This window comes from Pempheris klunzingeri, chromosome 5 (assembly GCF_042242105.1).
Source record: "Pempheris klunzingeri isolate RE-2024b chromosome 5, fPemKlu1.hap1, whole genome shotgun sequence".
In the NCBI taxonomy this organism is placed as follows: domain Eukaryota; kingdom Metazoa; phylum Chordata; class Actinopteri; order Acropomatiformes; family Pempheridae; genus Pempheris; species Pempheris klunzingeri.
Window position 1 is genome coordinate 12,834,524 of NC_092016.1, and position 528,085 is coordinate 13,362,608.

General features: G+C 41.0%; 28 protein-coding genes and 1 non-coding gene across 37 annotated transcripts; 15 read left to right on the plus strand and 14 right to left on the minus strand.

Moving 5' to 3' along the window:
* Positions 1 to 16,688: 16,688 nt before the first annotated feature.
* Positions 16,689 to 18,270, minus strand: c2cd4a (C2 calcium dependent domain containing 4A). The gene is made up of 2 exons (XM_070831264.1): positions 18,234 to 18,270; positions 16,689 to 18,120 (listed from the first exon to the last, which is right to left on the minus strand). The coding sequence occupies exon 2, from the start codon at positions 18,091 to 18,093 to the stop codon at positions 16,747 to 16,749; it is 1,347 nt and encodes a 448-aa protein (XP_070687365.1). The 5' UTR covers positions 18,094 to 18,120; positions 18,234 to 18,270; the 3' UTR covers positions 16,689 to 16,746.
* Positions 18,271 to 20,997: 2,727 nt separating this feature from the next.
* On the plus strand, positions 20,998 to 98,928 carry tln2b (talin 2b). The gene is made up of 57 exons (XM_070830432.1): positions 20,998 to 21,034; positions 52,118 to 52,291; positions 52,380 to 52,477; positions 52,676 to 52,805; positions 53,474 to 53,629; positions 54,101 to 54,243; positions 59,465 to 59,592; positions 59,905 to 59,968; positions 60,190 to 60,294; positions 62,248 to 62,403; positions 63,104 to 63,205; positions 63,315 to 63,391; positions 64,657 to 64,840; positions 65,359 to 65,472; positions 65,869 to 65,977; positions 66,625 to 66,833; positions 67,057 to 67,155; positions 67,775 to 67,942; positions 68,290 to 68,584; positions 70,142 to 70,308; positions 71,034 to 71,162; positions 72,376 to 72,489; positions 72,697 to 72,810; positions 72,923 to 73,057; positions 73,296 to 73,424; positions 73,548 to 73,650; positions 74,628 to 74,836; positions 75,268 to 75,387; positions 75,548 to 75,745; positions 76,294 to 76,433; positions 76,983 to 77,076; positions 77,534 to 77,623; positions 77,741 to 77,863; positions 78,507 to 78,650; positions 78,827 to 79,012; positions 79,139 to 79,279; positions 79,972 to 80,153; positions 80,993 to 81,125; positions 81,239 to 81,340; positions 81,449 to 81,619; positions 82,076 to 82,222; positions 83,440 to 83,541; positions 83,684 to 83,803; positions 84,473 to 84,619; positions 85,622 to 85,788; positions 86,166 to 86,349; positions 86,797 to 86,922; positions 88,461 to 88,577; positions 89,122 to 89,307; positions 89,797 to 89,904; positions 91,293 to 91,398; positions 92,720 to 92,844; positions 95,108 to 95,233; positions 95,338 to 95,400; positions 95,542 to 95,724; positions 95,802 to 95,927; positions 96,697 to 98,928. Exons 2-57 carry the CDS (start codon positions 52,156 to 52,158, stop codon positions 96,823 to 96,825), a joined length of 7,659 nt encoding a protein of 2,552 aa, XP_070686533.1. The 5' UTR covers positions 20,998 to 21,034; positions 52,118 to 52,155; the 3' UTR covers positions 96,826 to 98,928.
* Positions 98,929 to 110,253: 11,325 nt separating this feature from the next.
* tpm1 (tropomyosin 1 (alpha)) lies at positions 110,254 to 122,471 on the plus strand. 5 transcript variants are annotated; one of them, XM_070830444.1, is made up of 10 exons: positions 110,257 to 110,484; positions 110,860 to 110,985; positions 114,684 to 114,817; positions 115,204 to 115,321; positions 116,306 to 116,376; positions 117,202 to 117,277; positions 117,496 to 117,558; positions 117,656 to 117,725; positions 118,329 to 118,407; positions 119,529 to 120,349. In XM_070830444.1, exons 1-10 carry the CDS (start codon positions 110,371 to 110,373, stop codon positions 119,530 to 119,532), a joined length of 855 nt encoding a protein of 284 aa, XP_070686545.1. In that variant the 5' UTR covers positions 110,257 to 110,370; the 3' UTR covers positions 119,533 to 120,349. The 5 variants fall into 5 exon arrangements, with proteins under 5 accessions (XP_070686548.1, XP_070686545.1, XP_070686546.1 ...); XM_070830442.1 differs by lacking the exon at positions 110,860 to 110,985 and adding an exon at positions 111,184 to 111,309 and having other exon boundaries at positions 110,261 to 110,484; XM_070830447.1 differs by lacking the exons at positions 118,329 to 118,407; positions 119,529 to 120,349 and adding an exon at positions 121,607 to 122,471 and having other exon boundaries at positions 110,254 to 110,484.
* Positions 122,472 to 125,004: 2,533 nt separating this feature from the next.
* lactb (lactamase, beta) lies at positions 125,005 to 128,452 on the plus strand. The gene is made up of 6 exons (XM_070830963.1): positions 125,005 to 125,371; positions 125,505 to 125,571; positions 126,595 to 126,785; positions 126,888 to 127,206; positions 127,326 to 127,491; positions 127,690 to 128,452. The coding sequence occupies exons 1-6, from the start codon at positions 125,030 to 125,032 to the stop codon at positions 128,213 to 128,215; spliced, it is 1,611 nt and encodes a 536-aa protein (XP_070687064.1). The 5' UTR covers positions 125,005 to 125,029; the 3' UTR covers positions 128,216 to 128,452.
* Positions 128,453 to 134,861: 6,409 nt separating this feature from the next.
* tmem266 (transmembrane protein 266) lies at positions 134,862 to 158,215 on the plus strand. Its single transcript, XM_070830509.1, has 10 exons — positions 134,862 to 134,959; positions 140,819 to 141,007; positions 150,404 to 150,558; positions 152,770 to 152,843; positions 153,846 to 153,902; positions 154,059 to 154,197; positions 154,924 to 155,039; positions 155,540 to 155,732; positions 157,408 to 157,470; positions 157,578 to 158,215. The coding sequence occupies exons 1-10, from the start codon at positions 134,862 to 134,864 to the stop codon at positions 158,213 to 158,215; spliced, it is 1,722 nt and encodes a 573-aa protein (XP_070686610.1).
* A 1,175-nt stretch (positions 158,216 to 159,390) lies between these two features.
* On the minus strand, positions 159,391 to 166,255 carry etfa (electron transfer flavoprotein subunit alpha). Its single transcript, XM_070830377.1, has 12 exons — positions 166,151 to 166,255; positions 164,775 to 164,924; positions 164,525 to 164,606; positions 164,135 to 164,217; positions 163,793 to 163,892; positions 163,436 to 163,546; positions 163,142 to 163,243; positions 162,899 to 162,967; positions 162,727 to 162,809; positions 161,526 to 161,591; positions 161,233 to 161,313; positions 159,391 to 159,889 (listed from the first exon to the last, which is right to left on the minus strand). Exons 1-12 carry the CDS (start codon positions 166,187 to 166,189, stop codon positions 159,854 to 159,856), a joined length of 1,002 nt encoding a protein of 333 aa, XP_070686478.1. The 5' UTR covers positions 166,190 to 166,255; the 3' UTR covers positions 159,391 to 159,853.
* Positions 166,256 to 168,137: 1,882 nt separating this feature from the next.
* On the plus strand, positions 168,138 to 172,075 carry isl2a (ISL LIM homeobox 2a). The gene is made up of 6 exons (XM_070831103.1): positions 168,138 to 168,276; positions 168,753 to 168,942; positions 169,300 to 169,559; positions 170,090 to 170,376; positions 171,176 to 171,343; positions 171,855 to 172,075. Exons 1-6 carry the CDS (start codon positions 168,219 to 168,221, stop codon positions 171,969 to 171,971), a joined length of 1,080 nt encoding a protein of 359 aa, XP_070687204.1. The 5' UTR covers positions 168,138 to 168,218; the 3' UTR covers positions 171,972 to 172,075.
* Positions 172,076 to 174,258: 2,183 nt separating this feature from the next.
* scaper (S-phase cyclin A-associated protein in the ER) lies at positions 174,259 to 233,093 on the minus strand. The gene is made up of 31 exons (XM_070831121.1): positions 232,820 to 233,093; positions 228,381 to 228,498; positions 226,749 to 226,825; positions 226,131 to 226,328; positions 223,690 to 223,790; positions 223,124 to 223,240; positions 222,343 to 222,470; positions 221,961 to 222,241; positions 221,109 to 221,447; positions 219,450 to 219,617; positions 219,271 to 219,337; positions 219,059 to 219,176; positions 218,537 to 218,648; positions 217,955 to 218,095; positions 217,435 to 217,590; positions 217,201 to 217,343; positions 216,967 to 217,048; positions 216,720 to 216,872; positions 215,477 to 215,584; positions 210,877 to 211,013; positions 206,810 to 206,875; positions 205,934 to 206,060; positions 198,093 to 198,208; positions 190,019 to 190,142; positions 188,152 to 188,381; positions 186,370 to 186,525; positions 183,928 to 184,162; positions 182,257 to 182,406; positions 176,175 to 176,366; positions 175,288 to 175,336; positions 174,259 to 175,008 (listed from the first exon to the last, which is right to left on the minus strand). The coding sequence occupies exons 1-31, from the start codon at positions 232,982 to 232,984 to the stop codon at positions 174,911 to 174,913; spliced, it is 4,452 nt and encodes a 1,483-aa protein (XP_070687222.1). The 5' UTR covers positions 232,985 to 233,093; the 3' UTR covers positions 174,259 to 174,910.
* An 834-nt stretch (positions 233,094 to 233,927) lies between these two features.
* Positions 233,928 to 237,220, plus strand: rcn2 (reticulocalbin 2). The gene is made up of 9 exons (XM_070830103.1): positions 233,928 to 233,958; positions 234,289 to 234,322; positions 235,178 to 235,318; positions 235,405 to 235,507; positions 235,594 to 235,790; positions 235,883 to 235,996; positions 236,103 to 236,196; positions 236,307 to 236,446; positions 236,854 to 237,220. Exons 3-9 carry the CDS (start codon positions 235,178 to 235,180, stop codon positions 236,995 to 236,997), a joined length of 933 nt encoding a protein of 310 aa, XP_070686204.1. The 5' UTR covers positions 233,928 to 233,958; positions 234,289 to 234,322; the 3' UTR covers positions 236,998 to 237,220.
* Positions 237,221 to 237,356: 136 nt separating this feature from the next.
* pstpip1a (proline-serine-threonine phosphatase interacting protein 1a) lies at positions 237,357 to 244,516 on the plus strand. Of its 2 annotated transcripts, none has more exons than XM_070830102.1 (15): positions 237,357 to 237,663; positions 238,791 to 238,891; positions 238,985 to 239,059; positions 239,229 to 239,263; positions 239,363 to 239,469; positions 239,607 to 239,669; positions 240,254 to 240,358; positions 241,373 to 241,418; positions 241,687 to 241,766; positions 242,161 to 242,259; positions 242,374 to 242,470; positions 242,660 to 242,744; positions 242,871 to 242,947; positions 243,193 to 243,287; positions 243,402 to 244,516. In XM_070830102.1, the coding sequence occupies exons 1-15, from the start codon at positions 237,634 to 237,636 to the stop codon at positions 243,531 to 243,533; spliced, it is 1,227 nt and encodes a 408-aa protein (XP_070686203.1). In that variant the 5' UTR covers positions 237,357 to 237,633; the 3' UTR covers positions 243,534 to 244,516. The 2 variants fall into 2 exon arrangements, with proteins under 2 accessions (XP_070686203.1, XP_070686202.1); XM_070830101.1 differs by having other exon boundaries at positions 237,360 to 237,663; positions 243,190 to 243,287; positions 243,402 to 244,515.
* A 179-nt stretch (positions 244,517 to 244,695) lies between these two features.
* tspan3a (tetraspanin 3a) lies at positions 244,696 to 249,221 on the minus strand. The gene is made up of 7 exons (XM_070830104.1): positions 248,856 to 249,221; positions 247,735 to 247,926; positions 247,241 to 247,315; positions 246,914 to 247,015; positions 246,626 to 246,778; positions 246,434 to 246,517; positions 244,696 to 245,588 (listed from the first exon to the last, which is right to left on the minus strand). Exons 1-7 carry the CDS (start codon positions 248,916 to 248,918, stop codon positions 245,496 to 245,498), a joined length of 762 nt encoding a protein of 253 aa, XP_070686205.1. The 5' UTR covers positions 248,919 to 249,221; the 3' UTR covers positions 244,696 to 245,495.
* A 1,253-nt stretch (positions 249,222 to 250,474) lies between these two features.
* On the minus strand, positions 250,475 to 251,308 carry ch25hl1.2 (cholesterol 25-hydroxylase like 1, tandem duplicate 2). The gene has a single exon (XM_070830510.1). It carries the CDS (start codon positions 251,306 to 251,308, stop codon positions 250,475 to 250,477), a length of 834 nt encoding a protein of 277 aa, XP_070686611.1.
* Positions 251,309 to 253,578: 2,270 nt separating this feature from the next.
* On the plus strand, positions 253,579 to 258,008 carry LOC139201516 (uncharacterized). Its single transcript, XM_070830852.1, has 12 exons — positions 253,579 to 253,673; positions 253,996 to 254,589; positions 255,267 to 255,326; positions 255,433 to 255,485; positions 255,568 to 255,712; positions 255,863 to 256,230; positions 256,329 to 256,557; positions 256,699 to 256,813; positions 257,025 to 257,142; positions 257,238 to 257,349; positions 257,576 to 257,688; positions 257,842 to 258,008. The coding sequence occupies exons 2-12, from the start codon at positions 254,005 to 254,007 to the stop codon at positions 257,906 to 257,908; spliced, it is 1,965 nt and encodes a 654-aa protein (XP_070686953.1). The 5' UTR covers positions 253,579 to 253,673; positions 253,996 to 254,004; the 3' UTR covers positions 257,909 to 258,008.
* A 491-nt stretch (positions 258,009 to 258,499) lies between these two features.
* On the plus strand, positions 258,500 to 259,359 carry ch25hl1.1 (cholesterol 25-hydroxylase like 1, tandem duplicate 1). Its single transcript, XM_070831271.1, has one exon. The coding sequence runs from the start codon at positions 258,529 to 258,531 to the stop codon at positions 259,357 to 259,359; it is 831 nt and encodes a 276-aa protein (XP_070687372.1). The 5' UTR covers positions 258,500 to 258,528.
* Positions 259,360 to 260,371: 1,012 nt separating this feature from the next.
* kti12 (KTI12 chromatin associated homolog) lies at positions 260,372 to 264,861 on the minus strand. The gene is made up of 9 exons (XM_070831101.1): positions 264,677 to 264,861; positions 263,699 to 263,750; positions 263,570 to 263,622; positions 263,432 to 263,487; positions 263,253 to 263,332; positions 262,927 to 263,086; positions 262,745 to 262,807; positions 261,309 to 261,379; positions 260,372 to 260,575 (listed from the first exon to the last, which is right to left on the minus strand). Exons 1-9 carry the CDS (start codon positions 264,825 to 264,827, stop codon positions 260,434 to 260,436), a joined length of 828 nt encoding a protein of 275 aa, XP_070687202.1. The 5' UTR covers positions 264,828 to 264,861; the 3' UTR covers positions 260,372 to 260,433.
* Positions 264,862 to 266,248: 1,387 nt separating this feature from the next.
* On the minus strand, positions 266,249 to 274,170 carry znf592 (zinc finger protein 592). Its single transcript, XM_070831008.1, has 9 exons — positions 274,035 to 274,170; positions 271,350 to 273,571; positions 270,550 to 270,728; positions 270,287 to 270,460; positions 270,041 to 270,200; positions 269,443 to 269,703; positions 268,831 to 268,943; positions 268,581 to 268,722; positions 266,249 to 268,484 (listed from the first exon to the last, which is right to left on the minus strand). Exons 2-9 carry the CDS (start codon positions 273,549 to 273,551, stop codon positions 267,990 to 267,992), a joined length of 3,726 nt encoding a protein of 1,241 aa, XP_070687109.1. The 5' UTR covers positions 273,552 to 273,571; positions 274,035 to 274,170; the 3' UTR covers positions 266,249 to 267,989.
* A 1,984-nt stretch (positions 274,171 to 276,154) lies between these two features.
* Positions 276,155 to 283,338, plus strand: slc28a1 (solute carrier family 28 member 1). The gene is made up of 17 exons (XM_070830511.1): positions 276,155 to 276,173; positions 277,280 to 277,359; positions 277,440 to 277,519; positions 277,874 to 277,965; positions 278,131 to 278,320; positions 278,425 to 278,566; positions 278,803 to 278,916; positions 279,426 to 279,500; positions 279,605 to 279,685; positions 279,788 to 279,868; positions 280,068 to 280,193; positions 280,953 to 281,083; positions 281,174 to 281,342; positions 282,357 to 282,554; positions 282,707 to 282,788; positions 282,884 to 282,982; positions 283,075 to 283,338. Exons 1-17 carry the CDS (start codon positions 276,155 to 276,157, stop codon positions 283,182 to 283,184), a joined length of 1,869 nt encoding a protein of 622 aa, XP_070686612.1. The 3' UTR covers positions 283,185 to 283,338.
* A 464-nt stretch (positions 283,339 to 283,802) lies between these two features.
* On the minus strand, positions 283,803 to 297,177 carry alpk3a (alpha-kinase 3a). 2 transcript variants are annotated; one of them, XM_070830399.1, is made up of 14 exons: positions 296,847 to 297,177; positions 296,273 to 296,532; positions 295,286 to 295,407; positions 294,701 to 294,818; positions 293,533 to 294,559; positions 288,213 to 290,655; positions 287,691 to 287,838; positions 286,992 to 287,119; positions 286,856 to 286,891; positions 286,488 to 286,762; positions 286,296 to 286,384; positions 285,987 to 286,204; positions 285,846 to 285,894; positions 283,803 to 285,759 (listed from the first exon to the last, which is right to left on the minus strand). In XM_070830399.1, exons 2-14 carry the CDS (start codon positions 296,410 to 296,412, stop codon positions 285,420 to 285,422), a joined length of 5,133 nt encoding a protein of 1,710 aa, XP_070686500.1. In that variant the 5' UTR covers positions 296,413 to 296,532; positions 296,847 to 297,177; the 3' UTR covers positions 283,803 to 285,419. The 2 variants fall into 2 exon arrangements, with proteins under 2 accessions (XP_070686500.1, XP_070686499.1); XM_070830398.1 differs by having other exon boundaries at positions 293,236 to 294,559.
* Positions 297,178 to 298,973: 1,796 nt separating this feature from the next.
* On the plus strand, positions 298,974 to 306,832 carry malt3 (MALT paracaspase 3). The gene is made up of 15 exons (XM_070830624.1): positions 298,974 to 299,024; positions 299,265 to 299,342; positions 299,446 to 299,570; positions 299,898 to 300,036; positions 300,181 to 300,356; positions 300,605 to 300,701; positions 301,153 to 301,188; positions 301,321 to 301,524; positions 302,317 to 302,494; positions 302,686 to 302,760; positions 302,961 to 303,088; positions 304,401 to 304,550; positions 305,169 to 305,323; positions 305,912 to 306,028; positions 306,125 to 306,832. The coding sequence occupies exons 2-15, from the start codon at positions 299,300 to 299,302 to the stop codon at positions 306,458 to 306,460; spliced, it is 1,959 nt and encodes a 652-aa protein (XP_070686725.1). The 5' UTR covers positions 298,974 to 299,024; positions 299,265 to 299,299; the 3' UTR covers positions 306,461 to 306,832.
* A 783-nt stretch (positions 306,833 to 307,615) lies between these two features.
* On the plus strand, positions 307,616 to 307,687 carry trnah-gug (transfer RNA histidin (anticodon GUG)). The gene has a single exon. It is a non-coding gene; the product is annotated as a tRNA-His (tRNA).
* A 1,236-nt stretch (positions 307,688 to 308,923) lies between these two features.
* Positions 308,924 to 363,100, plus strand: LOC139201510 (FERM domain-containing protein 5). Its single transcript, XM_070830841.1, has 14 exons — positions 308,924 to 309,025; positions 349,818 to 349,922; positions 350,905 to 350,947; positions 351,390 to 351,468; positions 353,720 to 353,817; positions 354,585 to 354,708; positions 355,739 to 355,826; positions 355,973 to 356,061; positions 356,737 to 356,800; positions 356,914 to 357,005; positions 357,969 to 358,043; positions 358,927 to 358,995; positions 359,200 to 359,306; positions 362,307 to 363,100. Exons 1-14 carry the CDS (start codon positions 308,924 to 308,926, stop codon positions 362,891 to 362,893), a joined length of 1,722 nt encoding a protein of 573 aa, XP_070686942.1. The 3' UTR covers positions 362,894 to 363,100.
* Positions 363,101 to 367,733: 4,633 nt separating this feature from the next.
* Positions 367,734 to 375,923, minus strand: blm (BLM RecQ like helicase). Of its 2 annotated transcripts, XM_070830487.1 has the most exons (22): positions 375,669 to 375,923; positions 374,901 to 374,961; positions 374,219 to 374,810; positions 373,989 to 374,124; positions 373,672 to 373,775; positions 373,463 to 373,577; positions 372,699 to 373,375; positions 371,957 to 372,133; positions 371,731 to 371,849; positions 371,517 to 371,630; positions 371,303 to 371,401; positions 371,064 to 371,212; positions 370,851 to 370,957; positions 370,330 to 370,490; positions 370,003 to 370,198; positions 369,677 to 369,867; positions 369,443 to 369,587; positions 369,154 to 369,353; positions 368,862 to 369,057; positions 368,635 to 368,757; positions 368,324 to 368,528; positions 367,734 to 368,184 (listed from the first exon to the last, which is right to left on the minus strand). In XM_070830487.1, the coding sequence occupies exons 1-22, from the start codon at positions 375,761 to 375,763 to the stop codon at positions 367,995 to 367,997; spliced, it is 4,152 nt and encodes a 1,383-aa protein (XP_070686588.1). In that variant the 5' UTR covers positions 375,764 to 375,923; the 3' UTR covers positions 367,734 to 367,994. The 2 variants fall into 2 exon arrangements, with proteins under 2 accessions (XP_070686588.1, XP_070686587.1); XM_070830486.1 differs by having other exon boundaries at positions 374,219 to 374,961.
* A 681-nt stretch (positions 375,924 to 376,604) lies between these two features.
* On the minus strand, positions 376,605 to 379,548 carry LOC139201965 (pro-cathepsin H-like). 2 transcript variants are annotated; one of them, XM_070831415.1, is made up of 5 exons: positions 379,402 to 379,548; positions 378,464 to 378,511; positions 378,350 to 378,381; positions 377,800 to 377,905; positions 376,605 to 377,713 (listed from the first exon to the last, which is right to left on the minus strand). In XM_070831415.1, the coding sequence occupies exons 1-5, from the start codon at positions 379,463 to 379,465 to the stop codon at positions 377,631 to 377,633; spliced, it is 333 nt and encodes a 110-aa protein (XP_070687516.1). In that variant the 5' UTR covers positions 379,466 to 379,548; the 3' UTR covers positions 376,605 to 377,630. The 2 variants fall into 2 exon arrangements, with proteins under 2 accessions (XP_070687516.1, XP_070687517.1); XM_070831416.1 differs by lacking the exon at positions 378,464 to 378,511.
* Positions 379,549 to 380,548: 1,000 nt separating this feature from the next.
* On the minus strand, positions 380,549 to 383,966 carry LOC139201741 (pro-cathepsin H-like). Its single transcript, XM_070831145.1, has 12 exons — positions 383,782 to 383,966; positions 383,609 to 383,640; positions 383,382 to 383,487; positions 383,221 to 383,291; positions 383,037 to 383,141; positions 382,318 to 382,404; positions 382,150 to 382,205; positions 381,968 to 382,049; positions 381,787 to 381,855; positions 381,606 to 381,712; positions 381,103 to 381,228; positions 380,549 to 381,025 (listed from the first exon to the last, which is right to left on the minus strand). The coding sequence occupies exons 1-12, from the start codon at positions 383,843 to 383,845 to the stop codon at positions 380,956 to 380,958; spliced, it is 975 nt and encodes a 324-aa protein (XP_070687246.1). The 5' UTR covers positions 383,846 to 383,966; the 3' UTR covers positions 380,549 to 380,955.
* Positions 383,967 to 388,020: 4,054 nt separating this feature from the next.
* LOC139201383 (ras-specific guanine nucleotide-releasing factor 1) lies at positions 388,021 to 408,019 on the minus strand. The gene is made up of 27 exons (XM_070830679.1): positions 407,744 to 408,019; positions 404,018 to 404,124; positions 403,546 to 403,693; positions 401,907 to 401,999; positions 401,568 to 401,821; positions 400,422 to 400,501; positions 400,136 to 400,329; positions 398,668 to 398,777; positions 398,097 to 398,215; positions 397,354 to 397,514; positions 395,669 to 395,732; positions 395,184 to 395,326; positions 394,992 to 395,074; positions 394,613 to 394,861; positions 392,895 to 393,265; positions 392,691 to 392,810; positions 391,575 to 391,745; positions 391,266 to 391,372; positions 390,728 to 390,840; positions 390,572 to 390,632; positions 389,884 to 389,987; positions 389,698 to 389,782; positions 389,390 to 389,587; positions 389,213 to 389,292; positions 389,003 to 389,120; positions 388,842 to 388,910; positions 388,021 to 388,271 (listed from the first exon to the last, which is right to left on the minus strand). Exons 1-27 carry the CDS (start codon positions 408,017 to 408,019, stop codon positions 388,179 to 388,181), a joined length of 3,771 nt encoding a protein of 1,256 aa, XP_070686780.1. The 3' UTR covers positions 388,021 to 388,178.
* Positions 408,020 to 447,284: 39,265 nt separating this feature from the next.
* On the plus strand, positions 447,285 to 448,877 carry ankrd34c (ankyrin repeat domain 34C). Its single transcript, XM_070831405.1, has one exon. It carries the CDS (start codon positions 447,285 to 447,287, stop codon positions 448,875 to 448,877), a length of 1,593 nt encoding a protein of 530 aa, XP_070687506.1.
* A 589-nt stretch (positions 448,878 to 449,466) lies between these two features.
* On the minus strand, positions 449,467 to 453,714 carry LOC139200914 (retinol dehydrogenase 13-like). Its single transcript, XM_070830093.1, has 7 exons — positions 453,401 to 453,714; positions 452,581 to 452,721; positions 452,302 to 452,493; positions 452,008 to 452,169; positions 451,730 to 451,846; positions 451,367 to 451,571; positions 449,467 to 450,178 (listed from the first exon to the last, which is right to left on the minus strand). Exons 1-7 carry the CDS (start codon positions 453,471 to 453,473, stop codon positions 450,082 to 450,084), a joined length of 987 nt encoding a protein of 328 aa, XP_070686194.1. The 5' UTR covers positions 453,474 to 453,714; the 3' UTR covers positions 449,467 to 450,081.
* A 3,206-nt stretch (positions 453,715 to 456,920) lies between these two features.
* idh2 (isocitrate dehydrogenase (NADP(+)) 2) lies at positions 456,921 to 469,036 on the plus strand. The gene is made up of 11 exons (XM_070830566.1): positions 456,921 to 457,106; positions 462,904 to 462,995; positions 463,624 to 463,789; positions 464,046 to 464,206; positions 464,303 to 464,446; positions 465,554 to 465,690; positions 465,972 to 466,123; positions 466,284 to 466,396; positions 466,645 to 466,742; positions 466,823 to 466,915; positions 468,635 to 469,036. Exons 1-11 carry the CDS (start codon positions 456,992 to 456,994, stop codon positions 468,717 to 468,719), a joined length of 1,356 nt encoding a protein of 451 aa, XP_070686667.1. The 5' UTR covers positions 456,921 to 456,991; the 3' UTR covers positions 468,720 to 469,036.
* A 109-nt stretch (positions 469,037 to 469,145) lies between these two features.
* znf710a (zinc finger protein 710a) lies at positions 469,146 to 476,103 on the minus strand. Its single transcript, XM_070830751.1, has 5 exons — positions 476,059 to 476,103; positions 472,533 to 474,026; positions 471,573 to 471,764; positions 471,317 to 471,491; positions 469,146 to 470,887 (listed from the first exon to the last, which is right to left on the minus strand). Exons 1-5 carry the CDS (start codon positions 476,101 to 476,103, stop codon positions 470,718 to 470,720), a joined length of 2,076 nt encoding a protein of 691 aa, XP_070686852.1. The 3' UTR covers positions 469,146 to 470,717.
* Positions 476,104 to 528,085: the final 51,982 nt, after the last annotated feature.

Here is a 528,085-nt window from a genome sequence, read left to right on the forward strand (position 1 = left end):
TGCTGAAGTTTGGTGGTGACTGTGGATTCGCTGAGCTCTCCACAGGCTCTAACGGTGAGGGTAAAGGTGGGATGAACAGGATAAAGGCCTCCCTAGGTCCGGGTCAGGCCTCCTGCAGCAGCAGCTTGCCTCCTGGATAAGAGCAGCAGACCCCAGTCTCTTTACTTACAGCCCGCTGAAGCAAGAGGTCGACACACACCTGAACCCTCCCCAGCACACAGTGGGCTGCAGGGCCGGGCAACACACAGGACAACCGACCTGCTTTGACCTCTCCTCTGCTCTGGGCCCTTGGGACCCCCGCCAATAAGCTCAGGGACCACTCACAACCTCTCTGTTAGCACACCCTGCCCCCTCAGCACCTTAGCCAGAGAGCACTGCACTATTCAAAGACACACACCCACTCAGGCACGCACACTGTACACATAAACAAAGAGACGCACTCAAACATTATACAGGCATCACATACTGCCTCATGCAAACACAATCTGTCACACACAGCCATGTAAGTGCATCTCTCCCTCTGTGTCTCTCTCACTCAGTCAGGCTCTCTCTCCCCTCTGTCTGTCTGTTTCATGTGGCGCCAGGTGGGAGCTCAGCATTAAACTGGTGAATATCTCCATCTTGTGGACAATATTTGTTTCATTGTGAGAGACGTGGTGGGGCAAATGTTCATTGTCTATTTAAGCTGTGGTCAGGCAGGGTCACAGCACTGATTTCTCTTTATGTTGTTGATTAATTAATCACTACTCTGCAGCAGCACATGGGGCTGAGGTATATTACTGAATCTATATGGCAAAACAATTATTTTCTTGAAATTAGCATGTGAGCCAATTGTCTCTGTTGTAAACAAGGTATGTTCATGTGTGAAATAATTTGTCCACAGCCTCCTAGGGTCAAAGAGGCGGCAGGGTGACTTTATCTTGAATGTCACTTTGTTTTTGGTTGGTTAGACAGTACCCTCTCTTGGATTGGCTTCTCGGATGAAGGCACAGGTGAGGCCCACAGAGGAGCAGCCCACTCTCTCCACAGCATTTCCACTGCTAAAACAGCCCTACATTTTAATATGCAACATCTGTGCCGGGAGAGCCTTCCAAAATGGCTGCTCCTTAGAGGATGACGGTAGAGTCTGCTCAAACTTGGGGTTGGGGCATTTGGTACTGCAAGGTTCTGCACAGATGTTAGCATTCACAATGTCACTCTGTCCTTTGCTTCAGTACCCAGGGAGGTCTATTTTAAGGGAGGGTGGTGTGTTTTCTTCCTTAGTTCCCTGAGATCACTTTATCTGTAACTGTCATTGTAACAATTCTGCATAGACTTGTTCAACTGAACTGGGACTGCTGTCTCTGATCAGTAAGGTATGAAGGAGCTTTCTGCCTGTTAATTTATCATTTGGTCTGGTCCTACATTATGGTAGCAGTGCTACGAAGACAGACTTGTTCTACGTGGTCACAAAACGCAACAAAGTTACAGTACAATACGATACACCAGGCAATCACATTAAAAGCCTCAGAAGAGATACTGTAAAGAGAATGGTAAAGGATGCCAAGACAAAGCCGCTGTTGTCTCCCTAGTCATTTCAGTTGCATTCATAGAGGAACATTAGCTCAGTCACACAGAGCTGTGTTTGTGCTGTGCTTTCACAAAGAATTGAGAATATTTTCTGAACAGAGATGCAATGACCTAAAGGCTGCTTGTCAGTCGGATTATTCAACTGATTCTCAAACAAGACTCTAGACAAGGCAGCAAAGAATCAAGGAGGGAAAGAAGGGGCCAGAAGAGAGAAAAAGCAAAAGCAAAGAGAGGGACATGTAGGGCGCCTAATGCATCGCTTACACAAAGAAGATGTTCATATTTAATGCTCATCATTAAGGCAGGGTTTGAGCATGGAAGACGCTTCTGCTATTTTCCCACACCCCTTGAGCCAAGTCCTTGTGACAGCCCTCCACTGCATCCCGGCAAATTATCCGCATGAGCTGCGGCGAACAAAAACAGCCCAGTGCGGGGGAAGTGAGGCCCAGCCTCAGCTTCACTCCTGTGATGGGGAGACACGTCACTTTGCATCAGCTCCAGCCCTCAAAACCACATCATCTGCAAGTGAGGAGAACAAGACCACTCCATGGGGAGAGGACAGTTGAAGAGAACAAGGCAGATAAGAATAAAGGAGATAAGAAGTTGGAATACTAGAGAGGAGGGTACAGGGGTAAGAAGAGAAGAGAAGAGAAGAGAAGAGAAGAGAAGGAGTGTTGATGCTTCAGGAGGCCTAGATGTTCCCTAGATGAACTCAATGCTAATCAGAGGAATTGAAACATTATAAACTAGCAGAGCCATGATACTGATTTCTGTAAAATGTTTTGGCCAAATGATTTTCCATAGCCTTGGGCATTAAACTGCATGACAAATGAATCATTTAGATTTGCTAAGTGAATACAGTATTCCCCTGAGCACACATGTCATCTAGGTGTGAAAAAAATAATTAGACACAAGACAAGTACTTGCAGTGCATCAATAAGCAAACTGCCCTTCATATTTAATTTCCCTGTTTTCATTGCATATATGCTCACAACACAAATAACACTAAGAACCTTAGTATATGTATTTGATTCATTAGCTTGTGAAATGTAGGATGCCCCTTGCTAGTTATAACCAGTGGTTGGTGTTAAGCAATCCAGTGTTAAACAGAGTCAGGGCACTCTCTGCTGGACATTGCTAAACTTGCAGGACCTGTGATCTCTTAAAAGTACACACTGGGTTTTTAGCCACACCAAGTACTACTTGATTTTAGATGTTTAAAAAAGTACAGATGCCTGTGGCCTCTTTCTCAAGGATATATCCCGACGGCCAAGGAGACTTGAGAAAAATTGAGTAACACCAAAATAAACCTGTCTTCCAAGATGCATGTGCTCCATGCCTAAATTGGCCTATTTAAAGGCATAACCATAGACAGCCTTTGAATAATATTGACTTGCAAACTATGCTCAGGTCAAGGACAGGAAGCTAGACCATGTTAGTTGGCACAAGAGTGATGGAAAGTAAACCAGATACATTAAGGGCTAGTGCAAAGTAAAAAGTCAAGTACTCTGCTATTTTTACAAATAATGAATGACTAGATTTGTGGTGTGAAAAAAATGAGCTTAAAGGAAAAACAAAAAAAAACATTAATCATGAATATGTGGTAGTGTTTCGTAGTAAAAGTCAATCAATATTTTAATGTTTACTTTCCATGAATTGATTAAATTTCATACCTAAAGCAAATTAATGTGACTTTTTTTTTTTCCTTTTTGCAGTACATTTCTGCATCATCAATTACTTTCAGTGTGTGGTGGTGCTATTTTTGCAAGCTCTAATGATCACAAGAATTATGTCCTTTAGAGGAGGATAAAAATATTGCAGCAAGCTGCAAAACCCTAATATGGTACCAACTGAGGAATCTGATGTTTTAGGTGATTGTGGTTCTCATTTGTGAATTAAGTGCATTCATAATATTTGGATGTTGACACAAAAAAAGGTAAAGGTTAAAACACCAGTAAACAAGTGTGATTTTTAAGCCAATGATCAATGTTTTTGAATCAGTAATACATGAAATAAAGCAGTATCGTGACATTATTTCAATAACATGCTATGAAAATGTAAAAATACTGATTCGTACATCGCATTTTAGGTGATTCATGGACACAAAATGATCCAATGAATTGAAGAATCTCTATCCTTTTTGGTTCTTTGAAAACCTAATGATAATCCAACACTGGTCCACTATTTATTGAACACAAACAGAGTACATGCAGGCTGTCTGTCTGAATCATTGCTCTCTTGCTGCAAACCACTCTGTACAGCAGAGCACACTATCCATATTCATGTGATTTTTGCCGGAAGGCATTGGTGTCTACTAAAAATAGCATGGTAAGAGAAAGGGTCTCACACTGTGTATCCTAACATTCATGAGCCCAGTCCCTGTGATTGGGTGTAAACAAGTGTCTCTTTGCTGAGACCATACTTCATGTTGTTGAGTAAACACTTGTAAATAATTGCCGTGGGCCAGAATAAAGAGATATTCGAGGTGCATAGCGTAAATCAACAGAGTCAATTTTGTTTTATTTATTTGCACACCTCAATAAAGAGATCTCTAGGTAGTTGGTGCATTGAGTGCAGGGGATATGTTGGTACATATCCATTACTGCTTGTGTGTACAACTGAGTGTGTATTTGTCTTTGTATGTTGTATTTTTGTGAGTCCAAGAGCAGATGTGCCTGTGCATATGGTTGGTTTCGTGTAAAAGTGAAATTAGCTAATTTTGCTGAGGGAAATGACATTGATAATTGATGCCATTCAAGCATTTTGAAATATGTTTAGTAAGCAGAGAGAGAGCACATTTAAAACCCCATCACATGTGGTTTGTGCATCACGTTTACACAAAGACAAATTGGTTTTGGTTCAGACTGAGCTGAGGTAGCATTACCAGCAGATGGCGGCACACATTAAGCTGCTGTTCAAGCGCAACTCACAGCACTGACTGGTGCTCACAGCAGGTTTTGTTAAAATGTGACTATACTGACAACTGAAGCACTAGTTAAACACCATTATTGAGATGATTAGGTTTCACATATTTTGAGTAATTTAATTCCTCACTTTAAGTGCCAAATACTAGGTAAATCAATATATTTCAAATACATTTAAATTCAATATATCACTATGTCTATAGAGCAGTTGTGGAGTAATAATGTTTCTCATCAGTCAGGATCTTATTCTACTTTTAGATTAGTCCTTGATCACTCAAGTGTACTCAAATGTAACTAACAACATAGGCAATTACAACATTCTGATCCAAATTTGCTATTTTGAGCCAAATACTTTACATACAAATTTTCTTGGACCAAAAGGGAGTGTGTTTAAAGTGTATGCAGGCCCCTACTAATGTGGCAAAAATGCAGGTCATTTCCTTTTTGAAGAAATAATAGGCTGTGGCACCCTGAGGCAGTACTCTGACTTCACTAAAACCGGACATGGAAACTGTGACTGTGTGTCTGTGAGCCTGGGAGAATAAGGAGGCGGCTGTGTGGGTGTGCATTAGCTGATAAGGACCAATCAGACAGAAGAACGACCAGATACATTCAGTATTGAACTGTTTACTGAATGCTGTTAATGTGAGTCTGTTAGTGTGACCCGAGTTAAGCACAGAAGACTAATTGTGGTAAAATTAAAATTATATCCCCATCACAAAAGGCCAGCTCTACTGGCCTGTACTAGAATGACTCGTATCCAAAGACATCTGATCTTTTTTTCAGCCAGACAGCTGGAGATTTATGATCATAATGTTGTTTCATAATAAACAGTGAGATTTACACAAGACAGCGTGTCCTTATTTGGCCTCTTACAAATCCTAGATAATGGACATTATATAACATTTTCTCCAATGCTCCGGTTGAATTCGTCCCCCAATTGTTTGTCCTTTCCTCCATTTGAACCAAGCAATTAATTATATGGCCAACTTTATGAGCAAGTAAATTAATAGTAAACTGCTTAAAACCCTTTAAACCTGCATGTTCTTTGATTCTGCACAAAGGAGCAGACCGCTGTGTTTCACGCACATGTAGTTGGTGGACATGGATTCTTCTCACTAAAAATGTAATATTTAGTACATGAAGAACACAACATGTGTGACAGTTCAACCAGACCGCATACCAGATAGTTTTAGCCGCAGGCTTGTTGGCAGGCCTGCTAGCATTAGCACTAGCACTAGTGTAGCTGTCTCCTCAGCATCTGCTGTGGAGTGGGAAGGCTCGGGAGGGTGCAAGCCACTGGTTGCGTGGCCTGATCATCGGTCACTCCTCCCGACATTGAACCGGTTTTCAGCCCTTTTCAGCCCCCTATTGGTCCCGCTGGCCCGCCCACTTTCCAAAACCCTGCAAATGGCTTAAACAACACATGCTAGTGATAAGGGGCTCCATTACCTGTAATGACAGGTTAGCGTCACCAGCCACCATTTACTGCCTTACTGAGGCCAAAGCATCCAACAGAGAAATCCTTTAGTATTTATATATGTGACAGGAGGGGGTCAAGCTAAGTATGGCTCCAGTGTGTCATGATCTCTGGCCCACCCAAAAAATTTTGAAAATGGTGAAAAACACATTTAAGTTCTAAATAGTGTATTTTTTCACATTCTCAGCAATTATTTTCTAATGTATAATTTGTTTAGAAATAAACATCTGATTTTTTGAATTTCTTTACGTTCAAGATTTGCAACTATGATAAGTCTATGACTAGGCTGACAACTTTACTTTGTTAACCTCAGTTGCAGGGAGAGACTCAGCTGTACTTAGGCTCATCTGTGCTGCAAGCTGATTAAGCCTTTTTCAGAGCTGACATTTGACTTAACACAGGTGTCAGTGACATGAAAGATGAGCCAACATGCACAATACTAAGACCCTGAAATCAAAGCAGATGAATGAAGTTCAGCCACCATTCATTTTATCATTTACATCAGTGCTTTTCCTATTGTGACATGTCAAAATGTCTTTAGAGAAAATAACACATACCAACAGCATCCTTAAGCATTACAAACATCAGTATGTCAGCAACTGATCATTGTTATAAAATGTCCTGACTCAAATCTTTTAGGTTGATCAGCTTATACATTAATGATGCGACTCCTGAATTTGACATGACACAATCACATTGTTTCTGCAGAAAATACCTTCCTTTACTCTAAAATATAAAAAAAATTATCTTTACTGGCACTATTACTGTTGGAGTTGTGAGATCTACACAAACACTTGTAATCTACAGTGGTGTTACAGAGAAAAGGTTCTTCCCACCCAAATGATCTTTACCTTCATATTAACTCTGCCTTAACACTTAAACGACAGACAACTTTCTTTTTTGTTCTGTCATTAAGTTACTTACAGTTACTTAATGTTAGCGACAGTGGATATGACCCGACACCAGCGTCGTTTGCCATTTTAACAAGTGGAGGTGATAGCCAGCTGCTCTAGCTAAATGTTTTGTTCACTGTTCTTTGCTTATAATAGAGAGGCGAGATAACAGATTCATTAGCATCCATGTATGTAAGACTCACATTCTTACTCATTCTCATTACCAACTGCCTTGTTTCACCTCCTTTGACTCTAAAATGTGTATTCACAAGTGACCTTAGTCCTTTCACCACACCTTCAGGCCCATGCCATGCACTGCACTGTAGCACCGACATGTGTACCAACACATGCAGCCTCACATGGTGAGAAACATGTGCCCTGCTGAGATCTGAGCTTTGTGGCCTTTAAAACTCTCGCTTTCAACTCGCTGCATGAGGCAAAGGATGCCCAGCTGTGGAGAACATGCAGTATTGTAGCCCTCAGAGAGAAACTAGGGGCAGTAATTCAGCAATTGAATCAATTAAGGTTTAGATCAGAGGGGCAAAGCCGTGATTCACTAAGCTTCCAGCAGATTAGAACGGCTGCATTGCTAATCAAAACACTATTTACTAAAGTGAATGATGATGAAGCGAATAATTATCCAATATTTCACACATACAGTCATGTACAATCACAGCTGCTTCAGTCTTTTGGTTTAAATACTTCCACTGCCAACTCACTGTTAGTGGACATAAATACATATTACGAAATGTTGCTAAGTTACCATCGATGAGAACATCAGTGATTGACCAAATGTCTCAAACAGCTGTACCATAATAACCTTTTACTGTCACCCTACTAAAAATGCTGGTATAGTGTCAGGTGGGCCAGGTTTTTCAACTGAAAAAAAAGACCCTATTCCTTACCCTAACCAAAGGGAAAATGTAGGCCTTTTGATACTGAGAACTTTTATTAGGCTACAAAAACACCTCAGCCACGAGGGAAAAATCATATGGAACAGATTTCTATTAGAGACTGTGTACAGACAGAGTTTATGTGCAACTGCACTAGTCTTTCGTCTCATCATTACTGAAAAGCATGTACTGGGTTGATGTCAGCTGCTATTATGTGGATTTTATGCATGGGCCAAGAGGGGAATAATGAACACTCTCTCTCTGTGAACTGGGCATTAGCAACCATATAGCAATTCCCCAACACCCCAGCAAGGCCCCCATCATCGCAGGGTGATCTGAAATGGATAAAATCGAACCCAGCAATCCACCTAAGATGCAGCAGCCGGACAGGACAAATGAAATGATTAGTTTTCATAACTAATAAATCATTCAAATCATTTAGGAGAAACATTTCCACCATTTGGTGGTGGTAACATCTCAGAAGTGAGCATTTGATGATTTTCACTCACTATATATTAAGAATATTATGGTTTTTGACCAATTGTTTAAAAAAAAAAACTGTAAGATGTCCCTTTGGACAATGGAAAATTGTGATGGATTGTTTCCCGAAATTTTAATTAATTAACCAATTAATTGAAAAAATATTGCCAAATTATTTATGAAATGAATCATTCGTTGCAGCTCTAATTTCAACAATGAGGCAAATGATTACTCATACCAAAGCAATCACAGATATTCCTTCTCTTTTTACAGCATGTTATGACAGCGATAAAGAGCAGAACTATCAGTATTTGGATGTAGCTGGCAGTGAGTGCAGCAGCATAAACAGCATCACAGGACTTATGTACAGTTCATGTTACTGTGAAGTGAAGAACAGTACAGCAAGGTGACCCAAAAATAAGTTTGTAATGAAAAATATATGTCATATTTACGTCACTTACTCCAACACCAAGCATTGCCTTTCCTATACAGCAACAAAACACTTGCAAAAGAGCCAATAAAAACACAAAATACCCAAAAGTAAAGCAACAACTTGCAGCAATTCATCCCAAAATAACAGATGAGTATATTTCACCACTAAGTAACTCAACAAGGTGAAAACTTCATAATGCATTAACCACACAGCAACCATAACAACCAGAGCCCAACTGCAAAACAAATATTTCACTCTAACTACCACAAATTGTTTGAATGGATGGTTGCAAACACCATGGTGTTTCCCGCTGGTGGATCAATAAAGTAACGTTTGCCTGCAGCATTACAAACCTCTTTTAACACTAACATACAGCACCAAGCACTAAAACAAGCCAGAAAGCAGCTAAGATGACTTGATTTGACTCAAGATATGCAAGTAAACATAAAAAGCAAATGCTTACCTTTTCATTGTTCACTGTGAACAGCTGACATGGTCCAAAGCTACCAAAAGGTAACTTACTCCCAGGTTTTGTAGTGCATGAAAATACAAATATTTATCCAGGCGTTGCAATAAGAAATGCAACGCCTGCCCATCCCACTTTTACGCACGGATAAATGTTTTTGTGCTATCAAATTAAAACTATAATATCTCCGGTTTTACATGGTCTATCAACGTCAAACAAAAACTGGGAGAGAGTTTCAAATCTGCACTTTCGAGTGAAGTTGACAGCAGCGCTCCAGGTGACCTAGGTTTTACGTTACAACGCGTCACGTGATCTGATTTAGTTATTCAAAAACTGTTTTATTTATTTTGTCTTATTTCTAAATACAGCAATTCTTTTACTTAATAAGACAAGAGCGTTATACCCATCTACAGTATCGTGTATCTGTTCACTTAAATATTAAGTGACAATAAATATTGTCTAAATGTTTTTGAATCATACTGAATTTATTTGATTTGACAGTCAGTTATTGATTTCATGCAGATGTTGATACAACTACTGGGCTACATCAACATAAATCACACTAACTCATGTTAGACATTACGATGTTCCGGACCTTTGCTTTAATACATTTTCTCTGACTGGACCTTTTTGAATTTTAGTTGAATAACCCTGCTGTAGGCTTTGCATATATGTATTGTTTTCTTTATAAATACATGAAATTTGCAGTTTTGATGATAGATTCAGTGTTTTGTAATTAAATAAAGCTGATAATATGGCATCACCTCTCACTTTCATTAGTTTGGACTCCTTTCACATCCAACCCTCTCCCATCTTTCACAAAGCATACATAAAAGGGGCCTCATTTATCAGAGAAGCTGCACAGTCTGTGCATCCCAGACTTTGAAGATTAGATCACAGAGTAATGGGGGTTCTGTGATTTTGACAGCATTTGTCGATCCAAGATTAACTTTGATATAGCAATTCTTCCCCTCCAGACACGAAAAGCTTAACTCTATTCACAGTCTGTTCACAAAGTTATAATATCACCTGTTTGACAAAGACATCTGCGATGGTTTTATCTATAGCGAAAATGTATGGGAAATAACATTTTGAAGCACAGCACTATTCACATTGACACTGTGTGGAGGCAGAAGAAAAATGTTCTAGTCCAAAATGGCATACCTATTTTGGAAAAGTATGGAGGATTTAGTGTTAAAAGGTGTCATCATTTCATTAATCCCTCGGGGTAAAACGTAATTCTGACACTTTGTGATAAGAATACATGTCTAAAGATACCTAATTGAAACAGAGGTTGGATTGTGGTGAAAAAGCTGCACCCACAAGCTTTGAGCTTTCATTTTTATAACACGCCCCAAGACACCTCAGTATGTGCAATCTTAATATCAACAACTGAAGCAACACCTTGCTTACAACCAAAACTGAGACAATTATTAAGGCAGCACCACTGCTTCAAAAGCAGACAGTTCTTCCCGCATCAGATTTATTACAACTGTGGTCTCTGGCTTTGACTACCATGGAAAATGAGGCTTATGCTAACATGAAAGTGCAGTCTCAAAGCTTGATGTGTGAATGCTTCGGGGTTAAACTCACTCTTTCCTATAAAGGCAAACTCTTTCCTCAGTGCCACGGGTTGTGAAACATTTGGACAAAATGACCCTGCAGTTCACCCTGGTCTGTATCAGTTGGTTGCCGAGTAAATCAAATTGGCAAACAAAGACCCATCACCTCACTTCCATGTTTACCCTTAGTTAAATAAGGTGACTAGAGGCTGTGGACCATTTGTTATAATGCCTGATGCATTGTATGAATTATATGACGTGATAGTATGCCCCTGTACCAGTGGGAATTGATTTTGAAAGTCTTGAGCTTTGAATTGTACAATACTAAAGATGTGAAAATGTGCTATAGCCTAGTTAAGACATCATTAAACGTAATCTAAAGTAAGAGGCATGTTTCTCTCTCCTTTTCCTATTACACGGAAGTCCAGTTAACTGATCTCGCTTAAATATTCATAAATCACCATACCAGTGGCCAAGGTTTGAGTTACATAATAGTGCTGGAGGAAGATGAGCTGAAGAAATCCTTATTGCACTCAAAGTCTGTGAATGAGGAGGACGGTTACTATTTTTATGGAGTAACTCTGAAGACACTACACTGTTTTTACATTTTAAACAAGCTTTACTGGAATTTTTGGTTCTGAAAATGCAAACAGAAAAGTCTTTGCGTCATCTAAATTAAACTGTTATTTGTCTCCCTGGGTCACTGTAATGAATACAGTAATTCAATGAATTTTGGTGTTTGTGAAACTACCATGACATTGGATTTCTCCCCTAAAATATGATAATTAAGTTGACAAATGATATAGGACAAGAGACCATAAATTGAGTCTCTCCAAATAAACAATTGTCTCCAGTCCCCAAGTTCTCTAATATCTCTAAGTCAAGGACAAACAAAGTCGAGGGAATCGGGACTGTGAAGCCCCTCTGTGGTTTGGATGTTGGTCGTGTAAGTGGATCATAGTAAGTAGGACAGCTAAGATGACACAGACAGACCTAGATGTGTCTCATTTCCTCTCGTGCTCAGGGAACCTGGTCAAGCACCAGACTGTATGGGCAGACAAAACATGCTGTCTAATGACCATAACCATAGGTTCACTGCTTTGAAGTGAGCTTCATCTATTTGAAATGGCATGAATAAAATCAGAATTTTACTAAAAAGAACAAAAGATACATTTCATCCCTTGTAAATTAGATAATAACACATCTCGACACTGTGATTGGTGGACTTTTCTTCTAACAGACGTTTTAGTTTAGAGCTCCTTGCATGTATAAAATCATTAACTTAATTTTACATGTGTTCTATCTACCTGAACAGAGTGGCTATAATTATATGTATATCCAGGTTTGTCTCAGAGCAGCATGGAGTATACACATGCTTTGCCCCCCCCACTTCATTTTAGATGCACGGGAAGGATCTATTGACAGCTGGCATTGGATGCAAGCAGCAGCATGACTGAAGCTGGGATACATCTGAATTAAACAGACAGGGACAGCCTCTATCAACTTATGTGTCGAAATAAAAGCATCTCACACATGAAAGGCAGGATCTCCATGGTTTCCCCTGGAGCTGGGCCCCGTTGCCATGGGAGTGGAAGGGGCTTTTATAAGAGGAAACACACGGAGAGACAAGCACGAAGATGGTGTCATCTTTCCATGTACAGTGCCTAATCATGCACAGTTTATTTTTGCCTTGAGTCTAAATATGCTCGTCACGGTGTCACAAATTTTCTTTAGAAGTCATTGTAAACTCTAGTTATTATTTTCTTATCTATATGTGATATGTATTCAATCACTGCAATTGTGTTCATTTGTTAAGATGGTCTAAAGTCAGTATTAATCAAACAAGTCCAGCGATTCCTGAGGCCACCCCACCTGTCACACGATGTGTTTGCTGAGCTGTTTAATGGCTATTCAGACAATATTGTGCAAGCCCTGTCCTGCTTGTCCTAATGCATTTAACCCTCCCGTCAGCATGTGTCTGTTCACAAGTGTGATCAACCCTGGGGGCAACTGAGAAATGAACACACACAAGTGATGTGTTACACAAGGCCTCATGGTGAGTTATTATTAGCCTCCACTTTCTACTGACGCACTGTCAAGATACCCAATAAACAGAAAGCCATGCTTGTGAATAATTGCTTACTGCAGTCACACCAAATGCCTTGGTTCACCCACCTCGGTTCTGTTTATAGAAGTTGATCAGATGTGAGGAAGTCCAACCTACAGTATGTTTGGTTGTTATGTACCGAACAGGTCACGCTTGGAGTCAGCTCCATACAGCGCCAGAGGTGATTGAGTGAGCAGGTGCACAGGCTAAGTGATGAGTCCGCTACGTGCAGGTACAGCATGATTTGTTCTTGGTCTTATCGTGAGTTGGGAATGTCTATACAGATAACAATATATTAGGCGGTTGCATCACGTTTATTTTGTGCTATTGTTAAATAGATGTTGTAACTGACCAGACGGAGGCAGAATAAATGACCTGAATGGTCAGTGTAACACTGGAAATGTCAATAAAGTGGGATATTTTTAGTCAACCATAAAATGGCTTTTTTCAGATCTGCAAATCATCCCAACACACAACAACTGTGTCATTCGATAATTAGGCAAAGCAAACAGTGCTTATAAAAATTATATTGTATTAACAAATTAAGTTCAGACTCACATGAATTTTTACAATGTCCTACCTCAATAAAATACTGCAGACTCCAGTAGAGTCAGGCGCTGCCAGCACATGAATGAGTGTGTTTGTGTGTGTGTCTGTTTCAGTCAGATCTGGTTTCATCCCACATGATGTGTCTTCATACAAACTAATGACGCAGCTAAAATATATCATGTAGTCTGCTCATTACTTCCACCAATCTGATGCAAAGCAGAACGCTGAAGGCAGTGTTTACCGATTTGATGAGCGGGGCTGTAAACGGTGATGTCATGGCCATGAAACAACGATCACACACAGAATCACCACTGACATCATGGAAAATGTTGACCTTTTAATCAGGTCATTTGATTCAAGTTTTTTAATATTGTATCCAAAGATTAAATTTGGGTTTTGAAAGGATTTATCTCTCTTGTTTCAAGTATATATGTTGTGTATGTGCACAGTATGCTCAACTATTAGGAGACAAAGACAGTGTGCTTTAATGTCATCAGCATACTTGCAGCCAATAACCTCAACCGCTTCCCTTATCAACTTACATAAGAAGTTCCTCATTCTTCTGTCATTGGTAGACGCCAGAATGGTTTGTCCTGACAACATCGTGTTTGTGACATCAGAAGGCCATTTTTACTGGACATTCAATGGATTGCCTTGGGAGGTGGATAACACATATACACACACAAGATACTAAGAGGTCCACTAGCCTTCGTCACTCCAATTCCAAACATTGGCTACATTGGCCAAACATGTTTACAGTGACACGCTAACGCATATGTTATATGTTTTGGCACAATATAAGAGCCTGGTAAAACAAGAACTGAGATAAGGGAACTGCTTTGAACAGATTTATTTAGGCAGGAAGCTGTAAAACAGACAAGTGAGATATGTTACAGGAGGTGGATGGTTTGCAGTTCTTGCTATCAAAACATTCTCTTTCCATTTCAAGAAACTAGATAACACTGAATAGGATTTGCGGTTGTACAAGAGGGAGCTTAATGGAAATAGGGCGTTCAAACTAGCTAATTATACCTGATCACTTCTAAATGTAGTCGTTGTCAATTCCAGCTCATTACTCTGAAATAGTAAATGTGCATTAGCCGGGCAAAGGCATCCTGGTGAATGAAGGTAACCAGGCAACTGTTTTCAGACACTTGAGATTAAGCCAGTGTACTTCCCCTGCTATGACTTTAGATTCATGATGCACAGCTCTTAGAGTGACAGATGTTTCCTCCAGATACTATAAAATCACTTCTAGTAATCAGTAGTAAGTACAAAACACTGCAAATTGCTATAAGCCCACTTAACTTGTATTTCCAAAAGTCTGTCTAACAGTATGTTTATTTTTGCAATGCTATGTTATGTAACGCAAGCATATTCTAATAACACTGAATACGTTTCTTATTGTTATGTGTTTCCCGTAAAAGTAAGTCAATGAGGAATCAATCTTACATTTAGACAATGAGCTAATAGACAATAGACATAGGACAATGGAGGTCACCATTGAAGAAACACTGCTTTCCAGGAAGTATCAGTTACAAGGAAATGCCCATTTTATGTGATCTGAAAATTAACAATTGCTATTAAGCCGTTTTTTTAATGCTTTCATTTGGTGCCCATTGATACACAGCATGTTTGTATGGGCGGCACAAACTTAGATCAAGGCCCTAATGCTGCTGTAAATGAGTAGAAACCCCTCTGAATCCTATCAGCAGTTGACCAGCAAGGGGAATCACAGGTAATTCTCATTTATTACAGGGTATTTCACAGCTGAGTCAACACTCAATACAAAAGTGTCCAGCAGTATCAGTCTCTTCACAGGATCTGGAAACACATCCTGTACAGAGAGGTATTGTTGAAAAATGTAGGTTGTCTGTGTGAGATTTTTTATAGGTGTCAGAAATGAAACGCTTCTTCTTATGTATTACAGTGGCACATAAGCCTGTGTATGAGGCCACATTTTGACGGTTTTGAAACACAAAACCATCAGAACAGTTGAGAAGGGATTGTAGGTCTTTGTGGCTATGCTGAATGTGTTCTTCAAACTGAAAGTGGATCATGAATCATATTTGTCCGAAGGCTTTTCTCAGTGGTACAATCCAAACTGTAAAATCTAGTAAAATATCTACATTATAAAGCATTGAGCTTTAAAACCAATCTCCCAGATGATTGTTATTATAGCTTTGGCTGTAATAGTTATTTATATGTATTAATGAATTTGTCCCACCTCTTTACATTACTGTATCATGTTTTGTCATATACTGTATAAACCAGCAGTTGTCAGGCCCCTATCAGAGCTTTTCTGAGCCCTGAGAAACCTATTAATCTTTAACTAGGAACTATAGTGGCAGCTGGCGCTTTTAAGCCTGGTCTTTATTGCTGAAAGCAGCAGGATATACTTGCCTGGAGTCGACATTAAGAGCTGCGGCTCTGTTCAGTTCAGTAAACATGTATGTATATTGCATATCGAGATGCTGTTTTTTGTCGTCAACATAAATAGATGTTTTTGCTCTGTGGTTGTGCGAAAAGAGACCTGTTTGAGGTCTTGTGTAGTTTATTCTGCGATTACAGTCAAATTCTTCATTTTCTGTTTAGCCTTTTAGCTACCAGAATTATTTTGATTAATTTCTATTTAGAGCTGAGAGTAATACATTGTCATGCATTGTTTATCTGATTAGTAAAAATAGTAAAAGTACCATTTTGAAAGTCTAAGTGCATGACTATCAAAAAAGAAATGATCTTTATTATGAAAAATAAAACATGCTTGGATAATGTGGGTTTCCTCAGCAGCTTTAGTTGTTATACAGTCCTCATGAACTGTAATAGTAAGTATTCTGTATCAAAGTGGGGAAAAAAGCAGATAGAGCCGCTTTTGTGCGCTGATTAAAATTATGCATACTCAACGGTGAAAACTCCCCTCTAAGGTTTCTGGTTTCTGGTGATATTTTTAATCACTGGAAAGGTCAGGAAGAAAACAACAGGCTTAGGAGAAATACGAGACGACGGTTGTCTCACACCAGCTGATGCTGCAGCCACATTAACACACCAAGGAATGAAAAGCCCATAAATCATTTTATCAACATTTTTGTGTTTGTTTTTAAGCAATTATAAAGTGACACTTAACTTTTTGTTGGTGGTGCATTCGTTGTTATGAAATGAACTTTTTTCCATTGAATTCTGAAAATGCATGTTGAGAGATTTGGGTGAACTGTTCAGTCTGCACATGTACAATTTATGAATGAAAGTTGAAAGCAGAGTCTTATTTTGAAATATATTAAAGACAAACAACCTCAGTGTTTTCCATAATTTAATCATTTATAAAATGCCCTTTTACAATACAAAAATGAAAATAAATAATTCAATTGATAAATAAACAGTTAAGGAAGTACTTTATGATATCACAATGCTAGAAAGGGGCAAATCGCAGTCACCCAGGAGATAGTCTCTTTTCAAGGTGGACATTTTGTTCACCACTTTAAAGCGAAGGGACCGCTGGCTGAGGTCGTCCTCTGAGATACTATCAAAGAAAAAATCCTCATTGAAGATTGGGTTACGGCTCTTTCTGATGACTGTGCTGCGTTGCTTTTGGACTTTTCCAGGAATCAGAGAGAGACTAATGCTGCAGTTGATAATCTTGGGGTCTACAGAGAGAGGATAGAGGCCTTCAGCGCTGATCAGTCGCACCCGTAGTCTTTGGTTATCCGGGCAGTACTCCGCTGAGAGCCTCAGGCTGCCATCTTTCCCTATGGGTACCATTCTTTCCTTCATTACCCTCTCTCTGTGCAGAGTTAAGTCCATAGGGAAGATGGTGGGCGGCGCCAGGCTGTAGGTGCTGGGCAGGCCTTCAACTAAGCCCTCTGAAGCCCTCCTCATGACATTTGGGCTATTGTCTGTGGAGCTGCCTTCATCTGTGGACAGGGAATTGTTCCTGGACACCATTGCCTTCCTCATGTTTCTTGACAACAGCAGTTCATGGCTCAGTGCTTTGAAGAGGGAAGACTTGGCAGGGCACCTGGTCAGCAGCGGCGAGCTGAAAGGAGAGGATTCAGTAGAGGAAGTCGTATCGCTGTCCAGAGCGGCCTGCCAGTTCAGAGTGTATCCTCTTGGGGAAAGCCTGGAGGTGAGAGTGTTAAGGCTGAATGAGGAAGGAGAGGAGGAGGGGGAGGGGGAGGGGGAGACTTTGGAGCACAAGCTCGATCGACTCCTGGGAAGCAGCAGGGGAGATGAGCCAGGATCAGAGTGGAAGAGCGACTCCTTCCTCCTGGTGTGGGGACTCTCCAGTAAGGTGCAAAAGCCATAGCAGGTCTGAGCTTTGGCCAGGTGTGGAAGAGACAAGGCAGCCTGGCTCTGAGGGTCTGCATTGGTGGTCTCCTCATCACTGCAGCCATCATAAGGACCCTCATCCACACTCTCCACCTGGATAATATGTGTGTTGATGGGCTCGTGGTATGTCACCTCTATTTCAGGGCTAGCCCTTTCACAGGGAGACGCCTTGGCAGTACGAGCAGCCCGGCTCTGCTCCGTATTCTTCATCTCCTGCAGCGATGGGATTGTTGGGGGGATGAAAAACTCTGGGATGTTGTCTGGCGTGATAACATTAGGACAAAGGGAAATCCTTTTGGGTTTGTCACCTTTTTCTCCAAACATGATGTCTCCAATTTTAAAGCTGAGTTCTGCTGATGGGATGGGCAGGTTAGATCTTTCCACTGACACACGGATCTTCTCCACCACCCACATGGGTCCACTGGAAGAAATTAGGAAACTCTGTAAAATCAAATGGACATGATTATAAGTTGCTGTGCTGTTTTCTGAAATCAAACACACACACAAAAGTTGTAATATCTAAAATAATGAACTTTGCAGGTAGGTTTTCTTACCTTATATTCTGAAAATATGGATAATCCACAAGTTAGTCCTGAATAGGATAGACTGATAGCTCCAGCTAAAAGTTCAGGCTGTAGTTGTGAGGAAAATGTCAGAGGCTCTCTTGACAGCAGATGGAGGCTCTCTCTTGTCAAGACCCGCACATCTGTGGCTGTTTGAGAGACGCAGACAGTTTAAATGAAGCAGGAAACCAATGAATCTAATGCACGCCCCCTGTGCTGCTCGAACAGGATCCTCCCTCTCTCTTTGGCCATTGGTTCCCATGGAAATATCCAAGCCACAACAGGGCTCACTGTCCCTGTAGTCGCCTCTGAACTGTTCAGCAAGATAAGCTTACTACTTTGAGTGAACAATGCTTTTTGAACAAATGGCAGGCTTTCATTCACATATTTGCTTTTCCATTTATTTAAATTAGATGGCGTGTATAACCTTGTTCTGTGAACATAAACAAGGTGATCTGATAAGATAACTCTGAACAATTTTTAGTGTACCTTTAAGGGGCAGATGTTGAGGTATAAAGGTGGCCTTGCTATATGACTGAGTATAAGAGAGCTGCAGGTCAGACAGGTCGCTGCCCCAAAAAAATGTGCCATAACAGTTTTTAACAATTGTGAATAAGTTGCTATTGAATTCCTTGTGGGTATTTCAATAAATATGGCAAATTCTATTGGTTGAACCATCTGGTATAAGTATATTCTTATATCTGCTTATTCCAGTATTTCATTGATGCTATATCACACTCTTTTTAAAAAAGAAATATTAAAATCCTGGACACATTTCATAGCTGCATCATCGGTTCACTTGGAGACTTCTAGACAGACTTTGGATCACAACTGTACGTAGACATGTCGCAATTAAGTCTGAGAAATAAAACTGATGGTAGGGAAGATCATAATGTCTCTTAAGCAGAGATGAGGTCAACATCGGTTTTAGAAAGGACGATGAGAACATTGATTGATTTATATACAATCACACTGAACGTTGCCCCTTAGATCTTCAACCTTTATTGAAACATTGTCATGTCAGTGCTACCCTCTTGTGGTGAGACATGAAGCAGTTATGTTACATATGATCACCAAAATGCATGACAAAGAACTGCATTTTTGGTGGTTCTGCAGCTACAAGTTATTGCACATCACTGTATATCATCCCCCAAATAATTTGCACATGCCTTAAACTGTGCTGCTGGAAAAAAAAAAGCCATACAAACATGTCAGTTCTTCTTGTTCTTGTGTGGGGACTGTCCCTTTAGTGGTGGGATCCTGTCAAAAAGCTCTAGTCTGCCCTGGCCAAGGTTCAAGTGGAGTAACTTGGTTACCAAGTGTTACCAGGCACTAAAGGACACAATGACATGGACACACAATGATGTCAGTGCCAACATTATACCAGGTAAGTGTCCTAAACAGGGCAACTTCCCAGAAATGTTTTTCCAAAATGTTCAGCCTCATCAGTAATTCAAGTGTATCTCTCAGACATTTTGTACCTCTTAAACCAAGTGGAATGATTTAATGAATTTGAGTTCAATCAAGAAAATGCTTATAAGAATGAAACAATATTATTGAAATTATTCCCCAGACTGAAGTTGATCAGCACACGCGCACAGTGTGTGTACCTGCAAGTTTCAAAATAAATATAAATACAGTTTTTAACCATCTAATTAAACATCTGTGCTAATGGCACAGTTTGTTTTCTGGTTGTCATCAACAATAGAGTTAAGGAAAGAGCTCTCTTTTTTTTTTAAGATTCAGAAGGAAGGATATTACAAACACAATACCCGTGCAGGTCAGGGAGACAGATGATAGATCATCTTATGATATTTGAATATATGTAATATTAATAATGTATTTCTACATGTTGTCAGTACAAGCCGCTGCCTTCTCATTATTGTCTGAGCGTTATCTTTGCACGAATGGCTGAGCACTTCCATTAGGTGGCAGTATATGCTCAGATTAGACTGAAACGATAAACTGGGAGGAAAATGCTAGTCAGGTTTATACATTAAATATTTCCCACAACAAAAAGAAACTGTATATCTAAACAAACTGAATTATAGAGCATTATGATATCATCATTCGGCATCATTCGGCTAAAGGACCCCCGTTCATAACAGCGATGAAACAACTGTAACAGGCTACATATTCTAGATCCCATGAGTTTGACATGAGCTGCATGGTTTGTGTGTTCGCTGCTGACTCGATCCCGTGCGATATTATAACATCATCCGCTGCGTGCCATCGATTTTTCTGTCACAGCGGGATGAAGCTGTGGGATCAGACTGTCCTCTGATGGCTGGTGTGCTGACAGGCTTTTGGCAGGTGCACTTCACTGCACAAATTCAAAGCATTTTCAAAATAAGAGAGGACTCAGTCATTCAATTCTCCCGTGCGTTCCTCTTCACACGCTGCTCGATTGTCAGATGTGTGTTTTGTTTTTGTTTTTTTTTAGCACACAGAGTCGCTCATTTGGATCAATATCCTGCTTTTGAGCCTAGAAATCGCTCTTGATGTGGCTACATCCACGATTATCAGAAACCATGGGTGAGTGTGACGCCGCTTCCTTTTTTCGGCGCATAGATATGCGGTCGTTTTTCTTTTTTTTTTTTTTTTTTTTTCCTCCTCTCTCCACTGTACGATAAACGAGGAGGGGCTTGATGCCGTGGAGGAGGCAGGCAGGCAGGCAGGCTGAGCTGACCCGCTTGCGGTGTGTGTGTGTGTGTGAGAGAGTGTGTGTGTGTGTGTGTCGCCTAGCCTACATCCAAGCCAGGTCGCATGCATTAACGAGTGACAGACATCAGGTAGGATTTCGCTTTCATTTTTTTTTTTTTTTTTTAAATAAGCTGAGTGTTTCAAACGCCGGCGCTGTTCCTCCCAAATCGGGCTCACTACGGGCAGGCGGACCGCTCGATGTTGGCTCAGCAGAAGCGCTGAAAACATTTCATATTAACAGCGTGCAGACGACCTTTTCACATGATTAGTGGGATGTGCTCCACTTCACCGTCTCCTTGCTCCTCTTTGGATTTAACATCTGTCGATTCGCTTCATCCGGTGCGTTATTGTAAGCCTTTCAAATCGATTCCTTCGACTAAAATGTGACTCACTGCTTTTGACATTGACAGATAAGAGGTAATAAGATGAATATTTCATTGACCTACTTGTTTGGCGTTGTTGCTGCATGTTAAATGTTGGGGGATTTGCCTGATTTCTCGCACAGAAGTGGGCAAAATAGGCAACTAATGCTGCCCAGCTCCAGCATCCTTGCCGCTCTGCGAAGAAATGTGCTGTACAGTAACTTGGACTTGACCTGAATGTTATCTGGATCGGCTCAACATCAAAGCTACGCTGACGACGTGAGACTGTAGGGCTCATGCAGGGATGAAACCACTGCTGGTTTACAGTAGGCTGATGGAAATGTATACAGGATAGGCAGGGCAGAGTCTGTAATGGTCAGTTTGGTCAAGTTTGGTGAGAGTGCTGAAGCTTGCAGCGCAGTCATTTCTTGCAATATTAAAAATCTGCTATTTCACAGATCCCTGTAGGGAAAAAAAAAAAAAAAAAAATCCCTCTTTTTACCTGACACCTGCCTGCTTGCTTGCATGCTCACCTGGCTGTATAGGTCCATTACTTCCTCCCCAGCAGGGAGGATGTGCTTTCCCCCGATTGAAGGACATATGTCCTTCACTGCTACGCCACCCAGCCCTCTCATACGTATGTGTGTATGTGCTGCACTTGTGAAGAGCTATTTTATGAGCTGTGATATGGTTGTTTCACACAGGTACAAGACATTAAATGTTATTCCAACACAGGGACTGTGAAGTGAACAGGCCACACTGTAAACCCTTTTACATCTTTCCATGGTTGGTTTTACATTCAAGTTTGTGGAACATATGTATGAGATGAGTGTTGGGCTGACTGGCTATGCCAAGACACGTCAGCGTCTTTCTCATTCACAGAGGAAGCTTTTGGTTATGACCAACGATTTGAAAAAAAAAAATGCATCCCACCCTTCTTCAGTCTACAGCAGCTGAGCGTTTTTCTTTGTGAGACATCTTGGATGTTAAGGGTCAGTTCAAGGATACTCGTTGCTGTGAGAGGTGGGGGGTGGGGTTCAAACCGATATTGCAGAATGACATGTTTTACCTGAGTGGAAAAGTCAAGCTGTATCAGCATGCTGCAGGCTACTGTGATTCTGGTTGACTTTTTACAGTGAGGCACCACTGACAGCGCTAGAGGTTTGATTCCACCTGGGAGCACCCGTACTGAAAACGTACCCAGGTTGTACTGTAAGGCACCAGTTAGTGTAGGATAAAAGCATCCGCCAACCACGTTGCATGTTGCTTGATGAATTTGCATAATTTCTACATAGGTTTTCCTGGTCTTACCTTGATGTGTACAAGGTACCAATTAAATGCTAGATGGCTGCATTCTGGTTTGGCATGTTCTGTCTCTCTGACAAGTTGACATACAGTGTCTCAAAACGAAGAGGTTTTTGACAGTCAAGCATCACCAATTTTGCTTTGGCGCTGAAGCCTGCTTTATGTGCGATGGCGAAGTGTCAGCAAATTGCTTTAGCTTAAGAGAAATACTAAAGCCATGAAACGTTTCTATCGCCAGAAATATAATGACAATTGACCTTAATGTTCTAATTTATGTCTTCATTACCCTAGCAATTATCTATATAATGGTGAATGACTATACCTGTGATGTATGTCAATATATCTTCAAAGAAGGTAAATCATGGGATTACATGTGCATCCCTTCTAGGGTTTGGAGAGAAGATTTGTTGAATGGCCGATTGGAAAATGTGCCAATAGAGAATAATCTCCAGATTACATAGTAGTGGAAAGGCTTTATGAATCCTAAATACCCTTTCCTTATAATAGAATTGAGCAGGATTGTCTGTGGGATTAATGCATTTATGTTTAGACTAGCCATAACAGATTTGTTGCATTGTGTGTGCACATACTGTATGTGTTTGTTTTTGTGTCTACGGTTGGACACAATGTTTGCAGTAGTGAGAGCAAACAACATTATGCATTCAGATATCTTATTTTGTGGAAAATATTGAAGCTATGTAAATTTCAGCAGTGGTGCACTGCACCTGTTGGTTCACAATATGAGCCCTTTGCTCATATATGCTCACTTAATACAGAAGTGGAGACATTCCCAGTCTCAGCATCTAGGATGAGTACCGTGCACTTTCACACAACACAGCACCCGTATATAATTAGATCACAGCAACACCAATGTCACAAGCTCATATGCAGCACGTATCAGCCAGAGGCAACTGATAAAGGCTCACTGTTCCATCAAACAAAACACTAGATGCTATTCACAAGACCCAAGGTTATAGAGAGCAATGTTTGGCAGTCTGCAAGCCTGTGCCAACAAAAAAGTTGCACAAATTCATACATATCGTCAACATTCAGCTTTTCCTCCTGTCTAAGCCTCTGAAATATTAAATACTGCCATTTGGATTCGCTGTGATAATTAAAACCAAGCACTATTTGTATGGTGCCTTTTCCCCCACTCATTGCCAGTTATACAAGAGGCCATTACCACAACGATTCTGTACTATGGGAACCTATTAAGGATATCTCTGCTAAAAGAACCTCAGTTCACTCTTTCAACTCTGCGCCTAATTTACCAAGAATCACAAGTCTCAAGCATGGCTTTGAAATGTACTGTGTGCTTTCATGAAGTGCTTTTATTCAGTGTTCACTGTGCAACCCAGAGAGAAATATACAATCCTCAAACTGTTCCATAAATAACAATGAGAAGTTCATACATCCCCAAGTAAGTAAGTGACCCAAAAAGTGTAGAGAACAAGAAATTCTTAAAGGCCTCAACTGGATTTCCGTGCTGTTCATTAGAAAGTGATTTTCCTCTCAGCTGTTGCAGTTGCTCCGTCATCAAGAATACATTCCTGGTCGGAATTCCCCAGGAAATGTTCAGTTGGAGGCCGGGAAGTAAGGGTTTTGAGAGTCATTGGAGAGTGTGATTGTTGAACCATATTTAATGCATGAGTGTGTAGGAGGTGGAAACTAAAACACACCCCATGCTGTCGCTGTGACCCAGCCTTTGTGTTTGGTGTTTACCAGTGAAACGGATCTCTCCTATGTATTTTCTCGCTGCTGTCTCTGTGATCACAGCCTTTTTAGGGCTTGGCTCACCTCCAGATCTGTTTCTATGGAACAAGGGATAGATGTATAAGCTGGCTGCCATTCTCACTCCACTCCACTAGCACATCAATCCGAATTCATAATATCCTGTATTTTTCCCAACAGATGAATGTGGCAGGCAGTCAATATGTGAGAGCTATAATGCAGATGGGCCATTTTTTTCATTAGCAAACACTTGACCACATTCCCAGTGTGCTTTCAGATTTGAAGTAAGGTTGATCTCACTTGTAATTAAAGATTGTTGTGGCATCAGATGGAAATTTATTGCACGCTTGCTTGATAATTGTTGGCCATTACATCAGTGCTTTTAGTTCCAGTACATCCACAGGTCACTCAGTTGTTGATCCAGTAGTGTTCCAGTTTTGCAGTTTAATGTTGCTGACTTGAAGAATTTATTAAGTTATTTTTGCCTATTTGTGATCAGATCAACTAAGCAGGCATAATGTATACAGGACGTCATATCATTTATTATAATTAAACATAAAACTATAAGTAAAGCTGTACTATAATGAACACGGTCCTCTCAAAGCTGCCCGTGGTGGCTGATAGTATTTTATCAGGTATTTACTGTACATGTGGTCTGAACGGACGCTGCTGTGCTAGTGATGCGTAAGCAGACCGAAGAAGTAGGTCAGTGGATGCCGGCATGGTGTGCTTCAGGACAGAGGCATGGGCACAGCCTGTGGCGCTTCTCATCAGCAGGTCAAATGAGATGCCAGTCTGAAGTAGCAGATGACAGGTCTGCCTTCACTGCCGAGCACACCCTACATGGTCCCAGCGAGGACGCTGCTTTTATAAACGAATGTAGGCGCATTTTATCAATTGTGGTTAATTCAATTACTAGTCTTCCACCTGTTCTTTTTTTTTTGTCTGTGCTTTTTGGTAGGGCTATTTTGTTGGAGATTCATTTGAGCTTAAACAAACAGTAAAAAAGGTCAATATTTGCTCTTGTGCAAATAATGTTAATTACTTATTTAGCATTTATGTGTACAGGTGATGTGTCAGTGAATAGGTGTACAATAAGTGCTTCTTAATTTTAGTCTGTGCACGTAAAGGTGAAATGTCTTTCTAGAGACCGATTGTCATCTTTCCAATATGTTTTTTGGTACCCTCTATAGGCTTGAGGTGTGCTGATGGGGGATGAAGGCCAGTTGTTGCTGATTGGAGGCTGACAGCTGTTACTGTCTGGTCTTTGTTGCTGCTGCCCTCTTTATTATTTTCTCTATACGAGCTATTACTTTAAGATACAGTATTTTTTATTTGTTTTTGTAAACCTGGAATCTGGAATAAAGCCATTTTGAGTTCATTTTTTGCTGCTCAAAGCCCGTCAGTATTAATCTACAGATGTACTCTCAATCAACCACTTCAAAAAAGGGACTAAAGGTCGCTACGGTCTCTATTTTGGTGTTAGAGAGGAACACGGGAGTGATTCAGAACGTGACCCACTCTGCCTGAGGCAAACTGATTATCAGTGGTAAAGATCATGTGATAACTGTGCTGAAGATCATGTGATGCATAGCCCCCTCTGAGAAAGGGAGAAGAGTGGCTGAGTTAATGCTTTTTTTTTGTCTCTAATATGTCTGTTTCTCTGTAAAGCGAGTTTGTGTGAATACAATTAAGAATTAATTTGGCACTGCATTACATTTGAGTGCATGAGCAGCTGATGCACATTATTTTGTTAAAGTCAATATTTTCCCTTTGGTTCTTGCCGTGCAAAATGCCGCTTTGTGTTTTAATGATCACAGAATCCATAAAACACACTTTATCACCTGGTAGTCATTCATCCTTTTTATAAGGGCTGCTTGTGCCCATTGAAAAGTCACTTTGTTGGGACATGTCCAGCTTCTTTTTATTCTGGTGCTCAGAGCATCTAACTGTCTTTGTGAGAAGCCTATTTGAAGTTAAACTCAAGAGACGATTGAGAACTAAGTGTTCTTGTGCATTCACAGTGTCCTCTGAATAGCTGCATTATGAACTATTCCTCAACCTACTGTACACATATATGTTGAGAGCTTAAGTTTAAGGCCTTAAGCTTTAGTTGCGCTCTGCTCTCAGGAGTGTTTTTTTTTTTTTTTTTCTTGGCCAGTATCACATAGAAAGCACATTAGAGGTGCTCTCTCAAAGACGCTGATGCTTTTGCTCTCTTCATCAACATGCTGGGAGTGTTTTCCACTGGCAAGGGGGGTCTCCCAGGAACGCCATAGGAGCCAGAGGTCAATGACAGTAGGGCAGAGATTGTAGTGATCGAGCCACTTGCCATCGATCTGGAGCAATGATACATCACAGACAAATGCACCTGAGTGATACGGGGGCCAGCACCACAGCATAGTTAATACATTAATCACTTGATGAAACAATGAACTGTTTTTTTTTACACCTAGGACACAATTGCTTAACTTACTGACATAAATCAAAGAAAAGAGTTGGAAGTAATCCCAATCTGTAAATTGTCCATGATGGGAGATATCCAGAGGTTGAGAGGTTTACACAACTTTCAGACAGAGGGAGCAAAGGCTCGCTGCACTGGGACAGAGGTGGGATGGAATAACAGGCAGGTAAAGTCAACAAAATGATATTGCTGTTGAATGGCATCCTTGATCTTGTTTAGGGAAGAATTGACAAGGCAGTAGTTTCACATCAAGGTTAATTGGGGGCCTTCAGGTCCTTTGTGTGTACAGCAGCTGTCAGGCTGTTTTTGTGACTGCCCAGGGGGAAGAACTCTCCTGTCTAAAGAGCAGCACTGAAATTACTGCTATCCTCTGCTCGGATCCTCTCTGCAGGCTGCGAGAGCTGCTGACCGAGCGAGAAGAAGAGCAAGAGGGGATCTATCTTTCTCTCTCTCTTTCTCTCTCTCTCTCTCTCTCTGTGCCTGTCTGTCCCTTTGTTCAGGGCTATGTAGTGTCAGCACCTTGAGTCTCAAAGAACTGTGGACTGCTCTGACACAGTCTTGTGGAAATGATTTCATATTGGCCTGATGAAAGTGCATTTAGCAGCTGGAAGCTGTTCTATATAAGTGATTGTGTTACTTTAGCCTTGTAAATTCAGCTCATCAGCAGTGCAGTGACCTTGTGTTAAGGGCAGAGGGACTCTCTGGTTACCCTCAGTGGAAGGCAATATCTAGGGTTACATTTGTTGGAATGATACAGTTGAGTTAGAAGCCCATGGCATGATTGGTATTGGTACCCTTCACTTTTTTCTTAAGGCGACCATTTTGAATTTAGACCATATTTTGAAAGGGATACCTGCACCTGTAAGGGCCAGTACAACCGAGATATGTCTTACAGTGTTGCACAAAGGTGCAGGCCTCTCTGCAACTAAAGAAATCTCCAGTTAACCAGTAGTCATGGCCATTCTTTGCCAAAATAATCAGTCTCCAGCACTATTGTTCTTTCACAGGTTCATGATTATTAGTTCATTCTCCCCCAATATTTTTAACAATGAAGTATGTGGATGTCAAAAGATTGTTTTCAATGACAAAGCATTAAAAACAGACTGTGCCCTACCTTGTTTTGGTATCATTACCAAGCTCAGATATGCCATCAGCAATAGTATAAAAATCAAACAATACTCAGCCCTTGTGACCAATTACTTGACTTATTTTGGGGTGTAGCTCCACAAAGATGCATTATAGATGTCAGGGAACACTTGGGATCAGACAAGCATTTTGCAGAGCTTCCATAGTTGTACTATAAAGTACAGTATCTGAGATCTGTTAATTTTATAACTGTTCCAGTCATCTGCCCTTGTAAATGTGTTGACTCAACCTTAGTTGTTATGCTGATCGTCTGGGTCGAGTGCGACATAAATTCTAAATGGTTGCTGTGGGAATAAGGTCACCTGGCCTGATGGCACAAAATCATTAGCAAAGGAGGAAATTTTAATTCAAGTCAGGCATTAATTATACAACATCCTGTGGTTTCATACTGTAACCTTGTTTGTTGGTACGCCGTTGTTCTTAGAATTGAATGAGAGCTGAATATAAATGTTGATTTTCGTCAGAACATGCATTGTCTGGAAAATCAGAACGGGTCAGTTATCACTTTGTGTTCAATTTCCTGTCACTGTGTCAGCAACCACTGAAGTGAGGGGGGAATCAACATCCTCCTAAAGCAGATTCTAATATAATCTCTATTCTCTCAGTATCATTATATCCATACAACATGGCCTGTTAGTGACATTGCATGGCATCAAATGCTGGAACACTTCCTGGATCTTGTTTGTGTGTGTATAATTGCACTAAAAGGTACCAGTATAGCAAATATAGAACAAAAATAAGGAAAAGCAAGCATTCATTAATCTCCTGTAAAGTATAATATCGGGGTCGTCCTATTATCTGACCTCTAGAGAGGAGGAAACAAAGAGACCCCAGGCTATGGTGGTACATGTGTACATTACCTATTTGATTATTTCCTGTCCATTATGCTCTCTGATTTCTTCCCTGTGGCTACTCTGCCACGACACAGCCTGCTTGTGAACATGTGCAGCATAGTAAAGTAGACATCCAGTAGACTAATGATGTTATTTATAGAAGCAGCGGCGAATTTAATCCACAGCTCTGAATCATATTGTCAATCAGTGAGCCATCAAAACAAGTGGTCATTGTTTCGTTGATGACCTGCCTGTTCAACACAGCACAACATGAATGGGCAGTGCTTTATGTAAGATGAGACATTATCTTGAAAATGCCCTAAATAGGGCAGCCATTATATGCCCACTCTATCCATGTGGTTGTGTGCATGCACTTGTCACAGCTTCCCCAGCACTCAAGCTGTAAGAAGTGCTCCTTTTTCATTTTATGAAAGCATAATATCTGGAGTGCTAATAACTGCATGCAATATTAATTGGATGAAGCAGTGGCTCCTTGGACAAAGTAATGGCTAAGTAGCTTTGATTCCAAACCCTTAATGAGCTTTGCTGTATAGACAACGGGAGTTCCATTGGAAAAAAAAGCAGCCCTGTGTGCTACCAATATAGTTGATGTTAAATATTCTGGTCCAAGTGGAAAAGGGATACTTTGTGCATATTAAAGGTTAATTAAGAAGTTTAGGCTGTTTAAAATTGGCACCAAGTGTAATGTGGGTATCTCAAGGTACCACTTTTTTTATCATAAAATTGAACAAGTTGAACGTTTCCAGTTTAACTGCAGTGGCTGAAGTGCTGACAGCACCTCAGTCGATTTGTTAACGTCCCTATGAAATACTGAGGTCTGTGTCATATTTCTGTCAATGCAGCTGGCATAGGTGAAGAGGAAGCCATTCATTTGGATTACGGAGGACACCATGCAGTCACACTGAACCTAATTCCATGGCATTTGAGGATGACTTGCAGGCCTGACACACATGCATCAGAGCATTTTATCTTTCCTTCTGTCATATGTGCAAACAGTATTCATAGAAACTCTCAGTCCGCATTCTGCTCATTCTGTGAATACAGTATAATATATATTATATTAAAACATGACAAATGGTTTTTATGTTTTAGCAGCTAAGTCCTTCATGTTGTCTGCCTTTTTATGACAAAACTGCATCGCTGAACTAGAATGACCATGTCTACTTATTGCACACTCATCATTGTCATTACTAGAAGACTGTTGAACAATACGCAGTATTCACTGTCATCAAGAAAATATCAAAACATTTTGTCATACTGACTGATGTGAACAAATTGCTAGGAATGCATGCAGTGTGCTGTTCCAGATATTTCTGAAAGAATATATAATGCAAAAAAAAGAAAAGGAAAAAAAAAAGCAGGCAAACAGCAATCACCAATATTCGGCACAGCGTCACTTTTTGAGATTTACTATGAGAGGAGTGTTGAAGTTGCAGACTTTTCTCCCCCCAAATGATGTGTATAAGTTTAAAATTATATGGTGTTAATTTCTTGCCACCATTACCATCTGCTCAGTCCTCTATATAGCAGCTGTTCGCTTCTCTCCGTCGAGTCTTCAGTTTCCTCAGACAGGAGATTGATGGACCTGCAGCCAATGGAGGGTAGCTGCCCACCCACAGTGGCCATGCTGCCTCTGCGAGGCTATACCCATGAGATGACACCCTCTATCTCCAGTCTGGCTCGGATGGAGTCGTATAACATAGCCAGGTGTGTGTGCCAGCTTGAGGTCAAGGGTCATTCTGGTACTAATGACTACGACTGGCGGACCTCCCTTTAAAGACGGTATGCAGCGGCTGATGTGCAGCTTAGCTCGTCTCGTAACTCTTCATTTCCTCTGATTTGTTTCTGCTGTGTCTCATTCATTATCCATGCTTTCTGCCCTTTTCATAATCCAAAATCAAATGTAGTGCTGCCACATGTGGGATTATTGATGCTGTTATTTAATGACTGTCAGGATCTCTGGCATTTATTTGTGATCTACAGTCTACGTATGTGAAGAGCTCATACTGGGGAACATGCACTATATTTACAGTTTGATTTGATTTCTCTGTGCCTGGGAAAAGGCTGTCATAAATTACAGCAATCTCATGGAGCGAGGTACTGTGAAGCTTTATAAATTCCCCACTGGGAGGAGGGACAAAGAGACGGCGGAGGAGGCTGTGCTCTGAAAGGGCGATCTGTATGCAACTTCAGTGGGAGACAGCATCCTCGACACATGGCACAAGCTCAGAGGCATTGCTTAGAACGTGGCTGGCTTGTCATGTAAGGCGACTCACTCTGCCCTCTGTTAGCTTCAGCCTGCAAGCCCTCCTCTTTCAGCTACTCTTTGTGTCGATAAGGATTGCTAAGGGTATTTTAGGAGGAACTGCTTGGTTTTGCTAGTACAGATTCCTGGGTTTATTTATTCCCAGTATCCCTTTAGTGAGTGAAACTATCTTTAATTCAAACCAACAGCGCTAATGATGTGCTGCCAATATCTTCTGTGCATACACCAGGCCTGCACATCCTGGATGTCTCAATGAGATGGATCTGTCTGCCTCCCTTTGGTGTAGAACCGTGGGACTAATTGAATTACACATCCCCCTCCTTAGCTTTTCAGTCCCATGGGAGTGCACAACTAATCATTTGGAATCTCTGTTTTTCAGAAATGGGCAAGGGGCGGTTATATCAGTGCTTCTCCTATGAGCAGCTAACTGTATAGCCTCTGTTGTTTACTTTTCCACAACAACTCCATAGCTACCAGAGGAGTAGATGTCGTCAGTCTAGATGGCTCCTAACCTATTGACCTCTAAAGGCCATGGTGCTGCCACAGCTGGTGTCCAGATGTACCCCTCAAGAATGCATTGCTCGCGAACGAAAGTTCAATATAGGAAGTTGGCTAATGACTTCTATTCAAATTTGATGAAGTATATGTGACCTCATTGGACACATTCACTAGACTTGATGATGTTGGTGCAGTTGGGTAAAACTGTTTTGTTTGGATTCTGTCTTATGGGTTAGTCTGTATGTGTATGTATGTATGTATATGTATATGTGTGTGTGTGTATATATATATATATATATATATATATATATTTTATTTAACATTTTGATGATAATATGAACTGAATTATCGTTAGCAAGTTATTAGGATAATGGACTGTACCTGCCCAGCAGTGTTAAGGAGAGAGGTGTTCGCTAAAGCACAACAATGCTGAATGTCAAACCTGCCAGAAATCCTAAGCTCACAGCTTAACATTGTGAAGAGGGATGTAGTGAAGATTAACACTGAACCCAATTAAACCCAGTTTACTTAACTGCGCTGCCTGATGTAAAGCATCATTACCAACATCCACAGTGCAATTTATAGGCCGCATTATGAAATTGATGTATCGTGCTTAGAGAGGAAAAATAACACAAAATAAATGAAGACACTGAGTGCGGAGAAAACTAATTCGCTGATATTATAATTGATTTTTTTGTAATGTATGTCTGGTGATTATCACTGGAGGTCATACTTTACCAACCTTATCTATTTTACAGTAAATTGATTTTCTAATTGCTTCACTTTTGGTCAAGCTACTTGCAGGTAATGAAAGTCACTAATAAGCTAAGAAAATCAGACCCTTATAGTCTCTCATACAATGTAACTCTGGATCTAAATGCTAAATTGCTACAAGCAAAGAAAGTATGCTGTAACTTGTCCCCCTTTCTTTGCCCCCTGTCCAACATTGGTAAACCTGTAGTGAAACACAGGACATTGGGTGTCTCTGTTATTATGAATTCCTCCGTCTGTCTGTGGTACTTTCGTTGTCACCCTTTCATAAATCAGTTTTACTGTTACATCTGTAGTGCCCTTTTTTTTTTCTCTTTTTTTTTTTACTCATGCTCACCCAGTGCCCGCAGTCCATCTGCCTGTCTTTCCCATCAGTGGTAAAATGCCAAGACATGGCTAGACAGAATGTTAATGAATAATTTGTGCCTTATTCGTAACTGTCAAAAGAGCATTTTATGATGGCTGAAATATCATCATGTTTACTGCATTACATACCTTTCTTTGGATGCATCATTACAAGCTGTGGTTAACAGTCTGACAACTGTCACTAAAGGGTCAGTTACATGACACAGGGACCGGACAGTCTGTTTGCAATCCAGGGCTGAAACAATTTTTCGGTTTGTTGGCTGACAGGAAATTCTTTGGAGATAATTTTGATGATATATTGAAGATAGAATACCAAACATCATCTGGCTCCAGTTTTCCAAATGTGAGAATTTGCAGCGTGTTTCTGGTTTATAATCTTGTAAATTAAATATCTTTAGATTTTGGTCGTTGGTTGGACAAAGCAAGGCAAGCAAAATGAGAAATTGTGAGCATTGTGGGAATTATTCATTTCTTTCTGGCATTTTATAGACTAAACCATTTATTTATTAATCAAAAAATTGCAGACAAATTGATCCAAAAAAAAAAGGAAGCATTGGTTGCAGCCATGTCGCAACCAGACAGAAAAAAAATGTTAAAAGACCCTGTTTAATCTCTCTACAGCCCTTTAAGATGCCTCATACAGGCATCTGCTCCATAGGGTTGTACTAATTTTAGATTGTACTGTAAGTTTTTGTCTGCAGGAAATATTGCCACACACAATCTCACAAATGTGTTATCTGTTTCGCAGCTGTATAAGTTGAAATAACTTCTTCCCCTTATGGTGTTGTAATCTTAACATGTTGAGGACCAATTGCGCAGGATCTAATTTTTGAAGCACATCATTTGATCCGTCTCATTCCACATTTCTGTGGCCCACTTTAGACGGAATATTTGAAGCATCAACACCACAGTTCTCAGTCATTCACCCAGTCAAGTTCAGAGAAGATGCATCAAAATGCCTTAAGTGTATTTCTATGTGAAGGCGCTGAAAACAATTGGGGCATTTGAAAACTCTATACTCTCATGCTTCTAGCACATTACTTGGTTTAAGTATTGCAAATGCTTTTAGGATTTTGGAAACAGCCATCTTCTGTGAGTAATCACAGTGAGAGAGGTCATTATGTCTGTCTAGCAAACATGTGCAGCTCAGTTTGGGTATTGTTCTGTGTTTACTTGCGTAGTTTCAACCTTTAGCCCACTAAACTCTGCATATGTGTTTACTTTTAAAAGGACTCACAAACGGTCTAAGTCGTCCTTCTTACCCTATCCCCTGTATACCCTATATACCCTGAAATATCCTAATGATATTTATGGGGAAAAAAATGAAAACGAACACATTTAACATTGTTTGTTCAAATTCATTTTCATCATAATCCTAAACTACGCTGTGGAATTGATGTCGTTCCAGTCATTCGCTGTGCCTCCTCTACCTCACTGGGGTGACAAACTAGCAGCTGACTCTACAGATTTGTTGTCTTAATGTTACTGGAAGGCAATTGCATTTTACGAAGTCAGTTAACTGCCTAACATTTATTGTGATTTACAGCGGTGGAGAATCCGAAATGCTTACTTCTCATCCGCTCTGCTCCTCACCACATGCTAATGTCCTCCATTTTGTGTCGGCGGAGGAGAACAGCAATAGCCTAATTAACTGCATGCAATAGATCCAAGTGACAGTGCGCTTTACGAACTTCCCCCAGCAGGAATACCAGGCATGGCCTGTTGGACTTATGAATTTTGAATCTAAATATAAAATTTTTTACAATGTTTAACCAAGATTGTCAGCCCTATTAACTTATTTTACTCTTTTTGCCAGTTCTTAGTACATTTTCTGCAATTAATTGAATATAAGACTATATAAAAAATATGTTGGACAAAGGAGCCAATTAAATCCATGCAGTTCATGCTATTAATTGCTAACTTTATTGCTCCCCAGGGGATAAAAATAACTTAGGTTCATGAAATGATTGGTTGATAATGGCCAGATGTTCCTCAGAATAGATCAAGAGACAAGCAGTTGTTAGGCTTTTTAGTGAGGACATTAGCTGATATGAAGATAGATAGGATAAGAAGCGTAGGTAAATAATCACCTCTTTGATGTCTTTGATACGTATGGTTTTTTTGGGGGGAAGGGGTTGCATTTGATGTTTTGGATTCTTTGTTTTCACCTTATGTTCTTACTTGGAATTGAAACCCACACACTCCCTGTAGCAGATGATTGCCATGTTCTGATCAGTGCTATCACCATATTCCTCTATAATGATGCCAAAAGTTTTAAAGTCACTCGAAACAGCATATTTTCTGTATAGGCTGTTGATCACATACAATTTGTCTAGGTGTTGTATTTGGCATAGATAATGAAATGTTATCATTGTTACTTAAAAAGCAGAAATAATAAGAAGTTATCAGCTGGCTGAATGCCCTCACTTAACTAATTAGAAGCTTGTGTCTGCATTAATGAGTTGTGTACTATGGCGGCGGAATTCATTGAGGCAATTAGTGAATCTCGGAAAGCACGACACTCCACGCAAATTGCTGAGCTATACATTAGCTGGGTGACTTATAAGTGACAGCGGTCAGTAATGCACAGCTCTGAGAATGACCTCTATTGTACAGACTGTGTCAATCAGTTCCAATAAATTAAGCTGATACATTGTGTTGTATTGTATGAAAACTTAGCATGAAGTGTAAAGTCTGTTTTGCTGCACGTGTGATGAGAAAATCTATTCAGCTGAGAGAGCAATTAGCTTGCCATAGCCAGAAATCAGGAGCAGATGATGAGAATAAGCTATGAAAGAGACTTTTGTAGTCTCCAACATCAAAGTCACATTCAGTTATCTGAGGTATTTGGACCTTTTTGAATGTGCTGCTCAAAACATAGTGAACTAAAAGTTGAACATCTGAGACAAATGTTTTCTGTGGAGCAATATTCAAAATTTAAATAGTATATTTTGTCAAATACTAGATTTTATGATTAATTGTTCTAGAATATGTAACAGGGCAGTCTACAGTCGTGTCAGCAGCTCTGTGAGGATAAAGGCTAATGCTCACAATAACGGCGCTAACATGCTGATGTTTAGTGTGGTCACCATCCTAGTTTAGTGTTAGCATGCAAACTTAGCACTAAGCACAAAGTACAGCTGATGCTGATGTAAAGTATTAGGTATTTAAATTTTAACCCATCGATGGCGCCAGATGAAAAGTCAGTGGATCACCACAGTTATTAGGATTCATCATCTGGGGAGCATTAAGGCTTGTACAAAGTTTCATTATCCATCCGATAGACTAAAAACAGACCAGTACATATTCCTTGACAGTATAGACTACCCTCCGTATTTTGCACGTCATCTGCCAAATTTTATAAAACTGTATTTTCTTTGTACATCACATTTTCTCTATAGCATGCACAGAGACTGATAGTTAAATTGGTTGAAAATTGGCTCTCAGACAAAAGTGATAAGACTGTCTCTCCGACAATTCAATTTCTTTGGCTGAATAGCATTAGTCAGAGAAAGCTAACTGACGTGTACAGAGCAACATGAGGCCTGAAGTAATTTTACAAAGCTGCAGTGTCTTACAAAATGAGCTTGTGCTCCTGTGGACAGGACATGATAAAAGAAGAGACAGAGATTAGCAATTGACAGTTGTGGCAGGCAGATGTTTTGTTTTTGTGCTCTCTATCTGTATTTCTAACAAAGAGGATTATAAATACATATCTTACACTGAATACTGAATAGACTCAATATAGATGCAGGTTGATAGTTAAGGAAACACTGTTGTATGAGTAAATAGTGTGATGCATAGTGTAATTTCAATTTAAAAAAAAACTAATGGTCCTTTGTTGCCCACTGTAGTCGAGATCTCAGAGGTGGATTGTGTTTTTCTGTGAAAAACGCTGCTTTGTGGAGTCCACACCATGCACCAGGTATCCTATTCGTTCCCTCAGGATATTTGTCCTTTACTGATCCCTGAATGGACTTTACGTAAGTCAAAAGCGTTCTTCTTTTCTGATGGGCTTGTGTTTCACTAAGCTCAAGATGTCACATGCTGGATCCGGACTCAGTTTTGTGTGACAGTATATACATTACGTATGCCAACACACAAACTCCAAATGACTACTGTTTCTGGGCCACTTTGGGAAATCCTTTTCGTCTTTTGGAGAAAGAATGAACCTGCAGAACTGTGAGTGTGGTGTAATTCAAGAGATGCAGCGTACCAAGAGATTTGTGGATTCGTCCTCCTCTGATGGGTCCTTCAGGAAGAACCATGTGTACCTTATCTCTGTCTCTATAGTCCATATCGAGACTGACTGGGCTCGTGTCTGAATTATTGCAGTTTCCTGGATTTTTAATCGGCACAGTATAGAGCCATAAAAATGTATTTTCTCCAAGGACAGGATACTGTCAGAGCTTCTGTCCATTTGAGAACACAACTGCTCTCACATTCACCTTGTCCCCCAACAAATGTTCTGTATTTGACACACTGGATAACAGACTTAATTAGACTCAGATTGCATGGAGGAAAATAACCGCTCCTCTTAAGTATAGTTTAGTCATTAAACCATCTGAATACCTTGCCCAGGTTCCCATCGGGTTGTTGATTCTTTTTATTTGCTGATCTTTTAAACATATTGAGTAAAATCCTTGATACTGCGGTTACTTCATTCTTACTGTGAAAAATCTTTACACCATGAAATGTGAGCACCAATGTTTTGAACGTTATGTATGAATACAGTGATTGCAGAGAACCTCTCACACTCCTTTTTAAATATACCATCACTTTTGCGAAGTAGTAAATTACTGCTGCCTTAAGCTTGCACTCATTGTCCTTTCTTGGTACAGTGTGTGCATGTGTTTTTGCTGAAGCACTGCAATTAAATATGTACACTTTTAATTCAGTTTTCTCAGAACAACTGTATGAATATTAAATTGGCTACAGGCTCCTTGGACATTAATTATACAAGTGCAATAATAAACTCAAAATTTGAAACAATTTAGCCTTCAAGAAATACCCAATTTTTTTTTTTTTTTTTTAATATGATATCTAGTGTGAGAGCAAAAGACGAATTCCTCAGTATCAGCATTTTTCAGCAAACTCATGAACAAGCCGTTTGTCCAGTTGCAGTTGCTTAATAAATCTTAACTTTGCATACTTTGCACACCATAGAGTAAATGGAATGTTTTATTCTCCTGTTCTTTTAAAGCTGTTGTGTGCACATATGGTAATCCTGCAGCTAGACAGAGTCTGTTACTGTGTATTTATACACTGGCTGTTAGGTCAATATACACAAATGAGAATATACTGTTTTGATTTTATTAATCATAATTGAGAGCTGCACAGGACAGCAAGAGGAAGATGTATTAGAACTTAACACTTGTGTCTGGTAGAATTACTCCTTTTGTTCCTCCAGCTAACATGCACTTTTGACACTTACAACAGGTGCAACAGTCTGGCTTGATGTCCATGAATTTGTTTTTGAGAATTATGACCCCATGATTGGCACTGGTGTTAACAGTAAGATAATGTATATCATACAGACAGTGATGTACATAGTCCCATCTATGTGGAAATACAGGATGCACATGATTTACCTTAAAAGTAGTGGCCACTATTCATGCAGATATAATTATTTAAGTTATTATACGACTCATTTGGTAGAATATTATATCTTTAATATTCATTTGTGTGCCGACAGAGTCAGAATCTGTTTTTGACAGCAACTAGAGGTGGACACACCTTGATTTTAGCATTTTTAGCATTTCTCACCTGTTTGCATGAAGCGCAGTATGAATTGAATTGATTGTGGGGTTTGCTGTACTTAGGTTGAGCTCTGAACGTTAAAAGTATTCATTTCAAGAGAAGTGGTATGGAGCTGTGGGCTTTATACACAAATTTCATTCAGGTAAAAATGTTATATGTACCTTTCTGTTTGGCTGCCGTCATCTTCTTGGCTTTTTCACAACTTTACTCTGAGCTATCCTTTAAACCTGCCTCACCTTCAACCAAATTGCATTTTCCTGTTTTTCATCCATTACCCAAACGATTTCTGTGGTCAATGAGCCATCTAGCTGTGCTGGGTTTGAGCCCGATGATGCGCTTTGCATTCAGCTGCCAGTGAGAGTGCAAAGAGTGGGTGAGTGCAGTGTGTTTGTCTGCATCCACATTAGATGTTGTGCATCCAACAGTCCCTAAGCTCATTACAGTAATCAGGTTAAAAAGAGGGGAACTGGGGAGCGCTTGGCCTGCAGCATGTTTCCTCTGGACTTCCCCGGTGAGACGGAGAACCTCTCACACAGGCTCCGGCTGAGCTACTGGGACCCGGCCCTGCAGACGCCTGCTCCTAATGATCGGCTCCTGCTGCTTCTGTTTGTATGAAACCCACACTGGGGTATTCAACTGCACCCATGCTGTCATAATGACCAGCTTGTAATTGTAAAGCCCTTCTGATATTCAGCCATTCTTTTCTAAGTTTCTGATTCATTTCCATCCATGGTTCACACTCACACATTTAAATAAAAGCTAATCCTTCTTTCTGCAATTTACTATGTTTCTGAACAGATGAAGCATAAACAATGAATCACAGATGAAAAGCAGATGAGTCTTTCCTTTAAAACTACAGAAATAGTGCAGTGAAACTGCCTAGAATATGTACAAATGTAGCATGACTGTGTATGGGAGAGGTATTTGTTTGCCTTTGTAGCTTTTCAGTTTTGTTGCTTACATTTTGCTGAGTCACAAAAGATGTGATTCAGCAGTAACAATAATGCCAGCCTCGCATAATGCGCCCCCATTTGTGCCTTTTTGTGTGTGTCTTTTTATCCAGCCTCACGCAAAAACTGCAGAGCAAGTTCAGTAAAAAGTGATTCAGTCACACTTCAGTTGATCTGTAGTGTAGTGACAGCTTGTCTCTTAATGCACCGATTGTGTGCAAACATTGAAGAAACTTCAGTGACCATCTTTAGAAGCACTAATGAAAGTCAGAGCCAAAAGTTTCTTTTGCAAACTGCGCTGCTCAGAAAAGGCCCCCCCCCTTTTTTTTTTTTGGAGCTGACAGAAGCCACCTGACCTGGGAATTGGCCAAACTAGGGTTGCTATGGTAACCAGCAGATGTGGAGCATGAAATAGTGAGCTTGTGAGTCCTTAACTAAGCATGGCAGCATCCCTTACACGCTCCACTCTGTATCATGTGGCTCCTCTGTCACAGTATAGGTCCAGCTGCAAGATGTGTCCATAGATGTTCGCTGTGTTTTCCCTCCATCCCCTCGGCTCTGAGCTGGAAGCATGCGCAAAAAGACTTTAAAGTAGTCAGCATGGTTCTCGTCAGTTGACCCTGTTACACAATATGCAAAGGATATGCACGCTGTGTGTGGGTGGGTGGTTAGATGACCAGATGTTTATGAGGCGGATTTAAGCCAGAGATGTTTGTTTCTAGTAATCAGAAACATTTGGACATAGTTTAGGGGTGGAGATCCAGTAATAGGGTGGGAAGATAGTATAAGAAATAGTTTGATGGCAGAGGACTTCTGCAATAAATAATTCATGTATTCCTGTATTGACGATATAGTTTATTATACTTAGTGCTGTATTGTATGTTTAACGTGTCCTAACCAGATTCCAGGGTAAGAAAGTAACAAGAACTGTTGTTACTGTAATTTTGTAATTATGTCACTTTTTCAGGATATTCAGAAACCAGGAATTTCACTTTGAATGAAATAAACACTCAGCAAGGCATTACCCTCAACTGCTCTTGGAAAGACGAAAATGACAGAGTCGTCTATGCGCCCACTCCTATAGTAAAATCAGGATACATTTGTGTTTGGTTTGAACTTCTTCTCCTCCTGTCTCCTCTTTGGAGAGCATCACAACCAAGGCTTTGCTGTTTCTATGAATGTTTTTATTGCATTTAAAATTTTTTTTTTTGCTCTTTTCTCAGAGGGATGTGCATCTAAATGGTCTTGTACAAATGAGAAATGCATTTATTGTGTATAGCACCTCTCCCCACCTGGGGATTGTAGCAGTAGAACACAGTTTACCAGAAAAACTATCTTGTTAAAAATCTGTACGTCTTTGAAACTTCAGAAAAGACCTCCAATTTGTCTGCAGGCGTCCTGCACGCAGCCTCCGCTTGAGGAACTTGAACTGAAGTGTACAGTATTTGTCTGAGGGAAAGTTGTTGTATACGCCTTCTCCAGCCAATTTAAACATTTGATTCTCCAGTGCTTTTAGTCCTCGCTGAGAGAAAAACAAAGCTGTGCACAAGACGCACAATGATACTGTGCTTGGAATGTACTCCCAAGTTAACTGAATAATGGAATTTTTCGTTTGCCTTGGCCTGGTACACGTTTGCTTTCAACTTGTATTGTTCGCTGTAGATGTTGACCAATCATTCATCATTTTGGGAGGGAACACATTCTCGAAAGCAGTTTGGTAAATTGAGTGGAAGGAAAATGTTCTTGCTCAAGTGCTCTGTACAATCTGGATCTGCTTGTCTTTGTGCACGTATGTCTTCTTCACTACACTGTAGGCATCAATGCACCACTAGACGATATCACAGACAGTTTCTCACTCTCACAGTACAGTTCTCCTCACAAATGTTACATTATATTCCTCAGAACCCTCAACAAAGCAGTGAAACAGAAGTGACACTTTCACAGAGAGGTATTTTCATCTTTCAGCCACGCTCCATCAAAGTGAATCAAAGTCAGACCCGTTAATCTCTCTTTCTGCTCAACAGTTCCGTGTACTTGTGACAGGATAGCTGAGAGGCCTTCTGAATGAAGCTGGGGTTGTATAGTCATGTACACAGATAAAGCAGCCCTTAACGTTGTCAAAACTCTTTCTCTCCAACCTTGTCTGCTTGACATTTAAAAGCTGACTTTAGCTGAAATCATTAAATCACTGCAGAGAGTACCCTACATCCAGATGACCCTGGAAACAGTTGCAGTCATGGACCTGAGGGCAAAGTGGATGTGGCTGCTGCTGCTGTCTGGCCTTATATGTCCAGGAAAAGGTGGGCACAGCAGCAGCCATGACAACTGTGGGCAGAGTTGCTGATCTGGAAACAATGGGCCAACAACATGGCCTCTCCCTGAACCTTTTCTCATACAACAACATGGTTTCACTCACCATCAACAGGGGACTTTATTGCTACAAAGACCACTTTGATACGGTTATAGGTGTTGTTTTTTCTAATGCTCCACTAAGCTCAGTAACAGTACAGATAATAACACAAGACATTGTGCAGGAGAAACTAATAGGAACTGTACTTCGCGATTAAACTGATACAGTGGGGCAAAAAAGTATTTAGTCAGCCACCAATTGTGCAAGTTCTCCCACTTAAAAAGAAGAGAGAGGCCTGTAATTTTCATCATAGGTACCCTTCAACTATGAGAGACAGAATGGGGGCAAAGAATCCAGGAAATCACATTGTAGGATTTTTAATGAATTAATTGGTAAATTCCTCGGTAAAATAAGTATTTGGTCACCTACAAACAAGCAAGATTTCTGGCTCTCACAGACCTGTAACTTCTTCTTTAAGAGGCTCCTCTGTCCTCCACTCGTTACCTGTATTAATGGCACTTGTTTGAACTCGTTATCAGTATAAAAGACACCTGTCCACAACCTCAAACAGTCACACTCCAAACTCCACTATGGCCAAGACCAAAGAGCTGTCAAAGGACACCAGAAACAAAATTGTAGACCTGCACCAGGCTGGGAAGACTGAATCTGCAATAGGTAAGCAGCTTGGTGTGAAGAAATCAACTGTGGGAGCAATTATTAGAAAATGGAAGACATACAAGACCACTGATAATCTCCCTCGATCTGGGGCTCCACGCAAGATCTCACCCCGTGGGGTCAAAATGATCACAAGAACGGTGAGCAAAAATCCCAGAACCACATGGGGGGACCTAGTGAATGACCTGCAGAGAGCTGGGACCAAAGTAACAAAGGCTACCATCAGTAACACACTACGCCGCCAGGGACTCAAATCCTGCAGTGCCAGACGTGTCCCCCTGCTTAAGCCAGTACATGTCCAGGCCCGTCTGAAGTTTGCTAGAGAGCATTTGGATGATCCAGAAGAGGATTGGGAGAATGTCATATGGTCAGATGAAACCAAAATAGAACTTTTTGGTCGTGTTTGGAGGAGAAAGAATGCTGAGTTGCATCCAAAGAACACCATACCTACTGTGAAGCATGGGGGTGGAAACATCATGCTTTGGGGCTGTTTTTCTGCAAAGGGACCAGGACGATCCGTGTAAAGGAAAGAATGAATGGGGCAATGTATCGTGAGATTTTGAGTGAAAACCTCCTTCCATCAGCAAGGGCATTGAAGATGAAACGTGGCTGGGTCTTTCAGCATGACAATGATCCCAAACACACCGCCCGGGCAATGAAGGAGTGGCTTCGCAAGAAGCATTTCAAGGTCCTGGAGTGGCCTAGCCAGTCTCCAGATCTCAACCCCATAGAAAATCTTTGGAGGGAGTTGAAAGTCCGTGTTGCCCAGCGACAGCCCCAAAACATCACTGCTCTAGAGGAGATCTGCATGGAGGAATGGGCCAAAATACCAGCAACAGTGTGTGAAAACCTTGTGAAGACTTACAGAAAACGTTTGACCTCTGTCATTGCCAACAAAGGGTATATAACAAAGTATTGAGATGAACTTTTGTTATTGACCAAATACTTATTTTCCACCATAATTTGCAAATAAATTCTTTAAAAATCAGACAATGTGATTTTCTGGATTTTTTTCTCTCATAGTTGAGGTATACCTATGATGAAAATTACAGGCCTCTCATCTTTTTAAGTGGGAGAACTTGCATAATTGGTGGCTGACTAAATACTTTTTTGCCCCACTGTACATCTGCTTCTGATGCTGCTTCTTAGCGAAATGTTTGGTTCTGCTTTAAGAGCCAGAACAGTAAATCTCCAACTTTGTGTGTCAGGTTTGCTCCTTTACAGCATGCCAGTGGATGTAAAATGCTGATAGAGTCCTCCGTGTATCACACTTTGGAGAGAAGCCAGTGTATGTTCCGTTCCACTGCTCTTGATACTGTAATCAGCATGCAAGTGGTAGTAGGCTGTCGGCTACTGAAGTATGAGAGAGGCTCAGTGTTGGGGAGGCAGCGCTGACCAGAGATTGGAGCCGCCTGATTTACAGGACATGACACTCCAGGCAGAATATACTGATCGTGGGAGCCAGAGGTGTGAGAGTGTTGTCTAATACTCCTGCTCACATCCCCCTGTAGGACATATTTTGAATATTTAAGTTAATTAAGCCCGGTTGGTTTGTGAATGTGTGCCGTCATGTTCACACACCCCCACATTAAACTCACCCTAAACTTACCTATTGTACTGTATCTCAGGTATTACCTCCCACAAGATTCGCTATGCAGTTAATAAAAGCTTGTGGTGTTCATTTTTCACTTGTTTTGTCAGACTCTTGTGTAATAAAGTAATGTTTGGCAGACAGCACTTACAAGCTGCTGCTTTTTTTACGAGGAAAGCCTTCATTGGCGTGATTTGGTTGGCATCTTAACTGTGACCTTTGTAATTGTGATGCAATGATTTCATGAGCACTTGCACTTACATATTCTTGCTCTAATTACTGTCACATCTAGGGAGTCTTTTCTTGATACTCCTTAATCTTGCTGTGCCCGTCTCTTTACATTTGTTGGAATAGCATTTCAATTATGCCACACTGTATTGCTGGCACGTAGTCCTTCTATCACGTTGTGTAGTGCAGTTGAGAGGAGAAAGTCTCCCGATTGGTCTGAGTGACATGGCTGAAAGAGTCCATAGAGAACACTGTCTTTGATTTGGCTTGATTTTGCAATCTACTAACATATTTTCTGTCTTGGGTAAATTGCTGCTTTGTAATGTATATTAGCTCTGACCTTTTTATTCTCTGTGCACCCACAATTTGCATACATAGAGTGTTTATTGAGATTTACAAAGGCTAGGTTCAGCTTTCAGCTTCTGCCTGCTATGCATATTCTGTGAGCAAAGGAGAGGTCAAAAGTCACACTTGAGAAATAGATTTGTGTTGTTTGAGATCACTTAGCCTAACACCTATCGGAAATTTGGATCAAGGATTTAATCAAAGGCTGAATTAGAAATAGTCATTAAATGAAATGATAAAATTAAGAAACATTCACTACAGCTGCTAAATGGTAATAGATTTTGTGATTATCTAGGTATTACTGATAAAATATTAACATTTATTCATAGAATGGTTCTCTTGAGATTGTCATACGGACGTGTTAAGAAATTATCATTTGACAAGATTTGATTTATTTCGTTTATGAGAACATATAACTCCTCCCACTTTGCTTCATTTTATTAACAGGTAGGATACTGTACTCATTTATCTTTATAGTGCAAATATTATGGACATTTGTTACTGTTACTGTTCATTTTCTGTCTAAAGAGATATTAGATTGATTTATTGAAGTAATTCAATGCAGATCTCCAATACACCTCTTTGATTTCTGTAGAGCATACAGAAGGTCAGTTTGTGTAAATCCTCTTTACACAACCTTAACATTTATTCACCATTCATGCACAAATCTGCTTGTGCTGTTGAGAGGTGGGTTCATTTTCATGCTCTGACCCTCGCAAATCGAGTGAACCTCAGTAAATACAGCAGAAAGTGCAGTCCCACACTTCATTATCACCTCCAGTGATTTGTGTGTTCCAGCCATATGAAGGAGCTGAGAACATTTCACTGATTGCACTCCGGTTGCATCTCAGAAGACAGACATACTGTGCTTCCAGGTTGGTTTGTCATTTGATAAACAACACACATATCTATTGGTACAAAATGCATCTGAGAGGAGAAGGAGAAAGCTGAATAAATCATGTCCACTGTGCTAAAGTGTCAAAACTCTTGATTACCTCACATTGTTCAGGGTTCCTATGAAAAAAGGTTAGAATGAAGTTGTCCTTTTGTTTGACAAACACATTGTGAACGCCAGTCCATCTTGCCTGCTGTCATTCACATGCCCATACTGGGGATTCTGGTCCAACAATCCATAATGCTCCAATGCACTGCATGCAGCTAATGGCACAGAGCTTATTCCTTACAGTTGGGGTGAGAACTCAGAGGCAAATGAATTTTGGTTGAGCTGGAAATCTTGTACATGCAGTGAGACTAATAGATACTAATACCAAGTTGGTTGTTATCGACAGTCTTTGGTTCACAGTACAGTGTGGATGCTGATATGCTTCATTTGACAAAGGTGAAGTTGCCTTTTTGACTATTGTATTGGGCTCCGTAAATGCATACTGTGCAGAGGTTATACATTTATAATTAGAGAAATTATTTAAGCTTAAAATTAGAAATCTGTTTCATTTTTGCTTGTATGAAATCATATTTTGGGTGTAATTATGGTTAGGAAATCCTTTGTTGTTTGAACATACTACATGTGGTAGTATTTTGAGATCAAACCAAACATCCATATGGTGTGCAGTGAACAGCACATAATAGGCAAACCTGTGTGGATTGAGTGGTTGAAGCCACTTGACAAGCACCTGTTACGTAGCACATGAGATAAATATCTTAAGAAATTGACATTATAGAAAAAGATAAATGAAACCATAGTGAGTTTAATTTGATTGATCCACCCTTAGAGAGTACTTGATGGTAGGTTTTGCGTTCGAATGTTTGAACTCAAATTAATTTTAAAGTCCAGAACACTGAACTATTGACTCCAAACATGTTCCCTGTTTCATATCATTACATCACTTATTCTGGCGCAGTTGTCGGTCGAAAACCAGATGTAGGCTAGTGGACCAGAGGCCTCATACTGTAAATGCTCTAAAAGAGATTTATGGTAAAAATGTGGCTGATAACGATAATGAAATCATCGCAGGCTGAGTGCTTTGTTGTTTTGTGCTGATCTGCATCCATCAGTGTATGTAATGAAATAAAAATGTTTGGGCAACATATGTCTGGTCCACCATTTAAACACTCCCACTGAGTGACTGTCTCAGACGCCAGGTCAACCCCACAGTCAGTGTACTGACTGCCTGTATGAGACTATTTCATTGGTTGACTGACTGCAGCTGCTGGGTGGAGCTCTCCTCCCCTAGAAGCTGTGTCTGTCTCCATCTATTAGGTAGCTCATTTTTCACATCTCTAAATGAGGGATGAGGGATGGTTTCATATTGAATAACTCTGTGTGTTGTAAAACTCCTGGGCTGTTGGACAATCTAAACCAATAATATCTCAATGGTAATGTAGCTCAGTCCTGCTGGATTTCTAATTTTCAAGACTTACAATTTAAGAATTAATAGAATTCGACTGTCATATACTGTAGGTGTAGGTATTAGTGAATGCTATTGTCTTTTACGATTCAGTTATATTTATTGCACTGGTTCTACTGTGGATCCTTTTGAAAACGGTGTTGCTGGAGGATGCTCTACTTCGCTGGATATTTTTAGTGTAAGAGGAGCTGCTCTCTCCCTCCCTGCGACAAGGGCAAGATTCATAATTTCTGTCAGTATCCATAGCTTCAAATTGCATTATGGCGGAGTGTGTGTGGAGCAAAGAATATAGTCCAAAGGGTGGGTCAGAAAGGTTCATTTTTAAATATTGTGGAAAAAATAAGGCAGTGTAACTGTGAGAGTCTTAGAATTCAGAACGTGGGTTTAATCCTTTTTTCTTTTTTTTTTCCATTTTTTTTTTTCATCTGGACCGGCAACCACTGCTTGACTAACACTTTATTGATTGAAATAATGCCATGCAAGTCACTCATAATGTGCCAGTGTGTTCATAGTAAGCCTAGTGGACTTTAAATAGCAAAGGTCAGCTCTGCCTCCTAATAATGTCCGGTGATTGCTATGTTTTGCTGGAGCAAGGAAAAAATTAATTTATGAAACGTATGGAGGAAGTGATAATGGTGGAGGCGAAAGCCTTTGACTTGTTAATTATTTGAATTGCATTCAGGTAGACTCCAGATTCAGTGGGTGTTCTTTGTAAGGAATTGAGCTAAAGGACATCTTATTTTAAAAAAAGAGAGAATATTGTCTGCTAGAAATAGGAATTTGGAAATGGTATCCCTAACAGAATCGATAGTAAGCATATACTATAATGTTTTTTTTACTCTCTGCTCACCCTCTCAAAAAATAAACCTGCTCCATCCATCATTCTTTTGGCAGCTTACAAATATTTGACTTTTTGCACTAGTGTACTATAATCATATTCTCCTCTTGTTATTAATGTGGTAAAGGCAAGCTGACAGATTGATGTCTCTGTGGCCCCATGTGCTACTTGGATTACAGCCCTGGGCCATTAAATAGAGGTATCATAATGTGCTATATGTTAGTTGTAAATCAAGTATGCCTCACACTCATAATAAAGATGTATTTATGGTGGTTGATTAATGCATACCTCTTGTGTACCGTTAGGGCTCTCATTTACCAAATTCAAATTCGATCGCCTAGCAGTCATTACATTTAGAGACAGCTTTCACATCTGGTGGGAATAACACATCTGACCTTGACACATCTCTACATTGAGGAGCATAAAATTAGTTCCTGGGTTGTGGGAATATTGGATTTAAATACACCAATGATCAAAACAACAACCCTTGTTTGCTGTTATGTGAACCGCTATTGGACAGTCTGTGTTCCAGGAAAACATAATGGCCTCCAGAGACATGCTGTGGTCCTGCAGGAAACTGACCTTGCTTTCATTCAGACGGGGATAAAAGGCTGATGTTGTGCTCAAAGTGTCGGTGCAGGATGTAAAGAGGAGAGAAAAGGAGGTGTGGTGTGGAGCAGTTTAGACAATTAGCATTTCCTCAATGCACACATGCTGTAATCCTGCTGTTCTCAACAGTCCTGAGAACTGCTGAGGTCGGAATTACTATCGGCCTCCATTCGATGCCATTGACATACTACATGCTTCAATTTAACAATAATAAAAGGCCACCAGGCTGGAAATAATATGGTATAGTAAATGCCAATTCTGAGTATTTGTGAGGGTAGTGAAGGCTGCAACCACAGTATTTTCCCGCTGCTTCACTGGCCATTTCACTTGAGCTTCGGGGTTGTTTTCAATTGCATCACAGGTTGTTAAAATCTAATTGTCATCCTTTACAATAATAGTGCTTGCTTTAGAGTAGCCATCCTCATCTACCTTTTTATCCCGGAGTGGCTGTTTTCATACTCACAATAACCGCTGCTGATTGTGTAAGTAAGACAAGAGATGTTTGTATCTGCACCTCTATTTGTGTTTCTACTCACAAATGCTGCTGAAGCAGAAAGAGTCTAAAATGCCTTGTTTACCAGGGAATCAGTAAGGTTTCTCCCGTGATCTCGGTTTAATGGGCTGACCTTGAAAATCCTCTGGCAGCGTGGGGGGGATGGTTTTAGATTTCATGCTTTAAGAATAAGGAATTCTACATATATTATAAATGTGTAATTTAACTCAAGTCGCTTTCTGTTTACAATGCTCTTTCTCACTGTGTCCTTCAGGTCAGCAAGGTTTTGTCTTTCATACAGCGATAAATGAGTAATTACTTCAGAATACAATGTCAAATGTCAGCGCTGTGTAGAAAATACAAAGCATGAATCAATTGAATATAGAGCAGTACCCTGCCATCTTATTCTATTTTAATTGCAGGGGACAATCTTGTGCATTATGGGTGACACATACAGTACAGTAACTGCTGTTTGATTTTTTTGCTTTGAACATGTTCAAAGCCGCTGTGAAGAGCTTGTGCACTCTTCACAGTTGGAAATAATGGCCGTGGCTCCAGGTAGCCCAGGCATACTTTCATTCTGAAGAACAATCGATCCAGGCTTTCTTTGGACTCTGCATGTCCTATCTTCATTTCCATACTACATGAGAAACTCAAAGACGTTTACTCTGGTATCGAGCAAATAAAAAAAAAAAAAAAAAAAAACCCACTAAACTGAAGCATCCCTATACATCATTGCTGCACGGTGTCCTTGAAGGAATGTTATAAATCCACATCATGTTTCGCTCTCTACTGCCACTCTGCCTCAAATTTGTCATTTTATACCAAGTATTTTGGAAGACTGGTCCAAACAGACTGCTCATGCCTGGAACAACACTCTTTAAGTTTCCTGTCGAGCCACCTCCTTGGTTGTTGTGTGACAGACTGGTGCAGTAATCGCAGCAGTTGTTGCTCTCAAGCTCTGTGCTGCTGCTGGTATTACAGTCAATCATTAGAGCTGTATCCTCTCCAGATGGCTCCTGCCCTCCCTGGTCTCTATTGAATTGTCCATGTTTAGACTCCCCAGCAAGCTGCTCTTTGGCCATTTTTCTGTCTTAATATAGAGAGTGCTTATCAAATCTAATTCACTGCTTGATTCTTTTCTGATGGATTAATGATTGTCACGGAGGTAGTGTTTTGAAATTACATTTTTAGGTCTACCCTGTGATCCAGAAAGGGTAATAGAATAAATAAGGTTGGACAGAGAGTCGCATAAGTGAATTGTTTGTCAGCGCTCCTCTCTCAAGCATGGATCCATCCGTGCTTGAAAGCAGAGCTAATGAGGAGCTGGCTGCATTGGAGTGTTTGCACGAGGATCCTAGTGAAAAATGTGCTCTCACACTACTGTAGGCTCAGGGATTATCATTATCCTCCTGGGTTTCATCATGTGGTTTCTGCAGTACTGACTCGCTGAAGTGACTGATGCTACTCACAACAGATACTAAAGTGACTGTTGCTTCAGCTGTAGACCAACAGTAATCTTTAGCAAATACCGTTTGGCAGAGGTAACTCGGGCTTTTTGGCAGAGATGAAGCTATGTAAAATCCTTGAGAAACCTCCATAAATGACTAACATTTTATCTGCACAATCTATATATGTGCTGCATGTGTGTGTGTGTGTGTGTGTGTGTGTGTGTGTGTGTGTGTGTGCATGTGTGGGTGGGTGTTTTCCTATTGGGAGTCTACATTGTGAGCCTGCATATGTGCCCATGTTGCCTGCCGTGTTGTCAGTCTGGGGTCTCAAGCTGTTTGCGTAGAAGAGAGTATCTCTGGTAGAGCTGGATGACAAAAACTCGATGGGGCTTCTCTACCAACCTGTATAGAGGAGAGCTCATGCGGCGCCATTACCCCCTTCTTCTTTGTGCTTGTCTTTCCCACTTTGGATGAAGAAAAACTGAGGAAAGGAGAGGAGCTATTGGAGAGGAACCCATGGCCATGACAGAAGCACAGTCACAGGCGGGCTCATTCACAACTCCATCATTACAGAAAATGTACTTCTCAGACTTTCTCTGCTCTGGCACAAAAAGGGGCCTGTGGATGAGCTGTGAATCCTGTGCACAAAAAATCCTTTGTTTCCAAGTGTGGCTGAGATTTGAATTGTGCCAGTGTGAGGATTTGAACTTTTGCCTTTATATCCAGCCAAGGGAAGAAATACAACATTTTTTAGTGTTGAGGTTGGTAATTTGGAAAATAGTAGAGCTGAAACAATTAGTCGATTACTTGATTAGTTTACTTAAAAATGTACTTAAAAATTGAATCAATTGTTTCAGTCATTTCAAATGTTCTTTTTTATAGTTTTCTAAATATCTTTGTGTTGCTTGTACAAAACAAGTAATTTCAGCATGCCAACTTTGGTTTTGAAAAATTCCTCTCCAGAGATATTAGTTGGCTTTGAATGTGTGACAATTTTTGTTCACGAAAAACTAATATCCAGATTTTAGGCTTGTAATTTGGTTAAGTAAGAGGCAGAGAGCCTCCTGGGTATAGATGGCCCTATTTATCATGTTCATCCCGCTCCCTGTCGAAGCCAAGGTCAGGGAAGAGGAGAAACGCTCTGCAGTATCAGTCTCTTTCCTTTTATACCCATATGAGTCTCAGCATACCTGAATTGATTCACCCTAATTGCAGTATGTGACAGAACACCCACTGATTTGTCTCACAGTGAAGTCTGCTTCTGCGGTAGAGTGCAAGCCAGGAGAAAGCAAATAATGATGCGGCAGTGGAATGTCATTTTCTGTGTTTTGACTCGGGTCCTGTTATTAGTGAGATTTGCGCTCATTCCCCTTTTTGTGCTGGAATGTTATGTCGCTTACCTTAGTTCAATTATTTCGACACTCTGCAATCAGACAGAAGCTCTCAATACAGTTAACCCTTTGATATCAGAACAGCAAAAAAGAAACGAGAATCTGCTGAGGCAGAGAAACATCATAACACACATTCAATGTTACAAGAGGAAATGTCCCTAAGGAGATGTGAGGATGTTTTGTGCCTTGTGGTATTCTGCCTCTGGATGTTCCTCTTCACACTTTCAAGCATTGCTTAATGAAGGTCACTTAAACAATGGCCTGTTGATACCATTACAGAGGCTATCTATTTAGGATATTAGCCAAGGGTATGACTTTACTCTCTGACCCATATGTAATGTTTCTACTTCTGCATTTTTCAGGTGTGTAGGTCACCGAGGCCATTGTACTACTCACCAAGATGGTGGCTTTGTCACTAAAGATCTGTGTACGCCAGTGCAATGTGGTGAAGACGATGCAGTTCGAACCATCCACGCCTGTGTATGATGCCTGCAGAATCATCCGAGAGAGAGTCCCAGAAGCCCAGACAGGACAAGGTTGGTGGATGGCTCAGAAAATGTAATTTACATAATGGAAATCCATAGGAATCCACATTTGCTTATTGTGTTTCACTTTGTGTTACAGCTTCAGATTATGGCCTCTTCCTGTCCGACGATGATCCCAGGAAAGGAATCTGGCTCGAGTCTGGAAGAACCCTGGATTACTACATGCTGCGAAATGGAGTAAGGTTAAGTCATATAGTCTGGGGTGGAGAACTGTCAGTGTCACATATCATCATATCATATAATCATGAGGAACATTTTCCAGTGGGACCTGAGATATTCATGCCTCCTTACGTGTTGAAAGCGACTGCAGTTTATTGTCCAGCACAATCAGCGGGGTTGTGGATGTCATTGTCCCTCCTCTCCCGTTTTTCTCAGGATGTCTTGGAGTATAAGAAGAAACAACGGCCGCAAAAGATCAAAATGCTGGATGGTGCAATTAAAACCATCATGGTGGATGACTCAAAAACAGTCGGGGAGCTGCTTGTCACCATATGCAGCAGAATAGGTAAGCGATAGTCTCCAAGTACTACGTATATGAACCATGTCAAGTCATCATCATAGGCATGAATTATTCATCCTTTATTTTATTTTTAGTCCAAGGCATACCACTTGACTTCATACTGAGTTAGATTATGTTTCTTTTTTATTATGTGCATTTAAATTCATATTTAAACAGCAGCATTTGGTAAGCACTTTGGAGCATTCATGTACGCTTGATAAAGTCCTAATCACTTTTTGTTTAGAGCACAGTGGGCATGATTTGTCAAGTTCAGTTTCTAATTCTAAATGCTGAAGTGCTCCTTCCTAATGCCCGGACCCTGCCATCCTTGCCTATCGCAGAGGTGTTCCCTAAGCAGTATATTTCAGTTATAATGGGCTGCTATCAAGCTCAATTGGGTGAGGAGGAGAGGGATGTGTGCCTGGCAGATAGCTTTATTGGAAAATGTTTGTTTAGAGTAGGTCTTTCTGCTTGGCTTCTTCTGCTCAGCTCCCATTTTAGTTTGCTGGCTCTGTACCAGCTTTCCTTCACTTCTGTTACAAAGCAGAGAGAAATAGATAAAGTGAGTGCAAGCGAATTGCAGAGACACTTTCTCTATCATTGCACTAGTTATCATGCCAGTTTGAGGCATCTCCTCTTCTGAGAATCCCCCAGCTAACTTGCACTCGTTTCAGGAATCACCAACTATGAAGAATACTCCCTCATTCAAGAAGTGACGGAGGACAAGAAGGAGGATGGAACGGGGACTCTGAAGAAAGACAGAACGCTGCTGCTGCGGGATGAGAGGAAGATGGAAAAGCTCAAAGCCAAACTCCACACAGATGATGACTGTGAGTGTGAGCTTGCCAAAGCCTCCAGAAGCGTTTGTTGGTATTTTCACATAAATGAATTTGGCTCGGTGCCATCGTCTGGACATGTGCTTTATCACTCTAGTCTAATTTATTTCATGAAAATATCAACATTTAATGAAATTACCACTCTTATCTTTTCCCCAGAGGACACCAATTAAATTTTGAAACATGCAAATATATAAATCACCCTCAAACTTTGGTTAAAAAAACTAGTTTCTGTGTCAGCAGAAAATATTGCAGATGACTGTTTATGCCTTGTCAACATCTTCACTTTCCTGCGATTCATTTGCCAGATTGTTCATTGAAGCTGATCCATCTGCCCACCTGACATTTTTGAAATGTCTGGTTAATTCCATCATCAGTATCCTCCTCTAATAACATCATTCTAAAGTGAATGTCTATTCATTTCAGTGCACGTGATAACAGAGTGTGTGTGTATTGATTGGGCAGTGAACTGGCTGGACCACAGCAGGACGTTCAGGGAGCAGGGAGTGGAGGAAAGTGAGACTCTGCTGCTCAGGCGCAAGTTCTTCTATTCGGACCAGAACGTGGACTCGCGGGACCCCGTCCAGCTGAACCTGCTCTATGTTCAGGTAAACCAATTACGCACACCTTTATGCTGGTGTAGCAAAAAACAGAGGAAAGAATGGGTGACCTATTTGCTGTTACAGCCCATACTGCAAAATGGGGCCCAGGCGGGCTAGCATATGAACTACACTGCAATTTTTGGAGGTGTTATTTAAAAGAAATCTTCCTTTTTTTTTTAGCTTGATGACGCAGTGTAACTAGACACAATGACTATGTTGTTGCATCTAACTTTTGGCCAGGCGGAAATGTGGGTAACTCAGGTGTGGTCCAGACTTGTTTGACTAGTTTTTAGATACAGTGTGTACAGTTGCACAGCAACATTTATCTTCGTACAAGACATTCTATGGTGTTATAAAGTAGTTTACACACCCAGCAATTATAGAATTTCCAATTCTTTTTCCAAGTCCAATATTCACTCTCCTTTGAGGTGTGTTTTTGTCTCCAACAACAACAACTATGTGACTCAGCTGTTTACCTTACCATCTTCTCCATATATACATGTAGTAATCAACGTCACTGCTGTTTGTCTTGGGTATCATTTAGCTCTAACCTTGAGATTTCCAGATGTTTTATTATGTTTATTTGGACAGCTCAGAGAATAGTCTGTGGATGGACACAACTGGATTAGTTTTGCAACACCATGAATCATCAGTACCATTCTTTGTGTTTTGGCAAACTCCGTAAGATCAACTGGGCTGTACAATGCTTGATTGACAGCATCGCTTTCCACACCTGATTGAATCAATGCACTAATCAATAGGATGGCATTGGTTTTTTTTTTCAACTTTGATAAGCATGGCTACCATTTTGGAAATGTAATCCACTAAACTATCCACCTTCTTAAAATCTTTGAGGTGAGAAGTAAGCTATTCAGTTGCGGAAACACATTTAATCCACACTATTATATCAATTTATTCCAGCACTTCACTCTACAACACTTAGACCGTTTTTAATGGCTTTTTAGACCATTTATTAATGGCTGCAAAATTTCATATATTTAGTGTCCTTGGAAACTTCAGGATCCCCAACTGCATCACTGCACAGCATGAGTTTACATGACAGAGTGAACAACCAACCAACCAACCAGTGATTCTGTGTTGTTGAGGAGGTTGTATCTATTATTATTGTAGTTGTTCATGAGGTTTAGGTGCTTTCAGAAGCAGTATCTAAACATTGTGTTGTTAAAATACTGGTGTGGAGATAAAGTTTGGCTTCATATGTGTGGATGAGGCTGTGCATGTATATTAAATTAGTTTCTTTCGATCTCTGTCTTTCTGTAAGTGTGTGTGTGTACTCAGCAGTGCTAATTCTACCAGTTTTGTAAACCGAGGGAGCTCTGCTGGCACCGGGGGGTTCCCTGAGGGGGGTCAGCTGAGTCTGGTACTGCACTAGTCAGGGTTTACTCACTGCACACATCGCTGCATTCACATTAGCCCCTCCAGCCAGGGGAGAAGAGCTCCCCGCTGACACCTGGACTCAAACAGCAGGGTGTGAACACACACAAAAAGAGAGGGCATTGGAGGGCTTTATCATCCTCACAGAAATGGATGCAACGTATTATTTAAAGGACATGCATAAACAAAAAGATTGCTGCGTGCTCTGCAAAAACGGCCTCACCTACAGATATACACACCATGTCTGAAATATGGATATGTCATTCGTATCTGACTCTCTTCATCTTTTCCATCCCCGTTGCGTTGGGAGTTCTTGAATATGTTCATAAAAGACACCCAGCTACCCACCCTCACTGTCTGCCACTGCTGCTCTCCTCCCATCTATCTGTCTGTTCCTGTTTTTGTCTCTATTTTTCTTACCCTCCGTTTCCTTCCCTTCCAGTTCGGCTGTCTCCACTCCCTCTCCATCTCCTACACATTCTGGCATAATCGCACACATCCCCACCCTGTTACCCTGGCACACATTACAGCGCAGTGCATATCATGCTCTCCTCTCAACACAGACTCAAATTTCCTTTCACAATAACAACCCCGCCCCCTGCCCCCGCCTCCCTTTGCCTCTTTGTTGCCCTTCCTCATCTATCTTTCCCTCATTCACTCTCTGACACGCACTCAGATTGTTACACAGGCAGATCAGAGACACTCTTCACATGGCGGTGGCTCTAATTTGTCACTGTGTTAAAAAGGCCAAACTGAGCCAGAAGAGAGATCTTTAACAGAGTGGAACAAACCCCAGGCTTCTCTCCCACTTTTTCTTCTTTTTTCACACAGCTTTAAAATCTTTCATCATTAACAATTTCTGTAATTCTCAGAAACTCAGGAGTACTGAGTAATTGAATGCAGACTGTGCAGATGATGACATTATTGTTGGTATTTCTTTGACGGCACATCCCTGTGAACCAGGGATGATCTCAAATGTTATTAATGATCTGAATATTCCATGTTTTCAGACCCCCCCCCTACACACACACACACACACTCATGCACACATAATGGAAGCTCTGCCAGTAACAGACTAATCTGTTTTACTACCCAGCCACTCCCTCTCTGTCATGTATTTGTGCTAAGGCCAGGATAAACCTCCATAGCAATAGCATCACCCTGTGTGTCCTGCTCATCTGCTTTTAGTTTTGCTCACTGTAGTTGACTCCATAGTCCAAGAATAGTCCAAGAATTTGCTTTCAAAATATGAAGTGCCTATGTAACTAGGGACCTGCTGTCATGTAACATCATTTTATCATGTTGTTTTGTGTGATAGTCGGTGATAGCTTTTTAAGATTCTATGAATCATGTTTGCTTTATTTGAAAAATGAACAACACAGAACAATAGAAGAGAGAGAAGGGCTGGACTGGAATCAAGGTCAGTTCAGGTATGGTTCTGTGGCCAAGTTGGCCACCAGGATGCCCCCAATTCATCTTTTCAAACTGGAATATTTAGGGCTTGTCTTCAGAATTAAATGGTATTGTCTCAGTCATGAAGCTGCTAAACATTCTTTTACCAAATAGATATTGCCATTTAGTTGCTGTAGCGTATCCCTATGTCAGCATTTATTTTTACGACCATGGTGGACTAGTTGACCTCAGTGTTGTAGCCTCAGGCTGTATGTGTCACAGCTTCTGATGTCTTGTGCTTCACTTCCACTCATGCAGCTCTACTAAAATGTCCTAGAACCAGCCCCGGTCTCACTTGCCATATCGACTGTGAGAAATTCAGGGTCTGTCCTCACTGTTGTGTCTGTTGAAAGTCATGGTAGAATTATTTTGCCAGTCACTTTTGACCAATTAGAGATCCTACATGTAAGTAACCTGCTTAATCTTAGATTTGCTGGTGGTGTGAAATTACCCTGCCAATAATGTATTGTATTGTAAGCAAAGCAATGAGTGTTTTAGCCACATATCCCATTTTTTATTCCTATTCTGGTTTTGATCATTTGATCATATGAATCTTATTTGGATTAACTGAATAGCATCAGCTATTTCATTAATGTCTCACAATCACCGGCTTATTCACAGTTTATGTGGCTATCAGCTGACTAATCTGACACTTCTCACTTTAGTCTGCTGATTCGCTCCCCTCACAACTCCAACCTCATCAAAGAGCAGATCCTTTTCTGCTTATGTAACCACATGCTAAAAACAGTCAATCCTTTGACATCAATGGGATATATTATTGGCATGGAACAAAGACGGAGCCGTTTTTTTACCTCCAGTATCCAGGTTTCTGATTATCTTATTTCCAGATTGACTGAGCAGTTGAGGCTGAACCCACTTTGGTTTCTGGCCACTGTTGCATTTACCACTCTGCTGGATATTGGCTACCTCAATGTATCGCCAGTAATGAAATATGAGAGCAACAACCAATAAAATGTATCTTTTGCATTACCTGTGTTAAACTTTCACTTTCACTTTCATGTTATCTTTTCAGGTTGTCAAGGTAATTTTAGTTTAGTTTCTCAAAAAGGCTTGTTCAGGTCTCTGAACCCATATTTATGTATGCAAACACATAACCAGGATACTCCAAAGACATGACCACATGTGCTTGTAACACACTAACTGTGAAAAGATGTTAAAGCATTGGTATCTACTGTAGCTGTGCTATCCTCTACAATATGTGTCTGTGGGACAGATTGTAAAATTATTGCAAAGCTACACAAAGGCTCTTGCAACCTAGATTATTTTTTCCAAATGCCCTCTGGTAAATTCATTATACTATTTAACCAATCTGCATCCAGCAAGCAATTCTTACTTTTATATCCTTTTCTCCCATTATTCCCAGCATCCTACTTCACAATAATACCATCATGTGAACAGTGTGTACTAGAGTGAATGGCATGTGTGAGGGCTAATTTTAGTGTGTCTTCTTGCATTCAGTAAGAGCTTATGTACTCCACTGTTGGTTGCAATGGGGAACGGACTTGATTGTGAGCGGAGGAGATTGTTGTCCTCATTACAGCAGTAAGCTGCTGCTTAGTTTTTCATTGATGTTATGGGACGTAAGAATGAGTCGAGTCCAAGCTGTGCACTGATTTGCTAATGCTAAAAGCACTGATGGAGCCTTTCTCACTGTCAGCAAGGCCTCTCAGCTTCAGGAGCCATTAAATTTGCAGCAGTGATCTAGAAAGAGGGAGAAGACAGAGACAAAGAGGCAGAGCTGACTGCCCCCTGGAGAAAATGGCACACATTGACAACCATTTGAAAGATGTCAACAAAGGCTTCTCCCTTTCCATCTACCTAAACGGTGAAGATAATGTGGACAGCCTGGCTGAAAATGCGTTGGAATATAAGTGATGTCTCAGCAGCACCAAATGGGAATAAGTCTTTTTTTGCTCAGCATAAAAAAGATTCATTAGATTTCTTAACAACATATTTAGAGGCATTCTGTAATGCAGATGGGATACTGTGAAAGACTGATACATTTCTGCAATGTGTTTTCCTTTTTAATAATACGTAATGGGCTGTGATGACAAATTGTTGGAACTGCTACATTTGAGAACCAGCAGAATGGCTCTTACTGTCACAAACAAATCTTATTTAGCGCCCCTGTGTGGAGTCTCAGTTATGATGTCCCTGTTCTAGAAATACACTGAGTTATTCACTTAGAGGACATCTTCTCTGAAGCCACACTGCATTCAAAGCACACAATGAAGTGCTCGTTACGGAGCTCTGTTGGGTGAATTTTGGATAATTCTCATGGCTTTGTAGTTCTATCCTTTTCCTGGATGTGTGTTTCTGCCTCTCACCTCCCTCCCACCTCTCATCATGTCTCCTCCAGGCAAGGGATGATATATTGAATGGATCCCACCCAGTCTCCTTTGATAAAGCCTGCGAGTTTGCAGGGATCCAGGCTCAAATCCAGTTTGGACCCCACGTGGAGCACAAACACAAGCCCGGATTTCTGGAGTAAGCTTTTCTTACTGTATCCAAAAAATGCATTAACACCAGCACACAATAACTTAGTACGGAATGTTGTGCTTTCATATGTGTAGTTCACAGCTGGGCATGTGCTGTGGTTATCTCCTGCTGAAGCACAAGCTGTTGCTTCAGGGATTTCCTCCAGTGGAAAGCTCAGGGGTGATGTCAGCTGTTACAACTGTTTTCTGATATGTAGGCAGTAGGGCAAGAATGACCTCATATGTAGAGGTATGTTAATAGAAAAGGAAATGCCTGTAGCTCAAAAGGGTAACCATGTAAAAATGTCATTTATCTCCATAGCCTGAAGGAGTTCCTACCTAAAGAGTACATCAAGCAGAGAGGGTCCGAGAAGAAAATATTTCAAGTATGTGCATTACTTTGCTTGAGTGTTGCATTTAAAAAAAAAAAAAAAAAGTCATGTGTTTGAAATGGGGTGCAGCCCATGGGAATTATAGTAATTTGTTCTCTGTCGAGGCATAAAATGACAAAATATAAAGCATGTAGATAAAATGAAGTAATGTAACATGCAACATATGTGACGATCAGTCTAAGGAGGCGGAGATGTAACTGCTGTCTTTTGTCCAGGACCATAAAAACTGTGGAGAGATGACGGAGATTGAGGCAAAAGTGAAGTACGTGAAGCTTGCCAGGTCCCTGCAGACATATGGAGTGTCCTTCTTCCTGGTCAAGGTAGGAGCTGCAACCATGTTAGTTTAAGGTAGATTAGTGATTTAAAAATGTTCACAAATGTATTGCACATATTGGAATCATAAGCACAGCAGACAATATGCTCACATTTCCACAGAAAAAAATCTCATTCATCTCACTCTCTTATCATTATTTCTCTTAGTGGTGGTAAAATTGGACTCTCCAAGTTTATTGCATTAGAGGGAGAAGCGATTGTTTCTTGACACGTTTGCAACTCAAAGTACAATTAAACTACAATGTAACCAGAACTGATAGAAATGAGAGCCAAAGATGTGAAAATAAGATCTGAATTTTCCTTTAATTACTTAGCAGTATCAATTTGATGATACATTTGGTTATAGATAAAGGGCACCAAACGCTTCTGTACTAATGAGTGGCAGCTGTGATTTAGAAACCTGCTCCGATATGCCCTGCGCTGTTGAACAGGGATGAAAGCCTGTTGAAAACACCAAAAACCCCATTATCACAACAAATCAGAAGCTTCAGAGTGGAAGCTTGTGCATTTGCAGTTCAGCAGCACGCTCAGTGCTGTGAAATATTTGTGACAATAGCAATTCTGTTCTGTTCTGGTTTGGCGAACACAAAAGTGGAATGGAAGTGCGGCCCGAGAATGGGAATGAAGTCGCACCAGCAGGTATTGTAAAAGCTCTCTGACAGCAGCCCATTTGGTTACAAACATACAGGATAGAGGAGAAAAAGAAGATGAGTGCAGTTGTCTGCTGGGCTCTTAATGGACGGTAAATGGAATGTTTGGCCCTGTACTTAAAGCAGACTGCAGGGTTCAGATTAGCTTTGTGTACGAGTGTGTGCGCAAAAGAGTGCGCGTGCATCCACACATACGAGCAATGTCTGTGTTCGATGAGTAGATGTAGTGATGGAGATTTCAAGACTCTGTTAAATAATTCACTCCAGCTGCACTCTCCTCTTGATGCTAGCGGAGGCAAAAGCACAGACCTGGCTTTGTTGAAGCACATCTGAGAGTTTATTGTAACCTTCCATTTCTCATCTGTCAGTCTTTAATCACTGCAGGTTCTAGTTTGGCAAGCCCCCTATTGCTTTAGACCTCTCAGATATGGAAATACTCTATATGAGAAGTAAATAAGCTACAATGCAGGTATGTACAATATAAAGCCTTCCATTCCAGCCTTTCCATTGTGATTTCTTTCACACAGGTTTTCTCCAACAATATTCAAGGTTGAACAATTTAAAATAATATAGTACTTCAGCTGGCCACTTCAGATTAGAATATCTACTTCCTGCTTCAATACAGCCTTGATAATTTCGGCGTTCAAGTAACGTAACCTCAAACAATGGAAGTTTTTAATAAACCTTTGTGTGAAGATATCATAAACAATGAGATAATGTTATCTGTCCTTCAGTTTAAGGGCCCTGAACCTAGAAGCTCTTCTAGTTGTTGGTCTTTGTGCGATTCTCAGAGATCTCCATTTTGACTCAGTGATTAAAAAAAACAAAAAACAATAGCCCGGAGGCATGAAATGTAGGTGTTGTGAACTCCCCCGTCTCTACAAACCGATAATTTTTGTGTCGTCCTCTGCACCCCTGGAGCGGCGCCAAGTGTAGGCTCAGTTTCTGAAGGGAGCTGTAATAGATTGTCAGCAGGCAGAGAGCGGAGGGCAGTGGAGCTGGTCAGGCAGGGAGCTGGTGGAAGCACCATGCTGGTGTGTTGACGGTGACTGAGGCCTGTGGAGACCCTGTTCAATAAAGCAGCAGTTAAACAAGGCTAAACTCTGCTGGGTCAGTTCACAGCTGCCCTTCTCCTCCTCCATTTGAGGCTTTAAGCCATGGACACAGCATGTGTATTATGACAGCACCAGCGGAATGGCACAACGATTTTGCATCCGCACCTTCAATGAATCATCTGTGTAGGTGTTCAGCACTGACATAAATGTTGTCTGATGTTTTCCTATCTGACAGGAAAAGATGAAGGGTAAAAATAAACTGGTTCCAAGGCTGCTGGGGATAACCAAAGAGTCAGTGATGCGAGTGGATGAGAAGACGAAGGATGTGGTGCAGGAGTGGCCTCTGACAACAGTCAAGAGATGGGCTGCCTCCCCCAAGAGCTTCACCCTGGTACTGTGTGACACTCTGCATCGAGTCAGATGTTGTACACTTCTAATCCTGTGCTCGGTTGTTCTGTGCACAGTGTGATTTCCACAGCTCTGCATTACACATTTAATCTTACGCCCAGTTTTCATTTTCCAACACAAACAGCATCAGAAAAATTCTTGAGACCTCACACTCCTATATTGAATGTTTTCAGCACACTAGTCAGCTATTTCGTCTGAGTTAACAATAGATGTCCGGGGAAGTTTGTGCAGAATTTGGATGTATTATTTATCTCAAAGCTTTTTCCATTTTTTTTACCAGCTGTTGGCAGCAGTACTGTCTGTTTTCCTCCCATGTTGAAAAGAAGCATTCCATTTAAAGATTAGTAGATTATGCAAATTAATGAAATAAAGTAATAAAAATATTTCCCAACAATGATTTAAACTGAAAATGTTTACCCATTTCTGTAGAATGCTTTGAAGTAAGTTTTGAGACTCGCTACATCTAATTTTTAATCAACTCTGTGGAGGAATAGAATGCGCCGTGCAAGCCAGTCATTTTTTCTTTTCATTAAGAGTAGAAATAATTAAGGTGTTGCCAAGCTCGGCCCAGTATGTGTGAGCAGACTGAAAGGCTGTTATTATGTATAGAATGTTTCAGCAATGCTGGATAGATGTTCAGGTTGTTTGCCCTGAATCTCTGCTGTCTTCAATTCATTACAAAGGATTTCGGGGAGTATCAGGAGAGTTATTACTCCGTCCAGACTACAGAGGGAGAGCAGATTTCTCAACTTATTGCCGGATATATTGACATCATTCTTAAGAAGGCAAGTAATTAAAAATTTAATGTAAATCTTGAATCATTGCAACATCCAATTCACCAAACATTTAGCCCACATTGATCACTGCAATGTCTGTTGCTCTTTCTTTCCACAGAAGCAAAGTAAGGATCGTTTTGGCCTTGAGGGAGATGAGGAATCCACCATGTTGGAGGAATCAGTTTCCCCTAAGAAGTGAGTAGTTATGTGTTCTCTACCGTTTTGTCTGTGCATTGTTAAAAATGCTGACCATCGTCATTCGGCGAACACAGTCTAGTAACTCTTCATGAATTCAGACCTCACTGGTAAATTGTGCATGTAATTACATTTCTGCCTGCCCAGCATACTGTAGTAACCCCAAGAGAGATAATGTTAGAATTAAATACAAAAACAGCACTTTGAAATTTCAAATGACACAGTTCTCGATATTTCAGAATACAATTTGTTGAATTGCTTCCTTGTACGATTTTTGTTTTTGCAAACCTAAACACAAAAGCTTGCCTTAGGGTAAACTCACTAAATTATCATCTTATTTCCCAAAAGAAATCTGCATCAGTTAAGATGTCAAACAGCTTAATATATCACCTCATTGGAAGGTGTTTTAATCCGTAATTTGTATGTCAGTTGGTTGCTGTCTCTCCTGATTTTTCCCAACGTAGTGTACTATCTGATAATAATTAAGGTAACGCTGATGGATCAGGGCTTTATCACACAGAGCTTGGAAATTTGCTGTCACTGGAAATCCACATGGTTCTTAGTGGAACCACTCTCTGGCAGAATGGGGCAGCATATTCCTGCTGCTCATGGGCCAGTTGACTCATGTTGTGGTTCTCAACACAAAAACATAATTGCTGCCTCTCAAAACAAGCCATAATTAACCAATGGAGTCAGAAGCATCTGTTGAGCTGGGCAGGAAAACAGACATTTTTCAGCACAATATTTTTTCTGACAATGCCTTGTTAGCATGATAAATGTTTTAATTATAATTTTGTAACAGTTGTGTTATCATCTGGTACAACAATTAGACTTAAAAAGAAAAAACGCCTACAAGTAACAAGGGAAATAGTCAATTCCTTAACACTTCCATAAGTCAGCTTGCAAAGCACATTGCTGCTTTATAGACATACAGACGATTCTTTTAAAATAGGACTATTTATAATTAATCTGATAATTTTCATAAGTAGAAGATTAGATGAAAAGCACATCAATCCGGAATAAAGTTATTAATGTAGTAGTTTGCCATTACTGTACAGTATATTACTAGTCTTTCCACTGCGAGCAGGCTTTGATTTAGATGCATAATTTTCCATGTAACTAGAAGGTCACAGGTTTGATTGCTTGTATCCTGTGCATCTATGTTAAATAAATATACAAAATGAAGCAACTTTGTGGTTTTAGTGTGTTTGATTATGAAATTCAAGATCCCAGACTACCCAGCTCTTTTTCTTCTCCTGCAAAAGGTCCACAATTTTGCAGCAGCAGTTCAATCGGGTGGGTCGTGTGGAGCACGGCTCAGTAGCACTGCCGGGTATAATTCGGTCTGGTTCCATTGGCGGCCCTGACACCTTCAATGTGGGTACGATGCCCTCTGCCCTGCAGCAAATCACCACAGGGCAGATGCACAGAGGACACATGCCCCCACTGGTGAGTAAGAGAGTTTTCACTTGCAAGCAAACATGATATCCAGGACAAAAGTCATATTTCCCTGTGTCACCATGTTTTTGACACAAAATCATAGCGACCAACCTTCAATTTGTGCAATTAAAATACTGTGTGTGAACCAAAAGAAATGAGCCAAAAAAAGGAGAGAATGATGTAGCACTGCTGCTGAGCTCAATTCTCTGGATAATTTTTAAATATCAGAACACAGTGTTGAGGTACATGATTCTCACATTTTTATGTAAATCTGATCTGCAATGTTTGAAATATTGCTTGTGGTCCCTGCTGTCAACAAAGAACCACAATGAACAATATGAAGAGGGCTGTGAGTGAGATGGGGAATGAAAAGTTCCTCAAACTCACACTAAAAGCACATCTGTCTCCTGTGGTTTATAGACTTTAGATTGCAACACCGTTCAATTCATATAATACATATTGTGTATTTAGAATGCTTTTATTTTGCCATTTGCACACCATGCATCGCAGTTGTTTGTCATTGTCAGAGTCTGGCCCAGCAGGCCCTGATGGGGACCATCAACAGCAGTATGCAGGCTGTGCAGCAGGCTCAGACTGACCTGGGACATGTGGATAATCTGCCTCCACTGGGCCATGACTTGGTGAGTGTCCTTTCCACTTACTACACAATTTGAAAAGATATTTTAGGATAGATGCAAATAGACACTATGCTCCTCCACATCTCCTCATTTACAGCAACTTCTTGAGTTCCACCTTTCCAACACCCATGACTGTGTGCTTTCTGTGGTTAAGACAGTTGTGATGTATTTAAGCATTCACATCACATGAAAGTCCATCACATTTATAACAAATATAATTTGGATAGCCTGACTGTAAATATGGAGGCTGTATTTAATGTTTGAGTGTTTCCAAAGCTGTAGGGGTAGGGCTATATAACAGCCCTAGTCCTTTAATCCTGCATGAGAAAGTTTATATGAGCTGAAAATCACCCACTGTGATGAAAGCCAATAGCTCTACTTTTCCTCTTCTACCAAAAGGCATCCAGGGTTTGGGTTCAGAACAAAGTGGATGAATCCAAACATGAAATCCACTCTCAGGTTGATGCCATTACTGCTGGAACAGCATCTGTGGTCAATCTTACTGCAGGTAAGTGTCCAAGAGAATACTAAACAATCAAGGGATAAAACACTCAAATCTCAAATCAGTTTTTATTTATTTCTAGACCAGAATTTTAGTTTATGAAGTCTGCAATGCACACCGCTCTAAGGGAAAAATATTGTTTATCTTTGGATTATTGTAGCCCCAAGGTGAGAAACATGTTTTCAACGTCAATGCTAAGCACTCACTGATGATGATCTGTTAGGTAAAAGTGTATTTCCTATTTCCCCAATAAACATATCCAGTGATAGATACATTTTGAACTTTTTGTCTCAAAGTTCTACATACTGGCAGTGTATCTCTCTGCTCCCCATGTTGCTTGGCACAACGCCAGTCCTGCCAGCCTTTTGCGGGGTTTTAATCTTACCTCACCATCTGTTTGGTTGCACTTATACTCCCTCCTTTATCTAATACAAAGTTTTTCTTCTTCACTGCCACTTGCTCCATCAACATGCTCATGACCGTGGAGCCATTTCAAATAGGCTCCAATTATGACACTGACACTGATGTGTGTGTTACAGCATGTGACATGCAAGCTGCCCTGTGGATTAGCTAAATCAATGTGGCAGCAGCATAGCAAATTAAGATGCACAGCAGAGGTGTAGTTTCTAATGATGGCAATCCATTCTCTGTAGGTGAGCCCACAGAAACCGACTACACAGCAGTGGGCTGCGCCATCACCACCATCTCCTCCAACCTAACGGAAATGTCTAAGGGTGTAAAGCTGCTTGCAGCATTAATGGACGATGAGGTGGGCAGTGGACACAAGCTCATGGGCGCTGCCAGGATGCTGGCAGGAGCTGTGTCTGATCTGCTCAGATCTGTTGAGCCTGCGGCCGCTGAGGTGAGAAGCCCACCGATTATTGTACTGACTTGGACTTCATCCTCCACTGTAATCCCGGTAGCCACAAAGCCACATACAGTGATGAACTGCATGCTTTTCCTTTTATCAGTGTCCCAGTGAAGATGATTTTTGATCCAGAAGTCTGTTTTAGATAATTCACGCAGGCCAGTATGAGAACAGGCCAGCCCAGTGTAATGAATGTGGTGATGTCATCCTCGTACAGCCCAGACAGACGGTGCTGACTGCGGCAGGAAGCATCGGACAGGCCAGTGGGGACCTGCTCCGTCACATGGGGGAGGGCGAGACCGATGAGAAGTTCCAGGTTGGACGCCGCCCACTCACTGTTCCTATGACACTGCCGGCCAAACAGGAAGACACACTCAGATTCTCAGGGCCCCTTTTAAAAATGTCAATACACACTTACATAATCACCTCTGGCTTTATTATTAGACTGTTACTTTATGTGGGTTTTACAACAGCATGTCACAATACACAATACACTGTCTTCAACATTCATTAACACAAGCTTCTCTGTAGCTTCAACTATCTGCCTCATTTACCTTCCACATACACTTTTAGTTCCCAGAGGTCTTCTCACAGCCTTGTTACTGCTCTCTTTAGTGGTAATCCCTGGAGAAGAGGGCTCATATGTCATCCATATTCATTTCACGGACTTTGAGCCAATACTGTTCTACCACACGGCGATCAATGTACTTTTGTAATCCAATTACTTTGCTTAATAGCACAGGTATTATTCATTATTCACCTCCTAAAATGTATTTGGACTATCGTCCTCTTGCTTGATATATCACTGTTATTCTTTGAGTATTAACTGCTCAGTGTACAAAATGAGTTAAAAACATTTACTTTCCTGGTCTCTTCAGTCACATGTGCGCAGCTGTGCCGCGTTTCAGTGAAGGACATTGATTAATATGTTGCAGGACACCCTGATGAATCTGGCCAAAGCAGTGGCCAATGCAGCTGCTATGTTAGTCCTGAAGGCCAAGAACGTGGCCCAGGTGGCCGAGGACACCATATTGCAGAACCGGGTGATCGCAGCTGCCACTCAATGTGCCCTGTCCACCTCACAGCTGGTAGCCTGCACCAAGGTACTGATCTAAATCTTGTTCATCTCAGTAGCCAAGTAGGTAGAGGACATACCAACAGGCAGGAAATCATCTCAGCAGAATTGCATGGTCATTGTTATAGTTTACTCTGGAAATATGCATGTTGAATTTGTTTTTAGTTCATGAACAGGTCTTTGTGCCATATCTTTAATGAAAAAGATGGATTAGAAATTAATTATTAATTAATGAATAACAGTTTAATTTTAAAGGCCCAAATTCTTTGGTTCAATGACACAAGAATTGTAATAGATGTAGTTTGCCTAATATCAAAATCGTCTTCAACTCTCGTAATTCGTCTGAGTTTCTGCCAATGACTGTGTGTGATGCAGGTGGTAAGCCCAACCATCAGCTCCCCAGTGTGTCAGGAGCAGCTTGTCGAGGCCGGAAAGTTGGTGGACCGCTCTGTGGAAACCTGTGTCAAGTCTTGCCGCTCGGCCAGCGACGATGGCGAGCTGCTGAAGCAAGTCGGGGCAGCAGCTGGTGTGGTGAGCCAGGCCCTCAGTGACCTCCTGCAGCATGTGCGCCACTACGCCAGCTGCGGAGAGCCCATCGGACGTTACGACCAGGCCACAGACACAATCATGAACGTGACAGAAAACATTTTCACTTCCATGGGTGATGCTGGTGAGTACAAAAAGAAGTATCCAAGGCTAGAGAATGTTGTGGATGAAGCCTAATTAAAAATGCTTGGTGTCTCTTCAGTTTATCCAAATCTGTATTCTCACAGCAAGAACTAAATAGTAAAAAAAAATCAGATGATCCTTAATGTATACCTGCTTTCACTTGTCTTGGACTGTATAAAAGGGCCTTGAGATATTGTCCATATTTTGGCCATGTTAAGTGATCTTAAAAGTCCTGTTGAAACATTTTCAAAGCTCAAGCCATTTGTTATGGTTCAAGCCATGAGACTGAAGAATTTCCAAACCCAGCCAATTCTCAAGGGGTTGTCGGAAACATGTCATCCAAAACCACTACAGAGCCCTCAGTCTGGTCTCAATCAGCATCAGGGAGGCTTTGAAACTTAAAAGGAAACACATGACCTGGGCATTTTTGGACAGACACATTTTTTTACCTTCTATAAATCAACAAGAAAAAAAGGAACCTCTGTAGCAACAGACCAGCATTCAGTGATTCAGTTTCATTCGACAGATAGTGTATAGGCTGATCCCCAAGACCATTGTACGTAGGTTGTAAAGCACCTAGATGCCTTGTCTTTCATAGACTTCTCTGGTTGAGTTATTTCAAGCTGGTGGTGGGTGTTTGGGAAACACAGCTTTTTATAGCAGGTGTGTGGGGAGATGTTACATACATTCCAAAGACTTTCATTTGTGTGAGAGAGGATGACTCACTGGAAACCTTCAGCTATAAAAGTTCATGAAGGTGAAAACAATGATGTGTCTCCACAAGTGTAGGACCCTAACAGAAATGTCTTTGTCATGCACTGGATCACAAAGACAAAGATAATGATGATATAAGCATAAGATGATATTAATTTGTCAACTGTCATGGATTCTGTCGTACCGTTTTCACTAAAATAATTACTCCTTTAATATCACTGGTTGTAATCAGGCCTTAGGGGGTACTGTTATAAATCAGAGATCAGTGCTGCTTCAACTCAATATTGAATATACAGGATTTTTGCCTCAATAAGATGACATGTCTGTATTTTTCTAGATATTTAAATTATCACATTAAGTTAAAAATAGACATTTCTATAGATTGTTTTATCTTTACGATCCCAACTGAATATCTAGAAAATATAATATTTCACAATATACATATATTGTCTTATAAATGGTGTCAGTACTAATTTGGGTCTATCGGTGGATAAGGTAGAAGCATATGTTATTGAGCAACCACACTAATACATTGCTGACCCTTGTTTGGGAATTCCTTTGTCATAAGAAGAGCGTCCTCCATTCTGACAGCTATACGGATGGTGACAACTCTGAAATGTAATCATCACTTCCAAAAAGTTCTGGCTGTTGAAATGAATACAGCTCTACAACAATCTACACAACAAACAGACAGTTTGTAAATGGACTGAATCAGCTTTGCAGCACAATTTCAGCTGTAGCGTGGGCTTCTTTTTATGCTGTTACTCTAGTAAACAATCATAATGTCCGCGTGGTGCCTCCTCCTGTATGGTCTTACTTACTGTAAGTCTGTATGTGTGAACAGGTGAGATGGTGCGTCAGGCCAGGGTGTTAGCTCAGGCCACCTCTGACCTGGTCAATGCAATGAGATCTGATGCAGAGGCAGAAGTTGATGTTGACAACTCCAAGAAACTGCTGGCTGCAGCCAAACTCCTGGCTGATGCCACAGCTCGGATGGTGGAGGCTGCTAAGGTAAGAGTGTAACTGTGTCAGATATGATTGATTATCGAAATTACCAACATACTAAAGCGTGTAACCTAATCTAACTGCTTTCTGACGTTATTGCATTCCTTTTCCTGTACTTTAAATAGCGCTTTATAACAAATTATACAGAAGACATATTTCTTGTTAGTTTAACACCATTATAAATAATCAGTTTCATCCACAACTGTTGATATTGTGCATTTTTTTCAACTTTTTCTATTAGCACTGCAATGATGTTCTTGCATGTGCGATGACAAGTTGAACACAATGTTAAAAGATATTCTGAACATAATTGCTTTCATTTGAGAGAATACACATTTTGGCATTACACTAGCAACCAGCATCATGTCACATCCAAAATAAAAGGATGCAGCATCAGTGGCTCTTAATAAGCCCCTGGCACTGTGGAGCAGGATATTATCAGTGTAAAATACCCAGGCAAGTGAAACGCTGCTTATGGCACACTGAATGTTTTTATGATCTGTGACACATTAATCACCACATCACTGCCATTATCAAAGAGGAAGTGGGAATCTGGCACTGATGGTCTCCTTGGAAACTGTCATAGGGCAGACAGAGCTAAATGCCTCTTTGCATCTTTTGCACAACGTGTATAATGAGAGTTCTTATACTTTAATTGCAGAGCTATTCTTGTGTACTGTGTCATGGACATATGAGTCTGGGTGTTGATTTGTGTGTTTATGTGCTGTCAGGGGGCGGCTGCCTACCCAGAGAATGAGGACCAGCAGCAGAGACTGAGGGAAGCAGCTGAGGGGCTACGTGTAGCTACAAACGCAGCAGCTCAGAATGCAATAAAGAAAAAGCTAGTCAACAGGCTGGAGGTGAGTCATACGAGCCAACGTGTTCTCATCTATGTGTTGTTTGACCACAATCAAAACATAGTTCTCCTCCTCACAAACATGTCATTCCCACATTTTGTCATCGCTGTAGTATAAACACAGCAGAAATAAATGGAGAGTTTAGACATATAGCCAAAGGAAACACATGCCAGAATGCGAATGATAAAATGCTACAGCAGTCATTTTTACAAGTAGAGCCCATTTAGCTTGTCGGCATTATTCCTCTCTTCCCGTAGCACTGAGCTAAAAATCCCATTAGTGCTGTGAGTGAACTATCTGGGTGTAAAGATCTGTGTTTAGCCCATGGTATCAGTTTACCCCTAATGACTAACCCCTCTCTGCGCCAGAACATCCAATGTTCAATTTCCCATGCCCATAAACTATGCATTACCCATGGCTGGGATCAGCTTGCTATCAGACATATATCTCAGTCCATCTCCTTGCATCAGATGGTCACAGTAATGGTGTTAATAGTCGCCTCCATCAAGGAAATGTGTGAGCCAATGAAGGCCAAAGTATCGTGACACTTGCAAGTGATCATGTCCCAGTTATCTCAGAAACATTTAGGCCCTTTAAAACGTTCTTAATCTCACCTGCTGTCCTCTGACATTCTGTCATTTAGTTGCTGTGCAGATGTGCGCAGGCTTTTATTCGGATGTAAATACAATATTCTGCATAGAATATTCAAAATATAGAGAGTGCACTATACCATAGTTAGAAAACGAATGCTATTCCAGCTTATCATGTCAATTCTAAATGCAGCTCAGTCTCGTGTTTTTCTCTCAGTATAATGATATCATGAATTCCAACTTTCTTTTTTCATCTCCTCATCCACCCAACAAGGGATGTCTTCTTCTGTTCTCTGTCTTGTCACCACTTCAAAGCTAGTCCTGTGTCTGTGAATTAATGTGAGCTAAGCAGTATATTTTTAGTGCTATAGTTTTGGAGATACAGCACTGGGCTAGCAATGCTGATCATCTCATTAAATAAAAGATTGTGCAGTTCAATCCAACCCATTTCTGTCGTCTTACAGAACGTTTGGTTTGTGACCCCTCTTTGTTTGATTAGAACAACTCTGTCTGAGCACAGAACATGACAGCATAATACCGCACAGAGCAAAAGTGAATGTTACTGTTAGCCACACGCCGCTCTCTCACTTCAGCTTAAATGATTTCCATTCGCATCTCCTGAACAGATAGCTGCTAAGCAGGCAGCGGCTGCTGCTACTCAGACCATCGCAGCTGCCCAAAATGCTGCTGCTTCCAACAAAAATACCGCCTCACACCAACAGCTAGTGCACAGCTGCAAGGTATAATCATGTACTCTTTCTCATGTGCTATTTTCTTCACAGATGTGTTAAAAAGATAATGTCAGAGAATGCACTGGAAAACTCAGTCCTTCTGGTATATATTATCATAGAATATGTATCCGTTGGCAGTCTTGGGAGCATTTTTCTCTTTTAATCATGACGATGTGGGTATGAAGCATCATACATTATAGGTGTGTCTATGTGCAGGCTGTGGCAGATAGCATTCCCCAGTTGGTGCAGGGCATGAGGAGCAGCCAGGCTCAGCCCGAGGAGCTCGGTGCCCAGCTTGCCCTCATCATGGCCAGTCAAAGCTTCTTACAGGTCTGACATTTCACCATGACACAGTCAGCAACTATCAAATTGTTTGTCATCGGATACGCACACAAAAACTGCTCCTTTATGAATGTGTTGTTCTCCTGTCGCCATCTCTCAGCCTGGAAGCAAGATGGTGACATCTGCAAAGTCAGCAGTTCCAACGGTGGCTGACCAGGCTGCTGCTATGCAACTGGGGCAGTGTGCCAAAAACTTAGCTACCTGCCTGGCTGAGCTCAGGACTGCCACCCAGAAGGTATGTTTACACAACATCGTTAGAGATAACAGGAGTCATCTCACTGATACAGATGATGGAGATTTGTTGCTATCTGTTGTGAAATGTTGTTTGCTGTAAAGCTGCACAGGTCAGCCTTCTTTGTAGATCTCATTTAGAGATACCAAGCAGTGCACATAGTATGGTGTCCTGTCTGCCCTGCATAATGGATGGTTGCATGTGAGTAGCATTTATGTGTGTGTGTGTGTGTTGCTTGAAGGCCCATGAAGCCTGTGGACCTCTGGAAATCGATTCAGCCCTCAAAACTGTACAGACACTCAAGAGCGAGCTTCAGGATGCCAGGATGTCTGTTATTGATGGTCAACTCAAACCTCTTCCTGGGGAAACGGTCAGTGCATAGCAATATCTATTATGAAATTCAGTTGAGAATTTTTATTGTAGATAACCTAATATGATGAGGAGATCATAACAATGAATACGTTGTTTGTTTGTGTGTCTGTTGTCCACAAAGCTGGAGAAATGTGCTCAGGATTTAGGAAGTACATCTAAAGCTGTGGGCTCCTCCATGGCCCAGCTGCTGACTTGCGCTGCACAGGGAAATGAACATTATACAGGTAAGAAAAGTGAATTGTACACTGACGGCAGGCCTCAGACGCTTAAGTACCTGTTTTGTTAATAATTTACCTCTGTCAAGAGTAGTTACGTTGAGTGGATAATATAATGCATATACAGTAAATGGACTGCTGACTGTATTTTTAATTGAAAAAAAAAAATGTAACTGTAACTGTGCCAAGTGGGAGTGATGAGAGGATAAAGCAGGCAGGGAAAATGATCACTCCTTTATTTGTGTTATTAGTGTTGCCTGAAACTGAACCCTTTGAATCCAGCATAGCTTGGGTGTTTTTGCCGTCAATTCTGGCTCAATTGAGGATCTCAGGGGAGGAGAGATGAAGACAGATAGAGAATAGCGTTTCTAACAATGAGGGCTCCCAGGCAGCACTTCATGCTGTGGCCCAGGGTGCCGCTCGCTACTCATTAATCTTGTTTTCAGTAGATTTAACATTCCATCAGCAAATGGCTCCACTTGGCTGGTTAATGCAATTTGATGCAATTTGCTGCTTTTCTTCTCAGCTCTGCATATAATAAGTTAAGGGCACCTCCCATGCGGGGCCATATTTAATATATTAACTCATTTATTTAGACAATGAGAGCATTTCAGTATCACAGTTTGTTCTCAGTGTGGTACGGCTATCCCCTGCCAGCTGATTTGCACAATGTTATTCCAATTATAGTAAAGACAGGAAATACACCTTTCAGTTTGTATTGCTTTAACAGCACTACTGCAGAAAGTAATGAAATTGAAATTAAGGTGTTTAGTAAAACATCACTTTCAATTTCTACAAAAACATGGTAATTTACTCTCACTACATTACAATGTTCAACACAAGACAGTGAATCTGTAGAATATATTCCCTAGTGTGGCTGCTGTTTCTGTATATTATTTATGTACTCATCATGATATTCTCTCAATCTTTGGAACTATGATTGGCATTATTTATTGTTCTTTTAATGCATGGCTGGTTGTTTACAGGTGTGGCTGCCAGAGAAACAGCACAGGCTTTAAGGACATTGGCTCAAGCAGCCAGAGGAGTCGCAGCCAGCACCAGGGAGCCTCAGGCTGCAGCTGCAATGCTGGACTCAGCCCAGTATGTCATGGAAGGCTCGGCCATGTTGATCCATGAAGCCCATCAGGCCCTGGTTCATCCAGGAGATGCTGAGAGTCAGCAGAGACTGGCACAGGTAGCATAGCTCCCAGTAATATAATATATACCCCAGAGGCAGTGATATTAATGTAGCGATCATATTGTTCCTCTCAGGCCCATCTCTCTCCTCTACTGATTTGTAAACATTTCTTCTTTCCATAACAATCATCTCCTCTAAGCATTGCTATTTTCTCTCTGCTCTGTGTCTCGCCTGATATTCCTCTCTCAGGAGCGGCAGAGTTAAAGTGCTCATTCTCCTGCAGCCCTTCAGAGGATAAACATATTGTTTGGCATATATCTGTGACAGCAGCATAAATTAGTGACACGGATTACTGTGCACTGCTGTGAGCCCAATTTGCATTTGAGATGTTTTCCCCTTATAGCTTTGCTCTGGGATTTTGTATTGTGTAGCCTATTGTTAGAATGACTAATGGCAGTCCATTGACAGAGCAATGTGCTGTGTTTCAGGTGGCCAAAGCAGTGTCGCACTCCTTGAATAATTGCGTGAATTGCCTGCCAGGCCAGAAGGATGTTGACATGGCCCTCAGGAGCATCGGAGAGGCCAGCAAGAAGCTGCTGGTGGATGTTGTGAGTCCTGCTCACACTTTTACCCGCAGATTTCTTGATTTGTATCTATACAAAAACATCTGTAATGAACTCATATGTTAATATGTCCCCACATAAATAAACAGGTTATTTCCATTTGATATGTGTACTACAGTATGCCCTAATTGATGTGTCTTTGAAGCTCCCTCCCTGCAGTAAGACATTCCAGGAGGCCCAGACCGATCTGAACCACACAGCAGCTGAGCTCAACCACTCTGCAGGCGAGGTCGTCCACTCCTCCCGTGGAACGAGCAGCCAGCTGGCCGCGGCCTCGGGAAAGTTCAGCCAAGACTTTGATGAGTTCCTGGATGCTGGCATTGAGATGGCAGGACACACCCAAGTAGGTTTCATGATCATACAACCCCTCCACAGTCAAGTGAAACAATTCAGTTGTAATCCACTGCCATCAATATTTTTACACATGGAGACGAGCATTCAAACCATTTATGGACAAAATGTAAAAGTATTAAATGCTGAGTGACTGCGCTCACAATTTTGTGTCACTTTATTACCTAAGCTATTTAAGTCATTTGTTAATTAGACCTTTTCATCTAATTCACTTAGGCACATGATTGTCCCCAACAGCACTAACACAGTCAGATGTAATGAGATCTTGTGATGTTCTTGTTCTGGTTATTTTGCTCATTAATTTGGAAAGATCTTCTGGGATTGAAGTTGATGTAGCATGACACCCGTGCTTTAATCAGGCTCAAAGAGCCCTGCTGAGTGAGCAAAGAGGATATAGGTGGTAGGGACATATTAAATACCTTATCTTACAAGGTCCCTTGACAGGTGTTGGCAATAAATACTGTGTATATTTTTGACTAGATTTAATACAGGTCTAAATCCATCTTAAAAACCACCTATATTTTTTTACTGCCTGTGCAGAGCCAGGAAGACCAGATCCAAGTCATTGGTAATCTGAAGAACATCTCGATGGCGTCCAGTAAGCTGCTGCTGGCTGCCAAGTCTCTGTCTGTGGATCCAGGAGCAGCCAATGCTAAGAATCTTCTAGCTGTGGCAGCAAGGTGCGATAAGATGCAGATTGTACTTGATATGTATCAGATATTCTCCTCTAATGACTATAATACAGTATTTATTTTGCTAGTAAGCTGAGACATTTTGTACTGATTATGAACCCTGGTCCAGATGCGAGCTTGTAGAATTCTGTTTCTTTTTTTTTACATAAATGTCATAAAATATCTCCCTGCTGCATCTGTATGCTACTCCTAAGATGTGTCTGTTTCAGCATTGCTGGAGGGAGTACGTATCCTCTCCCCCTAGTGAGAAGCCAAGCAGCTGGTCCCGCAGGGCTTTGGGCCTGACTGACTTCTCTCTGTCTAATTAGGAAGATGGAAGCCTTGGCTAGGTCCTGTCTGTGCTCAGCAAGGCTGAACACAAACTCAAGACAATCAAGGCACTCCTGTGAGCTGTGTTAGCCTATCGCTTTGAGAGGCCAGCAGTGCCATGCTTGAATAGGAGGGCTAAAAGCATGTGTGAGTGAAGCCAGGCTGTGCATGCATGCAGAGGACACATGTGAGAGCTAAAAGGCCTGTGTGGCTGCCTGTGTGTTTCAGGGCAGTGACAGAGAGCATTAACCAGCTGATCACGCTCTGTACCCAGCAAGCAGCAGGACAAAAGGAGTGTGACAACGCCTTGAGGGAGTTGGAGGTAGCCGTCCCCACATACTCTGTAACACACACAGACATCCTTCTCTTCAGGCCTGTTTTCTGTTGCCTGTACATGTCTGTATGCTTTTAATTTGAGAAACACTGTGTATTGCCTTTTCCCACCCTTAGCTTCCATCTATATTGCTTTACATTACCCCCATAGAGAAATTCATTGTAGATGGACATTAAATTCAGAACTACAGTAACTGCTGTAGTGACAGTCGTTGAACAATAGCATTTTGCATGCTGAAGCCTAAATTCACCTGCTCAATTAGATGATGATGAACTGAACTGATGTGATTTATCAAAGCAATATATTCTATTCAGCTTCATTTACATTCTTAGTGTTTCCTTATAAATCTAAATTAAGCGGCTTATAAATGTGTAAAATCATAGCGTGAATGTTCAGTGGTGTGTCCATTGCAGTCTATGTTATTATCACTTCTGACTGTTTACAGGCTGTCAGAGGGCTTCTAGATAATCCCAACGAGCCTGTCAACGAACTCTCCTACTTTGACTGCATCGAGAGCGTCATGGAGAATTCCAAGGTACAGGCTTTCAAAATAATTGTGTGAGCCATATACTTTAACTGTCAGACATTTTTTACGTAGAAGGGAGCTGAAGGTTTCATTTGTACACTTTTTCACAATTTTCTTACACCTCAGGTCCTAGGGGAGTCGATGGCTGGCATTTCTCAGCACTGTAAGACGGGTGATGTGGTAGCCTTCGGGGAAAGCGTGGGTGTGGCATCCAAAGCTCTGTGTGGGCTGACAGAGGCTGCAGGACAGGTGAGATCAGTGCGTGGTACTCACTCACTACGAGTTACAGTGCTTCTGCTCTAGGCTCGGCTTTCTGATATTCTACACTTTTTTTCTGTTTATTTGACACTGTTTTTTTTTTTTTTATACATGCCTAGATTAATCACATCACATTTAAGGTTTATACAGCTCTCTAAATAATCCATGAAAAGAAAGTCTAGCATCTTGACCAGGTGGGATACACTGATAAATGGCATTTAAACCATAACCGGACACTTCCTACCATGGACCATGACAACCATGACAGTGAAACAGAGCAAGCCGGGTTTCATTGGAGGTTTTACAGACTGCCATCCCTAAAGCTGTAAAATAACGTCCTCACCTCCATGCAACATTCGGCTGCCTTGTCGGGAAAAGGGCACATGCTGACATATCTTTTGTTCTCTCTGCTTATCTCCTCTCAGACAGCTTCACTGTAATACACAATATGAATCTATATACGCATCTATTCATGTATTCGTGTACTTGTGTATTTATGTCCTAGAACTTGGGGGGGAGGGGTGGGGGGTAGACTTGTCTGTGACTACAAATGAGATCTCAGAGGACAATAAAGGACCTGTCTAGTGGCAAACCGATACATTAATATAACCCTGTTTTTCTTTCCTGCTTGTAGGCCTCTTATCTTGTAGGTGTGTCCGATCCCAATAGTCAGTCAGGCCACGAGGGGCTGGTGGATCCCATCCAGTTTGCAAGGGCCCACCAGGCTATACAAATGGCTTGTCAGAACTTAGTGGACCCAGCCAGTAGTCCCTCACAGGTAAGAGGATACATGCAATGCTTGAAAACATGAAATATTGGGCCTGCACGTATTTTTATATATATATATATCTTGTGTCTTGAATTAAATGGCCCATTAAGATTGAAAACCGTAAAATCGCCATGAAGGTCCTCAACGGAACTCTTCGTGTTTGTTGACGCTTCTTTGTTTGTCAGGTCTTGTCGGCAGCAACAATTGTAGCGAAGCACACCTCAGCTCTCTGTAACGCCTGCCGCCTGGCTTCTTCTAAAACCTCCAACCCTGTGGCTAGGAGACAGTTTGTCCAGTCAGCCAAAGAGGTGGCCAACACCACAGCCAACCTTGTCAAAACCATCAAGGTCAACTCCCCAACTGATCAAAACGTTGAGTGTAAATTTGTTACAGAATTTTTTTCGTCATGCGAGAAGCTGCAAACGTGTGTATGATTCAGTTTCTTACAAAAATACAACCAAAATGGAAAATATTCATATGGCGTTGTCTTTTTTCAGGCCTTAGATGGGGATTTTTCAGAAGAGAACAGAAACAGGTGCCGTGTTGCTACGACTCCACTCCTTGAGGCTGTAGAAAACCTGTCAACCTTTGCCAACAACCCCGAGTTTGCGAGCATTCCAGCTCAGATCAGCAATGAGGTATTCATCCATTTTGATGCATGTTTGCAATGCCCCGTTTAAAATATTCTTTTTCATTTTTGCCATAGTGCCTTATGACTTAGCTTTATCTTTCATCAGGTCTCTGTTCTCAAAAGCATTAGTTTTTTTTTTCGCTCATCCCACAGAGGATCTTGAAGCAACTCTTCAGAGAGATTTAATGAATACGTTTTTGACTTCTGCAGTTGAAACAGGCAGTTTTATATGAGCCAACACAGAAAGGTTTGTACAGCAAACATGGGTGGAATTGGATTGAGGTCCAATTTTCATTTTCCTTTTAATGTCAAGAAAAGACCCAAGGAGAAAGATGGATTTTTATTTTTCAATCTGAGCGGAACAGTTCTTGCACAGTCCTCTAAAAGCTTTATGGCTGTAATCTTTTGGGGGGCAGTGTTTAACGGCACTCTCTCTCAGCACAGCTGCTCTAATCTTCAGCTTGTTAATCTAATTGTCGAGGGAGGCTTTGGCTCGGATCATAAAGACTGAAGGTGTTTTTTTCCTGCATGTGTGTAAAGCTACCTTTCTAATCTTATCCCTCCCTTTGACTGCACCTTTGATCTCTCCAAGGTAGTCAAGGAATATTAACATCTCTGTCATTCCAGTGTGGCTAACTCTGCTGTTGATCTGTTACCTGGGCTGTTGTTTCACCTGCAGCAACATTTTTATTTCCACAGGGCTCAGCGGCCCAGGAGCCTATCGTGCGTTCAGCCCGCTCCATGCTCGATAGCTCCACTTACCTTTTAGAAACGGCCCGCTCGCTGGTCCTCAACCCCAAAGATCCTCCCACCTGGTCCATACTAGCCGGCCACTCCAGAACAGTGTCTGACTCCATCAAGAGTCTCATCACCTCCATCAGGTTGGTATTAAGCCGACCTACTGCCTCATCTGTCTCTGAAGGATTATCATGAATCGAATTTTATAATAGTTTGCTCACAGTTGGTGGAGGGAAATTGTTTCTGAAACCAGAGGGCTTATTCTGTGATGTCTGTTCAGCTAAGCAATAAATTGCCACATTAGTTTATATGTGCTGAGATTCCCGCTGCCTTGTAATAGATTAGTGAACGTTATAGCAGTGATGAGATGGTGAGCCACGGTGAATCTGCGACACATTTTATTAAATGCAGTGCCACACCCACTTCTATCTTCACCGTCATCCCCCAGTCCCATGCATATGCTTTTCTCACAGCAGGGACCACATTTGATTACAAACTGGCTTACTGCTTGCTTTAAAAGGAATAATTCGTCATTTTTGGAAATAGATAAACTAAATAAGCAAGATATAATGTGTTAATTAATGAGTTTTAAATGTGTTGGAAGGTGAATATTTTTTCACCTTTTGATAGAGCCAGGCTGGCTGTTTCCAGTCTTTGTGCTAAGCTAATTGGCTGCTGGCTGTAGCTTCATATTTATCGTACAGACATGAAAGGTGTGTCAATTTTCCCATCAAACTCTCATTAGGAAAGTGAAAAAAAAATTATATTTTTTTAATGTCAAACTTTTAGACTCTAAGTGTGGATTTTATAGCATGCATTTTCCATTATTTATACTTAAAAATGCATTTTTCATTTATTGGCACAATAATATAAATGTATTTATTTATATATTTTTACTTTTGCATACATTTTTATTTTTATTGTATTTTGTTTATTTTATTTGTATTGTATTTTCATTGTATTTTAACAATTCTGATGTTAGGGACAAGGCACCAGGACAGAGAGAGTGTGATTACTCCATTGATAACATCAATAAATGTATCCGGGACATTGAGCAAGCTTCCCTAGCTGCAGTTGGGCAGACCTTGCCCTGCAGAGATGATATCTCCATGGAAGTGAGTTCAAGTACCCCATCAGCCCTATCTTGTCTGAGAGAAAAAACTTAATGGGATCTGTAGTCTTTCTGTTGTGACTTATAACGCAATACTCTGCCATTGTAACTCACCAGGCACTCCAGGAGCAGCTGACATCTTCTGTGCAAGAGATTGGGCATCTGATTGATCCTGTCTCCACAGCGGCCCGAGGCGAAGCTGCTCAACTAGGACACAAGGTGTTGGTCTGATCCACTCTGGCTTTAGAAAGAAAAACCCATTCTATCTGTTTTCTTTCTAGTGATCCAATCCTTCCTCAGACAGCTCTCTTACACTCATACTCTCAGGTGACCCAGCTGGCCAGTTACTTTGATCCCCTCATTGTGGCATCGGTGGGCCTGGCCTCTAAGCTGCATGACCACCAGCAGCAGATGACCATCCTAGACCAAACCAAGACCCTGTCTGAGTCTGCCCTACAGATGCTCTATGCTGCCAAGGAAGGCGGGGGAAACCCAAAGGTACTAAACGGTTCATATAGCTACAGTGTGTTTAGCCCAGCAAGTGATAGTAAGCTACATTTCAGCTAGAACACTAATGTAGTCGTGTTTTTTCAAGGGCTTTTTTCAGTAGAATAAAGACATTCTTCCTCAGAATTTCCTTCATTGTGCCATCAAGAGGTGCCCGATAGAGGCCATGACCACCCTGATACAGTCGGGTTGTTTCTAGTAAATGCTTTGCTGAGCCACAAAATAATAAAAATTACCTCATGAGAAACTTTAAGTCTCATGAGGAGTCTGAAACATTAGAAAATAGATGGTACATTCAGCAAGAACCCAGCTTGGTGACGTGTCCTCCAGACACCGATTACTTACCAGCGTTTGGGACACTCCGGAGCTGCTGTCAGCTGATAAGTTTCCTTCTGGCTAAACCAGGACAGAGTCATAGAAATGTTAATCAGCTAACTGTGTCCCCAGGCGTCCCATACCCACGATGCCATCTCTGAAGCAGCCCAGCTGATGAAGGAGGCTGTGGACGACATTATGGTGACTTTGAATGAGGCGGCCAGTGAAGGAGGCATGGTCGGGGGCATGGTGGAGTCGATTGCTGAGGCCATGGGCCAGGTGAGTATGGGTGTGCTTTGTGTGTGTTTTTGATCGATGATGCATATTCGTTTAATACAAGCTCATGAGAAGTCTGCTCAGGTGGTTTGAATGGATTTTAGGTTGACACTTATTCCCTGTCTTATTTGTCTGAAGGCAGGGAATTCCACAGTGGGTGTGCTATTAATGTGTCCTTGTCAGTGACTCTCATTAGTCCAGTAGATGACAAGTTTTAAATCCACAGCCCGCTGGTGATGTTAACTGTCACTCATCCTGCTGGGGGACATGTCACTGGGTTGACAGCGCGGTTAATAATTGACGATGATCTGCACATACTCAGACATATATGCTAGGCTAGAATCTCATCCATCACTTTTATTTTTCCTCCCTTCCTTTTTTTTTTATCTATTTTACCCTCAACTTAAACATATAATAGAAATCGTCATTAAAACTCCATTAAGTGGAACACTTAACAAGGAACGCAAAAAGAAGCATGATTATTATTTGCCTGTTCTTACTAATTGCTTTTAATTGTTAGGAAACAATAAATCAATTGACACACTGTATTATAAAAAGAAATGGGGTTGCCAAATGGTGTGAATACAATGTTGGTATGGCTAGTGTTGCTCTATCTGAACTATCTGATCTGCTAGAATAATGCACTAGTGTCAATGCCAACCATTTATTTATGACTTAGTAACTCTTACAGCTGCACATTTGGTAGTTTATTATGATGTAAGAAAGTCCACAGTCATTTTAAGCAAGCTACACTGGCAGGTGATCAGCCAAAGTAATCCTTCACTTGTGCTCTGACAACCTGGCAAACCAAAAGCTCTTTATATTTATCATTTGAACATCTTAATACTGCTCTATACAGTGTTCATGATAAAGTAAAGAAGATGAATAATACTGTACAGAAATTCACAGCTTATTACCAACGGTTTAACTTGCTATTAGACCAGGCCTTTCAAAATGGTGGCACAATAATTAACAATTTATAGCATGATTCATTAGGTTAAGGTTAATTTATTGTCTCCCCACTTTGTCTTTGGATTAAGGGAACTGCTGCATCAAAAACAAGCATTAAATATGAACATTTGTGCAAACATTAGTCAAAGATAAAACAAAATGATCAAATTAGTCACAAAGCCATTCACAGTGCTTGAGAAAGGTAACAAATAGAATATTTAAACATTTAAACAGTAAAATAAATAATAAATGATACTTGCTCTTTACAGCTGGATGAAGGAACACCGCCTGAACCTGAAGGCTCCTTTGTGGACTACCAGACCACCATGGTGAAGTTCTCCAAGGCCATCGCTATCACTGCTCAGGAGATGGTGAGTGCACTAATGCACTAGAGTCAATTCCTGGCTGTGTATTTTCCATTACGTTTCCAATCTTCAATGATGATATTTGTCAGTAGGGCTACAGAAACATCAATCTGACTCTGCTGATGATGTATGCTCTCTCTGTTGCCAGATGACTAAGTCGGTAACCTGCCCTGAGGAGCTTGGTGGCCTTGCCTCTCAGGTGACAGTCGACTATGGACAGCTAGCACACCAAGGACAGCTTGCTGCCGCCACTGCAGAGCCAGAGGAGGTGAGAAGGCATGCTCTGTCCTTTAGAGTATATATGGGGGAAATTACACACACTTATAAAAGATTTAACACATCACACCGTTTATATCTCTTTGCAATTGTGCCCCTGAAATGTCAGACTCGAACATCGGCTTAGGTCTCCATTTTACACTAAAAATGCATTTGGATGTATTCACTCGCACACTGATGAGAGCAGATGTTTGCTGCTCTTTGATATGACATCCCTTCCCTAAGGCTCCTCCGGACAGAGTGAGATCAAACAGAAATATACCCCTCCAGCGTCCATCACTCTGAAGATTCTTAAAGCTTTTCTCTGCAGTCCAGCAATGTGTGGAAACATTGCACTAATAAGCACACAGCTCTTATCAATATCTTGTATATAACAGGCTGCTGGAAACCCTGCCGGTTACCATAGCGACATTGTGCCTCTACAAGTCTAAAAGCCTATAGTGATGCTTATAATGAAGTACCACCCACCCGTGAATCTCACAGTCTGGAAATTAAAGGAGTAGTGCAAGCATTACCTCTCTGAGGGTGCTTGAAATCATTTTTCATCCACTTGCTGGATAAGCGAGACATGCCAGTTTAGGACATGATTGTAACTGTGTAGTGCAGTGGTACAAATGAGAAGATGGATGCAGTTTAAGTCTATGCTTGGTTATGTTTTCAGGTTGGTTTCCAGATAAGAACACGGGTGCAAGAGCTCGGCCATGGCTGTATCTACCTGGTCCAGAAGGCTGGAGCCCTGCAGCTCAGCCCTACTGACAGCTTCTCCAAAAGGGAGCTCATCGAGTGTGCTCGTGCAGTCACAGAGAAGGTAAGCTATGTAGACTGAAACTGGTACGGGTCTATTTTTGCTGGTAATTTGCCATCTCTACGGATTGAAATTTGGAGCAGCATCAACTGAAAATATATTTCATGCATCAATCAGTACAGTTGTGTGTGTATATATATACCTTTTTCAATAAGGTGATGGAGAACATACAAGTGTGTTCAATGTCAAGATTTAAAAAGCAGTTAGTTCAGGTGTGAATAATTGTAAACTATATTGTGGCTGACAGGCGTAATTATTATTCACTACAAATCTTTTTTAAGGTTAATTTTAGCCTTAATGTTATATTGTATAGACTCAGAATGATATAGGTTTAACAAGTGTTGTTTTGGATGATATTAACCGGTGTTTAACTGTATTATTGTACCAGTAATGCAGGTCATGAGAACTTCTCGCCACTGACCACCCTCACACTGTGCAGTTAATAATAATACTAATGTCTCCCTGCTGTGACCCTGGCAGCGGATAGCCATTCTGCTCGCACATTAGAATTTCTCTCCACTCTGAGGCCATGATTTGATTCAGGTCTCATATCAAACTTGAATAATTTAGTGTCTCACGCTTGCTGATAAGTGAAGCTTGTGCGTCTCTGAAATGTACCTCTCAGGGCTTTCCAGTTGTTTATGAGGGATGGGCTGTCTTTAAGGGAGATGTGTGATTTGCAGAGTCAGGCTCATTGACTTAATGTGATTGTGCAGCAGACTCTGATTTGATGCATGTTTTACTCTGCTCTCTTTTCTTACTCTCCCATCCTTCTTTAATCCAGCTTGTCTGCATCTCTCATGCTGAGCATTTGCAACCCCACTCACCTAATTTATAAAGGTTTCGCCAACATCCTATAAAAAAAGGAAAAACCTGCTGTTTAATCACTAAAATGTGCAATCCATACAGAAACTGTGGTTATTTTTAGACATTCTTACACCTCTGAAAACAGCATGTTTAAAAAAATCTCACTGCATATCTAATGTTATGCTTCACATGTTCCAGGTGTCCTTGGTACTGTCAGCACTGCAGGCGGGGAACAAAGGCACCCAGGCCTGTATCACAGCAGCCAGTGCTGTTTCTGGCATCATTGCTGACCTGGACACCACCATCATGTTCGCCTCAGCTGGAACACTGAACCCTGAGAATGAAGAGTCTTTTGCTGACCACAGGTGCAATAACCTTGCCACAGCCAAAACAGACAGACCAAGACAAGATCGCTTCTAAAAACTACAAAAAGAGAGACATTTGATCAAATTAAACATGAACAATGGATAGACTGGTTTTATGAGGGTGATATAAAATTTCAGTTGCTAGGTTTTTACACTGCAACACCAGAGCTCCTTTTTTTTCTGATGATGACTCACTCATAGAAGTGCACTTTGCCAAAAAAGTTGAATACACAGATGCATTTCACATAATGAATGTAACAGAAAATTGTCCTTAATAAGTACAAATTCTGTTAGAAAAGCAACAGCTTCCTTTCATATTGCTGGTGCTTGAGTGTGACTATGGAGCAGATTGTTACACAATGTGTCCCGTCTCTCAGGGAGAGCATCTTGAAGACAGCCAAGGCGCTGGTGGAGGACACCAAGCTGCTGGTTGCTGGAGCCGCGTCCAGCCAGGAGAAACTGGCCCAGGCGGCCCAGTCCTCAGCTAAGACCATCACCCAGCTCACTGAGGTCGTCAAGCTGGGAGCCACCAGCATGGGCTCTGAGGACCCTGAGACACAGGTGATGAAAATCAAAAACATATTTATGTGGAACAGTGTCTACTACAGTCACAGATGTTTCAGTCAGATGTTGTCACAGTTGTATGCCTCTATTATCTAACAAAGCTCAGTTATTATTTTTTAAGTCAGCTGCAAAGAGCTTTAATCGGCTATTATAGCCCATTATCATTATACTATTCTGTAATATTAGTCATCTACAATGAATGTCTTCTATCTTTCTGTAAACCCACCGTTAAAGTCTCTTTGTAATTGCAGGCTCATCTGATACACATTGTGTCTCCTCTTTCCCCTCTGTGTATGCCTCTATCTCTGCCCTCCACTAAGTCTGAAGTATCATGACTAGGTGGGAATGATAAGGGCTGCAGTCTTAAATCCTCTCCCCAGGGTGCCACTGATAAACCTTTACTCTGGCTTTTGTACCGTATTGATACCAGCTCTATCTCCTCAGGTGGTTCTGATAAATGCGGTGCGGGATGTGGCCAAGGCTCTGGCTGAACTCATCAGTGCCACCAAATGTGCCGCCGGTAAACAAGCTGACGACCCGTCTATGTATCAGCTGAAGAGTGCTGCCAAGGTAAAGGAATAGACCGCTCAAACCAATCTGTCATATCTGGTTTAGCTGTGTATTGATTTCAACAATGCAAGTCTGCACTTTTTATTATTCACCTTCTGCTTTGGATGGGATGCTGCCTGTAGATAATGTATATATTCTACAAATGCTGTGTTTGTATTACTGCTGTGTTTAGTTTGATACATCTGATAGCACAAAATAAGGCTCTTTCAAAAGAATGGTATGACAGTCCTTATCAGGGTTTGTAAGGTATTCTCTTTTTCTGTCATGTTTGTATGTGTGAGTAGATCCATCGCTTTGTGCATTGTATGCATGCATTCGTATGTGTGGTAGTATGCTTAACTGAGAGCTATCTAGTACCATAGGACTTTATTTATTGTGGCCATTGAGACAATAGTAGTTTGAGCTTGTACAAGAAAACCTCTATTGGTAGAGGAAAAGCTCCATAAAATACTTTAAAGGTGAGACAGATAAGCACAAAAAAAAAAAAGAAAAGCAACGCACGAGGGATTCCTTTTCAAAAACATGTGCAAGTGCAATAGGTGTGTAAACAGAAATAGCAATAGTAGAATTACTACAGTAACAACAATATGAAATGAATTATCAAGTGAAGTTATAACACAAAGTGCACAAAAAGTGTTATCTAAAATAAATGCAGTAAAATAATAAAGTAAATATTGTGCAATAAGATGAGGAGTTTCAGTTCTTTCTTATGAAGACTGAATCAGAGAAAAGATATTTGATGTCACTTCCAGGTGTCGCCAAGGGCTGCACTATACATACAGAGAGAGAGACGAGAGAGACAAGAGCTGTCATTTTATTCCTGATCATCATGACCACTGTCACTCCTGACAACTGCTGAAGAATAAAAACAGAGATCAGACCTTTTGCATATAACCTTGGCACAGCTGCTGTCACTGCAATAGAAAAACAAAGATAAAAGTATTGTATCAGTGACAAAGTCTCAGACACCTCTGAACCAATGAATTTACTTGCGTTCTGCAAGCTTTCTTTTCTTTTTTTTTTTTCTTTCTCACAACTGTCATCCCAAGCACAGCGTGTAATTCTAACTGTTGCATGGGGTCTCTTTATGTTTTCTCATCTAAATGGAATTAGGGCCACCCATGGACCTGACTATGTTGACAGATTGTTTCTGTTCCTCCAACATATGGTGACCTCCAGATGGGACCATCTCAAACTCCCGGCGATAATGTTGCTCAAATTCCTAAGTTGATAATATAGATTTTGTTGATTGCAGCACAGGCAGAACAGAATGCGAATAAAAGGTGTTTCAAGGTGTTGTCAATCCTCCTCTTTTTTAAATTTGATATACATCCCTCAGTCTTCTCTTTCTTTAGCTGCCGACATTTTTAATTTTCAGTAGATAAGCACCTTCAACACATGTAACTATTATTCACTGTAATGGAATCAGTGAATGAGGAGGCAAAAATAATTTAGTATTGTAATGTTTTGCAAAAGGCGAAAGAGCTCCACCTCCTGGTTTGGCTGAGAGCCTCATCATTACTCCCTTTATTTGACAGGTCATGGTGACCAACGTGACGTCTCTTCTAAAAACAGTAAAGGCGGTGGAGGATGAAGCAACTCGTGGGACGAGGGCACTGGAGGCCACCATTGAGTGCATCAAGCAGGAGCTGACGGTAAGGCAGAGCCTCCTCCTTATGGAGTCAACCAGGAGTCTGCAAAGCTCACTCAAAGAGGGTCAGGGATATCTATGTCTATTATTCTGAACAAAACAGGGGAGCTTTTTGTTCTTTTTCTTTCATTATCTGCCCAGTTCCTTTCCTCCTCCTTGTCTCTCAGCCCCTGCAGGTTTCTCACAGCTCTTATCAGGGTCTGGGTAGCAGGCGCAGGCAGAGTGAGAAAGGAAGAAGACGGAAGCTTGTTTTTTGTAATTTACTGCTAATCCTTATCAGAGGACCCCCAGCCAGAGAGGAGGCTTTACCAAGAGCTGCAGCCAAAGCCAAATTCAACACTGTCTACCCAACTCCTAATTATACTGCTACCCATATAAAGGCGTCACATACTCCTCACTTGTTTATACTTTCTGCTGCTGTACAGAGTCCATGTGCACCACTTCGTCACTTCCCTGAGAAAGTTCTATATATATATATATATATATCAATATTTCTGAGCCCGTCATGCCTGCATCCAACTACCTCTGTGTGCTGGTTATTGTATCAGGTGTTCCAGTCCAAAGATGGCCCAGACAAGTCCACCACACCTGAGGAGTTCATCCGAATGACAAAGGGCATCACCATAGCAACGGCGAAGGCAGTGGCCGCAGGCAACTCTGCTCAGCAGGAGGATGTGATTGCCACTGCCAACCTGAGCCGCAAAGCCATCTCCGATATGCTGACTACCTGCAAGGTGCTAATCCACACCGCCCTGCCAGAACAGACCGCACACAGACATCACCAGACTGCCAGGGAACATGTGAGCCCAGCCTGCTGAGAGCAGATAGGACATCAGAGTCTAGTCTACATTATGGATGCTCCTGCTGGTAGTGACTCAGTCACTTTTCAAAGTCGTGCAGCAGAGCAGCAGCCAGGATGTCCTTCAGTGACTGTAGAGCAGTTGAAACCAGACAAGCACAGAGAGAATGCAGAGCGTTGCGGGCTAGGCTTTTGAAAATCAAGGCATTAGAAACAAATTGGGGGAGAATTTTAGTTTTTATTAGGTATGAATTTGATTTGTGAACAGTACTAGACGTTTACATTTCCACACTTAGAATTATTTAAAGGCTATTCCTATACCTCAGAGTACACATTTTTACTTTTATATAAAAATATGTAACATTCCAGACATCTTTTTTCCTTTTTTAAATGTCCTATACAACATTGTTTTCCCCCATTCCAGCAAGCAGCTTGCCACCCAGAAGTAGCTGAGGAATTGAGGAGCAGGGCCCTGCAGTACGGCTATGAGTGCACCACCGGATACATCAACCTCCTGGAGCAAGTGCTGCAGGTTAGAATGAGAGTGGAAGGAGGTGTCTTGAGTGTGTGTGTGTGTGTGTGTGTGTGTGTAGAAACAGGGTTGAAGAGCAGAACCTGATATTTACTTTTACCAAGTGAGGTTTTACATTTTTTATCTGCTGGATTAAATTCTCTGATGCTTGAAAGAACTTTCCTGGCTTCCTGTCACTCATGCTTGCATTTAGAGAGAAGAATAAGGCCTGTGGCATTCATACTGATGTGTTTTGTTATTGCGAAGAAATCCCATAAAAATACCAAAACCAATGATGGACTGATCTTACTAAGAAGTATTATCTGTGTATATTATTAGATATTATTATTCGGAAACTATTAAAAACACATAAATTAGCTACACAGTTACTCTGGGTGACTTGTTCTTCATTATGAAGAACTGAACACTGTAGTATATTTTGGATAAATCCCACATACTGTACACAGTCCTGGTGTCGTCAATGCCTGTTAGTGCATCAAATGTGTATTATTCTACAGCTGAAAACAGTTCTTAACAAATGCACTATTTACTCCTGTTTGAGTAATAAGGAGGCACTTGCATCTCAGATGGTAGAGCAGGTCGTTAGAGACTTATTGTCTTAAGAAAACTAAAGAATACTGTCATCCTTATTCTTGAAAGAAGGTCTCATGAATATTTAGCAGCTTTCACCATTGAGTGACAAACCGAAGACTTGAAATATGCTTCATACCTACAATCTGCTGTATCTGTCTGTAACCACATTCATCTAAAAAATTATCTTTTTATACTTACTCCACTGTGTGTCCCTACCGAACATCGAATTTCATTTCTGAGCACCTTGTTGCATAAATCTGCATATTAATCAGCATTTTCATTAAATTCCTCAGTTCACAACACTCCCTGTGTGTTATGTGAAGACAAGTGTGTTGATATCTAACTCTTGCTAATTAATGTATTTAGTAGCTTAATTAATTATCTCACTTGCATGATTAGTTAGAGGTGCATCATGTTGACATTAGGCCAGTAAAAGCACCTTGTGTTATAATTTGTGGTCTAGTATAAGGAATGGGCTGTGGCTACTGTGCCAGAGATGTAGTTGCTCAAGCAACAAAAGAATAGACAAGCAACATTATCTGACTGCCTGGAAGAAAGTGCAGACTCTTCCATCTAGTCAGCAATTATTAGTTTCCCTAAGTCAATTATTAATTATTTCTCGCCCAGGTTGTCGTCTAGGTAGGCCCAAAAAGCTGCAAAACAGATTTAAATGTTTGGGGGAAGGTGCTTCCTTTTGTCATGGCTGTGAAAACTGCTCCGTTATCGTTTGCAGTCTCATTAATCTTTTACAGTACATTTACTTGTATCTCTTGGTTGTGTGTACATATGCACACGTTATTGTCTTATATTTTCAGGTGTTGCAGAGGCCCGTGCCTGAGCAGAAGCAGCAGCTGGCCGCACACTCAAAGCATGTGGCTGCATGTGTGACCGAGCTCGTCCAGACAGCTGAGGCCATGAAAGGTGAGGCCACACACACTCTGATGCACGCTCTTACACAACACACAAAAAAAAAGTTAAGCACGACAACCTCTAGTTACCGTTGACCCCATTCTGGCTGATGTCAGGACTATATGGACCATTTAACAGACATGAAAGTTGTGTATGTTTAGTATTCCGTCAGCGTTTGTGGTACTTTATGAGAAAGGATAATGTTGTTTTATAAGGAGATGTCACTTTTACAGAAGCTGCTGTCCAAAAATTGTTGGCAGCAGATTTTAATTTCAAAATGACTGTGAGATGTTGTAGCTGCTGCGAAGTAAAACAGGGAAAGCTGAAATTGCAGAGTACATTCAGTTGGACCCAAGAGGATTCTCATTCGCATGATTCCCATCAGACAACTCAATTTGATAAAATGTAAAAAAAAACCACAACAGGATTGTGGTGATGTTAGAGATTAGTCAAAGGAGTCTTAATCCTCTTGAATGAATAATATTATAGCGTTATTGAGTCAAGCCATCAAACCTGTCTGCGTCCATAATAAAGGTCATGAAAATCACTTTAGGATATTGAAATCGTACCACGGAGTGATTGCTGTGCAAATTGTTCCAAATTAAGCTCTGTTGGATGTTTATGACACAAACGTAGTAGAGTGTTTCCTCTAGAAGCTGCACTGCTGCATCTGACAGGAGTAATAGATTGTGTTTGGGGGAGAATTAGATTTCAGCGTATAGCCTGAGACCCAGTGGGGCTATCCACTTCACCCCTCTAATGTCCCATGTGCTCTCTCTCCCTCTCTCTTTCATTGCCGCCTCAGATGGAGGTAAGTGGGATATGGTGTGTTTTGTTCTTCCAGATCACCTTTCATAGAGTCAGAAGGGGGTAGAGGAATAGACGGCATGGGGGTGGGGGTGCAGAACAGATTTCCCCAGAGCTCAACATAATCTATGAAAACATCGTTCCATCTGCTTTACCAAGCTGTTCCCAAACAGCTCTGTTTTATGGGCACTTAAAAACCTATAAAAAGACAATGATCCATCAAATGTGCGTTTCTTCTAACTTCTAGTTTATCTTATTCAACTTTGCGGCATTACTGTCAAGCTGGAAACAATTCTTTGGAGTGTATAGAGTTAATAAGCTTTGCTGCAGTTGAAGTAGGTTGAGGTTTACCATGTCTGTAATGCCCGGATTGTGTGAATGAATGCATGAAATATGCTAATTTTGACCTCTCGTTACATAAAGCCAAACGTTATCGCCAAAATTATTATGCTGGTGTTTCTTTTGTGAGTCCGTTCTAGAAACGCATGTGATAACCAACGTCTCGACATGTGATGTTCACTTTTAGGATCAGAGTGTGTGGACCCCGAGGACCCCACTGTCATCGCTGAGACTGAGCTCCTCGGAGCAGCAGCGTCCATTGAAGCTGCAGCCAAGAAACTGGAGCAGCTGAAACCCAGAGCTAAGCCCAAGGTATAAGTGGCCCTCTCAACCCTTTCCACCCACACAAACCCACGCTCAATCTTTTGCCATTAATCAGCAGGGAGACGATGTGGGCCAAAGGTTGGAAATGGTGACACTGACTTTGAAGTGGAGTCATCTTTTTCAGTGACTGAGCAGCTATCTCCGTATTATTTAAGGAGGAAAATGTTTCTTCATTACACATACCGTGTTGGCTCAGGCAGCTGGTCCAATGAGCTAAAATATGATGCTTGGAAAACTTTCTTCAAAGGCACTTCTGGACATTATTTTGAGTTCTGTTGCCAGGAGACGCAATTACACTGCTGGGTCCTTAAGCTTATTTTGGAATGAGTTCAAATGTGTGATGAACTGTTGTGACCCTTTCTGAAAGTGAGGGCCTCCGTCTTATTGAGCTGATTTCCCTTGGTTTTTTTTATTGCACTGTTCCTCGTCTCTAAACTAAACTAAGGGAGGCTTTTTCAGCCTGTTGCTCATCATCATACGCAGAGAAAACAAGCAAAAGATGGGAGGTGGTAGTGATAAAGCTTTTGGAAAGTGAAATGACTTTTATGCTGCAATACAAGGTTGTGTTTGTGGTGTGCTGCTTGACTGTGTTGTTTGTTATCTGTCTCTGGAGACTGGATAGTTGGATCCTAGTGCTCTTCCTTCTGTGCCTGTAGTGCTTTCCCCCTTTTCTATACCTCTTCCTGTACACAAAGTGATCGTCAGTTCAACCCTCTGCCTGTGTGATGTAAAGGAAACCCTATTTAGATTACCCCAGTTTTAATAAAGACCATAATGCTCTGTCTCATACTTTAATTCCACAGCTACAGACTACATTTATGAGAACCTTTACATTTATGAAAGGGGATTAGTGAGTAAAGGGCTTTTCCTCTTTTAGATGTTAGTGTCTCCCTCTAGTGCTCTAAGAGGAAGTAAGCCTCACCAGATAGTATTAAAAAGCGAAGCTTACTTAAGTTTTCTTCCTCACGGGAGGACGGTTTAATTTATATTTATGACCATTTACTATTCCCTATATTCAGACACTAGCTAGTATATTTATCCAGCCATAATCTGTGTTCATATATTGAAAAAATAAAATAAAGCATAAACAAGAGATCTGACTGTAAAGGAAAAATTTCAGTTCACAGCGTAGTCTGAAACAATGGCAGAGCACCATACACCATGAAGATGATTTTTTTTAATTATAATAATGTTCTACCCTGAGTTATTTTCATTGCTAAGACAGAGAAAATAAAATACCACCCATAATTGTAAGAGGCATTAAACCATCCATCGAGTCTGTAGTCTCAGATTCAACCAGGTGTTACACTTTTATTTGTCTAAAACAGGTTGGATTCTCCTTCCTCCTCCTCTTTGCTCCCTCTCCTCTGTGCTCCTTTGTCTCTCCCACCCTATAAGGAGGGAGGGCTCTCCTGCTCCCAGCATGCTTCGTTGCCCTGCCCCAACCCCTCCCTCTCTGAGCCGTTGTAGAGACCTGGAAGCCTTCTCTGCAGGGCTCTGTCTGATATGTTTGATATATTAGGTTGTTATTCAGTCCAACTATATATCAAACATATTCCTACAGTGTCCCGCCCTGTCTCCAGCCACGTGTGCCTTATGTGTTTATGGAGGTCTGTGGTCAGTCACATGCTGCTGACTGCTGAGGCAGAGATGGCCATTTGATAAGTGTCTCTGAACTGATGCACTGTGGTCTTCATAATGGTATTTAGTTCAGGTTTAGGAAATGAGACAAGCCATCTGTCAAGCTGTTGTGACTGAAAAATAACCATTTTCTGTCATGCGTTTCGTGAAAGATAAAACTGAACATTATTGGTTATGCTCGAGGCCGTAGCTACCACTGAGGACACTGAGGTCACGAACTCAGTAAATGTCTGGGAATTTATGAGTTTTAGGAAGTTGGACAGGGTACAAACCTCAATCAAAGATTAAATTGTATGAGCTGATTCCATTTTTCATTCTTTATATGTTCATTCTATTTCTTTTAGGCCTACTACATTAATAAATGATAAATAAAGTATTAAATCTCTCCCCTCCATACATTTATTCCTGACAGGGTAATAAAAGGCTTTGAAACAGCATTTAAACCACCATGTTGGGATATAAAATTTCCAGACAAATTTACAGCTGTATTTATAAAGTCCTTGTATACAGCCCTGGTTGACCTTGTGACACAGCAATGATTGCATTTTCTTATTGTAGGATGGTATATTTGTCTAAATTAGTTGAAATTAATATGTGGTTTTACTTTCAGCAGGCAGATGAGACACTGGATTTTGAGGAGCAGATCTTAGAGGCAGCAAAGTCCATTGCTGCAGCAACAAGCGCTCTTGTTAAATCTGCATCAGCAGCTCAAAGAGAACTGGTGGCACAAGGCAAGGTGAGTCAACACACCTGCTCAGACACTCTGCAACACACTATGCATCACTAATAAAGTAAAACAACGTATATTTTATGTTTTTTTTAATCCAATGCCTGCTTCAGGTGGGATCCAATCTAGCCAATGCAGTGGATGATGGCCAGTGGTCTCAGGGTCTCATATCGGCAGTAAGTTGCTCATCGAATTTCCATCTAACGCACCTAACTTCAACACAAATGTGTGCTGTATAAACGTTTTTAATGTTACCCATATTGAAACAAAATGTAAACCTAACCCAAGACCATGTGTGGATTGGTTGCTTGCTGTAGGCACGTATGGTAGCGGCAGCCACCAGTAATCTGTGTGAGGCCGCTAACGCCTCAGTGCAGGGCCACGCCAGCGAGGAGAAGCTCATCTGTTCAGCCAAACAGGTTGCGGCCTCCACGGCTCAGCTGCTGGTGGCCTGTAAGGTGAAGGCTGACCAGGATTCTGAAGCCATGAGGCGATTACAGGTAACAATGAAACTTTTTTGATTTATCTGGGTACACATGGAATTGTGTGCATGCTAACTTTGCCTGTCTCTTTGAAGGCTGCTGGCAATGCAGTGAAGAGAGCTTCAGACAACCTGGTGAAGGCGGCTCAGAAAGCAGCATTTGACAAGACAGAAGATGATAGTGTGGTGGTAAAGACCAAATTCGTTGGAGGCATAGCTCAGGTGAGACAAAATCCTGAAAAATGTGTTTTTTTTGCGAATCCTGGAACAGAAATCATTCTCATTGTGTGGTTTGCCCTTTTCACTGAATGTTGCACCTCTCTCTGATATGCCAAAATGCCACAGTCATCTTTCTGATATTGTGATGAGCTGCTGTGGATAAACAGCCCATCAGCTTCATTTCAAAGCTGTTTACCAGATTTCCAAGACACCCACGGCTGCAAAACATCACATCTCTTGAAGATTTGAGAACTTGCTTCCTTTTCATCTTTGCAAAAAATTTGACAGTAATTGAAGATTGAGTGTCTCCTTTTCAAAACTCCAGGGTGCTACAGGAAGCTTTACTTTTCATCTTGATTGACTGAGTTCCTGTGTCAGTCAGTGGTGCACCCCAGCTGGGCATCAGCTTGTCGATTTGTCTATCTGACCAGTGGGACTTGTTGTCTGATCATTGTCACACTGAGGGGTCTTGAAATCTGATTGATGAACCAGTGGTGATTGACAGCTAATGCAACAATAATGCTTCACTACCAAAGTTCTCCTCTTATGTATATGTATAGACATTTTTAGGACACTTGCTTCATTTTTCTACACCGTAAGCCATACAGTACTTTGTCACTTAAAGATACTGTTTCCTGTATTCAATGAGCTGTGCTTGGCGTTAACAGACTGTACAGTGCAGCTATTGGTTTTTCATATCAAGCTATCCACAGGAGTGGGATAATGATGAGGAGAAGGCACATTTTCTGTCAGCTGTTCCCATTCTCCTCAGATCATTGCGGCTCAGGAGGAGATGCTAAGGAAGGAGCGAGAGCTGGAGGAAGCACGAAAAAAGCTGGCTCAGATCCGACAGCAGCAGTACAAGTTCCTGCCCAGCGAGCTGAGGGAGGATGAGGGCTGATTGGCCGAGCAGACGGGATGTGCATCGCGCTGATGAGCGCCCTCTTGTCATGGGGAGACGTTGCCGACATACGATTGGCTCCTTTACTCTCATATATCCGAGGAATATACAGCACTTGAAACAGGCCTGTTTGGTGAGAAAAACAAGTGCCTGTTCTCTGTAGTGTAGTTGTGCGTGTGTGTATGTGTGCGTGTGATGTGTGTATGTATTTGTCAGTGAATGGCATTGACATTCAAAGTTCAGTATGAGGAAGGTTGTAACGGTTGTCACTACAAGCAAGTTGAGAGAGTATGTTAAAGTTATATGATAAAGGTATCATTGCTTTGTGAAACATCATGAGCATAACTGACTGTTACCATCATGAATCAAAGATGTTACAAATGCAGAAATCCTCTATAATCATTGAATGTTACATTATTGTGAAGGTTTAAAGCAAATAGAAAAGAATTGATATTATCTGCAATTGGCAGAACAAAACTAAGGATCCATAGCTTGTATTTTAAATGTAAAAACCTGAAAGGGTTAATGATAAGGCAGGAGACGGGGGTGCCTCATTTCACCACTGGCTTGCATGCACCATAATGTCTATACATATCAATGAAGCTACTAACCAATAGAGTAGTATAGAGTGGAAAGGCACTTGTATTTTACTAATAAAAATGTGAACTTGGGGTTTGCTGTTAAACTAGCAAATCTTTAGAAAAGTCAAGGACTCTGATTAAACTGTGTTGTTCCGCTTGATGCCAAACAATGAGGGGTTCTGATTGGAGTAAATGTCAAAATCAAAAAAAATAAACTGGCCAGCACTAGCTCTAAAGATATTTATTCCAGGCTGATCTTTTAAGAAACTCGTTATTCTTAAAGATCGGGCAGGTGTAATCTGTTATTCAGAGAATCTGGACTATATGTGACCAAATATGTCATGCTGCTTGTACATCATGTCACTTCATGTAACCCCACCGGTTCTCCCTTCGCATACACAGCGCTGTGTAAGGAATATTTGTTTACATTATCTGTCATGTTTGTTCTCTCTTGCCTTCATGTTTTAATTCCTTTCCCATTAACACTGACCAGATTTGGTTCGGGTACCCACTGTACTGTACACTCACATACAGTTACTCTCCACCAGTCACTGCTCTGTCATGGTTACGGCATTTTCACTTTAGACTGACTGTCTACAGCAATACATTACACTGAATATCCTAGCAAGATAATAACGAGACTCTGCACTGTTATTGGTTAAAAGATTTGTTGTGTGCAATGATATTTGGCTATGGGCTCTTTATTGAAATGAGCATTCATTATGCACTGAAGTTGCTCATAAACATACGCACTGAAGAAGGCAATTTAAAGCTTCCATTATATTAAATGTAGGACATTCTCCTAACAGTAAATACACTCAAGCTTTGATTGAGGAAACTAATTCAATGATTTTTTTCTTTAGTATATTAATGTGTAATATATGGGAAGCATATTTGAAGCAGTTCATCTCCTCAGTCTGTCCATGCCAGTGTCTGGACTGCATTGTGTACTAGTGCCTTACTTGAGTCTGCCCTGCGAGCAGCTGAAGATCAGGCTGGGTGGGAGCCTGAGCCTTGTCCTCTCTGGATCAGAACATTATGCCAGTCTTATCCCCATTGGGGTTTTAACAAACTGTCACCCAGTCCTTTGCCATACAACACAATGCCTTGGCTGGTGGCCTACTTGCCTACAATGTTATAATGCTGATTTAAAAAAAAAAAAAAAAAGGGCATCTGTGGATACCTTAGGATTTAGAGACCATGTTGGAAGACTAACACTAGACTGCATTCCATGAGCATGTGGCAATTTGTGTTTGAAGTTGAGAAATTGTTGAAATCATTACGCCGGGTCCCTCTTAATAGTTGGACTAATTAACTTCTTTGTTTCATTGTCTAACCACTATAAGAAATTAAGTTTGTATCAGTAAATGTAAGGATTACCCTGAAATATACTGTCTAACTGATTTGTGCGAGTTGTAACGGAAATAGAAAAAGTTACTAGCTCTGTTATGAATAGGTGTTGTGCTTTCTTTAACAGGCTGCATTAGTTTTATGATTTGATGCTGTATGTATTATATTTATCTGGTCACAAAAGTATTTTTTGTATTCACCAAAAATAAAGAGTTTCAAACAACTAGTACCACTATGATTATTCTCTTGTTTTTCATATCAGTGCATGTGGTTGACACAAGGGAAAGTCATCCTGCATTCTTTCCAGCAGAGGTCAGTATTAACCTTTACAGTTCAGACAGAGGGGTCAGTGGATGTTTGGAGAAATATGTTCTAGTGGAGGGATTGACAAAGTTTGCCAGACCAAATATGGACATTGTAGATGTGCTTTTTTTTTTCTTTTTTCTCCTGGCTCACAGACCAGACGTTGAGATATGTAGTGATTCCTATTTAGATGGTTCACATCAATTTTGCACCATCGATTACACAGTTACACAGCTAAGAACGCTGTAGACTCATTTTCTTTGTCTGCTACTGTAGATGAAGTAGACTTGATCTTGAGCTTGGCCTTTCTGCCTCGTGTTTTTTCTCAGGTGCTTGCTATTAAACCTATTTCATTCTGAAGCTGGTCCTCTTTCTGTGTCAGGAGCATATGGGGACAGAGTGTGTAAAGGATGGTTAGAGGTGGCCAGCACAACACGCTGAGTTGTCCTAATGAATACCATATTTGGTTGTTTGAATGTTTTGGTCTCATGCAAGGCCAGGCCACACAGTGGAGAGGGGAAACTGAAGCCATGTGTTTAACTGGGAGTGCCCATCTACTACTCACCCTCTCTCCCCCTTCAGTCCTACAGACCAGGGGGATGTCTGTCTGGATAACTTTGGCATTTGCACAATGATACAAAAACCTCAGTAGATTAATGAAGTAAAGCAGAGATGGGGTTTGGTCGAGTTCCTCCTCTTGTTCTGAACTTCATGATTTCAGACTAATTAGTAAACCACTTACTTATTATTATAAGTATACTTACAAAGGTTCTGCATTTATAGCCCTTTTTTTCAGCCAACTTTCCATTTGGCAGAAGAAGCACCATGGCCAGAATGATTGTTGAAATGAAAAATGAAAAATGTTTTAGGGTTAGGGTTTCTTATACACTGAACTACCACTCTGCTCGCATCTATTCCTCATGCTTTCTCTTTGTTTTTCTATTGGTTAGCATTAAAGAGATTTCCTGTCATATGTCATTTTCCTGACCATGGCCTCCAGATGCACCTTGTCGGCACTATGTTTGACACCTGATTTGTTACAGCATGGAGTCTGTCATGAACCTCAAACCTACAGACTTTTCATGACATACAATCCTTAGCATGAACAGTGTGCATCCCTGACATCCTAACTGTCTTATATTTGCTGTGTTGGAAGGGTTATTTTGCAGTCATTGTGACTTGTGCCATGCCTAATCTCCGCAGCCTGGCAGCCATTAACTTCAGGCTTTGTTCCACGTTCAAGTTCTCAAAAATGAAGCCATGTTAAACCGTAGCTAAACCAAATGACACTGGGTCAACCCACCGCTTTGATCATCTCAACACGTATTTACAGTATGTTAAAAAAAAAGCCGTAGCACAGCAACAAAACAAATGCACTTGGTTGATCTGTGTTTCTTAAATTCATATTCTTCTATACTTTCCAACAGGCAAGTTACTGTATGTTCATAAGTGATACTGTGCAGGAATGGAGTCGTGGCTTGTGCTAATAACAGCCTAAGTGAAATTGAGAGCAGTAAGCTATGCAGCTAGTTAAAGCATGTTAATAATACTCCTTGAAATTTCACTGTTAAGGTGGCTTATGAAGAATTGCTCTTTACAAATATAGTGCTAGACTAAAGGATGTTGAATTCTTTATATATTAATTCAATGTAATTTTGATCTAAGCCCAGCTCTAGTTAGGCTAAAGTTATAAAACAGGCTTAAAGGGTATGATAGTCATGGTTATAGCATGAAGAGAAGGAAACTAAGCTAGTTTTCTTCACTTCTCAAATAAGTGATGGAAGAGGAAGTGAGGTTTGGAAAAAATGCACACCAGGAAAGGCTTTGGGGTTTGGGCCGGGTTATTTGTACAATGCATGCTACTGAAACTTTCATTTTTTTCATAGGCATCTCGATCGGACTGTGCCTTTCTTTCACTGGGTTCTGTCAGATCAAAATATCTGTGTACAAAAAAGATGTAGTTGTTAAGTTCGGGTAAAGTGAGGGATGTTCCCATCTCTTGTCCCTTGGTTGCTTTCCAGGAACAGCTGCTCTTCAGGGTGTTCAGACTAAATATTTTGTGTTTATAAGCCTATTGAGATTGATTGATATAATGAAGGCAAAGGTTTAGCCAAAACATTTCCAGCTTACCCAAGCTGATAAAACAGTGGAAACAAGCATTGTTGATGGGTTGAATGGCTGTAGTTAATATTTGGCTTCAGTCCATTTTGTCAGAAGTTTCCCATAGCCCAGAAAGCACTTAAAACACTGCAGTGGAAAAATTACCAAAACCTCCCAGTAGTTCCATCCACTATTCTTTTTTTTTTTTATCACTTAATGTTACCTGTTCAGTTTATGAAGATGATTGCTTTTATGACTGAACCAGCTACTGCGTCCATCTTTATCCACATTTCCTTTAACAAGACTCTGAGGCACTGCCAGTTTAAAGTGGATATGTAGCATATGGACTTTGTGGAAACACACTTGCCCTGTGTGGGCAATTAAATGCTCTGAAGAGGCTCAAGAAACAAAACACACTGGAAGTGTATAGCAGTGACTTGGTCCTACCTCTGTGATGAAAGGGTACTAGTTGTTTACTCATACTCACATACCACCACTCTGCCGGCTCTGAGAAGCAATGTTCCCTAACATAAACCTGGGAGACAGCAGCTGATGGATCTAAGAGACGCTCTTAGTCAGGTCTGGAACACATGACTATTTTAGGTCATCAGCTGGGGATATCCCAACATGTTGGCTCCATAACTATTTCACTGTACAGTCTGGGATTTAATGAGAATAGTAAACAGAGTCTGTAGAGATGAATTCTGTGCTTTAATAATTCCAAACTGGTTATTGTGTGTGTGCTGTAATTTCACATCCCAAGAAGCTGCACTAATATTGCTCTAAGTTGTGAAGTGGTTGATTTCAGTATTTGATATTTCATATCTGGCAGATATTCATTAGATGGAAGTCATCTAAGACCGACTGGTCTGTATTTAATGACTCAAAACCATCATTCTGTGTTAAATGGCAAAGTTGGTTGACATACTCTTAAGCTTTGACTGCCCAGCAATACATCAGGCTTATATAGCACTTTTCATTGTTCTCAAAGATGCTTTACATACATTAGGATAAAAATAAAACTCTTAAAGTTTTTAATAGAGACTGAAGACTAGGGGGGGGGGAAACATGGGGAAGGGTTAACTGCTTAACAGTCACTGACTTGACGGTGGATTTTGAGGGGCCTTATGTCACATCTTGAGTGTCAAATTGCAGGAAGTGTCTCGCATTCTGGCCTTTATTTTCATAAGATTACAGGTGGGTGGTGCTTTTACTGTATGTGAAGGACGTGAGCTAGTAGAGAGTCCATCCTCTGCTGAGTGACAGTGTTTGCTGTCCATTTCTCCCATGACGGCACAGCAGCTCCTTTAGCCATCATGTAAGGAAGGGCTGTATTTCTCAGTCAGCAGTGACAGCCGGGCTATATTGGGTCTCAGCTGAGACGTATCCCTTGGGTGCTAATTTTGGTCAACTCCACAAGTAACATCGGGAATATCCATTAAATGATATCGTCTGACTTCAACACACACTCTCAGACTCTTCTGCTAGTTATTTAGTGCAATTTTTCTCGTTTTTGTTCGTTCCCGAAACAGTGTCGAGAGTGTGGTGTGGAACGGGGGAACCGTCTGTCTCAGACTGTGCTGCCGACTGGAACTGATCTTCAGTGTCTCCTGGGATTTAAGCTGTCCAGAGTGAAATGTAACACTCATCCATCCAAACCCTCTGTCTTAATAAGGAAACTTTGTTCAACACTCGTTAGATGACAGGCCACATTTCTGCAGAGAAAAAAGTCCTTGGCTCCTTTTCTTCTCTCAATCCTGTGGCCTCCCCACCCTGTATTAAAGCTGAATAAACACTCAACTCAGTGCTCAGCAGATTTTTCTCAACACTCATGCCAATTTTCAATTTTCATGAGAGGATTTGATGTGGGGACAGCCAGAATGATTAATTAGTGTGAATTTATCCATACTATTGGGTCTTACATGGATAGTTTGCCTGTCTGCCCTTCTTCTGATGTATTTACTCAGCCAGAACCTGAGCTGATTACCTTTGATGGGTTCAGAGAGACCAAAAAACTTTCTTCACAGTCTTTTACAGTGGTGGAACTATGTGCATTTACTCAACTCCTGTACTTACAGACAGTTTTGAGGTACTTTACTTGAGTTTTTCAATGTTTTGTTACTTTATACTCTGCCAGCTACATGTATTTTTCACATGTAGATACTAGTTTTATTTTTTATTTTAAGATTTTAGATTAAAAAAACAAAGCAACGAACAAATGATAACGCTTACACTTATCAAATACAATTCATTGTTAAACTTTTTCAGCTTGTGACCCTTTACAAAAAAACAGTGTCAAACTCAAAGCTGAGTCCCACTAAAGAGTCATTTCCCCTTAAACCTCTCAGATGAATACATTTTATTTTAACTGAAATACAAATTTGTGTATCAGAACGTTGTATTTGTTTTTTTATCTTTTTTTTTTTTTACTTTTGCATTAATCATACTCGACTGTATCTGTTCTGTATCTGTTGTTAAAACTACCTCAATCCGCTCCACCTCAATCAACTATAAAATAATATATCAGTTACAGCGTCCATTTTAGTACTTTTGATTTAACTTTGAGTAAACTTTGATGATCATACTTACGAAGGATATTAAATGCAGGACTTTTTAATGTAATCATATCGGTATGTTTGCTATCTTAAGGATCTGAGCACTTGGTCCACATCAGTCTTTCCCATTCTGTTGATGAGGGTGATGCCTTCTTTAGGCAGTGCCAGGGCATAATTACCGTCTTGTTGTACTGTATGTTGTTATCTCAGACATTCAAGGGCCGTGGGCTGGAATTAACCAGACCACACCAGGTGGATGTCTCTTGTCTGTGCACTCAGACAGTTGTTTTATGACTGACTTTGCACAGCTGCTTTATCTAGCTCCCTAGCTGTGGGGTGAATCTGAGCCTGACTGGAAAAGAGTCACGGCATCTGATCAGACGTGGGTGTGCAGACAGCCTTTGGTATAAGAATGCAGGTGCCGCAGAGCTGCGGGTTCCTGTGGCATTCCTCACAGTAGGATGACCACTGTGACCCAGTCACAGTGAACATAGCCTGCAAGCATTCAAACAGCCTCTCAAAACCACACTGGAATGTCTCATCACCATAGATTTTCACACACACTCCACATTATGGCTTTTCTTAAACTAAGCTTTAGTCATTTTGTGGTTTGAAGTTCACATACTTATGAACTTGACATAAACCTTCTAACTCTCTCTTTCAAATTAAGAAAACTGAGCCTTTTGTTTACCAAAGGTGGAAACTGTAAAGGTTTTGATGATGATTATTCTTCCTCCGGTAGATGGATTATGTTGTTAAAAGAGGATGTATTAAGAGATGTTTGCTTTAGCCACAAAAATAAAGAAAAGGAAACCAACATGCTACCGTAGAAGTCCAGCATCCTCCTCCTCTTGGCATTGTTTTATTCCTCTGTACCGGAGGGCTCTGACAGGCAGCACTGTAACAGGGAGAACAGTGGCTAAGCTGGAAGTGCATACCAAGAAGTTTTACAGCCCTGTGGAATGGAAAGAAATATCGAGTACATCTTTGGACCTCACAAAAAGCCCCCACAACTTAGCCCTCTCCTCTGTCTCCTCTACCTCGCCTACACCAGAGAGCCCATATATGGACACATATATGAAAGATTCTCCCTCTGTGTGCAAACACGGAAACTTCTAGCCTTGTGACATAAGGGGCACAAGATTGAAAGCAAATATTTAAAGAGGGCTATCAACCAGATGCTGAACAGCTGTGCGCTGAGATACAAAACCAGAAAGAGCAAGAAACAATTATTATTAGAATTACAATTAGAGGGTGAAGATATCAACAAGCACAAAGCAAAGGACAGAGACCATTTATGTCAACGAGTTAGAAAGATCTGTCGACAGCCTCTAATCCCCGAAGGAAGAATTTCTGAGCAGGACGCATCTCTGATGCTGTGGAAGGAATCTGTGATCGGGAACAGAGAGAAGTTCAAGCTGCCTGTAAACAATCATTTACTCTCCACTTCCCTCTTGACTTGCCCTTTACTGTGTACAAATAAACACAACGAAAGTGCAAAAATTGTTGTTTTCCTAAATTGAAGACAGATTCGTATTGCAGACTGTCAGACATTGACTTTTTTTGTTCCAATATTTGTGCTATGGCATGTCTGGGCTTTTTGAGAATTTAATTTTACACTGGGTTTCTAGCATGACATCCTGCATGAGTTTGAAATGAATCGTGACAGTTCCCCCCGAATGCTTTTCTCTCCTCCCCTCTTTTAGTCTGAGCTGACTGAGCAGCATCAGATATGGCTGACATTCTTGCCTCTCTGTGTGTCCCCATCTGTAGAAGGGGAACACAAACAAACAGCCTGGGAGGAGCCCTGCCGAGGCCACAAATATTCTTCCATTATCCCACATTTGTGTTTGTAGTGCTGGAAGCCTTCACTTTTGGTATTTTTACTCCAGAGATCAGCTTGGTTTCTGTCAGTAAGTCCAAAGTTCTGTGCATAGTGTCACTAAGGCTGGAAAATGGCATCTAAATCTCAGCTTTGACCGAATGTGGCTGCACAACAACAAAAAAATGAGCTGTAAAAATTCATTTTAGGACATTCACTTTAGGAATGTCACAACATATCAAAGAGTATATTTCTTACAGTTTTCCCTCAGGTCAGCACCAACAGAACCTTTCAGCACCCGAATCAATGGGATTTTCTGTAAAACCATATAAGACTAAAAGATTTGTGCCCCATTCCTGGCGTGCAAGAGCTTTATTACAGGTCTTTCCAGTCTGAGAGATGACAGATCCTTTCATTTAACAGCAGCTACTTGTACTGTAACAAAAACTTGGCACAGAGAGAATGCTACCCATCCTCAATGGAGCACCTGCAGCTGAAATATTTGACCTTCATATCCCTGGAATTTGACTGCTCAAATTAGTAAGTGTGATGAAAATTATGAATTCTTAGCAGCTCATACCGCACTCTCAGCTAGCGTTGATTAAACAGAAAGTTTAAATGGAATCAAAACTGACCAAGGAACATTGTTGTGTGATTTACGCCCTTAATGACAGATTTATGACCACGCAGAATGGTGTGAGTCAAAATGTCACAGCCTTATTGCAACTATCCATCAAGTAAAATGCTGTGTCTGTCTGTGTGCAGTAGTTGTTAGATGTACACCTGTGCTCTCTAATATACCAGTCGAGGTCTTACGACTCACAGTATATGTCAGTGGAACATTACAGTGAATAAACCCAGCGGCAGTAGGCCATCGACATGGCTTGGGTTACAGCTTGGGTTGCACCCTCCCTATACGCCCTCTCCCTTTTTGCTACGCTAAATGATTATGCCCCTGAATGGAGCTATCTAATCCCAGGGGTACCATCTGAAAGGAGCCAAGGAGTTCTCTCTATATATATCTGGATGATGTCTGCAGAAATCTTCAAATGGTATTTGACAAGGAGCATACCAACACTGTGCTTCTCAGAGTTTCACTCAGTGGCTGTGCACTCTACAAGGAAGGAGAGCCCCCCTCAGTATCCTTTTGCTGTTCTGTGTTAGTTGCAATCACTAGAAAAGAACCACGCACATGTTAGAATACTATAGCTTCACACCAAATTACATAATCTTGGTAAAGAGCAGCAGTTCATTTTCTTTTTTTTTTCAGAAAAACTTGACATTTTTGTGACAGGCAGGCTTTGTGACTGAGCCACAACAGATGCGGAGAAGACATACTTTCTCTAATGCAGTAACATTTAGTCATGAGAGAACGTTAAACGTCTCTCCCGAGGGTATGCTTATGCAAACATGAATTCAGGCACAACAGCCAAGCAAAAGCTCGGCTCCTCCCTGAGCAGCGACTGACGAGAACCGGACATTCCTCCTACGTGGTGGGTTGTCACTGCAGGCCTAACAGATTAACTAATACAGTGTTACAGTATTAGTATAAGGATTAACACAATTGGAAAGGCTTCTGAGTCATTTTAAATTGGCAAGATGACAAACTTCCACTATGACCTCAAGACTACTACAAGTTCAAAGTCTGAAAGATCAGGGGCTCTCCTGTCTCGGTTGTCAATTTGGTTATTAGACACTTTATCTGCCCACCTTTGGTCACCTTTATACATGATATTTATCTATTTATCACTATATTCTATAATAATAATAATAATGTTTGTGGCTTCAGTGTTGTCTCATGTTTTAATTTACAGCTTCGTTTATAACCTTAGCTGCTATAAAAAATCTCACAGGGTAGGAAAGTAAAGATAGCGATAGTATAATGAATATAGATATGAATTGTTCTCTTTGCTGAACCTGCCTCAGTCAGCTGTTGTCTCATGTAGATAACAGAACCAAGACAAAGGGGCCATCGGGATTCCAACATGTCAGAGTATCTCAGATCTGTCCAGAAAATAGGCAACAGTTGTTTGTTGGCAAATGGGTTTTTTCACCGGCAGATGTTGTGGGGAATATGAAGTCTTCGTTCAGGACTACATCCCCTCAGCTGTTTGCCACCGATGAGGATGAATGTTGAGAAGACTGATGGCTTTTAGGATGAGCTCATGCAGACAGAGTAAAATCATGCATTTCTCAATTCAGAATGTTTCATATTTAAAGTATAGTCACTTTTCATGTTTCAGTGCCATTTCAAATGCTGTAAACCGTAGGACATGGGCTTAAATGTTTTTCAGATGCTTTCATCAGCTGTTCTGGTTGGAGACATTAGAGGCCTTCAGAAACAGAATTTTTTCCAAAGCGCCCAAAATTATATGTCTGGAGATGTTTTTTCAGCTGCCATGAAAAAGAAACTCTTTCTGGAGCTGTGTTGTCTTTAGGACACCACCACAGCCTAAAATCTGCCTTAAATATTGAATTGTTATTGCTTTCTCATAACACGTAGAATGTGGAGTGAAGTAAAGCTTAACTATGCTTTGTGTCCTTTAGCTCTGCCTTTAATTTTCCGATGGGATATAAGATAAAATGCGGTTGCTTTCAATAACGGCTGGGGACATTTCTGTCTACTTTAATCAAAGTGAGAGTATTGGGCCCATGAGCTATTTTTACTGTGCCAATATGTTAAAGGGAAATGTCATTATGGAGCTTATTTTCATTCCAAGAGTGCCACAGCAAATCCGGTGTGCCATCACAAAATCTCCCCCGAGTCTATTAAATGAAAATGCTGTTGAAGATAATTAAGATCAAATTGCAAATCAGATTAAACCCAGTGCTTTACTGACAATGGTACACTATGGAGACAAGTCACTAATATGATTGAAAATATTAACAGCGTAAAATACTGTATGCAAAAAGTAGCACCTTTTGAAGTATTTACAACTGTATGTCTAATGCAGCATACTTTATGTAAAATGTGTATATTTGAAGCACACACTGAATACTCATATGCACACTATAACTACCAAATAAAGCAAATTACTGAATTCAGTGAAACAATACAGTATCTTAGAGGACTCTGAGACATTTGTATGCAGCAGTAAGCTCCAGGCTTTATATATCTATTGAGGTTAAATCATTTTTCACTCATATGCATACTCAGAAAAAGAAAAAAAAAACTTTTCCAGAGATCCTAAAACCACATGTATTTCCTAAGGCAGAAATGAGGGTGTATCTGTGCCCAGTGTTTTTAAGTGCCAATCACAATTATACAAATTCCAGTCTAATAGAGCATGTGCTGGCCCAAGTTTATCAAAATACCTTTCTATTAATGTACCTGTCAATCAAAGTCTAAGAAAAGGCTGACGCCTGAATTACAAGGACAATACCTTAAATTAAAGTTTAGCACTACGTTGAGAAAACTGTCAACTCTATTTCTGATGTTATGATTCTGTATTGGTTATATTTTATCAGTGTGTGAAGTGTGAAGACTGAGCAGCATTTCTGTCTGTACAACCACTATCAAAACTGCCAGGCATAGCAACAAAAATCTATAAAACAGACCAAACCCTGAGCAAGACAAAGATTATTTTAGGGGACCTATCTAATAGCATTAGACCTTGAACTCTTGGCACAGAGTTTTGGATCCATATTACAGACTAAGGCAGGTGCATGAAATAGAAGGCGTGCCTAAAAATATCCTTGAGAATCTTTGTGAATATTAGAAGACACTTGATGGGTCCTCAGTTGCCACAGTTGTGTGCTTGGGCTTCTCATTAACTTGGTGTATTTATATGATATATATTTATATATACTAACTCAGAGAAGGGCTTATTAGATTGGGTTAAATATTTATAAATAAATGAAATTCACATTTAAAGCTACGGACATATTTACAGCGTATAAATTGACATATTCTACTTTATTAGTTTGTAAAGCACTTGATATGTCTCAAATGCCAAGTTAATCAGCGGCTTAGCTGCTGTATATTGAGGTATAAAACCCATCCTGCCTCACTGGTGCTGCATGCTGTGCTGCCACAGCCAAATGACACATCAACAGTTTACAGGGAGGATATCCGATGCATTATCAGGTAAACACTTCCCTGTCTTGAGCTCCCCAGATTGTGGACAATGCCTCTGGGGCTTGCTTGGCTTTAATGAAAGCATCTCCTCTCATGCAGCCCACGTGCCTTGAGCCACTTCAGCTTCTCCAAGTCTGTCACAGGGCAAAATGACACACAGATGAATAGAGAAACAGTCACTGTGACACCAGAAAAGTCAATTTACATGAAAAGCAAACATGCCCCAGAATCCAGTATTACTGAAAATTTAATAAACCTGAAAGAAACTCGATTAAGAGACATATAGACCACATGCTGCTTTTAAATGGGTTTCCACAGTGGTAAAACAAACTGTACTCAAGTGTCACGCAGAGATTTAATGTCGTGCTCATCCAGTACGAAATGGTCATCTGCATCGTCTCTGTGCATTAAATGGCTTCTGTTACATTACCATTAGGGAGCCTTTGCTTGGGAGCAGCCAGCTTGTCCATCACACCCCATATAAAGGCGTATCAGAAGTCAAATGTTTGGGAGCAACGAATCGCTGAGCCGATCCTTAAAAAAACGCCCGGGCACCCACACACGCCTCCTCCAAAAAAGTATTGGATGTCCAAAGGAATCCAGTCACCCCCCCTTGAAAGTACATATTTGACAGGGCACAGAAAGGCAGAGCCTGCACTCCAGCTTAGCGTTCAGTTAGGCACAGACGCCCTAGCCCCTCTCCTCTCCTTGGTTTTCATTTGGACGTTTTGTTGGTGCTAACAGCAATAAGCAGCCATGGATGCCATCAAGAAGAAGATGCAGATGCTCAAGCTCGACAAGGAGAATGCCTTGGACAGAGCTGAGCAGGCTGAGTCAGACAAGAAAGCAGCAGAGGACAGAAGCAAACAGGTCGGCTGATTTTTTTTTTTTTTTTCCTTCTTTGTGGAAAATCCCAAAGAATCATAGAAAAAGCAGGAGTACCAGTAGCAGAATAAAGCTGCTACCCTTAAAATGGATCGCCTCCTAAATGCGGATTAATTGCTTTCATGGAGAATCCCAAACAAGGATTAAATTAAGAATAACCCATTCTTCATGATTTTTTTTTTTTTTTTTTTGGGATGTTATGAATCCTCCTATCAGCTATATTGGTGACGTAAATAAGTCCTAGAAAATATGTGTAAAAGAAGTAGAAGTTTAGGAATATTTCTAGATGATAAATTGAATAATTGCATGATCATCTGCTATTCTGTTTAACGTTATAATGTCTTTCATATGCATGTGTAGTTAGAGGACGATATAAGAGAGTTGGAAAAGAAATTGCGTGTTACTGAAGACGAAAGAGATAAAGTGTTTGAGGAGTTCCAAACTGCTGAGGAAAAGCTGCTGACCGCTGAGGAGTCCGCCACCAAGGTATCTGAACCTGACATGCATGAGCCTCCCTAACTTTTCTCCTCTCTCTCTCTTTCCCCTGTCCTGTCCTGTCCTGTCCTGTCCACTGCTGTCCCGTGTGTCTCTCTGTACGCGCTCTTGCGCCTGTGCGCGATCACGCAACTCCGTCTCCCCGCTGATCACCTCTGACACTGTCCGCGCACTGAAAACTCGCCTCAGCTTGAGGACGATTTGGTAGCTCTGCAGAAGAAACTGAAGGGAACTGAGGATGAGTTGGACAAGTACTCCGAGGCTCTTAAAGATGCCCAGGAGAAACTTGAGCTGGCTGAGAAGAAAGCCACCGATGTAAGTAAGGGAGGGATTCACAATGGCACCACTCCTGCACCACGCTTCCTCACACTTTCATTCTCATCGCTGTGAATGTGGGAAACGACAGTTCAACATCACAGAAAAAGAGAGTTTCTCTGTGGGAATTCACACTGCTCGTCTATTCTATAGCTCACATGAGTTTCTTTTTGCATGGATAGGTTTTACGCATCTGTCCATCCCGGAAAATTGGCCATCAAAGTCCAAAATGACTTTTTAATCATACACCCAAATCATTGTTGAACTGTCGCTTTATGCTCTGTCGACAATCACAAGCACAAACACTTGCAAGTCTGCCCAAAGAAAGTCAGATTTCTTTTAAATAACTCATAACATGAATCCCCTGTACTGTTTAATAATAATAATAATGTGTTTTCAGACCTAGCTGTGTTCAGTCTTACAGGTCGTGCTGGAGACGTCTTTGTCGGAGTGAAAGTGAAGTAGCCTAATGTGCAGCCTTCCTAGGAGCTCAGAGAGCGAGCGCCTGGATAAATATAGCCCACTGCTTTATATGGTCAAGATAGAGCTCACATCTGCGGGCTGCGCTCTTTGCTTACCACAGGGGAAAACTCTGCTTCCCATCTGAATGTCCCAAGCAGCGTACTAATTAAAACAGATAAATACATTTAGCTGATCTATGGAGAAATTGCATAAATGATCCTTTTAGAATATCAGTGCCTTTTTCCTCTTTGGATAAATGCACTACATAACGGGAAAACTATGTAAAGAATTTAGATTTAGGCTCGTAAAGGGCGCGACCTGGTTGGGAGGGAGAAAAAAAAAAAAACAGCTCAGGTCCTCATAAACCTTTTTTTTTTTTTTTTTTAAAGACAAACAATCCCGTAAATGAGGGTGACGATCAGGTTTAAGCTTTGTCCACAAGAGTCAATCCAGAGGAATCAATTTGTAGTGTGGCTTATACATTTCCCCCAGGAAAACCTGTTGTAATAATCCTTTAATTGGATTCCTCTGGGGAGTTAGTCCACAGTGCCACTACTTTATAGTCTGGTGAGGTTTAGCCAATCACACACTTGCTGCTGCATTTATTCCCTTTTTGGGGCCTTTCTTAATATTCCTGCAGAAGCGTTAAAGTTTGGCTGTGTTGCTCCAATGAATTCAACTTCTATTTAGAGTGCTGTGGCTTTGTTTTTCTCCCCTTTTTCCATTTTTGGAAGGATTTTTATGTGATATTCGCAAAGCCCAAAGCACAGCCTGTAATTACAGGACTCAGCAGAGTGGTATTGAAGTCTCCAAGTGTTTCACTGCCATGTGTACTGCTCACAGCTGACCGGCAGGTGGCGCTGTGGCTTTGTTAGTTCACCACAAGTGCGATTCTTCCAGTGAACTGCCTGGATGTGTTTTAGTCACTAAAAATGCATTGTAACTTTGCGTCAATTAAATTTAACATTTTTTATTATTTTAAGGCATCGGCGTTTAGCAATTAGCAAAGTGTCACGTTGCACAATCATAGAAAATACTTAATTTTTCGGCCTATTTTGAAATCAGCGGCACTTCCTGAACAGATGACAGACATTGCAGACTAGAGTGCGTCTCCAGAAAGCTCGCGCAGCCCGTCTTCACGCAGCTCTCGGCACAATCAAGGACGTCACCTCGCTGCTTGACAATTTCTCGGAAATAGTGCTGCAGCTCACAGTGTAGTCCTGTTTTATTTTGGGGGGGGGAAGATAGCTGTGCGCTAAACAATGGCCGGAGCTGCATCGCTGGAGGCAGTCAAACGAAAGATCAGATCGTTGCAGGAGCAGGCGGACGGTGCTGAAGAGAGAGCCGAGAGATTACAGAAGGACTTGCTTGTGTTCAGGAAAGCCAGGGAACAAGTAAGCATGTTTACCTTGCGCACAGCCAGACAGGAGCTGCTTATCAAGCGCCAAATGTCACATCCTCCGTTTGGACCCCCCATTTATGTGTGTGTGTTGATGGATTGATAAACAGTGAGATGGCGGGATTTCTCTTGATACACCGCAGGGCTGCAGGCTGAGCTCGAACACGGGCACCACGCAGTGCCACAGTGAAGTAGCTCCTCCACTGAAGGTCTGGTGGCCCGCTGCTCCCGCTAAGCGCTTCTAATTGGTAACGTTAGGCCGCTGATGCCAAAGTCAAAGCAGTTTGAACAACCGCGTCACTTTGTATGAGCGCGGTGCCTCATCTGGCTACTTTGTTCAACTTGCGTCTCCTTTGATGCACTTATGCTGCAACGGTTCCAATCAACCTGCTTTACAGGAAGTTCCGTTTTTTGTCCCCCCCCACACCCTCCTCCCAAAACGATCCTGCAGGCACACCAGCCGCAGGTTAATACAATTATTTTTCAGCAATCAGGAAGTTGCACCTAAACTGTGGCAACATTCAAGGTGCCAGTCCGCATTTGCTCTTTGACTTGTCCATATAAGGACAATTTCACAGCTTCAAAGAGCGATTTCCGTCCGTGTGAGCACAGCGGCAGTTATCTTAGAGGGGAAATAAATCTTTCTGCTGGGGTTTACAGCGGTCCGAGTCTGTCTGTGGCTCAGTCCGACGGGGTCCTAGTTTATGTTGATCAACCGTGAGGTGTTTTTTTAAATGGAGGTGGAAACGATGCTTCAGTTTATAGATTAATAGCGACTTCCTTGTCACGCTTCACTACTTCAGATGCACTTTGCACATTTCAGCATGACCTCCAGGGGAAAACGGAGGTAGTCGCTCTCCTGGTGGTTGCAGCCTGTTTTCACTGTGCAATTTCTGAGAACAGGAATCAGGAAGCAAAAGTAGCAACAGGTTTCAGTAATCAAAGGAAAGATCTATCACACACACAAGTGTTTTTTTTTTTTTTTTTTTTAAACTTACTTTACTTTTCTTACTAATTTAACACAGACTAATATGTTGCAGATATGACCAGTAACACTTCAACATCTTCTAGTTGTGAAATCTCAAAGGAGTCTCCTCCATGATTTCTTGTGCACCCTGTGAGCAGTCATTTACAGGAGAGCTGTCTCAGGGCCTTTGACTCCAGCCTTGTTAATGTTCTCCCAGGAGCCCAATAATGAGGCAGGGCATTCAACCTTCTGCCAGCTTGGGACATTGTTATCATTATACATAGTCAATGAGGAGCGCAGACAAGCCTTGTGGGAGGGCTTTTCCCAACAGGTGGCCCACAGAAACATTTTTTAACAGATTACACTCCCCAATCACACATGATTGCACCACTAAGACCAAATCCCCCCTCAAAACTCTCAAATTCACCACCAACTCTACATTCTTTGGGCTGACGTTGTACGTGTGTGTGTGTGTGTGTGTCCAGGCTGTACGTTAAAGATGGCGGATCTCCACCGTCTCCTGACGTGTTCCTCTTCTCTCCCTAGGCTGAGGGAGATGTCGCTTCCCTTAACAGACGTATCCAGCTGGTTGAGGAGGAGTTGGATCGTGCTCAGGAGCGTCTGGCAACTGCCCTGACCAAGCTGGAGGAGGCTGAGAAGGCTGCTGATGAGAGCGAGAGGTGGGTTTTAATGAGCGGCACATACTCAGACCTCTGATCTGTGCCATTTTGCTCTCTCTCTTGCTTCAGAGAGCAGGTGGCAGGGCTGTATTGCCACCCCTTTGTATAGGGTATAAGCAGAGCCTCTGTACTGCTGGTGGATGTCAGACACTTCACTGTCACACCAACTGTGTCAGATAGTGCGGTCGTTTCCTTACATCCTGGCTTAAGCATTTTCTTTAATGTCAGAAAACAAATAGCCATTCACCTTCGAGGAATACATTAAAGATTTACCAGCCAACACTACTGTGCCCCGGACGTGTGTGTCCTCAGGCAGGCTGTCGGCCTTGTGCCAGGTCTCAGCTCCTGATTCCTAACAACCTCTGACTGTTTGTCCCGTCACACAGAGGCATGAAGGTCATTGAGAACAGGGCCATGAAGGACGAGGAGAAGATGGAGCTGCAGGAGATCCAGCTCAAAGAGGCCAAGCACATCGCTGAGGAGGCTGACCGCAAATATGAGGAGGCAAGTCTTTCGGCCACTGGCAGCCACCCCAGAAACATATCTGCAATACCAAACATGCAAATGAACTTTTTTTTTTATCTTTAAAGGGCGGACTATGAATACTATCATATACGCCTAATTATAGCAACACCTTTTGCATTAATGTTCACATTGTTCCTTTATTATACTTTAGGATTAATAGGAAGTATGTAAACATTTAACGGTGTACAACACACTGTAGTTGTGTGCAATGTAGTTGTAAGCAGACATGAGCATTTATTAATGTATTCATCCCTACTATAACTCCAATGCTCACCCGTAAGGGGATGCTAATTTATGAGCAGATAATGAATGACAATACAGTAAAACATGATCAGTGGTGGACTGTAACTAAGTACATTTACTCAAGAACTGAGTATTACCTAAGAAAGTACTTTACTTGAGTATATCCATTTTATGTTAATGATTTACTTACACTACAATTTCTTACTTTACAAATTAAGATTTTACCTACAAATACATGGAGATCTCATGAAATATGATTAAACTGTCTGACAGTGATTACAATTTAGAGCTGAAGCTTGAAGGTTTTACTTACAATTTCCTGATTATACTGGCACACTTCTACTTAAGTAACATTTTCAATTCAGGATTTTTACTTGTAATGAATTTTATTTTATTTATTTTTTTTTACAAAAATGCATTAGTACTTTTACTTAAGTAAAGGATCTGAAAACTTCCTCCACAACTGGTTGTAATAATACAAACTACGTCTTCATGAGAGAAGAAGAAACACTAAAAATGTCCTTATGTTTGTGTACAGCTGCATAGTGTGTTATAAACCAGTGTTTATGTCATGCTTATAAGTGCTAGGGGAGGTTAGAGTAAAGTGTTAACACGTGTAGTTTAATTATATTGGAGTGGTATATAAAAACCGTGTGCTTATCACGTCACAGTCATTAAGTATTTATTGCGTTGTAACACTTTGTTGTACTGCGCCTAAAGGTGGCCCGTAAGCTGGTCATCATTGAGGGTGACCTGGAGCGTACAGAGGAGCGCGCTGAGCTTTCAGAAGGGTAAGTTGTCTCACCTTAACATGCACTAAATCTGCACTTATGCGTGCACGTAAAACTGGCACTGCGATAGTTTGAGCTTTGAGCGCTAATACACAAAGTACTGGACATGTTTCCATTTGAACAGCATGTACTGTGTTCTTACTTGTATGTGCTGGTTATTTGCATGCTGTCCATGCTTTGAATGGTTTTGGCTTGCACACGTACGCCACACCCACTAACAGACGATCTCGGAGAGCGGAGGACGAGCTAATGGTTTTGGAGCAAAGCATGAAATCACTAAACTCCTCAGTCGCTCAGGTACTACAAGCAAAAACTAACACCAACACAAACATCTCTGATGAGTGGCTCTTCCCACTTTCATTCATGCTGCTGAGTTGAGCCTCTGCTTTGCTCGCTATGCTTGTTCTTTTCCTCTTTTCTGCTCTTGTTTATTTGGGGTTATATTAGACTCTTTCACGCCTCTAACATGGCAGAAACTGTGCAAGAATAACACCTCGCTTGTATGAGAAGCATGGCATTTATATGCAGAAATACCATTCACCAAATTATTGATTTCATTGTAACCTACTACTCTGTGTGATCACAAAACTCACATGGCTATTCTCACGTTCCTGCTCTGTTAAGGCACCTTTAAGGTACTTTGGGTTCCCTGATCGTTTAATCCCTGTAGTTCTTATTTATTTTGTTTCCTCTCCCCCTCTTTTCTTCGACCTGTTTTGTGTCCACCCCTGGTTCTGTCCATCCTTGCTTCCTTCCTTCCCCAACCCCCCCCACCCCACCTCCTTCTTCTCCTTCGCAACTTCATCCCCTTGTCTAAAACACCAGCAAATGCTCTGAACTTGAGGAAGAGTTGAAAACTGTGACCAACAACCTGAAGTCACTGGAGGCCCAGGCTGAGAAGGTAAGTGAGACCTTCTGGCCACATGCGTGCTGCTGAACCTCTCGGCTCTCGGAGCAGAAGAGCTTGGGGACCCGAATCTCTTCGCTTCAGTTTTATTTCATTCTACTTATCTGTATAAACTTATTGAAATGTTTGGTATCACTTTAAATCCAGTAGGACATTCAGAGATGGACTCCATGCCCGTATGTTTGACGCCTGTCATTGTTTTTGTCCCACAGTACTCACAGAAGGAGGACAAGTATGAGGAGGAGATCAAGGTTCTCACCGACAAGCTGAAGGAGGTAAGTTTCACCAGTCCAGGATCATTTCCACAAGTCACAGGTGCTGTATCACAGTCCGAGTGTTGGAAGAACTCATGAATCTGTCTCTGTAACACAGGCTGAGACCCGTGCTGAGTTCGCTGAGAGATCAGTAGCCAAGCTTGAGAAGACCATTGATGACTTGGAAGGTATGTTTTTTTTTGCCCCCACCCCAAAATGCTATTCTGATTCTTTTGAAATAGCTATTGTGTCAGTGATGGTGTTTGGGTAAGTGCTCAGTGCTTTTAAAAAACAAATCCATTCTTTGCTTTGCTTTTTGAACTCTGTTTCTGCCTTCCTCTTGATTACTTCATAGTTCTTTTTCATGCTGTTTTTGTCGTGAGCCTTATCCTTCCTCTATTAAGCCTAGTTGATTTGTTTTTGGGGGTTTCAAGATAGGAAAGAACAGCTTTGATGTTTATCAGAGATATCAGAATTGAATGTTGACTTAATGTTCAATGAGCCGTAGTGAAGGCTAAGGGCTGAGAGCCACGTGGCAGTGAAATCTATGGCTCGTTTCTTCATGGCGCTGATGAATTGTCCCTGATTTTGTTGCACTTCCATTTTCTGGTGTAACTTGGTTTTCCTCTTTTTCTTCTGTTTTCACCTTTTTCTGTCACCTCCTCCCGTCCTCCCTATCTGTCTTGTTAATGATCTGGATGCTTCACCCTTCACCTCCTTGTCATGCGCTCCTCCACCTTTGCTCCCTTTCACCGTGCCCCCACCCCCTGCACCCCTGACCCCACCAATAGATGAGTTGTATGCCCAGAAACTGAAGTACAAGGCCATCAGCGAGGAGCTGGACCACGCCCTCAACGACATGACTTCCATGTAATTCTGAACTCCCTTCACCTGCTTGTTCCGCCGCCACCCACTCTCACCCCTGCACCTCTCCACTCTCTGTACACCAGCTGCCTCCACTTCATCGTCACCATTATGTTTCCTTGTACCCACCATAACTAGTACAACCAACTACTGTATCTGTTCCTGCATTTAGAATGATCATGCAGCTATGTTTTTATGTAGTCTTAGAGTTTGAAGTCTTAAAACAGACATTGTTGTATTCTATGTCTGTGTACGTGAGGCCCACTTGCAACGATCTCTCAAGTGGTTTCCTCCTCACACTTCTTCATTATTGTGGTTATAATGATACTGTATGCCCTTTGCGTCTGTATCATTGAGAATGCTGTGAACAGGACTGAAGTAATGTTATTTGTGAACAAAACGGCACAAGTCTCTGTTTACATTTCTTGGCCGATTCAGTTAGAAACTGTATTACTTACTTGTGAAAAGCAATCAGTGCCAAAAGCACTGAAAGTATTTTTGAAGTAGGTGCTTATACAGAAAGTAGTCATGATTCATTTCACCTGATATTCTGGCATCCCAAGCAACGCATGCAAGTTGTCTATTAAGATGTTGCCGACTGTATGACGAAAGCTTGTCAATGAATCTGATTCACTCATTCATAACTCAAGGTTATGGGTGTTTCCTCTTTCCTTTTCTACTAACATGGTCTACTTCTGTACAGAAGAAAGCCCCCCTGTGTGTTGTGAGATTCCCTCTTTTGTTCTGTCTTTAAACCAGTTGAAGGTTAACTGTCACATTTTAGCATCACTGTGGGTGAGTCCCCAGTTTTGCTAAATTAAATGTGTCCCTCAACATTTGGCCATTCTCTGGGAGATTGACATGGTGCACCGTATCTGCCCGGTCCAGTGCTGTTCCTCGTCTTTTAGCAGAAAGGTCACGATGTAATCAGAGGGAGGAGTCGGACCGCCCTGCAGTTTGTGTATGTCAGCGTGTTCGACCTCACAGTGCATTTCCATTGTGTATTGTGTGTTCGTACTGTTGTGGTGTGGTTCGTGTGGTTCTGGTGTATTTGTGTTGCACATCTAAAATTTCCGTTAGGTCCCACCGACCCCCCTGGTTCACTTTACTTCTTCTCTCTTACACAGATAATTTTTTTACACCTCATCAAAGACGTCTCCTGCCGGCTGAGCGGCATCTGTCTGCTCTCTCCAGCCTTCTCTCCATTTTCCCTTCCCTCTTTTCTTTGCTTTCCTTTCCTCTTCATGTTTTCATCCTCATGTCAAAGTTAATTGCATCCCATCTCTTGTACAGAATCCTAGACTCTTTCTGCATTGTGTAAAAAATAAACACCCTTCCTTCTATGTAAGCTGTATGTCTTTACTCTGTCCCTTTTTTTTCCTTTTTAATTTCTATTTATTTTCAAGTGGCTCTGATAAAACCAGGAAGCCTTGATTTTAAGTTATGTTTTTGATTCTGTTTCATCTCCACAACCTTTAGTTGCGCTTTACCCTGCTTTCCTTGGAATCGTTTTATAGATTTCAGTGGATGTTTACTTTATTTTCTTCAAATATTGTCCTGTGAAGCTGAGATATTGGGAATATCACAGTTGTGCTTTAAGCACAGAAACCTAGAGCAATTACAAGTACTTGACCGAAAGCTGAGCCACATTATCTTCTCCCTTAGCCTTTGAGACTGATGCATGCATGCCGTTTTAGCACTGTGACAGGAAGAGCTGACTGGAAAGATTGGAGGTTTGGAGGGAATTAGCATTGGATTGTTATCAGGGAGACTGTGGTAAAGTAGAGTAATGGGTGTAACGGTGGAATATAGAACAGTATGTCAGATTTGTGGAGCCTCATCTGGTTGCTGGAAAAAATTCGATGAAACTGCCATCAGTGATTATGACACATTGGCTTTGTATGATACACAGTATCCTGTCATATACTTGAATAAATATACAATCACACATTCTGAGTGTTTTTATTAAAGTCCTTCCCATTTATTCAGATACAGAAAGATAAGCAGAAGTGAGCAATGGTCTGGTTTTGTGTGTTTTCAGACTTTCAGGTGGAACTGCAGAACAGTAGTTGAGCCACATCCTTAAACAATAAACATGTCGGACCAAACTGAGGCTAAAAAATGTTTGATTCTCCTATCAGTTAATCCAGTTCTGGTGTTGATCAGTTATGTTCGATCAGATGCGCTTGATAGAAAATATTATAACCAAAGCAGCAGATTTAGTATTCATTATGTTTTTGTTTTTTTTTATTCCAATTTTAAAGATTTTATTTTAAGGTTAAGGTTCACTGCCATGGTTCCTTTTTCATTTTTCTCATCCTCTGTCTTCACTCTTCACACTGGCCTTGCTTTACCTGTTGAAGGAAAAAAAAAATCCAAAGCGTGAATTGGCAAAAAAAGAAAATGAAAACACTGTTTGGTCATGGTATTGAAAGGCTATTCAGATACTTTGAGTGTCTTTTATAAAGATTAAAGAAAGACTCTGATGATCTATGCTAGAAGAAGAAGGTAGGTATCAACAGGCACTGCACTTCCTTTTTTCCCCTATTTTCCTCTTATGTCCTGTCCTCTCTCTGTTTTTCAACTTGCTTTCTGACTGCAAAGATCGCCTCTACCAGCACCTTGAGAAAAATCGCCTTCTCACTAATGAACTACGTGTGGCCTTGAATGAGGACTAAATTGTGTGAATGTTTTATCTGTTTGTTATGGATACATTTTGTGTGTGTGTGTGTGTGTGTGTGTGTGTGTGTATGACAATCTGATCCAGTGTAGGATCCAAAGCTCCTCCGTCTGCATTGTGCACATACGATGCCTGCACTGCTTGAAATTTGTGTCGCTGTTTGTGGAAATGTGTTTTTCAACTACAGTGAAAATCAGGGATTATCTCAAAGATATCATTTTTAGTCTTACAACCTAGCATTAAAACATTAACATTTTTATGGATTGTTGATGTGTTTTTATGTGTTAATATGAACTTTCTTGTGGACTGAAACCTGTTTGCATGGCTGCTTGCAGATCATGAGTTTATTTGCTTCATGTGTTTCTTGTTTTCTGTCAGTGACATGTAGGTCGGGTTTTAACGCACTCAAATTTAATGACTGGCCTGAATGATGTAGCCAGCTTGAATATTAATGCAAGCTAACCAACTGACTCACTTGTTCTTGCTTGTGTGAGATTAAAACTTCTTCATTTGATGTTCTAACAGAGAAACTGTCACATGCTAAAGAAGAGAACCTCGATATGCACCAGATGCTGGACCAGACTCTAATGGAACTGAATAATTTGTGAAAGCAGCACAGTCTGACCCCACACACACTGTGGTTTTCGCTTTTTGTACTTGCACCTTGCTTACCATAAACCCCTCTTGTCGTACCTTGCCCATGGTGGGGATCAAACAGCCAGATGCTTTTCCTATTGCACCGTCCTGCCTTCTGCGGAACTCGACCAAGGAGCAAAGCTAAGGGGAAGTAAAGCTTAACCATTCCCTTTGAAGCCTAAACTGGGAAACAAGATTGTTTTCGCAAGCCACTTTTTATCTCTTACTGTTGTCTGCCTTTTGCAATCCTTGAGATAGGTTCTTTTTTTTTGACAAGTCATCTGGCGAAATGACGTGCCATTGGTTACAAAAAATGTTTTCTACATTTGCATTGAAGCTGATCTGGTGCGTTCCATTCCTCCTTGATTATTCACATACCAAAGGACAAAGTGGAGAAATTTTGCACTTGGTTAAACCTCAACATTATGCACATTTTGCATTCTGTAAGACAAACTATGTTTAAAAAGATAGAAAATGTCCTCACAAGTGTATGTATACATCGGCTCTGCCTGTCAGTATGTATACTGGTGCTACTGTTTTGTTAGACAATGACCGAAAATGCAAATGCATCACAGTATATTCTTAGTTTTCTTAAAAACCACAGTTCAAAATTTGTTCATCTTGTCTATGAAGTATGATTTCAGTCATCTGGTTGTGCATTGTTTTTAGCATTGTATTAATGTAGATGTTTCAAGTGTTTATCATATCTGAAATGTAAAATTATGAATATGAATAAAAGCACGTTTTAAAAGTTTTCTAACTTTGTTTGTGGTGCATGCAAAGCCTTCTTGTCTGTCATAGAAGTGACCTAAGTTAAAGGTCTTAATAGATTTTGGGGTGATTGAATAAAACATGATGCAATGCAAAGAAAAATAAAACTTATTTAACAGAATTTATCTTCCCCCGCAGAGATGCAGAACGTGTTAAATTCCCAGAACAAGTGGAGATCTGTTCATTTTGCAGCTTTATTGCATTACTCCTGGCTTGAGTTTTGCTTGACCCTCAGTTTGACTACCAGCTAGGGATAAACATTGTCATGTGTTTCTGTGGTTCACTGGAGCTCACTGAGCACTACTGGACCATATCAGTATTCAGTCTCAGAGTAATCAGACCATGTAGCAATGATGTTAAGAAAATGGAGCAGCACCGCAATTCAGAAAAATACTGAAAGATAGAGGTCTTGCATCCAGTTTAAGGTACTTTATTTGTGTGGAAATATTGTTGTATTAATCTCTAAGAAGTGTTGGGGTGCCTTGACCTAACTTCTCAGCGTGCTGTTGGTAGGTTATTTGAACTCCAACAATGCACTATTCTTTATGACCTTATCATGAACTACAACCCTCTCATGGCCTCTATAATTTGCATGCCATCTTATTTTACTCAGTTGCCACCATAGACAATATTATTCAGTAGCTTATGTAGGCGTGGAGTCAGACAAAAAAAAATGTTCTTTGTGAGTGTTGACAGCAGGTTAAGTAGTTAGCATGACCTCTGTGAAAGTCCTGTTGCACCAGTTAGGAGATAAAAGGGTGTGTTTGCATGTGTGCGATAAGGTCTTTGTGGCAAAGCCTTCATATGTATTATGGCTGAGGGTTAAGTTGGCATCCTTAAAATTGGTCAGTAAGATGAATTCGAATATGATAGAAACATGTTAAAGTAAATCAAATTGCCTCAATTTGATTTACTTTCTGACAACCTGGTGCCTGTTAATGTTATATCAGCATAGGAGTGATGGTTGGTTTCTGAGAAAAGTTTTCATGTATAGTATGTGCTCTGTGCTTTATGGGACTTTGGGAATTATTTGGTACATGTGAAGATGAGAAGATACAAAAGTAGCCAAGCAAAACATTTTTATCCCCAGAGACTAACTAGAGATTATTATTCTGTTCTTGTTTCTCCCTCCTCTCTCCTCTCAGTTGAGCTTGACTGGAGGTTAACTCACATATTAAGAAAATACACTAAATTGATTCCATGTAGCACGCTTAGTTTGGCTGCTAATATGTAATTTATTTTACATAAATATTTTGGTAAGAAAAATAATAGCAGTTTTTTGTCAATAGCTTCCATGTAATATGACTCAGAGTACAAATTAGCACCAGAAATGATTTACTCTACTGGACAAATAGGATTTATTAGTATTTATTTAACAATGTGCGGCAGGACTTTACAATGATTCAGGTCATTCCTGAGCAGCAGTGGGTGGCGATAATGCACTTGAAGTTGAAAGCAGGAGAGGGAGGTAGAGGACACATTAGAAGAATAGAGCACATGGAAAATAAGTTTGTAGTTTCATCTTAAAATAGGGAAGTTCTGCGTCGACTGCGTCAGGAAATAGACAAAAGTTACATGTTTTAAAGTCAAATTACACACCATGAAGACAATTTACTCGTGCAAAATAAGGAAAGATTGGACCTGTAAAGTAGAACTGTAGCTGTAGCAGAAGTGTGTTCTATTCGTTCAGTTTTACAATACATTTTGGTATTGATTTGGAGTCACAATTACATGGAAGCTTTTGAAAAAAATTGTATTTTTGCCTTAGGAGTTGAGCAAAAGTCAAGTGGACTTGTTGAAAGTACTTGAAGACATTTCGCCTCCCATCCAAGAGGCTTCTTCAGCTCACTGAAGACTGAGAATCTTCACAGACATATTTTTTTCACTTAAATATTTATTTTTAAAGAAAGCAGAAGTACTAACATCCGATATAAAGTAGTGTGTCCTATTTGTCCAGTGCAGTAATAATTTCTGGTATTGCTTTAGAGTCACTGGGTCACATTACATAAACACTACTGAGGGGAAAAATTTAATTATCTAATATTAAAATGTTTTTGCAAAATAAATCAGCCATCCATTAGCAATCACAATGAGTGTGCCACATGAAATCAATTTACTATATATTTTATTTAATTTAATCAGTCAGCATGAAATAACATTGTTTTGTGCCACTGAAACAGCAATTTAGGGTAACAAAGTTATAACTAACTTAACTGCGTTTACTATGTTATACTATACTATACTATACTATACTATACCATACCATACTATAGGCTACTATACACAGAAAGCCGCGAACAGCTGGATCAAGTGAACAAGATCATGTTTCTCATATTTCACCCAGGGTCTGTCCTGTATCATCAACAAATGATGACCCGCTGTATCACGTATGGTTCATCCCTCGATCGATTTTGTGTGATTTGATTTGTTTGGTCTGGCTCGACAGTGCAACCAGGAAGTAAGTTGTTGTTGTTAACTGGATCTCATCAAACAGGAGCAGCTACCGCCAACAACAAGTCAGGAGAAGCAACACGTCAAACAATGTCACGACTGTTTCTGCCAAATCGTTTCTGTGCCAAATGTACTCTGCTAGCAGCGCGCGAGGCTCCCGTGTTGCCACCGCGAGGCGGAAACAAGCGTGTTTTTATTCAGCAACAGAGGCGATATCACGCCGAGGGGTCAAACACAGCTTTGTTTAAACACTTATCAAAGTCCAGGATTTGGATATGTGGGGTTGGAGTGGGGATTGCTTTAGCTGTCGGACTGAAATATCGCAGTGACACAGCGGGCACTTCCTGTGAGGACAAAGTTGTAGAGACACAGAGGGCTGATGGATACAGCGCTGCCATACGAGTCAGCAGGGATCTCGTGGAGCGGATAAAGGTAGGCGCAGAGGTAGGCCTGTGGTCTGATTAGTTTTGGATTGGCCCCTTTCCCCATGCTCTCTCCTTATATTCACTTGCCTCAGTTCAGTGCCACCTGTATTAATTCAGTGTTTGTGTCCGTTTTCACTCAGGATGAGGTCGGGGCTCCAGGGCTGGTGGTTGGGGTCTCTGTGGATGGTGATGAAGTCTGGTGTGAAGGTTGGTGCTCTTCAATTGTAACAAAAAAAAACACTGTAGCTGGTTTGGGTTTTCCAGCATAATTCTGTAGTTTGGCTGGTGCATCATTGGGCCACAACCCAAATTAATGCTGGTCCAGTGAAAAACTGCTTTTCTATCAAACAAACATGGTTTTGTGTGGGTGTCATAATCCCTGGTGATGATGTCGCTGTTCTGTCCAAGCCAATAAAATCCGAGTGATGATGAAAAACAAAATAAAAACTTAATTAACAAAATGTACTTTTGTCAAATTATCAAGTAATTCATTATCATTAAGTAACTGGCCAGATACTTTAATTGATCTGTTTCATTTTGCCTGTAAACTGTGAGAAATGGTAACAAAGTTCCAAATTTCCTAAAGCCCAAGAATGGCTTCAATGGTTTTGTCCTGAAGCCAAAGATATCAAATTTAAACAAAACCTGAGCAGTGGAAAGCAGCAGATCGCTATGCCAACATTGGCATAATGTCATGTTTTGTGGAGCTGGTCAGGCCAATGCATCACCTATTTGGATGGTCGAACATTGGCCCACAAGACAAATTTATGCTATGTTATCATTTTCAAAGTTGGCAAGGTTGCCAATTGGCCAACAACTTTGGCCAATACCCCAGAAATCTGCCATTCTTCCTTCTGTTATGTCACTTTTGGCAAAAAGTTTATTGGAGATTGCCAACCAAATTAGAGGTGGCTCAGCATTGGCTTACTACCGAGGACAAACCCAGAAACAGTAGGAAACAAATGCAACAATCATGAAACAAATAACTTTTAAGCTTAAACTCTAGTTGCCATGGAACACAAGTGGCCCACTGCAGGGTCGCCTTTTGTTTGTGCCATGAATCAAGCAGTGAATTAGGCATTCGTCCTCTGCCATGGTCTGAGAAATGTCTCAGAAATGATCTAATAGTTGGTTTTTATAGTAACTAACTTTAAAATGCAACGCATGAAATCTTTAACATTTTTCATTTACATTCTTACATGATGCATTTAAATTCTTCATGTAACTCAGGGATCGGTTATGCTGATTTGGAGAATCGTTTGCCCTGCAGCCCACAAACGGTGCTGCGAATCGCAAGCATCAGTAAGCCACTCACATCTGCGGCTGCTGCACGACTGCGCGAGGAGGGCAAACTAGATCTTGATGTTCCCGTCCAGACGTATGTCCCAGAATTTCCCCGGAAACAATTTGATGGACAAGATGTAAGTAACTTTAACAAAATGTCAGAGTGTTTTATTATCAGCAATGATATCATGCAGTTCCCTTTTTGTGTCACATGCACATCATTACTTCCGTTCTTTCAGGTCACAATAACGCCTCGCATGATTCTGTCCCACCTAAGTGGTATACGTCATTATGAGAAGGATGCAAAGAAAGTGAAGGAGGACAAGGAGAAAGCCAAGCGACTTTTAAAGCCACCAGCAAAAGAGAAAGAGGATGAAAAGAGCTCATCTGAAAAAAAAGATAAACCCGCAACAGGACAGAACACCAAAGGCAAAGAAGCCACTCAGGCTCAGAGGAAAAAGGAGTTTGAGCACGAGGAATACTACTTGAAGGACAACTTTGAAAGTGTCACTCAGGCGCTGGACCTCTTCAAAGACGATCCACTCATTTTCAAACCTGGTAAAGCACAGATTCAGAGACTAAGCCATTCAAATACGATACATTTACAGTGTTATTGTCCTGATAAGTTAGACTTAGTTTTTTATTTATTTATTTGATTCTTTTTTTACTTTATGCAGGCACCACCTTTCTATACTCTACTCACGCCTTTACCCTGCTTAGTGCTGTTATGGAGCGCGCTGCAGGACAACATTTCCTGGATCTCATGAAAAACATGTTCCGTGAGCTGGGAATGCTCAATACTGTGCCTGATGAGAATGACCCTATTATTTACCACCGCTCCAGGTAATCTATAATCAACACTGTTGAGTTATGTTCAAATTTCTGTAACAAGTCACAAGTGAGTAGAGCAAGAGAGTTATCACTAACATCAAAGTAGAACAACTTTATGGAGTTCTTTAGTTTTTTGTGGTTTGTTTTTGAGTGTATAACGTGATAAAATCCAGTGGTGAGTCCATATTAATCGTTGACACACTTCCACAGATTTTATCATCTCAACAAGAAAGGACGTGTTGTGAACTGCCCATACGTAGACAACTCCTACAAGTGGGCAGGAGGTGGCTTCCTCTCTACTGCGGGGGACCTGCTGCGGTTCGGTAACGCTCTGCTCTACAGCTACCAGGTGGCTCACCTGAAGGACACTGAGGGCTTGCTGCCTGGCTTTCTTAAACCCAAAACTGTTATAGATCTGTGGACACCAGCTGACGGGACAGAGGCCAGCTGGGATGCGGATGGACTGTATGCCCAAGGCTGGCTGGTAGTGGAGAAACTACAGAAATATGGCCAGTGCAGGAAGCGTAGGCACTACGTGTCGCACACAGGAGGCGCTGTGGGGGCTAGCAGCGTCCTCCTGGTGTTACCCAGTGAGGAGACAGATAAGTGCCAAGGACAGACCACCCTCCTCCCACGGGGTGTGGTGGTCGCCATCATCACTAACATGCAGTCTGTGGGACTCAACAGCACAGCACTGAAAATCGCACACGAGTTTGACAAAGCCAGAAGGCTGTAAGAGCGAGTTGTTTACAGAAATGTGTGAATTTGAATTTTACTGAAAAGCATTTCATATAAACCCTGTGATCTTAAGGGATTTTGATACAGCTTTTGAATAAGTCCAGGGAATGTTTTAGAAAACGAAATAAACTTTTAACATGTATTCTTTATATGCTTGATGAATTTTGCAAAGTAAGCCATTTCAACACGTGGCAGGGAAGCCAAACTACCACTAGGTGGAAGCAATTAACTGTATTTCTATCATGAAAGGGCGAACTCTGATTTATGATATCAGTTTGTTGGCTTAATACAGAGGTTCACACATTTCTACCTTTAAAAAGCTAACACAACATTAAAAACAAGCAGCATGGTACACCTCCAAAGTTTCTGTGTCACATGTGGTGACTTTTAGGGCCCACGGTGTGCAGATAGATAGCTGATAGTTGAAAAAACATGTTGTGTGTTGACCCCTCAATAGGGCGGCATTTTCACAACATAGTCACTGCTGACTTTGGAGATCACATTTATATAACGCCACTGGTAAAATGTACGTCAGCCAGTGAGGACAACCCTGACTCTGGTTTAGGCAAAACAAGAACAATTACAGATTTTTTTTATTGGCCGAATGAGCGCACAGCAATTTTAATAGTGATAACAATTCTAGGGAGTAAAACTAAGCTCTCAACAATCCAAATTTAGGATTTTCTTCCACTGGTGGTTCTTAGCGAGTGTTCACAACACTAGAAGTCCATCAAAATGGAAAGACTGACCGACTGCCGGCATTGCAGTCCAATGAGTTTTGATTCTTTCCTAAGCTTGCTGAATTGAAGCATATTTGATGCCACCATTCTCATTATGAAACTCCTGGGATCTCCTGTGCCCCTGTTTTTAGATTTAAGGCGACTGATGAATGGCTTGGGATACGCTAATTATACAGTCTCCCACACACACAGTGTGTCACTGAGTTTGCTGTGGGTGTGTGTGTTCCTGCATGTCCAACTTTGCGAGAGCCAGTTTTAGTTTTAAAACTGCGGAGTGAGGACATTTTTTAGAAGTGAGGTCATCCTGACCAGCCCTGACTACTTCAAGAGGCAATTATGGTTTGGGGTTAAGATTAGATTTAGGATTAGGCTAAAAATAGGCTAAAGGTTGAGGTTATGACTAGTCCAGCGGGATCCTCACAAGTATACCAATGCAAGTGTGTGTGTGTGTTTGCTGGTTCCCATCAGAAATCACACAGTCGAATCATTGAGTAGCGATCATTGCATATATTTACACAATCACAAAATATTTACCAATAGCATATTAAGCACATTCATTAGTTGATTTAAGGAGTACTTTCATAATTCCACATTACAAGATTAATATGTAGAATGATATTTCACAATTTATTCTTTGTAAATACATTTAAGGCAAAGCACAAAGATTGAAATGTGATTTAACATGAGTAACACCAGTTCCAACTTCATAGCTGTGTTAAAAAGACTACTGTGCAAGGTGTGATTCAATTCCCACCCACTCACACTTGTTTCACACCCTGTTTGTGTGTGTGTATGTGTGTGTTAATGAATTTTAAACCTTCTGTAGCAAACTGTGGAATCCAGAAACCTCATGAGACGATTAATCAGCTATCACCGTTTGACCTGCCTCGACTTCAGTTAAGTTCAGGGCAGCAGTTGCCCTCTTTCTATTTGTCTGTCATATTTATTTAGAAACCAGCGACACTCATCTCTCATCTCATCTCATCCCATCCAACACACAGCAGAAAGAGAAACAAATGCACATCCAAAGAAGGATCATACTCTTGGTTTGACTCTCCAATACTGTTGCTGGTTGTTCTGTTGGCTCTGTTGCTTGGCTTTTAGCATCCTGTGTGTGGACACAAGTGATAGTCATTAGCTTTAAAAGAATAGATTTCGGCTGAAGTACAACAATACCAAGACTGTATGATGCATTAAAACCTTCCACATTCCACAAGAATGTATGTAAGCCTAAATCCATAGTGTACTTACTTGCGTGCACAGTAGATAACAACTGCTAGCACCACTAAGATGAGGAGGGCAAGGATGACCATGGCTGCAATTAACCCTGCCTCCCCTGCAACGGTGGAACTGCTGAAGAGCTGCAACTGCTCACATCTGCTGCCTTTGTAATTTGCATTGCACCTGAAGCATGATATGACGTACAAAACTGTTGGCAGCCCGTCAAAAACGGGAGAATTTGACAGCAGTGTTGCAATGTTGTGAAATCAACAGACTTAAACAGATTCCCAAAGGTTCAATTTTATATACAGTTGGAAATTAAGTAACTTAACTTAACTTACACACAGGAGAGTGTATTCATGGCAGGTATTTTAAAGCACGTCCCTCCATTCATGCAATAGGTGGCTTCCTGCCCTTCACAAAGGTCTCCATGATCTACACAGACATAATGATATTTCAGGGAAAATAGCTCCAATAGGACTGAACAGCTGCTGCTTAAAATTGTAAAATGTAAAATCATGTTTCTTCAGGTCAGTTTTTAGGAATTACCTGCCATCATTCTCGTGCTGTTTCCTGAGAGCACAAGAAATGTTGTCACGCTATAGAAAGAAGTCACTCGACAACAAGGAAAGTGTGTCGTAACCAGCAGTGTCGCATGCCAATAATGAAAACAAAGCAATGTGCACAAACAGTTTCACCATGAACTAATATAGTAAATGAAGGGGAATATATCATCACCCCGACTGAAATAAATCAAAAATCTGACCTTACCAGCTTGTGAAATACCAGGTTTTTGTAGTTAGTACAGGTTCCCAAGGTGAGTCATTGTGACCCTTCAGAAGAACTCGGAACTGCTTTTTGTTGGAGAGGATGCCGCCATGTGGGCGTGTTCCTCCATTGAGCTAAAAAAATGTTGTGATTGCAGTTTGTCCACATTGTAAATGGCAAGCTTACTGTCGGATTCTCAGTAATTTGCTGGTGTGTCACAAATGGTGTCGTTTAATGGATTGTGAGCTGTGTATACAGAGCGGTCAGAAGTCTAGAAAGTCTCCTGGAGGTCATTTTTGTCACTGTTGACCTCTAACACTGAGATTACGTTTTGTTTTTAGAGGTTTAGCTGCGTCATGAGATCAGGCAGAGGATGGTTGCACCTGTTGTGCATGTGGGCTCAGCGTGTCTGGGTTTGGGAAGTAACAGCTGAATGATTGGTATGCAAAGAAGGCATGAATGGAATCGTGGGAACTTTTTTGCAGTCTAAGAACACATCACACCACTTCCTTCATACCAATAATTACAGCTGTAAGCTCAGATCCGTTAGTTGACTCATCAACTGGAAATCTATTTATTGTTTCTTATTTTAAAACTGTTGTTTTGAGTTGCTAAATTGATTTTGAGTGATTTCTGTTCAGTATCTGATCATCTGATGGTGTTATTGTGTTGGCCACCAGGGCCTCACACCATAGGCCCACCACAGTTAGCTGAAATTGCTGGTACCACTTTCTAACTGGGCACCCTTCATGAATGTTTTTGTACCTAATGACTAAATTAATTGTACTCAATGATTCACAAATGCTTCATGGATCCGTTATAAGCACACAATAGGATCACAGTATGGGTTGCCAGGTTGTGAAAAATCCCATGGTTGGTATCATAAAACACATTCCCTCTTTCAGATAGCACCGTAGGTCATCATGAGGACCGCCTCAATGGACAACTGGAAAAAAGCTTGGGGAAATGTGGACCAGAGTCATTTTTATTTCAGAAAAGATGGCTTATTAGATGATGAGAACTTCATGAGTATTTCTTGATGGATTAATACCTTTTCTAATTGCATTGTCACCAAACTGAAGGGATAAGTACCAGCCAAAGGGATTCTTTTTTTTTATTATTATTATCTTGGCAACCCAAAAAGGTCCTTCCTTTTAATGGATGTAACTGTAAATCATTTATTAAAGACATAATAGATTTTAAAAAAATTAATAAAGCCATTAGTTACAACTTATAAACCCTTTATGGAGGGTTTCTTGTTAGAAAGTTATAGACCACGTTTTGCCATCAATGACGACGCTCTTGCCAATCTTTTCTTAAGGCCTAATTCTTGCGCAACATTGTTAGAATCCAACTGAAACATCTCAGCAGGTCTACCTGAGAATATGACAGTGACGCTGCGGACACAGGCATCATAAATCCACCTCTGAGCGCCATAAAAACACTTGAGGTCACTGTAACAGTATTAGAGATTTTTTTTTTTTTTTTTTTTCTTTTTTTTTCGTGCGGATGGGTTGTTATCGCGAGGAACTCTGAAGCTCAAGAGGTGAAGTGAAGCGAGAGTGTTTTTCTACGTCGACGCTTCCAGGGTGGCACAGAAAGAGGGACGTCTGCGGGCTCTCGTGGCTTCGTGGGGGAAAATAGACTACACTGTGCTTTAATCGAAAATGATGTGAGCTGTGTGTTTGTGTAGATCGTTTCCTCCGCGTTGGCGGCGCTGCTCGTCTTCACATCTGTAGCCGCTGGAATCCCGTTTTCAGCACCTGGACAGCTCCCGGTCGTGAACCTCCTCTTCTGATGATCGGGCACATGGAGTCCCTGGTGTGATTGTGGGGGAAGCCCTGCAAGCACATTATGCCTCCCTCCAAAGATGTCGTTATCCTCCTGATTCAGTGACAGCCTCGTCGTCTCCGCTGAAGGATGCTGCTTTCGGTCCGGAGGAGGTGTTTTCGTCGTGCGCTGTCTTCTGAGAGGCGATACGGGTGCTCGGCCAACGCAAATTTGAGGGGAATCGCAGCCTACACACAACAAGATCCGAGCTTCCCTCACACTGATCATCATCATCATCCTCATCCTCATCATCGGCGAGGAGGGAGATATTGCCATCATCACTGCGAGGGCAAAGAAGTCACGACCACACTTTGCACAATGTAGAGCATGAAAACACAAAAGAGGTTAGTGTGTCTTTGTGTTTCTTTTTCCAGCCAGTGTTGATGTATTGGTGTTGGTTTGAACAAGAATGAGACACTGTGGCCTCTAAGCACAGTGGGGAAAATGTTAACAGCACCATAACTGTTTATGTAGCTGCGACTTGGTGGGAAATGATTGCAAATGCATCTTGATTAGGTTACAGGCAGAAAGCCTGGACAGAAATAGTCCACGGAGCTTGTTTGGAGAAATTGGAATGGTCAAAAAAATTGCTGCCTTGTGGATACCACCTCTGCTGATGAAGCACTCACTGTGTGGACTCTACTTAAAATAATAAGTGGCAACTCAAGATGCCAATTTAAAAATTCGATTTCTCTCAAGTCCAGAAATACTTTGCTCCGCCAGAAACAAACACACACTCACACACACACACACACCTCTGATCCCACTTGCCTTTCCGGTCACCTCTACAGCGATTCCTTACCGACTCTGAAGCTCCTTGTTCAGTAAATCTGGCTGTGTTAACCTCTATGACTTTGTGCTCATCTTATGGACCGATCAATATCTGTTCTCCTGAGTATTCTGCTAAAGACCACATTTTTGGGTGCTGCAGTGAAACAGTGTCACTCTCAGCCCTTGAATGACCTGGGCTGATTTATCCTGAGTAGCATTTAATCTGCTGTGCTTCACCACATTACTCTGCTGTGGTCTCCTGCGGCTGTGAATGCTGACTCCTCACCTCTGCATATCCGAGGGTTCTCTGTGTGTGTGTGTGTGTGTGTGTGTGTCACACGCCACCCTGAATCCATGACATGTTGTGTACATCATGAGGGTGTAGCGTGTGATCATTGCAGATATAATTCATCGCTTGTTTTTGACGGCCGATTTCAGTGGTGCATTTAGTTTGCAACGCTGACAGTTGGGCTGTTTTGTAATAGTGGACGTTAAAGCCGTGGCTTTGTGTTTGTGCCTTTCCTGTCTGCTCATGTCATGTCTGTTCCCTGCAAAGCAGCTGGAGCGGGCTTTCACTGAACGGACTTGGACATCAATGGCTCTCTATCCTGTGGCACAAAGAGCTAGCATCCTGCTATACTTGCTATGCAAGAGGTGTGATGTTCCTCAGCCCCTGATTCACAGAGCGGAGCGTATATTGGAGGAGATTTAAAATCCATTACAGTTTAGTGCTCCCCAGGAAAATAGTTGAACAGAGCATAGCTAAAGCTGAAGTTAGGACAGGGCGCCCTCAGGAAAAGCATAACCACTGATGCCTCATTGATCATTTTGCCTGCATTTGTGTTGTATTACTCAACTGTATATAGATGTTTAATGATTTTTAGATTAAATGTTCATTTTTGACCCTGGAAAGCAGTTGGCAAAACAGTTTCCCCTCAAGCTTATTAATTGCTTTTTGGAGCTCCCAATCATATCTCATGATCTTCCTCAACAGATGGAGCTGCCCCCTGATTTAGTTCATGGTTTCCTTTTTTTTCTCCTGCAGTAATTACACTGTTCTTTTGTATTTTCCATAGGTGTGGTAGGAGCCAGATCCCTGCAGTGGTGAAATCACATTTCGCACTTGGGGTAATTTAGTGTGGACGTCCATTTGCAGCAACAAGACCTCGACATGAGCAACCCCCAGTAAGTATTACACCCGCCAGACTCTTGTTTGAAACCGTGTCCGAGAGAGTGTGAAATCTTAAATCTCTATTTACGAGCACACAGTCGTATGCAAAGGGCATCTCAGCGTGGTAGGATATGATTAGCCGAATGGGACCTGCATATTCTCGTCGTGCCCCTCCTGTGAATGACTTTGAACAGAGATCAGCGGGAAAGCGGAGCACGGCCTTGTCCGGCGTCTTCCGAGAGTGAGAGAGCGGCCGGCCATCTCCAGTCTCCGCTGGCATCTCTTAGCATTCAGGAGGGATGTTCACTTGTCATCTCCTCTTATTAATAATTACTCTGTGTGTGGTCCCCCAGACGGGCTGTGCATTCTGATGACAGCCAGGGTTGGGGCTAAGAGAAGGGAAAAGAGAGGGAGCAGGGGAATGGAGTGGAGTGGGAGGACGTGGAGTGGAGCAGAGTGGAGTGGAATGAAGGGTGAATGCAAAATGGGTTCAGTCAGCTGCATCTTCTGATTAAAGGCACAGGATGCTGCTTCCAACCAACACAGATCTCTGTCTGGGCCTCAGACCAGCAGATTAGTACGGAGGATGGTTGATCACAAGTTAGTTTGAAGGAGAACACTGGTACAAAAGATATGCAAGCAGATAATATAGAGAATATGTTGACTAGTTAGTAGAACAAAGGCATGATTTAATGCTGCTGAATGCCGGTGACTCTCTGTGAAGTGACAGATGGGAATCTCTCATGCAGAGAAAGGTCTTTGGAGTTATTTTCACCCCTGCTCTCTCAGACTTGATGCTGCTGTAAATCCTCTCTCTCGCTCTCTGCCTCCATCTCTTTTGCCCTCTCTCTCTCTCTCTCTCTCTCTCTCTGTAGGCCTGTAGCGTCTCTGCTGTGGAAACAGTGGGAGGCGGGATGGGAAAATGTATTAGATGCTCAAATACAACAAATTCAAAGGGATTTATCGCACATATTTCACACAAAAATGTAATGAAATTTTTCTTTTTTAAAATGCCCATCTGGAGTTTACATTCAAAGAGTATATTTTAAAAAAAAAAAAAAGAAAGAAAAAGAAAAATTAAACCACCTTACAAGCATCATTTTTAACACAAAGGATACAGAAACACTGATGAAGCAGTGCCCTTCCTGTTCGCCTAGTATGGAGCTGTTTGCACTTTTTTTTTCTTGTTCAGCACACAAAGAGGGAACACCAAACACCCCGAGGAGGCCAGTGGCTTTGAAACAGGTCAGCTAACATTTACTGTAACTAACCTCAGAGTCACGTGATCCTGTGCCACGCTGCTCTTAATTTGTCAGCACGATGAAACCATCTCTGCAATCACTAGAATAAAGTCTGCTGATTGGCAGGTCACTGCTCAGCAACTATCGTCTACAGGACGTTCACCTCATCATTGTGTGTTCACAATTGCAGTCTGCAGTTATTGTACACGAACTGCATGTTTATGGGCAGTATATTTTCAATATTCCCGTTTGGGTTTTTAGTCACTGGAGAGATTGATGCCCTTATGAGACTAGACTAGAATCTAATGTGCTACATTAACAGTAAACAGTTTACAGTGAACTATTTAGGCTACAATGAGTCATAAGTGTTTATAGTGTCATTCAGCGGAAATTTCTAAAAATATCAAGTCTTCCATTTCCTTAAGTGTAATACGGTGATTTTCACTTCTAAAATGTTTAAGTCTTTTTCCAAGCATAGATTCCTTTTCAAGATAATACACTACATGACATAGTTTAAAGTATAAGTCTGATGACTAAGACCAAACTAAGTGAGATTAACGATCCTATTAACAAGTATTGTCTCTGTAATCCAAACCTGATGTATTGCCGTTCATTCTCAATCCTCCGTGCCATACACCAAAAATGATTAAAAGCACAACATTGAGCCACACTGTTCGACTGGATGACATGTTCCTCCATAGTGATGAACCTGGGCACTGCAGTTTGTTTCGAGTCCATCCCATATCCCGTCGCGGTGCAGTAAATACTCACTAACACATCGGATGTGCATTAATATCTGGCTGAAAATAGTCTGCACCAAATGCACTTTTGCTGCTGTTTGATTCACTGAAACTAAAAACAACAGTGCCCTGCTGTCTTAGAAAATTACTTTGTCTTTTTAAACGTATGTATTTCCAAGAGACTATGTACTTGTGACCCATATTGAAGGTTTATGTCATCAGTGGTAATGAGTGGACTTGAGGCTAAGTGTAGGAAAGGACTGAGAACCAGACTGACATGTTGTTGGTGTTGGTCTTTTCACATAATTTTTTGACGGTAAGAAAAATATACAAGAATGACTGTTTTACCCTTAAAAGTATTACTGTGTATCCATATCCAACATAGTTTTTGTTGGTCACTGCAAATGCTTATGCCTCACATTTGCTGTTTTGTTGCAAAGTCTGCAGAGTAGGCATCATTTTCTCTGCGTGGTAATTGAGGAGATATGGTCATAAAACAACAGATTCAAAGCTGAGGCATTTTCTCCACTAAACTAAAAAGAAGACTCCAGAGACTAACAAAACACTTTCACTCTATATTAATGTAGTGGAATAGTCGACTGCTGTCATTTCCTCCTTAAAACAGCTGGTGTTACCGAAAAGATCTGATCTTACAAATGGAGGCTTGTGTCCTGACAGGAGCTCGTGTCAGGGCTGCTGCCGCTGCTGGGAAATCTGGCTGGTGCCCATATAAGTGATTTGGCACATTGGTCCCGCTTTCCTGATGATATCAGGACAGTGAATTGCTCTGCACCGAGGAGAAGCCAAGTGTCCGTATACAATCTTATTGGGTAAGACAGAGCGTTTGGGTAATAGACAGTTGGCCAGAAATACAGTTGCAGCGAGCACTCAGAATGACAATGATACCGATGCCCTCTGCAAACCACCAGTTCATGCTGAGGCAGCACTTTAAAATCCACTGAAGTGACAAAAGCGGAGAATTTATTGCTTAGAATGGGTGATTTAAAATATAATGTGACAGGTATCAATCTCTGCCCTTGTTACCTTGATAGAATGGTTATATTATACCCTGTTTGATCGCTGCTGTCGCCCTGTGCTGAAGTCACATTGTACTGTAATGATCATAAGCTGTTGTCAATGTTAATCTTGACCTTTTGTTAACAGTTATTTGTCCATGGAAAGTTGGCTCTTGCCCACACACCTTTTTTATTTTTTGAAGCACTGCCTTGCTGTGTAGTCACACCTGAGTGAAGGCTTAGTGCTGTGCTATAGGAGATGTCAGCTACAGTTTCATGGCCATTGTGGGAATTTGAAGTAAAGACAACTCAGCCGCAACTGCCTCTTACACCAAAAGTATCTGACAATACAACACAGAGAAAAGTTGGGTGCAGATGTCCATCATCTCAAACTTGTCTGAGGCCCAAGTTCGTTGAACCAAAATGTATTAATATTAATAAAGATAAAAGATAATGTAATTTGAGCACATTCAAAAAAAATAATCTAAATAAAAGATGAAATGGAATCTCATTTTAGTCTTAGTCTCACACTGGTTTTAGTCTAAACTTTATATGTTCCTATATGAACAGACTCACTCCAGGCTGACAGCTAACACGGCCCCATCTACAGCCCTGGAAGTTAACATACTCCCTCCTGATGTATCTTATGTCAGCATTTGAACCTCCTTTCTGTGCACTGGCGTGAGTATTCAGAGTAAAAACACATAAATTAGTTTTACTTTCTGTTGAGTTCAGCAGTATTGGACTTCAGTGGTATTTGAGTACCTCCCTCACAGACGGATGCAGAAAACTGAGGCGGGAATAGATTACAAGTGAGAATCATTTAAACTCCACATCTATTGAATCACTGAGTATTGCCAAGAAGATGCTCCTATTGAAAATGTCCAAATGAAAGACTGAAAAGGGTGGAGACGTCATTGTGACTACAAAACATGTAAACTTGATCACATGCTTTCTTAGTTTTTTATTCAAGGTAAATAATTATTACGTCTGCCATGTCGTGACTAACGGCAGTCAAAGAGTTAGAGCTGGGGAGTCCTCAGCAGGCTATTATATCTTATATATCTATTGATCACTGCATGGTGATTTATAGTGATGTGATGGAAAAATTCCAGGGGAATAAATATGGATCGCCTGGAGAAACCAAGCCCTGGCAGTAATTATGCACAAGGAGGAAATAGACGTCCTTTAAAACATGAACTGGGTTTTAAAACTACTATGTTCTCTAAAACACCAATATATTGGCATATACAACACATTCCCAAGAAAATATTACATCTTTGAACAAAGCACTAAAGTTGCAATGGAAAGTTGTTTTTGTGTAGTAATAGTGTAATTACTGTAATAGCTGTACTGAATAGATGACAATTCAGGAAAAGTTGAGCTATAAGAAGTTTAATATATTATTAGATATATATTATAACATAGCAAGTTATTGTAACAACATCTTTAAGACATGGCTGTAACAGCAATACAATTTAAAACAATACCAGACCAGCATTTAGAAACATTAGCTAGTTTATAAGCATGCTTTTTCCTCCTTCTGGGCTTCATGGTAAACTTCAGCTCTTACTCTGTATGGGTGTGAGGTTTTCCCCTTAGCCATGCAAGCTCTATGTTAACCTTTTTGCTTCCTCATGGCATTTGCTAATATCACATGCCTCTGAAAAGATCCCAGCCTTTAGCATGCTACTGGCTGTCCTTGCCTGTATTGTTGAAGGGAGCAAAGTGTTCAGATGTGAAGCCTCCACTCCCTCCCCAGGATGGCAACCAGCCACTCCACTGGGCTCTGCACATAATGGCTCCTGGCCTGCTCTGTGATTGTCTGGAAATGTGATTTTGATGCACTAAACAGTTTGTGTCTGTCATGACTGATTAGCGTCCTTGTTGCGGTTGGTCAGGGGTGCCAAGTCCGCATATAACAGCATGTTATTATATATGGGCATTTGACCCTCAAGCTGAATAACACATCTAGCAGGACTTGCATAACGAAAGCATCAGATATTTAAAGGAGGAAGGGCGGCACATTTTCTGTGGAAGAATACGACAATAAGAGTTTGTGTTCCATAGCCGTAGTGTGCCTGTTAAGACAACATAGTTCAAGAAATTCTTGGTTTCCTGTGAGAACAACAAAATAACCTTTCAAGGGAGTCCATTAAACCACTATTAGTCAAGAAGTAAGTCAGGAAAAAGAAAGACCTATTTTCCTTTCCAGGCCTGCCTACATTAACATTTAAGAGGAAGGTGGGTCTGCTCAGTGATCTTCTACTAACTGTTTCCTCCCACTGTTTCACCTCCAGCACAGAGGTTGTAGAATTCACCAACCCAATGGCCTTTGTTCTCTCTGTCTTGTAATCAATGCTTTCCTCCACTGTTAAGCACTGGAGTTATTGATGTCTCCACACTGGCTGCACTGGGACGGCTGCCAAGCCGTGTGAGACTCCTGTTCCAGGGCGACTTCTCCTTGTCCGCTATTGGCTAAGCTGGTGGGATCACAGCCCTCCCTGCACGTTTAAGTTTTAAGACCTCTATGGCAGATAAAATGATACTTTGTCTGGTTCTGCCAAATATAGCTAACCTCACAGAGAAAATACATAAATCAAAATGGAAAAAACAAAGATCTGAGGAGTATCCTTGAGTGCATCAGCTGGGAAATAGCATGAAAAAAAAGGTGCTTTGGAAAGCAGTCTAAGAGAATGTAAAGTACACATGATCTGCAGCTGATATCTGTAATCTTTTAAATCAAGACACTGTTAATATTACCATATGTGTGGAATGCAAATTGCCATATTTACTGTAGTTCGAGACTTACTTCACTGCATACTCTGCTAATGAGAAATGTAAATCATCTTGTCATCACTTGCCAGGTAAATGTGTCCTTGTTAAGAGTGCCAGCAAACACTGCTAACAAGGAATTTCACACCATGCTCGTGTTTTCATTCATCAAAATTAAGCGAAGTCCTAGTTGTTACTATCACATTTTGCTACTTGGAGTATTTTCCAAGTACGTGCACTGGCTAATTCAAACAAACGGCTCACTTCCATACAACCTCTGCTATCTTTTAGCTACAGCGTAATGCTCTGGTCTGTTTGTGTTCCAAAGGGGTCCTCCCCAGGCCGGAGCCTCAGAGCTGGAGGTGATCTCCCAGCAGGTGGAGGAGGACAGCCAGTGCGTGGCCCCTGTCCAGCTGGTCAGCTTCGCCTACAGAGACTTGCCTTTGGCCGCCTTGGACATATCCCTCGCTGGATCCCAGCTCATCTCGAATCCAGATGAAGAGGACAACAGAGAGGGGTACATCCCAAAAATTCACTCTGACACCACATTTAATGACGTGCTGTTGCTTGATAGTTGGACCACAGTTAGTAAAACGATCTCCAGAGTTGATTCTGTCATTAGTTGTGACTGGTTTGGCTGGCCTGAAACAGCAACTTGAGTGTGGTCATGTGACTGTATTCAAGGAACGTGAGGCTCATGATCTGAAACTACATGAACCTGAACATTTTCTTTTCCACAGTTTAAAGCATATCAAACATCATACATTTCAAGGAAGCCGGAGACAAATTAGTAGCTTGATTATCAATGAAATCTTTCTATAATTAATTTGTATAATAAAAAGACCAAAATGTAATTACATATTGATTGATGTTCCTGATGTTTTCCACCACAGTTAAAAAGATATTGGAAATATGGCGGCTGAGACATTGTCTCTGCTTGTTGCTTGAAGTGCTACATCCATAATTAAGGCAGAATTGCAATTACTACAATCTATAATCTAGCCTGGCAGAGAAAAGCTCTGCCGTCACTCTCTCCATTGCTCGTTATTGCACATGGTAATTACACCTGGCGTATTGAATCACCCCTCATTTTATATTAGAGTCCGGGAGTCGAGGATATTTGGCGATGAATTTATTAGTGTCACCATGTTAAATGGACAATGTGTCCACTGATGTGTTCATTTCAGCTCAATGACACAGCAATTTCTCGCTACCAGACAGGCTCCTGTTTATAATGTCGATTTTTTGGCAGAAAACACAGTGTTGTTAGCACCATAGCTTCCATGAAATGTCAGAGTCCTGTGGCGGTGCTTTTTCTGCCCGTGAGGCCTGCTTGTTCAGGGTCCGTGCTGTTTTCTTATCACCATATCACCATGCTGCCGGCCCAGTACTCTCAGGACAGGACACGCCCCTCTTAGAGCACCCCTGTAGCAAGTGTCCATGGCTCTCCACTCAGGAAGCGTGACTCACAACCCTTTGGCATGCTGCGATGCTGGCATTCATGCAGAGAAAGTCGACAAACAGCAGAAGCTTAATTAGAATATCCAGCATTTCGGCATCCAAACCCCGGTGTGTCAGCTAACCATGTCCGGTTGGACTTTGCCTGGTCTGGCCCGGTCCAGTGCGATGTCTCTGTGGGACAGAGGGCAGGGACAGATGGGTCCTGTCCCAAACACCCACTCTCTCACCGTACCTCATATCTTTCTCACTCTGTCCTGCTCACGCACAAAAAAAAAAAGAGATAAACACACACATAGCAATGCCACAACAGAGGGCAGGATCTGGCAGCCCAGCAAAATTATCATCACAGAGGGCAGTCTCATATGGCACCATATGATACACTGGTCCCATGGGATTTGGCTTTGTGCAGTGGAAAAGTCATGCAGCGTCAAGACATCTCTCTGAGGGATCTTTCATGTCAACTCTGTGAATATTCCTCGTATGAGAGCATGTAAGAAGGCCCTCGTTTTGATCAGAGAAACACCCTCTGTACTGTCCAGGAAGCTAGACTAGAGAAAACAGTGCTACCAATGTGAGCGTTACAGCACGTTCAGTGATCTTTTTAGATTGGAATTCCTGATTTCCAGGTCACAGGCATTCCAAGACGAACCTGTCATCACAGTTTCAGACATACATTTGTTGTTTGGAAGTGCCGCTGGAAAAAGCTGCCTTCGTGACTCATGTGCATAACATCAGAGGAATGACACAAAGGTGGGATGTGTTGCACGCTGCAAGTTTTTAAATTAATCAAGAATATCAAAGGACTCTAATGGCAACACAATGATGTCAGCTCTATTTTTCTCTTGTTTATTGGAATGCATAGTCCACGAGACTCCTCTGCATGCTGTAGGCTAATTTTAACACTTAGTAAATTATTGTGTACAAGAATGTAACCCACTCATCGCCTCGCTGCTGGTGTTGCAATGGCTTTGTGCTTTGATTTTGGTGATTAGCTGGACAGTTTGTTTCCTCTAGCTACTACATTCCTGAGTTGTTTTTATATTCTAGTAACTGTTGTTTGGTTTGTGAAGTTTATATTAATCTATAGGAGTCCTTTGGATCGGATTTGGGCATGGTGAAAGGAAAAGCATTAAGGTCAAACAAATAGCTTCATACCAGTGGTCAGAGGTGGGAAAAGAAAGGGCCAATTACTTGTAAATTGAGCCCAAATCTTTGATGATGAGACCTTGGTTTTGTTTTGTTCCCTATGGCTGTGAAAAAAGAGCAGAAGAATACACACCAGAGATGCACATTTAGCCTTGCATGGCAGCTTCTCATGGCTCTTTATCAGGAGGCGTGGGCGATTATGTAGGAGGTGGATGTTCTTGCGGACTACAAGGGGCACACGCAGTACTTGCAGATTCTGTGCAGTGGTGAGCTGGATGGAAATATTATTAGATTTTGGCAGCACCATCTTCTCCAGAACTTGCTGGAAAGTCCAAGATGAGGATGGTGCGATTTCACATTCACCTTTGGTCACTTTATTATTGTCTCTCATTTGTATTATTGTGTTATTTTAATTCAGCCTTTTTGATATGGGATGCTGTTTTTGGTAACTACAGATTATCGGATTTGTTTAAAAAAATGTAGTTGCATGCTTTGTCATGTTTCTATATTTTGATTGAGCTGTAGCAGCTTAACCAACCTTGCAGCAATCCATGCCTAATAGGGCTTTAATAGACGTGTGTAATTAGTGACAGCAGCTGTTAGTGTGTGTGCAAAGCGTCCACAAATTGACTTTAAAATAATTTGGTACTTTAATTATTTTTCAAATTTGGTTAAAATTTGGAAGCTGTAATAAATAATGTATGATGCATCTGTTTTGTCCCTGATTTTAATCAAACCCTTATTTTCATTTTTTTTTTTTTTTTGATGTCACCAATAATGTTACCAGTACTGTCCCTCTACAGTCATTTCAGAACATGCCATAGATCACAGCATACTCAGAGGACTCTGAGATAATGCGATTGGAAAAAAAAAAATTATATTTTTTATTAGACATGTAAAACATGTAGAAGGAATTACATTTCATGGGTCTGAACAAAGGTGCAATGTGGTATGGTGAGATTTTTTTCTCTGCCTTAATCCTGATCCTTATCATGACCTCCAGACTGGGAGGCTCCTGGAGAGGTTCTCCCTGCCTGGTCCTGGACCCCCCAGCTACACATCCTGTGCTTAACCTGTCCCAAGTTATCCCCAGATCAGGCAGCTGCCCACAGCAGCAGAAGCATATGCTGTTGATCTCCAGGGTAGAGACTGAGAAGTGTGAGGCACTACAGCAATGACAGATGGTTCATATGGGTCAACCTGCCACTTTGACTGGAGGAGAGAGGAGGCGGAGGGGATAAAGGGAAGGATGGAGGGTGGAATGGTGCTGGCGACCCTCCTCCACACTTTCATTCACATAGCTGCCGGCTGCAGATCACAAGGAAATGGCTCCATTTGATGAATGTCATATCTGTCCATGTTGGACAGCAGTGTGGGATTAACCCTGTGCCGCGTTGCATGGTGACAGCCACAGTTTCTAGGAGATACAATGTCGGTTGAAAGGTCGGATATTAGATAAGCTTAAGTGCGCCCAGGCCAGCCTATATTGATTACATTACTCAACGTAGAGCTCAGACTTCCCCAATAAAATAAGTTCTCTAGCCACTTTTCACTCACTAAAATGAATTAATATAGCAGTATGTCAACATGCACATAATCAAACCTAGGTTGACAATACTCAAGGTTGAAGTAAAATGGAATTAATAGAAAAATGTAGACTGTAGAATATAGCACTGAAGGACCTTGCCAGAGTCTAGTATGAATCTTGGCAGCAGCAATATTTCATGGGGCTTTGGAACCAGAGCCATACTATACCTGTTCTGTGTTGATGGATGTCTGAAAAGAGAGCGGGATTTCTCTTTTCCCCCCCTTTGACTCTATTTCAAACACACAGAGGAACAGCCCTCTCCATCAAATTGGCTCTCTTGCCCGGCACCATGTGCGACACAATAGATGACATTTGAGTGCAGGGTTTGAGGGTTTGTTAATATTCACAGACATGCAAAGTGTGAGATTGCTTTTTAGGCTGAGAGCGAGAAAGATCAAGTGTCCTGGTGAAAACCCATTTATCAGGGACAGCTTGTCTGCTGCTGTGCACATGGAGCCCCATCCATCTCCATTTGCTTAGTATCTGTGGCCCATTTCTCTGGCAAAGACCAGCTCCGAGTCCCCTGTGCTAGGTTTCACCATGGTGAAGGATAAAAGGAGAAGGGAGATGGTGGCTGAAAAGTCAGGTTATACGGGAAAGCTGTATGCATTTTTATATGATACAAAATTTTGTTTACTTATTATTCAGATGGAATGCAAAGCCTAAGCTTTATTTATTGGTATCTGTAATCGATTTGCCCTTTTCATTTGATTTGTTAATTTACCACAAAAGTGTTTGCTAATTCCCCAGGCATGTGACTGTAACAGATTAATAGCGATGAGGCATGGAAGTCCTGAAATGAACAATTGATTACCTATGATAACTTCACTTTATTCAGCACATTTATTGCTTTGCTGGTTTTCCTCTCTCAGGGCTTCTTGCTTCTTTTGGCTGTGATAACACAGATGACTCAGCAGTGGTTACACAGGAAAGGATTTAGCCAGTTTCTATGTTGGCATTTGTTTTGTTTTTCAAGCAATCTAGGCGGATGCCCCACCTGTATTTTCTCAGGAAACAAAAGCCCTCGGGTAAAAAAGAAAAAAAGAAAAAAAAAGCATGCATAAATTAAATGCCTCTTCAAGTGTATAAAGGAAGTTCAGGAACAAGTGTAACGTAGAGAGTTTGGACAGCCTGAATGGGACCAACCTCTGCTCTTTAGTAGCCTGCAGGTGCACAGTTGTGATCCATTTTCCCCTGCCCGAGCCTGCTGAGTTTAGCAGATTGGTGTGAATTGGTTGAAGTTTATAGTGGAGGAACCACAGGGCTATATAGTTATCAGCACAGAGAGGGAGAAATTGAGAGGAGACAGAAAACCTGAGTCAAGTAGTATCATTTTAAAATGCTGCCGGAGTGGTATGTGACATTGACCCTTACACATTCAACTCAAAAGCTTTTCCCCAGTGTTCACATATTTCTCGCTGTTAGTCAGTCAACAGATTTAGTTATTCTCCTAACAATTATGTTGTTATTGAGTTATTTAACAAAAGTCTAATTTTCAGGTGTGCTTGATTAATCATTGGCCATCAGGCACAGCGATCTGAGTCTTGGCCATATAGAGAATTTTTTTTATTTGTTTTTTTTTTTAGACTTATAGCATGATTAATCATTTTGAAAGCAAATGTAATTGTGCTGCAGCTGCCACAGGTCTGTACCCTAATGTGCTGGAGTTTTCACCAAGCAAAGTTGCTCTGTTGTAAATGTGCAATCAAGACATCAATCAAGAGTTCCAATCAATTATTTAGAGGCCTTCCACAGCAGTGCAAGTCATTCAGAGTGACACCATTTTCGGCCTTCCTTTGCAAACATTTTGAGGGAGAGGTTGGTGTTTGCAGTTCACTGGTTGTTTGTGTGTGTGTATGTGTGTTACAATCAATACTTCAGACGAGTTGATAGAGTCTTTCAGACTCATTACTTCTGAATGAATTTTTCCTGTTGCAGTCTTTCCCCTCTCTCTCGCTCTGTCTCTTAATTCACAAACAGAGCACCACCTCTCTCATTTAATTTCCATTTAACTTGTACCTAATGAGTTTACATTGTATTTTATCCTCTCTCAACGGGAGACGGTATAATGAAAGAGATGCTCCTTGTGATAGGCTCCTTACCTCAGTGAGAGTTACTTAGCTGGGGCAGGAGCCAAAGCTCTGTCCTGTCTGTGTGAATGGGCCCCAGCAGAGTGACCAGACACCTTCCTCTGTGCCAGTCACTCTGCCTGATGTCTTTGTCTGCTCTGTCCCGTCTGGCCATTTTGCTGCAGCCGGCGTCATGTACAGCATGCCATCACTTCCATCTCAGGCCACTATTGATCTGTTTCATGATCTAATCCCCCTCGCTCTGCGCTGCTGTCAGGCGCACTTCGATCGTCCCTCAGTGTGTTACCACTGCAGCCGCCAGCCTGTTGATGTCTTTATGAACCTGTCCACAGCACATGCCACACTGCATCTCTCATTTCCCCCGACACAACGTTCTTAGCAGTATGTGTGTGTGTGTGTGTGTGTGAGATGCTTGCCCGTGCATGAATAACCTTTAAGGTATTGCCCATTCGATCTGCACCTGCCACAACCCTAGAAGAGAGTGAGGTGATTTTCTTCCTGGGCTTGCTCCACCACTGAAGCAGCTTCACTTCCTCATAAATACTTCAGGTCCTCGGCGTTCAAGGTTTAAAGTGATTTCCCTAAAATTAAGTTTCTGAGCTTGGAGTAATCCATCACTGCCATTTACTCTGCTTCCAGACAGGGTTTTTCTTTACAGGTTTATTAAATTAATACCTTTTCTTCCTCGCTTGTGGGAGAGGTCTGAATGAATTATGATTCCACACAGTATGAGTTAAATCATGCTTTTCAGTCCTGAAGGTAACTGAGGTTTCTCTTGGAGTGTGTTCAGCTCATTCCATTTTTTAACTAATGGTCCACAAATGTCCGGTGAGTGTGTGTTAGGCGTATCATTAGGTAAATGTTTCTTTTTCTTGGCTCTCCTCCACTGGCAGATGGGGTTTGACATTGTTCCTTGGGAACAAATTGGTGCCGGGGAAAGTCTCCATGGTATCTGCTAATGATACCATTACCCTCCACCACCTCTTTGTCACCCCAGGTGTTGAGCTCCTAATCTGTTGGCACTAGCTGGTACTGAGGGTTGCTGCAGAGGGCTGAGTGCACCAGTTAGCCTCTGGGAGAGCATTGACACAGCGTGGCTGAACTCCATCCTCTATCCTGACCTTGGTAAAGGATGGAGAGGATGAGTATCTGTGCTACACCGGAGGTTCAGCTGCAACTGCGAAATGTCGCCGCTGATTAGATTCCTCTCTCTCTCTTTTTCACCTCAAACAATAATAATAATAACTTTAGCTTACAATGCAGAAAAATGGGCAAAGAAACAAGAGACCAGTAGACAAGTTATTAATAAAAAAGTTTTGGATGTAAAACCAGAAGTAAGCATGTCGAAAATATCAATAACAACTCATTGCACAAGTGAGGTGATAACTAAATCTAAACCTTTAGGATTTGTTTCTTTTCATTGTCTTGTGTGACAGTTAAGTGAACGTCTTTGGACTGCAAGACAAAAAAAAAACGACACATCTGAGGTCATGTTGTGATGTTCAGGAAATTGTAACAAGCATCTTCACTATTTTATGACAAATTAAAGACTAAACGATTGATCAAATCAATTAATTATTAAATAATCGTTGGCTGCAGCCTTTCTTCCAAGTAGATTTAGCTAACTTGGTGGTTTGTTTAAACATATGTGACCTTCTGACCACTCATATTTCATGCCCCTCATAAATAATTAGGACAAAATTAGGACAAATAAGTCCCAAGTTATAATAAGCTGGAATTGTCCTTTAACTCAGTCTGCATCTTTCTCTGTTCTCTCTTTCTCATTCTTCCTTCTCCAGCTCCCCCTCCTCTCTCTCTGGCTCTCTCTCCAGTCCACTTTTGGATGAGTCCCAATGCCTTTGAACCAGCTGCACCCCACTTCCTCTCTCAGTGTTTGCCTCCTTCATTCTGAACTGAACGAAGAGGAGAGTAGAATAAATTGCATCCTCTCTTGTCCTCTGACAGAAATTGCCCATAGCTTTCCTCCTATGGGGGACAGGTGACAATGGATAGCTGCTATTTTCAAAGAAACATACTGCCTTCCTCAGTGTTGCCTCAGAGAAAGGAAACACACACACACACACACACACACCGTTCTCTTTACATCTGGCTTTCTAAGAGTACACCTAAGTAGTGTGTGTGTGGAATACAGAGCTGTGACAGGAAGGGAAAGCCCTGTGCGCCTCTTGGAGATTTGTCATTATTTATTGACCATAAATCCTCAAGAGTCTCAGTCAGTCACAGTCTGTGATTGGAGGAAGTTGAAGGAGAGAGTAGGGATGGATTTAAAGGCAGGCCTGACACTCACATCTCCTGCACAATTTACCTGGACAAGGAACAAACACACGAGGGACATGGCATACTCCACACTAATGGAAAATATATAGCAATGTGGAGGAAGATGTATAAAGCAGTAGCTACTAAACCAGCAGGCCTAACAGTGTGTATAACTGAGATCAGGCTGTGTGTGTGTCAATTCTGCCCCAAAATTCTCCCTCATCCCTTCACTCTGACGCTCTTTCAACAACCAGTCAGGCACGCAGGTATGAGAGTACAAACATTATCACAGAAAAATCAGATGAAGACATTGACATTCAGCTGAGCAATCATCTTTTTGGCTGTGTGAGACTGCGGCCTCCAGATGGTGTACATGCAGCCCCACTGTCATGCCGGGAGAGCTACATCATGCGGTCAGCCAGCTAGCTAGTCAGTCCTCCAGAGCTCAACCAACAGTAGAGCCAGTGAGCCAACTACCGGCACCGAAACAGTCGCCCAGATGGGCATTTAGCCCGCCAGTCAGCTAGCCAGTTTTCATGCAGGGACCTGCCCTGTCACCCAGTGAAGCAGCAGGGAGGAGAATTAAACACAGGAGACTCTAATCTCTCCAGAACCATACTTTGCTGACTGTAAGGTTATAAATGTGTGATGCATCTAAACAAACACAGAGAATATAAAACACCTACTGAGTCAGCTGTCAGCTCCTCTATGGATGTTCTGATGTTTCAGGCATTAAATCTATAAGTGCTATATATACACGCATGACACAAAAGACAAATTATTTTATGCCTGAATGTGGATTACAGCAGATGTCATGTAATCTTTTTCCAAAAATAGACACAAACAAACTATAGATGGTGATGCACAAAAGGAGAGCTTTAATGGGAAGTGGAAGGTTGTAGAGAATGAATGGTTTTCAGAGGAGATGAGGAAAGGGGCAAAGCAGCAATGACACCATGAATTCATGAGCGGAATTACTTCATACTAATACATCACCTCAGTGCCAGCAGAACATGTATTTATGCTTCACATTAAATCCAAGAGCGTATATTAATTTCAGCATGCATGTTCTGAATTTGCATGCAGAATAGTGCCCTCTGCTGAGAAATATTTAGAAGAGCTGAAAATGGAGCAAAGTCAAGGTTGAATACGCCTCACAATTTGTGTATCTTGACGTTTCTTGTGTTTTATTGATTTGACCTTGGATGCTGCCTGTCAGATCTGTACTTCTGTACCAGTATTACATTTTAAAATAACACCACAACAAGACCATTTATCTTTGTACCCACAGCTTTCTCTGACCGCCTTTTCTCCCCCTCCCTGTCTCTCACCCTCCTCTGCCTCCGGTCAGGTCGAACTGGCTGAAGCCATGCTGTGGGCGAAGGGCAGCGCTGTGGCAGGTCTGTCTGCTGTCAGCGGGCTTCAACTGTTTCCTGGTGGCCTGTGTCATTCTGGTGGTCGTGCTGCTGACGCTGGAGCTGCTCATAGACACCAAGCTGTTGCAGTGTGAGTAGTAGAAACCGAGACAGTGTGGCGTCGCCATTGTTATTATCATTCTAATAAGATTTGGTTGTGAGGACATGATACTGGGGAGGCGGTTTGTCACACACATTGTTTATTGTCCTGACTTGCAATATGCATTCTTGGAGAGGGAGAGAAATGGACTGCTCAGCACAAACGTTTATTAAGTGTTACACAAAGGCATTGGGTTAATAGAGGTACAAACTGGAGACAAATTAGTATGTTCACAAGAACTTAATTAGAGAAAAAACTAAGCAGCAGATAGATCATGTAGTTCATCCTCTTGTTGACTTGACTGAATTGCAGTTTGGATGGAAGAGTATCTGGCAAAAGGGTTAGAGGTGGTCAAGCTATAAAGTGAAATAGAATAGAGCTAAAAAAAACAACCTGACAAAATGTTACCAAAAATTGGTGTTTCTTTAATTAAGGATGTTTACATACCCCAGGCAATATAATGCAGGTAACAGCTGTGACTAATATACTGTAAACAACTACAGTCACTGTCCTCTTGTGGCATGATAACATTAACAATGTTAGTGTGAATATGTACAAATGAAAGTGACGTAGTCACTAAAGCACACCCTTGGTATACTGTGTTATACTGTACTACACTATTGTTAACAACACTTTACATATTAGAGGCCAATATACCAGCCAATATTGGCTTTTTGCAAGATTTAATAAAAACAAGAAAAAATTGTGTCCAATACATAGTTTGTTCACCAAATAGAGCAAAGAAATTAATTTATCAACATCAAAATGTCACCTGTGGTCACAATTGTTTTCAAAATCAAAAATCTTTGTTACGCAATAATTTGAAAAAACTAATTATAGATTTTTTGGATTCCTTTTATTATGATACTGTACCTGTGACTATTCCGGGGGGTACTGTGCCTAAATGAAAGCAAATTGACTATAATTGATTATTAGACTTGTTTTGGCTTGGATTGGTGACATTATTGGACTGCAAGATTTGAATTGTAGCTATGCTCTGCCATGTTTTTACATAGATTAATTTTTTTATCACTCATGTGTCAGCACAGTGTATTACATCTTTATATTCGTATAACTTATCATGATATTAGCAGTCTGTGAATGTTCTGTGGTTGGTAAAAGGTTACACTGTACTGGACTATATTTTACAATACTGTATGCTTCTAACTATACTAATACTATACTATACTATACTATACTATACTATACTATACTATACTAATACTATACTATACTATACTATAATGTCAGGTGTTTGATTGTAATGTAGTTCAGTTTTTGGATCTAACTGATGTGCTACATGTGCAGAGGGCCTGTAAATACTAACTGCTAACCTGCTCTGAGAGATTTACTGTATAATGAGTCTGTCCCTGGTGATCTAATCCTGGGACCTGAGGCTCTGATCAATCATGATCTGGGGAATACAATCCTCCCATTAGTTTTGCACAGTTAACACAAAATGTCAGGTGGTTGAACCAATGTCACCCCAGTATCACCCTCATCTACATCATCTGGCATGGTGGAGACAACCTCATTTATCATAAGTGGAAGGTCAGGAGTCATGATCTGCTGGATGTCACAGTGCTCAATGAAGAACACACAGTGGAAATGTCGCTCCAGCAGTGTCCAAATGCATTTAGTTCTTTACTGTTCCCTCAGGACTGACTGACTGACTGACTGACTGACAAGATGGGGCAGACAAAGGAAAAGTAAGACGAATGCATGAAGGGAAATTAGCAGACAAAGAAATAAAGCAGTAGAGAGTTGGCTGGTGGATGAGTGTGGGGACGACTGGAGGAAGATGAATGGACTGATAGACAGATCACTGAGCACAGCAAACAAAGACAGATGGGGGGTGGTGCATGAAGGAAAATGCTTCAGATGACAGCCAAGTGCTGTTTGAGGCTGTCCACAATTAGCCTGATGAATAGACAGGAAGGTACAGACACATGCATGTACAGTATGTGGTGAATTCATATTTCTGATGCTGCGTCATGCCTCTTTCTCTTATATGTGCATGAGTTATGTGTGCATGAGTGTGCTCATTTTTTACCACTATACTGCACCTTGTCAATGTTACGCAGCAGTTCGGAACCATAACAATCAAACAAAAAAAACATACCACAGCATCCATCTTTCACCACTTCATGTCACAGAAACTGTTTAAGAGAAAAACTCAGTCACTCTGTTTTATTCTTACAGTTAATAATGCATTCCAGTTTGCCAGCATCATCCACTGGATCAGCCTGGCCATTCTCTCCGTGTTCTTCACTGAGGTGAGGCTCTATCTTCCCCTCGCTCCACACAAAAACAGTCTCACTTACAGCTGATGCAGTGGCCTGTCGATTAATGCTCTGTTGTGCAGTATGTGTGGCCGATGAAGTACACGAACAATTGGTCTCATTAGAATACTAACAGCACCATGTAACGCCACATGCCCTCTGTCGCAGCTTCATTAGATTCTGATTAGTAGAGGTGAACTTGTGTGTTGCTCCATTAATCGCGTACTTAACAGAAGTGACGATGAAATCCCACAACAAAGATCTACAGCAGTATTCTGACGGAAATTGTATAACTGCTGCTGTTAAAGCTGGCACAGTTGGTCCCTCTCGGGTTATTCGATTGATCCGCAGCACAAACACTTTAAAATGCAGATGGAGCTTTTCTGTGCTGCTAGTTTTAAATAATTTCAAGGCCGCAGGTGTGCTGTATTGATTACCATTTTCTTTACAGCCAGCCACATTTGTCTTAGTTTCCTACACTCGACCACCCCACTGCTAACTTTTGTGTATCTGGAGTTTTGCTTATCAATAAGAGCAACCCCTCAGTGATACATCATCGGTGCAGAGACAGCAGGAAGGCTGGTTCCTGCTCCCATGCAGCCTTGAATATCTGAAATGAGGATGGGGGCAAGGGGATGTCAGAAAAAGAAGAGAGACAAAGGGAGAGTTCTATGCCCTCCGCGGCCCCTGCTGCGTCAGCAGAAAGAGCTAATTGCGGTGTCTCGTATTGTCTGGATGAAATCCTATCGCCCCCACCTGTGATGTGTACGAATATGATGTCATTGATGAATTACCAGTAGGGGGACGAAAGAAATCTGAATCACAGCAGCAAATGCCATTTACTGGGACTGTCGGGTTTATTATTGGGAATTACTTCCTGGTGTGCTTTGTTTCCATCATCCAGTCTCTCAATGTTTAGCTGTCACTGTTTTCCTCCATCTTCCCAAGTGTGTGACCTGCTCTGTGTTTCTATCTCCGTCTCTCTGTCTGCCTCAGACGGTGTTCAGGATCGTGGTGTTGGGGATATGGGATTACATCGAGAACAAAGTAGAGGTAAGCTCCCCTGGGTCCTATTAGTCCTGTTACTCAGGGCCCCCTTTTCACTGCAGTGTCATTCCCTCAATGTCAAACCACTGTGGAAGCTACAGACATAACAGTAACCCAAGTGTGTGTGTGTGTGTGTGTGTGTATGTATGTGTATTTTCTCAGGTGTTTGATGGAGCTGTCATCGTCCTCTCTCTGGCCCCCATGGTGGCCTCCACAGTGGCCAACGGCCCCAGCAGCCCCTGGGACGCTATTGGCCTCATCATCACACTGCGCATCTGGAGGGTCAAGAGGATCATTGATGGTGAGGCTGGGAGGGGCTGGGGGCTGATGTCCTCTGCCTCCTGTCCTTTACTGTCAGGTCACAGAGATAGATACTGCAGTGTGCTCCCTGCGGTATCGGCTACATTCAATCTTTGAGGGTGTTTACTCAATTATTCCCCCCCCCCCTTTTTTTTTTTTTTATCAATTTCTACCAGGACCAGTGGTTGGAAGTCATCTGTCATAATAAGCCTATACGTAGTTTGAAGCTCTCAGATCAGCCCCTACATGCAAAGATCATATACTATAGGTGCATACAGTGCATTTTATTTATTGGGAAGGTTTTTTTCTAACAACGTTGCTCCCTCTTGTGGTTTTTTAATATAGTACAGTACAGGTTCAAAGGAATGGTGGGTGAGTGTGAGCGCTGTTTTAACATAATCCAATACACCACCACAAACTAATGTGTAAAGGTTTACCATAACATGAGAATATTTTCTGACTCAACCTCAACAAAAATGTAAGCCTCTCCTTATCAGTACCGGTGAGTGTGGAGAACATCAGACTTTTATTTCAACAAAACAGTGGTTGCCTTTGATATTTAGAGACACTCTGTAAAATGATACACGATCTACAAGATGCGCTTTAAGAAGGCGAATTAATTAATGAAGTCAATGCAGTGGTTAGTTGAAATTAAAATCTACAGGCAAGATTAAAGGTTTAGTTTTCTGGACTACAAACTGACAATAATATGCCCCATTTTTTTTAGCCTATGTGCTGCAAGTGAAGGTGGAGATGGAGCTGGAGATCCAGCAGTATGAGAAGGCCAAGGCGGTGAGGGAGGAACAGCTGGACCGTCTCACCCAGATTTGCCAGGAACAGGCGGTAAATCCTCTAATCTGTCGTCATTTCTCCTACCTTTTTACGATCTACAATTCATCTCTTTTGTAACCAGCAGAGGGCAGCAAAGCGCCATGCAAGAAAAATCTATGAAATCTGTGCTCCAAACTGACCGTATTATCACCAGATAATACTTTTACAGAGGTTTTGTGGATATCAGATTGCCAGCACTGTGCATTATCTCAAAGCAATCTACTGACCACTTAACAATTTAATAATGATAGTTCTATTAGTGTTTCTAAGTCGTATTACACAGCTGAAACCACAGAGTGCTTCATGTTTCTCAGATGTGGAGAGTCTACTGTAGGCCTTACAGTTATACTGTATATGGACACTACACTGTGTATGTAAAAGTCAACTGCCATGCAAGCAATGCAGCAATATAATTAAACAGGGACATTACACATAAATAAAATGCTTGAACATAAGGAGACGGAATATTAGCAAGTAGAATATAGTGTTAAACTATCGCTCTTTCCTTTCAGTTTGAAATCAGGCAGCTGAGGGCCCACCTGGCCCAGCAGGACCTGGATCTGGTAGCAGAACGTGAAGCAGCCATGCAGATCCACCACATGTGGGGTAAACAGAGCAGCACTTTCCAGGAGGTGGACGGACTGGCCCCTGGGGCCTCTGAGCGTCACGGGCCAGCTAAAGCTAGAGAGCCCGGGGGGCCTGCAGGTAACTGTGTGGAACACCATTGTATTATAAGTTATCAAAGACCTCTGTGCACGAGGGGCAATGCAGACTGTTCTACGGTACTTCACCTCCACACAAAGTCGATGGTTGGATGCAGAGATTTTTCTCAGACTTGAGCCTTTGGAGGCAAGGGGTAGCTGAAATGTTATAGATGCTGACTCATACTGGAAGGGTGCAAGTTTACATTTTTAGGCGTTGTTGAGTAGAAGTCCTTCCTTATCCTAGCCAGCAACACTAATCTGTAAGACATATTAATGTTTCAAAGGAATGTAATGTGTGTAGGCTGCTATAGTTTCAGAGGCAAAACATATCAAAGCAAGCTGGACACCTCTGCAAAAGGTAGACAGCCCCTCACTTTGAAGGTCCATGTTGGAGAGTACCAACAGTAGCCATGACATAACAGTGCAGTGTTGGTGTCGTCTTCTAAAAAGCATTGCCTCACAGCCCACATCAAAATTCTGCTGCCACGCCTAGATGGACTATAAACCTTTCACACAGTGACAGGTCATAACTTACAGGGCTTAAAGCAACAAAGCGCTGTCAGTGCAGGTGATGCCAGGGCTCAAAACACTGAGGCTTTTCCTTTATCAAAGCTATAAATCATAGCGCGACCTGCCATACATCTGAGCTACGATGCTTCTCGTCAGACATCCTTTTAACTGGGGCTGCGCCTCTTAAACTCATGTGGTATTGATCATCTGGAAATGGCCCCTGTCACTGTTAAGGCTAAACAATGAGCGTCTCCTCTTGGGACATTCATAAATGAGTATGTGAGACCCAAACATAAATGAATATAAGCCATCTAACAGTCCTGTGGGACCTTGATCGCACTTACAAGAAACACTTGGACTGATTTAGGATGCGTGCATCCACATCCACACCAAGTGGTGCGCATTCAGGTAGTCAATTTCAATTTGTTGATTATTTTGTTTGAAGATCAGCAAAACAATAACTATTTTAATGATTTATAAGTTGTAAAAAGCTTTAAATAACTGTATTTTAAGCTTTTTTACATGTAAAACTCATTTCACCTTCTGTAATATGATGATTTTCTTATATGAATGTAAAATAAATAGCTTTGGGCCTTGAAAACATGATTCATTTTGGGCATAGATTAAATGATTAACTAAAAATTCAAATAAGTTGCATCCCTATATTCAGGTACCATAAGCTGTCACAGTAACACTATTCTTTAAATCCTCCTTATTAAGCATTTACAAGCAGTAAATGTAAAAAGCAGTGTACAAAAATGTGATAAATGGTTCATGAGGTCATTTTTTAAGTGTGGTATTTGTCAGCAATTATAATAATTCTAATAATTTTATGTTACAAGCATGTTTTATCACTATATTATCATTTATTATCTATTTATAAATCAGAATCCACTAATGGATGCCCATAGGAGTTATAGTTGTGAATGAACATATATCAGCTTACAACTACATTAAAGGACATTAAGGACTTAAAGTGTATTAAAAGTTTTACCACCTTCTATCTAACTAACCATGTTGTACTGATTCTAAATAATTAAAAACAAAATGCTGTTCACGCACTGTAATGTAAAACTAGTGTGGTCTCAAGTTTTTGTACACTAGCTTTTATTGTGTCTAAGACAAAGAAGATTAATTGTCCTTTTTTTTTTTTTTATCCTCCTCAGATCATCACGGTCAAGATGACATGAACAACTACATCAGCCAGTACTACAGTGAGCCAAGCAGTGGTGAGCATCGACAAGATCCTGCTTCACTGTTGTTGTTTTTTTGTTTTTTTACATACTGTAGCACCACCATATTTAAAGGCCCTGTACATTACGTGTTGTTCTTGTAGACATGGGGATCCCAGACCCTGCACGTGTCATCACCACAGCAGCCATAGACGTGCATCTGCCCAACAACCCCAGCCAGCTTCCCTCCTCTTTGGTGAGTGCCGACGCAGTGCCGTCCAGCAGGTTGCACCGCACCGGCAGCTCGGTGAGCGAAGCCTCCACCACCACAGTGTCCCGCACCAGCTTCAGCGCCCGCCAGCACAGCATCAGCAGCCACACTCTGGGCTCCACCACGGACTGCAGCTCCACGGTGCGCGAGGCCTCCACCTCCACAGATTACAGCGACCAACGCTGCTACCCTCCACCCTACAGCAGCCCTCTAGCTCTGGGCACTCAGCCACGAGGGAGTCCCAGCGCTGTGGTGCAGGAGCTGCTCTCCTCCCTGTCTGAGGACTCCTGCCTCACCCAGAAGGGCCTGGACCCTGTCAACCTTAAACCGCCCAGCCCGGCAGGTTCCACCAAAACCAGCCCAGAGCTGGAGCACAGGGTCAACATCTACAACAAGAGGAACCAGGAGAGCAGAGTCGGGCTGCACTCCAAACCCCTCATCCATCTGCAGGGCAACGAGCCTCTTCTAGAGGAGAAGTACAGGATGATGGAGCCAGTAGATGCCCCAGTCAACCGTCTGTCAGAGACATAAGACTCTGCCTGACATGTGGAACTTCACGACTCGCCCTTCAGATCAACCGCAAAAAGTAACGCTCTGCTAAACTCCAATGTTGTTGGGAGTCACTGGCACACAAGCTGTATGTCTGTCACCCTCTTTTGTACTGTTGTGACTGAGAGGACAAACTTACCAGAGCAGCACAAAAACAAAAGACCTTTGAAGACTGGTGGAGGCAGACTTGTTATCAGGCACCACTTATCAGGAATTGACATTCACAAAAACTTTCAGTTTTTTTGAAAAATTTTACCAAAAGAAACCAGCAACGGGGCTCGAGCCCACTAACACCAACGCCAACTGGTCTGTGCAAAGAAAAAAAAAAAAATCTGGCTTTTGATATGTTAAGTTGTGGTTTGATTTCTAGGAAGTGAAACCAGTGAGGGGATGGTGCTGAGGGCTTCGTTCCTCTGATACTTTGTAGGAACCGGGGATGCTGGACTGATCACATCATGTATTGGAGGGCTATAAACTGTGAATCACTTCCCGCAAGCTACAAGGCATGGATTTATCACATGTGCAGGTGTATCAGTTGTTTTGATAGTCTAGTGTCTCCAAACTCACAAAGAACAGTCCTCTTTGATGGGACTGCTGCAGGGTACATTGGTTCAATCTCAACTTCTTTCTAATCTTTGTCTTTCTATATTAGCTATGTTAACATTTTTATCGAAATTCTGAGTGGAAAGAGTGCTTCAAACTTTCAACTGGTGAGTGATTAAAGTAATTCAGAGTGTTTTTATCCGGGTGCCATGACTGGAATCTGACCAAACTTGGCTGAGTCAGCGCTCAATGAGATTTTGCAAACTACAGCATGTCCCTCACGCATCGAATTGATTGAAAATCTACCAACACATGATGGATTTGATACCATTGAGGTCTAAAATATTACTTTTATGATTTTGGAAGCTGTGTAAATATGTCATGATGGGTTTGAACATCATATCACAGCCAAAAATAATGTGGGACTTGAAGCATTGATTGGAGCAACAATCAATTGTGGCAAAGAAAATTATAGCATGAACCTTCAAGATTTGTCTCTTAAATATCAAAACTAACCCGTTTATTGTACTGTCAACAGGCTTTTTCTATCTTGGTCATGGAAAGAGGGCATTGCAAAATGAATCCAATAAAGAGAAAACGTGGCAAAATGGAAGAACCATTAGTTGTCATTTTAATACATTATTTTCCAAGAGCATCTCCAGAACTGGACATTTTCTAGTTTAGCGCGTGAGCTAAATCTGAACAGTCAACTACATCAGAGAGTCAGAGGACAAGAGACAAGTCAGACATTCCCAAAGAAGTCCTTTACTGTGCTACAAAATTAAATACAAATTACAGCCAGTACTACTAGAGTCATAAAACACACCCCCACCCCCAAGAAGTACAACCAAATTACTTGTATAGTATTTATAAAATACTGGCGTACATTTCTGGATTGAATAATGTTCTGTTTCCGGTCAGAAAGAAGATATTGCTGATGGTGAGTATTTCTGTGCACACTTACACCTTCAGAAACGTATTAAGGCATTGGCTATGGGTTCCTGTAGTTGCTCTCTGAATTCTTCTTTCTGTGGGTTCAGGCTGTGCAACGGAAGTTCTGTGGGACTTTTTGTCTCCTCACTTGCTCAGTGCTTCAGTCATCTCAGGGACAGCCTGGGGAGAAAACAGTGCGTGGACAAATATTTCACACTGGCTTTATGGCATGACTGAATGCAGTGAAATGTTTTACTGTTACGTCTATGTAGTTGAGGTACATTTAAATTCATTTCTTGTTGATTTGAATACACTCTGGAAATCTTTAAGGTATTTAAATTGAGTTCAAGCCATTTCTATTCTGCATTAATAATAGACCACTTGAAATATTTCCAGGTTTTACCAGGGGGGGGATAAATGTTGCTGTAGCTGCTGTCATTTTCATCCCCACTATATTCCATATAATATGATCTATGAGTTTATTACACAAACATGCATCATGCATGCTGGTGCTTACAGTATAAATGAGCACACTGACTTTCACCTGAGATTTATCAAGACCGCAAAAGGCTGCGAGCACACAATCATTTATCACAGTGTTTGCCAGGTTGACAAATGCAGAGCAAGATTCTACATGGGAGGCATGCGGCCCATAAATACAAACATTGATAATGCCTGTCGTGTAGTTTTGAAGAAGACAAATTCAAAAGCCTTTTGCCTTAAATATGAGTATAAAATTATTCTAAAAGCTCTCCCAGCGAGTCCAGCAACTTCAGCAGTGAATCATCAGATGCTGCCTGAGTTGGTCCAAGGTATCAATTGTCCATTTGGGGGAAAAAGTAGAGAGCCCATCCATTTTAATCAGCTATCTGAGGAGTGATCACATGTAAGGTGATCTCACCCAGCAGGTCACAACTCTACTGCCACTAGCTATTATTACCAATCACTTCTACAGAGTTTATCAGGACACCTGGGCTGCTTGTGCACTACTGAGGGGCTAAATAAAACATGACCAACAGGACACACATGAAAATATAACCTACTAGTCTTTCAAAAGCAACACTGGACTCCAGCATTAGTTGTGCCAACACTCCTGGCTCACTATCCCCAAGCACCAGCTAGATACCAGCGAGCAACTAACCGTGTAAAAGGCCTGGCAAGTAGAGGGTGAATACAAAACTGAATCCACCTTTAAGTAACTACTGATCCCCTTTCATATCTTCTGAGATGCTAATGTGTTCTTCTCTTAACAGCAAGCTCGGCCACAACTCTCCACTGATTAATTCAAAAACTTAATAATTCAACAGTTGCACATTTCCATTAGGTGGAATAAGGCATCGTGCAAAATTTATCAGTGAGAAAGCAAATGTTATATTCTGACTGTCACTCTAGACCTTTAGCTATTGAACATGAAGAGTAAGAGCAGGCAGAAGGTGCATGAGCGGTGTTTCTGCCTGAATGCTTGCTTCCTAATGTTAGATCAGAGGAACAACAGTGCAGCAATAACAATCCCGGATGCTTACCTTGAAAAGATCAGCAACCAAGCCATAGTCAGCCACCTGGAAAATGGGAGCCTCTGGGTCCTTGTTGATAGCAACAATAGTCTGAATAAAAAAAATAATTATATATGTTTAGCTCTAATACACAACAAAATAATGAACAAACGGAACAAATGGTGACTGTCTGCGTAAACAATGATCACACAAATAAATTATATATAAATGATATCACCAGTTTACATAAAATATACAACAAAAGTGTTGTTTTGTTTAATATATGGAAAAATCTGCCTTTCATGTGGCCGCAGTGACTGTACCTTGCTATCTTTCATTCCAGCCAGGTGTTGAATAGCTCCGGAGATACCAACAGCAATGTACAACTCCTGTGGACATGAACAGAGGACAACCAGACAAATGTTACTTGCTTGTAAACAAGAAGTTTAATCTCAGGGCTTTGAAAAGAATATACCTCAAAACTGCGGTACATTAGAGCCGACTAATGGCGTAATGACTATGAGTATGTTATCTATCAGAGGGTGCTGGGGTGAACGTGCAGAGGGCCAAACCCATCCCCAAACCCACTGGGAGAAACCAGCTCTGTTTCTCAGCTTAATGCACAGCCATATGAATATTTCAGTACTTATTCATTGTTGCAGCTGAAGTCTCAGAGTGTCTCATACCTGCAGAATATCCATAAAGTAATCCTTTCTAATAACCAGACAATAACAGAATCTGCAGGTTTTCATTCTTACATATCAGTTTATTCTCATGTGACTATGAAAACCTATTAGTATGGTCCAAATACCCTAGGACAAAAATTACTAAATACACGTGATTCATCCAGTGTCTTACAATTACACACCGACACAGCCAAGATGTTTTTTTAAAACACTCTAATCTGAAAAGACACTTGATTTTGATGTTTACAGTTCGTTTTGTGATGGTAAATTGTACTTTAAATCACCAGAAAAGAGATTCTTACATCCATATATGTAAATAAATCTCAATCCTTTATTTTGCTAAATTAACATTTTAGAGGGGTAGGTAAAAAAAAAAAAACAGATTCGGATTTAAACGATACTTAATTAACTTAGCCAAATTTAATAGGTTTGTCATAACATTTGGATAATCCAATATGGACAGTCTGGCCTGGCGTGAGGCTCTGACCACACATCCACTGCACTCTGCCTTAATGGATCAGCTAAATCATTTTGGGCCCTAAATGTGCCATCCAGTACATTTTGCAGGGCCTAATGTGTGAATAATCACAGCTGGGGTATCACAGCTGAATCACATAATGGGAAGTTAACCTTTTTAAAAGGGCAGCACGGCCATCCTGATCATACTGAGTTGCAGGCATGCTGTGTAAAGGCACACAGACATTGGTCGAAAGCAACACATTTGTCTACTCTGATACTGCAACTGACTAAGTGTAACTGCCATTCTGCCATATTATCTTGATTTGCGGTACAAGATTATTCAAATCCAAATAACCTCTTCAGAAGAGAAATAACTTACTGGTGCTACAATCTTGCCAGTCTGTCCAACCTGCATGTCGTTTGGGACATACCCAGCATCCACTGCAGCTCTGGATGCACCAACTGGAAAAACAATATTATGCAATTTAAACTCTACCTTAGCATCCAAGATTCAAGGATATGAATAACACAAAACGATAATCCCACTGTACCTGCAGCATTCAGCTTGTCAGCAAGGTCATAAAGCAGCTTGAAGTTTTCCCCACTCTTCAAGCCCCTTCCTAGGAAGAGAAAACACCATTTGAAAATGCATAAATAGTTCCAACTCAACAAAATAGGATGATGTTACAGATTTAGATTGTCCGAATATTTCCTTCAATACAATAACACAGAAAGTGCCTTTTCAAAAAACAAGAAAAAGGGGTTGTAATTTGTAATTCAGAACGATTTCACACCTCCTGACACCACAACCTTAGCGCTGGTGAGCTCTGGGCGGTCGCTCTTTGTCAGACTCTGTTCAAGCCACTCGGAAATCCCAACGGAAGAAGCAGCAGCAACTGAAGTCAACAGATCAGAGGATCACAAGGAGGAACACTGCATTCAAATATTCAATGTTTGTATTGATAAACAAAGGAGGAAGAAGCATACAGTGTCATAAAAGCAACATCAAAGGTGGTTAATCAATGAGCTTACAAAGAAACCTACAGTAATGCTTTAACTTCTGTAATATCCTGTCAGAGCTACTGTACCATCTTCTGATGCAGCACTTCCTCCCTCTGTTGGAGCTGCCTCAAAGGATGTCCCTCTGACTGTGAAGATCTTGACCGACTCATTGCATTTCACAGTGCTGAGAGCATTTCCTGTAGAATGAAAATTGTATTAACATGCAATATGTAAAAAGCACCTAGAAATCATGGATGAAAGCTTGTCAGAGCCAAATCCTGACTAGTGTTTATGTTACATGTGTATCATATCAGGGCTGTATTAAATCCTGTTAACATGATTTAACAGATTAACAGGCTTCTTCTGAAGTGTGTCAACACTACGTAAGAATTTAGAGGATAATAAAACATTCGTTATGACTTTACCATAATAACAGGGCTTACCAGCATAGATAGTTCTGACAAAAGTGTCTGGGGACTTGATCTCAATAATATCTGAGACTGGAGCAACGTCCAACTTGGCAGCCACTCTGGGAAGCAGGTTCTGCGGAACAAAATCGTGAATAAGCAGGGAAATATGCACTGATCAAACCTGATGAAGAATCAAGAGGAAGAGGTACCATAGTTCATCGTCATTATCAACATTTGAAGAAAGAGCTCTTCAGAACTAATGTGGACAGTATGTGTCAGAAGAGAAACTCATCTTCACGGGGTGATTGGACAACAAATGCATTTCAAAATATATAAACTTAAATTATACAAGTATTCTTCCTGTCCATGACTTACTTTTCCAAAGGCAGATGCACCTGCACAGATGTGAGTGAAACTGAACTGCTTTTGTGTTGCCAGGATAAGTGGAGTCAATTCCTCTGAGGGTAAAAAAAAAAGAGAAAATCAGAAAGCTGAAACAAAATCAAGCAGGTATAAGGATATGTCTATGACTGCAGCTGTGACAATTAAAAATGTAAAAACAAATGAAAAATAATCTCCATTCCTTCAGTTACCAGATGCCTGTGAGCAAGTCAAGCACTATAGTATCCATCTGTGAATGTGTGGGACTGTGCATGTATACAGCAGGTTATGGCTAAATAAAGGAAACTGAGAATAAATAAATATATATGCTCTTACAGTGAACGTTAAATAAGCAATAGGTATTAAGTGCCCTTCATGTCTTACCTGGCAGGGAACCTTTGTAAGAGTCATGTTGGGCAACCAGTACCTTCTTCACACCTTGTACTTTGCTGATTTGTTCCACAACCTGAGAAGACAGAAAAATATCTGATTCGCTATGATGCATCCTCAACTATTCTCGGTTTTTGTTTTCTGTATATCAATGCAATCATGCCAAAATAACATCTAAATTATTTCACAAATACATCACATTTTGTGATCCCTGGAGCAGATCAATATAAAAAGCTTTGCCTACCTTTGCACAGTCTGTTCCAGCAACCAGACAAGACACCTCTCCACCAAGCTTACTGGCGGCAGTGATGGCGTTGAGCGTAATCGGGGTCAGTTTGTCATTGTTGTGCTCTGCAACCACCAAGGTGCTTTGAAACCTTTGGAGGAGACCAGTCTGTGGGAGAAACATAAACACCTCGGTATACAGGGCACTCTGTTATACCTGAGATAGTTTATTTAGATCTCCAGCTGTCGTTTGTGCCGGCATGCTTGATCCCTGAGAGTCACATTTCATCAAAGATGTATAGAATGCTCATATTTTGCTATCGTAATATCACTCAGCTCTATAAATTAATTTGTTTTGTGTGATTAAACAGTGTTTGTCTAGGCTTTGGGGCTAGCGATTGTTCACATTTTTTGTATATTATAAAAAAATATTGAATAATTTATTTATGTGCACTTCATCCTGTTATCTGTCTACACAACACATATGGATTACTACATTTGCATCTGTCCAAAGACTGTGACCAAAGAATTATATTTCATTTTACATACATTTCATTCCTATATTTTACATTTTGCACAGTTTCATATCTTTCTGCACTATTTCATGCTTTAGGGTTACATAGATTCTCTTTTTTATCTGTTACTTGGGAGCTTTTCTTTTTTTCTTGGATTTTTTTCCAATTACTTCCTCACTGAAAAATAAAGAACTTAAGCTTTTTTTAAATTTTAATCTTTAAATATTACTTCCGTGGCATTCTGCACATACACTGTCAAAGTATAGAGGGCAAACCATGTACAGTGTAACCTCTGAAACAGCTGCATCAGGGTCACAGTAAAACAGGATAATACCTGCCTCATCTGGACATGACCGAACACTGTCAGTGTATAAAAGGTCATTCACTTTAAGTCAAACAAGCGGACAACATAAAATACCACATGGCACTCATTAATCTATTCCATACAACCACTAGTCTCTGTTGAGATAATGTGCTTTTGATAACACTTTAACTATCATTACACGTTTACAGTTTCGTAACTGTTGTTGTAACGTCCCGAGGTTTCATAACCGCTAGACTAGCTATGCTAACACCAGCTAGCACTAGCTCAAAAACAAAAACTGTTCACTTGCATTCTCGCGATATCGTAGTGTATAGATGAAGTTAGTGTCAGATTAAGTCATTCAACGCTGTCACATGTAAATTCAAAGTAGTATCACGGCTTGACAGTCGATCACAACTTGCATTAGCTAACGTTAGGTGTAAAGTAGCTAGCCAGCTAGCAGCTGCTGCAAAAACACAAGTAAGCTAGCTGACTTCAGTCATGTCCTCAGTCTGCCATGACAGAACGATACAATGCCTGTAAATGTTTTTTAAGTTAGAAGCGATACCTTCTTACCAAATGCTTCAGGCTCGTTTTGTTCAAAGCTCTGTTCATCTTGGACCCTTGTGGCTGAAGAGCTCCTCACCTCAAACGCTGCAGGGAGACTAAACTGTGCCAAAGGTCAACTCAACCGAGTTCTCGCGAGATATGACGACAAAGAACGAGAACTTTCAGTCATATCTCTTTTTCTCTCAATTATCTGCAAAAAGTCAAATAAACAGTAGCTTGATGTTTTATAACAAGTACAACATAATTAAGAAGGACTACAGTTTAAACTGCGCTTTAGACTTATATATTACTACAATATTATCAAATCTGATAAATATTCTGACATATTACCACACATGTAGTAGTGCATACAAATCAAGCAAGATAAAGAGAGAGGAGAGAAAACTGACAAATGGTAATCTACAAAAATCTGGCCCATAGATTGTGTTTCTTGTCATAACTTTGAACGCTGCTGAGAGCACTAATGTCCACTGAGTGACTGATTCACAGGTTCATTAGGTTTAGCTGAAGTTAATTTTGAGCTGAAATTATAAAACTTGTTTAATGTTGAATATTATAGACCTACTCCGCCACAACAGCAAAACCTAAGCAGCAATGAAATAAGTTCTTGGTACTGTATTATAGTATTACACTAGAGTATAGTATATAGTATTATAGTATCTGTTTTGATTTTGTTCACTCGCTGTCTTTCTGATTTTTTGTCTTTGTCTTTCGCAATACTGTCTTCTTCACATTGTTTGTTATAGTTTTTACATAATATATAACCTTTAATATAGATATATAATATATATGATATATATTTGCATTTTTGTCTTTTAATGCATCTTCTCTCAAGCTTTAACTATTTCTACTAACTATTTGTGTTTCTATTATCTTTTACACGCAATTTAATGTCTCTGTGTCTTGTTTTTATTGTGTTTTATGCCCCTGTAAAGCACTTTGCCTTGTGTCTGAAAGGTGCTATATAAATATATGTGCCTTGCCTAATGGTGGATTATGGTGTATGTGATAGTAATCCATCAGGTCCTTCACGGTATGTCATCATTTTCATCATAGCTATCAGCTATTAATCACAAAATATATGAAGCTCTGGTGTGTGAATTAATGGACAATCAATATGCAAAAGAAAAGGAAAAGGGAAAGGATTTTTAAGTCATGCAGCTTATTGATTGCTCTGTGGATCCACATCTCCATATGATATTTCATCCAGTAGAGGGCTCTCTACAGTAGGGTGATAGTATTGGCTAGTTAATATCACAGTCACTTAAATGAAGCCAAAAACCTTTAAATAGTTTTGTTTCTATAACAAATCAGACTACTACACAACAATGAAAAAAAAAAAAGAAGAAATAAAATAGAAAAATAAATTGATAAGAATAATAATGATAATAATAATAACCTCTTCATCATGTATATAAGTTACAAAATGATGATTAAATATATTAAACATTTTTCTTTATAAATTTCGACACTGCACTTTGGCTGAAGTTCAAACACAACATGATGGAATCACTGAGAAGAAAATCTCCCAACAAAACTATAAAATACTACATGACAGTAATATAGGACAAGAATGAGTTTACCATAAACAACATGTGGTATGAGCCCATAGATTTTTTTTTTTTTAAAAAAGCCTTCCTAGGGAATGTGACACCGAAGGAAATAACAACAATAGCATCTAAACTCACACTTGATATCACACAGTAACTCACTATAATTGTACTGTGAGTTTAAAGGAAAATGTGCTTTCCCTTTAGGACACAGAGCTGGGCAGGCGGCGCATTGGGACAAAAGATGGAAAAAAAAAAAAAAAAAAACTCTCACAGCCAGTCCGAGGAGCAAAAAGGAAAAAAAAATAAGAGCAGGGGTCCGGGAGGAGATTTGCATGGCACCCTCTCCCCGGACCCACAGAGGTCCAGGTTTGCAGACGTCACTGGTCGAGGATCTTTGTTTTCTCTCCACCTCTCCTCCTCTGGTGGAGGAATACAAGTTTATCATCCAGCCTGAGACGGGACGGTCTCCTCTGCCGCTCCTCTCCTCCTTCTATCGGCTTCCACTGGGCTATTTTTCCTGTATGGTGGATATCCTGCTCAATACTTCTTTCTTGGATGATATGGGGGATCATTCAAAAAGTAAGTAATTCCTCTTTTTAGTCCTATATTTCTATTCCTGGGGTTTCCTGTTAGTTCTTTTTATTTCTATGTATGCCCTCACATGCGCATATAGTCTCCTGAATTTGATGATTAATCGCTTGATTTATCTCTCAGTTTCCACGTTAATATAAAACTGCAGCCAAGCAACAGTGATGTTCTAACGAAAAATCAAAATCTTATTCAAATATTATCCTTTTAGAAACTTATATTGCAGCTTTGGTGATCGTGCGTTTAAAGTGACCTACGCCGGGTTGCTTGGTGATATCAACAGCGCCTGTGGCCTCATAATAACTCAGTAATATTCTCGGAAAGAGCCGCATGTTTGTTGTGATACGCGCGCAACATTTTCCCTCCTTAAGGTGAAGGAGTGAAGGGGCTTTAACAGGGATGTCAAGGGGATTAAAAGAGCTCACACAGCGTTGCATTAATGCATCCACCCCCCCCACCTCACGCAGAGAAGTCGGGAATCGCAATGTGTGTGGGCTGTGGAAGTCAGATACACGACCAGTACATCCTGAGAGTCTCCCCGGACCTGGAGTGGCATGCAGCCTGCCTCAAGTGTGCAGAGTGCAGCCAGTACCTGGACGAGACCTGCACTTGCTTCGTCCGAGACGGGAAGACTTACTGTAAAAGAGATTATGCAAGGTAGGAGTTCACCTGGCAGCGGGCAAGTTTTCAGCTTTGTTTTATCTTTCCAACATTTTTAGAGGCCATGCGCTGGGCTGCTGGAAAGAAAGTGATGTTTGTGCGTAAAAGGGGGCAACTGGGGTGAGAATAAATATTCCCATAATGATGCTGTCCAGTTCAGTAGCAAAGGTGCAGGGTGTGCAAATTAAAGTGTGCACCCTGAACTGCAGATCTGAATCAGATTTGTGTTGCAGTCGTTTTTTTTTTTTTTTTTATTCTCTTCCGTTGTTTGGGAATTACGCATCAGATTCGTTGTGTTTAACACCTTTTAGGGCCGCTGCATGTGACCAACACGCCTCCGTCCTCCTTTTCCAGGTTATTTGGCATCAAATGTGCCAAGTGTAACATGGGCTTCTGCAGCAGCGACCTGGTCATGAGAGCTCGGGACAACGTGTATCACATGGAGTGTTTTCGGTGCTCGGTTTGCAGCCGACACCTCCTGCCGGGGGACGAGTTCTCTCTGCGGGACGACGAGCTGCTGTGTCGGGCGGATCACGGCTTGTTGGTGGAGCGGGCCTCTGCAGGCAGCCCGCTCAGCCCGGGGAACATCCACAGCAGAGCGCTGCACATCTCAGGTACCGCTGCTTTATTATGGACACATAAAATCTTTACTCTCTCACTGGGAAATTAGCTGGATAGGCCTAAAACCCTATTATTGTTATTATTATCATTATCATTAGTATGATTGTGATTATTATTATTGCCTGATTATTTTTTCTCGCAAGTGTTGCTGTTTCTTTAGGCTAATTTGGAGCAAAGTCGACTGAACAATAATTATATTTTGTGCGCACATGGGCTCACTCTGAAAATGCTTTTCTACGGAAGAGTGTCAATATAGTTTTATTCTGTAACACGTCTGCATATAAAGTAAAAGTAAACTATTTTTTACTATAGTAAAAGTTAAACCTCACGTGTGTGCCGTGACCTTACAGTAGTGTAATAATATTTGGTATTTTCATACCATAGTATTTTAATAAACTGCAGCCGATTATCATTGGACATCTAAAGGCTATTCGTTGCTTTAATTATAATAATAATAATAATAATAATAATAATTTCTCATAGACGTAAAACAGTTGCTAATTTAACTTTCCCTCTTCCTCAGAACCAGTCTCGGTCCGGCATCCTCCTCACCACCGGAACCACGTCCACAAGCAGTCGGAGAAGACGACCAGGGTCCGGACGGTGCTGAACGAGAAGCAGCTCCACACCCTGCGGACCTGCTACAACGCCAACCCGCGCCCGGACGCTCTGATGAAGGAGCAGCTGGTGGAGATGACCGGCCTGAGCCCCAGGGTGATCCGCGTCTGGTTTCAGAACAAGCGCTGCAAAGACAAGAAGAGGTCCATCCTGATGAAGCAGATTCAGCAGCAGCAACACAACGACAAAACCGTGAGTTCAACGCGTTTTTGTGGTATAACTAAGTCCAGTGTACATCCTGGGAAACACCTGCTTATTGGACATGTTTTTATTTATTTATTTATTTCTGCAGCAGCTTACTGTCACTCATGTCCTGAAAAACGTGCGATTAATTCCTTATGTGGTTTAGAAGTATATGGAAATCAGGGAACCAAACAATGATCATGTGTGGTAGTTATTGCCTCACATCTGATGGATAAGATTAAGAAAGAAATAGTCAGGGTAATTCACAACAGTGCCGGGGAATATAAACACAAAGATTAATATTTAAATGGTCTGATAACACAGCACAAAGACCGTTTAGACTGATAAATGTGAATAAAAAGATAAAATGATTTGTCACACAACGAATACAGTAAACGGTAATAACAAACATCTTTCTGATACCACTGACAGCTGCTCCTTAGTCTCCTCTTTTGAATTTTATTTCAAATACACACATGGTGTGTTTTCATAAATACTTTCATAAATTTGATTATTAAACTCAATTCTTTTTAATGGATGATTAAAAGCAGACCAAATGAAACACACTTCATGCAACTATTGCAGCCTTTTATAGGCTTATATAAGATTATTGTGATTTTTTTTTTTTTTACGGATTAGTGGTTAGTTGATGATAATAAAGTTTAATATTTTTTGCATGTTTTGTTTGTTGGACGTTGGTTATGTCACATTGACAAAGATTTCTGGCTTGATCAGCAGGATCTTGACCTTCCCCTGACCCAGACTACATCACTGACCAATATCTAAATGCTTTTCATTGCTCGTGCAGAATCTGCAGGGCCTGACGGGCACAGCTCTGGTGGCAGGAAGCCCCATCCGGCACGACAACACCGTGCAAGGGAATCCTGTGGAGGTGCAAACCTACCAGCCACCGTGGAAAACCCTCAGCGACTTCGCCCTGCAGAGCGACCTGGACCAACCCGCCTTCCAGCAACTGGTGGGATTACAATCAGTTAAACACATATATTAACATATATCATGGGCTATTGATAATTATGAAGTTAATACAAAGAGGCTGCTACTCTTATTTTCTCAGAGAGAACAGAGAATAAGTCAGATACACTGATGGTCTAATCAAGACGTTAGTTTTGCAACAATTGCACCATCTAATGATCACAAAGTTATCTATCTAACCCTGATTCCAATCATTTTGATTCAAGTCCAAACAGGCTGATTCTTGTGCCAAAGCTTAGTGCATGCCCCCACGTGCAGTCAGTTGACGTGCTGGTGCAGTCTCGTGAGAGTTACGACACAACATGACATGTTTTGTTTTTTAAGGCCTAACACTTTGTAGGGGAGGAGATGATATAGAAATATTTCCCCATCCATCTGGAGCTCCCATACCCTTGAAATGACAGCGTTTGTTATGAGCACCAGAATAGCTGTTAAAAACATAAATCACCTGTTTTAAACTTCTTTTTTTTTTTTTTTTTTTTTTCTCCCTGTAGGTGTCTTTCTCTGAATCCGGCTCTCTGGGCAACTCCTCGGGCAGCGATGTGACCTCTCTGTCGTCGCAGTTACCGGACACACCGAACAGTATGGTGCCGAGTCCCGTGGACACGTGAAAAGGCCTCCAGGTCACCCGGAGCCCCCTCAGCGCGCACCCGCGTCCTCTGCAGGGACGCGCAGACACCTCAGTGACATTCAATCAAAGAAAAAAAACAACAACGAATAAAGGACCAGGATGGATTATGCTCGAGGATACATTCAGGTCCGGACTGGAGGATTGGCGATCTGAGTGTTCCCTGAAAAGGTTTAGGCATTTTAGCCCAGTGTCTTGCTCAAGGACACCTCGGCAGGACGCGACATTTCTTCAGGCCTTCTACCATGATGCCAATGCCTGAACAGGCCAAAACGTGGTGACTGTGCTATGGGATTCAAACACGTGAGCCTGTATCGGACCTCTGATCTTTAACACTTACAGTATGTTTATCAGGAGAATACAAACTGTGTAGATGTGCATGATTTGTAAGTTTCAGTATCGACTCTTGTAAATGAATGAAACAGGTGAGATGCGCACTGTTCGCGCTTTCTCTTCAGAAAATAAGTTATTATTATTATTATTTATTATGAGGACTGACATAGCCGATCTTATCAATAAAACCATAGTTCTAACTGATTATTGCATGCAAAATCAATTTATTCCGCAAACCTTCTGAGGGCTTTTAAATACAGTCGGCACAAATAAATCAGTTTTAAAGGTAAATGGAAAGCGCATCTGCTGCTTGTAATGCTTGTACACTGGAGGTTTAGAGCTGGAGGGGATCCCCTGGTTAGACAATTGAGCCTTTTAGGAGACAAAAAAAAACCTCATATAAATTAATACATAAATACAGCCTACACATTTGAATCAGAAATGGAATATTTAAGTGTTAGAAATGTCATGTTACCCAAATTTGTGGACGCTCTTCTCTGTCATAAAGATGCAAGCTTCAGTTGACAAAACCCCTGGGTAGTAGCCTTGAAAGCCTGCTTATATTTAGGCCTGCTCAGTTTCTGAGCCAAGTGGATCAGTGACTGATGGCTGACAAGATATTATTAACCATTTGGCCCGTGTGTCACAGGTCACTGAATCAGATACAATAGGCTGGAGGCCTGTTTAATTCGCCTCCTCGTGTGATCTACGTATATATATATATATATATTTTTTAAATGCTGGTCCCCAAATAGCCTGAGCCCAAATTCACAGCAAATTTTGCATAATGTTGTGCCCCAGTCAGCGATACAACGATAATATTGGGCCTTATTTAGACAGATGTCACAGTGCCATACCAACCTGAGGCCCATGGTTACAAGTCTAGACAGAGGACAGGCAGCGGCGGCCGCTTATCTGCATCTGGCATCACCTGCAAAGGATACACTGAATGGACCCAAAACAAAGCGCGCAGCCGCGCAGGGCTGAGGGGACTCCCAGCCTGCGGACGCATACTGGCTTGTCTTGAGTTTATTTTCTTTCCAGTAGGAATCCTGGACGGCAAATAGCCGCTGGACAAAAGAGCACACGGGTCAAGCCGCCACTGACACACTACACCTCAACAATTTGTTGGGGAGGATCGGCTGTTATCAGTGAGGGAAATTGAGTCTCATTGAAATTCAAAATCCCGTTAAGTCTTTAAGACATGCTGACTTAGCCAATCGTCACACTGCGTGCAAGAGTACAGCAGTAGCAACTAAATATTTAAGATGATAATGTTAATTAGAAAAATACCAGACGGGACTACCTGCTTACTATTAATTTTAAAATAACCAAACACGGCACAGGGACTTTAAACATTACTATCAACACTGCACGTTGACTCAAATTGGACAAATGGTCCAACAGTTTCACATTATGGAAATTGCAAGGAGCATTTTTTTTTCTTCACAAATTTCTTTAACCCGTTTCTAATAATGCAAGCTGACTGTCATATGTGCAGAAATAGGGGCAGCATTGAAGCTGTAGGGATGGATCTATTTACAATAACAAACTTTAGTATTATATTTACAATATAGACTTTGGATACACACCAATCAATAAACTCCCAATAATCAGTACAGGGCACAGGAAGACAGCTTCACATTGGTGGCGCCTAAAAAATATTTTATTTTTAACCTAAAAACCCTGGTTTCCTTGTGGGTTTCACTTCGTGAGGACCAGTCCCTAATTACTCATATTTCACGATTCAGTAATGGAGTTTGTTTTCTACAGACCACAAATCAGGACATCTTCATTCTCCAAGTTCATGAGCATCTGAAAATGAAGAAATAGGAGACACAGCACAAAGCCAGAAGTGTTGATGTTTGTCAAGTCATTACTTTAACTTTGTACAGTTTACACAGAATAAATCCAAAGAATAACAGTACATAACCATAAGTACTTTATTTCATGTGATAAAGTTAAATAACCCAATAAATTATATTAATTTGAAAGTGTTACGTAACAGAGAGAACAAGAAAAGAAAAAGATGTAACTTGAAAAATATAACTCTTAACATATTTGCAATCAAGGCAGGTCATGTAACATGAAACTGGCTTTATGTAGACTAGAGAAAACATTCTGGCCATTCACATTCAAAAATTATACAAATACAATAAATTAACACAAACAGTATTGATGAAAATGTTTGGCAATTATAAATTACAGTATAAGTAAAAGTTTTAGGTTTAGAACGTCGCTGCTTTGAAAACAGATGCATTTCTATCTACAACAGAGACAAAAAGAGAAACAAATGAACGTTTCAAAAATTAAATGGAATAGTTGTGCGTGTGTTCTTACTGTAATGGACAAACAAGACATTTTGTGCAAATTCCTCTTTAACGTCAAAGTGATTTCGAAGTAATCAAAACAGATGCACTGACATAGGATAAGGCGTCACGATCTGAACAACGTATTTACTTGTGTGCAGACTTTAAGTCAGAAAAAAAAAAAAGGATATGAAAAAAATCCAAAAACAACTCCACATCTCAGTCTTTTGTGACGTGTTTATACTGTGCTTAACCATTCTGAGGAGAGTGTACAACTCCATCACTCTTCCTGCTTCTTGAGGAAAAACTGCAGCGCTGAGTCCCACTGGTCTCTTGGAAAGCGGTTAGACAACTCATAGAAATCCAGCGGCTGGGAAACTTTGCACAGACAGAGAAGAATAACTGTATTATACTCAATGTCCAACAGGAATCCTTAATCCTTGTAAAACTGGCTAAAATCTGAATTTCACCTAAACAAGCCCACCGTATGCTTAGAGATATTCTTACGTCTCAATACGGAAATAAAATCTAAAATGTATTGGAAGTGATAGGAGAATCTACATGTGAAAAATAGCCGTTTTAACCGTTAAAAATATGAAATCGATACAATCCATTAATTTTTTGTGATGCATTTTATGCATTTATCAGATAACTTACCTGATTGCTTTATTTTGTTGTCTGAATCCTTCTCATTTGCAGCACAGTCCTAGGGAAAGTAATAAGAAGCGTTACTGGCTACTGTAAGAGTGTACTGCAGGAGCTGGTAGTGTTGTGTTTACAATTTCCTTTGTCTAATCTGAGATCAATTAAACCCTCCAGCGAAAAACATAAAACATTAAGCAAAATTCGAAGCTGCTTCTACTAAATTTCATTCTAATTTACTCATCAAACTCACTGTTGTTAGTTACAACAGCTGGTGAACAACCATCCTGGATTGAACTGTTTCACTCAGAGGAATGTCCTTGAGGTTAACTCAACACTGAGGGCGGCAGGGCGAGACGCCATGCATTATTGCTTTGTTTGAAAGAAATGACAATAGCTTGTCTCCCTGTGAATGGAAGTTAATCGGTGTCTAAACAGTGGTGGTTGCAGAGTGGTGAGGGGCGGGTTGTCGGAGCAAAGATGAAGGAAACAAGCTGTTTACTGGGAGTCGAACCAGTGGCAGGTAAATCCACTGTGAAGGAAGCCATTTGTCTTTGTAAAACCCTGCCTGTTACAGATTCACTGGGGCCCACACGAGCAACTGTTAATCAGCCCATGCAAAAAAGGTTTTTCATATAGATATAGATATTTCATTCAGAGGCATGAAATGCTCAAAGCCAAAGAGGATTATGAGTACGTTTTTTTTAATATGTATTTTTTTCAATATATTTTAGACATTTTCCACACTTGAGAGTCGCACCCCATTTTATGATGTGATTTTTTTTTTGTGGCTTAGATATTTTGACACTGAATTGTTCATTTATGGTCCATCTGAGTGCAAGATAATGGTCTGTTTATGTGCACATAACTTACTTTATGTGTGACCGTGCTCGCACATTTACCTGAATGAAGGTAGCCAGCAGCACGCAGCTCATCTCCTGCTGCAGGATGACCTTGTTTTGTAAGTTGTTGTAGCAGGCCGAGATGAGGGAGGGGAAGAGCACTCTGATGAGGCGCGGGTGGCTGAAGTACTGGAAGGGCAGCTGACACAGTTTCTGCAGCACGCTGGGCTGGCGGCCAGACTGCACTATCACCTGGAACACACAGGGAGCAGAGCCAGTCAGTCACTGAGCCAGTCAGGCGGCCAGTCAGTGGTTGTGCTGGTTGTAAATCACCACCCTGTGCCCCTCCCACATGTAAATCTGCCACTAAAACAACACACAAACAGCCATTAGGAGGAGACCTGTGGGGCACAGCCTCCCACCATGCAATTATGGGCTGTAAAACACTATGATGGGATGTTTTGTTCTTCCTTTGTACCAACGGCAATAGCAGAGGTGCTGTAACATAAGAGGGAAATGAGAAATGTGACCTGATGTCATTATCAGTGGTTAAAACTTCACTTTCAAGTTTTGTGTTAAGCTCTTTTAAGCAACACTAAAGCACAGAATCACTGCAGAAGTTTGTTACCGCCCTGTAGGAGTGAGGCACAGGTTAACAGGGCATTCATAGTGCAAGGGGGGAATAAAAGGGTGGGGTGGCGGGTGAAAGGCAGGGTGAGCAAACCTCCAACGACAGTGTGGCCACCCCCACTTTAAGAAATGAGCAATAACATTAATGGTATTTTCACCCTGCCGACATCCTGCTCTCCATCACAGCACGTCAATCACACGCCATCACATCCGGGCCACCAGTATTACAACCAAATCACCCCCAGCCTCATTTGATTAGAAAGGGGACTGCTGCAAAGGCAGGGGTCCCAGCCTAATGCTCTGGTCATCTCCCCTGAGCCCAAGAAGACCATCAGTACCCCTCTGAGAGCCACAGGGTCAGCATGCTAAATCCTGGCTAAAAAAACTGCACTGCTTTATGGGTACAGAGTAAGGGACAGGGGGCTCAGTGCCAATAGAAACCAGAAGGGCAAGACGAGGTCCCCAAGTCATGGTGACATAAATTCCCAAGATTTACAAGATTTTAAAAATACACTCACTAATACTCTTCCACCGGCTTCTCCTTTGATAATGCACTCCAACTTTGAGCAGCAGGATAAACAAAGCGATAATTCATCGCTTTTATCAGTTCAAGGTGAAGCTTCTCAGAGCTGCCCTCTACAGCAGCGTTCAAAGGGACACAAAACAGTGCCATTTCCTATCATTTGTTTAAAGCAGCCATATGGACAGATCAAACAACCTGAACTTTAATACATCACAAATACTTAAAAACGTGAAGAGCACTGAATTTGTCAACCTGAAATGTAAGTGTTAATTTTTGAAGCTCAGCTTTCTTCTCTTGTGAGTGCTGTATTGAATTTAAGTGTAGTCTTGAATACATTACAAAGATGAAGACCGTGCTGTGAATATGTGTGCTTAACAGTGGAAGAGCAAAATCCCCACAGCTTCACTGACTCAATAAATGTTTTTCACAAAGGAATGTGGGACTCCTAGGACAAATTCATCCACTGAAGGAGGGGGAAAAAACACAGGCAAGCTCTGGTTGTTTTCAAAAAGTAGAGCTGCTTATTTTCACTACATGTAGTTTTAACATTTTCATGCTACTTTCCACTAAACCCCACATCATCATATTCATCTTCTGTTGCAACACTGCCCGAAGTCAAACTGGCAATGAGGGGGTACGGGTGTAAAAAGAAATGTATGCAGTTGAATTCATTAGAAAATGAAAACCATGATTCTGCAAAACCTGACGACTCTATTCGGTCTTGAGTTTTAATCCAGCACATTTATGGTTTAGGTATCATAATTTAACGCCATAGCAAGTGTTGGATGTTTGAGCTGGAGCTTTGAGAAGATCCAAGCCACAAATCACCCAGCGATCTCATAATCCTCCACTATGCACAGTTCCATCTTCAGCTGCCTAAACAAATTGTCCACCCTCAAGTGCCTGACGCAGAAAGACATAAAGCAAAGCCTGGTGGCAGCCAGAGTCTGGAGGTAACAAAGAAACCGAGTCCCCTGCCAACTTTCCACGCCTCTACCAGGTGAAGAGCAACACCAGAGCCCGAAATGGTTTCCAACTAGAGATTATGCCGTAGCGTTACTTCTCCCAGCTCAGCTGAAGTATCTGCAGCTCAAAGCCTGACATCATAAAACTAACAACAAGCATCTGAACCCATGCATCTGGCCCACATATAACACAGCCCCTGTAAAAACTCAAGTGTCTTGGCTGCTCTGTTTTTCTTAAGTTCGGAGACCTGGTATTTTCAAACAGTGCCGAGTTTTATGATGCTTCCATTACATAACTTCCTCACTGTCCACAATGACAACAAAGAGTGTGTAAAGTTAATGTTCTGAAACGCAAACAAATTCCTGGGAAAACCCAGTGTTGAAGCGGAAACCAAAGTTAAAGCAGATTTAAGAACAGAGAGAAAAAAGAAGAGACTGTTACCATCCAGCCATGCACTAAAGCATAAATCTCAAATAGCACAATTAGCCTCTGTGCACGACGCTGCCGTAGCACCACTGGATGTGGCAAAGAAATGTGATGAATTTCTTACTGCAAAAATCAAATTATAAATTTAAGGATGAAAGCGACAATCTTGAATGCGTAGAGGAATCTCCATTCATCGTAGCGTCTAGACAGCCCGGACACCTCAGGAGGAACCAGTGTCAGACCAGGGCCATATATCTGACACTTGAATCCACAATATAAACCAGATCCATCAGAGAGGAACTGTCTTACTGATAAGACGAGCAGCACAGCAGACACCGCAAAGCAAAGTTAGTAAAATACCTGTTTAGTGCTTCTTTACAACATTTACAATGGCTTATTGAGACATGTTCTGGACACTACGTTAACTGCCTTGGGACAATTGGATGCTAGTGATACAAGACATTGACATAGAGACTCCAACTTGACTTTTAAGGCTATTGCCAGTTGTTTTTAAAATCCAATAAAAACCTGCTGTTTACACAATAGAGCTTAATAACTCTATTTATCTGTATGAGCTAACGCTGTCATTCCTTCCCCGATCCTACTGCTGATAATTCTGCTGTGAAACTAACCTGACAACAGCGTCACAGACAAATGGAAACTCCTCACTGAAAGGTTGCAGGGATAAAAATGTCCTCAGCCTCACTTAAAGTCAGTTGGACCTGCGTTCACCCTTGAAGCAGAGTGTAAATCATCTACCGAGCTAACAATAAGGCCTGCCAGTCAGTGGAGTGTGTGTCTGTCTGCGTTTCTCTGCCTCTGTTTACTCTGCTGGGTGATACTGAGTGTGCATTCCCCGGTGCTGGCTCCCTATGGTCTGCATGAGCTGCACTTACCCTGCAGGCAGTGAGGGCCTGGTTGTCTTGGCAGTAATGGACTGCTGAAGGGAGCGTTTCAACATCAGGTTAACAGGAATTACAGGACTAAAACTTGGCTTGGGCCTGCAGGGCAGAGGAAACGCCCTCGGAGAGAATGGGAAGAAGAGGAATGACCCCACAGATAAGGCTGAGCGCTGGAGATGTGTGTGGGATGTTAAGTCTAGAGATGATCCATTGCTCATGTGATGCATACTGATATAAAGAGTTCACAAAATAGAGGCAGAGAGTTCTCAGGTGCCCGTTTAGGGAAAACGATCCCATTACATTTATAAAAGGTTCATATGCTCCCAGAAATTAGACCTGCTCCTGTAAGTGTGTGTTATGGGTGCGACAGCATTTGCGTGTGTGGCTCACTCTGCTTTGCGTGTGTGTGGCCATTTTCCATTTGCTAGAAAAAATCCAAAGTTTTCTTAAGATTTCCACACTCTCAAATTGCTTGTGTCTCTCTAAATAGCAAGCAGGAATCGGGTGGGTTAACATGTCAACAGTTTACAATTACAGTCTCGTCAGCTCAAAGATTCAACAGATCATCGCTGTGAATGATTCACAAATGAATCATTGTATTTAAAAGACAAGGAGATTATCAGCACATGTCTCTTCAGATAAAAAGGAAGTACAGTTGCATGTCAGTTGCAAAATAGGTGTCGCTTGTTCTTCTGCTTTTTTTGTTTTTTGTCAAAAGGTCTCTACGGACGCACACAACAGACAATGAAACATATGGCTACATGGCTCGGTGGCCCCGATGAGGAGAGACACACTTGAAAAACACACAAGCCTACATATGTCACTCTCCCAATGGCTTTTTGTGTGACAAGGTGAATTATTCATGCCCCCAGAGCAGAGGGAATATGCTACGTATAGTGCTGCTTCAAAGTTCTGCTTTTTATGAGCAGCCTTATTTCTAGAGCATATATATATGTACATATTTATATATATACATATATATATTATATATATATAAACAAAAGCTGGTTTGCCGACAGTGAATCAGCAGTCTCTGCGACCGCACAAGCCTCGGGTCGGGCTGCTTTTGTGTTCTGCCAATGCTTACATTAGCTTGAGAAAAGCTCAAGCTGCTCTAAATATTCTCCTTAACGCCATCCATCTTGGTGCGGAACTGAATGGACGCATTCCAGGAACTGGACCACTGGCAAAGATCAACTCTGTGTGGAGGTTGTGTGGGATCCTGTTTCCCGACATATTTGAATATGATTTTATTTTAAACAAAATTCTTTACCCAAAAGCAAGGTAAGGGGTTTGTTGCTTTTTCACAAAACTCTCATTATTGGCAGTGCACAACAACAGGAGGAAGGACAGATTTTGTAACAAATTAGCAACATGCAAATGTTTTTAGTCAAGCACGGCTGGTCCGTTATCGTCGCTGTGGGTGAACAAAGACAAATCATCTGTCACCCACTTAATTTAATCATCAGTCCTCTTTCAATTATTCAATTTAATATGCAAATTGGATCTACAATGACCAACAAATGCTAATTCTGTACATCAGAATAATTAAATTGGATAGGAGCTGAGAGGAAAGCAGAGTGCTATGGACTGGAGGACGATCCTTTAATTAGAGGTAAAAAAGATCTGGTAAATTAGAAACACTAATAAGCCTATAAATTGTTCTGATGGGGGCTGACTGTGGCTGCGCGGACATAAATAACATATCAGAGGTTTGAGACTGAAGCACCGGCTGTGGCCTGTGTGGGTCAGGCTTAACATAATCAAAGCCCAGCCAACTGTAGCGTGGCTAATCAGGGGCCCGGTAGACGGGCCACGCATGACAGCCAATTACACAGCAGCCAGGTCTGCTCCATCACTTCCTGCTCACTTCCATAAAGCCCCCTAAGTAGTTGTAACACCGAGGCCAGCACGCTGCTATGCTTTACCAGGAGGGAACAATGGGTCACTCTGTGGGACAATAGACGACACACAGACCAAAGGCAGGAAGGTGCCAAGGCTTCAATCTTTAAACAGGTGCTTTTTTGTTTCAGTTAGAAAACTACACCCTTTTTCTGACAAATAATACATGAACAGAACAATAGTAAGATGATATTACCAGGCTCAGACAGCAGACAGCTTTTCACAGGTGACAGCATTAAATGCAACTTATCGAATGATGAGCTGATTGACAGAAAATGTATTACAAAATGATCATTTGTGTCAGGTAGCACTGAAACAAATGGTAGATTAATTGATTACTTGGTAGACAGAAAGTTAACTTAACAACCTTTTTTTTTTTAAATCAAAAATTTAAAAGTAAAAATCCAAAATCTCCAAAGTCTTTTCCAAAAAAATTCCAGCTTTTTCCTTCGCTTACATAATTTCTGAGTATGTTTTTTAATTGTTGGCCTGACAAATGCAGACAAATAAATAACACCTCTTTTGGTAATTATGATGAGAGTTGGTTGTGATATTTTATATACTGATGTATTAAACAACTAACTGACAAAATTGGTAGATTGATAAATAACAAAAACAATTGTAAGTAACGGCTTTAACTACAACAAAAATGTCAGTGTTTATGGTATTTTGGTTTTGTTCAACTCCAAAAAAATAATAAATAAATTAATTAATTAATTAATAATTATAATAATAATAAAAATAATAATAATGAGAATTTCTGTGCAGTTAGTGCAGATTCAAGATGGTTAACCTGGTTGTCAGGGTGGTTGACGGTGAAGTATCCCACACAGATGATGACTTCGTGCAGCAGCTCTTCAGAGGAATGCTGGGTACAGTACCAGAGCAGGGAGCTGACAATGTGTCGGAAAGCTAGAGACAGGCCTTCAGCTCCTAGAACAGACTGACAGGTCACAGACATGTTAGTGTGTTTCATGGTAAATTAAGCATAAATTGTCTATGATTGTGATTACAAAGAGCTCAATACAATAACAATACAAAGTGATAAAAGATTACATGTTTTGCTGGTGGGAGCGTACACGGTGTAAGAATATAAGCAACTCAAGCGGCGTCCAACCATAAAACACCCCAATCCCGCTCAGAAATGAGATGCTACAAGACAGTATTTATTAAACATGTCAGTGTGACTGAGCACCATAAGATCATCACTTTTCCACTGGAAGTTTGGGTGTGTTAGCATTGTAACATCCACACACGCAACACCTGAGAGAAAAGCCGTTTTCAGGCCTCATCACTTATGCAAGCAGGCAACACAATATACTCATTGAACCATGTAAGCAGCCGTCAAAAAGAGCAAAGTTATTTAAATACAAGTAAATTTAGATCATTATTATCATCGTTATTATTATTTTTTAGTTGAACAATAAACAAATTTAGATAAGAAAAAAAATGAGACTCCTACTTTGAAAAGTCAAACAGGAAAACCACTATGCCAGGATGGAAAAGGGCATTTCTGGTTTGAATGTGAAGTTGTGCTCCTTTTTTCAAGATCACAGATTTGATGCAGCATATTCTGCCAAAATGCAACCACTGCAAAACCCAGTTATTTATAGTGCACTGAACCCTTTTGAAATCCTTCTCTAAACATATTATTGAGAGCTGATGCTGTAGCAGAGTGAGTTAAAGGCCTGAATTCTGATCATCCATCCACTGCGACAAATATTAGCCTGTGCCATGAGGTAATGTGAAACACAAGGTGATTACAACTCATGGCCAAAAAAGAAACATTATTTAAAATGTTCATAAAACTCCAGCCGTTAAATGCTTTCATTTACAGCTGTTTTGAGTTGCCTGAATGTGACGGGTCAGTGAGAGGAAGCCGCTTCAAAGTAATTACCACAAGACATTAAAATAATTAACAACATTCTCGCTCGCTCTTGTGCCTTTCTGTCTATGTGATGCCTTAGCTGTCGCCCTCTCCTTCTCAGGGTGGGTAATGTACGGCTCTGCATACAGTGCTAATCACTCGCACTCCATCCCAACTACTGACCGAACGGGCTCTAGTCAACCCCAACAACTGACCTGGGGTCAAAGGGCACCAGTGTTTATGTCCACGGGTCAGCTTTGTCCTGAGGAGAGTAACTCCTCTTCTAATGGACTTTTAACAAAGGAACTCGCATCAATCTGACCATGTACACAGATTTATTAAATCCAGGAAGGATCATTTAAATATTTCTAGGATTTTTTTTTAACAGCCTTCAATCTGTAACAATGGACAAGCATTCCTGTGTGAATATCATTTCTATAAAACATCTTGTATAATAATGTATCTATAACACAGACAACATGCTAAAACAAACATCAGCTGGAAAACCCAAGTCTAACCTGCCAGCAATATCTGCTAGAGGATATTTTTACTTGTTAAAAGTGAAAACAAAATATATTTTGGATTTTTTATGAATACCTGGAAGGCAGATAGGTCAAGCAGGGCAAAACTATTGAGGAAGCGGATGCCTTGTAAAGCCACCTGGATGACCCCATGGCTGTAGGGTTCCTGACTCTGGGAAGAAGACTCCGGCACAAAACTGTGCAGCAGGATACAATACAGGGTGTGCACCACTCCCACCAGGTCTGTGGACTGCAGCAGAGCCGTCAATCCAGTCGGGTCCTGGCGTTTATTGTCGAATATACTGGGAGCACTGCATAGGAAGAGAGGTTAAGTGTGTGGTCAGTATAGCCAAAGATAACTGTAACCATTCATTAACAAATACAAGACTAGGATTCACTGTGTAGCATTAGGATCTTTTTTTGTGCCTTTCTACAAAAACAGATTGTTCTCTCACTTCATCATCCCAAGATTGAGGAGGCAAATAGCATTTACTCACCAGACAAGGGTTCTCCTTTTAGATAAAAGATACTACTCTGTTTGTGCTGCTGTACTAGCTGACTTAACTGAAGTGGAACAACACCAAGTCTAAAATGTGTTGCATATTGACATGTTGGATCACAGCTGCTCTTAAGTTCATCCTCTGCTCTTCATGTACTTCTGTTTATTCATGGAATAACCGTTTTTCATTCTTTGCTTGCAAAGAGCTTCCACTCTGTTTCAGTTTTTGACTTAACTAGTATAACTCACTGCCAGCCAGCTCAAGATTCAAGATCGGCTCTTCCGCTCCCACTCCAGCTACAGTAAACATAGCAATGCCATGACGCGAAGCTCATGGCAGTGACTTCAAACTCGCGGATTTTACTGAGCTGGCTGACAAGGTGCTGAGTGCTCAGTGGCACATTTAAACAAGGCCCGTCTGAGAAGATTCAATATGTTTGTTTGGCTCCAACAAGATACCACCCTGTTGGTTAAAGGTATTGGAAACATCAATCCCTTTATTGAACATGACATTTAACAACAAAGCCAGGGATAGGTTTCTTTGAATACAAACCTGACAGTATGGAGAAGAGGCTCCATTTAGTGAGTCGAACATCTAACCACCCTGTTTCACATTAGTGCATGTGTTTTGAACATTTTCCTGTCTTCGGTTTTATTTAAAGCCAATTTAGCATGCTAATAGCTTCCAAAGACCGAAATGTAGGTGGAGAATGCAATCATAGAAAATTAACAATTACAACATTTCAATTAAACATGCCATAAGTTAAAAAGTTTTACATATTTTAAGTAAATTGGACCACACAACGCATTATTTGACATAAAAACCTGAAATGCTAGAGAAGATAAAATGAATACAATAATGTTATCAATTCTTTTCAGTCGCAATGCAGAGGACCCTGGTGAAAACCCTCAGCTCATACTGCAAGACAATTTAAGAGTACCGCAGCAGCACCAGCTATGATTTGCAGCCATGTAGAATGGAGGGCGTGTGACCTCTGGATGGAACTTACAGTGCATGCTGATACTTGATGTTAGCCAACAGGCTCTGCGTGAAATATGCTGCTAGGCAAGAACACAGCCTCCTAATGCCATTATAATCCCCTGACACAGCAACTGGCATGGTCAAAATATTCTACAAGCCCACTGAGCATTCTTGTAGATGACACGCAGAGAATCTTGGCAGAACGGAGCTCGCTGGCTGCTGTATTGATCATAACACTGGTCTCATTAAATGCACAAAGTATGACACTATGTTTTCACACGGAGTTTCAGTGACAAACATAGTATTTCTGTAGCAACCCTCTGCTGTGCTGGTGTGGTGCAGATGATCGTTGCTACTGCAGCACCTTGCAGTTGGCAAGGTAGAGCAGCACACTGGGGGACGTTTAAAAACGCAATGACAAGGTCTTGGAGTAATACACTGCCAAGAGGTGGGGCTGTGGAACAAAACTTCACTGGCTCCACTGATACCTAGATTAAGTTTATTCCAGTTCAAATTTTATTGTAATGCACAACATCAAAACACAGCCGGTCCTGCTACCACGGTCAGTGTGGTTATTTTCCTTTTAAGTGACGAATTGTGGTGCTGATGTCCCTTGGTGTGACTGTGTGCTTAGCCTCTGTCAGCGGCGCCACTGAACCTCCCTGAGTGGAGGTCACTGTAGCACACGTGGGTGGGCTCCCCCCACGCTGTAGGCTAAGGTTTATGGTGAGTGACAGACCGCTGGGTCAAGTAGATGCCTATCTCTATCTTAAGTAACGACAGGTTAGCCAGCTAGCTGGCTGGAGGAAACGACCTGCTGGCTGATTGCAGAGGAACCTCAGTCTTTGTTTGAGTAACCATGAGCCCCGTCTTTATGGATACTTGTGACATTAAAGAACTGACAGTGACTCAGTCTCTGTCATTGGATGCAAAGAGAAAGATGTGTCTGTGTGTGTCTGTGTGTGTGTGTGTCAGAGAAATGTTTAAGAGATCATAGTGATATTTAAGGTGTGTAATAGATTAAGAGACATGCTCACCGTCCAGTTACGACAAAACACAGCTTGCACATGCTGTGCTGCAGAGCTGAGGCTTGCTGAAGGAAAGCAGAAATCTTGGGGTGCTCGTCCACTGGACTTTGGACCGACAAGAAGCAGCCGTACAGCTTGTCAATCAAACCCATGTTTACTATGTAGCTGGAAGAAACACACAAGAACAGAAAAACAGTGCTTAATGGCATTGTTCCTAAATGCTAAAACAAATGTACTATGGGAGACTTCCTTTGTAAAAAGCTCATCTGATACAGGCAAACAAAGGCCTTTACTGTGCATACTTCCACAGCACTGCAGCTGAAAGCAGATACCTCACCTAAGCCCCCCACCACCTGCTATTACTGTGATATCTCCAATTTGTCTTTGCCAATGACAGGTCTCATGATCATGTTCCCTGTACTCTTTCAGCCACAAATCACTACTAATAGTGTCATTAGAGGGCCTTTGTGCCAGCCCAGCTCTGGGCCCTTTACAGTCTGCTGACCTGGGGCTGTCTTCTCACAGCTCCGGTATGCCTGGACCTTCGGGCTCAGCTCAGGCACCATGAGCTTACAAAAATCTATAAAGCACTACAGCTGCCAATCACGGCTGTCTAGTAGTTGATGTGGTCACTGTGGAGCCACGGTTCCTCATCTTATCACCGTCTTGACTCTTCACTTCTTTCACATACCTTTTTTTGTTAGAACTGTCACTCACTGAGGTCCTCTCAAAACACGTGATTACGACCGTTTTCAACCTCCACTGCAGGTCATCTGACACTTGAACTAGGTCCTATTGTTTTGACTTGATCCTCTTCGACAGCTTTACTTGAGTTGAAAGGATCTTTCCTCACACTGACTGCTTTGTTCAATGGCCGCTCTCTGTTTGACAGTCTGCTTGGTGGTCGAACTTGCCACTTGATGCGTCTTATCATATGAAGATGACTGGGAAACATTTATGATAATGGTAGGGGACTAAAAGCACTGAAAGCCAAACTGAGAAACTGGTAATGAGAGGAAAGGAAATGGTGATCTCCTCTCGATGTGATATATAGGTTTGCATAATGGGGGAGTGTTGCAAAAGCTAAAAATGTTTTGATCTTTTGTCCTTCCTCACCAGCATATACATTATACGAGGCAGTTGAGGTAAATCTTGTGCTCGTACTTGGGATTACCAGTCTGACGACACCATTTTTCTCAGGCCCTCCCCTGTCTCCAGGGTTACGACTGGGTCAGTGGATGAGAGTGGTGGGCCTGTGCAGCTGCTCCGTGCAGATGAATCATGGCTTGTGGGAGGGATGGTGGAAACACGGCACTCTTCCACAAGGCTTCATCAGGCCGGGCCTGCCTTTCCTCACATCCCACATTTCTCGAGCACAGCCCAGACTCCTACAGCCTAGACCCACATGGCTAGCTCCAACGCCAGGTTCAAGGAGACCTTTCAAAGCTTTGGAAGTGCTCTTTGTTTATGCTACTTGGTGGCCTCCCTAGAAACTGATTTTACTTGAAACGTGGCACTGAATGTGTGGAAAAAGTACAAGCTGGAAGGATGCCAGAATACACCCTCATTCTCACACTACTCCTATTCTAACAAGACACCAGTTGGACCACATCCAAGAGATCTGACATTTTGTCAGCCTATTCTTTACATATGGCATGCTGTTGAGGAAATCAGAGGTTGACCAACTCTCAACCCAAGAGGAGTGGAGGAGGGATGTACTAAAGAAGTTAAAAAGTTCGTGAGATGAGAAAAAGAGATGCCACGCAGGAGGATGAGAAGCAGAGAAAATACCTGATTAGGTCTTGTGTGCGAGTGTTGAAGGACTCTGTGGCAGAGCTCTTGACCTTGGCATCTGGGGAGGAAATCCATGTCTTTTCGCCTTGTCCAGACTCAGAGGTTTGAGGCCACAGGGAGCCCAGGATGGTAGCAATGGTTTGCAGCAGGCCTGTTGTCAACCCCTCAAAGACTTGTTTGTTTACAGTGCGCCCAAAAATGGATTTATCCTCATCTGGGACATATAGCTGCAAGAATGGATGAAAAAAGAAGTGTAAGCGAAGTGTAGCCTATTTATATACAGAGCAATTAATAAACCTATATTCCTCGACAAACCCAGGTGATGCTGACGTTAGAAATCAGACCGCAAAAGGCACAAAATGCTATTCAACAGAGTGTCGACAGATAAACAGGCAGGCCCTGTTTTTATTTAGCGAAAGGCTTTTCCCCACTTTGTTGGTACATTACACAGTTTAGTGAGTTTATTATTCACCAGCTTTAGGCCACAAATTAGTATGTTACACTGCTGTGATTTGTAATAGCCACAATAAAAGCTACACATAGTAGCTGTGTCAGGCATTTTCTCAGCCACACAAATGAGAAAAAAAGCTGGTGTAAAAAAAGAAAAGATCCTATGAATGAAGTCAGATGAGCACTTTTCTCATTTGCATTTCCAGACAAACTTCAGGAAACAAATGAGCGGAGTTCCATGTTTAAAAAATAGTGTTATGGTTTAGTGGAGAACATTGCAATGGTAAAGCCTTCTCATTTCGTCAAATGGTTGGGGTGAATGCTGACAGCATAGGTAAATCCACCGACATTCTCCACAAATCTAATTAAAAGGGTACATGCTCATATGGCAGTCCAACCCCCACTGCTTTACTCTATTGCTCACACACACGCATACCAGGACAAAGTTATGCACATGAATATGCACTCAGTCAAAAAATAAAACACAACAACAAATACAAAGCTGTGCAGAATTTTACAACCTTTGTGTGTGAGTTGTAATTTAAGTTTATTCAAGCAGGATGTGAAGGAAAATGAATAATTTGAGCCAAATTTTTAATCTGCATTGAACACACAGAGAACGGTTAGTTTGTCTCCATGCAGTTCTGCTGGATATGTCAGTCAGCAGAGCAGCTGCTGGGATAAGTTTTATATAAACTGAAGCATACAAGCTAAACTGTCCCTGTGTGCCTTAAGGAAATATGACTGCTTTGGATTGGAACTCGGCACTGGAGAAGGAAGCCCCAGTAGAGTTCATGCATGTACCACAACCCTGTGCCTGTGCCTTGGCCTGTCTGTGTTGTGAGTGTAGGCGGCCCCAGCAAGCCGCCACCGTTAGATGTTTGGAGTGGGCTGATGTTTACAGTCCTTCTTACAGAGTGCTGAAGGATATGGGCTGACATGTCGCCGCAATGCAGCCTGCCTGCCTGCCTGACTGACTGCGCTCTCACATTCCCTCAGTCAGGAGGCAACTGTGGAGAGGTTGGGCAACGGTTTGTTACTCTCTAGCTTGTGTCTTGCTCTGTCTTTCATTAACACTGTGGCAGGAACTGACACCAGCAAAAAGGCAGGGTTTTCTTAGTGGTCAAAGCAGTGTATATCAACAGATGAATGTAAAGCAAACAAAGACGGTTTAATAAAAGGGCTAAATTTGTGTGTGGCTACGTTAGAAAATACTCTATAAGTGTGATCGCGCCTTTGATACCCTGTATCCAAACATCTCCTTTGCATTTACTGCACTTGTGTGTAAAACAAAATAATGCTGTTGGCACAAACTAATTATACACATATTGGATCTATTTGCATCATTTATAAAACATCTTGTTTGTGATGTCAAATTAGGTCAGCGGTCATGTGCTGGGATGCATAAACTTACTGTTAACTGATGCAGCAGCAGGTCCATGAGGAGAGCAATCTTGTTGCTAAACAGCACGTAGGAGCAGTTGATTGGGCAGCAGGAACATGCCAGGTAGTAGGTATTTACAGCAGCACAGAGGGATCTAACACAGGAAGATGACAAACTACTTTTAATCACAACGTTAAAAAAACAAAACAAAAACAGATAAATTAATAAAAAACACCCCTCAAGGCAGGGTGCTACTCCCCTTGCTATTCGTTAAAGAAACACTTTTACCGGGATGTAAATGTCTAGCCCTGGGCACTGACAAGATTATCTGCAGTCATCAGGAAACCAAACACACTCTTCTGTATTTGTGGTTCTTTAAGGGTGCAGTTTGTCTTCACAAGTCAAAAGCATATCTCACTGACAGCGCGAGCAAGGAAGCCGATTTGAGGAATAAAACACTCATATCAGCTACTTATGTGGAGACTCCCCTCGCTACAGCCACCTTCAGAGGAGCTGAGCGCAATCTCAGTCCCATCTTGGCTGAGATGGTGCAGCATTTCCGCTGTAGAGATAAAACTATTCCTCTCAGCAGCTCCTCACAGCCGCCAGGCAGCGGCCAGTGCTGGGCCAGTCAGCATGCCTCTGTATTATGTCTGGTCTAAAACAAGCTCCAGAGAAGATTAATGCTTCAGATAGCTGACCAATCGTTCTGCTGTGACTGCTACTCCCCCTCGCCCCTGTTTCATCAGTTAATATTTTCTGACAACTGTATATTTTAGCCATTGGCGGAATGGCGTGTCCTATCTGCTCACTGGAAGAATGGAATCTGACTCTCCAGTGCCTAAAGTAGGCCATGTTTATTTCAACTGGTAAACATTTTGATATCTACCGAAACGTTCACATCTGCTGTGCGTTTTCGGTCAAACCACGCTGGCACAGTAAAGGAAAATAGATTAGGCTGAGGCAGACCCAAGTCTGTCAATAACTTCCTGTATTCTTTGCTCTGCATTTGCTAGTGGGCAGATCAGTCGTTTCGCCGTGTCATTATTGACATTGCAGAGCAACGCTGTCAGACATGGAATGTGGTGTTAATGTGAGAAGTACTATATTTTGAGCGATCGGATTGTGTCCAAACCCCACGTCAAACCTTACTTCCGTCCATGTGAAAACAATAACAGAGGAGAGTCATCTTGCAAATTGTTAATGTCCTATATGGCAGCTATATTGACAGTAATTTTATTAAAGCATAGGGACGGTGGAAAGGTTAAGCCGTAATGGTTAAGTGCACTGACAGAGCAGTGTGTGTGGAGCAAGAGGTGAGGTAACATGAGATCCCCACCAAACTATGCTGTGTGCCATCATGCCTGCACCAGGACTCTGTTTCCCTAGTGAACATGGGACAAAGATGAGCTTGAATACAAATACCAAAACAACAACTCTACTACTTTTTTTCCCCTGATACTGTTGTATAATTATATGCTTCACATAGCTTATGAAATTTAAGATGTAGTGGCTGCCATGCACATTCCTCAGAAAGTCATCAATCACTACCCTGGTATTTAAGATCATGTCTCTGTTGAGTAAAGTAATGCACAATAGGTGGGATATCATATGACCTATCAAAGATAAAATGGCGAGGCATACGTGACTTGATTACTGTCAAAGAGCAGTTTCAGAACAGCCAAATAAAGTCCATTGTGGTCAATGGTAGCATTCAGGTTATACCTGTGACAACCGAGATTTGGCGCTCTTTTCCTGTCAAATGTTTGTTGTGTGAATTTTACAAACTATACTTAGGAAGCAGTAGTGTCACCATTTCTTTTAAAGTAGCTTCAGTCCTCCTTGGAATGCTGCCATGTAAGTCCTGATATTTAATCGTTTCTTCAAGGAGGAATGAAGAAGGCAGTAACCCACTTTGAACTCTGAGCTTCTCGTAAAGGTTTTAGAGACGTTTTAGATCAGCAGACTGGAAAGGCAACATTTCTGACTCATCCTGTTGTTCCTGAGACCACGCATGGGATTGTTTAACAGAACAGGTACACTACCAACAGTTGCGTTTCATCAGGGTGCCCTGGTAGTCTGATGGTCAAGATTCAAACTATGTGGTCACAACAATGTAGATTTTATTCCAGTTGGGGACCTACGCTACATGTTGTTCCCCTCCCTCTTGTGAATTAAAGCTAAAACTCCCCCAAATGTAAATAAATTGGTTCAATAAGTAATAAAAAAAAAGTCTCCAAAAACATGTGCAGAAATGACAAAAAGAGTCAAGAATAACTCATCAGAATGTCTTTGTTTGTTTTCCTTGGACACAAGCAGTTTCCACATGACCGCTTTGCCATGAAAATCAACTCAGATTAATTTAGAATTTACTTGCGTTTCTTCAATTCTGTTATCAATTTTGTTTTGGCAGTTTTGCAAAGTTAAGCAACTTGTTGGTATATATCAGAGACCTTTTGACCCTTTCAAAAGAAATGTGTCCATGTTTAACATATGGTGTAATAAGTTTTGACAATATAAAGTGCAATATAAAGGTTTTAAAGAAAAAAGTTAGATTGTACTACAAAAAAGGACAGATACTCTGAAAGTAGTATTACACACCAGTGAAATAATGTTAATGCAAGTTTTAAAAAATTAAATTCAAGGCATGGCTGTATTTTCTCTCCCCAGCCATATTCTAATTAAATCACTTCACTTCTGTCAAGACAGATTGGGCCCTCTGGCTCCGCAATTGACTCACTCAACTGCTCATGTAATGAGTATGCAATTGCTATGTAACACAGCTAATCATGCTTGTCTTTGGTCATCTCTGAACAAATGAGGAGGCTGTCAAAGGCATGTTTGAGTTATGCCCTTACACCAGCTTGTACAATGAACCATCACAGTGATCTGTCTTTGGTTTCCTCCCACCTAATTGAGCTTGATGAGCATGACACCTGATAGTCCGCCTTCGCTGGGAATCTCACTATCTCAATACCCCTCAATGACAGCTCCAGTGAAAGATTTTAAGGAACAATTTGGTAAAGTGCCACACCAGCCTGTCTCATGTTGCACAAAAACTTTGTGGGGACTGATGTGTGCCAGTCTATCTAAGCAGGCACATTCTTCCACCTACACCATTATGAGGTTCTCATTACACTGAGAGATTGTGCTTCACATGTTGCCAAAATGACAATACCTGCTATCTATCGCCACCCATCCAGTGCATTATGACTCTTACAACTATTCTGCTTTGAAAACAGACAATTAACTATTGTGACAAATTTCAACTGGAGGACCAACACGATAGATCTGATGCTGATTAAAAACGGGATTGAGAGAGAAAGAGAGATGCAAATAATGAGCGATCTAATCTGCACACCTACACTAAACAGCTTAACCTCACACAGCCAGGGAATACCATTTTACCTGTAAAGCTATTCAGATCCATCGAGAAATGAGGCCAAGAGGTAGAGGGACAGAGCACACCTGATCCTGTCTCACCCCCCTGCAGCCCTCTTGGGCTCTGCCTGGGTGGCCAACAGGCCTACGCATAATAAAATGGAGGCTTGGAGGAGGGATTAGGAGTCGTGCTGACCTCTGAATTAACACTCTTAATCTTCAAATATCACAAAATTTTAGATGAAGGCTGACAAATATGGCTAGAAATAAAGACTAAGAAGGAAAAACTATTCCGAAAGGACAGGGTTTGTTCACAATATGACTTGAATAACATCCAGACGTCACTGCCTGGTGATCTCTCCAGCATAAATCAGAAGTAACTCGCATAAACACAGATTGTGTGTGTTTTTCAACCAAGTCTATTTATTATAGTGAATAGCCAACTCTCAGTTCAGTTGACAACAGGACAACAAGCATGTAAAAGGCTCTTTATGCTTTTTGTCACTGCCTTGAGTTATCAAACCTGTGATCTGTGCTCCTCAACCTGAGTCTCACATTTCTCGCCCTCTCAGTGTGTTTCCTATGTGCGCAGTCAAGCCTGACTTGAGCAACGCTGCAGAAATCTGACCAACTTCCAGATCAGGTTGAGTCCCTTCCTCTTAAACAGGGTAAATTTGTGTTCAGGGGAAGAAAAAGAATCCTAAGCCAAAATAAAAGGTGAGGAGCAAATCCATTTCCTTGTGCTGTCAAACAATCCCTTCATTCACTGCTATCTAAATGACATTTAATTTGATTCTGCTGTTGATCTCTCCGATACCCTGAGTGCTTCCAAGACATCTACTCTGGCTGCCGTGCCACACTGGCCAGGTATGAAGGGGGGAGAAATCTGATGAGCCGTCACACACCATCATGCACAGAAGCATGAGTGCGCATGCACACACGCACACACACACACACACACACACTCTCTCACAAATAGTGGAAAACATCCTGAAATAAAACCACAGGTAGCAGGTCTGATTTCACAGGATACACCAGGTCATGTGAGACAGAGGTGGAAATACAAATTGGGTTAACACGCAATGCCCAAGGACTCCTAAACACTTCTCTGAAGATCAACTGTTTATATTACAATCATAGCTCAGCTTTTATTTTATTTTTTCTATTTAAATCAATGACATTTGCCATCATACAGTATCACCAAAATATTGAAATATAAACTTTAGAATTGAATTTTTGCTCTGCTTTTTGTTATTTTGTTTTTAAAAGCACAAGTTGCATACAGGTATATAAAGCCTTTTGTCGAGACTACTGACCTCCATTGGAACACAGACGGACAACCAAAGAAAACATATAATCATCACTGACTTTGAAAATAACGGATGATATGCAGTTGTCATAACAGAAACACAAAAATGACAGAAAAAAAAAAAGAGTTGCTTCTTACTTATTAAACAGTTTGGGAGAGAACAGCTTCCATGCTTACAACTACATAATAGTGATTATATATGCTATTGGTAATGCTGGTATATACGCTGGGTAGGATAATGAGTACAATAAAATATGAATTAATTAATAATCTGAGACTAATCTAGAAACTGATTTGTTATTGAATACATTTAAGCAAAAATGCCAAAAACTCAGTTGTAGCAGTGTGTCAAATGCGAATATGAACTGATTTTCTTAGATTAAGTAATAGTAAATTTAAAATCTTTTGGTTCAGGACTGTTGTTAAATGCAAGAAATTTTAAGATGCCATGACAGTGAACATCTTTCACTATTTTCATTACATTTCATGGATGAAATAATTAATTTAGAAAATAATTAGCAGATTAATCATTAGTTGCAGCCCTACTTAAACATATTTCACACATCTCTCTTAATATTATTAGCGATGGTGTTGAATGATTTAAGCATATTAAAGCCCATGAATGTGAATTAGAGAAAAATAATAAACATAACGCAAAACAAATTAACAAATAAAATTAATGTGTGAAGTAAAATTCATTTTGGTCACAAAAAAACTTTATGCTAACATGTACAATGTGATTTCTGGGATATCATCTGTCCGGCTGAAGTTAATGACAGTGGCTGCATAAGTCCGATCTAGACATTCCAGTGACCACAAGGTTACACCAGGACATTAGCGAAGCCTCGCTGAGGAATTAGCTCATTAATGTAATGGTAACAATATGGAATCAGCCTCCCCGGGGAGAGATACGGCAGGAGTATCTCCGCAGCTGCCTTTTTTGTAAATCACTCTGCTTATCTGGTGGGAGGAGGTGATCAATACGGCAGCATCACTGTAAACAGATAATGTAGCGCACTCTGGGGCTAGCGTCTGTATAGCAGCCCATTAGGCCACACAGCCATCCAGATGACGGATAGTGATAAGTAGACAGCCGGGCTGCGTCCTTGTGTTGCATCTCATCACCAGCTCCCGGCTACACTGACCTGACTGAGCTGCACCACAAGGTTAAAGTCTGACCATTTTACGTGGCTTAAATAACACAAAAGTCAGTGAGATTTGTTTGTGTAAAATTGTAACTATTCAAATCTCCACTCATAAAATTCATATTTTACATACACAGTTGTTAATGTAATAGCCACATTCATTTATTATGGTACATTCTACCAGCTACAGAATGAGCAGTTCTGATCTACATTACAGAACATATTGTATACAATATACGTGGTTGGGATGGACGTCTCAACCAGCCTGGGTTGATGTGTTCATCACAGGCTAATGTGAGCAAAGCTCTAAAAGGTTCAGCAGTATTAGCAGCTCAGGACTGACTGACAGGCAAGCAGATGAAACCCAGGTATCAAACTTGATTCAAAACAAGTTTCTAAAATAACCTATTGAGCCTTGGGTATGCCGACGTTTGTCTGTGCGCTTGCTGTTAATGTCATGCTGATGTAAAACTCTTCTGCATGGAAATCTGTTTAGCCATGGGGGAACGGTTTAGAATTAGTTATGAAAGAAAAGCTAATTCAAGACTACTCTTTTACAATTGTTTATAATTCACTCCAGAGTTTGGCTTGACTATTGTGCAGATGATGGAAACACAAGGGCCTAATTTCACCTCCTGTTCCTTTACACAAGACATGTCAAAATTATGTCTTAAAAGCCAAGGAGTTATTGTGTGCACTTAAACTAACGTACAATCATGCACGGACGTGCAAACAAATTCAGCAAACAAACGCTTTGTACAAGAAAACAGTCTCTCCATTTTAGATAATAACATTTCTTCTACTTCTGAAGTCTGCTTGAAATTCCGTCAGATTACAATGATTGAGGAAGAGAGAGTACAAAAAAAATCAATATACATGTGATGCCCTTTAAAAGCCTTATAAATATAAGAAGCATTTGTCCATTAGCAAAGATTCAGAGACCAGTAAATGCTAATGAATGGGAGAGCAAGGCCATTCGAGTCCATTACAGAGTCCCACTAGTGACTACGGCAGCCTCTCTGAGGTTATCTACTGGCAATCCATGCAAACGCTAGACCCACAACTCAAAAATACTCTGCACTCTAAATGATAGATGGGACACATGTGCTTTTTGTGTTTTGAGAGGAAAGAAAGAGCACAAATTGATTACGGAAACAGAGAAGCTTTCCATTTCTAGAAGGGCAGCGCTGCAACTCATTAATATAGTTTGAGAATATTTATTGAGATGAAGCAATTATAAACAGCGAATAAGTAGGTTAGTTGAGATTAGCTCACTCAGTTTGTGCAACTGCAAAAACAATCACAAAGACGAAATAAAGGAGGGTGTTGTCAGTAGGGTCACAGAAAGGATACAGTCTAAGAGAAGTCACTGAGAAGAACTGTAACAGCTGTTTGAGGCCATTGTGAATATACAGCACAGAGCAGACAGACATTAAATAGTATCGATCGCTAAAAAGTGTCCTTTTAAGTTTGTAAACACAATCAGAAATGCAAAAATGAAATCTGTTAATACTATGTCCAAACACAAAATGCCTCCAGCGTATTTGTATTTTTGGTGTACTGCCAGTCATTAATAACCTAATCCATTTCTGTTTCTTTGATATTATTTACAATTCACAAAGTAACAAAAACGTGTAAAATAACATAGAGCAAACTTTTTATTTTGAGTAAATACATCAAGTAAGCCAATCCATATGTGTTGTCTGTAGCTATTGATGTATTCGGTCTGATTGAGAGATTGTATTGACCATAGGATAAACATTATGGATAGACATTTATAAAAAATAAAGGGAAGAAGGCAACAGTTCCTTATACTATTTTAGGGCAAATTAACAAAAAGAGAACGTGTATCTTCAGTTGGATCATCGTGCAGGTACTGTTCATCATAGATAGTTCATAAACACGAGCTCACAGGGAATATCCGTCGCTGCGGGGAGTCGCTTCTCACCTATTTCTATCCTGACAATGAACCTAAATTTAGACTTACACCTTTGTCGACAAGATCACTCTCACCACTGAACTCGACAACAAGTGGTCAGCATCCTAAACCCAGTCATAAGCTAAAGAGACAGCTCACCCTGCTGGCTTGAATCAGAAACTTGATTGGGTCGAGATAGTAAACTGAGGGGCACAGAAACTGATTTTTTTGTTTTGAGTTAGTCGTGTGTTAAAACACAGAAAAATACCTGCGCACACCATCCACTTTATATCTAAGTATATCACAATGTCAATTTAAATATGATTATTTCAGCTCGGTGACAGTACTTACTTGAGAGGAATTCGAGGAACTGCAGTGGGTGTGGAAGCAGCAGTGACGACCTGCAGAATTTGTTCCAGAGCCGACAGGCCGCCGCCCACTTGGAAGGCCACTTGGTCTGCATTGTTCTGTTGAGGCAAGGACAGAGAGAGAGAGAAAGGGAGAGGGAGAGAGAGTGAGTGAAACTGAGGTACAGACAGGGGACACTGAGCCAGAGGCTGGACAGGGGATTACATGGCTCTCACCAGAGAGGGAGCCTCTCTTTCTCCTACGGCGACGAGGGATTGAAATCTGACACAAAGTGATCCCACAAGTATTCCTGTTTAATCTCAAAAGTGCACAACCCGACTCCGCCCCACAACAGTCAAGTTTCAGTTGAAGGCAAATGGTCTGCAGGCTCCAGTTAGCACCGGGGTGGTCTCAACGGATGACCACAGACAAAGTGAAACCGAGAAAATGCCACACGGCTGAACAAAGAATGGGGCAATTAGAGAACTGTAAAATAAAGAGACGATCACTCTGATAGGACAGGATACAGAAACAAACATGACATTCTTATCATAATTAGACCTAAACTGCAAATGCATTAGATCTACTGAGGTAACAAAGATGCAGCATTTACATTACTTCCTTTTGTCAGCATTTACAGGGATTAAAGAGCCATGTAATCCTGTTCGGAGACTTTTCTTCAACCTTTAACACTATCCAGCCTCACACGCTTGCAGAGGAGCCCCACTCACACCTCAAGTTACTTTAGATGTGAAAATGTTGCAGACTTCTTACAACCTAATTTCAGCTTGTCTGACTAAATGGTCAGACTAAGTGGTGCTTTGCCTCTAATGGCTCTGCTCAAATTCTCTCTTTTTCCAGCCGTTGTTCATTTTATTTTGGACTAAAGATCTCAGTGCAGACAGTATGATGGATAAAAGTTTTACAGATAGAAATGAGGGCGCAATAGTAGACACGGTAAGGTCAATGAACACATTGTTTGCTAGAAACCGAAGGCTGACGGCACTCAAACCAATAACATGCAGATACATTTTAAAAAGGTTTAAATCCCATACCTGGTGTAATTACACAAAATGAATTAGTGATCAATCTTACAATAAATACCAGATCATCTGGGGTTAAAACTACTTCCTTTCATATACCATGTTTGTAATCATTATTTAAATCATTTTCTGTAAACAGGACATGATAAGGAAATAGAGGAATCTTTGCTACTTTTTTTTTTTTTTTTTTTTTTTTTTTTACTTCAAGAGTCCATTGGTTGAGTCCACTTTTTTTTTTTTCATTATTTCACTTACAATAAAGCACATAGGATTTATGAACACATGTAAATAGTTAGGCCCTGCCGTCCTGTGATGATAGAGTAATTGGCAGTGGGTCAGATGCTGTTGCTACAGTGTCTTGTAAATCAACAAGTACAAAGCCAGGAGCGAGCGCTGACTATCAGGCATGTTTGTGCCTGGGTCGACAGGGAGGAAAGGAGCTGGAGGGGAGCTGCTGATGGAGGGCCTTCTTCACGCAACTGCAGAGAGCCGTGTTACACTGCAGGTCACTCCTCCACCTAATGAGGTTACTGGCTCCTCAGTGCTGTGACAGCACTAAAATCCAGCCACTTCACAGCGCTTTTGTTCTGCAGATGGGAAGTTGCCAACAAGCCTGAACACATTGAGAAAGAAGCGCTTTACCAAATTACAGATAAGCTCTTCATCTGTCATTCATGCCCTCTGCAGAGGTAACTGCTCCTCAGTTCCAGTGTTAGACACACACGGAAGATGCACTGAACAATCATTTAGGGTTTGGGACAAAAACATTAACAAACATGCCAAAGAGAATTTTTTTTTTCCATTAGCATAATGAAAAATGTCTCAAAGACAGTCTCAAGAGTCTAAGCAGTGTTTGTAAAAAATCTCATTATAACTTCCCTTCTGTACATTGCCAGTAGTTTCCATGCCTAATCAATTGGGTCTCAGTCGCTGATCTTGGCTTAACCCCTCTCTTAACCCTCCCATCAACACACCTACCTAAAAGCTCCTCAGCTAAATAAGAGAAGGCAGCTCTTTCATAAGAGCTTATCAAATGGTATTAAAGGGGGTAACTGGGACTTGCCCAGTCCTGGCCGTCTCCTGTGAAAACCAGACAAAGTTTCTTGGCTAGTCAGTGCTTTTTCTGCTCTGCTGACAGATTTATCTGTTGTGATAATGGAACAATACGAGTGAAGAGGATTAAGTTCAAACTACTTGACATACTATCTTTAGGTGGTCTATGCATGCAATGGTCCACAGAAAACAAAGAAGGCACCAGAGCATTATTGTGAGGACACACATTTCACCTTAACATTTAAAGTAAAGATTTGTTTTGCAGGATAACAGGTCTGATGTCTGTGAATGTTGATTCTTCATGCTTTTCAAAGCAGTAGACTTTCTAAGCAATCGGCATCTAGTGATGAGAAATGCTTTCTACAAACCTAAACAGTCAAGGGCAGTGGAAATCATGTTGGTATGTAATTACAGTGACAGTGTATGTACACAGTAAGCCGCATTTGCATACAAACTGAACAGGGTTAAAACAATGTTTTCGGACAGTTTACTCAATGTCCTTAAAGGGATATTCAAACACTTTAGGAATTGCACTTATTTGCAGCCAAAGTAAGATAAGGGGATTAGTTATCAGTTTTCTCTGTATGTATTAAGGCTATCTTAGCTCAAAAGTTTCAAGGTTTGCACAGACATTCATGGTCCCCTGATGAAGACTCATATAGACTTTAGAAATCCATCGTCTTTTACTCCAGCGCCACCTTGAGCACCCTCAAGATTTGGGGTTGTGATTGAAATGTCTCTGTGAATTGCAAGAACTACGGCGCTACTTCAACTACTTCAACTAATTAGCAGCATCATCAGGTCAAAATGTTTATTTGTCCAGTTAAGTGTTTTATTGTTTGCACAACTAATAAGATTCACTTCAGCTGAACTTGGCATCTGTAATACTGTAATTTGATAATATCAGCATGCTAACACACCTAACATGGTAATCGTGCTACCTGTTATTCATAAGCATGTTAGCAATGTAACTGAAAGCATGTTAGCATGGCGACCTGTGCCTTTGTGTGGCAGGGCTTTGTGAGGCTGTGACTTCATAGTCTCGTTTTACTTATATAAAGTCACTGCACAGATTTTACATGTCAAAATCAATTCATTGGTCACAATGAGTACTACTTAGACCACAGATTATATGCCTGTTTTCAAAGGCTAAGAATAATTATTCAAGCGGCATACTAAAAATTGAAATAGCTCTTCCAGTGTGGGCTAATTGTTAATGCTTGCTCTAATCATTTGTGCTAAGCTAGTCTAAACATGTCTCAGATTTTCAGTATCTTTGTAGTGAAAGCACAGAGATGAATTTCATTTTGTGACTGTCAAAAAGACAGCAAACAATCATATTTCCCAAAATGAGTTTTAACTAGTCAAGAATGTTGTTCAATGTTGTCGTGCTTCATCCAACTCAAACTAATCTCTAAAAATGGGTCATTTTCAGAGATAGCTATTTTACAAAAAGTTGTTCAGGCATTCATCTAGTTTTGGCTTGATTATTGTAATGCACTTTAATCAGGTATCAGCCAGCACTCGCTCCACAGTCTCCACTTGGTACAAAATACCGGTGCTCAACTCATTACTGGAACAAAGAGGCCTGTCTTTGACTCCCTACGTTGGCTCCATGTAAGAGCTTGACTTGATTTCAACATTTTAATGCTTACTTTTTAAGGCCTTAAATGGCCTTGCTTCTAAATATATTTCTGATTTACTGACCTTATATGAGCTCTCTCTACCATTAAGATCAACGGATAGAGCCCTGCTGGTTACTCCCAGGTGAGTTGGTGACAAAGTGGCCCACACTATGGATCTCTCTGCCTACTGAAGTCAGACACACAAAGTCTCGAGCTCTTTTTAAATCTCATCTTAAAAACTTTTATCTTTGTGAAAGCTTTTGGTAATGTCTGACATACGTTTTATTTATCTCATTTATGTTCCTACTTCATTTTGTTTTTGTCTTTTTTATTGCTTATACTTCCTTAGTGCTTATGTCCTTTGGGTTTATACTAATTTTATCTGCCTTGTTATTGTTATTATCATTGTCATAATCATCAATATCACTGTCTGAAATCCAATTTGTCTCTGCATGGTCAAACCCCATGAGAATCTACAACAAAACACAGTAACAGAGTGAGCAACTAGTATTCAAGCCAAGGGACAGGCATTAAGACACAAGTAAGGAGGATGGCCCCTGAATTATACAACAGGGGGAATCCTATTCAATTACTGTTCAGGGTAACCATTGTTACCCCAGCTGATGGGAAGCCCGGAGCATCTGGCAATTCCTGCAACACTGTCCACAGACCAGCAGACCAGCCAGATTGAACTTTGTAATCTCCTCCCACCAGACACTTTAATTAAAGCAGAGAGGAGGGCACCATCTCTGTCGTCCTGCCCCACCAACAGATGGACAACAACTGGCAGAGTTCATTAAGGACTGGCTTCAACTTTGATCTGCATCTCAAAGTTCACTCCTTCACAACTAAAACCTAACAATGACAGAGACGAGTATGACAGATCACCCTCTACATACATGAATTCCATCATTATACAGCCTTACAGAAAAGCTAGAGAGTGGTAAACAAAGCTCTGTGGGCCCAGTCGACTGTAAACCACAACAAGGCTGCTGGAGTAAACATTTTAAGGTCGTGTATAAACTTGTGTGTTTACAAGACATAATGGCATATGATTTATCAGACTATGTGAGTGTAGGGCGAATATGGAAGTGGATAATTCTACAAACTGTGTTTATTCTATAAAATGAACCAAGATTAATCAAAGGCCAGTGTGGCGCAAAACCAAACTCGCCACAGAAACCACCAACAGCCTCTAGTTGTAACTAATACACCAAGAAGCTTAGAGTCATTTCCCTCCCTATTGGTCTTGTGGCAAGGAAACAAAAATGAGGCTGTTTGGGAACATATGACAGCCTAGGATAAGAAAAAAACAACAACATTAGAGCTGAAAGTCATTATTTCCAATAATGTGTAAACTATTTTTTTCAATTAATCACCTTATTATTCAACAACCAAATGACAGCCCCCAAGATGATGATTTCCAGGTCTGATATAAAAATAATTAAAAAAGTCTAATAAGTAATGTGATAACTTTAGGGCTGAAACCAACAATTACTTTATAAATGAAATAATCTATTATTTATTAGATCATTAATCTCATCTAAAAATATCATTTCAAATATTGAGATAAAAGTAAGAAACAAACTAATCTACAAGCTTTAACTCACAAATATTTGGTAGTTTTGCTTGATAATGGACCTCGCCGATGAGTCATTTACGAAAATTTACAAATTGACTAATCTTGTCAGCTATACATAACATTTTGAAAATGACTTCAACTAAATATTTATCCATTAAAATGCATACATGTTTAAGATAATGTTAGCACTGATGCTTTTGAAAAGCTTTGTTAATGGTCAATATGGCCACAGGACCATCAGTTTTTGTAACTCTTTACATTATTCACAGTTTCCTTTAAAAAAAAAAGAAGAAAGTAAATACAATGCTGTGACATTTTAATTCAAGTGTGGCAGAAGAATATTTTGCTCATAAAAGATGGGCCATTTCTAAACTGAGCTGAATAGCATGCTGCTCACTTTTGCGGTCTCTGACAAAGGTCTGACACTGCTGATCTGGGCTGTATCTGTCAGTCAGCTGGAGGCCCAGGCAAGAAACCCTATTATCCAGCCTCTCTGCCCTTCACCTTCCCCCATGTCCCCAGATACAACTTCCACCAGTCACACTGGTTGGCCCAACCAGGCAGACGGCTGGCAAACGAAAATATATAGTAATATATATCAAGTCTTCAGTTCTCAGAGCACCATGATCCTTACAATTCCTTACCTATCATACATGTTTTCTTTTCTGAGCAGGCTTTAACTGAAAGAGGTGGTAAACACATTTGGCAATATATTAGCACAACTGCTTAAGTGGGCATCATTATTAATAAAATAATAAAAAGAAAAAGAGAAGAGCAGCACATTGGGAAAATTGCTATTCTCAATCACAGAAAGTCATGGAGAAAAAAAAAAATCAGGTTTGACACAGAATAAACCATTAGAGGCCACAGAGGGAGAAACACACTGAGGTCAGAGACTAGACGTAGCCTAGAAAGCAGGGGAGGAGTGAGGGGTTGGGATCCAAACAGCAGTTCAGGAGGGGGAGTGTCGGGTGTTGTCTAAGGAATTAGCAGAGAAAGTGGAGACTGAATCAGATATGGGGGAGAAAAACAAATCTCTAGGTGAGTCAATGACATGAGAGATGCTTGTTAGGTCAAATAATCTAAACGGTCCCGACTTGATGTGACTCAGGGGCCAGACAGCCATGCTGACGGAGACTCTATTTATTTGACTTTGTCCAGGGATTAGAGAGGGAAGTGCACCCCCTGCCTCATTGGCCAATCACATCGTTTCACACAGGTTTGTGGTGATGAATCCGGAAGAAGCTGGTAAAGCAGAACTTGACAAAACCGTAAAAAAACATTTGCTTTAAAACTGAACTAAAAGACAAAGAAAAAGCACCCACAAAGAGAGCTTTCATCTGCCTCCTTGCCAGTGACACTACCCCTGAATGGAGCACATCTCCTGTGGCCCACTGACCTCTGACCTCCCACTGGGACTGTGTGGAGCTGAGGGGAGGAGCCCTCATGTAGTGACAGCTTGTGAGCTACTCATATCACACTGGTCTCCTCCTCTCTCCTTACAGGACGCTGTGCCACCCACCGCAGCCACCTCTTTCTTTGCCTCTCTGGGGAAATTCGGTAATGGCCTCTGCAGCCAGCCCCCCTCGTCACTGATGGGACAACATAATCTCGCTATCCTCACGCCCAGAGGCATGCACAGTGGGATGTTATGATGGCAAGAACCACAACTTGGCAGGAAATTTATGCCTCATTACAGGAAGTGGGCTGTATATTCTCCTCATCATAAACATGATGGCAGGTGTTTTAATTCCTCCTCAGTCACAAATTGATAAAGGTTTTACTGTAGAAAAATGTCATGCAACAAAACCTCTGAGACAGATGTTTCAAATGAACTATAGTTATAAATGTCTGCCATTATATCTGTATTTATACAGCTGTAAAGAAGTGTAAGAAAAAAAGCTCAATCCCTGAAAAAATGTTGAATTTGCTTGTCTTTGTTCAATAAAGTCTTGTGCATCAATGGCATTTCATCTGGAAATCCAATTTACTATTGTCTAAACCAGTGCCATCTGAGTCGTGCAAGCCACATAGACACAAAACAATGCTTGCTCTCGTGCTAGGAAGCTCCTCTATTGGTACCATGTGCACAATGAAAACACAGTTAATGTGGTCTTCATTAGCCAATGACCAAAGGCAAGTTGGTTTGGAGTAAGTGATACTCTTCATTGGGAGGGTGAGACACAGGGAGACAGAGCCAAACATAACTCATCACTGAAGAGACACGCCAAAGGGCTGGCATGACCCGTGCACTGCAGCAGACTGTCTTTAACTGCAGAGACCGGCTTTGTTGCTTGTCTGTCAACTGAACAGTCACTGCAGATCAGCACAACAATCCACAAAAGAGGATGTGAAGTGGTAACAGGCAACATCAAGCCATTGCAGTAAACACCCAGTGTACGTTAGAGAAAAGGTAAAACGGTATATGCGGATAAAAATGATTTGATCATAAATATATAACCAATAAATCACAATAATAATCACAACACAGAGAAAATATACATTGTTTTATATACATATATGCTCCATTTGTTGCTCTACCTGCTTCTCCAAGATGCGAGAGATCTCTCCCAGAGTTCTGTCCAGACCAGATACTTTGTTGTTGGCCCACTGGCCGCTGTCCTGGCCCTGCAGCTGCTTCAGCAGGTCCTTCACCAGGCGCTGCAACCTGAACACGGAGCAGCCAAAGATCATTATTAATCTGCTAATAAACACTAGTTCTTAATTCATGTTTCCATGGCACCTATTCACCTCTGACCAATTTTGATAATCAATTACCTCAAGCAAATATTAGAAAAAAATACTGGTTTGAGCTTCTCAAAAGTTTTGTATATATCTTTGAACTTGGTCTCAGAAAGCAATCTGAATAGTGCTGAAAAGGGTAAAACAATAAAATAACAAAATCTATAGTTATACAAGTCCCTTGTTAAGCAAAAATGTCAAAAAATGTAAATGTTTACTAGCTTTCTTGGTCTTTTATAAAAGTAAATCAAATATCTTTGGGCTTTCGATGGGTCGCCAGACAAAACGAGAGTGTGAAAAATGTCACCTTGGGCTCTGAGAATTTTTTTTTCACAATTTTCCAGCATGAATGAATTCACACTATAACATAATGGTTAGTCGCAATTTGAATCATGCATCTTGGATCATGCTTGGATTTTTGGGAAATTGTGTGTTATTACGGTGTGTTAGTTTTATAACGGTTTTGTTTTTGTGATGAATCAATTCATTTTTTATACTGATAATTAGAAGTACCAATAATTAATTGAATAAAGAAAAGAAAATTTATAGCAAATTAAAGAATTGTAGAAAAATTATAGTTAGCTGCAGCTCTACACCACAGCTTTATAATCATTAAAGTAAAGCATTTAAAAAGAAGAAAACCTTTGAAAAAAAAAAAAAAAGAAAAACACTCACTTGGCCTTGTATGGGGAATCAGGGACCTGTGTCTTTGCCTCCATTGACGTCTCATATTCCTTTGCCCTGCAGAGGGAGAAGTAGGAAAAAGTCTTTGAAAGGGGAAGGGAAAAGTGTTTTGCCTGCCAGTGAAGAACACAACAGATGAAAGTGTGAAGAGAGAAAGAAAAAGTTCAAGCTGAGTCTGTTTATTTAGCCCGTCAGCCATTCGCCAAGTAACTTGGTTTAAAATAATCAGACACCAGCTCTGTAGGGACGGGCGTTTTTCTGCCATCGACTCATATTGTGATGACTTAATTCTACCTTTAAATCTGCCTGACTTTGAGTCATTTTTAGCAAGGGAGGCTCAAGTTCTTCACCTCACTCATTGTCAAATAAACAGTTAATGGGGGTTACAAGCATACAAGTAGTGGTACAAGAATGTGCGACCTCCTGAAAGGTCATGGTCATTAGGGGGCTGGTATTTCTGTGGCATTACTCCAAGAGCCAGACTCTGAGAAACACTCTGTGTGTGTGTGTGTGTGTGTGTGTGTGTGTGTGTGTGCGTGCGTGCGTGCGTGCGTGCGTGCGTGCGTGCGTGCGTGCGTGCGTGCGTGCGTGCGTGCGTGCGTGCGTGCGTGCGTGCATGCGTGTGTGTGTGCGTTTGAGAAACTGGGTGGGGGATTCTATCCGTCAATCAGGCATTCCCAGACATGATAAGTAACTATTGATCAGAGTTAGATAGCGCACCTTCCGGTTACCCATCTACACTGATTGGATCAAACACTTCCTGGAAGACGACAGGTGAATTTGTTCGGGCAGAGCGGACGTGGACCAGACCGAGCCTCATCCTCTTTAACAAGCTCTTGAATTCAAGGGCAGCCATCTAACAGCGACTGATAACTCTGCTCACAGACGGACCTGGACATTGATATACCAACTGGTAAGTGTCAAGGAGTGTTATAACTGACTTGTTGTTTCATCATTTTAATTGTTTACTTAATAAGTGCGTAGACGTAGCCGTCACAAAGCTCTTGTAAAGACTAAAAAAATGACTGCATATCTAATTTAGAAATCAATGTAAATACAACAATTTGTGAGTGAGGATACATTTGTGCCACTCTCCAGCATTAATTCTAGATATAGTCATTTTCTGTGTCCTGTGAGCAGGATAAATGGGTAGCACAGACTTGCTCTCAGGAGGGCCTGAACTATATCCGCCCTGTTTGTCATTCATGGTATTACAATTTTAATCTCTGACAGGTTTATACCTAACCAGGTTAAACAGGGAGCAATTGCACAGCAATTCATTATTGTCTGAAGCAGCACAAATGGGCCTAAGGCAATAAATATCCGTGACCAGCAATACCGTCTATGGTGTAGGACTACAAGCTGTTCATAACACATCAGATCTCGGTTCCTTACAACACCATTTCATTTACATAGCTGCAAAAACACATTCAAACTATAGCTATGATGTACACAACACAGACCTTGAAAATGAAGTCAGCCATCAGTTAAATGGCAATAAAGAGAGTAGAACCCACAGAAACATAAAAATATACTAATACTTCACTGAAAGCGCCTAAAATCCATTTAACTTGTGTGTGCAATGTTAAGGCTGTAAGTTCATTTATGAGCGGAACATTTTCTTTTTTTACTGTAAAAGGTAGCTGACTGGGAAAATTAGTTAGGGCCACGCTTACCGCCTCACACTGTATTTCATACACAATACAGGAGTGTCTTTGTATACATACCACCATCTGACACACACACAGACACACACACACACCTCTGTTCCCTGCTGAGCGAACCACAAGCGGCCAGCTACGGGCAAGCAGACCAGTGCATAAGCAGAGACTTTGGTTTCCAAGTTCAGAACCCATCCTGACACTAACTGACAGGCTACTTACATGAAATTTTAACAGCATATTTGCCTACCCAAAACACTTTTTATTAGAGACGGTTAGTCAAGCCACAAAAAAAACATTTGGGTTTAAGTGTGTGTGCACTGCTTTATGACAGAACAGGGCGGCATTTTGGCCTGGTGAAAAGTCTAGTGAGAACCACTAACATTTTACGGACACCATACGGTGTTCCAATAAAACGGTTCATTTCCACCCGGTGGTGAAGCGGCTCACCTTTATGTTTACTGGGGCTCTGTGTTATTTATGACCTCTGAAAGCCTGCTGCCTTTGAGTGCTAGTCTCAGCAGGGCTGGTGCAGGAGTGACGGTGAACAGAGACAGATCATGTTGTCACTTTCTCAGTACAAAGCCAAAAACAGCAGCACTGAGGATGAAGCACTGTAGCAGAAGAGGATGAGAGTTTCAGCCTGTATCTGCCACATATTTCTCTTCTGAATATTTCCTCCTGAAAAGCATAATAATCACGAATTCTCATGATTATTATGCGTCATTAATGAATAATCATGAATGACATTTTAGAAATCTCATTCATATCCACAGGTCAATCATGAAGTCTGCCTACACTCACAGAAAGACATTGGACAACTCTGTGATGATAAAAAAATGTACTCTACCAAAGATGGACTTGCAAACAAATTGGCAAGAGAGATTCATGTAAGAGTGGGGAAAAAAAAAAATCTGATCAATTAGCAGAATTTAACTGATTGCAGGTGAGCAGAAATTGGCTTTTTGCAAATTATATGCACAATTGATGTTGCTATACACTTAAAAGTGTATGGGTCTAGTCCAAAAAACTCTAATACTTATTTTTAATCATAATTCCAATAAAGATAATAAGATCTTTGCAGTAATTCAGTTAGTGTCGCCAGGCCTCATAATTATCATCCCAACCAATCTTGATTTAATACAGTATCCAAGTTAAATAAATAATAAAATATAAATGCTATAATTTACAGCCCATATAAGTAATACATAGATGTATTATTGTTATGATTAATGATTACCAGCATTATTATTAAACTGAAAACTGAAAAATTCCAGTAGTCCATATGCACTTAACAAGTGAAGGAAGTAAAACAACAAACTCTGCCTCTTGTTTGAGTTTAGCCGGCATTTAAAATACCTGTTCACTTTCTGTGATTTTGAAGTTGTCCCTCTGCCCTTCTAATGGATCTTAAAAACTATATTTCATACAAAAAAATATTTCTGTGTTTAATATAACAGACATAGGCAGGAGAGAACTGGAGAAGTATCTATTAGAAATCCTGGTGAGACGTGTTAGAGGTCTTGATAAAAACTGTTGTGTTGATCAATGCATTTTCCAGTGTACAGTATACACTATATGCAACAGAGAAGATTACTTATAATTTGAGAATCTTAACTTCAAGTTTAAGACAAGTTTATATCCATTATATAGTAAATGGTAAATTAACTGCACTTAAATTCCAATTTCCAACCCGGCTGGGACGAAGCCACTTTACGATACGTCTCATTGGGGACATCTCTTGCTTTATGCCTCAATTGTTTTTAGTATGCAACGATCCTGCCTTTATTAGTATACATCTCAGGTATTAATATCATCCTGCTTGTAGTGGAATACGTCCAATAATCGGCATCAATAACATCTTACACTAAGTATTGTCAACATCATGTCTCTTTCCACTCCTCTCCCTCCCTGTTGTGACAGCCAGTTAAATTGATTGAGCTTAGGTCCTGGTTCTGACACACAGCAGCCCTGCCTCCTATTTGTTGATTACTATTGATTTTCTTTGATACTTCATTTAAAAATCAATAGCTCAGAAGAAGAAAAATAGGCATGGCTCATACATACTTTAACATACATCCTGTACACCGAGGAGGGTTTCAGATTTGGCAATGCCATGGCAGCAATTTGGAGGAAAGCTCTTTACAGGTGAAAGCCGGAGCCCTACAGATCGATTTGCAGTTTTGCTCCCCAATCACAGAAAGTGGTCATAAATTAAGCTCATCAGTGTTACCTTGTGGACAGCGAGGATGCACATAACATCTGCTTTCTATCTCCTTGTCACTCATAAAAAAGTCCTAGCTGAGTTTTGTCCTCTGTGCCTCAGAGGATGGGGAAGGAGAGACAGAGAGAGGGGCAGGCTGATAGACAGACTGAGAGAGAAAATGGATGCATTACCTGGAGTTCATCCTGGCGCGGAGCTTCTTTGCCTTCTTTCGTGCCTTCTGCCTCTCTTCTCCATCCTTCACGCTCTCAGAGGAAACAGAGCTGTCCGTCACAATATCCACAATGTATTTCTTCAAAGAAAGATGCTCCTAGAAGTTGACAAAATCAATACATCAGACATTTCAGGCAAATTTTCATACTATTATTTACTAACTACTATGAGCTTCTAAAATAACTATTGTCAGTTTTTGGCTTTTTGGCGTAAAATCAAACATGGAAAGAAAATCATTACTTACCTAAGTACAGTTTTGAGGTACTTGCACTTAAGTATTTTCATTTTTTTTTTTACAACTTTGTAGTTCTACTCCATTATATTCCAGAGGGATGCATTATTCTTTTTACTCCAAGATTTTACATACAAAATGTGTAATCAGCATACAAAATACAGTAAAATAACATAACATTAAAATTCTGCTTTCATGTTAATGCACCAGTAACATTCCAATAATTCATATATATATTTATATATGAATATATTTAATATATTTAATATATTATATGACACCCTAAAAACTTTACCTTAAAGTACATTTTTTCTGTACCTTTTACTAAGTAAACAGAACTTTTACTTGTAATGGAGTATTGTTACAATCAGGAATTTGCTTTTACCCAAGTAAAGGATCAGAATATTTCTTCCACCACTGACAAAATACTGTAAAGAAAACAGGAGGATGGCAAACAGCAGAAGTGAGACTATGGTGCCTTATCTGAGGAAGGATTGTGCCTATTGTATACTAATGGCCCTGAAAGAGTGTTCTGCTCAGTGAGAATTGAGAATGCAACAACTTTTAAAAAATTACTATGGAAATAGAGCAACAAATATAATCCTTGTCAAAATTCTCTAAGTAGAGGTTATACACTTAAGATGTGTCACTGAATATATTGTATGACACGTAAATCTACACCTCTCAATGACACCATTGTATCCTGTAATTACCTCCAATACTCTCCAGTCTTTTGAAGCCTGCGCCCATGGACATGCTAACAGGCTGGAGGTGTTGCTTCCTGTCTGGCCCCACCAGATGATTCTGATATTTCCACCACTAGACAGGGGAATGTAACCCAATTTGAACAACATGATGCATGTGCAAGAAACCAATTACCCAATTATGCTGTCATCCAGCACCCCAGAGGATAGGATGGCCTCACAGATAAAGGGTTTCCATTCAGCAGTCGAGCTAACCTCTGTGTGGGATGCCATATCCTTTGGTCACAAGTGTTGTCAGTGCACCTGCTGCCTGAATAGGGGTTTTCACTTTGGGCCGTTGGAAAAACAGGTGTCCTTAGGTAGGCTAAAGTGTACAAAAGTGAATAAGTGCCACAAATCTACTAACCGAATCTGGAGGTTTCTTCACTATTATGACTTAAAGGCCTCGATATCCTGTTTTCTACATGAGCTTTTTACCACGAACAACAAGTTCCCTACATGAACAATTTTCTACCAAAGTTTGAACTGGATGGATGGATTTTTTGTGTTTTTTGTTTTATCTGCGCTGTGGTCAATGGTTGTAAGTAGGCAGGATGCCACTGGGAAAATGCGATGTCACATATTTCCATACACCAGCTGAGATCTATCAATATTCCAAACAAAATGTGATGACAGTTGTGGGGTTGCTTGATGTCTTAATGACACAAATTAACAAAGGGGGTTAAACTTTTAATAAATAATATCAACAACGTTTTTAATTTAATTTAGATTGTTGCACACTTATTAATGAATATGTCTGATTTATATGTAAGATTTGAAGCAACAACGTTTTCATGTTGATGAAGAAGTTAACTAATTAACAAGTTGCTAACTCACTTAATGACTTTAGCGTTTTTTGGAGCCTAAAAGCAAAGTGGGGATGTGGGTGATGCTAACTTTGGAAAAGAAAAGGGCACTCCAAGTGAGAGTATTATGTTTCCTAGGAAGGATGTGTGTGCCTGTGTTTGTATGCGCACACCTCTGCCCTCTACTCTGCGATACTACAGGTCAGTCATGACTCATGACCGTAACTGTCCCTCACTTGGGAGGCAGCTGTTCAGTAATCTCTCTGAGAGGCTATCCAGTGCACTAGCCACTCACTTAATGGAATCATTTCAGTAACGCATCCGAAACATCTTGGGAAAATCACACTGCTAACATAAAAGGGTACCTGAAATATTAAGCTGTCAAATACAGTATACTGCTGACACAGAGACTTTGATCCTTTAGAAAATAAATATGTAATGCTTACATCCCATTTCCTGTTGCTAGGACGCTAGTCCGAATGTATGTTGTGTAGACTTAGAATATTTGAGACAATCAGACTTGATGACAGACAGGTTTCTGCCATTGAACCATTGAACCATTGTAACCATTGTAACCATTGTGTGGGCATTGCTACCGCACAATACCACAGATTGCCTCTGGTGGGAGTAATCCAACACCGCTCTAAACATCTCTCCCTTTCCCTGACACAAACAGACCTATAACAGATCTAAATGGCGGCTAACACAAATACAGATTCTATGGGATATGTTCATCCACTGCCTCTATTGTAACATACAAAGGCCGGAGAGGTTGGCTTTCCATTTGGGGTGAAACAAACAGCTGTATTTCATGTTGGCTACAAGGTAAGACATTATACTATATTGGATATAGTTACCATCACTACAGTGGTTTTCATGACATTTTTGTACTGAACTGCATCCCATCAGACATTTAAGTAGGGGACAAGTCACACAAAGACAAAAAAACTGAAAACTATACATTGGATCTCTCAACAGCAGCCTCACTGCTATAACTAGACAAATGTCAGACTTGAAAACAGTGTGGGGAGGGACAGGCTCGCTTCAGCTGGCAGCCTGGATATTTCATCAAGGTTCTCAATTTAAGGCTATCAGTGCAGCTTTAAGTACAAGACCTTTAGGACTATTCAGTGCCTTTGGGAGGTCGGCTCCGATACCGTGTGCAGCCTGGTGATCCCTCTACTGGCTGTGCTTGCCAAGCAATACAAGCACAACAGAAGAGCAGTCTTTCCTCACAGAAGCCACCACTTTTTTTGAGCTGCTGTGTCTAAAGATGACCAATAAATAAAGTCCTAATGTCAGAAGCCATGGGTTTTGGATATTATCCGCATCATATTAAACCAGGACAGGCGGTGAGTAAAAAGAGTTATTTCAATCTTGATTCATCTCCCCATACATCGATCCTACCCTGTTGATAATCACTGTATTTCCAATTTAATCCACAAGTCTTTCAGAATGAGAGAAAATGACTAAATATGAAGGCACAGGGCATTTGCTGCACGCTTCTGCTAAAAAACTATGGAGTGACCTTTGCACAGTTGAACAAACCATCTTCATTTTAATTAAAAATCTTTCATTGCAGGAAGAGTTATGGAGCTGCAGTCTGGAAAATAGTTGGCAGTGGTATGAATGAAATAGTGGATACCAAAATGAGGTTTCATATAAATAACAAGAGGCCACAAAAGTCTATCTAAACAAAGTCTCCAGAGTAGACCTGTTTGACAGCTTGATTAGCTCTGAATATTATCTACTACAGATACTACGATGACTAATAGCCAAAAATAACACGCTTAATACAAACTATCAAGAACATTGTAATTTATCCAGATGCAGAGCAGGACAAGGATGACTTGGAGTTCTGCAACTTAACCTCTAACCTCTGTCTGAGGTTTCTTCCTTTTAAAGGGGAGTTTTTCCTTACCATTGTTGCCTGGTGCTTGCTTGAATCCTTAATTTTGAATTCTTGAATCATCCCTCTTAAATTAAAGAGTTTGGTCTAGACCTGCTGTGTCTTGAGATAACGTTTGTTATGAATTGGAGCTACATAAATAAAGACTGATTGATTGATTGATTAAACTTAAACACTAGTTTAATATACCTAAACTCTATTGACAAAAAGTCAATATGAAGGTGGGAAAACAGTACAGCTTCAACATTATGGTTAATGGTAAAACTATATCATACATATCGCAAATGTATATGAAGTAGCACTCATATATGAGTTGTTTATAGTGCTATATTGGAGAAGTGCTTCTCTCCATTGCCTTGTTTATCATACTGTCAAACTGAAAAATTGATTTAGAGGAAAGGAAGGAGGGGGTATCAATTATTCCCCACTGAAGAAAGCTTTGAATGAAGGAGCTGCTGGGGCCAAAGGTGCTGCGTATAGCACCAACAGTTGTCAGCCTTACAATGAGCTCTGCTGAAAAGCCAATCTCATATTGCAGTCTGAGAGGTTACCTTGCATTAACGAGCTGCCTTCCCATGGAAAGGCACTCCATGACAAAAACAGCCTGGAGACAAGGGGGTGATGTCACCCCTCCACTGAAGCACTGAACCCTAACTGTGTACATTTCAAGGCCCATTTGTAATCTCACAAAGCCAGCAACAGAGCTGTGGCAGTATATAAGGGGATGCATAAACAATAATAATGACCATGTCATAAAAAGGCAACCACGGTGTCTCTTTGTCTTTTTACATGACACAAGCAGCAGTAGGTGAGTGTTCTTTGACAGAATGAGTGGCTGTTTGTTCCTGGCAAGGTGCAGGTGATACGCACCACTTCCTCATCAGAGAGCTCCCGACCCTGGATGCTGCTACTGTCTCGCACGGCCTGTTGGTGCCTCTTGCCCTTGGTGTGGCTGAACAGGTGCACTTCTGAGGTGATCTACAAACACAAACAGAGCGGTCAGAGGTCACTGCTACGGACACAATGGAGACAGAGGCAGGAAAGGGTCAACAGAGTCCCATGGGACGCTGATGAAACAATATACCACATGGGTTTTTCAATAGGACATGATCTGCTTTTCCCCAACCTCACTTTTAAACCAAAGGAGGGGAAGGAAATGGATTTGTTACATATGCCACTTCATGTGTAACTTGGCTGAACGGATATAGTAATTTATAATGAGGATAATTGAGCCTACAGCAACAGCATACAGATGCAGAAACCACTCAAAACAATAAATATATATAAATATAAATATAATATTTAAGAAAAGACCACAAGATACTTTTCAAAATGTAGTATGCTTAATTTGCTTGTCCTATAATGCAAATTAGTCAAGTGCCAAATGCAGCTAGGGACAACAGTGGACTACTGGTGTTAACTAAATGTAACGCAGTGAGATGGCTAAACAAGAAGAAGGCATACAGCAAGCAATGATGTTTTCCAATCTCTGGAAACAAGCCCATTCAGACTGGTTTGTGTTTAATGTCATTAAATTAAGTGCTTGCTGCTGACCAATCCGTGATCTCTGGTGTCAGATCCTGGCCAAGGTCATCTAACATTTTAACAAGATTCCCTCTTTCACCCCCGACCTCTCGCTTTATCTGATGCTGGTTCGAAGACTCAAGGTGTCCCACCCTTGTTGCAGTGGTAGCGGGTCCGTCACAGATAAAGGCGTCTCCTTGTGGATTTGTTGCCAGACACTTGAAAAAGCATAATCATGCCCAGTCATAAATCTCTGTTTAAGAGCCCATGTTTAATCAATGCAGTTAAATCCTCATTTAAATGAACCCTTTTTCAAAAATCCTCTGAATCACCTTCCTATCAGCATTTTTTATATCAAGACTGCCAAAAAAAAAAAGCACAGCAGAGCTGCCCAGAGCTGTTCTGCTGCAGCATCTGTGATGGGTTGGACAACAATTCAAGCCTATTTTGAAATAAGGACTTTTTTAGCATCCCATCTCTCTACAATAATAGAGGCCATGGAATTAGTACTGTTAATTTCTACAAAGCCTATATAAGTTAGGGACGCTGATGGACATCAGTATGCCCTGGAGGGATAAATTGTACATACCACAACGCCGCACAGGGAGCACTGTTTTTTGCGCTCATACGGTGTCAGTTTGGGGGCGTAGTCTGTGTTAGCATGTCGACCACTGCTGAGCTCAGCAGCCTTCTCCTTCCTCTGCTCAATTTGCTCCATATGTCTACGGCTGCTCTCATCATGCTGTGGAAGAAACCAGAAACCAGGGGTCATATGGGAAACTGGGATTCCTGTATGTTGTCCAGTGGAGACACAAGGTGGCACGGTATAAACTTACCTTCATCTGAATCTTCTTCTGCAGCTCTTCCATGGCCTCCTGTTGAGCAGCACTTAGAGCAGCGAGACGCTCCTCTCGGTCTCTTCAGATAGGACATGGAAAAGCAGTGTGAATCAACTGTATATGTAAATACGCATCTCACATTCTTTAAAGTGACTATTGGAATCAAGTCAGGGTTGGTGCAGCCACCTGTGTATATATACCTCGAGACTGAGGAGCTTTTAGACTACACACCTGGCCCTTTCCCTTGCTGCATCTTCTCTAGCTTTCTCTTTCTCCTGCCTCTGCTGTTCAATACGAGCCTCCTGCTCCTTCCGACGCATCAGAAGCTCCTCCACCCGTGCCTGCCGCTCTGCTTCCAGGACCCGTTTACGCTCCTACAGATGGAATAGAAGAGTTTAAAGTTGCACCTAAATATGAAACTTACAAGTTGAAAAAATAACTGGGAAGCATTGGTTTTTGTAGTACCTGCACAGCCTCATCTCTGGCCTGCTTCTCCTCCTGTCTCCTCTGTCTCTCCTCCTGCAGCTCATTAAGGCGCTGCTCATACTCATTCAACTTGGCCAGGGCATCGTGCCGCTTGTTTTGGGCTTCAAGAGTGTTGATGAATGCGATTTCATTCACCTGTACAGACACATATTCTTATGAATAAGGATATGAACACACACATAAGGTATATAATATGTAAATAAATATAAATGTATATACACAAAGATGCTTGGTGGGATGCCAGTCGGGCTCTCACTATAACTAAATATTGTATCCTATGAAATATGTTAATAGGAACAATATTTTGGTTAGACTCAGGTGAAATGCCACCCCAAAACCATACCACTCATTCTTCTAGGGACTTTGTGAATTTATAAATGTAACTGAACACTTTGAAGTGAAAAAACAGTATAGCTGCAAATCTCCAAATCATCTATGAAAATTCTGCAGCTGTCACATGCATAGGGTTACTGCTTTTCGGAGGATTCCCATCCTCTACCTTGGCCTCCTCTTCTTGGGCCTTCTTCACGATCGCCTGGAGCTGCAGCTCTCGCTTAAGCTCAGCATGCAACAGTTTTTCCTCCATCATCCTCCGACGCTGCTCCAGCAACTCCTCCTTCCATTTCCTCACTTCCTTCTCCTGCAGAGAGTGAGAAGCAGGAGTGGGTGAAAATTAAAAAAATAAAAATAAAAAAATAAGTAAACAACCTGTATAACGCAGACAATGGATTCTTAATCTATCAGTTGCTACCCTCTCCAGTGTGTTCACATGGGGATCAATGTGAACATACACCACTTCATGTATTTATGTGGTTAATCCTGATTTATTCTAGGTCTCACTCATCCCGCCATGGCCTGGGGAACAAAAACAAACTTCATGAAAGGCTGTTGATTTTGGCCAGGGGTCTCTCTCACGACTGTCTGCGGCCAGCTGGCCTGGATGCGACTGGAGGGGGTTATAATATTTAGTGATTCTATCAGGCACCGTGCTGACAAAACCTCTCAATAAGAGCCAGGCTGGGCTTAGTTTGCATGGAGTTTCTTTAGGGTGCTTTCCGTCAACTTGGCACTGCTTACTCACCCTCTCCAAGAGCTTCTGCAGTTTGAGCGTCTTTTCCTCCCTGAGTTTGTCCCTCAGCTGCTGCGCCTTCAGCTGTTTCTCCTCATGTTTCTTCTTTGACTCTGCGATTGTTCTGTCAAAAATATGGAAACAAATCATTCATCTCTTTTAGTTTTCCTGCTTATCAACAATGTGCAAGGCAGACATATACTCCGATAGGCACTGGGGCCTGTTTAGATGTTCTGGGTGGTAACTTAAAAAGAAAGAGGGGTCAGTCTCAGTAAGTGGGCCTGTGACTCTCTGGCTGCTGCCTTAAATCCTTTTCAAAATAAGGTGAGGGGATTGCAAATCCTTCTTAAGAATAAGGTGAAAGGATTGCACATGAGTAGACTGAGGTGTTGTTCAGGAAGGCACTAAAAAAGTTGTGAGGCTGATTGCACTGTGTGGATTCTGACAGTGTTTGTCAGATATAAACTTAGCTGAAAAAGGGTTTATTGCTCAACCAACCACTGCATATAGTAGCGTTTTTTAAACGTTTTGTACCTTTTGCGCGATGGTGACGACAATTTCTCATGCATGTGGATCCCATGTCCAGGAGGCCGAGCAGGTTCTTCTTCCACTATGTCCCCCCATGAGGTACTCTGCCGCCATGGCTCACGAGCTATGGGAAAGACGAGGGAAGAAAGTAAATAGAAGCCATTGTAATGTTTTCCATTAAAATGAACGAGAGTGCAGTTAGACGTTGACCTCCATACCGTCATAATCTGCCAGCATGTCACTCCAATCCATATTGACTCCACAGCCTCCATTTCCAATGCTAGCCTGTGGTAAAGATTAGTTGTTTTTACATGCTAAAATACAATGAGGTAAAAAAAATCTAAACTTTAAATTTACTATCATACAAAAGATGCCGAAATTTCATGATTTATCTTACAGAGAAGTCACTTTCATTGTCAGTCTCCAGGTCGTTGTTCTCTGCCAGAATCTCTCTGGTCAGCTGCTCTTCCTCAGCGATAGCACTGGCAATCGCCTCCTCATTAGCCTTCTCCAGTCGGTCAGCAAGCTCCTCTTTCTTGGCCAGGACCTCTGCCATGGACTGGGGCTGAACACATGGCATAAATACCACTTCAAACACACAACATTTGACTTTCATAAATGTTGAGTTCGTACAAACAACCATTAAGGGACCATAAAAACAGAAGTCTGTTATTGTAATATAATAGGTCCTTTTCAATGAAAAAAGCAAAACAAAACACAAAATAGTAAAATGATGGCTGAATGATGGCTGAATTCCATTTAGCGGATTCTGTTTCAGGGTCCTGGTAGCACATGCTGGCTCATTGTCATACTGTCATTACCAGAACACTTGAACAGAATAAAGCCATCATTGTGTATATCACTTTGCAAAACTTAATGAATTTTATCATTGGTTACATTATATCAGAGAGGTGTTTCTAATACTTTTGCTGCTCCCCATATGTAAATTATGTTTAGATAATATTCGAAACACCTTTCATTATAATGCGGTGCAGCAAGTTTCCGTTCCCTTGTCACTGAATGTAAATTACATGATATTTTTTAAACGTATAATTATATATATATATAATTAAAAAAGAGTAATGACAGAAAAATTTCAAATTGAACAAAAATCATTCCATTTGTAACCTGCGATGCTAAATTTGAGCTTTTGTGCAGTTGGTCTAATTTGTACAGGGTGAATAATCCAAAGACTGATGGGAACACCATATCAACCTAGTCACAGTTTATACCACACGATCATCACAAGAATCACAAGTGAGGAAGCATTCAGGAGTCATGCAGGGCACATTCACTGTGAGGATGTAGAGATGGTGGAAGGAGGCAACTGATGGTTTACTGTAAACTGTTTACTTCAACCTTTTAAGTATCAGGAATTTATGTATTTTCCTAACATGGCAATAAAACTGGAATGACTTACAGTTGACTCCAGAGCAGCAAGTCTTTTTACATGAGGAATGTATGGGGAGGTTAAACAGTTCTGGGTCTGAATCTTAAGCGTACAGGTGTCGCTTAGACAAGGTCAAAAACTAGAGTGGTGTTAAATTTGAGGCCAAATAGCCTTCAGTGTAGATTCGAGTTGAAGTGGTTTCCACGCTTTCGTTGACCAACTGTCAAACTCTGACAGTATCCCACTTAGAAGTGTAGTCATCTTTGATTAAGTGTATGGAGCTCTCTGTTTGCACACTCCATGATGCTTAATAATAGTGACAACAACTGATGTAGGCAGACAATGTTTGACGATGGGTTGAATGCAAACTGAAAACTCAGTCCAAGTTCTGAACCTTTTTTTGGCACCAAATTTTAAAAAAGTGGCCAAAATAACGAGTAACAAGTTGAGAGCTTTGGGAAACACCCTGGGAGCACTTGCTCGAGTACAAAAGTCATCTACTCACAGCTTTTCTTCACAACACTACACAGAGCTATGCACTCTTGCCTGCACATTTGGTCTGGAGGTTTCTCAAGATTGACTTTGTTTAGGCGGTGAAAGACCCTTAGGGATCTCTGCCCCCCCGAGCCCTCCCCTCCCTCTGCTCCTCCATCTCTCAGCACTCACAGTAGAAAGCTCTGTGGGGTCCAGCACACTCTCCAGTTTCACCGCTGCCATGGGAGTCTCAGCCTGTCCTGGAGCAGATGTGGTCATGCCCTGCGACGCGCCCCCCTCAGCCCCACTGTCCCCCAAGGCCAACAGTGCACCGAGCCCATCCATCTGGGGAAGGTCTGGGGAAGCGGAGAGGGCAGGAGTAGGGACTGGGACTGATAAGGTAATGTCTGTTGGTGGGACTGTGGCTGGGGATGGGTTGGGCTCTGGGGTAAGAACTGCTATGGGGGGAGGCGCGTCTTCACAAGGTGAGTCGACACACTGCCCCGAGTCTTGTACACTCTCTGCTGGGGGCTGCACCAACAGTCACACACAAACATACGCAAACTCAATTAAAGACATGCATATTTCAAGCAATTCATGAGAGCAATAACAACAACAAAAATCAAACCAGTCAATACCCAACACATAGCTGAAAACACAAGTCATGCAGGAAAGCTGGTACTGACATGCCCTAAACATTCGATTATGGTCAAAATAAGCTTTTAGATTGGAAAAACTGATTTGTATTTCAAAAATCAACTGATGGCTAGATCACACTCTTACCAAGTGTGTCTTGAGACATCGACAGAGTATTTATTTCATTAGAATGAAAATGGGTTTTCTATCTCTGAAATGTCAGTGTACAATCAATCGCCTTAAAGTTGATATGCCTGTCTGGACAGTCTGTCTATGAATACCATGGAGCCCCAAACAAAAACAAATGTGGCTGATAAAATGTTCTAGTGTTACTCTGCTCCTTGTGAATAATTGATATCCAGGGACTGCTCTGGGAAAAAGACGTCACAAGGTACTGAACCTCAGTACCTCCATCATATCCTTGTTCTCTGGACTTTCAACCTTCTCCAGGGGTTCAGGTGCGGCAGCGACTTGCTGCTTAGTGTCTGTATGGGTTGCCTCTGTGTCCGTGGGACACTGAGGTTGTTGCTTCTCCTGTGGCAGCAGATGTGGCGGGTTACACTTGGCGCTATCCTGTTTTGGGGTGACATGAGCCAAGACAGGACTGACCTTGGCAACTATTGCGGCAGAGCGAGGTTTGGCAGTACGTCCTCGCTGGACCGTCTCCCAGCCCTCAGCATCCTTTTTACCTGGAGGACACATGAGGTACTGAGCATATTTATGGAGATGATGTGCTACTGTGCTTCCCAAGGAACCACATTTTCTGAAAGTACCGTGTGTGATTTCTTACCTAGTTTTTCTACCGGGGCAGTGCTGTGTTGACTGGGGCTAGGGACGGACTGAGTGCACTTTACTCGGTCTGCCCAGCTGGGGCCTGTGTGGGAGAGGCGGGCCGCAGCCAGTGTAGCTGGAGGACCACTGAATGAGACGCACAAACAAATCATTCATGAGAACAAATAAATGTGTACCTTGGCAGTGAAGGCTTTTCTGTCAACAGGTAGGATTTTCAATTTTATTTTGCCATTACATCTCATTTCTAAGCAGCTCCTACGATAACGCCAGTCTAAGATGCTTCAGTGGTCTGAAGACAGAGCCTATCTAACACCCCAGCACTCTCCACTCTGAGATAGCATGGCACTGTATTGGACAACAGGCCTCCGTCATGATCAATATCCATTTCCTGCAGCATCCGATTACAGAGCAGTGCACATATTGAACGGATGCTTCAGCAGTCTTTAACTGACACTTTCATCTACACCTTCCACTGATTCTGTGGCCAAAGAGTGAGACACTCTACAAATTGCATTAAACAAATGCTTCACCATCAGCAATCAATGGTTGTATTGATAGATAACTTAGTCTGCATTTTTAAAAACAGGCATAATGCATCATTTAAAATATTGATTGGTAATAACAGGATGCCTTACAATACAATTTTAACCAAATAAAATGTTGCGTTGAACTTTAGGAAACGAGATCAAATGCCTAATGGTGCTGGGAAAAGTGGGGTTTGGTGCAGCGTAGAAGCCTCAAAGCGCAAACAGAGATAACGAAAGTAAGACGGGGCTTACCCAAAGTTGAGGGTGCGACGTGCACCTGGAGAAGGAACCATTCTATCTGCTGAGGGGCTTGGCATCACATGACGTCCTGGAGACATCTTACGCACCTCCCAGGCTAAAGACGTGGGCCTGAACAGAGAGAAAGTGGCAAACTACTTAACTAACAGTAATAACAATTCCTAGTTGCCAAACACACGCAGACTTGGCTCACGCTGTGGCAAATCAGTTAAATGGACAATTCTCTTGCTGCAATTTATGCAATAAATGGTGCATGTAAAAGTTTCAGGTTGTCGTATTGATTAACAGTAAGCTTTAAATGAACAAATTGGGAGGCAGCACTGGGAATTTAATTTCTTAGTCAATTTACGGTTGCAGTGGTCACTGTGTTAAAGAGAAGCCAATAAACTCATGGATCTCTTTGAATTAAAGCCAAGGCTATTGATCCATTCTGTTTGTGACTCAAAGCCAGGGACCAGACACGAGCACTTCTAGTTCCACCTCAGGGAGCAATTCAAAATGTGGAGTGAATGAGAGTGAGAGATAAAGAAAGGGAGTGAGAAAAAGGAACTGAAGATCACCTGTTCTGTGCATCTGTTTTCTCCAACTTCTCTTGAAGCTGGATCCAGTCTATGAGAGCTTTGAAATCCCGTACATAGTTGTCCAGCATCATCAGCACCTCCTAAAGACAGCAGTTACAATAGGATGGAGAATAGTTACATGAAAATTATAAACACAAACATGAAAAAACATTAGAAAAAAGTAGTTCACTGTTGATTAAACAGACACGTAAATAAACAAATATATAAGAATTCTGATGCTCTTAATATTTATTGTATACAATATTAATATATAAAAAAAAAAAAAACAGTAAACAGAACAAAACTTAACATCAAGGAAACCATGTTTTCAGAGGTATTCATTGCATGAAGTAAGCACAAAACAATGGAACACATCTTTCTGTTAGTGTTTTCTACTTTGGTTATATGATATTAACCATTTCTGGGATGAGTTAGATGAAACAGCATTTCAAATGCTTGATGAGAGCCCAAATCTGCCATACAAAGACTGACAGATGGACCTGAGGTACATCAAGAGTGTTGCTGGCGTACAGGAGCTGGACCACACATGTTCAAGTTTGAGGAAGAACAGAGAAGGCAAATTCCTAATAGAAAATGCCTATGATCTCCACATGGACTGACGCACAGTGTTAGTTATCCAGAGGTGGTGGGCTGTGTGGAGCTTTTTCCCAGAGCTCTAATGAAACGAACACAACTGATTGATGGGGAGCGTGAAGGGAGTGGTAATTGAAAGTAAAGCTCCACAGTGCTTTTAGTTAATAGACAAGTCAGGCCAGTGAAAGATGTGTCCAGCAGCAGGTCTGCTGATTAGAGCTGGTTAACAGGCAAAGACCACCACTATGGCCTGGTGTTCATTTGGTAATGAAGGCACAGATGGAGAGAGCTTTGCTGCTCCGCTGACAGATAAACCAACAGTGAGTGAAGGCACCATAAAGTGGCTTTCAGCATGTTAACAGGTATACTTACCAAAACACAACACTCACATAACAGTTGATGAGGAATGACAAAATGTTTAACCTTCCAGAAGCATTATCATAAAGTAGGATGGGCAGTAAACGCATGTGGTCCATACATAGAAACAAGAATTAACAGGTCCAGTCTCTGTCACTGAGTCACTGACCTCAATTAAATAATTCACAGTTTTGTTTTTAATAATTTAAGACGAAAATAGTCTGTTTCAGTTTGCTTTAAAAATTATATAAATCAAAATAAGACTTACAAACCTCTACTGTCAAAATCAAACAGGAACGGAAAGTACCTTTATGCCTGGTCTGGGTGATCAATCTAATAAAGAAGAGATGGGATATAGGAACAGTTGACAGGAACTAATCAGGCCTGGGGGCTGGGGGTTAAAGAGGTGTGGGCACAATTAATAAACATATATGAATCATTCTGCTAGGTGAACTATTTCCCTTTGAATGAGAATACACCCACTTCAGGTCAGTACTGAGATCTCTCTTCAGCACCAAAATTACACAAAGCATTACAGTAACATCACAGAGAATTCCTGACAATGATATGCTTATGTCCATAGATTTGTAGGTGGTAAATTGTTAGCTCTTTGTGTGAGAGCACAAAATGTAGACTGCCCACCGCTACACTGGGGGTTTGTGGCTGGGGGATATCAATCTGCTTCCTCTCCAGATGACTACATCATCTATCAGTGTCCATTAAGCCCAAGCTGGGTGGGAAGGGGGATTACAAACAGCACCCAGTTCCACAGCCATTAGACAGCATTAGGGTGTAGAGAGATACAGTGGTATGAAGAGAAAAAAAACACCTAGAAGCCAGATGTCTGACACAGGCCATCTGACAACATGCTGATCACACCGCAGGGAGCTGTGCTGTGGCACTGACAGTAAGCCAACCACACCACAGGGAACTGGGCTACGCTAGTGACCGCAGACCGTCACCAGAACCATGCTCAGCATAATGCAGCGTGGCAGAAGAATCAATAAAACACAGGGCCAGCAGTATCATACCAGGACGCCCTGGGGCAGCAGTGCCACTCCAAGGTTGCACCAAAACAAAACACAGATCCACACAACAGAGAATACTGCCAGAAATGCTGCTGATGTTTACGTGCAAGACGTAGACCAAAAAAAAGAGTCCTATTCTATGCAATGCATATACAATATTGTTTACAGTCTGTCATCAACATCCAGTCCAGTCAGGACCAAGAGAGAGTCCTGTGATAATTCTCTCAATAGTGAGCCTTCAGGGCCACTCTGACATAAAGCAGAAATCAAGAGGAATGTGAGCTGTGAGGGAGAAATTTTGTTAAGATCTCAATGTCCCCCTCTAGTGTTCCAAAAACGTAACACCCTTCGGTCTGTCTAAAGGAGGAATTCCTGCCTGATAAGTTCAGATCATAAAATCCTGAAAATGTAATTTGCATGTCTATCTAGGCCATTACTTTCTTCTCCTCAAAGAAAACTAACCCTGCATTCTACGACGCTCTGATCAGATTCACAGGTGACGTAAATCTCGTCCACAGCTCGACGGAGGTTGTCGAAGAGGAAAGCCCAGTAGCGTGCTCGCAGGTCCACCTTGCGGGGCTGCCTGGCTTTGGTGGGGCTCTTCTCCACCCCTTTGTCCAACAAGGCGCCAGCTGTGCCTTTACTTTCCACGCCAGCATTCTGTGGGGACAAAGAATGGGCGAAACATTATGGCAAAAACAACAAATTGTCATGAAAAGAAAATAATACCTTAGGCTAAACAGAATTTTCCTAGCTTGCGTCATTGGTAACAATCTCGCTATCACACCATTATATAATGTTCTCCCTTATAACTTTGTTCTTTTTTTCTAGTACCCTAATGCAATGTACCACATATCTTTTTGAAAATGTTGCAATTTTGTCTAATAAAGAAAAAGGTTATGGACTAAAAATAAAGTTCAGTGATCTAACTTAAGAAGGATTTTGGTTCGCTGCAGCCAAGGAATTCAAAAACAGGACATTTCAAGACCACCTCAGATCCACTTGCAGTGTGAGCCAAAAGAAATAGATGACTTAGCTTGGTGAATGGTGCCCTCTAGTGAAGGAAGATGGTACACCAACCTGTTTCTTATTCCTTTGCTGTCCAGGATTGATCCTCTGGGCCCTGGGATTGCCGCTGGAGTTACTTTTGGACTTTGCTATGTGAAGAAGAAAAAAGCGCCTTTATATGTAGCTGATATAAGTGATGACATACAGTATTTCTGATAATTCTGATGAAGATTACAATCAACATGGATATATAATGGTTGTGGACTCATGAGACTTTAAACTAGATTATGGCATTCAAAAGATGTTTGGCATTTATGGCACAAACTCAAGAAGAGGAAATAAAGCTTGAATAAAATAATTGCACTTCCTAACAAGGAGGAGGAAAAGCCAGAGCCAAAGTGAGACAGTGTGAAAGACTGCAGTGGGGTTTTTGAGTAGGCTGGTGGTCTTAAAGGAACTTTCTTTACTATAAAGCCTAAATATTGTGATGAAGCATTACCCTGCTATACAGGAAACTAGAGCTAGATCTCGATATGGGATTGCAACAAAATTCATGTTGACAATGATGATAAATGTTTAAAGTATTTTACTCAATATGAATAGATCTAACAGCCTACCACAAAGCAGAAACAAACACAACAGCCACTCTGCAGTCTGCAGTTTTTGGCTTGCACATCAAAGTAGATGCCTTCTTCCTACCAAAAAGCATTATTTATGTTACCGGTGAAGAAAGCAAATGTGAAAGTGAATGAAAAGGAAGAAATGAGCAGAAGGACATGAAAGTGACAGTGAAAGTGAACTTGCGTTAACCTCCAAAGCTGTGGAAATGAATGACGAAAAAAAACAACACAACATCAGTTATATGGAAGTGGTTTAGATATCTCAAAAGTGACACAGCGCAGACTAGCGGCGGGGAACTAAATATGCTGTCGGTTGGAGCTGACCAAGATGGGAAACAAAACAAGTCTATTCCAACACCTCCCCTAACCTCTTAACCAAGCCATGTTTGCACAATTAAATGTTTACATTATGTTATTGTATTTCTTAGGATAATAAACTATATTCTAAAGTTGAAGTGAAAGAAATTATTGTGGTTGTATTTTTTGCCATAACGCCCAGCCCTAGAGGGAACTAGACTGTTTCCTGTATCCTAAACAACTATACCAGTGTTTTTTGTTTTTTTCTTTTCTTTTCTTTTCAGGATTAAAAAACAAAAACAACTCAAAGCCTATTGCCTAATATTCTATTAACCAAATACCACAGTGACAGTGACACTAGAAATGTAACGTCTTACTTAGTTCAGTCTCAGTCCACATAAGAAATTCTCAGCACTCCATCATAACTTATCTGTCGAATTCATCAGTCTAGCCAGACAAGATGAAAAATGATCACTGTGTTCCAGCTCATCTTGTATTACAATGATCAGCACTGTCTGGCTTGCTTATGATCACAGACTAAGTATGACATTGCCAAAGATGGTCACTGACAAAATAAATGACTTTCACTGTCCCGAAAGTATGGGAATTACACCTGAAGTAAACATCAGCAGCCACACACACACACACACACACACACACAGACACACACACACACACAGACGTATGATAAAGACCTAAAGAATAAAAATGTAAAACTGCGTTAACTCTTGTGCCATGAATATAGCAATAATGTGATGCAAAGACAGTTTGTTATGCAGCTACCAACCTTCCTCCTCTTTGTTTTCTAGAGGTACACTCCAGGCAATGAGGTTTCGAGCAGCACGGCCCTCTTCAGCAACTATCTTCCTGACCTTGTCATGGCTGTTGGAGCGCTGAAAAGATGCCTGCAGGAGAAAGAGATTCAACACATTAGCCTAATTTTGCACTTTATCCAAGAGCAAGGGAAAGATGGTGTAGAGCAGCACGACATGACATATATAACAAACAGATGTGGGATTCATAAGGTGATTTTCAATATGATATCACGAGATGCTTCTGAGGATAAGGATAGTAACATATTAGGCAATTCTTAGAAGTGTGTTATCAAATATTGTTATTGCAAGACAAACACAAGGTGCCCTGGCATTCAAGTCCATTACAGTCTATGTTGTGACACCATGGAATGTAATATGGGCTCATTCCATGGCTGCACATAAAGAGAAGATTGTTTTTCTAAAAAACATCAAACATTTTTTAAACTTGGTTTGTAGTCAGTTCAAAGGGAAAACTCTGGTCTGGTTTGTTAATGTCAACAAGGACAAGTCAGTCTCATGTACCACAGAGCTCCATTTGTTATCGAAAAACTATTAAAACACTTAAATGAGTCACACATTTTCACTGGGTGACGTGTTCTTGCATTGCACTGCAGTATTTTGAGGCAATCCCAAATGCACTGTCTTGTTGCAGTAAATATTACCTTGCACACAAGCTCCACAGCTGAAAACAGTTCCCAACAAATACACTAACTCCTATTACACTAACATTTGCTTAAAACTATAGTGCCCAGCTGTATTACGAAATTAGTTAGACAAGGTAGGAGTGATGGAAAGGTATAAGAAACAGGCTAACACACTGTTGGACGACACTTACGGCATGTCAGTCCATCCTGGGAGAGAGTTTCTCCCATTTTTTTCTGCATTAAAAGGGTACTTTGGCGAGTTTTTTGATGATTCTGGGCAATATAAATAAAACTTACTTCACTTGGTTTGAAGCTCCTCGTGAGATTTGGTGACAACAACAAAAATGCTGAAAATTTCCATGTTAGTCTAAAAAAAGCCAAATAGTTATATTGGTGTGCTGACCAGTAACACAGCCTGAAGCATCAGTACTGTTGCTATGGTTACATCAGTTTTAATGCACCTTGCACACTGATTTCGCACAGTGGTTAAAGTATTGCGTAAACCAGTATAGAGTGTTATCATAGTCCTAAAAATGACAAAATACCAAGCAAATCGATTGCATTATGTATTTATAAATGAAATCAAAGAGTGTAACAGAGGGCATGTAGCATCCACATCTAAAACAGACATAAATGCAACAAAATACAAGACAAGTTAAATGTTTCTAATTAAGGGAATATGAATCTACTCTGAGCCTCATAGTAACACAAACCTTTTCAATGTGTGCAAAACAAGTTCAGCAGAAAATTCAAAATTAATCAAAAGGACTAGCTGCTAATAAAAAATTAATACATTAAATCCCTAATCCTTATATTCTATTTAAAATAGCAACAATCAGTACCACAAGACAGGATACTGCAATATGCCGTTCCAGTAATTTGTCCCATTCCTGGTGTGTGGTTTTGGGCTGGGGATGAAGTCACAATAGTGCACACATTAGGTTAAAGAAGAGGTCTACTGGCAGAGGCTGTGACAAGAAACAGCTAGAGGCAGAAGCTCTAAACCCGCTTTGTGCCCAGCATGCAACATGGTTGACCTACACATTGAATATGCATCAGTGAACTTGACTGTAACCACGGCTGAAGCAGATAATGTGAACCAAAATAAAATCTGCAGTAAGTCATTCATCACATCATTTACCTACGGGACATTGAGATGCCCTGTAATGAAAGATGGCATCGACATCTCTCTGCTTCCCATCTCAATCTCACAGAGAAGCATTTTGTCAGTTTGCTAAAACGGCTCATGCATAACTAGACTAATCCTGCTTCACACTCTATGAGCAATAACATTTACAATACAGTCTTGTAATGCAATGACAAAGACAAAAATACACGGTGTGCCCAACAGTCTTCTTGATAGCATTTGCCTTGTAATCTTACATTACTTAATATTCTGACTTCTGGCAATCCTGTTACAAAACAACACAGAAGCTAATACCTAGAGGCTTATCGTTCTGTATCTTCCACTGGCTCTGTTCCCTCTCCCAGCAGAAAAGCCTGTACCCCTTCTGCACTGTTCATAAATGATTTAATCTTGTGTTGACTACAAATCCAGAGAAAAGGGGCTGTTTTGGTTAGAAAACTATAAGATGTTTCAGAATTAAAATACATTGTTGCCTGCAACCAACACAAAAATCAAGAGCCACTCCTCCTCTTAATAGCAAATGAGTCATGGAACAAACAGTTCTCTCTTTTCCTGGCTGTCTCTTACCAACACCACTATTCAGACAAGAAAGCTACACCAAATTATCCAGTTAACATACTTGCAACTGAAAAGAAAAGGGATACAGTTTATCCAAGACTTAGTGATAATTAGGCCAACGTTTTTGTAAAAATAACATGGTAACATAATGTTATCTCAGACTATCCTTCAAGGCTAGCAGAATAATATGAACATGGCTCATTAGGCATCACACATGGAGAAACAGCATGCGTGTATTGGTCTGATACTATTTAATGTCCCTAAGGGAGATACCCAGCTGACCTACTTCTGGTGTGCAAAATTCTTTACATGTAGATTGGCCTGGGCTTTATTCTGCCAAGTAGAGATAGACTCAAAAGAGATTAAAAAAAAAAAACATCAAACGCAGGCCCAGCAAAAATGAGCATGAACTAGTGAGATGTGTCAGCAGCAATGCACCATCTCCCATCTACAAACTGTAAATATTTACTCTGTGTTTCCTCGGCTTGATTGCCATTAGATGACAGACGAGGGTTGTGAGAAGACCTTGCCTTCTCATGACTGATGTGCTAACTGTGTGCAGCAGCCTGAGGTTAAAAAAAAAAAAAGGGCTTACAGCAACATTCTCTTCATCCACTTAATCAGCTGCAAACAAGCAGTCTGCTATGCTGCACTGTAAAAAAAAAAAAAAAAAAAAGATACATTGTGGGGCAAAGCCTCTGTTATACTCTGTGACCAGACTATGCTTCCCCATGCAGCAGAGAGAGCACTTGTTTTCTAGACTGTGCTGAGTAAGGGGCAAGTGTAAGGTTTCCCTTTTGGCAAGGTCTACCAACAGATGGAAGCAGCAAGACAAAACGTGGGATCTAGCTCAATAGGAGTGACACAGAAAAAAAAAATCAAAAGATTAGAGGATACATACAGAGTAGAAGTACAGTCTGTAAGCAGGTTCCTCGGCCTTATCCACTCCTGACATACTTTTGCAGCCCACTTCAGGCAACCTGTTCCCCCTCACCAGCACTGACACTTGTGCAAGGTGACATCGTCATCTGACAGCAGGACCAAAATAGACTCCTACTGTGTAGTCCACACTGCTCTAGCAACTTGCCCAGCTGTGTCAACTCCTCTCCAAGTGGCGATTGAGAGAGACAAGTTGTCAGTAGCACGCCAGTCCTGCCTTTCCCTTTGACTATGCTGTCTGTAATCTAGCCTGAGCCCCCAGTGCTCTGCTGAGTTAGCAGCCACTTCTTAGGCCCCCGACTTGCTGCCTGCTGTCTGCCACTCTTCTCTGCTCTCCACCAGCCTCCTATATTTACAGCTTCTCTCCTCTGCTTTCCGTGCTCTGCATCTGAGCCCCCACTCTCACTCCGTTTCTCATCTCTCACTCTCCTTCTGCCACAGCACTGCGCAGTCATGTGCACACAGCAGGCCTGCCGCTCTGCCCCCCCATCCTGTGTTGCCAGTGATGAGAGTATAGCTGCAGGCTCAGAGACAGTGTTTGCTAATGCAAGCCTGGCCATGCATTAGCCGCACAGGGTGATGCTCTAGATCTGATTGGAGTCAGCATTTGATGATTCATAGGCTGCTGGGGGACAAAACACACAAACCCACATGGTTTCACTGCCTACAAATGGTACAAGTTTTCAAAGTCTAGATGAAGGAGGACAAACAGAGAGAGCAGCTACCATCTGACACAGGCTTGTCTGTGTCTTGTGTTACCCTACAAAGCTCTCATTTTGCTGTAACATTCTTGCGTAAGTGATGAAACCATAATATATAAATGCACGAGAACCTCATGATACGTTAGCATCTTCTCACAAATCTCACCATTTATCATCCTTCGGTAAAAATGCACGGGTGGGTGTGATGGAGGGAGAAATGGAGACCACCGAAGCTGACAGCCTCACACCTACAGAAGGTAAGAAGGCACCTAAAAATGCTTCTTTCCTGTTGGACCCAGTGAACCCACTGTCAACTAGCCAGTCACCAAACTCAAGCTAGCTATGGCAGCGTCGGAATGCTCCTGACTAAATACATTGCTGTATTTTTGCTATTTGCAACAAGCTAACAAGTCTTCACGTACCTTCAAAGCGGTTATGGACGCATTCTTTTTGCCTCCTCCATGCGAGGATCCTGAGCTGTTGCTACCAGACCTCTCCCTCCCGTCCCCACCTTGGTTAACTCTCGGGCCGAGACGGTGCTGCCCAGCGCCACGCCGTCGTCCATCATGGCGGTTGTCTTTGGACATCGACCCGCTGTATGTTCAATGTTCAGTCGGTGAGAAAAAAAAGAGTCTACGGAAACAATTGTCTTGTTGTCAGAGTTGATGGAAAAACATGTCAGATAAATACATGACAGTGAAGACAACCTAACAAAAGCAGGAAGTCTGTTGAGTTTAGATGTTTTGACTGGCGATTGGATTATCCAATGAATGCACTGTAACATGGAAACGACATACGCGTCAGCCAATCATGTACAGTATAATCGGGTCAAAAGGTGGGACTACAAACTGTCTACCATAGCAACCATGAAGATCGGGCGGGAGGTTTGGTTGATTTCGCAGTTTGTGTCAAGTTAGCTAGAGACAGCAGGAAGCTCGGGAGAGAAGATAACCGGCCTTCAAAATAAAAGCATTTCAGACCAAAACATTTCCCCCATGAAACTATTAAAAAGCTACACAACGCATGATGGTATTGCCACCAGTCAAAGAGAGTAGACCAAAATGCACTACTTATACAGCTCACCAGAAACTATTTGATTTGTGTACTTCCTTAAAATTTCGATTGTATTATATGCTGTAAGAATACTAGCCATGCCTTGCCTAAAGGTAAAGGCATACATTTACCCAAAAAACTTTGTGTTTGAGACTGGATGTATGTTAAGTTATTTACAAAATATTTTTCCCCAGAGGAAATTGTTTATCTAGTAATTCAATAGCCAAAGGTAATACAACACACTCACATTAATGCAGAGAAAAACTCTCCATATCGACAAACATCTAGTTGGAGAGACTTATATTGGTCATCTGCACAAACCCTGAAGTTAACGCAAATTCTTGCAGAGATAAAACAAAGTTATTTCAAATCTCTTGTCATTCTGCTATACAATATTGCCCATTTCCCACTCTACACAGGCTGCTGCTGCTGCTGCTGCTGCTGATGATGATGATGCTGATGATGACGCTCTAATGAATGCCATCAAGCTGAAAGCTAGACTGGAAAGGTAAACTGGTGAAAGTGACTGTTGTCGCAAGCTACAAATATCACTTTTGGGTTGTGGAATACTGACAGATAAACTACTTTGGGCGTAGCACAAGAAGCTAAGGAAAACCACTTAAATCTACCAGGAGGATCATTGTCTCATTTGTCTTTATAGTATTTTGCATTAGGAAACTCATACATATACATATACATACATATAATTTGCAAAAGGAAGGAAATGTTTTTTATGTTTATATTGTTTTATGTTTACATTTTTTGTTGCAAATGTTCTCCAATATGAAATAAAACGTTTATTTTGAAATTTGTAACCGGAAGTTTATCTATCGTCCAGGGTGAGTGACGTCTTCCTCGCAGCACTTTTCAGGGTAACAACATTTTCCATTTACGTTATTTCTCAACATTGTGGCAGCAACTCTATCATTGGCTTGTATCGTTGTCTTAACTCTTAATTTGGATAACGCTGTTGATTTTGTCCTCGACACTTCCTGTATGTGTGCATCTCTCTGTCTCTCTCTCTGTCAGTCTCTCTCTGGCACATTAACTATAAACATGAATTTAATAAAAATTAGAGAAGAACTAGTGTTTCTGTGAGCCTCCCTTAACTTTGGGTCCCCTCTCTCTTGTTACCAGACCCAGTATTTGGTGGTGGATTCAGCAGGTTTTATCATTAAGCAGGACGAGGCTCGCATATAAAGTTTAGTTTGAACTTCCACCAGCTGACCACAAGGCTGCACACTTGTTATTTGGCTCTGTTATGTTTTTTCCTGGTCATTTGACTTTTCATCCAAGTCAAGTGCTACTCTGTAAGCCGGATGTAATGGGTTTTTTTTTTAAATTTCCATAGCCCCATTTGTTTTTACTATTAATAACTGCCTGCTTGAATGTCCCTATGGTAGATAAAACATGATAAAGTGCTCTATACGGTGGCCCAGTCTGCAAGAAAATGTGATAAAGTGTCCTTTAAGGAGACTTTTTAAATGGAGAAAATGTGATAAAGTATCATTTAAGCTGCCCTTACATGCTAGAAAATTAGTTGGCCTCTATGTGCCTCTTATTGGTTGAATAGTTAATAATTCCCTGTGTGTTTACACAAGTGTGGTAGTGAACTTTAAATGTGAGTCATACAATGAAAAACAACGGCTATTTTATGGAGGGTGTGGAACTGTTTTACTTTAAAGGCATCACAACTTTCTGCTCTCATTAACTGTGTTGCTCAACAGATGACGTCCTCTACATTGTTGGTATTGCTGGTACTTCAGTTTGGATTTGGACAAAGCTCTCATCAACATCACCATGAAGATCATCATATTGGCCAGCAGCACAACCCTGAACATGACATGAACGTCCTCCTGGGAGATGAGGTTGTTAAATGTTGTCATTTTCTTACACTCCTCAGCCTGATTTCTGTTCTTTATACATCGCCTGCTCACTCTTCATGCACGTTTAGGACACTGAGGAAATAAAGAAGCTCAGCCCGGCAGAACAGAGGAAAAAAATCATGGAGATTGTGAAGAAGATTGATGCAAATGGTGACAATCTGCTAAATTCAGGTAACTTACGGTCTCTGAACATTTGTCAAAAATTAGATAAACAGGTGATAAAAGGCCAAACTCAGTCTGCTGTATTTTATCCACAGAGGAGATCACGCTTTGGATTCAGCACGTCTACAGAAAGTATGCTCTGGATGACGCGAAAGAGCGGTTCCCTGAGTTTGACACCGACAAAGACGGCGTTGTAACGTGGGAGGAATACAACATGGTCACTCATGAGCAGCTCATCAGTTTTGATGACAGCGCTGTTCTGGAGGATCCAGAGCAGGAGTCTCTCAGACATGTTAGTGTACTTTTATTGTCCTGTTAATAATCACATAATGCCACAGCCTAATTTTTCTGTGATACCTTAACAGAGGCTCCTATCATTATTAGCTCCATCTGAAGGAGAGGAGGCGCTTTGACTATGCTGATGCTGACAGCACATCCGGGCTTAATGTGACAGAATTTCTTGCCTTCACCCACCCATCTGAGGTGGATCACATGGCTGTAAGATGAGTTTAGCTCCTACTCCTGCAAAACCTGATACGATAATGCATCCCTCTCTTTGTGTTTTATGTCAAAATTGATTGATTTACCTCTTTTTTTCTAAAAGGATTTTGCCATCGAGGATGTGCAGGGTGAATATGACACAGATAAAGATGGATTCATCAGTTTAAGTGAATTTATTGGAGATGTCCGCAGTGACGGTAAGATCACAGATATGATTTTAAAACGCAGAATGATCTTTTGTTAGCATTTCTCTGCTATGCCAAATCTTCATCCGCTATGCAGTGTTAACGCTTTATTTCATTATTAGAGGATTCCCCTTCACAGTGGGAGATTGAAGAAACAGTGCGGTTTAAAGAACTCTACGATCAAGACAAGGATGGAAAGCTGAATCGAGAGGAACAGCTCCGCTGGGTCGCGCCTAATAGCTACGGTTCAGCAAGAGAAGAGGTGAGACTGGACTGTTCCAATGGGTGCCCAGACTCTTAAGTTTTAATAAATGAGCAAATAGTGCTTTTGGATGCTGCTTTTGTTAATGCCCGGTAGGATTTTATAGTTTTTCTGTTTTTTTGTCACCATTTTTTGTTGGAATTTAGATTAAGGATACAGGGATGAGGTTTATCATCTCGTATCACCGGGGAGAGAAGTGTAAACATACATTTCATAGTTTATTACAAACGTCCCAAGAGATAAAATACAGCAAGCAAAAACAAGCAAACGATCAGCCAATCCAAAAAAGAAAACAAAGACAGGCCTGTGGCTCTCCCCCGAGCCAGTAGAGACAGAGAAAAATAAATACATAAGATACAAACTTGATGTTTATTTTTTTCCTTGTTTTGCCGTCATGTCATCAACAGGCTCTTTACCTCCTCAAGGAAATGGACCACGATGGTGACGGGCACATCTCAGAGGCTGAGGTTTTGAAAAATCAAGAAGCATTCATGAACAGTGAAGTGACAGACTATGGCAGACAGCTGCACGTGTCACATGATGAATTATAACAGCACTCTGTGTTCTTCTTTATTGTAAAGTTTTCTTACTTGTTTCCATGAAGTTGTAATGTGGTTTATTTCCTGTGTAGTTTGATTTCAGCCGTGGTTAAGGTCAGCACCTTATCTGTCCTTAACAGGGACAGATATGCTGCAACCTAAGCACGATACCACCACAAACTCAAGCTATTGTCTCTAAAATGACCTCTGCAGTGTTTCAGCACTTCCCTGACAGCATGTCAGCTAAATCTACCCACAAGAACACATTAAACAGTATGTGTTGCTGGGTCGTTACATTCGATTGAATAGCATAACTCCTGAAGAACAGGGATGTTCAAGTGGGATTTTTTTGGAATAGATTTGTTGAATTGTGGCTGTTCATCATCATTAATCGTCCTTTCACATGTGCCAAATGAACTGACAAGAGTATCAGTCCAGCTGTGGTAGCTGCTGAAATGTCGCAGCTCTTCCTCATTTGAATCAAATGAGTAAGTGAGCGAGTGTTGCTGTTGGAAGGCTGGTTTCCTGAATGTGTCATGATCCGTTTCACTCGCATCGAGCAACAGCCTCTTACACTGCTTGGCGTTCTAAAGTGACTCAAAGTTGAGTGGATTCTCCAACGGGGGGCTATATTCTGCCAATTCCGAGATGGCATTGCAATTTAAAGATGCATTTTGGGTGAGTTAGAGAGATGCTTCTAACCCGTACGTTTTTGTGTCATGTTCATGTTCAGAGCTAAAGCCGACAATGAGTTTTTACTGAGCTGTGAAGTCAGAGTTGTTGTATTCACTATGTTCACTGGAGTTTTGAGGTAATATTTTTCGTGTACCCTTCCACTTCCGCTAATCGTGTTTCTTTTCTTTCCTTTTTCTCACTTTGAAACTCAGTGAATGGTGATTAAATTGTTGCTTTGATTAAAACACAATTTTTTTTATTGTATGCAGTCTTGATAACCAGAATGATAGTTTTTATCTCTGTGTTGTGTATGCCAACATTTTTTTCAGTAAAGCGCTGTTAAAACAGTTTATGGAGGCCAAAATAACACTTCAACATAGCGGATTTATGTTGGTAATCATGTGTTCAGTATCATTATTGAGGGTTTCCTGTTAATAAGACTAATTACATCTCAATTGTGTGCCTTTGATCTACTGACTCTTGTCTTTTTAGAAGTGTATGGCCAAACTACCTGTTAACACATGTGCAACAATGCAAAAGACCAGAATTCAAAATATTCTCTTAACCACTTTCCAGCACACATAACCAGAAGCAAAGCATCAGTTACTGGCTAGAAACAACAATCAATTGACCTTGTAAACTTAACAATTTACATTGAGAAGTTGTGTGCTTCCCTTTTCTCCCTTTATTGTCATCCTGCTTTTTGTCTTGTGTATAACAAAAGTCAGTAACATGTGAAATGAACACCAGAGAATTTGACACCAATAATTTTACTTCCCCATGAATTTCAGCAAAGTAAGAATACTTTTACATGAGAGGGGACTTTTGGTGATTTTCTTACTGAGCAGCTTTCCATTCAAACCCCAACTACCACATGAAACAATTTCCATTCTAGGTGTAGTGCCACCACAATACCCCTGCAAGGGGAAAAAATAAATCAGTCTCAGTTATTGTCTAAAGGTGATCATTTAAATACTAATAACTGTAACATTTTCTTTCCAATGGACATAAAACATTTTGGGTTAACAGCATCTATTTTGACTTTTTATTCCAAAATGTAACACTCTGTGTGGTTTGACGACTGAGCTTCCCTGTGAACGTTTTATGGTATTTGGAATTTATGGTTCCAGGGAGTGGACTTCATCAGTAATATTGGGTATGAAACTATCAGTCAGAGAATTAGCGATGGACGACGGACATGCAAAGACATGGAGGAGCTCTTGAAAATGAGGTGAGCTCAGAGATGTCTTGTAAATTGCACAGGAATTGACCAAGTGAGGTCATTGCAATGTGGCTAAGCTCTACTGTGGTTTTACTCATGCAGGGCATCAGCAGAGGAGAAATATGGCAAGGAACTGATTACAATCGCCCGCAAGGCTGGGGGTTTATATGAGATCTGGTAGGTGTGCGTGTGGATGCACATTTTAGCAATGATATACACTCATCAGTGTTCCCGAGTCTACCTAAGTGGCACCTTTCTTCTGCCATATTGGACAGGCAGAAAACGTATCAATGCCTGAAATTTTAACATCCTTTAAAAATGTTCTTCACTCATTTTCTCTTCACAGCACGTTGAGAACATCTTTCGATGAAATGAAAACACGTAAGCACAGGATATATTGCCTGCATTATTTTGCTTGTGTCCTTCATACTTGTGTCAGTCAGCTCTGAGTCTTCACCTGTATGTTATGGTGTTTTCCAGAAATTGAAAATGTAGGAAACTTGCACATTCAGCTCTCAGGATTCCTGAAGGAGGAGGTGAAGAGAATGGAGCAGTTCAGAGAGCGACAGAAAGAGCAGAGAAAAAAGGTACCGATATAAGGCTTTTTTTCCCCCCCTTATTTGCATGCAGAGGAAATCTAAAAAAGAATTGCCACTCTCGTGGTTTTCTGATCACATTCTTTTAACATGACTTTTTTTCTTTTTTTTGTAACATCACTTCTTAGTTTGAAGCCATCGTGGATAAAGTCCAGAAGACAAAAGTCTCCCTCTACAAGAAAACAATAGAAGTAAGGTCATTGAGTATCATCGTGATGATCTATGATGAGATTTCATGTTCGTGGAGGCCCTTGTTAACAGAAAGTCATCTCAGTTTCCATTATATAACGGATATATATATATATATATATATATATATATATATATATATATATATATATATATATGTGTGTGTGTGTGTGTGTGTGTCTGTTTAAATTATTCTTTAAAAAAGCTGTGGCTGTGGTTGACAGTATTAGAGACGTCACTAGTGGTGCAGGAAGATTCTGCTTGTATATTTGAGTGCATCAAGTGCAGCAAGGCCTCATTCTGAATGGACTTTAGCAGAGAAGCACTGCTCTGTGCATTTAAGATATTTAAGTGCCAGTCATAACACGTGTGATAGACATTGAGGAGCCTGAGCTCATGCTTGTTTCCGCTCAAAGAGGGAAGTGATGCATTTTCTTATTCCTGCATATGCAAGACACCTTGTCTTGACCGAACTCGCGCCCCTCCCCAACCCACACCCTCTTCCTGTCAAGGGTTCGTAGAATGCAGTGCTGATGAGCAAAGCACGGTTGTTATAGTTTCATATGGTTTCTGTTTCTCCCCCTAGTCTAAAAGATCCTATGAGCAGCGCTGCAGGGAGGCAGATGAGGCAGAGCAAACCGCTGAGAAGATGGGCAACTCTCCCTCAGCCACTCCCAAACAGATTGAGAAGGTAAATCTGTGCTGTGCTGTGATATCCTTAAAGGTCCAGCGCAATGACTTTCTAAAAGGATGAGTGCTGTTTTCCAGTTTCTGATTGTTCATATAATTCATTAGGAGACTTTTCTTCTGTGCACAGTCGGCACATCAGTGCTTTTTTCTCTTAAAACAACGAAAAAGATCTCCTCCAGACATGTTTAAGGCATATAAAGCTACACTGCTTTGAGTAATAATTTGTCTGATATGCTTTTTTTAAACAAACTTTTCAATTTGCTGGTTAAAAACCCTTAAAATTACATCTATTCTTCCCCCTTGAACAATCCAGACTATAAATAGCATCCAAATTCATTGATTTTGAATGTTCAACTACTGCACACATGTTGTCTCCTACTTCACCTCAATGTACAGTAAGTGCACTGGAGGTTTCCACCTGCTCGTATGTAAACCTCAGACTGAGATTTAAGGTTAGCACAGAGAATCCGTTCCCCTTCAGCAGATTAACTGGAAAACACTCTTCTATTGTCTAACTTACCTCAGACTGAGTTACAATACGTCAGTAAGTTTTAACACAAAGGCTCAGCTCCTTGTTTTTTTTACCATTGTACACGATTAACTATTTGAATCTCTTGAAAAATAGTTTTAATGTTGAAGAAGAGAAACAAGAAATATAGTAACGATATTACAGACATTGTACAACAGTCTGTGTGCTACTAATTCTTTTTTTATCTACCATTCACTAACAGTGCGTGCTATTAACAAATGTTAACATCAGAAGCATGTATATTTTACATACTTTACAATTAAGAATGTGTGTTTAAAAGATGAATTGTTGTGTAGGCAAACAGTGGGACAGTCATTACACAGTTACTCCACCACACTCAGTTATTCAGCGTCTGTTCTGATTTGAAATATAACTTTCAAAGATTATGTGAAAAAAACATGCACATTCAACTATATTTTCTTTTTTTAAGGAAGGCAGCAGGTTTGCAGTTATAAAGGCAATGTGTAATTGTATTCTTTTTTTTAGATGAACAACAAATCTAAACAGTGCAGAGAAGCTGCAGAGGAGGCTGGTAAGGACAAATAATACGAACGAAGCTGTCGTGGTTTACCAGAATTGTTTTTTGAGGATGGTGGTCACATTAACTTCCCTTTTATTGAGGATCCTAGAAATAGATTTAGAAACGGCACATAAGAATCCGTTCTGTTATATTTGCGGTGTTATATGCCATGTTATGACCGATAACTGATATATGTAAATTATACATTAAACCTCAACGTTTAAATCTGTGTTATAGAAGAACTTGATACATTTTTTTTTTAAATCAATTTTGTCTTTAGAGAAACAGTATATGTCAAACATCGAACAGCTTGACAAGACTCGTCAAGAATGGGAATCAGAACACATCAGCACTTGTGAGGTGAAGTATATCACTAGAGGCTGTATTTCTCCTCTTCGTGTATGCATCAAGTGAGCAATGCACACTGTAACTTGATACATTTTAAAATGTGCTAACTTAGACCAAGACTGGCAATACCCCAGCCTGCTTTGTCAACCAGGGTGTGAGGTACTTCCTATAACCAGAGTTTAAAGTGAGTCATTAATCTACGAAAATGTTTCCGGACGACCAACTCTTCCTACATGTGATAACATTAACAAAGCTGAGCCAACGACTTCACTCATCCTTATTCACAGAAGTAGCAGCTTGCAACACAGGACAGAAACAAAACAGGAAAGACCATGAAAAGCTGCATGAGAAATACTTCAATGTTTTCTGTATCACTTACTATTTTTCCAATTACACTGTTTTGCAGATATTTCAGCAACAGGAAGAAGACCGCCTCAGCATATTAAGAAACGCTTTGTGGGTGCACTGTAACCATTTATCAATGCAGAGTGTCAAAGATGATGAGGTGCATGCAGCTGTTCTCACGCATCTGTATGCGACAGACCTTCAGCAAGCCCTTCAAATATACTGTACATATACTGTATGTTTATAATTCATTCTGGACAAACTGCTCTTTCAGTGTTACGAGTGTGTGAGGAAAACACTGGAAAAGTGTGACATCATCACAGACAACAACAGCTTTGTGGAGCTGAAAAGCACTGGCTCAACACCCCCAGGTAGGAATCCACCCTGCAGCCTTCCTGATTTGGATTTGAATATGTTCCGAGTTGGAGATTTTAATATTATCTCTCAGCTGCGGCCGAGACATACAGCAGACCAGTTGTCACTGTTGGAAACAGGTGATGCATTGTGAACCCTTGGAGCATTAGATTTTTTATTTAACAAATATCAATGTCTGTCTGCAGCTCCAATTGAATATCAAAATTACTACCAGAGGGATACTGCGGCTGACAGAAATGGCAAGCCTGGATTTGTAGGAGTCATGAAAAGGTCAGAGTTGCACAATTGAAAGCACTGTTAGGAAATAAATGACGATAAGACAGATGACAGATGACAGTGATTTTTATCCTTTCAATAAAGGTTTGTGTGTTTCTTACTTTATTTCCCATTTTGTAGGTTTTCAAATCTTCTGCAGGGGAACTGTTCCGGTGGCTCCAAAATGAGCATCAATGAACCAGTTGCACAACCCACTGGTATGGTATCAAAGTCAACACTGAAATTTCCAAAATGATGACAGATATGATTGTGAAAGCCTCTCGATCTTCGCTACGCAAAATGTGGAGCAACTATAAGTTACATAATGTAGTGGTATTTTACACCAGTGATTCTCAATGAGGGTGACATAGAGACACTTATCACAGCTAATTTGAGAATAGAAAGAAAAAAACATATACACATATATAAGGGGTGTGCTAAAATGGTGTGAACCCCTCAGCAGAAACATCAGATGGAGTGTATGCCTCCATTCATGGACATCTGGGGCACCAGCAGAGCAGCAAGGAGTACAAGGTCGTGTATGACTACGTGGCACAGGTCAGCATCTTGGCTTCCTGGATGTCTTCATCAGACGCATTCAAATAATCCTTCTCTAAACCAAACGCTGATCTATTTCCAGGCTTCTGTTGATTGATTTCTGTCCGTGTTTAGGGGGACGATGAGCTCTCTGTGTCCATTGGAGACGTTGTGGTTGTCGTAGATCAAGGTGAAGATGGCTGGTGGACGGTGCAACGAAATGGCCTCAGAGGACTGGTTCCAGGCTCTTACCTCGCCAAAGAATGAGCTCACCCGACCATCGTGTGTAGGACTGTATGGTTACTCCATTTCCTCATGCAATTTTTGTTAAGGCCTTAGTATTTCAAATTACCGTACAATTTGATCTTATCCGTTGTTCAAAGAATGTCGTGTCTCTACAAAAGTTCATGCCATTATCATCATTATCATAGCCCTGCAGATATGGGCTTTCACATTCAGCAGGCATACATGCAAGTGACAGTGTTGAATGGTGAATTACTTATTGCTGTGGCACTATTCATATAACTTTGCCCTTACTGCTGGTGTGTTGACTGCTCCTCATTCCAATGACAGCTGGGAGATTTAGAGCTCTGTTGCACAAGGTCACTGCGCTAGGTTTATTCATATACTGTGGTGTTCTTGTGCAGTCTTAAACGTTGGGCAGATTGTTTCATTTCTTTTGCTGGCCTGAACAGAAAACCTATGTGTAGTTATTGTTTCTATTATGAAAGTTAAAAGTAACCATTTGTACATGAGAAACTTGTATTTATTCAACATTAAAGACAAATCCTCAGGTCTTGATTTGTTTTTCACGCAGCGTCGACATTGTTTTAATCCCACTATTTATCTAAGAAAACCACATTGCTCTAAATATTGTAGACTACAAGACCAGACCAGAACAATGCAAACTAAGTGGCTGAAATGCAGTCAGGCACTATTCTTGGGTCATGTATCTGAGCAGTCGGCTCTCTTTGGTTCAAAAGTATCTGGTTACTCTGCAACGGGCGATGCATTACTAACTCAGTTTGAATCAAGTAACCAAAGCCGAGGTCCGAAGGTCCACAACAGTTGGCTGGAGGTCACAAGATAGTCCAGAAGCATGCACATCTAGGTCTATTCCAGCTACAGTCATAATATGATAGTTGTATTGCATTTTGAGCCCTTTCTGAGGTACCTAGAACTTAGTTTGAAGACGTAAGCTTAAAAGATTATTTATCTACACATACACGAAGGCATCAAACTGAAAATGCCCTTTATACCCCTCCTTCATCGGAAACCTCTGAACTTTGACCTCTCTTTTGGGGCCAAGCTGACTTGTTCTACCAATGAAAAAAACCAAACAGCAGCAATTAGTCTCTTCATAAAGACGTGAGATGTGTATGTTCTGTCCAAAAAAAAAAAAAAAAGAATAAATCTGAAAACGCACTAATTTATTTTCAAACTTTTCCCTCATTTTATTTACATTCTTTAGTCTTGCCATTGCTACATAATCAGCAGATCAAATTCTACCATAAAACTACCACCAGTAGGCTCTTGGGACAAAAACAAACAAAACAGCTGCAGGGCAAAGTCTATCTAGAGTTAAGAATGCAATACTACTCGAAAAGTCCTACACACTGAAGGGGTTACAAGGGTTGATTCCTAAAGGAAAGATCAGAAAGACAAAAGCCAGTTAAATTACATAGTTTACACGCAAACTGTGCCATTGACTTGGGTTGTGGTGTCCACCATTTCTTGACAGAATACTGCTGGTGAAAGGTGAGGTTTTAACCAGAACTTTAGCTGTAATAATGGTAGTACAAGTATAATAGTAGTAGCAGTAGTATCAGGAGCAGCAGTAGCAGCCTAGTAGTAGTGGAGATACGTGGTAAAACTATACAGTATTTCATTCAAGTACATGACAGATTTAAATATAAAATATTCCAAGCCACAAATAGTGCAAACTGACATATGAGTAAATTACCTTGTCACATTTGACTCCATACAAGGTTTGAGGTTGAGAAGAATGAGGCCCAACAGCCTCATGCCATCCTCGGAGCAACAGAATGCTTTCTACATCTCATTTACATTGACCATTAAAGAATTTGGTCAACAACTTTTTGGGAAAAAAGAGGTTAAAATATATAACTTCAGTGTGGTTAGTGTGTTAATAGATAGTTTTCATGCTCTCACCAAAGACACAATAAATTGAGAAAGTGTGTGTTATTATGGTGAGAAATGTCCTCTCCTTTATGCGTAGGTGCCCCCTGTAATGAGAAGCTCGTAGGCAGGATCTCTTCCCCTGCGGCACAGCACGACGCACGCGCACAACATTCCCAGCATCTAGAAAGACAAAAGACAGACACAGGCACCTTAATTATTATCATTAAGTTCTGTCACAACCCTTCAGATAATTTGAACCTTGGGTATTTTTAAACCAGGGCACTATTTTGACATATTTTGGGTTTAAAATGGCCAATAAGTACACAAACTTTTTGAATTGGTCCACTAGATCGCCTCCTCCGACAGCCAAGAACAGACAGGGAAAGGGCTGTCATGGTTGTAATGTAATCTATAGGCCATGGCTGGTCTACTGCTGCCTCAATCTGTTAGAGTGTTTGGGTTATTATGCGTTACACAAATATTTTATTGGATCCAAACTGACCCTTTAAAGCACCAAAGTCACACAATAACACAAACCGACTCATTGAGAGAGCGATAGACCAGCAACTCTCGTGTAAATTTACTGTTTTTCTCAATGGAATCTGGTGGCTTTGAACCAAGCAATATGACATCTGTTTGTTGTTTGATCTGGTGCAATTGCCCCAGAGGATTACATTGCAGCTTGTGTAGCTTGTTTGCTGCCTGTTCTCGGCTTCCAGCAGAGGTGATCTACTGGACCAGTTCAAAAAGTTTTTGTACCTACCAGTCATTTCGAACCCAAAATATGTAAAAATAAGGCCCATGTTTAAAAATACCAAAGCTGATTGTGTCACATCAATGTTGCCTTCTCCCAGATGAACTTACTTTCGTACCATATCAATGATTTAAGCTCATAAAATTTGTAGTTTTGAACTGGGATCTTCACTTTTTGGATCAAGCTGCTAGTGAAAAATAAAGTGTGCCAAAAAAAGATCCTAAACTGGTGATGTTCCATGAAACAAGGTGTCTTGATTAAAGTTACATACCTGGATGGCAGCGAATGTCAGTGCAGTCCAGATGACATACATCATGATCTCCTTCAACTTCTTCACAACCAGAGCTTCACAACCCTACATACAGAGAGGATTAGCTCAAACATATAAAACTAAAACAAGTCCCTCCTCTTTCAAAATAAATGGTGTTTGATGTAAACTTGACAAATTTAGAGGTTGTCTTACCTCTTGGTAGAGATCTTCAGGATGAGTGAGGGACCCTGTGCAGGTTCCAGCGTTATTTTTGCAACAGCTGATGGGTACACTGTTGTTTTTGGATTCTTCATACCAGTGTGTATACTTCCAGTCTGAGTAATTGTGGATCCCACAACACTGAAGCTGTGGATGGAAACAATAAAACTCATGATTACTGACAACTAATTGCTCAGTCAGAGGAATTCCAACATAAACACAGATGAAACAAAAATACCATTAAATCCTGTTTACAGGAGGAAGCAGGATTTGTGTCCTCACCTGTCTCTGAACATAGTCGATGGCACGACTCTGGGCATTGGTGTTGGTACCATTGTACTCATCATACACTTTCTTGATAGAGTTATTAACTTCATCTTCAACCTGGAAATGGGGAAGAAGAGCGAGACTAAACATTTGATAACACGTCACACCTTGAGCAGTACAAACAAATATTATTATGAACACAAGCAGACTAGATTAGGTCATCAGTGGTTGACAGGCTGTCCCTGCTCTTCTGGGTGGGTGTGTTCTCCTGGGTTACAGGTGGAGCATCAGACAAGGCCAAGGAAAAACAAAACTGTACAGACTTGTATTTGACTCTCTCACCTTTGCTCTGTAAACGTATCCGAGAACCACCACTGCCACTTCCGTCACGAAAACCAGCAGGAGAATGAGGACAAACTGTGGATTACATTTCAAGATTTAAAATGCACAGACAACAGACACTTTGCAGAACGAACATTCATACAAGTTAAAAATGGATTTTCTGACACTTTGGCAAATTAGACTACTTCTACTAGTGAAAGGGTTCAATGACCTGTGAATGACTAAATACAGTATATGGAGTGAGTTATTTATAATCCTTAATCTCTTGTTCATAAGTATTAATTCATAGCTTCTGAAATTTTGTACATTTGCTTTGTCTAATTAGATGTAACAAGAGACAAAATCCTTTTATTAAGTCAAATTTGAAAAGTTAATGCCGTGTTCTGATGCATCCTGAAATCCCACTTATCATCTTTGATTAATCGCCTACTACACAAAGGCATTAGGCCCCCCCCCCCATTTATCCAGCTAAACTGGTAAACTGGTTTACTGACCGTTGTAAGTCCACAGTAGCTCTCCCTCACTGTAGCACAGCATCCAATGAGCCCAATGATGAAAAGTAAGGCTCCGACTGCAATAATGGTCACTGCTGGGATGAGAGTGTACACGTCTTCAAAGAAGTGATCGTAGTCATCGTATGTGATGAAGACATAGGCTCCAACATAGCATAGGATACCAGCAGCGGCCTGTGGGCGACAAAAACATTTCATTCAAGCCTATCCACAGAGGAAAGTCATGACCACGAAAACCTGCACCATTTATGACAATAATCATTATGCTGCAGTTGGTTTGTGGATAGATATTCAGTATCTAACATGCAGCTGCATCTGTACTGACACCACACTTATCCTCATGGTGAAAAGTAACACCAGCTTGAGGTATTCTTTACTTGGATGTTTCCATTTTAAGCTACTTTATACTGGTTCAGATTTTACACAGAAAACATACTAATGTGGTGTTTGTAGGTCTGTGGTTTGACTACCCAAAGGTTTGTAGTCAACCTGCTGCAACATCAAAATGTTACTTAAATGCATCAATAACCATTATGTACTAGTAGAATATAAATCATAATTGTTAAGGGAATTAAATGTATTAAATACATTAAGTAAATTTTACTGACATTCACTTGTAAATGAGTCCCTTTATGCAAGAAAAGGATCTGACTCAACACCTGTGATCTGCATTGTCATTCTGAGTGACTGGACCTGCAGTTTACCAGGATAACCAGAGGGCTAAAACAAAGAGGAACAACATAGCCTAGGACAACTTCAACATTTATTTTGAGCTACTTTAGGTTTTATGCAATCAAATCAACATGTAACATATATTAACCTAAAGTCTTTGCTAATGGGACGAAAAAGCGACGGTTTGACTTCAGCAATTTATATGAGCAGGCACAGGGTCTTTAACTGTTGAGTGTGTTTAATTTAAGATTCTTAAAGCTAACACATAATATCTGCTGAGTAATGTCTTGTTTCAAACTAACCCCTCTGTGGTCAGGCAGAGGTCGGGCTGCTGCAGCTAGCTGTTAGCAGACACACATGCTAATCTCAGCTAGCTTGCCGCTGCCGCGCTGTGACGCACGTCTAAAACTATCAGAAACCTCCAAACTTACCCAAAATATCAGGTTCAGAAAGACCAGGACCGTCTTGGACGACGTGATGCCGCACTGCCCCATCTTCAGCACGGGGGTGTGATACTGTTACGTGTTGGGAAAACAAGGCAGGTTTCTACTCAGACATGTCCCGGTCAGCTCCACCGCTCACACTCCATATCCCGGCTCCGAGGGACTGGATCTGGTCACACCGGCGGCGACGCAGCGCAGCGCAGCGCAGCGCCACCACCAACAACCACAGCGACAACCGGAACAACAACAACAACAACAACAACAAACCCTGTGGAAACAAATTACTGAACCGCTGTAAAAGTTAGGGTAAATGCTGTATGCAATATTTTCATGTTTCCAACTATGAGCCTTGGCTTGTAGCAGGCTATGTGCATATATGCCTCTTTGCTGTCAGCTATTTAAAAACATGAAGTATCTTCAGTTCAATCAAAATAGCAACTGGAGTACTTTGCTGGCATCTAGCGGTGGGATAGTATCATTTGCCTTCTTGACCCCTATATATAAAACATTTGGAGTGTCAGTGCCTCTCTGGGATCACTGGTCAGATTACATGACTTGACACTGGTGTCACAACAGGTAAAGTATTTCATGGTTGAATAAATAAGCATGATCAATGTGTGCACTTTATTGTTATTGAGGCGTATAACCATGGATGGGTATACCGAATGTGTCCAGCTCCAGGGGCCCTGCGGCTCAGGAGGCTCCTATGCCAGAGCCTCTTCATGAAGTCGCTGTTATTAACTTTGCCTAGTGCAAAGGGCTTAGTCATTCATGTCCCAAGCAGCACCCCAAAACTCACACTGTAAAACTGAAGGAAGGGCCAAACACATTCACTTTGGAGATGTTCCAAGAAAGAAACCATTATGATAAATTTTAAGTGAGTTTTTATACCTTCTCTTTATCTAAAGTAGCTTTAGAGGGACATGCAATAATGAGCCATCGACTCCAAAAAGTGCAAAACAACAGCATCAGGAGCTCCGTCTCAGTGGCCTTAAAGTATGTGTCTATTTCCCTTTTGTGCTGGCTGCTTTGAAGGGGGAAAGGTGACACCCCAATGACGACACCCCTGCAGTGAAGATTTAAAGTAGAAAACAAATCAAATGGCGATTGACCCTTTTCTCTCTACAGTCCACGGAAATAAGACACAACAGAAAGGAAACATCACGCCGGTAATGAGGGGAACAGTGGCTCAATGGATATATTACTTAGACGAGGAAGACTGTAATGTAAGCCATGTCTTTAGCTCAGGATCACTTTCAAAGAAATGATACCAACCAACCTACTCTGCTTTTAAAGTGGAGAAGCCAGACACACAGGGAGGCAGCTGCATTTAGGCATTATTTAGATTGTGCACATAGTTAAAATGTTTTGCTCATTTGGATTCAAACTTAAGGACACATCTTATATCGAATATATCGATATTTTTCAAATACAGTAACATGACACTAATTGTGTGTAAAGGAAAATTTAGATTTCTTTTCAACTTCCACCCCTTCACATTTTAATATCCACATAAATAAATACATAATAGACAGATACATTCAGAGAAACAAACACAGAAATATAAAAGCACAAGATCACTAAGACCACCAATAGTGTTACAGCCTCTATTTCTTAGCAGAAGAGAAGCTGAAATCAGCATGAGTGCCAAATATCTTATCCCAGTGACTGAAGTGTGGTGCAAAATTGGTGTTGGGTTTCTGATGGTGCACGTCATGTTTGCTGGGCCCTCCGTAGATGCCAAACGGTATCAGACGTGACGTGGACCAGGGGAAATCATAGCCACAGTGATCCTCTATGGAAACGTAGACATGCATCACCATGAAGGTCCATGTGGTGAGTAGGTGGCACCTCAGGATCGCAGGATTCAGAGTGGTCCAAAAGCCTACTGTCACCAGCTCCCAGCCACCAAGGCACTGAGTAGCTAGAGCGAAGGGGGATGAGTAGTTATGATGGATGGCATGGAAAGTGACGTACAGCCAGCGGATCTTGTGATGGAGCAGGTGCCAGATGAAGTACTGGAAGTCAAAGAGCAGGAGGTTGCCTATCACTCCGGCAATCAGCTCCAACAGGGACGGAGCCCGGTCCGGCAGGTCCACAGGTGGCCTCCATGCCCACTGGGCCACCGATGCTGGGAGCACAAGAAACGCGTGGTTGTGCAAGGTGACACCTGCACAGTGTAGCAGCTTAGAGGCTGTAGGATGATGGCCTGGTTGGATCTTGAATTGCTGGACCCAGGCCCAGCGCTCTCCCATGATATCGCATACAAGGAAAGGAAGGCACAAGACAAAGTAGGAAGACACAGTCAGAACAACGGGAAAAAGTGGAGATCTCAAATAGTCTCTGTAGTTGAGCCTCAAGGTGTCCCACAGAGGCTGCAGCAAAGAATCATTTCCTAAGCATCTCATCCAAAGACCTAAGTTGGTATCTGCAACAATCATGCTGAAATAGAAATAGAAATGTCTGAGGAATCTGATGTCTAAGTCAGAAACGGCACCTGTGAGTGTCTGCTTGTGCTTTGTTCACCAAGTGGTATCAAGTCACAGCTGGGTGTAAGGGCACAACAAATTATTTATGAACCCTTGGCAACTGTTAACACGTAGCTCTCAATAGGATGAATTGTACAGTATGGAAAATGACTTCAAAATCCTTTCAAAGTCACTCAAAGAAGGTAAAACCAACAAAGAAGAGGAAGATTTTTAAAATTAGACACACAAAGAACGTTCAAATAATATATATTATACACAATGTAATGAAATGTTAAACATCTGTTTAATGTACTGTGTTTCTTTTGGTGCATTCAGAACTATTATTTTACTACAGTGTTATTTTAATATTTATTTAATTCAAATGTTTATTTTTATCTAAAAAACTGCACAATCTGGACAATAGTTTGTGGAAATAAATAAATGAATATGCATGTATGTATGTATCAGGACATTTATCAGGGCAGGACATTTTTCATTATTCTTATGTTTGACTACAGTACAGCAGGTCTACTGTAGCTTTACTGTGATAAGGTGGAAAGTGTTGCTGAGAAAAACAATCTCACCAAAAGCTCCATTTTGTAGCTGTTGTGGAGCTTTAAATCACATTTTGTTGAATTTTGTGAATGAATTATGTTATGCTCAAATTTCAAGGATTATCCAAGTTGGCTTCATGATCGATCTTATGGTCAAAAGGTCTAGAACGGCTGCTAAATGGTAGTGGTGGTGTTATTATTTTCCCAGCTCGAGAACGAACTTTGAGCTCCTGCTTTTAAGCCAACATGGATGACAAGTCTTTTAACCCTGGAGAACCCATGGGGTCAAATTTGGCCGCTGTTAATTGCTGCTACCCAAAATGAACAAACATAAAAAAAATTGTCAAATTTAACTTAAAAAACCCAGAGTGCCACTTCTGACCCCTGCATAGAGACACTTAGTGGATGAATATTGAACTGACATGAGCCAGAGTGGTAGTGACAAGATGACTGACCACATGCTGTTTCATTGAGCTGGAAACCTACCCAAACAAAATCGTCTTCTCAGCAAACCAGTGGTTGGTAAAATTGTGTATTTTTTGTTAATCTATTTAGTATTAGCTTGCAGAATGCCTAGAAGTACGTTTTATATTCTTTTTGGATAAATTAGCAACTCTGAGCTAGTTCAAAAAACGATGGGCCAAAAATGACCCTCTGGGTGTAAGGGTTAAAAAATGTCGGGTCAAAAATGACCCTTTGGTTCTTTGAGTGACTTTGTAGATGGAGAATGGTGACAGTCCTGTATTTGGCTAAAGCCTTGAAATAAATTCATTTGTATAATATATTTTACTAAGTTACCTTGGTAGTACAGGGCCAGAGACTAATACTTATAATAACTATAATAATATAATAACTTATTACTTATTTTATATATAAATATATATAATAAGTAAATTGCGTCGATGTGCTGTGTGCAAGGACTTCAAAACTGAAATGCACTGTGAAAAATGTGCAGTTCCTCTCTGCATCAGCAAAAAAAGAAATTGTTTCAAAGACTACCACAATGTCTAGTGTGAGTTCCTCTCTCTAGCAGAACAGATTTTTTGATAAGAAAAGACCCATGGTGTTAGTTTTTTGGCCTTGTGTTCTTGTTTCCATTGGCCAAAGTGTGTTTGTACATTTGAAATCCAGTTCTAACATGCAACAAATAAAGCAAAAAAAGCATTGTTAAATGTAGCTGTGTGGTTAACTGATTATTTTCCTAAGTTTAAAATAGTTTGCATTGACAATGTTTGTTATTGTGATTCTTTGAAATGATACGCCTAAAGCCCAATGGGTCAAATTTGGCCATAATCCTAAATTAGGGAATAAAGGGTTAAAATTGAAAAAAGTGGATATGTTGGTGTTCAGTGAACTTATAGCAGTCATTTAATGCATAGTTCATAATTTTCCAAAGAAGAAAAGGGTTCTTGGGTTCTCCAGGGTTAAGCACTTAGGAAAAACAGTGGAAGTTATATTACAACAGGGCAAACTCCATCTGCTGATAAAGACCATGTGATGTGACCAAAAACTCCATAGCAGCCAGCCAATTAAATGGACTTCATAGAGATACTGTTGTTGTTTTTATAGGGTCAATAAATGAACTTTGAACCCGAGGAGGCAGCTCCTCTGGTGCTTTTCACACTCCCAGACTGTAGAGGGCGACAAAACAACTTCCTGACGTCTGTTACAGCACGTAACGTAGTAGACACCTGACAGATAGCAGCACTTCTTAGCTCTGTAACTCTTTTCATCTCATTCTTACACGGAATAAACCTTTCCGCGGACCCGTGTGTGTATTTAAGGTAATTTAATCTAGCAACCATTAATTCTTTGATGTGAATGGAGGGGTGAGCGTCAGCACCCTGGCGCACGGACGTTGGTTAAAGTTTAGCTAGCTAGCTTAGTTTATAGCTAGCGTTGCTCTTTTGTCTGTCCAAAGTGAATAAAGTATTTGAAATATCTGTTGCCAGCTTGGCCCAACCCTGAGAATAGTGAGAAGATGTGCATTTATTTTAATTATAAATCTAGTAGCTGTGTGTCTATTTACTCATGGTCCTGTGCTGTTGACATTTAAGTACAATAAGAGGATGTATGTCTATAATGTGTGTTACTGTATTCATCCAGGCGTTAGTAATGATGGACAATGGTGAGGAAGAGCCAGAGCCCGTGCTTCATACACAGCAGCGGTGTCGCTTCTTCTCCCAAGGAAGACACTGCAATTTTGGGAAGAAGTGCAGATTCCTACATGTAAGAGATGATGCCAGTGCTCATGAGAGTAAAACCCTCAGGACACCCAGCCAGTCAGATGTCACGTCTCGACACTCAGAGGCCTCCAGAGGACATGTGGGGCACAGGCCTCCTCCCACTGGGAACTCCAGGGTTGACCGCCGCCCCTGTCGCTACTTCATGTCAGGCCACTGCACCATGGAAGACAGATGTCGCTTCTGGCATCCACCACAGTTACCCCTGGTGGGAGACCAGCCTGTTCCTGTCGACTCCGTAAGACCTGCGCAGAGGATGCCGCCAGTGCCTCGTCCCAGCATCCTCCAGGAGGTCAAACTGTCTGACCTGACTGAGGATGTCGCCAAGAAGCTGCGAGAGACAGAGATCACACAGTTGAAGAAGCGTTTCCCCAAAGACCAGCTGATTATTCAGGAACGAAGCGATGGCAAAGTTACTTATTACAGGGTGACCGTAGAGGCCACTGATCCGGACTGGGTAAACATTTTCTTCTACCATCTTTCTCCTCTCCTCTCCTCCCCCAAGAGCTTAGAGAGAAAATCCGTCCGCATATTATTTCTGAAATTACGGTGCAGCTCAGTTTTAATTTGTGCATTCAAACAAGTCTCTCCTGAACTGGTCACCACAGAATGAGACTGTAGAGATGGCATCTGAAGACAAATACTGGAGCCTCTCCATAGACAATAAATGGTAGGACCCTTCCTACTACGCTGTGACAGCACCCATGGTAATTTTACTGTAATGGTGTAATTGTTCATTATTACAGGATTACATGGGATTTGTATCAATTAGGCTGCACCACTGAGATTAAAGTAAGCCCATTGTTCCCTTATATGGGAAATGAGGTAAAGCAGTGATTAAGATTTGGCTATTTTGGCAAATTTGAAAAGAAATTAATTAAAAAGATATATATTTGCTATTCCACGATTACCTTGTGGGGTTTCTAAGCCACTAACCACTAGTATGGGGTAAACCATGGCTAATCACTGGACTGAAAACATATTTAGATCTACTTTATCTGCATTATTATCATTAATGAACCAGCTCTTTTTTCACTTGCCATACTTTAATTTGATAGTAGGTTGCACAGATGAAAATGAAAAGAGTCTACAGTATTATCTGGAAATACACTAATTCTGTATTTTAACTTGCAGCCTTTTGATCTGAAAGAAGTCGACATCATGGTGAGCTTCCCTGACAGTTATCCCCTGGAGGTAAAGACCACTGCTTCCATTTACACTACATGTCCTGTAATATACTAAACAGTAAATGGGGGGCATGGAAAGAACAGTTCCTCATCACCTTTATAAATTTTCCTAGATTTTCACATTGGATATTCCATTGGACCAGGAGCTGCCACCAGTAATGGCAAGGTAAAAACATGTGCCGTTCATTTTAACATTTACTGTTTAGAATCATTGTAGATGGCATTTCTGTCTATCTTTGGCTACATAGACATGTACAGGAAGCATCACTGGAGTGGCTTCAAGCCAAGTATGCCACCAATCAGCTTCTGGGGAGGTTAGAGCTACTCTTCCGGCCTTTTCTTCGCTGGCTTGATCGCAGTTTGGAGAGACTGTTCACTGAGGGAGCCAGGCAGGTGAGACTGAAACCTGCATAAACTGGAAATTCTGAATTATGACTGTGTGCGATCCCTTTGAATTTACCAAAATGACCTGTAAATAACTGTTTTGTATTATTTGCTTCATGCTGATAACAACATTTTCTCTTGCCATGAATGTTTTTGCAGTTGAAAAAAGACGTTGATTTAGAAAAGGCCGGATTGCAGTTCATATCATACCAGGAGCTCCAGGCAACAGTGCGTGAAAAATCTGACTCTGCTGCTGCAAATGCAGATGAGGATGTCAGTGATGAAGGACAACTGGAAAAGGCAGAAGGCGAGAGGATAATGGAGGGAGGGAAGTTAGTGCAGCAGGAGGGTCCACTAGGTTCTGATGAAATGCAGCAGAAAGAGGAGGAGGCCAGTCATCTGGTGGAGAACATCAAGATCAGCGATCCCCGCAGAGGCACAGAGGTGAAGCTGCTGGGACTGAGGCTGGGAGAGAACACAGCGACTGTGGCGCCCCAACAAATCACGGTTTCTCTTCAATGTAACAGGTAAGGAAAAAGAGCTAAATGCCGTATTAGTATCACTAATAGAGTTAAATTAGAATGACCCACAATGGAAAGCTTGACTGTATGTGTACTATTTGCAGGTGTAAGGTAACCGCAGACCTGACACTGAACGGAAGGACACCCTGCACAGCTCAGTGTGAAAAGTGCAGCGCAAGCATCAATGCTGCGTTCAGGCCCTGCATGCTGCACCACTACAGTGATGTCCTGGGATACCTGGATCTTCACAATGCTGCGCCGGCTGACCTCGTGCTTCAGGACTGTGAGCTCATCGTAGGCTGCCTCAGCTGCTCCCAGGATGGGTCTGTGCAGGTGAAAAAAAGCATTCTGCTTTCTAGATATCAGCTTTATGTGGAAATCAGCAGCGTGAAACGTCCTAAAATACCTGAAATATGTCTTGATGAGCTCTTTCCTTCTCTGAAATGCTTTTTTTTTGTCTTTCATTTTCATCAGAATATACCTTATGGTCAAACAAAGGAGTTTAACTGTGAACACTGCCACAGCAAACTCAGTATTCTGGCCGAGAGCACAAGATTCCAGTATATTCAGCCACGCACCAACAAAACAGGTCAGAGCTCACCCAAATTTGCTTTCAGAGGGATCAGCAAGGGTCTTAAAACTGCCACAGTTGGCTCTCGCACCGGTGTTGCCTCCATTGTTTTTTAAAAAGTTACACAGTGCATGGAAACCTTTTAATTATGAGCATTTATACATATACAAACATAAATGTCAGACCAGAAACGCCAATTAAAGGTGATCTATCTTTTTCCCCCGTGCAGGTCCAAGTGCGTCAGCAGTTAATTATAAGACGATGAGAGATCCTGCTGTGCAAAAGGGGAAACCACTGCCAGAAAGAGGAGCATGCAAACATTACAAACAGAGCCATCGCTGGCTAAGGTATCATCGTCGCTGTGTCCTATCTCGTTTTGCGTGTGTGACATGGAAGCTTTGAGAAGAACATGCAGAATATCCCTGCCTTTGACTGCCCTTAGGTTTCCCTGCTGTGGCCGTGCTTATCCCTGTGATATATGCCACGATGAGGACCAGGACCACCCCATGGAGCTGGCCACCAGGATGATCTGTGGCCATTGTGCCAAAGAACAGGTGAGCTATCGACTGGCCATGACATACCATGGAGAGTCATTGTAAGCCATATTATTTGCCTTGATAGCAATCATTTTCTTTGTGTTAGAGAATTCTTTAATAAAAAAAACCAACACAAAATCTGGTTCCAGCTGGAAGCATGAATGCATAAAGGCCGATGTTAGACTTTGCTTCATAACTAACAAACTTTTGAGAAATGTTATCCTTCCATTGTTTGTTGTTTCAGCCTTACAGCAATGGAAAGCCTTGCAACAGCTGTGGAAGCATGATGACGAGGGGTGCACACACCAGCCACTGGGAGGGAGGACTGGGGTGCAGAAGCAAAATTAAAATGAGCAAGTACGTCTGCCTTACGACCCTAAGGTTCCACGTTTATTGTTAACATTACTGTTGAAAACATAGTGGCTGCAGTAAAAGTGTTTAAGTCATTAAAAAAGACGGTCATTTCTTACAGTGTTTAAAATGTTGACTTTTCTTTATCTTTGTCCTCAGAAATGACCGTCAAAAATACACCAACATCAACAAAACCGTTTCAAGGAAAGCAGCCAGTGAGAAGTAGCTGGTGAAGAAGAGTGCTACTGCCTTTATTTGTGAAAAGACATTGAGTCATGATTTCAATGAAATTGTCTATTTTCCCCAATAAATCATATTGTTATGATCATTCAGCGTGAGAAGCTGTAATATTTTGCTTACATGGTGTATTAATACACCTGATCAAATCTTTGCCATCACCATGTAATCTGATTGTATTAAAAGGATGGTCAATTTATCAAGTTGTCCTGCATTCTTATCTAGCTGTCCTGGTTAATTAGGACTATTAGGTGGAATAACTGTGTTTGACCATGCATCAGATCAAAGGTACACATTAATTTGGCATTACAAGAGCTGTTAATTTTCCCAAAGTTGTCCTTCCTTGCAATTGTTTAACTACGTACTTGGTTGATAAGCAATCAGTTAGTTGTGTATAATGCATGTTATTGAATGGTAATCTTCTTGTGAAGGTCGGTCTGTCGATGTTGAGCTGCTGGGATAAAAAGCTGCCAGTCTGTTCTGATTCAGAGAAAAGCCCCTTCTGTTGAATTCTGCTATAAAAAGGCAGAACTTTGCCTTGATCCTGAGACTTGCAGCAGCAGCAGCAGTAGCAGCAGCAGCAGCAGCGTTCAGTGACACCACGGCGAGATGTTGAACATCAGCGAGCTCCCTCTGCAGTCCTCCAGGGCCTCGGACCGTCTGCTGCAGCCATTGTGGGATTATTTGCTTTTTCACCACCGGCCTCTCATTTCATCTCCTTTTTTCCCGGTCCTACTCGCCTTTTCCAGCTATTTCTTCTTCAGCATACCTTTTGCAATACTGGACCTCTTGGGAGAAAGAGTGCCTCTATTCTATCAGTACAAGATCCAACCAGACAGGCAGCCAACAGTGGGAATGATGGCTAAGAGCTTCTTGATAGCGCTGTACAACCACATATTCTTTGTTCTGCCCGCTGTAATTATTGGCATGTTCATACTGCCTATACCAGCGCTGCCACAGGACGCTCCTACTCTATATGAGGTATTCATTGATGGACTGGCTGCACTTCTCCTCTTTGACACTCAGTACTACATTTGGCATTTCATACATCACAAGCATCCACAGCTTTACCGGTGGATTCATGCAATCCACCATGAGTACATGGCGCCGTTTTCTTGGTCGACCGAGCAGCTCAGCATCCCAGAGCTGATGACCGTTGGACTCTGGAGCAACCAGGACCCAGTTCTTTTAAAGTGCCACCCACTCACCACATGGTCCATGACAGTTTTCAGTATCTGGATGTCTGTGGAGGACCACATAGGCTATGATCTGCCGTGGTCCCTCAACCACCTGGTGCCTTTTGGTCTGCTGGGCGGAGCGCCGGCTCACGACATGCACCACCAGAAGCCGAGCAGTAACTATGCTCCTTTCTTCAGCCACTGGGACAGAATCTTTGGCACCGCTGTTCCTCTTAAGAAAGAAAAAACTATGAGAAAATAATACGATGTGAATGTAATTCTTTAAATACTGCTAAGTTTATTATTATTGCAGCACTGTCACACTTTGTGAAATCCTTTATTTTTCTATTTTTATTTACTAGTCTCTTTAATTTCATAGTACTTGCTACCTCCTTGCTGCTCCTCCGGGTTTCTGTGTGAGGCTGCTTTCTCAATGGCCTAACTTTGTGAAATACAATATTAAAGTTGTTGAAGTGTATTTTTTATGGTTTTTCATTCAGTTAAGTCACGTTTACAAAGATTGTTGCGCTATTATTTCTATTGTCATATGGAATAAAAGTCATAATTGTTGACACATTCAGTGCACACCTCATGCAAGTCATTCCAGTTAAGTAACCAACAGCAATCACTTCAATTTGCAAGCCAAGCAAGTTCAAAATCCTGCAAACAACATCCTCACAATCCTCTTACATAATAGCAGATCTTTGAAAGAGCCTTACTCTGCACAAAAGAACATGTACTGTTTGGCCCGTCACCAAGAGGTCAAACACAACACAAGGAGAACCAACATTAATCCCTGCTTTGCAAAGTGCTGAGCTTTGGCTGGAGAAAATGATCAAGACGGACTTGAAGGTGGAATTCAATACAAAAAAATGACACAGCAAAAAAGTGAGTCAACAGAAAAAAAACCTGTGAAGGCCATAAATGTAAATTACTCTCCAACAAATCTTAAATTGAGCTTGTAGGTTCATTCTTAACATTTGGAAATATCAGTTTGATAAAAAAAAAACTCCCTCAACATAAGGCTCACTTACTTGCTTTGTAATGGAGTGTTTTTGTCAAACATATGTCTTCATGGTTTTAGCTGTTGTGCTTTTAAGTATCTAGAAATTAATTTGTATATATTACTGTATATAGTATTGAATCTAACTCAGTCCACTGATTTTAATCTAATTGTTTTGTAATTACTTTGCATTAAAGAAGTGCTTTTGACGTTTAAGCTCATAAATGTTTGTGTAACTGAGTTGAGTCATTCAACAAAGAAGCATTCAACAAATATTTAAAATGCATTTATTTGTCACAGAAAGTAAAACATGAAACCAAAAGCTATAAAATTTCAGTGGAGACTCTTATTTAAATACTGCACAAACATGTTGGAAATGTGTCCGGAGTTCTCTGTTGGGTGCATCTTGGTGTAGCTGATGAACTGGCGCCGTAGTTTCCTCAGCTCTGCCATGTTGATGCTCCTGGTGAGCTCAATGTTTAACATTGGGTTAAGGTTATTTGAGTCCAAGTCTCTCTGTGTGCAAACTGTTGCAGACACACAGATGGAGCATTCAAGGTTACTACAGTACAGAGAAGTGATAACCACCAGACCCAAAGTATGTGGAGGTCAAAGTATCACGTCTTGACCTTCAAAGAGGACAACACGATGAAATGACTCAAAGTTACTGAAGTCGTCTCAAATTCAAATTATGAACCGGCCATTAAATGGTTGAGCAGTGCAGAACCTGATCAAGTTTTAAGCTTCTGCTTGGACCAACATGTTCAAAAGGAGAAAATCAAAGTGTTTGCTTCAGAGAAGGTCTGACACACCGCAGCTGCCAATATAAATCCGCTAATCTACGTAATTGGGTTTCTCTCCTCCACACGTATCCCACAGTACGTTATTGCAGGCAAGACCTTTAACAGTGGACGGATTCTGTGCCTTTCATTTAAGTTCTTTGATGGACACGCATTCATCCACCCTCCCCTTCAAACAAGTCATTTGATATCGAGTACTTTGCCTCCTGTTGGTGAGGGAGTATGACTTTCCTTAAGAGGTAGATGATGAAAATTAGTCAGCATAAATTAACAATTCAACTTTCAGGCATTACATCGTTGACTGTGACACATCGCTGCTACCTGGACTTTTGACATCAAAAATTAAAACAGCAAAATCTCATTTCTAATCAAAACATGGAGATGTACTGTACATGTGTAAAAAAGGATATCTTTTCTGTAGCTCCTGGAACTGAAATGAGATCCCCGGGAACACACGTCTTCTGCGCATTAAAAATTGCCTGAAAAATGTAAAATACCCTCATCAAACACGGTACATACTATTGGAACATACTATTTCAGGCCACTAGTAGGTGTGCTCAATAGCTAATCAAGGGAACAGAGCAGGTGATTCCTCATTGGCAACCAGCAATTAGCAGACACAACCCACCACATAGACACATCAATAGGTAGATAAATAATTACAGGAGCAAAAGGTATTTGCAAGGCATGACGCACAAGCACATACCAATAATGAGGTAAGCTCGACGTCACCTGTTTAAAGAGGGAGGTGACTGCTACACATTGAGGGTAAAAAAACTTCTTATCAAGTGTTACAGAAATCAGAATAACTACATTCTTCGCTTGGCTGAGACATAAAGTCTTGGGATATTGTGTCTGCTCATCATAATGACAAAAAGATCTGTAAAACCCTTTGTGAGCCAAAAAATACAACTCCGACACACCAGTACGTGTACGACACATTCTGACGTCAATACTGACATTTGGACATAACTGGTTTCACCATCTTTGCAGCTAGTTTTTAATATTAGAAACACCAATAATTTCACCAGTTGTGTTACAATACTGTTACTTGGATAAGTTTAGGCAGGCGAGGCAGTGATTTATATTCACATGCATCTCTCGACAACAGGCGGTCCATATAAAGATTTGCAGCTCACACCAGTGCTGAGGCTGCTTTCGGACATTTAACTCTCCCTCCCTCTCCAGTCTTCCTCCTGTGTTAGCATTCGGTTGCACATGAATTTTGAATGTCTGTGACATGTTGCTGCGTCTGTCAGGTTGTGCACACGAGCTGAGTCACACCGCCAAACTGAAATGCTAAAACCCTGTTCACCAGTGTGTGTGTCCTCCCTCCGTAAATACATGATGTCAACTTCAGTGTTACTAAATGGTTGTGTTCCCCCATTTTTGTAAACACCTTAGCTCCTGCACTGTAATTATTCATCAATCATTCATTAACTCTATTTAATGCTTTTTGATTGCTAATTGCTATTGGCCAATAAGTCGTCACGCCCTCTGTTCCCTTGATGTACTATTCAGGAAACATTCACGTCATGGGCGATGGACGGTAGACCCATGTTTAAAACATGTGAGGGTTCACTTCGTCTGACAGCTCAAGACATTTAATTGATGCACTGAATAAAGTCTACAACGTGGAGTGAAATGCTCACACTGTTGAGTAGCTGCTGTGTAAATTGAAGTTTAACCAACCAAATATTTTTCTCAATGTGACCCTCACTCCATTGATCCAAGATCACTGAAGTGTCACTTCCGATAACTCAAAAGACAGACAGAGAGGGAGAATATGAACGTGTGAGAGTGACAAATGAATAAAAAGTCCAAAAGACCACATGAAAACATACCATTAGCACGTCCTGTGTGATCTTGTCCAACTCGTACAAGAAATTTGCAGATGACAAAGGTTGCTGCAGAGAAAAAAAGCATCTCCATAACCATCAGAAAGTTAAAAAAAAACAACAACATCTACGTATACTGAATATTTTACAATTGTAAAAACAAAACAGAATGCGTGTTTGGCCCTTACACTCTGCGTGGACTGGTTAGGTGGGGGTGCTTTTCTTTTAAAAAGTGCGTCAGATATGGCTTCAAATGGAAGGGCGTCGTCTTGCAGAACAGTGAAGAGAGGACTGTCCCATCGGTTTCTGGAGTCTGGAGCTTCAAATCGCAGCACTAATGCATCAAAGCTACACCAGACAAACCAGAGGGATGGGCAAATGTGAAAAACAAAACCAGATGTGTGTGAATTTTTGGCAATGAAGTGCATAAAAGGTATTTTCAAAACCTATCCGAACATAAAAACAGTCGTACCATCACTGACGCATACTGTATGTGTAGAGGCTTCTCACTCACATGTCCTGTTTGTACTGGTCAGAAGCATCTCTGCTGCTATTCCACGTTGAGCTCACTTCAGCTGACGTCAAACAGTACACCTTCATCAGAAGACAGAATGTGATTTGTGTCATTGATGTTTGGGTAATAGTTTTTTTTCCATATCAAAGATCAGTTAGTTATTTTTCTAGTTTACATACCAGGCAGTGTGGTGTCTGTGCGTGTTTGATGAGGCAGAAGAGTTCATACCGGTAGCCTGTAAGGTATTTCAACTTTGAAGGTGAAAGCATAAACAGATCACAATGTCTGCGTGGCACAGTACTGTTCACTAGATTTACCTTTTATGTAATTTAATGAATCCAAAATGACAATGTCATCCTTGTTGACTTTCCTAAAAAACAAATAAATGAAGGTTAAAAGAGGTAGAACATCACTGATGAACATGATACAAAAACTGAATAACCCACCTCTCCATTTCAGCTTTCAGAGATGCTCGAACATTTTTTTCCTTTTGGGAGTCTGCAACATATCCAACAAGGTTAAATTACAGCAGGAGTCTGCAAAAGTCAGAGGTTACTTTCTAGGAATCCAGTCTCCTTTATGGATCTAATACCAAACAACAGAAGTTGTGCAGCTTTGCAATTAACAAATATTTCCATGATCTATTGCTCTGGCAATTATTTTCTTAATCAATCGATTTATTTGATTCTTCTTATTCTAGAGAATAAAGAAAAACGGCATTCGCAGCTCCCAAAAGTTGACATGTTGCTTGCTTGAGACTGTTTGAACATTTTTGCTGATAAAATGATCAAATGAAATCCTATTTTAATGAATCAATGATCTGATTATTCACTTGATGAATTCAAGTTTTAAGCTTAATTTTAAAAAACCAACAACCTTGTAGTTGATGTCAGGATTTTCTTGACAGTGATGAGAAAATGATCTTGTGAACCAACTGTAATAACTAAATATCTGATGTGATGTGATATGTAAAAGAGGAAACAATTTTAGTGTCTTTTGTAAAGAAAATATCCACAATAATCCTGGTATGGGACAGAGTTTAAATAGAAGTAACCACATAGTGGTACAGTGATGACACTCGCACGCCAAACTCCATTCAAAATACCATCAAATTAATGCCGCTTAAACCCTCGACAAACACGAATACTCCCCAGTACAGAGAGAAAAACTCTTATTAGTTTTCAGTCAGCGGCACTACCAGAAACACAGAAACGTGCCTTTTTTAAAAAACAGGTTATCTTTTATGCAGTTTCCCAGATGAGCTAACCTAGCTTTATGATGCTCCTCAAATAAATTAAAAAATGAAGCCGGTTTGGTGGATAGTGAACACTCTCCAACAGGACTCTGACTAATCACAAAAACTTCACATCTACAAACACCAAACTCAGGTGGAAATTAGCCACTGAATAGCTGGTTGAACTTGCCTGCGTACACACTGTTTTTGTCCACGTCCAGGACTCCGTACCCCACAATATGAACCTTCCGGTTACTGTTTTGTTCAAAATACACCTTCAGTTCCTCGGTCCTCCGAGTTTTACCACTACAGGGGTAACCACACATCACTATCAGAGGCATAACTACTGCGAGTTATCACATTTACCAGCTTACGGGTGTGATGAAAAGCATGGAGACTCTTTCACCCGGATATGATTAAAAGAAAGTCGTCCCCATGGCGGCCTGCAGGGAGCGCCACAGAGCTAACAGAGTAAAATATCACAGTACACCAGTGTGGCCACCCCTCTGTAACCAGTGATGTAATATTTAGACAGTGTCATGAAAGTACTTTAATACAAGTGGAACATAGTATTTTCTCTATTTGATTATAAATATAATAAAGTGAGAATCAGTAAAAAAAAAAAAAAAGGGTTGACAACTGGTCGGATGTTCAGTCCTAGTTTATTAACAGGAGGTTTTACAGAAATATTGAGTTCAAATAACTGGACCCAAGAACAAAATAATGGCATATCCAATGTAACATATCACATTAAAAATGTAAGCATTTTTTTTATCTCAGTGTTCGTTTTTCACAATTAGACTTGAAATTGTGAGAAATTGTCCTCTTCATCCGTAGGATTTCATATTGTCACAGTCATGGTGTAACAACTTTTGGTTGAAATGCTCCTCAAGCAGCACCCCCTCCTCCTCTAGAATAGAAGAATAATCAGTTGTAAATTTGCTGAGTTAATAAAAATAATAATAATGATAATGATGATGATAATTATAATAGACTAACATGTCCTGTTTCTGATGCTGGGTAGTTTTTAACATCTGGATGAGCAACGCCTGCAGGTTTCCCACTGGGTGCAGAGGAGTAACAGCTCTGACTTCAGTGGGAACATTCACATCTTCAAAGCCAGGCTCCATAAAGGAGCTGTCCACACTTTTCTTGCCCATGAAGTGCCCTTAATTAACACAAAATGCAATCTCAGTATAAACTGTTAAATACATATACATATAATTTTTAAGACAGCTCATAAAATAATTTGCCACAACAGTGTCATTCCTCTTACCTGTTGCCCACAGGTTCCCCCTCGGATTCACCTTGATCTTAGAAATCTTATTTCTCAGCTCAGTTAGATCAAGACTCATCGAGGATGTCATTACAATGTACGACGTAAGGATTAAAGAAGACAGGAATCCTGCTCTGCAGATCTTTGTCAAAGTGCCTTTCATTCCTCAGATGAGTTGTACGCTATTTGGTGCCAGTTAATTAAAATCTCATTGCTCTTCTGCTACTTTGGGGACTGGCAGTTATACTGAGATAGGATGGGCTTAATATTCTAATGAGATGAAGTCACCCAACTGCAGCTGGTTCCTCATTGGATGAATGATGCACATTAGGGTGCCTTTGTGATACTCTTGCTATGACGATCGCAAAGAACATGGCCTAAATGGAAAAACCATTGATTGTCACATCCAAATACCACTACATACCCCCGCCCCCGTCTGTGACACAAGACAAAAGACGGACCAATGATATATTATTAAATGCACCAATTTATTTGTAAGTACTTTACGTAAACATTACAGCAAGGCACATGGGCCACTGCATGCTGAATAGATGTAATGGCTTAAGAAATGCTGTGAATCCAGGGTTCATTGGCTACTGTATGTACACAGGATACGTTCCTATACAAGTCCTTACTGTACACAGTATCAAAAGTACAAACATCTTTCAACGAGCGATACAAAAGAACAAGTCATGATTCTTTTTTGCTTCTGCGGTTCAACAGCTGCAGTGTGGTGGTTTAAGGACTTTAACAGAGAAATAAAGAGTTCATATAGCACTTAAATAGAAAAGTTCACTTGCCAAGCCGAGTCAATATGACCACATAGCCTTAATATCTTTCCCAAAATAATTTATAAAATTTAATAATGTGGGATAATACACATTTGATATACTCATTTTTACATTGCACTGAGATTTCCTGCAACTCCTCAAATCCTTTCATCATTGAACAATCACTGACATTAACCATGGAGGTAGGAACTGTCATGTATTCAATACAAAACAACAGATGCTGCTTTAAAAATCAGGACCTGCGGACACGTAGCAACCATTATGAGCGCTGCCCTAAGAAATTTCTTTCCTCCGACGTCATCAGAAACAAATTGATCTGATCCTCCTTGTATTATTGTGACAAGCGACTCCATGCTAACAGGTCTCGATTGATAAAACAATTATCTCCAATATACTGCCAGACTTCACTTTCACACTTGCTCTGGATCATCCAAAACAATGTACCCTGATATAACATAACATTGACTGTTCACGTGCCTGAAAAATACACTTCTGGCAATTTGAGGTATTTTCAATACTGCTGCACCACACATCCAATACCTCTCCATGTTTCCCCCTAGACACTCATTCAAAACAAACAAAAAAAAATCAATCATTTTAAAAGAGGCCAGATCAGGAACAACACATGCACCCACAAATCAAACACGTTCAATAAACATGAAAACAAAAGCATTTCAGAATGCTTGAATAGTCAAAAGAAAGCTTTGTTCTTCTGAGTAGCCTAACTTCAGTAGGCTGTTTTTAGCAAGATAACTCGCCCGTATTTGATCTCACAGGGTAGTTTTTACTGTAGCTTTTAACTGTTCACCAAGAACGCAGAAATACAGACTTTAAATGAATATTGAACTATACTCTGTTTTGTAATAATAAATGGCGATTAAAATTCTTGCTTTATACTGCAAATTAAATGCAACATAGAAACTGCAGCCTGACTCACATTCAGGAAATAGTGAGTGGCATTAAATACATCAGACAAAATGTAAGCAATTTAAATGAGCGTTGATTACAAAGGCAAAAATCCACCCCTTCACTGTTACATCAATCAATAACAGACCTAAAAACTAACAGCGTTCCTGAGTCTCCTTTCAGGGTGGATGAAACATTTGAAAAAAGGAACGTCAGCTGTAATGTATGTAGTTATGTCTGAAATGCAAGATGAATATGTTACCAACATGCAAAGTTAAATGAAAATAATTGAACATTAACATTAGTTTGTCCTATCATTTATGAAAATACTGTTTTTAATTAAATGTTAATGGCTATTTGCTTGAATATACGGCTCGGCCTCTGAATAACTCGAGCGAAATTTTCGAAATTGAAAAGGCTTCGACGCTCTGTACCACCACCATGCGTGACATCAAGCACCCCTTGTTAATTTCACATGAAAAACTGAAGACATTGAAGCAGCTTGTGTTGAGGTGTCGAGGTTCCTCTTACTACCGGAGGGAGACTGCTTGTGTCTGAGGGTGAGTGCTCAGTTTTAAATTACAGTCTGCGGTCTTGTCACAGTGCAGACTTGCTGGCTCTTCTGCCTGTGAAGGTTCATTCAGCTCCGGTAACAAGTCATTCGCCTCACCAGGATCTGCTGCGCTAACGGGCTGATCATCCTTCTCTTTCTCCCTAACCTTCACCACAGCCTCCTCTTCCTCTCCACCCTCCCCATCTTTGACTTTGTGTACAATGAAAAGATGTCTGTTGAGAGACAGCACAGATGTGAAACACAGGCCACAGTGAAGGCACTGAGGAGTGTCTCCATCAGTTTTATGTTGCGGTATATGCTGCTGGAACTGTGCGCTGTCGTCTGTGATGAAGCCACACTTTGAACAGCGGAACTGAGTTTTCAGACGCTTCGCTGAGGGAGCCCCGAGACTCCGAGTGTGATCCTGACCCTCATTCTGCGTGTGCACAGCCGGTCTCTCCGATACAAGCGCCTGGAGACCACAGATGTCACAGTATCATTCATAACATTTGTATTTGTGCCTGCAGTTATTTGGTTGTTTGTGTTTAAAAGAACGTTAATTAAATACCTTGCCCGAAGCCTTTTTTGAATCCTGGATGGCTGTTTTCGGCATCAGGCTTAGATCGGGGTTTTTGATTCCGTGCATTAGACTGATGTGGTTCTTCAACGTCACACTCGTCGTAAACGTTTTCTTGGTTTCCGTGCAATACCTGAAGTGTGACAAAAGATTGAAGTGAAATTTAATGATTGCCTAGTTAATTAGCTAAAATGCAGCGTCAACGGTGATTTGTTCATTTTTTAAAACATAAAAATCTCACCAACAAGTGTAAATTTTCTTTTTTCCATCGTGGTCACCGCGAATATGTCGTCTCAGGCTGGTTGTGGAGTTAAAAGACTGCTCACAATGTCGACATGGATACTTCTTCACAGACTGTTTGAACAAAAAAGGGAAAAGTGTAAAAATTAGTGATATAAGAATCTTATAAGAAATAAGTGATACAAGCTTGACAAATAGTAAAGGTCTCTTCCAGCATATCATACTAATTAACTTGAGATATGAGCGAATCATTAACGTCTAATGAGTCCATTATCTACACACAAGTATCCATATCCATCAGGACACATTGGCAATATTAATATCTGCATTGCCTTTAATTGAAAGCAATATATGAATTTAACAGCTATTAACACAATCAAAATATTGTAGTTCCAGCACGGTAATTTGAAAAAAATCAGTAGTGTGATCTTGTTGTTTGAACCAATCAAAGTTGCAGCAGAGTGAGCCACCCAGTTTTACACAGCTTGTATATTTCATTATAAGTGAACCAAGACGTTAGCAACAAAAGCAGCATTTTAGTGTGCAGCAGTCATTGTTGATGTCTTGGTTCTACATATACACATTCCTGCGTGGTGAATCCGTGATCCCTCACCTTTCCGTGCTTGGTCTTCACATGCGAAACGTAAGAGTCTCGTTCGGGGAACCACTGGAGACACTCCCCACATGTCCAGCCTCTGGGCTTCACACGAGGTCTGCTGTCCTGCTCGGCCTTTTTTCTGGGATTATCTGTGTGATTAATGGGGCTGTGACTCTTCTGCTGTTGGACGGAATGAGCATCCTGGTGCCAGTCACTGTTGCCGGTTTGTTTACTGCTCTTCCCGGTCTCTGCTGTCATGTTTCCCACATGAACACCCTGCAAGACAGAAAATAGCACATCAAAAATAACAAGAGCTAAAAAAAAATATGAAACCTTAGCTTCTGCTCCATGTTAACAATGATGTACTATAGGTCATAAGTTATTTAATACAGAGTATTCCACTTCTTCCAAAAGCTCAGGTTAAATGTCACTTTATAAATAATGGACATTTGTAGCCAGTTGCTATTTGTTTTCATTATGTTTCAAGAAGGTAACCAAGTATGTGGATAAGTGTACAAACTCCTAACCCACAAATACATGCCAAATAAATCACTTGCAGGGAGTTTATTTTAAACTGCAAAACATCCACAATAAAAATGAAATCAGGGCTAACCTTGAAGTGCTGCATTAACAGCTGCTTTTGTGGAAAGACCGAGTTGCATTCTGGACACTTAAACACGCATGTAACACGCTTGTTGGCATTCTGATGGAAATGCTGAAACAGTAACTGCTTCTTCTTGAAAATTGTCTCACATGAGCACTTAAAGATTAACCTGCAAAAGAGAGGGAAAACTGTTAAAATGGCCCATAAAAACAAATGTATAACCTTTAACAGCCAAGTGATGAGATGCTCACTTACTGATGGGTTATTTTGCTGGCACCGTGTTTGCTTTCTAAATGCACCTCACAGCTCTCAGAGGTCTTGAAGGCAACTGGACAGATGGAGCACTTGTAAAAGACTTCACAGTGTTTCTCCTCAATGTGAGTCTTCTGTCCATGAAGGGTCTTGAAAACCATATCACAGTGAAGACATCTGGAACAAAAGGAAACATGATGTCACTTTTCTGTAACACTGGACTGTGTGTTTTTAATAAGGCCAAGGTTTCATGCTTGCTTACTCACTTGTACCAAGCCTTGCGAGCGTAGTGCAGACAGTTTTCCTTGACATGCTTCTGTATGTCTGCAGAACGACTCAGGGCGCCACACTCAGGACAGCAGTAAGGGGACTTGTGGGCGTGAATACGTTGATGAGCTCTGAAGCTGCACTTGTTGGGTAACAACATTGAGCAAACCTTACACATCTGTTTTATAAAAGAAAACCAGACAAAAGTCAAAATGTGAAACATGAAAATACATAAACACTGGTCTCAGTGCCTTTACGGGATAAGTCTGGTGGTAAGTCTTCTCATTGACAACAAATCCCATGAAAACTAAAACCAACAATCAACTGACCCTACAATTACTCTGTGTAGCAAGAATATGATATCTCCAATTTCTCTGTGCCCCTAGTCAACTACTAAAAACACATAAATGAGCCAAAGTGGGTGTCTTGTTTCTTCATTAAAATAAATGTGGCCAACGTAGTTGCAAATACTCACAAGAGTACAAAATATGTATTAATCCACTGTAGAAAATAGTCCCCAAAAACACATTGTATATTCCTGTTTAACTGTTTGCTAAAAACTACAGTGTCCAGCTGTCTTTACAAATTACTGGGCATTGAAATCTATATATTTAATTTTAAAGTAAGAGTGAATGTGCTTGTGGCGGAGTGACACTGACAAGCTGAGGAAATCAAGTGTTAAGAGACGGATTAACAAATTGTTGTTTTTTTTTATTTTATTGGATTTGTTGACAATAACAAAAAAATATAAATTATCGCCTGCCTTCATCATTAATATTCCAATAAAATATCTACTCACTAGTCCTTCCACATCTTCTGATGGCCTCTGGTAATGGCCTGCAAGTGCTTTGTAGTCAGGTAACTGCTTGTTGCACTCAAGGCAACGGAGTCGGTGGCGAATGACATTGTCTGGATACAGGGGCAGGACAGGCTGACTTTTAGGCGACGGCGTCGTGTATGAGTCCACGTTTACAGGTTCAGCGCTAAGGGGTACAAACATTTGCCCCTCCGCTATGGGTTTCATATGGAGCTGTGTGCACTGCATCACCATGCCACTGTTCTTGTGCTCCCGTGCATGTGCCAACAAGGCACACTTGTTGAAGAACACCATCGTTTTTGCACATTGCGTACATCCTACTTCGATGTGAACGCTCCTCCTGTTGTAGTGATATGCAAGACTCCTCTCCACGCCGAAGGAGTCCCCACACTCGAGGCAGCAGTATCCGCGTGGCGGAAGGTTGATATTGCTCTCTGGTGGGGGGTTCAGGTTGGGCACATATGTAGGCACAGGGTTGGTGTTGTTCAACAGTCTGTTTAGGGTTCCTGCTGCTGTGTTGGAAACGGATGAGCACGGGTAAGGGTTGGCGGTTTTGACCTGATGCACCAGAGGGACAGTGCTGCACACCATAGGGGAGAGTGTGGGTTGGCTTTGTTGGTGAGAGGTGGACCGTGCAGCTACTGAAGCTGCAACACTGTGAGGAACCAGGTTCAGACTAGCTAAGTGCATTGCTTTGGGAAGAAAGTTTGTGCTGGTTGTGTGGCCTGCTGTGGTGGATCCTCTCTTTGGTTTGTGCCCCTGATGTGCAACAGATCGTTTGACAGGACCACCCGTATTATGGAATATTGTTGCGGGCTGTGCTTTGCCTGACTTCCTGGAGTTAGCCTCTGACTTTGTGTGTAAAACTTTAGATGAAGATGTACTAGCAGGTAAACCTTTAGCTTGTATACCAACAACACTATCGACAGGCGCACTTTGAGACTGATGAGGAGACATATGACAGTAAGAATCTTCACTAATCATACTCTGCGTTGGAGAGGATTCATATGCTGAATGAACTTCATCCGTCTCTGAATCAGGCAGCACGCTGGTCACTGTCCGCTTGATCTGCCCAGACATGGTTTTAATGGTCTTAATTCTGACCCTGGGTATGGCAGGGGGTGATCCAGATGCCACGGCAGGGGATGCTTTGCCACTGCTATCGCTGCAGATGCTTACAGGGCTATCAGAGGGCTTAATTAACCGTTTCACAGCTTCAAGTGGACTTCTGGGGCTTCGAGGGGATATAGGCACATTGGGGCTGACTTTCATGCAGTCAGTCTGAACCACTGATGACTCTCTGGGCTTAGTCTGCTCTCTGGGATCTTTTCTAGCATTCAGAGCCACCAGAGCCTCAAGGCAAGAGGATAATTTTGATGTCTGAGATTTGACATGTGGATAAGAAGGGGGAACATCCATTGCGGTTCCTGAATTGCAGTTGGTCTCGATAAAGTTGTGACTCTCGTCTGGTGGGGGAAGAGCACTCTGCATTTTAGGTGTTTTATCCTTTTTGTTACCGACACAGATGTCAGACGGCTCCTTGTTTCTACTACTCTCTGTGTTCTTGGGAATTTCAGAGTCCTTTGAACAGCCATCAAACATGCTGAGATCCAGATTTTTTGGGTTGTCTGGGATTGATGGCTCCACCAAAACTGAAGCTTCTGGGAAACAGGGTCTCTCTTGTTTTGAGTGCATTTCTTCTCTATTACACTGAATGTCCTCAGACTCAGGACTAGAAATGGGACTAAAATGAGAAAGTGACTGAGAAAATATTGGTGTTCCATCGGGTTTGTGCTGTATAGGCGCTTTTCCAAGAAGCTCTCTTGAACTCTCCCCGTTCAAAGCAGAGACAAACGATTTTGAAAAGCCAGTGTTAGTTGTCTCAGCAGAGTCAATGGAGGTCTCTTGTCCCCTGAATCCATTTTGCAATCCTGGTCCAAAACCTTCCAGCGACTCCTGGCGACTGGTGTTTTTCACAATAACACTTACAGCAGGAATATCTGCTGTTGCCACAGCTTGGTTACTCAATAGGCTGTCATCCAGACATATCCCCGTGTGTTTCAGCTGACTCTCTGTCTCCTCATGACTCCCCTGGATGGGCTCTTTGGCATCCAACCCTGTGGCATCTGGGATGTCAAAGGCAGCCAGAAGATCATCAAAATCTGGGGTTTTCATGTCACCCATGGCTGCACAGTCTCGTAAACCTACAGAAACACACAACAAGTTAGTTTATTGTCCTCTCTCTCAGTTGACACAATCAGCACTGCATGCATACAGTAGGGAGCTGTTGTCAGCATGTGAAATAGCTGTTTAACAATCTGACAGATAACTGTTTAGCAGCTGCATAACGTCCTCTATGCTAACGTTAGCTAGAGCTAGCAGGCTAAGCGTTAACAAGCTAGTCTTCATCCATGCAGCTATTTTATGCAAAAGTATGCATAAACACACACACACATATAGGTGCAAAAGCATTTAATACAGACTTTTGTGCTCTTGGCGTTAGCAAATATCTTCAACTGTTTCATAGGCCGGACTATGTGAAGGCTGTTAGCGTAGCCGTTATGTAGCCGAGTAGCTAACATAACGGAGCCAAGACGGCAAGTTAGCAATCTAGCTTAGCAACATGCTATCGCCCAAATCTTTTCGTCGATGCACAGGTGCCCTTACCATTTGACCGGGTTATGTTTAACAGCTCTGATAAACTGCCTATACAGCCAGTTAGCTGTGGGCGCTAAGCGTGTGGCAGCTGGGTTTGGCTGTTGCAGGGATTCATGGCTAGTTAGGCTACAAGCTACTAGCGCTAACTTCGTTTTCCTTTTCCGTCATTGGGCGATTGAATCCCTGCACGTTGTCATGCAGGCGAGAGGCGGCGCCAGGCCGCCTGAAATGTTACCACCAGCTTCTCCACTCAAAAAACACGGAAGGCAGTAATGCATCTGGTATGTAGTCAGAGGTGGGTAACGCACCGTGTTAACACCATGTTAACATGACAACATGAGGGATAAAATGTGGTAATGTGGCCCTTGACTAACCTGCCATTTACCATTAGTTATTCTCACATTGTTTGTAACCTTGCTTTCAGTGATGAGAGGTCTGTTAAAATTATATTGATTGCTCATATTATAGATTTTCTTAAAACTGACGTTGTGTGTCAAATGGCAAGCCTGCTCAATGGGTAATTAAAGTGATTCGCCTATTACAGCAATGAAGAGTGGCTAAAACTGAAGCATCAACAACCCCACTTTGAGTCCATCATATATCAAGGTCCAAAACATTGGACCACACAATTTCCAGAATAGCATCTTTTGTAAGACCCTCATATGCCCAGTAAAAGGCTTACAAATACAATGAAAGATGAAGAATCACTATTGAAGGTGAGGATACTGCAAACACAGTGAAATACATAAAAACAGGCCCACAGTATAAAACAGTGTGCACAATCAAAATGCATGTAAATTAAGATTTAGTCACCCTGAATAGTGAGATTTGTTATCCAGGCACATTGTGTTGTTTTCAGTTTAATACAAAAGTACAGCTGTCAGAAAAATACCATAATCAGAGTCCAAAGTGGCAGCTGGATGTTGATCTAATTAGCAAAAACAACCCTCGTACCTCTTGTTACGCTGTGTGTCCTCTAATGCACGGTTACATTCGGTGCTATAATAGTGTTTGTTGATCGTTGATGAAAATTATGATCAAGATATAAATAGAGGAAACAAGGCATCAGCGCCACTGTTTGCTCTTATCATCAGCCTGGATATATGCTGACTGTAAATATAGTCAGTACAGAGAAATGTGAGGTGTTTTACTGTTTGTTTTTAAAATATACTCACTCGTGTATTTAACAGCATGTGGTATTGACACTAAGCAGATTTTCCTTGTGAAATACAGTGGAAGTGAATGTAGATAGATTAACGATGCTGATGGTCATTTGATGCAGTCTGCCCGAGTGTTCCTGTCTAATTTAGGGAGGAGGGGCAGGTTTAGCTTTTAGGTTCTATGGAAGAGCCATTATCATTGTTATGCTCAATAAAACTCTCCCTATCTGCTAGTCAGGCTGTAAAGTGGTGTCACCAATTCCTGTGAAGTTTACAAGCACAGAGGCCTGCAGCTCTTTGGCGTTGGATTAAAAGGCAAAAATCTTCAGTGACTATTAACTCAATCGTGTTGCAAGATTTTACAGCAATGTGGAGTATCAGTGATCATATACCTGCAATACACACAGTCAGTGGTCACAGCAAAGAGAGATGAAACAAACAGAATCTGGGAGGCTATTGTCTGTATGTACAGATTTTAATTTATTAGTCAGTGGGTAAAGAATCATTCATGCTTAAATGAGAACGGGAGCAATGAACACTGAAAGGTGAGATGTTGCATAAATTCAGTTAAATATTGCATGCATTTGGGTTTTTTTGTATCATATCCTGCTTGTGACGTCTCACAAGTGACTGCCACAACTAAATTGCCACATTGAGTTTATTAGCGCATGAGTTGATGGTGTAAATAAAAGGAATGTCTTCGGTAACCAGGACATTTAATGTCGCGCTAAAAAGTCTGTCACTAGGCCATTAAGCTCTGTTAATGAATTTCAGGGTCTGCAAGGCTCTGTACTTTTTAAACAATAATGAACGTTTATCATGTTCACCCAGACAGAGACTGAGACGACAATGAGTGTTATGAACCACGGACAAACGCCATTTTATGAGCTATCAGAGATCTTTTTGTGTGTGACAGGACCAAATTTGAGCGGCAGCGAATAGAACAAATAGCTGCCATTACATCCAATCATGAATCATCAACCTGAAGGTAAAGTACAAACTGCATTGCAGTATGTTTAGTGGTCCAGATAACAGCTTTAACGGATTTCAAGGCAATATAACTGCACCGAATACTAGTGTGCTTTTTCTTCAAAATACTCATGTAAAGAGATAAGATTCTTTCATAAAAACACAAGTTAATTTGACACTGATGACGTAGATCCACAAAAGCACCACATGTTCACAAAGTTACACAGTAGAGTCATTAATCACATACTTATCTTTTATTTGGACTATTTCACTAGAAATGTAATGTAAGATACATCCTCTGAAAGTAAAGTGCAACTCTTTGAAAATGTGACGGGTCATCTGTGTCTGTGTAAGGGCCACTAAAATTTTAACCTAAGGGGGAAAATTGGCCACCATAATCTATAGAATAGTTTTTTCTCAAAATTTAACATGTTTTTTGTGCACAAAAAGTGCTTTCCTATTTTAGTTTATTTTTAGAAACTTACAAACAAGAACCCTAAGCATGAGTTTTTATGACTTGCTTCGAACATGGGTGGAGTGCGGCCTCCTACAGATGATCTCATTCATGATGTAGTCCACCTTGTTTCCCCTGTATTGTCACATATCAGCTTTTCAAGCTCAACGTCAGTCCCGCTGAATTCACATCTTTTCAATCAGTTCAGCTGATCCAGTGATTTGGGGAACGTGGTCAACAGCACGTCTAATCAAACGTTGCTTCATTACGTCCGTCAAATCACTGTCACATTATCACACGCCTACATCGTGTACTTCCTGAGACAAATCAGAGCAATATATAACGTGTCTGTTAATTACTGATAAGGTGTTTCGGAGAGGGCAGAGTTTATTTTCCCGCAGTGTATTTTGAAACACAGCATTTGACAGTCAGGTTTTTGGAGGACGCACAGCGAGTGAGTGTTTAGCTCTGCTTCTCCTTGAATTAAGCAGTTTGTTTTGCAGTTGTGAATCTTTATTTTTGTACACCATTCTTCACAAGATAAGCCATTAGGATCACAGTGTGCTTACAATAGTAACAGTGTGCTACTTGTTGGAATTTCTGGTTGTTAAAGTTTAAGCTGCTTTCCCAAAGGCTGCTGCACAGACGTGAATGATGATTGTGTTTTTCAGTGGAAACCAACAGTGTCCAGCTCAAAAACGTAAGCCATGGCAACGGAAAAGGTGTGGACAACCAGGCTTTTGAAATAGAGGTATGTATTACACCTATTTTATAACGAAAATAGCCTTGATCATCCTTTTTTATTTAAATGAAACATCTTTATTTTCTTAGGAGGACAACATCTCTGATACTAGCAGTGTCAAAAGGCAAAAGACTAAAAAGACTAAAAAAGGATTGGGATCATACTTAAGGTGTGTCATTACACATTAGTCATTTGTAATACAAAGTAATTATTTTATTGAGGGTGTAATACTTCTGGGTCCAGAATTAAGCCTCTGCAATGCTAATTTTGTTTATACAGTATGTAAAATGTAAATACACTATTCACAATTAACATGCATATGAAAGAAAAACTGTGCCGTTATTTCGTTCTTCTGTAAACTTAGGGACTCTTAACATTCGAATGTATTTAATACAAAAACATAATGACAACTTAACTTGATGTTGAAACTGTATATTTTTTAATTCACTTGAGAGGGATATGTCATACAGAAGTACATTTTGCACACAGTTAGGCCTTATTTCTAATTTGTCCTATACATCAGCCAAGTTTCCAAGCCGATTAACGCCACAGAGGATTACATCAAGGCTCACTCACAAACCTTCAAATACATTGTGCTCGGCATACTTGGAGCAGGTAATGTTGAAAGTCTGTTCATTTGTGTTCACATTTTACAATCGGTTTACTCAGTGGTGGTGCTCTGCACGCTTTCATGCGTAACAATATTTCTTTTGAAGACAGGAATAATCATGTGAATTCTGACAGTGTTTTTTGATCAAATGCTCTTTTTCTGTTCCCTAGGTTATGTGGCATACTTCATTGCAGCCTGTGTTTTGGATTTCCAGAGGGCTACGGCTCTTGTAGTCCTAACCATTTTGGCTGTTGTTGCTAAATCATATGAACTTGTGAAGGAGTACAAGGGAGAAAGCATCAGGCAGTCCTTCAGACCTGCAGTCAGATGCTTTAAATCGAACTTGAATTGGTTGAAATGGTGAGTGGATGTCTTGTTTTCCGTTGCACTGTCCTCGCGACGATAATGAGCTCCACATAGTGGGATCTGTTGATGAGTTAATGTGTGTTTTCTTGTGCTTTCAGGGTTTTCATTGTAGCAGTTGTGGCCCTGCTTGTGGTGTGGCTCGCCTTAGACACAGCCCAGCGTCCTCAGCAGCTCATCTCATTCGGAGGTGTGTGCATGTTCATCGTGCTTATATTCCTCCTGTCAGCACACAGGACAGCGGTGAGTTCTGCACTGGGTCAGCCACTGACTTTTCTCAAGGTTGGATAATATGTGTGGCGACAGCTGTTTCGAAACATGCGCACGGGTTATCTCCCAAGTTATCTCCGGTCTGTTTTGCTGAGAGTTTGGATATCACTTGGCCTTGTGCCCCTGTCTTCTTAAGGTTTAGCAGAAGTGCTTCCTTGCAATGCCATAAAGCTTTATAGAGACTCTCTGATACATTTTTATTGTTTTAGGTATCATGGAGGCCTGTGTTTTGGGGTATCGGGCTGCAATTCTGTCTTGGCATCTTTATCATGAGAACACAGCCTGGACTCGTAGCTTTCAAATGGCTTGGAGAACAAGTGCAGGTATTACACTTTGATATTTTCTTTATCTGAAATTAATAACAAAAGTTTTAGTTTGTTTTTAAATGCAGTTTAGCAGGCAGAGCAAGCAGGATGGTTAGGCATGTGTGTGACCACCAATATACTGAATATTAGGATACACACTAGTAAATATAATATTAATGTATTGTAAAGTCGTATGAAACAGTGTTCTTTATCTACCAGGGCACAATATTCTCTAAGTGGATCATATGTGCTTATCTTTAGGGCTACTTTATTATGCTTTTCACCTTTTATTCTTGGGTCATTTAAGGGTTGACTTAGCGTTAATGTGCACTGACAAGTGGTCTCTTAATCACTTTTTAAATTGTTGATCAGCCCACTATCTGTTCTTGTTGCTTTAGTTCCATGACTTCCTATTGTAAAACATAATAAATGAATGAATTGAAGCCTGAAATAATCATTTGACAGAGGAAATAAATAATCATTCAAAGTAATATAACCCATGTTTCATTTGTGTCTTATAATTACAGACATTCCTTGACTATACCAAATACGGGTCAAAATTTGTTTTTGGGGATCTGATTACAGACATTTTTGCATTTCAAGTAAGTGGATGATAATGTGTTCTTTCTTAAATATGAGCACATGGCCAAGATTGTACGTTACAGAAACTGAATGTGTTTAACTGTTGTTTTGATTTCTTCCCCAGAGTTTGCCCATCATTGTCTTCTTCAGCAGCGTGATGTCGGTCCTGTACTTTTTGGGGATAATGCAGTGGCTCATTCTGAAGGTAAAAGAAAGTGTAAAACTTGTCATCACAGGTTCCTGTAAGTCTGGGTGTATACTGATTACGCCTGCAGTGACCAAGAGCCATGCGTTTTTGTCCACACAGATCTCATGGGTTATGCAGATGACGCTGGGAACCTCTCCCACAGAGACCTTGAGTGTGGCAGGCAATATATTTGTTGGGCAGGTACTCTGAGCAAGACTTGAAGTCTTTGCAACGCTATCGTTGACACTAGTTAGACTACGTATTGCTTCAAAGTTTAATAAGTTCATTCTCTCAGTGCTTTAGTTTTGCAATTAGATAAACAATCGCTAATAACCTGCAGTTAAAAACCCCTGCAGTTACTCTGCCTGTTTACTTTTGCTTCCTGTGTTTTGTGCATCAGACTGAGGCTCCACTGCTGATCCGCCCCTATTTGAAGGACATGACCAAATCTGAGATCCATGCTGTTTTGACCGGTGGATTTGCCACAATTGCAGGAAGTGTCATGGGGGCATTCATCTCATTCGGGGTGAGATGAAGCTGCTTTCATACCATCACGTCATAGATACAGTACAGTGATAATAAAGTGTAATGTGCATTTATACACTTTCACATAAACAGATGCAATAGAATGGGCTTCACTAAGGATAACAATCACATAAAAGACAAAAAGAGCAGCAGCTTAAAAAAAAGACCAAAAAAATAAAAGAGATATTTAAAAATGAATCAAATGAAGAAGGTGGTAGAGTGGACACAGTGGAGAGTATCTTCGATTGAAGCCAATATAGTCTGACAGCTCAAGATAAATTTCTCAAGTATTTTGAAAAGTAATTAATGTTACTGGCGTCCCGTGTTTCCTCCTTGGAGGAGGCCACATGAAAATAGTGTGAAAAGCCACTTGAATAACATCCAGTCTGTGGGGACCGGAGAGGTTAATAATCTGTAGCAATTCTGCTGACAACTTGTCCAAAAACCAGCTATAAACAGCTGCTCGGCATCAGGTCAGCTGCACAATTAGTACAGACTGCTGAGAAAACACGACCCATTTGAGCAAATGAGCATGTAAAGGATTGACTAACATGATCAGCGCTATTATTTTATTTTTTTATAAAAACTGTAATTAGAGCATTTTAAATTTGATAATAGTTTTGTTTAGTTGATCTGCAGCTTTATTATTTCAACAACAGTTAATCTTAACATCATGCAGAATATTAGGTGCTGTATCTGTTGCTGAATATTGCAGTAGCTCCACCACAGCGCCCTGTTTTTGTTTATCTGTATTGTGCAGATTGATGCATCTTCCTTGATATCAGCCTCTGTGATGGCTGCTCCTTGTGCCTTGGCCATCTCCAAACTTTCTTACCCAGAGACAGAGGAGAATCCCATCAAGTCAGAGCAGAATATTAAAATTGCCTGTGGGTGAGTATATCTGTCCCTTCACTCCTTCTCCTCCCTGTCATGATTTTTCTTCTTTTGAGAATTAAATTACTTTCTTTAAACCCCCCCTAGAGATGAACTTAACATTCTGGAGGCTGCCAGCAGTGGAGCATCTGCAGCAGTAGGTCTTGTTGCTAACATTGCAGCAAATTTGATAGCCTTTCTTGCCATCCTCGGGTTCATAAATCAAGCTCTGAGTTGGTTTGGAGGTATGGTGGGATATCAGGATATCACATTTCAGGTACATTTGTTACATTACATGAGTGTAATGTCATAGTGGGTTATCCGAAAATGTGCAGGTGGTCAAAAGACAAAAAGAGCTTATAAAATGACAATGTATGACAAAATATGAGTAGATGTCAAATGAATAAATATTTGCATGAATAATATTGCATGATTTCTTTATTTTCAAGATGTGTTTTGCTATTTCTGATATTTCACAATCTAACTAGTTATTCTGAAATATACACTACTCACAAAAAGTTAGGGATATTCGACTTATTCGACTGAAATATATGGAAAATGTAAAAAGTGAATGCTACAGTGATATTATATCATGAAAGTAGGGCATTTAAGTAGAAGCATGCAATGGTAATTTTATTCATCTTAAACAATTTATTGAAAGAAAATCTAAAAATGTTCAGTGTCTCAATAAATTGGGATGTGGCCAAAGGACGTCCACTCCTCTCCTTTCTGTGACTCTTCCAGTCTCTCTGTATCACTGTTACAACCTCCTGATGACACTCAGTGACCCTCTAAGCTCAGTGAACACCTCCGTCTGAGGACTTCCTGTTTGAAGCCTCCAGTGTTGAGGTGCTGCTGATCAATAGTTAGGTGTCGTCTTGGTCTCATGATGTCAGAATGTGAACAGCATGATGAGGAGGACTGTTTAAATACCAATTCTAACTGAAGCAGGAAATGTATTGGTCGATTCATGGATCAAACCTGTTGTGAATTTTGTTGTTAAACTCCTTGTTAGAGAACAGCAACTTGTGCAAAAAGTCCTGAAACACTGAACAGTTGGACATGTGCATTCAAAAGTTTAGAGAAGGTCACATTAAGTTCACCTGGAAAGGTTAGAATGCATTTTAGGTTCATCCTGAAATTTCACCTGAAAGCCGAATATCCCTAACTTTTTGTGAGTAGTGTGTGTATATACAGTATATATATATATATATGTGCACTCACAGATTTTGCTTGATTGTACCGTAAATTTAACAATATAAATAATCTCTTTGTCTCTCTTTGTTCATAGCTGATTTGCTCTTATGTGTTCATGCCGGTGGCCTTTATGATGGGAATACCATATGATGACAGTTTCACTGTGGCTGAACTAATTGGCACGAAGCTCTTCCTCAATGAGTTTGTGGCTTATGAGAAATTATCTTTACTGCAGAAAAACAGGCTCAGTGGAGTTGATGAAATCATTGGAGGTGTAAAACAATGGATATCTGTGAGTAAATGTTCTTAAACGTGTGAGTTTGAATACTGTCAGTGTGGCTGTGCCACACGTATAAATTCATGAGCGCTACACAAAAAATGGGAGGGTAATGACTTTACACAATGCAAAGTAATATTACATGGTTTTGTTTTTTCTTGTTTTAGGTCCGATCAGAAATAATCACCACGTATGCTCTTTGTGGGTTTGCCAACTTCAGCTCACTGGGTATTGTGATTGGAGGCCTGTGTGAGTATTTTAACATCCCATCGTCATGTTTTTGCCCTGCCCCAGGACACTCTCCCAGTAATGTGTTTTTAACAGAGTATTTTCTCTTCTCAAAGCCTCCATATGCCCATCCAGAAGAAGTGACGTCTCGTCTCTGGTGCTGAGAGCAATGATCACCGGGGCTTGTGTATCTCTTATCAATGCTTCCATTGCAGGTAAGAGCTTCTAATTTAAACTGGCATAGCAGCTTATCTTATTTCCTGTTGTACTGTGACTGAGAAACTTTATTTCTAACTTCATATCTCAGGGATCCTCTTTTATCCTCTACCTGACTGTGTGGAGCTATTCAAGGTGTCTGCTTTCAATAGCTCTGATGCAAGTATACAGACCTGCTGCCAAGACCTCTTTCTAAGGTAAACATCTTCATGGTCATTACAAAGATAATGTGGTTTCCGGTGGCTGGAAAATATTAGTGACACACAGGGTTAATATCCCCCCAGTTAATATATACCTGTAATAACTGTAAGTATAATTCTCTTACAGCACCACAGTCAATGGGACATTTGGAGGATCGTGGGGTGCAGTAACAAATGTGACTGTGTTTTTCTCTAAATGTTGTCAGTGTTGTGGTCTCAATGTGGCAGTTTGTGAGTAGGAAAGTACATTAAAGTGTCTTTCTTGACACTGTACTTCTTTTGTCTCCTCATGTTTGCTTATTTGTGTCGCAGTCACAATGTATAAATGTAAAGCATATATGCATATCTCTTACTGCAACTTCCATGTATTACATTGTAAATTAATTGAGATATTGGCTTTATTTAAAGCCAAGGATTACACGGACACACCTTAAGAAATATACCTCAGGAGTTAATCAGGCATAAACGGTTTGATGAATGTAAATATATCAAATAAAATTCAGTCACTAAATTCTTTCACAGTGTTATTGATATTTATACATAGGTAAAGTTCTACTAAAAATACAAATCTGAAATAAAAATCTGTGAAAATGAAAATGTGAACTATGCTTGGACACAATTGTTTTACACATTTATTATTAAAAAAAAAAAACAGTAGCTGACATGGTGTAACAACAAGGACGGCACACATCGTAAACACACATTTATTCTTCTTTCTTTACACATTCATTTGCTCACTCACACACTCGCACACGTTTACAAATTTTTCTTCACACTACTTATTTAGTCCTTTGACATTATATACACATAAATACAGTAAAACAGTTTGTTTGCATGACACCACACCTCAACATTACAGTGTTTTTACTGTCATCTGCTGGTCAACATTTCAACCTAATTTCAATATAATTTAGAATTTGTGTTTTCCACAAACAATCATGCAAATACAGTGTTTTTGTTACTACCGGCAGCTTTCATTTTAATTCTTATCCTATGGATAGTAAAATAATTAGTCAGTTATTAAGATTAGTCTGGTTAATGCTGACCAACTGTGCACTAGTAAAACTTACAGCTCTCTTGTTCAGGGAAAGGTGATCGTCAGTTACCATAAAGCTTCACAGATTTCATGCAGTGAGGCTTTAATTAGTGATCAACAGGCCTCTGAAAGTTCAGAGTCTGCTTTTTTATTTATTTTCTTCAGTGGGGCTTTATCTCACAGTCCATAGGTCAAGTCCAAATAACTCTGTGGAACTCATTTAGCAGTTTTCCTTATTACTGGGAACACACCCGTGTGTTTGCATGTTAATAAGCTTGAGCATACCATAGTAGAGAGTTTACTGGTAGGCCCCTTACTGCTCATTGCTTTGACAGTGGCAATTACCGGCATGTATTCTGCAATACTGTCAGAGGACTGTTTAAAGACACAGACACAAAAGATACAAAGTACTCAAAAACTACTACAAAAGTAATGCCAAAAACAAAGTGCACACAAACATCTTTGACCTAAAAACGGTGCTGTAACATTCAACAGCATGAGCTCAACTTTGCTGTGTAAAGAAATGCTGCACAGGCAGTTCTGATGCCAGCCATAAATAACATCCACAAAATAAACTTTATGCCCTACACACATACTGTACATCACAGATGCAGCATTTAATATGGAAAAAGTACCTTAACCCACTCTGTGGCTGTGGTTTTGTTCTCCATAATTCTTTAAATCAAACCACTAAAATGCTGACATCTCTTCATTAAAAGAAGAAGTGTGAAGTATGGTTCAGTGATGGTGTTTTTTTGTTGTTTTTAGTTGTTTGTCAATCAATCAATCAATCTTTATTTATATAGCGCCAATTCATAACAGCGTTATCTCAAGACGCTATCTATAAAGAGCAGGCCTAGACCAAGAGACCCAACGATTCAAGAATTCAAAATTAAGGATTCAAGAATATATATTAGATATTGTTGATATTGTTGTTTGGTGCGTGTGAGCTGTAAGGTCAAAGACCCTGTTCCCACTGCTACAAACATTATTAGAAACCTTTCACCTACAGGAAGTAGCTGTAGGATGGATGTCTCACACTGGAACTGTAATGGCTGACAGAAATTCACAGTAAGTCTTTCTGACACGTCAGGTGAACAATCTATTCCCTTTCTCATAAGTCCTTGCTGGCTTTAGTAACTGGAAAGAGGCAGGTAACACTAAACCATTAAAAGCAATAAAACCTTGAGGCACTTTTTCCTACCTCATTTCAAGAGCATCAACTGTCTCTGCAGGGTTGGCTTTGGTACCTGACTTGTTGTCCTCTGTCTCCTGAACTTTTCTAGTTACCTTTGGGCTAGAATTTGCCTTTCTTAACATCTGAGGGCTTTGTCCTTTCCGCTGCAGCTGTGGGCTGCTAGAGCCCAACTTACGGTTGAGCAGGGGGCTCCTGGAGCCCTTCATCTTGGTGGGCTGCTGCAGACTATCCATAGTCTTAAGTGGGTGCAGGCCAAGAAGTCCACAGTAGTAGTTGCACTGATGGTGTGTCAGGAACTGTTCAAATACTTCAGGAGAGCCAGACTCTGTCAGTCCTTGGTATCTAAAATACAGGGAGCAAGTCTTTATTCCAGCTATTCTAATAGAAAACAAACAACAACATTTGCGTGTACTGGTTTAGATACAAACCCCTTTGACTTTGTCACAACTCTAACATTTGTAATCTTCATTTCAACACCTGCAAAAATAAATCACAAGGGTTATTAATGACATCATTCCCACAAATAGATCACAGATTGCTCTCATTATATCCTTATATGTGTGTCTTACCCTCCAGCCGAGTGACTAGCAAATTGCCGTGCGTCCACTGGTGGATCCAGTGCTGGAAGGTGCTGCATTTCTGCTCCACCTCAGAGACAGTTTGTGTGATCAGCTTGCCTTTAGTATCCATCATACAATACTTAGAGAAGACCCCCTTGAGATCAGCCTCCACTGTGGCATATGGCACCGAGTTTGCAGGCCGGTACATCAGATACTGAGGAATCACTCTGTGGGGTAACACAAAAAAATGTACATACAGACCTACATTTGAATAGGAATCAATTAATAGAGCTACTGTATTATAAGAATTGTACTTACTCTAGTGAACAGCCAAAGTTCTCAGTAACTCTTGCTTCAGCCGCAAAGATTTTACAGTATTCTCGAATCATGTTTTGGACTTTGCATTCCTGGCAACACAAAGAAGTTAATTAAGCAAACAAATATACTGAAATAATCACTGGAGATCTATTTGGAGCAATTCACCAAAATGACATTAAATCCACTAATCACCTGCTTAGAGATCTCTAGATTTCTCTCTGCAAGGTTGTTCTCCACTTTGTTCCCGTACGCAATGGGGTTTTGAACTTTGATGATGCAGGCGCTTCCAGATTCAAAGATGGGATCCAGACCGTAAATGACCTTCACTCTGCTGGCTTTGTGAGTGCAGCCCTCCCCGATGTGCACCGTGTCAGTCATGATGCGGCCAAAGTACTTGCTACCCCAGTTGCCACAGTCGGCCAGGCCTTTTGTGAACAGCAGCGGGGTCATCTCAATTTCCTCTCCAACTAAAGGAAAAGAGAAACATATCTACAATGAGCAACAATTTACAGAATTGCATTTTTCAGTTAGCAATTTGCATTGCTAACTGAAAAACTTACCTTCCAAGTCATCTCTTAGTAGTATCTCAGACAAAACTGTAAAACAGAAGACAGACAAAGACAAAGTATCATTGATATCATAATATTATAAGATTTAGATTTCATACGCGAATTTTCCAGACCCACTGTATCTTACTGTCTATGCTGAGCAGGAAGTCAGTGGTATCAGTTCCATATTCATTACTGATCGAACAGCCATATACCCCACAGTCGTGGCTGGATGCTAGAACAACAGCCAGTGCTACTTGGCTCTCATCTCCCCCACTTGAGGACAAAGAAAGGGGGAAAAAAAAAACACAGCACATCATCATGTTGATTGGCTCATCAGAGTCGGACCTGAATTCAAAGATTCAACAACAACCCACAAGGTGTCACTGTGAGACAGATGGCCATGCTGTGTGGCAGCAGTCTGCTGACACAGCAGCCAATAGCACATATATAGACTTTTAATGCCCCCTGGAGATGGGAAAAATACTGTGTCAGGTTACAGTTTCTGAGTCTAGCCAGAGATTCACCTCTCTGTGTCACAGCTGTGGGGTTCACAGTCACATGAGCTGGACGTCTCTGCAGTGAGAATATGAGACAGACAGAAGGCCATGGGATGCACTCTGAGGCCCAAATAAATCCTGTTCATCCTTGTAGCATTATTGTTTCGTATTTGGAACCTGTCCATGTTTACCAGTCATGTTGGCTGGAATTCCTCAAAATAGCAGTGAAAAAGGTGACAAGTGATGTTAATATCAACAACAAATTGAACACCATGTGACATTGCCGTTGATGTGTGTTACAGGTGATTAGAGTAGTGTTGACATCGTAAGACAAGAAGGAGATTTACCTTCTCTTCACCTCTAGTATTTCCTCCTCATCTCTGTACCACTTAATGGTGGAGTCACTGAGCACGTTGAAGAACTGGCACCACAGCTTCAGGTGACCGGAGGCATCCGGGAAAGGCTCTCCCCTGATCTTACGGATGACCTGTGGAGCTGGTGGTGCACGAGAGAGGGGGGGTGCCCAACAAGGGGCTCAAAGTAAATATATGCTGTACTGGAGAGTAGAGACTTTCTAATGTTTCCAATTCGTCAAGCGCCTGTGTACTGATCAGACTCGTGTTGACAAATATCCAAAAATATGTATTTCACAGAACCACTTGTATTGTGATGTTTTGTGAAAACTCTACAAAAAGCCAAATCAAACAAGTAAACTATTGTAGAATGCCATTTGACAGCTCATCAATTGTGATTCTATAAAGTCTGTAAAGACATTTTAAATTGATAAGTGAGTAAGCTGATACTGCATTTATTGGAAAACATGCGGAACCTGTTCCCACAATGTAATGTCTCAGAAATGGATTCTTTACCTTTCAAAGGGTCTAGCTTATTTTCCACTGGTTTCTCTTCACGTTTGGTGCTGACTGGCTCCTCTGAGGGAGTCCCCTCCACGACTTTAGGCACCTCCAAGGTGACCTTTCTGCGGCTTAGCAGGGGAGAGCGCCTCTCCATTGGTGGGGTATATTGTCCCGTGGAAGCTTGTAGTAATGCTGCTCTGCGAGCCTGGCTAGGTGACATGTAGGGGGCCTCCTTCTTGCCTTGAGCATCAAGCAAACCAACCACTGCTCCCTCACCATCTTCTTTAGGTTTTGGGATGAAGATTTTGCGACGAGCTCCAGAGGCCAGCTCCTCAGGCGTGGCAGAGCGTATGAGGGACAGGCTGTCTCTGCGTTTCAGCCGAGGACTGCTTTCACAGGAGAGGGATGATGTTGGTGTTGAACCTCCACTTTGATCTTCGTCTGCCTTGTCACTCTGACGGTCACCCACAGTGTCTGAGTCTGGAGCAGCTTTGGACATGAATTTGCGCAGACTGGCTGGACTCAGGGATGGATGTGCCGGTGGTTTAGAGCAGAGTCTCTCAACAGATGATTTGTTTCTTTGGAGGTCCTCAACTGACACAGAATTCTCTATCTTGGCCTCTTTAAGGGGTTTTGTCTTCAAGATTTCAGGGACTATGTTTTCTTCTGTTGTTTTACTGACTGACGGCACATTGTCACCCACCTTTGGTACTAGAGCTTCATATAGCACAGAGGGAGAGTTTTCTTTTATACCTTTATCTGCCATTTCCTCTAGGTTCTGCTTTTTGCTTGGGGGTTTTTCAGTCTTAGTGGCCAAATTATTGTCAACATCAAACTGTGTTCCCCTTTGCGTGGCAGCTAAAGTTTCTGTTTCGGTCCACTCACTTTGAGTGGGTAGTCTGAGTGCGGAATCACTTTCATGACAAGTGACAGAGATCGGTGGCACCACAAACAAAGGCATCTTTGGAGTTTCAAATGGCTGTGGCGTATCTGAAATATGGGTGTTAACATATACATCATTCTGCTTATCATCAGTACACGAAACATTTATCACAGGGATTGCTGCTAAATTCATCCGAGGGAGCTTTTCACTGATTTCCGCACGTGGCTGCTCTCTCTCAAATATCTCTGTCCCGTCATCTAATTGCGCAACTTCCTTTACTTTCTCTGTGGGCGAGAGGCTATGATCATTTTGCATACCTTTCTGTGTGGGCAACAATCTTGGAGAATTAGACACACTCTGGTGTTGGATCATTACATCTGACACATGAGTTGCATCATGTTTTTGCAAAATCTCTGGTTCTTGCTTGTTTAGTGCCAAAATAGTTAGTGGCAGAATGCAGTCTTTGACCTCAGGCTCCATTATTTCAATTTTGGGGATTATAAAATGTTCATTAGGCTTCTCATCTGACACAACTGGTTTAATATGTGGGGTGTCCTCAATAGTAGATATTTGTATTTGTGGAATATCCTCTGTGGGCCAACCCAGCTGTCTCTCACTGCTACCTTCACTGTTGTGTTCCTCCAAAACATCAGCATTGCCTTCTTTGTGTTGTGTTACTGACAGGTTCTCTGATTCATCCAATTTATATCCTTTCATTGGATCTCTCTTTTCTGTCTTCACTTCATACTGTAAACTCTCATCCCTTGCTCCAGTGCTCTCATCTTCTAAAACTGTCTGCTCCTGGGTTTTTAGACTGTTGCAGGAGTTCGCTTCTAAATCTTTCTCTAACGCAGAAATCAATACGTCTTTCAATTCACTTAACTCTTCACTGCTTCGAAAACCTGAGTTTAAACTCAGATTGTGGACTTCTGTGCTTTCATGTACTTGCTGTATTTTTAGGTCACCCGTCTCTAAACTCTCTGGGGCCACAGTGGGCGGAAATCCTACATTCATTTCCTGAATCAGTGAAGTATGCTCAGGCTCTTCTTTTATATTATCTTTCTCTACACTGTATGCTGTCACAGCAGCCAGAGGCAAAAGCGCTTGATCTGGTGTTATAGATTCACATGGCTCTATTTTCTCTTCCACTGAATTTGTTGTTAATTCGGTAATCTCAGATCTGTTTATATCTGAGCATGGCTGTTGGTTAGATTTCACTTCAGGTTTCTCTTCCTCAGATAACTTAGTGGAAGAATGGGCCTCCGCTGTGTCAGGTTTATCTTCTTGGCCCCTCTCATTAACACTTATCTCCTCCTCTTGCAAAGTTTTAGTGGGTGCTTCTCCAAAGCTGTGGCTCTTTGATGCTGAGATAACACTGTGAGGGGGAGTCCAGTATTCTTCAAAACTAGTGTGAGAGCGTTCTTCATCAGGGGCTTGAGTCTGTGGGAAGACAGATATATCTTCCCTGGCTAAAGGCTCATCGTTTGCAGCCTGGTGATTACGCTGTGGTGAAACTACCAGACATTCGGGCTCTTGCTGGGTTACGGGAAACTCTTTGATAACGGAGATTACCTGAGAAACAAATAAAGCATTTTAGTTCTTCATTCCATTTGGGGCTACATCAGTGTTTGACTCTTACAATGAACTCCATGAGACACACATGCCTTACACTGCTGGTTTTGATTCAACTTGTTAATGGCAAAGAGACTATACGACATGCTGGAAAAACATTCATGTGGAAGGTTTTAAAGTATTTTTAGGAAGCTTGTTAATAGGAACTTCCTGCAGTAACCTTTCACAGTGTAACACTGCGACACTTTAGACTGAGAGATGCTTTACTACCATAAATCAACAGAAGCAATAACTGCGACAGATTCTGACAAACTTCATATTGCAATAATGTAATGTTATGTCCCAGACAAGAGAAGGAAGCACACTGTAGCCAGTTGTTGAACTAAGTTGACAATTACAATTCACTAGTTGATAGCTAGACAGCGAACACACGGAAAATATGTGGCACAGTAAGTCAACATGTTAATGTGTTTTATGGCCTGTCGGCTTATTTCAGGAACTTCTTCACTTGATGTCACGTGCAAGGTAGCTGAAACCAAGTGTTTACACATGCAAGGTTCCACTAAAATGTTTACATTTGTGAGCAAATATTTGTATTTAAAGAATACAGTAAAACATTAAGCAGTTGAATTGAGTTTGGAGGTGCTTGTGTTCATAGTGTTGAACCACCGGCAGGGGAATTCCCACATGACTGACACAGGTGTGTTGTTTACCCAAAGAACTTGCTGGGCAGTGAATGAAAGATAGCTTGCCTCCTTATCAATCTGTTTCTCACGTTTAGATTGACTATCAGTCCATAGTTGAAAAAGAAGAACAATATCTGACTTTGATGGGAAATGATAAAAAAAATCTCAATTACATTATTCCTGAAAGGGAGCATTAAGAAATCAAAGTTAAGTTAAGATTTACAAATAAAGTCTCAAACGACATATAGAGGTGTTGGTGGGTTTTTCACCCTTACTGCCCCTGTTTTTCTGTTCACACTATTAACATTTATGCAGAAGTGTAATAAAGGCGCATGCTGCCTCATGCCGCGTGACAACATGTTTGGCCAGCAGTGACTACTAAGAAAAAAAAGAAGTTGCTGCTTTCGATGGAAAGGAACCGGTGTCACATTCAGTCTAAAAATGAAGCTATGGTCATCACTACACCTCTGTGTCTAAAACCATGTCACACTCAAAGGCACAGTTCTAGTTCCACATTACAGAACTGGACTACAATCGCTCTGCAGATGGATGCTTTAACATAGTGACTTCAGTTCCCTTTTCCACATCTTTGTGCACCACCTAACAGGATGCAAATAATAAATTATAGATTATTATTATTAGATCTTATTGTCTATCAGCAATATTTTACATCTAACTTTGAATAGAATTTTGACTATGGGCTAAAATAACCACATAAACTTTCCAAAATGATCCCATTTCATCACATAGTTAGGCAAACGAGCAAACTGAACAAAAGACGTACAGAAATAACCTTCTAATAACTTAAATAATTCCGCAATTGTTGATATGTGCAACTAAAGTCATTTGTCTACCAGATTTCGATTGGATTTTTGAAAATGAGTGCACTAATATGGTCATGTATTTAACTGCTTTTCATAAACTATTTACACAATATACCGTTTATTGGTTTATCATTCAAAGGCATATGATCAAACTAAACTAAATCAGTGCAACCCCAAACACAGAAGAAAGGATAAGTCCCTGAGTAGCCCTATCGGCGGTCATACTGTATGGGCATATACTGTACAGCACATTCATCAAAGCATCATAATACTAATTCCCCGCACATGACTGACATGAAACAATTCTTTAAGCAGAACACTGAGATGACAGAGGTACTGCCTTCCTCTCTCTTCTCTAGATGAGGAAGAGGTTTATTTTAAGAAAAGGGGGGGTAGGAGGGGGCGGAGGGCAGCGAGGAATGTGTTCAGTGTGACAAGGTCCTCCTTTCATGCTGAAACCTGCCACAGAACTCACTCTACTACCGCCCATCCAAACCACACGGCACTCTGTCATGCAAAGCCCTGTTTGTAACGTGAGAATCACCTCTGACATTCAGATTTCATCATGAGCTCTGACGCACTGGTGCCCCACTCCCAACAGCCAACATCGGAGATATTCCCCATCCTACCAAACTGTCTGCACTGTAGATACACAACATCCCCCACCCCCACATATATTAAGTGCAAGTCCCCATTTCTCCCACACAATCTCATTTGAATGTCACTCAGATGGTATCAGTGCAGAAAAACCACAGTCTCACATGACAAGGCCAGACTCCAACAGTTGCTAATGGCTGATATTATACTGTAGATTTCATAGTGGTTGTATTGTCTGACTGTCCCACATTGTTCCATGAATATAACATCCGACTATGATTTGCCATATGCTTCATATCACAACCTTCAACAAGCTTCATTTACAACCAGCTGCAGCCTAAACTATGTCATAGTTGACATAGTTCAGGCTTTGGCTCTGAAGTAGCTCATCTTGTACTATCTTGTCACATAAATGCCCTCTATATATAACTCTCAAGTGGTAGCCAGCTGCCCTGCAAGACCACTGTACATACCTCAGTGAGTATTTGAGGCCCAGACAATGAAATTTCTTCACCTAGGCCGCTTCTCTCTGGCCCTACAGACACCTCCATGGCTTCCACAGCGTCCTTGACATCCTGCCCTGTGAACTTCTCTATGCGCTCAGGTGGCAATTTATGATCTGGTGGCATATCTGTGTGTAGAGCACTGTCCTCATGCTTATATTCATGCAGCTCCAGTGCAACTGACTGTTGCTCTACATCCACAGTGGAAGACTCCTTTGGTTTATCCATTTCCATAGGCACAACATCCTCTGTGAGAGGTTTGCACACCTGATTATGTTGTGGTTGCAGATGAAACGATGGCGGCGTTTCCGGTTGAGGCTGTGTTGAGGCTAGCGAGTGGTCATACTCTCTGTCCTTCTCATTGTGTGAGTCCTTCTTGCTCTTACCAAAGAGGAAGTCTTTGACACTGTGGAGCATAGAGGAGATAGATGTCTGGATGTTGTGGTGGTCGTGATCCTTATGAACCTTGCTGTGATGTTTGACTTCTGGACTGTGTTTTGTGTAGGGCACTGTATGTGACATCTCCAATGGCTTTTTCCCTTCACTCTCCCATGCTATGGCCAATTGTTCCTCTGTCTTTTTCTCTCTCTCATACTCTTCCTCCAGTGCTTTTTGTTGTTCTTCCCTCTCTTCCCATGTCCTCTCTTGCTCTCTCTCTTTCTCCTTAGTGGCACTTGCAATGAGTTTATCCATTTCTTTTGGTTTCTCCCCTCGAGATGAGTTCGGTTTCTCCTCCACAGCCTGGGACTGGAGAGTCTCTGCCAGAAATTGTGCCAAACTCATTCCTCCATCATAACAGTTTTCACCTCCATTCCCCATCATATGGCTTCGGCTGCTGCCGCTATGGCTGCTAACCTCAGCATCTACACCGTTTGAGATCTTCATTTTCTTTGTGGCCAGGTCACTGTCTTTGGGTGTCACAGGGGCTGTTTCCTCGACTTCAGAGCTAACAGAGCTAACTCCATTAGGCTCTGCAGCAGCTCCCAGTTGTTCCATGGCCTCAGGCTCTTTGTGTTTTGGCTTCTCCTGTGGTGGTGGGACAGGCCGCTTCCTTGGAGGACGTTCTGGGCTACTCTGCGGTTTCTCTTTCTGAATGTTTTCTTTATCTTCCTTCATGGGCTGCACCTCCAATTCGTTCTTCATTTTCTCAGCTTTCTGCTTCAGCTTGGCAAAGAACCTCTGGTGGATCTTGTACTCATTCATGGTGCCGACCTCCAAAACTCCCGAGCAGGAGACAATACCTTTGCTGTTGCTGGCTGAGACCTGATAGATAGCTGCGTCATCCAATGTGCAGCTGAAAACAGAAACAGTTATTAATCTCATATTATAGGTACTCTGAAAGGGTTACAATTTACAGCAAAAACAAAAGGATGCAATTCCAGTAATTTGAATGGGTGAAATAGATAAATAATTCTTACAAGGTTGTGTTACATACTTGTAAATGTGAAGGGTGTGGGTTTTTCCATTACGCCGAATTTCATATTTTGGGAGTCCACAATATCGGTCCATTTGCATATCATCTTTGTACCATTTCAGTTCTGGAGCTGGGTAACCTACAGACATGGATTTAATGAACTGATTGCCTCTGGATTATAAGCAATACACTCCTAATGCCTCAAAATACTATTTATGAACATTTGTTACACAGGGACCAAGTCTAAATAGACATTTTCCACTAAATATCCCTTAATATGAATAATTCATTTGGGAAATTATACAGTCAGTCAAACAATTATAGAAGCATTGGCATGAATGTGTTTTAGGCTGTTGCATCATGTTTGTGATGTGTCACACAGAGAAACAGCTGCTGCTGTTGGATGGGCCCACCCATCCAATCTGCCTGCCAGCTAAAAACACAACATCCTGAAAAACCAGTGTGAATAATATGTCTGATGTGTTAAAGGAACAATAAAGCAGTTAATTTGGTGTGTGCAAAGTTTTGTTTTCAGATTACTCACATCCTGTCTCTTCACATGACAAAAAACTTGAAAATGAACAAGGCCTTTAAGAGCAGACCTACCTGACACCACACAGGTGAACTTCACATTACAGTTTTCTGACACTGCCTTCGATTTCAAGGTGGTCTCAAAGGAAGGCTGTATGTCCTCCGTCAGCTGAGCCATGACGCTGCACAACGTGCTCCTGGAAGCAAACGCTAATGCATTAGTGTCAATTTTTTGCTTTCAAATGATAATTGTTTTACACTCCAGTATCAGGTCAGTGACCTCTTCACTTCTGTGCAGGTCATTCCAGTTATTTTCTTGATTGAGAGGAAAGGATGTTAATGGAAATTTCTGGTAGTTGACGACAATGTGAAAGAGTGACACAGAGACTTGTGAGATGTCAAGCAAAACAAAACTGTCAATCCAAAACTAAAACCGATGTTCATCACTAAAACGCAACACTGGACAAACTGGACATTTACATTACAGTTAAAAAGTGTGTAGGTTTCATTCTTGGGGTAAACCAGTTTTTGTGGTTAAGATGTTAGTTGGGAAGAATGTTTTAAAAATATGGTTTACCTCGTTGGCCTGTAGTGAGAATACCTTGAATAGCTATTCAGAGAAGAGGCAAATGGAGGGACGTCAATGATTAATTAAGATCTGCGCATATGGAACCCATCTACATAAAATGATTTAAAATCTGCTCTCCTTGACAAAATGAGCACTTTGTTATTCTTGTGGTTTGTAGATTAGAAACAGAAATACGCATATAATTGATGTGATGAATGTGATTTTTGACCAACATCGTGATGTGCTGAATAATATTATAAAAATCTATGGTTTGCTATCATCTATTCTTTTCAGCTAAATTAATTTAAACATACAGACATTTTCAGTACTATTTTGTGTTTGTTTTCACTTGATGTGATCTTGATCCTAACCCAGATACCTTTTCTTTGACCACCATGCAACAAAATTTTTTGTTTTTAAAAAAAATATAAATCCGCTCCACAAGAAACAAAGATTTACATGCATTTACATGGACTGCAGATGAGGCTGTCTACCTGTTTTCAGGCCTAACATTTGAGAGGTAATTATTGCGGCTTTCTGAACGGCCATTGGAAGAGCTTCCCTCCTCTTCACTGAAGCTGCTTGTCCTCCCATTGCCAGAAAAAGAGCGGGTCATCGGTCTTCTGGAGGTCATCGTCCTCTGAAGTAATTCACAAAATATGCAAAATCCAAGAAAAATTTATCACACACTCCGTAGTCACGTCCACAGCTTGTTCAAGGCTCAGATTTAATGGAGTTGTCCATGTAAAAGCCCCTGGAGAAGAAAAAGGAAACACTTCAGAAAAGAAATAAAACTTCCTGGAAGTTCATTAAAGACAGCACAAGATCAAGTCAGGGTTATTTGCTTGCATAAACCTCAAAAACTCAGTTCAGACTAAATGCTTGTCCTTTCTAATCAAGCAAAGTACTTACATTGGTGCAAGTTATAAATAGGATCAGCTATCAGGTTGTAGAAGGGCTGTTAGTGGTCAAACATCAACCTAAGACATGTTTTTTACTTGTATGTGTTAGGAATATAATACAAGCGTTTCTGGGTTTCCTTAAAACTTTATACATTTTCCAACTTACCATTGAGATGTTGTCAGTGTTGCTTTGGAGCCAGAGTCTGTGAAGAAAATCTCTGTAACTGCCTATCATAGACAAGCATGTGTTGCCAGCAGGGGCCTATTTATAGCAGCCCTACAAATAGGCGCAAGAGCACACATCAGATTTTCCGAAACTAGACTTTAGACTTATCAAAGAAGTCTGAAAACTAAACTGAATTTAGATTAAAAGTTAACTATTGAAACTGGGACACATTCCTAAAAATCTGCCATTCATCTATGATCAAGATGTCACTGCTTTGTTTTGATTCATCTTAATAAGGAGGAAAAATGTGTCCCGTCTTAGTGAGACACTGTTGTGGTGTGGATGTGGACTTGGAAAACATGCCTGTGGAACATGGTTCATGATGTAGCTGATGGCAGCCAATGGTCTATGCCCTATGCTTTGCTCAAGAGTTGCAAAAGGACTGCCCACCTCACTTCGTATTGCAACACATGGTCAAAACATAGAAGCACACTTGCTGCTCACATTTCACATCAATTGAAAACAGGCTCAGCTGACAAAATCTATACTTTGATTTAATGACGTCAATGTATTTCGGAATACTGATATGTTTGACTTGTTTGACTTGTTGACCTTTATTTTTATGGTTTGGGACAGTTCTTGAGTTGTTTAACTGAGATTTTTTATGGAGATATTTAGGCTGTTTTAGATCTTTTACATAATTGTATCAGAAATGTTATTCACAATCACTGTTGTATCTTGGCCAAGACACTCACAGAGCTTTTCTGGTTGAATAAAATAATAAACAACATGTAGCTTTAACAAACAAAAGTAAAAAAAAAGACAACACATCCTCAAATCTGGCAAAAATCATCATTCAAACCGAATACCCTTTTGTAAAAATGCAGCATATCTGCAATATAAAGGAGATACTAAAAATAACATATATAATCAAGACCCCTTCTATCAATCACATCACCCCTGTTCTCCAACAGCTTCACTGGCTCCCTGTCACATACTGCATCTCATATAAAATCCTCCTCCTAACCTTCAAAGCCCTCCATAACCTCGCCCCTCCATACCTGACTGAACTCCTTCACATAAACACACCCAGCCGGACTCTCAGGTCATCATCCTCCATCAACCTCACTATCCCCCCTGCCCGTATGACCACCATGGGGTCCAGAGCCTTCAGCCGTTCTGCCCCCCGCCTCTGGAACTCCCTCCCACCGGACATCTGTAACATCAATACATTGACTATCTTTAAATCCCACCTCAAAACCCACCTGTTTAAACAAGCCTACTCACTGTGACTATCACTCTGCAGATCTCCCCCTTTTTTTTTAAACTGTTATAACTTTTAACTTGTTTTTTCAGTTTGTTTTTATCTGTGTCTTATACGGTGTCCTTGGGTGCTTTGAAAGGCACCTATAAATAAAATGTAATATTATTATTATTATTATTATTAAGTATATACTTATATTAATAAAGTATATTTTAGACAAAAAATTAGCAAAAATGGTGCAAGCATTACTGAACATATTATTTGATTACATTTCATTTAAAACCTTCAACAAAAGTATAGTATAGTTATGAAAAGTATAGTTGTGAAAAGTTGTTTTTTGTATAAAAAAAGCTGTTGCTTTTGTACAAGCCAAGAAGAGACTAATTAATCTTTACTATAGGGTGAGGATATTGTGGTAATCATTTATATTTCATCAATTTCACATTAACAACAGAAAATTGAGAATAACGCATGATTTCTCTATCTCAGTGAAACCCCAGTGTGAGGTCGTCCTTTTTTAAGGACACATTTTAACCGTGTCACTGAAAAATCAACCTCAGCCTGTGTTTGTACTGCAGCTGAAAAGGAGCCCGATTACTTACTACCGTAATATCACAAAAAGCGGAGCAACCTACATCTTGCTTAAATGGTTCATATGGATTTACCTGGCGCAGTCTACTACTATATGATTTTTTTCGAATTAAGACATCATATTGTTTTAAAATCAAAGCAAATCTCAGTATTTTGTCGACGAGAAGTCTTTTATATTCTTTGAGATGCTCCTATATTACATGCTCCCCGGTAACTATTTCGTTCCGGGAAAGGGAAGAGTCACATCTATGATTTAAGTTATGAGGTTAGTTAGAGGAAAACATACTCTGGCTGAGGTCCGACTGGTGCGAGGCTGGCGGCAGGTATGCACTGAAACAGTGTAATTACGGACATGTTGAGCAAACTAAATTAGGACATTTTCTGACTGAATTCATCGTATTATTCTCTGCGGTGTACATTATAACCTCTCAAGAAATGAGAAGTTACGGGCACAGGCTAGACATCACGTTTACCGCTATTTCCAAATGCTGTTCATTTCGTCGTATTCTGAGTTACTACAGCGAATGACTGGAAAATAACAACTTTAAATTTTGACTCAACAGCCTACTGTCTGATGTAAGAAGAATAAAATGCACAGATGACTGGATCCCGCCCCAAACCCTGTCGAATAATGATCAGCGGTATGTTATATCTCCACAGGCTCAGCATGCTGAGACTTTTCAGAAGAAAAACACAACATTGTGTGATTTCATGTGACTGAGATTCTCACTTGATCTGTTTCAGACATCGTCATCGTGCGTCATCCTGTTTGTGTGTGTGTGCCGGTGAACCATAGGGTGACCCTGAGTGTCCGTGCTGAGGGCACAGGTGTCCTCAACTACCAGTGGTTCACTGAGGATGAAAATGAGGTATGTGGATTATACATGTGCCGATGTGTAAGAGTTAAAACCAAACGAGTCCACATCTATTTTCTTTTGAAGGTATTAAAGCATTAAACTCAAGCGTTTAGAATGGCACTTGTTATTGCTTACTTTCTGTGTCCATGTCTATATTGAACATGTTTCTTCTGGTGCACTGATGTCTTGATCTGAGATCTTCATCTCAGGGAAACCACCTGTGTAAATGAGGGATTAACTAGCTTCTTAAAATAACTACTGAAACAAAGTGAAATGATATATCGAGAAGACAGTCTCACACTGATTTTTCTGTGCTCGGTTATGATTTTCTTTTTCAAGATATCTGGTGGCACCGAAGCAGACTTGACCATCAAAGCTAAGAAAACTCAGCTCTTTGTGTGCCGAGTGAACGACCACTTTTGCAACTGCGTGTTCAGCGACTGGGTGAAAGTGAAGGTGCTGGATATTGATAAATCAGGTATGCAATGTGTCCTCCTCATGTTAATTTATGTGGTAGTGTGGTGCTTGTGTCATTTTGCAAGCCATCAGATTTACGCATATTGCTAGTTTATTATTGCTATCTGTATGTTTAAGTCTCTACCTTTTTATTTTCAAACATCAGGTTTACCAGCACACTGGCAGGGTGAGCCACACATTGCCGTCAACCCTAAACCCCAGACAGTCCGACGAGGTACAAAACTCTCTCTCTGCTGCGCTGCCTTTGGCATCCCCACTCCACACTATCAGTGGTACAGAAATGGACAGCCACTGCTGGACAAAACCGGTGACACGCTTCAGGTTAAGACGGATGACAGACGATTGTTTACTTACCTCAGTGTTGATAGTGATTGTGTACACAATGTCATATTTGCTGTGTCATTTCACTGACTCTGTTTCATGCACCCTTCACCAGCCCTGTAACTCAATCAGAAAATGCGTTTAATATTTTGCCAAAGTTTTGATTTATGGTTGAATGATGTTTCATGTGGGGGAACAGCCAGAAAGACAGACAATGGTAGGAATACATTCTACTGTGGTACTTGCAGATTGACCGAGCAACAGCCGAACACAGAGGAACATACCTGTGCTCCATATCTAACGTGCTAGAGGAGAGATGGACTGAACCAGTCGATGTTGACATTGGTAAGTCATAACTGAAACTGCTTTTATCAAGTTTCTCTTTTCACAATTTTATCATTGTAATTTTCTCAGACATTTCTTCCTTCTTTTCTACTGAAAGGGCTGTGAAGAGAAACAGCTTTTCTTTGCACTCCTGTCATTCAAATGATTTAGCATTTGGTCTTTAAGTTGTTTCCATTATGCTGAAGGTACTTTCCCATTTCTACAGACTAAAAAGGAAGTTAGACTCCAAGTAGTACTTGGACACACAACAGGAAAGTGATGTAAAGTGAAACTACCTCTTGCATGGTTTCCTCCTAACTTATGTTGTGGTGTGCTCAAATCACAAAAAATCAGCAAATTATTATGTTGTACTACACTGTATGATCCCTGTGGATGGAATAATCCTACCTAAAATCAGATTTCAGTTTTAAAAAACTATTTTGTGCCTCTCTTTTTTTTCCATATTCTCCAGTGCAAACTGATCACCTTCCTCCTGCAGCACCCACAGGTAAAGTTTTATGGAAAGAAACTCTGTGTCAACCCATGTTATTTTAAGAGCTCTCAATAAGACAACTATTGCAGTATTCTGATGAAATCCCTTCCATGCTTTTTATGAATTCTGCTGTGGTCTTTATTTTAGCTACTGATAAAGTTGCCCTACTTATTGGCAACCTGAACTACTCCAACCACCCCGGCTTGATGGCCCCCCTTATGGATGTGCATGAGCTGGCCAATCTCTTACAGCAGCTTGGCTTCAGAGTGGTTTCCCTGCTGGATCTCACCAGGGAGGAGATGCTGGCCGCTATCGACAAGTTCATTCAGCTCCTTGACAGAGGGGTTTATGGTCAGTATTATTTGCCTGTGCATAATTTTTGTCTTAGGTAGACACTTTTGCCAGCTCATTCATGACTTAAGCTGTAGTCCTAGGAGAAATGCTGACATAGTACTTTTTGACAAGATTTCTGCGGGACCTGAAGTGCAACATTCCAACTTCTATTGTCATATCCTGGTCCTTATCCGTGGCTGTCTGCTTGTCATGGCTCATGAACCTGCGGGTGGTTTATAGCATCTTGCTTTATACGTACGTGTGGCTGAATGGGCAGATAAGGGGTAAAAAGAAGTGTAGACGTTGTTCACAATTTTGTATGCTGTGAATTGCACTTCTTGAATGCCTACAACACTTTGAGAGGGTGGATTAATACTGACAGCCAACTTAACTTCTGTCTATCTGCATGTGAAAAAAGAGAAGTGGCATGGAAGTGTATGAAAACATGCAGAGCAAGGACTAGTTGTTCAGAGGAACTATGCCACTACTGTTGTTAAACAGTAGAGAGGAATGCACTATAATCATGGAACTGCAATATGAAATTATGCACATGATATAATAAATATAGTGATAACTATCATGCTGTGTCAGAATGATACTGTGCTACTATTCTCTTGTTTCTGTTGCTGATAGTGAAACAATGACGGAAAATTGAGAAAGCCTACATGTTTTGAAATATATTCTGTATAGAAATCAGGCATCTATTTGCTGCCCTGTTTGACCTCTTCTCTAAACTGCTCCAAACATGATTTATTCTGTTTATACAGTCTTTCAGCTGTAACTACATGTGTATTTTATCACTCTTGGCAGGCCTTTTCTACTATGCGGGTCATGGTTATGAGCGTGCTGGGAGGAATTACTTGGTAGCTGTTGATGCTCCACAACCATACCGACCTGAAAACTGTGTCTGTGTACAGAGGGTCATGCTTAACATGCAGCAAAGGCGGACTGCACTGAATGTAATCCTACTGGACACCTGTAGAAAATGGTAGGTGCAGTAATTAATTACTGTTTGCGTTGACAGATGGAATTTATTTGTAAAGTGGTTATTATACATGCTTTATTCTGCAAATTTAAACTTTTAAAATCTGTACTTACTAGTTGAATTTGCTTGTTGTAATACACAAGTTATCAGGATTTATTTTGACTACTTCTTTGTTCCACAAACTATATTCTAAGGTACAACCAGGATTGCATACCTTCATTTATCATGCCGTTGGGACCCAGTGGGAACACTGTTTACGGTTACGCCACGTATGTACTTTCTATTAGTTGCTTTATAAATATTTAATTACAAATACAGAGCCGATAGCCAAACCAATTCAGCAAACACAATTATTATAGGCTTGTGACCTGAGAATCATTTTTCAAATAAGCCAACATGCTGTAGAAAAGCAGAACTAATTCTTTTGCTACCTGTTTTGGAATAACATTTCCTTTATTAACTGATGCAGATGTGAAGATGCTGAGGCTTTTGAAGTCCAAGACGGAGGGAAAAGTAGTGGGATCTTCACTAAGTACTTGAATGCACACATCCTACAGCCGGGAAAGGTCACTCATGTCTTAGAGATGGTGTCTGAGGGTGAGTATTTCAGTGGCTGTCTTTTTAGTTTTTAAGACCATGGTGACAAATCTGATGCAGTAACAAAAATAGCTGTAGCTTTTTTTGACAGTTTTTAGCAGGTGCATGGACATGTGCGGCCACAGAGAAAGTGGAAGTTTCATATGAACAAATTTATGGCTAATACTAAAATAAGTAGTGAAGGGGGCAGGTTGTTCTTTGGTGTGATTGGTGGACCAAAGACAAGTTTTATAATCGTTGGCAACACATTTTAGTGTTGTTTACTTAGGACTTGGAAGTATAGCTGTGACTGAGCTGGGGTGTGATGGGGAGTTATCAAGTTGTCCCGTCTCGAGAGCATGTTTGTCTGTGTGATGGGTCTCTGGCGGAATAATTTTTCGAGGTACCATTAGCATGTGACCTCATTCTCTGGACATTCACACTGTTGGCTAGAGAACAGCAAGACATCTGAGAGCTGCAGAGTGCAAGACAGCTGCTTTGCCGTTTGGACATCCACTGCCACTGCTCTCATGTGATCACTCACAAAATCAGAACTAGCAAGGCAGGACGCCCTGCAAACAGCACTGTGTGTGTGTCTGTGTATGTGGACAAATTTAGATGACCAAATGAACCATTGCTTAGGAAGTTTTTACAACATGTTTTATCCTTTTAGCTATGTGTACTTTTCTTTGAAATCCCAGAGCCACAATATGGGCAGTAACTTAAAAACTTCCAGGCCTTTGTTTTTTTGATATGTGCTCATCTTATCTGGGACATATTTAGAGATGGAAAAAGAGATGTTGATGATGAGCTGCTGGTTGCTCATCCATTATGGGAACATAGTGAAATACAAATATCCCTGACCCTAAATCATCTCAAAAACCAAGCATAAATCATTATTAAATAATTTGAACATGGTTTCACTGCTGGCAAGCCATTACATGCTCTTAACCATTTAAAAGATTCCTGTGTTTGCATGTGTTGAATCTTGTGCAGAGGAATTTTCCAAGTCTCATCTAGTCCAGTCAATTACTGTGAATATTAACTATTAACTAAAATTTCCCTAAGTTCCTCAAAGCCAGCCATGTGAATATGATGATTTCTAGAACTAACTCGGACACTATTGCAAAACCCAGGCAGTCCCATGGTCAGAAGAGTGTGCGTAATGTTTTTATAGAGGTTTCAGCAGTTAATGATGTGTTGATTTTCTCAAAATTGGTCAAAGTGGACTGAGTAAAATATATGAAAAGAGATTGTACATGAAGCTGTATGTGAAGCTGCTGTTGTCCTCTGATCTCACAGGCATCATATTTACCTTCATGTTCTCCCTCAGATCTGGCCAGGGACCCTCTCGTCAAAGGCAAGCAGGTGGTGGAGATCAAACACACCCTGAAGGAACCTCGATCCCTCGCTGACCCAGTTTGTACCACAGGCCACACAAGGGAACTAAACCGGCGAGATGCCAGCTGGAGACGAGCAAATGGTGTGTTTAAGAACATTTTTGCAAACTATTTTTATTGAATTCCAAGTCAAATGTCACTAGCATGCTATGTAAAATCTATCGACATCCCAAATATACGTTATTTTCCATCAAGTTCCGTTTCTTGATCTTTTTTCTCTTTGAGTGGGAGTTTCCTCACACCTCCTACACTTGGGCAAAAACCAAGTGCAGACGTTGTGGTTTAATATTTATCTCCATTCAAAAAAAGCTACACATTGTTTTTGAGAAATCACAACAAGGAACAGGTTCATTTTACAAAAAGTATTTTCATGTCTAATAGAAGGAAGTTGCCTTTTGACACCTCATAGCTTCCTCAAATTGCGTGAACCCCTTTGAAGAGGAATATTGCTATCTAATCTGAAAATCTCCTCAGTCTCCTTCAGACTAGATGAATCATACAAGTCTGCATCTTAAAATAACAGAGCAGTTGAAAGTCCCTGCTGTGGTTAATCAAATGATCAGCAAAATCAGCTTCCCTGTCTCAGTAATTTAATACCATAATAATGCAAAACTACAGTCAGACGCAAATAGAAGTAGAGCATGCTACTTTTAGTCTTCTTTTTTTAAAGAACCTCTTTTTTTTTTTATATCTCCTTTCAGAGCTACCACAGAAGAGGCGGCTGATGTTCCCTAGCGGAGCAGAAGTGGAAGTCAGCTTCTCCGCTTTGTTCTCTAATGTCTTGGTGGCTTTTGCCACTGTAAAGACCACAGGTCCCCACACCCAGGACTGCACCATCAGTCTGAGAAGCATACCTGTAAATATTTATTTTTTTACTTGTCAGACATCTTGCCAAGTTTTATTGTCATACATTTAGAGGCCACAGAAGACATCATACAGTGACATCTGGCAAATTTTTTGTAAGAATGAGGTTAGGTTTAAAAACTACAAGTTGTATTTACATCATAAATTCCATGTTGCTCACCATGGAATAGTCAGTTTCCATTAGCCAGCAGGAATTTCTCAATGATGACCATTCACCCCCCCCACGTTCCACATGTCTGAGGAAGTCCTGCCCATATATAGACTTCCAGCCTGCTGCAACCACAGACAAAGACAAAGCAGGAAGTATAATCAGTTACAGTCTGCTGTACTTCTGCTGGTGTGAGACATGCGCGTGTTCCCCTACAGATTCTTATCTTGGACCATACTGACACCTAGTGACGTAGTGATGTATGACTGCATCCAATTTTTGTGTATTTCTAGCTGCGAGTCAGTGCCATGCCTGTGTCAATATTTATTATAGATACCATGTGTATATATGTTTATTGAGAGTGACCTTATGCATGTTTTGTTACACCTAGTTAAAAATTGTAATTCTCTCTTTTATTCTCTGAAACCTTAGCCAATGGAAGACATATTTTCGGGCCCAGGCAGGTCGGAGGAGATGGACTCTCTACTATTTAGGAAATCTGATAACCCAGACTGTACTCTACAACTTTGCTCTGTTCAGAAGCTTAAGGTATGCAGCCAGTGATAATGTGTTAAGTCTTTACAAGTCTTCACAAGAAAGTACATGCAATAAATGTCAAAATGCTTTATCGTGTGCTTTTGTTAGGAATCTCTGGTCATCAAGGTGGATCTGCACTATACTCACATGAACAGTAAGATGCGCCAGACAGAAAGCCAACAGGTGGACATAGGAAAGCCGCTGATAGCATCTTGTAAACTGCCCAAGAGGAATGGTGCAACTGCCAAGAAACAAGAAGGTGCTTCTGCTCAAAGTATGGGCAACATTTCAAACAACAAACCAGTGCTGCAGCAGACTATGGCTGGTCCATGTCGCCCTTTCACCAGAAAGGCAGAGTGTGCTGCTAAAGTTGCAGTTACAAGGAGCAACGAACCTGAGGAGAACGATGAGAATGAACTGCAAGATTTCAGTCTTCGACATTAGACCTTTCTGGTCCTGTTTGTGTAAATACTACTATGAAAATGTCACGTTTTTTTTTTATTGATGTGATTAGGAATTACTCAATTGGTAATCATGCATCTGACTTGTCTGTGTTTGGTGATGATGAATGAGAGAGTGAATGATGTAGGTAGAAGGTATGCGTTTGCTTTGTGTTACCAGCCTTCAACTCTTAGCTCAACACTGAAGAAACATTAACACTTTTGCTAACCAGAGATTTCATCATAAATTGCACAATACTACATATTATACTTTTTCGTTAGTGGCAAGCTGGCTAGCCTAATTTTTTACAATTTGTTTTGATTTTTTGACCATTACTGTTAATTATTTATCTAATAAAGACAACTACTTCCACCAGTACTTTGATTATAAGTCTCTTGAAACTTGCCTCACTGGATTAAAAAGTGTGATTTAATGGACTACATGTAATTTAACAGTTATGATGCTAAATCATGGTTTGTCTTAAACCTGACAGAGTAAGTGAAAGTGCCTCTTTAAATCAAACAGCATGACTGAAGACTAAAAGACGGAACGTGCCACCCTCATCATGTGAGGACACGTAGACTAAAATGATCAGAAATGTCAAGATCATGGTAAGTAAGCCAAAGGGAAGTACGATTATTACCCTTTAGGACTTCAGAGTGAAAGACAAACATTAAACGCATAAACGAAGACATGTAGCGTAAATTAAATGGGCTGAAACGCCGCTAGCATCGTGCAAAGTTGCAAACTCGCGTTCCCCTGTAACTTTATTAACTATAATGTAAAAACAGGCATAATATTTTACTACACTTTACTAAATAGGTAAAAAAAAAACAAAAAAACAAACATACGCAGGACAAAATACAGGTATTTCGCAGGTCTGTTTGGCCCACCAGTAGCTAACGTTAAATTAGTGAGCGCTAGCTAAACTTTAGCTAACAGTAAAGTTAGCTAACTAGTCAAAGTTAGCTAAACGATAACAACCATAACCACCTCATTGTTGCCTGAATTAGCCACTACAGTTTCCAATTCTCTAACATGTCGGTTTGTTAGAGATTGTTTGCAGTTCCCTCCCGGTTCGGCATCATTGGTAGTTATCATTGCATGCCGTCTTATAGGCGAAATCTCTCCGCTCGTCACCAGCGCTTCCGCTAGCTCGCCGTGATCGTATAGTGGTTAGTACTCTGCGTTGTGGCCGCAGCAACCCCGGTTCGAATCCGGGTCACGGCAGAGAAGTAGTCCGGTAAAGGGAGCCTCGTTTTGGACCCTAATTGTTAAAGTGTTGCTATATCCCCAACAGCAGTAGACTGTTATACCCATTTTATGTGCAATGTGGTGTGCTTTAGTACTGATGAGTGAAATCCATCTGCACGCCTATGATCAAGTAGTTTAAGGTTAAACTGCTGGGAATAATTTGACATTTAATTGAAGTTACATGCCTTGATTTTCCAGAGAATCCTCGCACCAAACCGGTTAATGATTTTCTTACAGGGATGTGTATGTGTATGTCTGCTGAAAGCGCACTAACGACAGCAGGCCTGCAGGTGGCAGTCAGATACATGGACTATTTAACCTCTATGATAGGAAGAGTTTTATATATAATGCCTTGCCCCCTTTTCAGGATGACCCAAGTTTCGCGAAAGTATTTACAATTAAATAAACCCCTAACCGTGGTTTCGGTCAGTCTGGCATGATGTTGGTTCTTGTGCAAAGCATTGCCATGAAAGCCATTTAGTCAAGTGCACAAGACACATTAAGTGCTTAAGATATTTTCCACCCAGGTTTTGCCTCCGGAGCTCCTCTCAGGGATATTTGGTGTGTTGTATGTATGCTTAAGCCCACAGAAGCCTGGCCTGGGTTTACTGGATTGGAAGCATTTTTATCACCACAGCTTTTGGTTTAAAACGGGATAAGGCACTGCAGTCATCACACAGCAGTTTTACAATCTAAATAAAACGTGATCGCATGTTTAATTGCAAGACAATGCGGGATATTTTCCAATAAAAGAGTCAAATGTGAATATTTCCGGGCCTCGGGTAGCTGTGTATCAGGACAAACTGCAGCGTGAGAAGAAAAAAAAAAAACCAATATCGGATCTTAAAGCGCAGAGAAAAAGCCACACGCTCCTGTTGGTTCACTTTGACGTCAGTTTTCATCGGGACCCGCCCGCTTGCTCAAGTGGCAGCGGTGAATGGTGAGAGATAATCCTCGGCTCTGCCACGGACACACAGCAAGGCTTTGAGCTGCCTCTGGATCTGGATGCGGGCATCCTTGGATTCTGCTCTCAGCACGGGCCCACTGCGCGAAAACTTAACGGGACAACAATGGTGCACGCCTCGGCGGCTGAATCCGTGGCTGCTGGTCGTTTAGGGGACCGGGGATTGCGCTCAATGTGACATTCACTTGCACGCTGGTGTTGAGTTTATTGTTCTGGTCCTAGACGCAGAGCAGCGATTCACTGGGAAGATGTTGAGCCGATTTATGAGTGGCAGCATCAGGAATCTTGAGCGGGAATACAGCTGCACCGTCAGACTGCTGGACGATACGGAATATACGTGCACCATTCAGGTTAGTCACCTGTCTGCCACAGTTTATGCACTGAATAGCGCTGCAATTGTGTCTGACCTGGCAGACAGAGCAGCGAGTGTTTGCTGAGGGACAGCAAGTGCCTGCACGTCCCGCTTCTGGTGTCTACCAAGAGAAACCACAGAGCCTGAATAGAAATATGCAGTTATTTTCATCACTTCAAATCACAGAAGGCTGATTCAGGGGGATGTGTTTCCCTCACATGACCCGCTAGTGCCAGAATATGTGAGTGAATTTGGTGGCAGGCTGTGAGAGGGGAGCTCTGTAGGACAGACATGGCACTGCCCTCAAGCTCAGGGTGATGGGATGTCAAAAGGACACCACACTCTCGCATGCATGACTGGATTTTTGGCTGGATCATTTGTCTTAGCTTGAGGTCGTGCTGCTCGTTGGATTATTGCTTGTTTGTTCATCATTTAGCCTTGTTGCTCATGCAGTTTCCCTTGAACCTCTGACATCAATAATGCACACGGGGTATCCCGTTGCTGCCGTGGAGAACATGCCTGCTAAGTTACACGTTATGGCTCTGGTAGATCTACACAGGTGTGAGCGCTGTGTGACATTTTCCTCCATTCACCACAGTGGAAAACAAACTATTGACGTTGTCATCTGAGAGATTTTTGCTTGTGAAGATGAGAACGGAGCTGGGCCCTGATGTTGAAAAAATCTCTGCCTTTTGTCTCACCACTACAAGCATTCCTTTGATGATTGTGCAGTCTCATGTTCACGCTGATTTCATAAGTAGTAGGTGAGAGGCCCCCGTCGCATCAGTTCCAAGACAAAATTGTTTCCTTTGTGGATGCTGTGGAGTTGTAAGAAAGGTGTGTAAGGAAATCCTCAGAGATTTCCCTTATTAGTCAGCAACATGTAGATGCATTAAAGCCGTTCTCCAACATACCAGTGAAATATTAACGTGCCTTGTGAAACGACAAATAAGACATGCACGATTATTGTCACTTTGATATCTGCTACCATCAGCAGGCTATGCCGCAATCGCCTCTCCTCTCTCCCACGAGCAAGTATGAAATAGACACTGCAATTACTGTAGGATCGTGACTGTGTGCCCAGGTTGTAAACAGACCTGCATTTCTGCTCGGAGAGCTGAGCCAGTGATGGAGCTGGGCCAGATGGACTGTGAAGCCAGCAGGTGTGCTGTTTGCAGCAGAGTCGTGTGGTCTGGTTGGCTGACGTCAGCTGGCTGGAAGGAGGGGAGTGGAGTGAAAGAGGAGCCTGCTCCGGCACTGCCGTGACTGTCTGGCATCCTGACTGTCTTTCTGTCCAACCTGGCCTCGGGAGGGAACAGGACAATACACCTGGCCAGCCACACCGCTGGAGCATGCTCCTCATTTAGTTTAAACTTTAGACCTTCCTTCCTTCCTCCCTTTCTTCCTTCCTTCCAGGCTTCTGGCCTGCCAAAAACCAAAATCACCCTGGGTACCAGGGCACCTAGACTGGGGAATGCAAAGTAAAAGGCATAACTAGGTCATATATTCTCAGTCTCTCATGAGTCTCTCTCACTATGTGTTTCTGTCTCTCCCTCTTTCTCTTTTTCACCTTCCTATCCTGTTCCAATGTGCTCTTTTATTCCCACCAGACCTGTTTCCCTTACACTCTGGTCCTTTCCCTAAACTGTTTAATGGCTCCAATTTCAGATTTGCCCCCGACTTACAATACACCAGTCTCCTTCCTTTATCTGATGTTGAACCAGGAATCAGCTTCTTCTATGACATGTTCATTGCCACAGTGTTTGTGTTGATACAGCCACCTACATTTGACCAGCATCACCAACATCCTGAGCAGAAATTAGAAACACAAAATATGCACGCATCACAGCTGAGCAATGAGGGCTTTCAGAGGCAGGGCAGAAATGTGTCCGTCTTTTTAAAGCAGTGGCAGCTGTGATGCATGAACTTAAGTTTTGCTTTAATGAATTATGGATCTTTCCACTATGTTTGGGGGAGGAAAAATGAGCACTCATAATTACACAGCCCTGTAGATTTAGCTCTCATCTAGTCGCAGGTTGATGGAAGTGCCTGAAATCCTCTGTTGCCCTCAGGCCTCTTCTGCTCTCGGATTTTAATGCAGTGTTGCAGCAGAGAGTCCGACTGAGACTTCAGCAGTGCATCATATTTTTGTCATGCACATTGACATGTTTGAATAACAGACAAATCATGTTTAAAGAAAATAGCATATAGTTAATCCAAGATAAGGCTAAGTTGACTCACCAGCTGTAAACACAACATACACTCACTGTGTTTGTGGTCCCCCCCCCCCACGAAAAACAAAAAACTCTCAACATTATTCTAATTTAGTTCTGTCAGGAATTATTGATGAGTTGGGCATCTAAATGCTGGTTGTTTGTTCTGAGTTTGCCTTAAATGTTCTGTCTCCCAGCTTGTGCTTAAAAGGAAGCCTTAAATATGATTCTTAACGTGCCTGTATGTCTGTTGTCAAAGTAAAACAGCTGAAAAGGTATTGTCAACTTTGTGTGGGGGAGAGGAGGCAGAGAGAGGCAGTGAGAGAGGCAGCCTCTTTTGACACGGAGTAACTATTGTTTATCGCTAAAAGGATTGTTCTGCTTTTTGAGCAGCTTTTTTTAATAGAAAGAGTAGGGTGTGTTTAAGCTCCCTTCCACACAAGTCCTGTTGTTTCTGAGGATTTGCATTTTCTCGTGTTTTTGCTGATTATTGAAAAAGTGTGATGATGCAAGACGCACATCGCACTGATTTTCTCTCTCACCAGAGTGAATCTGTTACACATCACAAAATCCTCCAATGATTTGTCGTTGTGCTTTTAATGAATTACGGATTTATTGAATGGTTGTCAGCACAGTGAACTGGCCCACTCTATTCCAGAAAAAAGAGTTAATTATAGCTTGCGCCCTGTAAAACCTGTGATTTCCTTTGGCTTTCTAATAACTATTTTGATAAAACAAACCAGTCTCCAGCTTTCAGGGCAGTGCCGCTTAAATCAACTCCAAATTGAAAATGTAAAACAAATGGGATGTGCTAAGATAATAAAGAGTTAGTGTAGGACTTTCTATGCTTTCACTACTGCTGTGACCAAAATCATTGCTCAAGTTCTCCTGAGGTCTGGAGGGGAGACTGTCGGGGGATGGGAGCTGTGTGTGTGTGTGTGTGTGTGTGTGTGTGTGTGTGTGTGTGTGTGTGTGTGTGTGTGTGTGTGTGTGTTTTGAGTGCTTTACTGTGAAGCACGGTGCCAGGGTCTCAGCTGTTGCTACGGTGACTCCACAGCTACTCAATGGACAGGATTCCCCTTCCAAAAGCCCTGACAAAGACTTGGCTGTTAGCGCTCCCACTAAGGTCATTTACTCTCTGAATACCATTGGAGGGCAGTGGTGGTGAGGTGACCGATGCCATCCAGACCCCAACCAGGACGATCTTAGGACCGTCCCACTGTTACCCTGACACACATTCAGTCTTGTACCTCTTGTGACGTTGTGATCGTCACAGGATGTTTGTATTTTTAAAAGAAGACAATTTGTCACACAGGTGTAAATACTGAAATGAATGGTGGGCGAAATCCACTTAGATGCTGCAGTTTCAGGGTCCTGGTGTTCTGCATACTGACTCATTGTGATGGATTACTGGGACACTTGAATAGAACAGAGCTATTGTTAATGTTATTAGTAACACCTTTGCTATTCCTACTATAATGAGTCAAAATGTCTGCTATGAAATAGTTCTACCGATATACCAAATTAAACCTTTTTGATTCCTTACTTTGAGAAGTGTAGGCATGTTTTTTGGTAAAACCCTCATTACACTAACACCAAAGTTCTCGTATGTAAACGCTGTGAATATCTTTGCCTGGACAAAATTATCTAAAATTGCCAATATTTTTATTTCAATGAACAACTATGTGATCAGTGAATAATCAAATAAAGTTACTGACCAGACTTTCAATGGGAAATTTCAGTACTTATGGACAGTTTCTTTGGGATACTTTGGGATACTTTGGGCTACGGACACACTTGGCAAAAAAGTAAGTTACGGTTTAATGCAATTTATTTGATTTTATTCATATGAAAAGCTTTGAAAAATGGTTTTGACACAATAATTGTGGCTGAAGGTCTTCATCACTGAAGAGTTATTACAGTTTTAGCTGCAATGTCCAGTGTGACCCTTCAGAGTTCCCTGGTGACTGCAGGTAAAGTCAGGACGTCAGCACATCATACAATGTGTCAGGCAGGGTCGAAAGAATGCCTTCTGCCGTGTGTGTGTGTGTGCGCAGGTGTGCGTGTGTTCAGAGCTCACGGTGGCTGACACACTGTTGCTATGCTTCATATGAATGATTAAAATGTGTGCTACATCTGAATGTTTCATGTGGAGTAACCTCAGGAGAACATCAGTTGTGTTTACCAGCATCACTGCGTACCAGCATCTCGATTGGCTGAACTTGCGGCGCATGGCTGGTTGCGATTAAGGATTACATCACTGCAGCGTCTCCACAGCAGAGCAGGGCAGGATGGCCCCGGCTTCCAGCTCTCTCCAAGCTCTTTCATGGGCTTTTGATATGTGGGAGTTGCCGCTTGTCAGTTATACTTTATCAGTCACGTCTTATTGGTAATGAAAGAGTTGAGATGCATTAAGGTTGCAAAGGGCTGCTGCTCTGATGCTGCCTTTGGATGTGGTCCTTAATCTTCACCCTTGTGTTTCATGGCTGTCTCACTCACAGCTCTGATATTCCAGCGGGTTATTACAGAGAAATTAAACTTTGCCTGACCTGCATTGGCTTACTGGGATTCATGAAAGAGATTAGCTGAAGATGAGATGCCAAATGACTCTTTTGTTATGCACTCATTTAAACACGAGCTCACACGCATGAACTCTTTTCTCTCTCAAAAATGTCATCAACTCTCCTGATTTGTTGCACTGTCATATCAGGATGCTGAGGCCTCTAAATGTGGGCGCAGAGCTTGTTTGGGTTTCTTTCACCAAATGGCCCTCTAATATTCCCCAGTGTCTCTTCGTGTGTGTGTGTGTGTGTGTGTGTGTGTGTGTGTGTGTGTGTGTGGGTTGGATGGAGAGCAGGCAGGCAGGCAGTCTGTCAGTGTGTCGGTAGCAGTCTGCTGAGCCCTCCATTGTGCTGTCTGGGATGTATTGTGTGACAAAGAGAAGCAGAGAGGGGCCTGAGGTTATGCTCCACCTGGAAGCATGAATATCAAACCTCCTAGCAGAGCAATATATTCCTGTAGTGATTGGTCAGCTAATGAGAGAAGCGGACAAAGGAGAGCAGTGCTGCTTACCCTGTCACCCTACCAGGCCAGGGTTCACTTTAAAAGGAGACAGCCTACAGCCATGGTAATGCAAACACATAGCACCGCTTGTTGGGGATATTTATATACTTCAGTGGCTTCGTAAATGAGTTAACACGGTGCAGTGCATCTCCTGGTGGGCATTGTGAAAGGGAGAGCCTCGGATAGCATAACTCATTTAAAAGGGGACAAGCAGTGTAGAGTTAAGCTTTGATCAATTACAGGCAATAAAGGGTGTTTGTAACCTGCAGTTATGATGCACAGGAGTGATGCACCACCTCAAGCCAGAGAGTTAATCAGATAAGAGCTGTCTTCAAACGCTGACCTCAGAATGTTTGTGGGCAAAATTTAGTATCAAACAGAATTTTAATTGCAATGTTATATCAGGCTCAGCGTTCACCTAACCGACAATGTAATAGCCTTGGTTAATATTTGATACTGGGTTATGTTTTATAATGAGAAACTTATTGTGCAGAGCAATTTGTGTTGTGTAACTGCCCTAATGTTTCTGTTTTGGGCTTTGCAGACAGCTGCTACTGGAAGCCACAAAAATGTGACTTGCATGAGTGATGATTTAACTGATAACTATATATATATATATATATATAACTATTATATGTTTTTGGCCTTCGTTCTAAGGTGTTTAAGCAAATGCAAATTCTGAAGAAGAAGGAAATACATTGCCGGTGTTGTCTCTGTAACTTAGTCTAGAGATTTAACACAACACAGAATGTGTCGTTTAGGAAGATTTTTCTACAAAACAATTATCAGCATTTGCAATTATTTACTATTAACTATGATGTGATTGTTGTATTTTTGCGGCTGTGCTACTGACCCGTTTGTCTTCAAAAAGTTTTAATAGATCAATGTCACTGTGCTGCTATCCATAGTCAGACTTTACCTTTTGTCCTCTCCTCTCTACGTCCTCCCCATCGCTCTGGTCCTGTTTGTCTTTGGGCCTTTGGGCTCTCTGCTGCATAGGAGAATCCATCCTTTGTCTCACTTCAAGGCCCTGTGCCCCTGCAGACTAATGAGGAAACACAGGAATACGCTCACACTACTACACTCACAGTGAAAAACAGCAGAACTGCACTTTGTGTTGACAGTTCAACAGCAGGCAGAGAATTTAGTGATCTGCACTATATTTGTGTGCATTTGGAGTCTTATTCTATAATCAGCTATGTAGGATCTTGTTTAAGATGTTTTTTTCATGTTTATAAAATATATAACAGAGTATGTGTAGGTCACATTTTATCTCTGTCACTCCAACAATGTTGGAGTAATCCTAATAATCCTTGGTGACGATCTACAAAACAAAAGTTGCTTTGCGATGGAGATTAATGATAATGCAAGTGTCATTATCACTCAGGCCGGGTGCAGAGCTAAAATCAGTAGTGGTCTGACAGCCATGACTCTTGTTGGCCAACCAGTCAACAGAACAGTGCAGGTCAGAGACGTACTGGTAGACAGTGAGGTAGAGAGATTCATTTAATCTTTAATCAGTTCAGATGTCACTGCGTCACTCAAGTTTGATGTTTTATTGTTTTATCTACTAGACATTTTTCTCCTTCCTCCTTTTTGTCCTCCTGCAATTTCTCCCTTTCATCCCACCCTCATCTGCTCCATGGGTCACCTCTTTCTCTCTGTCTCTATCATCAGGCTTGTGGTTCTGCTGCACAGCCTCACTGCAGGGTTTTTTGAACTAATGATTGCCGTCCCTCCCCTCCTGTTTCCAGTTTTTTTCTCCTCAGTGTCTAGTATCTTATTTGTCCCCTCAGCAGATTTACCAACTCACAGTGCTTTGTAGCATCTTGCCTCTGTACGTTTTTCCGTGTGGCCATTGCTCCTCAAGAAACAGATGATTTTCTATTGTTTGTATGCCAGGATATCTAGATGTTTTTAAGGGCGTTCTGACAACTAGTTTCTTGCTGTTGTCCAGCTGTGCCATTATATATATTTCGGCTATGCTGTTGCCCATCAAAAAGCAAACCCCTTACACATACCATAAATAAACATTACATGACTGGTATTGATTTTCTCAAACTATGAATTTTTCCAGATTCCAGTGTATAGTATTCCCACTCTAGTCCGTATGGTAACGAAACATCACATTTATTCCAGGATTGACCTCTGGGTTCCAGTGTTCATATTAACTGGATTAGTGGTTCACTTGATTCATGGATCCTAGCCTCAGAAGATTGCGGTAGTATTTATTGTGTCTCAATTTGAATAGAATGATGACGTTGTGTTGGCTGGATAATGTCACACATAATGTATTCAGTAAAAGGTAATAGCTGCCAGGTCCTTCAGGCTTTGTGTTTAGCAGACAGAATTACTGGCTGCAGTTTATTTTCTCCAGAGATAAATAGTACTCATCCATTGTAAATGTACAGCATAACCTGAGTATCCACTTTGTACATTGTTCTTTTTTATAGAAAAGCAGTTAACTCCCTGAGACTAAGGGTCATGTATAAATAAAACATACGTATAAAGCATGCAGATAGGGTTGAGAAGTTCAGCAGTGGACTAAATAGTGCACAACAGTTCTGCGTTTTAAGCAATGTTTGATTTAATATGATGATTACAGCCAGACGCACCAGCCCCAGGGATCTTTGAAATGAATGGTGTCATTAGATGTGGTTCATGATTTTTGTTTGCCAAGAGTGGAGCGTTAAAGAAAAAGCCCTTAGTGATGGGAGAGGTTATGCTGTATGTCCTAACTTGGTGCTGGAGTGATTTGTATGAAGGTGTCCCAGAATACACAACCTGTGCTGCTCCTGGAGTTAAGAACAAGAATGTAAAACCATTGAGAACTTGGAGAACAAGGAAAATTGAAATGTCTAAACTAGTGATGCACCAATCTACCGATCCAGCTATTTCTCTGCTGATACTAAATACCAACCCGATATGAGTGCTCCCTTTTTTGCCCAAATTAAAAAACTGTATACCTCTCTGCGTGGAACTGTAAACAAGTTTAAGTGGTCAAACAAATCCAGGTTTCTGAACTGACATGCTGACATCAGAGTTTGACTTAAGCACTGAATTCTTGTTGGCCATGTTGTGCTAGCATGCACTGAGCTCCTAAGTGCTAAATTGTCATAATTTTAACAGCAGTGCACACTAAAAACAATACTAATAGCAACACCCTTGACAACAATATATGGTTGTAATGAAATAAAAGGGGGATGGCAGCCCTTTATCCCCATGTTCTTCTCATAGGTGTATTACTTAAAGGACCTACCGAGCTCAGCGGCCCAAAGGCTCAGGGGGCCTCTAATCCAGAGACTCTGCGTGGCGTCACTGTAATTAACTTAGTATTTTTTTGTCACATAGTCAAAGGGCTTGCGATTCATGTTAATAACAGAGCCCCAAAGTCATACTGAAAAACTGAAGGAAAAGCCCAAACCTGCCTGCCCAGGGCAGGTACACTGAATTATAGCAAGAACCAAAGGTGAGTTATGAGACAATTATGAGCCCACTGTCTCACAATTCAACTTTGGTTCTAATTGATATTTCCAAAGATAAAGTTATGTCATGTGAAGCAATGATAGCTGGCAGAATGTGTTTAAAGGTAGGTGCTGTTTACCAGGAGGAGAGTGGCTGGTGGAAAGCCACCTGCACTCCAGCTCTAAAGGAAATGCAAGACCCTGTCATCTTCATACATATGCGGCTAGCTGTGAAGAGGGCTACTTGAACTGCACTGAGAGCACACGGTCTGCAGATCTCCCTCCTTCTCTCATTTACTTTCTTATATCTCTCTGCTCAAAAGAGTGACAATACACGCTGTCTCTCAGGTGTGCCACGGCACACAGTTGGAACAAATCCGCTTATGAAAATGAGAAAGGCAGAGAGCGGAGGGTCTTGAGGAGAGCCGTGTGTATTGGTATAGGTGTAAGACGCTCAGATGAGGCATGCTTGTTGTTTTTGGTATTTAGACTTGAAAAATCACCCTTTGAATGTTAAATTCATCAAAGTCTAATTTGCCACCCACTATATGGATAATTGTCCTCCAGAGAAGGACTGTGTTTTCCGTTGGGTAGATAGATGGCAGGCTGAGTTGCTTTATGAAAGTCATTATTTGTGTGTGTTGGCACTTTATGTGCATATCTATTGGCATAGCATATCATCCATCAGTTATTCTATTTTATAATCAAACAGAGGCCTGGGTGGCCCCCGTTGTTCCACGTGTGTCTGGGCCTGCAGATTACACTAACAGCTATTCATGCATGCAATCAGTCTCCTTTTCCTTTGTGTGTGTGTCAGCGCAGCAGTCAGAAGAGATGAGTGTCTCTGGAGAGGAGATAGATGAACACACACAGGAGACAAAGAGGCTGGCCAGTGGAAATACACAACAAGCCACAGACACAAAGCCAGCTGTCCACTGCAGGTTCTGGGTCAATATAGAAAATCTGTTAGGATTTGAAACAGTAACAGCAGTAGTAGTCGTAGTAGTGTTGGCCATTAAAAGATCATTCTGTCTAATTTGTTGTGATGTTTATTTTCTTAATATAATAAATTAGGGCAAAGGTTCTCTGATTAGCTTTGTAATAATTACCGGAGAGCGGGTCCTTGTTGATATGTATGTCTCAACAGTGTTTGTTTGTAGTATATTTCTTTTATAATTGGTATTTTATTTTTGACTGTGCTTAGGTTTAAAACTTGAAAATGTGGCTTTATTCTTAGTGACTCGAGTGCTTTGTGTAATGGCCCTATTAAAATATGGCTTTGCCACATTATTTGCAGTTGGCAGACATGTTGCTGGTGTTCAGCTGCTGCTTTTTTTTTTTTCCTGAGTAAGGCTCATACACTGACTGCAGATAGCCGTGACCAGATAATGAAGTCCCATTTCACACATGCACTGCAACCCTGAACTTATCTAGACATTACCCAGAGGAGCTGCAAACGTCTGAATCCGTTTGGCTGGACATTAAATGGACTTAACCCTGCCTGCTCCTCAGTATACAGTCAGCGCAATGTCCAATTGACCTGATGTGTGAATAGAGGAAACTGGAAGAATACAAACATGCAAGGGTGAAGAAAAAAGGTTATTCATGCAAAGACGCCAATAAAAATGTGTGGTAACCGGAGGGACAACAAGATTCAGGAACTGTAAACAAAACAGTACGATTTCTACAGCATACTTTTTGCTGCATGCTCTGCCCATCCATCACCCCACACCTAAACCAAATGTAGGTGTATTCCCAGTAGGTGAGAATGCGTCTGACACAGACTGTCTCCCGTTGTGTGCTACATGTGTGAAAGGGCACTTCCAGACAATGTGTGGATTTCATAAGAGAAAACAGCTGAAATGTATTGATACTAGAGTTGAAAGTCAGTCAAAAATTATTTGATTGCCAAAAGATTAATTGGCAAGTTTCAATCAATTAATTTAAGTCACTTCTCAAGCAAAACTACTCACATCGGGCCTGGTAAATGATGATCTATCTCACATATGGCACAGAGACTAAAAATTAATTCTGGTTATTTATACCATAATCACATCACTTCTTTGAGTTACTCTTGTGGAATGTCCTCCTAAGTCATCTGTTCAGACTCTGATTAGCTGGACAACCTGGAAACCAGCCAGGCCAGCCTCAATGACCAGGACAACCACGGCCTGTCACAACATATTTCCCAGGTGTCCTCTTGCCTTAGCCACAACAGCTGCTAAAAATCAGTTAAGGAAAAACACTCATTATTCCTGGTTCATTAGGTCGTGTGTCTGGATGTATTACACAGCAAGCCAAGATAGAGACTTGATATTTGTTTCTCTCCTCTCCTCTCCTCTCCTCTCCTCTCCTCTCCTCTCCTCTCCTCTCCTCTCCTCAGTGCCCTTTGTCTCCATTTGCCTGCATGCCTCACTGACTATAGTGGAGAGTAAGTACATAGCAGACTCAATCACAGGCATCTTTTCATTTGGTTCAGAAAACTCCATTCTGTGCCCTGTAATGTTTGTAATTGTAACAGGAGACTATTCCCACATCTAGCGCAGGCAAATCACATTAGGAACAGCATAAGCGCTGAACAACTGCATTGCTGTCTCGAGGAAAATGGGTTTTCAGGCCAAGTAGTGACATGGGTTTAGGGTTTAACAGTTGTGCCTATGATTGTCAGTGTGAATGTCTCTCTGGGGGTGTTTGTGTCATGACTGACTGAATAGAGCATCTGATATCTTCTGAGGCATCAGATGCTCTCCCCTGTTCTGTTATGTAAAACTAGAGATGTGTTAATGCTACTGTGTCCTGTCTTGTACTGTGTCTATTTCAAACCAAGGTGAGTGCTCTCAGTGATTACAGTCTGATGCCGGCATGGACTGTAAAGATTGATGTCTGGAAGAACTGGATATGGAATAATGGTACTTAAAAGCCACATTATTCACATAATGCTTATTGTTAGAGCATACCTAAACAACCCAACAATTTGATGTGCACCCGTAGGAAAGATATGAAAGCTTTTGCAAATTGAAAACTTGTGGCATTTACAGCATGACAGAATCCGTAAAATCCTCTCAAAACTGTAGAAAAGTAGATTCAAAATCCTGTGTATGGTGAAAGTCTGCAGCCAGGCTAGTGGCTCTGTTGTGTGCTCAGACCTGACAGTGCTTTAAGCTAAAATGCTGACAATGCCAACATGCTGATGTATAGTAGTTGTAATGCTTACCATGTTCATCATCTTAGCTTAGCTCATCTTAGCTAGCATGATAACATTTGCTTATTAGCTCTAAACACAATGTACAGCTGCTGCTGATGAGAATGCCATTAATTTTACAGGTAATTGGTCAAAAACCAAGTATAGGACACAGTTTTCATTCACACGAGTCATTAGGATCATCATGTATGAACCGTGAATGTCCGTAGAAAAATTTGTAGCAGACCAATCAGTGAATGTTGAGATATTTCACAGCTGAAGTGTTAATCTGAACCTTCTGTGGATGCAAGATGAAACGACAGGGGATCAGTTGTCTCCATCCTCAGGGGATCATTTCAATCAATTCAATGGTTATTGAGATATCTCAGTCTGGACCAAAGTGGTAGACAGATCAAACATCAGCATCCACGAGTGTCCATTTTTGTAGCACGCACGCACACACACTAATTCATTGTATATTGTGCTCTCCAATGTCTGAACTTCTAATTGCAAATAAATGAGGAAGACTTGAGGGTCATGTGCCTAAACAACTGAGATGATGCTTTTACAAAATGCCCTTTAGATGGAAACATGGCTGCATTTGTTGCTGCAAAATGAGCCTTCGGGCAGTAATGTTTTAAAGACGAGTTTGTCGACAACTGTCCTGTGCTGTGTGCATGTGAGCTGTTGTAGCACTGAAAATCTGCAGAATTTGTACAAAAGAAAAGACCTCAGGAAATAATTTTGGTAGAAGCCTGTGCCTTTGTTTTGGCTGAGTACACAGACAGAGGTGTGCCATATGGCAGTAGAATAGCAGTCTGGAAGGGATTGTTTCAACAGTGGTGCTTCCCTTTCAATAAATGGTGTTCATGGAGCTCCCCACTGTCCCCAGGGTGGGAGACAGGTGTCGCTGAAGGGAATAAAGGGCTGTTTGCACAGCTACCCAGCAGGTCAGTCTCCCAACTCATTTGAAAGGGAAGAATGATTGTTTGCCCCAGGCCTCTTTGGCTGCATATACAGTGCAGGAGGAGAAGAGCTGCTTCAGTAGAGTTTCATATAATATGAAATGGTAAGAGGATGGTAAAAACCTTCACACATCTTCTCAGTTTCTTTTTGCGTGATATTAGACTAAATGAAATATTCAGCTTTTGTTCCCTCTCATTATTTTATCATTTGCAGTGGCTTGCCTGACATGCCAAATGTGGTAAGATCATTAAGAAGCAAAGACATACATCTAAATTGCAAATAAAGGGTCCTATATCATCACTGCTCATGTATCAAAGGAGCTAAACTAATTGGTATGCAATTTAGTATGGATCATTCCAATCAATACAGAGATCAATTGGGTACCCCGTGGATTGTGGGGACACAGTTTGTGGTGAGCTCAGCTATTTTTAGCACAAATCATTCCTCAGTGCAGGTACAGAGAATAAATTCTAGAGAGGAGTTGGCCACCTCCGCCCACATGCTGCCTCAAGCACAATGCAGAGCTAATGAATCATGAACACATTCTGTGACTATCGTTATCTGATCTGTCGGTACCCTGCGTACAAACACGCTGGGAAGATTCACTGATGTATCTTGGATTGACCGCGTTGCTCATACCGCTCTCCAGTTTTGTTGCTTTTCAAGCCAAAGGAGTCTTAGAAGTTTACCACATTGCATAATATGTAGCCTATGGCCTCCTTCTGAAGATAGAGGGCTCGCAACAAGGCTCAAAGCAGATGCTCCAGTTGCTGTTTTTAAGACTTATCCAATGACGGTAAACATGACATAACATGAGGATGTGCAGTAAAGCATAAAAATTGCAGATTAAGAACCATGTTTGCGTCTTTAGTAATTATAACGCAGCATAAAAATATAATGCAAATATAGATTTAATATTCTGATACTACTGGAGATATTAGCAATACACCTAACATTAGCCTTTTACTAATTACTAGGGTGTTCCCTTGGAAACTTCTGTTATATTGTAACTTAATTATGTCAGATGTGAGGAATTTCCTTTTTGTCTGTACTCGTAGCGTGTTTCTTTATGCTGGCTGTATTTGTGGTTCTGGATGTGATGTATGTGTTGTCAGAGTGATGCAAATGTCGTCCCTATTTGCCTGTATGTGTTTGCACTGGCAATGATGAGAGCCACTAAGAGCTCTCAGTGTGTTCAGCAGAGAGACACGTTTCCCTCCTGAATGAACGGCTGAGTTTTACTGCAGCATCTTCATTGACCACTGCTCTTACTCCCGGATCCTTTGGGCTTTCCTGAAACGCCTCCTATACAGTAGGCATTAACTGGCCTCTATAATTAATGAGGGTAGCTAACTGAAGAGTGGCAGCAGAGCTCTATGGAAAGCCCTCGGGAGTGCCCTTCAGGACACCCCATTATCCCTCTCCACTGGTGGGAGCAGACTGACTTTTGCTGCTGGCCTGGTAATGATGTAGTGTGGTGGCAGTTATGGCTGAGGAGTGCTGTGGTGTGTGTAAATCTTTGGTACAATCAAAGGATAATTATTCACTTCACTGTAGCCATAAAAATCTAGTGCAACAGCCGATTTTCATTTAGCCATGAATGTTGACTTGTACCAGTTGTGTACTTTTTCATCCCTCTATCACCACTCTCTCTACACTGGATTCTCAGTCATACTATAGAAAAGTTATGATCAGTGCACAAGCACATCATTAAAAAGAGACTACACTAAAGCAGGTTTGACATTTACCATTTCAGCCACTGGGTATGTGATGAAATAGTAAGATGATGTGGCAAATCCTCTGTTATTTTAGAATGGTTACAGCATTGCCTCAGCCAAACTGTTTCTGAGTTGCAAGCAGCTACATACTAGATGAGTGACTGTATGAATTATGTATTTTTTACTGAATACTGCTGACATTCAGATATGCCTATACTTTACTTCTATACCAGGAAATTGGCAATGCATGTAATCCAGTGACATTGATGAAACTAAATGTAGGACACTAAGTCAAAGTTGATAATGGCTGATTTCACAGAAATAAGAGTACTGCCTGTCTCTGATACTGAGTTTTAAACTTTCTTCTTTTTGAACTGTACTGTGAAATATGAGTGTTTGAGTTTTGGCCAAGGCTGCGGCCTTCTGCGAATGTTGGAGTAATTACCACCCAGCTGTCAGGCGCTGTTTGCTCTGTGACAGTTGACCAGACTTTGCAGTCAATACTTCACAGCCCACTTCATTCACTGCAAACATCACCTTGATTTGATTTATTGCTAAGACTCCTGTCTCTGAGTCAAAGCACACAAGGCAGGGATCGTGGAGGATCAGCAGAATTTTCTTTTCTGGTTTGTTTGGCCTTTCTTACAGCAAAATGGTCCTTTCATTTTCCCTGTCATTTTGACTTACCAATCACTGGTGTAACTAATGTTTGCAGCATTGATGGTTAAATTGATGGTTATAGTATTTGCCTACATGGTTGTTACCTTATCCACTATGGTCCTATCTTTCTATGTCAACTAAGATCTTTATTTTCATTTATATCTTTTAAAGAAGTGTCTGAAACGTGAATACACAATGTGGAGAATACTTCCGAAACCAGCTGCTGATCCCATTTTGCAGCTCCAGTAGTTACATGTGTGCTGACAATTCAAAACGCTTGCTGTGAAAAAGGTCTATTAGGATCTCTGTTCAATGGCACAGTTGTTGCTAAACAACACAAATCCCTTCTATTTCCGTCACTGTCAGTGGAGACTGATGCACGCCTTTGTTAATTCCTCAGGCTCTCTGCTGTAGGGGGTCATAGCTGTACAGTATGCATTATGTTTACACCATAGATGTATTAAACATTAGATGGAGCACATGCAGGAAAAGCAGCGTATTGCTACTGCTTCTTACATGCATGTCCATAATGCACTCTGGCTCAATCTGGCTGACTCCTGCACACAAGGCAGTCATGTGAACTATATTTTGAGAATGTGTCCTAAAACACCATAGCACTGTTGCACCGGACAAATTTCTGCTATTTGAAAATTAAAGAATGACCACTTATTACCTTCCGTACTGGTTATTTTATACTCAAAACAACAGACTGTCCTTAGAATACATGCATTTCCTCTAAACTACATGAGGCGTTCAACATATGCATGTTTCTTTGGCCCAATTCAAACAAGCACAGGCATTTTTGGCAGTAATGTACATGCTGCACATTGCATTTGTCCCTCAGGACGGTGCTTGGCATATTGCACTGCTCCACTTTTCCTCCTTGCGTACTCTACACCACAGATAGTGGTAGCTTTGTTTTTCCTCCTGACTGACGGTAATCCTTATTCATTTTAGCAGAAATATAAAGAAAGTAGATATTACAGTATGTACTGCGTGAAACCCAAATACACAAGGCTGACAAGTTGGTGAACAACACAGCACTAACTCACCAGTAAGCCAGGTGCAGCATGCAGTTGCCTCTAATACTGTATTGAGCCAGGCGGTATTACGTCTCAGTGGTGCACCAGCCCACAGGTTTCATCAAAATGGTAGATGTTCAGGAGGTGAATCATAACTATAGAAATGTTCGGAGACCTATGTAATTGGGAAGATGACAGATGGGAGGAAATGAAAGCCAATTCTAAAGTGCTTTGTAAATCTTGTGTTGCTATGCTGAGTGTGGGTGTTGAAGGTCATTTGTCAAGGTTATTGCCTGATGAGTCACCACAGGGAGGCAATGAATGAAAGGGAGAGGGGGCACAGCAAACTGCCAAGCCAACAATATAAAAATTATCGAAGCACAGTCACAAATCCTTCAGTATGTCAACACTGGAGAAAGACAGATGGATGCCTCATTCCTTTTAGAGAATAAGGTCACAGAGAGGCTGCAGAAATTTAATTCACAGGGAATTAAATATGAGTGATAAAAAGCTGGTTTATATGTTACTGCTATCTCTTTTTTTTTCATACTGTTCTTGGGAGTAGAAGACAAGGTTTTGACCTATTAAACCCTATAATCATCTCACACGTACAGAGTAGATGCTTCTTGTTCATAAGACTGTAGTCGGTTACAGCTGTGCAGGTCTAATCCAGGTTTTCTAGCAGCTCTGCATCTCCACTTCCTTCTGCACACAGACTGGTATGTTTAGATCACAACCCACTCTGCAGGTTTATTTCTCTGTGACCCTGTTCTGATATCCAGTAGTGGATTATTTCTCTCAATCAAGATGTTTTATGTAACCACTAGCCTGAGAGGATTATAGAAAAACATTCCGCTTTTAGAATTTAGTCCAATGAAGCATGAAGATGCGGCCCCACTTCCCGTCGTATGTTGTATGTGAGTAGTAATCCTTCTGGTGTGAAACGTGGTTGGTTTAATACTTCTGAGGCATTACTGGACATGTACTTGAACATATCAAGAAAGAAATATCAAAAAGGTAGAGAAATTATGCGCTTCTTGATTTATCGACCAAAATGCCTTAAAATTCACCCATACGTGGACATTGAAATTAATGTATAGCGTCTTAAACATGCACCTATGTTTTCATTTGTGTTCTCATTTATCTTTGCTGTTCCTGAGTGGCAGCCAAGGAAAAATGACATTTCCATGTCCTTGGAGTTCTGGGATGCTGTAGCACCTCATCACCATGGCAACTGCTGTTTTCGTCATTGCTCCCCAGGTGTGCTGTGTAATGTGTGCCCAAACTCTGTCTGCTCCCAGCTATGTCTCACCTCATGTTGCACTTCCTCGCTCACCTCATGTAACACTTTATCGTGACGGAGCTAGATGTCATTACCGTCATGAATTAATGATTAGCCGTTGTTTACGCTCAGCTTTTCCTTTTGTTTTCTCACCATATCGCCGAATCTGTGAATCATTGCCATACATAAAATGCAAGCTGAGTACCAGACCTGTTATATTTGAGATTTTATGTTTGGCTCACTAAACAAACTGCCGCCTGTCTTTCCCGCCTGTATTTACAAATTCAGCGTGCCAGTAAAGCCTGGGAAACAACAGTAAGTGGCGGCACATCACAGTGAGCAATACAGCCCGCAGATGAAAATCCACTTGTTCTGGTACAGTAATTAGTGCCTGAAGGGTGCAGCATTAGCACATTCTGCTAATCCAGCAGCGGTGCTCCAGTGGGCTCAGGGCTAGGAGAGTAGGACTGAATCCTAGTGGAGCAGATGGATGACGTGATCCGAGGAGGGCTGAAAAGGGCCCTCATCATTAAATGGCTGATTACATGGTGGTAATGAGTTCAGCATTTAGGCCTCAAGGCTGGTGGCTTTGCGGAAGATCCCGTTCTCCCTGGGCTTGTACAGCAGAGTTTAGAGGACTTTTGTCTTTTGCTTTTGAATTCAACTCAAAGTCGTGGTTATCTCATGGGAATTTGTTAACCTCCGCACGTTGTGTTATGACATTGTCTTCAATAACCAAGATCGCAGGACAAAATCCGTGCCGTTGTTAAACCCGTCCCTTGTTTTTGTGTGACAATTAGTTGTTATGCCAAAGTAACATACAACCACAGTGTGAATAACTTTGGGGTTCAGTGTCTTGCTCACAGACAGCACAACTTATGACTAAGTCAGAGGAGCAAACCTTATGATTAATGGCCAATGAGCTTCTAAGGTACAGCCGCTTGTTATGAGCAACTCTTGTTATTATGAAGGACTAGATAAAGAAAGCTTTTAATGATGATGATGGCATTATGAATTGCCATAGGTTATATAACGAGTAATTATATGTTATTAAAATAAGTCTGCTGTTATTTTTGTTTTAATTATTATCAAAGAATATTCAGCGATGACAACTGATATTTGAATAGGCGATGCATCATCCTAAAGACCTACCTTCATTTATCACTGTCACTGGGCCAGACAGCCAGCTACAGATGGTTGATATATATTTATATGTGTGTGTGTGTGTGTGTGTGTTCCATGCAAGTCAATGTTTTTCTTTCTGAGCCAGTCAACCCTCACTACGTTTCCACTGAACTGAACCTCTCCACGTATGTGTATGGACTGTGTCCCTCCGGCCTTTTCTGACTCCAGCATGGCCTCACATGTGTGTGTTGCTTATTTCTTTGTTTGACTTTATTAAAAACCAACATGGCCTGTTTCTGTCTTGTCACTGAATTCAAATAATGAAAATGAATGGATGGCTGTATGCACACTCATTCATCCGAGAACAGGGATTACAATTATTTATCAATTAGGGGAAGTCAAAAAGCAGCAAGAGCCTCGTTTGGCAGGATTAAAACAGATTTAGTGGCTGTGTTGTTTCTGTGGGATGGAAACAACTTGGCTCTATTCACTTTTGAGAGTCAAGCCGAACCCCTTATCCTCCAGCTGAAACACAGCAACCAGTGTTTGAAGCGTCTCTGTCCGCTGCGTGAGTGTCTATTTGTGCTTAAATGTTCAGTTTGTGTTTGTGTCGAATTTTCTGGAAAAATACTGCACTTTTAATAACACTTCAATTTTGGCATGATTGAAAAGCAAACAAAATGCACATCACCATCCATGTGGCTGTGTCAGCATTATCCCTGTCCCTATCATTATCCCTGTCGTTTTCAGGGTATGCTGACAAATCAGCACACTTCCCAGTTGCAGTTTTCCTTTGCTGACTATGGAGGTTCTTATTTTATGGGCTGTGAGATTTTCATCTCACAACAGCTCATCCATCTTGAGCAGAACAGCAGCAGCAGCACAGTGGGCGAAAAAGGTGATGATAATGTTGAGACACACCTTTAGCTCCTGGGGCCACTGTGCCCTGTGTGCTTTATTCTGATGTGATTGATGTTCTTTACCACACACACCGCCGTACACATCATCATCCTGTCATGGCGTGTACAAGGATATCTCTTTCTTTTCTTTTTAAGGGGAGATGTAACCAACATACACAGTAATACACAAGGAATGATTAGTTTCCTCAGCTCACGTTTCACTTTTCTGTTGATCGCACTTGCTAATTGGTTTCCTTACCATCTTCCACTGGGATTTGCGGAAATGTTTATGCATGTGGGCAGACCGCAGATACATCACAAATTGACATCGCAGATGACTAGGCAAATTGTTCTCATTTAACCATGGAAAACAATTTGTTTTAAGCATATTTATCAAGCATACAGCACAGGAAATAAACACAATTTCAGCCTTTTCTTTAAAACTCAGACTTAAGACTGTATTTTTTAGTAAGACTCTCCAGGGAGGCTCCCCACTGCCTACAAGGTGGGATGACATCATCGGTCCTAGAGCTGCATGACTGAGTAGAGGTTGGGAAGGCAGGGGGAAAGGGCCCGCAGTAAAAAGTGCAGCCCAACCACGCCACCCCGGTCCCAGTTACACCAGACCACATGCCACCCTGTGCAGCCAAGCCATGCCATTCTAGCTTCCCCCTGGGCAAACAAAGACCCCTTTCAGGCCAGTCCCTACTGTGATCATGCAGAGCAGAAGCAATCTGTTCCTCTTGGCTGCTCACTGTGAAGTGACCCAGGCTTTTCCTTGCTACAGCTCCGGTGGTTTGTGCAACACTCAGCCAACCAGGCTGATTCTGCCTTTTGAATTATCTGCTTGGAACAGTCCATCTTGAAAAGGGCATGAAGACTGAGATGAGCCATCTCCTCATGTGTTTGTGGCAATGCATCTTTTGATTTAAGAGGCAGAAGTTCAAGGTCTCTGGCCTTTGCAATGAACCACAAACTAACGATTGTGACATTTTAAAGGAAAAATTCCAGTTTATTACAACTGTTTTCTTTTTGTTACTCCTGCTTTTGGTTTGGGGCTAATAGGTCCAACAGGGTGATAAATACATGTGGTCAGACAATCATATAGGCTGTGCACAACTGCTCTAAGTACAATAAATGTAAAAGGGGGTACTATTTTCAGGCTCTTAATATACTTTCTGCCACACCATTCACTTGTGTTTTCAGCCCCTAAATAGCATTATGAAATCTAACTGGCAATTAGGTTAAATGTTCTTGATGAAGTTGATTGTCTGCAGTAATATCCTCAATGAAACCTATAACAAAAAATATTAGTCTGTTGTGTTACTGCACAGCAGGGTGACAAGTATGTGAACAAGTAAACAGTGCATTTTACACTAACCTCGCGATAGACGGGAACGACACCTGTAACCATAGCAACTGTACGAGATGATGGTTAAGATGGTGACAGTTGTGGCCTTAAAATGCTTAGTGGACATAAAAATTAAACACACATGACAAAAATGAGACAGAAATTTCACTGACAAAAACTTCAACAATAAATTGTGACTAAAACTAATTTACGTTTTCGTCAAAAGTCTTAAGCTAAATTAAAATCGGCTGCCAAAATGAACAGACTCTCTAAACTACTGAAACGGACAAAAGAACTGTGTTTTTGCTTGTTTTGGGAAAGGTGAAATGCAATAAACGCTTCTGCCTGTAGGAGAGCAATGAAATGAAAGTGAAATTTTGTGACCACCACGAGTGGATGAATGTTGTTAAGAAAACAGAAATTGGTTGCTTAAATCTATTTATAGCATTGTATGCTGGCATTGCAGTGCCCATCACATTTATCACAGATCACATACAGTATGTTGTCCACATCCTGCAGCCTTATAGCCTCTGATGATGTGGATTCTGTTAGTGATAAAGTGGAACAGTAGCTGAAGGTATTTCGCTGATATTGAGTGCCTTTCCTGAGCTCACCTTCCTCTGATGGTTTAGGACGCTCCAGGGCCAGAGTGCTATTTGTTTGACTGACGAGGTCCAGGCTGGGCAGTCTGGACCAGCATGCACCTGTTCTCCCATCAGCCCTCTGGGGTGATGTCACATCTCCACTCTTGTCAGTCAGTGGACTCCCATTTCTTTCCACCTGCAGCATCAATCCACTGGCCTCATTCAGTCACTGTCTAAAGCAGTCAAGGTGTTCAAGAAGCTTTGACCTACAAAATAAAAAAGCCTTTGAACCCCCAAGACATTTTAAGGGTAGCAGGGAAGCTTTTGTTTGCAGTAGAATGAAGGAAATTGCAGCCTTGTGAAAGGAGCATCAGTGAAAAAGCAAAGGAGAAATAGTGTAATTAGAGCAGTTTTATGATAATATCTGTTTGGAAAATGTGGCTTGTCTAGAACCATATTCACTATAGATGCCTTATTCTTCTGTATAACTCATCTCTACTGACAGGTTGTGTAGAGTTAAACTCCCACACTCTCTTTATCACTGGGTAATTTGCTACTCATCTATTGTGAAAAATAATCAATAGCTGAGTAAGATGTATTCGTCGGGGTATCGGCTTCTTGGTTTTGAACAATCACTTCTCTCTCCTTGTTCATTGGCAAAGAGTCATCACTTTCAGGCCAGAGAACAGAAACCTGACTTATGTAACCCAGCACTGATTTCCCCTGAGTACTGATGCATCTATCACAGCATTTTAAAGACTTAAAGAAAGACTGATCTTGCAATAAATTACTGATGCATATTTTGCATGAAAGTACTTTTTGTGCTGACATTACACTATCTCATCTCTTCATCACCACTCACCACCACTCCTCATCTTGGTGGATCTGGGAAATTTTTTCTTGAGACCAAATTCTCAGCTATATTAGTCCTATTAATTTGGTCATCTGTCCTGGTCAAGCTTTAACAGCTGTCTGTGAGTTGTCTTTCATAGCGTTTCTATCATAGTTGTAGACTATTAAGGAGCTCTTCATTTCTGGTCACTGTGACAGGGTACTTTTTCCACAGTACTATGAGCAAGAATCTCATTTTACTCAGTGAAGTAGATGCTCTTGTGAAAACACTTGTCTTGAATTGTGAGGATGCAGTTATCTTAATTACAAGTTGAACATTTTCATGCTCACAGAAGAATGAGACGCCAAATGTGGCCTGTGCTAGTTGCTGTTAATGTAATGTTTTCAATAGATTGTTACTGCTCTGTCTAGTATGTTTTGCTGAATAATTTCTGGCATATTTTACTGTGTATTCATTATTTGCTGATGGATAATGGGGATGTTCAGGTGAGACATACAACCTGACTAAAGGTCATGGCACACTAACGTCTGTGCTTTTTTTATATGCGTATTTTTAGGATTTGTCAGAAATGTACAAAATAAGAACATTGTCAGCAAGTATGTTTAAGAACATAAGAAGAAGAATACAATACAATATAAAATTGTAATATTAGAATGTTTGTGTTGAAAGCACAACTTTCAGATATCGCTTCGAATTTAAGATTCAACAACTCTTTTACTTAATGTCCTCCAACAATGTTTTGTCCACAATCAGCTGTCAGTGGTAATTATGCCTCAAAGCAACACAGAAGCCCAGTTTGAGACCAAAAGCAGCAGTACTGTTCACTTTATGTTGTATTTGGAATTATGTTATGTACTATTGCTACCCAGCACAATGGCAAATTGCCTCAGGAAGCATTGAGATTTAATACTGCATCTCTAGAAGACGGGTCGAGCCAAAATAGCGTGACAGTACTTGAGGGATGACCGAGGCAGAGCTGCTGCTGTCGCTGTTAACATGATTGTTACAGAATGTTTGAGTAATGACATGTAAAAGCCATTTTTTATACGGCAGACTAGTTGTTTTCTGGGCCAAATTCTGTTTTGACTCGACAGTTTGCTGAACAAGGAAACTTTAAGACGAAGTCACTTTTGAAGTAACAGCAAGTTTAGTAAATACACACCTCTGCATTTTACATGACACAACTTTTATTAATTTCTTCTTTGGATGGTGGATGGGTGTGTACTCTAATAATACCCTCAACTCACAAGCAGCAGGTTAACATGTTTCCGTCTTCTCCAGTATTTTCCATGTTTGAGATGTTGCTCTCTCATGAGAGTCACATTATGCATTTTCAACTCATTCAACTGTACGATAGATTTATGGCAGATAATACCAACCACTATACACAAAGATGCTGATCAGTTCTGCTCCCTGAATATCAATTGAAATGGTCTTCCTAAATATCAATTACGGTCTTTTGTCTTTGTTTTTTTCTTGTGACCCACTCGCATCTTCGCTGAATTCTTTTGCTGAAATGAGGTTAGCACCTCATTGTTTTGCTTCAGGCGAAAGATTCATTCTGAGCTCATTTCTTTGCAATCATGAGACATCAGTTTGCTGTCATTTTACTGTGAGGTTGAAGGCAGTAATTCTGAGTTAAACAGCTCTTCTTTGATAAGATTTAAATATTTCATTTGCAAAGCTGTTCAGAGTTGCGTCTTACTCACTTGTTTTTCCATTTGAAGTCTGGCACACTCAAATCAATACCTTATGTAAGCTGTGTGGGAGACAGCTGAAGATGAATTTGAGTCTCCATTACTTAAGAAGACTGAGTGCTATCTTTACATTGTGTATGTTCTGCAAGAAGTCGCCTACCTTCATTCAAAGGCCGCGCATTAAAGAGTAAGGCCCTGAGTGAGAGAGGCTTGTAAGAAGTGCTGCTCATGGATACCGCTGTTGCTATGAGACTGTCTGAAAACGTGCTTGAAGCACACAGCTCTGTTTGGAGAAAAGTTAAAATATTTTTATCACCTAATGCTTAGTCTGATGTGTGGCAAAATTATGCTAAGCCCGCTGCTGTGAACATGAAATAGGATCCCATTGAAAGCAGTGAGAATAAGAAGCCGATGCTGCGAAAGAACACTGTATGCTGGATGTTGTAAGGTTTTGTGCCCAGCTCCACTTCTGTCTTTTTCACTGTCGACTGCTGTCTGGTCAGCTTATGAGGGACATTATTTTTTTTTACACAGCATAAATAACAGAAAGAAAAGGCCATGTTTGTCTGTCTTGGTTTTTTTTATTGAGTTTTGGTTTTAATTGAAGGAAGTAGTTACAAGAATACACTCAGATTGTCAGTGATAGTTTTGGAAAGGGCACAGTTCTGGGGTCTCATCACATTATGTCAAAGTTAATCACCTGTTCTTTAGCATGTTAGTTTTACAAATATATCCTCCTCTTACCTACTCACCAATTTGTCATTCTGTGCATTAAACTGGTGCTCGAGCTGGAATGCTTAGAGACATATGCAATCTCTGCTTTGTCTTACTGCATGATGCTGATGATGATGATGATGGAACCCATACTATTGCACGGGAGGTTTTTAACCCTCAGTCCCGGTGGGGTCCTAAGACAATCAGCACCATGTCTCCCCTGAGGAGAACAAGCTAAGCTGCACAGGGCTGAAACTGAAAGTCGGCTAAAAGAGTTCTCACAGCTGCCTTTTGAAAGTTCTATTTTTTGCTCCACTTCTAGAGATTCATCCTAAGAGGCTTATTCTATATTAGCTGTACAATCAGATTGCTCTCAAAATACCAGCTTTTAATTAAGCGTGCAAACCAATTAAGTTATGCTCTTCCTCCTTTTCCACGTGGTTAACCTCGGACAAGGTTAGCTGCAGAGTCGCCGCTGTCGCAGGGTTTGTGCTCACATTCATGAGCCTCTCTAGTGTAAAGTGAACAAGCAGAAGCTCATTGAACTAACGTTACGCACTCCATGCAGGTGACTAGCACACACATTAACTGTATCTGTCAGAGCTGTCTGCTGTGACACACTTTGTGATGTTTGACACAAGACATCATGCATCTGCTACATACATTTCTCAAGGCGTGTTGCCTATCGCTAAGGAAAATGCTTGCTTTGATATCAAATGTATCTGTATAAAAGATATGCAGTACCAGTTGTTATTCAATAATATACTATTTTAAAAAACAGCACAAAAGTTATATGATGCCATGCTGTGTTTATACAAGATGTCTCGGCTTCCATTGTCGAAACCACTAAGTTAAAACACTTAGAAAATATTTCAGGTTAATGTAATTGATTTGATTTGATTAGTGAGAGACAAGCAAAATTGTGATAGTAATAGTAACTTGATGTAATTATGGGTATTTTTTTTTTTACTACTTTCAGATTTTTTTTTCTGTTTTAAAAACTAATTATAAAATAATTATTTGATTGATTGAGAAAATACTTGGTGGGTAAATCAATAATGAATGAACTCACATACCACTTGAACAATATACACAACTGTAAGATCTCCCTGATGTCATGAAAGTTTATGTAGGATCTGATTTTACATACTGTACATCCCAATAGCTCAGCATTAGGACTTTGCACACATCGTCAGTGGTTCATAAGGCAAGGTAAGTTTATTTCTAGAGTGCCTTTCAACAACAAGGCAATTCAAAGTGTTTTACATAAGATCGAAAGGCAATAAGAAAAGATAAAAAAGAGACACAAGCCAATATTAAAAGACACATAAATAACGTTTTTAAGAGTAGAACAAAATGAAATATAGGATAAAAGAGGCTAAAATAAAGTAGGATGGATTAAACAGAAGAATAAAAATGACAGTGCAGAAGAAGTGCAGTCCAAGATATGAATAAATAGTCCCAGGTTTAACTTAATAAAAGTCAGTGGCAAACAAAAAGAGTTAGTAGACCCAGTTTAAAAGAACTGAGAGTCGGAGCAGATCTCAAGTATTCTTGGTGTTTGTATAAGGACTGATCGCTGCTTCTCCATATTTAGTTTGGACTCTGGAGACACTAAGCAGACCTTTCAGTGTTTTATAAACCAACAGTAGTACTTTAAAGTAAATTCTTTGACACACAGGAAGCCAGTGCAAATATCTGGGAGGTGGTCTGATATGATCTGCTTCTCTCGTCTTAGTGGGGACTGCAGCTACAGCCGTCTGCTCGACTTACAGTAGTCGTAGTTACAGTAGCCAAGCCTATGGAAGATTAACATACAGTATGGACAAGTTTCTGAAAAGTGCAAAAGACTTTAAGGTCCCATATTATGCAAAATGCACTTTTTTGCTCTGTTCTGTGACAGAGCAATCTGTGCATGACAAAAAATGTGTTTTTGAACATTAAACTGTGTAAGCCTATTCTAGTATTCTAGCCTATTCCTACAAGTATGAACTTGAGAAAGAGCATAATATAGGACCTTTAAGTCCTTTTGTGGTCTTTAATATTTACGACTGGAGATCCAAAGACAATTAATTCTGTTTTATTTTTGTTGAACTGGAGAAAATTGTCACTTGATGATATTGTTACATAAATGTGTTTTTTCTGTATAATCATGGTAAGATATTTTGCTGTTTTCCATTATGTGCTCTAGTGGAAGCCCGTAGATGTTGAACAGAGGAGACCTGAGAATGGAGACTTTCGTACATGTAATTAATAAAAATTTGTTTCTTCAAATAGGATTCAGACTAGTTTAGCATTGATGTCAGAAAGTCCCACTGAGTTCTCCAATCTGTTCAGTAATACTGTATGTTGGTCGACCTTGTCCAATGCAGCACTGAGATAAAATAATACAAAGACTAAAACTGTTCCATCTTTGTTTAAACAGATGTCATTCATGACCTTAACAAGAGCAGTCTCTGTGCTGTGGTGTGGTCGAAAGGAGGTGTTGTTGAGCTGTTGAAGAGCAGCCTTCTCAATGATCTTACTTAAAAATGGAAGCTTTGATATGCTCCTGTAGTATATCCTATACGAGTAGCTTGTCATTAGATTCAGCTTTTCTCACATTTTGTTCAACAATGCTTTTTTTTTCTTACTTTAGTCCTCATTAAAACATTGATCAAAGAAAAATATTTCCAGTGTGTCCAATTTAGCTCCAACAGTGTCAAGGATTAGGCAATTGGGATACTCCTCCTTGACGCTTCGTAAATGACACCACAGTAAATCTCTTAAATAAGCTGTCAGTCCAAATCCCCAGCCAACAACTCAACAGCAATTTTTAGCTTGTCCTGCCTCGCTGTTTGGCTGCCAGTACAGCACAGTGGGTCGCAGACAGCAGCCGCCCTCGCCTTCATAGTTAAACTCTTCATGGCTGTCACACTAAATAATCAATGGAAATAACAGAATCTCGAAACCAAAGATTCTTCTCACTATTGTGTCTATAAGATGGTGAAAAGTAAGTAGAGAGCTGCTTTGCCCTCAGCCCATCGCAAGCTCCTTGGGACAGTTAGGAGTGTGTAGGGCCTGCTGGGAAAAGAAGCCAGAGATTACGTCACATCGGATTAGATCAAACAAAACAGGGTTTACAGATTTATTTTAAACATCACTCTGTTAAACCTCTGTAAGTAAAAAGCAATAATAAGCGTGGTCTGTCTCTCATTTAACTTGTGTTTTTGACTTGCGGTTTACTTACTTGTATTTCTACTCTTGTTGCAGTCCTGACTTTTGTGTAAAAACATGTTGGGGTTGTAAAATGGTCATGACAGTGAGTTGTAGGCTTTGTCGCCTACATTACGAGGACTTGCTACAGCCTCCTCTTCACACTTTTCAGAGACAGCTCAGTTTTATAGGGCACTGGAGAGCACAGCGGCATTGAAGTGGCCCTTTGTTTCCCAGTAGGCGATCCAATTGTGTGTGACCAATAAGATAATTTTCTAATTTACCCCATTACAGTGGAGCCTGGCATAACTTGGCTTTAATGATTGCTTCAACACTTTTGAAGGTTACTTTACCTTATTGCAACCCCTAATAGTACTCAACTTAAGGGAGTGCTGGCATACTTAAGCCTTTGTTGTACAAATCATACATACTTTATATGATTGCTGGCCACTGTTGTATGCAATCTGCTTTTTTTTTTCAGTTTGCAGAGACTATAAACTTTCCTCATTTTAGTAATTCCTTGTAGTGAACATTGGGGCTGAAACTAAGTCTTCATTTGCAGATTACTTTCACAATTAAGTGATTAATAGTTTGATCTCTGAAATGTCAATAACTATAAAAATGTCCATCACAATTTCCCAGAGCCCATGTGGACACAATCATATTGCTTGTTATCTCTGATCAACACCCCAACCCACCCAAAATTTAGCCTAGAAAACTACCACATATTCACATTGCAGAGGCTTCTTTGCATAAAAAATGACTTTAATGATTAAGTTTTCTGTTAACTGCCTAATGGACAACATAATGTCTGGTTTTACTGTTGTCACAGCTGTGTTATGCAGATGCAAGTGCATATATTCTAGATTTGAGAAATCTGCTCTAACAACAACCTAAACTTTCAGCCCCCCGTTGAGAGCATATTTTATGGGCAGGAGCAGGAAGTTTGATGACCCTCCCTTGGCCAGATGTCCCTTGTCATAACCGCGTGGAACTGCATTCTATGAAAACCTTGTTTCTCTAAATCATTTATTGAGAAGATTGCATCTCCCTTGGGCCTCCATTAGAGCGTTGACACGCAGGGGCAGTGGTGGGCCTTTCACGCCTGTGTGCACAGGCAGCTAGTCTCCAGGGCCAAAACAGCTTTCTGCATTTTTATGGTTGGATTCACCACTGGAAAGTGATCTTTCCTGAGGCTCTGGAGACAATGGAAAGGGTGAAGTGGCACCGTTAAGGGCCCCTCTGCTCAGCATGGGATGTTTAAATCTGCCAAAGGCTGCTAATTCTGAGAAATGGAGCTCAGCACCTTTCCACCCGTCAATCAGCCAGCTTCTCTGCCAGTCAGAGTGCTGCTTTTACACCATGCACAGACCTAGAAATTCAGATACTGTATGTACACATTCATCTGTCAAGGAGACAACCAACCATGGTAGCCGTTGTTACATTTTGTAGGAACAGTGGTTTACTTCAGAGGGTTAAACATAGTACAATAGTACACTCATATTCATACATACTAAATTCTTTTAATTTATTTAATCAGTAGCGGTAATAACAATTGTAGATACCTACAATTGCTTTTTGTCTAGTCAAAATTCCAAGCCAGCATAACCATAATGTAATTTTGATTAGTAGAAATTCTAATTAAAGTTATCTACAAATACATTTCTCACTAGTCCAAATATTAATTATTGATGTCAACAACTCATTTCAGATACAATTGTAACCACTGACAATTATATTTGTACGAATAACACTTTTTGAGATATTGAGTTATGATTTGACAATTAGAACCAGTAAGACTCGAATTTTAGATTTCACAACAGGAATTTTCAATAGTCCAAATGCCATTGCAGATATCTTTAATGAAGTACGCACATCCAAAATGAATATGGTAATTTGACAATTGAGGCATCAGTGGCGCATAGTTCCCTCTGATTGCACACACCTTGTTTTTGTTGTCTATATTCTTCCTTTAGACTTTCATAATCACTTGCACTGCCATGTTTGACTTTGTTTTAACAAAGCATTTGTTGAATATTTATGAGGCAGACACACGCTTTTTAAAAGCCGACCAATGGCTTTATGGTACTTAAATAATGTGAATTTTTCTGTTGATATGTTGGACATGTTGAAATGCAATCATTGATATCTGAAATGGGAAATTACATTTGTACTAGTTGCAATCCTTTTCAAACATGTCGAAATTCAATTGTAGATATCTGTAATTGTTATCCTTACTAATGAAAAGGGAATCACGGATATCTATAATTGAATTAAAGATATCTGTAAATCAGTTTTATGTTGTTGAAATGTAACTTCTACATAAAAAATATATTTGTGACATGTCCAAATTGCTTTACACATATCTTAATTAAGATTTCAGAATGTTATTTTCACCAGATTGCTGCTAGTCAGGTTATGGCATGCTGGAGTCAGACGCAGCTACAAAATATGTGGGAGGTTGTCATAAGCACTAAAGGCACACTTAAGACATTGTGCAACAACTGCACCACAGTGCTCTAAAAAACCCTTTATTATCAGTGGCTTGCATTGCACCACGATGGCTTTTTGCTGTGTTGGGCAATGCAGGTGTGCAGCACAGTGAGCTTGTGCAGTGCTGCACGCTGAACCCAGTGGTGAGCGCAGGTCAAATCGAGTTTTAACTGATGTTGAAACTCGCTCGTTGCGCTTATATCGATTGTGTCCACCTATCAAGCAGTTTGTCTTTATCCAACGACGTAGCTTATATTATGTACAGTTTAGAGAGTACAGATTTATCACAGATTTTGTCATACTATGGTTGCTATCCCTTTAAGATCAGTCGGTGTATTAGACAATTGTGGGCAGTGTTATCAATCAATTTTATATGATTTTTGAATCAGTGTGATGATATGATACTGTAGTTAATCTGGTATTTAATTATGTGGATTATCCAAAACAGACCATCTCGTCCAGCTAATTTTTCTATGAACAGTTTCTCAGATGACTTTTCAACATAATTATATCATAATATCTAACAATATCGAGGTATGAAATTACATATACCATGATAGAGGCGTTTATCCATCTCGTCCGCCCCTATTATGCACTCTATTTACATTATAAACCAGTAAAAATGTAACCAGAGTAAAGAAAACATCTCAACAGTAAAAGTAATAACATTAAATTGATATTTTCTTTATTTTTTATGATATTGAATGCTATCGTTGCTTTGATATCTGAGAAGTTGGTTCTTGTTGACTGACAGTGACTTCCGTCTGGAAGTGGCTTCATCAGCAGAGCCAGAAAAATAAAGCTTCCGCCCACTCAACACAGAAAAGCTTGAATTCACTCAAAAGGATTCTGCTGCCCTTGCCTGCGCTTGCTCACTTTGATGTGTCCCTTTTGACTTTACAGCAGCAATCCTATCACTGTGCCTTGCTGGCAAATGCGCACTTTACTTACATTGCCTTGCAAATAATCCTCTGTGCGCTATTGAGGAAGCAGGGAATATTATCATACACATGGGTTTCTAAAGCCATCTGTCAGTCTGTTGCACAGTTTTATCAGTGTGCTGTTTGTGCATGTTTTGCTTATGGAAAGTGGGAAAATGTGAGAACCCGTCTACTCAAGCTTTTATGTTAGAGGGTCATTCATTTGCCAAGATATAAAAAGATTTAAATTCCACTCCACAACCCAAGCAGGCCTTTACTGAGTTAATAAATTAGTCAGAGGTGTTCAAAAGCTTTTAATTATGCAAAAGGGAAAGAGGCTCTCACCATGCACTGACCAAAGAGACTGTTTTCATTGTATCTGTGATCTGCAGATATACCAGAGACACTGAGGGCAACAAGAAAGCAGAGCCTACATCTGCAGGTTTCAGTCAGGCTTTTGGATCCTTCCTGGGCAAACAATAGAAGCAATAGCACCAAAGCTCATTCTCACAAGAAAATGCTCCATTACAGAGGATCTCCTGTGGAATTTCGGCGTCATAATTTCACTCTTATTTACACTCACACACCTGCACTGAAACAAGACTTAACTCTATTATGATCTTCTGAAGCTATTTATCTAGCACCCCTGACTAGGTGATGTGTCTGTCATCACCTCTCTGGTCAACACTGGTTTTAGGCTCTCAGATGAGTTGACTGTTTTGGACAAGGTAGCCTCACATTGGACTAACGTAATGTGACAGAGGAGGAGTGAATCTCAGGAATAAGAATCTCCATAGATGGAGCCCCAGGGCTGCTTCTTCACTGCAACTCAAATAATTCTGAAATGCAAAACTGTTCACAGGTATCCAAACAAAACACACAACACAATGTTATTATTCCGTATTTTTAGGAAAGGTGTACAAACAGCTGGAAATAATGGTAACTTGCTATCCTGATCCAATCCAAGATGCAGTATTTTTGCCATATAGCTACAATTCTATTGAAATTAACCAAGATGGCAAAGAGCCTTTCCCAACTGAAGTTGTCTCCTGTGACTTCACATTCAATCAGCCCACTTGACAAAAATAGGAGAGGTTTCGGCTGGGAAATATCCCTCTTCAATGATAATAGAAAAGGCAAGAATTCAGAGGGGAAATTACAGTTTGACAGTAAAAAGATAACTGTGTCTGAGTGAATTCTCGTCTTCACAGAAAGCCTTTTTCTTTCTGCCCTCTATCTTGTGCAGTCTTGCTTTTCATTAAAGATCTGACGACAGCAGTTTATTGAAGGAGACACACAATGCTTTAACCAGCTGTTTTGTTTGTGCCAACAGATTCTTTAAGTATCAGCAAAAAGGCCCGCTTTACAGGCAAACTGTTAAGTGCGATAACGACTAAGGAGAAGAACTGAAAGTGTCATTTGAAAGTAAAGTGCAGGTTAAACGCTCAGACACAGGAAGGCAATCAGAGTTCATCAGTGTACAGTCAGGAGGGGATCTTGAGATGAAACCAGCGAGTGTGCGCCCTCAAAGAAAGGGGTTTCGCATGATCAGCACAGGGTCACTGATAATCATGCCAAACAGAGGGTGTTGTGGTAGTGGAACAGTGAGGCTCGATGGGTGTCCACGTATATTTTAGAGATGGCAGGCTGGAGAGAAAGAGCCAGTGGTGAAGACTGCCTGGTAAGCTCCAGCTGCCTTTTCCTGACAGGGGGTTAGCTTTGGCAAAGAGGATAAAGCTCGAGCTTGGTGAGCTCGTTGCCTCATTGTTTAAAGAAAAGCACACAGCTGAGACACACTGTTGAAGTTATATCCTGAGTCCAATTAGTAGACCACGTAGTGCAGCTTTTAACAGTAACATTCTCACAAATAACCTGCTTGGGAATAGTCTCTGTAAAGGTCTGATGTTCTTAAATGCCTGAAAAAAAAATACTAAAGGCTCAGACGCATTAACAGCTGCTCCTGCCAAGAAACCTAATCTATTGCTTATGGCTATTGATAAACAACAGACATTAGTCAATGTGTGAATGAGTCTTTGCCAGCAACTCAAATGTGCATGTCGCATCATGCCTGTGGGCTAAACCTAGATGTAGTTCTGATAACACTGGTGTATGGTGTAAAACTGCCCAGTCCTTGTTTCAAGTCGAGATTAACAGTTCACGAGAATAAATGTCAGGTCTGAGGGGCTGATACAGTCTGAATTAACGACACTGAGTCACTGCCTGACAGCCTCTCACTATGCTGGGGGAGACTGAACTGGCGCATCACCACCAGAGCTGTGCAAATGCCAAGAAATGAAGCATTGTTTATATGCTAATCCCAAGCATGACACCAGTTGTGCTGCTCATTCTGTTTTGGGGGTATTTGTCACACTTTCTAATGAGAAAATTTTACTGTTGTACAAAGGGGGAACAACTCCAAGTTCAAAAACATACATATAGTAATAAGAGATGCGGCTAGTCAAAAAAAAAAGTATTTAAAGTAGTTGGCCAATGAAGACCAATCCAATGAATGGGTGATTTTTTGTGAGATGCTTGCTTTGATTATTTAAAACCTAGCTCTGCACGGTGGTCTGCAGTGGATATATCTTGAAATAATTGTACCCACAATGATCAACTGTACGTGCAGCTGAGAGATGTGACAGAAAAGCTATTGGAGCCAGGCTGGCAGTGAAATCCATCACTAGTGGGCTGAAGGAGTAATCACTCAGAAATCATCTTTGGGTAACATATTCATTTCCTTGTGCCTGCGGGAAGGTGCAGAATCATTTAGGCACACGTCACAGACAACTCTCCATCAGAGCCTTTTTTCAGGGGCTGAAGGTTCATCCTGTCTGTAGCGTTTTGCACTGGCGATTTATGAATGACACAGAATGCTATTTGCTTCAGAGAGATGACACTGAGTTTGTTCAAGCAAAAGCTGCCACTCCTCTCCTCCACCAGTTTTCTTCCAAAATCTGTGTGAACTCCAGTGAAGACTGAAACCTGAAACCTATATTCAACTGCATGCAACTTCCAAGACATATTTCAAATACTACATCTACATCAGAGAGACACAAAAGTTAAGTGACACATTTGTTTTGCAAATGAGAGAGATTAGCGAATAAAAACTTTTCTGTATGCCTTTTTAGCCTCACTAGCAGCATGGCTCTGTGGTTCACAATGCTGTTCAATTCACCACTTTAGACTGAAACAGCTAAACAAATGTGGTTCATGCCCCCCTCTTGAATTGTAATTACTTTGTTGATGCCTTGACTTTCCCGGAGGTCAAATTTATTTGGGTTTATGCAAAGCTAATCACCAGCTACCCACCAGCCTGCACTTTGTGTTTTCTAATCACCAAATGTCAGTGTGCCAACAAAAAACAATGGTTGTGGTAAATGTTATACCTGTTTAGCATCAGCATTGGGCTTTGTGAGCATGTATACATGCTAGCAGGCCGAAGTGGATCCTCACTAGCCACTGGCTTGGCAGTAGATACATAAGATGACATTAGTTAGGTTAGGTTAGCTTCTGTTTAAGACAGATTGTTTAGCTCACATGGAAAATGCATATCCATTAGAAACCTGTTTTAAACCCCAAAATGTATTTGAATTTGCTAGTCTAACACAAGCAATTCATTCAATTTTGTTACAGTCATTATTTGTATCAGTAGACGCAGAGCAGTGGGACAGATCTAAGCTGTTCAAAAATAGTTTCAAATAGGCATTAATGAGACAAAGAGGTAACTGCTGCTTTGATTAACGTAACACATCCTGTTGAACAGCATGCGTTTTGCAGTATTTTCTTACATGTCTTTAATTACCACTTTTAATTCGTCTATTTTTCTCTTTTTTTTTTTTCTATAATTACTTATCATGCAATATCCTAAAGCATTAGCAGACAAAGCCAACCACCAAACTCACATAGGATTATTGTCGTTCCAATCCTCTTATCACACACTGGATAAGGTAGCTAATGGACCTCACTCCCAAAATGTTACTGTCTCCAGTGTGTAGTGTGTAGAACCTCACTAGAAGATAAAAGTTGGCCTCGTTCTGCAGATCTCTGAATCAATTCTTCTCTGCTTCTATTTGTGTCAAAGTACAATAACATTGGTCATAATGCTGATGATGCCTCGCCAACGGTGTCAAGCGGGGTTACAGCTAAACATATCAATTATGAATCATTTTTGGACAGTCTTGTTGAGATGCCTTGACATTTAGCTGAATAGAACATTCCTCTCTCATGAATTCGTCTTTTAATCATAAATGCCAACTCACATTTCACCCATTCAAACTATCAGCAGCTGAGAAGCTTTAAAAGCAATTATCCATATCGCTGGATCCACAGCTCTCTGTTGCTGTAGTTATTCTCTTGATTCCTTACATTTCTGGGGCAAATCCTCGCACATTCCCATCATGTTTTGATGGCCCACTTTTCCCCTGGTAAGATTGTGCTTCAAACTGTTTCTCTTGTGACAGCATCGTCTTATAAAGTCTCTTTATAGCTGCATCACATTATATCCGCGTATGCCTTTAAACCACTCCCTTCCTTATATGAATGAAATGTGAAATCTACAAAACGTGTATTCTGCGTAGACATGCTCGTATGTATTTATATATTTGTCTTTACACTTTAGGCCGCGAGGCATCCCTCTTGACATTGTGATGTCTCTGTCAATATTGTCGTGTCACTTTAGCATCTGTATTTCATGAGTGATGATTTAGAATAGTCTTAGTGAAGCATTGTAATCACTCTTGAGATACTCTGTCACTATCTATTACATGTCCTGTGTCTCCTCCAACCGCCCAGGGTTGTGTATATGTTTAGAGCTGCCTTTGAGCGGCTACAATGATGGCAAATATCCGACCATATGCTGATCAATTGGTTCCACACCTTCGGGAGATAAGCCATTTTGTTCTACTGCATTTTAGGAAGAATCTGGTCCTTTTAGATATCTATCAAGGTGCATTAATAGTAACATATGATATATTCCTCTGGAGGAGTGGGTCCCTGTGAGGCTGCTGTCGCTGATTAAGTTATTTCTTCTCAGAAATCATATGCTGTCCTTATCTGCTCCTGTCTTCCTCAGCTAATGAGTGTGATAATTGCTGGCTGACTGTGGCTCAATGGGAGAGAAAGTTTTACAGGGGTTTTATTTTAAGAACACAGAACGTTTCAGCTTATTTCTTTCTTGAGGCTTTCTTGTTTTCACCCCATTAGCCACTGTTGTTATCTTGAGAAGTGCATTTGCGATAATGTGTTGACTGTTTCAGAATTAACCCCATAAATGTAGTTCATAGCTGTCTTCTTTTTACAGCTGATTTTGCAGAAGTGTTCTTACAACAGCAATTTCATCTTGGCATTAGTTTTCTGAAGAGAATTCAACCGGTGTGTGTGTGTGTGTGTGCGTGTCAGTATGGGCTGGTTTGGTTTTAATCATTTAGCCACATTAATATGATACTTTAACAAAGCCAGTTCAAGTTAATCGATTTCCTCTCTTGTGGACAGTCGCCTACTTGTGCATCAGGAGTAGCTGCTTTGAGTGTCATGATTGTAACATCCAGGTAGCACTTTCTTTATTGAACTCAGCAGATTCATCAGCTTCAAACTAATGCTATGAAGTGACATCAGTCATTTTGATGCTTTTGCGCATACATGCTTGAAATCACTGTTGGGCATCTTTGCTCTAAAACTGCAACGGCCTGTGATAATTGGCTTAAAATGGCATATTAATGACCAAAATACCCACTGTTGTAAAACTGTACATTCACAACTGAAACCTTAGATAGTAACTCGATGAAACCATAACACACGTAATTTTACGAAACAGAAAAGAAACGGATTTGATTATTGTGATGCAAAGTGGCAACTGTAAATGGCTGCAGGTCGGCCTTTGTGTGCTCCCGGTCCCAGCTGAAGTGGCAGGGTCATGACTTGAACTCCATGCAGCTCGGTCAAAAGACGAAATTGCTCTGACACATGAACCAGTGCAATCAGTCAGCCTCCTGGGACAAAAGAAAGTAATCTGCTTACAAAACCACAGAAATCACCTCAGGGTTCCAGGTACCTTTAACCATACACTGCTCACACACACACACACACACACACGCACACACGCACACACACACACAGTCAATGGCATCATGTTCCCACTCCTCCCACTATAAAGTGATACAATCTTTTATTCATGCTCTGTGCTCCTGCATTGACGTGGAGACCATTTCAATGATTAATCTGAAAGGAAAGTGTCCATTGTGCACTGGGGGCTGTTCAGAAAAGGAGGAGAACCACTGTGTTGTTTTCAGTTACAGGTGCGTCACAGAGATCTTTTTAATTATTATTCTGTGTCCTTCTGAGATGCCCATCAGATTGTGTCAGGAGGCCTGTGAGAGATGCAAGCACGCGTGGTTGTTGGCAGCCCACCATGAAACCCAGTGTGTGACTGAATTAATTCATGTAGAGCCGTTCAACCATTTATCACAATATTTAGACTTAATCAACTGACCGCAAACTATTTCAAGCATACATGATAAAAATGCCAAATGACAAACAACCTTAAATGTTTTTGCAAAACTTAGTGTTACATTAGGCCATTTACACCAGTTACATCTTCTTGTAGAGACTAAAAGTGTTCAAATAAGACAATATGACATTAATGATCATATAGATAAAAACAAGCTAGAATATAAAATGTGTTTTATATTTGGTTTTAGAAGAGTTCTTTTCAAGCAGAACTGTTGTGAGAAATCATTCAGTGATGCTGTTTGAGAATTATTATTTCTAAATTTGTCTGTGTAACAGGGACATTTGGCCACAGGCGATTTCCTAGTAAACAAACCCCGTTACAAGCTTGTTGATAGATTTGGATTCTCTCAATTTATCCTATTCTTTTCTCACAGTTTATTTATTAACTATTTTTTTTTTTTTTTAATATCAGAGGGAGGTGACAGAAGGTGCGCCTATTTATTCCACAAATACAACACAGCAGGTTTGGATGTTGTAAACAGGGTCACACCTGGTCACCTGGTTGATTTAAAACACTTCCAAACCAATAAAAACCTTTTGTAAATCTGCCGAAGCTCCTGCTGGGCTAAGGTGAGATGCCAATATAGGCGAGGAGAAGGTTTGTTAGATTTAATTAGAAATTTCAGGACATCCTTTCTCTCCTCCAAACACCTCAATCTTGTAACTAGAGAAGGCAGCTGGGGGATAATGCAGATGTGCTCTGCGTGGGGCAAAGACAGAGGTAGGGGGCACCAGGGAGCAAGAAAGGGGTGAGAGGGAGGGAGCGCTCTTGAATACTAACAAACTTGCTCTTGCCTTGTAACAAAGGAGCAGATGTCCTCTCCATACAGATCTTTTTTTGTCATTGTTTGCGGTCAGCTTTCTCGCTCCCTATGGGTCCTTATAGCCCAGAGACAAAACCACAGGAGGAAACATGTTTACATTTAAAAAAAAAAAAAAAAAAAGTTTAAGAAATCAGATCACTGTAGCTGGTTGAATTTAATTTGTGTGTATTCATTTGTCTGTTATCGTTGGAAAATGTACCTACATGTGGTTATGTGTCCGAGCACACCCCAAAGCTCCTCTCTTCCTCATTTTGTGAGGCCATTAAGTTAGCAGGCACGTCAGATTGGTTAGTGATGTTACAGCAAGGGAATAATCTCAAAGTGACAGCGGTGAGCACCCATGAAGCCCCTCGGTCTCGCTACAGAAAGGTCAGTTACCTGCAGTAGCAGAGCTCCTATCAGCATTCAGTCACAGTGGTTAAGGGACAAAGCCCAGCATCGACAGGCCTTTTACCTAATGAAGTGCCTGTTATCTGCAGCCTGAGTAATGACATGGAGGAGAGTTCTGCCAGTGACACTAATACTTGCCGTCACGGGGTGAACAAGCAGAGAGAGAGAGAGTGGAAGAAGGAGTGAGACAGCCGTCTCTGGCTGTCCAACCTTGACCTTAGCTGACCTCTTCAGGAGTAATAATGAGAGCTGACACTCAAGCCTAACTGCAGCTAACATGTGAGTGAGATATGGACATGGATAGGACTCTGTATTGTTTTAAAATCACCTGTTAGCTGATAACAGCTGCCTGGTGCAGGTGGATACGAGGTAAATGAGAGTGAATCAAGACAGTGAAGTTGGACAGAAGATCAAAGTGATGAGCTTAAAGATGCTAAAATATTTCATAGAGCTGAAGGGAACTGCAGAGTCGTGTCATTGAGACATTGAGTCTGTGATGTGGCACGTGGGCATGACATCGCCGGGATGGAGGGTAACGGCAATGGAGTGGCCCTAGATTTAATGTTTGGCCTTAGGTTTAGGGTTTGCTTATTTTCTGGAACAAAGGAGAGCAAAACTAGACCATCAGTGCATGAGACCATGAGGTCATATCCATTAATCACTCCCGCTGTGTAACCTCATCACATTGACTAAAAATGTGCTGATGCAATGCCTTAATGCTGCAGAAGTAAAGATGCAAAAATGTCATAGACAGCAGAGTTTTACTTATTTCATCAAAAGCTTTCCATATTGGGGTTTTTCAGATATGGTTCAGTTTGAGCGCTGATGTTTTCTCAACAGTCCTTAACGCCCTTGTCTTGATTCTAGCTCCTCACAGTGACTGACTGTGATTTGCACTGTGTGGCACCTCCGCAGCGTTGGATTAGTCGAAGAACTGTCACTTATTACTCTATCCGGTTCGCTGAAATGAGGCACCCAGTTGTAATCATCACCCTTAATATACTTGATTCTAATTATATCTGCATACCCAACAAATACCCAAAAAATCAGACTCTTCAAGCGAGAAATCATCAAATTGTGTTGAAGAGAAGAACTTAATTTATTTCTGTCTTGCCATCTTTTGAGAGGAGTTTCTAGTTTTCTACACAGTGAATGCTGCGGAGCGTTTCAAAGAGTATTATGTGCTACTGTTGGATCTCTACAAGAAAATCTGCTCCGGTCTGATCCAAATTTTCTGGTTTGAGCTCGGATGTTCGGAGGGTATCGGATATGTATTGGACACAGTGGAGGATGCCCAGGCTTCTCTCTGTGCTGCAATATACACAAGTGTCTCTAAGGGAAGCCTCCTCACGAGGTTCAGAATGCAGAGTATGAGCAAAACCCTGGTGAGATCTCAGCATATTTAATCCATCCTTTCTTTGAGCTCCTCTTTTAGCTGTGGACAGGGTTTATTCCAAACACTTCAGATGGCTCTGGCTGTGTATTAATATTGGATGAATTTGAGATACGTCTGGCAGGGTTTAAAAAAAAATCTGAAGCCCGCTCTGCTAGCAGGAATTATTTCCCATGTTTGAACTCAGGACAATGGCTTTTCTTTTATTAAATCTTTTCTTGGCCACATGTTCAAATATGCTTGCTGAATGATAGTTTTTATTCTCTTCTATTACAGCGGGATGCAAAGGGACAGTATCTGTTTGACCTCATCTGCCACCACCTCAACTTGCTGGAGAAAGACTATTTTGGCATCAGATATGTGGATCCAGACAAGCAGCGGGTAAGTGTGTGTGCGTATGAGTGTATGTGTGAGCATGACAGGGGTTCTTTGTGTGTGTGCTTATGTGCATTTGTTTGATTTATCATTTTTTAATTAGGGTAAAGTCTATTTTTAACAGAGACAAAAAATCAAATTCTTTCAATAGTACACAAGTGCCATACAGGTCCATGTGAGGTCTTTAAATGTAAACTCAGAATGACTTCCTACACACATGACTTTGTTGCTTTGTGTCCATATAAAAATCACATGCACGGCTATTCTTTAAAAATGAATCGGATTTGATTTAGTCGACTTAGAAGACTGAAAATATGACTGAGGGCCAGAGTGAAATGTTGTGTTCCTCAGTTTCTCTTATTCACGCCGCCTTTCAGCCTGACGGTTGTGCCATCAGGCTCTTCTGCTGTGAGGCATGTCGTGGCACTGCTTGATTCATGAAGTATTCACATGTTCACAGATCATGTTGTAGTCCTGCAGACAAGAGCCAAGTCCTGCTGATGCTGCGTTTCCTATGCTGTCACTCAGGACTATTTTGGTGGTTGTTGCTGTGGGTGGGTTGGGTTGGCAACCTGAGAGAAAGATGGAGCGAGAATGCGCTTCCCAGAAAGAATGATGAATCTGAATGTCGCCGCAGACACACAGAGTCTGTGTAACTGTCACCACCGGCAGGAGCTCACTGTTAAATGGACACCTGCTGTCGAATCATCCTTCCTGCTCTAACTGTGTCTCAACAGACAATTCTTTTAATGTTTTCAAAATAAAACTGGAAATTCTTTACATTTGATGCAACTTTGTCATATTGGATATTGCTCCAACAGTGCTGTTGTAACACCATGTGTAATATATGTGGCAGTAGTAACAGCTGAACGTCATGGCAGCTGATACCGAAAGTGTCAGCTGAATGACTTCATGTCTGTGCTACTCCGAGAGGATGTTTTTGAGACATTTAATTCTCTGCATTTATCTGTTTTTCTTTCTAATGCAGCACTGGTTGGAGTTCACAAAATCAATTGCAAAGCAAATGAAATGTAAGTACTTTGAGTTTATGTTTATAATAGATTAGATCCACCTTTATCAACTACAGCATTAAATGCTGCTAACAATTACTGTAACTGCAGCAGTAAAACTAGTCTCGTAATGTAGTATCCTGTGTAATAACACAATACTCACAGGGCATATTTTACTGTTAACACTTCTGCACTTATACTAGTGTAAAAATGATTTCATGCACACTTAGTGGTTAGCCGCAGCCCATAATGAATAGGACTGATTAAGACAAACAACTAGTTGCTGCCCTAATAAGCTCAGAGTGCTCTTGGCTGGTGACAGACGTTCATAAATAAATAAATGAATATGCATGTTTCTGACTCAGTTCTGCTGTCTCCTTCAATCTCCTGTTGAGTGTTTGATCTGTGACATTGAAAGGATTTCTGTCCATTTCTTGAATGTTTTTGCGTTTGTTTCCTCCAGCTCAGCCTCCATTCACCATGTGTCTGAGAGTCAAGTTCTACCCTCCTGATCCCGCCGCTCTCAAGGAGGAAATCACTCGGTATGACCTCCTGTTGCCGCTTTCACTTCAGATGAGTTGATATGGGCTTTTCATTTTCTCTACAGCCACAGCTTACCTTTGTTTCATTCTAACAGTGAGAAGGGGAGGAACAGATTTTCATGGAGAGATCATTTTAGAAACCTGTGAAAAGCAGCTGGGCTTGGTCCTTGTTTTTTTTGTTTTGTTTGTTGTGTTTTTCAGATTTGATTGTGATAGCCGTACAGAAATTTTTAGGCAGTGAAAACATGTGTCTGTCTAAACCATTATTTATGAGCCTTCATAATTAAAATGCCTGACTACTTTATAGTCTGAAACATTATGATAAATATTACACAAAACACAGTTTACAAGAGGAGTCTTGAAGCAGAGAGGGATGTAAAAGCCTTTCCTAGTAGCTCAGTCTCCGAAAAGCACTATGTAGGACATTAAAAGCAACACCTTGCTAGATTTTTGAGCATAAATGTACACCTTTTCATGATTGTTTTTGATATTTTCAAATGAATCTTCAGAAAGGTGAAAGGGACTAATTAAAAAGAGAAAAACAATGAGCTTATACTGCATCCAGATAATGTAAAGAGTAGCCATCTGGTATATGTGTGCATGTACAGTTTACTCATATATTCATCACTGCCTCGAGGGAGAGGAGGCCACTCGCTTTCTCCGAGGTGTAATGAGATGAAAAGTGCACCACATGTAGAGTGAACATAATGAACGGAGCGGATAGACGAGATGGGGGGCAAAGGGTGCTGATTGAGAGTGGAGAGGAGAAGGAGGGAGAAGGAAAGGCCGGGGCGTGGGGGTGTGGAGGAGGCAGAGTGATACATGATGATGAGAGTGGAGAGGCCAGAGCATGGCGCAGACCACAGAGTGAGGGAGAGGGTAAATAATCAATCACACACAAGGCACATTCAGTGGGTGCTCCCTCTCATCATATTGTGCAGGGAGTTTGGACTTGGCCCTGCAGGAGAACTACAAATAATACAACCGATTGCTCTGTTGGATTCAAGAGTCCGAGTTAGCCATCACAGTGAACCAGCATGAACAATACCAAGACCCTGAAACTGAAGTAGCTGAATGGAATTCAGCCATCATCCATTTTACACCTGTGCTTTTCTTATTGTGAAAAGTCAAGATGTCCTTGGTGAAGTAGGGTTATTCTGTGCTGTTAACATGTTTTCCAGAATGTAGGAAAAGGCTCCAGTGGTTAAATCAAATGAAAGAGTTTTTGTTAATTAATCGGGGAAAATGCACAGTAATCAACAGTCATTTTAAAAACAACAATGTGAATATACCAGGGTAGCTCCACATCTAAATCACCTCAGCAGCCCACACAAATAAACTCATTAAAAAACAAATAAAGAGAAACAAAAAAAGTTACACATTCATTCTCTCAACAGACATTTAAGTACTATTTTACCAAGTTCTGTAAATACTGCAAGGAGTGCTGCTGTATCTGTCTGTGAGTTCGTGTTTATATCGTACAGATCTTTTGTAATACAATTGAAACATCAACAGCCATCAGCACTAAATGGCTGCTGAATTATTATCTTCTGGCTGAACTTGTGACTCATTCAAAAGGTTCTGTTGAACCTGCTGCGGAGTGAAAAACATCATGGGAAATGTAAGCAGCTTTCTAATGGATCTCTCGGCACGTTATTAGCCCGTGTGGAAATGGCCTAGATAAAGGGGAAGCAGGTCTGCAAGGCTGACTGTGGTAAACATTGAGATGAATGTGTTATTTCATGTTCTAAGTTTGTAAAATAAGTCATTTAATCATCCCAGCGAATGTGTAGTTAAAATCTCTAATGATAACAATAACATCAACAATTTTTAATAGTTGTTATCACCAGCTTCATGATGTTTGCTTCAGATGTTAAATTTCATGCTTTAGGAGGTGATTGGGTTGGATGAGTCTGGAACTAGGCTGGAGGCTTTAAGAGAAGCACAGCACCAGTAGCAGCTTCCCCCCCAGGGCCTTCCTATCCTGCGTTTCCTCAGAACAAAACCCTCATTTCAGCTTAATCAAAAAGAAATATTCAAACCACCCATAGGGAACTCAACTGCCTTTGAGGTTTATCAGGTTTGTTGTTTTGCTGCTCCTTCTCTGTCCTTTCTTATTGTTTTATTCCTTCCGTGTTTCACTGAAAAAATGTAACTGGATGAGTGTTTGGGGTATTTATGAATATCATCAGCATTCCAACGAGCAGGCTTGTCAGACCGGCTGATGAGATTTTTGCCCTTTCTTTTGTAGATATCTTGTCTTCCTGCAAATCAAGAGAGACCTCTACCACGGTCGGCTCCTGTGTAAAACCTCGGATGCGGCCATGCTTGCTGCCCACATCCTTCAAGGTAATGGAAGGTGACAGATGGAAATGACTTACACCACTCTCCGCTTCACACTGCGTTTTTAACCTCTGTTTTAGCATGCCATGTAGTTCACCAGTCTGATAAATACTGCCAGCCAAGGAAATTGATTTTTATGTGCAGAGAAGCTCAATTAGGTGATAGTGTGGGAATTTACATTATAATATTCCTCAAAGAATCTGCCTGCAGTGTTTTATTTTTTTATTCATACATAAGACTGCCTATGTGATTTTCCATACCGCTATAACACAATATTGACACTAAAACTTGTTCAAAGTGAAAGGTTATTCTGTACTTTGTATGATAATTAGCTCAGTGACTTGCACGCCCATTAACAAACAAGAAGAAGTCACGCTCGCGCAATTATAACGTCTTTGAAGTGGTTATTTGCCGCCTTATCATCACAAATTCAGATATAAAGAAACAGAACATGCATGAGATATGGTGGCTCAGCTAACATCACAGAAAGCACAGTGTTTGAGGAGAGGCAGGTCCTCCAGAGGAGGGGCTGATGAATTAAAGATGGGCTGCCTGGTCAGCTCCTCCTTGCAGAGAGAAGCCGGCATCAGGGTCATCCGAGGGAGTGCAGTGTGGCATGAAGAAACACAAATAATCCTGGGCATGTTCAGCCTGTCTCCACCGGCAAAAGCACCACTGTGCTGAAAACTGTAGACATAATTTTTAACTTTTATCTGCTCTGGATGTTTGTGAATATGTTTAACATTTAACTTTTACTCTGACCCTGCCTCCAGCTGAGATCGGCGATTACGACCCCGGGAAGCATCCTGAAGGTTACAGCTCCAAATTCCAGTTTTTCCCTAAACATTCAGAGAAGCTAGAGCGCCGGATTGCAGACATACACAAGACAGAGCTGATGTAAGAGCCAATCTGCACCTTCACAGTTAGGCTCTCCCTTGTTTTCACACACCTGCAGACCCTGCACTCATACAGGCTGAATAAACACCAGTTTTCCTCAGACATTTATGTAATTGACTGCAGTAATGAGGCACAGTTGGTCTTTACTGGGCTAGCCAGACAGATTATTGTCGCTTATTTGAGCAGATAGTGGAGAAAATCGCTCTCTTCTCCACTATCCACTCAAATAACTCAGTCAGATTGTCTTACGCTCATAGCCTGTTCTTTATTATAGCTATTAATGATGAGTCTTAGATACAGCTTCAACTGGAGGAGCCAGTAATGAAAATGATAGAGCATGTCCATGCACACACACACACACACTGCTGCTGCACACACTGCCTGTAATAGCCATACAGAGCCCAACCACCCCAACTTAATTATTAGTACTTGTGTTAAATCATTTCTAATGTAAATGAGCCTCTGTGCCATCTTGCATTAGTTAAGAGGATGTTAAAAAGTTTATGCTGGCTGTAATGAATTAAATTCATCAAGAAAAAACAAAAGATGTCTTTTTAGTGATATACAGTGAGACACAGTAATGGTAGAATGGCATCAACAAAGTCCAGTTTGATGCTGTGGGGGTAAAGTGACAAACAGCATGAGACTCTGCTGCCCACTAGTGGTTTCTTCTTTTATTCACTATCAAGTAAACACTTTGCTTCACCACTAGCACCTACAAATAAACACTGATTTACATTCATTTTACAGTCTGCATGTAACAGAAATTAAGAAAAACAACAAGCCCTTTTCAAGTATATTATAAGACATTTTCTTTGCCTCGGCTGATCTGTTGTTACAGTTTGATCTTGTTAGGATGTAACCTCTGTCTGCCTCTTTCAGTCTCTCTAAATGAGTGTATCACCTCGTCTGTAATTAATTTCCTCGTGCCTTTCTGAGAAGTGTTCAGCCTTTCAAGACTTTTGTGTTGCATTTTTTATGCTCACGGTGGACTGACACAGATGTTGGGTGTGTTGTTGCTCTCCCTCAGTGGACAGACACCTGAAACATCAGAGCGAAATTTCCTGCAGAAAGCCCAGATGCTGGAGACATATGGTGTTGATCCACATCCATGCAAGGTTTTTCAAGCACTGCTGCACTATTTTTAGATACTAAATGTTTAAAAAAATGTTCTGTCCAACATATTCTCATGGGATATACAGTACATGCTAATCTGCTATGAGTTTTGTTCATGTTTAAATGTGTGCATTTCCATTCTTTTCAGGATGTGTCTGGGAACCCAGCTTTCCTCGCCTTCACACCATTTGGTTTCGTGGTGCTTCAGGGAAACAAGAGAGTTCATTTTCTCAAATGGTGAGCCAAATGTGCAACACACTCCTGTGTGAGCCAAGGAGAGCACACTCCTCGTGTAATCGCAAGATGTAAATAGACAACCACTGAACTGCATACCTTTTTTTTTTTCCTATATGCGTTCTACATGAGACAGCATGTGCACTACAGCTGGCTGTACAGTCAACAAAGCTCATCCATCTGCTTCTAATGGTGACAAGAGCCGGCGGATAGCATGTGCACAGATGGCTAATTACACCAGCTAGATTCTAGACCAGGACAATAGCTTGATGCCTGTAGCCTCTACTTGTATTAGACGCCCACTGGTTTGAATTCAGCAAGATGCTTTATTGATTTATTAAAAAAACGTATTCAACATGGTGCATTTCTATTTAACATTTATCTTTTTGTCTGTTTCTATTTAACTGAGAAGGTTCCTGTTACAATCATGGAGACAGACTTATGATGTATTTATTCTGGCTTTGTTTGTTTGCCTTCAGCAGTGCTCAGGTTTCCCCCCCTGCTCTCCATTCCCTGTCTGCAGGGAATATTATCAGTTATTTGTTTTGTCAGCCAAACGCAGAGCTCTGTGGCTGTTTATGTGATCTTAAAGTGTCTGCCATGAATATTTAAAGAAGCTGCGGCTTTCTGTTTCCGCTTGCTGTACATGTGACTGTCGCTGCGCTCTCTCCTGGACAGGAACGAGGTGACCAAACTGAAGTTTGAAGGCAAGACGTTCCACGTATATGCAAATCAGAAGGAGGTGAGAGCATGAATTGTTGGATGTGCATGTTCTGATGGCGCTGCCTGTTGAAGGTGGTGTTCTGTCTCAGTTTGTTATATTATCCTGCACGTCCTCTCATTTTCAACGTGCAGGACGAAAAGATCATCTTGACGTACTTCGCGCCCACACCAGAGGCATGCAAGCACCTTTGGAAGTGCGGAGTGGAGCACCAGGCTTTCTATAAGTGAGTCCAGAAATGTCTTTCTTCATTTAATTTTAATGTTTTTAATATTCTCCCGCACTGTCACGATTTGGTTACCTACTATGCATGTTTGAGCGCTGTCAGGAAGGTTATGTCACGGTGCTCTGGTGTCCTCATGAGCCCTTACTTCGGGGGTTGTTTGTCAGCGGGAAAATGAGGTGTGAGTTGCCTCTGACCTTTAAAGGATGAGTGTGCACCGGCACGAGACTGCAAGCACTTCAGCGCTCCTCCTGAGATATGGCTCTCCTGTTTCAGCCATGAATAATAGTGCAGGTCCCCTCTGCTCTCTCCTGCTCAGAAAAGGTGATTTAAACAAAAAAATAATAAAACAGCAGCCTGTGAGCTCAGAGGCCCAGCGGGGGTGTCACAGTGACTCAGGCTGATGTCTCAGGTGATGAAGAGTGTGTGTCAGGGGTTAGCACATGGAAAGAGAGAAGGGGAGCGCTTAGCTCACGCTTTGATGGATTTAATATGATGTGACCTTTTGAGGACTCCCTCTGAAGTGGCAGATAATATTTTATCGGCCTCCCACTTATTAAAATCTTGCTGTAACAAGGAGTCTGGGGAACTAAAAGGCAAACGGACATGCGATAAAGATGATGTGTCTTCCAGAGAAGCACACATATCCCTTGAAAGCAAAATTAAACATTAAACATTCATGTCTCACTTACTGTGACAATATAAACATATTGAATACTGTATGGAGCTGTGTTACGCCTATAGTGCAAAGAGAGGACATGCATAATTTAACAACAGCTATTTGATCCTAGTTTCTGCTTTGTTCCTGGGATTCAGAAAGCAAAGATTACATTTATCCACGCTTCAACTATGTGATCTTAATCAGAGTTCACACTCGTACTTTTCCTCCATGTTCTGTCCTTCCTGATTTCCTGGTTTTGGTGCAGTAGGCTTAATTTTTCTTTTCTTTTTTTCTTGTTCCGTCAGGCTTGAGAAGTCAAGTCAGGTTCGCACGGTGTCCAGCAGCAACCTGTTCTTCAAGGGCAGCCGTTTCCGTTACAGGTAGAGTCCACAACAACACAGCATGACTGATGACAGGGAGGGGAGGACACTGCAGAAAACCCCCAGCTGGAAGTGGAGAGAGGGGTTCCCAGAAGACATGGCCTCCTGGCCTTCTGTGCTGTAACTTCAGCCCACTTTTGCCCAGAGGATAGGACTGACATCTCGCAAGATAGGGGACACAGAGGGGAAAATGAAGGGGACTGATCACATGAGGCATTATCACCTTGTATGAGCTATAAACCTGTTCTATGACTAAGATAATGTCCTTTATTAAAGAATCAGTTCACCCAAATTATGAAAAAACGAAATGTACTCTCTTAGCTTAAGTGTTTAGTTTATTGATTCACTCGGATTTTGAGATATCCTCTGGAGGTGAATACAATTTTTTAAACTGGTTTCTCTGTATAATCTGATATCTCAGCAGCTAAAACCAAAACTATCTGCATTAGCTGGCTACATCTAGAGGTATATGAGAAAATATATTAGTCGTGTTCGACTGTTGAAAAGTCAAGATTGAATGGATGGAAAATAATTTAGCGTTAAAAACATCTGCTAATATTCATATATGGAAACTGTATATGAGCTGCAACCACAAGCCGAGTCAGTTAATGATTGAGTTTACTGTTGAAAGGACAAACCATGATCATTATTTTGATATTTCTGCCTTTAAGTCTGTGTGTGCATTTATCTGACTGGTGGTAATTCAGTTACACAAAGCTGAATTCACCGGGTTAATTCAATCATGATGCTCATGCACTGTACTCATCCACTGCAGTGATGGCTTTCATTGGCATTGGGTGACTCCAGGGTGCCTGGTAATGTGTGTGTTTGTGTGTGTGTATGCGAAACTCATCCTGAGCATCGTCTCTGTGCTTTATAACAGTGGCCGAGTGGCAAAAGAGGTGATGGAGCAGAGTGCCAAAATCAAACGCGAACCTCCAGAAATACACAGGTAGAGTTGTAAACTCAGGAGAGGTCACAACGTTCTCACTTATCACATTTTTATTGAATTTTCCTCCATTTTCTCAGGCACCAAGCCACTGTAGATGTCTTTATATCAGCAGCACCTACTGGCTACAGTGTGAGTTACATCCAGCCGTAGCTTTCTCTCTGTGCAGTGATGGTTGTGCATTTGTGTGTGTGTTTGTCTCAGCAGGGCTGGCCTGGTGCCCAGCAGAAGTTGTCCATCCATCACGCACGGGCCTCGCCTCAGCAGTGTGCCGCGCACGCGTCGGAGAGCTGTGCACATATCTATCATGGAGGGTAAGACGTGAGCTTCACCACCATTCCTCACCAAGCAAGCAACAAATACCCTGACTGCCATATAAGTGCTGGGGGCTAATTTGTGATTTCAGACATGATGTGTTCTGTAGAGACCTTAGAGCAAGTGTGGTACGCATAAACACGGTTTACATGTCATCCTCCTCCACTGAAACATGCAGTGTGTCTTGTCAGCACTGTCCAGGAAGCAGTTCTAATCATGTATGACGCGTTATTGCAACAACAAAAACGCTGTCACGTTTTTTCTAAATGGATCACAGAGCCATTAGTCCCTTTTTGTGAGAACTCATACATACCTGTGCAAACACTCGCGTTCACACACACACCCACAAATACACACACGCGCTGTAACTAGAGCCATTTGGCCCAGTTCATGCTTACAGTGCTGGTGGGGCATGCTGCAGGTGTGTGCGTCAGTCAGCCTGCTCCACTTCAATGCAGGGTTTCAGAGCCGTGTGTGCGTGTGTGTGTGTGTGTGTTTCAGCGATTGTGCATTTGTTGTGCCAGCTAAAGTCACTTATTCAGCCCACCTGCAGGCTGCTGGCCCAGAACAGGTGGCCTCACTTCCACTGTTACTGAGGTGGACACAGCAGGAGTACTGTCCTGCCTGACGCCGAGCAAGCAGCAGTGAGACGCTTTGGCTTTGCCTTTCAAGTTCATATTGTAACTCTCTGTACGCTGAGATAAATAGAAGTCAGGAGCAGGTATACTGAGTGCATTGAGGGTCTTTTGCTGTGGGTTCAAGAGAACCATGAGAGCTTCCCACCCCCAGTGTGTGCTGACTGGGTGCCTTACATTGGTATTAATACCCCAGCTCAAAATAGCCTGGGTCTTCTACTCCATGTATGTCACTGGCCGGGGTGGGGCCAAACCAGGCCAGGCCAATGCTGGCAAATGTAGCACTGCTGCAGAAACTACCGATTTACCTCACACACTCCTCCCTGGAAACTGCAACGAAGGCAGTATCCTTCGGCCCTACACACACACACACACACACAGCCAGACTGTGGCCTGGACTCCGGGACAGGGACCATAAGGACGGGATATACACGTGCATGTTGCAGCCATGGTGAAGTGTCTGATCCGTATCACCACCCGGGTGAACGTACACCTGCGTATGATCAACCACTGCTACCGGGATGTGAAGGTTCGCGTGCTGAGCCTGGGGCCTCGTATGCTGGGAAAGGCCCTGGGCGTCTTGCCCCTCTACCCTGCCCTGACGGGGCAGCAGGAGTCTGCCAGCATCACCCCTCTTCCTGGTACTCCGCTGCCCTGCGTTCAATCCAGCAGCACTCCAGGTAAACTCATCGCAGAACCAGCCAGAGTTATGGTTTAGATGGAGGTGCCAGCTGCTTTTTTCTATTTTGAACCGGTGTCTGCCTCATCGGTGTTGGTGGGGAGGGAGCAACACCATTCCTGTGCTTGTCTGTGTCGTGGAGGTCATTTTAGATTTTTCTTCTTTGGTGCTTTTGTTGGGTGTACTTTGTTGATTTAGATTGCATGCCTTATTATGTAGCAGCTATATTTGGTTCCAAGCAATACACAGTATTTCAAGAAGTACGGTGTGTTTATTTGGTGTATTCGTTTCTTTTTCATTTTAATTTCAAAGCGCTAAAACATGGGAAATACAAATCTAAACAATGCTGCTGCATTCCTGCCTCCTGCATAGTTGTAAGCACGTCATAAGGATAAGCTGCGGCAGATCAACACTGAGTAAAGATGGCCACTGACACTAACTCGGCCATTATGCTTCCTTCCTTCCACTTGACAGGAGTGTCATGTCAGCAGAGGCTTAGAAACTGGACATAATCTCTTACTTCTCCTGCAGTTTTTCAAAAATAATTTTCATTACACGCTTCCTCATCAAAAGCTGAATCGTTAATCCCGTCTCTATATAGTGAAGGTGTAATGTTGCCGCTTTGACACTCTTTGAATGTGATATCGTCAGCAAAGGGCACAACCACAGCCCATCTCCACTGACATGTACACTGACGGTGAAGTTCTCACATACTGTACCATGACTCCAGTACTGACTTGCAGTGACTTCCTGTACGCCTTTGATATCTAGACCATATAAAACCATTGTGGGCAATGTTGCAAGTCAGTGAGCAACACTGTTTTATGTCGTCAGTTTTATGATGTAGCCTGATTTGTTAGGTGTTTAATTTAGATTTTCCTAAATAGTTTTCTTTCTCATGTGGTGGGGGGATGACACCACAAAATCACTTTAACTTTGTAAAATACCCACTTGGCCTGCCTTTATTTTGTCTCACATTTGAACTGCATTGGAAAGAGATGTTTTTCAGCGAGTATGGACGGGGGCACGTGAGTGTTGTTTAATGACATATTTGAGGAAGTGGAAACCCATCCTTTTATTCACACTTGTGGTTCGTATCTCAGGCAATGAGGCTCTATTAAGGACATTAAGCATCCTCTTACAAGCTTTTCTAAATCTGATATCCCAAAGAGGATCAGTGTAGTGTCTGTTTGTTTAGAGATGTGGCATCAGAAAGTGCCACCTGATATAAAGAGAGGATGTTGGCTCTTTCATCGGGAAGCGGGCTTGGTTTATTTAATGGCTTATTTGATTTAACTTATGGGTTTGTACACTCTGCGGTTGTGGAATGATATCTACACTTACAGGGCAAATGGACCATGATGATTTCTTCCGTTAGAGATGGTGATTAGGCGTCACATTAGCTCATGGGCAGTTCTGTACATTGATCCACCGTGTTTGCTTGACTCTAATGAGAGCGTGATCAGATGTCTGTGTCTGTGCTCTGTAACAGAACTCTGGTCGACAAACGGCAGAGGAAATCTGTCAGCATTCAGAACCAGAACTACAGTTTATTATGTCTGTGAACGCCACACTTGTATAGAGTATGAATGCTCTATATATTCATGCTGTAAATGTGTGTAATCTTCCTTTTTTCTTTTTCTGTTTCCCTCCTCCTCCTCTTCCTCCCTCAACCACCCTACAAGGTCTGGAGTCATTGCGTGACAGCGCCCACTCTACACCGGTGCGTTCAGTGTCCCATGGGGAGTCCTTCATGCCACGCTCCCGGAGCCAGGCCACAGACGCCAGTGAGGGGACAGCGGTGATCTCGGATGAGGCCTACAGCCCCTCCGACAGCGTCCTGCCCACCCCGGTGGCGGAGCACAGCATGGAGCTGGCCGTCTCGCGCCAGATCAACGGGGCGCCCTGCAGCATCGAGGAGGAGAAGGAGTCGGAGGCAGGCACCCCCATGTACGGGGAAGGGGGTGATTTTGGTGCGGACGGTAGATCTGCACAGGAGGGTGCAGGGGGGGACTCGACCCTCAGCGAGGTGGAACAGGTGAATAAATTTGTCTTAAGTGTCCTCCGTTTGCTCCTTGTGACCATTGGACTCCTCTTTGTCTTGCTCCTCCTCCTCATCATCCTCACTGAGTCAGACCTTGACATTGCATTTTTACGTGACATCCGCCAGACCCCCGAATTTGAGCAGTTCCATTACGAATACTTTTGTCCCCTCAGGCGGTGGTTTGCCTGCAAGCTCCGCTGGGTGGGCGGGTTGCTCATTAACAAGTGAGAGTGAGGTCGTAGAGTTCGTAAGCCCGTTCGGGGGTCTGGGAAGACGGTTAGGACTCCGGAGTGATGGAGGGCAGCCTCGTCCCAACCATGAACCCTGCTTCTCTCATCATCCTCCTGCAGACATACAGCTTGGACCACTCCTGGTAACACCGGGCCAGGATCTCTCTTCCCCTCCTCCGCTTTGAGTTACCCCCCCACCCACCCACCCACCTTCTCGTTCTTCTCGTTTCGCTTGTTTTCTTTTTTCGTCTTCTTTTTTTTTTTCTACAAAGCCAGAGGACTTTTTTTTTTTTTTGCATTTTTTTTCTTTTTATTTCAAGTCATTTCAGGTATTTTATTTTTTCAAATAACACAAAGGAAAAAAATTCAAACTGAAATCAAAGAACTGAAGAATTTTAAACAGTTCCTTTTATAGGAACGGAAGATTTTGTTGCAACGGATGAACGTTGCCCTCATTTATTATTTATTGCTTTTAAACATGTATTTGCATAAGAAAAGGAGGAGAGATGACGGAACAGTAATCGAGGAAGTTGAGCTGTCGTTGAAATAAAGATGGAAGTGAGTTAGGTTAGAGTTGATAGGCCTACTGCTGTGAAGTACATGTGAGGCGAAGTAGTGTAATATCTTTGATATTGATTCATCCCCACCAGAAGTCAACTAGACAAACAGCAGATTCACATCATTGGGAAAAACAGAATAGCGTGATGGGATTAACAGTGAAGGTGCAAGCAACAGAGAACAGACAGGGTGATTACCAAATGCCTTTTTTGAGATGTCAATGACTGTTGGCGGTTTTGAATTTTGTGGATTGTTTGAAGACACAACTACACTTTAGAATACAAAGGTGTACAATGTAAACTGGTGAAGATCAAAGTTGTTTTTCTAACATTTTATAAGCCTTCAGTAAAATAAACCAGTAACCGATAGTGTTAATGTGACCCACTAGTGTCCGATGCGGTTAACGAAATATTCTTGGCGAGCAAAGATTCACTGGCACCAGTAGATGATAGTCTAGATAGATGTGCTATGCTCATATGGTTTTAATGATTAAGTACTTTTGAATGTGCTCATTTGTTCAGTCGTTCTGTTTTTTCTTCAATTGATTTGATTTGCGTTTTTTTCATCAAGTTGAAATTCGACGAATTTCAATAATTTCTTTCTATGAAGAGTTTATGATTTATTTTGGTTTCATATCAACCTTTCTCTAGGTTTATGTATCATACTATATTATTATTATTAGAATAAGAAGAATGATGTACTTTTTGTACAAATTAGTTTGTTTCCTAATATATATTGACAGGTTTTTCATGTATATTTTAACAGAACTGAAATGTTATTTTGTTATTGAAGATTAAATTATACCTTTTTTAGCGCTGTGTTTCAAGTAAGGTCAGAAGCATTTATGGAAATGTAGAAGGGGGAGGGACTAAAAAAAAAACACACAAAAAAAAAAACAGGGTTTTTATCCAGATCCGCTCAACAATGATCACACCTCTCATCAGTCCACCAGCAGTGAATCAGCCTCCAGCGTGTGCGCAGTTTTTATCATCATTTTAAACATGTAATAGAATGAAATCATACCATTACGATCACCACATAAGCCAAAAATCACATGTTCACTTTCCAGATCTTTACCATGTCTTACTTTACTGGAAGAGTTAGGAGAGGCGACTGTGAGCCTGACCGATACTGGATCTGCACCAAAAACTCAACCCAGATGGTCGAATAAAAAAAGAAGAAAAAAAACATATTTTGAATATGTTACTTCAGGTCCTAAGAAATTATAGCAGACATTTTCCATTTTGTAGAGCGAACAGTTCATTGATTGATCTAGAAAATATTAATGAAAATGACTGTTAGTTGCAGCCCTAAATAAAATATTTTGTCACTGATGAACAAAATTAACAATTAAATGTGTAACCTCTCACTAACTGTCTGCTACAGACTTCAGTCTTTTTGACATTTTCTGAGGTACCTTGTGCAATTTATTTATGAATCATGTTCTTCAGTGACTTTCTTCCTTTCACTTTAACATTACGTAAAAATAAAAGCAGATACCAATATATCTCGGATAAGCCAATACGGGCCAATGATTGATGATGATTTGCTGGTCAGGCTCTAGACTCCTCTGCCTCACAGCTCCGGGGAGCAATAACCGTCACGGCTGCTGGATTCTGGGTAAAATCTGTTTTTTGTATTGCGAGTCTACCTCCTGTACCAAGTGCAGGTGTAAGTGTTAGTGTGTCTGTATGAAGGAATGGAGACGAGATTTTAAGGAAGCCGCGGAGGTTCAGACAGAGAAGAGAAAAAAGTCCATTTCCCATCTTTTGCAAAAGGTGAGAAGGACTTAGAGGAGGGAAAGAGGGAAAGGCATGAAATGAGAGGAAGAGGAAGAAGGGAGGACCGAAGGATGTCAGAGGCCTTCGAGAGAGGTTCAAGTGATCAGTCTGCATCTTTGAGAGTGGGATTAAAAAAAAAAAAAACAATTGGGGAATGGAAGGCACTTGGTGACTTGTCACTCTAATGGCTGTACAGGGTTGCTTGTTTTTGGCCTGCTTCTTCAAACGCCACACTCTCATACCAGCACCTGCTGCTGCTCCACTGAAGGCCTGATGGTGCTACCTTCTTTGTTTGCTCCTGCATAATCCGAGCGCGTCAGTCCTCGGCTAAGTTGTAGTCCTGACCACAGAGTAGCATGCGCTTTGGCGTCGTGGCTGGATCCACTCCTGTAGCTCATTATCCCTCACGAACCGCACTTACCTGTGGTGGAGGGAGCAGCATCGACATTTCCCAGCACCATGCACAAGGGATTTCCAAACCATTAGAGCTACATTGGCAAGAAACCTGTGATACATAGGGCGTAGGAGCTTATTTATGTTGAATTAATCATTTTTAACTCGGATACATCCAGTAAATAGCAGATGAAGCACATTTTTCCTAACGGGGGGGTGGGTGGGGGTGGAGCAGGGTGGAAGGGTAGACTTTTTTTTTTGTGTACATTCATACTTCATATTTATTACTTCTTAACTGACATAAAGGTCAACATGAACGGCCAGTTCAGTCAGACTGAGTTGTTAGCAAGACATCTTTGTAAAGGTCAGTCTGCAAAGGTGTCTCTCATACATCTATCAGCATTATGTAGCTTCAGTGGTCTCTCTGAACTGAAAAAAGGCAGCATTATTCAAGGAGCAATAATCAGCTGAAAGAGCAAAAAGATGTGATTTACTTGTGTATGAAAATCCAACAATGAACAAGTGAATAAGTTTCTTATTACAAAATTGCTGTTGTGCTAACTCAAATGATGATGTGACCACTGAGACAATTAGTCCCCGTTGCATTCATTGATAACATTTTATAAAAATCCATTTTCCTTAGAGACCTCCTGTGTGGATGTTTGTTCTGCTGTTTTCTTTGCTGTTTCGTTGTTAAGTGACAGATTGTTTCCTGTGCCTGGATCCTAACCAACCAGTTTACCAAAGTGGCAAAGATGAAGGCATGGAGAACAAAAAGGCACAATATCCCTAACAACTGTACTACAGACTACTCCGTCCTTAAATCTCCCAGGCCAAGATGGAAGAACAGTGCTCATCTCTCTCGGAAACTGTTTGTAATGTGCACTTGGCAGCCAGAAATCCGTCTTAATTTGTCTCTACAGGTGTGTTTCCTGTGACAAACTTTTCCATTTCAGTTGCTGTGTCATGTTTACATATTTTACAGTTCTTTTACCTCATGGGAGATGGCTACACGTTTGGCCAGATGTGCTACTTTTGATAAACGAGTGTTATTGTCATCCGTGGCTTATGAATCCGAAACAGCTCGTCCGTCCCTGAAAAGCAGCAGTGAAAATACAGCCTCGCAAATACAGTGTGGTGCATTGGAAGATGAAGCATCAGCTCTTGTTTAAATCTAATGCACAGGGTATGGACGCAATAACATAAACACCCACATGGTATAATGTAATTCCACATAAAAACCAATCAGAGTCGACATGAAGGCAGGGAGATTTTTAGGGACTTTCTGGGGTCGTGTTTTGTGGTGTCATTGCACTGAACTTAGCCCTGAGGTGTTCTTGTTATTTTGTCTACTCCCTGTGTGTTTTAAAAAAAAATCAGATATCATAATAAAAGTCTCAAAAACCAATATATGTGTGACATAATCAGGACTGAATGTTCAGAGATCGTCATTGGCTGTCCCCCAAACATTTTTTAAGGTTTTTGGTCATATCTGTGTGATTAAAAATAATTACATGTCCAATTTAGATGATTGAAATCAACTGATTGCTACATTTGGCTGCTTAAATTTCATTCTTGCCCAAAATTCCTGTCATGTTAATGTGGATGATGCACGTAGAACGAAGGGGTCGGTAGATGAATAATACCTAAAGTCATCTTGATCTGCTTTTTGCCCCTCTGCCAGCTCCCAGTAGACAGACCCTCACACGACCGTGCATACACGTCAACGAGTGTGTGTGCATATCCATGTCTGGTGGTGTGTTATGTAGTCTGCATCGTTCTATCCTGGGATTGAAGATTGCTGTTTTAATTACGTTATGTATACAAGTATATATATATAAATCCATGTGCCAAATCCAGTTCCTGTTCAGTCTGATCCATTCCGAACCCACATTTGTACTGTAACCTTCTGTACAAGTCAGTATAAAATATTGTTTCTCTCCAATAGTCCCTTGTAACTGGTGCCATTAAATAAAACTATTCAAACTTGAAATAAACATTGAATAAAAATGTGACATGGCTCTCTGTGGCTTTGTGCTACAACACAAATTCAGCAACACAGCTTGCTTTTCTCAACTAAAACAAATCCATCAACTGAAGCATTAATCACTGATAAAAATTTTAATTTATCTTTAATATATAAAAAAAAAAAAAAAAAAAAAAAGATACTAATGGACAGTGAAAAAAATGATGTTACAACAATCAAAAATAAAATCTGGAAAAAGAACATGAAAATAATTGTACAAAACATAAATATACATTTGGGATATGACGGGTAAATACTTTACAATTACTAACATCAACTGGTTAGAAAATGTAGTGAAAAAGCACTTTACTCTCCTAGAAAGTCAGATCCAGAAAAAAGGCCTAGCCCGTGTATGAAAAGACTGGCTTTAGGAACGGTCGCTGGCTGGTTTGAGGGGTCGGGACGGATAGGAAGCCCGGTCTCCTTCCTGCTGACGCATCTCCCGCTGAGCTCCTGGACCCCCGGCCGGCAGCTTTGGAGCCACCCCTGGAGCTGGATGATGACCACGACTTACTGCTGTTGTAGCCACGACTGAATACACGACGATGCCACAGCAACACAGAAGAAAGTGGAGAAGAGGAAATGAGGTTTCAGCTACGAGGAGAAGCTTGCGGTTAAACACGATCACCGGCTAAATGATAAAATGTGAGACACACAACACACTACAGACCCTTTAGAGTTGGCACTTGTGTTGCCATATCCGTTTTTCTTCTTGGAATACTTGAAGAATGGAGCTTTCTTTCTCTTCTGTCCCCGTGTGGCCTGACTGTGGAAGTAGGTGGAGGACTCTGTGTCATCCTCATCATCGTAACCTCCATGTGCGCGGCCTCGTGTCGTGTCTATCCACCCGTCTCCTCCAGTGTCAGTCTGCTCCTCTGCACACAGACAATGTAAGAATGTGAAAAAAGTAAACGTGTGAAGGAAATGAGGTGCAAAAAGTTGAAATATGCAAAACCTCTAAAATCCAGTTAGCTCCCTTACCAGGCAGCTGCCACTTGGAGTATTTCTTTAGGACCTCAATGACTTCAGCTCCATACTTTTCCAGTTTGTCTTCTGTTACGCCGTCAATTTGTAAGAGGATCTCGGGGTCGGAACACAGCTTCTCTGTTCATGTGAAACAGGTTTGACAAATTACAAAACGTTAGGCTGCGTCATGAGAGCTGTTGTGAAATTTAAAAGACCGTCTCTACAAAAACTTCAGAAATTACCGGCTATCTTTTTCAAGGTGGCAGTGGAGAAAATGTTGTAATAGTGAATGCCAAAAGCTTTCCCGAGCTGCTTGCACAGATCCGTCAGCTCCTTCAGACACTCCTGAACCTTCTCCTCTCTCTGGGAGACGTTCTTGGCCACAGCGGCTTTATGTTTCCTGATGCTAGACGCACTCTCCGTCTCATAGAACTCCACCTGCCATGAGACGAGGGCCAGTTAGTGTTTTTATTCACATGACATTTGTTCACACAATAAATGTTGACTTATAGGTCTCCGTGCACGTCAGGTTACCTTCATGTGCCCAGACAGCACGTTCACAGCTTTGGGTCCAGCAGAGATGTAAGACACAGCTTGGCCGCCGTTGGTGATGTAGAGATCCTCCACCAGGACGTTGTCCAGAACCAGTTTTTTGAAGAGACGGTCAGCATTATGCCTCGAGTAGGCTCCCCCCATCCCAAACATTCCTGTCTGTATCTTGGCAGATTTAGACCCTGAAGGACACATAAAATGCCCCACATGAGACCATTCACAAGCATCTCTTATTACACACACGTAACACTATGTCAAGCATGTTCTTTACCTACGAAGATATCCACCAGCATATTCAGAGTCAGCCGGCTTTGCTGAGCGGTCTTGCCGAACCTTGCCCCGACTTTCTCGCAGTTCTCCTGGACAAACCTCACAATCTTCTTCACGTCCTCAGTGACGTCTCTCATCTTGTATTGCTGCACGCGGGAAAATATTCAGACATGGTTACTCAATTAGAAACGGGTTGGTTTATTTCTAAAAGAAGAAAGAAAGAAATTATTCCTACGTTGGGTTTGGCACAGTTGTCACAGCTGACGTCCGAGTGCTCCTTACAGAAGCTTTTGTTGAACTTCAGCTCCCCAAAGTACGCGAGCAGCTGAATCCTTCTGCACTCCATCATGTTCTCACAGAAGTGCACCATGCTGTGCAGATTGTTGAAATGAGTTGACTTGGTGTGTCTGTCACCTTCTCTGTCCACTGCAATGAAAAAAAACAAGAACCACCTGAGTCTACACGGCTGATTTATGAAGCTGGAAAGTAATCAGTGTGGATAGTAAAACTATCCACACTGATTTGGCATGCAATACGTTAGGTCAATACTACGCCACATACTGCTGATAATTCTCTTGATGCGGTGAACATCAGTGTAGGAGTAGAAGAGAATACAGTGAGAGATCTCTCCATCTCTGCCAGCTCTCCCAGACTCCTGGTAGTAACCCTCCACGGATTTAGGCAGGCTGGCATGGATCACATAGCGCACATCAGGCTTGTCAATGCCCATGCCGAAGGCTATGGTGGCACAGATGACCTGGCAGGCAAAAGGAGCCACTTAAATATGAGCAACGTGCATTTTAAATCCTTCAAACAGTCACTGCTTTATATCTGGTATCATCTATCAGTAATCTCAACATCATGGCAGAGATTGAGCGGCGGCTTCACCTGGCAGCCGTCCTGATTGATCCACTTTGACTGCACATACTCTCTGTCGCCGTCACGCAGACCTGCATGATACGACAGAGCTAATAATCCTGCTCTCTGCAGGCTCTCAGCCATGGCATCACAGTCATTACGGGACAGGCAGTACACAATGCCAGAGTCACCTGCAACATTCAAACACACAGGTTCATTTAAAAGAAGAAAAAAGGTCAAATTCAGAGAGGGTTTGTAATCACTGGCATAATATGTGCCACTAGGAGAATTCAAAACAGGTCATTCCTTCATTTATTAAAAGGCTACTTAAAGAAGCAAGAAATCTCAATCTGCACTAACTAAGCAGCAACACCTTTTTAGCGGTTTAGAGGTCAGAATTTAACTGATTAGATGCAACATACTCTGACACCACTCATCAGACCACTTCTTCACTGCAGACTGTGTGTCCCTTCAGTGTTACTCTGATGACAAACCTTTGTTCACATACCGAAAATAAGTGGGATCAGAGAAAGTACTCGTGAATTATTTACGTGGGTAGTGCTTCTTGATCCAGTTGATGCAGTCCTCGTCAACTTTTTTGGGTTTCTTGGCCAGCACAGCGTACTTAAGGTTTGTTCTGTTGAAACTCATGGTAAACCTAAAAAAATAAAACAAATACATGTACTGTATACTGGATGGAAAATATGCAGCTGGCAGCTGTTTGAATTCAACAACAGAGTCGGAGCGTGAGGTGGAGCACGTACACCTGCGGCCGCGTCATGTTCAGCTGGTTGAGGATGTCTTTCTGAACACGGGGGGTGGCGGTGGCCGTCAGGGCCATCATTGGCACGTTGGGGAACTTCTGACGCAGTTCATGCAATCTCTTGTAGTCTGGACGGAAATCGTGGCCCCACTGAAGGATTTAAGGTCATGGGATGGTTCACAATGGCTGTTGCAAAAATAAAAACGTACTGCAGATTGTGTGTAAAGCACAGGAACACACCTGACTGACACAATGGGCCTCATCGATGACAAACCGGGCTAAAAGGCCTCGCTCGTAAAGGTTCTGCAGGGCGGAGATCAGCTTGTTGCTGGCACTCACCTTCAGGAGAAGAACAGATGCATCAGAAATCATAGTTTTTACTAACTTCATGTATAGAAAACAATAAAACACACACAGATTCCAACAATTACAAAATAAATCATCTGTTTCTCACTTTTTCAGGGGTGACATAGAGAAGTTTGATGATGGGGTCTTTCCTGGAGAGCTGCATGTAGATCCTTCCTGCTTCACTGTCACTTTTATCACCAGACAAACTTGTTGCTGGGATCTGAAATATGGGACATTATAAAATAACCCGTACCACAAATGTTATAGCAATGCTGTAGGTCATACTGATCCAATAGACCAGCAGGAGCAAACAGACTTACATCCAGTGTGGTAAGTTTCTGGACTTGGTCTACGATGAGTGATTTGAGTGGGGAGATGACCACAGTGACTCCTGCTGACACACAGGCAGGCAACTGGTAGCACAGGCTTTTACCCCCACCTAAAAAAAAAAACATTGTTCAGAGAAATACTGACATTTTCTACTGCAGCTGACAGATCTCTCCTCACATGGCTGGGCTAGAATTTTTTCTTCTGATCACTACTAACCTGTGGGCATCAAAACAAATGTGTCCTCTCCCTGAATTGTTGCATTAATTGCTTCCAGTTGATTGAACCTGAACTGATGAAGGCCGAAACGCTTATGAAAGATCTTCATCATTTCCTGTGAGTGGGGGAAGTTGAAACCTCTGAAGCGGTCATGGGCTGGATTTCTGTAGGTGGGTTCTGCAATGGAAAAACATTAAAACAGAGAGAGTAAAATGAGCCAGAAGACCACCAACCTACCCCATGAACTCTAAAATTCAGGCCCTGTATATATTGCTTTATTTGAGAGTGACTGATATGTTGGGCTGCAACTAATTATTTTCATTACCAATCAATTATTTTCTCAATTAGTCAGTGTATGTTTGGTCTATTAAATGTTAGTAAATAGTCAAAAATGGCCACCCAAAGCTAACATACACATTTTGCTTGTTTTATTCAACCAACATTCCAAAACCATCAAATATCACTCTATCAAAAAAGATGAGAAATAATTTAATCTCTAATGACACATTGTAGAATTAAGTAAATGGTGACGTCTTGTAGTTTTAGTTTGCAAGAGACCCACAGAATGATTCAAATCTGGCAAATACGCGAATAAAAATATATAAATAAAAAATTATATTGGTGCAGTTTTCCAACTTAAAGTAGGACACAAATGCATTTCTCTGAGAATTTGGGACCTGATACTTTTCTATGGAGACATTTCAAGTCCAAGCCCAGATGTATCCGTGCCTTGCTGACTTACCAGGGGAGCAGATCTTGGAAGGCTTGGGTGTCGGCGTAGGTGTTGTTGGTTTCTTCTCCCATGACGACTTGCCTGGTCCTCCCTCTTTCACCGTCATGGTCACAGTGCTGGAGGTTTGCTTTGACACTGATGAACTTGACCGTTCGTCAAAGTAATCAGGGATATCCGAGTCATTAAAGTCATCTATGTCAAAGTCATCGGCGTAAAAGTCATCTGGCTCTATGTCCTCTGCAGCTGTCATGGTTGCTGGGCTTTTACAATTGCTTTGAAAAGCAGGCTCTGGCTTTTTGGGTGAGAAAAAGAGATCCGGACCTTCTAGGTCTGTGTTCGTTTTCTTGGAGAAATTAAAAGATTGACTTGTGAGGCTGAGAGCTGATGGAGAGTCACACACGCTCTCATTTTCCACATGTATTGACCTGCTGTCCTTCCTGCGTATAGGTTTCACATTAATAATACTGTCGGAGAGATCGGAGTCATAGTCCACAGAGATGACTGAAGATCTCCTGATGTGAGGAGGCTTCTGGGAGTCCACAGGCACAGAGCTGCTGGATGACATAACACTAGACATATCGCAGCTAAAGGAGGATTGTTCTTTAAAGCTGGATTCAGAAATCACAGTGCTGTCAGGCTGCTGCATCCTTAATAAATTGAGACCGCCTGTTGCAAGAATCCTTTTCCTGTGTGAGAAAGGCAGATGATTGCAGACACAATGAGACATTATTTAATATCATGAATGAAGCTGTTTACTAGTCAGATGTACAAACCTTTGAGCTCTCTTCAGCAAAAGCTCATTTCCACAAGTCAGAGCTATTAGCTCATGTTCAGGTATGGAATCGACCAGAGCACAAATGGACTCCATCATACCAAAGAGTTGTTCATCTATGACGTGACCAGAAGAAAAAAAACAACATCAATACACAGAAATAAAGAACAGTCCTAAGTTGGTGAATAAAAGAAAAAGCATAGCACCAACTTGTTTTGTCTTTGGAGTGGTGACCAGAGGGCTCATGTAGTGTTGGGTTGGGTTCCTTTGGTTGCACAAGACTTTCTCTGCTTTTAGCATCAGCTGATTTAGATCTGTTTGAAGCAAAAGAAAGGTAGAAGTTATATTCTGTTTCATTTTTACAATTCAGGTCAGGTGTGTCTAATGTCCAGGTCAAAAAAGCATACAAACTTAAGAGGGGAGACTTTAATTATTATTACACAATTTCAAAGGTCATAGAATTCACAAGCATGTATGCACAGGAACTCAAATAGTGGTAAATAACATTAGAAAACGAAAAAATTGACCTTGTCTCCAACGCAGAAGTCTTGTTAGAGATATCATCAGGGATTGGAGAAGGAGGAATGTAATCAAGGTCATCTTCAGGCTCAGAGATGTCATTAAGCTCTATTACCTTCGGGTCAATCCATTTTTTCTTATTGTCTAAAAGGCAAAAAGATATAGCTTGTGATTTCTGTAGAACTCTATGCTACCATGTACAATTAAAATACAAATGCTAAAACAAACTGCTTCTTACCCATCATCCCTTTAAAAGGCTCAAACTCAACATCGTTGTCCTCTTCACTATCACTTATGGCAGACTTCAGATGAGCAGGAGGACGTCTTCTGGTCATTTTAAGTGAAGAATCCTCAAGTTCGCAATCTGCTGGGTCCTTAATCAAACTAGGTCCTGGTGAAACTGCAGCTTTGTCAACGCTGTGCTCCAGTTCATCTGCTCCCATATGAGATTGTTCACTTTTGGAGAGACCGCTCTTGTTTGCGGACAGTTCAGGTGTCATAAGAGACACATCATGGTTTAGTTTCCCTGTGAATTGTGTTTTTTTTTCTCTATGAGACGACACTGGTTTGGGGGTTTTCCCTGATTTTTCTGAACTGAATGAGTCATTTTTTGCTTTGACAGAAGTTTCAAAGTCCTCAAAATCATCCCAGTCCTCTATTGAGATTCCAAGAGAAGCATCAAGACTTGTGGAGTTGCCTTGTGTGCTACATGTGAACTGGCTATCAGATTTAGTTGGAGCACAGCTACTTGCTGGGCTGATGGAGTCCGACTTGCCATTTGAATTTACGGGGAAGAAGTTGCTGATTTTGGATTTTTGAGGTCTCTCAAGCTTGTTTGAAAATGTCAAAGGAGATTTAGTCACCAAACTGTTGTTAGGGACATTAACATTCCTGTTTGCTAAAACATTAGAGCTGATTACCTTGGTCAGGACTTCCACTTTGGTCGTACCTGATGAGGACTTCTTTTTGAAAGAAAAGGCCCTGTAAAATAAACCGGGAAAAAATTATAAAAACACAACACAACAGTTTAGACCAAAGAAAAAATAATATTACAGTTAAGACCAAGGTGTCGTGCCATTTCAATCTGAGATTAGCTGGATTTAGAGGTCGTCTCTTTTTGGAAACAAACAGTCCTTTTCTGGATTTTCTCTTGACATCCAGCAGCTTGATACAGAGAAACATGGCAGCCACAGGAGCCCATAATAACAACTGACTCAGTTTAATCATCAACATATGCAGAGTATCCAGAGACACCTGGCTGATTTGTATCTGAATGTCACACTTTATTTCAATTTAACAATGCAGTTACCAGTTGTCAGTGTAACATTATTATTATTATTATTATCATTTGCTTTAAACTGGCTGGGTGCTTAATGTGTCTCCATTCTGCGTTAAAGACAGCATGAAACACTGCACACAAGGAGAGACTTAAACTGCAATGTTGGGCTCCTGTCGTGCGGCATTTATTGACACAGACACGATAAATTCACACTCGGTTAACCAACAGTCTCCATATCAATGCATGAGGCCCAGATGAAGAGCGGTCATTAACATCTGCCGAAGCTAACGTGTCCTGATAACAAGCAAACACAGAAGAGTTTTTAACCATCAGCACAGCTGATAGCTCAGGCTAACTGTTAGCTGGTGTTATACCCCTCTGTGTCTGTGTGACTTCACCATAAACTTACCCCGGTTTGGCTTTAGCCAGAGACAGCTTGCTTTGTGCCGCATTGCTGTGCCTCGCCAGCTGTTCCTGCAAGTTATTTTGTGGAAGACCAGACATTGTTGGTAAGATGCTGGGCTAGCCAGCGTTAGCTAGCTAGCAGTCCGCACACAGGTCACCGAGTAGCGGTCAGTTTCTTCCGCAGTGACCGGAGCTCATGCTGAGTTTGTCTCGCCGCTGGGTTGTATTTCATTAATGTTAATTAAAACTTGAAACCGTCTTACATACAAAATGTTCCCACTATGTTTACTCTCCCTGGGAATATCATGGCAGGCGGACACCAGATTTTGCGCCCGTTTAACGACCTGCCTCCTTATTGGTTGAGCCATAATGAGGATTCTGGGAAATGTAGTATTACGATTTCAAATCACCCTACGATAAGCAAACAAACAAATGAATAAAGATAATAACATATAATCACTGTCATGTCTAATTTAGTGTACTGTCATTGTCAGTACATATAAAATCCTGTGTTTTTTCCTCACTTTCTAGACACAGTTTCACCCCCGTAGCCTGCTATGACACCATGACAGTGGCCACAACTATCAACGGGAATGTTTCCTAAAATCACAGCAAATGTAAAATTTTGAAGTGTGTCACTGATAAATCTGGACTCTGCTGAAGTGGTTGCATGTGAAAACATGCAGAATCCACATGACACACACAGATGTAAACCATTTTTAACCCAATATAATTATTGGAGGTGACTATAGTCTTTTGAGCCTTAAATATTTCTATGGAAGACATGTTTGCTCCTTACATCAGCTATCACTGAAGCAGTGACTCAGTTATGCCCTCAGAGCTCAGTAATAGTGATTTTTATTTTTCTTGCAGGGAAACTATCAAAATAGGACGCAAACATATGCTTGGCTCTCACTCATTACACCCATGGTTACTGAAGTCCTTGGAGTGTACCAGCTGTTAAGTAATGCCAAAATTGGTATCAAACAGAAAACCTGTTGTGTCTAGTTTGGGTGGGAGGAATAGAAATTAAATACTCAAACGCAATATCTGTCCTTGCCTCTTATAACAAAGGATTATTTATCGTTTGCAAACAAGAGCCTCCTTGTGCAGCCAGGGATGATGCACATGAGACTAATGAGAAATTGGTTACATTGCAGCTCAAGCTCTGAAGAACGCTTTATTACAATCAGGTGCAACAACAAGGTCGGGCGTCGGGCTACAATCATCTTGCCACAGTTGTCATGCAGTTTGATACTTTTACATGCAGAGAGAAACCAAATACTTCTCTGGGTTTTTATCCTTAACTGATATCATTACAGTTTCACAACAGTAACCCTTAGATTATACTTTGTTGTGGCAGCTACACACGAACAAAACATTTTCCATAGCAACAGTGAATAGGCTCCTCTTTGACTTTCTTATGAGTGTGTTTACATGCACACGAGTATCCTGGTTATGATAAAGTTTTTGGAGTATCCAAGTTATGTTTTGTGTTAAAAATGTGAGATCTTGGATTTGATAGAACATACGCTACCTGGAGTACTTCAATTGAAAACAGGATACAGTGGCAAGTAAACATCTCAAACAGGTTTCTGAATATTTGTCTGACATGGTGAAATCAAAACTGAACTGAATCATCGGCAACCTGGTTTCTACTGAATCATGCGTAAAAGGACATGAACAACTGGGTTTCTCTTGGTATAAAATCCCCCCAAAAAATAAGAATAAGGTTCAAAACTGGAATACTAATGTGCATGTAAATGCACTAAATGACAAATAATCTACATTTATTATCACTAGTGGTGATAGCTTCCAATTAGTAATAGTAGTGACTCCAAACAGCCGATTGTGGAAGTCCAGCAGCAAAAAAACAATAAGGCATTTTGTGAGATAAAAAGCAAAGAAAGGTTTTTACATCGTGCTGCTCTTTGGAAACTGGAAAAAAATCACACATCCTTCTCCATCAAGTTTGTTCCGGGGTTCGCTTACAGAGGTAAATCTTTTCAAATTCTTCGTACGTCATGTCTGAAAACTGGTTCAGCCCCACTGCAGAAAAAGAAGAGACAAGACTGAACATATTTTTTTATAGACCATAAGAAAAAATATTAAAGGCAATAACGAGCAGTTCCTACTTGTGAAAGAGTGATTTCCTGCATTGTGTTGATCAATCTTCCTCTTGTTCTCAATGAAGATCTGGAGTCTCTGGTAATACTCATTCGTGCTGTACGTTTTGTCGTGCTGTACATGAAACATATTATATATAGAGAGATTTGTCTCATAATTATTTATAATAATAGCTGTCAAATTGTGTCTTGTAGAAGTTAACTTGTCTTGTAAATTGATATTTGAGTGAATGTGCATCAATTTGTAAAAATGCATACATATTTATGAATCCAAGTTTTGCATTTTCCACAAATACCTAAAAAAAAAAGATATGCATATTTTTCCAATGTCCATGTGCATTAGTTGCACTAAGACAGTCTCAAATCTAAAAGTAACTTGTGAACTGTTGAATCTGCACACAGACAAATCACCAATACAATTTACACAATGTTCTCTACTATTAGAATGAATAACTATGAGACAGATCTCTCTCCATTGATTGTTTTATACCATGTAACCTACTCATAACCTTATATACTGTACAGATTTGATACACAATTTTTAATAAATATAACGTACCTTTGCCATCCATGACTTGAAGAGAGACTCATCTGAAAACAATTCATATGGTCAAAATTGATGTAATGCACAGAAATGTTGTTGTTTGTCGATGTTTGAAAATCTGCAAAGTACCTGATGTTGTCTCAGGCTGTTGAGCTGATGGACCCAAGGAATCTGAATCTGGATCAATTCATATAAAACAAATGTATATGAAAATGTATATATATATAATATGAGTATAAAATATAATATCGCTGGATAATATCTACATTATGTGGATTGTAGGAGCCTGTTGATCTGGTTTGATTCATTTACTGATGTTCTGCTTACTGCCATCTAGTGGTCAACATTGGTATTGCCATCTTGATTAGTAGATAAGGACCTGAAATGCCATGCAGTTAAATACATGAAGCTGACTTGATTTTAAAGATTGGTGATTATCTCAGATCTATTGATTAGCCTGGATATGGCAGGATCTACCCTATCATAGTGCTTACTTATATATGTGTGCTCGGGTGTGCAATCTTTTGTCTTTTGTTTTCTTTCTCTCTCTCTGTTTCCCATCCTGCTGTAAACCGTTCCATGTGGGCCCATCATTTGCTTTTCAACAGGACAATGAGCCCAAACACACCTCCAGGCTATGTAAAGGCTATTTGACCTAAACAACCAAAACCCATTGGTGGCTACTTTGAAGCATCTAAAATATAAATTATTATATATTAAATTATATGAATTATTCTGCTTTGTTTAACACTTTCTTGTTCACTGCATAACTCCATATGTGTTCCTTCATAATTCTGATTAATCTATAATGTTGAAAATAATGAAAATAAAGAAAATCCATTGAATAAGAAGGTGTGTCCTTTGACAGCATCTATAGTGGTCAGTATTGAAGGCTCTGTAATGTAGGAAATGGCAGGTGCTAATTTAAAAACATGTAAATTGTCCTACTAAACCCTCCCCTTCCCTTGCCCATGACTAATCATACCATCAATCACTGATTACAGACAACTTTATAGTAAGGACAAACAATGCTAAGCCAGTGATCCCACAGTTAGATAATTTCTTACTTGTATTTTCGTCCAGTTTTTCTCTTCTGGTAGTTTCATTTCCCGTATTACTGCTCGAGTCCATCGAGGGTGTTTCCTCTGAATATAACGCTCAGAAAAATCTGTGTCGATCACGTCGGTAGTATGTGTGTGTGTGTGTGTGTCTGCCTTGACTGCTCCTCTGTGTCACCACCCTCATGTCTGCCCAGCCTCTTATGACCAACCACCAGCGGTACACATGCAGAGCTTCCTCACACCGTCCACAAGGGGTCCAGTCATGATCACAGACTGTAAAACCAACATGACCATCCAGCCTGTGCTCAGGACTGGGCCTCACACTATACTACTGTGCAGTACTGTGCAGTACTGTGCAGTACACACCCTATACTGTCTTCTTACTACTGCCCTCAAGCTGTTTAATCACCACAGTACAGTATCATGTTCTGTTTTATTTTACATACAGTGGGAGCCAAGTCTGAGGATTAACATCCTACAATCACATTTAAACAAATTTGTGGCATAGGCCAACTTAACTCCTCTGCACAAAAGGTCAGATCGTGTCCTTCCACTGAAATATGCATTCAGATGCCACTCAGGATCTGATCTACTTCTCCATTTGTACAAAGGCGTTAATGCCACAAACGTGCTTAAATTTGATTGCTAGAAATAGTACAGAATCTTAAATTGTTCTTCGTTGACATGTCATAACTTTTTGTGTTTTTAAGTATTTCTGAATCAAATCAAACTCAAACTTTTGAATTTTTTCCAGATTTATGTGAAAACTTCTTCAAGCTGATTTTTGGACATTTATTCATTTATTTTCAAATTAACTGCTGTGTTTTCTTCTTATGTCTTAGATCCTTGTTCTTATTTTTTTCTTATATTTACTTTTGCTTGCATGTTTCTTACTTTACATATTGTTCGTGCATTGTTGGAGGGAGCTGTACATTTAAGATTTTCATTGCCAGTGACTGTTTCACTGTGATTATTGTGCACATGACAAATAAAGAAATCTGACACTCTCTTTCTAGAGTTGTTTTGTGAACTCATAGAAAGCAGCATGTCCTCATGGATTATACCTTTTTCAGTCATTGTTACTGTAGTCACCATATCTGGGCATCTTATAGACAGTTACAATTTATTATGATGAAAGACTCGATGAAACAGATTTTCTAGGTTTTGATTGGTGATCATTTCAGATTTATTGATTAGTCTGTATATTTCAGGATCTAACCTATCGTAGTGTTACTCCATAGTGCAAAACACACTGTACTCACTACTAAGACTTATGTACTTGTATATATGGATGTCTGCTAATGTGTGCAGTCTTTTCGTTTACTCTCCCTCTCTCTCTCTGTCTCCCATCCTTCTATACCCCTCTCTGTCACATTTTGTCTTTCTATATATACATATATCAACTTGTATCTTTTTCACATGTGTAAACATGAAATCAAACCAAAATCAAAAACTGTACATGGAGGCACAGTAGGCTACTGATTATATAAAAATTCAATTTGTAAAATACAGAAAAACGTATTTTTTTTTTTTTTTTTGTAGTTTTCTATCAAGCAGAAATCACACCTGCGGGAAAGAGGAGCAGGCAGCAAGTCCACACATGTTCTTCCCACGTTCAATGAGGAAATATCTGTAAGAGGAGAAGACTGTTAATATCTTTGTCTGATAAATATTTTTTTCCTGTATGTGGTGAAATAGAAGACTTACCCATCAATCCCCCAGCGGGTTCCCCATGAGTTCTTCACTATCCAGTAAGGGGATCCGTTTTCCTTTCCATACCCGACTGCCAGCACAGCGTGGTTGACCTTGTCTGTAGTGTTGTGGCATTCAGTGCTGAAAGGAGGAAGAGAAATAAATAGTACCCAACTTTATACACATGACTGTTTTGATCAAGAATGAGGAACTAAACCACTTTCCAGTTGAACAGCTTTACTTACCTAATAGGCCTTTGCATGAGCGCTTCATGCGCAGTAAAAGTCTAGCTGTGTGTGGAGGTATTATCATATCTAACTATGTATTATTAGAAAATTCTTAAAAATGCCATGAAACCGAATGTGCCTTTGTTTATGTCTGTCCCAATGAAAACGTCATACTCTCCCACTCATGCTCATGATCACCCATTTACACTATAAGTTTAAAAAGTTTAAAAACTGACAGACAAATACATTTCCAAAAACATACATGACTATATGTCTATGACTTGTACTCACCTTGTGTACACGCCCTGGGAGTACTGCATGAAGTCAGATGTCACCTCAAAGGCAAAACTGACAGGATTGAGAGTGCCGACCGCGTCCACCATCTCCATCTCATTGTACTGGAACAAGAAAACCTTCATCACTTACAAGCATTCAAATAAAGATGATCCTGAGGGAAGACATGTTCACTCACCGCTGTTATATTCATCACCTCCTTCACAAAAGCAGCTGCCATGTCTGGTTTATACACACATTTACCGTCCTGAGTAAAAATAAAAGTAAAAACCAAAAGTCATTTAATATGCATGTTCAAAGTCGGCTTTACTTATCATTTTGGTTTGTTTGTAATGTAGAACGGCAAAATATTTAGTTACATAAGCTGTGTATGGGTAGTCCTGCTCTGTCATCAGCCCCTTGCTGTACATGATGTATTCAAATGCTTGACTGGGAAGGCCACTAGAGGACAAAGTGAAATGTCGTTATCTGCAGTGATGCACAAAGCAGTAGTTACAGAGAAATGATCAAAAGAGGATGGAAACATATTTTTCACTCTCACCCGTTACATCCATGGTTGTTGAAGTCCTGGGCGCAGTCTACCAGCTGCTGTTCTGACTAAGCAAAATAAAAAAAATACTTCCAAGATTACAACAAATACCTCTGACAAAGGAACAACATTTTTTAATACAAGAGCAGCAGTTTTGATAGAGAAGTGAAAGAAAGTCACCAGTGGTGTGAGCTTCCCAGTGTTGATAGCAGTGACAGACTCCAAACAGCCGGTTGTGGAAAAAGTCCAGCAACTACCACAACTTCCCTTCAGTGCAAAAGAGAGGGTGAAGCAATAAAACAATTTGTAACCTATAACAAAAGACCTTTTTGGCATTTTGACACGTCACATTGGGAAAAGCACAGGTGTAAATAATAACATTAATGCTGGCTGAATTCCATTTAGCTGCTTCTGTTTCAGTCTCCTGGTGTTGTGCATGCTGACCCCTGACTCTAACCCTATAATGGGACGGAGCCATGTGACACCTGGGCTCCTCCTACTATGTAGAAAAGCACAGGTGGAACTAACCCACGTCAACAATGGCACCGATTCAGTTTATTAATTGATTTATTGCAATGCAGCAATTCACATGTGATGTGTTTGACACATCAAAAAATGACTCGGTTCAATATAACATACTAGCTGTATACAGTATGAACAAATACTAATATTATAATACTAAAACTAAGGTACTACTTTACTACTACTACTACTGGCAGTTTACAGCCAGTTAAACTGAACACAGCTATTATCTCTGCAGCCCCACAAAGAGGCCAGTCCCCCAGTTTGGAGTCATCAGTTATCACCAGTCTTTTAATCAACATGCTGTGACCTTTGAGACCAGTAACTGAAAATAAAAAGTGTGTGTGTTTGTGGATGTTTGTGCACTTAAACTTCACCTGATTCTTCACGTCTGTCACATATTTTCCTTTCTTTCTCCAGTCGATCGAGTCTGGATGTGGTCCGTTGCTGCTGATGTAGTTCCCCTTCGTAGCGGAGCAGTTCTGTAAAAGGCATTATAAAAGAAAAATAAAATCCCCTCTCAAAACGAATCAAATGTATCTGTATCTCTCTGTACATTACCTGTGGCTCAGACCAGAGGAAAGCCTTTTTGAATTCATCAAATGTCATGTCTGAGAACTGGTTCAGCCCCACTGCAGGAAGAGAGGAAACAAGACTCAAGACATGTTTTTTTATGGACCATATGAGAAAAAAAAAGATTAAATCAAACAAGCTGTTCCTACTTGTGAAAGAGTGATTTCCTGCATTGTGTTTGTCGATCCTCCTTTTGTTCTCAGTGAATATCTGGAGCCTCTCATTGTACTCATTCGTGCTGTACGTTTTGTTGTGCTGTACATGAGGAAAAGGGACTTTTCAGTCATCTTGTGATCACACACACACCCACACCAACAATGTAACAGTGATTTTTCAACTTCTTCAAAACCTCGAGCTCCTGATAGACATAACGTACCTGTGCCATCCATGACTTGAAGTGAAACTCGCCTGAAAACAATTCATATTGTCAAATTTGATGCAATCCAGCGAATTAAACAGTAAAAACAAACGAATTGACGCCATTGCAGATTATGAAAGTGAAAGTTAATGGTAACACAAATGGTACAACAGCAGAAATAAGCAGCTTACCTTGTCCCGACAGGTGGAGAGCTGAAGCCGCGGACACTAAAGCAAACAAAAGGAAAGTGCTCATGATGATCACTTATTAAAACTTCATTAAAGCTTCCTAACAGGCGGAGGATGGAAGTAAAGTGAAGAAGAACGAGGAGTCACGAGGTAAGCTGCTGTCGGTTCAAACTCCCCTACTGACTAAAATAAATGTCAGCAGTGAACGAGTCAACCAATCAGTGTCATACCTGGAGGCGCACTTTATTTAGACTGTGTTTCAAATAGTGGTCTGTGCTCTTTATTTAGCCACCAGAATAACCCACATACACATGAATGTAATGCCAAAGGAGATAATGGGTAATATTTTCAATGAAATTAAAAGTGTAAGGAAATAAGAACTTGCAATAACCTAATTTAAAGGTTAAGTAACATGTTAATCGTCAAATTGCTTCAAGTTAGGTCAGGAGTCATTTGATGATGGTTGAATGTTAATGTTTTTTATTCTTATTTTTCCTGTTAATGTTAACTACTCAATCAAGTCTACTGACTAGAGTGCCAATGAATCAACCATATGTCCTTTAAAGAGTCATAAAGCCATGTACCAACCATTACTTTTTTAAGATGTGGAGTTTTTAATGTGTATTTTAATAGTTTAACTGAAGCCTTAAGCACCAATGTCCTATCAATTTCTCCTTTAAATACTTTTGAATGTGAGGCCAGATTACCAACACAGTAAAGTAGATAACACCCCCGGGGCCACCAGACTCATGAAAAGCATTATTATCATATTACATCATCTTTGCTGCTTTGTCATGAAAATGAGCACCTGTGTTAAAATCTAGTTTAACTTCAGTTTACGTCATGGTCATATAGTCCTAAATAAAGTTGTTTTTAATCCAACTGCCTCAAACCAATTGACATAAAGAAAGCCTGAGGCCACGTAATATTAGTATTAGTGTTATCAGCAGAGGAGCATTAGTTAGTATTAGGGTCTTGGGCTTGTAATAAAGGAGGCAAGGTAACAACAATTTGTTTGCCCCAGGGCAGGTTAATCCAGCCATATGTAAATGAAAATATTTATATACATAAAATAAAAGGGCGGCACGGTGGTGAGATGGCTGACACTGTTGCCTCACAGCAAGGAGGTTCCTGCCGGCCAGCAACAATTTAACCCTGGGGCCATTTTGTGTGGAGTGTGCATGTTCTCCCCACGCTTACGTGGGTTCTTCGGCTAACTTGAGACTCTAAATTGCCCCTAGCTGTGACAGCGAGCGTGAATGGTTGTCTGTCTCTATGTGTCGGCCCTGCGTTTGACTGGCGACCGGTCCAGGGTGTATCCTGCCTCGCGCCCAAAGTCAACTGGGATTGGCTCCAGCACACTGGCGACCCTTAAGGATAAGCAGTGACAATGGATGTGTACATGATATAAATGGATACAAAGAGATAACAAACACTGAATGCAACTGCAACCTCCTGACTTGAAATTAAGTGACTTTCACTTTCACTATCATGAATCTTTGTGAACAAGTAACATATTATATCCTGATATTAACCTGTGTTTCAACATGATGTATTTTAACATGTAACCACATGAAATTCATCGAAGTTTTATGCCAATTTATGCATTTGTGACAAAAGTGAATCTTGAATGTGATTTTATATAAAACTATGGAACTATTTACAGGTTTGTCCACTGTAGGCTACACCATTGCTGACTATGACAGAGAGATGCTGGTGATGTTAAATACAAGCAGGTTATGTTTTATTTCATACTGAGCAAGCATGATGTCAGCTTGTAGATGATCTACAAAAACACTGGAGACAAAATCCCCCTGATATAAAATGGATTTATTAGCAAGAGGTAACTGGGAAACATATGTCTGTTTATTTGTTATTATCATCATCATCATCATCATCAGCGTCATCATCATCTCATATCTTTTCTTTACTTGTCTTTTCATGTGTTTTCTTACAAAACTGGGAAAATTTCTTAAGGTGTGGAAACATGAGGGTTGAAAGATAATTTTCATACCACTGGGTATTGCTAACAGCAAAATGTTTATTTGTTTATATACCTTATAAGAGTATGTGCATGTATAAGTGTATACAGTATAAGTATATAGTATTATTCTGTCTGTGAAGGTGTTGCATGCCTGCCATATGAGCTTCAAAAGTGTACTGTACATACATAGTAAAAATACATACAAATATTCACAGAATAAGCACTACGTTACTATATTCCTGCTAACAGAAATGGTTATAGACAGGATTACAGTATAAATGCAAAACACTTTGAAGTTGTCTCCTACCTCTAAGTCATGGTTTCAGGACCACACTGTTGTAGCGTTTTGTGTTTAAGCTTGAGATACAACTTTTTTTTTTTTGAAAGGATTACACCGTTCCACATTGAGAAATATGCAGGGTTGCATGTACAAAATGTACAGCACATCTCAGTGAGGTGAATAAACAACAAAGTACAAAATACTTTCCCATGTTCATATAAAGAGCAGGTCACTCTCTTATACTACTACAAAAATAGTGTTTGAATGCTGCAGGCAGAGGTCATTCACATACGTTTTATCATAGTTTTAAACAGCAATGCATATAACAGAGTGATATACAGTCACGTTCCACAATCACTGGAACAGCAAAAAGGACAGATTGTCTTTTAATTACAGAAGAGCAACAACCTTTTACTCTACAGAAGTATCGCCGAACCTGAACGTACAAAACTTTCCACTGCATGAGATATTTTTTTATGAGTCAAACTTAAAACCAAGAACCTTTGAATATAGGCAGGACTCCCTGTACTGTACTGGTGTGTAACAGTAAATTCAGATGATCAGTTGTTCACCTTAAACCAAAGCAAAAAGAGATGTGAGATTCTTTATCATCGCTGAATGTTGTTATACAGCTTATCACTGATTAGATGAATAAAACAGAGCTGTCTAAGGTGAGTTTGGTCACCTTATGTGACAACAGGCTAAAAAAGGAGTGTATCGCTTTACAACAAACAAAATACATGTAATTTTTTGTCAGTTTCAGGTTAAAGGGGACATGTATCTTAGAGCAGAGGTGCATCCCTGTGGACTTGGGTGGAAACTGTATGATTCTGCAAAAAAAATTGATTAATTGCAGTCTGTTCTCCATTTTTCATTGCGCCGTCACATTCCCAATAATAATATATAGATTTTTAGCCTTACTAGTGTCATGACACTGCTAGGCAATTGGTCCACCATTTTGATCCAGACTGAAATATTTCTAACAACTCTTGGACAGATTGCATTCACATTTGGCACAGATATCCATGGTTACCAAAGGATGAGGAAACCTTCTGACATTGGTGATTCCTTGACTTTTTCTCAGAGGTTGAGGTTCATATTTGTGTTTTCTAGTGAAACGTCTCAACACGTGTTTGATGGACTGTCATGAAACTCCTCAACTCCCACCAGCCTCAGTTGTATTTAGTTCTATTTAGCAACTGTTAGCATGCTAACACACTGAAGAAAGATGGTGAACATGGTAAACAGCTTGTTAGCATTGTCATTCTGAGCATGTTAGCATGTTAATAATATAGTATTTGGCTCAAAGCCGCGCTTGCCTGAGTAAAGCCTCACAAAGCTGCGATCATGGCGGCAGAATCTTTGTCCTGTTATTTGATGAAGTTTTTATAATGAAGTGAATGAGGTAACCAGTCTGTCATCAGCACATTGAGCATTTGTTCAATATTTGCAGCTTTGTCTTTCGTTTAGTTTTTATCTCATGTACGTCAGATTGGGCTGGTCTACAATGACATCGACGGTATAAAAACAACAGTTTGGAACCCCCAACTTTAAAGTAGTGAGCAGAAATGAAGACACAAATCCCTCTTGTTTTGGTTTTGGAAGCACAGAGACAGTTATGATTCAGATACCGTGCTGTCATCCCCGCTGATCCCACCGTTCCCTGTCTTTAAATACAGCTGTATTCTCTGTGCTCTTTTACCTGATTTGATGCAGTTACATTTTTACAATGCTACATTGGTTGCAAAGAAACTCAATCATCAATAAAACTCAAGCAAAGAGAACATCGGACGGCAGCACGAGTGCTCAGAAAGTGCAAAGTCGACACGGTATGAGATGATGCAAAATAATGTCATTGGTCACGAAGAAGTACACATTTGTGTGCAACCAGAGTGACCTCTGTTATTATGCTTGAAATACCCCAAAGAAAAAAAAATCTTAAAGCAGGTGGCATCATGGCAAAGGTAACAAACCAAAAATATACACTGAAAGGTTTTGTGTTGTCAAACAACCTTGAACATCTACTGTACAGAAGAGCAAATATCTTAAACATGTACAACTATACAAAAGTTGATGTGTATGTTAACTGATGTGTAATATTAACAGATAAAATAAATTGGAGGACCAACTTCCCCATCAGTTGGGCACTTTGGGCTCAATTCTGAGTGAGGCTTCGTACATGCTTTCTTCATCCAGAACAGAGCTCAGTTCCAGTAGATACTGGGCTACCTGAAACAGGAAAAAAAAACAGACTTCAAGCAACTTCCTTTTTCTGAAATGAATCATTTCACTTTTTAAATACTTCATTGTTACATCAATGGTTCCCAACTTTTTTGTTTTGAGACCCCTTTAAAAAAAGCAATGACTTAGCAATGGCTTAAATGTTTTGGTCCTTCTTTGGCCATGATGTATTTTTTTCTAATCTTTGCCTTTTAAAATACTGGATGCTTTAACTTCCTCAGGCCCATAAAAAGTAGGAAAATAATACAAACTAAGAGGGAAGATCAACATGTATGACCTGGTATGAGGTTGCAAGCAGACATAGCCTCTTTTTTGATATTTCTGTCTTGATAAACACCCTTTGAGATTAAAATCAGACGTCGAATGTAATCTTTTCTCCTTGTTCCTCATGTGCCTGAAGAATTATATTGTATTCTCTGATCAGCAGATCAGCAGAGCGCCTAAATTTCCGGGATTGAGCAACTGGCCCACTAACTTGTTACAGACAAAGCTTTTCTTAAGGTGTCACAAGCCAGAAAGGTTGTGAATCACTGGTCTACAGTGTTGGTATTTCTTTACCTTTGGTTGCAGGTCAATCTTGTATGCTGTTTGCTGAAACTGTCTGATTTCTCTGATGATGTGAGAAATCTGAAAAGCGTGAGAAAAGGGATGTTAGAGTCAGACTGTAAAGTACACATCAGCACAAAGTCTCTCATGTGACCTGAAACCGAACATCTCACCATCCTCATCTTCGAGAAGTTGACCAAGTTGTCTTCTGTGTAGTTTGGCGTTCCCTCCTCAATGAAAGCGAGGTCAGTGAGGTACATCCCCAGATAGGGAACGCAGGGAGGATCGCAGCTGGTGGGAAAAAACGCACATATCATCCACACTTGTACTCCATGTTTGCTTTATTGATCCAGAACAAAACTATGTTCTTGAACTGAACTCACTTCTTCAAAGCCTCTCTCAGGTTTTTGAACCTCCCCTCTGATGAGACCAGCTTCTGCAGCTTGTCAATCAATGCTTTTGTCTAGAAGAAAAGGTTATCAAGAACAGAAATATTGATAACACTAAGCACATTAGGAAGAAAAAAAACAAGTCAAACAAATACACAGGCAGATACACACCTGCTTGGAAACCTTGAGCCAGGTCTTCTTGAGGCGGAAAACAGAGCTGCGGTTGAGGGAGGAGGTGATCTCCAGCACGGCGTTGTAGTTGTGGAGACAGCGACAGATGTCGGCCACAGCCACCCATTTCTCTATGACCGCTACTCGACTGACCACGTCATCACAGCGCAGTATCTCTGTTGCAATTAGGTTACTTATCTTGCAGAGTGATGAGAAAAACAAATGGTTTACACTCAATTTCATATTCAACATTCAATAAAAGTTACAGAAGATGAGTTGTGTAAAGGGGTTTGTTGATTGGAACATACATCATTGAAGTGCTTTGTTGTTCTCATGATATACGGCGTCTTCTCATTTTTGTCATTCTTCATCCAGCCTTGCCCAAAGAATTCCCTGCAAGGTGAACAGATTAACCAGAACAAAGGTGAACACTGAATTAGTCTGCATGCTTTCTTGGCCACAGACATGTAGAGCTGAGATGTGATTGCACTCACTCATACGGGATGACCTTAAACACCAGGTGGTCCAGCAGAGTGAGCTGTTCTGCAATCTCCAATGCAGAGTGGCTCTCAAAGGGATCGGCCTTCCCTCCTTCCATCTAGGAGACACAAAACAGCACGGAAATGAATTTATCGTTAAAACTGTTCCAGGAATTTTTAAAGTGTAAAACAGGATAAATAGTCCAGTCCATCTGTGATCAGCAAAATAAATGTCCTGTATACATATATTACGTATAAGACCTCAGAATTAAACCTCAATTGTGCAAATCTACCTCTCACTCAGTTAATGTGGATTAGAGCTGAAAGGACTTGTCGATTAACTTAACTAAACAGAAAATGAACCAGCAACACTGTTACTTTTTTAAAGCAAAAACTCCAGTGATTCTCTCATTCCAGCTTCTCCAATGTGATATTTTCTGGTTTTCTGATTTCCCATGTAACGTAGTAAACTGAATGTCTTTGGACTGTTGGTTATGAAAGTCTAGGCAGGTGGGGGTGTCATCTTTGGATCAGGGAAAGCAATCATTTTATTTGAGACCAAACAAATGAGAAAATTATCATCAGATTATTCGATGATGATGATGATAATCGTTAGTTGTGCTCATTGTACTTCTGGTTGAGCTGTATAAATGAGGATATATTTACATAATTTTTCTTTCTTCAGAAAAATTACTTCACTCACCAGTTGTGTCACGTCTTCAAGGGTGATCTGATTGTCACCATGATCTTCCTGAGTTAGAGTCCTGAAAGGCGGTAAATGAGAAGTATGTACAGTAAAATGCATCTTTTCAAATATTAATAAATCGTGATCCCACGATCGTATGGCACACTGTGGTACCTGATGATGTTGGCTGCTGCTTTCCTTTCCTGGGTCAACAGTTCAGGGTCATGCATCACTTCCTCCAGGAAGACAATAACTTTTGTCTTCAGCTCATTGTTACTGTCAAAGTCCTGGAGAGGAACAGACAGCACACAAAGAGGTGGCTTGAAAATCAATACTGTCAGATATCTATCAATCACCGATTTCCCTCAGATCAACTTGTGATATTCTTTACTTTATGTTATTTTAAAATGTGTTCTCTTCTTTAGTGAGCCAATTTTTGGTCACATTTTTTGTCTACTTCTTTTTCTATTATCGATGAAACAGTGACTTGCAACTGTCTTCAAAGAAAAGGCTCTCTGTACAATATATAGGTAGGTGTAAAGATTATCGTTCAGTCAAAATACACTGACTTTTCTGCACTTACACACATATAAAGTGAAATATGAAAAGAGTAATTTGTCAGCATATGAACGTATGAACAAATCAGTTTTGATGTTGCAGTGTTGTGAACTGTGCCTATAAATGTGTTTTGAATTGTGTTGGGATGTTTTACCGGTGAGTGTTTGGACACCCAGTGCCTCAGGACATTCAGGACTCTGTTGGTTGCTGCTCGTCTGATCACAAACTCTTTGTCTCCATTCCTCTGATCTGTCGGGAAGCCTGTAGAAAATAACATATCAGCTGAGTTTTTACACAAAGCGCTCATTCTTATTATACACAGGGCTTTGGAGAGTAAGAGCGGCAAATTCTGTAAAATCCACAAATCTAATCCAAGGTTATCAATTCTTGGAAACCAGATTATGTTAACCTGTAACTGAGACTGGACGTTAGTCCTAAAGGAGCAGTGTATAGGTGTGTATACCAGTGCTGGCAAGGGACATCCGCCGATATTTTTCCTTGGTGGGTGTTCCCTCATTGGCACCAGCCGTAGCAATAGCAAAAGCAGAGGCAGCAGACAGGGCACTGCGGTTGTTATCCAGCTCTCGACAGGAGGACATCACCATGCCATTGTTGTAGGAGAACAGGGAGAACTCTACAAGGAAACATAATTAAAGAGAAAATAACCCTCTGTAAACTGGCAAGAGGTTGATTTTGGTGCTATGTAAATGAAATGGTGGGTCAGTTTGAGGAGAGACATGACAAGTAATCGGTTTCCACATTATGTGACTCAAAATGTACAGAAAACTGCTGGTAAAATATTTTTTAGAACTGTACTGACTGCAGAATGGCCTGCCTCCTGTTGCACAAGCCTCCACTGGGGGGCACTACAGACCAACACAACTGTTTCCCTCCAGACTTTCCTTTACAAGAGGCTTTGATATTCAAGATGGTTGCAGCTAAATATAGCCACCAAATATCAGCATAACAGAGGAATCAACAGATTCTCTGCAGTCTGCTATGTTTAAATCCTGGGAACATAGACAGATCATAAGCAGCTACACTGTGTCAGACACTCGCTGCTGTACAATTTCTGTTAATTCTTTACGTCAGACAATGGATTCTTTTAACATCCATGATGTGATTTTGCCACAAGATTTAGAAGGCACAGATAATCTTGGCTCCAGCGAAGCAGCCTCATTACTGGGGGCGGAAGGGAAAACACACGCTTGATGTAGTTGCTATGACACAAGTTTCCCTAACACCTACTGAAGCCAAGCACTGGCTTTCCCCACATGATCATCGCTATCAAGCCATTTTATGTTTTATAAGAATTATGCCTCACAGTGGCATGTTTTTGGTTTTGGGTCTTGCAAAAGAAAGATTAAACTGACCGATCGCAAAATATACGTTTTTATAGCCATTACAAAAATATTCTGCTGCTATGGCCAAACAAAGGTATATGGAGAGCCCAGTGATAACTGTGATACTGGCTGGGGCACTGGATACAGGTGGCATTTCAGTGTGCAGTTTTACAAGCTTAGATAAGACACTATTGAGTTGTAATCATGTCACTGAATACATCTAGGACACAATGTACCTGAGGAGTTTTTGCATTTAATGTTTTTTGGGGTGGTTGGTGACTTGGTGGGAGACGCCTCCGGATCCCCGTCGTCACTCTGGTTTGGATCGTTGTCACTTTCTTCTCGTACAGAGAGATCTGCATCACAACGAATTACACAGATCATTAAAAACATTACAGCAAATCAAAAAATGTCAGTCATTTGCTGGGGATTGGCTCTACCTTGTTTGCACACTGAAGTATCCTCTGCTTTGTCCTTCTTGTCGTCTCCCTCATCTGGGATTTTGCTCGAGATAGGGCTGGACACGTACAGTTTGTTGATGTCCAAGGTGGTCTTGCTGAATGGGGACATGGATGAGTACATGCTTGCATAGCCATTTGAAGAGCAGCTGAGGGCAGCCAGGTCAAGAGCTTTGCCCCCAGTGATGATGGGGATGTTGAGGGAGAGCTTGCGCCGGCGGTTTGGGGATGAATTCTTGGTGATAGCGAGAGGAGGTGGGGAGGAGAACTTTCTGCTGGCCCTGGGGGAGCTGGGAGGTTCTCCATACAAGAGTTTACTGTTCTGACTGCTGGCAAAGAATAACTCCAGGGACCTGCATCAAGGGAGGATAAATGTATTTGAATTTGGGACATATGAATATGTTTCTTTGATATTTGGTAACTATACTCTATGTTTTAAGAGCTTAGCTAAATACACAACACCTCCTAAATAATTTATGCAAACCAAGTCAGCCAAACAACCAGAAGTCTCTTTGCAGCCGCGTCTCGTTGTTTTTGAGCAAGATACAAGCTGCAGTGTTGCAGAAAACCTCTCCCACTCCCTGCCACCCTCCTGGCGACCTCACGGGTTCCCATAAATAGCACAGCGAGTGATAGTGCGCATGGCCACTGCTGACACAAGCAGCCAAGTGTAGGTGTCTCACAGTGACATGACAAGCGCCACGGGAGAGGATGCTGCAGGGCATGGGCATGGGGAGCTCCCCGTGATCTGAGCCCCACAGTGGGGCCCTCGCTCTAGGCCTGTGGAGCAGCGAGTTAGCCCCACTGCAACACTCCGTCAATATTTCACACTATGGATCTTTTGCAGACAAGGAGAGAGGGAGAGAGGGAGGGAGGGGAGGGTGGGGTCCTGCAGCACTGAGGTTGGTTGCCATAGAGCGACAGAGCCCAGTTGAGACACTCCCAGGCAGGCAGGAGAGACTGGACCCAATTACTGCCTTCGACCACTGAACACACACATAAATAAACACACACACGCACACTGATACTAAACCATCTGAGAGTGTGTCCCTTTCTCTTCTGCTCCATCTGCTGCTTCTCTGTGCTCACATTAACTGACAAAACAAACTCCCCAAATGCACATGCAAAGCTTCGAAAATCACCAGACTTAATTGTTCTAGTGTCTCATACAGTATCTAATTCTGTCACATGTAACACACCTAACAAATATCCCTGAATACCAGCTACACACACACTTCACCCACCTCACATCCATCTTTTAATTCAAATTTAAATTTAAGCTTGCTTCATTGGCATGACTTTTACTATGTACAGTGCTGTCGGATTGAATTTAAAGAGTAATAGTTAAGACTTTTTAAAGGGGTTAACTCTATCTATTCCCATCTTGCCTTTTTGTTTTAACTGAAATTCCCTTGGTGACACTATTAACAATTTCATAAATTCTTATGCATAACAACTGGAATAAACTGAATGTACATGTCCGCAGTTAAACCTAAAACTTCAACCTGCAAGCTGCTCGGCTCCTGCACATGCCTTACACTGATGAGAGGCCGACAGAGATTCGCATCATTATAGATCAATCTCATCTCTATGCAGCATGGTAAGGATGACAAACATATCAAATAAGATTTGTTTGTCTATTGTAAATGCTGTCAACAACCTTGCCACATTCAGATCAGTCAAAATGTAATGTGACTTACCGAGCAGGGATGGCACTGATGGGCTTCTTGTAGATGGTGATGAGTTTGTCTAGCACCACATCAGCTGTGGTGAACACACGATAGGAGTGCAGGAAGGTGTTGAGGAAGTCGATGGAGAGGAAACGGAGGTCGGTCAGTCTCTCCAGCAGGCGCTCCACACTGGCATAGCGGATCTGCAGCACCTTGCAGGAGTTCATCATCTTACTGAAGCGGATGTCCACGTCATCGCAGTACAGACTTGAATCTGACCTGCTCAGAAAAAAGACAAACTTGGAAATAAATGGCAGGAAGAAGGAGCTGCAAAGAGTTGCATACATACATACATATACATATGTTTTATATTTTATTTACATATGTTATATACAAAAAAAAGGCTTACTTGATCATCTGTGGCACTGTGACTTTGGAGTTGTCTTCAAAGGCGTTCATCATCAGCCCATTGCAGCGGATGTTGTCTATGCACTGTTGGACAGATGTAGTAAAGGTAGAAAGAAAGGACAGAGGAAACGTTAGAGAGTTCTGTAACAGCTACTCGTCTGACTGCTGGAGACTGTGATGCGTAGTGACGTGCCTGGCTGATGTCACTAGTCCATGCAGACTTCTCCTGCCTCGAGGAGGCCACCAGGATGACTGTGAATGACTGGCTGTCCTTTGGCTCCACGACAATCTTGAAGTCCAGGTGCTCCATGTCCTGACCGCTCTTGTCTGATTTGGCTTTCAGGCAAACACAAAGACATAACTAGATGTCATTTTCTCTATAGATTCATGCAGATAAACAGTAAAGACAAATAAAGCATACATTTCAAGTGTTTAGACTGTATTTACATTAACAAAAACAAACAACAGATCATCATTTGGATAAAAATAGGAGATTAAATGATTTATTTCATCTGCATTACTCTCAAGTGCCATTTGGAGCACTATTTTTCTAATGTTCCAAATATTTATTATAAAATATTAATAAACTCTGTCACACTCATATGCATTTTATACAAGATCACGCGTGGTACACATGATGAATATTTCTGTAAGCCACTATATGAATAAAACACTCACACTCATCATCTGTCCCCTCAGGGTCCTCCATAAGAGTGCAGTCTATAAGTGAGACTACTCCATTCTGCAAACAACATACAATATACATTTAGTTTCATCACCTCGTCTCATTTGACTCAACATGCTGTAATATTGCATAGCCTACTACTATATTTACACTACAAAGTTCAGGGTTCATGCTTGTTTACTGTAAGCTAGTGCCATTAAGAATGTGTTTTGATTTGCCTTTATGTAAACAGAAAAATGGAAATTTGGTTTATACCATAAGACTTTAGAGCACAACAAATGGTCACTTTACTCTCTGTATAGATTGACAAATACACTTGTACTTTGCAGGAAACTGCTGACCAGCTGCCATGAACCCTTGTGTCCTTCAGTGTTTGTCCTTATTATCATAAAGCTCTAAACGATGAGGCTGATATCACTCAGATAAAAAACAGCAATGCATGAATTATATGCATACTTAATTTCTTTTGAATCCCTTGTGTGTGTGAGGTCCATTTGAATCTAGTGCTGTCCCCGCCACTAACAATGAAATGTACTTTATAGAGAGGTAATGCTGAGTGTAAATACATTGAATATAGCTGAAAAATGTTTACTAAAAAGAGCATCACAAACAGAGACTGATTTAATGAAAATTGGCTATAATCAATATTTTTATGATAGCAATGTATCAACTGATACAATGTGAAAGCAGCCACATGTAGAAATGAACCTACTCAGAATTATCACCTGAATCTGCAGCTCCGCTTGTCTTTACAGTTTTAATTGTGAGTTTCACCTCATTGTTCAGCTGTCTGCAGCTTTACGGCTTTGCTTCACTCTCACAGCTCTGATAGTGTAATTCTCAGCTGCAGCAAGCAGCTGTTTTCGGAGAGAAAGCTCCAGAAACCTACTACCTACTCAGCACCAAACAGCACAAAGTTAGCGACAAGCTGGAGAACCTAGTCATACATTTAGCAGCTGAAGAACCACATAATTGCCTGAGGGGTTGGTTTCTACCAAAAACTGAGCTGAAATTTGAGTCAATATTGGGCTTTGATTCACCAGGCGCCTAAAAAACGACTTATAATGAATGATAATTTTGCCTTCTAACTGCTGCATGCGTACATAAGCAACTGTTTACCAACAAGTTCACCATACCAATCAAAAAAATGTTGATATGTGAATGTTGTCTTTACAACTTGCTTCATCTGCCTGCAGGTGGCTAAAAAAAAACTAGATATTGCAGGTTTAAATCTCACAAGATTATTTTATTTTACTGTAACCATATGTACAACCTTCAACTGGAAGCTTTTTGGCCTTATCTTGTACCTCAAACATCAATCACACTTTGTAATGTTGAGTAATGTCGAGTAATAATACACTACAACTCCATTACACACATCAAAGTAACACCAAGCAGCTTTGTTCAAATATGTACAATAAGCAGGTGTGTGTGTGTGTGTGTGTGTGTGTGTGTGTGTGTGTGTGTGTGTGTGTGTGCACATTCTTGTATAAGTGTGTGTAGCTCCAGTGGTCATTGCCACTGATAAAAGCCAGGACATCGCTAACCCTGTAGCTTTCATCTCCTGTCAGTTAATCCGTTCAATTTAGCTCGGAGACTCTGGGTTTTGCGGTGCCGCAGGATTGTGATATTTGAAATAAGGAGAAGCTCCACTGCTAGCTCAGCAGCGCATGCCCACCTTGGTGAGATGAAGCTTTCCCCCAGAACCCCTGGTGCAGATGATTAAATGCTTGGAGAAGAGAAAGCACTGCCTCTCCCCCTCCTTCTTCAGAGACAGAGAGCCCAGTCGCCCACGGGTGATCTTGCCCTTCTCGCTCATCGGCACCTGGATGAGAGACCCTGTATGCGGGAATAAAAGAGTTTGTGCAAATAGAAGAGAAAGAAGGTGGACGAGAGAAGTGGAAAAGAGGCAAGGACGGCAAATATTTAGAAAAAAAGGAGCATGGAGAAGGAACAGTGGAGAAACTGAGAAAAAGAAAGAATCAATATCAAATTTCTGGAGTTGCCTTATACATGTACAGTCACATGAGATATTGAGGATTAAATAATCTACCATTTCTGTTTTCCCTGTCCTTATCCATTAAGGCCTGTTGGGGACATGCGACATTTACAGTCCCAGATTCATCATCAGTTTGCTTCTGAACAGGCTAATTACACTTGGAAATTAAAGACTCCTTACACAAGGAGCACATGTTCATCCCCAGAGAGAGAGGGAGAGAGGGAGAGAGAGAGGGAGAGAGATGGATCTTTTTTTTTTTTTTAAACTGAGTATTTCCCCCCAATACAGGTCTGAAGATGTGGGATCAGGCTGTCAGACAGGTAAGGAGGGACAGGAAATCCCCCTCTGCTGCAATTCTGGCTTTTTGTGGAATTGGAGGTTTCTTCGCTCGGATCTGAAGTGCAACACTTGAAGGCAGTTACCTTGTCTCACAAATGTCTGGCTGGTGTCAAGGAGAATCTCGCAGCCCTCTACGATCATGCGCTCTATTGCCAGGTTCTTCCTGATGTTTTCAGTCTCGCTCACTTCGTCGTGCATGATTCTAGGGAAAAGGGACACTTTCATTTGCTCTTTACATGGATGGAGTTATGGAGCTATGAAAAAAAGACTAAATCTGTAAAATAATAAGAAAATAGATGTGGAAATATAAGAGGAATAAATAAAAGAATCGATAAGTTGTTTAAAAAGTGGAAAGATAAAGAGAAATAACTTATAACAGAATAATTATAAGCATTTTCATATATGTAAGTATCTGTTCATTTATTTCTGTGTATATTTATTTTATCCCTTCATGTTACCTTATTTCTTTCCTTGTACTTTTTATCTGCAGTTTAGTCTCTTAAATTTTCTTGTTTTTTTTCCTACCATAATCATAATTTTCATCATACTGGTAATATATTTTTGCAAATGTATATAAAGCAGATAATAACATTTAAGGACCCAAACTCATGCCCTTGTTTGTGCTTGTGTTTTCTCTTTGTTAAAAAAGAATACCTGGACAGCTCCTCCAGCTTAGATTTGGCGTAGTCCAGACTGTTTCTCTCTATATGTTCATGCGGTGTGTGGGCCAGGAGTTCGTGGAGCGTAAGAATGTAGCGGGGGATCTACAGAGATAGAGCAGACAGCAACAGGGGAGTCACACTCAAATATAAGAACTGACGTGCATGCATAAATGCAACAACAACACAAAGCTGCACACACAGGAATATACACATGCCTGTACACTAATGAGAAGTATATCAGTAGAGAGCACAATCTACATTCATCAGCAAAATTTATTATCAACACAGCACAGCCTGCAGTAGGCCCCAGCAGAGTGGACTGTCAGGAAACTGCATGCCTTGCCAGAAAGGAGCCATTATTAAAGCCTGAGCTCAAAAATAACCGCTTTTTATAGACATGAAAAACACTACAGGGATATTCTGAGCAAAAGCAAGCAAATGCCTACTGTTTCCATTCTTGATCAGTGCTGCTACAATATGGGACATCGCTCAGAGAACCAATGAGCGCTCAAGAGGGAGGCGAGTCTTTGAAGCCAAGTCCAATCCAAGTCCACAATGGAGGTCAGAGCACATTACCGAAACCACTGCTAGGTGGAAATTAGGTTTTTATTAAATGCTATGAGGTTATTTGCTATTTTGGGGGAGCACAGGAAAACACACTGGCATCACCATTCATCATATTGCAAACTACCTCCAATAGGTGGAGTTGCAGATGTAACTAGAACAAAAAAAAGTTACTGAGTTTACAGCAGGAAGCTGCGTCATCTTCAGCTTCACTATCTTAACCTTAGATAACCGGCTAAAGCAGTGCTTCTCATCTACTTTTCTTATAGTCCATTAATTAACACCTGAAATGCATTACCAATATGCACTAATAGAGTGGCTAAGATGTGGGCTGTCTGATGTTAGGATATACTCAGAGCAGACCATAACTGAATGTATAACTTCAATGTCTGCAAACACTACATACATAATTAAGTCAACTTATATAGTGTTGGTCAAAAGTGACAATTTTAAGATACGTTTAAAGAGAACACATGGCTATGGACTTCCAAACTAAAAATAGTGACCATATAAATACAGGTACACCATAAACAATATCTAGGAATATTTAAAAAGTTAAACTTGTTGGCGTTTTGGTGATGGGCCTTCTCTGTTTTTTTACATTTGAATCACAGACAGTGCCTATAAAAGAAATCCAAGAAAACAAAGCGGCCAACTGCGTTACAGACAGCTACAACTGGGTTTCATTGGCATAGCTACAGCCAGCTAGTATTAAGCTGGTGAATTATATGGCCCAAGGGTAACATTTATACTGTATATGGAGGGAAGAACTTGGACCCAAATGGCTACGAGAGCTCAGAATTAACGGCAAAATCTTGCTCCAGGCTGCAGCTCTGCAGCAAACAAATGGCTCTGCCTTTATTTCCTGTGTATATCAGTGAGACAAATGAGCTAACCTGGAACATGGGGTAGGTGAGGAAGGTCTCCAGAGTCCTCTCCTCACAGTCGGGCTTGGCCTCGTACTGCTTCAGCAGCTTGTCAAAGTCTCGGTTCTGCTTGCAGTGAGCCAGGATCTGCAGGCTGTACTGGTGGTTCCTCACAAACTCCTGGTAGATATTCAGCATGGGCAGCAGGATGTCGAACAGGTCGGCTACAGAGAGATCAATACCAAGACAGTGTAACAGTGACATAAACAATACTGAGGGCATGAAAATGAAATGAAGAAAGTTGAGTGTTTCTTACCCAGCACTAACGTCGGCCAGCTAGCTATTCTGGCTTTTAGACCCTGGTAAAATATCTGATGTAGAAACATGATAGTTTCACTGGGAAGAAAAAGCAAATAGAAACACAGTTTGAGCTAATAATTCTGCCAACATCCAGTGAAGTTGTGGTAAATCAAAGCCTTGACAGCCTCAGACAGTGTGTACGAGAGCATGGATGTGCAGGTTTTGAACACGAATCTGCTTAGATGAGTGTGTGGGTGGATTTTTGAATAGGCCAATGAGGGTGCATGCAGATTACTGTCTTCATTGTACTGTCTGCGTGTCCAGCAAAGATTTTCTTTGAAGGGACGTGAAACTTTATCTGGAACCTTGAACTCAATATTAAAGATGATGATGATGATGATGGTGTATGACATACAGCATACAACCTGGCGACATCTTACATGTAGTTTTTCATTTTTATCTTTCTTCATAGGAAATTTGTTTGACATTAAAATAGAGTAGACGACATTAAGCCTCAAAATCTTCAATCTGCTTTTCTTACTGTAAAAGAGGACTCAAAATTTAAGATCTGTGACCAAACAAAAGGATAAATCCCCTCAAGAGCATCTTAGATTTTGAAATATGCTCAGTGCAAGTTTTAGCGGTTGTTCTAGTGGGAACTGACAGATCAATAAACTGGTCAACTATTGCTAAAAATTTCTAAATGGTGATTTAAATTTTTCTAGAAATGTGTCTAAACTGTGTGTCTAAAAATTACTTGTTAAAGATAGCCTGTGGAATTCTTGTACACAGACAAATTTCTTTTAATTGCTGCGCCTCTTGCGAAAACGGGTCCCCCAGGTTTGTATATATTGAACGCATCCTAAGAAAATATTTGTCTGATTTGTGAAATATTTTAAAATCTACATTGTTTACATTGATTATGTTAGCTAGCAGTCCTCTTCTTTTCTGCCTTTTGTTAGTAAATTCGTATATTTCTTAGTCCATTACTGCCACCAACTGTTTATCAGTGGAATAATGCGGGAGCACAAGATATGAACAACTCGCTTTTCCACTCACACTTGCATAGCTACGTAGTGCTGTTGTTGTTAAAATACCTCTAAGATGATTATGTTTCTTAACACAATTAATGGAAGTGCTCTGTGGGATGAGAGGATCCAACCTGTTGAGGAAGATGCTGCTGACATCATCATGGGTGATGGGCGGTTTCTTGGAGCTGGCCGCCATGCGGAGCGGCCTCAGGAAGTTGTTCACCAGGATATGAAGCTGCTGGACGTACTCGGCCTCCGAGTCCAACATGCTGAACACCACCTGGTTCCTCTTCCTCATGCTCTCTGCATGTGGTGAGCGGATGTAATCCTGGATGATTGTCTTCCACTTCCTCCTGCAGATCCAGCCCCGCAGGAAGCTCTGGACCTGGAATTTTAAAGGCTGTAGTTAGTTTCTCAGCATCGTAATAATTTCCAAAAATGTAGCAGCAGGTTTAAATCATATGCTTCACTTTTTTGATTTTCTTGATTTCTGAGTCGTCCTCGGTTGGAGCGGCTGCAGGGCTGGCGTGAATCTTCTCATTGTCTTTGAGCAGCCCTCCGATCTGTCAGGGAAGCAACCACACAAAAGACCAATCATTCCCACTTACACACTTCTTTTCTTCTCACTTACTGTACCAGCATGTAAACAAAGTGACTGACTCAACAGGACAGGACCTGTCAGCTCTGTCAACACAGACATTAGAATGACTAAACTAGCTGTGTTCACTTGGCTGGTATCTCTGCATCAATATTTATTTACACTGGTCATTTAAATGCAATATGCACCAAACTGTCCTGCATGTTGACGAGAGGTAAACAGGCTGCTGGAAAAAAAAAAAAAAAGACAGACTGAAGCTGCCTTGAACTGTTTGAAGCCAAGTGTCTCCATTTACTTTGTAGACGGTGAGAGAGTTAATTGTCATTGCATTTCATAGAAGAGATGCAATATAAAGCCGTGTTCATGCATATTCAGCACATAATTTCATTTCAAGCATCACATTTGCACATTAAAGTAAAATGACTATTTGATCTGAAGAATACAGACGGGAACGCAGCCCTATTGGAGGTATTGTTTCTGAGAGGAGATGCAAAGTAGAGAGTGGCGGACGGAGCAGTGCTTCCATATCTGTCCTCTCACACTACTTTATACACATATGAGGCAAACATAACAATAATCAGCAGAATCCATCATTTTCCCACTGGTTCAGCTGATATTTGTTGTGCTGGCAGGATGAGGCGAGCATGGGACGACGGCAGATTTTGGAAAGGAGTGAGTGGTAATATAGTTTTATTGTGCCAGTTCAGGAGGTCTATTTAAAGCAGGTCTGACTGATAATTGTGTGTGGCTGCCACACATTTGTCTATAGATGGAAAATCCTGTAACCCTTGGTTATTGTAGTTCAGACAGAGGGGACAAAATCTTGGATATTTTGACAGCACAATGTTGAAAATTCCAATACAGAAAAATGTTTCACGATCAAAAGAGTCAGTCCAGCCCAAAAAGCCCAAACAGAAACTCCTGAGTTTACTATCTGGGACTGAATATTTTACAAAAATATGAGTATTTTGAGTATTTCTGTGAGAGAAAAAGATGGAGAATAAAGTTGATCTGAAATGCGTATAAGGAATGAGAAATCTGGAAAGCTTTCTTGGCCATTAACATGCACCCTTTTCCCCTCTTGACACAGCTCAGTATTGGTCTATGGGGCAAAAATGACACCTGCACAACAAATCTGCCTGGGACATGTGAAGTTACTGGGGATGAACCTCATTGAATGTCTCTGAGAACCACCTTTCCCCAATGATTTTTAAACAGATTTATTGACGTTTATCCATGAATCTGTTGAAGATCCCGCCACCGCTGTAAAGAGTGAATTTAGCTGATTGTAGCCAAGTGACTTTAGCTCTGACTTAGGCATGACTCTGTGAGGAAAAGCTTTGACATTTGTGGCAAATTGTTGCAATGGCGATTGACAGATGGAGCAAATATTACTGCGAAATTCGGATGCTGTTCATACCTGGTCAGAGCAAATTATCTGTTCGTATCCGAATAATGTATTTGTATTTGCTTACATCTCTGCTGCGTAAAGGAATCACAGTGAATATTACCTCTGACTTAAGCCTTTCAATCTCTATTTCCCCATCCTCTATCTGTTGTCGAAGTTGCTTAGCAACTGTTTTCTCCGTCTCCACAATCTGAAGCAGATGAAGATACTTCTGCATGAGAGTCTCATGCTCAGTGGCCAAGTTTCTGTAACTGTAACACATGCAAACACATACACAAATCACACACACACACACACACACACACACACACACACACACACACACACGGTTTTGTTTTGTAGCTTGAGTAATTAATTCTACATCAGTGTATGAAGAGTCATCTCACATCAAAGCAATCAAGTTTTCCTTGTGAACAAAGCATTTTTCCTGTCATTCCTCATATTTTAACCCCACTTATGAAACCATGACAACATGCCCTACAGACTGAGCACCTTAGTCAAAGATCGCTTACCCTTACTGGCTAATTCAACTTCTAATTGCCATGTCTGCACATTTCACTGATGCGTGCCTTTACCTGGCGTGTGATATTGCAGCCACCCATTCATCGCAGTCCTTCACATCTTCTGTACGTAACTCGAGCGCCTTTTGATTTTCATGGGTGAAGCTGACAGTGAAATAGTACTAAAACAAACACAGAGGAGAGGGGGAGGAGTTCTAGTTAGAAACAACAGAACTATCATTAACCTGACATGTTATATGTTCTGCACAGACAGGAGCATTCATTATTGCATAGCTTCTAGATAAATCTATTATATAGTGGCTTAGCTGAAGCTTCGCCACTGCCTTCGTCTTTGTGTTTGTTGGGCTGCCTCGCTGCTGCAGACATCAAGCGGGTGATTTAAAACCACACAGGGCCTGGGGAAGCCACATCTTCCTCGCCCACCAGTGCTATTGATGGAGCACACTGAGGGAAGCCTCCCCCAGCTCGGTTCCTGGGATGTCTCTGGTTCCCAGGAGTAAATGCCATAAGACATGGATGCTGGAGCCCCAGCCAATTACATAACCGTGGGATACCTGTTTCCTAGCAACTGAACTTCCACTGAGAATTGTGTTATTATTATTATTATTATTATTATTATTATTATCAAGGCTTCACAGGTCATTGTTTTACTTTTGATAATATATTACATTTGACTAAATACTTTATAATATCTTTGCTTAAATACAATTTTGAATACAAAACCTTTATGGGGTGGGGTATTGCTATATTTACTTGAATTTTTCTGCTGTTACTGGTTAAATTTTTAACCAGTAACAGCTTTTATACAGTGCAGTAATGTTTGCGGTTGTTCAAAGTGGGTAAAAGTATATTTTACCCCACAGAAAAGTGTCCAAATGGCTTCTGAACTTTCTATAACAATTACAATCTTCACATATCAAGGAAAGAATAATACATCAGCTGCATTCATGAATGCACTTTTCCAAAAGCAATGCACTAGATTTACCCTTTCGAGTTTATATATCATGAATCACATTTTAAACCACAGCAAAGATTTTAGACAGTGGGCCATGACAAAACGACACCACAACTCCCATGAGTGAGGTGTCATCTTTCCTGTGGACCGTTCCAGCCATGTTGAGGGAGACCAGACTCTAATCTTTGGCCTGCAGATGTTCAACAGGCACCTATCAACCTGCAACTGATCATTATTCATGGCTGACTGCTCTTCCATCTTCACATTCATTAGGTATTCATCCTACCGTCAAAGAAAATCTATTTCTGGCAGAGAGGCATGCATGTTGTTGTAGTTTTCCCTCATGATCTCTCCAAGAGCGCGGTGAGTGACTGGTGTGAGGCAATGTTAAGCACACTGTCTGCTTCCTGCTTCATGTTTATGGCTGAGTCATGCACCTTTAAAAATCACCACTGATATTAACAGAGATATGAGATTGATACAGCACTGATAAAATCTAGATACATGAGTATTGTTTGCCCCTCAAACTATGAAACAAGCGTCTTTTGTTTTGTTATGTGCAAAGCTCACTTGTCAGTCTTGCTGTGCTGCGGTTATGAGTGACTGATAAATAATTAATTAGACGTGTTGTGATTAATTGCTCTTTCTACATGAGTAGAATAATTCTTATGGCTTGTATAATTGCTGCTGACTGATAAACAGCTCGCTTTTATTGCAGCAAGGACTTTCCTGAATCATATAATGAGATCTATACGGTAATATATTCCCTTGAGAACTAAGTGTTGGTAATCACTCGACTTGGATCCTCTTTCATTATAATGAGGAGCTTTAGTTTGGATGTTAGACTTCCTTGTAACAACGTCACTGACCCTAAAGAGTGCGGGATATCATATATTATGAGCTTTTGATTTACAGTACAGTTTGTACCGAATCAACCGTCTCTGGCTCCCATAGCTTCTCGTGTTATTGGTTGAAGTGCTGCTGTTTCCCAGTGTGAGCGAGCTGTGTTTTCTATAAATGGACTCTGACCCCTCCAAGGTACTGCAAGGAACAAATTTAGCCCAGATAGCACTCGCATTAATAGGAGAGATGCAACACACTACTTCTTTCCTCTCTTTTTACCCCGCCTCTTCCAACTGCATCATTCTTTAGGATGCAAATAAGGGTTGCCATAGAAACCTCGGGCTCAAATGCATTATCATTTTCACACTAACTGCATTTGAGGATAAATATAATGTAGGGATTATGGTGGATTGCTAAAACGTTGCCACAAAACCGTAAATCCAGGTGGGGATAGGAGATAGAGGTGAAATTTTTTTCACTCTTATTTATCCTTGTTAAGGATGTTTGTTTGTTTGTTTACATTAAGAGGCAGCTCTTCAGCAGCCCATCATATCAGTCACATTAGTCATTCATTATTTGCACACCTCTCTGTGCTTTTGCTCTCTGCAAACAGGATTCACAAAACAAAGAGAATCAAACATCTTCTCTCTAGTTTATCCTGAATTCAGTCCAAAATGATCTAAGGATTTAGGCTTTTCACGGCATGTTCACGTTCACGTTTGCACATTTAAAGCAGCACAATGCAGAGGAAACAGCACTGCTGACAAAAATAAAGAGAATCCAAATTCTTTCAGGGAGGTTTTTTGGGTGCCTTTAAAGCAACTGTGAGAGCACAACATTAGCCAGTGTGTTGCATTCTGCTTTGTCAGCACAAAGGCAGCTGTTCACAGGAAGAGCCTGGACTCACTTTGGATTGCAGCCCTACCTACAGAGTCAGGCACAGAGCCTGGAGAGAGGAGAGGAGAGCCGGTGGCAGCGAGGCATTATGTTCCTCGACTGTTTATTCACAATAACAATGTTAACAGACCTGTTACCCTTTCTGCTCCTCGCCTTCATGTTTTACTGAATTAAGAGGAAGTCAGTGGAGATTCTTATGGTGAAGTTCGATGGCAGATATGATTTAAATGTACAAATGCTGCTACATGTAGCCAATTCATTATAACACTGTAACAGGGTGTGACAGAGCCTTCATGAATTATGTCACTCATAAGAGGTGATGAAATATTTTTCATCTATAATGCAAATAAAAACTCCAGTATTAGACTGAATGATTTTATCCAGGTAATATAGATCAGATCTGGCTGATCACTGGCACCCTGCTGATACTTGAGCTTTCACGATTTCACCACAAGATGGAAACCTGGAGGCTACAACTTTTTTTTTTTTCTGTGCATGTTTTATTGGAAGGAGCATTAGGTATATCACTCTCCGCCCTAAAACGTCAAAAATATGATGACTGAAAGTCAAAAGCAAAATATGTAACCAACCAGGATGCAAATGCATTACCCTGATCAGAACAGAAATCCATTTACATTTCATGCACCACCGAAAACTATCCCACCAATAAAAAAAAAACAAGGGCTCGGGTTTGCTGCAACCTAAAGCAAAACACTGCATTGCCAGGGCTGCTGTAATATCATTAGGTGTTAACATTGTTACCTCATCATTAATGTCATGCATGGATTACATAACGTGCAATACAGCAATCTGGAACCTCGTGCTATTCTGCAGCGCTGGATTTGAGGTCATCATGCGATGGGATATAAGAAGAAGAATATATGTGCATAGGTGTCGGGACTGAAATAGGAGTTCAAAGGCGTTTGCGAGCGCAGGAGTAAATTTTAAATTCAGTGTTGCACCTCGTCAATATTTTAACATGAAGCCTGAAAAACAATAAAGCAGTGAGAGAAAGAGCCTGCGTATGTGCGTGCGCGTGTGCGTGTGTGTGTGTGTGTGTGTGCGTGCGTGCGCGCTCTCCATACCTGCTTTTCCAAACACTCCTTGGCTGACAGTGAAGGTTTCGGCGAAGGCGCCCTGTCGCATATGCATCCCTCCAACAGGTATAATCCCGAGGGTCGGGAGCTGGACTCGTTCTCAAAATAAAAGAGCATATTTTGTAACAAAGCAAACCACTTTGTGTGCCATTTCGTGTTGTCTGAGCTCTTTTTGCTCAAGCTCCCTCGTCTTGTACCATCCTTTTTTGCCAAAAGCCCCAGGTAGGTGACATGACCATCATTAAGTCGTATTCCCTTCTGCATTTTGAAGAGGAGAATTCAGCTGCACAAGGTGGATCTGTCGTTACATCCTTCTGAAGTCGCTCCAGAGAGAAATAAAATCAAGAAAGACAAGATGTTGACTTTCTGAATGCGGACCACTAGCAGCAGGCTTGTCCCCTCTGTCCGACGCATTCACCGTGTTGGCATCTAAGTAAAAAGAGGGGAACAAAACGAGCCGCACAAGTCCAGCATCCTAAAATCTTTTGTCATACTCCGAGAGCTTTGAAGATCCACATTATCCGATCGCGTAAGAAAAGAAAAGACAGAAAGAGGGGCGGAAAAATAAAACTGTCTAAATAACGCTAAGATGATGAGAGGAGAAGAGGTTCGGGGTTCGTCCTTTTCTCACATGAAATCTCCAGAAACCAGTAGGCTTGGTGCTGAGCTAGGCAGTGCTGGGCGAAGTCACATGACGCATGCTTGGGAAAGCAGATTTCAGGACCTTGGACAGGGACGTTTCAACAAGATGCCGCATAAGTTTCCTCTCAAGCCCACAGTGTCAAGTATTAGAGACACCAGAGGAAAATGGAAGACGACAGGCGTTCAAGAGAGAAATCCTCACTTTAGCTGAAATCAGCCGTTTAGCAGGCTGCGGAATAAATGTAATTTCACCTTGTTATTTGGGGGAGGTTCTCTCTTCTTTTTCTTTTTTCACTGATTTAACATGAAATGTCTCCTCAGTGTTTTGTTTAAAACTTCTTCTTCTCCATGTCAAAGCAAGCAGTCAATCTTGTAGATGTTTCCAGTTTTTCATGTGGTTATATAACATTAAAAGCTACTAATTTTTTGGGTGCAGTTCAGCCTCTGGAGGACAAACATTTTAGCCTACAATTTGAAACCTGAAAGGAAAACTTTAATTGATCTCAGTTTAAAGGCTACAGCATATGTCTTGGGCCCTCCTATCAACCATGTCAGTGCATTCAACTGCATTTCATGGTCTTCATCCACCCTGAGCTCAGGAAAATGGACTTTGAGTTGCAGTTATTTTGCCAAACTTCCTAAAAGCAAGAATGAACTTCAATTCTGAAGTAACGTTCAACAGGGACGGGAAAAATACAGCAGGAAACAAAAGACAAGTACAAACTAAAACCTGTTTATATTCAACATAAAGGACCATACCTGTGTTTTAGCATGTTTGGCACATTTACTCACCATCCGCATACTTTACAGTACTGCCAACAAGCTATGCCATAATATTGTCTGCAGTGCTGCAGTGTTGAATACTGTAGTTAATCGGCTAAAACTTGCAAAAACACCAGTATGGTCCTTTAACATGTGACTGTTTAAGATCAGCCGTTCCTGTGAGCGGCTGCTGCAGCATTTTAAAGAGTGCAGTCAGTGACAGGAAGTAGATAGTAGACGATAAACTGCTGTCCCATATTGGCTCTGTGGTATTTTACAGTAGGAAGTAGACTCTGGAGTATAACATTGGTCAGATGATTAGATTAATGTTACTGCCAGATAAATGGATTACACTGACAGAGGAGCACCAAGTTTTTGAGAGAAATGATACAGTACTGAAAATAATAATCAAAAGTTCACCTTTGTGATGTGAATAAACACCACGCATTGTTTTATTAACTTAAAATAAAACAGTAAAACCCTCCTTTATACAACCAATTTACCTTTTATTATTATTTTTATGTTTTTTCATGAGAAAAACATATATTTCTGTTTATGTATTTATTTATTATTAGTTATTTCCAGATGAAATAATTCTCCCAAGCAGACACACACTTTTAGATTATAGAAACTCATTTGGGTTGGTTCCCTTTTTGCTTTTTAATCCTTATTCCTCCTCCTCTTCTCTCAATACACTGTTAACCTCAGCTCTGAGCAGTTAATAGGTCAATTAGTTAAAAAGGGTAATTCCAAAAAAAAAAAAAAAAGGCCGTATTTGCAGCGTGAGCTTGTTTGAAGTGCACACTGATGTCATGTGGGAACTGACAGACTTGTGTGTCTCAGTGTTTGCAGAGCTGCACTATAAAACATGCTCGAGCACACAGCCAATATGCCTCTTTGAGCACCCAATTTGTTTAAAAGGCACAGGCTCTAATCTGCTGCTGTCAGTCCTCCGGCTACTTCTCAGAGAGGAGATTTATTTATTACTCCATCTCCATTGTTATCTGCGCTCTCTCTGATCTATTCTGCCATAAAACCCTGCAGGCTCTTCAGAGTCTTCCTCTACAAGGCCTTTTTTCTTCAATTAGTCACTTGCTAGTTAGATATTAACCAAATATTTTATTAAAAAAATGATGCAGATGATCAGTGAAACCCTAACTGAGATGCAGGAAAATGAGAGTGAATGCCTTTTTTGTTATAAATCGGTTCAACATTAGCTACATGTGCTGCAGCTAAGCAATAAATGCTGCCAAATTTTGAATAGATCTGCATAGACACACATGCGAGGGACTGATAACACTGTGGGTGTTTCTGGTCTGCAAGGTGCAGCACAAACAGGACTGTTGTGCTTAATGTGGGGATTTTCAGTCCATGCTGCTGTGTGGATCACTGAATCCTGAGAAAGCAGCAAATGTAAAACCATGTGTCTGAAAGCTACGCTTACTAGAGACTTAAATGAATCTGTGTGTGTTTGAAGTGATCTGAATCAGCAGCCCATCCCTCCCTGGTGGGAGCGTGTGTGTTGTTTATGAGTGTCGATAACGACGGATAAGACTGTAGTTCTTCCTGTATGAAAAAAGCAGACATTGGTGATGTTCACCTCCAACATGAAGTTTTTCTCCTCCCACAGATAACTGAACTATTACTATAATCTATTTAATATCAAAATGTGTAAACTGATGGAATGGTAATGCTAAACTAGACCTACAACAAGCAGTTTTCATTAAATAATTAACCATTTACTTTATAAAATGCAAGACAATTGTCAAATTGCCAATGCTTGTATTGTCCAACCAAGATACTCAAGTTATAACGATATAAAACAGACAAAAGTAGCAAATCTTCACATTTGGGACGCAGTAACCGTCAAGTATTTGCCCTATTTTTCTTGGATAATGACTTAAATGGTTAACTGATTCTGTTGAATTTCTGTAGACTAATTGATTAATTAACTAATTGCTTCAGCACTATGTGCAGAAATCCGCATGATCCTTGTGAATACTTGTGTTTATTGTGCCATGTACCAGTTGTATATTTTTTTTAAACAAGAAAACATGTAATTCAAAGAGAGAACATGAAAAAAGTTGCATGTAAAAACCAAACAAATGTCACAAAATCACGGAAATATTACATAGAACTGATTTCACATATGAAAAGCCAGATGTACCTTTCAGCTTCTATCTGCCTAAAAGCTCATAAAGTATGTTATGAATTCACATGTTGTTTTTCACATGTGACATTCAGGACGTCTGGTCAGATATGTGAAACAAGACAAGAAAAAAACTACAACAGTCATGCATCACTGTCAGCCTTGCTTGACATTGTGATCTGTGCCTGCATGTGTGTATGTGTGCAGTAATGTGTTTCTGTCAGTGTGTAAGTCTGTGTGTGTGTGTGTGTGTGTGTGTGTGTGTGTGTGTGTGTGTGTGTCAAATGGTGTTTTCTGTAACAGCTCGAAGTGCTGTCAGTGTTCAGCAGAGGATTCTGCTGTGGTGTCCTCGTCCTTCCCTGAGCCGCCTATGAAAAGGCTCCAGTCCTAATTACATGATCCACCAGGCTTCTAATTCGCCATACTCTTCTCAAATGACATTTACTAATTACTCCTTCCTTTTTTAGAAACAGCTTTCTGGATTTTATCCAGACTCCCTCATGCTCATTGTCATGTAGGAACAAACAAGTTGGCTGTTGTGGCAGTCACAGCTGATTTGATTGAAAGTGAGTAAGCAAACATACAAACAGACATCTGAAATCCCTTTAAAGCATGATGTTGTGTTAAACAATCTGGATTATCTGGAGAGAGGAATTAAATAAGACGAGAGAGATGTGGGGGGAAATCTGCAATGTAGTAATGTTGGGACAAAAAGCAGAGTTGTCAGAGCCCACACAAACTCTTCAAAGAGGGCAAAATCTTCTTCCCAGTGTTCAAACATGTTTCCCCCGATGCTCCAGCCTCAGCTGCACAGCTCCCTCTGTGTTTCTAAAAGTGAGGGGCCACATTCACGCTGTATGCAAATGACCATGAGTGCTACTTTTTGACAGAAAATTAATAGATCGATATGAATGATAAAGCACGAGAAAAAAGATTTTTCTCTCACTCACGATGAACCCCAGGCTCTGTGATAGATCTGAGACCTGTCTGGGATGCTTCAGTACTTTCTGCCCAGTGCATGCTGGGAAAACCTCCACTAACGTGTGCAGACTCTCTGAGCAGTAGGGGTGAAAATTCATGTCCAGGGTCAGGAGTACCAGTTTCTCATAAGTCTTCCTTATAAAAGGTTTGAAAGATTATTATAATAATTTATTAATATTTAATAGGTCAGTTGTAAGAACAAGTTTGTGTTGAAATATTATTTTGCTGTCGGTCTTAAGTAAAATTCAATGAGTCTGACTTTTCATTTCAAGTCATTTTTTCTGCAGTTACAAATGTTGATAACTAATTAACTAATAAAGGGTCACATTTCATATTTTTCATTTGTTTTCAATGAGTTCTCAAGTTGGTGGTTGCAAATGTTAATATAAGCTGTTGGTCTATCTTAGCTGAGATGCACCACAGCTCCTTTTCCAGAAGGTCACAGGTCAAACAGTCTACTGGAGGGATCCTCCTGATTAATTAAAGAGTTATATATATAATGCAAGTGTTATGGTCTAAGAGGTAAACATCAGAAGTATAGATAAAGTATTTCACAGCAGCTGTTCATATTAATTACTTATAACTGATCTATGAAGCCTTATATTGACATTAGTGAAGCGAAGAGTGATTTATTTGACTGTGGTTGTGAGTTAGGGGGGATTTTGTACCCAAAGCTCACATCAAAGACACTTGAACTAACCAGAGGAGCTAGTTTGGGAGCACTTGTGCAGCTCAAGGACCCCTTGAGTGGCCCACTGGACGAATGATTAAATGTAAAATGTAAATTTTGGTGAATGACAACAATCTTGGCAGACAGCACCTGTGATTCTATTACAGGCTGTGTAAACACCCTGCATGTGTTTTCTGCCATCACATTAACTTACTGCAGACTTGTATTCCTTCTCTGTTTGTTTATGTGTTTTACAGGCCTGGCTGGGTTGCAGTGCAGTACAACACGATTTTGGGACTTTAACTGGAATGGAGGCTGACATGTCTTGCTGACGGTCTCCAATGTGGCAGGCAGGCATTGCTCCCACGGCTGCTCCCTCTCAACTCAGGCTGATTCTCCCGTGTCAAGACCGGTTAGCTGGCCTGCCACTCACAGCTCATGAGTGGGGGAGCGGGAGAAACTGGATCCACCAGACACTGGCTGCATTATGCTCGGGCAGTACAGTGATACCACTGGCCATGGCACACAATATCTAACATTCAGATCAAATGTGTTTAGTGTTGAGCAAGTTTTCAGGACAAATACTCTGGTTTTCATCTTGTTATGGGAGATGGCTGTGGCCATGTGCTGTTCGCTAACGCTCCCGTCGCTCACAACCGTTGTGTAACAGCACAGAGATGTTCCAGGATCCCCAAGGGCCACTGAGTCTTGGTCACATGTAGGAAGTCTGGGCTTGCGCACATGCAGATTTCATGTCTGCCTGGGTGGGCCCTCATCGACCAGAACGACTTCTCTTTCATTTACAGTTTAGCCTCAAGCCAACCAATCACACTTTGATTTGATGTCCAGTTGTGTGAAGAAATGACCACACAGAGGCACCAGACTTTTTAAGTAAACCTACATGGTGAAATTGAAGCACATGCCGCTGTGTACATCACAACCTAAACGCTACAAGCCACAGGCATTTCTAATGTCATAATACAAATTTTTTTTTTTTATCTGAAAGCATGTAGCTTTTTACTCCATAAGAATGATGCATTTTTTTGCAGCCACCGATGAAACAGTGCGTACTGTTCGAGTACTCTATTTTAAGAGCAGGACATGAATTATAGAGCGAAGTGGCCAACAATGTGTATTGCATTCCCTTTCTACTGACCTGAGTGCACTGAGGGAGAGACGCATGGAGAGTGTCTGTGATGAGTGACCACGAGCTGCTCTTGGAGTGTTGGTGGGCTGCATGATGGCAGAATCCCAGCTCTTGGCAGCAGCCCAGGCCATTGTGATTTGTGTTCGCTGCTGCCTACAGGGTCGCCACCTGGCTGCCGCTTCCTCCAATCTCCCTGGGTTACACAGAGTGCATCCACAGCAGGTCTGTAATTGAATTTCACACGTCACAGTCAGCTTAACTGTGTTTTCTTCAAGGTGCGTGTACCTTGAAAAATGTAATCTTGATATGCTTGAGAACTATCGAGATGAGGGAGAATATACTTCAGCTCCTCTGCACACTTTGATCTACTGTTGCTAATATAGTAAGTATGGTGGCAAATCAGTTAAATCTTGTGTAAACAATCAGAATCTCACAGGGCAGACCTTGACCTGCCAAAAGTACGCCAGTATCTGGAAGTAATATTAATCGTCTATAGCTTCACCTGCAGAGCCATGGGGTTTTTCTTCCTTGTTGCTTTTTCATAGTTACTGGAGCCTTGGCCAACATGATGAAACACCTTTTGTCCCACTCTGTAAGGGACATTTCTGACCTTTACTCCTCCAAGGCTGTATGCTATCCCACAAACAGCTCTAATAATCAATACGGTTGGGACAAGGCATACAGTGCAGTAGATAGGCAAGGTGAGATATTTGGCGATGCATGTGGTTTCTGTCGACCGATGCAGGTGCAGCCCGAGAGGAGGGAGGTGAAATGTCCCCTGTGCTTGAACATCACTCACTGTCACTTCAAGCTGCCACATGATATTTCCCCTGTTTGTTTATTACTAGTGAGTCTATATAACCTTTGCAGGAATACAATACACTGGCTTTCACTTCATTATAAAACAAGAGATCACTTTCTTTTACCCTGAATGTAGATAACACCATATATTCCACACATACTGCACACATTTACATTAAAAACAAAGCTGAACATTTAGAAGTAATCATTACAAAATGACATGCCTTTGTAGGAAAAGTATGGATGTCTGCAAATGTAACCATAAGCAAATCAGGGGTAGGTGCCCATGCTGGCAACATCACTGTAAGACATTTAAACAATGTATCATCTCTCTTTGAAGGTTGGGTAGCTGTTGTGAAAGAAAATGTACAAATAATAGGAAAATATGACACTATGCAGTTGGTGGCAATTTAGAAAGCTAATTAGAAGTCACTATTAATGCAGTATGAGCTGGAGCTGCTGTCGTTCTCCACAAGTTCAGAACTTTCTTCTCACATTTTTCATTCCTATATTTGTGTTTGCGCTTCCACTTAGCGGTTTCTATTCCTCTTCCTTACTGTACATTCTACATAAGAGACAAACGCTTGCCTTAAAGTAGGCCAATTACCAGTCAGTATGAATAAGGACATTAATGCAATGTGGCAGAGCCCAAGAAGAGCCGCAAAGGCAGGGTGTCTTCCTTCAGCTAACATGAACTCAGAGGGGACACGTAAACAAGTCCCTCCATTACATAATCAGTCCCTTTTTCCTTGAAGCATCTTCTCTTCCTTTACACAGCCATTCCTCGTCATGTCCTCTCTCTGCTCACTGGCTAAAGTGGAGACTGAAAATGAATAATGTTGTTCAATTCCAGGCTTTTCTCTGGCGTTCACAGTGTGTACTGTCTTTGGTGATCCCCTGGCTTTTTTTCTTGCACCACCATGAGTTTGACAATTGTGGTTTAAGGTGAAATATCCTCCAAATTGTTGGATGGATTGCTGTGAAATCAGCTCAGAAAAACTCAAGGTTTCAGCTTCCACTTACTGGGTGAAACAGCCTGACATCTACTGAATGGATTGGCACAAAATTTTGCACAAATAAAAATACATCTCAAGTAATGTACCCTGGTGACTTTTCATCTAGCACCATCATCAGGTGAAACTTTTAATTTGCCCATTTGTCAAGTCAGTTTTATTTACATAGGGCAATACCATCCATCACAAATTTGCCTTTGAGGGGCTTTTCAATCTATACAGCTTGCAACACCCTCTATCCTTTCACCCATGATTCAGATAAGAAAAAACTCCCAGTAAACCCTTTAATGGGGAAAAAAATGGAAGAAACCTCAGGAAAAGCAAACAATGGGGAATCGGTCTTCTGGGATAGATATGCAATAGATGACGTGTACAGAGCAAAACCAACACAGCAAAAACACACCATGGATAAGCAGGATGACAAAATTATAGATTGACTGTACTCATGTATGAAGACTGTGAGTCCTGTTTGGGTGTCGCCAAACAGACTTGAGCCACATGAACCCCTCTCCACCATGGACACATGAAGAATACCTGGTTTATTATGAAACACCTGCAGCACTAATGACATTCCTGTCAACCTCAGCTGTCCTTTGTGGTTACTGCTGATTAGCTAAAGTTGACATGCTAAAATGCTAAACCCAGGCAGTGAATCTGGAGAATATTACATGCTAAAAATCTGAATTTAAACTATTAGCATGCTGATGGTAGCATTTAGCTGAAATCACCTTTGTGCCTACGTAAAGCCTCAAAGAGTCTTAGTCTAGTTCTATTAAAAATGAGGGGAACAGTTTTATGGCTGGAACTGTATTGGCAGACAATAGAGGAACACAAACACACTAACCCATTTCACTGAAAATAAAACATGAGACAAAAACTAACCTGATACACCAACACACATTTTGTTGAGGAACAAAAAACCATTACGAATTTTAGTTTCCAAATCTCTGTGTTTGAATGGCTGTACCTGCAATTGGAGGAATAATTTGGGAAGCAAACAGAAATTGCCACACCAGGTACGTAGCCGTAGCCCCATGCTGACTAGATTCACCACCTAAATGAAATGGGCACGGGAGACAGCTATGCCATAATGGGTGGCAAGCACAGATTTTTTTTCTGGAAGAACAGGGGCGATGAGATGGCCCGCAGGGGTTATTGCCAATATGGTCTCCGCAACACTCAATCACTGTTAAATTACATCTAAGGATGACAGATGCTGCCAATCAGCGACGGGTTAGTGAGGTCAAATTAAGATCCATACGCTGACCTTTTCCTTGGCTGCCTCCTTCCTGAGTGCCTATCATCAGGGCTATCAATAGGGACTAATGAGCCTTAATGGTCAGATCCTGGCAGAGCGCCATCACTTACACTACAGCCCAGTGCTCACCAGGCGCAGGCAAGTTTACACCACTGTTGACGAGTGCTCTCAATAAAAATGCTATTATCTCAGCTGTTGCAATGCATCAGCAGCCCCTTCAGCACATATCTCTACACCCAGCATGAACCATCTTCAGGCTTCCTCAGCATATTGGTCTTTTTCTTGTCTGGGTGGCAGTGCAGGTTTAAATGACAAGTCCTGAGGTATTCTATATTTTTGTTATTGTCAACAAATCCTGTGGAAAGACCAAATCCAGCAAAGAATTTATCCCAGAAATAAGTATTATCAAAAACCTGATATTCCTCTATGTCATAGATGTCTATTGTTGCAAAAAAAACCACTACTAAAAACACATCAATAACCCACACCGTCATGTACCTTCATTATGATGAACCTGGGCACTGTAGTTCATTTTGAGTAAATCTCACATTCACCATTTTGCTACTGTAAATGATCAATAGAAATGTGTATTGATGCACAACTTGAAAAAGTCCCCAACAAATGTCATATTTCTTTCAGTTCAAGTACTGTTTGCTAAAAAGACAATATTGCTTTGTTAGGAAATTACTTTTACCCTTTTTATGAATTAAACTATATATCTGTGACCAGTTTTTAGTTATATACTGTTTCAGGTGAAAACAATAGGCTTAGAGCTGAGAGACACATAGAGGCTGGGGAAGTGGGAGAGCCCATAAGACGGAGAAATGATTTGGTGTTTTCAGTGTTTTAATGGGATTTGTTAACAATAATAAAAAAAAAATAGATTAATGACAGCTGAATCCGTTCATCTGTTGCCTAGCATGTACGTAAAGCTTTTTTGGTCACTACATGTAAAACCATTTTGCTGGAAGATTTGCTGGAAGAAGTTGTGGAGTGTGTCTGTTACAGACCATTGTGATTGGCTCTGGTGATTTTATAGGCTAACCAGCACAACGGGGATGACCTACTCACACCAAAATCCACTGAGATAAAACTGTATCTGCCATAATCATTGGCTTGCCATCTCTGATTTATATTTGTTTATGAAATTGCTGGCCTTTCCAGCCTGCTGCTAATGACGTACAGATCATTAGGTGTTCAATTTGTAATTTATTTGTCACGTTTTTCATTTTAAGAAATGTTGTGGGAAATTATAGGTTGTTATTATGATGATAATGATGATGAAATACTGTAAATCAATTACTCTTTTGCCCCTTCCTCCCCCTTAGTTACTTTCCTGTTTTAGCAACAGTAATTATGGATGTAGAAACGCCCATGTATTCTTTCAATGCTGACAGTTATATTTAGCTTTTATCTGTACTTCAAAATGCATTTATGAACAAATTTGGACACTTGGGTGAGCTTTTATGCATCGTAATACAAATGTGCAGGCTCACCAAGGCTTGCACAGAGTGATTGAGCCGTGAACTGTGAAAATGTCAGTCCCTATTAATAACAATGCCGGATCAAGTATGCTGGATCTTAACGTCTGCACTCCATCCTGTATATTTAGATGATCAACATTAGAAGGCTATTTATATCACACAGTGAGTGATTTTTTTTTTCCTGATTGTGGCCGACGGAGTGAAGCTGCAGCCCTGGGATTAATAAGCCTCCCTCAGTCTGCTTTGGTTAGACTCAAAGCCACAAAGCCACAAGGAAGCCGAGTAGCAGCCGCCTGCAGTGCATAACAACAGCTCCTAATCTGATAGAATTGGACAAGTCAATGTGAGGGTGTAATTCTTACAGAAAACAAATACTGTTTTCACTCAAATTTAACTTTATGCATTGTAGCTGTAGACATAATCAAAAGGCACTCGCTGTAAGGCTTCAGCTAATGATATCTTTCATTATTCTTCTTGTTTTTTTTTCATAAATTGGCTAGCCATTTAATCTAAAAAAAAATGTATGGAAAGTTTATGGAAAATGCCCATCACAGTTTCCCAGAACTCAAGGTAATGTCTTCAAATTCATTGTGTTGTTGACCAACAGTCCCAACCCAAATATATTCAATTTATTGAATCCAGAAAAGCAGCAAATCCTCACAAATATGGCTTCAAGGATGCTGATGCATCTTCTATTGATCGACTGAGTAATCGACTAATCATTTCAGCTCTTACTTTGGAAGTTCCAGTAATTATGTGTGTGTGTTAGTGGTATGGTTGTTAGAGCAAGAGAGGCAATAAAGCGATGAAGGCTGTCCTGATCACTGCAAAAAAAGAAAGATGAGAGAATGATTAACTGTTTTTGGATATCATTTTGTTAGACACACATCCTAAAAACAAATACCACACCATCTTATGCAAAAATAGACGTGCATGTTTGGAAAGATCTTGCCTTGTCACATCTTTCTGGCTGTTCTGACTGGATTTCTTCGAGCAGCACTGAAGCAATGCAATAACATCTCAAATCATCACTGGAGATCTCCAAGCAGTATGTGGACGAATGCATCTATTTATTCCAGCCCACACTGTGCACACCCTGCCTGAAGGCTACATTTGCACAGTCCAGAGGTCCTCCATTGTCGCCTGTTGAGAGACCTCTCCAACAGAAAAGGAAATATATTGAGATTTCAGGACAATTAAGCCTTTTACTGTGATCTAGTAGTGCCTGCAGTGAGCACAGGGATCGTAGAAACTTTAAAAAGTACGCAGCACATAAGCATATTTGCACGTAGCTCAAGGTTAATCTTCAAGGCTGTTTATTAGCATGTCTGAGGTGGAAAAAAAACACACACATACGCACATACACACACACACACACTCAAATGAGCTCACACATGCAGAGAGGACCATGTACGATACAGAGGAGCAGAAAGAGACACTGAGAGGGAAGCACAGTTGACTTCCTCTGTCGTTACTCACACCTGCAGTAGGATGCAATCTCCATAGCAACAGGACTTGGCAACACTGAGCAGAGTTGATATTTGAGGTTGTGATCTTTAATACCCCTTTTCTCTCCCTTTTTACTGCAGTATTTTCTGGAAATGCATATCTGTGTGTGTGTTTTTTTCCCCACCATCAACCTTTGTGTCACAATTACCAAGAAATTAGCCCTCTGTTATCGTCAGATGTCATCAATCTGTTGTCTGGAAATGAGCATTTAAGTGAAACAGTCATCCCAAATCAAGCTCATACCCAGGAACAAACTGGAATAATCATTTGTTTGCACGCATTTCTCATTTCCCGGTGGCCGCAGACTCAGTGCTGTTCAATGTAAAGGCATGAAGATATGCAGCTCAAATTTGCATATTGTGCTGGTTATATGATGCCATTTAGATTAAACTTTAACCATTTTCAAAGTCCCATGCTTTGACAGTCAAAAGCATTTGTGCAATATAAGATCCAGTCGTCATTTACTCAGCAAAGTCAGTTTAGCAGGACAACCTTGTTTATCTGAACTTTGTCTGCTGAGCTCATGAGTCAGTAGAGACGGCATAATTAACAGAAAATGTGACACTGTTTTCTGTTTGCTCAGCGCAAATGACTTTAACTTGTGTTTTATTAGAGTTACAGGAACTGAGCGTGTCAATTCTGTTGTGCTGTTACACAGAATCTCAAAACACATGTGAAAATTTTGCGTGCTCCATTTATTGTATAAGCTTAGATGTGTCAGGTGCACTTGTCTTCCTCCTGAGTGGCGACCATTGTTATCATTATTTTTGCTGCAAGCGTCATTTTAAAAGCTCCCAGCAGCTTACTTGATAAGTGTGTCAATTGCTAAATTTGCACAGCTGCAATTCTTCTTCATGACGATTGTAAAATATATGTACATTGCGTATGATTACACGCTTTGAAGAGTACTTACAGTATTTCCCAGCAGGATACATGTTCAAAACCTTTGTGACTTTAAATGTAATCAGCTGAAAAAAACCTTGGAGATAAATGAAAATACAGGAGCCATAAAGGAGGTCACTACAAATTGGCAGTGACATCTTCTTTGAAGACGAGATGTGTTATAATGAACAACACATAATGCAAGCACACCTTAAAACCATCTATAATTTATCCATGATTAATATAAAAGCTGCCGCTGGGCCGAGAGCCTCAGGGGTGATTTTCTTATTTCAAAATGACCTTGGATGTCCTCTTGTGTTGAATTAGCTGCTACTCGGTTTGTTTCCTTTATCCCTCTTAAATATTCATCTAGTAGGCTGCATTTTTTCCCTCTCAAGAAGTGCAGCCTCATCATGTGCTAATAATGAGCCTGGTGGCCACAAAGCCCCAATCCGGCTGATGGTTGACTTGACACTGCCATCTAGTGGCCATGCAATCGGGGCAGGTCATGGTAGGCATCAGCCAATAAAGTAAACTATTACACTGGTTCTCTCATTTAGCATTTATGAGCAGGTTCCACACAATTAACAGATGGTTTATTTCTAGTGTTTGTCAGTGTATTTGTCAACAACCATAATTCGTCCTGTGAAACGTATTGAATTGTAACTGGTGCATGAACGGTTCATGAACACATGATAACACACAGTTAACACAGTTCATGCACATGTACAAATTATTCACATGTACATTTATCAAAATGACAACAACTCATGAAGCTCTATCATTATATGCCATATGAATATATTATTAGTATTATGTTATCATCATTATGTTATAGTTGCTGATCAATACATTAATACCTCTGGAGTGTCCTGACATGTTCGGACAGTATCATCTGTTAGAAACCATTTATCAAGTGATTACACACTTCTTATTTATGCTGAATAAGGGGATTTGGAGATAAAGTCAACGATTTTCTTTGATCATGAATCCATAACTGTTTAAAAACAGTGACTAGGTGATAATACAGTATAACATGGTTCTAATCATATACTGTGCTATATTTGTTAACACAGCTGTTTATACACATGAACAGACCATTCAGAGGCACATTTCACCTCTTTATAGATATGTTACAAAAACAGATCATAATTTATTGTAAATGCTATCAAGTGTTCACTGTTTTTTTTTTTTACAATTAAATTATATGAAGTGTTTTACTAAGTGTCTATACGCTGCTTTTGAATGCTATAATAGGGGAAGTCTTATCAGGTGTTGAACAATTAGAATTTCTGGATGAATCATTTAATATTTTCTCAATTCTTCACTACACAAGCCGTATCTTCATCGGTAGCCCTTTACAAACAAACAAATGAAAGAGAAAATAGCAGTAGACCGTCATCAGGGATATCCCACCATCCCCCCTCCTACGTTTATCCGCCTTCATCCTGCCTTTGGGCTTTGGTTGAGATCCACTCACTGTGTGACAAGTCGGTTTATCAGTGCACATATATTAAGATACGATCATGTTTCTGCTGGATAAGCACTTACCAGTGTAACTGCTTATAAAATGGTACAAAAAATAAGCTACACAGTTATGGTAATAGTTAATGGAATATTTTTATGTATGAAAAATCTGTTTTGTTACCTGGACACATATAAGGGTCACATATGCTTTGGAGAAAACAACACACACAACAGTCCGATCATCAAAATGCACTCAAAATCCTCACCTATGTTAACCTGACATAACTGATGAAGACATTACCAGTCCTCTCTTTCTTGGGTCTTAAAATGCATACCATTTCCTGTAACAGCCATTTTGTTGTCATGGACACAGATAGAAAAAAAAAAAAGGTTGAAAAAAGAAAAAGAAAACATCATCTGTGTCCATAGCAACTGAGTCAAGTTTAGTGCTGCCAAAAATGGTTTAGGCAAAAGTCCTCTCAGAGATGTGAGATATGTGAATTAGATGCCAGTGCCATACATGGCACATGCAGATATCAGTAAACTAAATATGACTCATTCAATACTTCTAATATTATCAGGAAAACAATGCATTTAACAGAATCTCACCTGACAGCAGATAAAAAGATCAAAACACAAAACACTGTTGCGACAGTGTCAGGTAAACACAGTGACACAAAAGGCATTCTGAAATCCATCCACAGAGAAAATGTTTGCAAAAATGTACTGTTATCACTGTTGCTTGATGCTGAGGAATGGTTAAATGGCTGCTGAACAGTCTCCTGTTAGTGCTCAGCTGGGAAAATGGGTCTTTTCCCCCTGAAAACAGAGAAAGGCATCCTCAGGAAGCCTCTAATCCCCTTTAGAAATCTTAGTCAACTACTATAAATAGAAAGCATCCATGGTGCCCTCTGCTGGAGATTAATTTGAGCCACTGATGTGCACTGTACTGTATTTTGGAGCATCAAGCAGTGCTGCAGGACTGTTCGCAGGCTGATATGTTGGATTTCATGAACACCAGGCTATGCTGCTTGTTTCTTGCAAAATTAATCACAAGGCTGGTACTTTTAATTTCACTGCAGCATCGCTCAGCTGTGCCTGTGCCCTGCGATTCTGAAAGCCTCCTTGTTTCACCATGAAGACATTTTCCCACATGCATTTCTGCATCATCCTGCAGTCAGCCAATCCCCAAGCTCCCCCTCTCCGCTCTCTCAGGGCGTCATTAGTGGGAATTACCTGGTCTCCCCAGGAAAAGCCTAATCAAGCCTGCACTAAACTGAGTGCCGCTTTTGTTTGCAGACAAAGTAGTGCAATGGAAATCCCCCTCTGTCTTAGGCTAATCATCTATCATTATTCAACTACTGGCAATCATGACCCAGGAGGACGCAGCGGGGGTCCAAGGTCACTCCAGGCGCCCTCCGTTGGGATGCGACCTCTTTAGACCGGCTGAGGAAGAGACAGGGAAGATAAATAGTGATAGGTGGTAGTTGTTACATGTGGAGGCATGAAAGAAACAAAAAAAGACCAATGTATTGGTGGGAATTAGGAGGCCTCTAGTGGAAAAAATACCATGAAGTTGGTCAGAATAGAACTAAAAACATACACAGGTCATGCCCGACATATTATGGCAGCAAATACATGCAAGTTTCCCATTTCACAATGAGTTATCATGATTTAAAATACAGCAGTTATTGTGTGTACCTCGAGTCCAGAAACAAAAGGGTTTGCATCGTAATGCATTGCTACAGCCTTCCAGTGATATGTGATGATGTGTGCGCTGACCTCTTGTTCATACAATCTGATCCATCGTCCCCAGGGCGGGTGAGAGGAGGTGAGAGGGTCCCTGTCCTGTCAGTGTGGGGAGGACGCAACAAAACCTCAACCTTTAAAAACTTTTGCCAACCTACAGCATCAATCTGTCCCTGGGACGAAGGGAAGTCTCGTCGGACAAACTAGAGAGTGGATGTTGCTGTAGACTGATTCTGGACTCTGTGTCTGTCTGTGTGTGTGAGAGTGACACTGGTGTGAGTCTGTGGGAGACAGAAAGACAGAGAGGAGAAAGAAAAAGGAATTTATGTGTGTGTGTTTGTTTGTATAGACGGCCCCGCCCCTGCCTACACTGAATTGTGTGTGTGTGTGAATGTCTGTGTGTGTGTATGATGGCCCCGGTGCTGCTGATGGTGGGAATGCAGTGCAGCTAATCCCAGAGGAGAGCAGAGCACTGCAGAGGAGATGCTTGGCAGATCTCCCCTCATCCGTGTGACTGCTGTTGGCGGCTGGTGTGGAGAAGAAATCCGGAACTGGATCAGAAAGCGAGCCAGCCGTGTTTAATTTGCACGGGACTTTTCACACCGAGGGGAGGAACTAGGCAGACATAACCAGCACCAAAGCATACAGAGACGTCTGCTGTCCTTCCTCTGCCAACTGCATGCCCAGGGGTGACTATAGATAACAGGCAGAGGGGTCAGAGCATGTGAATGCACTGGATGTGAAGCCATCCAGCGTCTAATGTGTTAGCGCATCCTGTTTGATTATCATTTATTGTGTTGCAACGAAAGGTGACCACAAAGCTTTAAAGAGTCTGTTCCTAAAAATGTGACAATTGCTATTTATTTTGTGTGCCTTTACCACAAGAGTAAATGTTTTACTACTTTATAAAGACAGGAGATAACTGATATGCTCTGATGTCTAAATGCAAGTTTCACAGATTAAAATAATAAAACTGTCTGCTCTTGAGATTGTTTGGTAAACCTCAGTTAATGATTCATTGTTCAGCTTCAGCAGTTTGGATTTAAACTTCAAGTTAAAGTTTAAAATTTAAAGTTTTAGGAAATGATTGAAACAAGCTCCCCCACAGATTCTCTGCTTCATTTCTGCTCGTATTTCCACCTATAGGATGATTTTTTACTAAGAATTTGGGAACGATTTTTAAATCAGGACACTGACATGTTAGGATTTTGACCATACTGCATCCAGCAATTCAGATTATAAACTACTGGTGCAATAAAAAATAAGTGAATGGAGTTGTAATGAGGGTGTAACTGTAGAAAAGCTAGCAGGTTTTTGAGCTGAAAAAACATTATTTACAATATTCTTCTTACAGTTCATATTTTGAATGCTGGTTTTTCATCTGGTTTTATTTTTTGTGAATTTGATTTCATTTGATTTAAAACATTTTCCTCAAAGATAACAATGTGAGTTGTTTGTACTTTATCTTTTCTGCTGTTTTATCTCTGAAGCACTTCGTAGAGCTGTTTTTGGAAAAGTGTAATGAAGTTATTACTGTTATCATCCTTTTCAGGGACAAACTCAGTCCCCTTGTACCACAATGACTGACAAAACACTGACCAGGGAGTGAAAAGATAATCTCAGTGCTCATTTTCAACCAGTAAGAGACAGGACGGCACCAGGGATGAGGTGGGGCCAGAGTGACATAAAACTGCTCATGGGACGTGTCCTCAAAGTTACTCAGCCTGTTGGATGCAGACGAATGCTAAACGGACACTGAGCTGTGCTAACATGAGTGGACAGAGACTACAGCAGGACGGCACTGTGGTTGTGACGATGAGGCGATGCAGCCATGAACTTCTTCAGAGGACATTTGTGTTTATCAGCGTTAAAGTGTGGACAAAAAGCCTCTCATAGACGTTTTGGACAACCAGTTTGTGGTGATAATATGAAGGCAAAGTGAGATTTTTAAACTATGCTTTTATTTTTCTGTGACCTTTACTGAGGTCGGCTTATGTTTTTCACTATTGCTTTATTGCAAAATGTTGTTCAGGTTATAATGTTGTCAAGCACATCTCCTTATCACTTTTCCAGCCCAGCTATCTATCAAATGTCTGTTGGACGGAGAACTGATAAGGGTATGTGTCTGACACTTTCCATCACTGATAACTGGACACAATATGCTGCCACTTGGAAAGAAAAGTTCATTATATGAACCAGTGACTGGGTCATTAGGACAACCAGGTCTTAAACTTCTCAAGTTTCACTTTTAATTTAAATATTTCATCAATGATTGAAAAGATTGACTCCATTTGGCCAAGATAGTCTGGCTCTTTTTACCCTTTATCTGTCATATCATTGTTCCATATTATTGCGTTGCATGATTTTTTTAAAAAACCTACATAATTAGAGACAAAGACCTGTGTAAATCTGATTTTTGTTTTAATTTCTGTTGCTATATTTCATAATTCTCTATGTTTTAAAGAACATTTACACCATATCTATGGAATTGAATTTGGCATTTTGAAGAGATGCGGTTTCACCTAAAAGAATCTTATTTGTTTGTTGAGTTCTACATACATAACTGGTTTATATGTAGTGGACCCTTACTTCTCTTAATAGTGTGTTATTTTTTTGATCACCTGGATTTTTCACCGTTTTTGGACTTCACTGTTTAATGTGAGAACTTTTTTCAATTAACATCAGTCAATCAACTACAGTAATTAAACCCTAGTAAAGTTTTCATTTGGACATGAAAAGTTTAATTCCATCAGGTCTTGTGTAAATACTTTAAGAGAATGGTGGCATATTGTCAAACCACCCAGTTTATCAGACTTGATATGGATGCATGAGTGTTTGCTCATCAGCGTTCTTTCTATGGGAGATTTAATTTGCATGAACCACGTAGACATGTGATAGTTCACAGTTCACACTCTCACACGCCAACGGTGCAGGTAAGGACACGATTAAAAGATGGATGAATCAAAAGGATGAATACATTTCGTAGTTATGAAATGTACATGCTGATGTTTCATTTACTTGTTTGTGGCGAAATGCTGATTTGCAAACACTGTGGCTATGCTGCACTGTACCTATATTTGAATATATGAACAATCTGTCTTTCACCAAATCTATATCCTCGTTTTTTCCCGTGTTCTTCAGTTAACACAGCTCTAAAATACAAGTATGAGAAGGTTTCCATCTCTTTTTTCAGACTTCATGAGGCTAAATTGCTTGTATTTTTTGTACTTTTTCCAATAAAAATGTGTTGGATCATAGTTCTAATCGCCCTAACTTCTTAACATAATCAATGCGATTCAATATGCTGTGGTAATAAAATCTTAATATGTCACAAATCTAATCATGCATCTAACATATTTGTGCATGGCGTGTCTCACAATAAGTGCTGTCTTCAGGGCATCCTGATGCATGTTTAAATGATAATCAGTTAATTTCAACCACTGAGTGAATGGCGAACAGTGTGTTAGCATTACCAGCTAAACATAAAGACTGACTCATGTCTCATGATGATTACTAATTTTCTCTCCTCAAAAGACACAAAGATGCAGTAGTTTAACCACTTGGTCAGGCTCACTGTCATGTTTGTAGTCTTTCCTGAAATGTTACTAAAATAATTCATGTTTCAATTAAATGCTTTTATGCTTTTGTGCATTGGTGGAATGTATCAGTGAGTGTGAAATGTAATACTCCTGGGCTGAGATCTAGATTATGAGGGCTGCAGCTGCATCAATCAACACAAGAGGGCACTGTTTCACTATTTTTGCAGGACAGTTTATTGGTTGTCATACACAGGTGGAGTGGATGCTGTACACACAGGACACACCAATGATACCCCCAAAGCTCCTATAATGACATCCCTGAGAGGAGCGAATGCAATCAACTTAGATTAACCAGATCTGATACGATGACCATCAATCATATCAAATATGCGAGGTCAGCCAATGTCACCTGAGGCTGATCCGTGGAACAGGGCAGACTTTAGGCTCAGGGATTATTGACCTGTGTTTTAAGCATCCTCACCTGTCAAGTAAAGGACCCTCCAGCTTTGCTCTGCCTGATTTGCTGGTCACCTCTTTGAAGGAACACTCTGTTCAAGATATACACATAGCTTTTGAATTTTCTAAGAATAGCTCCTTTAATTGTAATTACAATAAGGCCAATGGGATATCATGTGCAGCTTGAAAAAAAAAACTTCAGGGTAATTATTTTTCAAAAGATTAAGTGCAGTACTGTTTGTGAGTAAGTGTTGCGCAAAGAATAACACCAACGGAATAAAAAATTTACGTGTAATGCCCCTTCTAATAGGACAAACAAATATGTTTCTCTTTATTTCGAGATAATGCAGTGACACAAAACTGTGATGCTGCTTTGAAGTCTTTCTTTTGGCTCCACTGCCACCATGCTGCCATTATTTATTGCAGATTAGAGGAAATTATTACTGTGTTTATAACTGTGTTTATATTTGCATAACAATAACTGGTGCCTTTCTCTCATCTTTGACCAAAAGCCTTCCTCTATTATTGCACAATGGACTGTACAGTTACTTCCGATTGTTACCAAATGCCTCAGTAAATAGGGAGTCTGGACTTCTAAAAACCAATTAAGGAATGAGTTCAACTTTAAAAAGGTGATGCCGTCCCTAAACATCACCGTCATGACTAACGGCCTCATGTTACATAACGTTCCTCTTAATAGGCGCCATGGAAAACATGACGTGAAAAGCCATGAAACAGGACAGCATTGGCTCATCCTTCCCTATTCTCCTGGTAACTATGGAAACTATGTGTTTTAATTAAGAACTTGATTTTTGATTGCTGACACGCTCCAGGATGAATTTGTGATCTTCACACTTCCAAAGATGTATATTTTTAAAAACAAACTTGTTTACTGACACTAGTGTCTGTCAGCAAAGGTCGCACAGAGTTTATTTATGAGAGAGTTCCCCACTGACGGAGGGATATTCTCTCAAAGCCTGAGTAAATCAGCCATAATAACAGCTCGACTAAATAACAGTGCAACAGACATCTCTGTTTCTGATACTACTGGCTCGTCTCCACATGTATTCTGCATGTTCTCCGTGGCTGCATGCGCATGTTTCTAATTAAAGGCTGACGGTTTGATGACGACACGAGGAAAGGTATTGGTGGGAAGGTATTCTGTGATCTGAGATAGTCAATACATCTAAAGCTCTCTCTTTAATTAGACACAAAGACGAAAACCCATCACCATGACGACACAATAAAAAGACACAGGCGAAGGAAGACGGGTTGGTGAGTATCTCTGGAAGCAGAAAGGGCACTGCATATCACCATACATTTGGCTATAATTTTGTGATATGATCGCTGCGTCCTATTAATATCTGCAGCTAATTTATTTTGACATGGTCTTCAAACCAGCCGTGACCACATCGTGACACATGATGTCCTTTTGAATGGATGACAGCTCCACACTGGTCAAAATATAGAACAGTTAATGAGATATGATTATGTCCAGGATATTGAAGAGATGAAAAATGACCTGCTGCTCATAATTTTTTGAAGGAGGAAAAGAGGGGAGAGATGAAGCACACCTTAAATTGAGTGGGTAACACATCCCCATCATCTCGAGCTAAAGGCAGACCACCCACTGATACTTGGAGCACCCCACCACCATCTGTTGCCATGTGCTAAGCGTTTATCCAGGCATCCGCTGCCTCAGACAGCGTGCCACAATACCAGGCTTTTCAGACCTGCATCTTACGAACACCAGCCAACCACAGGGGACAGGCTGAATGACAGATCCCATTGAAGCAATCCCGGGATGGGTTCAGGACACCCGGAGAAGGAGCCCAGCAATTAATTTTTGGAGAGCAGCACAGTGCCTGCTGGGATTGGTTTGTATCCATCTGCTTGGTATGGAGCTCAGCAGTTACTATGGCTTGACACGCAGCAAAGCGACTGCTGCCACTAATTGCTGTGAGCTCTTACGTCAGCGTCTTACTCACAGGAGGAATCTATGACACTGAAGATGAGGCTGCAGGGCTGGCACACTAAGGCAACAATTTAAAGAAAATAAAACAAAATCCCTTTCCTTTGTGTCCGTTTCATGCAAATAATACGCAAAAGATACACACGAGACCAGGAATGAGCCTATTCATTCTTTCATTCATTCAGGTGACTCATCGTTGGAAACCCATGCAACCACATCAAAGTCTGTACCTCTTTAAAGTTATTTCCCTCAAACAAATTAAGTTTCGGAAGTCCCCAGCTGTTCTGTGACACTGGGTTTGCATTTTTTTTTCTCCTTTATATGCCAGAGGATGCTGTCAAGACCTGGGAAGGTGGCTCATGAGCTGTCTGCCAATGACATCTTCATGTCCCTACATGTCAGCTTTGACAAGAAGTCTGGCAAAGGGCTAATAAGACATGTGCTGCCAAAAGCGAGCATATTTTTTTTCCAAATGGGCTTATTTCATACACCTGGTTACCACTAACCAGTAAACTGTGACAAGGCAGGGAAAGTGAATTTACACCCAAAGATGAGCCACCACACAAGCAGGGGAATGAATGAAACAGCTATTTCTGGCTTTTTCTCCCATTGACTATCTGGATTTTTTTCCCCCGCTGCATTGTGTTTTATTGGATAGTCTAAGTGAGGGTAAGGGACCAGAGAGCCTCCACTTCAGCACGCATCGCCTTCGTCATTCACCTTATTGACCTTTCACAAACCAAGAGCATGAATCAGTCGGTCTGTACAACAGCATATCACATACACAGAACCTGTTAACAAATTCTGTAAGCCTGTCAAAATACAGAGAATTTTTTAAAAAGAGGCGCAGATGTTTCACATGTTGCCTATTTCAGCAGTGTGAGTCTGTAATAATAAGCAAACTGCAACACATACAGTTTAGGAAAGACTCTGTAACTCCAGCTGAAAAGCTGCCTCTTTGCAACATTTGTAGGATAATGTTAAATGCTTGTGACAGTAGCAAAAAGATAGAAGAGAAGTTAAGTCAATGGAAAGGCCTACTTATTTCAAGCTTTCAACAAGTTTTCTACAGATCAACAGCACCTCAAACTACAAACAACAACCTCCAAAATGACCAAACACTTGAATAAACACTCATCTAACAAGTTTGAACAAAAACTCAACGTTATCACCTTCACAAAGGTCAGGATTTGGTGCAGGACTGTTGTATCAGACTGCATTAGTATATCTAATATCTCAAATATGTCAAACTTCAAACTTCCAAAATGGCAGGAAGTTCAGGCCACTCATATTTCAGTCGATTTTACCTGAAAATTTTACAGTGCTGTAAATTTTCATAATCACAGAATCCTTTTTCCCTGTGGAGGGTGATTTATTTAATCAAAAACAAGCTAATCAGAGTGATGCCAGCTGTTCCTCCAGCAACAAGAGTCTCATCATTTGATGTCATATTTGGATGTGAAGTAGCTCTGTGGGAAGAATATCATTACAAGACTGGATGAGCCCCTCCCTCCCATCTAAACATTATCCAGCCTATAAATAAAGACATCATCCATCATATCCAAAAGACACGTTACATCACCTTAAATCAAGTAAGACTGAAGAAAGTGATGTGTTCAGCTTTACTTCTAATGTACTACTTATGTACTGCTTATTACTGCTTGACCCCACTTCATCCCACATATGCAACAGCACTGTAAACTCATTGTCACATTCAGGGACAGCTCAGCAATGTGGAAAAGCCAAAAGAAGATCCTCATGCCCTCAATACTCCAGTTTCTTCTTTGTACCTATTATCTGCAGGAGCTTGCAGTTTTTCTGACTCTCATCAGCTCAGAAAAATGTATCAGCACTTGAAGACGGCTGGAAAAGCGCCTGGTATTTGGAAAAAACTGCAGCCTTGCACAGGAAACTAGCTAGCATACGCAGACTTGCCAGTGTGAATAAAGTCAGGTTCATAGTCTGCGTGTGATTGTGAGAGAATTTTTACCATCATTAAAGGTGCATGATTTGGGTGACCACATTTTCAAACCCCTAAAGTGGGACCCTTTAGTGTAACACACGTTAATGTTATGTATGTGTTTATGCACCATTGGGTGTTTTCATCAGAGGGAGGGACAATTATTTCAGAACTTAGCACACCTACCGGGAGCACCTTTCAACAACATGGATGTCATTAACAGCATTTTCATTGCTGGGTACTCAGTGAAGGAAGGGAAAAGCCTCCTGGAGCTTTCTAGAAAAGGCTGACTTTATCAAACAGCTAGTCTTGCACTTTCCGAAAGCTAGAAGGTAGAAGTAGGACAAAAGCACTTGTTTTTTGTAAGGAAAGAAGATAGCATGTTAATTACAAAGAATCAGAGGTGCTGATAAATATGAATATTTTTTGACCATTCAAGACTCTTTTCCTATTTCTTGTCTTTATGCTAAGCTAAACTAACTGGCTACCTCCCTTCATATTCACAGTACAGAATTGGGATCAATCGTTTCATCTAAATCTCAACAAGAAAGCAAATGAGCATTTCCTGATATGTCAAAACAAAACAAAAGACAAACACTGTCAAGTGCAAATATTGTAAGACTTGTAATGATTTTTAAAAATTAACATCTAAAACATTAGTTTCTTTTAATTGAATACAATTTTTTGACATTGTTATCGACAAGAACAGGACACCTGGAATTTATGTGCTGGTTGTAACTGCTGGTATGGACTAGATCAATGACTGTTAATGATATGTTGTATTTTCTATTTTAGGAAACAATCATGTTTGACTTTGAAAGTGCTGCAATCTTCTGCTTATTTGCCAACTGTCACATTTGAAAAGTTGAAAAATATCCTTGTATAAAAGGTTTGTAAATGACTATTTGTGTGAGAGAGGTGTAATGACAGCTTTGGCAAGCTAACACATCATTATCCAACAAAAGATGCTTGATAAGATGAGTGATTTTTTTCTGTTTGGAGATTATCACCATGACAACTGAATGTAATACCACAAGCGTTTTTTCTCCCCAGTTTAGAGCCTGCATGTGCTGCCTGCATGTGCTGCAGAAACAGATTGTAGCGTGAGCCTGCTTGGTGGTCTTGGCTGGATGTGTGGTGCAGCATGGTGGTCATCTCCCCTCAGAGACATGATCAGAGCACTACTTCTCTCTAATGATGCTATTTTGGGCTGACTCACCTCCCAGCTGACAGACAGTGCTTTATTAGTTTCTTCAGGATAAACGTCTGCCTTTCCACCCCTTCCAAAGCCACATCTCAAGGGTCACTGACGGCACCGTCCTTTATTTGGTTTATTTATAAACCCTGTCCCTGTGCCTCACTGAGCTTCTCCACACACCTGGCTGTGCGTGGTTGATCACATTGATCAAGCCAAACCTCTTCTAACAATGTGTGCTCAACTACAACAGCAGCGTGCCTTGAACACCTCAAATTCAATGTCTTATCTCGAACATTTACAGTATGTATTTTTTCTTTTTTCTTGGTGAAAGTTTATTTGAAAGAGCAGGTGAGGGACATTCTACTTTTCTCATTCCGGATTATGTCTTTTGATTTTTATCTTGTGAGGGTTTTGTGTAAAAAAGTAATTTAAGTAAGGGATAATGCCCAACAAGGCGTCCATTATTAGGAATCAACAGACCACGTGGAGGCAGAAAACCGTCTGACACACAGTGATAATGGATACATCAAAGGGCATTATCTCACTTATACCATGGTCTTTTGCCAGTGAAAAAAAGTAAGTCCAAAAAGGCTAGAATGCTGTAATCTGGTGGAACTTGGTGGAAAGTACATTAGAAGTAGCAAAAACACGATCTTTCCCTAACCCTAATCAAGTCCTTTTTGTGCCTTAATCCAACCACGCATTCATTGGAGACTTATCAGATCAGAAACCAGCAGATCCGTGCGCTTACATGAGCTGTTCTTCAGGGCATGAAACTGTGACAATACAATGATATTTAATTTTTAGGACCCCTGTGGCCATCCTCTCCCCGTAACTTGAGTACAGTCCCTAACCCAGATATCAAATGTGCTATCCACTGCTTCAATGAAAGACATCAGGTCAGCCATCGCTAAAAAAAAGTAAGCACACAAGTAAGTAGCAACTAGCTGGTGAAACATTATGGTGAAACACAAATCTATTTCTGCTGCCTCCAAGTGGCCTGAAAATTCAGTTAATGCAGGTGTAAGAAAAATTAAGGATAGCACTGGCAACATTAGCAATATAAAAAACTATGGAAGTATTTTAAATGAAAATAAATTATATAAGCAGACAAAAAACAATAAATATACAACAAAATACATCTCTCTAATTCCACTAAAAAAAACTGTTTAAGAAACAAGGGAAAGTGTTTTACTGTATCTGCACATTCACCAGTTGTTTTGTTTATGTCTCTTTTGGGTGACCTCATTTAGTTCCCTCCACAGTCCCTCATGGATTCTGTTCTCCACTCGGCTGTCCTGAATTGGGAGTCACATAAATCATTCCTAAAAATACACAAAGATATTACTCTTGCTGGTGCTGTTGGCGTATGGTCATTATTTGCTCCTCTGTGTTCAGTAGCTGTTATAAGGAATCTGATTGTCTACTTAATTGTAATTGGCAAAATTTGAATGCATTTTATTTGGCATTTTGGGGCAAAGGCACAAACCCTGTACCCTGTACCTGTGATACTGTGCGTTGCATGCGTTTCAAAGCTATTTCAACACTAAGTGCTTAAAATTTAAGCATGAACTACATCCACCGTGTGTGCGGGAGACAAGAGTTGTGAATACGAATGGTAGCGATCACGGAATGAGCAGCTGACAATCAGGAACCCTGAAGCCTCTTTTGCCGTCAATTTACACTGGCAATGTTTCAGTTGAGGCATTTGGGCTTTAAAAGAGCAATTAGATCAATAGCATCAGTGGGAGCAGCAGGAGGACCAGGAACTCAGCATGGCTACTTACATATTTATTTAGGGCACATCCCCTCCATCTGTGCCTGCATCAACAGCGACACTGTAAAACACAGAAACAGACACATCTCCTTGTGACTGTGGAGGTGCAACACTTGTGATACAACAGATTTTTAGCTGGCACATAGAATGACTCTCAACCAGTGACACAGATAAACTTGGATGAACATTTGCAGATTTTGCCAAAATTCTGCTGTATGAAGTATATTAGTCAAGATCGCAGCAGCTGAGAATAGATACAAGTTCTGCTGCAGCATCAATATAGAGCAGGTAGCATTTGATAAATAGCAGGTTTAATGCTGTGTCGTTGCAGCGCATCTGCAGAGCGTGTAATTGATTTCACAGTGATGACCCAAAATCTTCCTCCCCAATATCTACTTGCCAATTTGGGTGCAAAGACGACTGCAGCTGGCTGTGAGCACAGATGAGTGAATATTTCTAAGCCTGCGCTGTTCTTAGATCGGTCATACACATGCAAACACACGGTCTCCATGAAGTTCATATGTGCAAGATCATGTAAGGTCCATATAAATGACTGAGCTCTGTGTCGTCTGTGTTCAACAATGCCTTAACGGCTGCATAATTTCCTTGAAGACACACCTCCTTGTCCTGTTGTGTGGATCAAATTTGTTGGTGCGATAGGCTTTGTGACCACTTTGTCGAGGCGAAATGGACAATGAAATGCACGCTGAACCCTTTGATCAGAGCTAATGAAATCAGGTTCCCACTCTATTCAGCATTCAGTGGGTCCCACTGAATAGGAAGCAGCATCGCGGGTTTAGTCTGAGGACAACACACAGCTAACGTGTTGCCAGACGAGACAAATTACATACAATAATCAATCTTTCAACAGAAAGATCACAAGACATCTTGAATTATTTATGTTTTCGCTGAACACCACTTTAATTGTTCATAATGTGTTTTATATGTTTGTAGAAGATACAGCTTTTGTAACAATGAATTGTTTGATGACAGTAAGTTTTTAACCTAAAACACAAACAACGATATAGATATTGACACACGCACACACAATTTCTGCCTCATTCTTCAAACCTCATATTAGGAGGAGGCACAACAAGAGAGAAGATGATAAACATGAGTCACCACATACATGTGATACTGACATAATCGTGCCATGGAAAACATCCCAGCAGCAATCTGGTTGTCTCCAACTCCACAGGATGTGTGTCATTAAAAATGTGGCTTCAAAGGAAAAGAGGAATCCTCGGGAATCCTTGAGAATAAGACTCTGACCCTGAATGTTTTAAAGCCTAAAATTAGGAATGAATGAACAAACTGGGAAAGAAATTGTAATATAAATAGAACAGATATGTAAATAATATCAGTGATCCCAGAAGAGGAACATTTCCAGAAAAATATCTATTAATGGGAACTTGATTCAAAATTTCCCCTTGAAGCCAATTTTGAGGTCAAAGCAAAGACCAACACTTTCCTTGTGTGACCCTGGAGAATGAAGTAGTGGCCTGGATTAGCTCTATACTGAGCAGATAAGAAGTCTTTATCTGGACAGAGCAGTATACCTTTGAAAGTCTTTCAAAACCAAGACACAGTGCCGTCATCCTACCACACAAGATATTGTTCTCAAAATGTGCCAGCTGGAGCTCTGTCACCCTGCTTTTGCAGCCAAACCAAACTGACTCCTCTTCACACAAATGCTGGGAGAGCCCAGTGTAATGAAAAGGGCCTACACCAGTTCATCCTCCGTCTGCTCAAAGACTGAGTCATAGAAAAAAAAAACTTTAAGCTGCATAAATCAAATTATTGACAAAGGAAAGGACCACATGGCTATGTGTAATGTGAACGAATTATCACATAACTCTGTACTTCCCTTCATCTCCATGGAGCCATTTCCCCTATTTTTGATCCTTGTTGTGATTTGTTGTTTTCAGCAAAAATGCTTTTGATTAACCGACTGTATGCGACACTACCTGCTCAGCACCAAGGATGACCCTATACATACAATACAACCACTGCCCGCTCTGACTGCTGCATCCCCCCATTGGGTAGTTTTGGGTAGACCGGTAGTACTTGGCAGGTAAAGACCCAAGAGTTATTGGAGACGATAAAACAGCTAAAAGGACACTTAAGGAGACTCATCAAGTGGTCAGAGACACAACGCCAGATGAATGATAATGTTGCTCAGTGTTTGCTGGTCCTGTAAATAAGCAACTGTTTGCAATAATGTTCATCAGCAACCTTTTAAGGTTGAGTTTTCATTCCCCAGATGGTCTCAAAAATCAATTTATGTGCCTTTAATGGTGACGCCTGGCGAAAACAGTAATGGGTTTCAGAGATTTCAGTGTGGTGCATCACATGTAATTAGTTTGGCATCAGACGGCTTGAGTCCATCTCTGTTCTGAGTCTGCATGAAGGTTGTAGCGTTGAAATGATTATCATACTCATCGTACCATGTTTAAATTAATGAGTACAAATACACTTTTTTACCTTATTTTTTTTCTTTTCTGCACAGCAGTTTTGTCAGCATTTGTGGGTGATGGCATCATTTAGATATAGTCTGTCAAATTAGATCTATTTGAGCTTTAAAGTGATTTATGAAGTTAGGTTTTTCTGTAAGACTTCTGTATTTTATGCTTTGTCCTTGCTTTCGTCACCACCAATCAGAGTTTCACAACATTTAAATCAAAATCTGTTGGCAGTTGTGGCTGAGCTAAACTGAATCTCTCAACTCCAAATTTCTTTTTATCTGGAGCAACTTCTCTTGGATGCTTCTTGTGTTTTTCCAACATACTCCTAGTTTTTGTAGCCTACTCTGTCTTTTTGGTCGCTCCCCACTTCAGCTCTGGTAAGCCAATCATTGCTGGCTGACATAAAATGAATCACTACCAGTGCGGGAATGTTGCTTCAGACACCAGATTTAAAAACCCAGATACACTGCAAAAAATAAAGAGAGATTTACCTGGCAGTGATGGTCTAAATCAACATTGTATGAACTTTAATGTAACTAAGTGCTTCAAAATAAAGGACATTAATTTATCTGCCAAGTCCTGCCCTCCTGCTTTAATGTTAAATACTTAAAATTTGAAATCAGGACTTTCTGAGCTTCAACATTCAGAGATGTATGTATAAAAGCACATACTGTGGACAAGCAGCTCTCTGTTGTATTGCTGAGTACAAGAGATTTCACTATGTTTTCTTTACATCAAGTCTGCCTGCTGCCACAGCTCTCTGTCTGCACACATCACTGCTCCATGATTATTGTGCACTTTCTGACCCGCTGAACAACAGTAACAGCCTCAAACAGCAAGCTGCATCTATTTTAATACTGCACATCTAACCTACAGGTAATTTGGGCAGAAATGGGATCGAAGCTCTCAAAGCAGACACTCCTCCTCTGTGATAACTAACAATTAATGACATGTCGATGCTTTTAAAGTGACTGTAGATGGAAGTAAGAAAGACATGAGTAAATGGTACTATTCTGGTTTGATTGAATCCCAGGCTGCTGTGTCTACTTAGAGAGGTGATCTCCCTCTGGGATGTGGAGTGCTGTGAGGCAAAGATAACTGGTTCTTATCTCGATCTGCTCAGTCAGGTGTGAGAGCTCCAGGCCCAGGGGAACACTAGCAGGGATCTCAGAGCTGTGGGCCTCACGAGCACGCTGGGAACCAGGATGTAGATTAATTTTCCTTCCCTTTAAATGAGCACTGTGTATTTTAATTATGTCTATTATCTTCCTTGCACCAAGTATTTTTGCCAACATGCTAGCAGCCAGATCGCCATGGAGGTGTATTATTGCCATGCCTGTTTTGAATTGAAATCAGACAGGAGAAAGGATTAAGAACTGGGAGAGGTGTGATTCAAGCAGAGAGAGCCCTCACTCGCTCTACCTCCTGTTGGAAACTCTGATACGAATCCTGCCTGATCTGTGTGTGCAAACAGCAGGACACAAGCACAGGCAGCTCAGCCAATTGTGTCAGCTAAACCGTTCAGATTTAGAGAGCAAGAGAGTACGTGAGAGGTGCGCAGGTGATGCTGTGCTTTCAACACCAGGGTGCTGGTCTATTGCTTTTTTAAGACTTTTCATTTGTCCATGCGTGCAGTTTTTTGACATTAAAAAAATGTCTTAAAGATGAGTTAACCTTCCCATAGGTCAATTCAGATGAATGTGCCCTCATTGACACGACTGTGATTGACTGAATGTTGATTTCAAGCTAGGTGGGTTTTAGAGGAACAGTGTAATTCGGTTGGTTCACTACCACACCAGACTGAAATATCCATGCAACTTTTGGATGCATTGCAATGATATTTTGTGTAAACATTCATGATCCCCAATGGATAAATCCTGGTGATGTTGGTGATCTCCTGACTTTACGTATACCGCCACCAGCAGGTCAGATTTTTCACTTTTGCTAGTAGATGGGTTGGTGCCATTTTTGTACAAACATTCATGGTTCCTTGGCAATGAATCCGAGTGACTGCGGTGATGCCTTGACGTTTCCTATAACATGACTATGAAGTTGGCATTTATTGTTTTGAATGAAATATCTCAGCAACTATCAGAAGATTTTTTAACTTTCCATGTAGCAGGATCATCACATCAAAACTTTGATTTGTTTCACAGCCTGTTTTGTCCAATACTTGTCCAAGTTTATGACAAAACATCTGCAAAATGAATGACATTCCCGTCAGCCTCAGCTGTACTTACTTATTTATGTTAATTGCTGAACGGCAAATATTAGCATGCTAACATGCTAATCTAAGATGGTGAACTTGGAAAACCTGCTGAATATCAGCATGTTAACACTGTCATTACACTGTCACTGTCATTAGCTCAAGGTTGTAGACTCTTGGGTATAATCTAATGTGAGCCTGTCGCTTTACATTATCTCTCTTATTACATGGCTTTGTACTAAAGAAATCAACACTTTGACATAAAATACTGACTTGAAAATGATTTTATTGATTTAAAAATGATTTGCTTGCTTCTGCTGTCAGAGAAATCCATAGCAACGGTCTGCTATAAAGAAATAACAGACCTTAAAATGCCGTAATTAACCAAATTACAAAATTACGAATCGAATATTCAACAAAGCTGTGTAATAATCTTGTTCAACAACCCACAGCATTTTTAGTCCACAACTGGATCCAAGAGCAAACCGGAGAGTGTGCGTGAGAGCGGCTGATCTCTGAGGAGTTGGAATGCATTCAGTGTGACAGCTTTCATTGTCTCACAGCTCCTTTCTTTTAGCACCCAGCAATAATTACTGACTTGTGTTTGTCCTCTGGTACCTGCCAGCTCTTCCCACCTTTTAACACAGCTGATCAGACTCAGCTGCAACACTATTGTGCCGTCTTCCACTTGCCGTGTTTTTCTTACTCGAACCTGAAGAACAATCAGCTCTCTGAACAAAAGCTCCATTCGCCAGCCTTTTGTTGATGGAGCAGGATTATGATATTCGAATGGCTGACTAAAATGTATTATAGAAGATATATAAAAGAGATGCAACATTCAGTTTACTATAGGTTGATTCAGCTGCTCAGTGATTAATAATGGATGTACCCACTGGAGCATGATTGAGTCTTAAATTAATAGATGACAGGTACCCTGCCTTGCTGCCATGTTTTTGAATCTTCGGATCTATTGTTAGTTCTGTCACCTAGAGAGGACTCATTTTGCTGAGGCCAGGCTGATCCAGTTTGGTCTTGTCATGTTGGATTCTGCAGATGAGCCCTGACATCCTCAAGGATGGGCAGGAATGATTTGACGTCACCAACAACAACAGACACAGAAAAAGCTCGCTCCCCACCTTGTGCTGCAGAGGAGGTGTATTTTGGTCAGAGTGCCTCATGGTGTCAAAGACGTCACAGTCTCAGGGGTGTGAACCGCGAGCAGAGTGAAGTTCTCTAACTCACTGTCAGAACATCCACTCATCCACATTGATGTACCCACATACTCTGACAGACCCAAACTTCTGACAGCTACAGCTCTGAGGAAGCCTGTGATGAGTTCAGAGCGCAAAACACTGTTCGCGCTGAAACTTATTTACAGCCACATCAACATTTTCCGCCTCATTTCAGAAATCTCTAATTAATACAGATAGAGCTCTGTCTGTGCACTCCATAAAAGGTTTAGATGAACAAAATCTTTAAATGTAAAGGTGTTCAGGTAATCTCAATACACAGACAGATATCCCTGGATGTATATTGATTGCTGTGTATTTCTGTCTGTGTAGTGTTTGATTTGTTAACTTTTTGATGGCTGGGAGGGTTTCAACTCCCCACTCGATGGGGGGCAGGCACACTGGTAAGCTTTTGATTTGGTGGTGCGAACAGAGGTGTGACAGATCCTACAGAAACATCAATTTTGCCACTAATTACTTCTGTAGTTAGTGAGGTGGCTGTACAGAATCTCAAACTCTGCCTGAAACTACACAAGATAAATTGTCGAAACAGTTGTCGATCTAGAGGGCAGGAGGAAACACTGTCATGAAACATGAAGAAGGAAGCAAGGATGCATGAGTGTTCTGTGTTGGATATTGATGCTAAAATGCTTAATGATGTTAACAATACTGTCATCTCTGGATAACTCTTGACCACTTGATTACTGACAGGCCATTAAAGGGCCTCCTATTCCAATATCTAATTAAAGGCTCCACAACAACTCCTAATAAGTGGGGTGTAGAGTTGATAAGCAACCAATTCTGAGGCTTCAAGCCGTCCGCTTCATTAAGAGGATGTTGAGCTAAAACCGAAAATTCAACACGGAGGACATCAAAGTGCCCGCTCTGCAAAATGAGTAACAAACTCCTTATTAGATATGCACCAATCTCCTTGGATACAGCCAACATACACAATGATCACCCAGCAAAATTGTTGCCTGAATAATGCTCTTGAATAATGCTCTACTCAATTACTGTTCGCCAGAAGGGCAGGTGTTGGTTTGCACTGCGAGATGTGAAAGAACAGAAGGAGCGATGATGGAGAAGGAGGCAGAGGAGGAGTGGAACCATTTCAAGATTTCAAGTATGAGAAAGTAGCACTTCTCAATATGAAAAGATCAAAGTGTCTGAAAATGTGTTATACTTCACGGGACATAATCATGAGTGGATGAGGGAAAAAAAAAAAATCACTCGCAGCATATGTGAGGGGTGGCAGGTTTTTAAGCTGCACTGGAGGCATCCTAAATCTGCCGAAGTAGGAGGGAGGCATGGAGCCGTCCAGTGCAAAGCTGCAGCAGGGTTCGTGCCAGTTCATTGCTGTCGCAGCCCACACATTCGCTTGATACAATCGCAGAGACACAAAATGCCATGAGAATGTCAAACTCAGTCTTTAAAGAGACAACGAGCACAGAGGAAGAAACACAAACAGCACCACGACAACAGAGGATGTACGCTGTGGAAAATTCAACTTCTGTGTTGAAATGCAAATGGAGATGTCAAGTTGAAAAAGATGGGCAAGATAAAAAAAAAGAAGAGCTCCCTTATGAGTTAATTGTATAAAAACAGCTTGTGTGGATCTTTTTGTATTCAAACATCATTCTATGTGTGACAGCAGCAGATTTCTTATGAAGACTCAGATCAGCTCTACAGGGCACTGGAGATGTGTCTGGGCTCTCTTCAAATTCCAACACACTCAGTTTCCAATTTTAAACAGTCTACATCATAGAAAACGCAATCCTTTAATGGAAAAGTATGACATTTTGGGAAATACACTTATTTGCTTTCTTGCATGGCGTTAGGTGAGAAGATTGATTCCACTCCTATGTGTGTACACAAAATGTGAATCTACCGCCAGCAGCTAGCTAACTTAGCACAGCACAAAGACTTGAAACAGAGGAAACAGCCACAAAAATGTTGGAAATGAAAACGACACAATAATGCTTTACAAGCATTATGTGTGGGACATTTTTTTGGCTCGGAGCAGTTACCAGGCAGCCAGCGGAGACTCCAGGAAGTCATTGGTGCCAACCAAGAAACGATTTGACACATAACCTCATGTAAAGCAAATGAAAAGATGTGCTGGGAGGTGCTGATTGGAAGATTTTGTTAACCTTGGACAGAGCAGTGCTGTTTTCCACTGTTTCCAGTTTTAATGCCAAGCTAAGGTAGGCGGCTGTTGTGGCAGTCCAAGCAATGTGTGCTCATCAAAGTCTGGTTGTGCTGTCATTCGTCTTCACAGACACTTTCTTTGCTATGAGACTTTGGTAAATTATCCACACTTAACCACTTTGAAGGCAGAAAGGTTTGTGACATTGTTTGGCATGAATAAAAGTTAAAGTTACTTTGAGTAAATGCTTGCTGCTGTATTTTTAATCAATTTTTGCCTGGTAATTTATTTATGATAAGGCTGTTGTAAGCTGATAGTTCCACCCAAACTTCACAGATTTCACTGATAAGGTTACTGTTCAGTATTGAGCTATCTTATCTGACACCCTCAGAATACAAATAAAATGCTCTCTGGGACAGAAATTTCTAGGCAGTCTTAAATAGCTTGTAATCATATGTAATCAACCCTAAAACAAATAAAAACAATTATTCACATCAGTTTTGTTTTTCATTCTCAAGTAGCCCTGGTTATCCTGAAACAGAGAAATGTGCAATAGATTCATACCCAAAGCTATCAAGAGACTTTGAGAGTCAGATATATGAATGCATCATGGGATTGCAGCAGTAAAAGTCTAAAAATACAAATCAGAGGTTTGCTGAGATCATGGTTGAAAGTCCCTCCACTCTCCGATAAGTCAGTGAAGCCAGACATTTAATCAACATAAGATTTTAAGAATAGACATGGCAGTTGGTTCAGGGTCTGGCACCAGGTTTCTTATATTCCTTCATATCCTGTCTTGTTTCTTGATACATTAACACAGGATGGGGATTAAGGCCACGCATCATGTTTTCTGTTAATGATTACATGTTGATCACATTTTAAATTTGCAACTGTTACTTTTACATGTAATTTATCAGGATCTGTCTATAGTCTCAGAGCTACTGTTGTCTGTTGAGTAAAAATCTCACAATTCAGACAGAAGAAAAGGTTATATTTAGAAAGAAGGGGAGGAAGAGCAGCAGCTGCGATGTAAGATATCTGAAAATGGAAACTGCTCCCAGGGGTGACAGCACTTATTCTCTTCACTTTAATTATTTATTTTCCCTTTAATATACCGGTGATGACAGCATCGTTGGGGCAGAGATCATGCTGTATGAGGGCTGCTGACGTTCCTGTGGATCCCTGTGCTAATGAATTTGTCTAAACCAGTGAGCTTTAGCCTTGTTCTAGACCCATGTCCCTGTGGACAGCAGGGCTGTCCATGATCATATCCAAACAAGTGCACAAAATATGAAATTCTACATTTGCACTTTAGGTTTTCTATGCCATAACCAGTTCTTAGAATAAAACCTATTAATTCTGGGGGCATATGTCGCAGCTCCCTTTGGGTTGTTCCATACTTACAATGAAAGCTGCACTCTACATTATATCAAGATAATATTTTATACACATCTTTATTCGTGTACCTTGTTCAAATAAAGAAATGTGACCTAATCGAGACTGAATATATGAACAAACATTTCTATTACAATGTCTCTTGAATTGGAGGGACCCATTCTTTTGACTTGGTGACTACATTATGTGCTGTTTTACAAAAACCCCCTTCTCCATGCGGCTCGTAAACAACATGTTCCCGGGGGCTGAGAAGACAATCACAGGTGAGAAACCACTGCCAGCATTGACGACTGGAGTCCTGAGACGTCAAGTGTTTGGATGGGTCATAAAGTGATTAGTCCCAGTCTCAGAGGAAAAGAGCAGGGGTCAGAGGACTAATGATTGAACGTGGTGGTGGTGGCAGCAGCTTACTTGTGCAAGTGAAACAAACCCCTACCAACATCAACAAAGTATTTGAGTAAATGCCACAAAAGCCTTGCGGTCCTTGGTGGAATGTGTCTGATTTACCTGTTCCTTGCAGGGCTGAGAACATCACTGTTCTCATTAGAAACTGCTTCTGTGCTGTCTCATAGCAACCTAAAAATAGAAATGTCCCTATTAGGCTGTATAGCTGTGATGGCTGCTACAAGTTTTGGCCTCTTTAATTGTATGTGTGTGTGTGTATATATATATTTATATATATATGTGTGTGTGTGTGTGTGTGTGTGTGTGTGTGTGTATATATATATATAGTCTTTCTGTTCATTTATCTAGCAGTGAAACAAGCCAATCACAGACACAGTTGTTTGGAGATTTGCATAAATAAGCACATATTATGGATTATTTTGTGGAAATAGTCCTTGCTTATAAAATAGGATTTCCGGTTTTTAATATGTAAAGAATCCCATAGATGCAGCATATTGACATTCCAATCACTGTGAGATGGTGACCCAGAATAAATTCCTTTTCATGTTTTATTGCTGAACGGTCTTGGCTGTGCCCTTTATTACACAGCAGATAGGTAGACCGTCCTTATTCTGACAACTGGCCCTTATGCTTCACACCGCAGAACGATTAAATCTTATTTATAGCACAGACTTACTATCTGAGACATGGATTCACACGTTTTTAAAAAGCTGCATAATTGACATTCCCTCATTTCCATCGTGTTTCGGCCCAACAGCGTCCATGGCTTTTATTAAGGCCTACAAATTGTCCTTTTGAAATAATCATAATAAAGTACACACGCAGATCATTTGCATGTCTTTGAGAGGAAACGCTCGTTTTGTTTTTGTTGCGTCCTGTAGGCATAAAGATCAGGACAGAGGTTTTCATCAGACGCAATTTATTTTGGTCGACTCTGACGTCAAGAGTATACACGTTTCATTCAGCAGGCAAGAAAGAAAGTTATTTATAACCCGCAGCATCTCCAGGTTGTGATCCTTGAGTGCGCAGTGAAAGGAATACTCCCCATTGGACTGATGTAGTGCGCCTCCATAACAAAAGCCACACAGCTCATGTGCTATGGTGCCAGAGAGGTACGGCACCCTGTAACCTAAACTAGGACGCGTCAATGGTTGAAAATAGGGATATTGCGAAGAACTGCAACTAACTTTCTGGTATAATCATTCATTTTCCTCGATTTCTTCCCTTTTACGTGACAAAGCGCTGGGTACTTTGAGCATGGAAAACCTCTCCTCTGACCAGGTAAGTGAACCTGCAGAAATTAAGTAGTTCTGCGACATTATTAAACTACAGAATTTGTGAAATCGAGGGGTCATTAATTCAACTTTATGTCGTTATCTTGCGTCGGTGCTTTCTTCATCTTTGAGGAGGCTGCTGAATTAGACTAACCCCATCACATTATACACAACATCAGATGCACTGATGATGTTATACATAATGTAAATGAATATTTATATTATAAATAACATTTAAAACGCGGGGTTTAACGAAGAATTAGACGACCAGTTGTTTGTAACGGAGCGCGTCTCTGTCGCCAAGTTATCCAAAATGAGAACCATGGACAGCGACTCGCACATCTGACAGCGTGCCATTATTTAATGTCGCCTGTCTTAACAGATGTTTGTATTATCGCTATTTCAGCTTCAGATATCATTTAAAAATCACGTTGACGCACAGTCCCTCAGATATATTTTTGTTCCACAGAAAAATAAAAACACGGCTGGTGTTTTTGCGCACTTACAGGTCGGTGGATGCTTCTGTTCGTCGGTTCGTCTCTTCCATGAATACAGTGGAAGAAAACACAAACAAGCTGCTGTCTTGGCAGAGATAACGAGATAAACTTTGATTTTATTATTCTGATCATCCATCAGTATTTGTTTGTGAATCTAACAGGTACTGACGCCATGCTGCATACATTTTTCGAGCATGGCCATGATCAGTTGCCACTTTGGAAAACTATATTTTTTACAGTTTACCTTCATCTGAATTATTATATACAGAATATATTTCCTATATAAAAAAATCTGCGATAGTAAGTTATATATACATCTTTTAAGTTGTGACAGACTGCCACCTGCTGGTGGTGACGATTTAGCAAAACATTAGAGGAGCAGACAACATGAGTCTAAAATTATAAAGATTTTGCAAAACTAAAATACTTCAATGATTTGTTCAAAGGGCTGTGAGCTGTAAGTTCAACACTGAGAAGATCTGTGATTGGCTGGGAGATGGCAGATATACTGGAGCTGCGCACAGATGGAAACTCACTCCTGAAGGCGGTTTGGCTCAGACGCTTGAGGCTCACCAGACTCCTGTTGGAAGGAGGTGCATATATCAATGAGAGCAATGAACGTGGAGAGACCCCACTCATGGTGGCCTGCATGTCCTTACACATTGACCAGCAGAGTGTGAGCAAATCAAAGCTGGTGAAATATTTGCTGGACAACCAGGCAGACCCCAACATACAGGACAAGGCAGGTAGGACAGCCCTAATGCACGCCTGCATCCACAAGGCCGGACACGAGGTGGTGGATCACCTGCTGAGCAACGGCGCTGATCCCAGCCTGGAGGACAGGAGCGGTGCCTCCGCGCTGGTCTACGCCATCAACGCAGATGATAAGGAGACACTAAAACTACTTTTGGATGCATGCAAAGCTAAAGGCAAGGAGGTCATCATAATCACCACAGACAAGTCCCCGTCTGGCACCAAGACTACTAAACAGTATCTAAATGTCCCGCCGTCACCAGAGCTGGATGAAAGGTCCTCGCCTGCATACTGCACTTCTCCATCTGACATTGATGTTACTGCATCTCCCACACCTGAGCATGAGCAACAAAATACAGTCTTCAGTTTCCAGACGAAGCTAAAAACCTCTACTTCAGCTGCAAAGCTCTCCAACGGACCCACATCACCAACACGCCGGACTGCGAACCCCAAACGTGCACGTTTGCCTCAGCTGAAGAGGCTGCAGTCAGAGCCTTGGGGGCTGATTGCTCCCTCAGTCTTGGCTGCAGCCGCCGCCCATGAGGAGAGTAAGAAAGCCAGCTCTGACGAGGATGTTGTTGCAGGGGTAAACGGACTCTCTCTGAGTAAAAGGTCAGCTTTATCTCGGCAGAACAGCGTGGACGGGAAGGACAGCTTATTCCCACCGGTGGGTGAACAACCCTGCAAAATGACAACCTCAATATCAGTTCCTCCAACATCCAAAGCGTCATATGAGAGATCTCTGAGCCAGCACCAGCCGCTGGCACGGCGCAGTACTGTGCCCACGGAGCAGGACAGCAGTAGCAGCTGCAGCAGTGGGCTCGCAGGTCTGAGAGACACAATGCATAGGAGACGTCTGGGGAACGATCACTATGACTCAGACTCGCAGCTCTACTCAGACTCTGCCATGTTAGACTCTCCTAAAGTCCCAGTAGAGCGAAGGAAACTAAACACTTCTCCACTAGCGCTGCTGACCAGCTCCAGAGAATCTTTAGACAGCAATGCCAGCCCATCCTCTCCCAGCACAGCACACAGGCGTGCACCCGGCCTCCTGGAGAGGAGAGGCTCGGGCACGCTGCTGCTGGACCACATCTCCCACACCAGGCCTGGCCACCTGCCCCCGCTCAACGTCAACCCGAACCCTCCCATTCCTGATATCGGGGCTAGTAGCAAGCCCTCCTCACCTCTGGCCACAGGTTTTAGATCTTTAGCTCCAGTAGCACCAAACACACCAAAGAGAGGCGGCCTCAAGTCCAAGAAGAAACTTGTGAGAAGGCACTCTATGCAAGTGGAGCAGATGAAACAGCTCTCTGATTTTGAAGAGCTGGCTCATTAGTTAGTGATGGTGTTTATGCAGCACATATTGTAGGAGTTGAAATGTTAACACCATAAATAGTCAGGAAGTACATCCATAGGCTCAGCTGTGTAGACTCGCAGCCATCTAGATGTTGAATAATGTATAATTTGTTTTAAAAAAAGATATATAAATATATTGAAACTGAGCAATATAGATATAGATGATTTCCTCCCTGTGTCACACCCAACCTTAAGGATGATTATCTTTTGACTTTACATCTGATCTGCTGTGTATGTTTTACAGTTTTGAATGTAAATGCCAAGACATGGTACTATTCCTCTGAACTAGCTCTCTTACATGATCATGTAATGTGTAGGAAAAATACAGGGTCCATTTGTAGCCAGCAGGCCACTTGGGTGCACTTTGTGCATATGTAATTAGCACCATTAATGGACTTTCTTTGGAAAAGAAAAACGTGATGCACTTGTCTGAGATGTAGCTTTGAGTAAGATGGAGTTTGACTGTTTGTAGCAAATTTGTACAAAGTGCCTTCAAGAAAAAGAAACCTATAAAAAGAAGAGTGGACAGATACATTTAATGTATTAGGAGCATTTTTAATTCATGGTGATGTAACCAAAATGTGTTTTATTCCAATATTGTTGGTCTCACATGGAACAAAATGAATACACGTGATGTGAGTGAATGAAAAAAATGCCTTAAGAAGCAGGTAAAACAATGGGCTATGTATAACAGCACTTTATTGCCCAGGGGGAAAAAAATGAAAATGTTGCTATTGACAGTGTTACAACAACTTTCAAAGCACAGGTTATTCTCATATGATGAATTCATGTAACGTTGAATGACATTCGAACCCTTAGTCAGCACAGACATTGGTGGAACGTGTCAATTAAAATGTCATTTCACGCTAATGGCAATCAAAACTAAAGATCATACAGCTTCCATGTAACTTACCTGTGAAGCATTGCTTCTGTTTAGGAAAAAAAAACATAACTGAATCCATAGTATTTTTGCAAGTAGTTTGTTGTATAATCTAAATAAATGTCTATCACTTGTGAGCTCGTGCTTTCTGTTTATTTACTCACTGGTCACATTAAGTAGAAGCTCAGCTGTTAGTAGCCACACAGATGCTCATTAGAGAGAGCACCAGTCCTTCCTCGGGCCACTTGGCAGTCCATTCGTACTGTGATGATGATGATCATCATCATCACCGATGTCACTGTGATTATGTCAGACCAACCATAGTGGAGCTCAGACCCCACAGCTTCTTGGCAGCTTCATCATCTAGAGCCTGAGGGGCCACCGTTTTCGGGGCGCAGTCGCTGTAATCAGAGCAGAACTGAGTGTTAAGCACACGACTTGATCCATTCCTACTGTGCTGATTTAGTCACATGAATAAAGTTATTATCATTCAGGATGCAATGATGAATACGGATAGGGATCAAAGGGCAACTTATAATACAGTAATGCTGCAATGTTTTATCCAAGATGATGATAATTGGCACTTGAGAGGCAACTTATTGACATGCTTCCTGTCTATTAGGAGGAAAATATACAACTACCTGCACATTTTATTCCCACAAAACAAGAACCAGTGAATAATTTGTATTTATTTACTCACTTATCAAGAACACTCCACTTATTAGATTTATAGACAACACAGTATAAGAGAGTCTGAGCCTTCACTCAAACGGCCATGTTATTATGTTTGGGAAGATACACCACTAAAGGACAAAGCTAACCTACTTAAGTGCTAAAGTCTAGTTCCAAAGTTGTCTAGATTAATGCTTTCTATATCAACATCAATATCAAATGACCACTGTGCTGTATGTATAATGTGAAAGGGGTTGTTTGTAGGTGCACACCCACAGATAGTTATAACCCAACTAAACAGTCCCCCTCAGCTCTGCAGAGCCTTTTAGTTATTAAATGTTCTGGTTTTCTGGCCCACAGCTCCACTCATAAACTGCTGATGACTGCCAGCTGCTCTCAGGAAAAAAACTCAGATTAACACATCGTACACTACCTGCCCAGCACCAAACTGTAGACCGACAAAGCCAGAGACTATCTGGTAAACATAGTGGAGTCAGCGGAGAGCAAAACAGAGTTAAGAGGAGAGTGAATATTGGACTAACGCTCACCAGGTGACCAGGAACATGAAATCAAAATGAATACTAATGTTACTCCGTGTCTGCTGGATAAATAGGAAACTGCTTGCTGACACACTGTCACCAACATCATCAGATGACAACAGCAATGGTGTGTGTACAGCTTGCTGCCCCCAAGTGGCAAAAACATAATTATTGACACCAGTCAAATTTTCAAGCATGAGCAAACTGTGGAAAGCTCACAGAGGGGGAACAGCAGGGGGTCACAGGCCCACAGCCCTTTTTGCTCTGGAGCTCCAAAGCAGCCACGAATGTAACAGAACATATAGCGATATTGGTGCCAGTGTATCAACAGTGTATCGCAATATATGGGGAAGCTACAGCTACCGTCTACTGACTGACCTGTAGTAGAGTCCACTCTCATTCTGCAGGCTTTCCTCCACAGCGCAGTAGATGGTGGTCTGAGCCCCTTCTGTTGGAGACTTGATGAGGAACATGAGTGGTGTGTATACAACTTTCTTCCACAGGGGCAGTGCGGGCCAGAGGTGTCGGCCGAGCTCAGTCCGGATTACTCCAGGGTGGAGGCTGTATGTTGTTACTCCAGTGCCTGCAAAGGGACAAGATATAAGTCATAATGTGTTCACTTTCTTCACAGGAGCTCACAATAGAAGTGGTTATCTAAGAATAAGCAAACAGTAGAAGTAGCTTTTTCTTTAAAATACTGCATCATGTCTGAGGTGAGATTAAAAAAAAAGGTTTCAGTACCTTGCAGCCTCTGAGCCAGCTCCTTTGTAAAAAGGACATTTGCTAGTTTACTTTGAGCATAGCTTCGCCATGGGTGGTAATCTTTCTCCGAATGTATGTCATCAAAATGTATTTGACCTGTCAAGTGAGAGCAGTGCATGCTCATTCACAGCACAGCATATCATATTAAATTAAACTGAAAGGGCAGCATTCATGAGAGCGAGAGAGAGAGAGAGAGAGAGAGAGAGAGGGAGAGAGAAATCTACACCTGTTGAAGGGAAAAAGAAGAAGAACTGCACCTCTCTCATGAGCTAAACTGGAGACAGTGACGATGCGGCTCGGAGCAGACTTCTTCAGGAGATCCAACAGGCAGTTTGTCAAAAGGAAGTGGCCCAGGTGGTTCACACCAAACTGCATTTCGAAGCCATCTTCAGTCTGCCATTTTGGACATCTCATAATACCTAAAAGTGAGAATGTTGGAGGACACTTGCTGAACACCTCCCACCTGTTTACAGTAAGCTGCACTGTCTCAAAGGTGTTGGAATATGATATATATCGCACCATCGGGGGTAAGATGTGATTTATACATCTACCTGCATTATTGATGAGAACATCCAGCCTCTCTTCACTCGCTAGGACGTCTTTGGCCAGTTGGCGCACCGACTGCAGAGATGCCAGGTCCAATTTTTTGACAATAACATTGTCATTTCCACTCTTCCTCCTCACGTCATCTGCAGCTTTATTACCTCTGTCCATGTCTCTGCAGGCCAGAATGACCCTTGCTCCTGTAACACAGCAGGGAAATCTTGTGCGTTTTAAAATTGAATTAGATACTTGAGAGCTCGAATATAAAACTCAAATAAGTCACTAACCCCTTCTAGCCAGGTCAACAGCAGTTTCTTTGCCAATCCCAGTGTTGCCTCCGGTGATCAAGACAGTCTTTCCATCCAACAAAGCTTTGCTGCGACACACTCCACCTGCCAGCCATTTCTTCACACCGAAAAGCCCTGCTCCTTTAAGACAGTCCTCACAGTTACAGTAAATTAATCTCCTCCAACCATAATACCTCTCCAGCTGACGACTGTTCACTGCAGTTTATTTTGTGCCAAAATATACATTATCAAACATCACATTTGCATGAAAGATGGTTAAAGCTGAACCTGGTTTCAGTTTCTCAAACATAAATATATTTTATTCCTGTTTTTCCATCACTGTAAATAGGGTTTATTAGAAGAAGTTATTTTAAGGAATATCAACATGGGCTCTGAACTTTCTTTCAATATGAAACACTATTGTGGGCTACTCCTACTTCAACTCTGTTTTGTGTGCTCTCACAGGTTCATATTGTGTTCTACTGCACGTGTTCTCACCCAACTTCCTCGACTTGAAGATCCCTTTCTTAAACCTGTCTGTCAAACAAAGAGCATCCAGTCCTACATAAAGCCAAATGACATCCAGCCAATAATCAATGCAAACATCTAAATGCATCAAGTCATTTGTATGATCATGATGAAAGCACACATTTATTTAAAAGCCTCTTTTTAATGACAACCAGCGCAGTGTCTCAGTGAGCTGAGCACTCAGAGTGATCTGGAGCTGCGTCTTTTCCCACTTTAACACAACAGTCACTCCTCCAAACATAAAGTGAGTCTGAGCGTCCGCTCAAATAACAAATCACACATTATCAATTACCTGTCACTGTGACCAGAGCAATAGTTTTAGGATACTGGAGAACAAACGATCTCATCGCTGTGAAGGTCTGCATTGTCCCACAGATCCTGATACTATTTATTAAACCTTTCCCTGTTAAAGTCCAATTACAGCGTCCCGGCTGTATTTCTGTTTACACACTCTAGAAATGCCCTCGATTAGAGCTGAGCTCACACTTCGGCACAGCTACATAACACACAGCCCTCCTCCAGGAAGTACCGCCTCCAGTCGTCCTCTAGAGGAATCCTATTGGCTCTTCTTATTAATCACCTGGTAAACGATATTTAAGAGCGAGAAATAAAAGGTGTGAAACAATATTGAAACAGTCTGCTTGCTTTGTCTTGGAGCGCTTTCATAATAATAATAATAATAATAATAGTAATAATAATAGTAATAATAGTAATAATAGTAATAATAATAAACGTACCACCAGTATTACTATTACTACTAATAATAATAATTAACTTAACATAACACCTTTAATTACGGAAATAGGACTCACAGTCTTTACAAAACAAAGAGAAGTAAAGTTATGAGCAGTTACAAAATAGCAAAAGACATTAAGATACGATAAAATGAGATAAGGTGAGGGAAGTCTTACTTGTTCCCCAGAAGAAAAAATTTGTTTTTGCAGCAATAAAGTTCAAATTGAGGTCGCAGTGGAGATTCTTTATATGATAAAATTGCTGTAAAACTGTCCACAAACCCATAATCTGATATCAAATTCCTCCTAATCCTCCAGCAGAGGTCACTGTTGGCTCATCACACATTGTTGATGTCTTCTCAATGACTCCAGTAGGTGGAGCACATGGTGCACCAGACTATGTTTTTTTTCTGTATCCACAGTTACCAGCCGAGTCTAAGAGCACTGGGAGAGGACTTAATATAGCATCAAATTATATCCTAAACTCCTACGAGTGCCTCGGCTGACTGTACGAGCAGACAAAAGAAGAAATCCAACGACAGCGCCGAGATGACAGTAATAACAGCGTTACACCCTGAGATCTAAAAAGCAGAGCTGCAGCTGAGCAATGTGCTTATTGATGAGTGTCAGATCAATAAATCATCCAGTTTGTCTTAACTTTAAAGCACAATGGAGCAGCCTCCTGTTATGAGTCTGGACTAAATTTAGACGTTTGACCTTGAGGTCTACAGGGTGACATGTGAGAGTGACACTGTGGGGGACAGCTGAGTGTCTGTGAAGGTGGGACACTGTTTACATACCATAAGTGCAAAGGTTAGTGTAGAAAATTCTGAAGATTATGTAATTACTGCCCTCCCCTGTCTGACCTCCATAACCACATCATTGTGTATTACAGACTCTCATTATGAGTGCAGGACAAAACAGCTGACCTTCACTGACCTTCTCTAGAATGTTAGAAACACAACTTGAGGAAAGTTGTCTTTCATACAGCTCAAGACTTTGTATTTTTATAAATAACTGCATTTTTATCAGGCATTTCCATGTCTGCCCTTTTTTTTTAATGCAGGCCCTCTGTTCTCAAACCAAAAAGTACTGTAGGGGTGACCTGGCTCTGTCTCTTACTGGCTCACCGCCAAGTCCGTCATGTGATTGCTGTGCACACTTCCCCGTCTCTCTCCCAGTATGGTAACCCTCCCCTGCTAAAATTAGAGGGCCCTCTGCCGAGACATTTTGGAATGTGACTATCCTGTACCCGTCCTGCAGATGACACGGATCATCATGTCTGTTACTGCAAAAGTAATACACTTGAATAAAATTGAAATGTTAAATAGTGAACAGTTTAGGCACCCTAATAGATTAAATTTACTGTACAGACCTGTTGCATTGAGGTTATGCACATGGTAATAGCCTTTCAAATCATTTACTAACACATACAAATATCTCATTATGATTTCTATAATTATTCACATCATTGTTTTATTAGTATGTTGACTTACACAAATTTCAGGAAACCACTCAATTGTGTTTTTGTCCTTAAAGGACCATTTCCTCCACTAACTCACATCTTTAGTGCTACTTTCCAGCAGTTTGGTGTACTATAAGTTTGCACTTAATCTACATTAAGTTAACAAGTTCTACATCTGCGATACAAAATGTCCTGTTGACTTTGAATATTTATGGAGGAGGTGTAGAGAGTCGAATCCACAATGTAAAAATTGTGGTGATCTAAAATGATTACAGTATCGTAATATTTACATGCTGCAGACATTCAGCAAGTCCTCTGGGAAATGTGCTGGTCTTTTATAGATGCCCTTTTAAAAAGGGACACTTCAGTGGTTTCATATACCAAGCACAGGCTGAGTGGAAACTTTCCAAAGTCTGAAAAAATATATGCTGATGATTTCACCAAGGAGTTCTTACGGGAAATGTATGATCCCATTTCCCCCCATATTTGGAGTTCTTGATCCATACCTGAGTCTAAAAGACAGGATGTCTTTATTTCTGCAGCTACGACTTTGGTTACTCTTTTTCTTGTTCTTTTTCTTCGAGTGCTAACTTTATGGAGGTGGAACAGGCCAGCTAAATCACTGGTGTGTCTGCTTTGAGCTGCACCACATCCATTACACGCCTACAATTTTGTGTCAAATGTCTATATTCCCACAGTGTGTGAGAGTGGCCCAAACCACACAAAAACCTACATTTGTTGTGCAAACAGCAGACAGCGACCTTGATATGGTCACCCTGACAAGAGCAGCTTGGAGAGCACCCTGCTCTGGAGCCAGTGCTGACTAAACGGTGGAGGAGCTGTAGCAGGAGGGCCAGGAGCTGCAGAAAGAGGACCATGGGCTGCAGCAGGAGGACCCAGGAGCTGCAGCGGGAGGACCAGGACATGCAGCAGGAGGACCAAGAGCTGCAGCGGGAGGACCAGGACATGCAGCAGGAGGACCAAGAGCTGCAGCGGGAGGACCAGGACATGCAGCAGGAGGACCCAGGAGCTGCAGCGGGAGGACCAGGACATGCAGCAGGAGGACCCAGGAGCTGCAGAAAGAGGACCAGGGGCTGCAGCAGGAGGACCAAGAGCTGCAGCAGGGGGACCAGGAGCTGCAGTAGAAGGACCAGGACATGCAGCAGGAGGACCAGGAGCTGTAATAGAAAGACCAGGACCTGCAATAGAAGGACCAGGACATGCAGCAGGAGGACCAGGAGCTGTAATAGAAAGACCAGGACCTGCAATAGAAGGACCAGGACATGCAGCAGGAGGACCCAGGAGCTGTAATAGAAAGACCAGGACATGCAGCAGGAGGACCCAGGAGCTGCAGAAGGAGGACCAGGGGCTGCAGAGGAAGGACCAGGGTATGTAGCAGGAGGACCAGGAGCTGCAGAAGAAGAATCCAGGAGCTGCAGAAGGAGGACCAAGACATGCAGCAGGAGGAACCAGGAGCTGCTTGAGACCCTGGGTTCACTGTCGGTCCCTCCTCCGTGTCTGAGTAGCTCTGACGTAGCGCCCAGCGTGTCCCGCCGGGGAGGGCGAGGAGGGCGGTGCTCGCTACACCGCTGCTCACTATATTGCGGAGATCCTCTGAGCGCCCCCTCTTCGCTCTGACTTTCGTCGAGTGTCAACCGCAAAGTGAACCGGGCCGGGGGAAAACATGGCTGGATATCTGAAAGTCCTCAGCTCCCTTTCGAGGTCTGCCGCTGCTTTCTCCAGAAACCCCGCGGTGCTGGCGCCGGCTGCAAACTGCCAGACTTTGCCACAGAGAAACTGTGAGTACAGAGAGACAACAGGGGTCACCCTCAGCATCGTAATGTTGTCTGTTAGCTTTGTGTTCACATGACGGCTTTATTGCTGTTGCTCGGGTTAAATGTGGCGATAAATCGAGCCGCTGTTTGGAGCCGGTAGCGTCGAGCTAACGTTTCGCAGCCATGCTAACGCTAGCCAAGTTGCGTCTGCTGCTAGTCAACTGGGATGCTCTTAATGCTGTGAATGGTTTTTCAATCTCACAGGAAAATATGCTCTAATAGCCCCCGAGTGTCTTAATGGTTGTTTTATGGCCAGCCGAGCGCTGGCTGTTCATTTAACCCGGGGGCGGTAAACGTCGAGAGATCGGGGCCGAGAAAGCGAACCGAGCAGCCGGGGAGCGCTTTCTTTGTCCTCCCCCTCCATCCAAAGTTTGAGGAACAGTTGATGACATCGTGAAGACATTTGGTCAGAAAAAATGAATGAAACGTCAGCGGTGAGATACGAATAAAGTAAACAAATCAGACGGGGCAAGTTCACATCAAGCTTTCCCTCGAAACGACACTTGAATCAAAGAGGACAAAACTGGCATCCGATGAATCAAACATCCTGCATTCTTTTTTTTTAGCTGCATCTGCTGACATTTCATCGTGCATAACAGCGGCTAAAATACAAAAAAAATCAACACTGAAATCAAGCCAGGACAGTTACTCAGATATGTAAGCCGAGCTGCTCTCCAGACATCAAGATATATTAGTGCGACAGTGACTTGGAAAACTTTTGTCAGGTCCAGCAGACGAGGCTCCTCTATGGAGAGTAATGGCTGCCGGTGCTCAGTCTGCCCTACATAACGCTTTCCATCTGGCTTATATTCACTAGTCACTATTTGATTTGCGACTGCACAACCCTGTTCTGCTTGTTACTTGTATGTCTGCTCTGCACGAATTAGATTTTTTATTTGGATCCGTATCAGGAGCGCGACCCAAACTCAGTTGCTTTTTTTGGCTCTGATTTTTCCAGCAGGGATTCAGGTTTATCACGTGGGCTCTGCAGACATCCCAGATTTCATACAGCAGGAATTTGAGTTGCTGTGCTGTGCTGTGGGTACACGTCCTCATGCAAACCAGACTGGCAGCACCGGTCGTTGTTTATACAGGAGTGGGTCAGTTGAAGGGCACTTTGGCTCTTGAGTGTGATCGGAGCAAAATGTCATTGGAGCTGTAGGTGGTGAATGATAGTTTGTGCCACCAGGAATGTCTCAGGTAGATGAAACAACTCTTTAGCTGTGGTGAAAAGGTCCTACAGAACAGTGACAATGCTTTACAGTGTTTTAATTGCAGTCACAAGGTGTACTGTCTTTACTAGCAGGTGTTTGCTGCAACTACATGCCCGATCAAATTTCATAGTGCCCATAAAATTGGCCAACACAGTTTCTTCTTGACCCTTAAGGATAAGTGGTAAAGTTAACAGATGGATGGATGGAAGTGTAAGTCTCCAACTTTAGTCTATAAACTCTGAAGGTTTGCATTTGCCACAACTTCCTCTTTTGGTTTTTTGACGGTTTATTAACTGACCTTCTCACAGACGTCTGCAGTCTTGCCTTCAGCTAGTCATTTGTTTACCTTGCCAATGCCTTTTCTTGGTATAAGATTGAAACTGAAAGGCTTTATGGCTTGCCTCTCCCGTGTTGAAAGTTAACCAGAGAGGACACACAGACAGAGGTTATTCCGGTCATCTTGTCAAGGGACACACTGTTTCAAAGTTAGACTGTTGGCTGCTTGCCCTTGATGTATACACTATACAAGAAGCGCTGAGCACATAGTAAAGATGTCAATATTCAACCTCACAGTTCAGTCTGTAAATGATCTGTAAACACTCTACCTTGTACTAGAAACTGAGTTTTTACAATGGCTAAATACTGAAAGTTTGTTTACTTATTCTTTTATCAGATAATTCCTGGTTAAAATGTTATTTTTTTCACTGCATTCGACTTTTTTATAGCTCTTTGACTTTAGACAGCATTCAGCACTGAGGCTTTTGAGAATGATGATAATGTTAATAGCTAAAAGGCAAAAAGTAAATGACAGATTTGGTTCCAGGGGTGAAACTAAAGCATCACACTGGTACCTTTTTGTCAAAATATTTTGAATGGCAACCATCCTCACCGCAATCATGTATAGGCTGACAATAACTGTTATTGACTTGTTTTTTCTGTTTGTTTTCCATTTGCTTTTGAATTTTGTTTTAAACGGAGACCACTCTTATCAACAGACCCACACTAAGCTATGGATCGGAGTATAATTTCCTGTGCAACTGCCATTTTTCCGTTTTATATGTGGTTGGTTGCATATTTCTACTACTGACTGGCTTCATCTCAAGCTGCCGGTGGGAAAAACTAATCCTGCAGAACAGTCCTCGATGTATGTGCGAATGATGTGGCAGGCAGGCCCACATGACTTTGTTTCAGCTCGCCCTTCAGCGTCCAGTTTGTTGATACATTCAGGAGTTACGTAACCTACTCAGCTCCCTCCTGCGCTCCCCTCCCCCAGCTCTGTGATGGCAGAGCACAGTTTTAGCAGATTTAGGTGATACGAGCCAGAAATTATTCCAAACAGTAGCTGTTAAAGACCTACCCATGGTGTGCTGCATGACCATACCCTATCAATAACTGATATAGATTACAAAGTACGCTGTTTAAATGAACAAAAACCCAGTTCACCTTCTTCGCTCATGAAATGCTTAATTTTTTCCTGATGATAAATATAATAAGATATGTTTAATATCTCTACTGCCAACATGTGCCATGAACAGCACACACAGTACAAGTGATGGTGGGCTGGAAAAGCTGATTTCCATCTTCAATATATATTGATGACCAATAGTGCAGCAGCTAATGGTGATTTTCGTTATTGAATAATCTGCAAATTAGTTTCTTGATTAATCATTTGGTTTATAAAATAGTGAGAAATACTCACTAAAATTTCAGAACCCAATGTTAAATCTTCTAGTAGCTTGTTTGTCCAATCAGCTGTACAAAGCCCCAAAACTATTCAGTTTACTATCCAATTTCACAAAAAGCAAAGGTGCATCCTTGCTGATTGATGAGGCTACTATGAAGTGTTTGGCATTTTTGTCTCAATGATCAACATGGCTGCCGATAATTTTTCTGTCAATGAACTAATTGTTTCAGCTCTAATGACAGAATCTCTATACAGGTCAACATGAAATCTGGGACACTGGGGACAGTAGCTCTGTCCATTTCCTGTTGTGGCGTAACTTCGGTCATCTTGGTGGATACATCAAAAATAAAACTTGGAGACATGATCTACTAGGCCAACATTACAAATTCCCTGAATGAGGCCCAAATGGTTGTTGCTCATTAGGTTAAGAAGTATATGATATCACTCATATGCCAAAGCCCAAACAATAAATGAATAACACCACTGTTCTCAATTACCAGTGCTGGTAACCGATGACCAGTAGAAGAAAACTGAGATAATGCAACTGCTTTGCTGAAAAGATTCTTCGTGGCTGCTGTTAAGTAAGATAAAGGTCATAACTGTCTTTGCCATGAGGTTATTTTCAGTGCGTCATGCTGACCGTGTATCTGTAGTCGGCAGAGCAGAGGCTGTTTTAACAGGTGTTACCAAGGCTTCATGATCCAAACAAGGTCAAATGTCCCTCATCAATGTTGGGTATTCTAAATTATATTAGCATATATAAGGAAATGTTGGTTATTTAACGATCCCACCAGACTTCTTATCCTTACTTGCATTATTGTGGGAAGGCTTTGGTAGCAGTGGGGGAGTATTAACTTGGCTGGGAAATCTGGGAGTCATTTGATCCTCTGCACCCCCCCTCCCCTGTACTTTTCTATTCACTGAGATGGTCCTGCTGGCAGGACTCTCACACACTGAGCCGAGTGAGAGTAGATATGATTAGAGATACTAATCTACGCTGATCCAACTGGAAACCAAAGAGGTTAAGAGACCACTCTCATTGTTGCTGTGAAAATAAAGCGCATTTAGAGTTATTAAAATATAGTTGTTTAAAAGCTTTGAAAAGTGTCATGTTTTTAAGATTAAAATAATACATGAGTATTAAAAAAATCAGTCCCAACAGTTAAAACCACAGACTGTATATTAAAACTAAAACCAATAAAATCCTTTTTTTTAGCAATGATGTAACTGTAAACCTTGAATTTCTATGTCTGGTGAGCCAAATGTGAGTTATAATTAGGGTTGTAACTACAGCTTAAAGGTCCCCCATGGAGTTTTTGGCATGTAGTAGCACTTTGTAGCTGTAATTTTCTAAGCGAGTCCTGGTTTGTTTGTATCACATGCATATATTTGTCAACGCAAGACTTTCAGATTTAGTCGCCAGATTTAGGCTTTTCTGCGGATTGACTGTCTGGGGCAAGTATTAAACATTGCAGATGCCAACATAAGGCAGGCAGGGAGGAAGACTGCCAGCAAGAAAGCATGAATATAAACGCTGCTAGTTGAAAAATACTGTAAAAATGTCCTTTGCAAATGTTTTGTGAGGAACAATCCGTTCAACATGTTTGTCAGGCACAAATAATGCATTTTAGTAAGAACATAATGTAAAAATTTGTTGACACAAAAACTCCACAGAGTACCTTTTTTAAATATCAGTATCTAGATATATATTTATAAGTATTTTTCAGTTCACTAATTAATATTGTGGTCTCTAAGATAAATGTTCATCACAAGTTACCAGATCCTAGAGCAGGGGTGCCTAATACGTCGATCGCAAGCGACCGGTAGATCGCAAAGGTAGTGCTGGTAGATCGCATGACATTAAAAAAAACATAGATTTTAGTCCATCATCTATCATCCCTGTTTAGGACTAAGCAGTTTAGAAAATGAATGAATGTATGTATCCTCCCTATGGCGTTTGCGACTTGATTGACGTACAGGGCGGCCAGTCTGAGATCTCTTCTCTGCTACAGGTCACGGGCAGGGACGTGTGCGGTCAGACGCGCTAGCTACTGCAAAACTCCAGCGAGCGAAGTGACCTAGTTAGCCTTCCAATTTATATCCACTAAAGAAGGGATATTCTGGGATAGGGAATACGATAGGAAGGTATACTTGACTCCATTCAGTGCAAGTCATCAGAGTAAGGTAGTGATAGGCAATATTGATTGTTACATCACTGCTGTCAATTTTTATGTGCAATACCAAGGGTTACATTAGTTGCAGTTATGCAGTGTACGCCAACATATATTGTGTATATATAAAGTATACTAGGTATATATAGAAATAAATATATGTTTAGTATTTTTAAATGTAGGTAGATCATTTTGATCTGGTCATTTTAAAAGTAGCTCGCAAGCCGAAAACGTGTGGACAGGACACCCCTGTCCTAGAGCATCTTCTTGCCACTTGCATTCAGAAAAGTGAACATTCAAAGGTGAAGTTCAAGTCTAGAGCAGCTAAATCCTCTGAGAAGCTGTAGCCAGCAAGTGATATTTTCACTACTTTACTACCCTTCATAGACTGCACGATTAATCAATTGCAAATGAGAAAATAACAGGCTATTCAATTGATGATTGTAATAACTGTTAGTTGCCTGAGGTACATATTGTTTCTGGTAAATGTAAAGGAAACAGGAAATAGAAAACACTGGTGCTTCTCCTCTGCAGATAGTCCGAAAACAGGAAACTACTTTGAGTGGGGGAAAGAACTGCGAGATCTTGTGTTTATGGTTGTTGCTCAGTCTTTGAGCCTTTCAATAAATAAGCACTTAGGTGTGAATGAAAAGCTGGCTTTACTTGAGCCCTTCTGTATGTGTGATTGACAGATGCCGACAAACGCATCAAAGTGGCTCAGCCGGTGGTGGAGATGGACGGAGACGAGATGACCAGGATCATCTGGGAGTTCATCAAGGAGAAGGTGATACAGTGGCATCCAGGGGCAGAGGGGTAAACGCACTAAACACTGGTGTGAGTCTCAGAGGACAACATGGCCACGCTGTTTGACTCGTCTATTTTTATATCAGACACGTGGATTGTGAGGGGAGGGTTATGTGGAAGATTATGTATGCATGATGTGGGGGAGGGCCCTCTGTGAGGTTTCATTCAGTCACTGGCTGATTGCCTCCGCAGAGAGCATCTGGTGTGTTGGCTCAGAAGGAAAACACAGACGCAGGAGATAAAATCCCTGAATGTTTTCTGTTGAGTCGTATTGTGTCAAAAATTAAACTTGTAATTACATAATTCATGCAATCATACAATACTTAAAACACTAGCTTTGCATTGTACACTTTGCAAATTATGTTTCTTAAGCTGATTTTTCAGGTTTTTTGTTATTTATATTTTTGATACCTTCAGAGCCACAACCTCAGTTTAATGTCCCGTGTTAAGAATCTCAGTGATCCCAGAATACATTGCATGAAAGGATATTTTTTTATTAGGAACTCTGGAAATCAGACTGGATATAGTTTTCTGGGCAGCAAACCAGGGTTGTCAGACCAATTAGTAGATGATAATTAGTTTTTTTTCTGTGTTGTCCTTTTTTTTAGCTCATCCTGAGCAATGTTGATGTTGAGCTGAAGTATTATGACCTGGGTCTGCCATACCGTGACCAGACTGACGACCAGGTCACCATCGACTCTGCCCTGGCTACTAAGAAGTACAGTGTGGCGGTTAAGTGTGCCACTATCACGCCCGATGAAGCCAGAGTGGAAGGTTTGGAAAACTTCTTCGATAACCTACCAGATGTCTAATTACAGAGCAGTTTAGGACTAAATGATGTATTAATGCACAGATGTTTGGTCTTCTCCTGTTCACAAACAGCAGTATTTACAATGAACATGCTGCATTTTTAATCACTGAAGTTAACATGTAGGGTGATTTAAGAAACATCTGACCTGTTGTTTGTAGGTCTGTGGTATATTTTCTGTCTCGCTATAATTTCTGTGTTTGTTTGTTTTTTAATGTTTAGAGTTTAGCCTGAAGAAGATGTGGAAGAGCCCCAATGGAACCATCAGGAACATCCTGGGCGGCACCGTCTTCCGCGAGCCAATCATCTGCAAGAACATTCCCAGGCTTGTTCCAGGCTGGACACAGGCCATCACCATCGGCAGACACGCGTTTGGTGATCAGGTGAGTCTCCTCTAAAATGCATTCAAAAATATAGCAACTCAATTTACAACAACAGATTTCTTGAGGTCAATGACATTTGCTGTCTTTGTTCTACAGTACAGAGCAACAGACTTTGTTGTGGATCAGCCTGGAAAATTCAAGATCATCTTCTCTCCTGCTGACGGTAGTGCCGGCAAGGAATGGGAGGTCTATGACTTCCCTGCTGGTGGCTGTGGAATGGGCATGTACAACACAGATGAGGTGAGTTTACATTTATATTCAAAGGATAAAACCAGGGATGTAGGTTTTTATTATTGTCAGCAAATGCCATTTTAAAAAAAACAAAAAAAACAAATGGCAACAATGCATTAATCTCTCTCAAACAATAGTTTTCTCACCACTCTACTCGTGTGTGCACCTGTTTGGTGCTACTGAAGTTGAAAATCTTGAAAAATACGTTAGGAATAAACCCTTAAGGCTAAATTATTCCCTTAAAACAGCTGTGCACTGTAGTATTAGCAAATGTTACGCAAACGGGAGTAAATGGTCTGAGGTTATATTCTGCTGCAGGGCATGGCAGCAGGACAGTGTACGTGCGATCAACATGAATCATTACTACGTTATGGTTTCAGCACTCTGTTCATTATAATGAATGAACACGTCACACTGGCTCATTGACGGCTTTTAATAGTTTGTGGATAACAATAGTGGTCAGAAAATAGTTGTTAGTAGGGTAGTAATTAATTGTTGTTTTTTTTAAATGGGATTTGTCGACTTTTAAAACACAAGATTTCCTTATCCAAAAGTTTTGTATGATTGTGTCACAAAAGCCACTCTCTGGGCAAAAGTCTGTTTGCTTGCTAATAAAATGCATCATTATAGTAGTCAGCTTCAGAACTTACGTGGGACCTTTTCTTTGTATTTGTTGCTTTGAAAAGGTTCCTGTATCAGTGAAATGAATATAGAATAATGAAAATTTCTTTAATTCTTGCCAGCAGTTTCAGTTTCCACACTAACTTCTTCCCATTTAAGCATACAGATTGTTGGTATTTATCCCTCATGTTTGTGTGAGATCACAATACCCAGACTTTGAATTTTCTAACTCTTTCATGCTTTAAAAGAACCTGATGGTCTGTTGCCTTCTGCCAAAGGTTTTTTGTAGAATTGACACAGCAGTTGTATCAGTAGACTGACCTCTTTTTAACCTGCCCCGCTACTGTTTTGTTTACCTTCATCAGCACGGGTCTGTTTGATTTAACAACATCAGAGGTCATAGTAGATGACTTCCAACTTGTCAAGGAGAAAGTTGTTAACCTCTGCACTGCTGATAAAATGCTACAGCAGTCATGAACTGTTTGTATTGCTCAGTCTATTACAGGCTTCGCACACAGCTGCTTCCAGTATGCTATTGGCAAGAAGTGGCCACTGTACATGAGCACAAAGAACACCATTCTCAAAGCCTATGATGGCAGATTTAAAGACATCTTTCAGGATATCTTTGAAAAGTGAGTGTCTTTCTGTTTGTTTTATGCACAAATAGACACATGTATTTTGAATTTAGTTCCCTTCATGCACAATGTCATTGGTAAAGCAGTGCCCAGTAGATGCTAAACTAAATAAATGTGTTTTTGTTTTTTTAATTTATATTCATTATGTACAAAATGCTAGCAATAATTAGGATTTGGTAAAAAAGACAACCTTTTCACTTAAATGATGTACAGGTAGTAAAAAAAAATGCAATGCAATGAGTAACTCAAGTTTATTGTGATATTTGTGCTTCCTACAGGCACTACAAGCCTGAGTTTGACAAACTGAAGATCTGGTATGAGCACAGGCTTATTGATGATATGGTTGCCCAAGTGCTGAAATCTTCTGGAGCCTTTGTGTGGGCTTGCAAGAACTATGATGGAGATGTTCAGTCTGATATCCTCGCACAGGGTAAGATGTTCGGAAAGCAGCACAACTACTGCTGCTTCTTGGGGGAATAATGCCATTACGAAACACTGAAACCTATAAGCAGCTGAGATGTTTGCTGATGTTTTGAGCAATAGTTGTGTCAAAGAAGGATTTGTGCATTCTGTGCTGTTTCCTCTTTTAGGCTTCGGCTCTCTGGGATTGATGACCTCAGTTCTTGTGTGCCCCGACGGCAAGACTATTGAGGCGGAGGCTGCCCACGGCACTGTGACTAGGCACTATCGCGAGCATCAGAAGGTCAGAAACCATCTTTATCCATCTTAGGACTGTGTTGGAATGCATTTCAACCAGGCAGTGAAACTGGGGTGCCAAATGTTGGCCTTGCAAACAGACTGTGTAATCTGTGGAGTTATACTGCCACCGTGTGGTCAAAACTGAGAATGAGAAGAATGCTTGCATGCCCAAACCCAGTGTATGTGTGATGATTTCCATTCACTATAATTAAAAACATTATTTCAAAACATTATCCTCAACTGTACTTTCAGGGAAGGCCGACCAGCACCAACCCCATCGCCAGCATTTTTGCCTGGACCAGAGGCCTGGAGCACCGCGGCAAACTTGATGGCAACCCCGACCTCATTCAGTAAGACGTTTAAAATGTGTAGAAACCTGCTGCCTCTGGGATGAAACAAGCATGTCCTAAATGTCTCCGTTCATCTGCAGGTTCTCCCAGACTCTGGAGAGAGTATGTGTCGAGACTGTTGAGAGCGGTACGATGACCAAGGACCTTGCAGGCTGCATCCACGGCCTGTCCAAGTAAGTTCACTTCAGTTTTACGATGCAGTATCAGTTTCGATGTAGCTCTAACCACTCGCACTTGTGAAAGTAATCATGATAAATTCTTGATATTCATTTCATTAGATATACCTAGTTTTTGCTCCTAGTAGTCATTTTGTCTCGATCAGTTCTTCATTGATGCAACATGTTGCTGGTAATATCCGACCGGGATCTTTGCCCACACAGTGTCATACAACACTTCCACGATGACACGTCCTCAACACACCGAGTCTGAACGGTGCCATCCGTGAATCAAATATTTATGTCTGAATCATAACAAACGTAAATAACCTTGAGGTACTGAACGGTCACATAAACATGTTTTACCTGTGAGGTTTCTGAAGGTGTAAAGTAGGGCTCTGACCCAGAAACCACTAAAAGTAAGGAAAGCGTGTCTTATTTATGGACCATCACATCAATAATATGTAGAATAAAAGGGTGCAGCTATTGTGATTTTAAGGATCTTGGTTGCAGAGAGCAAACGTGAATTTAAGGAAAGAAAGACCAGGAGCGTTTCATGTAACCCACAAGGGCAGATTCAGTGCAGCCCATAAACAATTGTTTAATGAATTTGGAAGAAAAATATTCTTCAACTCTTGAAATAATTTGAGGCAAAATATCAAACAAACCACTGCTCCAGCATCTCTGGAGGATGTGCTGCTTTCCCTTTTCTATATCATATTCATTTGAGCACCTTTTTGTGGTTTTGATTCCTACTCAATTTGAATATTTCACCTTGAGCTATGGGAGATCAAAATGGCCTTTTTAATAAAAAAAAAAAAAGTATTTTCTTGCCCAAACAATTTGAGAAAATCTGCAAATTAATCCTACAACATACAAAGTAATAGCTGCACCCCTAATTTGAAATTTGTATCCATTTAGTCCATTGAGCATCTTTTGAGACATTGAGCTTGTCATGACAATGAACAATGAATGTTTGGTGCTTGTCAATGGTAGACTTCCTTCTTCTAACTTTGAAAATATTCCCTTTTGATTAAACTACCACCACCAGTCTGAAACACTGATATAAAATAGGCTGTTATTTAGCTGGATTCTGACCTGCCAGCATGTAGTACAAGTTTGGAACTCAAAACCCAAAACTTAGCTCCTCTTGTTTTTTGTTGACTGAGCTTAAGCCAGTATGGTCCTCTGTGGCCCATAGGTGCAAGGCTCCATTTCTGTTCATCAAATGTACATGAATGATGATGGACAGACTACGCATGCATTGTGCGATTGTCCCTCTAGACCCAGTTGACAGATTTTCTAAACATTTTACACATTGGTTGTGGCTGTATGCGCTGTCTTGTTCACCAGCTTGTTTCTGCACATAACTGGTACCTGAACTAGATCAGCTAGCAGTTGCATTGGCTCAGCCACTAGTTTGAACACATCTTGCCTTTTTCTTTTTTTAAGTGTCTTTCATCCATTTGCTCAAACGTCTGCCATTGATTACTTGCTATGGTTTTTCCATTAAAGGCACAGTTCTCAGCAAACAAGAGATACACACAAATACAGGAGGACAGCCATTTTTAAATGCCATGTAGTATCAAGTCCTACTAATACCTAAGGAATAATGATAAGATTTACAATGGTGATGCTGTTAGACTACTACTACTATTGCCATTATTGTGATAATAATGGGTACTGAGTTGTGTGGTATTCAGTGTTCTGATCTGCTGTATTGTCTTGCCTTTTTAGCGTCAAGCTGAATGAGCACTACGTCAATACTACAGACTTCCTTGACGCCATCAAGACAAATCTGGATAAAGCCCTTGGCAAGTGAAGGACTTGAAAAAATATAGTTAGCCTGGAGATGGCGATGTCACTCATCTGTTTTTGTACCTCATTTTTAACTTAAAAGGTCAACAAATCCACTTAACTGAAGTAAAAAGTACTGTTTGTAGGATACTGTAGTCTTCTAGATTATTAAATGGTCGACAGCTGTCCTTCCACCTATGCCTCTCTAACTATGTGTCCCACTATTTGCAAGGTTTTATTTTTGTAATGTGAAGTACTGTATTCAATACTGTGTAATGCCTTGGGCAGGACTGAAGCCTGTGTCAAACATATTTGCCAATAAATCCCTTGTTTGACCCATTACTGGGCTTTTTCTTTGTTTTTGTTTTTTTATTGAAGTGTTTTAAAACAAACAAAGATCAAACGCATTTTAAAGGTAAATAAATTTATTATTTTACAGTATTGTCTGGTACACAACATTGTACATACATTTCTATCCACATTGTCTCCACACTAATGTCTAATACAGAAAGCCATTTAAGCTAAATATCTTCCCCTTTGTATCATCACTAAAACAGTGATGGAATGAACACAGAAGCTGAAAAACTCACAAAATTGAGCATTTTTATTTTAAATGCGCTATATCGACATTGCAAATGGATACCTTGTTTGCAGGTTACAAGTTTGAAAAGCTAAGCACTGGGAAACTGAATATATTGAGCATTTCCCAAATCATTTTCCACAAGGTCCATGGCCCTGTCACATGTTGGGAGGTTGTCGTTCATCACTTGAGACCAGTGTACAGCATGATGGATGGCGTGCTCTCACAGACACACTGGGGCACTTAATATTTCTGTCCGAGTTTTTTGGGACAATTCTTGTTGAGATTCATCCATAAAAAAGAAAAAAACAACTGCAATATGAATGCAGGGTTTGCATTGCTTTTGAGAAATGCTGCAGTCTTGTTTCGTAAAGGCCTGAATGGGAGGAAAACGGTGTGGTTTGTTGAAAGAGAAGCAGCACCACAGTCTGTTCTCTGTGGTAATCTTTTGAGGAGATCTACAGATGGGTGGGAGGGGAACCTGAATGTAATTTCATGAGGTCTACGATTGGACCCCAAGAAATCCAATGTCCCAGCTCAACACAACACATAGGAAAAGAGACTTGCAGTGTCGGTAGCTGCAAGATTTGATCCAATTCTTTGGTTAAAGGGGTCCTACCATTTGAAAAAGTATTTTGATTTTCTTTTCATTAGCGTCTTAAAACATTCCACAGAAACAATTACATTCATAGACTAGAGATCAATACAGAGTGATGCTTGTTAATGCAGAAACCTAAAAATTAGACAGTGGTTCTCAGTGCAACGCACTGGTTACAGTACCAGCCGACATACAAGAGGACTGATACATTCTGTACAATAATATACAATAAAACACGGATCGCAAATTGAGTGAAATTTAACTTGCTTTGCAGACCTCAGATTTAATCTAACACAGTATAAATCAAGGTGAATCTTTAACCTCTGCAACTTGACAAGCTTTGGCAAGTGAAATGAACAGTAACACTTGTTCCCTTCTTTAACCCTTCACATTAGTTCACCCCAGCAGACTGAGAGTGACCGGGATTGTCTGAATGAGTAAGTGCAGTATCATATCACCATATGCTTCTACGCTTGTAGCTAAAAATGTGCTTTTCGGATTAGGCTCAGACGATGTTCCTGTGGTTAAGCGACTGACGACATAAGTATTTATATAGATTTACCTAAATGCTCCTGTTTTTAGACAGTCCAGCTTTCGCAAATATAATATATTTTTTCAGTAGATTTGCTGTGTTTTAGAGATGAAAAATATGTCATACGGTAAAAATTTTGTGACTTTGTGAGTGATTCCAGTGCATATGAATGTGCAGTTTGCTGAGTGTCTTCACACTCTCGAAGAACAACCCAAGCACTATGCCTTTAACAGCAAAAAATAAAATAGTAATTAAAAAACAATCCCGTTTTATTAGTTGACACTTATATTCAATTTGGGGTCATTTTAATAATTCATGCGGTGCTGAAGCGCCCTGCACCCTTCCCATAGGTGCTGTAATACTCCATTTGAGATAGTTTAGCAATGTCTGGTGTGTTGTTGTTGTTAGCCCGGTTTTCTCGCTCGCTGAATTCAAAGCTCTCCTCTTCGTAGTCCTCCTGGCCTTCTGTGTCTTGGGGGGGTTCTGGAGAAGGAAGTAAAGACACAAATGTGAACTCACTTTGTTCTCAGCAACACTGCACATACGGAGCTCTTCCGAAAGACACATGGCCTCATTGAGGACAGCCAGTGGATTGCCCCTCCTCCTCTGCATCAGTATCAGTCTCTACTGATAGAGACAGGCATGGCTAATCCAGGCACTGCTATATTTACTAAACACACAGGGAGGGAGTGACAGAGAAACATCAAAACACTTGGCCACTAGATTACAGTGTGCTGAGTCAAAGTGCGTTAGGGACAGACTGAGTGACAATAATGCAACATGAAGCCCACCGAGGGGTCACACGAGGAAATTTGCCACACACAACCCATCAACAAATTCAAATGCCACCGAGGGGGTTCATCTATTTCAAAACAGAGAGAGCAGTTGAGGATAATTGATGGAGGTATTCACCATGTCCATCTATTGAGGTGTCCATGATGCCGTGTTTGACCTTCATGTGTCGGCTGAGGTTGCCCTTCAGGTTAAACTTGCTGGTGCAGTAAGGACACTTGAAGGGCTTGCTGCCGGCGTGGAGATGCATGTGGCCGAGGAGGTTGTACATTCTGTTGAACGACTTCCCGCACACCTGAGAGACAAGAGCACAATAGTCAGTACCCCTCCCTGCTCCCAGTTTGTATTGAGGTAAAACTCCACTTTCTTTACTCACCTTGCATTTGAAAGGCTTGACGGGCAGGTGGACAATCATGTGTGTTTTAAGGGTCTGCTTCTGGACAAAGGTCTTGAAGCAGACGTGGCACTGGAAAGGCCTCACACTGGCGTGGATCAACATGTGTCTCTTCAGGTTGGCAGACAGGGTGAACTCTCTGGCACAGACGTCACACTTGAATTCCTTCATACCCTGGGGAGACAAAGTGTTGGGGTCTTTTAATTAATTTGGCTAAATATGTGGTTTAGAGGAAGATAAATAATGAGTCACAGGGAGAAAACACACAAGGAGCTTGCATGTGTGCATGTGTGAGCATTTGCACTCTGGCTTTTGATCCAACTCATGTAGATTACATTAGCCCCCCCAAGTGTTGAAAGACAGAGTGGAAAAAGTCTAACAATGGAAAAAATAAACTTTTGTCTTCTTTTAGTTTCAACATTTGTTTAACTTTTATTTTAATATTTAGCAGACGCTTATTCCATGACAAGAAATGTTTTTCCCTATAGGATAAAACAGACTATATAATGAAAAGGAGAGAAAGACCAGAGTGATTCATCTGACACAAAGGGAAGTAGCTCTGCGAACAACACAACACAAAACACATGCAAGTGGGGGGTTGAGCCACACAAAAAAACTCAAGGCCTTTGAAGGCTATGTTTACAAAGCAACTGGTTTTGGAGAAAAGGCTGTGATGCAAGTGTGCAATAAACCCCCCATTTTTCTACGAGGATTCATACAGAGGGCTCCAAGTGAGAGAATACCTCCCATCCTCCCTAAATCCTTCCATGTTTATATCCTGATTATCACATTTTTCTATTTTAAATTAAAGTTCACTGATGTTGTGTGATTGCATAAGGGATGCCTGCTTTTGGTTTGCTTTGTTTGAACTGATAAATTGGTAGACAAAGACTCATCACTGGGTTTCAGTACCTTACATGCGAGGGTGTGTGCTGCCAGTACCTTGTGAGTGAGAGCGTGTTGTCGAAGGTGGTGGATCTGGACAAACTCCATGCCGCACTCGGGGCAAACATAGGGTCGAACGTTCTGGTGCTTCATCAAGTGGTTCTGCAGCTGGCTGCGGTAAGCAAAGGACTTGTGGCACTCCGTGCACTGGTACGTGGTCGGGCCCTGGTGGCTGGTCAGGTGGCGCTTCAGGTGCGCGTAGGTTGGGAACTCAAGACCACACTGGGTGCAGACATGGCACTGACCGTTCTCGTGCTTGTTCTCGTGGGTCCTCAGCTCGCTGGGGTAGGCAAAGCCACGGCCACAGAAGCGACAGCTGTATGGTTTGACGTCTGAATGCTGCAGCATGTGCCTCTTCAGGTGGCTTGTCTGCGTAAAGGCCTTCTCACAGACTGTGCACTTGTGAGGTCTGGTTCCCTGGTGGGTGAGCAGGTGAGTCTGGAGGTGGCTCGGCTGCTTGAAGAGCTTTCCACAGTGTAGGCATTCATGGGGCTTAATTCCATTATGACCCAGAATATGAGTGACGAGGTTATATTTGGATGTGTATGACTTCTCACACATGCGGCATTTCCAGCGTTTTAGACCTTCTCCCACATCTACGCAGTAAGACTCATCGATCTGTACATTGATGTCCAGCCGGTCAATCTGCATCCGTCTGGCAAGGCCCTCTGGGTCTGACCACAGCATGGCCTGGCTGTTCTCCTCATACTCTCCTGGCAGCGCCATGTCAGCAGACTCGTAGGCCACCTCAGTGGACTCATAATAGCGGCTCTCCAGAGGACTGCCAGTGTCTCCACCGGTTTTGAGGTTTAGCGCCTCCTCCTCCTCTTCTTCCTCCACCACCAACTCTTCTTCCTTCCTCTCTCTCTCTCTGCCAGTGGTCTCCTCTTGTTCCTGGTCTTGCTGTCCGTCTGTTTGCGGCCTGGATGTATCTCTCACACACGAAGGACAGTTTCCGCAGGCCTGCTCCTCTTTCATAGAGCCTTGTGGCGTGACTGGATCCTCTGACTTGCCAGGGCTACGCCTGCTGTTCATGTGAATGCAGGACGGAGGGGTGTCAGAGTCAAGCCGTTCACCTTTAACCTGAGCCTGTGGACTTTGTATTTTGTGTGCTTGATCCTGTAATTCTCCATCACCCTTAGGCCTTTTGGTCCTCCCACGGGGCCCGGGCCGTCTTCTCTCACTGCAGTGGGGCTGGGGCTCCGGCTCCCCGGCAGGCTCGGCCAGGTAGTCCCCGTTGGCCCCTATTAGCTGGTCAGCGTACTCATACTCCATTGCCTCAGGTGGAGGAGGGGGACACTCTCTGGGCTCCCCCGTATAAAAGCCATTAGGAGCAATGGTAGCCCCAAAGATTTCATTCTGGGAGATGAGTCCGAGAACGGCAGCCTGAGCCAGGGATAGCACAACCACAGGCTCCGTCTGTGTGCCCACATCCACTTGGCCCTCAGTCACCTTGGGGTAGGTCCGCACCAAGCGGCTACTCTCCTCCTCCTGGAAGAAAACACATAAAGCACACAACACAAGTTTTTAAAAAAATGCACCAAAAGAAATAATATCTGATAATGTCTCCTTTTCTAATTTCTTATTTTATTGTTGCATTGTTACAAGCCTTGTCTTACGCAATGTTTCCTCATATAACCTCCTATCCCCATTGTAGCCTCATGATATTGGTAACCTCCTATTAATACAAACAAAAGGTTTTGTGTCTCCATAATGTTGGAATTATCATCTAATTTAGTTTCTGAGATTCAGTGTGCCAGAACGACACCAGGAGCAATACAATCTTCCTTTCCATGGACTCCAGGAGGGTATTAAGATAATGTTTTTTAGGTTTCTCTGTGAAAGCTGCATTTGGACTACGCCTTGTTTCTTTACTCTGAATCCACAGAACATTCGATTGAGGAGATAAGGCAGATCTGTGTTAGCACCCCGCTTCCTTCCTTGACAGGCTTTAGAATAATAAAGAACACAACAAGGGATGCAGGTCCAGCCAGGAAGTTGACTTCCGTGGACTGTCCTCAGCACTTCCTGCGAGGTCCCGGGGCAGCCTGGCTGACCAGAGTCAGCTCATCACCGAAGCTATCTGTCCCATTCATGAGGAGCAAAGCGCCTCAGCTCTACACTCGCTGTAGCCGACTTCATAATGCCTGCCACACTGGGCTTCCTTAACAAGATGATATATGCAGCAAGCCAGTCTCATATCCATAACAGACATTCGATTGAGCTTCGAGCTCATTCTGTATTCCAGACCGATGCATATGACTCGCTAACATAATTGTATGGTTCGAAAGTGTTTCAAACCCACATGCACATGTTTACCCTGCCACCTGTAAAAGTGGAACTATGGGGAAGAAATTGTGGTACAGCCAAACTGGCTCTCAGTAGTAAAGGAGAAGCGAGTATTGTAGGCCACTGGTTTCAGATTATTTCTCAGTGTGGATCTGACTGGTTAAATGTATGGAGAGAAGCTCTGACCCTTACTTTCTTGTCACACTACACACTAGTCTCCACTCTGTGCCATACACATCAGCAAGAGCTGCTTCCTTTCCTGACACAATACTGAAAAGAAAGGAGTGGATGGAGAAAAGGGAAAAAGGAAGAGGAGATAGCACAGGAATAAAGGTGTGTGTGTGTGCATGTGTGTGTGTGTGTGTGTGTGTGTTGGGAGAGGGGAGTAGACCTGGATGCCCTGATAACCACGTCATTTATAATTACTGCTTTTAAAGTAGTCAGACAGAGACAGACTGTGTGTTTGTGAGAAAGAAAAGGAAAGAGACTGGGTGTGTATTTGAAAGCATGTGTGTGTGTGAGTGTGTGTGTGTGTGTGTGCGTGAGTGAGAGAAAAAGAGAGGGAGGGAGGTATGGAGAGAAGGAGAAAGAGCTGTGGGCGGGGGAGGAGTGGAGGGAGGGAGACGGAGACAGAAATGAGATGGAGGGGCTGAAAGATAAAGAAAGAGGGGAGGGGAGGGAAGGGGAACGAGAGATTGAGTGAGCATGTGAGAGGAGGGAAGAGAGAAAGGAAAAGGAGAGGGAGGGGGTGTGCGGGGGGGGGGGTTGCTGTAGAGAGACAGAAAGACAGAGTGAGTGAGTGAGTGAGAGAGAAAGAGGGGAAGGAGGGAGGGAGGGAAGGAGGGGGAGCCGGAGAAGAAAAAGCACAGCAAAATGAAAGGCTGACAAAATGAAAGAAAAAGACAAATGACAAGGAGAAAGAGAGAGGTAGGGTAGTAATTGCAAGAGTCCGTACTTTCACATTTAAAGTTGCATCTGAAAGACACCTAAGGACAAACAATTAGAGCAGTAGCAGAAAACGTGCGGCAGAGATAGAAACACAACTCTTATCTTTCTGAAAAGATGTCCCCACTGCGGTACTCATATGAATGTGAAAAGTAATCTCCCTTCCCCTAACACTCACACACAGGCAAGAGTGTAAATACCTCACTAACAAACTGCAAAACAAGTAACCACCGCCCCCCTAACCCTCAGCAGCAACACATCTCTCTCCTTCTTTGGGTTACAAACTCACCACATTGTTCCTGGAGTGATGTTTGAGGTGTTTCAGGGATCTCATCCTTCAGGAGAAATGAGTGGAGTAAAAAAATCCACCTCCTATTTATATCTGTGGGAGAGTGGGGCGGTCCCACGGCTCATCCTCCTCCTACTGTTGCTGTTATCAGAACTGACTGTGCCTGCCCCCCCTCTCCACCAGCCCTCCACCCCACCACACACACACACACACACACACACACACACACACACACAGACACACAGCATCACCCCATTTCTTTCTCTTCCTCCCACCCTCTCCTTCCCATCTCACTTCTCTTTCTCTCCTCTTTTCTCTTACAAACACACACACACACACACACACACACACACATCTTATCTCCCTTTCTCACTACATACAATCCAGCATGACCCTTCAACACACATTTCTCTTTAAGGCACACAGAGACACAAGCTCTATCTTTTCTTGATCACACTTTATACTTTGCATTTCCCTTTTTATGAGCGTGTGCTCAAACGCACAAACAGTTATAAAAATCTAATCAGTAGTTTCTCTCTGAATGTGCGGACGGATATATGTGAATTGATGCACAGACAAACATGTGTATATGTATATGTATGTATGCAGGCACACATGGAGGCACGTACACACTTTCACAACACGCACAAACACTCAGAGAGACTATGGGTGGAGGTGCGTCTGTCAGTAGCAAAACAGTCAGACAGATAATGTCTGAGAAATGCAAAAATTTTAACTTTCCAGAGACCGTGTAGTTTGCTGCTATTATTTCTAGATTCAAACTAATTAACTATTGAGACAGCCTGAAGTATACTGTCTGAGAAATTCAGAGGAAAAAAAATTGAGTGACAAAAGAAAAGAGAAAGAAAGGAGAGAAAAGCAGTTAGGAGAGAGGGAGGGAGGGAGACAGACGTGGGGGAGAAAGAATAAGGAAGAAAGAAGCATAGGGAGGGGGAGTGAAGCTGAGTGGAGGAAGAGGAGGGGAGAGGTTGAGGGGGGGTGAGAGAGACAGAAAGAAAAAGGGAGAGAGGAAAGAGAGCCGAGGTGGGGGAGGGAAGAAGAGAATGCAGCAAAAAGGAGGAAGAAGGGAAAGGAGAGACGGGGGAGGGAGGGGGGGGGGGCTGAGGCATAAGAAAGGATGTGGCAAAAGAAAGAGAAAGAAAGAATAAAAGAGAGAGAAAAGAAAGAGGGGAGGGGGAGTGGTGGAGAGGGGGGTGGGGATGGGACGAGAGATAGAGGAAGGTTTGAAAGAAAATGCAGTGAAAGAGAGGAGAGGGGGTGGGTGGGTGGGTGGGTGGTGGTGGTGGTGGTGGGTGGGGGGGGGGGGTGGAGGAAAGAAGGAGAGAGAAAAAGAGAGAAGAAAAAAAGGGGGGATGGTGGAGTGTGAAAATAAAAAAGAAGAGTCCATCAGCAAGAGAAAAGAGAAGGGGGGGGGCGCAGAATGAAGGAGAGGAGGAGGTGGGAGGGGAGGGGAGGGGGGGTGAGAGCAAAGGGAATGGAGAGAGGAAAGGAGATAGAGAGACGGAGAGAGTGAAGAAAAGGAAAAACAGCAAGGGAAGACATTAACTATTGAACTTCCAGATTTCTTTCAGGCTGCGTTGAGAAACAGTGCGGCAGAGTACCTGCGGGCTAAGTACAGGTTGTGTGCTTAAGTAGTCGGCACTGAAGATGATCCTGATAATTAGACAGGTATTCTATTATACCAAAGCTTACCTTACCTTTTAACTAGTAAACACAGGGAAAATGTGCTGGGGAAAAAAAAGTGCGTTTGAGAAACGTATGTATAGGTGCAGACGAGGGAGACAAACAGTGTGTGGACACATGCCAATTGTGACTGTGGGGCTGAGGACTGTGCATAAACATTTCCTACTAAATAACAGGAAAGGGCAAACCTTGAAAACCTTGATCAATCATCAGCGGCTGGGAGTGCTGCGAGAATGAGAAAGATAGAGAGAAAGGGGAGCGGAGGGGGAGGAGGGAGAGATAGGGAATGAGAGTGAGCGCGAGGGAGGCAGGGAGGGAGGGAGGGGAGGGAAGGGGGGGTAGAGAAAGAGAAAGAGATTGAGTGAGGGTGTGAGTGAGGGGGAGAGATAGCAGGAAGTCGAGGGAGAGAATGGGAGAGAAAATAGAAGGAGAGCAAGGGAAGAAACAAAGAGATAAGAGGCTGAAAGACAAAGAAACCACATGGAAGAAACAACAAGGGACACGTACATAAAACAACACAGAACTAGCCTATGGGGAAAATGAAAAAGACACAGACAACAAAAGTTTGGGAAAGAAATACACTGGCTCCTTTCCAGGCCTGAATCTTCATAACAGCAAAACCTGCTCGCTTGTCCATTTACTTTGGGTACATTTGCGTGTGTAGGGCTATGGAAAACTAATAGTGGAAAAAGCTATGGTGGATAATAAGCGTAAAATTTCATTCAGTTCTTAGATTATACAGGTTCCTATGTGCATATGAGACAGAGAGAGAGTAAGGGAAGTAAGCCATTGCCCTCCTCTCAAGTGTACTAACCCTCAACTGAGATTTCAAATGTGTGTTTGTGCTTGTGCGTATTTGTCTGATGTCTGAGATCAGGGACAAGCACACACACACACACACACACACACACACACACACACACACACACACACACACCACTGACACCAACACGCTTTCAGTTCCCCACAGCCCTGAAACAACACACTTCTGACACGGGTGTCCGTATGACTTACTGCATTTTTGCCAGCGACTACTTGTCCGTTTCCAAACCCCGGCCTGGTTCTGTGTTGTTTATCTATAGGAGGACAACCATGCAGTGCAGTGTCACATCCTCTCTGTGATATAGGTCAAAGTTATAACTTTTTTTTTTTCCAGCAAGAGGAAGAGAGCAAGTAAGAAAGATACAGAGTGAGGGAGGGAGAAAGAGAGAGAGAGAAGGGGGGGGGGGGGGGGGGGGGTGTAGATTCAGATATCAGCTGTCTGTTTTACCCCTGAGAAAAGCTCAATGAATCATAGAACTGCAGTGGACTCATTGATGACAACTCCCTGTTTTCTCCTTTTTTTCTTTTGGCTAAAACAAATGTGAGTATACATTGTGAGAAATGCAAATGACAATATAACCGAAGGACCTCAGTTGTGTATCAGCCGTGGGTTATTCTCTGTATATATATACACCCCACTCCTCTTGCAGTACATTAGTGAGCTCACATTGTCAGTGTTGTTTCTTCATCCAGCCCAGTGACAGGCTGCATACAGCCCGAGTTTGCTCTGACTGTGTGTGAGACGCTGAGCTAGGTGATGGCTATAATTCAACATCCTTTCACTGTCAGGCAAACTGGAAGCTGTGTAGGTTTGTGTATAAGGTCGTTATAGCTACAGCGTTCAGGTGAGAATTTTCTAATGATCAGAAGCTGAGAAAGAGAAGAGAGGAATCAGTTGGCTCTGTGTTTTGAACTTTGAGTTATTGGACTGATGTTGATGTTTTAGCCGGCCATTCCTCTCAGACCTGAGTCTGAGGCGGCAAGCCCACACACCTTCTGTTATTTCCAGTGCTGTATCAGTCTCACCTCTGCACGGCATGCTGATATAATAGTAAGTCTAAAGCATGATTAGCTGCTGTAATTAAGCTTTCACCACAAAAAAAAAAAAAAAAATCACAGCAGGCTTTTTCATAAGCGCAGAACAGACAATCACACAGCTTGAATCTAAGCAATGCAGATGGAATATAGCAAAACTGTATAAAAGCAGCCACACCCTGTTTGCACGCCTCCAGCTTCTTCCATTAAGGTCAGTAAGAACAGACTGGACACACAGACAGGAGAACACAAACTGAAAAAAAAGAACAACAACAAAGCTTTAGTCTTTATCAGTACTGCCTCACTCACTGCTCCAAAGGACGGCAACTTTAAATGTGAGGCATATATGATTAGACAAGGTAGACTGTAGGTGAATCACTTGCAACTTCAAGCAAATAATCAAACGGGAATCCGCTGCACGTTCTGCATTTCTGTTTCCATATTGATGCTTTCCATGTTTGCTTATTCTTCTCCCCGTTTGTACTGTATATTCAAGCAAATCAAGCCTTAAATTAACTCAACAAATCATTCTTACGCAAACTGCAAGACAGGATGCAGAGATGGCCAGAGCAAAAAACCCTAAATAAAAGATTACTCTCCCCATTTTGTAGTGGGGGTACTAAATGGAAAGACAGAATATTAGCAATGAAATAGCTCTGCTTGGAGACAACATTGGAGAAAGGAGTGTGGGGAGAGCTTGAAAAAAAAAAGACTGAATATAAAGGAGAAAAGACAGAGTTGAGGGAGGAGAGGAGAAGAGCATTCAGCAAGGAGGATATAAAAGGAACAGAGAGGGGGGCGAGGGAGTGAGACAGAGAGCTATGGAAGGAAAGAGAGAAAGAGAAGGGAGAGAGAGCATAAGAGAGCGAGAAAAAGAGGGGGGCATGGGAGAGCAAGAGAGAGAGGAGGAGAGAGAGATCAAGAGAAAGAGGGAGGAGGGAGGGAGGGGTAGCGAGTGAGAGAAACAGAGACAGAGGACGAAAGAGAAAGACAGAGAGGAGAGAAAAACAGAGAGGGGGAAGGGAGAAAGAGGGATAGCCACAAGAGACTCAAAAACCACAGAATAAAAACCCTCTGTCTGTCTGTAACTCTATATAGATATACAAATATGAATCCTAATATATGGGCGCATTGCATTTATTCACCGGGAAAGGATAGTCAACAGTACAGATTTCAACATGCACCTCAAGTTCATTCAATAAGTCAGCAAACACAATGTAGGACCATGGAGAACTCATATCTTCTTATCAGGAATGCAGTTTTTCATTGCAGTAAGGTGGGAGAGGAATTTTACCAAGGTACTTTATCCTATTTTAGTCGCTCTGAAGTCTCTTCCTGCTATGTGATTCATGGAAAAGTATGCTTATAAAATATACTGTACAGTCTCACCACATTCTCTCCGTCAGTGCTGAAATCTTGGTGCGACAGACAGACTTACATAAAGGAAACAGACGATTTTGACGATCGTGTGAGTGTCCTACATAATGAAATGGCCCCAGATTTACTCAAGGTGAGGCCCACAATGAACCACACAAGCCTATTAACACTAGAGGTCTCTGGAGTGCCTTATATGTTGGTTAGTGGCGACCACATTCAAACTGGCTATAGCAGACAGTGGGGACACAGCTACTGTCCCTCTATGGCCGTCACTCCTTTGTATTATTCCTCCACCTCCCGGTAACAAATTTCAGTCGGAATTACTTTTCTTTCGTCCAAGTTTCATTCTTTTAAATCAAACCCTTTGTCTATCTCTTCTTTTGTACCTTCCTCCTGTTTCCATGGTTACCTCTCTCTCTGCTCTGTACACTATCTATCTCTTCCTCCGTTTCCCTCTCTGTCTCTCTCACTCTGTTCTTATCTTTCTCATTTTGCTTTCATCTCTGCCTCCCTTCCTCCTGCTTTATCCCACACCCTCCTCACTCCGGCTTTTATCTCTCTTCACTTTCATCTGTCTTTCACCTTTCTCTCCCCTTCAAGCCTGCCATTCCATCATGCTGGTTTTTGGTTCTTACTTATAGAGAGAAAGTTTTATCGGTTTCCCTGTCAATTCTGCATTTTTAATCATTTCCAATTTATCCAACCCACTTTCAATGCCATTGAGTCATGCATTAAATTGTCTTGAGCAGAATGTGTGAGTGTGTGTGACTGCGAGATGGAAAGCATAGGTGCAGGAGGCTGTAGTCTTTTACTATCATAAAGAAAGAGGAATGATTTCTGTCATGATATCTGGAGATTAACTGGCTGCTGTTTTGTCTTTCAGGAGTGCAGTAATGGATTTTTTTTTCTCCACATGTTATTTTCCCATTTCCATATCAACAGCTCCTGTGCGTCAACAAATTTACAAACTGGTGCTTATGATTTTATTATTTTTTGATTTACCAGTGGACTGCATTTGTGGTTATCTGAGTGGAGTCCCACTGAGACCGAAGCCGCTGAGGAGGTAGTGCTCCTCGACATGGGGCTGCCTCCTGTAAGGTAGCCTGTCATTTCTCTGCAGTGATGAAGATGTTCTTGTGAAGCACAAATGCCTCCCTCTACGCACCTCAGTTGGGGAGATAATCGTATTCACACACAGCTGTGGTTGGTTTAACGCACCGCCACATCATGTGTCACCATGTGATACTGCACACTAAACTAACACCGCTTAACCACAAACAGAGACTGGGACACAGAGGCTCTTCACAACATGGCCCATTGATATTTAAGAGGACAATTGTCGCTATAGAACATGTGTGTATGCCTGTTGGCCTATTACCAATTCACTGTATGGTTGTCATCCATGGTGGTATACATAGGAGGGGGAGTGTGTCTTCAAGTCAGTGACAAACTCATTCCAAGAGACACTGCATGTGGTGTGGGAGGAAGTTTTGTTCTGCAGCTTTGACTGAAACTAACCTCCCTCCCCTCTCCCTCGCCTTCCCCTTCCCCTTCCCCTTAAAGTACCACAACTATTCAGAAAAGAGAATAAAGAAAACCTGAATAGAGGAAGAGGGAAAAAATGGGGTCCCTAGGCGAGAAAGAAAAGAAAAACAATGAAAGAAAACAGAATGAAAAGCAGCCAACGAAAAAAGAAAGAAGAGAAAGAAGGACAGAGAGAGGGAGGGGAGACAGAAAAAGATACAGAGCGAAAGGAGCATAAAGCTGGGAGAGAAAAGCATAGCAAAAAAAAAAAAAAAAAAGAAAAAAACACTGAAAGCTCTGAAAGACAGGAACATTTCAGTGGAAATAAATTCTAAGAAGAAAAGGAAGGGAGCAGTATATTGAGAGGAAAAGGGTTATTTGGGATTGGCCAAAATGGGTTTGAAATCAATAATTACAGTAGAGACTGTGCAAATACTAAAGACTAAGCTACTTTGACTTGCATTAAATGAACATTTACACTAAATTACACTGGCTGAATGTCCTAATTCCATTCATAATAAGATCAGACAAAGAGCAGAGACTCCGTATATACAAATGCTTTGACTATTTCAAACTGCCATGTATATCAAACAGAGAAACTCAACAAATTTGACCTTTTAAATTGACTAGATGATTTGACTTCCCAGTGTTTTACCTCACATTACTCATCATCAGTGTGTATTATCATTATTAATTCAAGGCGTGTTTATACCAGTAAGAAGGAATAGCCTACACGTGGTTTATACTGTTTATGCTGCATGAGTGAAATAGATCTTTTATGTTAAAATATGTTGTAACTACATTTTAATGATCATAATCTGTTTAGACCACATTGTGTAGTTTATACAGCATAATTAAATATTCATATTATATAGATTGTACAAATATTTTCTTGGATTGTTGTAATATCGCAGTTTTTTGCACCCATCACACAAATAACAGTCAGGATTAATCACTTATGCTTGAAAGAAATTCACAACTGGCCAGAGTTGACTTCAAGACATAAAGAAGTAGTTTGATGATTTGGGAAATGTGTTTATTTGCAGACAAGCTGATACAGATGAGAAAACACCACTCTTCTGTACAGTAAATATGAGGCTACAGCCAGCAGCCGGTTAGCTTAGCTTTACACAAAAACAGGGAACAGGTTGAAATAGCCAGCAAAGGTAACAAAATATGCCTACCAGCATGTCCGAAGCTCACTAATTAACACGTTATATCTTGTTTGGGTAAAAAGTAGTTCTACGGGGTTTATTTGTCTGTCTCTGCTGTTTTCCTGGTAACCTTATGGTGACAGCGAGCCTCTAGGAGGTGTCGGCCCCTGGCTACAAAATATTCTGGCACATAACTCCTCATATAACGTGATGATTAGTGAGCTTCAGGGGTGTGTTTATGTGGATTCTTAAATCTTCGAATAGAGTCAGGCTAGTTCTATTGTCCTTTCCTGTCTTTGTGCCTATTAAAGCTAACCTGCTGCAGGAGGTATAACAAAATAATAAAAACATATAGGATTTTTTATTTTCAGAGAAACGCCATTGCATAAAACTTAACTCCAATAATGTTCCATTACCATCAATAGCCATTTTCTGCAAAAGATTATCCCTGAGCTTAAACAAAAAGATGTACAATATTTTTCTTTATTGTGGCACAGAAAGTATAAAAGGGTTTTTTTCTAAAGCATCCAGCCTGCTGAAAAGATTATGTTTATAATGTGCATTTGAGAAATTGTTGGAATTACGCCTACCAGCACCTCTAAAGCTATACACACTTTATACATTTCACTTGTGTGATTGCAGCCACTCAATCGGACTGAGGTAAGAGCGAAGCTTGGTTCTCAGTTTATGTGGCCTGCAGGAGGTTAACTCTGTCCACTGGCACCAGTGATGTCATGATCACAAATCTGATAGCAGGTATCAGCAATACAATCTGTAATTGAAAACACTGACCTTCCAGCTCTACTCCAGCAAAGATGCATGTGACAAACAATAATAATTGTGTTGGCCAATATGAAAGATCATGTAATGAGTGGCCACAGCTATGTGCACCTTCACTCTAATCTACATTTTAGTCCAATGCTCATTGCATGAGCAGTAAGAGAGCTGAAGTAAGAGCTTATTTTGTTCACATAGAGGATATATGTTCCATACTAAATTATAACATGAATCATAGGAGCATTTCCCTACAATTAAATTTTATCAAGATTTTAATTATAGTCACAATTAATTTATATTTATAACCTCATCTCAGAATGACTAAATTCAGCTTCTTGCAGTCTTTAAATTGACAATTAACAATTGTTGAGGCTCTTACAAAATATGTAGACCAGAATTTAAAGTCAAGTCATTACCAAGAATATCTCATGTCTTAAAAGAATAACTGACATGACAGTCATGGAGTTTACATGCATGTTTGACTCAATTACAGTCGAGACACAGAAGAGGGTGATATTTTGATTAAGGTATTTTCATGGTTCACAGAAAGCTGACGTCCTTTGTAGCCTGAGTGGAATACATGTGCATGTGTTAGCCTACAGGCAAATAGAAAATATGATATAAAGGTATAATACAGAACATTTTCAATCGCTATTTTTCTTATGTATTATTTTATTTGTACTGACTGATTTGCAGGGAGCCATAATGCAAGTGTGCTTATGGTGATAGTTGTAGCATTAATGCTGTTTCACTCTTGCCCTCTAAAACCATGTTGTTTCCCTACCAGTGATATTTACACTGCTCTTGTTTCAAATACATTACATTGCATCCAGTTTCTTCTGTTACTGTAGCTTTGTGGCACATGCACCAAATCAAAACACACAAAGAAACCAGACTGACGGCTAAACATGCATGTAAGATCTATTTCTCACCCTTAAAGGAAATCAGATAACCTAGATAACATGTCACTTGCAACAGAAATTGTATGCAATGTAATCTGATTATAAATCAATTTTAAAAAATCATGTTAAGGTACAGAATGTTTATTTACATTGTTCAGTGTGTCAGTTTGGTTGTCTGCTGCCTCGTCCTGGACTGGAGCTCAACATCCTCCTCCTCATTTTTTTATGGGAAATTCAAACATTCCATCAAACGTGGGGAAAAAATTTAGTATTCAAACAATAATGACCTGTATGAATTAAACATTTACAGTCGGTATATGCACAAAAGGCTTTTTGTCTTAAGGTACATCTTTGACCGTAAAATCCAATACATTTACATTATGTTACACACTTCATATCAATATAGATTCAATTATTATTTCTGTATTAGTATGGTAAGGTAGGGTATGGCTTGTTTGGGCAGGTATGAAAAAAGCATTGGGAACTGCTCTGAACAAGTGTTAGCTCAGAGCTTTTGGTTCAACCATTCTGACTCCTCATTTGCACCAAAACAATCTTTGACAAACTTTGAACTAAGTGCGTGGAAAAGTTACCAGGAAAGTTCATCTTGGTTGGCAAGAGAGGAATTGTTATTACCTTCAGTGACAGTTTGCCAGAAGTCTGCCTCATATTGACATCATCACTCTAACAACTCAAACAAAACTGATGAGAATGTATACTGAAGTATTTAGTGCTTGTGCAGAGACCTTTGTTTAACTATATATATATATATATATATATATATATATATATATGTAAAGCTTATTCAAACTTTCTCAACAGGATCAAGTTCACTTGATGAGTAAGTGGCTGACAGCTAACCCTATGTCAAGTCACATCAAAGTTTATTATTGTCCAATATGTCTCAAAGGGCTGCAAGAAACATAACAATAATGATCAACGCCAGCAAAAGTAAGGTAAACTAAATATACAACATTATAAACAAAATATTTGAAAAAAATATTTTAAAAAAATACACATTCATACCTTGATACCATAGACTGTGGGTCTGAACATAGACTTTATATAAAGATGGATGCCGCTTCCTCCTGCTGTACAAAAATAAGACAAAATATTCCGGATACGGCCGTTGCCACCTTGCACTGATGACATAATTTGGAGTCAGTCTGCATAGTAGTGATCGAGTAGTGATCACTACTGTGCAGGGGTGTAGGAAATCAAGCATCATTTCTGGCTCCAAAAAAGTTGGCAGCAGCCAAAACGTCACACTTAAGGGTTCAAAATGGTCGTCCACAAACCAATGGGTGAAAGGTAGGCCGACATCCAGGAAGTTATCTGCCCATCAGCTGTCAATATGTCATTACCACAAATGGGCCTACTCAGCTATTCTGCAAAAGTTTATGTATGTACACTATGTAGTGGTTACAGTTAAATTCTTTGTCACTATTATTGTGTTCAGGATTTTCTGGGCATAGCTGAAATGATGGCTTGATGATGCAATAACAAATTATTCTGTGGTGTGACAACTTCAGAACACACATTTATTATTGCTTTACACAGATGAAATTACATTGTTAAGGTGTCCCGGCCAGACCCGCATATCCACTTAAAATCAGTCCAGAAATGATCCAGTTAACGTCCCACTACATTAGTATCAGAATCATGGCTTTTTTCTTAACAATACAAAAACATGAATCATGGCTTTATGATAATCGATTTTATTTTTAAGGAAAACTTGCCAATCACAGAAACCACAATGAACACAGTGGCAAAATATAAATAAAATTCTGGTCAATGGTAAACATTTTTTATCTACCGCTCAGTATGAAGTTCACACTGTTTTCACAAACTCCTTTTATGTCCACCACCCCCAGCTCCTCCTGGAGCATGTTTGAGGTGTTCCCCAATGGCTGCATTTATGTCATGTTCTGTGGCACTGGGGCTCCACCTCTTCACAGCATCTGAAGGAAGAGAAAATAAACATGTTAATGCAGAGCCAAAGTGAAAAAGCAAAAAACAAAACAATACAAAGGAACTGTTGCATATGTGAGGGATAAATTGATATTTACAAAATGGTTTATGTTTATTTTTGGTTTTTCCCACTGTTAACTGTTTTGTGTTGTTTATCAAACCCCAAAACTTATTCTTTAATGTAATTCTATGTAGTTGTAGTTTAAACAGTATCTGCATACACATTCATTTAATGCAGGCAATGCCTATAATCTATGTCTGCTAATGTATAATTTATGCACTACATAATTTATATCTACCCATCCATCCACCCATTTTCAACTGCTTATCCGGGGTCGGGTCGCGGGGGCAGCAGTTTTAGCAGAGATGCCCAAACTTCCAGGGCCCCAGACACCTCCTCCAGCTCATCCGGTGGGACCCCGAGGCGTTCCCATGCCAGCCGAGAGACGTAGTCTCTCCAGCGTGTCCTGGGTCTTCCCCGGGGCCTCCTTCCAGTGGGACATGCCCGGAAAACCTCCCCAGGGAGGCGTCCAGGAGGCATCCGAAACAGATGCCCGACCCACCTCAGCTGGCTCCTCTCGATGTGGAGGAGCAGCGGCTCTACTCCGAGCCCCTCCCGGATGGTCGAACTCCGGCTACCTTGCGGAGGAAACTCATTTCGGCCGCTTGTATCCGAGATCTCGTTCTTTCGGTCATGACCCAAAGTTCATGACCATAGGTGAGGGTAGGAACGTAGATCGGCCAGTAAATCGAGAGCTTTGCCTTTTGGCTCAGCTCCCTCTTCACCACGACGGACCGATACAGCGACCGCATTACTGCAGACGCTGCCCCGATCCGCCTGTCGATCTCACGCTCCATCCTTTCCCCACTCGTGAACAAGACCCCGAGATACTTGAACTCCTCCACTTGAGGCAAGGACTCTCCACCGACCCAGAGATGGCAAACCACCTTTTTCCGGTCGAGAACCATGGCCTCGGACTTGGAGGTGCTGATTCTCATCCCAGCTGTTTTGCACTCGGCTGCAAACCGCCCCAGTGCACACTGGAGGTCTCAGCCCGACGAAGCCAACATGACAACATCATCCGCAAAAAGCAGAGATGCTATCATGCCGTCCCCAAACCGGACCCCCTCTGGCCCCTGGCTGCGCCTAGAAATTCTGTCCATAAAAATAATGAACAGAACCGGTGACAAAGGGCAGCCCTGCCGGAGTCCAACATGCACCGGGAACAGGTCTGACTTACTGCTGGCAATGCGAACCAGACTCCTACTCCTATTTTGCCAGAATCTCCTCAAGGCCGACCGGTAGTCCTCCTCCATGGCCTCCCTGAACTCCTCCCAGGCCCGAGTTTTTGCCTCCACAACTGCCTGGGCTGCAGCACGCTTGGCCTGCCGGTACCTGTCAGCTGCCTCAGGAGTTCCACGAGCCAACAAGGCCCGGTAGGACTCCTTCTTCAACTTGACGGCATCCCTTACTTCCAGTGTCCAACACCGGGTTCGTGGATTGCCGCCACGACAGGCACCAGAGACCTTACGGCCACAGCTTCAAGCGGTCGCGCCGACAATGGAGGTGGAGAACATGGTCCACTCGGACTCAATATCTCCAGCCTCCCCCAGGATCTGTGAGAAGCTCTCCCGGAGGTGGGAGTTGAAAACCGCAGCGACAGCGGGTTCTGCCAGACGTTCCCAACAGACCCTCACGATACGCTTGGGCCTGCCGTGTCTCTCCAGCTTCCTCCCCTGCCAGTGGATCCAACTCACCACCAGGTGGTGATCAGTTGACAGCTCAGCCCCTCTCTTCACCCGAGTGTCCAGAACACACGGATGGAGGTCAGATGAGACGACAACGAAGTCGATCATCGACCTCCGGCCTAGAACGTCCTGGTGCCACGTGCACCGATGGACGCCCTTGTGTTCGAACATGGTGTTCGTTATGGACAGTCTGTGACTAGCACAGAAGTCCAACAACAGAACACCACTCGGGTTCAGATCGGGGAGGCCGTTCCTCCCAATCACGGCCCTCCAGGTCTCACTGTCGCTGCCCACGTGGGCGTTGAAGTCCCCCAGTAGAACAATGGAGTCCCCAGTTGGCGCACCATCCAGCACCCCTCCCAGGGACTCCAAGAAGGCCAGGTACTCTGCACTGCTGTTCGGCCCATAGGCCGAAACCACAGTGAGAGACCTGTCCCCGACCCGAAGGCGCAGGGATGCGACCCTCTCGTTCACCGGGGTAAACTCCAACACATGGCGGCTGAGCTGTGGGGCTATAAGCAAGCCCACACCAGCCCGCCGCCGCACACCGCGGGCAACACCAGAGAAATGGAGAGTCCAGCCCCCCTCAAGGAGCTGGGTTCCAGAGCCCAAGCTGTGAGTGGAGGTGAGCCTGACTATATCTAACCAGTACCTCTCAACCTCCCGCACAAGCTCCGGCTCCTTCCCCCGCAGCGAGGTGACATTCCATGTCCCTACAGCCAGAGGCTGTCTCCGAGGCCCAGGTCGTCGGGGCACTCCGCCTCGACCGCCACCCGTGCCACATAGCACCCGACCCCTACGACTCCCTCTGCGGGTGGTGGGCCCACAGGAGGTCGGACCCACGTCGTCCATTCGGGCTGGGCCCGGCCACCATACCGGGCGACATCACGGTCCTTGTTTTTCCTCTGTCCATAGTGGTTTTTGAACTGCTCTTAGTCTGGCCCATCACCTAGGACCTGTTTGCCTTGGGAGACCCTACCAGGGGCATAAAGCCCCAGACAACATAGCTCCTAAGGATCATTCGAGCACTCAAACTCCCCCACCACGATAAGGTGGCAGCTCATAATGTAATATAAAACACAAAATCTATTCACAATGAAGGCAAACATCCAGTGCATGTGCATAGAACTGAGAAAGTCTTCAAAAAGACTGCATAGTATAAAGTATAAATTCAAATCCATGTTAAGATGCAGGGTGGAAAATATCACCCGTGCCGTGTTAGATAACTGCCGTTAACAGTGTTGATCCCATGATTTTATTTATTGTAAACAGCTCACTGTCCACAGGCTGTGTTCCCTCCTGTCGTCAGCATGCCACAGTATACCCATTTATTTCTAAATTACCATTTTTATATTTTTAAAGTTTTTAAGAATGAATATGAGTAATCACAGTATCTTTGACAAGACTACCACAGCAGCAAAATACCCTAATTTAAGTTACCATTGACTTTTTACATAAAGCTAATTCTGGTGACTGCTCAATTTGAAATCTTCTCGATCCAAGCGCGGTGTTCGATGCAGTTGATTATTCTATTCTTCTGGTTTGCCTTGAAAAAATGGGTGGGCATTAGGGATACAGCCCTGGACTGGATCAAATCATACTTAACAAATAGAACATTTTCAATATTGACTGGTGATACCTCCTCCTTTGTGTTCCCTCTAATATGGTGTATCCCAAGGCTACATGCTCGGCCCTTTGCTGTTCACGATACTATGATTTCTCATACTAGGGCTTTGGGACATTGTGGAACCAGCTACGTTCAGAGCATTTGTTTCTAATCATCTTTGAACCAAGAACTACTTCTGTTTTAAATAGGAAGTTAGCTGACATCCATTGATTGATTTCTAAAAGGCATTTCTCTTGTCCTGCTGGTGAAGCCCTAAGGGGGTTTTATACTTAAAGCATGTCTTTGTAGAACATTTTGTCCTATCATGTCTAAATAAAAAAGTTGTATATACCTGATCCAATTGGGCATTGGGACCACATGGGAAGGCAGGGCAAAAAGTCCACCATCATACACTCCTCCTGGTTGCATCACGCTACCTCATGAAGTTGGAAGAACATTTACCTTCTTTTTTGTTTAAATAGTTATGTTATAGCACTTCAGAGTAGGCATAATCAAGCAACCGGGTCATTGAATGGTTTGCCCAGGTACTTTTTGGTCTATTGGTTTTCTGGTTTAAAGTTGATTTAAAAAACACTGAATGTCTTGGCCTATGTGTGTTTAAGGTTGCAAGTAATGCTTGTTAGCTAGATGTTTCCTCAACTGAAAGACCTTTTTGACTGGAGGTCTGGAGTACAAGAGTTCAGTCTTAGAGATCAAGTCACCTTAGTCTCTTATAGGCATACTTTTATGGCCAAGTGTCATCAGCGCATGTCTGCAAGGTCTGTGCAGACCCATTTGCGGAATGTGCAGTCCCTAATGTATGTCCACAAGTTACAGAATTGGCAGGTGGCAATTTATTATTGGGTGTCAGCTTCCAGACGCCCAAAAATTCCAGTTCCAAAAGTCCACTTCCAGTTATTGGAAGCCACATCTCAAGAAGGCCAGTGTGCAGCCAGGACTCAGATGGCAGGTGAGGCTTGAGCCATGACCGTGAGATAAAATTTTGTTTGTGTTCTTAGGATTCCTGGTTTGCCATTGATGAGCACTTTTAAAGAACAGAACAAGAGGCATGTGCTTTGAGAGGAGTGACTCTATGGTACAAATCCATTGCAGGGATTAGCAAAACCCAGGAACCGCTGAAGCTCCCTGCAAAGAGGGAGTGTTGGCCAATTGGAAACTACCTTAACCACTGCTGTATCTATTTGCACAGTCCCTGTAAAAACAATAAACCCCAAAGGAGGTGCTGTGTATAGGAGGCAATCAATGCTCAATGTAGCTTGGGTTTTGTTGAACACTTCTTTTAGTTCCTTATACTCAAGAGGAACCTCAGAGAGGGTAACTGGGAGGAAGATGAGTTTTAGAAACAGGAAGCAGAATGAGGAACACAAGGGTTTATGTCTTTTGGTTTCATAGCTGAGTAGGCAACAATTCGGGGTATACTCATCCTGATGATGAGAATGCATCAAAATTTGAGAGGGAATTTGGACATGGCTCAACAGGACCCTCTCCTCTACTGGTAAGTCCCTCCTCATACCAGTCAAATTTCCCTGAATAGCCACAATACACACACTCTTTTAGGCAATTGTATCATTCTTCTGCAGACAATTTAGTTCAGCCTAATTTCATGGACTTTGTCACGACTAGTGTAGCTCTCTAAACTGGTGAGTGCACAAACCTGTGGCCATGATGGAGTGATGAGGAGGTCTTACACTCTCTGGGGTGGTTACCAGCCCAGGTAGCTTGATAGGTCATACTTGGATGAAGCCCTTCAGGTCTTGTTGGAAGATGAGATAAAGTATGTTACTTGAGGTTCAAAAACCAGCAAGCATTTGTGAGGAATGTGGGTGCCCTGTGGGCTTGTGGGTTAAAATACTTCTCCACCAATTTAGCACTGCACTTTTATAACATGATAGTTCAGTTGGAGATGTGGATGATTTATACAAGCAACAAGGTAAACAAGGTAAGTTTATTTGTCTAATACCTTTCAACAACAAAGCAATTCATCCATCCATTGTCTCTACCGCTTATCCTTCAGGGTCGCAGGCGAGGCAATTCAAAGTGCTTTTAATAAGACATTTGCAAGCAGAGATGAGGAGCGGGCTACAGAGGTCTGGTATGCTCACTTCTTTCTATCTCCACATCCTCTTATTTTCATTTTCAAACTTGTAGTTTTCAGCTCCAACCACATTTGGTGCAGCTTTCTTTGGAGTCATAAAAAGAATCAGCCAACATTTTTCATCATATGCAGTAATACTCCCCAAAACCAATACATAGACTGACGTGGAGTTCCCTATATAGCACTGACCATGAACAGGGACACCCACAGTTCATGTCTTTCTCTCACTTAATTTACTGTCATCTGTCCACCTTCAACTAATTATTGAAAAAGGAATGGACGTTGCACACCTGGACCACCAGAACAGTTTTCAGGAACTGATAACAGGGAGTCAATGACGCCCACAGAAAGGAGACAACAGGAGGAGCCGAGGAGCAGCAGGGAAAGCAAATGGAGAGCGGAGCTCTGACTGTAGAGCTTGAATAGTCAGGTGGAGTTGCTGCTCTCTGATGCTCTCTCTGTAGATTGCAATACCTTAATTTATTTTGGCAATGTGGGAGAGTTTAGTATGCACAACATAGAAATTAATCTGATGAACTACATGCATAAGAGGAAAGAGAGGAAAACTGGGCAGCTTTTGGTATGACAGCATCTTGCTGGCAGAGGATTGAATCTTATTAAAACTGTCTTGTGCGGTGTATCCTCCTCTCTTTCTCCCTGTATGCTTCCCAACTGAACTGTCTGAATAAATAAAAATACTCAACATAAGTGCTGACCCTGGTTAAAAAAATACAACACACAAAGCTCTTATTTTTAAGCCAATGACATTGTGAAGAAAGAATATGGTTTGATGTTTCATGTCTTAAATTATTTTGAGTTTTTCATTCTAAGGATACAGTGACCTCTGAGATTAATTTTGGATAGACCTACAGCTTTTCCCAAACGGGGCCCAAAAAGTACTAAATTATTATACAACACCAACAACACCACTAAGCTCTTATTTGCCTTTCAAGCAATTGAGCATATTGAGAACTTTGGGTTTTCACTCTACACTAAATTACTATGTCATAGTCATTAAATCATTATCACATAAATCAAGTTTTAATCATGGGCTGTAGCTTTTTAAAGATCAATCTATTTAGCTTTAAAAAATAGTTTTCCTCATGTCCACATGGGCATGTTTCATAAACTATCTCCGGTCTAAATGTAAGCATAGATTGTCAATTCATGCACTTCATCTTTCAGGGTAAAAAATAACCATCTTCACAGCCAGTTGTCTTTCCTGCTGGAGCCAAGCTAATTCTCATTACTTATACAGTACTGTGCAAAAGTCTTCGGCAGGTGTGAAGAAATGCTGTGAAGTAAGAATGCCTTCAAAAATATGAAATTTAATTGTTTAGTTTTATCGATTGAGTTGAAGAAAAGACTAAATCAAATCAGTATTTGGTGTGACCACCCTTTGCCTTCGAAACAGCATCAGTTCTTCCAGGTACACTTGCACAAAGTCAGGGATTTTGTAGGATCATAGTCAGGTGTATGATTAACCAATTATACCGAACAGGTGCTAATGATCATCACTTTCATATGTAGATTGAAACACAGTCATTAACTGAAACAGAAACAGCTGTAGGAGGACTAAAACTGGATGAGGAACAGCAAAACTCTGCTACCAAGGGGAGGCTGTGGAAGTTTCATGTCACAGGTCATCATGGCAGGACTGAGCACAGCAACAAGACACAAGGTAGTTATACTGCATCAGCAAGGTCTCTCCAAGAAAAGATTTCAAAGCAGACTATGGTTTCTAGACGTGCTGTTCAAGCTCTTTTGAATAAGCACAGAACAACAATCAGGACTGTAGACGCAGTAGCCGGCGAAGGAAACTTAGTGCAGCAGATGAAAGACACATTATGCTTCCTTCTCTTTGAAATCGGAAGATGTTCAGCAGTGCCATCAGCTCAGAACCAGCAGAAACCAGTGGGACAGAGGTACACCCATCTACTGTACAGAGAAGTCTTCCTTCTCTGCTTCTCGCTCCTCAGCTATGTACGAAAACATAGGAACTGGGGTGCAAAAAAATGGCAGTAGGTGCTTTGGACTGATGAGTCAAAATTTTAAATCTTTGGCTTTAGCAGAAGGCAGTTTGTTCACTGAAAGGCTGGAGAGCGGCACAATAATGAGTGTCTGCAAGCAACAGTGAAGCATGGTGGAGGTTCCTTGCAAGTTTGGGGCTGCATTTCTGCAAATGGAGTTAGGGATTTGGTCAGAATTAATGGTGTCCTTAATGCTGATAAATACAAGCAGATACTTCATCATCATGCAACACCATCAGGGAGGCATCTGATTGGCTCCAAATAAATTCGGCAGCAGAACAACGACGCCAAACATACAGCTAATGTCATTAGGAACTGTCTTCAGCGTAAAGACGAACAAGGAGTCCTGGAAGTGATGGTGTGGCCCCCAACAGAGCCCTTATCTCAACATCATTGGAACAACCTACCTGCTGAGTTCCTGCAAATACTGTGTGCAAGTGTACCAAGAAGTCGAAGTGACCTTGGGCAAGACACCTGAACCCCAACTTGGTCCTGAAGCATAGCTTCAGTGTGTGAATGTGTGTGAAAGAATAGGCTCCTCTAACTTAGATTCCTCCTGCATGAATGATGTGTGAATGGGTGAATGGGGATGTAATGTAAAAGCACTTTGAGTAGCTGAAATGACTAGAAAGGCGCTATACAAATACAAACCATTTACCATTTAACTTTTGCCCTGTATTGTATATACTATCTCAACACACTGTAATATCTATAGAACACTTGTTCATTGTTGCAGAATTTTTTGTTGTATGTTCAGAGTATGTATGGGTTTTCTAGCTCTAGTTGTGCTGTAGTGTGATGTTTTGATGAACAGGTTCTTGTATTATTTGTATATGTGAACATGGTGTGACTGCGTGGTCTGTTAACTGTTGATGGTGCAGTAGCAATGACAAATAAAACTGAAGAAGAAGAAGGCTGTGAGCTCATGTCAATGCTTTGTTTCAAAACATAAAGGCTTTGCTTTATCAGCCGAAGGACCTCATCATGTCGGTCAAGCTTTAAGGACACAATTTCTTGTGACGAGAAACACTGAATGTAAACAACTTTTCAGGGTACTTTTTACTAACCAGCAACACACAAGCCAGGCCTCTCCACGGGATTTAGCTACATAACAGTATTGCAAATGCTATAATGTAATTCATTCAACAATTATGGTCAATTGTGAACAGATAACAAGTTGACAGTTCTTCAAATATGGTTTAAATGATCCAGCTAAACCGATAACGTGATTTAATTTTCCTAATTCAATTTTGATCAGCTAATTTATTTCTTCGAATGCAGCTGGAGGATTAATTTGTTAATCTTAAACCTTATTCTGGGGGAAAAGAAACATGAGCGCAGACAAAACCATATGATTGTGCTGATTATGTTAATGGCCACTTGATTGGGGGACATGGCACTGTGGTAACAAACAGCACTTAAACATATTCTAGCAAATAAAATACAGTAAAATGCTGCCAAGATCTTTCATAAAGCATATTGAAGGTCCCCTTAAACCAGAGATGGCAAATGTGGTATAGCTGGTATATTTCCAGCAAATTGAGTTCAGTGATTAAGTCTCACATGCATAATGTTCCTATTGGCTTAATGCTTTAATCCAAGTACGTACAAGTATCTTGCAAGTGCATTTTATACATTTTAGTGTATATCTGACAAATCCTATTCATAATGCCATAATTTCTGGTATGTTTATATTTAAATGCCATCATTTCTGGTTTCTCTGGTCACAAGTTGAATTTATCTCGTTTGCTCATAGTTTCCAAAACAAAATATATTACTAGGTCATTCTTTTAAGTGTATGCATCTGATTTGATTTTATTGCATATCCTATTTAACATAGTCCTTACTGTGAACATAACGAAACCGATCTCGATGACAATTTCTTATGATTTAAATGGTATTATCTTAAGTTGTAATTAGATAATCATTTTTCCATATATGCCTCTAAGGAAATTAGTCAGCTGCATCTTAACAAAGGATAACAAACAAAGGTGATGTATGGGGCTCTTGGTCATGATCCAGCTAACTGTAAAGAAGCCTTTTGCAGCTTTCCTTAAAGAAATGTTGCTCTGACAACAGCCCCAGATACATTTTCTGCTTTGAAAAAACAAAAACCCAGGTTTACATCAAATCATCCACAATAGATTTAAGATAATTAATTAATTCATGTGATGACTGCAATAGTTTAACTTCAGTCCGAAAGTAAAGATGTGTCTGACATGTGTTATCATTTTTTTAGTAATTCTGGTAATGATTATACACAGGGATACTTACGTTTCATTCTACAGTAATATCTCATGGATAATTAAATGTGGCTTGTACTAGGACCAGTTAAAACCTACATTACCTATGCTCCGTTTGAGTGCAGTAAAGATTTTTTTGTTTTTCATAAAACCTCTTGAACACAGAAACTGAATTACCAGCACCGACTTCTCTTTGATTTATTTTCCGTTGGTCATTTAGCACCGGCCATGCATCGTATTTTTGTGGCTGCCCTCCAGTGCTACTCTGCTCATCCAGTTCTTCCTCAGAGAGGTGCTGTTCCCCAAGGATTCACACAAAGAGAGAGAAAGAAAAAACTTTTCTGCTATTGGTTGAACATGACAGGGCTGCCAGCTCTCACCCACTGAGTGTGAGATACACCAAAATGGCTTAGATCCCCCACTCTTGCTCTTTGTCTCTTGTACATGCAGAGAATTGCAAAATATGGGGGACTGCAGTGTTTTATTTGAAAAAAAGTCTAACTGTGTTCCAAATGAATGAAAACATATGGCTTAGCCTTGTCCTGTGAAACACCACTGGTCATACACTTGTCCTCATAGGAGAAAGCAGAAATCTAAAGGAATTGCTTCCTTTGTTATTTTGGCAACATTTCTTCAAAAACAACAGAATATGTGACACTGAAATAGCTTCATATTTAATTGGTGATTTTAACAAAATATTGTACAGGAAAATATTTGTTTGTACATGCTTTCATTTTTGAATGTGTTGAAAATGAAATCAGATTAAAACCCACACCTCTTCAAAGCAAGGCACCATGTGCATTATTCCTGTTTCCAGGAGGGTCATGTGAATCTTTAGCCATTTTCTTAGGAGGTGCATTCCCTGTAAAGTAATGATGAAGGGAGGAGGGAGATTAGTTCTTTGAAGGGCTGGAGACATGCTTCCTCCTCAAGATGAAACACACAGGCTCTAAATGATTATTTGTTGTATGGGACTGCAGTAATGTCAGGTCTGAAAGTGATTTTAATGATATATACATGGTGAGTTACTACATAATATGATTTGATTTTGAAGGATAAGGATGCTTATCTTGAACATTTTCAGCCCTGTACATTTTGTCTGTTTTAGTAGAGCAGCTTGTTGGAATTCAACACATCTCTCTGCTCATTCTGCTTTTTTTAAATTAGTAATTCTACCTTCTCTGGTCATGTGCTCAGGCTGTGTATGAAAGGAGTCTTGAATTCAAGAATGAAGAAAACACCCATATGAGACAGCATTTTTTAACCAATGGCCTTATTGTAAAATCTCCAATACCTAGCAGACTGTACTGGGTTCATTGTTAGTAATACAAATATTCATCTTAAACAGACGTGTGTGTAAATAAGTAAAATTTTAACCCTGATGGTACTGCCATAGAGCGGCTCGATATCATACACAGTGGACAATTATTTTGCAGCATCTTCAGAAGGAAGCAGCATTACTGGCATGATTTATCAGTGACATAGCACCTAAAATACAATTTTAATCTTCATTGATGGGATAAGTTAGAATATCATTATGCTGGAGCATTAGTAAATAAACGTGAAATAAAGAATGTTCTCCTCTTATAGGATGACTGTAGCAGCAAAAGGCAGCAGACATATGCTTGATATCAGCTTTGAGTCGATGTGAAGCTGCCTGTGTGAGCATGTGCTTTCAAGCATATTCCAGTAGATGGCACTGATGCTCAGTTTTTAAAAAAAGCAGCACTGTTAAGGCCTCAATGATTAGGCTGGAGCAGTGAAATAAGTCCCCTGGATGAGATGAAAAGATGACAATGAAGCACAGTGAAAGTAGATAGATAGATTTTTTTTCTTTGTTTGTTTTTTTAAAATGATAACCTCTGGGAGGCAGCATGGTGGTGCTGTGGTTAGCACTGTTGCAAGAAGGTCCCGGGTTCAAATCCCGGTTTGAACTCGGGGTCTTTCTGTGTGGAGTTTACATGTTCTCCCCATGCTAGCGTGGGTTCTCTCCGGGTTCCTCCCACAATCCAAAGACATGCACATTAGGTTAATTGATAACTCTAAATTGCCTGTAGGTGTGAGTGTGAGAGTGAGTGGTTGTCTGTCTGTCTGTCTGTATGTGGCCCTGCGATTGGCTGGTGACCAGTCCAGGGTGTACCCCGCCTCTCGCCCGAAGTCAGCTGGGATAGTCAGCTCCCCCCGCGACCCTGACGGATAAGCGGTATAGAAAATGGATGGATGGATGGATGGATAACCTCTGGGTAACAACTTGGTTAAAAAGTACATAAACAAATAAAAAGAACAAAGAATAATTATGCAATATTCTGCTTGTGCATTTGAAAAAATAATAATGATCTTGATTTATTCATTTATTTATTTATTTATCTACTCATTTATTTTCATGTAGCCTAATTGTCAATGAGAAAAAGGCTAATCATTTCCGGCCGCCATCTTTGTTTGGCTGAAGAAACGTCGGATGTAATTTTCTGGAAACTCTGTTGTGCCGTCAAGTGGAATATTTTTCGTGTCAGATGGACAGAAAAATCTGGGAAGATCCTAAAGAAACCGTCTTCAATGCCGTGGTAAGTTTCAAAGTAAGTAGCTACTACGCAGGTTTGTTTTTATACATTTTGCCTTGTTTTGAGAGAGAGATGCCTTCCACCTGCAGCATAGCTGTAGTACCGGTAAAAAAGTATAGAGCCCAATGGACTTACTACAATTACTTACTATAAATACTCTCTTTATTGTGCTGGTATTCAGTGAAATTAGAGTTGAAAGGTTAGCAATATCCAAAAAGACACTTTTTATTTAACTTGTAGGCTACTGCATGTTTTTGTCCAAGGTTAAGTCTTTCTGTCTTGTATCAAAAATATGTGTCTTTGAATAGTTCAAGAGTGAGACCATTACAGAGGCCAGCAATGAGCAAAAAAAATCTTTAAATGTTATTATTGTAGTTCCTTGTAACATCATTTCAGCTCATCATTTCAATCATTCCCCAATATAATGTCAGAAAAGAGGTATGTATTGCAATTATGTTGAACTTAGATTGATCAACAAGTATTATCCCAGTGAAGTGAGCTCCATTTGCTGTTCCCTGAATGCACCTCCTTTGCCATTCAAACTTATTAAATGACTTGTGAGCACACTGCCTTTTAATGTGACTGCTACATTAGAGATGTGAGTCACACAGGTTGGACTAAGTGTAAATTTTTCATTCATGTTGAAACTCAAGTGATGCCTCTGAAATTAGCTTCTTGGCCATGCTGAACACCTTTTTAAATAGTTCCCAAATGCTTCTTCCTTTACACATGCCAGTCACTTATTTTCACCAGTCAGTGAGGAGGTCAGTGGGGAGGGGGAGCATATGACTCTCTGAGATCCATCGTAGGAACTATAATAAACTAATGCAGTGTCAAGGACGTGGTCCCTCATCGGCTTTGTGCATTTCCCTTCTTACACCTGTTGATGTGCCAACCATGCTGTTGACTGTTAGGGCTGCAACTAATTATCTCCATTATAGATTGTTCTGCCGATTACTTTGTCAATTAATTGCTTTGTCTGTAAGATGTCATAAAATAGTGAAAAATGCCCATTGCAATCTCCTGGAGTCCTAGGTAATGTCTTCAAATGTCCAGATTATGGATTATGTGGCTGATAGTTTCAGATGTATTGTTGAGGATTGCCCACAATTATATTTCTATGCTTTGGGGATGAATTGGCAATATGTTCTCATCTGAATGATAGCATTAATGACTTTCAGGATTTCACACACTCTTTAAGCTATAACCCAAGCTGGTGTGTGTGTGTGTGTGTGTAACACAGGGCTTTCAGCTGCATGCCCTCCTCCTTACTTTTATCTTAATAGGATAATTAAATGATGGTGAGTGGTGCAGTTACTTGGTCTTATTACTACAAACGAATGCGTCAGATTTAGTATGTAATTAACTTAAACAGCTTCGTAGACCTTTAAATCACACAACAGTTAGGAATTTATATAATGAGATGAAAAGTGACTTTCATTATTAATCATGACACTATAAACTATTTTTCAATGTCTGTGAGTAACCACTTAGTCTCTGTTTGTAGCAATAATGTGAAACACAAGTGTTCAGTGTGTTTATGCTTGTCTGACCAATGGTTTAGAGAGCGAAAAGTATATTGAATTCAGAGTGGCATGAAACAGAAAACAGATCCTTTTGCTGGTGAAGCTGGGACCCTGTATTAAGTGTTTTTGTGTCGATATGTGGATGGAAAGATTAATCCATCATCAAAATTGTTAATGAGTTAATCATCCATTAATCTAATAATTTCAGCTGTACGATTCATAACTCTTCATGTTATGTGGTTCACCTAGCCACACTAGTAGAACACAGTGTTGAATTTAAGCTTAGACTCTATAGATAGATTCATGTTTGTCTTCTTGTACTCAGAGAGAATTATCTCAATAAGGTAGTAAACTGTGTCTACTATGAAAAGTCAGCTGTAATCAGTGATTCTCTTTCGTTACTGGTTTCAGTTTATTCGAATATGACGGAAAGTGCTGTGATTTAACTACAGTAATTGTCATTTAAGGGATGGAAACTGAACACCTTTCTTTGGGGAGGGCAAACATGTATCTGTTTTATCTCAGATCTAAATGTCACATCCCTTTCTCTGCTGCCAATAAAGACTTCATAGAGGGTTAAGTTAATACCCTCTAGCCGTCCCCCAGGTCTACCTAATATTGCTTCACACACTGATCTGAAATATTTAGTCATCATTGTGCTGTGTTTTTTTTTTTTTTTTTCATCCCATAAACAAATCCAGGATGTTGACAGAGGTGTGTTCAGGGGGCCACTAGGGGGAACCCAATCCATCATCATGTGGCATAATTCACTGCAGTCTACTTTGAGATGTGGGTGCAGTGTAAGATGGTGAGACTGTATCTTGCAGCAACCTCTGTACAATGTAAAACAAATCAAGTGCGAGAGCTCTGCAATGAATACTACCTTTCCGAAGCCTGATTGTTTCATTCAGGCATTGATTTAACCCTCTGATTCTGCCTTTAGTCTTATAGGGCACAAAATATTAGACACGTCTGACTTTAATATACAAGTAATGCAATTCCAACTACTGCACACTATGGCCTCAGTTGCCCACTCCTGAGTTTAATCTTTTTGTAGTTATTTCAGAGATATTATGTTGGATTATTACTCTATACATCTCTTGATTTTATCTTGTCTAGCCCCTGAAGGGGACACTCACTGAAAGTAGACAAAAGCAGGGAGAGAATGTATGGTCTGTAACAGGTTTGAGTACATCAGAGTGAATGATTTTGCCCTTCTTTATTTTGAACGTTTTAGGTATCTTGTATGGTCTCACACTCAAAATGCAGATTTCTTGCCTCAGGCAGTAAAACAAGAAGTTTGGTATTTTTCTCTAAATTAACTTAATTGTAATTTACCCATTGTTTTTGTCGTATGATGGTTGTGTGGTGGTTGCTGTCACTCGGTTTTTGCACCCACTCCTGGAATCATATCCCTGTTAATCTATTACTCTGTGGATAAGTGCATGGTAACGTCATGGCTTGGCTTCACCCTTGAAACATCAAACTCAACCTTTTTATCCAGAAACCAAGGGTGAAGAATTCAAATTTTCCTTGCATCTGCCAGTTCAGAGAGTCACAGATAACCTCTGTGTGCTTTTCATGATTGATGTGTTTTAGGGAGGCTTTGGTATACATGAGACGCTGCTGAGACTGACATTGGACAGATGAGGCAGGATAGAAGTAGACAATTCATTGGTCTGGCTGCTCTCAAGATGCAGCTCTGCATGAAAGTGTGACAAAAGCCGTGACAGAAATGCACTGGACATGAGGAAACAGGCAACATTTTGTGCTACTATACTTTAAAATGTATTACTGTGGAGAAGAAGATGGAAAAACTTAAAAGCTACAGAACTTTTTTTTTTGTAGGAAAACAGGGTAATTTCATTCACTGTTGCTGGTTTGGACCACAGACTGTAAGAGAAACAACAAGACAGCTCCCCAAAAGTGAGCTGCCTAAAAGTGAAGCCAAAATATCGCCATCTCCCCTTGGTGGATGGCTGCAGTGTAGGTCATAAAACCCACCCCCTCCATGTTAGCGGATGGGCATGAGCAAAACTAAAAAACGAACGTTCAAACGAACGTTTTCAAAAAGATGGTTTCTGACATTTTGGGTAATTCTTGTCACGCTGATGTATGTTCAAGTAGTCTTTTTTTTTTCCTGAACAGTTTGGTTTTAATTAGTTATTTGATGCAATTAAAAGGGAGTGGCACGTCATGATTGACAGCTACCTCTAACCCGTGATTGGGTTGGCTGGGTGTATTCGGAACCAGAGTGATTCGAGCCGAAGCTGCACCAGCATAAGATGGCAGCAGCTGTACTTAGAATATTTTGGCTCCATTTTTGTACAGTGGAAGGAAGCTGAGATGTGCCGTCCGTCTTTAAATACAGTCGATGGTTTGGACCATGCCCCTTTAGGACTGTATTGCTCACAGCAGGGCTGTCTGGAGATTGTATTACTCTGCATGATGTCACAGCCTCCAGCAGCCACTCTATACAGGTGCAGACCTGTCCTGCTCATGACTTTGTTGTTGATTTACTCCTTTTGTTCTCAGAACAGCCAGTGCCTTAAAGCTTAATGCAGTATTTATGATCACAATGTCAGGGATGTTCTTCCAACTACATTCATGGGGGTAAAGGGCTAGTGAACCCACCTGCTACAAGCGTTAGGCCATATCTGCACTAACCTCTGCATGTGGATAATGTTACAAAGCCTGTTGTCCAACCTTTTGCTATAAGCAGAGCTGAAACAATTCGTTGATTAGGCAATATTTTTGGTGATCCAGTCATCGTTTCAGTAAATCAGTCGAAAATTGCCGAAAATACAAAACATTTGAGAATGTTTGTGAATTTTTGGTCTTTGGACTGTTGGTTTGATCAAGCTTTGTTAAAATGCCTCCTTCAGCTCTGAGAAAATTATAATCAAGGTTTTTATGCTTCTGCGCTGGCCGTGGCTGGAAGCAATATGTTATCTGTTTGTCCGTCCTTGTCTAGTGAATGAGATATCTCAGGATCGTCCTGGGGGAATTTGTTAAGATTTAGCACAAACGTGCACTTAGACTTAAGGTAGAACTGATTAGAATTTGGTGGTCAAAGGTCACTGTGACTTTACAAAACACATTTCCAAATTCAAGCTTCGTACATCTATAATGACAGAATTTCACACAAATGTCTTATAGATTAAAATGATGAAGTGACTTTTTATATCTAAAGGTCAAAAGTCGTCTTCATTGTGCCATTGTCATGTTCAGCAAAAACACTTTTATTCAACACCATAACTCAGGAACAGAAGGGGAGATTGTGTATCAGATTTAGTTGGATACTGAATTGGTTACTCTAATCTTGGGTCTTGACAGACATTGATGTAAACTTCAACTTGACTCATTTGGGCAACTCAGTTTGAGACTTAATACAAAACTTGGCCATCAAAAACACAACCAAGTGATGCCCCTTGTGACTAATAAACAAGCTTAGCAAAGCTCTGCCACATTGATAGTCCTGCCAGTGTGCTGCAATCAGCTCCCAGGTATGACCAGCCTGAAAGTCGGGTGGATTTACAGAGTGGAGGATGAAGTTGTTGTAGGTTAAAACTACGAACGACTGACTTTTTGACTTATTGTTAGGGGTTGGCAAGCTAACGATTATCACTTTTTGGACAGACTTTACATTCTAGCATTGCATCCAGCAAGTCACCGCTCAAAACCACTCGCCCTGCTGGATACACTATGTGATTACACCATTTCTAAATGTCACAAGCATTTTTTTTCAGTCTCTATAGTAACACCAGCCACATTTTTCAATTCTGTGCAGTGGATATGGTTTTTATTTGGTTAATCAATCAGCTGCTGTGTCACAATCAAAAGTTTACAATGTACTGAGTGTGGCAGTTGGTTTGATTCCCCAATTGCTTTGTCTGGTCATGGTTTTAAGTTGATATTAGTACACATACAGTGTATGGATTGACTGAGAGGAAATCACCTTTGCTACATCACCTCAGTTTCTTGGCCTGAGAGCAAACAATAGATTTGATTTATTCTTCTTTGATTTGTCATTCACATTTATCTTTTAGCTCCCCTTGCTTTTGAACACAAGACTAGGTTTTATCGTTTCAGGCTTTGACTTGACTTCTGTGATGACAAGCCAAGTAACAGACACAGAGCTTTTGTCTCTACCCTTCTGATTTAATCTAGCACCTGTTTGCTATGCAAAGCCTCAAGAAGGGTTCTTTGATATAGGGGTGTGTATATGTGTGCGCACGTGTGTGTGTGTGTGTGTGTTTGTGTGTCCAAGAGCAAAATGTGATGGTATCACTTGTATGCGCTCACTAATCCGTGCTCTAAGGGTGGCCACAAGTATTTGATTTTGTGTGTTTATTTCCGAAGTTAGTATAGAATAGCTATATAGGTTAGTCCAAACTGGATCGCACTAGTCTGTTCCAGCTGTTTGTTAGTCAGACCATGACCTTAAAAGAATAAATAATTAATCATAGAGTTGCTGTGGGCTGAAAATCAAGAATTTATCTGAAAGCATTAAATAAATTTCGCATCTTTTCACAATGGATCAAGATTCACATACATTAAGGAATAAATTAGCACAAACGAAATGTTTAAATGTTGTAACTCTGAAACGGATTAGACTTTTAAATGTTTTTTTACTAAAGCTGCAACAATTATTCCATTAATAAATCAAAAGAAAACTACTTTATATATTAATCATAGCATTTATCTTTTTTCCAACAAAAAAGTGAAACTGATAATTCTAGCTTCATAAATGTGAAGATTTTTAGTTTTTTGAAATTGTGACAGGAACTTGTTGACATTTTTGACAAAATCTATTTTACTCTATATGGGACCATAATTTACTAAATTAACATCATGCTGTATTGAAGACGACATGAAACTAGCGACTGAGACCATAAACTCATTAGGAAAATGTTTACTAAGGAATAAATCTTGTGAGAAGTAGGGTCATTTTTCTCATAGACTTCCATTCATTCTGACTTCTATTTGCAACCAGCAGAGTCGTCTCCTGCTGGTCATTAGAAAGAATGCAGGTTTAAGGCACTACCGCATTGGCCCCACCATTTAGAACCGGAAACAATTTCCTCTTCTTTTATTTTATACAGGCAAGGGGATCATTTGGATCATTTTGGTGGTCAAAGGTCACTGTGAACACAAACATTTCTGTCAATAATTCAGAAATACTCTAATACTCTAATTATGACAACATTTCAGACAAATGACTTATAAGATGAAATGATGAAGTCATTTTATTTCCAAAAGGTCAGAAGTCCCCTTCAGTATGATGTCATAAAGTTCTGCAAAAGCAGTTTTCTGGCTGTTTTTCAGCGCCATAAGTCAGGACCAGAAGGGGAAATCGAGACCACATTTCACTTTTGGTTGGATACTGAATTGGTGGCACTCATTTTGGGTCTGGACAGACATGGATGTAAACTGCAACTTTACACTTAACGACTGGTTGACAGAGACACATAACCACAAGGTGGTAATTCCAGTTCATAAATGGCATGTTGTCTGAAATATGATGTTACTGCAAATGTCTCCATCTTTAACTATGTTTTGTGCCTTAATAGGTTCTGTGTGTCCTATTTAACATGTTAACACAACACATGTCAGAAGCACTGGTTAGAACTTATGATCTGAGAAAGTAGAAGTGTCTTTCCTTAGTTGCATGCTACAACCTCTTTTATGCCGGCTTGTGGAACTTCTCAAAATAGTCCCAGTACTGAAATAGATTGTCCACATGTTTATCCAGGTAAAGTTGCAGGTTCACTGTTACTATCTGGTGCCCCCGCTGGCATTATGGATAAAATAGATGTCTAAACATAAAGTCAGCAGCCAGGCATGCAGGTAGACATAGTGTAGGTCTTGTTAGTTTGAAAACAGAGATGATAGCTACTCAGCAGTTAGACATGATCCTATAACTGCTTTTATGTAACTCATTTTAAATGACGTCAGCTTATTATTCCAGTTTGGAAATTCTAAAAACTGGCCAGCAGTGAAGTTGGCCATGAGGACTATAAAGGGGGGAACTTAATGGTATATTTAAATTTCAGACTACATTTCAGCTTGTAAGTATTAAAAAGTTTTGTCCTTCAAATTTGTATAAGCTTAGTATTTAACCTGTGTCTGGATATATTCCCACTCCATTTACCTCGGTCAGTTTGAGCAGGCCTTCAGCCTGGTCAAACAGAAACTATTTTGTTTGATCTGAATACAGCCCTGAAAGTGGATATGTGCTGTCTCCAAAATCCACAACCAGAGATTAAAGGCAAACATCTCCCAGTGTCTTGTACTTTGGTTGTACTTTGTACTGTGATTCTGACTGAAACTCCATCAGCGCCTTCAGGCGACTGATAGTCAATAGGCCTCTGTGTTACGTGTGATGTTGTGCTGCAGGCCTAATTCTCGGCTTTGATACGGTATTCAGTTACTTTGAAATTTATCAGTTTTTGTCATGTGTAGATGCTTAGTAAAAATCCCCCTTTCCTCTTTTATAGTCATTGTTTTTCATCCAGAAGTCTTCTTAAAGCTAAACGTGGTCATTTGTCATGGGGGGAAAACTGTCATAAAATTAAGATTCAGGGGTGACATTGAGGTTACTGTAGCTTTACGTCTGATATATCAGTTCTTTCTTTTAACTTTTTTTCAGTAGCCTTAGGACACAAGAATAAAAGGTCATTATATTGAATACATGTTACACTGCAAAATACAGCCTGCAGCACTTTGATGTTCGAGTTTTGACGCAGGTCTACATGTTCTCCACCTACGTTTGACCCATTTATGTAAGACTGCTGTATCAAGTTAATCCAATTTTACCTCTGTTTTGAGTATCTAAGTCTGCAGCTGTAGCTCCACACACATTACTAGCTGCATCAAGTTTCTCAGAATTACACTGATGCTTTTTATTTAATGATTCAGTCATCTTTGCACTACGTGTCCTCTTTCTTTGTTTCTGTTTTTAGATGACTCAGGTTGGCAGGTAAATGCATTTGAAATATCTATAACTTTGAATAAAACTTAAAGAAGAGTGGTATCTCGATGCTTCTATGTCTCCTACTAAGACCTATAAAAGTGCTTTTTGGATTTCTTGAGACCTTTCTTTTAAGTTCATTGTAATTCCAGGTTACCCAGAGAATGATGTATTTCACTGATATGTAATTTCGTTTCATAGACGCACCTCATTTGTCACATGGTTTGGCAAAGGTGATAATATCAAAGTATTTAAAGTTTTAGAGGAGGATTCTTTCATGTCATGCTGTAAATGTTATAGTTTATTTTTACATTCATGTCATGGATAATCCTAAAAGTGTGAAATAGGTTAGAGCGCTTATGTGTGTAGCTAGTTTGATTTTTATCACAAGGTTATTGTTCCACTATTTCTCAGAGGAGAGAGGAAAGATGTTTAAACACCTGTTCTTTATATCTGGACTCAAAGAGAAGACTTCATACCCAAAGTGGAGTTGGTTCTATGGCTGTCTGAGCTTTTCTTGTAAAGGCAACAGAGTTGTCATCTTAACCCCTATCGGCTCATGCAGCTGGATCCATGCACGGCTTTTGTTGTACCTTTAATGCACAGGTAGGAACTCTGGAAGTTTGACTGCCGCTTTGGTGATTCATGTGGTATTATCAAAGCTTTGCTAGTACCTCAGACTTTGCCCTCTATGTCCTCTTCTCAAATAACTCCTGGTGAAGTTGTGTCTGAGACAAGAAAACAATTTAAATATAAATTTTGTCTTTACACAAATACAGTAACTCAATAACTTTCCGTCCTCTCCAGCATATGGCCTATTTTCTTCCCCAGCTGTGAAAACGATCCTGTTGCACAAATCACTTATTTATGTGCTAGCTGCTGCTTTGAGTTATCAAAAGAGCTCTGTTAGGATGGCTGTGCAGCAGCTGGACTTGAAAGGCAGAAGGCTTGAAGCAGACGTTCGGTCCAGACCAACCAGGTGTTTATTTCACCCACAATGAAGACATAGTAACAATAACAGCCATACTTCTACGCATGAAATACTGTGGACCGCGGGCTGCATGTGGACCTGACAACAGCTGTGCTTAATGGAAACTGGCAGCCTTATATAGCCTGCCACCGGGCAACGACCTCGACCCGTACCACAGTACTGGGAAATCTGCCCCTCACTTGACATCAAAACTACACAAACACAACAAATACAGTAAAATACATGTATACAACACTAATGTCAACATAGAAACCCTGACCAGTAGATAAAAGAACAGCTATTGTAATTTTGATACTACTTGATAGACCCAAATAACGTGCATTTTGATTTGGACTTGATTCAAAAGACCTTTAAACACCCCTGTGATGTGTTGTGTTAAATTGCATTATATTGTAAGGCATAAGAAATATTTTAACCTTGAGAAAGGAGACTTGGCATATGTATCTAGGCATGTATGGATCTGTAATTGTGCTATACTGCAGCAGCATCATTGGACCTGTAGGGCTGAGTGAGCGTGTGATGCTAAAATTATAAAAAAGGAGCCCTCTGTAATCATCTCTGCAGGCTCCTCCTGGCATTCGTCAGAAGTAATCCTTCTAGGTTGAGTCCTCTGTTGTCAAAATATATCTTTTCAAAGGATGCTTCATAGGGTGATTTTAGTAAACACCGTAGGTTATATACACAGGAGGTGCTAGTATCACAAGGGCCTTCAACGACAGATGGTCAGAAACCAGACTGACCAGGCTAGATCACAGCATGCACCAGCTCAGAGCTTCGACTGTCTCTCTGTCAAATACTGTAGTATTCATCTGGTGAGGCGTTTTCAAACTCCAAAGCACTGGGCTATTTCTAGCTTAGTATGTCACAATTGTATTTGTACATGCTTGCACCCAAGATCTCCAGCAGGCTTGTGATGACATTAGTGCACATACTAAAAGAGCATCTTCAGTTGTTTTGTGGATTAGAGCTGAAATAATAAGTTGATCAACAGAAAAATAAGAGCCAACTATTTTGATAATTGATTAATTGTTTTAGTCATTATTTTGAGCAAAAATGCTAAATAATCAGTGGTTCCGGCTCTCAGTTCAAATGGCTATCTTTGGGCTCTGGACTATTTGTTGCCTGTCATTGGATTAGATCAACGTAGGCTTCGGGAAATTGGGCTGGGTATTTTTCACTCTCCCTCACATTATTTACACCACATTATAATTTATTTGATTAAAAAATATTTGGCAGATGAATGGATATTGAAAATAAACATTAGTTGTTGCTGTAGTGTGGATGATCAGTAGGCCTCTGATGTTTAATGTTTAATTGAACATTCTCATGCATTCTTTATGTATTTACTTTTATGTATGTAATATTGACATGAAAAAAATCACTCCAATTTGTTGAGCATTGGTGGAAAGGTTGTTAATGATGATGCATCTCTGTGTGTTTCTACTGGATGCTCATATGGTTGCTTTTTCTCTGTGTAACCTCTCAACCCTGTTCCAGGACCATGAACAACCCCATTTGTCGCAAATGTTTGTCTGTAAGCAAGTGCATCTATTTTAAAAACCACTGAGAGGTCAGACTCAAGTCATGCAGTGCTTTTTGCAGCTCCATCTCGGCATAAATGCAAGGGAAAACGTACGGCCTGTTTTCTGTAGTCACACTTCAGTGAATATAACAATATGTTAGTATAGCTGAACAGATCTTTGTTTAATCCGTGATTCAGGTGCGACTTAGTTCTGCCAACTAAGTGACTATAATTAATTGCATGATTCATTTCATCTGTCTGAAGTCATAATCTATGGCTCCTTGACTATCTTAGACCTGAGTATAAACAGTACTGGTTGTCATGGCAGTGTTGATGCCCTTGGCAAGGTCGTGTGATGTTCAGCGGATAGATGTTCTAAAACTAAGACTTTGGAAACATGATTGTGTAGAACTCAGAGGAGGCCGTCTCTCTGCTGATTCTGTAAAGACACTGTTTTTTTGCTTTCTTATTTGCTTTACTGACGCTCATCAGTAAAGATCACCTTGTTGATCTCTGCAAATCCTTGTTCTCCTTCATCCTTGTGGTGGTAAATAGAGAATGTCCATTGACGTGTAGTAAGTTTCCAAATATTTCCTATAGTTTAAAGGAGTGCTGAAATCTACACCTGCAAATTTCAAGTTGATTCTATTTGTTGCTGCACTAATTGGTCCTGGAGCTCAGTTAAACCAGGTGCTGATCACTGGGTTTACTTCATTGATATTCTAGCTCATTGTTTGTGCAGTGTACATCTGCCCATTAGGTATTATGTGCCAGAAGTCTGTCAGCTCTACTACAGGCTCATTTCAATTTTGCTCATCACGTTCCTGTAGCTTGTTGCGTAATTAGAACGAAATTGATCAGTGTCAAGTCCTAGATGCTGAGCATACATAAGCCTTTTTCGTCTGCTGGAAAATTTGTTGCCGTCACATCTCTAGAATTGACCATGTGTCCAAGCTAGCCTCGAGGCTTGTGAGGGCAAATCAAGATAGACGTGATCAAGTGTGGTCTGCTATGGACAGGCCAGTGTCATTGGAGCTTCTGTTGTTCGTCATTTCGCAACGAACTGCCACACTGAAGCACCAGAGTTATTTTTAGCTAGCAAGAGTTAATCGGGGGAATTGTTTGTTGAGCAAGAGAGCCCCATAAATCTGGAGCTAGGGTTCAAAACCACGATAAAGACGTACATTTTATCAGTATTGAAACACTGAGTGGAACACATGTTGTTGTTTTCTAGCCCCCAAGGTAAATCACATTTAGAGTATTATTACAACAGAGAATTTTGTTCTGCAGTCTCTTTTGCTTTGATTGTCTGACCATGACTGAGGTGCACAGATGTACAGAAATGACGTGTTTCACCGCCACGGATGGATTTCAATGTAGGTCTTTAAGATTCCTGTGCTTTAGCAACTGTGTTTTGGTTAAACTGTGTCTAATTATGTAATTCTTTACTCGTTCCAAGTCACTGACAGAATATTTTTTCCTTGTTTCCTGTTGCCTGGAGGTCTTGGCTACTGCTCATACTTATGGGGATTTAAACTGTTGTTGTGGTTCCATGCTGTCCATGGTGTTGCCTCAGAATGTGAGCTGTTGTCACATATCTTTGCACCCTTTGAGGGATTGCCACGCGACCCAGCAGCAGGCAGGCATCCTCTGATGTGGTCTGTTTCTAGGCTGAGCTAAGTTTAGAGGCCTGCAGAGAGGAGTGACCTGAGAGGATTTCTGGGGGAGGCACAGAAATGGAGGCCTCAACTGCTGCTGTATCGGTTGTGCCCAGCACGCCCTGGTCAGCGTATTATTAGGCCTGGCATGGGACTAAAGTCTGCACACATACTGCATAATTCAACTTAGTGTCTGGCTTAACCTCAGTAAACTTAGGACTACTGTTGGTCTGTGTGCAGCCCCCCAAAAAGTAAACCATGTCAAACTTCATGAAAGTTCATGGAATCTGTGAAGTTGTCTGACAATTTCACAAGTTCATCAAACCGTGTGTGTGTGTGTGTGTGTATATATATACACACACACACACACACATATACACATATATATCTTTTTTGAATTAAACCTTTTTAACTGTGCAACTGTAGCAAGAGTTTTCTAGCTTTATTATTCAGCTCATGAATGAATGAGACACTGGAATAGTTTCTAAATCTGTTCCCCTCTAGAATGACAGTCATGTACTACATGGAGCTATTTTCACTCCTGCACTTCTGTCCTTGTCATGTAGTAATAGGAGGTTGTAATAGTTACAGTAAATGTCAGAATGAGGAGATGGTAAAAATTCACTGACTGAATCTCCAATTCAGAAACCTGAAAAGTGATAATTTCTTCAGCATTTTTTCCATTGCTGAACATTTTGCAGATAATAATTTGTGGTCTAGAGAGGACAGGCAGGAGACTGCCAAGATGCTTAGTGTTTGCTTTCACGTTATTATTTGTACTCAACTGTCTCTCTGTTGTAACAATTAATATTAACTATCCAATAACTGAAAGTCACATTGTTTCACAAAATTATTACAAACGAAAATATGTCAAAGCACAATGGAATGATACATAGTGACAATAAACCGTCCAGTTCTGCATTGTGCATTGTGTCATCATCGGATTATCAGCAGTTCTAAAACTGAGAAAATAATCTCACATTGTGCTACTCTTAGTGTTAGTGTCACTAAATTGAAGTGAAAGTGCTTTTTTTCCTTCCTCTCACCATATCCCATTGTATGTACAAAACACATTATAACACATTTATAGCAGATGTCCAAACACAGCCTGCAGATTAACTTTGATCAACATAAAATCAATGTTGATACAACAACTCAATGAACATTTTCAACTGTTATTTTTATGCCGTCTGCTATCTCTTATTCTGTTACACTCTTTAATCAGCTATATTTTTATACATCTATATTTTTACCTTGTAGTTGAGAGAGGCTTTATTTCAACTTCTCAAAATTTGGACTAGACAGCAAAAACCCAGCACTCACTTCTCCTCAACTCTCACCTAAGCCACCTAATGTGACTGAAGTATGTGCTTGCGCCTGCACTGCTGTTAGCATGCACCACAGCCTAAATATTTCATGAAATGACTCAGGGCAGACTGATGATAAAGCCACTCTAAGGCTTATTGAAGCCCTCCTCACAGTCCTACAGCTCTGTTCTGCTTATATACTGTATTATTATTATTATTATTATTATTATTGTTATTATAGCAGGCCGTCTCTTGTACCCACTGAAGCCTGAGTGTTTGCGTCAACACATTTTATTAAAATGGATCACTGGGGTTTAATATTTATATATAGAAGTTAGATGGTTACAGTTACTGACCATTGCAATATGGTCATTATTTTATTTTTTTGATAACCAATCTGAGAATCTATACTGTTATGTGAAAACAAGCAGTAAAATAAAAACAATTATAGAAGAAATATTAGTATGCATTCCTGTCAACACCCTACTAGGCACTCTACTCTTTTTAAAATGCAAAATGCATGAATCTATGCATGAAATGAGATTCTACAGCACTCATTGCCATTGCTAATCATATGTAACTTTCATTAACTGTGAAAACCGTAATTATGTCCTCAGTGGATCATCTGTCTGCTGTAGAGGAGCAACAAGTGTCACTCTGAGCTTTAATATGAGCATCTGATGTGCAGAGTCTTAAGATACATGACAGCTCACATTTCAGCATCACAGTACACATAGGTTATAATGAATAAACTGTAACTTTTCAAACAGACAGTAAATGGACAGGAATCTTCCTAGGCGTTGATCAGATGTGTGCCCCCTGTGATCTTCGACTTCAAATGGAGACAGCTGATTTGGTTTTTTATTGGAATTACACCCTGTTGTTTAAAGTGCAGCAGGCAGCAACTTGCAGCAAATAAACACGCTGGCAATGTGCTTACAGCTCACTGTGGTCCTCACATACCTGCTTTTTAAGTAGAGCCCTCAAATTACTATTGCTCAAATGTCTCACCTCAGACAGAGACAGAAAAACAGAGTAATGTGTAGTTTGTGAAAGAGGTATCACTGAGAAGTGCAAGGGGAAGGCTGTTTTTAGTGGAATTGTTTAATCCTGGAAAATATTTAACGTGGAGATCAGATGCACTCATCATTGCACTATCATTGGCTCCTAGTTTGGACAAAAATGTAGTCCACTAGTCAGAGCTTAAAGTACAATGTGATGCCGATGGTATATTAGTGGTTTTCCTTAGCGCCAGGACACACAATGGATAGATAAAATCGCTGTTATTCAGATCATGATTTATATTCACATTGCATATGGACATTCCAGCAGTGTCTTTCTCTCGCAATTAAAACAGTTGAAATCGATTTTCACTGTAGCTTTTCCTGACATGTCTAATTGCATGCTAATTTAAAATCTAAATTGAATGTTGTTTTGTAGTTTTACAATTCCACCTGATGTGAGAGCTTTTGCTGCTGCCAACAACTGTTAGGAGGGTTGTAAAGAGAACATTTCCTGAGTTGGGTGGTTTTTGCCCCTAAATGTTCCATATTTACAGAAGTTGAACCAAAGGCTAAGATTTTCCTTCAATGGAAGAATACAGTAAATAGAATATAGATGGTGTAGTTCACTGTATAGTAGTATAGGTGGTGGAGGTGTACTATATATTTGTTTTTTATTGGTATTATACATGATATGATACTATATATGATATTTTATATATTTACTGGACATTTCCATCTGTTGTATAATACAAGCTGGTCAAATGATCAGTATAATTTGCACTTGTTAACGTTTAAGGGAACTTGAACTCTACTCAGTCAGTCACATGGCTTAAAAAATCATTTTAAATTTCTGTATCTTTTTCCAAATCCAAAGCCACTGTGATCTGTTAGACATGGCCCGTTTCACCTTGCGGAGGGGCTCTGAGCTTTCTTTAGATCAATCTAACAATGCGTATTGTAATACGCCTGCTTTGTCAACTCAGTGTGGTGACAAGAAGAGTGTTTCTTGGGGGGACGAGATTGGGACATGAATGGAGAGGAGAACATAATCGCTGCGTTGCCACGGTAACTTAGAACATGATACTGCAGTGAGAGTCGGCAAACAAGGTGACTGGTTAGGCAGCGCTGTAACACAAGAGCCCCAAGAAGTTACCTGTCGTCTTTTTAGAGCAGCAACAGTCGGCAGTAGTCATGGAGAATTTCACGAGTATCAGGGGTTTCCAGAACGGTGTCATAGCTATTTTCAGTTCCTTTAATCCATATATAGATGGAAATTAATCTCTATAGAAATAGCTGTCGTTGCCACTTACCAAAAAAAAAAAAAAAAAACTGAACTTTCTACACGTGGAGGTGGATGTTTTTAACACACTCTTTTTTTCACCTGCAAATTCTCAAAGCCCTTAAGGTCAAGAGACATATGAAGTGTGTTATTCCTTGTCATAGCAGAAAGAAAAAATACACCTGTTTCAACCTTGTCTTCTGACCATATTAGGAAATGAGACTGGCAGTGACATCCATTGTTAACTCCAGCCCTCTCGTTGGGTAAGGATAGAAATATATTCATGTTTAAAGATTTGCATCTTTAGTTAGCCTAACTCAATCACATAGTGAAATACCAACGAGTGGCATGATGGGATTTTATGAATGTCCCGCATTGCCAGAGCCTTATAAGAGCAGCTGTAGCAGAGCTCCTGAGACCCTGCAGAAGGATGCCAAGGGCGTGTCTCTGTTATCTTTAAGCTGTAAAGGCTATGTGCTGGGGATTAAGATCACTATTCCAAGACAAAGTAATAAGATGCAACTGCTGCTCTTCATCTTTTTACTGACGGCAGCATCTGCACAGACTACCCTTTAGATGTCAGAAATAAACTTCCATTTAAGCAAATGTTTTATATCAAGACCCTTTAATTTAAAAGTCTCTCCAGCACTCTCGATCCCACTATGAACCAACACTCCACTTGAACTTTGAAGGCAATTGAGTGATTGTTGTAAGCGGGGACGTGTAGTGATGTGCACATGGATGGGGTCAGAGCTGACAAGAAAGACGAGAGGTTTACATAAGAATAGGTTGTTTATTCATGGAGGCCACTGGAGTAACAGTTTTTTAAAGCAAATGTTTAAGCTATCTGTTGATAGCCTGTATATATACATGTAGTTTGACATACAGTAGGCCATGTGTTTAAGTCATTAGTTGACAAAAGCCAGACTTAAATGATGACTGAAATCACCTGCTGCATTTACCACGCTGTATAATATAATATAATTTGCAATGGCTTTCTTGTTTGGGTGGATTCATTTTGCAACTGGTGTGGACCACTTGTTAATGAAAAATTATTCAACCAGTTTATAGCATTAACATCATAAAGAAAATGCATTTTTTTTCCTTTTGCATAACACACCTGAAAATATTGGCTATAAAATAATACCAATGTTATATAAGAGCATTTATAAATATCCTTGTTTGGGTTTTCTGGGCTCCTCTTGGTCACTAATCCAATGAACAAAGTAGGGTATCTCTGTCAGTTGCATCAACTATCCCATCATTAATAGCATTGTGCTTTCCCGTGTGAATAATAACTGTATGTGGCTTGATATTTCCACACTGACGCTAATGTTACTCCTGCATCCTCCACAGCATGTGACACAGTAGTATCACGAGGGTGTTTGTCATGATGGTTGATTATTCCTGCGGCCACAGAGGGGGGCAGCCAATCGCCTTTAACCTTTTCATTTCAGTAGTAGTCTCTAGGGCCCAGGAAGGGGGGGATGGGACTGTGGCTGCTGATGCTCTGTAGTGTGATCAATCAACACCATGTATCACAGCTGTGTGAAATTTGAATAATTCATTGGCACCTAACCCTTCAGAGGGATGCTTTCTTAAATTGGATTATAAAAATATATTGCTTCTGTGGCTCATGCTGATTATGTGTATTTTAATATTTGTAAGTGGTCAACAAAAGAATGGTTTTGTTCATTTTGTGGCCATGTGTGCTTTTTCTAATACTTGACATTTTTATTATTAACCATGAATAGTAATAGTAACGCTATTAATTGTAGTAATGTTAAGAGAAGTTTGGCCAGTGAGATTTTAACTTGAAGTTTTTACTCAGTGTTTGCATTACCAGTGGAAATTGCAGATAGAATTCATAAATTATAGCTATAGCCTAAGTGTACTCCATGGAGCTGTTCTGGGGACTCTTTTCAGTCACAGTGAACATCCTGTAATGGGATAATCAATCAAATTGTTACCACATCTTTGCTTTTTTAAAAAATCTAATACTCATAATTGGTTTGTCCAAATTTCACATCCAATTTTGTTACAGCACTTACATTCAGCATGTCTTCTATAATCTTCATTTGAAACCACAGAAATAGCTTTTTGTGTCTCTCTAGAGCACGACTATCTCATGTCAAGGTCATTGTCTCTCAATACTGTCATTGTATTTTTTTTGTGTGTGCTTGAATGTGTTTGCAACAGTGAAACAGAACTGCTGAATGCTGGGAAGGAGGCTTTTATTGGGAAAGTAGAATGATAGTCTGTGTGCTGCAGCAATAATATTTCAAGGCCGTAGTCCCCTGCGGTCAGAACGGGTTCAGCCAATTTGTGTTAGCAAAGGTCAGGCCCATCTGGAGTGCTGTTTACATTCTGGGGTACCCTCCTTCCTCAGGCGTCATCCACTGAATAGTGTCACACACACTGGAAACCACAGAGCCATTTTACAGAGTAGAGTCTGCATTCCACCCAACCTACAATACTCGGCACGTGAGGAATGCTGTACGATGAGAGAGACGGACAAAAGAGCAGTTGCATGGCTTTTTCCGATTTCACTGTCACATTTATTAATGTCTTTGCCACACATAGAGTGCTCCTTTATTTTTCTGCTCTTTTGCAGTAATTTGTGACTGAGACGATATTGTTACTGTTTTTGTGAAGGTCACATCTGTAAGTGATAATGGTGGATCTCTGTTCTGAGTTTTCAGGTCCGTGAGAGAGTAAAACAACACTTGTTTTATTGAGGCCTAATTATTTATTTTTCACTTCTCTAAATGCTCATACGCATTGCATAATGCTACTCACAACTATTTTTTTTTTTCCCAAAGTTTTCTTTTGTTCGGGGAACATGGTGTTCATGGAGTACAGATTACAGATGGCAACTGTCCATGGACATTGTAAAGGCCAGGCTTCATTCTTTACCTCGCCATCAGGCCTTAAATTAAAGGTCTCTGTGGTCTGTCATTGCTGCCATTCAGGGCAAGCTGTGTCATCCTCACTGCAGTGCACGCTGCTATCCTTCATTTGGGCCTGACTGCCAAAACATGCTGTGACAACTGTCCTTCAAACTCACGCTAACCTTTCAGTGTAATATTTGTAAAGCACGTCACTGATAAATAAAGGTTTTAACAATAAGCTAACTAGCTTCCACAGTTACAGTGAGTCCTAAATCTGTGGACTGTTGGAGTATATTATCTGTCAGCCCTATTTCAGAGTCTGGGTTGGATGGTCACCAGACCCCTGCTTAGCTCTCATTGCAAGAGATATGCAATGTAGCAGATTGTTTCTGACTTTGAATTTGATCGCAATCACTGGTCCATACTCTATAATAATAATAATAAATCCTTTAGGATGCTTTTTAGAAAGTTAGTGATTATTATTATTCAAAGTTTTAACAGCAATACCACCTGATGAGGAACAACACTGTCTATGAATTTGGAAATGGTTTAAAAGCCTTTATTAGAATGGTTTCATCATTGAAAACATGACCAAAGCACACGTACCAGATCTGGTCTTCATCAGAGTCTGCATATCTGTGGTTTCTGTAAACTGGATTTAAAACTAATTCTTGGGTCGAGCTACAGTACAGATGAGTTTGAGTTTTTTTCATTATTTATTGTGTTATTCACTTTACAATGTTGTTTGCTATGTACAACAGATTTACATGTTCATGTAACTCATTTATCAAATAGTGTAAACTGTTTGTGTTGTGACAGATTTCACACTGTATGAGAGAGCACATGCATTACTGTCTCTTCACTTTATCGACTGCAGTGCTACTTAATACGTTATACACAGCAAATGGAATTATTATCATTAGTATTACTAATGGCAGTAACTACAACAACTATTTTTCTTTTTTATAGTTCATAGAAAAGTATAACACTGACAGGACAGCATATTCCAGGATACGCTCACTGAAGCCGTCTCTCTGAGAAACAGGAACTCTCTGCCCGACACATTTTTCACTCAAGTTGAATACTTTCAACTTGCAGAAACACAAATTAATCTGTTTTGCCTCATTCATGTCTCCTGTCTATTCATGTAGAAGAATTTGAAGAAAATGTTGACAGAACAAGAGGAATTTAAAAGTGTCCATCTCTCCTCCAGTCACTGCACACAGTAATAGTGGGGAAAGTCCAGATTAGACCGGGGATCTTTGCACTGTGCTCACAACAAGCTGGCAGAGAAAACAATGTTGTTTTCTGCCGTTTTGAATATATTTTGTTTTGCGTGGTTCAGCACTGTGTGTCCTTTTGACAGCGCGCACATACTTGTGGGTGTGTGTTTGTCATTTGTTAGGAGGCATTCAGATCATGTGGTTGTGACTAACCATTGTTGTAAGTATTGTTGTCCGTGGCAGTGGTCTGTGGTGAGCCAGCGTGTAGCCAGTTAACACCTGACCGCTGGGAAAAGACGACCATTATATCTGTCCCATTACGGTCAGACCCTGCCCCCCAGATGTGCTCAAAGCATCGGCATATCCACACAGCACATTTTGACAAATTTGTTGTGACAGCCAAGTTTAAATATAATCATTGTGAGCAGATGTTTAGTCCTAACAATTGTACCTATCCACTCTGAACCGCCGCAAGGAATCTCAGATGACCTTTTTCAGAGGGTGAATATCAGCGTGCTTTTTGAGCACTGGTAGGCAAGCACTGGTCACGCAATTGAATTAGTGCACAGAATAGACATTGTGTGGGCTCCCATGAACTGGACACACGCGATCGCACACACACAAACACACACACACATCCTTTGCCCTAAAGGGATAAGCCACATTATAGTGTGCATTATATTATATTCATTCTGACAACGAACCCCAGTGATGGTCCACAATTAAGAGCAGTTGATCTAATTATTTCATAGGTCTGGCTCTAACCACTGAGGGTATTTTACATTTACCAGATCATAAATATTAAATTTAGACTTGTGCATCACTGAAAAGAGCTCAGCAGTGACAGCGAGAGTGCTGCTACAAGGAGCACCTCCCTTCCTCCGTCCACTCCTCTCCCACCCTTCCACAGAGGCAGCCTATGATGTAATGTTCCTGCTGCTGATAGAGCAACCCCCTCTTCTGCTTTTTCTTTTTTTTTTTTTTTTTACATTTTTCCCCTCCCCTTCTGATTTGCTGCTGCTGCTGCTCTCACTGGTGGTGATAGTGGTGGTGGTGGATGCGTGCGTGCGGTGCCGGTTCAGCTGCATCTCTGGGCATCTCTCGGGATCCCTGCAGAGCTTCTTTTCCTCTGTCACCACTCGACCGAGAGCCGCTCCTACTGAGCACTGCGAGACCTTGCCCTCTGCTGATAAAAGGTAATTCTTCTGGCTCATGACAAAAGACATTCATTGTAAAAAGAGAGGAAAAGGGGAGTAGAGAGGAGGAGAGAGAGTAAAATAGGGAGTGATAGACAGAAGCTTGACTGAGTGTCCAGTTAGCTGCTGAGTAAATTGGTCTGGCTGCTGAAAGCTTCTCGTCGCCACGGCGCTGGATGCCATGGAAATTGCTCCCTCAGTGTGTGTGCATGTACTGTAGTATGGTGTTGGTTTCCATGGTAAAGATGAGACGGTTCCCTGTGCTGGCTCAGTGGTAATTCAGCAAGTGTCGGAGAAAGCTACAATTACCTTTGGTGTGAAGTAATTTCTCATCTCCTGTGCATATTTCAGTAAAGATTACAGTAAGCTTGTTTTGTTCACTCATATTAGATTTTTTTTTTTTTAAATGATCACAGCCCCGTTGTACTGTTTGATTAAAGAAAATAGATTTGCATCAGATAATTGTTTATCTTACTTCCTCTGAACATATGTCTCACTTTCATTCGTCTTCTCAACAAAAACTGGGCGTGTACAATGACAGTCATGTAGCCAAGATGAATGATGCAGTGGGTGTTATCTGCATGCAGATTTTGGACTGCTTCAGAAATTTAACAGTGATTTTACAGAGCGTTACGTAGATGCTTAGGCAAACACTTTTCCATCTCCGTCACTGTTTTTTAACGGGAGGTGTAGTTCTAACACAGGACCATAGTGGGTTGGTTATAAATGTATAGTAGTCGATTTTTCAGGAGTTGTTTAACCTTAACTCTTGCACGGTATGAAATGCTAACTTAATATTTCATGTCTCGTCTGCCCCACATGTAGATGGCCTTATAACTAATTCATCCTTAGGATTTTCCCTGTGTTTGAGTCATCACTCACTCCACTTCCTTTTGTCTAATACTATCCATTCATCTCATTAGGTCATCCCCCCCAGTATACAGTACATTAGGAGTTTAACACTCTCTTTTGCTGCAGTGAGGTTGATGAACCAACACATCTATAAATCACAATATAATTAGCCCTTTGGGATCAAGATATATTCTGGAGAAGGGTCCCACTCCAGCGAAACCATGTGGTACTTTTAGGGTCATTTTATGATGTCCCCATGGGGAAGGGGTCATGTTTACAGTGAAGGTAATTGGCCTTTGAAACACAGCGGACACACAGCATGTTATGCTTGAGGCCATTATTCGTCTGCATTTGCTGAAAAGTAGGCTATCGAGCCACAGCATGTATGTAATTACTGGACAGCTGAAGCTGAAAGTAAATGTCCCACTTTGTCATTTTCACCTTCATAATTATTACCTGAAAGACAAGGTGACATCAGCACACCAGTGGAGTTTTATAATGTACTGAAAATGTTCATTGGGTATGATAGTGTTTACCACATAGAGGTAGTAAATGATGTTTAATGCTTTGTAGGATCTGAGATCTAATTACAAAACAGCTTCTTTTCCAGAATTAACCTTGTGAGTATTTTTGCTCATTTTTGTTTAACGCGGATATATGACATGTAAAGTGGTATCATAAAGGTATATATCTATATATTGTGTGGGGCTGTAACTAACGATTGTTTTTTCGTAACTGTTTGATCGATTTAACATCAGAAAACTGTAAAAAATGTACATCTCAATTCCTAGAGATCAAGATGATTGTCAAAAATGTCGTATGTTTAATCAGCAGTCCAAAACGTTCTTTTTAATCCAACATAAGACGAGAAAAAACATCAAATTCTCATGTTTAAGAAGCTGAAAGTGGCAATTAAATCAACCATGTGATCTATCGACTGGTCTTTGCAGCTTTACTATCAGGATATATTCAGTTGAGAAACTGTACAGTTTATATGTCAATGTCCAGTGAAAACCAAGTTTCTACACCTTTAATGATTCTCATGCCAAAAACAAAATGGGATTATCTGAAAAATGCATCATAATCATAAAGCTGAAAACATGGCTGGTTTCTTGGCTTTAAAAGTCGACAGTTTGGAGATCCATGGTTTTTATTGTACCACAACAGTAGACAGTCAAACGGAGTCAAACGGAAATGGAATGTCTGTTTTTTGGGATCATTCAGTGACTTAAAAACCTTATAAATCAAAATAATCATATATAAATATATAAATCAAACTTAATCAAATTAATGCAACAGCTTTATCGATCTAATATTGCCATACAGCCGTGCTAGTCAATGATTTATTACATTGACAACAACAATTTGAAACAGCAGGAGATATTAAATGGAGATCTACCACACCATAAACAGAACAGAAAAATCCGTCAGGGTTGACAAGTTTACATCGTCCATGGTATATCAGGTCGCACCGCCTACCCCTTTACTGTGTGACATGAGCTTTGAGAAATCATATGGACTTGACTGGTGAATCCAATTTTTTGCCATGAGAAGGGAAAAAATTGCTTGATTAAATTCCCCCTCAGTTGGAAGGAGGAGGACATGGTTGTTAGTGAATGTGGTCGTGGGGAGGGTATTTGTGGGGGAGGGGGACCTCCGGTTGCAAATACAGGAAAGCTGAGCTGCTGCCATGGACATGGAGGGCCACCTGAGGAGCATCCGAGCTGTTCCTCTTGCTCTGTCTGTTGAATTTCAAGCAGGACTTCTTGCTTTGGCGCTGAGCCATTGGCTCTGGTTGACAAATTGTTAATCCAATAAATAGTTTGGCAGTTAAAGCTAAAGCAAAGATATTTCTCTCTTCTTTATAAAGATACACACAGATTAGAGAGGGATTGAAGGAAAAAAAGCCTCATGTAAGCACCTGAAACAGAGCATGGTGTGATAAGTCACACTTACAGTATGATGATGTAGCAGACATGGGAACGGTAATACTGGGTACTCCAGCAGCAGTTTCAGGCTGGTGAGTAATAGATAGAATGGAGACACAGAGAAAATGAGCATGTATGCAACAGCCTAATGAAAGGACCAGGGGTTAGTCACGTAGATGGCTGAAACGCTCTGACACACACACAAACACACACCAGTTCATTGGCATCACCTTCCTGCCAGAGGGCACTCGTCCCACAAACCCTCTCTGCTGGAGAGCTATGGTATCAGAAGTAGTAGAGTATTGCCTTTGCTTGTTTCATGCTGGGTTATCGCAGCTTCATTTTTTCCCCCCAAACAAGCAAAAGCACAGGATGAAAAACCTCAACATCCCACATACAGCAGACCGTCTGAGAAGAGCGTGATCGATCATATGCTAGGTATATTACACACCATCCATCATGCTGAAACAGTCACACTCATTGCCAAAATGAGTCACTCACCTCAATCGTGGGTCACACTGTGCCACCTCAGCTGGTACTTTTCCGGACAGCTCATTCAAATTCACCACAAATAGGAAAGATTAAACATGTATCCTGTTTGGAAAAGAAAAACACATGATTTACAGTAGAGCTTAAACTCATGATTATTTTGATTACCAGTTAATCTGTCATGATTATTTCCTTGAATCATTATTTTAATTAATTTGTGTTCTAAAAAATTGCCATAAAAAATTGCCATTACAAATTTGTAAGCCCAAGGTGATGCCATCTAATGTCGTATTTTGTCCAATCAACACTCCAAAACCATAAAACGTATTTAGTTTACTATCAAATAAGACACCGAAAATCAGCAGATCTTCACATTTAAGTTGGAATAGTTCCAGTGTAACTATAATCCAAGATGGATCAGGTCACCCTAAGGGTAAAGTCCACCTGAATGTTATAATGATATTTGTGATATGTTTTCTAACGCCCTAACAACAAGCATTAGCCTGCCTGTGGGTCAGTCATCATTCAGTCCTCCATCCCTTTATTTTAAAAGCATAGTCGAGTTCCCAGACTTACAAACTTACCAAATATGCCAGGTTGATTTTTTTTTTTTTTTGAGGGGGGGCAAATGCATAAGACATGTAGAATATTTCCATTTGATGCTACTTTTATAAAAAAAAAAACACAGAAAGTGGGTGCTCAAGTGTAAAATATAAATTTGTTGTCAAAGGGGGAAAAAAAGGAACACTTCATAAAAGCGTGTGTATTTGTCTCTGTGTGGTCACGAGTTGGAAGAAGTTTTCAGACAGCGCGGAATAAGATGATTTTAACAACCTTTAAGCCGCTTAAGGAGAACACTGAATGTTAAGGGGCTAAACATCCCAACCACACACTAATAATGACTCATCTCCAGTGATCTGGTTTAACATTAAGACTGAGGCTGGGAAATGAGGCGAAAGGGCAAACTGGATTGGCGTGCAGACAAGGTGAGGCCTTGGCTGAGTAGTTATGACTTTGGTTGCTGCTTTTGCTTTAGAGAGTTTGTTTACTGAGATTTTCCTTTTAGCTGGCGACCCGAACAGATGCTTGAAATAAGTGTTGACCATGGCCCTGCTGTTACTATTCAACTACTGACAACCTGTAAGATGCATCGTGGTAAAAGGTGAAATAAATTTTTTTACTATTCGCAGTGATTTTATTGCTGAAAACATGCAAAGGTCTCAGTGTTGTGCTTCCTTTCTACTGGCACTCCAGAGGAACCCACTCGGTTATCACACAGCCACGGGCAGCCTGGAGAGACAGTATTTTATCTTCAAATGTGCAGCTTTTTGTACATTACTCTGGTAATATATAGTTGCGGAGATGAAGGCAAAGAGGAAGGTGGAAGCGAACAAAATTGTACTGGAACTGTCACGTTTTCTGGTACATTACTGTGTTTCAACACACTGGACGGCGCTGTGTTAACAAACACATTACTGAAGTAAAACTGATATTCATCTCAGTGACGCTGTCAGTGTAACCCCTGAACACAAACATGATAACATGAAGCTAAGAGTTAGGGTTGCTCAGCTGTCTTCAGTGCTTCTGAAAGCCTCAGTGACTCTAAGTAGCCTGGTGCTGCTATCTGGTGTGCTTCCATTAAGCTAATATGTGAAACACGAGGGCTTATCGCAACGCTGTAATTCCTCGAGCGTTATTCATCTATGTAGAATGACCTGTCAGCACTTCTGCATGCTGTGTGTGAGTATGATCAAACATTTTCACGAGGTCCAGTGGCGTAACAAAAGCTTAAAATATGTCACATGTTTAAATGTAATTGTGAAAATTAGAATGTGTTACACAACTCATCTGCAGTCCACCATGCTTTATTCACCTATTTCTCTTTTGCCTTTATCGGAGAGGTGTGATGTTGTTTTTTCTTACTCTTAGAAGATACAGGAGTAAATTACCGTAAATACAAAACATAATAGAACAACCAACTCTTCAGAATCGCTTGTTGCAAATACAACCTTTTTATATTAACCCAACAGTGGGTAAAAAGGTTGTTTTCATTTTCCAGCACAAAGCAACAAAGTCTGTGTGCTTTCAACTACATTTTTGACCAGTTTTTTCAAACTGTATACTCAAGTATCCCGCATCTCTTCATATTTATGGATAACCCTAATTAATTAAAAAATCCCATGCCATAACTAAATTTCCCATTGTTCTCAATAAAATTTTAAGCAACTGCGTTTTCTGGTGGGAAGCACTTTGTGTAGAAGTCCAGAGGAACAGATACAATGAAAAGTGACATTTTGAGAACAGCCACATTAACAAGGCCACAAGCAATGAGAAAGGCCAGTCGTCATCGGTTTGACTGGTCTGAGCCACGTGTTTAGACGTCTGCCGGAGGGATCCTTTTATGTTCTACGGATTGTTTACAGAAGGTCGCCTGCATGGCAGTGGCAGGTGGTCCGGCTCAACAAGAGATGTGTTACTAGTCCAATAGGATGGGGGTTTCTGACTGACACGGGCTGTAAATAAGACATTCAGACAGTATCCTTGCTGTGGCCTAAGTACGTCTCAGGTGACCACGAGGAATCTTCACTCTGCACAGATACACTGAGCTGCCATTCAGAATCCCAACACCTCAAACTTGGCATCGCGTCTCCCTCCTTAGCAGTTGCCTGAAGTGTATAATTAGCATCTGCTATTTTTGAAACAGGCGTCCCCGTCTCAACACCCCGCTATCTTATACTTCTCTCTATTTACCCAGGAAATATTTTTGGAGAAGGCATGTGAAGTTATTTGGTGTAACACTTCACTTTAAAATGACTTTTTCAACACTTTGATGTACATTCATTGGCATATCAACAAAACTCTACATGCACATCTTCTTTGCTCTCTATAATTCCATTAGAATACATGTATTTCTCTTAATAACACAGTAGAGATAGTTATATGAATATTTATATTAAGATACCGGTTATTCAAACTCTGTTTAGAGAACTTGCAGAGCGGTATGTGATTCATCGGAGCTCAGTGTCCCCTTTATAATTCTTGAAACAGCCCCTTCTGAGACTTTGTTGCATCACTGCTGTTGTACTTTCAGTGTCATGGCCTGAAAACTTTGTCCTTGCCAGTGTTGTGAGTATTATTTTAGAACTACTTTGTAGCTCAGCTTCAGCGTCTTCTTCATGTGACTTTCATGTAGTCTGTAGATCTCTGCTGGATTTGTCGCTGATTTACATTAAGTTATGGCACGCCATACTATATCGTTATGTGCTTTTATTTTAACATTCTCTGGAGAAATGTTTTAAAGTGTTACATGAGCAGGAAATATTTCAACAACACTGGACACTGGAGATTTATCGCAAAATTCCAGTTAGTCATTTTAATCAGATTGTTATATTTATGATGTTAAAGATTAGCTTGGAAAATGAAAAGAATGTTCCTTATGTAGAAGTGAAAAAGTACACCATCATACTCAAAACAATTTTTCCAATGTACCATAACGTGCACGTACTGGATGTACCATCTGATCCACCAAAAAAGGTCAATGTAGTGACGGTTAAAGCTGGAAATAAACAGTGCTTTAGCAGCCTTATTTTCAGTGACTATTTGGCACAGTCTCATGT

Coding starts and splice junctions, on each gene's coding strand:
- ch25hl1.2 (XM_070830510.1), bottom strand. CDS start 251,308: ATGATTGTTGCAGATACCAACTTAGGTCTTTGGATGAGATGCTTAGGA.
- malt3 (XM_070830624.1), top strand. CDS start 299,300: ATGACTGGATCCCGCCCCAAACCCTGTCGAATAATGATCAGCG. Junction 299,343..299,445: donor CTGTCGAATAATGATCAGCG/GTATGTTATATC, acceptor GATCTGTTTCAG/ACATCGTCATCGTGCGTCAT. Junction 301,525..302,316: donor CCTTGACAGAGGGGTTTATG/GTCAGTATTATT, acceptor CACTCTTGGCAG/GCCTTTTCTACTATGCGGGT.
- LOC139200914 (XM_070830093.1), bottom strand. CDS start 453,473: ATGCAGACCTTCACAGCGATGAGATCGTTTGTTCTCCAGTATCCTAAA. Junction 452,494..452,580: donor TGTTGACCTGGCTAGAAGGG/GTTAGTGACTTA, acceptor GCTGTGTTACAG/GAGCAAGGGTCATTCTGGCC. Junction 451,847..452,007: donor CAGTTTAGCTCATGAGAGAG/GTGCAGTTCTTC, acceptor CTCACTTGACAG/GTCAAATACATTTTGATGAC.
- znf592 (XM_070831008.1), bottom strand. CDS start 273,551: ATGGGTGACATGAAAACCCCAGATTTTGATGATCTTCTGGCTGCCTTT. Junction 270,729..271,349: donor CAGAAGATGTGGAAGGACTA/GTGAGTAGATAT, acceptor TTTATAAAACAG/ATGTGTAAGGTTTGCTCAAT. Junction 268,723..268,830: donor AAGAAAATTTACACTTGTTG/GTGAGATTTTTA, acceptor GTCACACTTCAG/GTATTGCACGGAAACCAAGA.
- LOC139201516 (XM_070830852.1), top strand. CDS start 254,005: ATGATGGACAATGGTGAGGAAGAGCCAGAGCCCGTGCTTCATACACAG. Junction 255,713..255,862: donor TCACTGAGGGAGCCAGGCAG/GTGAGACTGAAA, acceptor ATGTTTTTGCAG/TTGAAAAAAGACGTTGATTT. Junction 257,143..257,237: donor CAGAGCCATCGCTGGCTAAG/GTATCATCGTCG, acceptor GACTGCCCTTAG/GTTTCCCTGCTGTGGCCGTG.
- pstpip1a (XM_070830101.1), top strand. CDS start 237,634: ATGGCATTGCAATTTAAAGATGCATTTTGG. Junction 239,264..239,362: donor TTTCGATGAAATGAAAACAC/GTAAGCACAGGA, acceptor GGTGTTTTCCAG/AAATTGAAAATGTAGGAAAC. Junction 242,471..242,659: donor CACTGGCTCAACACCCCCAG/GTAGGAATCCAC, acceptor GTCTGTCTGCAG/CTCCAATTGAATATCAAAAT.
- idh2 (XM_070830566.1), top strand. CDS start 456,992: ATGGCTGGATATCTGAAAGTCCTCAGCTCCCTTTCGAGGTCTGCCGCT. Junction 465,691..465,971: donor TTTCAGGATATCTTTGAAAA/GTGAGTGTCTTT, acceptor TGCTTCCTACAG/GCACTACAAGCCTGAGTTTG. Junction 466,916..468,634: donor TGCATCCACGGCCTGTCCAA/GTAAGTTCACTT, acceptor TTGCCTTTTTAG/CGTCAAGCTGAATGAGCACT.
- znf710a (XM_070830751.1), bottom strand. CDS start 476,103: ATGAGATCCCTGAAACACCTCAAACATCACTCCAGGAACAATGTG. Junction 471,765..472,532: donor AACACGCTCTCACTCACAAG/GTACTGGCAGCA, acceptor TTGTCTCCCCAG/GGTATGAAGGAATTCAAGTG. Junction 471,492..471,572: donor TCAAGCCTTTCAAATGCAAG/GTGAGTAAAGAA, acceptor CTTGTCTCTCAG/GTGTGCGGGAAGTCGTTCAA.
- LOC139201383 (XM_070830679.1), bottom strand. CDS start 408,019: ATGCAGAAGGGAATACGACTTAATGATGGTCATGTCACCTACCTGGGG. Junction 391,373..391,574: donor GATGTCCCTTGCCAGCACTG/GTATACACACCT, acceptor TATTTTCTACAG/GCTTCCCGACAGATCAGAGG. Junction 389,988..390,571: donor TTGAAGACGTGACACAACTG/GTGAGTGAAGTA, acceptor TGTGTCTCCTAG/ATGGAAGGAGGGAAGGCCGA.
- rcn2 (XM_070830103.1), top strand. CDS start 235,178: ATGACGTCCTCTACATTGTTGGTATTGCTGGTACTTCAGTTTGGATTT. Junction 235,997..236,102: donor CTGAGGTGGATCACATGGCT/GTAAGATGAGTT, acceptor TTTTTCTAAAAG/GATTTTGCCATCGAGGATGT. Junction 236,447..236,853: donor ACGGTTCAGCAAGAGAAGAG/GTGAGACTGGAC, acceptor TGTCATCAACAG/GCTCTTTACCTCCTCAAGGA.
- lactb (XM_070830963.1), top strand. CDS start 125,030: ATGTCACGACTGTTTCTGCCAAATCGTTTCTGTGCCAAATGTACTCTG. Junction 125,372..125,504: donor ATCTCGTGGAGCGGATAAAG/GTAGGCGCAGAG, acceptor GTTTTCACTCAG/GATGAGGTCGGGGCTCCAGG. Junction 127,492..127,689: donor ATTATTTACCACCGCTCCAG/GTAATCTATAAT, acceptor ACACTTCCACAG/ATTTTATCATCTCAACAAGA.
- tln2b (XM_070830432.1), top strand. CDS start 52,156: ATGGTGGCTTTGTCACTAAAGATCTGTGTACGCCAGTGCAATGTGGTG. Junction 72,811..72,922: donor CCAGTCAAAGCTTCTTACAG/GTCTGACATTTC, acceptor GCCATCTCTCAG/CCTGGAAGCAAGATGGTGAC. Junction 86,350..86,796: donor CTGAGGACCCTGAGACACAG/GTGATGAAAATC, acceptor CTATCTCCTCAG/GTGGTTCTGATAAATGCGGT.
- LOC139201965 (XM_070831415.1), bottom strand. CDS start 379,465: ATGGACTCGAGCAGTAATACGGGAAATGAAACTACCAGAAGAGAAAAA. Junction 378,512..379,401: donor AAAACTGGACGAAAATACAA/GTAAGAAATTAT, acceptor GAATTGATCCAG/ATTCAGATTCCTTGGGTCCA. Junction 378,382..378,463: donor ACAGCCTGAGACAACATCAG/GTACTTTGCAGA, acceptor AATTGTTTTCAG/ATGAGTCTCTCTTCAAGTCA.
- alpk3a (XM_070830398.1), bottom strand. CDS start 296,412: ATGACCTCCAGAAGACCGATGACCCGCTCTTTTTCTGGCAATGGGAGG. Junction 286,385..286,487: donor ATCTAGAGATCTCTAAGCAG/GTGATTAGTGGA, acceptor TTGTGTTGCCAG/GAATGCAAAGTCCAAAACAT. Junction 285,895..285,986: donor GCTAGTCACTCGGCTGGAGG/GTAAGACACACA, acceptor TTATTTTTGCAG/GTGTTGAAATGAAGATTACA.
- scaper (XM_070831121.1), bottom strand. CDS start 232,984: ATGTCCAAAGACAACCGCCATGATGGACGACGGCGTGGCGCTGGGCAG. Junction 217,344..217,434: donor CCAGAGATGAGGCTGTGCAG/GTACTACAAAAA, acceptor TTCCATCTGTAG/GAGCGTAAACGGGTCCTGGA. Junction 175,009..175,287: donor CAACAAAATAAAGCAATCAG/GTAAGTTATCTG, acceptor GTCTGTGCAAAG/TTTCCCAGCCGCTGGATTTC.
- tmem266 (XM_070830509.1), top strand. CDS start 134,862: ATGGGACCTGCATATTCTCGTCGTGCCCCTCCTGTGAATGACTTTGAA. Junction 152,844..153,845: donor TCTCCGTGTTCTTCACTGAG/GTGAGGCTCTAT, acceptor TGTCTGCCTCAG/ACGGTGTTCAGGATCGTGGT. Junction 153,903..154,058: donor ACATCGAGAACAAAGTAGAG/GTAAGCTCCCCT, acceptor GTATTTTCTCAG/GTGTTTGATGGAGCTGTCAT.
- isl2a (XM_070831103.1), top strand. CDS start 168,219: ATGGTGGATATCCTGCTCAATACTTCTTTCTTGGATGATATGGGGGAT. Junction 170,377..171,175: donor AGCAACACAACGACAAAACC/GTGAGTTCAACG, acceptor TTGCTCGTGCAG/AATCTGCAGGGCCTGACGGG. Junction 171,344..171,854: donor AACCCGCCTTCCAGCAACTG/GTGGGATTACAA, acceptor TTCTCCCTGTAG/GTGTCTTTCTCTGAATCCGG.
- tpm1 (XM_070830447.1), top strand. CDS start 110,371: ATGGATGCCATCAAGAAGAAGATGCAGATGCTCAAGCTCGACAAGGAG. Junction 115,322..116,305: donor CTGACCGCAAATATGAGGAG/GCAAGTCTTTCG, acceptor CTGCGCCTAAAG/GTGGCCCGTAAGCTGGTCAT. Junction 117,278..117,495: donor TGGAGGCCCAGGCTGAGAAG/GTAAGTGAGACC, acceptor TTTGTCCCACAG/TACTCACAGAAGGAGGACAA.
- LOC139201741 (XM_070831145.1), bottom strand. CDS start 383,845: ATGAGCACTTTCCTTTTGTTTGCTTTAGTGTCCGCGGCTTCAGCTCTC. Junction 382,405..383,036: donor TGACAGACGTGAAGAATCAG/GTGAAGTTTAAG, acceptor TTTGCACTGAAG/GGAAGTTGTGGTAGTTGCTG. Junction 381,229..381,605: donor TCCCAGGGCGTGTACACAAG/GTGAGTACAAGT, acceptor TCCTCCTTTCAG/CACTGAATGCCACAACACTA.
- tspan3a (XM_070830104.1), bottom strand. CDS start 248,918: ATGGGGCAGTGCGGCATCACGTCGTCCAAGACGGTCCTGGTCTTTCTG. Junction 247,316..247,734: donor GCTACTGTGGACTTACAACG/GTCAGTAAACCA, acceptor TGTAATCCACAG/TTTGTCCTCATTCTCCTGCT. Junction 247,016..247,240: donor GATACGTTTACAGAGCAAAG/GTGAGAGAGTCA, acceptor CCCCATTTCCAG/GTTGAAGATGAAGTTAATAA.
- ankrd34c (XM_070831405.1), top strand. CDS start 447,285: ATGGCAGATATACTGGAGCTGCGCACAGATGGAAACTCACTCCTGAAG.
- ch25hl1.1 (XM_070831271.1), top strand. CDS start 258,529: ATGTTGAACATCAGCGAGCTCCCTCTGCAGTCCTCCAGGGCCTCGGAC.
- kti12 (XM_070831101.1), bottom strand. CDS start 264,827: ATGCCTCTGATAGTGATGTGTGGTTACCCCTGTAGTGGTAAAACTCGG. Junction 263,333..263,431: donor CACAGACACCACACTGCCTG/GTATGTAAACTA, acceptor CTTCTGATGAAG/GTGTACTGTTTGACGTCAGC. Junction 260,576..261,308: donor CCAGGAGCTACAGAAAAGAT/ATCCTTTTTTAC, acceptor AATGTTAAACAT/TGAGCTCACCAGGAGCATCA.
- c2cd4a (XM_070831264.1), bottom strand. CDS start 18,093: ATGTGGGTGGTGGAGAAGATCCGTGTGTCAGTGGAAAGATCTAACCTG.
- LOC139201510 (XM_070830841.1), top strand. CDS start 308,924: ATGTTGAGCCGATTTATGAGTGGCAGCATCAGGAATCTTGAGCGGGAA. Junction 309,026..349,817: donor AATATACGTGCACCATTCAG/GTTAGTCACCTG, acceptor CTTCTATTACAG/CGGGATGCAAAGGGACAGTA. Junction 356,062..356,736: donor AGAGTTCATTTTCTCAAATG/GTGAGCCAAATG, acceptor TCTCCTGGACAG/GAACGAGGTGACCAAACTGA.
- slc28a1 (XM_070830511.1), top strand. Junction 277,360..277,439: donor ACCAGGCTTTTGAAATAGAG/GTATGTATTACA, acceptor TTATTTTCTTAG/GAGGACAACATCTCTGATAC. Junction 282,555..282,706: donor GTGTAAAACAATGGATATCT/GTGAGTAAATGT, acceptor TTCTTGTTTTAG/GTCCGATCAGAAATAATCAC.
- blm (XM_070830486.1), bottom strand. CDS start 375,763: ATGTCTGGTCTTCCACAAAATAACTTGCAGGAACAGCTGGCGAGGCAC. Junction 374,962..375,668: donor CTGGCTAAAGCCAAACCGGG/GTAAGTTTATGG, acceptor TTTATTTTACAG/GGCCTTTTCTTTCAAAAAGA. Junction 370,491..370,850: donor GATCAAGAAGCACTACCCAC/GTAAATAATTCA, acceptor TGAATGTTGCAG/GTGACTCTGGCATTGTGTAC.
- etfa (XM_070830377.1), bottom strand. CDS start 166,189: ATGAACAGAGCTTTGAACAAAACGAGCCTGAAGCATTTG. Junction 164,607..164,774: donor CTGGAACAGACTGTGCAAAG/GTAGGCAAAGCT, acceptor CTGTCTTCTCAG/GTTGTGGAACAAATCAGCAA. Junction 163,893..164,134: donor GTGCATCTGCCTTTGGAAAA/GTAAGTCATGGA, acceptor TTTGTTCCGCAG/AACCTGCTTCCCAGAGTGGC.